Here is a 575,420-nt window from a genome sequence, read left to right on the forward strand (position 1 = left end):
CACACAGAAACCTGTACATGAATATTTATAGCAGCTTTATTTGTAATAGCCCCCAAATGGAAACAACCTAGATGTCTTTCCTCATGGGTGAATTGTTAAACAAACTGTGCTATATCCGTACCATGATATACTACTCAGCAGTAAAAGGAACGAACTACTGATACATGTAACAAACTGGATGAATTCCTGAGGAATCATGCTGAGTGAAAAAACACCAACCCCCAAAGGTTACATACAGTATAATTTCATTTATACAACGTTCTCGAAATGACGGATTTACAGAAATGCAGAACAGAGTTGTGATTGCCAGGGGTTACCAAGAGAGTGAGGGTGTACAGTAGTGGGTGTGACCATAGAAGGGCAGCATGAGGGATCCTTGTTCTGATGGAAATATTTTTTTATCTTGACTGTATCAATGTCAATATCCTAGTGGTGATATTATATTATAAATTTGTGGTAAGTTATCATTAGGTAAAACTGAGTAAAGGATGCAAGGGATCTGTTTATTTCTTACAACTGCATGTGAATCTACAATTATTTCAAAATAAATATTTTAACTAAAAATATTGATTTAATTTCTTGGGAACTTTTGATATTCAAAGGCAGTGCTTACATAACAGAAATATCAAGCAAGTTGCAAATGAGTCTTTATATTTTCTAGTTAGTAAAGAAACTAAAAAAGGTGAAATTAATTTATCATTATGTACTTTAAACCAATATATCCAAAATATCTCAACATGTGATCAATGTACAAATTATTAGTGAGATATTTAACCTTCTGTCTCAGTCAACTCAGGCAAAATAGCAAAAATACCATAGACTGGGTACTTAAACAACAAACACTTACTCCTCACAGTTCTGGAGGTTAGGAAGTCCAAGATCAAGGTGCTGGCAGATCTGGTGTCTGGTGAGAGCCTGCTTCCCAGTTTGCAGATGGTTGGCTACTCACTGGTCTCTTCTCACAAGTCGGAGAGAGTGAGCTCTAGTCTCTTCTTATAAAGGCGCTAATCCTATCATGGAGGCTCTACCTTCATAACTTCATCTGAACCTAATTACTCTCCAAAGGCCCCACCTCCTAATAGCATCCCACTGGCATCACTCACTCACGTTGAAGCTGGGAATAGAATCAATTCCACCTAACGCATCTGTGCGGAGAATGAGGGAGGAGGCCTTCCCCGTGGGGAAATCATGGGAGATTGTTTTCAAAGATGGTGTGAACAATTCCTCTCATTCTCCTCTGCAGTGTGACTTGCCTGCTCCTTCCACCAAGAGATAAAGTCTATTTCCTCTCCCCTTGAATCTGGGCTGGTCTTCAAGTTACTAGGTTAATCTAGGTCCTCTAAGAAGTCAAGGCAAAAGTAAATGTGCAAGTATTTTTATTAGGGGAAGCACCTGCGTGAAAGAATTGGGGAGAGAAAGTTGAGAGAACATCAGACCTTAAGGCAAGTCAGATCTTGAGAGAAGGAAAGAGCGAGAAAAGGTTGGGTAGAAGTGTCTAAGAAAAAGTCAGCAAAGTCATCGAGGAATCCTTTAGCCAAAGTTGGCCAAAAATGGAGTCCCACATCTCCCAGGAACAGGTCTGACTTAATATCCAGCCTGTGGCCTCTGCACAAACTCAGCAATGAATTTCAAAGCACAGAGATGAGGCCCTGAGTCAATTACATTTCCTGTAGTGGGAGGTCTGTGACCAGTAAAATGCCGCAGAAGTGAACTGAAGTGAATTCCAAGCCTCCCCCTTAAGAGACCTTGTAGCTCCACCTTTATTCTCTTGGAATGCTGACCTGGAGAATGAACCAAGGTACCCCAGCCAACATCAACCACAGATGTGTGAGTGAGGCTGTCTCATGTCTCTCAGCCCAGCCAACCCTCCAGCTGAATGCAACTGTGTGAGTGAACCCAAGCAAAGTCAGCAGAAAAATCACCCGACCAACCCACAGAATCCTGAGAAATAATAGTCATTGCCATTTGAAACCACTAAGTTTTGGAGTGATTTCTTATACATAAGTAGTCAATTGGAATAAAAATAAAGGTGACCCAAACTCAGCACATGTCCAGTATGTCACTATATTACTACTAAAAAAGAGCATTAGCAGAGTAAGAGGAGGTAATGCCTCATTTTTGATGGCAGCACTCAGGAACTTAAAGAAAAGCAAAGTCTCAGTCTCAAGAATTTAGGGATATGCTACATCTATCATTCCTTTAATGGGTCTATACCAGATTTATCTGGAGTAGTTGTTCTCAATTTTGCATAGAAATGGAGACCACCATTGAAAACACTGATGAAATTGGTTTGGGGTTTAGCCTGGGTATCAGTTTTTAAAAGCTCCTCAGGTGATTCTCAAGTGCAGCCAAACTTGAGAGCCACTGACCTAAAGCCTTCCTCGACGTTTTAGCGTTTTCCTAACATCCCATATTTTGAGGGACCACGTGATGGCTGGTATGTGGACTGTGGTCCAGGAGACCTTCTCGGCATCTACTGGCCTGCTCCCTATCCCCTCTTTGCCACTCTGGGGTACTGCCTGGCCTTCTTCCTTAGCTCTCCCACTGTTACTGGGAACATAACACACTTTCCTCTCCTCATCATCCAAGGCTCTGCATGGACACAGGTGGCCACTGGTTTGAGTGTGAATCCACTTCAGATGGCATCAAAGACCAAGTTGCCTCTGTATGAGACTCTAGTGATCAGTCATACAATCAAATGAATATGACGCCCCCTCCGTGGACACGACTAATGTTTGTGACCCTAGGCAAATTGCCTTACCTCTCTTGGCTTCCGTTTCCTCATTTCTAAAATAAAAGAGCTCCACCCTCTGTAATTCCATTAGTTTTCTATATTTATCCCCTGGTCTCTTTTATTTGACAATCGCTTTGGTTACTATAGTAGGAAAGGAAATAACATTAAAATGCCAAGTTTGTTTAGTTGTGTAAGAAGAGCAGAGAACCAAAAGTCACTTTCGTTAAAATTCTATAGGGATATTAAACATATTCCTGTCTGAACGTATTGTCAACCTTGGTTGACAATACATTGACAACTGGCAATTTACAATGTTCGCTCAGTGTCAGGAGAAGACATATCCGACAGCAATCGTGTGGGAAATCTGTTTGAAACACTTTGCTCTCAGAATCTCTCCACTGTCAATTTGCAAACGACTTTTACCCTCCTGAAGCCGCAAAGGGTCTGTATTCTTATACCTGTTTGTATACACCCAAAACAGCCATCAAAACATAATCCCAGGGCTTCCCTGGTGGCGCAGTGTTTGAGAGTCCGCCTGCCAATGCAGGGAACACGGGTTCGTGCCCTGGTCCGGGAGGATCCCACATGCCGCGGAGCAGCTGGGCCCGTGAGCCATGGCCGCTGAGCCTGCGCGTCTGCAGCCCGTGCTCCGCAACGGGAGAGGCCACAACAGTGAGAGGCCCGCGTACCGCAAAGAAAAAAAAAAAAAAAAAAAAGGCGTGATGCCTGCTAAATCTGTCCACAGTGTTTTCAAGAAATCATGCTCACACGGAAACGTGCTAGGGAATACGGGATACTACCATAAGCGTGAATTGTCTCTCTGGAAATATTATGCAAAATAAATGGCGTCGGGGGAGGGATATTCAGTGATCACAAATACGTCAAACTATTCTTAGCCCCCAAAGCTCCCCACCCTGCCCCACACACACCTCACTCCTCAAATCTTTGGCTCAGCAACTAGTGCTTGAACGAGCATTCCGTATTCAGCAGCCACTGGGTGGCTTGCACTGGAAGTCTCCTCACTGGTGGATACTGGTTGACACTGGTTAAGCCTCTTTCCAGTCTTTCACTAGCATGAACTCTATTTAAAAAAAAAAAAGCTCCTGAGTTTCTGGGTTCACACCCTTTTTTTTTTTTTCTAGCTCACCTTTCTCTTTTTCTCCCTCTCTCATTGAAAGCAAAGCTGGATTACTGGCCAACAATGAGGCAATGAAAGAGAGTCAAGTCCTATAGAGGAAGAATGGAGCTTTTAAATGTCTGAAGATCTATAGACAGAAAGGGAATTGCTGGCACTGTAAAGTGTCAAGTGGTGTTTCTAAACTCTGGTAAAGAATTACAGTTAGAGTTTCTGGGGCATTTTAACAGTGTTTGGCGGTTGAAGTTCAAGGAAGAATGGTTTGAAACATAGTCCAAATAATCATTCTCAAGTTTACATAACAGGAAAAAAGGACCAGCTGACATCCATCTATGAAGTGCAACTGGAAATCTGCTAAAGGAGAGAGGAAGAGAGAGAGAACACTGCATTGCCAAATATGGGGAGATTTAAGACATTTTACATTCCGCCAAATAGTACCTCTTACATCCTGTTAATCCAAGTCTGTATTTTGCAAGAACAAAAAGAGAACCAGCACATTTAAATGTACACTGTAGCGGAGTCTCTCCAGTGATTTCCAAAGAAGCTAATCTTTGAAACAGGGAAATCTTGAGAGTTTCCAGTGTAGGCAGAGCCTGGACAAAGTGTCCAGCTCAAAAAGACCCTCAGAGCATAATTTTATCCAAACCGGGTGCCCAGAGCTATGAACTCAGGCAGACACACAAGCAGACACACAAGTCCACAGGCTGGCTTTCACATAGACAACTGCACTGCGTGTTGTAAAAAGCTGGCGGGTACAGAGGAGTTTCTGTCGTTTTATCCCCCTACTCTCTAGGCAAGTGATCCCACCATTCTGCCACCCACAAAGAGAGCATTTGATAGAGTAGTTATAGAAGACATGATAAATAACTGCTTCATCAAGACATTATTTCAGGATATTCCAGAAACAAGGAAGTGTCTGCCTGTTTTCAGTAAACAGTCTTTACCATATATACCATAACCAACAATAATCAACAATAATCAAAGAATATACCAAAATTTTAAGCCCAAAGCTTTGGTATCAGGACCTGACAGATCTGGATTTAATTCCTAGATATGCAACCTCCCAGGTAGCTATGTAACGCTGAGCAGATGATATAATCTCTTGGAGCCTGGGTTTCTTCTTCTGTCCCATGGGATAATAATAATGCTTACCTAATAGTATTGTTTGGATAAATAATATAATGAATGGCCCTTTGTCGATATTAAATAAAAGTATTTGTGTTTCCTATTAACATTAGAAAGTGGAGTTAGGAAACAGAACAGTGATGGTTCCTATGTAATGGCTTCACTGAGATATAATTTACAAGGCAAAAAATTCACTGTTTAAAGTACACAATTCAGTGGTTTTTACTGTATTTACAGCATTGTGCAATCATCACCATAATCTAATTTCAGAACATTTCATAACCTCCAAAAGAAACCTGTACCTATTAGCTGTCACTCCCTACCTTCCCTCTCTCCAGCCCCTGGCAAGTAATAATCTACTTTCTGTCTCCCTGGATTTGCCTATTCTGGACCTTTCATACAAATAAAGTTGTACAGTATGTGGTCTTTGGTTACTGGTGTTACAGCTTCTTCTTGATTCATTTTTACATGAATAGTAGCAAGTAGAAATAAAAAGACTTCTTTGTTAAATTATCTCATTGGTTGACTTTAAAAGGATCCACGTAAGTTCTGAGTAGAAGGGAATGGTTAAATGCCATATTCTTTTTCAGCAAACATTAAGCAAATAAATCATGTAGTTTGATCACATTAATGCATAACAGCCTTTCCTGTTCATTTATTTTCTCTGGATCCAGTCCTCGGCATTTGGCTGTATCATGAAGAAACTCCTTCCAGCACTGAGAGTGTCCTTGACTTTAGCCAAGGCCCGACACAGTTGTTCCCATAGCAAAGCCTACTGTGTACTGAGCGGCCCCCTTCATGAGGCTGGACAACACGACAAGAGTGCCTAGTAGGGATGCGGGAGATTGGTTCCAGCCCTCACTCTGCCACCAAACCTCGGGTGTTAGAAGAATCAAAGGAGATGAATGAACCTGAAAGGCTTTGGAAAGTGTTTACATGTCAGTTAGGAATCTTGGGTCATAGGACTGAAATTGCTGGATCGTAAGGCAATTCTTTGTTTCACTTTTTGAGGAATCGCTAATCTGTCTTCCACAGAGGTTGCTCCATTTCACAGTCTACCAGCAAGGCATGAGGGTTCCAATTTCTCCACGTCCTTGCCAACACTTATATTCCCTTAAAAAATTATACCTAGCTTAGTAGATGTGAAGTGGTAGCTCATTATGGTTTTGATTTGCATTTTCCTAATGACTAATGATGTTGAGCATCTTTTCAAACTTTTGTATGTCTTCTTTGGAGAAATGTCTACTCAAGTCCTTTTCCCATTTAAAAATCCTAATTGGGTTATTTGCCTTTTTCTGTTGACTTGCAGGAGTTCTTTATATATTCTGGGTATTAAACACTTATCAGACATATGCTTTGCAAACACTTTCTTCCACTCCATAGACTGCCTTTTTACTTTCTTAATAATTTCCTTTGATGCATAAAAATTTTTAATTTTGCTGAAATCTAAGTCATCCATTTTTTTCTTCTGTTGTTCTTGCTTTTTGGTATTATATCTAAAAGACCATTGCTTAATCCACAGTCATAAAGTGGTACACCTATGTTTTCTTTTTAAGGTGGCTTGTTAGCACGGTACGTAGGGCATCAGTCACATAAAAATATTATAGTTTTAGCTCTTACATTTAAGTCTTTGATTTATGTTTTGTATACGGCGTAAAGGTAGTTTTTACATTTTTAAATGGTTACAATTTAAATGGTCAAATAAAGGTAATATGACCTTGGTAATATGCTCACTTTTGTCTCTTGACTCATGAAGCCAAAATATTTACTATCTGGCCCTTTATAGAAAAGTTTGCCAACCTCTGTGGCCAGATGCAGTCCTTGCAAATAGACTGCTTAATAAATGTTGAACAAATAGATTCATTCAACAAATATTTAACTCTTCTACTGAGTGCAATTATGGGGTGGGGGAGGGGGTTCAAAGATGGAGTGAGAACTCGTTACATCCAAGCAGGAATGAATTATACCTGGCGTAGAAGAAGCCAAGTACTAGAGATTAAATATTCTTCTGGGCAAAGGTCAGTCCTAAATGGTAATGAAAGCTGAGATGTAAACTATTTCAAATTATTTTTGGAACGAGATGCATAACAATTTGGAGAGGCATACGCCATAATGAACACATGCACACACATACACGCGCATACATTTCCTTTTCCACGGTAAAGTCGAAGGAAATTAACAGAGATAGTGAGTGAGTCACCAAAGGGGACTAGAATTACCGTCCCATGAGGAGGAAAAACTTTTGTAACACAGGGCAAGGCAAGTCCTTGGTTCATACCTTTTCTGTTAGTAGCAGACAGTCTTCACATGCAGTAAAATGTGTGTATTACTGCCTATCTGTGGAACCAAAATTTCAATGAAAATGCTCTTGCAACAGAAATCTGCCTCCCTAATGACAGTCCTCTAGAGGAGGCCTAGGTGTTCCTTCACAAACGGGAAGGGAATACATTGCACATTTCAGTCTCTCTTAATGGACAAAACCATAAACAAAGCAAAAAAACGGGAAAGAATCCACCTCTCTGCGACTCTACCCACCAGCGGTTCCTCAGAATCTCCCATCAAGAAATTCTTCAGGGCATCCCTGGTGGCGCAGCGGTTAAGAATCCGCCTGCCAACGCAGGGGACACGGGTTTGAGCCCTAGTCCGGGAAGGTCCCACATGCCACAGAACAACTAAGCCCGTGCGCCACAACTACTGAGCCTGCGCTCTAGGGCCCGCGGGCCCAGAGTCCGTGCTCCGCAACAAGAGAAGCCACCGCAATGAGAAGCCCACGAACCGCTATGAAGAGGGGCCCCCGCTGCCGCAGTTAGGCAGAGCCCACGCGCAGCAGCAAAGACCCAACGCGGCCAAAAATAAATTTATAAAAAAAGGAAATTCTTCAAACAGCATTATCAGTTAGGGATTCAGTTTGACTATGATTAACAGGAAATTCAATTAAACAGTGACTTAAACCAGAGGCTTCATTTTACCTGCATGAAAGAGGTACGGAGGTAGGCAGACCAGGGCTCCTCAAGGCTCTTGCCACGCAGTCATCCTTAGCTTGCGGTTTGAAGTTTCAGGGTCACCAATAGCATCTCCACCTCTACTTTCCTATCCCCGAACCGGGAAGAAAGAAGGGGAAGGACGAAATGTGCGTGCCAGGTGAATCCAAGCTGTTTTCTAAAACCTTCCCCCCCACCCCCACCCCGCGCCGGGAATTTCATTTCCCTCTCATTGGCCAGAACTGTGTCACATGGCAACTTCTAACTTCAAGACAGATTAAAAATGTAGCTTTTTAGCTAGGTACAATTTCTTCCTGTTAGTCAGAAAAAAGAAGAAATGGATATTATGTCCTAAGAGTGCCTGCAACAAATAAACCTTTGCTTTGGATAAAGCCAGTATGCCAGATGCCCGCCCTCTAGTTAATATCTTAAATTGGTCCTTCTCCAACTTTAACGTGCATATGAATCACCTGGGGATCTTGTTAAAATGCAAATTTTGATTCAATAGATCTGGGGAGGGGCCTGGGGCTTCTAATTTCTAAGAAAGCCTGCTGACCACACTTTTAATTGTAAGGCCTTAAATCACAGGATCTTCTCATCAATCAGAAAAGAAATCAACTGTTTTCCTGTTTTTGGTTTGTTTTAACTGTATGAGTTTAAAATTTAAATCGTATTCCCACTGCATACCTGCTAATATAATGAAATAAGAACTACGCAAATGACCTGCAGCGTTCTTGCCAACATTTTTAAACTAGAATCAAATAATGAAGAACCTCAGATAAATCGAAGCTGTGGGATATTCTACAAGTGACCTGAACTTGTCAAAAATTCAATAGCGTGAAAAACAACAAAAGGCGGGAGGATGGCTCTAGATTAGAGACTGAGAAGATAAAAACCAACGGCAGTGCATAAGCCTTGATTATATCTTAGATATTTTTTAAAAGCTATAAAAATATATATATTTAGAGCTATAAAATATATATTTGAGGCAACTGGGTAAAATTGAATGTGTATTGTACATTAAATTATATTACGGCATTGTTAAATTTCTTAGGTGTGATAATCATATAGGGTTTTTGTAGGAAAATGTCCCAATGCTCAGGCAACATTGGTTGAATTATTTAGGGAAGAAGTACCATGATAACTGCAACTTATTTTCAAGCAGTTTAGCAAATATATATTTTGAGAGACTGAGAGAAATAAAACAAACATGGGGGAAATGTTCACAATGGGTGAATCTCGGTAAAGCATTTACAGGGGTTCATTATAGAACTCTTTCAAATTTTTTCTACATTACAACAATTTCCAAATGGAAAGTAGGGAAAATTTTAGTCATATTAAAGTTATATAGCACATAGAGCTATAAATTAATTGAAAAAAATTTTTTTGGAGTATAGTTGATTTACAATGTTGTGTTAGTTTCAGGTGTACAGCAAAGTGGATCAGTTGTACATATACATATATCCACTCTTTTTTAAGATTCCTTCCCATATAGGCCATTACAGAGTATTGAGTAGAGTTCCCTGTGCTACACAGTAGGTCCTTATTAGTAGAAAATAATTTTTAGTTTTATTTAGAAGTATCCTGAGTTACGACTATGTCCAAGAAAGGGAGGTAAACACTAGGATACTCATTAAGAAAATATTTGTAACAGAGAAAATAGTCTCTATCCTAAAGAGCTCCCCTCTTTTGTGATCCTGAAGCCTGTGGTCCACATCTAAGTACTTTTAGGGTATGTCGTAAATATAGCAATAGACCTGTCTCCCTGCAGACTAGAAGTTCCTCAAGAAAGAGAATGAGTCTTACTCATTTCTATGATCCCAGCTGTAGACCCCAATAAACATCTCTGCAAGAAGGGAAAAAGGCATAGAATTGACTGACGGCATTTGTCAGGGGAGTTTGGAAGATAGCCTTGCCGCCCAAGTCAGGATTTCAATTCCGAAATAACCCTGGACTTGGTCGTGTGTGTACCAGTGGAGAAGAGCCTGTGCCTGGCTGGTTCAGCCCCTTATATGCGAGTTGGGTTGTCACTAAACCTGTCAGACATGTTTGCACTGGCAAGCAGGTCATTCGGAACTAGTTGCTTATAAGGCACTTAATGACGTCAGGGTCCTAGGCGGTGCACGGCACACATAATGATTAAAGAGCCGAAGAAAATAAAGACGATGGCCAGAGGGAAACCATGTCACTCTTAAATAAATCATCCAAACAGAAACAAACAACACGCGGGCTGAAGAGAAGTCTTTTAGTTCACGTAGTCATTTACCAGGATTCCTTTGCTCTCTAGGTTCTACAGTGCTAGTGCATTATCAGTTAAGGATTCAGTTTGACCACTACTACTTCAGGTGGCCTTATTAGCAATATACTTATTGTTTGTATTTCTTCGGGTTCAAGGATGTAATCTTGATACAAGTACAGATTTTTCTGACAAGTTGGCTTTTAATAATCAACTGACAGGTCAGCCGAGTTGGGGAACACGGCCACCAGGTCCCCGTGGGCTGCCCAGCGGTGGATGCAGCCTCTCCTGGCCTCGAGTGCCGCGTCAGATGGCAGGGGATGGCTGCATCCTTTCAGCACTGTCACCCAGAGGACCGTGGGTGGAGACTGCAATTCTGAGGACCCTCCTGATGAACTTGGGCCCTCTCTTGCAGAACGAGCCTGAAAGCTAAAAGCTGTTAGACTGGAGAAGGAAGTACATACAGGGTTTCACAGTGAGATACCAGACAGCTGTAACTGATGGTGAAAATATAAGAAGGCAAACCCAGAGATATGTAGAAGATGCCAAGATATTTGGAATTCAGAGTTTCTGTAAGGATTTGGTGGAGGTGGCAGACATTTTGGAGAAGACTACAGAGTGTATTTCTGAAGAAACAGAGCCTGGGGACCAGAAGCTCACTCTGCAGAAGATCTTCCGAGGCTTGTCATTTTTAGAAACAAAGCTGAAAAGTGTGTTTGCCAAACATGGCCTGGAGAAGCCGACTCCCATTGGTGACAAATATGACCCTCATGAGCATGAACCCATCTGTCATGTGCCAGCTGGTGTTGGGGTACAGCCTGGCACTGTGGCATCAGTAAGGCAGGATGGCGACAAGCTTCATGGCTGTGCCATTAGACTCACCCAGGTGGAAGTGGTGGTAGGGTCTCAGAGAAGACTCTGAATGGGCCCAGAGGAACTGAATGTTCTCCCAGAGTGCAGTCACCTGTGATTCCTTTATATATTAAACTAGGTTCGTATTGTACATGCGGTACTTCATGTGATCTGTCTTGGATTTAGTCATATTGGCTTTATTTCTAAGATACTCTGTTGATTTCATGTGACCTGTTTGGTCTCATCAGCAGTCTTGCCATTGGGCATTTGAACAATGTGACAAGTGTTCCTGTGGTCTTATCAAAATATGTTTAAGAAAATTAGTTTTCAATTGGTACTCTGATGACTTTCAATCCAAAATCTTTCTTAAAGGTGGAAATGAGTATATGTTTATTTTTAACTAAATGTTCATTACTAATGACCCCTATAATAGGAATTGTATAGAATCTTGTATTCGTGGGAAAAGGAGATGGCAGGGATTGGTTTAACATTTGGGTCCTTAAATGATAAAGCTTTATAGTTGTATGCATTTAAATCATTTCGCTTGATTTTTATGCACATAGATTTTCAGACTTCCCATTTTTATTTCATTTTTCTTTTGTCCTTGTAGTTCCTGCCAGATAGACTTCACATTCACACTCATTTTCCCTTTTCAAATCCCATCTACAAGGCAAGGCTTGGAAGGCAGGGACTAGCAAGAAATCAGGATATCAGGTCCCTTTCAAGCAAGTATGGCCAAGAAACCTTGCGCTTTCTTTGTTGAATTATCTTCAAATTATTTTCAGCCTTCCTAGGTATATAATCATTTCAGGGAAATTGAGGCATCACCAACAGCTAATGACCTAAATTGGTCTATATAGGTAATTTACCCACAACTTCTCTTTCCACCAGCCCTTAAATCCTCTGCCACTTTGTCAGATTAACCTTATGATCCTTTATTAGATTATGTGGGGAGGTGGTCAGGACAAAAAAACGTTAGGTTCCCATGATTCCTCATTAGTTATGCTGGGTTTCGGGGTGTTTTGGGGGGTGGGGTGGGGTACTCACAATTCACTACCTCTCTTACATTGACAAGCTTTATTTCCCAGTTTTTGTGTCTGTCTTATGTCACATGTGTAAAGATCTAGCTCCCCTTTTATGTATTGACCTCCTAGAGTTAATGAGCCTATGTGTATATTTTTTATTTCAGTCTTGCTTATAGATAGTGTTCTGTAAAAAATTTATTCAATAAATGAGTTAGTGAATGAATTATATATCAATCAATTGGACATTAGAAAGGAGGTCATATGGATATTTTAATGTTAGAAGCAGCCTTAATGATGATCTAATCTCACCCTTTCAGCTTCTTCTGAAGTATGAAAACATAGTCTTTTTAGGACTGGACTCAAAGGAAAAAAAAAACTCTAAAACTAGTAAACTCAATTTCAGTGAGAACTTAAGTAAGAAACAACTGTCTATTAACTTCAGTCATTTAAGATTCCACAGTTCTATAAAAAACATGCAAATATTTCCCCAGCAGACATTTGAATGTTGTTAGGTGTCCAGATTGCCCAGGTTTAGGTTTAAGTTACTTACCCATAAAATAAATCCATTTCTACCAGAACTCTATGACCCCATTCTGTGGGATGGTGAAAGTTATCCTCTTAGATGTCATAGATAGTTCTAGCATACTACACAAACATGTATCAGCAAAGCCATCCCCCAATGGGTCCTACCACCTCCACCAGATTCAGACACTTAAAAAAACCAAATAACATGCTTCTAAGATGCAAGCAAAAGACTGATGGTGAGATTTTAAAACCAGAACCTCTTTTGACATTCCACTAAGTTCACACTGTAAGTATAATGAGCAGTCAGATTTCACAATAAGAATTTGTCTTGGGGCTTCCCTGGTGGCGCAGCGGTTGAGAATCTGCCTGCTAATGCAGGGGACACAGGTTCGAGCCCTGGTCTGGGAGGATCCCACATGCCGTGGAGCAACTAGGCCCGTGAGCCACAACTACTGAGCCTGTGCGTCTGGAGCCTGTGCTCCGCAACAAGAGAGGCCGCGATAGTGAGAGGCCCGCGCACCGCGATGAAGAGTGGCCCCCGCTTGCCGCAACTAGAGAAAGCCCTCGCACAGAAACGAAGACCCAACACAGCAAAAATAAATTAATTAATAAACTCCTACCCCCAACATCTTCTAATAAATAAATAAATAAATACTCAGTCTCTAAGTATCATTTATAAAAAAAAAAAAGAATTTGTCCTTTTTGGCCTTCATTCCTTTGAGATTGACAAACAGTGACGAAAAGAAAATGAGCCAATTATGATTTCCTGTGTATTCTTGGATCACTAGCTATCATTACCAGTAAATTAGAATAACCATAATTTTAGGTGTGGAATGTTCTGATTATTTGAAGAGTTTTTAAATATTCCTTGCAACCTCCTGTTTTAACAAGTAGACTGAGAATAATTTTAGATTCTTCTATTATTCAGTAGTTTTGCAGACTTAAAAGTATAAATATAGAAGACGGCGCTATAACAGTGAGAATCTCAAAAAGTTGAAGGGCTTTCAGGAGCCAGCGCAGCATAATAGACCATACGCTTAGTAGGCATCACCCTGAACATAATTCCCAGCCTAGTCACTTCACTCTTCCGAGCCTGCTTCCACGTTTGTAAAATGGTTATAATTTCAAAATATTGTGAGGATTAAATGAAATGTGCAAGTTACCTATTACAGTAGGCCCTCAAATATTTGTTTTTATCGCCTTTTATTATACACATTGTTTTTCATATGTTTTTATAGTTGCCTAAAGTCTAGGGGAAGGGAAAGACTGGTTAAGCGGTGCTTGACTATAAAAAAAAATTGTAAGCTAATCAATCACAGTGAACTTATTTTCCTTTCAGCTTCTGTTTTTCGTGTTTGTCTGTTTTAACCATAACGAGGAAATCTACATTTTTAGACTGGAGAAATAAGAAAATTGTTTCAGTGTTCTTAATTATTTTCATCTTGATGGTAATGTAAAAAGACATCATTGGCTTGCAGATGACATGTGTAAGGAAGCTTCGGCTCATCTGAAGAGGGGTCTTGGTGCTTTAGTGCTTGGATTTTATGAATCTTTTGTGGATTTTCCTCACTTCCATAAAGGAATTATTCAGTTTGATACTGATATAAGTTATGTGGTGCTCTTTCATGGCAAAGGATTTAATAAGTGAAGAAAGGTTCTTAAACACTAAAGCAAAATCAGATAAGGAAGACTAAGGATGAAATATAATCTTCAGAAACAACTTTAATAAAACCTTAATTGAAATAAAAAAAAATCAACTGACACCATATTAAAGAGAGACAGCTTGTTATAAGAACTGGTTCAGGTGATGTTTAATTCTTCTACATATTCAGAAAATTCTGTAAATTTGCCACACCTAAAAATTAACTGACACATGCATTTTTAAAAAACCTATCTGACCACAGATTCTTAAGTAGTAGTAATCAAGAAAGGAAAGTTGGTAGAAAGTCAAACCAAAACACAATCCCCATGCCAACTCTGAAAAGACCTATTTGCTCACTTATATTGATGACTTCCTGGTCTATGTTCAGCTTATTCTTGTGACAAAGTAGGCAGAATTTGACGGCCATCTACCATTAGTCTTTCTTACAGAAGGTAATAAAGTAAGCATTGAAATATTAGGGTGCTATAAAATAATTATTAATAGAATTCAAGGTATTCAATTTTTCCTACCCACTAATACCCACCTTTTACTTTTTCATGGGTAAGATACATTAGCCATGATTCTTTGGGTTGCAAGAGATAGAAATCCGATCTACCTGGCTTAAACAATCAAGGAAATTTATTGACCCAGTAACTGGATATCTGGATTCAGGGGTTCAAATCATGGGAGGAAGATTATATTTCTCTCCATCTCTTGGCTCACATTCTGTCTATGTTGGTGTCATACTCAGGTAGAGATGTTCCATATCTGCAAAAATGGCCACCAGTGGCCCTAGGTTATTTCATATTTTCAAACTTGTTATTCTAGACAAACAGGAACTTAGACTTTCAGATGGCTCAGGGAAATTTCAGGAAGGGTTTGGTTTAGCATCCCCTGAACCAATCTCTGTGTTTAAAGGATGGAATGTTCTCATTGGCCAGGCTTGGGTCACGTGCACACTGCTAAACCAAATCTCTGTGATTAAAGAGATAGAGTGCTCTGATAGGCCAGGTCTGGGTCATGTGCTCATCAATGGAACCAGAAGCCTTATTAGTCCCTTGTAATCCCCAGGAATGAGACTGGATTTCCATAGAATGGTGGACAGTATCTCTCAAAGGGCTGACAAACATGTCTTTCGCTCAGAACATCTACTTTCTCTTGGACCGAAAAATTGCTATAAACAATGGTGAATCAGTGTTCAGTGCAGATTCAAAGTTAAAATTAAACAGCCCAGCATTATTCCCAGAAAGACAATGTGAATCTATTTTGAACACACAAACACAGTTCAGGCACATGGACTCCAATGAAAAAGTGAGATATATTCTAAATAAATAAATAGTAATGATTCCTGCATCAGATCCACTTCTGTTTTCATTTCTTTGTTGTAGATAGCATAGTGTAGTGGGTAAGACTGTGGGCTCTGATATCAGATTGGAGTTAGAATCCTAGTTCTATCACCTTCCAGTTCTGTGGCTATGTCATGTACCTCTTCCGTACCTTAGCTTCCTCATCTGTAAAATGGGGGAAATAACAGCACCTGCCACACAGGGCCATTGTGAGGATGACACGAGTTAAGCTGTATAAAGTGCTTAGCGCAGTTCCTAGTGACTGGTTAGCACTCAATAAATGTTAGCTGTGTTTATTCAACAAATCTCTTTATTATCTTCCGTATGTTTGGAGTCATGGATTCCCATAACAGTGGGAAAGATGTGAAAATGTGATTCCTGTCCTGAAGGAGACTTGGAGTATGTCAGCAGAAAAAAAGACAAAAAAACAAAAACAGCGTTTCCCTGGTGGCGCAGTGGTTGAGAGTCCGCCTGCCGATGCAGGGGACACGGGTTCGTGCCCCGGTCCGGGAGGATCCCACATGCCGCGGAGCGACTGGGCACGTGAGCCATGGCCGCTGAGCCTGCGCGTCCGGAGCCTGTGCTCCGCAGCGGGAGGGGCCACAGCGGTGAGAGGCCCGCGTACCGCAAATAAACCAAACAAAAACAAAAACAAAAACAAACCAGTATATCCCATCACATTGCAGTGAGATGTTACCATGATTGCTGCTGAGTTGGGGGAGGGGGGAGAACAGGGATTCCTGGGAACTCTTTCTGAAGACAATTTAATTTGCGCTAGACCTGGGAGTACAAGTGAAATCCCTAGGCCTTGTGCAGTGGGCCGGCATTGCATGGCAGAGTGTGGCAGAATGTGGAAGCATCAGCATCCCCTGGGATACTCTTAGAAATGCAAAATCTTGGGCCCTCCCTAGGGTGACCAGCCATCAGTGTTTGCTGGGATGCAGGGCTGCCGGTGCTAAACCTGGGGAAATCCCAGGCAAACTGGGAAGTGTTGGACACCCTGGACCCCGGACCTACTGATTCAGAATCTCTGAAGGCTAGCCCAGGAGTCTGGGCACGAACGAGCTCTCCAGATGACTCTTAAACAACAATGGAGTGGCCCTGTTCTAGAGGAGGACAAAGTGTGAGCGAGGCTCAGAGTGAGAGAAGAAGCCAATTAAACTGTCCAGCCTGACTCATTCTCCACAGCTGCCTCCTGGGTACCCTCTGCAGTGGGGAAAAAAAACGCCAGCTGCTGGGGTCTTGCAGCCTCTGCCTCTGGCTGGGCTGAGAGCGTGGAGGGATGAGAAGCCTTGGTAGCCATTTATCACCTCAGTTTATCTGCCTCAGTCCCCACCTGAGGTGGGGGGACTTCCTTTTTTTTTTTTTTTTTTTTAACATCCTTATTGGAGTATAATTGCTTTACAATGGTGTGTTAGTTTCTGCTTTATAACAAAGTGAATCAGTTATACATATACATATGTTCCCACATCTCTTCCCTCTTGCGTCTCCCTCCCTCCCACCCTCCCTATCCCACCCCTCCAGGCGGTCACAAAGCACCGAGCTGATCTCCCTGTGCTATGCGGCTGCTTCCCACTAGCTATCTACCTTACGTTGGGTAGTGTATATATGTCCATGCCTCTCTCTTGCTTTGTCCCAGCTTACCCTTCCCCCTCCCCATATCCTCAAGTCCGTTCTCTAGTAGGTCTGTCTTTATTCCTGTCTTACCCCTAGGTTCTTCATGACATTTTTTTCCCCTAAATTCCATATATATGTGTTAGCATATGGTATTTGTCTTTCTCTTTCTGACTTACTTCATTCTGTATGAAAGACTCTGGGTCTATCCACCTCATTACAAATAGCTCAATTTCGTTTCTTTTTATGGCTGAGTAATATTCCATTGTATATATGTGCCACATCTTCTTTATCCATTCATCTGTTGATGGGCACTTAGGTTGTTTTCATCTCCTGGCTATTGTAAATAGAGCTGCAATGTACATTTTGGTACATGACTCTTTTTGAATTATGGTTTTCTCAGGGTATATGCCCAGTAGTGGGATTGCTGGGTCATATGGTAGTTCTATTTGTAGTTTTTTAAGGAACCTCTATACTGTTCTCCACAATGGCTGTATCAATTTACATTCCCACCAACAGTGCAAGAGTGTTCCCTTTTCTCCACACCCTCTCCAGCATTTATTGTTTGTAGATTTTTTGATGATGGCCATTCTGACTGGTGTGAGATGATATCTCATTGTAGTTTTGATTTGCATTTCTCTAATGATTAATGATGTTGAGCATTCTTTCACGTGTTTGTTGGCAGACTGTATATCTTCTTTGGAGAAATGCCTATTTAGGTCTTCTGCCCATTTTTGGATTGGGTTGTTTGTTTTTTTGTTGTTGAGCTGTATGAGCTGCTTATAAATTTTGGAGATTAATCCTTTGTCAGTTGCTTCATTTGCAAATATTTTCTCCCATTCTGAGGGTTGTCTTTTGGTCTTGTTTATGGTTTCCTTTGCTGTGCAAAAGGTTTGAAGTTTCATTAGGTCCCATTTGTTTATTTTTGTTTTTATTTCCATTTCCCTAGGAGGTGGGTCAAAAAGGATCTTGCTGTGATTTATGTCATAGAGTGTTCTGCCTATGTTTTCCTCTAAGAGTTTGATAGTTTCTGGCCTTACATTTAGGTCTTTAATCCATTTGGAGCTTATTTTTGTGTATGGTGTTAGGGAGTGTTCTAATTTCATTCTTTTACATGTACCTGCCTCCTTTATCAAAGATAAGGTGACCATATGTGCGTGGGTTTTTCTCTGGGCTTTCTATCCTGTTCCATTGATCTATCTTTCTGTTTTTGTGCCAGTACCATACTGTCTTGATTACTGTAGCTGTGTAGTATAGTCTAAAGTCAGGGAGCCTGATTCCTCCAGCTCTGTTTTTCGTTCTCAAGATTGCTTTGGCTATTCGGACCCTTTTGTGTTTCCATACAAATTGTGGAATTTTTTTTTCTAGTTCTGTAAAAAATGCCAGTGGTAGTTTGATAGGGATTGCATTGAATCTGTAGATTGCTTTGCGTAGTAGAGTCATTTTCACAATGTTGATTCTTCCAATGAAAGAACATGGTATATCTCTCCATCTATTTGTATCATCTTTAATTTCTTTCATCAGTGTCTTATAATTTTCTGCATACAGATGTTTTGTCTCCTTAGGTTGGTTTATTCCTAGATATTTTATTCTTTTTGTTGCAATGGTAAATGGGAGTGTTTTCTTGATTTCACTTTCAGATTTTTCATCATTAGTGTATAGGAATGCCAGAGATTTCTGTGCATTAATTTTGTATCCTGCTACTTTACCAAATTCATTGATTAGCTCTAGTGTTTTCTGGTAGCATCTTTAGGATTCTCTATGTAGAGTAAATTGTCATCTGCAAACAGTGACAGCTTTACTTCTTCTTTTCCAATTTGGATTCCTTTTATTTCCTTTTCTTCTCTGATTGCTGTGGCTAAAACTTCCAAAACTATGTTGAATAAGAGTGGTGAGAGTGGGCAACCTTGTCTTGTTCCTGATCTTAGTGGAAATGCTTTCAGTTGTTCACCATTGAGGATGATGTTGGCTGTGGGTTTGTCATATATGGCCTTTATTATGTTGAGGAAAGTTCCCTCTATGCCTACTTTCTGCAGGGTTTTTTATCATAAATGGGTGTTGAATTTTGTTGAAAGCTTTCTCTGTATCTATTGAGATGATCATATGGTTTTTCTCCTTCAATTTGTTAATATGGTGTATCATGTTGATTGATTTGCGTATATTGAAGAATCCTTGCATTCCTGGAATAAACCCCACTTGATCATGATGTATGATCCGTTTAATGTGCTGTTGGATTCTTTTTGCTAGTATTTTGTTGAGCATTTTTGCATCTATGTTCATTAGTGATATTGGCCTGTAGTTTTCTTTGTGACATCCTTGTCTGGTTTTGGTATCAGGGTGATGGTGGCCTCATAGAAGGAATTTGGGAGTGTTCCTCCCTCTGCTATATCCTGGAAGAGTTTGAGAAGGATAGGTGTTAGCTCCTCTCTAAATGTTTGATAGAATTCACCTGTGAAGCCATCTGGGCCTGGGCTTTTGTTTGTTGGAAGATTTTAAGTCACAGTTTCAATTTCAGTGCTTGTCATTGGTCTGTTCATATTTTCTATTTCTTCCTGATTCAGTCTTGGCAGGTTGTACATTTCTAAGAATTTGTCCATTTCTTCCAGGTTGTCCATTTTATTGGCATAGAGTTGCTTGTAGTAATCTCTCATGATCTCTTTTATTTCTGCAGTGTCAGTTGTTACCTCTCCTTTTTCATTTGTGATTGGATTGATTTGAGTCTTCTCCCTTTTTTTCTTGATGAGTCTGGCTAGTGGTTTATCTATTTTGTTTATCTTCTCAAAGAACCAGCTTTTAGTTTTATTGATCTTTGCTATTGTTTCCTTCATTTCTTTTTCATTTATTTCTGATCTGATTTTTATGATTTCTTTCCTTCTGCTAGCTTTGGGGTTTTTTTGTTCTTCTTTCTCTAATTGCTTGAGGTGCAAGGTTAGGTTGTTTATTCGAGATGTTTCCTGCTTCTTAAGGTGGGCTTGTATTGCTATAAACTTCCCTCTTAGAACTGCTTTTGCTGCATCCCATAGGTTTTGGGTCGTTGTGTCTCCATTGTCATTTGTTTCTAGGTATTTTTTTATTTCCTCTTTGATTTCTTCAGTGATCACTTCGTTATTAAGTAGTGTATTGTTTAGCCTCCATGTGTTTGTATTTTTTACAGATCTTTTCCTGTAATTGATATCTAGTCTCATGGCGTTGTGGTCAGAAAAGATACTTGATACAATTTCAATTTTCTTAAATTTACCAAGGCTTGATTTGTGACCCAAGATATGATCTATCCTGGGAATGTTCCATGAGCACTTGAGAAAAATGTGTATTCTGTTGTTTTTGGATGGAGTGTCCTATAAATATCAATTAAGTCCATCTTGTTTAATGTATCATTTAGAGCTTGTGTTTCCTTATTTATTTTCATTTTGGATGATCTGTCCATTGGTGAAAGTGGGGTGTTAAAGTCCCCTACTATGAATGTGTTACTGTTGATTTCCCCTTTTATGGCTGTTAGTATTTGCCTTATGTATTGAGGTGCTCCTATGTTGGGTGCATAAATATTTACAATTGTTATATCTTCTTCTTGGATCGATCCCTTGATCATTATGTAGTGTCCTTCTTTGTCTCTTCTAATAGTCCTTATTTTAAAGTCTATTTTGTCTGATATGAGAATTGCTACTCCAGCTTTCTTTTGGTTTCCATTTGCATGAAATATCTTTTTCCATCCCCTTACTTTCAGTCTGTATGTGTCTCTAGGTCTGAAGTGGGTCTCTTGTAGACAGCAAATATATGGGTCTTGTTTTTGTATCCATTCAGCCAATCTGTGTCTTTTGGTGGGAGCATTAATCCATTTACATTTAAGGTAATTATCGATATGTATGTTCCTATTCCCATTTTCTTAATTGTTTTGGGTTCGTTATTGTAGGTCTTTTCCTTCTCTTGTGTTTCTTGCCTAGAGAAATTCCTTTAGCATTTGTTGTAAAGCTGGTTTGGTAGTGCTGAACTCTCTTAGCTTTTGCTTGTCTGTAAAGGTTTTAATTTCTCCATCAAATCTGACTGAGATCCTTGCTGGGTAGAGTAATCTTGGTTGCAGGTTTTTCTCCTTCATCACTTTAAATATGTCCTGCCAGTCCCTTCTGGCTTGCAGAGTTTCTACTGAAAGATCAGCTGTTAACCTTATGGGGATTCCCTTGTGTGTTATTTGTTGTTTTTCCCTTGCTGCTTTTAATATGTTTTCTTTGTATTTAATTTTTGACAGTTTGATTAATATGTGTCTTGGCGTATTTCTCCTTGTATTTATCCTGTATGGGACTCTCTGTGCTTCCTGGACTTGATTAACTATTTCCTTTCCCATATTAGGGAAGTTTTCAACTATAATCTCTTCAAATATTTTCTCAGTCCCTTCCTTTTTCTCTTCTTCCTCTGGAACCCCTATAATTCGAATGGTGTGTTTAATGTTGTCCCAGATGTCTCTGAGACTGTCCTCAGTTCTTTTCTTTCTTTTTTCTTTATTCTGCTCTGCAGTAGTTATTTCCATTATTTTATCTTCCAGGTCACTTATCCGTTCTTCTGCCTCAGTTATTCTGCTATTGATCCCATGTAGAATATTTTAAATGTCATTTATTGTGTTGTTCATCGTTGTTTGTTTCATCTTTAGTTCTTCTAGGTCCTTGTTAAATGTTTCTTGCATTTTGTCTATTCTTTTTCCAAGATTCTTGATCATCTTTACTATCATTATTCTGAATTCTTTTTCAGGTAGACTGCCTATTTCCTCTTCATTCCTTAGGTCTGGTGGGTTTTTATCTTGCTCCTTCATTTGCTGTGTGTTTTTTTCTGTCTTCTCATTTTGCTTATCTTACTGTGTTTGGGGTCTCCTTTTTGCAGGCTGCAGGTTCGTAGTTCCCGTTGTTTTTGGTGTCTGTCCCCAGTGGCTAAGGTTGGTTCAGTGGGTTGTGTAGGCTTCCTGGAGGAGGGGACTAGTGCCTGTGTTCTGGTGGATGAGACTGGATCTTGTCTTTCTGGTGGGCAGGTCCACGTCTGGTGGTGTGTTTTGGGGTGTCTGTGGACCTTTTATGATTTTAGGCAGTCTTTCTGTTAATGGGTGGGGTTGTGTTCCTGTCTTGCTAGTCATTTGGCATAGGATGTCCAGCACTGTAGCTTGCTGGTCGTTGAGTGAAGCTGGGTGCTGGTGTTGAGATGGAGATCTCTGGGAGATTTTTGCCGTTTGATATTATGTGGAGCTGGGAGGTCTCTTGTGGACCAGTGTCCTGAAGTTGGCTCTCCCACCTCAGAGGCACAGCACTGACTCCTGGCTGCAGCACCAAGAGCCTTTCATCCACTCCGTTCAGAATAAAAGGGAGATAAAGTAGAAAGAATTAGTAGAAGTAGAAGGAAACAAAGAATGAAAGAAAGAAAGAAAGAAAGAAGGGAGGGAGGGAGGGAGGAAGGAAGGAAGGAAGGAAGGAGGGAAGGAACAAAAGAAAGAAGATAAAGTGAAATAAAATAAAGTAAGATAATATATAATAAAGTTATTAAAATAAAAAAATAATTTTTAAGAGGAAAAAAGAATTAAAAAAAAACACGGACGGATAGAACCCTAGCACAAATGGTGGAAGCAAAGCTATTCAGACAAAGTCTCACAGAGAAGCATACACATACAGACTCACAAAAAGAGGAAAAGGGGAAAAAATCATAAATCTTGCTCTCAAAGTCCACCTCCTTAATTTGGGATGATTCGTTGTCTATTCATGTATTCCACAGATGCAGGGTATATTAAGTTGATTGTGGAACTTTAATCCGCTGCTTCTGAGGCTGCTGGGAGAGATTTCCCTTTCTCTTCTTTGTTCTCACAGCTCCCAGGGGCTCAGCTTTGGATTTGGCCCAGCCTCTGCGTGTAGGTTGACGGAGGGCGTCTGTCCTTCGCTCAGACAGGACAGGGTTAAAGGAGCCGCTGATTCGGGCGCTCTGGCGCACTCAGGCCGGGGCGGGGGCGAGGGGGGGGGGACGGAGGGAGGGAGGGGCACTGAGTGCGGGGCGGGCCTGCGGCGGCAGAGGCCGGCGTGACGTTGCACCAGCCTGAGGCGCACTGTGCGTTCTTCCGGGGGAGGTGTCCCTGGATCCCGGGACCCTGGCAGTAGTGGGCTGCACAGGCTCCCCGGAAGGGGATTGTGGATGGTGACCTGGGCTCACACACAGGCTTCTTGGTGGCGGCAGCAGCAGCCTTAGCGTCTCATGCCCGTCTCTGGGGTCCGCGCTTTTAGCCGCGGCTTGCGCCCGTCTCTGGGGTCCGCGCTTTTAGCCACGGCTCGCGCCCGTCATTGGGGTCCGTGCTTTTAGCCGCGGCTCGCGCCCGTCTCTGGAGCTCCTTTAAGCAGCGCTCTTAATCCGCTCTCCTCGCGCACCAGTAAACAAAGAGGGAAGAAAAAGTCTCTTGCCTCTTCGGCAGGTCCAGACCTTTCTCCGGACTCCCTCCCTGCTAGCCGCGGCGCACCAACCGCCTGCAGGCTGTGTTCACGCAGCCAACCCCAGTCCTCTCCCTGCGCTCCGACCGAAGCCCGAGCCTCAGCTCCCAGACCCGCCCGCCCCGGTGGATGAGCAGACAAGCCTCTCGGCTGGTGAGTGCCGGTCGGCCCTGAGCTCTGTGCGGGAATCTCTCCGCTTTGCCCCCCGCACCCCTGTTGCTGTGCTCTCCTCCGCGGCTCCAAAGCTTTCCCCCTCCGCCACCCGCAGTCTCCGCCTGCGAAGGGGCTTCCTCGTGTGTGGGAACCTTTCCTCCTTCACGGCTCCCTCCCACTGGTGCAGGTACCGTCCCTATCCTTTTGTCTGTTTATTCTTTTTTCTTTTGCCCTACCCAGGTACGTGGGGGGTTTCTTGCCTTTTGGGAGGTCTGAGGTCTTCTGCCAGCGTTCAGTAGGTGTTCTGTAGGAGTTGTTCCACGTGTAGATGTATTTCTGGTGTATCTGTGGGGAGGAAGGTGATCTCCGCGTCTTACTCTTCCGCCATCTTCCCCAGCAGTTCCCGGGACTTCCTTTGAGGAGAGTGTTCGGCAAGAGGGAAGAGGCAAAGAAGGAGAAGAAGGGGAAGGAGAGGGGGAGGGGGAGGGAAAGAGAACAGAAGCCTATGGGCCCTCAGCTGCTGGGCCTGGCTCAGCCTACTGTTTATCCGGCGACTCACTACTTTGAGACAAGGCTCAGTTACCGCAGCGCCATAGAAACTACGTTATGTGCTGACCCGGGGCCTGGCTTTCCTTTTATGACTGGCTTAGTCCAACACAGACTTGCTTTTCCTCTCTCTACACACGTCTCAAGAATCTCAGACTGGCTCAGTCCAGGGTTCCTCAGCCTTAGCACTACTGGCATTTGGGGCTGGATAACCATTACTGGTGGAGGCTGTCCTGTGCACTGTAGGATGGTCAGCACCGTCCCTGGCCTCCACCCCAAATAGCCCTCCCCTCCCTAGCTGTGTCCACCAAAAACGTCTCCAGATATTGCCAAATATCCCCTGGGAAGGCAAAATCCTCTGGCTAGTTGAGGATGACTGCCAAACTTCCCTCCCTGGAGGGGAAAGGAGTATTGGCTCTATTTCCTGAACACACAGGGTTTTTGAGGCTTTGTTTTGGGAATGGTATTTTCAGGCCAATAAGCTCCGATATGCAGTGTATAAAATTTTATTTTTTATATCCAAACAATTTCTTTTTTGAGACTCCCTCCACAAACCAGTCAATGCTGGGTAAACTCAGTCAAATCAGATCTTTCCTCCCCCTCTCCTTCCCCTTTATTAACCATAAGTCTGTTTTCCATGTCTGTGGGTCATTTCTGTTTTGTATATAAGTTCATCTGAAACTAACACAACACTGTAAATCAACTATTCTTTGAAAAATAAAAGTGCTATCTTTTCTTTTCTCTTTTAAGATTAAAAAAAAAAATCAGATCTTTCTCAGTCAATTCATGGTCTCATGTCTTTCCTCTTCCGTAAGTCCCAAAGGAAGGAGGAGGGTGGAGGTCAGGGAGAGGTCTGGTCTGAGCTGGCTTCTGTCAGAGCTGGCTTCTACCGTGGTGTCCTCCTCTCATCCAGCCCTGGGTCAAGGCATCTCTTCTCTGTGGCATCCACTGAGATACCCAGATTTCTCTCCCTGATTCTGAGTGCTGTGTTTCTGGGCATCCTCTCCTTGAGTCCCTGCAGCCCTTCCGCATGGCGCTTCCTTCTCCGTTGCCTACATCTGTACCTCTCTCCAGGAAGACACAACTTCTTTCACATGTTCCCTTACAGGGCTCCAGAGCCATAGGAACAGAGATTTTCTTCCCCTGCACGTTCCAAGTTACCCTTTTTTCTATTCTATTCTGTTCTATTCTCTTGTGTTCCGTTCCATTTCATTCTACTTATGCTAAAATGAATCTTTAGAGTTGCCCATCCAATGCGGCTAGTGGCTGTCGAACACTTGAAACGGGGCTAGTCCAAATGGAGATGGCTATAAGTGTAAACTACGCACTGCAAACTCCAGTTTAATATGAATAAAAAAGTCATTAGTCGGGCTTCCCTGGTGGCGCAGTGGTTGAGAGTCTACCTGCCGATGCAGGGGACACGGGTTCGTGTCCCGGTCCGGGAAGATCCCACATGCCGCAGAGCGGCTGGGCCCGTGAGCCATGGCCGCTGAGCCTGCGCGTCCGGAGCCTGTGCTCCGCAACGGGAGAGGCCACGACAGTGAGAGGCCCGCGTACTGCAAAAAAAAAAAAAAAAGTCATTAGTCATTTTAATATTGAACAAATGATAATATTTTGAAAATGTTCAGTTAAATAAAATACATTACAAAAATTAATTTCATACTTGAGGGGTGGATATCTGATCTTGGCCTGGTCAGCAGAGTATTCCGTTCCCCTGGTCATAATGAAGCAGTTCAGGGAGGGGCAATTAATCAGACTCAATCTTGGAACTTTTGCTGGAATATTGAAAAGGGGAAGTTCTCTTTCTGCTGAGGTTGCCGGTAGATATGGATGAGCGTGGGGTTTCTGGCAGTCATCTTGCCACCATGCGGGGAGAGATCTACCTGAGACTAGAGCTCAGAGGAAAGTCCAGCCAAAAAGGTGGAGAGAGGTGGCTTCCTTATGACATCATTTGAGCATCTGGGTCCAGCAGAGCCTAAAACCAAGACCATCCCTGAACTTCTCAGTCTTAAGCACCAACAACTTCCATTTAAACGTCTCAGCTCCTACCAGGGCTCTCCCTGGCAACCAACATGTCATGGCAAACATAGGCAGGGTCCCATTTCCACAAATCAAGCATCCTCAAGGGTGTTTTGTTTTCCTTGGGATTATATGAAGTAGGAAAAAACAGACAAATCACAAATCCCATATATATATGAGGCAACACAATTTCCTGAATATTCTAAGACTTAACTGTATTGTTGAAATGGTATCTGGACAGAGTTTAGACATCAGTAGTTCAGGATGATGCAGCCTTCTCTCCCTCCCCCCCACCCACTGCCCCCTCCTCCAAAATCATTGGGCAAATAATTCTGAATAAATATTTTTTCTAGTAGATGATGAGATCTGTAAGGATAAGTCTTGTTTCTCATAGTTGCTATTGTTCCAGCGCTCAATACTCAGTGAGTACTCAAAAAATTGGTATACGAGTACCATGTTCCTTTGGATTGCTTGTGTGCACTGGGTCCTTTATATCCTCACTGACACCACAGTTAGTGATGAACATTCAGTGCAGCTCACTCAGAAGAAAGAGGTATCCGCTCCACAAAGTGGAGGCTGTCATCATTTAGCCTTTCCTGGCCACCAAACCACTCTATGTTTGATGTCCAGCCTGTTTTAAGGACCTCCTTGTGGGTAGTTTTGGTGTGCTCTTTCAGTCCCAGGTCAGTTCAGAAGTAACCTGATTTAGCAGATTACTAACTCTGGCACTATGTGAAATATTGCCAGAGGGTTCAGGTTACCCACAGCTGCTTAGTAAACTACCTCAAAACTTAGTTGCTTAAAACAACCACCATTTTATTATATATCAAGATCTGTGGGCCAGAAATTAGGGCAGGTTTGCCTGGTGGCTCTTCTGCTCTACATGGTATTGACAAGGGAGCCACTTGGTGGTACCCAGCTGGGCTGGGCTGGAGGGCCTGGATGGCTAGACTTACATTCCTAGCACCTTGGTGGTGCTAGACTTACATTCCTAGCACTATGGCTAGAAGGATGAGCTCAGCCAGGTGGTCTCAGGGTCTCTCCAGGTGATCTCTCTAGATTCTTCATGAGGCAGTTCAGGGTTCCAGGAGTGAGTGAGTCAAGAGACAGGAAATGGAAGTTGCTGGTCTCATAAAGCCTGGACTTGGAGACTGACACAGTATCATTTCCACTTTGGTCCATCAGTCAAAACAACCACATAGCGTGCCAAGCTTTAAGAGGAGGGAACATATGCCTCACCTCTTGAAGGAAGGTGTGTCCCAGAATTTCTGGGCATGTTTAATCTACCACAACACAATTAAAAAGGGACTGGGTGGACTTCCATGTATCTAAAGGCATCAAAGAGTGACTTGGGTACTGAAGAAGCTAGGAGGCAACAACATATATTCTTTTCAACTCTATATTTCTAACTGTATTAACCAGTTACATTAACCAGTAGATTTTAAAATCATGAAGAAGATACATAATGTATTGAATATTTAGGACAGAAGAATTTGAGTATCTTCTGATGTTAGCTCTCTTCATGATGACTTTTATTTATTTGTTTTTTTTATTGGAGTATAATTGCTTTACAATGCTGTGTTAGTTTCTGCTGTACAATGAAGTGAACCAGCTATGTGTATACATATATCTCCATATCCCCTCCCTCTTGAACCTCCCTCCCACCCCACCCCCATCCCACCCATCTAGGTCATCACAGAGCACTGAGCTGAGCTCCCTGTGCTATACAGCAGGTTCCTACTAGCTATCTATTTTACGCATGGTAGTGTATACATGTCAATCGTAAGCTCCCAATTCATCCCACCCTCCCCTTCCCCCACTGTGCCCACATGTCCCTTCTCTACGCCTACGTCTCTGTTCCTGCCTTGCAAATAAGTTCATCTGTACCAGATTACTCAGCCATAAAAAGGAACGAAATTAGGTCATTTGTAGAGATGTAGATGGACCTAGAGTCTGTCATACAGAGTGAAGTAAGCCAGAAAGAGAAAAACAAATATTGTATATTAATGCATATATGTGGAATCTAGAAAAATGGTACACATGATGACTGTTAAAAGGCTGAATATTTGATTCAAATATTTAAATCAACATTGATTTTCAAGAGGACTCAATGGCTAAATTCCTGTCTGGGTCAGACAGGCCATGCAAGGTGGTTGTTTACTTCTCTACCTCTGCTGGGAAGCCTTGCAACATGATTCTCATCTGCTATTGCTCCCAGACAGTCGGAATTATTCCAAATGACTGTGCAAAGTTCAATCTTTCCTTCTCCCCACAGTACAAGAGTAATCATGAATATATCTTTTCATTCTCTGACATAAATCATACCAATGTTTTCTTAGGTGAGTCCCCAAGGCAATAAAAATAAAAGCAAAAATAAACAGATGGGACCTAATCAAACTTACAAGCTTGTGCACAGCAAATGAAAAGATAAGAATGGGAGAAAATATTTGCAAATGATGCAACTGACAAGGATTTAATTTAATTTCCAAAATACACAACGGCTTATACAACTCAATAACAAAAATACAAACAACCCAATAGAAAAATGGGCAGAAGATCTAAATAGACATTTCTCCAAAAAGGACATACAGGTGGCCAACAGGCACATGAAAAGATGCTCATTATCGCTAATAATTTAGAGAAATGCAAATCAAAACTACAATGAGGTACCACCCCACACTGTTCAGAATGGCCAGTATTAAAAAGTCTACAAATAAGTGCTGGAGAGGGTGTGGAGAAAAGGGAAACTTCCTATACTGTTGGTGGGAATGTAAATTGGTGCAGCCACTATGGAAAACAGTATGGAGTTTCCTAAAAAAACTAAAAATAAAGTTGCCATATGATCCAGCAATCCCACTCCTGGGCATCTATCCAGACAAAACTGTAATTCAAAAAGATACGTGCGCCCCAATGTTCATACTCATAAGAGCACTATGTACAACAGCCAAGACATGGAAATAACCTAAATGTCCATTGACAGATGAATGGATAAAGAAGATGTCATACACACACACACACACACACACACACACACACACACACACACACACAGTGGAATACTACTCAGCCATAAAAAGAATGAAATAATGCCATTTACAACAACATGGACAAACCTACAGATTATCATTCTAAGCGAAGTAAGTCAGAAAGAGAAAGACAAATACTGTATGATATCACTTATATGTGGAATATAAAGTATGACACAAATGAACATATCTACAAAACAGACTCACAGATATGGAGAACAGACTTATGGTTGCCAAGGGGGAAGGCGGCAGGGTGGGAGGATTGGGAGTTTGGGATTAGCAGATGCAAACTAGTATATATAGGATGGATAAACAACAAGGTCCTACTGTATAGCACAGGGAACTATATTCAATATCCTATAGTAAACCATAATGGAAAAGAATATGAAAAAGACTATATATATATATATATATATATATATGTGAATCACTTTGCTGTACAGCAGAAGTTAATACACATTGTAAATCAACTACACTTCAATAAAATTTAAAAAATAAAAATGAATGTATCTGTTGTGTTGAAAATGAAATTTTTAAAATAAATTTATTTATATTTATTTATTTTTGGCTGTGTTGGGGTCTTCGTTGCTGCGCGCGGGCTTTCTCTAGTTGCAGCGAGTGGGGGCTACTCTTCGCTGTGGAGCACGGGCTTCTCATTGCAGTGGCTTCTCTTGTTGCGGAGCACGGGCTCTAGGCATGTGGGCTTCAGTAGTTGTGGCATGCGGGCTCAGTAATTGTGGCTTGCGGGCTCTAGAGCACAGGCTCAGTAGTTGTGGCGCAGGGGCTTAGTTGCTCCACGGCATGTGGGATCTTCCCGAACCAGGGTTTGAACCCGTGTCTCCTGCATTGGCAGGCAGATTCTTAACAGCTGCGCCACCAGGGTAGTCCCTGAAAATGAAGTTTTTGATGATAATGCTAATGATACTTTAAAAAAAATAATACTATCTACTACTAATGAGTGCTTACTAGCTTCAGGCAAGGAACCAAAAGCTTTATATATGACTTTTTCTAATCTTCACAACAATCCAATGAGATTGGCGTTATTCTTTCATTAATTCAACAAATACTTATTAAGTACTACATGGCTTCCTTATCACATCACTTTAGTACCTTGATCCAGCAGAATTTAAAATCAAGACCATCCCTGAAATTTTCAGTCCTAAGCACCAATAAATTCTATTAACTTAAGCCTATTTACACTGGGTCTCTGTTGCTTGTAATTAACATATCCTGGCAAACATAGGCAGGGTGCTATCTCTATAAATCAAGTGTCCTCAGGAGTGTTTTGTTTTCCTTGGTATTACATAATGTAGTATAAAATGGGCAAATATTAAATCACAAATCCCATATTGCTGATTTTTCCAAGATTCAACTTTACTTTTGAGAATGGTTCTGAACAGAGTTCAGTGGTACAATTTTAAGATGACGTAGCTTCCCCTGATGTAGGCTCTAGGGATACAGTGGTGGATATGACAGTCATGACCCTTCTTCTCATAGAGCTTACTTTCTTTTACTGGTGGGAGAAGATGATAAATAAAGAAGGAAACAAGAGAAACCAGAGAGAGACAAATGCTACAGTGAAAATACAATGATGATATCAAGTGGATTGGCAGGGAGGAGTGGCTACCTTAGGCTAACGGGTCAGGGAAGCCAGCACTTAGTCACATTTACGTTGAGACCTACCTGACAAGTAGAAACCAAACACCTCAAGGCTTGGAGGAAGCGTGATTCAGGCAGCAGAGCTGATAGTATAAAGCTCTCCTGAGGTATGCTCAAAGAAAATAGATACAAGCATGATGGGAACATATTAGGATAGGAGGGAGAATGTTAGGATAGGAAGTTAGAGAGGTAGGCAATGGCCTATCATGTAGGGCCTGTGGTCTAGAACAAGGGCATTTAATTTTATTCTCTGATGGAAATCCATTGGAGGATTTTAATCTAGAGAATAAGGGGATCTGCTCTGGGATTCTGAAAGCTCATTCTGGCTATCTTGTCCTGTGGAAAATGGATTTTAGAGGTTCAAGACTAGAAGCAAGAAGACTAGTGACAAAGCTTTTGTTTTAGTCCAGGTCAGAGGTGCTGTTGGCTTGCTCAGAAGTGGTAGCAGCAAAAATAAAAATGAACATACCGGGGGGGGGGCACTTATGATCTAACAGGAGCCTCATTCGCAAAGATTAATTGTGCATGACAGCTCCAGAGCGGCTCAGTGCAAAAGCTGTTGGCTGCATGCAGTGGTTCTAAAACAATACATGGTTTAAAGGAGGAGTGCATAACTGCTAAGACTGGGTGCCAGAGGTGGGGCAAAGAAGCAATCCATTGGGTGTTTGGTGGTCTGAGTTGGAAAAGATAGCAGTAAGGTAAGTTTTGGAAAACAAAATCAGAGTTTTGTTTTGTCTTGTTACATCGAGATGCCTCTAATATGTAAGCCATTATGTCAAGAAAGCAGTTGGAGTTAGGGTTAAGGTTAAGCTGTGACGTTCAGGAGAGAATCATTGATAAATGGTATTAAAGACGGTCCCCGACTTACCATGGTTTGACTTACAGTTTTTCGACCTTATGATGGTGTGAAAGCAATATGCGTTCAGTAGAAGCTGTGCTTTGAATGTTGCATTTTAATCTTTCCCAGGCTAGTGATGATATGTAGTGGCATACTCTCTCATTATACCGGGCAGCAGAAGCGAGCCGCAGCTCCCAGTCAGCCATGCAATCACCAAGGTAAGCAACCCATACACCTGCAATCATTCTGTATGCAGACCAGCATTCTGTTTTTCACCCTCAGTACAGTATTCCATAAATTACATGAGATATTCAACACTTTATTATAAAATAGGCCTTGTGTGAGATGATTTTGCACAACTGTAGGCTAATGTTACTGTTCTGAGCACCTGTAAGGTAGGCTAGGCTAAGCTATGATGTTCAGTAGATTAGGTGTATTGAATGCATTTTCAACTTACGATATTTTTATTTTTTGATGGGTTTACTGGGACATAACCCCATCATAAGTTGAGGAAGAGGAAGATCAGTATAGTTCATATGGAAGAATAAGTATCTGAACACAACTAAGAAGAGTTGGATAACTCTGAAGGGGTGATATATCCTATCAGATACCAAAATGTTTCATAGAGCCCCTGTAATCAAATCGAAATGGTATTGATATAGGAATAAATAGCTCAGTGGAACAGTCCAGACTTAAAGAAATGGATCTCAGTCAATATGAGAGTGTAATACATGACAAAGATCGAAGTTTAATTCATTGGAAAAAGGATGGAATGTTCAATCAATGATGTTGGCACAACTGGCAATCCATCTGGAAGAAAATAAAATTAATGTCCTATCTTACATATTTTACAAAAATAAACACCAGATGGATTAACTATTTCAATGTAAAAAATGAAATAACGAAAGTACTTGCAAGAATATCTAAGATACTGCAATGTACAGTATAGAAATGGAGAGACCTTCTTACAAAGACTGGGGCTCTGGAAGCTATGCAAGAAAATAGAGATATTTGGATACGTAAAAATAAAATTTTCTATGGCAAAAGATGCCATTAAAAATGATAAAGAACAAAAAACATATTTGAAAATTTGTAATTCAGATGACAAAGAGTAGATATGTAATATGGAAGAGCTCTTACAGATTGTCAAGAAAAAGACAAATGACCCAATTAAAAAAAATGAGCAAAGGATGTAAATAGACAGTTCACAGGGTAACAAATGCAAATACTAACAAGCTATGAACAAATGTACAGATTCACAAGTAGTCATGGAAACACAAAGTAAAACCACACTTTAAAATTATTTGAATCCCTTCAGGCTGCCAAAAATTAATAAGTAGTCGTATTTATTGCTAGTTGGGACATGGGTATTTCTATTTTTGGTAGAAATGTGAATTATTTTAGTCTTTTTGGAAAGGAATCTGGCCACCATAATGAAAACGAAAAATGTATATATCCTTCGATTCAGCAGTTTTTACCCTGGGAATCTATCACACAGAAATAAAAACACTAGTGCATGAGGATTTATATACAAAGATGCTATTACAGCTTTGTTTTTAGTGGCCAAAATTGGGAATAAAAGAGAATGTCCTTCAAAGGGGAAAATTAAATAAAATATGGTCCTTTTACCCTGTGGAATATTATGTATGAATGTATGAAAGACTGAATCAGAGTTTACTGAAATTCCCACAAAGTAGTGTTAAAAGAGAAAAGCAAAATATAGAGATCATGTAATACAATACAGTCCCATTTTTAAACTAGTGATGACAAACTCCCTCTGTGTATGTTTATTTACATTTATGAGTGTTTGTAAGCTTACATATGATTATAAGAGCATAAAAAAGAAGAAAACATACTAGGTTGTTAACATTTGTTCATTCGGGGGAGAGTGATGTAAGTGGAGGAGGGGAGAACTTAAGCAAAAAGGAAAAGAAAAGAAAAAGAAAAAAAAAATGTCCAAACTCCTCACCTTGAAGATTTTTACTTAAATTCTTGAGATACCTAACTCCCCTGGGAAGTCAGATTCAGAAACAAACAATAGCGATTCCTGCCCACTCAGAGTCATGTGTGTTTGAAGGTGGGCTTAATTGTCGATAATTCTAGCCTTTTCAGTAGAAATTATACAATAAGCAATTTCTGGTCTTCAGGCAGAAAATATTTTGGAGCAACATGTTGACTGCCTTAGAAAAATAGATGTTAAGTACATCCAACCACCAGCTACAATTATTACTTATTCGTCTAAATACCCATCACCACTCCATCGACTCTTACGTACCACGCTCATCAAAACTGGAAAATGATTGGGTGGAGGAAGAGGGGAGTGGTGAGGGGAGAGGAGGACTGAAAACATTTTAGAGAACACATTGGATTCAGAAAATTGAATGAAAAATTGGGAACATGTCAGTCTCAGAAAAATGAATTAGAAAATTGGGAATTATTTAGACCAACCCATCTGGGATATGGAGAAGCAAACCCCCATTAATGACTTGTCTGCTTAAGAGTTGATATTTATGTATACAACTGAAACAAAAGTTTCATGAAACAATAATACATGTTGCATACTTTGTTATTTCCTATTGATATTCTATTCTTTTTCTTAAAAAAAATGCTGGTCACAACCTAAGAATGGGTCACATGTGCAATTTGAAAAGCAGCATAGGTGTATTATTATTAGTGCTATTTTAGCCTTGTATACTTCTTTAAGGTCATGTTTTTATTCTATGTTACTTGTTAAAATTCTAAGATGCCACATTTGTCAAAGAGAATAGCATTTTTCCAGCCCTCTATGTGCACATTTCCTTGGAATTTCCTTAGAAACAGGGCACTCTTTCCCTCTAAGGGGGCAAATTGGGGACAGAGTCCTTCCTAAGTCATACATTGATTGGCTGTGGACTTGCTTGCTGTTGTTGTTTTTACTGTCTTCCACCATAAGAACTTTCTGTTCTCTGTTCTAGTTTCTTCTTTCTCTTATCTCAGGTTAATTCATTTTGGTTTCAATGTTATTCAGTCAACGAAATGTTATTAATTTAGAAATACCAGGATGAACAAGAAAAAACTCTCTACTTGTGAGTAACTAATGGATTAGGAGAAGAAACAAACAGGTATAATAGAGTGAGATGTTGAAGAGAGGAACATAGGAGGTGCTCAGGCAGCAGAGAAAGATGGGTCTGACTGACAAGGGGTGGAGATGGTGTCTCAGAAGAGATGTGTTTGGGAAAGAAAGTACCTAATTTTGTCTGGGGTGAGAGGGAGCATTCCTGGAAGAGGGAACGCATGAAGTAAGACATAGAGGTGTGGAGAACATGGAGTTACATTTGTCTGAGGTTCCAGGAGAATGATGGGAGATGAGGTTCAGCTGAAGGGCCCCTGTGCACATCTAAAGGCTGTGGGGAACCGCCCAGGTGATTCTGTGCTCCACTGTTTGCTCTCTGGGAGGAAGCAAGGAGGGCTGACTTCAGATTTCAGGGTTATAGTCTTACTTCTTTCTACTAGACTATAGCCTACCTAAAACCTGGAATGTCTCAGTATCTGAATTCCCAGAGCCTGGTAATGGGCTTGGCATGGACTCGATGGACATTCAGACAATTAGTTCACCTTTGCAGCCCAGCACTTGGCAGGTATCTGAAAAGTCATGTTCAGCCTGTGCTCTGATCTTCAAGAGGAATGAAATGGAATTGCAGCACTTCGGGAATAACCCAAGAAAACAAATATTCTTTTTTACTGAGACTTTTTTTCCAAACTACCCCTTCCTGGAAAGATGTGGTAACAGAGCAGGACCCTGTGAGGCCTTTCCAGAATGGACACCCACTCATGTCTTCTGCCTGCCTTTTGTCTGTAGAAAAACTTGTCAAAGAATATATTTAATCAGAGAAGCGAGAAAATGCAGAAAGAAAGGAAAACAGTCAAGCAAGACCAAATAATAATATTTTAGCCATTAAACAAAGTCAAGGTCCTTTAGTGCTTCCTCAAGGACTATAGATAATATTGAGCCATGTGCTTTGAGCTGTCTGGCAGATACCGAAAGCCCCACCAGGTGGAAGAAGTTAACTGTATGCGGCCCACAAGCACATGTACCCCCAGACCAGCTGGAACCAGGTTGATAATGCTGACTCCCAATTACCTCACCACCAGCCAATCAGAAGAATGTCCACGAGCTGATCACTCCCTGTTACTTGAATAGTGTAAGACTCCTCACTACCCACTCCAGGATGGGACATAGAGCCTTGAAGCACTACCCAGCTGTGGCCCCCTTTGCCTGACAAAGCAATAAAGCTATTTCTTTCTGCTCCGCCCAGAACTGTGTCTCTGAGATTTAATCAGCCACCAATGTACAAGAAGCCAAATTTCGGTAACAATGCTGCAAATGAATCAGTAACTTAAAATTATTCCCATCCCTTCCCCAGATCCTAAAGATAGGGAAAATAGAGATGTGAATTTAAAAAATAGAAGTATAAAAATAATTGACTTGCGATATCCTAGTTTTACAATCCTCTCTAGCTACCACTCGTCAATAACAACTTTTGGTTTATGATTATTTTTATACTATCTTATAAGTGTGGAAATCAGCAAAGAAATAATTGATGTTAGAGTTGGGAGATCCCTGTGAGTTTATTCTGGTTCTTCCTCTTTGATTTTACAGCTGAGGAAATTAGGGCCTAGATTACTTTATGCAAGCTGCCCCCAATAATTTTATATCAGAGAATTAAAATCAAGCAAAAAGCTATGACTCAGAGCAACTTACCTTGTTGGTATATGTTCTTTTAGTCCCTTAAAAATGCATTATGTGTGTTCCCATAATAAAATTTGTATCATACTGTTTATATTTTTGTATCTTGACTTTTACACTCCATATATTTTGAGGTTTTCCCCCCAAATCTGTTATTCATATGTTTGTTACATATTCACATATGTAATGACTATATAATATCTCATTGTATGCATAATACCATAATTTATTGGAACTATTCACCTTTGTTGGGCATTTAGATTGTTTTGAGTTGTTGCTATTAGAAATAAAAACTTTGGCCTCTCCGATTATTTCTTAAGGGGAGAATTACTAGTTTGGTCAAAGGGGATGGACATGTTTAAGGCTTCTGATACACACTGCCAAGTTCACCAGCCCAGGAAAGTTTTGCAGATTTGCTATAAACAATACGCTTCATATCTTTCTTGCAATCTTAGCAACTTTAGACCTAATAGAGTTATTCCAGTTAACTTGGGAGTTCAAATTTGCCCTAATTTTAATCATTTAAAAAGTACTAATAATTATGACGCAATTATTAATTTGAGAAGCCAAGAGGTCTTATTCTCAAATTGTAAATGAATGTAAGAGCTAAGAGAGATGTGACTAAATGGCTAAGATCATGTCCAGAAGCTTTCCTGTAGGGGTCGCTGTTACTGTCAATTTATGCCTGCAAGGCAACTAAAATAATTATGCATTTAAGAATGTAAGCACATGCATTTTTAATGCCTGATTCCTCTACATTCCCTAAACTGTAAAGTAAATAATAAGACCTTGCAGCCAGATAGCATCCTAATGCCAAGTTCTTTATATAATGACATATACCACTCTCTCCACTCAATATGCTCCTCAGTTTGAATTGAAATATATGCTACTCCTAAGAAAGGCACTTAGGCTTCTATTAATAGAGGAAGCATTAGCTAATTGCCTAACGCCATAAAGTGTTTACGTGGCACATGCTGACTTGACGAGAAGGAAAAAAAAAACATTCATTGCTGTGGACGACGGGATCCCCTCCCTCCACCTTCACTTTTCTGCTTTTCCCGCGAAACTCTTTGCCCTCTGCCTCAAAATGTACACAGAAGACAAAATCAGATGTTGTTAATACGCATTCTGTTGTGCCACTTGAGTACAAAGAGGTGCTTTTTAATTTTTAAGTTTTTATGAATGCAGCTCAAACGTGATCCCCACGTTCCAGGAGCCAGGCCAATGTGGCTGTGCGGACACAGCTTTGCGAGACGGCTATCAGGCTTCAGGGCTGGGGCAGGGACCATGCCAGGGGCTGCTGGAAACGGGTCAGCCCTCTTTACAAAGGAGGAGTCTTTCCCATCGTAAAATGCAAAGTAGCCAGCCGTTTTCCATTCCTCACGTCCTCAACCCTCCTCGTCCGGCGGGTTACGAAGGGGCCGGGAGTATATTTACCCTCCGCTCTCTCACTTCTCTTATTTAACTGAACCCAGGGGCAGCTGCTTTTGAGTGCAGCGCCAGCCGGCTCAGGCCCAGCCCCACCTTGCAGGCAGACTGCCGAGCTGACCAAGGGCTTTGGCCGAGCCGGCGCTGTGCTGCGGCGTCCGGGAAGCGGAAGGAGCCCGTCTAGGAAACCGCGGTGTGCGTCGTGCTGAGGCTGGCGCGAGAGGCTCAATTTCAGGTCGGCAGAGCTCAACCTCGCCGCCCGCGGGCTGCGTCGCGCTGCGGACGCTGGGCTCGGCTCCTCTCGCAGCTGGGAGGAGTTGAGGCTGCGAGTTGGCGAACCTCACTCACCTGTCGGAACCTGGCTCCAGACGGGGAGCTGGGCCTGGCGGCCCCTCGGCCCACCGTCTTCCCCGCGCCGGGACGCCACGGCCAGGGAGAAAGGTGTGGGGGCCGCTCTCCGAAACTCGAGACGCCTGGGCTCCGCGCCCCAGCTCCCTGCTCACCTCTTTCGCCCCCAGGCGCCCTCGGCTTGGCGTGCCCCGAAGGCCAGCTTGGGCAGACGCCAGGGCTGCGGGTTCGAGAAGCTCCGCCTCCTTCTGCCACTTAGAACCACGGGGGCCTCCAGGAACTTTTCCATTCGGTCTTAGGCGGCGATCACTGCTGAGGTTTTCCGAACTTTGTAGGAAAGGGCCAGCCAAGGACCTCTGCCTCCATCCCACGCCTTGCCTGCCACCTGCCTGGGACACCGCCAGGCCGGGAGTTCCCGCTCCCCACCGCCCCCGGCAGCGACGCCCCAACTTTTCACGAGCGGTCTGCGCTCCCTGTCACGCTCCTGTGCCAAGGGCCGCGCTGATCTTCCGGGGGCCGGCAACGCTGTCTCCCCCGGCTCGCCCTCCTCCTCCCCTGAGCGAGCTTGGGGCTGGGTGAGCCCAGAGCTGCGGTGCACTTGAGCTTTCCCAGAGCTCCAAATTCGCTCCCGCCCCGGAGCCGACCCTTCGAGGAGGGATTGAGCCGTAGTGGTCCCGGCCTTATACTCCGAAATTCGAGTCGGCCCCCCAGTCTTTTCCCATCGACCTCGGGTGCTGTCGCGGACCGGCTGGGTGAGCGGCCGGCGGAGCGTCCGGGCCCTGGAAACGGCGTAGCCCGTCGGGGGCTGCGCGCACCATGGCTGGCTGCTGCTGCCTGTCCGCGGAGGAGAAGGAGTCGCAGCGCATCAGCGCCGAGATCGAGCGGCAGCTTCGCCGGGACAAGAAGGACGCGCGCCGCGAGCTCAAGCTGCTGCTGCTGGGTGAGTGGCTGCGTCTCCCAGACCCCTGAGCGCCGAGTGTTTCCCTCCGGGCCGCTTCCCTCGCGTGCGACCCGCCTGGAGGACCTGGAGCCGAGCGGGGTGCAGCGCAGCTTCCTCCCCTCCCCAGGGGCTCGCGGATGGCAGCAAGTTGGGCCCAGTCCTTTGCACCTCCAGCTGGGAGGCATTCTCAGGCACCCCCTTTCTTACCTCCAAACTAGGGCTGAGGTGTAACATTCGACCCCTGTCTGCTTTCCCCGTTGTGCTTTGCCTCTCTCCCTAAAGCCTCATCCACCCCACCCCTCGGCCCCCAGCGTCGTACAGCCTCTGCAGAACCGTATCTTGGATGTTGGGGATCGGTGGTGGGGAGCTGCTTGATCCCCATCTTGGGTTCAGCGCTAGCTCTGCCCCCTGCGCTCTCAGGTCTAAACAAGCACGCGGGACCGAGAGCTTACGAAGTGTGGAACTGCGCTAAGTTCTTGGCATCACCGCGCAGTGATGCGAGCAGGTGATTTCTCCGTTTGAGAATTAAAAACGGAGGACGGAAAGTTGGCGAACTTTTCCTGACTGAGGAAAGGAAGGCACAGCAGATAGCGGGTCGGTCGTCGGGGTGAAGCCCAAGCCTTTTAACCACTGTCCCGCCTGCCTCCCGGGGGTCCCTTTGGGGAGGCCTGTTTGCCGAAGGCCCACACCTGCCTAGCTCAGATCCGCTCAGCGTGTGCTCGTATGCTCGTTCCTAGGGTTGGGACTCCGCTGCCCCAGCGGCTGGCTAGTTCTTCGTCGGGTTATTTTGGCCTCCGCACAGGCCTAGGTGGGACGCCCACTTTCAAAACCGTTAAGAGAATGTTAAGGTTTGCCCCAGATATGCCATAGGGCAGGGTCCCTTCTCTTCTGACGTTATAGAACCCTGTTCAGTCCATTTGCTGTTTGAGGAATATTTACCTTTTCCTTCTTTCAGACCAGGGTAGCAGCTATCATATCTCCCTAGAGAGCTGCAAATATTTAACTTTTTCTTTCATCTCTTCCAGACAGGAATCCTCTCTTATACCAGTTTATTCATCTTTAAGGAGTCACCCTCCCAAATAGCTTCAAGGAAAGAAAAGTCCATTTAGCTAGAAAAAAATAGAGAAGGCTTTTTGTCAGTTTTACCTTCAGACCTGGGCAAGGGAACCCCTGTGTAATTATTCCCTGGGTTTAGGAGGGCAGGGTCTGCCCTTCCCCAGGTTGTGCCCTTCCCCACTGGGCTAGTGTCTGCAGGTGGACCGGACTGCCCACCCAGAGTCCACACTGCCCACTGCACCCCAGACCCCCATTGAAATAGGGAATTCAAAGACCCCAAGCCTGCCCTGTGCAAGTAGGGGGAGCAGACCCCCTCCCTGAGGAGTGCCTAATGAGGCAGCTGTACTGGGGTTGTGGAAGAGCCTGGAAATGTGGGCTGAGGGCCTACAGGTGTGCCCAAGAGGCCTTCCTGGAGGAGAGATGGAGCCTGGGTGGGGAAGGGAAGGGATTCTGTCCATTGGCTGGGGCTGCCCTCTCCCACCTGGCCCAGAACTCTGAGGGGTCTGAGAATTCTAATTGTACCTGGCCTTCCAGGTTGTTATAAAGCTGCATATGTCAAGGAAGGAGGATTCTGTGACAGTCTGCTGGAGGACAGCAATTTCAAGTAATTATGTGGGCCCTCATCGTCCTCTTGCCCCGGGCCCCCCAGAGGTTAGGGGCGGGCCTGGCTTTAGCTGCATACTTCTTCTTTTCAAGGACGGGCTGAACCCTCTATCATTGTGAAATACTCTGATCTGTGTCAGTGTGTGAAGTTCAGTGTCTGGAATATACCAGGAGCTTGACAAATGAAAATTCAACAGTAAGCTGAGCCACTCTGGTGATTCTTATCACCATTCAGGTGATAAGCCTGTTCCGAGTAAAAGGCTTGGATTTACTCACGCTCAGACTAGGGTAGGAATGTTTGTAGGTATGTTTTCCCTGGAAGTCATACTTAATCCAGGTAATTAGAATCCTTCTTTGTACCCGCCAGGCCCTTGCCCCTCTCAGCACTGCCTGACCTTCCAGGATCCCCCTTTTCATCGTGCCCAGCTGTGACTAGCACACAGTCTCAGTGCTAGTCACTCAGAAACTGTTAGAAAGTTTCCATACCACATGGAATTGTCTACACTCCCAAGGATGGACTTTGAAACCTCTGGTTACTCTGTAAGGGAGCAGGTCATACTTGCATTTCTTAAGATAGAGGAGGAGGAGGTGATGCCCAAGATAAAGGAATCAGGGAATGCTGCTTTGTCTAAAGTCCTGCAATTTAATTAAAAAAAAATAAAACACCTGAGCCTCTATAATGGGTGCATTAGATGATCTGCTGCCTGGATACCTCAGGTGAAAACTCTGTTTTGCAAATGGGAATTGAGGATCCTGTGTGGAGCATGGAATGACCTGAAAGGCCACCAACTCTTTGACAAGGAAGCATGTTGTTGCAACTAAATGATTTGAGGATGTTTCCAAAGTGCATTCAGTGGGGCAGTATCCCGTTTGTGCATAATAAAAGCATGGGTCAGTGTCCGCAGGGAAAGATAAAAATTGCTGTCTGTTTGGGGCTGGTATTCGCAAGATGTCAGCGTGGTGCTCTCTCAGTGGAAGGAGATGGGGGAAATAAAGGAGACCTGAATTTAGTAGAAAGAAATTCCTTATCAGTTCTTCAGATAAAAGTAGGACAAAAGAGTTCTGATAAGAGCCCTGATGAGCACCACTCAGTATAGGAAGAAAGTGTGGACAATAGCAATTAAATGGGGAGAAATGTGATCTTTTATTGGTTCTTGGTGTGGAATGAGGCTTGGGAAAGTGTTGCTTGTTAATTGGGTTGAGGGTCGCCAGCAACTCTGATGGCTTAATTTTGGATGCAGACCCCATCTTGGAACTGTCTGGAAGGAATGTGTACTGGGGAATTGGTATTTAACTTATGCTGGTATAGGGATTAATAATGTAGGTTATGAGGCCTGACTGCCTGGGTTCAAGCCCTGCCTCTACCCTTTGTTAATTGTGGACTAACTTCTCTCGGCTCTGTCTGGCAGTGGTAAGTGGCAGCTAGCATCACACTGTTTTTGAGCATTTTTAGCCACCAGTGAGGTGTCATTTCCATTTTAGTTGACCAGTTGTAGGTCTCTAGCAGTTTGTGTAAGTTGTCCTGGTCGTGCTTTAACAAAAATGTTTCACCTTGGGTTTGCCTTACTGTTTTCTGAACCTTAAGCTGACTTTAAAATCTTATTCTCCTTACACTAAAACGTTGAAAAATCTGAGTCCCCCAAAGTTTTATTGCATTGGTTATAACAAAATTCCATTGTAGAACTCACTGTCATGTTCCTGGGCTGGAAGTCTATTAGAGGGAATGGCGTAGACAGTGTGGGTTTCTCGGTAGAAACTGACAGAATTTTCTTGCTTTGTGAGGAGAGGGAGCAAAATGGTGAATATGCACATGTTCCTTCCTCTTGGCTTTGTTCAATCCAGAGTGCCAGGCACTGCACCGGATTTGCGCAGTGGTTCCTGTGTCCCACCCCCATCGCTTTTGGAGCACCTTCTTCTGGCATAACTACATGCCCCAGGCTCACCTCGTACCGCTCTGCCCAGTCCAGGAATAAGACATTTCACTGCAGGGCCTTGATCACTTTTAGTAGAGAACTGCACCCTTTCTTCTAAGATGTTTAAGCCACTTGAAACAAAGATATCAAGTCCCCTAATTCAAATCAAATCACTGGTACAGTATCTAAGCACCTGAAGAACCACATCTCTAAAGCACTGAGTCAGAGGATGAAAATTTTGAGGCTGTGCTGCTGTGAGCAGATTTAAAATGGAAAAATCTACCAGTGAAGTTTGATGAAAAACAATGTAAAAAGAAAAAAGGCTTGGCCCTCAAAGGTTTTCTTTTTTGTAAAAGATTAAAAAAAAAAAAAAGATGGCTTCTAGTCTGTATCACCTTTTTATTTTCTTTTTTTCTGTGATACCTGAATCACAAGAGAAAAGTGTCCTTGTAAGAAGCCCCATGTGTGGCGTTGCAGGGAGGGAGATGGCTGGATTGAGAAGGCAGACAGAGAGGGGTGTCAGCAAGTCAGTGTAGCCAAGCTATTGTGTTACTAAAGGCAGAGATTGAAATTCAGGCAAAAGAGGGACTTTATTGGAAGGATTCTTACCAGGGCCTCTCATGAAATGAAAAGGATCAAATAGTAAAAAGCGGGAAAGCAAGTGCCAGGGCGTTCCTGGGGCCCTTCTCCACGGCCACCAACATGACTTGGCTCCGTCTCCTTTGGAGCTCTAGAGCCCCCGGGCCTTTCTTGTCCCTGTGAGAGAGCCTGCGGCCCCGTGTGGGTGAGGGTGCAGCTCCTGGATCAATCACTTTTGTCTGGGAGACACACAGCACAGACGTGGCTTCATCTAAATACAGGTGGCCTGGGGCCCGGCTCCCTGCAAGGGCAGCAGCCACTGCTGCAAACACTGCCCAAGGAATCAGAAGCGTACCAGCCGAAATCCCAGGGCTCTGAAAGTGGAAAGCACGGCAGGACCCTCTGCAGAGCCCCGCTTTCATTGCAGCAGTTGGCTGCTGGGTAAATTAATGGCTTATCACATTAGGCGGGGTTCTTGGTTGCAGACCATTTAAGCCGAAGAATAATTTGTTGGCGGGGAAGCAGGAAGCTCATAGACTTGATAGGGATTGGAGAGCAGGCTAAGCCAAAGGGCAGGATCCAAGGTAGTCTTGACGTTGGGGTCAGACCAGACTGCCAGGCACACAGCCAGAGACGCGTCACCCCGAGCCGAGAGTCGCCGAGGCTGCCCTGGACGCTTACCTCCACGTGAGAGCCGCAAATGACTGTCTCCTGCTACTCTGTCACTTTTCAAAACCTCGGGCCATCTGATTGTGCCCATCTGCCAGAGAGCTGGGGGGAGAGGCAGGAAGGTATAGTGGTGAGAGCGTGCTCTCTGGAGCCAGCCTTTGTGAGTGTAAAATCTAGGCAAGAAATCGTTCCCATTGTGCTGCTAACCCCCGTCTGGGCTCGGTTACAAGGTCACTGATAGAAGTAGCACACAGTTCCCAGAAAGGTATGGAGATAGGACAGTCAACAACATGAAGTCCCTGCTGGTGCCCCTTCTCAGCAGGCACCGGATGTGTGGTCATAACTTAGAATCTTTTTTTTTTTAAATTTATTTATTTTTGTCTGCGTTGGGTCCTTGTTGCTGCGTGCGGGCTTTCTCTAGTTGTGGTGAGCGGGGACCACTCCTCGCTGCAGTGCGTGGACTCTTCACCACTGCGGCCTCTCCCTTTGCAGAGCATGGGCTCTAGGCGTGCGGGCCTCAGCAGTTGTGGCTCACGGGCTCAGTAGTTGTGGTACACGGGCCTAGTTGCTCCGCGGCATGTGGGATCTTCCCAGACCAGGGCTCGAACCCGTGTCCCCCACATTGGTAGGCTGATTCTTAACCACTGCGCCACCAGGGAAGCCCCATAACTTAGAATCTTGAAGGGAACAGCACGTTAAGGCTCTGGAAACCTGAGTGTTTTGTTTTGTTTTTGTTTTGGTGGAGGTAGCCCCTGAGTAGTGGGTATATGACCATGAGCAAGACATTCCCTTTTGAACCCTAGGATCCTCACCTGTAAAATGAAAGGCTTGGATCAGGTGACCTCTGAGGTCTTTTCCATTCTGTCATCAGATGGTTTACACCAGTGGTTCTCAAAGTGTGTTCCCAGGACCAGCAGTGTCAGCACTGGGAACTTGTTGGAAATACAAAGTCTCAGTCCCCATCATGTCCTTCTGAACCAAATTCTGGAGTGGGGCCCCCCCGCAGGCTGTATGTTAATAAGGCCTCCAGGTGACCCTGATATACATAAGTTGGAGAACCTGTTTTATAGCATTAGCCTGCAGCTCAGGACTGGCCAGCCTCTGCTTGCTGCCCTAGGCTCTAAGGCAGATATCCTTCTCTTTCAGCGGATATCTAGGAGGCCCCTAGGATCAACCTGCCTAGCGGATGCTCTGTTTCTTGAAGTTGAAGCAATCTTTCCCTCACCAACTTGATGAAGGGTCTTCAGCGTGTGAGCTGGGTAATCTGTAGCGACTGTTTAGCCTTTGTCCTCAGGTGCCGGGTTGCTGGGCAAAGAGGAAGAGCAGGCACGCATGTATGTACGTCTTACCTTGACAAGAGTCCTTACAAAAGCAACAGTGTGCATTTGCGTGGACCCTTGCACTTTGATGTACAACTCCAAAAGTTGTGCTCCTATAAATTGCAATGGTTTTATGGCCAATAACCATTAAGTAGTTACCTTTCCAGTATGGACTAAGTGGTGCGGAGGAAACATATTTTAGCGTGAGCCACCATATATCAGTCTGCTCTTTGAAAGTTCACCCTCTGTGGAACATTGGCTGGTATTTCCATCCAAAGGGTAATATTCCTGGTTCTCAAGTTTTGTTTTCTTTCCTAAGTAACTGATACATTCTCATGTTTTGTACTTTTTTAATGAATGAGAGGAAAAGAGAACATTTATCTTTTATTATTTTGTCTGAAAGGCATCTTTTGTATGGTCAGTCAGTTGTCAGTGACCCACAGATGATTAACTATGCCATTGCTGTCTTGAACCTGCCATGAATAACACCTTCATTTTGAGTAACTCATCCCCAGGATGCTTTTCTGTTGCTCAGCTACTATGTAATTGGGAAATATAAGCTAATTGTATTACTAAACAAAATGAGATAAATGAAGGTGATAAATCATTTGCAGAATCATCATCTAATGTACCTAGTGGTCTAAATCCTAGTTGTCCGAGTCAATGCCACTCAAAAAGTAGTTGTGGGTCCCGGGCCAGTGTGCATGTAAGACAAGTACAGAAATCAAGAATAAGCATCTAGAAACTTTTATAGCAATTTCACATTGCTGTGGCATCAGAGGGTATTTTTATTGTATTTCATTGATGTAACAGTCTGCAACTGAATGGGAAAAATTTAAAAACTGGTCCCTTACCACAGAGTTTGAGAAACACAAGTGCAAACTTTTATGGGTGGAGTGGCAAAGGTCCAGAGGACTGGAGAGACTCAGCAGATGTCACAGGGCTTGTAGTCAGTAGCTAACTGACAGTAAGCCATAGTGAGGAGTCCAGTCTCTTAGTTGCCAGCCCATTCTTTCATTAAGTCACCGAGTCTTCATATTGAATTTCATTTCTAAGGCAACATCAATTCTAAGATATGCCATTAATTTGAAAACAGATTTTCATTTACTATACTGTAGGAAATATACACATCAATGCAAAGGCATCTTGACCTTGAAAATGTTAATTTATGTGGCAATAAATCTTGAAATCAAGGATATAAGATTATGTTTTTCTCTTTTTTTCCCTCTAATAGTACACATTTAAAATGAAGCAAAACTGCCCCGATTATTGACAAAGAATTCAATTTCGTAAAACTGATTAAGTGCTGAAATTAGATTGGAAAAGAAGCCTCTGTCATATTGCCATCAGCCCACTGAGTTCAAGTAATCTTATGCTATGAAACTCTAAAAAGAGTTGCTTCCTAGATTAGTGGGACTTTTATATATAAAGAAGTTTAAGAAGAAAATTAGAGCAACAAAATGTTGTGAGAGCACCGATATATGCTACTGTTTGCTCCAGTGTCTGAATAATTGTGGATGGGCCACATCCAGGCAATTGGTTGAGTCTAGGAAGAGTTTCACATGAGACCTTGAACTCTATGGTGGCTTTGTTCACCACTGAACCCGCAATGTTGAGCACAGAGCCTAGCTTAAACACTGGTTGAATAAATATGTTTCTCTGTCTCTATAGTGGTTTCCATGAAATACCAGATGAGTAGTGTGAATTTCTTACAGGAGCTGGACGCCTCTGTTGTTTGGGGCACTGTAGGAACATTCATGGAAGGAAGACAAACCTGGTTTGGGCCTTGAAGAAAGGAAAATTAGAAAATTCCAGAATTGGTTTGTTTTTTACGTGTATAAGATCTGGGCTAATTACTCATTTTGAATGTGCTTATACCTGGATTAGTGGTGTCAGAATAAGAAAATTGAGCTCGGATCCTAGAAGTGAAATGATATTTGGCAAAATATATTCTTTGTACTTCTTTCCTAGTAATGGTACTTGATAAGATTTTGATATGTAAACAGAACTATAGTTGAGACATTTGCTAATTGTTCTTCGCTATTGCTTTATTCTGAAATAATTTGAAAAAAATCATAGTTCATCTTGGTCTTTATGTAATTTTTGTAAATATCTAGTAGTTCTGTCTGTATTTAAGAGTTAGACTTCATGATTTTGGAGACCCATCTCACACTTAATTTTATGAATATGAAATTTGGAAGCTCTAAAAGAATCATTCATTACAATGACTTAAATCCTCTGAAGCTTAAGACCTAGTTTGATGTGTTAAGAGCCACACCATACCTGACCAAATTTCATAGGAAAATGACCTCTTTCTGTGCAGCTGGCAGAAGTAAGCATCTGATATTGCACTAAGTGGGGATATTTGAAGTGGCAAGACATTATGTGCTTCACATATAAATATGTTGGTTTGTTGAGATAAATCTTTGTAATTGGTGTTATTTAAAACAGTGGTCTTCAGATTTTGTAATTTTGAGTTTGTTTTTAAAAATTTGGGAAAGTAAACAAAATGGGACTATCCATTTGAAAAATTTACCAAGTGAGAATGTTAAAAATATTTTAGTATATTCCTCTAAAAAGCAATTTAAACGGTGATATTAGACACATTTAACAACTCCTTTCTTAACATGTCCAAAATGGAACACATTGAACCAACCTGAAGGGTCTTCACTTTACCTCTCCCTGATTCATGCGTTTCCACCTATCTTTCTTATCTCAACAAATGGTACCCCTGACCACCCGTGTGCTCAAACCAGAATCCAGAGAGTCTTTCTTGATCTTTCTTCTACTACACCTAACACTAGAAATGGAATAATAATAATAAAACATTAACATGTGTACATCCCATCATCATTCTGGGCACTTGAAATGAATGATCTCATTTGTTTCTCTCTGTGCTTGGAGGTGCAGTGACTATTGTCCTTCCCATTCTACAGATGAGGAAACTGAGGCTCCAAAGCAAGGTTCACCAGCCAGGGTAGAACCAGGGTTCGAACCCAGAGAGTCTGACTCCAGAGCCCTGGTTCTGAATCATGGTCCTGTTTCTGTCTCCCAGAACCAACATCTCACCCAAATGTACTTCAAGAGGCCAAATCCCCACTGTGCCCACTTCTTGCCATTGTATTTGCCCCAACTCTTGTCTGGATTACTTCATCCTCTACTGCTCCCTAGCCCTGAGTCCTTTCTCCATGCTGCAGCCAGAGTGACCTTTTAAAAATGTAAATTGGATTCTTGTTTTCCCACTCAAAACCTTTCTATGTCTTCCCATTGCCTTTGGATGCAAATCTAAAATCTGTGCGCGGCCCGTGAGACCTTCTACCCATCCCCTGCCACCCCTCTGCCATTATTCCCTGGGATCACTCACTTCTGGCTGTAGAGCCTCCTTTTAGGACCTTTAGTGGGCCAAGTGCTTCCTTTTTAGATGTCTGCACATGCCAGTCATCTGCCTTCAACATGAGTCCTTACTAGTCTTCTAGCTAACTGCTACTCCTTTTCAGAAGGCATCTTAAATATCCCTTCCTCCTGGAAGCCTTCACTGACTCCCTGATCCAGAATAAGTCCCCCCAGAGTATTCTCCCGTAGCCCATTCTATATTTCTTTTTTAAAATGGTAGTCATCATGGTTCGAAACTCTGTTTCTAATATGGTTCTTTTCATCTTCCCCGCTAGACTCTATATCTGCTGAGTGTAGGGATTATTAGAACCAGTGAGTCCTCAAGATCTTGTATAGTGCCTGGTTCTTCCAGAAACATCTGCTGAATGAAAAAATGTATTGCCATTTAGTATCAATATAATTGCATAAATGAAAGGATATTTTAACTTCAAATAGTGGAAAGGGCTTATTCTTAATAGACGATACTTTAAATTGGATAAATAAATATTTATGACTCACTATTTGTTCATATTAAACTTTCACTTTTGGACTGATGAAAACTTTGTTACATACTGACATTGGATTGTGGGCCGATGTTCTGGAACCGAGGATTTATTGCATGCGTCTTATTTGTTTCCTAAGTTTTCATATTTTCTTATGCACAAAAGTGAAAAATTAAGTTAAAAATTTTTTAACTTAAAGAGTGGCATATTTGTACCAAAGACTGCTAGCAGTCTCCTGCATATCTTCTTTTCTCCTTCCTTCTGTAGTAAGGTAATATCTTGACACATGACCCGGAGGTAAAGACTGTATTTCTCAGTTTGCCTGCTGCTGGTGTGGTCATTTGACTAAGTTCATAGCCCATGGGATATAAACTGTAGTCATATAGGCGATTTCTGAGTTGTGACCTTAAAAGGAAAGGGGCCTCCTTCCCTTCTAGAGAAGAATGCTGATTTGGTGGTAGCAGTTAGAGCAACCATCTTTTCCCCATGAGATGGAAGTTGGGTGTTGAGGATGAAAAAGCAACACGGTAGAAAAGGCCTGTATCCCTGATACTATGAAGGTGCCATACTAGCCCTGAGCTAGGAACAATGGGACCCTTTTTCAATAGCAGCTAAACTGGTATCCTAGCTAATAAAATATTATACATTCTGTTGTTTTTTTTTTTTTAAAGAAGATGTTGGGGGTAGGAGTTTATTAATTAATTTATTTTTGCTGTGTTGGGTCTTCGTTTCTGTGCCTGGGCTTTCTCTAGTTGTGCAAGCGCGGGCCACTTTTCATCGCGGTGCACAGGTTTCTCACTATCACGACCTCTCTTGTTGCGGAGCACAGGCTCCAGACGCGCAGGCTCAGTAGTTGTGGCTCACGAGCCTAGTTGCTCCACGGCATGTGGGATCCTCCCAGACCAGGGCTCGAACCCATGTCCCCTGCATTAGCAGACAGATTCTCAACCACTGCGCCACCAGGGAAGCCCCATACATTCTGTTTTGCACTCAGCTTTTAAACTCCCGATATATCTGGGGGTTCTTTCCCAATCATATGCAATTCTAAGGCAGAAAAGTCAGAATGTAATATGTTTGTGGGAGGGGTGTCTAATATCCAACATGATGAGGATCTTGGCTGGAAGTCAATACCATATCTGGGTCTCTCATTCTCTGGACATTCTAGTGATATATGACATACTTGTATTTTCTGCAGTTGACTTTTCAGATACTTTATAGGAGGTTTTTTTTTTTTGCGAGCAAATAAACATTTGAAGCTGTTTGTTTTACTTGATATTGAGTTTGTCAAGGTTGAGAAATATAAAAGCCTAGTTTTCCTAAGCCTTTAATGTCCATTTTAATTTTTAAAAACCTCATAATTTTTTAATAAAAATAACTATGCCTTTCACTTAATTCTTTGGTTAGTTTTTAATTTACTACTAAGTTAACTCTACTTATTAATTCGGTGAAGTAAATAATTAAATTTCCCTTAAACACTTAAAAACCTATTAACACATTTAAAAAACCTGAGTGTCCTCAAATATATCAACGCACTGACAAAGCTGGCAAGAAAAAGCTAAGCATTTAAGTGGCTCCAGTGATCTCATAAACCTAAAGTTCTAGATTAAATTAATCTTATTCTTTTAAACAGTCAAATACTGTTTTCTAAATGTAATAAAATAAAATACTATTCTTAAGTGTAATCAAATCAAATAATAATCTATACTATTAAGTCCTGTAAATTAATCACAACTCTAATATTCAGATTACTTTGTATCAGATTAAATGCTTTAAATGACAGCATCAAAAAAAATTCAGTGCTGCTCATGATTATCATACCTATTCTTAAATTTAACTTGAGCATTATTACTGTATATTTGATTCGTTCCTTTTTTTTTCTCTTTTTAAATTTATTTAATTTATTTTATTTTTGGCTGCCTTGGGTCTTCGCTGCTGTTCGTGGGCTTTTCTCCAGTTGCGGTGAGCAGGGGCTACTCTTTGTTGCGGTGCGCAGGCCTCTCGTTGTGGTGGCCTCCCTTGTTGGGGAGCACGGGCTCCAGGCACGCGGGCTTCAGTAGTTGTGGCATGCGGGCTCTAGAGCACAGGCTCAGTAGCTCAGCGGTTGCGGCGCACGGGCTTAGCCGCTCTGCCACACGTGGAATCCTCCCGGACCAGGGCTCGAACCTGCGTCCCCTGCATTGGCAGGCAGATTCTTAACCACTGTGCCACCAGGGAAGCCCTTGATTTGTTTCTTATTCCTTCACCTTTTGTGGCTTGCAAAGTTCAACCCAACCAAGAAGATGTACAGTCTCAGCCTAAAAATCAGCCACCAGGGAAGTCCCTACTGTCACTGAACTTTAAAGAAGAAAAACTTAGATCTCAGATTCAAGAGATGAGAGCTATCAGGTTGTTTCTTAAAGCTTGTCTATATTCTGCTTTTGATATTCTGTGTTTGAACATATCAGTCTAATATTGTTTATACGTTTCTTTCCTTTCAATAGAAACACTAAGCTATTTAAGAATGAGTTAATTCACCCTATTTCATCCTGTTCTTTAAATATAAAGCCCTTGTCACAAACCATAAGCCTACCCAAACCTCTACCAACTGTAAGCCTTCAAAGCAAGTGTTTGGGTTTAAATGCTTCTTCTTGGTCTAAAAGTTGACTGAATCACCCCCTTTAATATCTTCTCTCTGCCTTTGTATTTGTCACTGTGGAATTGCAGACTGACTACAGGTAGCTGATGGGTGAGGAACCTGCTGGAACTTTCCCTGACCATTTTCAAATTACCGTTCATTTAGGGTAATGAGGAAGTCTTTCTGCCTTGCCTCAGTTAATTTGTGTCTGTGTTTGAGGATAGACTGGTGGAAGAAATGTGGAGGAGGCTTTGGTTTATTTGACATAAGCTCATCAGAATAGGATTGGACACTAAAGGTAGTGACTATCAATTAGGCATGGCCCCAGTGAAGCCAATTTGTGTGTACACATACACACACAAATACACACATACCACCACCACCACAACTACCACCAGAGAATTTGCATTTACAAGGCAATTTGAATTTGCCCTTAGGAGAATTAAACCAATTTTATCTGCAATGTAATTATATCTTGGTGCAAACCAGAAAATGGCAAAATTTATTATCCAACAAAAGTATATTCATTTGTCTAAAGTGTTCATTTTGAGCATCTAAAATTTCTGTTTAAAGTCACCTTGCTCTTTAAGGAGAATCATACTGGTCAAAACAGAAAGGGTTTTGTTTTTAATTATTATGATTCACAAAACTCAAAGAATACCTTAATTTATATTATGACATCTGGTAGAGCAATAATTAGAAATATTATTTCTGATTTGTATTTTTTCCAGAATTGTAAACAGTTCCTTATTTCATCTGATAATCACCTGTTTAATGAATTGCTTTTCCCTTTAATACTTTTCACCTTTCGACTACCTGAAAAAGCTGGTTGTTGTCTAAATGCTTGTGGATGAATTGCCAGAAATCTTTGGTGTAGGTCCCAGAATGGCTTCTATTTTGCAGTGTGACCCTGGGCAAGTCATAAAGGCCTAGAGGCTCCTCAATGGTAAAATGAAGAGGCTGGATTCAGCAGCTCTGAGTTCCTGTGGTAACTCTTCAGCCATAGTGGAAGTGTTACCTTGATCACTCGGGGCAGAAACTGTGTGTGTGTGTGTGTGTGTGTGTGTGTGCGCGTGTGTGTGTTTAGTGCCTGCCTTCAGCATAACTGAGGAAATAGTAGCTGGTTGCTGTTTGCCTGGGTGACAAGTGACAGAAATAGAATTCTTCATATTCCTTTGTTCTCTGTGTTTGTATTTTCAAGTAACATGAGACTTTACATATGCGTTAATCTCAGGATATCAGAACAGGTTTGTCAGGGACAGAAATGTATTGAATTGGTAATCTAACTGGAACTTCTGATTGTAGAAATATCTGTTGACATAAAAATGACTCCTGGGGGGGGTGGGTGAAATGGGTCCAAAGGTATAAGCTTCTAGGCATAAGATAAGTCATGGGGATGTAGTGTACAAATAAATAAACAAACAAATAAGTAAATAAATTAAAATGACTCCTGAACTAACACTATTTGTCATTAGCCAAAAACTTTCTAGCCTTCAATTTACTCTAAAGCATAGGAACATTTAATAATAATAATGGCAGTAAACTTATATAACACTGTTTATATGTCAAAAATGATTATAAGGGTTTTATATCTATGAATTCATTTCATCCTTACAAGTTATTGAAGCATGCAGTATACTTTGTCCATTTTACTGATGAGGAAACTGAGGGTAAAGAATGATTAAATGAGTTTCCCAAAGTCACTCACTACTAGATGTGAAGCTGGGATTTGATTGACCAGGCAGTTTGATTCCAGGGGCTCCTTACTTTTCTTATGGCTCTTCTCTTCTCCTGAATCACCCTAAAGAATCACCTGAAGAATCACTGTAGGACACCCATGGTTGGATTAGGCAGTGGAAGGAAGTCCAAGTGGAGGCAGAGGTCTGGCACGCGATTCTGGGTCTTCCATTACAGTGCAGTAATGTACTTGCTTTGCAAAGCAAGTGCAACTTGCTTTGGGCAAGTCATCTAATCTCGCCAGTGGTCTGTAATGGAATAGAATGTGAATTGCAAATGTGAGCCACACATGTATCAATAACTTACAATTTTCAAGTAGTCACATTTTTTTAAAAGTAAAAAGAAACAGGCAAAATTAATTTTACTAATATATATGTATTATATATATGTTTTTTTGTCATTTAATCTAATACGCCAAAATATAGTCATTCAACATGTAGCCGATAAAATGTATCAATAAGATATATTCTTTTTTTTATATTAAATCTTTGAAACCTGCTGTATATTTTACACTTACAGCACATCTCAATTCAGATTATCCACACATTGTGTTCAATGACCCCATATGGCTAGTGGCTACCCTATGGGGTCATTGAACGGTTAATATGTGGATAATATGGGACAGCACAGCTCTGAACCCTTGGGAGCTCCTGTAAAATGAGACCATGGTGATGGATGATCACTAAAACCTCAGCTCTGAAATTCTAGGAATCTATGATGAGAAACACCTGTACCACTTAAGCTGCTTACCGCGAGATGACTTGTTTCTTCCCTGCTTAAGTAGCATGGAGAATGCATTCTAAGATAGAGAATTTTTTTCACCGTTGGATTCTTAAGACTCACAAAGGAAGTATAATGTCAAGATAGCGTGTACATACCAAAGAAGGATTTTCAAAAAGTAACTGTGCTTTAGTGGGTAAAAAAAATAATAAAAGTCAATTATTGATATTTTCGCCGCAAATGTCTGGAAGCTTGCTGTCATCCAGGTCCTGTTCCAGGCCTCTGGGACTGAGAAGAGAACAATTTGAAGCCTCTGCTCTCTTGGTGCTTACACTGTAGTGAGACAATAAATAGATACGTGGGACGATTTTAAGTTAGGCAAGTACCATGAAGAAAAATAAAGCAGAATAAGGGGTTAGAGAGTGGAGACCTGGGGGATCAGTGGGTCTAGTTTTGAAAGGAAGACTTCTCTGAGGAGGTGACTGTTGAGGGGAGATTGGGTTGAGAGATGGGACAATCTGCGTGAAGACCCAGAGAACAGGGACCAGGGAGTGACAGAGTGTTCTAGGCGGGGAGACAGCCTGAGGTGGAAATGGGCTCAGTGGGTTTGAGGAAGAGCTGAAGGCATTGAGTTGAGTGAGAGAGAGGACAACAGGAAGCATGGTTGGGAAGCAGCGTTTTGGATTTCAACTTAAGTGCTGTGAGAGGCCAAGGGAGAGCAGTGATTAGCAGAGAGAGAGGTGATTTGATTGTCTTTTTAAAAAGAACACTTGGACTTCCGGACAGAGAGTAGACTGTATCTGGTAAGAGTAGAAGCAGGAGGACCAATCAGGAATCTATGGAATTGTTGAGGTGATCTGTCATGGTGACTTGCCTGGCATAGGAATGATGGAGGTTGACTGAATTGGTTAGATTTCGTATGTGTGTTGAGGGTAGAGTTGATTGGAAGTGTTAATCAATGGCCCAGGGGTATCCAAGGACAGAATCAGATGATCCCTGGGCTTTTGGCTTGACCGACCCAGCCAGTGGCAATGCCATTTACTGAGGTGGCTGAGAGTAAGTAAGGGGAAGATGGGTTTGGCAGCAGGGAGGGGGACAGAGAATCAGTAGTTTTGGTTGTAGACATTTTCAGAGTGATGTCTACATATGAATGTAGACATCAGGATTAAAATTGAGGCTAGAGAGATCCTCTTCATCTTAGATATCTGGAGAGAGGATTTTGCTCTGACACAGGGAGCTGGAAGTAGAGTTACTGCTTCATCTGGGCACTGACTCTAATTTTTTCCCCAGGATAAGGATGAGGCCTTGATGATGCTTAGCTCTGGATAGTGATATGCGTAACAGGGCCGGGGATCATGACTTAGATAAAGAAGTATTTTCCTTTTATTGCTGCAGGTCTTGGTTCTGTGCTTGGGCAAGAGCTGTAACCAGCAATAATAATCAGATGCTGAGCATGCTTGCCGGTACAAGGTGTTAATATTGAAATATTCCTGTACCAACTGGTAAATAGCCATTGGCCTGAGTGCTCAGTCCTCTTTTTTTTTTTTTTTTTTTGTGGTATGCGGGCCTCTCACTGTTGTGGCCTCTCCCATTGTGGAGCACAGGCTCTGGACGCACAGGCTCAGTGGCCATGGCTCACGGGCCCAGCCGCTCCGCGGCACGTGGGATCCTCCCAGACCGGGGCACGAACCCGTGTCGCCATGATCGGCAGGTGGACTCGCAAGCATTGCGCCACCGGGGAAGCCCGCTCAGTCCTCCTGATGTTGTCACCCTAGCCATCAGGGCCTCACCTCTGGAATATTCCACATCTCCCTGTACTTAGCAACTAATAAGTAATGCCTCACACAGTGATTAGCTTCCTTGGCTCCATTCCAGCCACTAGAGTGGGCCAGCATCTGTTCTGATTGGTCAGCGCCCACGCCACGCCATAAGCATTGTTAAATATTTTGAGTATAGCGCATGGTTCTACCCCTGGGTAGGCCATGACCAAGCCATGTGAAGTTAGGAAGAGTCACCTTCATGGACCAGTCTCTTGCAAATAATTCAGGATGTTGATGTCCTTGATCTCTTGCATGAATTACGTTTCCATTCTACCTTACTATTCCATGAACACTGCACAACACGTTTTACAATAACCATTGTCTGGGTTGACAAGGCCTGACGTGCTTTACTTACATCCCAGCATGAATACTACAGTGGGCACACTCTGTCTTGTCTTACCCTGTGGCCAAGAACTATGAGATTTCAGACAGACCCTTTAATCGTTTATTTCACATTTGTACCATAAACCAAACTTATCTTGGTTCCAAGACCAGGATAAAAAATATCTGAGTTACCACATTGAAACAAGAGAAGATCTTGTTCTTTCCTTTTGACTCCACGTTATCTTTTATACTTTGAGCTGTCTCTGATAAAGAATGAAAACAAAAGCAAAACTGATGATTCTGTTGTACTTTGAGGGCTTGCATGCAAAATGAAGCCTTAGATATGATAAAATTCTTCACTCATAATTTAACTAAATATATATATACACACATATATAAAAAATGGTATATATAATGTGCAATAATTTTTATGTATAATTTATATATAATAATATATAATTTTACATCATTTTCCACCACCAACATTGAGTTCGGGGATGTTCTGAGTACAGACCGTGCATGATGATAAACAGGTTGGTGAAGGGACTTGGGTTGAGGGAGAGTGTGGACTCAGCTCCTTCTTGGTCATCCTGTTCTGAAGGAGGGTCCCGTCTCCTTAGAGACCTGGATGAAGGTCTACAGCTGGATGAAGCACATGCTGAGGGCTTGGTGAGGGAAGGGCCAAAAGTGCTGTTTCCTGAGGGCTGGGCTTGGGAAAGTTTTCCTGGAGGTAAGAGAACTGATCAGGACCTTGCCATGTCGGAGGTACTTAAATAAGGAGACAAAGAGAGAAGGCACTTGCCATATTCTAGACCATAAATAAGTGTTTCTTAAGATTGATTTCCCTTTAATGGCTTAAAAGCCATTCTCTCCAGACATCCCAATTAACTTGGGATAATTTCTGAGAAGTGCTGGGAGAGTTCTCTAAAAGTTAATGGCTAATTTGGAGACTGATGGACTCAAGCGGCCATCACATTTGTTACTGGGTCGAGGTTCGATGATGGTGCTCCAGGCACATTTGTTTCAGCCACAAATCCATTTGCCTTAATTCCACAGGCAGTAGAGAACTTTCTCTGTGCCAAGAACTGTGGGTACAGAGAAGAGTAAGATTGACAAATGTTAAGTGGATTTTTGGTTAAATTAGACTTTTCACCCCCACCCCCACCCCTGCTCCGGTCTTTCCAAGTTTATGACCATTTAGGAGGCAAGCTGGCTTCCGCTGCTTTAAATGCTTTTGGCATTTACAGTAAATTATGATTGTGGGAGTATTTGCAATCTACCACCGCTGGCTCTTTCTTTGAGGACAAGACTTTTTTACTAGGTCAGCCAGTAGCTCTCCCTGGGAGCATCTAGCATCTAGCTCTCCCGAGAAAATGCTAAGAAGCAAGGCAGACCAAGTTGATGTATAATACAGAACTGAAGTGGGGAAGAGGAAAGACAGAGAAAAACCATGGGCTGTATGGCAGGGGGCTTTTTGGGAGGGAGGTTTCAGTTTAGGAGGATTTCAGAGAACATTTTCTGTGTGGAAGATATTCAGAGGAACAGTGATGAGAGAACATTTTGAAAATTAACAATATACCTCCCCTTTGGCACTTTATAAAGGTTCAGAAAGAATTGGAAAATAAAACAGGTATTAGTTGCCTCACTGTGTTTATGTGAATGTGACACAATGTCAAAACTGAGCTGCCTGGGGCCCCAGGACTTTTTGAGGAAATTCACTGAAAAAACAAAGACGTGGGGCTCTGACCCAGATGTCCCAAGAACTGAGGACCCAGAGTAGTTTGGGCGACCCCTGTGTGACAGTGACACTGAGATGGATGGGACATATGTCTAATTTTGGTCATTGCAATGTGGGTGGATGTGATGTGCACTATTTCCGTGTATTAATTGGGACATTAGGAGATACTTTTTTTAAAGTCATTAGAGGGAAATCCATCTTAAGGGAGGTTTATTTACAGTTTTCTCTCTTTTTCTGCTTAGGCGAGTATCACCTATTCGGCAGTAGTAAATCTGGCGCATAAAAAGACCTCCCATTCACAATCCTCTTTATTTCCTATAGTCATCTTTGAAGCCATTAGTTGCAGAGTGTATGGCTACAAGATAAACAGTGCCTTGTGACCTGAGTTACCACTTAGAGGAAAGCTGCTCAACCACGAGCACCTGCGTTAGACTTCGTATGCATGAGTAAAAACTAAATGTCATTGTGTCAAGTCACTGAGATTATGGGATTTTTTTGTTGCTGTTGTTACTGCAACAGAGCCTAGCCTACTGTGACTAATACCCTCTATTTCCAAGTGGGAAGTACAGCAGTAACCTCTCTGCTACTCTCACTGACTAACCACTCTACTAGCTGCTGTTTCTTTCCGCACACTGTGGGAGAAACAGCTGCTTATCCTAGTGAATATATTCCTCTCATCTTCAATGTGTTTCACAACAGGATTAAACTATTAACGATGCTGCTTTGGCAACCGGAAAAGGAGATAAAGTATTGGGAACAATTTAGTGGCAAATCATCAGCGCATACCAGATTATGGTAGAATTTTCCTGAAGCCAGTTCAGATTCTACAAGTTTAGCTTATGAATGAGCGAGTCTTTGTCTTCCTTTCTTTTGCCCTGTGTCTTCGTATTTGTTTGCATTTTAGATTTTGGTATTTGCTTTTTAGTTTTATTTATTTGTTTCCCATTTTTCCTGGTTTCCGACTCAAAGAACATGAGAATCCTTGTGGAGATATTTGGGAGATAGGGATAGTGGTTGGAGCTACCTACCCTCCCAGGTTAGTAGGAATGATGTCTGGAACAGGATCTTGGGGGAAAACCTTTTCCATGGTTGTCTCACTTTGACTACCTGCTAGTCATGGTCTTTTGGTGAAGATTTTGATTTTGGTTCTTTGAATGAGTATGATCTTACTTTTTCTTTCCTGTCAGAGGCAAATTGGTAGACTGTGGAAGAACTCAGTTTTTGGTGTCTATATTCCAATTGTCACTTACTGTCTATGTGACCCTTAATAAGTAACTTGAAGTTTTAGGACTCTATTTACTTTCTTATTTGTAAAATTAAAAAATATATATGTATTTAGCATAGCTTCTGGTTTATTATGTCCATTAAATAATAACTCTTGTTGATATTATTATCAGTGAGAATATTACCTGTTGTTTCCTCTCTAGCTTTTTCTTATGTTGATGTTTTTTAAGTTGTAGCCTTGATCATAGGTCTTCGTATTTTGCGTTTTGGGGGCACGTGAAGTTTAGAAGCTTCCAGATTATGAGAGCATTCTGAGTAGATTTGTGTCCACAATGGCAGCTCAGTGTAGAAATCTAAAGGATAAATGCTGTTTGGATTACTCAAAATAGTCTTTTCCATTTTTAACTTCAGCAGGCTGTGTTGGGTACATCAAGAAGGACAAGTTACTAAAATCCACCAGTTGCAGAAAAATGAGTTATAATTTTCATTGCCTTGTCTTTGCTTCCTTCTTTTTCTCTGGAGATCACGTGTGTGTGTGCAAGAGAGGGGCTGGAAAGGGGGCAGTACAAAGGAGGACCATTAAAGCCAAGGGAGATTCATTGTCCGAAATCTGTTTTCCACCTCCATGGCCATTCTCGGGAGGTAATTTCTCACGGACCTCTCCTGTTTCTGAATGTCTTGGAAGCAAGGCACTAACTGTCCTTTCCTTGGACTTTCTTTTCAAGGATGTTGGTATAACGGTCTTGAAAGATAGTGTCTTTCTGCAGAGTAAAGGGCAGGCCTGCTTACTGCCCACTCAGAAAGATTCAGGTTTCCTAAGCTCAGAGTTCCTCTCCTGTAATGAAACCACAGAGCTTTCAGGCATCCATCTGGGCCCGTCCACATAGCTCCCTTGGGATGTTGGGGCAGAAGAACTGATACCAATATTCTGGTGCTTATGCTTCTTTCAATGCTTTTTGTAATAAAGCCCTTTGTCTCTGACCCTGGAGTTTCATGCCTTCTCCCAGCATCTGTGAAAACTGTGGCAGGCTAACTTGCTAACTTGCAGTAGGGTAAAATCCCACACCCTTCTTAGTTCTTGACAGCCACCACTGTAGTCCCAGTCTTCTAGCTGCCTTAAAACCACTTGAGGATAAAGCAAACAAACAAACAAACAAAAAATAACCACTTGAGAATAAGGCAGAGTAAAACAAATGTAACTGGATCTAAGCCCTGAGCCATGCGGTTCGTTCTGAGTGTGTCTTTATCCACTTACTTCTTACTCTTCTGCTCCTCCTTTCCTCCTAATTCTGCATTATTAAGTCTCCAGTTTGACAAGGGCAAAATCATCCTTGAAGGATGAGGGAGGAGAAAATGCTTAGGGAGTGAAACCAGAATCCTTTTTAACACAAGTGAGAGGGGGAGAATGGGTGGCATTCAGATGTTAATCCTCTCTGTCCCATTACAAGCAAGAGTCCAGTCTTCTTAAATCTCACAAATATTTCCAATAGATGATTATTGTTTTTCTTTGCTCTGGTCTATAATATTATAACAGAATTATGTATCACAAGTAGTTTATTTGGTTGCCTGCTCTTGATCAAACTCATATAACTATTGGCAGTAATGAATAAATGGCCTTTTTAGCTTTAAGTTTGTGAGTGTAGAGGAGCATGTTATAGACTGCATGGCTGTGTGCCCCCTCCCCTGCCACACCCAATTCATATGTTGAAGCCATAATCCCCAGTGGGATGGCATTAGGAGATGAGCCTTTGGGAGGTTAAATAGAGGTAGATGAGGTCATGAGAATGGGGCCCTGGTCTAGTGAGATTAGTGCCCTTATAAAGAGACACTAGAGAGCTTGTTCTCCATCTGTCTGTCTGTCTCTCTGTCCCCCATGTGACGATACAGTGAGAAGGCAGCCATCTACAAGGTAGAAAGAGAGCTCTTGCCGGGAACCAAATTGACCAGGACCTCCCAGCCTCCAGAACCATGAGAAGTAAATTTCACCCAGTTGTTTAAGCCACCCAGTGTGGTATTTTGTTATGGCAGCCCTAAGAACTGAATATAGAACAGGAAGCAGGCATTGAAGAGACGTTAAACAGTCAGAAAATTTCGTGAGGGTCTTTGGAGTTGGTCTCCCTGGGAAACCTTCTGGTTTTCCCAGCCATTCTTTATACCAGGTTCAGGTGTGTGAGGCTCAGATGATGTTAATCTGCATTAAGATACGTCTGAACAAGTTTGGCCCAGTGTGCCCTCCTCAAGAACCTTCACTATGCCATATCAACTCCCATACATACTTACTTGAATCATCTGCCTCAGACAGTGCTTCTATCAAGCCACTCTCCCTGCTCATTGATTTTTAGTGGTTTCTGTTTGTAGGATTCTTCAGTAATCACTTATTATTCTGATTTCTTACTAGCGCCTTCCCAGCATGTCACTTGATACCTCTGTCTGTATGAGCTAGTGATTAATTTGAAATTCTCTTATTCTACTTCTGTGGTAACCTTTCCTTTCTTTTATTATCGTAGACTTTTGACCTTGAAAGAATCTCAAATAATTCCATGCAAATCCATTGTTTTCCAGATAAGGAAAGGAAATTGTTTTAGCTTGAGCTGCTATAACAAAACACCATAGGCTGGGTGGCTGAAATAATGGACATTTATTTCTCAGGCTTCTGGAGGCTGGGAAGTCCAAGATCATGGTGCCAGCATGGTTGAGTTCTGGTGAGAACCCTCTTCCTGGCTTGCAGATGGCTGCCTTCTTGCTATATCCTCACATAGCAGAGAGAGGACGTTCTGGTATCTCTTCTTAGAAGGACACTAATCCCATCATGGGGACTTCACACTCATGGCCTTGTCTAAACCTAATTACCTGTCAAATGCCCCACCTCCAGTAACTGTCACATTGGGGGTTAGAGATTCAACATAGGAATTTTAGGGACACACAGACATTTAATCCAAAACAGAAGGCTTAGGGAAGTTGAAGCTTTTGAGCCATACAGCATTTTTCCTGTCTCAACATCTACTCAGAAAATGACTCCTCCATGAACTCTAACTAATTAAGCCCTTTATAGCCCATTTGATGGCAGCATTTATGCAGCAATTCTCTTTTGAGCTTCGCTAAGACACAGTGGGTATGCTAATATGCAGGAGACACAGCATCTGAAAACAGAGATCTCAGTTTTGATATTCATTATACTTGTTTTAATGATAATGGCCATCTACCTCCTGAAAAGAAGGGGGCTATGCATATTAATGAAAAAAGAATTCAAGAGGTTGATATTCTGATTTTGCATCATCACAGGAGACTATTTATTAACTAGTTCCAAAAATAACAACCAGCATAATGCGTTTATAGGGAGAAATGTTGCTTGACTTCAAAGAGATTTGTACATATGTGTACTAGAAAGATTTAGTAAGAATGAGATTTTTTTATCCTGGTAACAAGAAAATTCCTTTCTCAGAATGTAGTTTTTGGTTGGAGATAGCCTTTTTTTTCCTTTTTAGAAAACAATGGCTTTTAATTGTTGGTGATTTATCCACATCAGTGATATATTGCCTTCTCCTGGGTCAAGGCCTTAAAAAGAGAGAATAGTTTTCTTCCTTTTTTGGAGAATAATGAAGCACTTACAGTGTTTCTGTTTCATTTCACGGCTGCCCACCCACCAAAGAATCTAGCTCATCTTGCTCTGGCAAACGTTTCCTGAATTACTTCATTGTTTGAATGGCTCCCCCTGCCACCACCCCGCCACACCATTAACAGGAAAGGGAGATGTCTCTCAACAGAGTGTATTAAACCTACCGAGACTTGCTCTTTGCCAATGGATAGTCTTCTATCTAGTTTTGTTTTGGAATGGAAAAATAATGCTGCTTATGATAGGATCCGAGGACTTGGAAGGAATTTAGAAATCGTATAGTTCAACTTCATTATTTCAAGCTGAGGTTACTGGGACCACGAGAAGAAACTTGCTAATTAGTAAAGCATCAGAACTAGAACCAAGAGTCCTTGGCTTCCAGCTCAGTGTGGTTTCTGACCCATGATAGTGGCCTCTTTTCTCATTGGATGGGTCTTTGTCAGCTGTATTTCATCCTGGTCCGTGATAAGTGACAAACAAAAGAGCAACTCTCTTGGCAACGTTCCTGCCATAATTCTTTTTTGAGCCTTCTCTGTGATGCAGAAATGACTTGTCTCACTTGTCTGTGAGACAAGTCACCAGAAAACAGGAATCTTGGCCTCTTGAAAATTTCCATACTGACTGATCATTTCTTTGTGCCAGACACAGTGTGGGTCCCAGGGTCAAGTTGGCATTCACACAGCAGTCAGTAACTATCATGTGCAGTGAACACTTGTTTTTTTTTGGCTATGCAGCTTGTGGGATCTCAGTTCCCTGACCAGGGATTGAACCCGGGCCACGGCAGTGAAAGAGCCGAATCCCAACCGCTAGACCACCAGGGAACTCCCTGCAGTGAGCATTCTTGCTTAGACTCTTCTTGAAAAAGAAAGAAGGAAGAAAAGAAAATTCTGACAGTGACTCTAGTTTATGAAGGACTCTGGTAGTCCAGTGGGGAAACGATAGGGACTTTCTGTGCCTTAAAATGCAGAGTTCCGGTACATGGAAAGAGAGAAACATGAGTGAGTCTTAACCTGATTTCTGTGTTAATCTTCCTCTTTGAGTTAGCCCAAGTGAAGTTTCTCTGGGATTTCCAGCCTCCTCTTCCATCACCTTTTCACCTTACACCAGTGTTTTTACTTCATGTCATTCTGCTTCCTTGGTAAGAACTACAGGACTGCCAGGTGGTTAGTGATGAGGGAGAACCAGATGTCATGTTTTCAGACAGTATCTGTGGAAATGTAGACTTGTGAGGGTGGTCAGCTGGTCCTGTTGCCCACGTGACCAGTTTCACCTTAGTGACTGTCTGAGTAAGGAATAGCATCCACCCTGAATTCTACTCTTCTCTGCTAACTTAGGGCTTTGCCAAAATGAGAGCAGCTCAACCTCAACCTTTGAAGTTCTGCCATTTTATAGGATTTCGGGAACATCTATTTCCACCAGATATTTGCTTTCTTCCAAATACAAAGCACGGGACTATCATCCTATGAGACCTTGTCATACTGTGGTTTTGGACATAAGCAGAACAGAACATCTCAATTTTTTTTACCCAAGTGTCCTTAGCCGCAGAGGAGAATGAAGGAGGAACCCCAGGCACTTGGGCATAAGTTCAAGGTAACTCAGCAGGAAATACCTCTGAAGTCTTATATTTACAAAAATGAATAGGGATTTTACATTAAGCTCTAAAACATTCCCATATTAAAAATAACATTTCAGATTAATTACAGTGAGAGACAGAGACTTTCTAGATGTTTCCTTTGTGGCTTTGTGAACCCAGCACACTGCTGGCTGCCCTTGGGTTTCTCTTTCCCCGTTTAAGAAGCACAGACCCAGGCTAGTACTTGAGTTCTTCCTGTTTTCCTGGGACTGTAGGAACCTGGGGTCGTTCCTGATAACACAGGTACATGTGGTTTGGGGTCTGCATCAGTGGCTCTTAGACGACAGTCATCAGACCAAACCTGTCACACGCCACCCACTCTCCATTTTCCATACCCCAAAACTGTTACAGTGATGTAGCCAGGAGGAGGGGCATTGCTTTTGTAAGAGTAAGAAGTGATGCCTAATTTTAATACAAATGTCATTGTATTTGTATTCTTCATGGGAGAATGTAAGTGGGCCCATAAAATGGAAATCAGCGTGAGCCTGCTGACTGTGAGAAGAGCTTTGTGGGCCAAACTCTGACGGCCACTGATTTGTCAGGAGCCTGGCGTGACTGCTGTTCGCCCTACTTTAACAAAGGCAATAAAGAGTTGTCAGCAGGCAAATATAATCCAGGACATGGAGGGCCTTTATGAGTTGGGTGGCAGGTGAAATGATGTTCAAGACTTGTTACATAACTTGCAGGCCGGTACAAAATCAAAATGTACAGTCCCTTGTGCCAAAAGGATGAAGAATGTCAAGGTGGCAACAGTAGAGCATTAAACTAAGCCCAGGGCCCTTCTAAGCGGGAAGCGCTGGGCAAATCGCACAGCTCACCTGCCATGCGGCTGGCCCTGATAAAGCTTCTTCAGTTGGGAAAGTTCTGGGTGTAGCAAGAGTGTAAAGGAAGAGATCATAAATACAAAGGTTCCAGGAGAAAAAAGGGAACGAGAATGACACAAGGAACAAAGGTGGTGGGGTCGGCTGTAAGCACCGATGAGTAATATCCTAGTAGACAGAGTAAGACCTCCACAAAGCACGGAATTGGTTGGTTAATTAATTGTAAGGTTCCCTTTCACACCATTCGTTGAAACTCATTGGCAGTTGTATTTGCTTTGAGGTCAGAGAACCATGAATGAGCCACTACTATTTGTTTTGTCCACCTTGGAAAAGAATTTAGTCTGTAGTATGGAGAGATTCCGGGAATTGGCATGGACGATGATTTCCATGTCTTAAATAATGGAAACTTGAACATCTGTGAACTATAAAGGGCTGTGAGCATAATTCAAGCCTTAGGGCAGCCAGTAATCAAATGCAGTGCTCGTTTATTTGTTCAGGCAATACCATTAATGGGGTGAGAGGCCAGACTCATACATAAATAGGAGCGGGCAGGGAAGGTAGACGTGTGAGGCGATGAGGGGCAACAGTGACGCAGGCAAGCCAGAGAGCGTGGAGCCTGCTGAAAGATGCTCAGAATCACGTGATTCTGAAATACAGTGAGGACTGAGCAGAATCCTCCAAAAGGTGAGGTTTCATTGGTTGGCCATGAGTTTACAAGCCCTGATGGATGAGTCACTGAGAAAAAGAAGACCCTTTAGTGGCTCGGGAAAGCACTGAATCATTATCTCCCAAGCAGGAGGCAGGCACGGGGCTTCTATCGTGCGTACGCACAGCCGCCTTCTGCTGTTCAGCGGCAGTGTTGTTCTGTGTCCCTAAGGCGGCTATAGGCTACTTTCATGATCTACTAGGGTTTAATTACTAATTGGGAAGCTCTTTTATTGCTGTGGGTAAACGCACTTCATTTTCATGATGTTTCTGCTTTGTGCAGCGCTACCTGCTCCTAAGAATGACATCGAATTATTTCTACGTAGAATAAAGCCCCGTTGTTACAGGAGTATGTGTTGTTTTCCCATTTGAAAATACTGGAAATTCTAATTTCTAAAACATACAGTGTGCGGGGCCCGAGAGTTTGGTACCATCAGAATAAATGAGGGTTCTGTCTGTGAACACAGATGTTAGTGATTGATTAACCTTGAGTAAAAAAGATTCTTCCTTTGGCTTCTCTTTTGCCAAAGATCCCTAGATCTTACCATCATTCGTACTGTGTTTTTCACACTTTGGTTCCTCATCTTGCTCTCTGAAATCCCTGAGTCTCTCAAGAGGTATTGCTTGAGTATGTTTTAGCAACTCTGGGTGTCATGTGACAAGCATAGAGAGTTCGTACGTTTCAGGCTGGGAAGGAGATATTGGAAGCCACAAGTTTCCTAGCTGTATCAAAGAGAACCCCCATACATTCCTGTGTACTCCAGGCATTAGCAAAAGGAGGAATCAATTGCTCTCAAATTTTCCTAAGGGAAAAAAAGGTTTAAAAAATCAGTTTTAGGGCTTTCCTGGTGGCGCAGTGGTTGAGAGTCTGCCTGCTGATGCGGGGGACACGGGTTCATCCCCTGGTCCAGGAAGAAGGTCCCACATGCCGCGGAGCGGCTGGGCCTGTGAGCCATGGCCGCTGAGCCTGCGTGTCCGGAGCCTGTGCTCCGCAAAAGGGAGAGGCCACAACAGTGAGAGGCCCGCGTACCGCAAAAAAAAAAAAAAAAAAAAAAATCAGTTTTACTGATAGAAGCTCTTGGTAAGAATACTTGAGTTCTCAGAGACTTGACCATCGTTAATTTTTACTGGTTTAAATTGTGATGAAAGGGGATGTGCTCTAGCTTTCCCCTCTTTCTCTCCATTAGGGAGATACAGAGTTTGGACATCATAATCAAATCTGGGCCTCCAGTACTTTTTTTAACTAGAGAATTGTGAAAAGCCCTCCAAACAAGGACCTTCAGACCTTTTACAGCTGGATCTTAAACAAAACAGGAAGAGAAGTGTTGTTATCTCTCTTTTAACACTGAGATACTTTGTGGTGTAGATGCATACTGTACAGTTACCTCTTTGTTTTGCTAGTTTAAAATTTTTCCTTTGCTTTATTCCTGTCAGCAGCCACTATGTCCCAGGAAAGGGACACCTGTACCCTTCATCCTTGAAGTTACTCCGTATGACGGAGGATGATGGAAGGGAGGTCTCACCAGGAGAAATGCCTCAGATTGAAGGAGGCCCAGTGGCAGCTGTCAGCTTGTGGTCCACACACCAACACATCCCTGCTTGACCGTTACAGGAAATAGACCACAATAGACCAGGCAGGCTCCCCTGGGGTTGGCAGAGGCTGTGTCCTCAGGGCTGGGCTTATCTCAGTGATAAAACTGGTGGTATTTGTCCCCACTGTCCTCTGCTTTCCGCACGGCAATCAAATTTTGTTAACCAGCACAGGGCTGCAGTTAGACGCTACAGCGCCTTTGTGGGAATTAGGAAGGGTTGTCTCTCGGAGCAAATCCAGTGGCTGGATTCAGCCTGCTGGCCACCCTTTGTGTGAAGTGTGAGCTACCCACAGTCCCTTGCAAGGATGCTCAGTATCACAGCAGAGGTGTCTAGCCTTTCTCCTCCCTACTTGAAATTTCTCTGTTGTGTGGCTTTTTCTTTCAGGGCCTTCATTTTCCTGAGTGACCTAATTACACAATGCATAAATTCAGACCAAGATGTTAATAGCGGTGGTTATTCCAGGCATGCAGTTGTATCGCCAGTGCTGTTTTCATTGTCCAGAATACTGTCTCCTGAGTTGACATCTGCTAAAAATCCTATTCATTTTGCAAGACTTAAGTCTAATATTAATTACTCTGTGGAAAAAAATCCTGACACTCTCATCTGAGTGAGTTTTCTTCTCTGAATGCTTGTAGTACTTGATGTGCTCATCTGTTTTCTTACATTGCTTAATAAGTATTTTCGTATCAGTCTCCCCTAATAGGAAGATCCCCTTGAGATCAGAGGCAGTGTTACCCATTTTTATATCCCTGGCTCGTGGTTTATTATTTAGACATAAAGAGGTGCTCAACAAATAAATAGGAATCATGGTGTTGAATGAACTGATCAATCAGACTTAGTACCCACCACGGTGCTTTTCGCTTAAATAGGGGAAGCCTGGAGACTACTCATTAAAGCAGCTAATCAAAGCATAGACAGCCCGAAGGACAGAGCCCTCCTGGCTCTTTGCCTGGAGCCCAGTCCGTGTTTTGCATTCCATTTGCGGTTGGATCAGGAATTAGTAAGAATTCTATAAAGAGTGGTTTTCATGCCTGTTTCTTGCTTTTTAGATTCCTTGAGCCTCAGAAGCGATGGAAACTTCCAAATATATGCTTGGAAATGTTTTGATTTCCTGGACTTGAGGCAAATTTACAGCTTACATTTGCTCAGCAGCGCTATTGATCAGGAAACACTTTCTGTGAGAGCTAAAGAGTTAAAGTGAGAAACTACACAAGAGGTCAGAAATCACCACAGTCTTTGGTGACCAAAGAAGTCTTCATGGGAGTGGATTTTGAGCTAGATCTTGGAGATCTTGAATGATGAGTAGAGTTTCTGTTTGTTCATTCAACTGAGAAATAGTTATCTGATGTGTTCCATTCTGTCCTAGGATGTAAAGATACAAAGATGGCTCAGTCAGGAGTATGCTTGTGTTAGTTCCAAACTTTTGAGGTGGTCCAGCCCCTAAAAGTAATAGAGTTCTTTGCGCAACCTCATGAAATATTTTCCAAATTAACTCAACATGACTAAATGGGCTAAGTAATGTATCAGCCAGGTTTCAGTGCAAACAAAAGGAAAGAGGTTCCGCGTGTTCAAAAAAAGTTCTTTTTTAAATAAAAAAAGTTGTTGGAGCAAGTTAAAGGGAGAATTTTGTCAAATATCTCATCTTTCTGTATATGTGGAAAAAATTCTACCAAGAAAGGCACTGGGGCTGGAACACCAGGCAAAACCAATATTTTAAAAACTTACTGAAGATGAGTCATAAAAATAATCTTAAATTGAGGTAGAGGCTGTTCATCCAATTCATCAACACGATTGGGTATGATGCTATAGGTTTTGTTTTCAAAGCTCAGTTTTGTCTTTGAAGTTATACTGTGTCCATTTGAAAGCCACTTAGTTAGAGCCATTTCTGCTAACTGTATTCATCAATTCTCGAGAGAAGTTCAGGCTGTGGGATTAAAAGTTACGTGGTACAAAGGCAACATCTTTAGAAAGAACCTAAATGTGGACAAGATGTCAGCTTTGTCAGGGCAGTTCTGATGGGTCGAATTAGGTCCCGAGGAATGCTGTTTGAAGTGCGGCCAATAGCTATCAAATCATCCTTCAACAAATTCAACCAGGATTGAAATTCAAGACTTATTTCAAGATAATAAAATGGCCAGGCTTCCTTTTTCTCCCTTTTGGGATATTTTGGAATTACTCTAATCTCGTATTCCTGTTTCTTCCCCTGATGCTACCACCTGAAGTATATCCCAAGGAGCATTTCATCTCTTTTAATCACGGCAGCATCAGAAGCGCTCATTATGGGGTGCTGGGGGGAGGAGGCATAGAAGAGAGCAAGAACCTGGGTTAAAAGGGAGCCTTTTGGATTTCTCAGTCAGGTCTTTATTTCTAATCCTAAGTAAAAACAGTCAATAAATATCAGGGTGTTATAAGCACCCTTTGGCCAGAAACAAAGAAATTAATGTAAAACACTGTCATCCTTCCAGAGTTTTTATCATCAGTTTGATGAACCATAGCTTAATTTCAATCATTAAGAAAATGATATGCTTTCATTGATCCCTACGTTTATGTTTATACTTGATGCAGTGAATGACGTTTGCTTGGTGCCACTGTCTGTGAAGGATGAACTTAGGCAGACTGGCATTCAGAGAGAAGCAAGTCATCACACTGAGGGGTATGAAGTGGCTTTGCATTTTTCTGCTCAGAAGCATCAGTGGTGCTGGACATTTTCATGCAGTGCACTGAGTGATGCGTTCATGGCCTCCCAGCCCGCAGGGGACATAACACCTCCCTCCTGAAGGTCTGACTGAGCTCCAACGTACCATTTCCATTTTCCCTGTCCTGGGAGATAAACAAAGTCCTGTGCTTGGGCCATCTTCCAAAAGACTCATATCTTGTCTTTGTTTAAAAAAAAAATCAACTCAGTCCACGAAGAGGCGCTTGTCTTTTGAAAACATCCCTGAAGGCCTTGAGTGCTTCTTTCCTATCTTTCCCTTGTCAAAATGGTTGCTATTTGAATTTCGCCACAGTAAAATTCATTTCCTGTTCGTGGCGCTGTCCAGATTTACTTTATCACACTCACATGCCTGTCAAGTGATAGCGTGGGTTAGTTGAGATCAGCAGGAAGTGGAAAGGAAATGAGAGACACAGTGTTTTATAATCTCACAATCAGCATTTGCTTTGAGAACAACAGTTCGGAAGGGAGTCGTACGATGGGCTGGATAAAAGCAGTGGCTTTGAGGAAGAATCCCGCTGCTGCCTCTTGCTAACTGTGCGCTCTCAGGCTCAGGGAAGTTACATAGCCACTGGTTTCATCTTCTGCAAGCTGTGTGAGTGTGCGTGCGTGCGTGCGTGCGTGTGTGTGTGTCGCACTCAGCACAGTGGATGTAGAAAGCCCTCCATAAACGGTAGTGATGTTAATATGAGTTAGGAGCTAAGAGGAATCACTGAAGGCATTTGTCACCGTGCTCGTGAGCTGTGATGGCCCATTTGGGGTAGAGAAGGCACAGTCCCATCTGTAATTGATTCATTTAACTCTTTAAATCCTTGGTGAGCTAAACCAAGGAATAAATCTAGATGTTAATTTAACAAATGTTCATCTGGGGAACACAAATATAAAAGATGTGGCAACAGTAGCAACCAGTCTAATGGGGGCGTGACACATGCCGAGCAGCTATAGGGCTTAACTCGTGCCAAGCCAGGGGTGTACAGTGATGTGGTTTGGAAGTAGTCAGAGATTTCTTGCAAAAGGTGGCATTTGAGCTGGGCATTGAAGAGTGGGGGAAATTCTGGGGAAGGGTATTTCAGGCAGAGGCTTAGTTTAATCCCCTACACTTACACACGAAATGCTGGTCGCTTATTTTCTGTTCACTAGGGACTGTGGTATTTTTATTTTTTTTATAGATAACACATTAGTATCTTCTTGCTTTAAATAAAAACAGAGTTGTTTGCACTGGGCATGGACTTATTGAGTGTAGGTTGCTGTACTTCCCCACACGTAGGGAAGATGCCATCATTGATGGGAAACTTGCATGAACCTGGCCAGGCCAAGGTCAAGCTCAGTGTCTTCCATTCTGAGCAAGGGTGGTTGTTACAAACTCGGTTAGGACTCAGGAGAGGGCTTCTCATGGCAGTTGACAAGTCCTTCAGTTCCTTTCACTTTTTATAAAGTCTTGACTTTTCAAAGTGAGTGTGGGACCCTTTTCAAGGTGGAAATTCTAGGGAAGAAGGTCGTTTTACCAAGACCAACTAGCTCTAGAGCATTGATGTCATCTCAGCTCGCATTCTTTAGAATCCAGCAGCCTGCCCATGGACACCTGAAACTTTGGGTGTAAGACATGTTTTGATTTATTTTTAGTTCTTATCCTATTTAGGGCCAGCCGGAAACCAGAGCTGTAGGATGGTCCGTGGAAACGTACCTTTTCCTTCCGCTCCTCTGAGCTGATGTAGAGAGGGCTGAGAGGGCTGATGAAGTTCTGAAACTCGGACCATGCCTTTTTCTGCAGGGCAGGCATCACATCACCTGGAACTAGAAGAACTGAGTATCTGGAAAAACGTCAACCTAGATTCAAGGAATGGGCTTGCCCAGTCTCTAAACTCAGAGTTATTGTATTCTGACCCTTTTGAGGGTCCAACATGTAGCTGCTGAATCATTTCTTTATCCCTGTATCTGTTTCCAATTTATTTAATCTGTGCAGTGGTGTAATCTTACCCCCTGGCCACCCACCCCCTTGTGAGAACACTCCAGCAAATGAGGCCTTGCTTGTGAATGAGCTTTTCAGATTCTGATGCTTTAGGCAAAAAGGAAGCAGTTCTAGGAAGTACTTTCTGAACGGTGAACAACTGTACAATGTAAGGTGCTTTTAGCATTATCAGACCATCTCATTTGCTCACTAGAAGGGAAGAGTTTAAAAAAAAAAAAAAAAGCTTGGGTTGTCCCTGGTGGTGCAGTGGTTAAGAATCCACCTGCCAATGTAGGGGACACGGGTTCGTGTCCCACATGCCATGGAGACACGAACATGCCACAGAGCAACTAAGCCTGTGTGCCACAACTACTGAGCCTGTGCGCTAGAGCCCGCGAACCACAACTACTGAAGCCCGCGCGCCTAGAGCCTGTGCTCCACAACAAGAGAAGCCACCACAATGAGAAGCCTGCACACCACAACGAAGAGTAACCCCCGCTCACCGCAACTAGAGAAAGCTCGCACGCAGCAATGAAGACCCAACACAGCCAAAAATAAGTAAATAAATTTATTTTTAAAAAAATAGGGTTTTAAGCAAACTTTTAAAACTATGTACATATTTGACCTGGATTTGTTTTCTTTTGCTTTTCTCTGTGTTGCCGATGTGTAGTTGAATAGCACAGTTGAAAAGGAGAATCTGTAGAAAAGAGGGTGATTGTGATTCTTTGCAGGATGTGTGGTGACAGCCCTGATCAGAGCTTAGATGGTGCAGACCGACATGTTGCCATCAGTTCTCTCTCTCTCTCTCTCTCTCTCTCTCTCTCTCTCTCTCTCTCTCTCTCTCTTAAATATTAGGGGATGGATTCAAGCACTTACTGCTCTGCCCTGTGCAGGTCTACATACCCTTTCAGCTTTCAGAAGTTAGGAGCTTTTAGGGAGGGCGTTTGGTTCATACAAAATACAGTTTCAGCTTCCACCTCTGTAACTGGAGGCAATAACACTGCCTTGACGTTACAGTTTTTTTGTGAGCCTACAGGAATCATATCTCTGAAAATACACAGAACAAAATAAAGTGTTAACCAGATACAGAATTATAACACATCTGCTATTAAAGAGTTTAAGGAATACTTTCCTGCAAATAAATCTAGGACAAAATTTGAAACTGGGCATCAGGCTTATGTGTGTGACTCTCTCTCCTTCCCTAATGGACCTACCTTCCCCCGCCACTTCTTGTCATCTCCCTGCCCCAGCTCCCTAGTAATTTCTTCTAGGAGGAATAATTGATGATTGAAACTTAGCCCAGCCCAGGGAGAAAAGTGTGCATGCCTTGTGAGATGTGGACTTTCTCATGATTAAATACCTGATTAAAAAAAAATTTTTATTGAAGTATAGTTGATTTACAATGTATTAATTTCTGCTGTACAGCAAAGTGATTCAGTTATATATATATATATACACATATATATTCTTTTTCATATTCTTTTCCTTTATGGTTTATCAGAGGATATTGAATATAGTTCCCTGTGCTATACAGTAGGACCTTGTGTGATTTTTGTTCGATTAAAATTATTAATCAAACACCTGCTTATATCTAATGCTAAGCCAGGCATGGGTTCTGTCTCACAGGGCTTGTACTTCAGGAAGGGCAATAAAGTAAAAATACAAAGTATTATACTACAATATACTGTAGTGTTAGTGTTATGGCAGGGACATGCCTTAGCAAATATAGCTTATGAGAGTTGAAAAAGAGGAAGAAAAATTATTTCTAAAACCGAAGAATCAAGGAAGAATTTATGAAGGGCTTAGGATGGGTAAAGCTTCAATCAGGAATTGCAAATTCAAATGCCTTTGGAATGCCAAGCCGATAACCTAATGAGTAAATCAGGCTGGTGTAACACTATAGGGAGTGGTGGTGACAGGAATAAATCGGAGAAAGTTTGTCTCTCCTAAAGTTTTGGCCACTGCTCAGGCCAGCCCAATGGTTTCCACCCAACAATGTAGGCCCAAAGTGGCCAGATCTTATGTTTTATGAGAATGTAGAAATCCGTTCTTGGGTGAAATCTCCCAATTTTTTACAACTGATAAAAACAAGCTAAGATTCCACGCAAGTAAACATGAACACACACACATACACACACACATATTTAAATGTTGGGGGATGGACTGAAGCACCCCAGGCAGAGAGAGCAAAGTGTTGGACGGGAACGAAGCTGGAACACTGAGTGCATGAAGGGCTTTGTGGCAGATCTACTTGGAAAGCAGGTCAGAGGACCTCGCATATCAGATAGGAAGATTGAACCTTATCCTCTCGGAATGCGGAGTCACTGAAAGTTTTTGAGTGAGGGAAAGGAATTACCAGATAGTGGACTAATCTGATGCACTACAGAGATGCATTAAACCAGAGAGAGCAAGGCTCTGTGCCTACTCATTTATATACCCCTGGGCCACGTGTTTCCTACAGATTATGCCATCTCACCCTAACAAGCTAAGGGAGAGGGAGATGTTGCTAGTTATGTTTGCTTAACACATGAGCAAATGGAGGCTTCCAAGAGTTCCCCCAAGATCATAGCTAGGGAAGGGAGGGGTCGGGATTTGAATCCAGAGACATTTGATTCTAAAGCCTGCATAGTTAGCCTCTCTGGTGTACCCAGATTTAGAGAGAGAGAGAGAGAGAGAGAGAGAGAGAGGTCTATTATTTCTTTTAATCTACTACCTTTATCTTCCTGTCACTTCACCAAATAATCAAAGATCCGAACGCAAGTATGGAGCAACCAGTAATCAGTTCACCCAGAACGGCTGAAATTGTTAGGAAGCAATTTGCTGTAAGAGGGAGAGCTCTGGCTGTGGGAAGAGCATGCATGATCAGGTCAGTTCTCCTTGGAAACAGTGGGTGATTATCCTGAAAGTACAGGATTTCACTGCAATGTCTACCTTCCTAGAGGGTGAGGCACATCTCCTGAAGCATGTTGACATTGTCATTCATTGCTGTATATGAGATAACTAAGTCTACTGATTCCTTCTAGGTTTTGACCCAGGTTTCCTGTTCCTTGGGAGGAATGTGGAATCTCTCACCCCAAAGCCAGGTCTGGCATGTGGTCCACACTCCTGACCTGTGGCAGTAGTGATTTCAAACATCACTACATTCAAATATGCTTAAGGTGTACAACATGTCATTCTTACTTATTTATATACCTGGCTTTGTGGTTTTCTAATCAGAAAAGTGAATAAGATAAAGTTTAAGATCCACTTAAGTTCTGGAATTTCTTAGTTCTTTGAACATGAGCTGACAACTGTCAGTAGACCTATGGAACAGTTGGACAGAACGTATGAAATCAGGCTGTCATGAAAAATGTGGGACATCTGGTCGCCATGCCATATCTCCAGCAAAGAAGAGGGACAGTTTCAGGGCTCATAGAAAACGTGAAATTGTGCTTGCCATCTGTGTCTTTAGATCACTTTGGTTTTGTTGGGGTCTTATGGGTATTCCCTCAACAATGTGCACACACCAGTTTCCTTCAGTGCAAAGCCTGAGCTCAGAAACTTTATTTTGCAGGGAGAAATTGCTTAGTAACTGACTACCAAGGGTTAGGAAAATGATGGGGAGTTTGGCTGAGTTTAAACTTGACATTGTACTGGTTTCCTTATTCTTAAGCATTGGTTTTCTCATCATTTTGGAGGGGAAAGGCATGATTATACTCTTACTCAGCGTTTCCCTGACCATAAAAGACATAAGTTGCAAAACATCATTTTAGGACATTAAGTTCTCAGTACTGAAGGCAGTAACTCTGATGGTCACACTTAATTAAAATCCTAGAGACTATGCCTTCGCTGGCAACTCCAACCATCAGCGTTTCTTTAGGTAAGCTAGTTCATACAATGTGTACCGACTGAAGGTTATAACCCAAGCAGAGAGGAAAAAGGCAATATCCAGCCACCCTCAGTGCTTTCTCCACCCTGGACGAACAAACACCATCTTCCCCTTTCGACAAACGCATATCTATAAAGGCAGAGCTGACCCATGCTATGGCTCTTGAGAATGCTAGGCAAGGAACGCCTGAACACCAAGATGATACGTTGAACAAGGAGTGTTCTTTGCTCTTCCAGGAACCTTGACTTCCTAATAAAAACCCGGCTCGCTTGACTTTGTGTACATAAAATTTCTAGGTCAAAGTCGAAAGAATTGGCAATACTAGCAGTGTAAGGCAGAGGCAGTCAGATAGCTTTGCTCTGAAAAGACTCGGAAATAAAGTGGCCTGGCCTATCAGAAAGTTAGACTGTTCCCACAATTAATGATTAGCTCATCGGGCCAGCAGGGCTTGCGGGAAATGCACCTGTGAAAACTAATGGCAGGTTTTGGTAAACTCACCCTAAAAGTTACTGAACTAAATAGTTTCCTGGGGCATCCAAGGGTTCTGTGATTCTCAGCTTGATTTTTTTCAAATATGTTGCAATCTGTATGAAAATGGAAAAAAATGAAGATGCCTTTGAAGGCTGCCTCCAAAAGCTCTCTGTCATTTTGCTTTTCTTTCTTTCTTTTTTTTTCTTTTTCATTTTGCTTTTCTTAATGTGATTAACATGCGAACCCCCACGGTGTTCCTGAGCACTTTTAGGCAGTGGCTGAGAGCCAATTTGAAGAACTGACCATGCCTCTAACAGCTCAGAGCAACACAGTGTCAGTACATGGGTGGAATGGAGAAAGCTGTTAATTCTGTCTGGGGACAACAGAGGCCTTCCTGGGGCTGAGGTGATCTCTGAATCGGATTCAGGCTTGACGGTAGGAGGCTGTCACACCGTAAAGAAGGGTGGTTACCGGCTTTCATGCTGTATGTGCTAAACAGGTTTTATATTTAATACATTTTCCTGACGCTGTGCAGATTTATCTTGCTTCTATGGCCTCTGATTAAATGCTTTAGTTAAACTTTCCATATTTTATTCTTATCCCTTTTTTCATTCAGCCCTCAGACACTCATTAAGTATCTGTTTTTCTGGCTTCCTTGTTCCTGGGGAAAGCACTATACCAAACATAAAATTCTTACATATTTCCTTAGTCATTCTCCCGTCATGGCCAAGACATCACCAACCCCTGCTTGCTACTTGATGTTCCCCATTCATTCAAAATGCAATGATGAAAAATAGAAAGCATTTTATTGTTTGAGGTTCTGTGGTTACAAGCAACAGACACCCACTAACTTAAGCAAGTAAAGGAATTCATTGAAGGGGTAGGGAGTGTGATAGAGAGAATAATGGCCTCCCAAAGTTGTCCATATCCTTATTCCTGAAACTTGTCAGTATGGTTTTTTTAAAATTAATTTTTATTGGAGTATAGTTGCTTTACAGTGTTGTGTTAGTTTCTGCTGTACAGCAAAGTGAATCAGCTATACATATACATATATCCCCTAACCTGTCAGTATGTTACCTTACATGGCAAAAGGGACTTGAAGATGGATTAAGGATCTTGAAATGGGGAGAGTAGCCTAGATTATCCAGATGGGTCCAATGTCGTCACAGGGGCCTTACAGAGGGAGGCAGCAGGGTCAGTCAGAGAAGGAGACATGATGACAGAAGCAGAGGTCAGAGGGATGCCATTGCCAGAAGGAGGCCACAAGTAAAGGAATGCAGTAATCTCTGGAAGCTGGAAACAGCAAGGTACGAATTCTTCTGTAGAGCCTCCAGAAGAAATGCAGACTTGTCAACCTTTTGACTTGAGGACTTCTGACCTCTAGCATTGTGAGAGGATAAATTTGTATGTGTATGTGTGTTTTTTGAGGTGAAGTTTACATAACACAAAATTAACCATTTTAAAATGAACAATTCAGTGGCATGTAGTATATTTTCAAAGTTGTACAACCACTAATTTGTCTGGTTCCAAAACATTCTCATTACCCCTAAAGGAAACCTTGTACCTATTCAGGAGATGCTTCTCATACCTCTGTTCCCCCTTCCCCTGGTAACCACCCATCTGTGTTCTGCTCTGTGGATTAATCTGTTCTGGGCATTTCACACAAATGGAATCATATGTGACCTTTTGTATCTTCTTTCACTTACCACAATGTCTTTGAGGTGCATCCATGTTGCAGCCCGTCTCACCTTCATTCCTTTTTGTGGCTGAATAATATTCCATTGTGTGGATGTACCACAGTTTGTTTATCCGTTCGTCTGTTGATGGACATTTGGGCTGTCGTGACGTTTCGGCTGTTGTGACTAGTGCTGCTGTGAATATGCATGCACGTGTCTTTACTTGAGTACCTGTTTCCAAGTCTTTTGGATATAAACCTAGGATTGAAATTGCTGGATTGTGTGGTAACTATATGTTTAACTTTTAACTGCCAAACTGTTTTCCTTAGCAACTGAATCATTCTATACTCCCATCAGAAAAATACAAGGGTTCCAATTTCTCCACATCCCTCTCAATACTTATTAATTTCACTTTTCCTTTTTAAAAAAAACTGTAGCTATCCTAGTGGGAATGAATGCTATCTCACTGTGGTTTTGAGTTGCATTTCCTAATGACTAATGATGTTGAGCACCAATTTTCATGTGCTTGTTGACCATTTGTATATCTTATTTGGAGAAATGTCTATTCAAGTTCTTGGCCCATTTTTTAATTGGGTTTTGGTTTCCCCAATTTGTGGAAAAGATGCTCTGGGATTCTGGGTCATAGGAATTAATGGATGGTCTATCTGAGTCATTCCTTTTAAGATGTATCTATTTGAATTTCTTTCAATTCTGAGGTCCTTGATTTAAGAGGGGCACAGGGGCTGGTATAACCTGAGGAGTGTTCAGTCCGTAGGTTGGTCAGAAGAAAGCAGACTTCCTTGACTGCTAGTACCACTAAGCCTGCATGTAAATGAAATAGAAGTGCTATCACCAGAAGAAAGGTGAATGGATGCTGGAAAGGCAAAAACGAAAGGGATCCACATAGACATACAAAGTAGATAATACTGAAGAAAAACAATAAAACAAACAAACAAACCCTAATGTGATAGAGACTTTAAAACTCTGATAGGGGCTTCCCTGGTGGCACAGTGGTTGAGAATCTGCCTGCCAATGCAGGGGACACGGGTTCGAGCCCTGGTCTGGGAAGATCCCACATGCCGCAGAGCAACTGGGCCCGTGAGCCACAACTCCTGAGCCTACGTGTCTGGAGCCTGTGCTCCGCAACAAGAGAGGCCGCAATAGTGAGAGGCCCGTGCACCATGATGAAGAGTGGCCCCCACTTGCCGCAACTAGAGAAAGCCCTCGCACAGAAACGAAGACCCAACACAGCCATAAATAAATAAAATTTAAAAAAAAAAACTCTGATAGTCCAAGAGATAAATCTGGAATTATTAAATGGGGAAGATGTAGCAGAAGACAAGCACCAGTAAAAAAAAAAAAAAAAAATAGAGGGTTCAGTGGATAGACATCACAAGCTCCATCATTTTGGGCAAACTATCTGGGAAAAAGGAGGTGATGATCCTGTTTGTTCTGCACTGGTCATACCCCACTTCAGTTGAGCAACTCCATTTTGTGTCACTACCTTGAGGGTCACACAGGCAAAGTAGAGCATGTTCAGAGATGAGAGGCCAGGGGACTGGAATCATGCTATTGGAGTAATGGTCAGAGAAAATGGCATGTTTAGCTGAATAAGATTCTGGGCAAGAGGATATAGGCCATGATGAATGTACTCGAAGTGGGGAGGATCAAGACCAAGATCTCAGTAGCTGAAGAACATGGAAGTCCATTTCCCACTCACATCACAATCCCAGCAGGTCTGTGATGGTAAGAAGTGAGTTCAGCTTCGTGGATCATATGTCTCCACCTTCCTCCAGACTTTTGCCTCCTCATGCAGTTAGGGAAGAGGGGAAAAGAGTGAGGAGCCTGTGTGTGTTGTGTGTGTGTTCTTGGACCACGCCCAGCTGCTCTGCACAGCACTGCTCACATTCCGTGGGCTAAAACTCATTTACATGGATACGCCTACTGCAAGGAATGCTGGGAAATGTAGTCTTATTCAGAAAGAAATGGTGATGTAGCTGTTAGTGAGCACGATCACTTTCCCAAGGCCATGCATAGTGGGCCTACAACTCTGGGAAAGCAAGATTGATTAATTACTGACACTCCCAGGAGGAAGCAAGCAGGAAAATTGCCTTTGCTCTCTCGTTCTCATTAGCTTGGCCTCTTCATCTCCTTTTCTTGCCATTTCTTTCTCTTTTCCTTCCCCTTTACAGATTTTAACATTGTGTTGACTCTGACTTCATGACTTATGAAACTTGCTCTTCCTTTCCTGCCTCTTTGATTAATTTTATTAATTATGATTAATTTTATTAATGAATTATGACTGCAGTTGAAGGTTTTATACTACACACAGTCAGTAGAACAAATGAATGGCTCATGGTCCAAATGTGCCTTGAAGTCTTGGCAAGTTAAGTGTGTGTATGTATCTTTGTGTGTGTGTGTGTGTATGCACGTGCATGCACCTGTTTAAACATTGTGTAATATCCAGTAAAATTTGAGATGCAATTTTCCCTTGAAATATCATAAAATCTGGCAATTCTGGGTCTGCATGTCCATATGGGCAAAGAATAGCAAGAATAGAAGGCATGCATTCTCCATGCTGCCACAGTCTCTACTAATCCTTATTACTTCTTAATGCTAAGACCTAGAGTCAGTTTCCACCTATTATCACATGTGTGTGTGTGTGTGTGTGTGTGTGTGTGTGTTTAAAAATACTCTTCTCTCTTTATGATTTTGTGACCCCTTCCTGACTGTTGTGGGCATTTGAGTTTGGGATCACTGGCTTCCTACTGTTACTTCATCTGCAACATAGGTTAGAGTGAAGGGTGGAGGGGATCACAACACCAGAGACAAGGTAGGATGAGGGGTGGGGGTTAGCCAAGGATGCCAGCATATTTATTACATAGTGCAGGGGAGGCCAGCTGATAGTATGGAGCAGTAGTCTCCAAATCTTGATTGTACACCTAATCAGAAAAATAATACTTGCATACGTACCCATCAGAGTAGGAATTATTACCTAAAAATTATATGCACATACTCCTGTTATTTCCAGATGCAATATACTCTCAAGATCATAATTAAAGGACTTCCCTGGTGGCACAGTGGTTAAGAATCTGCCTGCCAATGCAGGGGACATGGATTCGAGCCCTGGCCCGGGAAGATCCCACACGCCGTGGACCAACTAAGCCTATGTGCCACAACTACTGAGCCTGTGCTCTAGAGCCCGCGAGCCACAACTACTGAAGCCCGTGCACCTCGAGCCTGTGCTCCACAACAAGAGAAGCCACTGCAATGAGAAGCCTGCGCACGCAACGAAGAGTAGCCCCCACTCGCCGCAACTAGAGAAAGCCCGCGTGCAGCAACGAAGACCCAACACAGCCAAAAATAAATAAATAAATATATATATATATAAAAAATCATAATTAAAGAAGGCTATATGTCCATATTCCAAATAACCATTATAATTTTGGATTTCTGGTCCAACTTTTTGGTTGGCAGATGTAGGTTCTTAATGGCATCTTTAATTAGCAGTTTCTTGACATTATTTAAGCCTCATACATTTTGTGAGGGTTAGTTTAGTTGAAACTAGTTAATGCATTCTGTAAATTCTGTGACATACACATTTCAGCATATGGCAGTGAGCTGAATGGGAATGAAAAAGTTGGTTCACCTCTGACAACCCCGTCTGAACTGCAGAATTTTATTTCTACCCTTTTCTTAGGATTCCTTTCATTCATCCTGATGGGAGGCCATTTGACAGATGAAGGTACCTGTGTTTGTTTAGATTTAAAATTTTAGGTAAAATTAACACAAATAGAATTCTAATACTTCCTGTGGATCAGTGGAACATCTTGTTTGTTTGTTCCCTGGATGACCCACTTTGGGTCTACTGGTAGAGGGGTAGAGCCTTGCTACTCAAGGAGTGGTCCCCAGAACAGCGCTGGCATCACCTGGGAGCAAGTTAGAAATACTGACTCTCAGACTGCCCTCTCACACAGACTTAATGAGTCAGAATCTGCATTTTAACAAGAATCCCAGGAGATTTGTATACACAGAAAAGTTTTAAAAACATTAATTAATGGGACAACCAAGGATCTGTGTGTGTGTGGGGGGGAGGATGTTAGGGGGCAGGAGGCATGTAGAGGAGATAATAGGATCTCATCATAACCTTCTTAGACACTAGACACAGTAGTGAGGATGTTCAGCCTCTTCCCAGACCTATACTCAGAAGTGTGTCAGTTGACCATACTTCTCAAGACAGTCTACAGATTCAGTGCAATCCCTATCAAATTACCAATGGCATTTTTCACAGAACTAGAACAAATAATTTTAAAACTTGTATGGAAACACAAAAAGTCCCTGAATAGCCAAAACAATTTTGAGAAAGAAGAATGGAGCTGGAGGAATCATACTCCCTGACTTCAGACTATACTACAAAGCTGCAGTCATCAAAACAGTATGATAGTGACACAGAAACAGAGACATAGATCAATGGAACAGGATAGAAAGCCCAGAAATAAACCCACACACCTATAATCAATTAATCTATAACAAAGGAGACAAGAATATACAATGGAGAAAAGACAATCTCTTCAATAAGTGGTGCTGGGAAAACTGGACAGCTCCCTAGAAAAGAATGAAATTAGAACATTCTCTAATATCATATACAAAAATAAACTCAAAATTGTAAATGTTAGACTGGATACTATAAAACTTCTGAAGGAAAGCATTGGCAGAACGCTCTGTGACATAATTCGCAGCAATATCTTTTTGGATCCATCTCCAAGTATAATGGAAATAAAACCAAATAAACAAATGGGACCTAATTAAACTTAAAAGCCTTTGCACAGCAAAGGAAACCATAAACAAAAGAAAAAGACAACCTTGCAGAATGGGAGAAAATATTTGCAACTGGTGCTACCGAGAAGGATTAATCTCAAAAATATACAAACAGCTCATACAGCTCAATATCAAAAAAACCCCAAACAACTCCATCAAAAAATGGGCAGAAAACCTAAATAGACATTTCTCCAAAGAATACATACAGATGGCCAAAAGGCATATGAAAAGATGTTCAACAACGGTAGAAATGCAAATTAAAACTACAGTGAGATATCACCTCACACCAGTCAGAATGGCCATCATCAAAATGTCTGCAAATAATAAATGCTGGAGAGGGTGTGGAGAAAAGGGAACCCTCTTGAACTGTTGGTGGGAATGTAAATTGATACAGCCTCTATGGAGAACAGTATGGAGGTTCCTTAAAAAACTAAAAATAGAACTACCATATGATCCTTCAATCCAACTCCTGGGCATATATCCAGAGAAAATCATAATTGGGGGAGAATGAATACATGTATATGCATGGCTGAGTTGCTTTGCTGTGCACCTGAAACTATCACAACATTGTTAATCGGCTATACTCCAATATAAAATAAAAAAGTTAAAAAAAAAAGGATACATGCAACCGAATGTTCATTGCAGTACTGTTTACAATAGCCAAGACATGAAAGCAACCTAAATGTCTATCAACAGACGAATGGATAAAGAAGATGTGGTACATATATACAATGGAATACTACTCAGCCATAAAAGGTAGGAAATAATGCTGTTTGCAGCAACATGGGTAGACCTAGAGATTATTATACTAAGTGAAGTAAGTCAGACAGTGAAAGACAAATACCATGTGATATCACTTACATGTGGAATCTAAAAAAATGATACAAATGAACTTATTTACAAAACAAAAATAGAATCACAGACATAGAAAACAAACTTATTGTTACCAAAGGGGAAAGGTGGGAGGGGAGGGATAAATTAGGAATTTGGGAGTAACATATACACACTCCTATATATAAAATAGGTGAACAACAAGGATCTACTGTATAGCACAGGGAACTCTACTCAGTATTTTATAATAACCTATATGGGAAAAGAATCTGAAAAGGAATGGATATACGTATATGTATAACGGAATCACTTTGCAGTACACCTGAAACTAACCCAACATTGTAAATCAACTGTTCTTCAATTAAAAAATGTAAAAAAAAATTTTTAAGAAGTGGAGCCACATAGAACTATGATGAAAAGATTTTTAAAAATCTTCAACTCCTCAACCAACATGAAGATAAAGCAAAAACAATTAAAATCTCAAACAAAAGTTTACTGGAATTTCATGAACTTACAGAGAAAGCATTTGTTTTGGAATCTGGAGTTAGAGGAGTCCAGATCCCTGCAATGGTGTTGTTGTTTGTTGTTGTTGCCAAAGCGTCCACATTTCCCAGCTGCCTGCAATTTATCTGCCTTGTTAGCTGGAGGGCTAATGACCTCAGGAGTACGCTTAATGCTTTCTATCTCCCTTGGCTCTTTTCTTTCTTCCTGTGCCTCCAAACTTGAACTCCGCGTTTAAGGCCTTTTGCCTCCTTTTCCTGAGCAAATTCAAAAAACAAAGGCTTTGCTGTCTCTTGCTTTGTTTGGGAATTAGGGCAGTTGGAGACGTGGTAAAGCTCTTGCTTACCCCAGGACACCTAAGCCTTGCACCGGTGGGGCTGCGGGGAAGTCTCCACGCATCCTTCTGTATGCAGTGTGACCAAAACACATGTCAAACCCGTGAGCCGAGGAGGAGTGGGAATGATTGGTCAAGTTGTAGAGGGTAGCGCTGAAGGTGGGAGTATAGTGGGTGAGTGACTGACCACAGTGGAGGGAAAGTGCAGCACGGAGGGCCTGCTGAGACTGTAAACTATAACTGAATAGCAGCACACGTCTCAAATATACTGTAGCTGCTTTTGGGCTTTCATGTACAGAGTAGGTTTAATTTAGGGTTGGGAGCTTTGGGTACCCTGGGTGGAGAAACACTGGAAGGTGAAAGTAAAGTGCTGGTGAAAGGGAATTAAAATGATAGGACACGTGATCCAGGCTGTGTAGAAAAGAAAATGAAGCCAGGAGGAAAAATACTTTGAGGCACAGTGAGGGCTTCAAGGACAACAAGGTATAGATGAGCTTCAGGGAGGTGAGTTGATCTGAAGCTGTGATCAGAGAGTAGGATGTAGGATTGACGATTTCACAAATGGAAGGTTCCATCTGGGGTCCCAGATTTTTCCTGCACCTCTTCTTCTTTGAATTAAGCTTGGCCTGTCCCCCGTGAATTTAAGGTGGCAGAAGAGATCCATTAACAGATGAAACTGGGTGATGGGAGATTATAACAAGCATACACAGGAGTGTGGGGTCAGCGCTGTTTCTTCCAGGGATTCAGGAACCTTGGGGCCTAAGGATTCTGTGACTGGGCCAAACTGTGGGAACATAACTTCCTGTCACTTGAGATTCAGCTTCAGTGACCTGCCTTGTCCATCAAGCATTTATTTCCTAGAAGAGAGAATCTTATTGGGTCGATTTTGTCAATACCCAAACCAAAGTCATTTGCGCCAAATCTCCTCTGAACGTGGACCTTCCTTATGTTTGGCCAATGTGTAGTTGTCTGTGACTAGGATTGGGTCCTGGGCAATCCTCTGTGGCAGAAAACACTTACAGCAGTTAGTATGCACAGGCCCATTGACTCGTGTTATTCACAACGACCTCACAAAGTAGGTATTCGTATTAACTTCACTTTACACATGAGGAAACTGAGGCACAGAGAGGTTATATAACTTGCCCATGTGTACATAGCCTGGAAGTGGCAGTGCCAGCTTATCTGGCCGTGGAGTCCATGCTCTCAACTTCTCTATGTGGCTGCGTCTGAAAAGAAATGATTCCAAACATGTTTCTTAAAACGTGACGGCAGCCTTCATAGTTTCCTCCCACAGCTTGTGCCGGTCTAGCAGATAACTAAGGCTTCTTGTGGTCTCTGTGATGTGGGTCCTTCTCCTCCCCCACTCCCACCCCACACGAAGCCTACAAGAACTGCAGGTGGATCTGCTTATCTGGTGGTGATGTAAGTTATCACTCAAACTGGGACAGTCTGAGAGTGAATGAGGGCACTGTTAATAGCTATGCTGGTACCACAGGCACAAACTAGGACTGCCTGGGGCAAAGCAGTACGTATGGTCACTCTAGTTATATGATATATATTACATGAGAATTGAAAGAATCCATATGTGGACCTATAATATCTCTGATCTGCCAGAGGAAGACAAAAATTCCAAATCCCAAAATGCCTGATTGATAATAGGTGCATAATAGATTTTGAATGGATAAATAACTAGGTTCCATTATGTCCCCAAGATGCGTGGAGAAGGACAGAAATATATCGCCAGGAGCAAGGAATGGTCCGAGCTAGGAAGTGCCAATGGGCCACTCGTAGCAATAACTTCTGTCCAAGCACTTTGCAGTTGAACAAGCTATTGACCTAAAGAAATCAGTCAGCAGGCCTAAGGGAAACTTATTAAATCCCATTTTTGCATCTCTCTGTGAGACTGTCATTAAGATATCAGTATTTGGAGGAGAATTTGGGGTCCACTCAGCATAGCCTGCTGTAGAAAACAACCATAAATGGCTAAAAGGAGGAATAATAGGTCTTTGACAAGCCCAGGACCAGGGACTGCAGGCATCAAGAGTTCCTTTGAATTTGCAAAGCGAACATCACTTTACAAAACTGAAGAAACTTGATTCTTGGGAAATTGAAAGAATGTGCTCGAGGTCACAGAGCAGACATGAAACAAGCAGCTGGTCTCTGGTTCTAAGTCTTTGTTCTTCTCTGTTGTTGGCGGAGGGGGAGGGCTTGGGACACCCCGCTTCCTAGAGCTTCTGGGCCCAGTAGCATTGGGGTTTGGGGGAATGGTTGCAGGATGTGAGAGAGAGCAAGTGGTTCATGTTGGCACAAAGCATTCTCACCTGAAGACGGTGGTGAGCCCCACCTGCCCTGCTCCTTTGCACTCAGCTGGCTGTACCCAGCCTTAGAGTGAAGACCTCTAACTTGTTCCGGGTGCCTGAGGGCTAGCCACATAATCTGGTATCCCAATTTTACAGGAGTGGCAGAGGGTGGGACTAATGACCGGATCTTAGCGATCCTGGTTAGAGACAGCCTATCCCATCTCCGCATCACACTCCCAGCCTCCCAGGGTTGGACTCCCAAGGAATAGGACAGGACCAGTGACCTGGCAATTGCCCCAGACATCATGACCAGTGTCACCTTATATAGTCTGGGATAAGGGCCACGGCATTCTCTAGGTCCATGAGGCTTTTTTTGAGATGGCAGTCAATTTGGAAGGATTTATTATTTCTGAAAACGATGGATCTCTAGTTTTACTGGAGTATTTTAGATGGACGTATAGTCTCTGCCCCTCTTACCCAACTAGTCCATTCCCTTTTCTGGTAATGAATCCTCTTTGTGTTTGAAACCTATTTCTTTATAAGGACAAAATCTGTGCAGAAATGAGGCACTTGAGGATTTCAGCTAAACTACAATATGGGAAACATTAAATGAGGGTAAGGTTTTAAGTGAGATAAGTGTTGGAAAAACAGTCATTACTGTTCAAACTGAGGATCTGGATATACTTGCACAAAACTAATTTTTTCATTATCATTCAATTTTTAAAATTTTGTCTTTTAAGGTAGCCTGTGCTAATCTATAATTTAAGATTGTAGCACTTGTGACCAAACTTGTTCCTTTCATATTATAGATTAAGATTTTTCACCATTATTTTTATTCCAACAGCTGAGTCATATTGGAAACACAATGTAGAACAAGTTCTAAACAAGTTTTTCAAGTGATATAAAACTGTCATTGGCCCTAGACATAATACAGTTTTCTGGAATTATGTGAGAGACTGAAACCACTGAGGCACTGATAGGACAGTCCCAGAGGTCCTCACATAAAAGCGAGGCAAGACTTCATCTTATTGCCATGATCATTCATTGTTTCACTCCATCACCCCTGGTCTGCTGTTTGTGGGCTCTGATGATGAGTGTCTTCACATTAAAGTGATATGAACTCTTAATGGTGAGAGAGGAGTATTTATGATTTCTTTGTTTACTTCCATAAAAAAACATGACTCCTTGGAGAACAAGAGTTTTGGATCATTTGATGGGAAAAACAAATTTACTGCAGAGCTGTGTCAGCAGCTGAGCCAGACACTGGGGTACTGGGATCTGTCGTAGCCTGAGGAGGTTATGAGTTCACCATCAGAGCAGCCCCCTGGAGCTCGGGTAGTGTGACCAGAAATTCCAAAGACCTTCCTTCAAAATCTTTTTCTGTCTTCCTGTTTCTGGATTCTACAGAGCCCTCTTTGAAAGTGGTCAATAAATAGGCAGGTTCCCAGAGTGTTTAGTTTATAGATAGGGAATACAAGTAGTTTAAAAGAGGCTATGCTAAAATGATTCTAATTGTGTTGACAGTAAACTAACTCTCCTGAGAGCCCTTTTGGCAAAGAGAAGTCTTCTCTGATGACAGCCTTGGCGGGGGGAGGGCCCCATTGGAATATGGTTGGACTTGAGCGTTGGTAAAAACACCTTGACTTGAATCCACTAAAGGCTTGTGACTATCAGACCCACTCATTAAATGTCTGAACAGATGAAGGATAAGCTGTGTTCAAGGTGTGAGAACTGTACTCTGTTTTATTGCTATACTAACCAAATTGGCAAAGCTCTGAACTTTCATTTAGGGGAAAATGGAATTTATCTGAAATTCTTTCTTTGAAGTATAGAGTGTTTAAGAAAGGATGGGGCAGATACTCTTCTTTTTCCCAAAGTAGTAAATTCAGGTGTTCAAGCTTATACAGCCTGGTAATAAGTAAAATGAGTTCTTGAGTGATTTTAACTTAAGATGAGGGATATTTTTCCCCTCATTAACTCTTCAAACAGCCCATGGATCATATTAGCGAGTGCTGCTTTGGGTGTCTAGCCTAAGGCCCTTAGTTTCCAAGTGCTTGTAGAGGAGTAGGAAGGTAACTGCTCCAAAGGAAAGTCCTGTGTGATTGATTAGATTTTGTGCATGCACATACTGCTGCCTTTTGGGAAAGGTTAGAATTTAGCAAAGAAGAGGCATATGTTTCCGAGCTGTTTGCTGATAAGGTGGGGTTCAGATGTTTGGCATTTTCAGGTTAGCATATCAGGCTCATATCTTCATAATGTAATTCACTGTGGAAAATGTTTTCTGTGTTTCAGAGAACAGTCATAAACTGGAGAAGGTTTAAAGTGTTCATCATCCCTTTTGTTACTGAGTTGTTATTGGATGGAGTCATGGAACATATAGCATAGACGTTTGAGGGAATGAGCGTAGGTTTTTAGACCATGGAGAATATAAGAAATGACTGACTGGACAATTCAGTTGTGGTCATTATATAAGGAATGTGGAGGGAAAGGTGGGAAACATTAACCTCTAGGCCATATCTAGTTATTGGGGTTATAGCACCATATTAATTCCTTTTTCATAAAGCTCACAAAAGCATCAACTAGAAATCTTCAGTGGTAGTATCATTAAATAGTATAAGATGAATGTTACTCTGTGAAAATAGGTTGTTTCTCAAACTATTTCACTTCCATCTTCTTAAGCAGAAAAATAAAAACAATAAACATTTATGCTTTCAAATTTTAGATGGGAAGTAAAGTATCTTATATTTTTAAAAATTCTAATAATTTAAAACTTTAAAAAATATTCAGGATACTATCATAGCTAAAAAATAAAAATGTATAGATTTTCCAAGAGCACCAGTCATAATTATTTTGATCTTTGCCCTATCTGATCTCTGGACAAATAGCAAAGCAAATCCTCTTTCTTTCAAAATCTCTCTCCCTTAACAAACCATAACATAGAACCGAAAATACACATACCAGTAGTTCTGTGCTTAGGAGAATTTTTATATCTCTCAATTAAAAATATGAAATAGTGGAAGGTTTTGTTTTATCAAATTGAAAATAAATGTTCATTGCTGCTACCAATTAAAAATTCCTTGCAGTTCCATTTCAGCACCACGGATAGCACCACATGGTGCTGCTTCCCTCTCCCCAATTTTAGTCACTCCATTTCTGGCCTGACAAGGCGGTTTAGGGATGACTGTGACACCATAAATAGTACTTATGCTTGGCGTTACAGTGAAATCACCTGAGGAATATCCCAGTGTCCATTCCGCACCACTCTGACCAGTTAAATCAGACTATCTGGGGTGGGTCCCAAGCATTAATTTTACTTCTTAAAGCTTTCTGGCCTTAAAGCCAGTAACAACTGGTAATTTCTAGGGGATGGGGTGGCTGTTTTCTAAAATAGAGATTCTCAGACTTAACTGCCCCTCAGAATTACCCAGATAACTTAAAAAAAATCATTACCTGGGCTTGTCCCTAGACATTGTAACTCAAGTGGCCTGAGTTGGGGCACAGACATCCCTAGTTTAAAAAAAAAAAAAAACAACCATTCCAGGTGATTCTAATTAACAAGGTTGCCTAACAGTACTCTAAAGTAAGACCTGAAATTAATTTTTTTTCATGTGGAAAGTTTAGGCGACTTTGATATTTCAGTAGGAGCCCCACATTCTAGAAGGAAGCAATGTCTAGTTTTTATGACATTGGACTTGAAGTTGAGAAACTTGGATTCTAGCCAGATTTGAAATCAAAGGGGACCCCAACAGCTACTTTCTGTACCTTGCCTGGGCCAAAGCCCCGACCCTAAATGTAGAGCAACAGCATGAAGTGTGAAATCATCACCTTCTCGCAACTTGTCACAAACATTATGTTTTGTCTCTAGATAAGGTTGGTGATTTCAAACTATCCTCTAGAGAAGTTAAAGTTTCCTTAGTAACCTTATTTACTTTACCCCCAGTGGGGCATGTGTCTGGCGGATTCATACTTCTTCAGTAAGTTAGGAGTGTGTGGCAGACATCAGTTAGTGTTCACCAAATATTTTTCGTGCCCCTCTGTGCTTTCCCTCCTCCCTTGCTGTTATATCAGAGCCATGTGCCTTGAGCAGAGAGTTTCTTCTGGGGCAATGCAGGTAAGAGCCTACGTGCACTTCTTCTCTTCCTTTGCTGCCTCAAGGTTGGATGGACCGTTGTTGCAGATAGCATAGCTTCAACATGGAGGAGGGCTGCCTGCCTGTGTGAGATTGAGTGTAAATCAAAAAGCTACTGAGATTATATACCAGAGCTTGTCTGATGTGACGGCTGCTGTCAATTGCATGTAATGAGATTCTCAAAGATTCGTGAATATTTCTGAGAGTGTCAGCTGATGAGAATCCTTATGTTACCGCCCATTATAAAGTGAGAGGAGAATACATATGTAAATTAATCCTTATGTTCCCATCTATTCAAATTAAGAGAAAAAAACAGTAGATACAATATATGGATTCCAGGTTGTGTAAATGTTTTTTCTTCCATTATTCTTATCAGTAGTTCTCCTGTGTACGTTTAACCACCTTTCCAAATTTGTGGCAACCTGGAAAAGAACCTCTTCGTTTCACCTGAAATTACCGAACAGGTTCTTTCATTCAGAAGTAAGGCACAGAAAAATCGTGATTTCTTTCAACCTTGCTTTGCCTTTTTCTTCACACCTTAAATACCCATAAGGTCAAGTATATCACTCTGTTGCTGAGACTAGTTTTTACACCAAACCCTTGTTTATATTCAGTGCCAACTTGCTCCCCTGTGTTTCTTGCAGGTCCACTCTTTTGCTAAGCTGATTGTGTGCTGCATTCCCTTCTTCCCCGAGGTAGAGCTATAGGATGCCAACCCCCAAATTTCCCCCAACCTCTGGTCTAGTGACCACAGAGAAGCAGACACAGGCTAAAATAAACAAACAAATGGCGGTACCTAAAGGGTACAAGAAGTCCAGTTGTTTTGGGCCACTGACTGTCTTGAGCTATGGTGGTTCTCCACCTGATGTCAAGCATCCAGGTCTCTTAGAGGTTTTGATGAAAGATCTTTCTCATTCTACTGCTCATCCCTTGCCTTCCCTCCTTCCCACTTCACTCCCTCACAGAGCCTGCAGATGCCATGGGAAGTGGAGCCAGCTTACTGGCATTCAACTCCTTGAGCACAGGTTGATTATATCCCGGTGGAGGCTGAAACCTAGATCTTCACTATAAATGCTGCCCTCTCCTGCATCCCCAACATGCTTTATACAGAAAGATTCAACCTAGATTGTTCTCTGGAAGTTTTCAAGGTTTGAGAAAAGTAATTTTCAAGCAGGGTATTAAAGTAACCTATAATCTAATTTTAGCTGAAATAGCGTTACTAAATGTTACTAAGTATTCATTTAGCACTAACTGTGTTGTGGGCTTATTATTCATGGCTTATACCTGCAGTTCCTAATCACTTATAGACCTGTGCTAGTCTACCTACAATATTATCTCCATGAAGCCACCAATGGAACATTTAGCAAATTATTGCTATAGCTCATTAAATTATGACCCCCAAACATTCAGAAGCATCCTGTATTCACCCTTCTAATTGGACCTGGCCTGACCTCGTTTTTAAAATGTACAGAGTCCCCAGGAGACACGCAGGCAGCAGGTTTTTGCAAGATTTGCAAGGCGCTGGATGCCTTTTAGGCTAATTTACTGCTTTAAAATATTTAATTTCTCTGATAGACTCCATTACCTTGGCTAATTCAAACCAATTAGATTTTTTATTTGTAGCTAATTGTAGTTAATTTCTATTTTTAATTACAGATTGTGATTCTAACATAAATATTTTTAAAAACCGTGGGTCACAGGTCACAGATCAGTTTATTGCATATTGAAGCAAAGCTGCCTCTTGTAAGGTATCTTTTGGAATGTACTTGGAACTAGTGTCTCATTGCATAGTCTGGAGAACTAAGAAGTATATATTTGTTTTCATTTTATGAAAGAAAGAGAGGGTGGAAAGAGAGAGAAATGTCCGAAAGGTAAGACTAATCCAAGATAGAAGGAAGATGTAAGACTTGTCTGAATTTTTTTGGATATTATTTCCCAGTCTAAGTACTTTTACAGACACATTTTATAATCTCTCCTCCCTCCAAGTGAGGTCTGTGTTTCTTCTGCTGATATTTTTTTCTTGTGAAACATTTGTTGCCACTGTGACTGTTCCTTTTTCAATTCCTTATCGCTCGCTGGCCAAAAAATCACTAACTACCACTGAAGACCAACTGTAGTTTTCCAAATGACCTGATTTTTCTGCTTAACCTTCTGAGTTGTCATAGGCTTTCCAGTTCCCACTGCTCAGGGCTTCCCCCAAGTCCTTTGATCTCAGCGGCCTCTTTGAATTGCTCCTCAGTTGCTAGAATACCAACATTCCCACAGTGTAAATATGCTCAAGTGAAGACAGACTCTCCTATAATGTGACACCCTAGCATCAAAGGCAAGGCCCCCTGACTTTCCTCAGTCCATCTGTGACCCTCCTCCAGCTCCTGAAGGAAAGGACCAATGACTGTTTTCTTGGTTTCTGTATAAACACAGGCCTCAGACTCACTGAATTCAAATTCTCAGGATAAAGGTTTAGTTTCAGGTTAAATAACATGCGCGTTCTACTTCTTCACATCCTCATCCTCCAGAAACTGGCATGTTACGGGAACACCAGAATGATTACATGAATGAATGATGGAACTGAAAAGCAAAAGAGTTGAAGGAAAACAGTTCTATATTTTAATATTTCTATGTCTTTTTCCACTTATGAACTGACATAATGCTTACCATTTACTCAAATGACTACACTGTTGAGGATAAATATAAATGGCAAAATAAGTATTTTTCCTCCTTTGACTATTAACTGCTTATAACGTAGAAGCAGCACAGACTGGCCTTTACCCTGTGTCGTATTGTGTGGCCTGATCTCTATACCCGTGTCTGCCTAGTCTCCCAGTCTTTCTCTCTAGTCTTGGTTTCACTTTTTCCCATACCCAGTCTGGCTTCTTAGCAAGGCGTCACCTCTTCAGCGTTCTGTGACCACTGTTTTGCACCTAGCTCGGGCAACCCTGGGTAACCTCAGTGTTTAGGCCACACCTGAGATGGTGTTTATGGGAGTCCATGGCAGCCGGGCCCTCCCTGCCACTCGTCACTGTTCCTGGGGCCTTCCTTGTCTCGGTCCAAGCATCAAACCTTGTTGTAGGCCCTCAGCCGCTGTGCTCCCCGTTCCAGAATAGCTCTGTGGCTTAAACGAGTATCATTTTGAACCTCTGGTGGACGTCAGCACCTTTTGCCTTTTTGAAGGCTCCATCTTTGGTCATTATCCTCCTCTAAACCTGCTCCTTCGTTGATTCTTCTTCTTGCCTTGATCTTTAGAACCACTCTTCTGTTTGACTGACTTCCTCCGTATGACTCTTGCTTCTAAAAAGAAATTCCTTTTATCTGTTTCTCTCTTTAAGCGACCAGCAGCCTGTCTCTCCAAGTCACTTCTAAAACGTTCAGAGAAGGTCATGTTTGCTACCCTTGCTTATTTCTGTTCCAGCCACCGTGCTGATACTGCTGTCTTTGAGGCCTGGGGTAACCTGTAATCACCAGATCAGAAGCACTGTCTCATCTTTGTCTGTTTCCACTACGGCTCAGCAGTTGGCACCCGTGCGCCTCCCCCCCGCCCCCCCCGCCCCCCCACTTCTCGACACTGCCTTTGCTTAGCTCACCAGGCAGCACCATCTCCCAGTTTTCCTGCACTTTGTCTTTACAGGATCCTACGCTGGCTCCTTTTCTTTTTACTGACATCCCTCGTCCAAGCTTCTGTCCTTGCCTCCACTGGCAGGATTCTTTTCTAGTGCCAGTTTTACGCGTGTGTTTCAATTTCTCATCCCTTTTTGTGCAGGGCAGTGACCTGGGCTCCTCTCCCCACACAGATGTGAAAGCCTCAGCCCCCAGATCTAATGGCCTGTGTCCTGTTCCAACACACCTGAGCTTCTTGACCCATTGCTCTGGTATTTAATTGCTTCTGTTTATGGCAGCTGGGAATTCCTTTTCCTGCTTTTCCAAGTTTGGCTGTGTATTCTTGTGGCATTACACTTGAACCAGCATTTTTATGAGTTTGGAGAGTTGTGGGGTGGGTTTTGGTCTGGTCACCTCTGTCAATGCTATTGACTAAGGGTTGCCAACATCCGCCTTCTAAGGCACAGACCCGATGATTTCACTCCCCTTTCAAAACCTTTGACTCTCTGTTACATCCAGACCAAAGTTCAAACTGCTTGGCATTGCAGGGCACCTGAGCCCTAAATAGTTAGACCTTCACCTCCTTTCTCAAGTTTGTTTCTTGTTACACCTCTTGGATTTTTCAGTGATAGCAGTCGATGATCCCGGCATATTCTCTGCCATCTTTATTTCTTAGAGCTGCACTGTCCAATAAAAATATGAGCCACCTAGATAATTTTAATGTTCTGTTAATTGTATTTTTAAAGGTAAAAAGATAGGAAAAAAAGTAAAAAGATAAATAGGTGAAATTGTAATAATATATTTTTAACTCAGTATGTCCAAAATATTATCAACATGTACTCAATATAAACATTATTAATGAGATAGTTCACATTCTTCTTTTAAAATACTAAGCCTTTGAAATCCAGTGTGTTTTTACAGCACTTCCCAATTTGGACTAGTCATGTTTCAAGTGCTCAATAGCTGCATGTGGCTGATAGCTACCATATTGGACGGCACAGTCTTAGAGCATTGATTCTACCCACATCTGCCAAACAAAACCCACCTTAAATACCACTTACCCCAAGATTCCAATATTTCCTGTATAATTTGATCTCTGGCCACACAGAGTACTTTTAGAATTCCTTTGATTGAGTACTTATCACAGCCTGTTTTGTATTCATTTATTTATGTATTTATCTGTCTCAGAGATTGTGAAATCATAGAAAGTACATATTATCCCTTGCTCATCTTTGAACAATAGTGAGAAGGTATAGAGGAAAATTGGACTTTGGCAGAAAATCAACCCAAGTTCAAATGCTAATACTACCATGGTACAGTGGCAGAGGCTATATAATTATGGCCCTTTTTCTTTTCTTTTTTTTAAATTAATTAATTAATTTTATTTATTTATTTTTGGCTGCGTTGGGTCTTCCTTGCTTCATGCGTGCTTTCTCTAGTTGGGGCAAGCGGGGGCTTCTCTGCGTTGTGGTGCGCGGGCTTCTCATTGCGTTGGCTTTTCTTGTTGTGGAGCGTGGGCTCTAGGCACGCGGGCTTCTGTAGTTGTGGCTCGCGGGCTCTAGAGCGCAGGCTCAGTAGTTGTGGCCCACGGGCTTTGTTGCTCTGCAGCATGTGGGAACTTCCCGGACCAGGGCTTGAACCCTTGTCCCCTGCATTGGCAGGCGGATTGTTAACCACTGCGCCACCAGGGAAGCCCAGCCCTTTTTATTTCAATTGAAGCACAGTTGATTTACAGTGTTGTGTATTTCTGCTGTGCAGCAAAGTGATACACACACACACACACACACACACACACACACACACATTCTTTTTTATACTCTTTTCCATTATGGTTTATCACAGGGTAGTCAATATAATTCTATGTGCTATATAGTAGGACCTTGTTGTTTATCTATTTTTTATACAATAGTTTTCATCTACTAACCCCAAACTCCCAGTCCATCCCTCTCCGCCCTGACCTTGGCAACCACAAGTCTGTTCTCTGTCTGTGAGTCTGTTTCTGTTCCGTACATAGGTTCATTTGTGTTACATTTTAGGTTCCACACATAAGTGATATCATATGCTGTTTCTCTTTCTGACTTACTTCACTTAGTATGATAATCTCTAAGTCCATCTATGTTGCTGCAAATGGCATTATTTCATTCTTTTTTTATGACTGTGAGATAGATAGATAGATATCACATCTACTTTATCCATTCATCTGTTGATGGACATTTAGGTTGTTTCCATGTCTTGGCTATTATTGAACAGTGCTGCTGTGAACATAGGGGTGCATGTATCTTTTTGAATTATAGTTTTGTCCAGCTATATGCCCAGGAGTGGAATTGCTGGATAATACGACAACTCAATTTTTCATTTTTTGAAGAACCTCCATACTGTTCTCCATAGTGACTGTACCGATTTACATTCCCACCAACAGTGTAGGAGGGTTCCCTTTTCTCCACACCCTCTCCAGCATTTGTTATTTATAGACTTTTTAATGGTGGAATTATGGCCCATTTTTGAACCTCAGTTTCCTCATCTACAAATTAAGGTAATACCTCTGTTACAGGGTAAATGAGCATTAAACAAGATGTGCCTAGTACTTGGTTGAGGCTCAGTGAATTATTACTATATCATTATCTCCCTTATTCTAGGATACCACTAATTTAAAGTGCACCATTAATTTAATAACAAACAGCTATTAAAGAAAGTAAGGAAAAGATCACTATATTAAATATGCACATGGATTATAAATTGTACCCATATTCAGAAACATTAAAATTTGAGGACTTGTACATTGCTACTGGGAATATAAAAAGATGCAGCCATGTTAGAAAACTCTTTGACAGTTCCACGAAATGTTAAACGTGGAGCTAATATATGACCCAGCAAGTCTATTCCTAGGTATCTAGCCAAGAGAATTGAAACCTAGGTCCATTCAGAAACTTGCACATGAATGTTCATAATAGCCAAAAAGTAGAAACAACCCAATCTATTAACTGAAGAATGGATACATGAAATAGGCATAGCCATACAATAGAATATTATTTGGCAATAAAAAGGAATGAAGTACTGATGTGTGCTATAGCATTGAGGAACCTCAGACAACATTATGGTCATCGAAAGAAGCCAGTCACAAAAGAGCACATGTTACATGATCCCATCCTGAAGTGTTCTGAATAACAAAATCTCTAGAAACAGAAAGATTAGTGTTGCCTGGGCTGGCGTGGTAATGGCATGGGGAATCTCTGCTCATGGGTCTAAGGTTTCTTTTTGGGATAATGAAAATGTTCTAATATGAGATTATGGTGATGATTGCACAGCTCAGCACATATACTAAAAACCATTGAATTGTACACATTAGATGGGTAAACTTTATAGTATGTAGATTGTGTCTCAATAAAGTGACTACAAATTGAGGAGGAAATTGTTTTGGATTGAAGGGCATACGTATTTGCTTGTTTCCCTTAAAGAAGTGGCTTCTGTTGAGTTGTCTCTCCCTTGCCATTCTCTAAGCTCTTCGGGAGCAGGGACCAGCTCCATCTTATTCACAGCTGTTTCACAGGACCTGGTGCGTAGTAGCTGCTCAAGAAACCTGTTGGGCAGGACAATTCTGGCCACTCCAGCAAGGGGGCGGAGCAGCTAAAGCACCAGCCACATCTGGCAATGTGTATTTCCATTTACCAGCTGTGCCATTTTAGATACCCAAGTGCCAGTGACCTCAATAGCCACTGTGCTAACAGGACCATGATCCTCTTGGCCCCTCTTGTTAGTTACCACCTCGTTGCCAGGATCAAGAAAAGAGCATGCCTGAGACATGTTTCAGAAGATGTTAATAGCATGAGTAAGTTCAGTCCACCTTCTGTGGGGAAGAAACTTTGTTTTCTCGACCCCATTAAAAAAAAAAAACAGGCAAAAGAGATACAGGAGGCTGGATATTCAGCTTAAGATGCGTCTGGAGCAGTAGGGCTCTTTAATGAAATAAGAGTGGGCGTGTGGGACTTGGGTTCCTCATCAAGGCTCGGCTACATGGAAGGCCCTTTCTGCCTGGGCACCGGCAAACTTGTCTGATGTGAAGTTCCACGAGACTCAAGTAGCAGAGCGCTCTGCTGCTCTCAGAAGTGGTGTGACATTCGGTTTACCAATTGAATCCCATGAAGGCTTGCTGAAGGGCCACTCTAATGTCTAAAGTGCATCTTTGCTGCCTCCACCCGACAGCCAAAAAGGGTTTGCTGGGCGCAGGCCTGTCTGCTCTGAGCGGGCTGCCAAGGGTGAGCAGTGGCAGAACAAGAGAGGGCCCCCTGACCGATTCTGAGAGACTTGACTATCCCTACCCACCGCTGCGCCCCCAGAAGGCACAGTTAGTGTTGCCTCCTCAGAATGACTGGGGCTCTGCTTACCCTCCGCCAGCCTATCCAGTACTCCCAATTTGGCCAGATCCTCATTTGTGCTTCTGAACCAGTATCTTAGTCTAACTTGTGTGGTTTTTTTTTTAACCTGGGTAATTATTTTTCTCCGTCTTGCATTCCTTTTTTTTTGTTGTTAAAGTATAGTTGATTTACAGTATCATGTTAGTTTCAGATACACATAGATAGTACACATATCTATATACACATATATATATTCTTTTTCAGATTTTTTCCCTTATAGGTTATTACAAAAAATTGAGTATAGTTCCCTGTGCTCTACAGGTCCTTGTTGGTTATCTATTTTATATATAGTAGTGTGTATTCTATCTTGCATTCTTTAATCATGTATTTGAGTTATGTTAGCTATGCTGAGACCTGGGCTAGGAGCTGTGGATGAAGTGATAAACAAGAAAGATGATGCTGTTTCCTCAAGGAGTTTCCAGTCCAGCCTTTCCTCTGTCTTTCTCCTCTTCCTCCCCTTCTTTTTTCTTTTATTATCTGGAATCTTTTAGGCCCCAAATATGAAAGTCAATAAGTATCAGTTTAGGGGCTTCCCTGGTGGCGCAGTGGTTGGGAGTCCGCCTGCCGATGCAGGGGACACAGGTTCGTGCCCCGGTCCGGGAGGATCCCACATGCCTCGGAGTGGCTGGGCCTGTGAGCCATGGCCGCTGAGCCTGCGCGTCCGGAGGTTGTGCTCCGCGACGGGAGAGGCCACAACAGTGAGAGGCCCGCGTACCGCAAAAAAACAAAACAAAACAAAAAATAAGTATCAGTTTAGACCAAGACATGGTAAATGTCATCACAGCGCTTGCTGGCCACAGTTTGAATACTTTAACTCTGAAAACTGCCCCCTAAAAACATACCTTTTAAAACCTGTGTGGGAGAAATGGTGACAAGTCAGAACTAATTGTAATTGTTTCTAGCGCTTGTCTCATTTTGCGTGCTCTCATACTGAGAATGAATTCATGATTCAAGTTCACTCCAGGAAGAAAGTTAAAATTAGTTCTTTATGAGGAGTTCATAACAGAGGAAGCTTATAAGAGTCACAGTTCTCCTAAAGAGCTTTATGGCTGTAGAGTACCTTACACTTGTCATGCAGAGAACTTGGAACATGAACCATGTTTGCTACAGTTTGCATTTTTGTAAATATGGAAATTGAAAATTAGAGAAGGTTAATAATCTTGTTTTCTAAAAAAGAGTAGGTAAAATGTAAGTATAGGAACAACGCATTTCAAATCCACGTTACCTCTGCGTTTGCATTAACAGATTAAGATCTGTAACGTATTTCTGCGTGCGGCCTTGTTTGGCAGGATAATTTCTAACTAAAAAATATATGGTACCTTGGAGAACAAACACCTGATCCTGGCACATGGCTTGTATTATCAGTTACTATACATGAAGGTCATTCCAAGGGTGACAGTTGCTGGGAAAACAGACAGTGCTCTAGGGCTCTGGACAAGGGCGTAAGATAAATACAAGTTATTTTTTAAATGTTAGCGAAGTATTTGAGATTTGCAGTTCACTCTCCCAAGATTCAAATTTTAGCCACATTTGAAAAGCAGAGAGATATACTAGTTAGTTGTTTAGTTAGTTATAAATTAACTATGCTAGGACCCCAAATGATTTATGTTCTGAGAGCAAAGAAGACAGTTTTTAAAAGGGCGGGAGTAGGTTAAACGTCCCAATATTACTTAAAACTCTGGGACTTAGAGTTGTATTGTCATTCCTGGTGATGAGAGTAAGAACTTACAATATTGAGTGGACATTTTGAAGCCTTTTGAACTTTTCTTGGTTGGGTTATTTGTTCTTTTACGATTAATTTGAGTATTTCCACGCACTGCTGATGAGATATGCTGACTGGCATATCCACTCCGGAGGGCAGTTTTGTGGTGTCTCAGTGTTTCAGAAGCACAGGCAGTTTTTTGACTTCAGGTCTACCTTTGAGAAACACTTCCATATGTGGACAAGGATTCATGCATAGCTGGGTTTTTCAGCCTTAGCACTACTGATATTTCGGGCCAGACGATTCTTTGTTTTGGGAGGCTGTCCTGTGCATTGTAGGATGTTTAGCACTATCCCTGGCCTCTACCCACTAGATGCCAGTGGTAACCCTGGTTGTGACAACCAAAACTGTGTCCAGGCATTGCCGAATGTGCCCAGGGGAGCAAAATTGCTTCCTGTTGAGAGCCACTGATGTATAAGAATGCTACTGGGGCACTTTCCTTGTAATGTCAGATGAACGGCAAATATCCTAAACGCCCATCTTTTAAAACAGAACCGTTCAATAGAAATATAATGTGAGCCACATAAGTAATTTTATGTTTTCTAATGATTGCATTAATAAAAGTAAAAACAGGTGAAATTGATTTTAATGTTTTATTTGATCCAATATATCCAACATATTTTCCTTTCAACATACAATTAAGATTAAAAAATTATTAACAAGATAACGTATATATTTTTTCTTAGTAAGTATTCAAAATCTGGCATGTACTTTGTACGTACGGCACATCTCAGCTCATACCAGCTTCGCTCAAGTATTCGACAGCCACCTGTAGCTAGTGGCTACCATGTTGGATGGCATGGATTTAGAGGAATGGCTTCTAAAAATAACTATGCCATGTTCCTACTGTGCACCAGTTACAAATAATGAGGCTGAGAAGTACCGCATGGAAAGAGCTCAAAGGCATATTATTAAGTGAAAACATGGCAGCAGAATAATACGTGTGGTATGACACATGTTAAAAATTATTTTGAGGGACTTCCCTGGTGGCGCAGTGGTTAAGAATCAGCCTGCCAATGCAGGGTACACGGGTTCAAGTCCTGGTCCGGGAAGATCCCACATGCTGTGAAGCAACTAAGCCCACGCGCCACAACTACTGAGCCTGCCCTCTAGAGCCCGTGCTCCACAGCAAAGAGCAGCCACCGCAATGAGAAGCCCCTTCACCGCGAGGAAGAGTAGCCCCCTGCTCTCCGCAACTGGAGAAAGCACACATGCAGTGGCGAAGACCCAAAACAGCCAAAAAGAAATAAATTAGTTAATTTAAAAAATTATTTTGAAAAATGAAATGTACATGTATTTTCATATATATGTATATTCACTAATATATCTGTGAAAATACATATGTATGCAAATAAATAGAGTTCTGGAAGAACACCCATAACTGAGAAGGGACTGGGGTTTGGGGAGGGGAGCAGTGGAGGTGGCCAAGGCAGGATTTAGCTGTAATATTTTAACTTTTTAAATAAGGAAAGATATATTCGTGTATAATATATTCGTGTATAACTTGCGTAGTAATAAGGCTTTAAAAAGAGCTCATTAGGTCTAACCATACTGACAGCCTCTGCATGTCAGTGGTTTTCAACCTGGGCTGTACCTTAGAATCACCAGGGGGCCTTTCTAAAAATATCCTGCCTGGACCCCACCTTGCACCGATATTCTATCTTAAACTCTTCAGATGATTCCAAAGTGTGGCCAGGATTGAGAACCACAATCCTAGTTGTTTGAAGGTGTGTCCTTCAAACAATTATCTGAGGACATTTCTCGAGAAAAGATTTTGATAAGGATCTGATGGAAGGTACTTTGAGGCATATTGTCTGGTGAGGGTTTTCTGTTGTTGAAAAAGGGCAGATTCATATTTTAAAGATAAACAGATGAGATGAGCTGAGGGATGGGTTTAACATTGTTTTGTGAAAATTGTACTTCCTGACAAGACTCTTTCTAATTCATGGCCATCCAACTTCAAGTCAAGTTTCGCCAAGAGTCTGTAAAAGTAGCGCTGGGGGCTTCCCTGGTGGCGCAGTGGTTGAGAGTCTGCCTGCCGATGTAGGGGACGCGGGTTCGTGCCCCGGTCCGGGAAGATCCCACATGCCGTGGAGCAGCTGGGCCCGTGAGCCATGGCTGCTGGGCCTGTGAGTCCGGGGCCTGTGCTCTGCAGCGGGAGAGGCCACAGCAGTGAGAGGCCCATGTACCACACACACAAAAAAGTAGCTCTGGTCTTTCTTTAAAGCAATTCTACATGAACTCTAACAAATGAACATATATAGTGGCAAGACCCAAAGTTGCACTCCATAGAAAATTGTCTAATAGGTAGTTCACAAAAGAAAGGATTATATAGACTTTAAAAAATTATTTATTTAGATTCTTGAGCGCATCGTCACCATTTGAAAATAGGAGATTAACCATCCTTGGTATTTAGAAAGTACCACTTCAGTTGGATTGATAGGAAAAATCTCGTTAAAAAATTTTTTTCCTTTCGCTGTGTTCTGCCTGAGTGCATGACAATTACAATGTCAGTGCCAGCCAGGGTGAAGCCAGTGTAATTTCATTTGACAAGATAAGCCCCTCTGAGAATCAGGCTTATTTTACACTTGATCCAGGGTCAATATTGGTTTGGGATGCAGTTCTTATATATTTCTCCATCATTGGCCTCCTCTGCACTTAGAAATGAAACAAATCAATGTTTGGTAAGACTTAGAGCCATTATCTGTCTGTTCTGAGGCTTTGAAAATGCCCAGAAATTGCCTGACTTACTGAATGCTCCATTCATTTGTCCCTGGGTTTAAAGGAGCACACTCTTGTCACCATGGAAACAGACTCACATTCTAAGGAAACTGATTCAGAGCCTCCCTCCTAATGATAATATATAGCATGAGCTGTGAAGAGAATAAAGGATCTATATTAGATTCCATTGTTGAGACGATGGTGTCCCCTTGATCCACGGATCTCTTCCTTGTTTGGTTTTAGTCCCTAGGTTGACATTTGCGGGGCAATAGTATCTGGTGAGAGTTTGAGACTTTAATCCCTTGCCACTGAGCAACTGCATTTGTGTGAACAACCCAAATGTCCGATTGGTTTCGTACAGACTCTTGAGGTTGGTGGGCATTTGATAACAGCTACCAGTGTTTGCTCCCAGAAGCCTAGTAATCTGGTATTGGTCTCTAACTCTGGCTGGGGCTGGAATAAACTAGTTAAGACCTATAGGAGGCCCCATGATCTGAAAATGGTCGATTTAGGAAAAAGACTACTTAAAGTGACCCTAATTAGAATGGGTCCCAATATTTTATACTAAATACTGGGGGTAGGGGTGGCTTAATTGGAATTTTCATTTTGAAAAATAAAACAAAAATTCTAAACATAAAGTTATTTGATCTTACAATTTAAAAACTTAGCTTTTAATGTCAAGAATGGTTGTAGGGCTTCCCTGGTGGCGCAGTGGTTGAGAGTCCGCCTGCCGATGTAGGGGACACGGGTTCATGCCCCAGTCCGGGAAGATCCCACATTCTGCAGAGCGGCTGGGCCCGTGAGCCATGGCCGCTGAGCCTGCGCGTCCGGAGCCTGTGCTCCACAACGGTGAGAGGCCCGCGTACCACAAGAAAAAAAAAAAAAAAAAAGAATGATTGTAAATATAGGTTGAATCAAGCATGAAACAAGTATGGCATTTAAAAAAATATTTGTATGCACAACACACCGTCATAAGCAGGTGTAGATTTTGATATCATCTCTCAACTCACCACCTACCCAATAGACACAGGTATGGTATTAAAAAAACCTTTTTTTTAAATTGAACTATAGTTGACTTACAGTGCTGTGCCAATCTCTGCTATACAGCAGAGTGACTCCATTATACGCATATAGACATTCTTTTTTTTTTAATATTCTTTCCCATTTTGGTTTACGGGATATTGAATATAGTTCCCTGTGCTATACAGTAGGACCTTGTTGTTTAAATATGGTATTTTTTGTTGTAAAATTTCCAGCAGAACTTGGTAGCTAATAGGTGTGTTCCGGCACTTGGGGCTTTTGCCAGATGCTAGTGTTTGAATGTTTCAATCATTCAAACCACTCCCTCTTCACTACCTCAGTAGGTTCCTGCCTCCCTTTTTCCTGTTACTTTCTACTTCCTAGAATAAATGCCTTACTCTAGCTTCGTGGCTCCCTTCTTTGCCCTCCTCCTCCCTCGTATGTGATAATTCTTTTGGATTCTGTCCCTTCATTTGTGTTCTTCAAGTAGCTTCCTTGCTCCTAGCCCTCATCCCTTACTCACTTTAGGTGCTCCGTCCTTGTTAGGACTATTCAGACTCTACTCTTTCTTTCTCCCTAGACTTTCCATAGCACTTACCTGTTGCATTCAATGTGGCACTTAATCTCACACTACTTTCTAAATGTATTTAAATGATGTGTTGTTATATGCCTTGCCTACTCACACAGTGTCCTTGAGAGAAGGGATGGTGTATCTTCAGGACCCTAGCACAAAGCCATTCACACTCTTGGATCTCAAGATCCTATTGTCGAATTTTGTTCAGTTATTTGAACTCAGTGGTTTCTGAGTTTTCTGAATACATAGCGTTAGCCTATGATTTTACTTTTTTACAACTGCTGAAGTTTTCTAACGAAATCCCATAAGCAGCTATTGCAGAAACATCTACAGACTCATAGGATGTTAGAGGGAATTATTTCTAAAAACACATATGGGTAATTCCTGTGGCTAAAATCTTGACTGTGGGTTGAAAATGTCCTAGTCCATCAAGCTTTGAAATCCTCCAAAGAAAGTCAGTAATATTGGGTTGGCCGAAAGGTATGTACCCAATACATCGTTTGAGCTTTATCCCAAAGTGAAGGATGAAGCAGTGCAAAAGAGGAGAGATTTCCTAAGAAAGAAAGACCCCTCTGTAAGGCCCCTTTTGACTGGTAGAAACTAGGCAACAGGAAAATAAGATATAGCTTTGATGTTTGTTAGTGTACTAATAAGTTAGCTAGCTAAAGGAAAATGGAATCACATCCTAGCTTCCTGGGTTTTGTGCTAAGTATTGACGTGTTAGGAAACACTTATTATAAAACATATTTTTAAAAATAGAAGTGTAGTTGATTTACAATATTATTATTAGTTTCAGCTGTATATCATAGTGATTCAATATTTTTAGAAAAATATGGAATACTTCACGAATTTGAGTGTCATCCTGCTAATCTTCCCTGTATTGTTCCAATTTTAGTGGATGTGCTGCAGAAGTGAGCACCACCATTTTTTATTGTGATAAAATATATATAACAAAATTTACAGGCTTCCCTGGTGGCGCAGTGGTTGAGAGTCCGCCTGCCGATGCAGGGGACACGGGTTTGTGACCTGGTCTGGGAAGATCCCACATGCCACGGAGCGGCTGGGCCCGTGAGCCATGGCCACTGGGCCTCCGCGTCCGGAGCCTATGCTCTGCAATGGGAGAGGCCACAACAGTGAGAGGCCCGCGTACCGCAAAAAAAAAAAATTTACTAAACCATTTTAAGATGTACAACTCAGGCATTAAGTACATTTACAATATTGGGCAACCATCACCACTATCCATTTACAGAACTTTTTCATCATCCCAAAGAGAAAGTCTGTACCCATTAAACAGTGACTCTCCATTCCTCTTAACCCAGCTCCTGGAAACCTTTATTCTACATTCTGTTTCTATGAATTTGCTATTCTAGCTAGGTACCTTGTATAAGTGGAATCATATAATATTTTCCCTTTTGTGTTTGACCTATTTCACTTGGCATAATGTTTTTAAGGTTCATCTGTGTTGCAGCATGTATCAACATTGCCTTCCTTTTTAAGGCTGAATGATATTCCAGTGTATGTGGATACCACATTTTGTTTATCCCTTCCTCTGTTGATGGGTGAACATTTTGTTAAACTGTGAAATATTGGTATCACTTGCTTGGCATGTTATAGTGTTTTTTCTGACTCACCCTCACCCTTTACCCCCTTTAAAAGATTTCTTATCTCTGGCCTCTACAGAGGGATCTCTGTATCGCAGTAAACAAGTTTGTTCAACTAGTCTGGGAAGGTATTTTGACCCAACAGAGAGGGATGGATGAGACCAGGTGTGATCAGCTTAACCGCACGCCATCCTTACTGTCAGCCCTGCATGGAGGTGCCTTTAGAGGCCTAGAGGGAACAATGCCATATATTATAATGGGTACAGAGTGACACTTGTGAAGCTTGTTTAAATCTTTGTGTAAGAGCTCTGAAAAAATTCTGATCTAAGTTTGTATTTGTGAACGCTTTGGGAGGGAAGACTAAACATTTGAGAATTATCATTCTGGCTGAGGCAGCTCTCTGGAGCAACACGAGTTGAGGCTCAGAGGAATTTGTGGAGTCCTAGCCAAGAATCCCAAGAGACAGTATTTCTTCTGGTTCATGTGAAAGTGGTGAGAGCAACAGACTTTAAATCAGGCTCAGAGATAAGAGAAAGAACAAAGGCAGGCAGCACCGGACAAGACCCAGATATTCAGGTCCACCTGCTCATGACGCTCAGGGCAGGGTTTCCATTTTCACTAACTGTACTTCCTAGGGGAGCTACAACACGGGGTTGCTTTAGAATACAGAGGAAAACAACGGTCGTGAGTGTCTGAATTCTGTTTTTTGTAGGCTTCTTCTGCCTTTCTATAGAAGGCAGGCCCCAGTCTCCATCCCCACCCCAGCCTTTTATGGGAGGGGCAGCAAGCAGAGACACCTGGGTCCAAGGTCTCCTCATCTACGCTGAGTGGACAACCTCACCTGGTTTCTACCACTCCCTACACACACTTTCTAGACATGATTTTGCTGTAATTAGGTTTAGACATACTATCTGGGAACCCCATAAACCCCCTCCCCTGGAAGGCCTGGTTAGCTGTGTCACATGAGGTATCTGAGCAGCTGGGCACAGAGTCAAAGTCTATTACTTAAAACTGGAAATGCTTTAAAATAATGAGTTTTGAAAACATATCTACATTTCCTCCTTTTTATTATGCAACATTTTAAAAAATAAAAACATCAGGGCTTCCCTGGTGGCGCAGTGGTTGAGAGTCCGCCTGCCGATGCAGGGGACACGGGTTCGTGCCCCGGTCCGGGAAGATCCCACATGCCGCGGAGCGGCTGGGCCCGTGAGCCATGGCCGCTGAGCCTGTGCTCCGCAACGGGAGAGGCCACAACAGTGAGAGGCCCGCGTACCGCAAAAAAAAAAAAAAATAAAAAAAAAAAATAAAAACATCAAAGCCATGGTATAATGAACTCCCCTTCTCGTCTATCTAAATTCAATAATTTAAAACATTTTGTTATATTTATTTATCTACCTGTCTATATCTATCTATTCTGTTTTGCTGAACCATTTGAAAGTTAGTTGCAGACATCATGGCATGGCATCTCTACTGCTTCTTAATTAAGAACATTCTTCTACAAAAACAAAACACCATGACCACACCTGAGAGTATTAATAACACTTCCATATTATGAACTATACAATCTAGGTGGAAATATTCTTAATTTTCTTAAGAATAATAAAAAAATTAGTTTCCTAACAGAAGCCTCAGAGACTGGGAAACTTAGATTTCAGAGGCTGAAGAATTATAAAGGAGGAATGATGTGGTGTCAGGTGGAAACTATGAGACTTGGAGTCGGAGTCCTATGTTGCGGTTCTAAATCATTATAAGGCGTCAGGGAAGGCATTTAGCTTTCTGAGCTCATTGACAAAATGAGGGGGTTGGGTAGAATAATCCCTAAGGTCCCTCTGATTCCCCCCTCAAATATGTGATTTTTAATTGCTAATGTAAAAATATTGTGCAAATGATACCCTGGGTTTTTGGAGAACGTGTCTTTTTCCCTCTTCATTCTTGATTAGGGATTGTCTAGTTGAGTGATGAAAATGAAAGGTAGCCTGCCTTTCTGTGGTGCTGTTTTCTCCTATGAAATAATTATCTGTTAACCACTGCACCTCTTGTGCCACTGAAGGAAGAACAGTTTTAAACTTGGCTGACTTCTTTGTACCATTTATTTGTATCATTTATTCCAGGCCTGCTCTTGTTTTTCCATCATATTTTTGGTTAGTCATTGAAAAGACGGTTTCATCCCCAGAAAGGCTCCCTAATGTGGGCCATTCATATTCCCTGCTAACCAATATTTTGTTCTTAATGAAACATTGTTTGAGTCATTATGGAGTGAGAGTGCTCAGCAGAATGTCTGTACTTGGCCCTGGTCCATGAAAACACTGGGAAGACCAAGGTGGTCTTCTCTGCCTTCCCTGTGATTTTATTGATACACATCGGGTTCTGGTTATGTTCCCAGTGGGCCAGAATTATTATACTCTCGGCTATAAGTCTGGGAGTTGTGGCTGGTTCTCTCAGCTCACATAGTCCCACTGAGTCGGTTGCTTCTTTTTCTGCTTCTATCATCCTTTTTTTCTCTCTCCCTTCTCCTTTCTTTCTCATTCACTTCTTCATTCGTTCATTTCTTCAGTATATGCATGTATTGCGTGCCTCCTCAGACACAGGGCAGGGGCTGTGGGGAAGGGGCATCCCTATCCCGTTGGTTTATTTCTACATTGGCCGTAACCCATGTCAAAGTGAAGGGCTGTTAAAGGGTCATGGCCTTGAAGACCTTGCTTGATTCCCATAATGAAAAAGAAAAGAGACCTGTGGAATGTGTGTGTAGCATATTAGTTACTTAGGAGGCAATTTCCACCCAAGCTTCTGATTTGAGAAACCTAGGACTGGTTAGGAGCGAGAAGGTGGGGAACTGAGCACACACGGTGGTGACCGGCCTGGGCTGCAAGAAGGCGGAAGGCTGGTTCTCTGGGATTTGCTGACACAAATGCAGATGCGTTGTGATGTTTTGGTGGTGGCCTGGAACAAACTAGTTTTATGATGAGTGCATTCTCTTCCTTTCTAAAACATTGATCCATTAGGTTAAGAAAATAGAAATAAAACCTTCCCCAGATGTAGTGCTCAGAATTGGATTGCTTTCATCAGTGTCATCTTTAAGCTCTGTCATGGCCCCTCCTTTGCCCTCATGATTACCCCCCCTCCCATTAACATCCATCTGGATGTAGCCACCATGGATTCTTTGAAGCCATTCTCCATATATTTCATAGCTACGTAACTGTGAAGTAGCACATTTTGTGTGTACTTAAAAATGAATGTGGAAGTAAATGGTATGTAAGACTCATTTGGCAACCTCCTTTGATTTATATATTTATCTTCCACTCGGCACTGCTTTATAAGATCCATCTATGTGAGAGGGTGTGGAGAAAAGGGAACCCTCTTGCACTGTTGGTGGGAATGTGAATTGGTACAGCCACTATGGAGAACAGTATGGAGATTCCTTAAGAAACTAAAAATAGAACTACCATATGACCCAGCAATCCCACTACTGGGCATATATCCTGAGAAAACCATAATTCAAAAAGAGTCATTTACCACAATGTTCACTGCAGCTCTATTTACAATAGCCAGGACATGGAAGCAACCTAAGTGTCCATCGACAGATGAATGGGTAAAGAAGATGTGGCACATATATACAGTGGAATATTACTCAGCCATAAAAAGAAACGAAATTGAGTTATTTGTAGTGAGGTGGATGGACCTAGAGACTGTCATACAGAGTGAAGTAAGTCAGAAAGAGAAAAACAAATACCGTATGCTAACACATATATATGGAATCTAAAAAAAAAAAAAAGGTTCTGAAGAACCTAGGGGCAGGACAGGAATAAAGATGCAGACATAGAGAATGGACTTGAGGACATGGGGAGGGGGAAGGGTAAGCTGGGACAAAGTGAGAGAGTGGCATGGACATATATACACTACCACATGTAAAATAGATAGCTAGTGGGAAGCAGCCGCATAGCACAGGGAGATCAACTTGGTGCTTTGTGACCACCTAGAGGGGTGGGAAAGGGAGGGTGGGAGGGAGACGCAAGAGGGAAGAGATATGGGGATATATGTATAGCTGATTCACTTTGTTATAAAGCAGAACTAACACACCATTGTAAAGCAATTATATTCCAATAAAGATGTTAAAAAAAGTTATTAAAAAAAATAAAAGAGGGTTGCCTGCACTTAGAGACTTGAAAAAAAAAAAAGAAAAGACCCATCTATGTGACTCTACACTAGATGCCATCAGAGTAGAATGAAAAGCACTCCTTTTCATTGCTATGAAACATTTCATCCAACAAATACACATTTCTTTGGACATGGGGGCAGTTTTCACTTCTTCACATTAACAAACAATAGTGCTGCATGTTGCCTTGTGCACGTGAAGATATGATACTTTTTTCTCCAACTCTTTTGTTTTGAAAATTTTCAAACCTGTCGGAAAGTTAAAAGAGCATACAATCATCACCTGCTTTTTTTTAAACCTAAAATATCCAATTATTTAATTTTACTATATTTGCTTTCTCATCTCCCGCACTCCCCTGCCCCCAACACCAGTCCATTTAGGCTGCTATAACAGGATACCGCAGACTGGGTGGCTTATGAACAACGTAAACTTTTCACCGTTCTGGAGGCTGGGAAGTCCAAGGTCAAGGTGCCAGCAGATTCTGCGTCTGAAGGCCTCCTTGCCGGTTCGTAGACTACATCTTTTCACTGTGTCCTCACGTGGCAGAAGGGGGAAATCTAACTCTCTGGAGTCTCTTTTATAAGGACACTAATCCTGTGAGGGTGGAACCCTTATGACCTAAGTACATCCTAAAGGCCCCACCTCCTAATACTGTTACCTTGGGTTCATAATTCCATCTTCCTAAAACTTTTTATCTTTTTGAGCAAAAAACTGTTCCAGGTGCCTTTTACAGCCTTCCAGGGAATTGAAATTTTTTCCATTAAGAGAATTGTGTAAAGACTGAAATAAATAGAAATCCGAAGGTCAGTGTGTCTGGTGAATACAGAGGATGAATCAGAACTTCCCAGCCAAGCCGTAACAGTTTTTTGCCTGGTAGAAACATGTGGTCTTGCGTTATCCTGATGGAAGATTATGCGTTTTCTCTTGACTAATTCTGGACACTTTTCATCGAGTGCTACATTCATTTGGTTTAATTGGGAGCAGTACTTGTTGGAATTAATTGTTGGGTTTTCCGGAAGGAGCTCGTAATAGAGAACTCCCTTCCAATCCCACCACATACACAGCATCACCTTCTTTGGATGAAGACCGGCCTTTGGTATGGCTGGTGTTGGTTCATTCCGCTTGTCCCACGATCTCTTCTGTTCCACATTACTGTAAAATATCCACTTTTCATCGCCCGTCACAATTTGTTTTAAAAACAGAACGTTTTCATTACGTTTAAATAGAGAATTGCATGCAGAAACACGGTCAAGAGGTTTTTTTTCGCTTGACTTATGTGGAACCCAAACATCAAAGAGATTAACATAACCCAGTGGTGCAAATGATTTTCAGTGTTTGATTTGGATATTTTGAGTATGTTGGCTATCTCCCGCGTGGTATAACATTGATTGTTCTCAATTTATGTCTGGATTTGATCACTATCAACTTCACCTGACCGTGGAGCATCGTCCAGCAAGAAATTTCCAGCACGAAACTTTGCAAACCACTTTTGACACATTTGATCAGTCACGGTACCTTCTCCATATACTGCACAAATCTTTTTTTGCATTTCAGTTGCATTTTTACCTTTCTTGAACTAATGAAGCATAATATGCTGAAAATGTTGCTTTGTTTCCTTCCATTTTCAGTATTAAAATGGCTACAAACATTCACCAATTTTGATAAGTTCTTTTAAAATGCACGCTGATATGACAGCTGTCACAATACAGTCTAACAAAATTCTTTCCAATGAAGTTAAAGACGACGAAGTGCTAGTAGTGCCACCTTACGGGAAAAACCGAACAAACTTTTGGGCCAACCCAGTATATACACACACATGTATGTATATGTGTTTAAGTTTTTTTTTTTTAACTGAATCTTTAAAGTTTTAGACTTCACTCCTAAATATTCCGCCACAGATCTTCTAATAACAAGGTCATTCTCTTATATAACCACAATACAGTGATCATGCCTAAGAAATTAAATAATTGCAGAGTATCATATAGTACCAGTCTAGAATATGTATACTTTTATTTTAAAAAATACTGCTGGGACTTCCCTGGTGGAGCAGTGGTTAAGAATCCACCTTCCAATGCAGGGGACATGGGTTCGATCCCTGGTGTGGGAAGATCTCACATGCCATGGAGCAACTAAGCCTATGTGCCACGACTACTGAGCCTGCGCTCTAGAGCCCATGAGCCACAACTACTGAGCCTGCATGCCACAACTACTGAAGCCTACACGCCTAGAGCCTGTGCTGCACAACAAGAGAAGCAACCACAATGAGAAGCCCACATGCCACAATGAAGAGTAGCCCCCGCTTGCCGCAACTAGAGAAAGCCCGCAGGCAGCAACGAAGACTCAACACGGCCAAAAATAAATTAATTAATTAAAAAAAAAATACTGCCAAAGTCTTTCCAAAGCATCTGTACTAATTTATTGTTACCAACAGCCATGCATGAAAATTTCAACTTCCCCAGACATTCATCAACATTTTATTATCTCACTTTAATTTTTGCTAGTTAGTTGGATTAAAAAAGGTATCAACTTTTACATTTGCATTTTCAAAAAGAAAAATCAGCCACAAAAACATGTAGTTTAGCTATAAGATTTTATCTTTGTCAAAGTCGAAATGAGATCCCAGTTTGGCTTCCAGCACAGGGTAATACGCTCCATGTCTGTGAACAATTTAGAGCAGGATTCTTCCTTTTTTTCTGAAAATTTAGGAAAAAAATATAATGCAGCTCAGTTCTTCATTTTGTAAACATAGACCTTTCAGCCAGAAGTCTTGTCAGAGAACGTTTTGCCACAGTTATCTTGGGGGTCTGAAGTTTTTTCAGTGATGCATTAATAGTATCAGTTTAAAATTCATATAAATCGTTAACTTTAATATTAGAATAGCCTACAGGATATGAAGCCCTCACTCTGAGAACAGAGAGGAAACAGAACAGACTGGGTCCCTGCTCTTCATGACAGTTAAACTGATACTAAAACTTAAAAAAATTTTTTTTTAGCAAAAACTCTTAGGTTTAACCTTTGACAACTGATAGACATGGATGCTCATAACCAAACGTGGATAGAATTTTGTTTACTTTTATGAATAAGTAATAAAAACAAACAGTATATCTGTACTGCCCAGTGATTAACATTTGGTGACGATAATTCTGACTTACAAGTGTATGTATGTGTGTGTGTGTATGCAAGCATAAGAATAATCCAGATCGCTTTCACCTTAAAGTAACACTGACACTCATTGAGTGTTTGCTGTGGGCTAAGCACTGGTTTAAGTGCACGTACTATTGTCATTCCCATTTTCCACAGTCAGTCATTGAGGTTCAAGGTTAGGCAGCAGATGAGTGGCCGACCTAGAATTCGAGCACTGGGAAGCCCTCTTCACCTTTACTGTACTCCCTCCAGTTTTATGCGTTCCTTTTTCATTCACTGTACTAGAAACATCATTTCATGTCAGTAAGTATCTATCTACATTGATTTTCTTAGCTATATAATGTTTCCATTGTATAGTCACCATAACTCATTGATTTCGTTACCTACCACTGCGCATTTAATTGTGTTTTTTTGCTATTGTGTTTAATGGTGTGATCACTGTCCATTATATTTATATTTGGCTACTTGTCCAACAATTTCTTCTGAAATCCTAGAATTGGAATTTCTGGATGACATGACACATTTTGAAGTTGATCCAAGCTGTCGTGTTGCTTTGTATTGCTGCACAGGTGCTGCAGGAATAAATTGGAGTAGGGGGTCTGTTTTCTTATATTCCCACTGACACTGGAGTTTTTTCAAATTTGCCCCTCTAATAGACAAAATACGGCACCTCATGGTTTTCATTTGTACTCTTTCATTATAGTGAGGCGAAACATTTTTCATATGCCTACTTGTATTTTCTTTTTATGAGTTGCCTTTTTGTACTTTCCATGTTTTCTCTTCTATTGATGTTGTCTTTTAAAAATTGATTTGCAATAGCTCTTTCAATGAAGAATATAAATTCTTTGTTATGTTAGAACAGTTTTTGCCTAGCAAAGGCTTTGCTTTTTCATGTTTTTTTAATGGTGTATTTTACATTTTGTTTATAATTTTTAAATCTGCATTTCCCCTAGGCAATGTTGCACAAATTTTCCCCTTTACTTTCTTGACATATATTGATTATTTAAATTTTTTGTATATAAATCTTGTATTCATCTGGGATTGATTTTGATGTACCATACAGATCTGATTTTTTCCCTTATGGTTAAGATCTAGTCCCCACACTGTTTATTGAAATGCCGTTTATGAAAATGGTAGGAGCAGTGCCTGGGACACACAGTTTCTCCATAAACAGTCCTAGCCTCCCCCTCTCCCTGTCTCTGTCTCTTGCATAGTCTTAGAGGTACAAAGTAAGGAGCTTTGCCATATCCAAGAGTTAGGTTGGAGGAGGGGAGATAAGAGCAAGACGACTAATTGGGATTTGACCATTTCATCCATGATAAATATTTATGAAGCTCCTCTGAGGGATGTATGAGGATTGTTAGCTTCCATAAAGCTAGTTTGGGATCTCGATAGGCCTTTTCTCTTGGGACGTGTTTTTCCAGAAGGTCACATCATCACTAGGTAGACGGGAGTTGGTCCTTATCTGGATTTTCATAATGATGCAGCAGACAGCAAGCTTTAGAAAACCCTGGATGAGTTACTTTTGCTTTTCTCCTGTTAGCCTGCATTACAGTGTTTCATTTTCATGGTCTGGCAAGGTTTCCATTGCTTGATGCTAGGTGGAAAATAAATTAGACTCTCATTGTTATAGGCATGGTAGTGTTAACCAGACTAATTTTATTTGGTTACAAGCACCCAAAATGTCTGAGGCATTAAAAAAAAACAAAACAACTAAGGTAAAATAATCATGATTTTTAAATTAGCTCTTGTTTCTCTGATGTATCAAGGCTAAGTAGGGCTACAATGGTAGATCATTGTGGAAGAGATTGCTCCTGCCCACTTGCTGGGTGAATTGGGTCTTCATTTGTTTCCTTTATTGTATCAGAGAGTAATCATCCTTTGTGAGGTGATCTTGGAATTCTTAAAGGAGCAGAAAGTAATTATTATAACTAATATGCCATAACAAAAAAGATAACCTAATTTACCAATTAATGTAACTTGTATCATACCTCAGAGTATAAGACTAAGAAGAGTGTCAGTTTTCAACACTAGTTCGGAAGGTTCATCAACAAATTCTGTTTTGTGCCAAAACCCAAGGTTTTACGAATCTAAAAATGCTCAGAGCATCTTTTCTCATATTATTTTCATTTCTAAATCTTTTTTCTCAGATTTGCTCATCTCTCAGTCTCTCAAAGCCTCCACAGTTCCTTCATTTTTTACCACTAACTCCCCATAAAAATAAACCAAAAAAAGCAAACACATAAATAATCCCCTAGAATCTGGATATTATAGATTCTTTCTGTTTTATATTAGAGCTTTTTGGGAATAGCTGAATGCTTCAGTTTCTTTGTATTAAGGCTGTATTGCAAATATTGTCATTCTAAAATCACTGTGCATATTTTCTACGATATATGCCAAGAAGATGAAAATGATTGTCTTTTAAGAAAAACAAAGAACATGCCACCAACACCCTTTTTTTTTTTTTTTTTTTTAATTACTGTTTCTTGTTTCCTAAAGATGCTGCTTGAATCGGATAGGAGAATAATCCTTTTCATGCATTTTTTACTATATTTCCTCCTGTGGGGCCGGAATCGACCAGGCTTTAGGAGCAGGGGAGGGTCCCATGATAGAGAGCTGCAGCTTCAGTTTGGAAACGGCTTCAGAATCTGATGGCCTAATGATTTGGGGTCACTTGGAAGGGTGAATGGGTGAGCATGTGTATATGTCTGAGGAGATCCCAATTGAACTAATCTCTTGACTAGTCTTATGTCTGCCACAGTTGTACTTCATGGGGGAAGAGGGCAGGCTGAGGTGGACAGAAGGTGAGTTTATGCCAGCTGGTGGTTGACCAGATGTCGCAATCAGGATAAAGAAAGTTAAAGACCCTGCTTATCTGCAGGACAGAATTTGGATTGTAAAAACTTAGTAGATGAATGAAAATTGTATCCTCCAGAAACCCAAGAAGATTCAGAATTTTAAAAAGAATGAGGAGGGAGAGGAGGAAAAGAATAGCTAGAGGATGTACATCAAACTGTGCAAAAACATGAGCCAAGGACTCTTGATTTGGGTGGTTGCTGATTTGCAGGCACAGAAGTTCTGCATAAAGTATAATGAAAAGTCTTAGCTAATCTGCCAGAGGTTGAAATTTTTCCTCTTCATTCCATCATGGAAAAAATTCATCCATATATGTTCAGATGGGGGTAGGGGCAGGGGAAAACTAAGCAGACTGCTTGGAAATATTCACTGTTTCCATCAGGAAAATCAGAACTGAATTTTCAGTTTCATAGAGGATTTAAAGCAGGAATTAGGCCCACAATATTATACCAGTAAGAGAAAGTCTCACGTCTGATCTTGAGACCTAATGTAACTAAATTTTCAGTGTATGAGAGTGAGTATGGAAGTGACCATTTTATTTAGTTATTTATTAAAATATTTATTTACTTATTTATTTTTGGCCGCATTGGGTCTTGGTTGTGGCATGTGGGATCTTTCATTGTGGTTCGCGGGCTCTTTATTGCGGCGCGTGGGCTTCTCTCTACTTGTGGCACACAAGCTTCTCTCTACTTGTGGCGCGCGAGCTCAGTAGTTGCAGTGGGTGGGCTCCAGAGCGCGTGGGCTCTGTAGTTGCAGCATGTGGGCTCTCTAGTTGTGGCGTGTGGGCTTAGTTGCCCCACAGCATGTGGGATCTTAGTTCCCCGACCAGGGATCGAACCTGCGTCCCTTGCATTGGAAGGTGGATTCTTAACCACTGGACCACCAGGGAAGTCTTGGAAGTGACCATTTTAACACGCACACTATAGCCTATAACTCATCTTGTTTCTCCTGTGGACAACCTGACTCTGGTAAAAGTCCTGCCAAGGCCAGCTCATTTCCGTCTCCCATTAGATTCCGTTTGGATTTCAAAGTGTAGATAATGGTTAGATTATAGGAGAATATATAAAGTGTGATGTAATGGCTACTTCGAAGATACTTTAAATGCACTTTTAATTAGTATTGTCAAATTGATGTCACACTGTAGTGCCTAACTTGAATGCATTTTATGATAATGCACGTGTCTGCATGACGATGGTTATTTCAGGGTGGATATTGATTTAAATGTGATCCCATGACATCACTCCCAGTTATCCTGGGTGATATGGCTGGTCCAGAAGCACTGGCTAACTCAGAAGAATCTTAGCATACTTAGGAAATAGCATGAACCATTCTTACCTGCTTTTGAAGTTTTCTTCAGTTCTTAAAAACCCTGGGTGAAAACAAGTACTCTCTCTTTTAGTCTATCATCCTTTCAGCAAATAACTAAAAGTCAGCTGTTTCTGTACTGGGTAGATATCACTATATACCAAAATATATCCAGGCTGGGAGAGTATATCCTGGGTAAAAGTGAGAAATACGAGTATTTGCCATGGATATTTACCTCTTCGACCCCACGTGTGTGTCAAGCCAGGGAGGCACTTAACATTTGTAGGGCCCCTGGCTGGTGTCCCTTGGTCACCACCACCTCCCACGCACACTGCAAAGGGCTCTGCATGCACTCAGGCCAGCACATCCAAGCTTTGTCCACAACGCCTCACACACATCTGTCTCTTGGCTACCTTTCAGGCCTAGGGATGTGCACACCTGTGTCATGCTCACCCTCCAGTGGATGGATTGGGGAAGGGCCTGTGCAGGCCCTGAAAGCGGGTGGGGGGCCACGTTCCAGGATCTCAAGTACCTTGAGCACGGCCTTGCAGCTGGGGAGAGGACATGGACTAAAAGCGAGTATGTGTCCTTGGCCCTGGGGCCTCATGGCACCGCTGGATGGGGAGAGGTGAAAGCGGGCCAGAGCAAGGCCCTCTAAAGTTTGGAAGCTCTGTTGTCAACTCTAAAGGTGGCACTGTGTCAAGCCCTGGAATATGAGAATAATTGCAGGATGTTGTTTTGCTGGCCCTTTTGTTTTTAGCCAGCACACGCTGGAATGTCTGTTCTGTGCAGATTGGGAGGCTGGGTATTGTGGGAGGATACAAAATACAAAGCTGTTTTTAATCGAGTTTTGGGGAGATAAAAGCTGAACTGAGAATAATTACAAAACAACTGGTTAACGAGGGAAAAAGCTAGCCCCTAACTGTTAAGGAAGGGAATTTGGGGTGAAATGGAGTAAAGTCATGTGACTGGTTTTGTGCCCGACCTGGGTTCTTGGACTCTTTAATCGATAGAAATTGAGAAGAGGCCACAAGAGGAATTCAGGCAAGGCTTTATCGGGACTGGTGCTGCAGCATGAGAGAGTGAAAACAAGTAACAGGTTCCCTTGCTCGCTCCTGGAGACGGGGCGAACTGGTTCCTTAAATGGGGTGAGTGTAGGGGTGTGTCCAGGGGTCGGGCAGGAGGGGTGGCTTAGGTGATCTGCCCACCCCCTGGGGGGTGCTGTGTGCGGGGATCACGCGCAGTACCTTGCTTTTGCTCCCGGCACCTCAGAAGTGGCAGCTGGGTTTTGGCTTTTTTGTATCTTATTGTTCATAGTTTGTCCCAACTGCGCATTCATGTTTATTTTTAGTTCCTTACAGTTTCTTTGTATTCTGTTACTAGAGGAGACGTTTGTCGAGGTGGCAGCACTCCAGTAAAGGGTCCCAGGTCCCAGCCTGTCTCAGTTTCAGGGTCATAGGGTTTAGGGATCATGGAGATCACGGCTGGCAACCTTGTGCTTCCAGGTCTCCCGCGGGTACCATAAATGCGTGACTGGACCAGATACAAGGCAGTGGGACCTAGGGAGAGACTGTGGGCACATTTGTGTTTAACTAGTGAGTGTGTGCCCCAGCAAAAGACGTTCAAATTAAAAATAAAAAGCTGAACAATGTGCTGACCAAACAAAATGGGAATGCAATCCCTGACTCTAAACTTCTGGGGTTGTTGCTGATGACATTAAAGTGATGTTGCCACACTGATGCAGAAACTTAATTGCTCACCCACAGTTACACCTAATAAAGTAACTTGAGTTATGGAAGGTGCTTCACATACAAAATAAGTGGGAGGGGAAAAGCTGTAAAGAGAAAATTCTTTAGGATCCTGCAAACAGTCCAAATGATGGATAAGACAAGTGGAAAGAAAGAAGAGCCCTTTCCCCTTTCATACTAGAAGTATTAAAAGTTTGCTCTGTTTGGAAAACATAGAGGAATCCCCTGTTAGTCTTTTCATTTCTGTAAAATCCTACCAGTAATTATTATATCAAGTTTCTCTGAGTGTGGGCCTGTGATCACCTTTCCCAAACAGGCACTGCACTGGGTTAACCAGGGTGCTCCCCCAATTCAGGATGAGTTTGGAACCTATGAATGTGAGCTTATTTGGAAGTAGCGTCTTTACAGATGTAATCAAGCCAAGATGTGGTCCTACTGGGTTAGGGTGGGCCCCAAATCCATTCTGACTGGTGTCCTTATAAGGTGAGTTAAATTTGGACACCCCCCCCCCCCACACACAGAAGAATGATGGCCATGTGAATACAAAAGTACAGATTGGAGTTACGCTGCTCCAGACCAAGTAGCATCAAGGACTGTCAGCCACCACCAGAAGCTAGGAGAGAAGCAAGGAGCAGATTCTCTTTCAGAGCCTCTGGTGAGAGAATAAATGTCTGTTGTTTTAAGCCACCCAGTTTGTGGCACTTTGTTGCAGCAACTTAGGAAACGAATACACGCACCACTTCTAACTTCCTCATTGTTATTAGAAATGCCACCAAGTTCCTGGTCTCAAAGGTTATCATTCCTGCTTCTAACCTTCTCTTGCAAATGCATTCAGTCTTCCAAACCATTACATTTCCTTCTTCCTCTCTACTTCCACAGTTATCACTCATCATAATAATTAATATTTGAATTCTGCTTTCTAGAATTAAAGCAATTTTAATTCTCACAACAAATGATGATAGGAATGGTATTGTTACTGAACGTAAGATCTTGTGCCCGACGCATAGTAAACCCAAACAAACCAACACGTCGCAGTTTGGAGCAGAGAAAGGTTTATTGCAGGGCCATGCAAGGAGATGGTGGCTCGTTCCCCAAAAGCCCCAAACTCCTCGAAGGCTTTTAGCAAAGCGTTCTTATTTTATTTTAATTTTTATTTTTTTAAAGAATTTTTTTTCTGATGTGGCCATTTTTAAAGTCTTTATTGAATTTGCCTCAACACTGCCTCTGCTCTATGCGTTGTTCCCTTGGCCACGAGGCACGTGGGATCTTAGCTCCCTGACCAGGGGTCAAACGCTCACCCCCTGCATTGGAAGGTGAAGTCCTCAACCACTGGACCGCCAGGGAAGTCCCAGCAAAGCGTTTTTAAAGACAAGGTGAGGGAGGGATACGGTTTGTCGTTGCAAACTTCTTAGTGTTGGAATCCTTTGTTCTCACATCTGTCCACTAGGTCAGGTCGTGATGTTCCTGTAAACCTCCAACAAGACAAATGTTATTCTCTGTTCTGCAACTTTTTATCTCCATATGAATGGACTCTTAAAGGTCAGAGCCCTGAGACTAGGCTATCCTGTATATTTCATGCTCTAGGCAACATTCTTTTACAAAAGGTGCAGAGCCAGCATGACTAAGCACAGGAAAAGGAACAGATCTAGTATGGTATCAGATTTGTTCTTGCTTATTACAGTATTATTCTGCCCACTTAATTGATGAGGAAACTGAGGTTCAGAGAGTTTAAGTAATTTGTCTAAGGTCAAACAGCTTTCTAGCATATTACAAATTTCGGATTCCAACAAGGATAGTCCCTTTACTCCAAGAAACAGTACTCAACCCCAAATGGAGTGCTTGGCTTTAATTATTTTTCCATACTGCTTTCTCCATCATTCCAAAGAAAAGACTATAAGAACTTATCTGTATCATTGGGGTAAAATGAAAATAATCCTCAAATCATTCTCCTTTGCTTACCCACACCTTGGAGGACTATCCCTTAGTTATTATCCCAGCAAAGGCATCCCAGTGTTGATGGAACAAAAAAGAGAGCTCATTTGCCTCTTTTTTTCCTTGTAACAACAGAATTTCTTTTATATGTTTAATTACAGCCTTAGAAGAGACATCAAATTGGCTTTTAGTGGAAAGTTCTTTTTTCCCGTAGGTGGGTCACTGGAGATATAATTAATACAAATAATAGCTATCATATACAGATTTCTTTTGGTTGAAATGACCTCTTTTGCGTACATTTTCCCACTGTCTGTAACAAAGCAGCTCCTTGGGTTATGTTGTTCAGCTGGTTTTACAGCAAAGTCAAAGGGTACATCCTTCCCATATGAGAAACATGTTAGCAACTCCCACAGTTGTCTTAGTGAAAAACTGTTTTTTGTTGTTGTTGTTAAGGTGGAGGTTTATGAAAAGAAAAAGCTGGTTGGTTATTGATTTTCTTATCTTAAGCTGTATGTTTTAGCAGTAAATTAGTGTTGTAATGCCAGAGGAGGCTGTAAAGTCTCTGACAACCCCAATGTGGCAGAGTTATACTGAGAGTGACCATATACTTTATTATCCAAACCAGGACACTTTTGAGAATGAGAAAGGATACTATTAATAATTACCTCAGGACAACCGGTATAAGCTAGGACTGGTCCTGGACAATCAGAAGATGTGGTCATCCTCAAACTATTATATATAGAATGGATAAACAGCAAGGTCCTACTGTATAGCACAGGGAACTATATTCAATATTCTGTGATAAACCGTAATGGAAAAGAATATTGAAGAAAAGAATGTATATATATATTTGTATAACTGAATAACTTTGCTGTACAGCAGAAATTAACACAACATTGTAAACCAACTATATTTCAAGAAAAAAAAAAAAAGACAGCGATATGGTCATCCTGGTCATTTTAACCCACCCTGGAGAGAGGGGTCCAGCCTGTTTTTGCAAACATCTTCCCCCAAAGAGATCTTGATGAGTGGAACTAGAGGTTAGTATTACTCATGAATCATTAGGTTGTGACTTGGAAATTATATATGCATATATATATATTTAAGTAATTTTTTTTGGATATCAGTAAGAGACATATTGAAAAACTCTTGACCAAATGTTTTTGTCTTAGCCATCCTGGAGTTCATGGTTCTGGGAAGACTGAGGCTCAAATGGGTCTTGGGCTGGAGGAAAGGAAATGACAGAGTTGGCCTTCCCCACTGAGGTGGAGACTCATTCCTTAGAATCAGAGCCCAGCCCAGGCACTCAATATATGCTGAATAAATAATGGCTGGAATGACTCCAAGCACGTCCCGAATTAGACCGTGATGTTACTTGATTCACAGCTGTACACCAAAAAAGAAACTTCTTTCTTTCAGAGGGTGAAGCCATAATGAAGACCATTTGATGAGAACTCAAGTTTCTGAGTTGGCACAAAATTGTTTGTTGTTTTGGGGACTGAGAGAAGAATTAAAGCAGGAGAACATATTTCATTTACATTGGGAAAGGCCCCTGAGAATTAAATGGTAGGAAAGAGTCCAAGGTTTTTTGGTGACTAGTTGAGGAATGCTACAGAAAGTGGTATTAGGAAATTCTTCAAATATTCAGACAGTTAGTGAGCACCTACTCTAGGGCAGGTGTTGTCCAAGGTGCTGGGGTTCAAAGGTAGAGAAGAGAGTTCCTAATCTAAGGAAAATCACAGACTAATGGGAAGACATATAAACATCATGACAAGGCCGTAATAATGGTACATAAAGATACAGTAGGACCAAGAAGAAGAGAATGAGTCTTTCTACCTGGGAATGCGGGGGCATTCATGGTAAAAGCGATGGTGGAACAGCGCGATAAGATGGATGAGTTGGCCTGGGAGCCAGCTGGGCTCCTGGGATAGAGAAAGGAAGGCGAAAATGACGGGACCTGGGTTTTACCTGGTTGATACAACATTGCCAATATCTTGGTATTACTTAACCCATGTGTTCTTAAACTGGACCTTTAAGGGTAAATTCACATATTTTGATCACAGTGGTGCTGAAAGACACCATATACCTTTTTGGATATCTACAGTAGTCCCCCTTTATCCATGGGGGATACATTCCAAGACCTCCAGTGGAGGGACTTCCCTGGTGGTCCAGTGGTTAAGACCCCGCACTCCCAATGTAGGGGGCCCGGGTTCAATCCCTGGCCCAGGAACTAGATCCCACATGCTGCAACTAAGAGTCTGCATGCCGCAACTAAAGATCCCACACGTGGCAACGAAGATCCCACGTGCTGCAACTAAGACCCGGTGCAGCCTAATAAATAGATAAATATAAAAGACCTCCAGTGGTTACCTGAAACCACATATAGTACTGAATTCTCTCCCTCTCTCTCTCTCTCTATATATATATATGTATATATGCACTATGTTTTTTTCTATACATACGTACCTATGATAAAGTTTAACTTATAAATCAGGCACAGTAAGAGATTAACAACATAACTAATAATAAAATAGAACAATTCAAATAATATAATAAAAGTTATGTGAATGTGGTCCCTCTCTCAAAATATTGTATAAATTTAATGCCTTTTCTATCTTAACTAAGTACTTTTCACACAGTGTGGCCATAACTTGTTGCAGTTTGAGGTGCAACAGCAAAACTAGCATGGATTTCTTTTTCCTTCTTCACAACTTCACAGATAGAAGATTCATTCTTTCCATAGATCTTAGCCACCTCAGCATATGTTTTTCTTTTCTTATTAAGTTGAGAATTTTTACCTTTTCTCTTAAAGAAAGCACTTTATGACTTCTCATAGGCATATCCAAATTGTCAGCATCACTACTCTTGTGCCTTGGGGCCATTATTAAGTAAAAAAAGGGTGACTTGAACACAAGCACTGCGATAACTGCACAGTCAATCTGATAACCACACAGCTACTAAGTGACTAATGGGTGGGATATGCTGGATAAGGGGATGACTCACGTCCCAGGCAGGACAGAGTGAGATGGTGCAAGCTTTCATTATGCTACTCAGAAGGGTGTGCAATTTAAAACTTAAGAATTATTTATTTCTGGAATTTTCCATTTAATATTTTCAGACCACGGTTGACCACAGGTAACTGGAACTGCAGACATTCAAACCATGGATGGGGCCGGAGGGGTTTACTGTACTTAAATCTGAATAAAACTAATTTCGTATTCTGCCAGAATGGTGAGAAGGACTTCAAGAGAACAATTTTTTTGAAAAACCATCCAAAGTGGATGACAGTGCATGGTACTTTGAAAGTCCCACGGTTTTGGAATTCTCTGTGCTTTCATTCTTAACCTGAACCTGCATTTAATTGCACTAGTGTCTACTTTTGTTTAACTACAATTTAACTTATTTTCATTTAAATTTATCTTTGGAGTGGAGGAGGATGGATAGAAGGGTGGGTCAGATACTCCCAGCAAGCATCAGCATCAGCAAGATGCTTTAGTATTTTGAAATAGATATCTTGTCTCCTTGCCTGCCCTTATTGAGGTTTGAAGATTTTAAGTCCATCCTGTCTTTTTAGAGCTTCCTCTTTTCCTTTAAGTAATTTTTGTCTTTGCTCTATCCTTCCTCCTATTCTTTTTCAGCATGAGCAAAAATTCAGCTTTTAGACAATCATAACTTGTGAAGGAACAAGTTCTGAATTTAGACTCCTCCCTGTGTTGACCATTCTGGGGTTATATGATTCCTCATATCCTTTCAAAGGTTGAGAGGCTAAAGTCTTATTAGCGCCCTGGTGGTGTGATTTCTTGGTAAACGTTTCTGTAAGAATGAGGGAAATGTCAATTTTCAGGAAGAGCAGTGAACTGTGGAAGATTCTAAAATCATTTATGAAAATGCTTACAATTTGTCTTTTTAAAAAATAAAACAATTATGAGTTAGAGTCATAGAGCAGAAAGTGATCTCTTGACTCTCCTTATAAGTGAAATGAGTTTTACTTCTAATGGGATTGCTAATATTTTAGTTGTAAACCACAGAGATTATTTGAATAGGTTCCTCCCTATCCTTTGTGTGGTTTATTCATTTTTAGGGAAAAGTAATTGATGTCCTCAGCATTTTCCAATATAGAGTTTTGTCACTAACAGGCATTTGTTTCTTAAGATTCTGTATATTTTGTTACTTTTCCGGAAACGTATACAGACGAGCTATTGACACAGAACAAGCAAAATTGTGTAACTCTTTGTGGAAGGGTCAGTTAGAATGTCTGACTAACAAAGATCTCTGGATCATGTTGACTGCATACAAGAGATGCATGTCAATTAACGACAACCGTTTCCTGACATAAAGCAGTTAATTCTAAGCTGAATATTTGTATTGAATTTTTTATGAATACCACATTTCTAACAAATTATAGAAATTTGGTTGTGTAGGTAAATAGCTCAAATTAATTTAGAGTAAAAAGTAGCCTTGCTGTCTCCTTGCATTTGAACTTTTAAATGCACTTGTGGCAAATATGAGAAGTACATTATGTTTGATACTTTAAATTAGAAAAACATTTATTCAAAAAATCTTTGTGATTGAAAATTGTTAGCATGATCTTTTGGCTTTGCCTGATATAAGAACTGCTCAGAAATCAAGTTTGGACTTGAAAATACCATCTTGATCAAAATGAGGCCCAGAGACAGAAAGTGGCAGGAAATACTTGGCATTGCTGCTTTTCTTGGTGAGTCAATACAAATGATTTTGTAGATTAATGAAACAAAAAGACTATAAAATATACAGCATCTTGAATTCTGCTCCATTGTTTTAGTGTTGGCTTCTTTTTCTAAAAAAAAATCTCAAACTGTCTATTGAGCCTCATCACTTAAGTTCTTTCAGCTTTTCCTTTTTGTTTCAAAAGCCTTGTACTTACCTCTTTTGTTGAGAGAGCAGCCATGAACTCTGTGTCCAGTTGTTTCCAGTTCTGTGATGCCTAGGACATTGCCACTTCTCCTTTTATGGTGAAAAATAGCACCTTTTTCTGTTTGAAGAGCAGAGGCTGGGGAAGATGACATGATTGTGATGGTGATATGGGGATTGGGGAGGACTGATTTGAATAAGTGAATCTTAATGGCACCTTCCAAATGTTTCCCCTCTGGAAGTTGAAAAACAGAGCTCCCACAGATATTTTATTCATGCAGAAATGAAATTGGAACTTGGTATAAAATCCCATTGGCTAAACTGAACATGATGTAAAAATTTGAGCATTCCAGTCCCAGGTAGATTACATTAGTAGAGGTTCCTCTTGGGAGAGTCTGGAGAAGTGCTTCCCAACCAGTCCATGGACTGGGTGCCTCAAAACCCTTGGCGCTCTGGTTAAAATGCATAATGCCAAGCTCCTGCAAGGGTGAGTCAGAGTTGAACTGAGGAGGAGCCCAGAAACCTGCATTTTTATTGAGTATCCCTCCCTCCATTGGATTGCACTTGGGTAGATGTCTTAGTTCACTTAGGCTGCTATGAAATACCACAGACTGGGTAGCTTATACACAACAGAGGTGTATTTCTCACAGTCTGGAGGCTGGAAGTTGAAGTTCTGGGTGTCATTAAGGTTGAGTTCTGATGAGAGCTGGTCTCCAGACTGCAGACGTCTCCCAGTGGACTCATATGGTAGAAGGGGCAAGGGAGCTCTCTGGGTTCTCTTTATAAGGGTACTAATGTCATTCATGAGGGCTCCACTCTCATGACCTAATCACCTTCCAAAGGCCCTCCTAATGCCATCTCTTTGGGCATAAGATTCTCAGCCTTATGGGGTGGGGGGGGGGGACACAAACATTCTCACCGTAGCAGTAAGGGATCATTTGGAATTTTCCCCAGTGTTAGCCAGATTCTCTCATGAATCAGTATCTTTAGAATAACAAGTACCAGGATTGCAGCACTCACAGGTGCAGAAACTCCCGCCACCTGGGGTGGCTGCTGCCCAAGGTCAGCTGTGAGTTATAGGGGACCAAGCAGAGTGCCCCCAAATCCAGGCACTCTCCTCCGGGCCACCCTCTTTGCTACTAAGAACCTCTCCTGCATAAAGATTCCAAAAGGCATTTTCCTAACTCCTGTACCCAACTACCAGGAAACTCTGATACAGAACCTGGGCCTCCCTGTGTGGCTGGCCCCGGGGCCCCGCGTGTCCTCATCGGAAAGGGCAAGTGGCAGTGTGCCTGCTCCTGTGTGAGGCTGCTTTGTCACTCAACAGACTCGTCCACTTAGTCCTGAGTCCTCTCTTGGCCAGGCAAACCCTCTTCCCATTGCTTTCCCAGACCGTGATCATCCTTGTTGTCTTAGTCAGTGAATACTGAAGCACAGATATTTATTAGGCTCCTACTATGTGCTCTGTTTTAGGCTCCAAAGACACGAGGAAACGAGAAATAAGGCCCCGTAGAGCCAACCTGCCAGTCACAACAGAATGTGTCCATACCCTCTTCTGCCCGTTGGTTTCATAAGTCATTTACACCAACGTACAGAACTGTGTCCCCATTTCTGTTCTGTTTACGTACATCGTCGTCTGTAAAACTGAGCTGAAACACAATGGCTTCTCCCAGATGGTTTCAGAAAACATCCCAGACTATTGGAGTTGGCTTTGCCCATCTGAGAAGCTTTATCAGCTCCTCCCTTTGACTCTCAGGGAGGCGGTCTTGACTAAAGATTATAGGTAAACTTTAGAACAATTGGCTTTCTGTTCAGATATGCTTGGTTTATCACTTGGAAAGGTCTTTTTGCTCTGGCCTCTGTTCTCTCCTGGCTCCTAAAAACCAACTTTTTTTCCCTCCCCATGAGTCTCTCTGAGTCCTAAGCTGAAACTCGAACCTCAGACTGCTTTCTCAAATCTCAGAGTTTAGAATTTTAGTGCTAAGACATTTTTCTGACCCCTTTTTAGTGACATCAGTTTCAACCCTCAGTTTTTTTGTATGTGTGTGAGGTTCATGGGTAGAATTTCAGAAGCCTCTCAAGAGAAAGAGGGGGAAAGCTCCCTTAAGGATGGAGAGTAAAAGAGTACATTTCACATAATACACACCAAGATGAAATACCCAGATCACTGGGGGATAGACCAGATGTTTGTAGTTGGAATATCACCAAAGTCTTATGATAATATTTAATTAATCAAATATTTAATTTGATTACCCATGGCAAATGACACTGGTTTTTTACTCGTAACATTCATGTTTCCTTACATAAGAAGCTTATTTAAATAAAAAATTTTTAATATTATATAATCATGCAGATGGTACATGGATATGATAAAAATAGCAAGGTAAGTACGGAAATAATGGAGTTTGGGGAAACACTGGTAAGTAAATGCCAAGAACAAGTATCCTGTAGGAAAGCTCCCAGCCCTGCAGAGTGCACACCCACCACCCACGGACACAGGAAGCCTGCGGAGGTGAGCTTTCACTTAAATAGAACACAGGTTATCCATGTGTGCCAACCATGCCCGAGTAGCAAGCCACGTAAGTGCAGATTAACCACTTGCTGAGCATGTATGCTGGAAAAGGAAGTAACTCACATTTACGGTGAGGGGAGGCACAGGATCCCGGCAGAGCATTGCAGTGAGAGACTCAGGCGAGTACGAGAGGCTTAGTGAGAGGCAGGTTGGTCTCCTGCCTGGAGGTCAGCGGGCACAAAAGCAGGGAAGGCGAACCAGGCCCTCGGAGGAATCTCTGTTACAACCAGGGTGCCTTACTCAGAGGTTACCCCCTGATTTTATTACAGACCACATTTGTAGTAGGATGACGATAAATAAGAACCTGAAACCAGTAGGCTCTTAACGATAACGAAAGTTTTAAAGTACTTATAACCCATCGTTGGTTTTCTTTCCTCCAAGTATGAAAACAGTGAAGCAAAAACTAAGTGGAAGAGAAGAGGCATTTCCCTTATTTATATCTGGAACAGAATCTAGAGATGGAATTGTAATTTTACTCCTTTCTCTGCTCTGTATTTTAATAGCATTGGGTCCAGGAGCAAAAGTCCTTCTGGCCTGTGGTTCCCTCCCCTGTCCCCCTTTGTCTCATCTGATTAAATCTCTTGGTCACTTGATACCAAAGTTCGCCTTCCAAGCCACGGCTCCCCCCTCCCTGCTGCTCCCAGAGTGAGGGAATGCTGCTCCCAGAGCGAGGGCTCAGTTCTCCTGCTATCTGCAGAGGCTGTGGAGGTGCCGTCCACCAGCATGTTGATTTTGTGGAAGGGCCAGTGAGAAAGTTCTCACAAAGAGATAAGAAACAAAGCAGAGTGGACCTGTGCTACTGACTGGCCCAAACCATACATTCTAGTATGCAGTCAGGAGGGATGTCAGAGCTAAGTCACCTATTCTTCCAATCACCAATAATTTTTGTTCTAAAAATCATATCCTTTAGATTTTTCTTTTGTGTGGAATAAATGAACGGTTGTGCTCAATGTCTGAGTGTTGAGTTTCTGTTTAGAAGAAGTGAGGATACAAAAACAAGCCCCGTATATATGCTGCCTATACCAACTCACTTCAGACCTAGAGACACATACAGCCTGAAAGTGAGGGGATGGAAAAAGGTATTCCATGCAAATGGAAATCAAAAGAAAGCTGAGTAGCAATACTCATATCAGACAAAATAGACTTTAAAATAAAGACTGTTGGGACTTCCCTGGTGGCGCAGCGGTTAAGAATCCGCCTGCCAATGCAGGGGACACGGGTTTGATCCCTGGTCTGGGAAGATCCCACATTCTGTGGAGCAACGAAGCCTGTGCACCACAACTACTGAGCTCACATGCCACAACTATGGAAGCCTGTGGGCCTAGAGCCCACGCTCTGCAACAAGAAAAGCCACAGCAATGGGAAGCCCACACACTGCAGTGAAGAGTAGCTCCTGCTCGCCACAACTAGAGAAAGCCCGCATGCAGCAGCAAAGACCCAACGTGGCCAAAAATAAATAAATAAATAATGTTAAAAAAAAAAAAAAAAGACTGTTACATAATGATCAAGGGATCAATCCAAGAAGATACAACAATTGTAAATATGTATGCACCCAACATAGGAGCACCTCAATATATAAGGCAAATATTAACAGATAATAAAAGGAGAAATTGACAGTAACACAATAGGAGCGAGGGACTTTAACACCCCACTTACATCAATGGACAGACCATCCAGACAGAAACTCAGCTCAGATCCTTAGCTTGAGTTTACTGGTCCCTCTAGTCCTGGTCACAGCTGTCATTGCAGAGACTGACTTACGTCTCGTGTTTCCACCCCCTCTCCCACCTCAGCCCCCATCTGCTGTTGGAACTGTCTCATTTAGAGCAGAGCTCTGAAGAATTAAAGATAAAGTTCCAAGTGCTGGAGTCTCAGAACCAGGTGAAGACAGTGCTTAGCTGATAGAAGGGTGTGACTTGGCCATTTATTTGGGGAAACACTCAGTGTAAAACTAGTACATGGTGTTATCATGGGAAGTGCGTGTACCAACAGAGACCCAGATTTAGACCCAAGACTCAACAGACACTGCCAAGCTGAGTCACCTTGGACAGACTTTGACCTTGGACAGAGATTAAATAAACTATCTAATCTTTTTGATATTCAGGTTCCCTTCTGGAAAAAGAAGATACTAATCGGGTTGTGTTGAGGCTTAAATGAGAGGGAGAGGATCCTTCACCCCTACCCCCAGCCCACCGAGTTTCTTTGCTCTCTTGCCCTCAGCCCCAGGTGGTGTGTGTCTTTCAATCTTTCTTCTTTTCTTTAACCTGTCCTTTTTTTGCCCTAGGTTTGGTTTTTTAATTCTTCAAATAACCACAATATATTAGTAGAATTGAAGAACGTTTTAAAATATTGGTATTGATCAAATACATTTATATCATCTTTAAAATCATTTCTAACCTTTTCTTTTCAAAATCTTCCATGTCCAAAAGCAAAATCAATGACTTTTTACACATGTTTCTGTGTTTGGGGCTGCTGGTGGGGTTGGCTTTAACCTTTTGTAAGTGAATGGTCTTTATAATGCAAAAGATCCTCTACCTTGGTATAGAACTTTGGGGTGAGTCTTGAGTGATTTTTCTGGTTTAAGAGGGCCCAAATCCCAGGGGCTTCGTGATAATTGCATAATCTCTCCGTTCACGTCAGCTTTGTGGTATGTAGAATGTGGAAGTATTAACCTTCACTTAGGATAAGGTAGCACTGTACCCAAGGTCAACCTTGCCGGGGTGGAATAGAAACAAGTGTGGCAGCATCATAGAAGAGATGCAGGGAACCCCAGGATTCTGCAAGAGCAGAGATCTAATCTGATTCAGGATTCTAGACCAAGCTCTGACTGTATAGGATCTTCCCACAGGTCCTCAGTTTACACACGAGGTCTTGTCAGCCAAGAGTCCTCATGAAACTGGCCTCATCACAATCATCTTTTGACAATTCATATCTCACTTTTCTGCAGTTGTCTGCGATACAAGACCAATGGGGGAAAACTGACTTCTCATGTTTGTTCTATTCATTCCTCCATTTAGTTGTTTTTTGAGAGCTGACTATATGGCAGGCACAGTGTTCGTGGTACCCAAATGCGTGACTCCCAAGCCTTACCCTTCCTGGACTTAGGGTGTAGCAAGAGACGTATCTGCAAACAAGCAGTTAGGGGATGGGCCCCACTGGGCTGTCCACAGGCACTTTGAGAGCTTAAAGGGGGCAAGCCTAACTGTTGGGGGGACGAAGGGGAAGAAAATTCCTTTAGGGCAGTGTTATTTGTGTTGAACCTCGAAGGGTAAGGCTTTAGCAGCCCGGTTGCTAGCCGCAGCTCTGAATCTGCATCAGCGTTGCCCTGTTTGCTGACTCACAGTTTCCTCATCTCTGACCTGGGAAGACGGCACCCACCTTTCCCATCTCTGGAGGTAGAAGTAAGGCAACAGGGAGGCTTGTGAGGTCGTGAGGACACTCACCTGTTGGGAGGTTCTTCTTCATGCCCCAACAGTGTGCGCCTGCAAGATGGTGGGTGTGCCTGGGCTTAGGGTTCAGTGTGCGGCTGTGAACTTCCCATCTGTCCTCATTAGACCAGTATGACTAAGTCCATTTGGTCATGATCCCGATGTTCTTCTCTGATAGTAGAGTCCGCATTAGAGTCTGATTGAGTAAATCCCCTCTTTCTCTTGCTGACAGTGTGCACTTGCAGAGATCACTGAACAGTATGAGCCCCAGGTTTCTCATCTGTATGATAAAGATGACGGTAATAGTTCATACCTCGTGGGTTGGTTGTGAGGATCAAAGGAGATCATGTGTGCAGAGTACCAGGCACAGTGTGACTCTCTAACAGTCACCATTATTAGGACTGGGGAGTAACCAGGAAGGGGTCACAGAGAATCAGGATAAGCCTCCTGCTTGGCCATTTTCATGGTGGTTCCTGCCATGGTTGAGGTCACTGCCACCCACATAGCACACTGGGTGGTTGAGAGAGGATGAGCCACCTCTTTTCCTATTTGTGGATAGTGAAGGCAGCTGAGATTGGATGAATTCCATATCACTATCATGTATTCAAAAAATACTTTCAATTCAATAATATTATTCAAGATTTTAAAAGGAAGGAGGAATATTCCATTGTATATATGTGCCACATCTTCTTTATCCATTCATCCGATGATGGGCCTAGGGGTAAGACGGGAATAAAGATACAGACCTACTAGAGAATGGACTTGAGGATATGGGGAGGGGGAAGGGTAAGTTGTGACAAAGTGAGAGAGTGGCCTGGACATATATACACTACCAAACGTAAAATAGATAGCTAGTGGGAAGCAGCCGATAGCACAGGGAGATCAGCTCCATGCTTTGTGATCACCTACAGGGGTGGGAGGGAGGGAGACGCAAGAGGGAAGAGATATGGGAACATATGTCTATGTATAACCGATTCACTTTGTTATAAAGCAGAAACTAACACACCATTGTAAAGCAATTATACTCCAATAAAGATGTAAAAAAAAAAAAAAAAAAAGGAAGGAGGGCTTCCCTGGTGGCACAGTGGTTAAGAATCCGCCTGCCAATGTAGGGGACACGGGTTTGATCTCTGGTGTAGGAAGATCCCACATGCTGTGGAGAAACTAAGCCCGTGCGCCACAACTACTGAAGCCCGCGCGCCTAGAGCCCGTGCTCCGGCACAAGAGAAGCCACCGCAATAAGAAGCCCGCGCATCGCAATGAAGAGTAGCCCCCGCTCGCTGCAGCTAGAGAAAGCCTGCACGCAGCAAAGACCCAACGCAGATAAAAATAAATAAATTAAAATAAATAAATAAATAAAAAATAATCAGGGTCTTTAAAAAAAAAAAAAAAAGGAAGGAAATGCTGTCCTAGGCTACAACATGAATGAACCTTGAGGGTATTATGCTAAGTGATATAAGCCAGTCACAAAAAGACAAATACTGTGTGATTCCCCTTATATGAGGTACCCAGAGTGGTCAGATTCTTAGATACAGAAAGGAGAAAGGTGGCTTGGGGGGGGAGGGAGGATTGGGGAGTTGTTTAATGGGGGTGGAGTTTCAGTTCTGCAGGATGAAAAGGGCTCTGGAGATTGCACAACAATGTGAATATACTTGACACTTCTGAACTGTATACCTACAAATAATGAAGATGGTACATTTTGCTGTGTGTATTTTATCACAATTTTATAAAAGCTTAATGAGCTTGTGCCAAGTGTAAGGCATTATACCTGGCCCAAGGGGAGGCAGTGTGAATAAAAACAAATATGGCCCCTGTCTCCCCTTACGAAACTTACAGGCTGGTAAGGGAGGCATATGTCAAAGGAAGAATGACATTAATGGGCAAAAGTGCAGCTGGAACAGGTGCTCCAACCAGAAGTTCATGGTACCCTGAGAACCTAGAGTATGGGGACTTGACCTCATCAGGCAGACCAGTCCAGGTGAAGAGCAGCAGTGAGAGGGGTGAAGGGAGACCATCCCAGGAACGTGCGAGGCATGAGCCGAGGCTGCAACGAGGAGGCCATTGTGGCTAGAGTGCAGAGGGAGGAGGAAAGCGTGTTGTGAGAAGAGGCTGGAGAAGACGGAGGGGCCAGACCACACGGCCTTGTTGGCCACAGTAGAGTTTTCTTTCTTCCTGAGCTGAGGGGAGGCCATTGAGGGTTTTTTTGTTTTTTTTTTTTTTGCGGTATGCGGGCCTCTCACTGTTGTGGCCTCTCCCGTTGCGGAGCACAGGCTCCGGACGCGCAGGCTCAGCGGCCATGGCTCACGGGCCCAGCCGCTCCGCGGCATGTGGGATCTTCCCGGACCGGGGCACGAACCCGTGTCCCTTGCGTCGGCAGGCGGACTCTCAACCCCTGCACCACCAGGGAAGCCCCCATTGAGGGTTTTGAGCCGAGGTTGGGAAGACACACAGAAAAGCAGGTTTGTGTTTTGAAAAGATCAACCTGAAGGAACATTTTTTTTTTTCTTACAAGGAAAGATCTTATCAAATGCTAAGAGGTGTCTCAATTATTCACCTGGAAAAATCGTTCGAGTCCCCTAGATGTTTCTCCGGGGCCTGATGTTCACAGGGCCCTCGGCGAGAGTGCAGACGGAGACCCACATCCCATAAGTCTAAATGGTTACAGGCAGTAATCAAGCCAACAAACCGTGATTAATATGTTCTGTCCTCTTACCATGACAAACATCTCTTTATAACTAAAATGTCAAAAAAGATATGTACAGCTATGGTTTTTAATATGACTAAGAGCGAACAAAGTATCAAAGATGATTGAATTTAACTATAACCGCACTGTCTGGGTATTCTGTTGGGTCAGTGAGATGTGGATACGTAATAAAATATTTTATAATTAATCCATCATTTCCTATTTCATAATTTTTGGCCTTCTTTATAGTAAAATCATGAATTATATTATTTTAATTAAGATTTTCATACAATTCGTGTTGTTTTAATAGAAATGCTGTTAGATGACTTTTTTATAACAAGTATACTGAATATATATTGTATATATATTTGTATATATGCAGTTCACCCATTTGAAGAATCCAACTTTTATTGAGTCATTTTAGTTCTGAGATCATTTTCATTAATTCCAATTAGAAGAAACTTTGCCCTACTGAGATCATATCAACCTACCTGAATTGTTAAAAAAACTTCTTTAAAGCAATACTTGGATTTGAAAATGAACCATAAATATAGTATATTATGTTCCAAACATGGTAATGGGATCTCTGAGATAAATTATCTTTATCACAAAAAATATTAGAAAGAAAATATTTTAATTCCATCACACAAATGTCTGTCACTTACGCTGCACCTTTTCCTGTCTATTCAAACAATATCTCAATCTAATATTAATGTAAAGCCCTGGCATCATGTTTCACACATATTATCTGGACATCTATGCACATTTAAGAGCAGTAGGAATGGTTTGATGTTGTAAAATGTTCCTTGGCTGCCATGTACAAGTGTTGTGAGTTTGGAGGACCTCCTGAACTACAAATTGGAATATGAGGAGGGGGAAGAATATAGACGTTTGGTACAGCTAGGGATGGTGCTTCATTGTGCGAGGATCCATTGTATTCATGTATTTGAAAGAAAGGAATTGACAAGTTAATTAGCCTTTTCTCACATCCCGGTGTTTCTGCTGCTCAAACCTTCCCTGTGCTCTGAAGCAGCCCCCATCGCTGCCATGGCTGGTATTAGCAGTGGGGAAACCCTCGAATGTTTGGGGCTTTCAGACACGGATGCCAATTGTTTCGAGGTTATAGGGCAAGGGATGTCGGGGAGCAGTTCCTTGGGGCCTAAACTGTTAGTCACAAGAGCTGATGTTTAGGATTACTCCAAGTGACAAGGGCACTCATGTGTCCTTAATAAATTGTGTGTGTGTGTGTGTGTGTGTGTGTGTGTGTGTGTGTGTGTGATATTTGTGGACTTCTAAAGCACAGGGTCCAGGGTGGGGACCCCTCTGCCCAGGGGTTAAGGATGGCACTACCTGCAGCCTCAACTTGCATAAGCACTCGGCAGGCCCTTTCCAAATCCACCCCCATCAGTTTACTAATCCTCATATTGGCCAACGCTGCCAGGAGGAACTTTCTTTCTCACTCTGTTCCTTTTAAAGACTGCTGACTGCGTTTTTCACTTGTTTTGTCTTATTAGGAACTGGAGAAAGTGGCAAAAGCACCTTTATCAAGCAAATGAGAATCATCCATGGGTCTGGTTACAGCGACGAAGACAGAAAGGGGTTCACGAAGCTAGTTTATCAAAACATATTCACCGCCATGCAAGCCATGATCAGAGCCATGGATACCCTGAGGATACAGTACGTGTGTGAACAGAATAAGGTAACATGCTTAAGAGTGTTGGACCCATTTGTGAATACATGCTATACTCCTGGTTAGCATATGTATCTGAACTAAAAGATTTACTGCATGCTTCCATCAGAGGCCTAAAGAAGCTCTTGAACTCAGATTCTGGGGTAGAGATACTCCAGAGGAGTGCGATGAATTTAGGAACAGCGCCGCAGTCTTATTTCTGCAGAAGCTCTAGCATAGTGGTAGTGTGGTGCTGCCCAGTGCGCAGCAATTCAGAAATGTGGGTAGTCACGCTGGTGACTTCTTTCAGATGCTGAGAAAAGGAAGACATACATATACATCTCCTCTTTCAGCTAAGATACCTGGTTAATTTCTTCATTGGAGCAGTGGAGATCTTGGGTTTACAATGGCCAACTTTTTAAGAATTCCCAGTCTTAGGAAAATGCCCTGCAGACTACTCAAAGAAGTCAGCGGGCTTTGTTTGTTTGTTTGAGGAGCTAGCCCTTCTTAGGAGCTAAGTGATGATTTATGAAGGGTAATGCTTGTGTCTCAACTAGCAGAGGACTCTCATAAAGTAATGGTAGGGAGTTGCCATTTGCTTTCCTGTCACCGTGGGTTACTTAAAATACATATCTGTTTAAGACTATAGGAAAATAATGAGGCAGGAGGGTGGGAGGAGGAGACAAATAATATTTTCTATGGTGTATTGGAATGTAAATCCATAGGAAAATACTATGTATAAGTTCATTAAGAATCTAACTGATAGAGTTTCTTTAAAATAATTGATACCAAGTTACAACATGATATGATGATAAAGAGAAACATTCTGTCTGATTCTCTTGTGGATCAGTTGAAAAGAATTTAGCTGCTCAAATGCCAGAATAGTGGTCTAAGTATGGACCTCAGGGACAACTTTATCATGAACTTGTGGCATCTGTGTTCATGTACATTATACAAAGAGTTTCAGAGCAATCAATCTAATTTTTTTTTTATTACTCAGTGACTGGATTACATAGGAAAACTCAACATGCACCAGATTTTAGACGTACCTTTACAGTGTGACTGCAACCTTGTGTCTTTACCACCATTTCCTTGCAGTCTTGAGGAAATGAAGGAATATAGCTTGCCCACAGCTTCAACCTTCAACAGTGTTAACGCTGAAAAATGTGTGTGTGTGACAGGTGGTGGGGGGAGGGTGTTAGTGGTGGGAATTAGTCTTTAGTATATCTGATGCCAAGGAATATGAGAGGTGCGTCCTGAGCCACTGGGTGATTCTACAAGTGACTCTGATTCCTTTACACATTGGTTTTGAGTATATACATCATATCTTTTTGAATGCATGCAGTTAAAAAAAGAAATCACCCTTTACAAAGTATTTTAAAAATTAGGTCATCTATGGAAATTTAGGATTATTTCAGAGAAGAGGTATGTCAGGAACGTCCTTGCGGTAATTTTAGTTAATCTACTTTCCTCCTTTGTAAAAGGCATTTGTTTCCCCAGTCATAGTGGGGTGACTAACTGGAATTTAGGGATAGATTTGTAAACAGGCCTATTGGGAAGAAAAGGCTCAAGTATAAGTCAGTTCTGCTTATCTTGGCAACATGTGTTTGTAAAAACCTGATCAGATTTAGTCATCAAGGTCCCTGGGTTTTTGTTTGGTTTTCCCTCAAGGTCTTCTAGAGGAACTCTGAGTTTATATTTCAAACAAAAAGTTTTATGGGGTTCGACATTGCACCACTTTCTTGTGCTCTCTTGATCTGAATTCTTTCTCACAAGGCCATGTCCCCTTGCCCACTAATCTGCATTCGTTTCCCCCAGCTGCCATAATAAAGCACTTCAAACTGGTGGCTTAAAACAGAGATTTCTTCCTTCACAGTTCTGAAGCCTGGACGTCTGAAATCAAGGGGCTTGGTTCCACCTGGAGGCTCTGAGGGAGGCTCTGTTCCATGCTGCCCTCCTAGTTTCTATGGTTGCTGGCAATCCTTGGTGTCCTTTGGCTTGTAGATGCTTCCATCCAGTCCCTGACTCTGTCTTCCCACAGAGCTCTCCCCTCTGTATCTCTGTGCTCACATGGTGTTCTCCTCTCTGTGTCCAAACCTCCCTCTTCCCATGAGGACAGCAGTCATTGGGTTAGAGCCCATCCTAATCCAGTATGACCTCATCATAGCTTGATTATATCTACAAAGACCCTATTTCCCAATAAAGTTACTTCCTGAGATTTGGAGTTTTCGTGAATTTCAAAGCAACACCATTCAACCCAGTACAGTCTGCCCTCTGCCCCAATCCCCCAAACAATGTCTAGCCTATAAGCAAAATACATTCACCCCATTCTAATATCCCCCAAAGATTTAACCCTAAAAACAGCATCAACTCCAAGCCTCAAATCTGATCTAAATATCAACTCAAACGGTCCCCAGTCTCATCATTTAAATACTCTAAATCAGGTATGGGTAAGACTCTGGATATGGTCCATCCAAGAGCAGAATTCCTCTCCTTTCACACACCTGTGAAACTGGGAAATGAGTCAGTAGTACCTCTGTCTCCTCCTCATTTGCTGTCTCTGGCTCCAGTCTCAATTCCTTCTTTCGACTTCAAGTACCTGCATTCATGCTTCATAAACTTCCTCTTATCCTTCAGACATATGCCAGGGATGAACCACATAGTGACATGGCTTAAGGAGAGGCAAAAGGTTGAGTAGAAAGATCACTAGATTTGTTCCCCCAAATCTGGGCTCTGCTCATCGCTCACCTGTGGGTCTCAGGCAGGAGTCAGCAAACTTTTTCTGTAAAGGGCCAGAGAGGAAATATTTTCGGCTTTGAGGGCTATACAGTCTCTGTTGCAATTACTCAGCTCTGCTGTTGTACAAAACCAGGCATAGGTAATGCGTAAACGAATGAGTGACGCTTGCTTATAAACTCTGTTTGCAAAAGGTGAAAATGATTCTTAACTCACGGGCCAAACAAACAAAGGCCAAGAGCAGATTTAGTGCATGGTCTGGAGTTTGCTGACTCAGTCCTAGGGGAAGCCGTGTAACCTCTCTGGTCTCGCATTTCCTTGTCTGTTAAATGCAGACAGCACATGCTCTGTCTACTTCATAAGCCAACATGAGCAAAAAGAAGTGCTTTACAAATTAAATGGCACTGGAAAATAGAAGGTTATTACTGGGGCAAGTTCAAAAGCCAGAAATCAATTCATTGTTTCTTCTGTTGATTGTTTAGGTCAGTCATTTTGATCGATTTCTTCTTTATTATTTTCTGAATAATTTTCTCTGTGGGCTAGCCCTGATTGCAAATGTGAAACTATAACAAAGTACCCTTCTTAGGTCATAAAATGATAAAATGATTAGTGCTCTAGGAGTTTAAGTAATTACTTAAGAAGCATGATCTATGTCTTCTTTTTTAAAAAAAATTTATTTATTTTTGGCTGCATTGCATCTTCATTGCTGCGCACGGCCTTTCTCTAGTTGCAGCGAGCGGGGGCTACTCTTCGTTGCAGTGAGTGGGCTTCTCATTGCGGTGGCTTCTCTTGTTGTGGAGCATGGGCTCTAGGCGCGCAGGCTTCAGTAGTTGTGGCACATGGGCTCAGTAGTTGTGGCTCGTGGGCTCTAGAGCGCAGGCTCAGTAGTTGTGGTGCATGGGCTTAGTTTCTACACAGCATGTGGGATCTTCCCGGACCAGGGCTCAAACCCGTGTTCCCTGCATTGGCAGGTGGATTCTTAACCACTGCGCCACCAGGGAAGCCCGTGTCACCACCAGGGAAGCCCATGTCTTCTTTACAAAGTATTGCTTCATTCAAAACAATTGACTAGTTAAGTCAGGGATGAACAAACCTAACTAGCTTTTCTTTTCAGTCCTTCCCTCACTTCTTTTTCCATTATTTGATTTTTTTCAGAGCTAGACACTTTCTTAAAAGTCTGTAGAAGGGAATTCAGAGTGATTTTGGGGGGTTTTATTTTAAATGTTAGCAAGATTATTGGTCAGCCAGGTTGTTGAAAATCTTTGCCTATTACTTGACAGGCTAATTTTGAAAGGAAATTTATCAGAAATTTAGTAGCGTTTGGTTTTTAACCATGTTTTAACCAACATGTTTTTTCAATTAAGATTTAGCCTTGAAGATTATTTTCTCATACATTGCCTACTTTTCTTAAAAGAAATTATTCATATGTATTCACTCACTTTGTCGATAAGCCTTAATTTTTATGTCTCTCAAGAATGTCATGAGCACATATTAGAATTTATGACTTCTTGGATAAATACTACAGAGGCGTTTGCTCAGTGTCAGGACTACTAAATTTGAATTAAGCTTCTATCTTGTGTTTCCTGGTGATGATTTCACGGAAATCTTCATCTATTTTACCGTTTCTAGTGTCTCCAACTTGAGAAATTCTCACTCTAGGTCTGTAGTGTGGTAAAGGAAATCTTATCCCCTTAAAGGTTCTGCAGAATCGGCTTGGATGATTTACATACGGAATTTCCCAAGGGCAAAGGACAGCCCTGCCTAACTTTTCAAAATGTTTGGTTCTGTATTCAGTGATCTCTAGAAAAAAAGTACAAGGTCTACAGGTTCTTTCGGTAGCGGACCCCAGCTTCTTACTTGCCCTCCTTCTTATAGGAGGTCTTCCCCACACTGGGGTCACATCGTATTTGCATGTAATGTGCACACATTTAATTGCAAGGGCTCATCCTGAAAACAAAAACAACACCTTAAAAAAGGAGAGTTAATAATTGAACAGCAAGAGGAGTATTTTGCCTGCCATTCCCCTCAAGTACTTAACTTGGAATTCGGTGTTTGTAGAAGTGTGAGGTCTGAAATTTCCTTCAAAAAGCATCTTTCTCTTCTGCGAGAAGCTTTTCCTGAATTCCAAGTCACACTTGAGGCAGTGGGCTTGGGCCCTGTAGCCACCTATAGCTCTTGAATGGCTGAATTTGGGAGGTTTAATTGACTCACAAGGTCTCCGCTGATTTTGTTTCAAGTTTTTCAGGCCCTTCATTTAGGTACATGGATGTCTTTGTCATCAGTTCCCTGTAGTGTCTTGAGTTTCAGCCCCTTGGAGCGGGATCCCCCCTCTCCTGACTGCTGGATATATCAGGAACATGCAAAACAATGGTCCCCAGTCCCGGCTACACATTGGGAGCTCTTGGGAGGCTTTTCTGCTGCCGCCCAGGGTACCAGCCCTGGAGAGTCGGGCCTAAGTATTCTTGGCACGCAGCCCGAACTTTTGGATTGACTTTTAGAAGCTTCCCAGGTGATTCTGATTAGGCAGCCAAGTTTGAGAGCCACTGCTATATGTATCTTAAGATTATCTGGAGGCGTTCAGTTGGGATTCTACTTTCTGATGAGCCTTTCCATAGAGGAGAGGGAGACTTCTGGTAATCTCTTCCATGGGATGACCTAATCAATCTTTATCCAAAGGTAAATTGAGGGGCCAGCACTGAGGATGTTTGTTTAGTTCAGTAGTACCGGGGGCGGGGAGGCCTTAGTGAGATGAGGTGATGGTAGCGGTGACAGCATCTCCAGGTGACATTTTTGAATTCAGGGCAGGTTCTGTGTTTTTTCCTTTGAGTCTTGCAGGAGCCTAGCACAGCATCATGGCGAGTGCTTCCAGGGATGGGGTGGGGGTCAGGGGGGAAGAAAGAGCTGCATTTCCTTCGCTGGAGTTCACATTACTGGGCCTTCTCAGTCTCCTTTTCCCGCTGTTGCTACACTGAAGTTATCGTTTCTTTTTGATCAGTAGAGAATCAGAGATGCAGGTTATACTGATAACATGCCCAAGGTATAGATATTGTTTGTAATAAAAATACCTTACAATTTCATTTTGTAAATAGAGACATTAGGAAATTAAGTAGTTACATATTTTCACTCATCATTAATAGATATTTTTATTTATTGAGATGGTAATTCACTAGGTATAAAACTTAAACATCAAATATCCAACTTCACATTTAAGCAATAAAGTCAGGTATTTGCAGGTTAGGATTGCAGAAGACTTTTTTTTTTTTTTTTTTTTTGCGGTACGCGGGCCTCTCACTGTTGTGGCCTCTCCCGTTGCGGAGCACGGGCTCTGGACGCGCAGGCTCAGCGGCCATGGCTCACGGGCCCAGCCGCTCCTGCGGCATGTGGGATCTTCCCGGACTGGGGCACGAACCCGTGTCCCCTGCATCGGGAGGCGGACGCTCAACCGCTGCGCTACCAGGGAAGCCCCAGGAGAAGACATTTTCTAACACCAAAAAGAGCTTTGATCATGTCTCATATCTGTGTATATTTAACTCTTCCAGCTTAACTTTTCATTTTCAGAAAGAGGCTGAAGTTCTAGAAGGCTCTGTTAAGGCTGCGTGTGAGGAAATCAGGCACAGTTAAGTGAAAATGGTCAATTTGTGTGGCTCTTTACAGAAGAGCTTCTCAGGGTTTGACATATGTTAAGACCCCCTTATTTTCTAATTTTAAAAACATCTGTTTAAATATACTTTTCACTCCTACTTCCTCCAATTTGAAAAGTCATATTCTGCATGAGCCTCTGGGAACAGGGAGGCCAGTGCTCAGACTTTGGCTTTAGCCCAGGGTCACTGGTTCTCTGGCACATGTTAAACTCCGGCGCTTTGTTCCCATGTCCTATTGGATATTAAAAATCGTGTGGTACATTTTTCTCCTTACTAAGAACTTGGAGTCCTAGCCAGTGTCATAACAACAAATTCTCCGTCAAAATCCTAGGCTGGAGTTTTTCCATTTATGCCAATAGTTCTCTGATTAATCAATGTTGACTTCAGTGTGAAAGTTGCTCAATCGCAGCTTGAAATGTAGGAGTTTGGAAAATGGGAAAGAATAGGATAAAAATAAGAAAGAACTGGTTTTCTCCTTAATCACTGTCACAAGTAAATCTGACCACCCACTATGCATTGGGAGATGAGGAAAGTTTGGGGCCAGTGATGAGATTGATTTGACCATTGAAATGTTAATTTCTTCCCTTACCTCACCACCAGGTATGAACGTACCACGTGCAAAGAAATGCTTTGAAAAAGGGAAAATCTTACAAAGTTATAACCCAGGAACTAGTGTGACCATCAGGCTATTTGAACACCTATCCATCCATCTAACATGTGAAGTATTTTCCTTGAGTCTTAAATTGCATGCAACTTTGTTGCTGTCTTAAAGTACAAAGGGGAACATGTGAAATACCCTCACAATTCAAAACTCTTTAACAAAAGCTAGAATCGTGGTCGGTGATGCTAGCAAAATTCTTTTTTAAAAAAGTCTTACTGAAATACAGTTAATTTGCAACGTTGTGTTTAATTTCTGCTATACAGCAAAGTGACTCAATTATATATATATATTAGGTGGGCCCAAAAGTTCATTCGGTTAGTGAATACGTTGTTCCATAAAGTTCTTCGTGAAAATGAAAAATGTCTACTGAAAACCGAACGAACTTTTTGGCCCACCCAATATATATATACTTTTTCATATTCTTTTCCATTATGGTTTATCACAGGATACTGAATACAGTTCCCTGTGCTATACGGTAGGACATTGTTGTTTATCCATGAAAATTCTTGTTAGATCCAAAGTCCTTCACAATTTGCTTTCTCTTCATGGCAGAGCCGCACTCTCATTTTCTGATGGTAGAGAGGTAACAGGTGTGTTAATGCTACTCTCTTCTCAGCCCTGCCTTTTCTTATCACCCAGTTTCTTCACTGATGAATGAATGCCATAAACATGTGCCAAGAGGTAAATGAATCCCCAGGTTTGTTTTGGAGTCCTGCCAAAAGAATCATCAGTTCACCTTGTTGCATTGAATTGCGAGGTAGATTTTCTTATTAACTGGTTAATAAACTCTGCGGTATTATCCTAGGCAAAGCATTCTAGAAAGCATCCCTTATTAAGAACATTTTTTTATTCAGGTGGGAGCTCAAATGGGATACAGTAACTAATCCAACAGAAACAAATAGTTAAAAGGTTTGTGTATGTGTGTCTGCGTGCATGTGTGGGTGTGTAGGTGTGAGTGAGTGGGCGTATTCACCAGTCAACCCACCTTCGGAGTTAAAACCATATACATTGGAAACCAGAACAGCTGGCTTTTTAAATTTTCATGGACTCTTCTTTTTGGAAGCTCAGATGTTTCCAGGGAGCTTTGAGACATTGCATCGTGTGTACTTCACCGTGATTTCTTTTTCTCTTTAATTTTTATTTTATATTTGGAGGATTTACGATGTTGTGTTGGTTTCAGGTATACAGTAAAGTTATTCAGTTATGCATATACATATATCTGTTCTTTTTCATATATCTATATGAAATAGATACATATACCTATTTTCTTTTCCCATATAGGTTATTATAGAGTATTGAGTAGAGTTCCCTGTGCTATACAGTAGGTCCTTGTTGATTATTTACTTTATATGTAGTAGTGTGTCTATGTTCATCCCAACCTCCTAATTTATCCCTCCCCCACACCTTTCATCTTTGGTTACCATAAGTTTGTTTTCTAAGTCTATGAGTCTGTTTCTGTTTTGTAAAAAAGTTCATTTGTACCCTTTTTTAGATTCCACATATAAGTGATATCATGTTATTTGTCTTTCTCTGTCTGACTTACTTTACTCAGTATGAAAATCTCTAGGTCCATCCATGTTGCTGCAAATGGCATTATTTCATTCTTTTTTAGGGCTAAGTAATATTCCATTGTATATATGTACCACGTCTTTATCCATTCCTCTGTTGATGGGCATTTAGGTTGCTTCCGTGTCCTGGCTGTTATACTGCAGTGAACATTGGGGTGCATATATCTTTTCAAATTATGGCTTTCTCCGGGTATATGCCTAGGAGTGGGATTGCTGGGTCATATGGTAGTTCTATTTTTAGTTTTTTAAGGAACCTTCATACTGTTCTCCATAGTGGCTATACCAATTTACATTCCCACCAACAGCATAGGAGGGTTCCCTTTTCTCCACACCCTCTCCAGCATTTATTGTTTGTAGACTTTCTTTTTTTTTTTTTTTTTGCGGTACGCGGGCCTCTCTCGTTGCGGAGCACAGGCTCCGGACGTGCAGGCTCAGTGGCCATGGCCTAGCCACTCTGCAGCATGTGGGATCTTCCCGGACTGGGGCACGAACCCGTGTCCCCTGCATCGGCAGGCGGACTCTCAACCACTGCGCCACCAGGGAAGCCCTTGTAGACTTTTTGATGATGGCCATTCTGACCTGTGTGAGGTGATACCTCATTGTAGTTTTGATTTTCATTTCTCTAATAATTAATGATGTTGAGCATCTTTTCATGTGTTTGTTGGCCATCTGTATGTCTTCTTTGGAGAAATGTCTATTAAGGTCTTCTGTCCGGTTTTGATTGTTTTTTTTTTTGTTTGTGTTTTGCTGTTGAGCTGCATGAGCTGTTTGTATATTTTGGAGATAAATCCCTTGTTGGTCACATAGTTTGCAAATATTTTCTTCCATTCTGTGCGTTAGCTTTTCAGTTTGTTTATGGTGTTCTTTGCTGTGCAAAAGCTCTTAATTTTGATTAGGTCCCATTTGTTTATTTTTGTTTTTATTTCCATTACTCTAGGAGGTGGATCCAAAAAGATACTGCTGCGATTTATGTCAAAGAGTGTTCTGCTTACGTTTTCCTCTAAGAGTTTTATAGTGTCCGGCCTTACATTTAGGTCTTTAATCCATTTTGAGTTTATTTTTGTGTTGGTGTTAGAGAGTGTTCTAATATCATTTTTTTTTTTTTTACATGTAGCTGTCCAGTTTTCCCAGCACCACTTATTGAAGAGACTGTCTTTTCTCCATTGCATGTTCTTGCCTCCTTTGTTGTAGATTAATTGACCATAGGTGTGTGGGTTTATTTCTGGCCTTCTATTCACCTTGACTTCTGACACTTAAAACTCTGTCAGGTTTAATTAAATATGATCTAAAGTAACATAAAATAGCTTTCATAACATAAAAACATTGTTACTGTTGCTTTGTATCTTCCCTAAATTAAATTTTAAATATTTTGGCATTTTTAATCTGTAATTAGAAGTAAAGATATGGGCACATTTAAGTTGGCCATTTATGAAATCTGGTTAGAAAATTGTTTGCTTTTGTGTGTGAGTATATAAAGAATAGAAAGTTTACTAATTTTTCTAGATTCTCTTTTTTTTAAAGTCACAACTAATCTAGTCTTTTAATCATTTAAATAGTTAAGGTGGAGCTAGTTGCAAAAAGGTTGAGGATGATAGGAATAACTTTGTATTTTAGGTGCCTCAAAATTCTCTCCCTTTCATTTACACTGAGAGCTCCAGTGGTTGAATGATGGCATTTGTGGGAGGCCATCATGATCAACCAGTGGCCACCAATTCTCCCCAAGACCGCAAACTCTTCCCCCTCCTGTTGTATCTTTGCTTTGTGTTGACATGGAATGTCTTTCCTACTGAACTGTGTGGAGGCTTCACTTTGGGGTTTAATCATCCTTTATCGTTATTATCATGCATGTATCATTATTTTCATGCATGATCATCATGATTTGCATCAGTCCATATGTAGAGCCCTAACAATGTTAGTAATTACAAGAAAGTCTTTCTTTCCAAGTTCAAGTTAGTTCTTGGTGTAGTAGGATGAGACAATGGCTGACCTGAAATTGAATTCCTGTCCTGCCTGTCATTTATATCTTCAACAGCCTTGGGCCGATCACCAGCGCTCTCAGTCTTTGTGTTTCCTTCCTTAAGTGAGGGCTTTGTTGGCTCCCTGTGATATTACAAAATTTAAACATGTGAGTAACCTACCTTCAGAAGCAAAAGATTATATTTTTCTGTGTCCTAAACAGGTTTCTTTTTTCAGCAAAATTTTATTTTTTGTCACTTTGTCTTATCAACTTCTTCATTAATAAGACACTACACCCAGTACAGTGTTATATATAGTATGTCAACATAGGCTATTTTATTTCATATAATCCAGGAGTTCTTTTCAGACACGGTAGAAAGTACCAGAATAAGAAACAGAAAGACACATATATCAGACTCACAGTGAGTAATCCATGTTCCAGAATATATATGGTTTGCAGATGTGCCCTTGCCCCCTTCCTGAGGATAATACCAATTTTTAGGTTTCAAGAGAATGAATCAAATGAATGAATGAATGAATGAGTGGTCCTCCTTCCTGCAGATGCTGGCATCTGCATCTCCTGCATCTCCTCTCACATTTCACCATGAGAACAAGCATCTGTGGACAAGAACATCCCTCACAGAAATTTTGGGTCAGAAGGACAGAAAAATGAGGCAGAATTCATGCAGTGTCTTTCAAGTTGCTTGATTTCCTTAAAATTTTTTTAAATGACAAGGTTAAAGGATTGGAGAAGAATCTTCCTTAAATTGTCAACTGAAAAAAAAAAAGCACAACATGAGAGCTGTGAGTTAAATTGTATTTGGGGGCAAATTGAGGACTATAGCCCAGAAGACAGCATTTCAGATAGCTCTGAGAAGCTGCTCCAAAGAGGCAGGGGGGAAGGTCAGTATATATGTGATTTTGGTGAAGGGGGGTATACATGCAATCAAGCACACATTTTTTTTTTTTTCATGGCACGTGGGCCTCTCACTGATGTGGCCTCTCCCGTTGCAGAGCACAGGCTCCGGACGCACAGGCTCAGCGGCCATGGCTCACGGGCCCAGCCGCTCCGCGGCATGTGGGATCTTCCCGGACCGGGGCACGAACCCATGTCCCCTGCATTAGCAGGCGGACTCTCAACCACTGCGCCACCAGGGAAGCCCCAAGCACACACTTTTTGCAGAAGGATGCTGCTAGTCACAAGGAGCAGACGTCATCATGAAGGATTATAGTGCTTTTCTAGATATGAGGACATGCAAGAATTGGGCTCATAAAATCTGCTGAAAATATTTAACTATCTGAAGACCTGTTCTGCCAGTTTTTCCCAGAGCACAGAGTGCCTCATTCCTTATCCCTGCCCTGAACTCCTTTCAGGGGTGTTGAAGGTCAGCAGCTGTAGCAGCTCACGATTTAATCCTTGTAGAAGTAGATGGCAAGTGCCAATTTGTAGTTGGTAAAATGATGCGATTTCTGGTGATTTCTTCACTCCCTCCCTCCAAGAGCAATGTCCAGGCTGGCCCAGGCAGTTGGTGGCTCTGGCTGTGCACATCTGAGTCTAACGCAGGCACTGGGCTTTGTTTCAAGGGAAACCATGCTCTCCACTTTCTTATCTACCAGGGACAAGTCATCACCGTTGTAGTTAGAGTGGTTCATTTTTATTTTTTTCTATTTGGCCAGTGATGACCCTTCTCACTGTCAGTAAAGGTGATAAACCATGCCTCCCTCCACTGCAAAGTCAAGTCCTCCATTGATTTGGGTATGAAAATCTGCTTTTGATAGTTCTGCATCCCTGCTTCCAGATGGGTGGTATTTCTGCCACTTGTGATTAATGTGAATGGCTGATAATGTCTAACGGTCATTGCCACCTAGGAAACCTAGAGATGAAAACTCAACCCATAGCAGTAGTAGGCACTTGATGTGTGTTTGTTTTATGGATAAAGTGAATGGTACAAGCCAAAAGTGTTCTCTAGATGAAAAGCTGGGCCCAAGAGGAATTAAAATGGACAGCCAGTCTGGAATCCTAGTGCCTTAAGAATCTAATGTGGCCTGGCTTTCCCTTGAAGCAGGGTCCCCTGAGTGAAGGTCTCCCGGTGGCCCCCGTGTCCTCACAGTGACTCTCCACAACCCTCCCAGGGCGCGTGCCACGTGCCACGTGCCACGTGCCTCTCTGAGTGCTTCTCTCTCCTGCGGTGGAGGCCGTTACAGGGCTGTCTCTCCCAGCTCACTCTGAGCTCCTCAAAGGCTCTCAGACAAAGGTGGTACCAAAAAAAAAAAAAAAAAAAGAAAAATCTGCCTTTTGAATTCCAGGTGGACAGTATCAAGTTGTTACATCATAGTTTTGGCATTAAAAACAAAACATACCCATCCAATAATATAGACCAGACAGGATTTTTCTCTTCTTCTTTTTTTTTTTTTTTTAACAAGCATGCTGGCTTTGGCATCAGTGTCTCGGCCGCTCTTCTGTTCGCTCCTTCAGCTCCAAACACAGTCACCTCCTCTCTCTTGGCCCCCGTAGTCCTGATGCTCCTTTAAGTCCAGGACTTTGCACATGCTCTTCTCTGCCCTCCCTTCCTCTCTTTGTCTAGCCAAGTCTTTCTTGGCCTCCACTAGAATGGAAGCTCCGTAACGGCCAAGGACATGTCTGCTTTCACACACCTTTGTAGCTCCAGCACTGAGATGCACACAGGCTGGTTTGCCAAAAGCCTATTCATTGAAGAACCAATTTCTGGGGCAAAGGAATCCGAGTTTTTGGGAGCCCTCACTGGTGATCTTAGGGCCACCTTCTGGCCTCTCCTGACCTTGTCTTTGACAAACCCTCCAGCCTCATCTGCTCTCCCTGGTGGAGTTTTGGGTTTTCTAGCACATCCCATGCTCCTCTATTTGCTTATGCTCTTCATCTGTTGACACATCCTGACACCCATTTCCTCTGCACTCATAAATAGCTAACTTGGTTTATTCATCTTGAATAAGGTATCCAATACCGTAGCAAACTTTCTTTAACGCCCTCCTCCTTCCATCCTCCCTGAGATGAGGCACTCTTTCCAGTGTACCCATAACACCTTGCATTAAAATTATTTATGCACCTCTTCCACTTTAGTCTAGGAGTTCTTTGAGATTGGGAATCGTGTCCTGGGATCTCTACATCCGTTTGGGCTCAATAATTGTTAGTAAAGTGACATTATAGCCTTGTGTGAAGATATCATGACTCCATAGCTGCCTGTGAGCTTTGTTCAGGGGGTGAAATCCACAATCTCAGAGGATGACTGAGCTGTTCTTACATAATATATTTTCGCACTCCTTACCTTTGGGATTGTGATAATGGGCAAAAAGAACAGAGAGTCTACATGACCGTGTTTTTCTTTTTCTGAGAAATATTGGGCAATGGGAAATAATGCTTCTGAGTTGCAGGATGATCGAGAAGCCTTGCAGAGTCATGGGGCTCAAAGTTCATTGTAAGAAGCTTGGGATTGGGCATGTTCAGCCCTTGGGATGTGTTTGGTGAACTGCAAACATACTCCACCTGTGAGAGCTGGGTCAGTGGTAATGAGTCTTTTCAAGCTGCATCACCAGACAGCTGTTTTGGAATCCCACAGGGCTAAAAAAAAAAAGGTGCTGTAGGAAGAATGGCTTGTTAATGAGCTAGAAGAGAAGCTCAGTAAATAACCCTCTTCAACATCCAAGTTCTAAAGTAGTTGAGAAATAAGACACAGAAATAGGCATATGGTGACCAAGGTATCATGTTTGTTATTGCTAAAACTAAGGATAGAGAAGGTGGCTCATAACTAAGGTGGGTCACCTTTCTAATACTGAATCCAGAATGTGACAGACTGACCCATAAGGTCATCATTAGCTCTGGGAGATCCCAGGCCTCATCCACAGGGGCAGGCCTCTAACAGCATAGAAGAGAGGAAGGGGCAGAGGCCAGGAGTGTTCCTCTGCTCATATACCTCCACGTGGAGAGTGGCAGGTGTCTCACCGGTGCCATAGAATGTGTCACAGGCCCTCTCTTCCGTGCTTAGTTAGCTCCCTAAGGGCGGGGACTATATATACTTGTGGACACTAAAGTGAGTGTGAATCTGTGCTAGGTTTTATTGAAGATACACCCTTTTTTTAAAAACAAATTTTATCTAAATGTATTTATTTTTTTTATTGGAGTATAATTGCTTTACAATGGTGTGTTAGTTTCTGCTTTATAACAAAGTGAATCAGTTATACATATACATATGTTCCCATATATCTTCCCTCTTGCGTCTCCCTCCCTCCCACCCTCCCTATCCCACCCCTCCCGGCGGTCACAAAGCACCGAGCTGATCTCCCTGTGCTATGCGGCTGCTTCCCATTAGCTATCTACCTTACGTTTGGTAGTGTATATATGTCCATGCCTCTCTCTCGCTTTGTCACAGCTTACCCTTCCCCCTCCCCATATCCTCAAGTCCATTCTCTAGTAGGTCTGTGTCTTTATTCCTGTCTTACCCCTAGGTTCTTCATGACATTTTTTTTTTCTTAAATTCCATATATATGTGTTAGCATACGGTATTTGTCTTTCTCTTTCTGACTTACTTCACTCTGTATGACAGACTCTAGGTCTATCTGCCTCATTACAAATAGCTCAATTTCGTTTCTTTTTATGGCTGAGTAATATTCCATTGTATATATGTGCCGCATCTTCTTTATCCATTCATGCGATGATGGACACTTAGATTGCTTCCATGTCAAGGCTATTGTAAATAGAGCTGCAATGAACATTTTGGTACATGACTCTTTTTGAATTATGGTTTTCTCAGGGTATACGCCCAGTAGTGGGATTGCTGGGTCATATGGTAGTTCTATCTGTAGTTTTTTAAGGAACCTCCGTACTATTCTCCATGATGGCTGTATCAATTTACATTCCCACCAACAGTGCAAGAGGGTTCCCTTTTCTCCACACCCTCTCCAGCATTTATTGTTTCTAGATTTTTTGATGATGGCCATTCTGACTGGTGTGAGATGATATCTCATTGTAGTTTTGATTTGCATTTCTCTAATGATTAATGAAGTTGAGCATTCTTTCGTGTGTTTGTTGGCAGTCTATATATCTTCTTTGGAGAAATGTCTATTTAGGTGTTCTGCCCATTTTTGGATTGGGTTGTTTGTTTTTTTGTTATTGAGCTGCATGAGCTGCTTCTAAATTTTGGAGATTAATCCTTTGTCAGTTGCTTCATTTGCAAAGATTTTCTCCCATTCTGGGGGTTGTCTTTTGGTCTTGTTTATGGTTTCCTTTGCTGTGCAAAAGCTTTGAAGTTTCATTAGGTCCCATTTGTTTATTTTTGTTTTTATTTCCATTCCTCTAGGAGGTGGGTCAAAAAGGATCTTGCTGTGATTTATGTCATAGAGTGTTCTGCCTATGTTTTCCTCTAAGAGTTTGATAGTTTCTGGCCTTACATTTAGGTCTTTAATCCATTTTGAGTTTATTTTTGTGTATGGTGTTAGGGAGTGATCTAATCTCATACTTTTACATGTACCTGTCCAGTTTTCCCAGCACCACTTATTGAAGAGGCTGTCCTTTCTCCACTGTACATTCCTGCCTCCTTTATCAAAGATAAGGTGACCATATGTGCGTGGGTTTATCTCTGGGCTTTCTATCCTGTTCCATTGATCTATCTTTCTGTTTTTGTGCCAGTATCATACTGTCTTGATTACTGTAGCTTTGTAGTATAGTCTGAAGTCAGGGAGCCTGACTCCTCCAGCTCCGTTTTTCGTTTTCAAGATTGCTTTGGCTATTCGGTGTCTTTTGTGTTTCCATACAAATTGTGAAATTTTTTGTTCTAGTCTGTGAAAAATACCAGTGGTAGTTTGATAGGGACTGCATTGAATCTGTATACTGCTTTGGGTAGGAGAGTCATTTTCACAATGTTGATTCTTCCAATCCAAGAACATGGTATATCTCTCCATCTATTTGTTTCATCTTTAATTTCTTTCATCAGTGTCTTATAATTTTCTGCATACAGGTCTTTTGTCTCCTTAGGTAGGTTTATTCCTACATATTTTATTCTTTTTGTTGCAATGGTAAATGGGAGTGTTTTCTTGATTTCACTTTCAGATTTTTCATCATTAGTGTATAGGAATGCCAGAGATTTCTGTGCATTAATTTTGTATCCTGCTACTTTACCAAATTCATTGATTAGCTCTAGTAGTTTTCTGGTAGCATATTTAGGATTCTCTGTGTAGAGTATCATGTCATCTGCAAACAGTGACAGCTTTACTTCTTCTTTTCCGATTTGGATTCCTTTTATTTCCTTTTCTTCTCTGATTGCTGTGGCTAAAACTTTCAAAATTATGTTGAATAATAGTGGTGAGAGTGGGCAACCTTGTGTTGTTCCTGATCTTAGTGGAAATGCTTTCAATTTTTCACCATTGAGGATGATGTTGGGTGTGGGTTTGTCATATATGGCCTTTATTATGTTGAGGAAAGTTCCCTCTATGCCTACTTTCTCCAGGGTTTTTATCATAAATGGGTGTTGAAAGATATACCCTTTTATATTAAGCAATTCTTCAGTGTAGGTGCTGTCAGTTGCCCCCACTTCAGAGATTTGGAAACTGAGGTTTATGGAGGTTAAATGATGTCCCCAAGATCATGCAGGTGTTGTGTGTCAGAGCTGGAAGCTGAACCCAGGCACCTTCCCAGGCTTTTAACCTCTATGCTTCGAGCTTCTCTATGGTCATATAAGGCCATGTGCAGTGGGAGGTCCTAGGTCATCACTTACAGTTAATTATGAAAGCAGTAAAGGATGTGAAAGGAGGGTTCTCCGTCTCGAAATCTCTCTTCCTGACCACTCTCATTAATTCCTTGTTCCCTGGCTGGAATCCAACCAGCTTACACAACTATCAGTCTTATCTCTATCCATATTTATACAAAGGGGTCATGCAATTAAAAAACCCAGAAATATCAGGATGTTAGTACATCTGTTGGATGAAGTTTAAGGATTGGAGAGCTTTCTGTTAAGTGGATTTGAAACGGTTGCTTGGAGAATATGTTTTAAAATTTTATTTCCCTAGATGAGAGAACTGAACAAGCCAGAGATGATTTCAAATTTATTTTGCAAATTGAAACAATCAAAACATAACAGTGGCCTTCGAACCAGTGCCAGAGAGTCAGGAAAGATCAAATAAAATCTGAAGAATATATTCTGATAGTGGCGTAAACGGGGCTCATTTTGGCTTTGATATTCTCCCTGGATTATATCTCAAGTGCAGTTATGTGTTTTAACTCGTTTTACCCCAGTCTATTCAGACTTCCAGATCTGCTCATGAGCTCGGTTTAATTCAGTTGGAAAAATCACAGGAGGAGAAAGAGGAGGGCTGTGAACGTGAGCTCTCTCATCTCCCCCAAAAGGCACACACACTTGCTGCACCTGCAAGTTCTCTGTCTCAGTGAAGAGCGGTCCCTGATTCCCAGCACCTTCAGTGAGCTGGCTTATGGGACCCATACAGAGAACGTGCATCTTCTGTTTTCTGTGCAACTTTATGGACACTTTGACTGCCACTCTTGGGGTCTAAGAGTAAGGTCTGTTCTAGGGAGCAAAGAAGCAAAGAAACTGTGCCTTTGTGGCTAATTAGCTGAATAACTTGCACAAGTTACTGGCCTCTTTCAGCCTGCTTTCTTGTTTGTAAAATGAGGGAACTGGACTGGTGGATCTGTACATTTTTGAATGATAGAGGCATGGAGGATCCATCTTAGAACTGGAGAATAGCGAAGTGAGGACATTCTGGGATTTCAAAAGGTTATGGTCAGCTTGGGAAGATTCCTTTAAGCTCTATTCTCTCCTGCCTTAAAAAATAAACTTTTTTTTTGAGATAAGAAAATGTCTAGTGCCCTGTGATCTTGGAGCTTGAGATTCAACTCCACTAATATGGAGACAGTTTGGCCCTTTGCTGACTTTGGCTGGTTCTGAGACCATCTCCGCTACCCCCCAAGGGCTGGACTGCTTCATCACTTATCATGTAATCTTTGAATCCTAGAGCATCTCCAGACAAGATGTCTCCTCTGTTCTCTCCCTCTTCTCTCCGTAGACACTTTTCAACTTGACTTCTGTCTGCTTTGAGAGCTACCTCCTAATTATATCCTAGGAGCCTGATATAGAAAAGGCCAAAGGAAACATTCCATCTCTGTCTGCCTGGCTGTCCCAGGGGCATCTTGGGTCGTGGAGGCTCACTCCTTGGTGAGATGCCCAGAGGCCATCAACTGGAAACCGAACCTAAATGTGCAACAGGACCCATGTGAGAACAGTGTGCTTTGGTATAAGGACTGAGGGATATCCTTACTGTGTTCAGGCTCATCTGTTTAAATGTGATTAAACATTCCTGGTTAATATTGAAATAAAGTGCTCATTTCATCTAAAGCTCTGATGAAGCAAAAGCCCTAAAATGTCAACCGAATGAGAATATATTCGAAGGGAGATTGATCCTGAATCCTACTTGAGAAGTATGATTATAGAGTCAGAGAATTTCAGAGCTTGAAAGAATGGTCAAGTGTCCTCTAGGTCAACCCAGATCTTTTCTATTTCTTGATAGTTTAGAGAACTGAAGTCTAAAGAGTTTAAGTGATGTGCCCAAGGCAGGTTAGAAGGACTGGAAAGAATCTCAGTAGGGTTCTGTTTTATGTCAGTGTAGCAGGGCTCTAAACATGAGGCTTCAAGTGAGGTTCTGAGGTTTGAAACATCTCCTTGTCAGAAGTGAAGATCATGAATTGAGGAGGTGTCTGAAAAGCACTCTCTCTCCTTATTTTTCAGTTCATGCTTTATGTAGATTGGGGCATTATTTTATTCTGTGCTTTTCAAATAACTTTTCCTCTGAAATTTTTTTTTTCCTCTGAAATTTTTAAAAGATTTCACAACTAGAAAAATGTTGAAAGAATAGCACAAGGAACACTCATATACTCACTGCCAGTTGTTAATATTTTGTGATACTTTCCCTCTTTCTTTCCCTCCCTCCCTCCCTTTCCCTCTCCCTCTCCCTCTCTCTCTCTCTCCCTACTTTTTTCCCACATGTACACACACACACACACACACACACACACACACTTACTTTATGTAAGTAAAAGTCAGCTTCAGGCATCGAGATGTCACCCTTAAATACTTCCACCAGAGTCTCCTCAGAACCAGGCCATTCTCCTGTATAACCACAATCGCATTAGCACACTCAGGGAAGTGCACTTTGTAGCTTTAATATTATATATAAAATGCATATTCAAATGTCTCCATGTGCCCCCAATCTGTCCTTTATAGCCTCTCTTTCTTAACCCAGGAAGGAATCAAGCATTACATTTACCCATCATCCTTATTCTCCTTTAAATTACAGCATCCCCCTACCTTTTTTTTTCCCCCTACCTTTTAATTTTTGTCTTGAGTGACACTGACAGTTTAAAGGCTCTAGGCCAGTTGTCTCATAGAATGTCCCACAGTCAGGATTTGTATTTTTGTTTTCTTATTAGATTTAAACATTTTGGCTGTAAAATGGTGCAGCCACCTTGGAAGAGAGTCAGGCAGCTCCTCAAAAGGTTAAAACAGAGTTCCATATCACCCAACAATTCCTCTCTTAGGTATATACCCAAGAGAATTGAAAACATATGTTCACACAAAGACCTGTAAATACATGTTCATAGCAGCATTATTCATAATAGAGAAAAAAGGGAGAGAGAGCACGAATGTTCAACACAAATGAATGGATAAATAAAATGTGGCATATCCATATAACAGAATATTATTTGGCAATAAAAAGGAATGAAGTACTGGGCTTCCCTGGTGGCGCAGTGGTTGAGAGTCCACCTGCCGATGCAGGGGACGCGGGTTCGTGCCCCGGTCCGGGAGGATCCCACGTGCCGTGGAGCGGCTGGGCCCGTGGGCCATGGCTGCTGAGCCTGTGCGTCCGGAGCCTGTGCTCCGCAACGGGAGAGGCCACAACAGTGAGCCCGTGTAACGAAAAAAAGAAAAAAGAAAAAAAAAAAAAAAAAAAGGAATGAAGTACTGATGTGTGCTACAATAAGCATGAAAACGTTATGCTATGTGAAAGAAGCCAGTCACAAAAAGCCACCTTTTATAGAATTCCATTCATTTGAAATTTCCAGAAGAGGCAAATCCAGAGGGAGAGAGAGAGATCTGTGGTTGTGCAGGGGCGGGGGAATTGGGGGAAATGGAGAGTGACTGCTAACGGTGTGTGGTTTCTTTGGGGGGTGGTTAAAACATTCTAAAAACTGTAGAGATGGATGCACAGTTCTGTGGATATACTAAAAAATTACTATTGAACTGTGCACTTTAGTTGTAAATGATATGTGTACGCTATGTGAATTGTATCGCAATAAAACTGTCATTAGAAAACAAAGAATACTATGTGGTGATGTGTCCTCCCCATCGGGCACTTCAACAGCCACCTAATGCCAGTTTGTCCCACTGTTGTTGATGCTCAGTTTTGATCACTTGGATAACATGGCTCCTGTCAGATCTCGCCATTGTGAAGGTATCCCTCGCCTTGAGATTAATAAGTAATCTGAAGGGTGACACTCGCCACTGTGTGGACATCCTGTTCTCCACCCATTAGCATCCTCTGGTGATCCTTGCCAGTAAGATCCTTTCCATAGATGAATGCAAAATGATGATTTTTAATGGCCATGTTTCTTACACTTATTAACTAGTGATTTTCTGTAGAGAAAGTATTCCTTCTTCCTCTTTTTAAAAATTCATTAAGCCTCAAAAAATTAGACAATTATCGTATGACCCAGCAATTACGCTTCAGGGTATATACCCAAAAGAATCGGAAACAGGGACTCACATACTTGTATGTTCATGGCAGCATTATTCGCAATAGCCAAAAGGTGAGAGCAACACACGTGTCCATCCACAGATGATAAACAAAATGTGACATATACATACAATGGGATATTATGCAGCCTTAAAAAGGAATGGAATTCTGACACGTGCTACAATATAGGTGACCCTTGAACATGTTATGCTGAGTGAAATAAACATGCAAAAAATCAAATATTGTATGATTTTCCTTATAAGAGGTACCTGGGGTAGTCAAGTTTATAGAGACAGGAAATAGGATGGTAGTTGTCAGGGCTGGGGGAAGGTGGAAATGAGGAGTTATTGTTTAATAGGTACAGAGTTTTGGTTTACAAAGATGAGAAAGTTCTGGAGGTAGGTGATGGTGGTGGTTGGACAACAAGGTGAATGTACTTGATGCCACTGAACTGTACACTTAAACAGTTAATCTGGTAAATTTAATGTTATGTATATTTTATCACGAAAACCCCTCAGTAGATTCTCGTTTACTCCTTTTTCTTTCAATATATTATAATTACTCATTTTGATGTTGGAAACTGGCCACCAGGAACCCCTTCAAGCTACTCCTATTCCCTCTTGGACATGGCCATTTCCCTAAGGAGACCTGGTTCCAATTACAGAAACCAAGATCTGGATGCTGGGTTAGCTCATCACTACTTGGTTGTCATATGTTTCTCGCCCTTCAGTGGACAGAGTCCGGAGAACATAGACATACACACACACACGTGTTCATGCACACATACCCAGCACGTATACACACACGCACATGTACACGCACATACAAATCCATTCAGACTTATTAATCATTAGTCTCCGATTGAAATCCAATACCACATTTTCCCCACCTCACCTCATGTTTCTCTCTCTTCTCCCATAGTAACGACTCTGATTCCCAACAATACCAGCATATTTACTCATTTGCTCTATTTTTTTTTTTTTTAAGATTTTTGATGTGGACCATTTTTTTAAGTCTTTATGGAATTTGTTACAGCACTGCCTCCGTTTTATGTTTCGGTTTCCCGGCCCCGAGGCATGTGGGATCCTAGCTCCCCGAACAGGGATCGAACCTGCACCCCCTGCATTGAAAGGTGAAGTCTTAACCACTGGACCGCCAGGGAAGTCCCCCCGCTCGATTCTTCAGTAACCAAAATAGTTTCAGATTTATCACACCGATACCACAAATCATTTTAAAAACTAAAGAATAAAATTCACATCTTCGGATTCCTAGCAGTGCTAAATGCATTTTCTGGACCTATTTTCCTTCTTTTCTTACTGGGTGGGGAGGGTGAGATTGCGATCACGGTGGTACTGGTAGAGATTAAAAAGGAGAAAGAGAGGTGGGGGAGAGCGAGAGAGCAGCAGGTGGAGGAGAGAGAAAGAAGGAACAAGAGAGCTTTTCAACATTTAAAATTTTCACATGGCTAAACCCACTGAATAAGAGTGAGGTATAGAAGAGGTAAGAATTGGGCAGAGAGAGCCAAATTAATTCTTTTAAAAAAAGAATCTGCTTTTCTGACTTTGGGAGTAAATGCTTTGTATGTTTACTTAAACAAGAAATAGTACATAAGGTTAGACTCAAGGAAAATAGAGGGAAAGACAGCTGTTTTTTATGAATTCCGATAAGATTTTATCCTGTGTGGAGAGTTCAGTTGCTACATTTGGCTTTGATGGTGACATTTTCTCAGACGTGGCATTCGATCCAGCATTCATGCTCTACATGGTTGTTCTTGAAACGAGGAATTGATTTATTTTTAAAAGGTTCTCCTGGCTTTGGAAGAGAACCAAATACCTCTTTCAAGTTGGGGAAATAACTTCCTTTTGAGACCTAACCTCTTTCTCACCCCAGCAAGCCATGTGGCCTTTTGTGTAGGAGTTGGGTAAGCATATTGAAACAAGAAATTCTTTTTCTTCATTATTTAACTCTCAAACAAGCTGTTTTTCCCTGCTATGAAGTATTCTAAGAGAGATGGTGAGATGGAAGTATAGACACTGTGGAACAAGTGTCCCAAGACCTATCTTTTAGTTACAGCCTGAGACCTACTAGCCCTGTGACTATAGATACCTCATGACTCTGAACTTCACCTCTTCAACTATGATATGAGTGCAAAAGCTGCTTTGGGTTTTTTGTTTTTTCCATTTCAAATTTGTGCCCTCTACACTTGCAAAAACTAGTTCAGGTGACGTAAGAAATGACACATCTGTATCCACTCTGATAATGTCAGGGTAAATGATTAAGAGTTGTGAGACGGGAGGAGGAAGTGAGTGACATCAGAAACCCAAACAAGAGGGAGTTGCTGCCGATGAGCACAAAATATGTTTCTAACCCTTTGCTGTCCGATATGGTAGCCACTAGCCCCATGTGGCTACTGAGTCCTTGAAATGTAGCCAGTTTGAATCAAGATGTGCTGTAAATGTAAAATATACACTGGATTTCAAAGATAGTATAAATATAAGAAATTAAAATATCTCAATAATTTTTTACATTGATTATATGTTGATGTTTTGAATGTATTGAGTTTTTAAAATTTCATTAATTTCTTTTTAAAAAATTTTAATGGCTCCTAGAAAATTTTAAATTCCCTAAGAGTTATTAGCATTACATAATTCCTAAACATCTCATTACATTTCTGCCAGTTAGTACTATTTTCATCCAAGGCCAAAGGAAAAAAGAAAGGAAGGAGGGATGTTGTTTTGCCAGCATGCCATACATCCATAAACAGCTGTTTTATATAAAGTAAGTTTTTATATAAAAATAAGGCAAAAATGGTGGTGCCTTGCTGTAACGGTAGTTCTTTCTCCCTGTTGGAAAACCAAGTCTCAGTTCATGTCACTCTTTGTCGTTTATGGGAATCTCTGATTAGCAAACAAGGTGTGGCTCAAAATCTGCTAATTTATTCCTCCTTGATTCATTGATTCATTCACACATCCATTTATTCATTTCATGAGTTTTATTCAGACACTGCTGTATCCTCAGAGTACAAAGATGAATTACGACTCAGTCCTGCCTAAGTCATCAGGGAGATACAGGAGGAGGAGAGAGCCAGCCATGTAGACTAGTAATTTACAGCATAGCACGGCGAGCCCTGGTCTGGAGCTCTGTGCGAAATGTAACCAGAAAGGGGGAAAGGGGACCGACACTTGGCTTGGCTTTGGGGTAATTCATCCTTTTATTACTCATATTGTTATTCAAAGAAGCGTCACCAAGTTTATTTAAAGAGTTTGCAAGATAGCAAATACAAACGTTAAAATAGTTTCTTTTTCAGCCTGCACTTTCAAAAGGTCCTCATCGTAAATATGTATTCTTTATTCATCTGGCTGGGTCTACTTATGCCCTCAAATTTAGTCTGTTCACGAAGGTGTATCCTTGGCCAGACTTATTCTCTGTAAGAGCCGACATGGGTTACTTAGTGATGATCAATTTATCAGAAGCCTGCTTCTCAGGGAGAGGTTCCCACTTGCGATTCCCCTGTTTGGATCCGTACCTTAAATCTATATCAGCTCCGGCAAGGGCAAGTACAGATGATCGAGGACTTTTCCCTTGAGATGACCCAGTGAATTCGTTTTGAGTAGAGCAGACTACCTGAGCTCCATAGCTCAATAACGCCATGGCCTTCCTCAACAGGGGGCACAGTCAGTTGGATTAAATGTGGGCTTGTTTCCCGTTTAAAAACAAGCCGGAGGGAGATCATACTTTTGCAGGCTGCTTCTTTTGGTTAGGAACAAGCTGCAAAGCTGGTCACGGTAACGAGTCTTCTCAGGAGATTTTTCCTCTTGAACCATTTCTGCTTTTGGCCTGCAGAAGAGGGCTCTGTGTGGTCTTGACAAGGTTGCCCTACAAGCTGAAGGCCTACGGGAAGCAGCTTCCCTGTGAAAGCAGGCCTCGTGAAACGAAGCTCTGGTTTGTATAGTCTCAAGGAAGTGATCAGATATTTAAGGCCTTTAAAAAATGACAGTGTTTATATGGGCCCTTGCAAAGAATTTCTGATGGAAGGTGGTGAAAAAGATTTGTTTCCGTTACTCATAGCTTAAGTTGGCTGTGATGGGAGTTGTTTAAATTCTCAATTCTTAGATGGAAACTTAACGAAAGTAGGTGATGAAGGCTGTTGGAATGGGTAGTTTGGGGCCAGAATGAGTAGAGAGGTGATAGCGTCTCGACAGGGGCGACTGCGTGCTTGACTTTTATACACACCCTGTCCGTTGCCTTCTGCCCTGGAATCCTGGTGTCCTGGCTTGTGTGGGATGTAAATATCTTTGTGTACTTACTCAGTCAAGTTAGGTATTTGTTACATTTCCACAGAACATTTTTAGAAATCAATGCAAACACATAGCTCCTGTCCAGAGGAATGGGGAAACGGGGAGGGACATTAACATGACATATTTCCTAAAGTCAATTTTCATTTAGCAAGTTCCTCTATATTTCTGTGGGACGTTCAGTTGAAGCTTTTGAAATCATGGTACAGAAATGGTTCACTCGGTATGAAAGCATTTATTGGGTGCCTCCTATCCAGGCTCCTTACCTTTTACATCATTTGCTCTCCCTAAAACTCCTCGAGGATCAACCCATGAGGACTGGTATTCATCACACCCTGATGGAAACAGTTGGTTAACCCATGAAGACCGGCATTCAGAACAGGTCCTGTCATGTTTGTGCATTAAAAACGAATGGGGGGACTTTCCTGGTGGTGCAGAGGTTAAGAATACGCCTGCCAATGCAGGGGACACGGGTTTGAGCCCTGGTCTGGGAAGATCCCACATGCTGCGGAGCAGCTAAGCCCGTGCGCCACAACTACTGAGCCTGCGCTGTAGAGCCTGCGAGCCACAACTACTGAAGCTCACGTGCCTAGAGCCTGTGCTCCGCAACAAGAGAAGCCACCACAATGAGAAGCCCGCGCACCGCAACGAAGAGTAGCCCCCGCTCGCCGCAACTAGAGAAAGCCTGTGCACAGCAACAAAGACCCAATGCAGCCAAAAATAAATAACTTAAAAAAAATTAATGAAAAAAAATGGGGACTTCTGCTTCTAGAAAAATGTAGTAGACGTATTTTTCCCTATTCCTCCTGTTAAGTACAACTTAAAGCCCTGGACGTTATGTGTAAAATAAATATAAGAAGACTCTAAAAGGCAGTGAGAAGAAGGAAGGCTAGCAGAGACCTCAGGACCCAAGGAAGAACTAAGTGGAGAGTTCCCTGGGTTTCCATATTGCCTCATGTATTTCAGACTTGGGTCTAAAGATGGCAGTAACTTCACAATGCAACAGGCACAGATGAAAAAGCCCCCAGCAAAGCTGCTCTCTCTAGCCAAAGACCAGGAAAAGTCCACCTAACAAGACAGAAAACTTCAAAGCAATAGCCACTCTACTCCAGCCAAACAGCATAAAAAACTGTGGTTCATGCCAGCAAAAGGTCAGAGGGGAACTGAGACATCCACCCTCACCAGGTTGTAACAAGATGCCCCAACCTCTTGGCTGGGACAGTGTCAGAGAAAGCCAGGACTTACATCCCCACAGGGAGGTAACAAGGGGCCCTTCCTCTCCCACTGGGTTGATGTCATAGCAGGCCAAGTGGAGATTCAGGACTTTTATCACTGCCCAGCTGTGTTTTCAGGGTAGCTGAGATTTGTTTTAATCAGGTGTGGCAAGACATGCAGATACAGATATGATTCATGAAGGGAGAAGTTTATAATGACAGTTCCCTAGAAACAGGAGGCACACCACACCAAGCAGGGCCACACAGGGAATCACCGGGGTGGGTCAGGAGGCAGAAGGAGCAGGAGAAAATTGGTAAGTCTTTATTGTGGTTTCCATGCAAAGGAATGGAAGAGGCAGGGGAAGTAGGTTAAGGATTGGCTAGTTTGAATAATTTCTGCTGGGCTGTGTAGGGGTTGTTCTGAGTTGCCTGATACCTGGTCCTGGGGTATTTAGAGCAGAGGAACAGAGTCCCCATGTATAAGAGCCCAGTACAGGAGGTGGTTGTAGGTTTGGGCTCTGGATTTGTTGGCTTATATATGAAAGTTGCTCTCACAGGGGAGTGATTTATTTTCTCTAGGAATTGACTAGCTCTGGGGGGGGCGTTCCTCTCAGGTCAGCAAGGCCCTAAGAAGTCAAAGTACCATAAAATGAAAGGCATGGTTAATACAAGGAGTAGCAAGGCCACCCCTCCCAGCGATGGTGTAGGTGGAGATCACACGGGGATCAGTAATGAGTCTCTCCTAGCTCTCCCAGCAGAGAAGTGTCAGTGGAGGTCGGGAGGGAGCTGGGACTCCCATCCTTACCCTGCATTATCAAGGAGCCCTGGCCACCTCCATTGCCAGAGCAGGGTGCACCCGTTAAAACAGAATTCAGAGTCTCATCATACAATATGCAAAATGTCCAGGTTCATTGAAAATCATTCATCATGCCAAGTATCTCGAAGATCTCAAACTGAATGAAGAAGATAGTATATGTCAACACCAAGGTGCCTGAGACGTTGGTATCATGATGACAAGATTTTAAAGCAGGCAAGATCAAAAGACATTGATGAGCAATTACGAACATGCTAGAAACAAAGATTCAACAACAAAAAAATAAAGGTATCAAGAAGAACCAAATGGAAATTTTAGAACTACAGAATACAGTAACCAAAACAAAATACTCAATGATCGGCTCAACAGCAGCATGGATGAGACAGGGGAAGACGCCGTGAACTAGAATATAGAATAATAGAAATTACAAAGTCTGAGCAACAAAGAGAAAGTAGACTTTAACATCATGTTAAAAGGATGAAAACACAACCTACAAACAGAGAATATTTTCGAACCATATATCCGACAAAAGACTGGCACTAGAAAGTTTCAAAAACTCTCAAAACTCAGCACTAAAAAAAATAAATAAATAAGCAATCCAATTAGAAAATAGACAAAAGACGTAAAGAGACATTTCACTGAAGAAGACATACAGATGATAGATAAGCCCATGAAATGATGTTCAACATCATTAGCCGTTAGGGAAGAGCAAATTAAAATCACAATGAGGGCTTCCCTGGTGGCTCAGTGGTTGAGAGTCCGCCTGCCGATGCAGGGGACGCGGGTTTGTGCCCCGGTCCGGGAAGATCCCACATGCCGCGGAGCGGCTGGGCCCGTGAGCCATGGCCGCTGAGCCTGCGTATCCGGAGCCTGTGCTCCGCAACGGGAGAGGCCACGGCAGTGAGAGGCCCGCGTACCACCAAAAAAAAAAAAAAAAAAATCACAATGAGATATCTCATCAGAATGGTTAAAATAAAAAGTAGTGACAACACCAAATGCTGGGGAAAATGTGGAGAAACTGGATCACTCACACACTGCTCACGGGAAGGTAAAATGGTACAGCTACTCCGGAAAGCAGTTTGGCAGTGTCTTAAACAAATTAGTATGACCATACAACCCAGCAATTGCCCTCCTGGACATTCATCCCAGAGAAATGAAAACTATGTTCACACAAAAGCTTTCATGCAAATGTTCATAGCCACTTTATTTGTACTAGCCCCAAACTGGAAACAACCCAGATATCTTTCTCAGGTGCATGGTTAAACTGTGGTGCATCTATACCATGGAATACTACTCAGCAGTAAATAGGAAGGACCTGTTGATATGCTGGGTGAATAAGGCCAATCCTAAAAGGTTACATGCTATATGATTCTGCTTATATAGTGTTCTTGAAATGACATACTTACAGAAATGGAAAAAAGATTCTTCTCTATTTTTTTATTGAAGTATAGTTGATTTACAGTGTTGTACTAATTTCTGTTGTACAGCAAAGTGACTCAGTTATATGCAGGTATACATTCTTTTTTTTTATTCTTTTCCATTGTGGTTTATCCCAGGAGATTGGATATAGTTCCCTGTGCTATACAGTAGGACCTTGTTGTTTATCCATTCTAAATGTAATAGTTTGCATCTGCTAACCTCAAATTCCCAGTCCATCACTCTCCCTCCCCCGCCCCTTGGCAACCACAAGTCTCTTCTCTGTGTCTGTATGTTTCTGTTTTGTAGATAGGTTCATTTGTGCCATATTTTAGATTCCACACATAAGTGATATCATATGGTGTTTGTCTTTTTCTTTCTGACTTACTTAACTAGAGATTATCACACTAAGTGGCACCCATATTGCGGCAAGTGGCATTATTTTGTTCTTTTTTATGGCTGAGTAGTATTCCATTGTATATATGTACCAGATCTTTATCATTCGTCTGTCAGTGGACATTTAGGTTGTTTCCATGTCTTGGCTATTGTGAATAATGCTGCTATGAACATAGGGGTGCATATGTTTTTTTGAATTCTAGTTTTGTCTGGGTATATGTCCAGGAGTGGGATTGCTAGACCATATGGTAATTCCATTTTTAGTTTTCTGAGGAACCTCCGTACTGTTTTGCATAGTGGCTGCACCAACTTACACTCCCACCAACAGTGTAGGAGGGTTCCCTTTTCTCCATACCCTCTTTGGCATTTGTTATTTGTAGACTTTTTAGTGTTGGCCATTCTGACTGGTGTGAGGTGGTACCTCATGGTAGTTTTGATTTGCATTTCTCTGATAGTGATGTTGAGCATCTTTTCATGTGCCTACTGGCCATCTATATGTTTTCTTTGGAGAAATGTCTATTATGAAGACTCTTCTGCCCATTTTTCGATTGTGTTGAGTTGTATGAGCTGTTTGTATATTTTGGAGATTAAGCCCTTGTCAGTTGGATCATTTGCAAATATTTTCTCCCATTCTGTAGGTTGTCTTTTTATTATTTTATGGTTGCCTTTGCTGGGCAAAAGCTTGTAAGTTTGATTAGGTCCCATATGTTCATTTTTGTTTTTAAGAAGTGGAAAAAAGATTAATAGTCATCAGGGTGGGATGGGGCCGGGATGAGAGTGGGTGTGGCCATAAAAGGACAACGTGAGGGTTTTTTTTTGGCCATATGCCATATGCCATGCGACTTGTGGGATCTCAGTTCCCAGACCAGGGATTGAACCCTTGCCATGGCAGTGAAAGCCCAGAATCCTAACCAGCAGGACACCATGGAACTCCCAACATGAGGGATCTTTGTGATGATGGAGATGTTCTATGTCTTGACTGTATTAGTCTTGATATCCTGGTTGTTGGAGGAAACTGGGTAAAGGATACACAGGACCTCTCTGTATTATTTTGTTTTACAACCACATGTGAATCTACAGTTATATCAAAACAAAAAGTTTGAATTAAAAAATGGTTATATACCCTTCCCCTCAGTGTAGGTTCACTCCCCAAAATTCATCCTAAAGAAATAATCAGAGATTGGCACAAAGAGCATAGATCCTAAATATTTAACAGGAGAAAGATTAAATTATGGCATATCCATGGGTTACATACTATGTAGTCAGCAACAATCATATTCCAGAATGTTCATTTTATTTTCCTTTTTTTAAATGTACATATATGTTATGTAGCCCTTTTTGTATGCATGTTTTGCTTTACAATAGACTAAAAACATTCAAAAATTTTCAGACTACTTAATAACATAAGATGTACACAGTCTAAATGGAGAAAACACAATATTTAGTTCTCTGCAATACAGTCATGAGTTTGTTTTTTAAAAAAGTAATATATAAATCGTAAAATACTGAAGGAGATTTACCAAAATGTTAACAGTGGAATTCTCTGGTGATGGTGAAGTTTTTGTATTTCTTAATCATTCTTCTGGTATTTTCCAGAATTTTACAGTGAACTTTTATAATTATGAAAAATGGAATGAGCTTTTGAAATCAGGGAACAATACAAATGTTATTTAACAGAGCAGTGGTCTGACAGGGATGCTTAAAGGTGGCAGGGCTGAAAGGGCTTGGGAGGAACCACGTGACTAAATTACTTAGCCTTTCCTTAATACCATCTTATGTTTCCCATATGTTTGTGGAATTCCCCACATAGTAACATTTTGCTTATTATTCTTTCCTATCTAGAACATGCTGGACATTTGCTCCCCTCATTTCAGGCCAAGGTGCCAGAAAATTCTGCTCATGTAATTCCTCACAGCTGTGAGCGTTTCTCTACCAGTCTGTGGACTCTTCTTTGTCTTATCCAGTGTCCTGGACGCTCGTATGGCCAGGAAGCTTGATAGAATGGGGAGGAGGGTGGAGGCGAAGGAGTGAAAGGATGGATCCACTCATGGCCTGTGGTCTGTCCTTCGTCATGTGATCCTAGGAGCTGTACCACACAAAGCCAGGAGGACCAGACAGGCCCATCAGTGCCACTTACACTGGTCATTATGCTGTGGGAAAAGCTGAGCTCACGGCACCTCAGTGTGGGGAGATCTCGGGGCTTTGAGACCAACATCAAGACTCAGTGACACTATGGCATTCCCTCAGAGCCACGAACTAGTAATCAAAACCATTACTTTACAGACACAGAAAACATTGTTACCAAAGGGGAAAAGTGGGGGAGGGATAAATTAGGAGTATGGGATTAACAGATACACACTACTATATATAAAATAGATAACCAACAAGGATTAACTGTATAGCACAGGGAACTATATTCAATATCTTATAATAACCTATAATGGAAAAGAATCTGAAAAAGAATATATATATAAAAATATATATATAAACTGAATCATTTTGCTGTACACCTGAAACTAACACAATATTGTTAATAAAAAAGACAGAGACACCATTTCCCACCTACAAAAAAAATCCCTAGAACAAAACCTATTATTTTACAGAGGTGTGACTGTGTTCTGTGCTCACTACATACCAGGCATCGTGCTAAGTTCTTCCACGTTAAATCACATTCTCCCCACAGTGATCCTAGGAGGTGGGCCCTAGGAGCCATCCCTTCACTGACTATACTGTATACTGACTTCCAATGATGGGCCCAGCCCTATTTATGGTGTGTTGTTAGATTTGTGAATAAAATAGACCTAAATCCTTGCCCTGGTGCGGCTGGTCTTCATTAGGGCTAACTGACAGATGACAAATTGAGAAACAAAGAGGTTAAGTAATTTGCCATGACACGTCAATGGCAGTGTCTGGATTTGACCGAGAACAGCCCAGCTTCAGAGGCTTAGGCCTCGGTCACCATCATAGGAGATTTCCAGGTCCAGCAATCCGAGTTTCAGTGCTCGGATGGGGCGGTCCTGGCTCCCATTATCAGTTATGCTAATTAGTGTTGCCAAATGAGAATTACAGCTGGTAGTTTTTTGTATGCTTTATAGATCATAAGTATATGCATATAAATATGTTGGAGCGTAAATACATTTATGTCTGATCAGTTTAATTCTTCCAGTATTTATTGAGCACCTATTATGTGTCAGGCACATGGTCCCTACTCTCAAGAAGTTCACAGTTGAGCGGAGAAGGCAAGTGAGTCAACAATTATTATACAGCTGTGAAATGTACAATAGCACTAAGTTCAAGGTGCTGAGGAGGCACAGCAAAGGCACACAGACACAGCCCTGGGAGGCTGGCAGCTCAGGCATGTCGTGTATTCATTTTAAAGTTAAATAAATGGGCTTGGAGAGGCTAAGTGTCCTGCCCGTGGTTACATTGCTAGGAGCTGGAGGAGCTCTGATTTGAAACCAGGATTTCTGACTGTTGGTCTAGCATGGTCTTTGTCTCCGCAGAGGTGCAATTTCTGAGTGTCCACATCAGGCCCTGATCAGCTGTGGACAGATAAGGAGCCAAATGGTACATCAGATCCAGTTCTTTCTTCCCTCTACGTCTTAGGTTCTAAGTCTAACCTGATCTTCTGGAAAGAGCTGGACTTTGAGACAAGGCCAGGATGCTTTATCATTCGTGCCAACCTCACTCAGTGGAGTCCTGGGTGGAGATCTCTTCTAAGGTTCATGGAAAGAATGAATAGTCCATGAAAGGCATCTGCCAGGGAGGAGAAAGTAAAAAGCAGAGGATACAAATTCCAAATTAGAGAAATGAGTGCCATTTCAAGAGGGCGGTTACCTCTGGAGACAAAGAGAAGAATACAAAGCAGAGGGCTACCTAGGAAGCTGCAATGTGATATTAAGACCTAAAGCAAAAAACATAAAATGTTGTGATTTGACAAAGCAGGAGAGTGGATACAAAAACATTTGTTATATTATTCTTTTTTTTTAATTGGAGTAAAATTGCTTTACAGTGTTGTGTTAGTTTCTGCGGTACAATGAAGTGAATCAGCTATATGTATACCTATATCCCCTCCCTCTTAGACCTCCCTCCTCCCCTTCCCCCCTTTCTAGGTCATCACAGAGCACCGAGCTGAGCTCCCTGTGCTATATAGCAGGTTCCCACTAGCTAGCTATTTTACACATGGTAGTGTATTTATGTCAAACCTAATCTCCCTATTCGTCCCACCCTCTGCTTCCCGCCCTGTGTCCACATGTCCGTTCTCTATGTCTTCGTCTCTATTCCTGCCCTACAAACAGGTTCATCTGTACCATTTTTCTAGATTCCACATATATGCATTAATATATGATATTTGTTTTCTCTTTCTGGCTTACTTCACTCTGTGTGACTGATTCTAGGTTCATCCACATCTCTGCAAATGACCCAATTTCGTTCCTTTTTATGGCTGAGTAATATTCCATTGTTCATATGTACCACATCTTCTTTATCCATTCATCTATCGCTGGACATTTAGGTTGTTTCCATGTCCTGGCTATTGTAAATACTGCTGCAGTGAACATTGGGGTACATGTGTCCTTTTAAATTATGGTTTTCTCAGGGTATATGCACAGTAGTGGGATTGCTAGGTCATAAGGTAGTTGTATTTTTAGTTTTTAAGGAACCTCCATGCTGTTCTCCATAGTGGTTGTATCAATTTACATTCCCACCAACTGTGCAAAAGGGTTCCCTTTTCTCCACACCCTTTCCAGCATTTATTGTTTGTAGATTTTTTGGTGATGGCTATTCTGACTGGTGTACGGTGATACCTCATTGTAGTTTTGATTTGCATTTCTCTAATAATTAGTGATGTTCAGCATCTTTTCATGTGCCTCTTGGCCACTGGTATGTCTTCTTCAGTGAAATGTTTATTTAGGTCTTCTGCCCATTTTTTAATTGGGTTGTTTGTTTTTTCAATATTGAGCTCCATGTATATTTTGGAGATTAATCCTTTGTCCATTGCTTCATTTCCAAATATTTTCTCCCATTCTGAGGGTTGTCTTTTCCTCTTGTTTATGGTTTCCTATGCTGTGCAAAAGCTTTGAAGTTTCATTAGGTCCCATTTGTTTATTTTTGTTTTTATTTTCATTACTCTAGGAGGTGGATCAAAAAGGATCTTGCTGTGGTTTGTGTCAAAGAGTGTTTTTCCTGTGTTTTCCTCTAAGAGTTTTATAGTGTCCAGTCTTACATTTAGGTCTTTAATCCATTTTGAGTTTATTTTTGTGTATGGTGTTAGGTAGTGTTCTAATTTCATTCTTTTACCTGTAGCTGTCCAGTATTCCCAGCACTTATTGAAGAGGCTGTCTTTTCTCCATTGTATATTCTTGCCTTCTTTATCAAAGATAAGGTGACCATATGTACATGGGTTTATCTCTGGGTTTTCTATCCTGTACCATTGGTCTATATTTCTGTTTTTGTGTCAGTACCATGTTGTTTTGATTACTGTAGCTTTGTAGTATAGTTTGAAGTCAGGTAGCCTGATTACTCCAGCTCCGTTTTTCTTTCTCAAGATTGCTTTCGCTATTCGGGATCTTTTGTGCTTCCATATGAATTGTAAAATTTTTTGTTCTAATTCTGCGAAGAATGCCATTGGTACTTTGATAGGCATTGCATTGAATCTGTAGATAGCTTGGTTAGTGTAGTCATTTTCACAATATTGATTCTTCCAATCCAAAAACATGGTGTATTTCTCCATCTGTTTATGTCATCTTTGATTTCTTTCATCAGTGTTTTCTAGTTTTCTAAGTACAAGTCTTTTGCCTCCTTAGGTAGGTTTATTCCTAGGTATTTTATTCTTTTGCAATGGTAAATGGGATTGTTGCGATGGTAAATGGGATTGTTTCCTTGATTTCTCTTTCTGATTTTTCATTGTTAGTGTATAGGAATGCCAGAGATTTCTGTGCATTAATTTTGTATCCTGCAACTTTACCAAATTCATTAGTTGATTAGTTCTAGTAGTTTTCTGGTGGCATCTTTAGGATTTTCTATGTATAGTATCATGTCATCTGCAAACAGTGACAGTTGTACTTCTTCTTTTCCAATTTGTATTCCTTTTATTTCTTTTTCTTCTCTGATTGCCATGGCTAGGACTTCCAAAACTATGTTGAATAAGAGTGGCAAGAGTGGACATCCTTGTCTTGTTCCTGATCATAGTGGAAATGCTTTCAGTTTTTCACCATTGAGTATGATGTTTGCTGTGGGTTTGTCCTACATGACCTTTATTGTGTTGAGGTAGGTTGCCTCTATGCCCATTTTCTGGAGAGTTTTTACCATAAAAAGGTGTTGAATTTTGTCAAAAGCTTTTTCTGCATCTATTGAGATGCTCATATGGTTTTTATTCCTTAATTTGTTAATATGGTGTGTCACATTGATTCATTTGTGTATATTGAAGAATCCTTGCTTTCCTGGGATAAATGCCACTTGATCATGCTGTGTGATCCTTTTAATGTGCTCTTGGATTCTGTTTGCTAGTATTTTGTTGAGGATATTTACATCTATGTTCATCAGTGATATTGGTCTGTAATTTTCTCTTTTTGTGATATCTTTGTCTGGTTTTGGCATCAGGGTGACAGTGTCTTCGTAGAACGAATTGGGGAGTGTTTTTCCCTCTGCAATTCTTTGGAAGAGTTTGAGAAGGATGGGTGTTAGCTCTTCTCTAAATGTTTGATAGAATTCACCTGTGAAGCCATCTGGTCCTGGACTTTTGTTTGTTGGAAGATTTTTAATTACAGTTTCAATTTCATTACTTTTGATAGGTCTGTTTATGTTTTCTAATTCTTCCTGGTTCTGTCTTAGAAGGTTGTGCCTTTTTAAGAATTTGTCCATTTCTTTGTGGTTGTCCATTTTATTGGTATATAGTTGTTTGTAGTAGTCTCTTATAATCCTTTGTATTTCTGCAGCGTCAATTGTGTTTTCTCCTTTTTCATTTCTAATTTTACTGATTTGCATCTTATTTCTTTTTTTCTTGATGAGTCTGGCTAAAGGTTTATCAATTTTGTTTATCTTCTCAAAGAACCAACTTTTAGTTTTATTGATCTTTGCTGTTGTTTTCTTCATTTCAATTTCATTTATTTCTGCTCTGATCTTTATGATTTGTTTCCTTCTACTGACTTTGGGTTTTCTTTGTTCTTCTTTCTCTAGTTGCTTTAGGTGTAAGGTTAGATTGTTTATTTGAGATTTTGCTTGTCTCTTGAGGTGAGGTTAAATTGCTATAAACTTCCCTCTTAGAACTGCTTTTGCTGCATACCATAGGTTTTGGATCATCGTGTTTTCATTGTCATTTGTTTCTATGTATTTTTTAATTTCTTCTTTGATTTCTTCAGTGATCTCTTGGTTATTTAGTAGTGCACTGTTTAGCCTCCTTGCATTTGTGTTTTTTACAGTTTTTTTCCTGTAATTGATTTCCAATCTCATAGCGTTGTGGTCAGAAAAGATGCTTGATACGATTTCAATTTTCTTAAATTTTCTGAGGGTTGATTTGTGGCCCAAGATGTGATCTCTCCTGGATAATGTTCCATGTGCGCTTGAGAAGAAAGGGTATTCTGCCACTTTTGGGTGGAATGTCCTATAAATATCCGTTAAATCTATCTGGTCTATTGTGTCATTTAAAGGTTGTGTTCCCTTATTTATTTTCTGTTTGGATGATCTGTCCATTGGTGTAAGTGGGGTGTTAAAGTCCCCTACTATTATTGTGTTATTGTTGGTTTCCCCTTTTATGGTTGTTAGCATTTACCTTATGTATTGAGGTGCTCCTATGTGGGGTGCATAAGTATTTATAATTGTTATATCTTCTTCTTGAATTGATCCCTTGATCATTATGTAACGTCCTTGTAGTTATCTATTGTAACAGTCTTTATTTTAAAGTCTATTTTATCTGTTACGAGTATTGCTACTCCAGCTTTCTTTTGATTTCCATTTGCATGGAATACCTTTTTCCATCCCTTCACTTTCAGTCTGCATGTATCCCTAGGTCTGAAGTGGGTCTCATGTAGACAGCATACATATGGGTCTTGTTATTGTATCCATCCAGCCAATCTGTTTCTTTTGGTTGGAGCATTTAATCCATTTACATTCAAGGTTATTATTGATGTGTATGCTCCTATTACCATTTTCTTAATTGTTTTGAGTTTGTTTTTGTGGGTCTTTTTCTTCTCTGTGTTTCCTGCCTAGAGAAGTTCCTTTAGCATTTGTTGTAAAGCTGGTTTGGTGGTGCTGAATTCCCTTAGCTTTTGTTTGTCTGCAGAGCTTTTGATTTCTCTGTTGAATCTGAATGAGATCCTTGCTGGGTAGAGTAATCTTGGTTGTAGGTTTTTCTCTTTCATCACTTTATCTTGCCCCTCCCTTCTGGCTTGCGTGGTTTCTGCTGAAAAATCAGCTGATAACCTTATGGGGATTCCTTTGTAGGTTATTTGCTGCTTTTCCCTTGCTGCTTTTAATCGTTTTTCTTTGAATTTAGTTTTTCTTAGTTTGATTAATATGTGTCTTGGTGAATTTCTCCTAGGGTTTGTTCTATATGGGACTCTCTGTGCTTCCTGGACTTGGGTGACTACTTCCTTTCCCATGTTAGGGAAGTTTTCCACTGTAATCTCTTCAAATATTTTCTCAGACCCTTTCTTTTTCTCTTATTCTTCTGGGGCCCCTATAATTCGAATGTTGGTGTGTTTAGTGTTATACCAGAGGTCTCTGAGATTGTCTTTCATTCTTTTCATTCTTTTTTCTTTACTCAGCAGTTATTTCCACCATTCTGTCTTCCAGTCCACTTACTCATTCTTCTGCCTCAGTTATTCTGTTATTCATTCCTTCTAGTGTATTTTTCATTTCAGTTATTGTGTTGTTCATCTCTGTTTGTTTGTTCGTTAGTTCTTCTAGATCTTTGTTAAACATTTCTTGTATTTTCTCAATCCGTGCCTTCATTCAATTTCTGAGATTCTGGATCATCTTTACTATCAGTACTCTGAATTCTTTTTCAGGAAGGTTGCCTATTTCCTCTTCATTTACTTGATTTTGTAGGTTTTCACCTTGCTTCTTCATCTGTGACATATTTTTTTGTCATCTTTTTTTTTTTTTTCTTTGATGGGTGGGATTGTGTTCCTGTTTTACTGGTGGTTTTGCCTGAGGCTTCCAGCGCTAGAGTTTGTAGGCTGTTGGGTAGAGCTGGGTCTTAGTGCTGAGATGAGGACCTCCAGGAGACCTCACTCCATGAATATTCCCTGGGGTCTGAACTTCTCTGTTAGTCCAGTGGTTTGGACTCGAAGCTCCCACTGCAGGAGCTCTGGCCTGACCCCCAGCTCGTGAATCGAGATCCTGCAAGCTGCATGGGGAGGGGGGGGCAAAAAGGAAAAGAAAAAAAAAGCAGCAGAACAATAACAAAGAGTAAAAAATAAAATTAGATTAGAAAACTAGCAGATATTTTAGAAAGAATAAAAAATCGAAATAGAGGTGAAACAGTGACTGGAAGGTGAGACAGAACCATAATGGTAAAAAAGAGGAGAAAAAGAAAAAAAAAGCCAGGAAAGACCTTGGCTGTGGGTAGCAGGACTTAGGCAGGGGCCAGTTTAGGTGTAGGCGGAGCCTATGCTTAGGACACACAGGGCAGGAAAAGGCCCAGGGGTGGGGGTGGGGCTTAGGCTCAAGGCAGCAGGAGGGGCCCAGGAGGGCGGAGGACAAGGTTTAGGACCCTAGCAGGCTCACTGGGCCTGAGTGGGTGGGGAAAACGCTAGGCCTGTTCCCCTCTGATCCTCTGATCCTGGATGGCCCCTCCCTGTTGACCTCTCTTCTTCTTCTCCCCCTTCCCTCCCTCCTATGCCTGTGGGACCCACCTGGCCAGAGGGAACTCCGGAAGGCAGGGGACCCGGCCTGGCAGCCTAGCAGGCTTCCTGGGCTGAGTGGGTGGGGGAAACGCCCTCTGTGCCTCCCCTGATCCTCCAATCCCACAGGGCTCCCCCCCACCTACACCCCTAGGACCCACGTGGCCTGGAGGGGGCCTTGGAGGGCACAGGACCCGGCCTGGGAGCCCAGCAGCCTTCCTGGGGCCGAGTGGGTGGGAGAAACGCCTGCTGCACTTTCTGTGATCCTCTAGTCCTGGTGGCCTGCCCCCCCACCATCTGCCTCTCCTCCTCTTCCCCCCTCTTCCCTCGCTCCCAGCCCCTAGGACCCACAGGCCAGAGGGTGCCCCAGAGAATGGAAGACCAGGCCCGGGAGCCCAGCAGGCTTCCCGGGGCCCAAGTTGGAGGGGGAAACACCCGCCGCGCCTCCCCTGATCCTCTGGTCCCAGAGGGTCCCTCCCGCCTGGCTCTCTTCTTCTCCCCCCCACCTCCCTCCTATGCCCCTAGGACCAATAAAGCCTGGAAGGAGGCTTGGACGGCAGAGGACCTGGCCGGGGAGCCCTGCAAGCTTCCTGGGGCCAATTGGGCAGGAGAGATGCTAGGCGTGCTCCCCCTGATTCTCTGAGTCCCCGAGGGTTCTTCCAAGCGTGGGAACCCCTCCCCACTCCCAGCCACCCCTCAGGTGCACCGGTCCTGTCTGGCCTCCACTTCTCCTCCCCCTCCACTCCCCCTCGTCCTACCGAGTCGCTCAGGGGTTCCTCCCGTCTCCTTGGGCGTCAAGGTCCCCCACCAGCGTCCGGCAGGCACCCTAGTTGTGGGGAAATGTGAACTCTGCCTATAAGTTTCTTTATACCTTTCTGTTTGCTTGAAATATTCCATTAAAAACACAAAGCATACCATGAGTGTGGCATAAAATGTGAATGAATCCCAACTCACAGTAAGCACTTTACTGATTTTCAATAACCTTGACCTTTCCTGAACAGATTGATTGTTTCTGTAAGGTCTGGTTCAAATGTCACTTCCTCCATGAAAACAGCTCTGATTCCCTATTGTGGCAGAAAGAATGTCCCCATGAATTCCTGCCATACAAATTAGTACCTCTTTTTTTTGGCAGATCCCGGTGACATCTCTGCTACTGCACTGTCTGCTCTGTGCTCCCCACAGCCCACAGTCCTGGGCGTTGCTCAGAGAGCTCTCTGTCGGTTCGCTAAATGGAAAAGTGAGCCTCTGATGCCAGAGGTGGAAGCCAGTTGTTCAGTAGTTTTAGCTCCGAAAGCTTCAAAGTTTTACTTCCTTGAGTGGGTACTATGGACGAATGTTGGCAATATCAAATGTGAACTCATGGAAGGAAAATGGACCAAGCACACCCTCCCAGCACCAGCAGCGAGGGCAAAGGAACGGACGTGGTTGATGCCCTCTCCGATGGGAGATCCCTTACCCTTCTCTCACAGCCATTCCTATTCCTGGGCCACAGGGGCTGCTTAGGAAGATCTCAGGAATTTAGACTGTCCTTAAACGTTTATGGATCTGAGCTCTGAATAAGCAGGGCATTCTAGGGTAAAGCTCTTCTTGAAGGGACTTAGTCACAAGTAGTTAAAGAACTTTATGTTATGTCCGGTGAGAACTTAACTCTTGTACCTGTGGCTTTAGATGAATCAGTCAAGGGGAAAGTAACCCAGCCAGTGTTCATACTTTGACCGTGCAGGCAGATTACATAAAAGCTTCCTGAAAGTCAACTGTTTTAAAAACAGTATTTTTCTACTATCATGATTTGAAATGTCATTGTTTACCAAAGGAAGGAAAAACAGTAAATTCCTTCCTTATTTACTCACCTTCAGAGGGAACAGTAATATTCCAAGAGCAGTGTAGATGTGCTACCCCTCCACCCCAGAGCACTTCCTAATGCAGAAGGTGTCACAGACATCACTCCTGGTTGCCTTGGGTCCAGTCATGTAGAGCAAGTCCAGGGTCTCCTTGGTATCATGCACCTTCCCCATTCCTTTCATGAAACGTTACCCTCTCTGGGAAGAAAGACGACTCATTAAGGATGTGGTTTTTAATTGTTTAATAGAGCGAGTAGCCTTTTGTGTTTGGCTAAGTCATCTCAGAACAACTTGTTTTTAAAGAAATAGAGCATTGAATACAGTTGAAGTCCCTTGTGTATACTTTCTCCTTCTCATTTGCTTCCTTTTTTGTTTGTTTGTTTTTTGTTTTTGCGGTACGCGGGCCTCTCACTGTTGTGGCCTCTCCCGTTGCGGAGCACAGGCTCCGGACACGCAGGCTCAGCGGCCATGGCTCACGGGCCCAGCTGCTCCGCGGCATGTGGGATTTTCCTGGACCGGGGCACGAACACAAGTCCCCTGCATCAGCAGGCGGACTCCCAACCACTGCGCCACCAGGGAAGCCCTCATTTGCTTCCTTTTTTCAGACTATGACCTGAAGTGGATTTCTCAGAGTCCCTAAAGGTGTAGAGCATCCTGTTTTCTTATTTATTATGAAATATTCTAAGCGTGTAGCAATCTGTAGAGAATAAAATAAATATCTTTGTGCCCACTTTGTCAAAACCTGTTGGCCACATTTGCTACATAGTTGGGGAAAGTAATATTAGCTGCTGTAACAAGCAGTCCCAAAATCTCAGTGGCTCAACACAATAGAAGTTTATATCTTGTTCATACAATATTCCTGTACTCTATCAGGCAGCTTTCCAGCAAGCAGCGACTCAAGGATCCAGGGTACATTCTTATCGTGCTTCTGCCATCTTCAACATGTATCTCCAAGTCACTGTGGCACAGAGGGCTAACAAATTAAGAAGTTTCCTTGCAACAACTCTGTACTATGGCAGGTGAGAAGAACCTGTTCTTGGCTAGTTAGCTCCTACTGCCACGTTTCAGTATTTTTCGGGGGCGAGTGGGGAGGAGTTTTTTCACTCATCTAAGGCAGCTTACTTGCTGTGTAGCAATCTGAGAGCTCACAAAGTTCTTCCTTTGATCTAAACTAAGTCTCTGCTGAGTCTGAAACCCATTTCTTTGTACGTGAACTTCATTATTCAGTTCATGTGTGAACTGTTATTCTGGTTTTGTTCGTTCAGAAGGCAAGGAGGAGCCAGCTGCTATGCTGAGCTCTGGGGTCACCCAGAGGTGAAGAAGATGTTTCCTGCTCTCCGAGAGACTTTCTCCATTTACTAGAGATGGCAATGCCAGTTTTCAGTATCTTTTCTGTGATATTTTAAAGTACCCAAAACAGACATTTTGTTGGTATAATTTAGCCATTTCAGTATGTTAGAAAATCTAAAATCTGAATCATTTCCCCAGGAAGTTGGATGCTGCATGACGGAACAGATTTTTTAATTTCTAAAGCGTTCTGACCACATCCCTCCCCTGGTTCAACCCTTCTAAGCTACACTGCTGTTTGAATTCCCATTTCCCAAATTACTTCTGAGGTGGGGAGCGTCTCTTTTCTTGGTCATGTGCAGTTTTACTAAACCAGTTTAATTCTCAAAGACTCAAGCTAGAGGGCCCCACTCTGACCTGCTCCTGCAAGAATTTTAAGGGATCGAAAGAACATGCCCCCCCTGGAGCCTGTACTCTGCTCCTAGATCTCTCTGGGTATCCAGTTCCCTAGAGTCCCCTGCCTGGCTGCGCTGAGTGGCTTCCAGGGCCCATGTGGGTCTCTTCTCCAGGTGCCTCTAGTGAACAAGGGAAGCCACACAATCCTAGGCCACAGGGGTTGTACAGGGACCTGAGAGAGCATGTCACGTCCCCTTTAATTGTGTACCCCAGATGCTCTGCTTATCTCAGCCTGGTCCTGACCTCGGGAGGATGCTAGGGAAAGAACGAGGACGAGTGCTGGGAGTCAGAAAAAGAGGTGGGCCAAAAGGAAAATAAATTCCCATGCTCAATTCTCAGCCCTTCCACTGGAGCCAGACCACTCACTACCCGCAAGGCCAGATTCCTCCACTCTGTCCCCTCTTTTACTGAAGAATCAGAGCCACAGCTAGGATCTGAGCCACAGCCCCAGAATATGTTTTAGGTTATGCAAAATACATACGTTAAGTATGACTGTTGTCATTTTGCTTTAATACTTCAAGAACTATCATCCACCTAAGCCTTTTCAAATTCTGGTTCTAGTGACCAAAGTTTTCATAATAAGAGCCTCATATTTCTGCTTATCTTCATAAAAACCAAACCTGACTCTAGGTGTGGGTGATTATGAGGTGAGCAGATTGCCTTGCAGAGCTACACTGAAGAAGAGGGTTTATAGCAGTACTTCATCTTCCAGGTCAGACCCTTTTCTCATTTCTTTTCTTTTATAATTATAATATGACTTTCCATCGCCCATAAGCAATGCAGGTGAGCTGTCGCTCCCTTGCCTCTGGGCTTTCATCAACACAAACAGCTCTCAGGCAAGTGGCACTCCTACCTTTTTGGAGTACAGAAGCACTTCTCAAACTTAGGTGTGCTTCAGAATCACCTGGAGCACTTATTATTACTATTATTATTATAACATAGATTGCTGGATCCTACCTTCAGAGGTTCTGATGCTGGAGATTGGGGTGGGGCAGGAGAATTTGATTTTCTTACAAGTTCCCAGGTGATGCAGATGCTGCTGGTATGACGCACACCTTGAGAACTACTGGCGTACCTCAGAGATACTGCAGTTTGGTTCCAAACCACTGCAATACAGCGAATATCACAATAAAGCGAGTCACACAAATTTGGGGGTTTCCCAGTGCATATAAAAGTTATATTTGCACTATACTCTTCAGTGTACAATAGCATTATGTCTAAACAAATGTACATACCTTAATTTAAAAACACCTTATTTCCAAAAATTGCTAACCGTCATCTGATCTTTCAGCCAGTCATGTTTTTGCTGGTGGAGGGTGTTGCCTTGATGTTGATGGCTGATGACTGATCAGAGTGGTAGCTGCTGAAAGTTGAGCTGTGGCTGTGGCAGTTTCTTAAAATAAGACGACAGTGAAGTTTGCCATGTTGACTGACTGCTCCTTTCATAAACGAACAGCATGCAATTCTGCTTGGTTGCATTTTACCCACAGTAGAACTCCTTTCAAAATTGGAGTCAGTTCTCTCAAACCCTGCCACTGCTTTATCACCTAAGTTTATGTGCTCTTCTAAATGCTTTGTTGTCATTTCAACAATCTTCACAGCATCTTTACCAGAAGAAAATTCCATCTCAGGAAACCTTTCTTGGGGGACTTCCCTGGTGGTCCAGTGGTTAAGACTTCACCTTCTAGTGCGGGGGGTGCGGGTTCGATCCCTGTTCAGGGAGCTAAGATCCCACATGCCTCCCAGCCAAAAAAAAACCCAAAACGATAAAACAGAAGCAATATTGTAACAAATTCAATAAAGACTTTAAAAAAAAGAAAGAAACCACTTTCTTTCTTCATCCATAAGAAACAGCTCATCATCTGTTCAAGTTTTATTATGAGATTACAGCAATTCAGTCACATCTTCAAGCTCCACTTCTAATTCTCACTCTCTTGCTATTTCTACCATATCTGCAGTTCCTACTTCTGTTGAAGTCTTGAACCCCTAAAAGTTATTCATAAGGGTTGGAATCAACTTCTTCCAAACTCCTGTTAATGTTGGTATTTTGACCTGTTTCACGAATCACAAATGTTCTTAATGGCACCTAGAATGGTAAATCCTTTCCAGAAAGTTTTCAATTGACTTTGCGCAGATCCATCAGAGGAATCACTATGGCATCTATAGCCTTACAGAATGTATTCCTTAAATAAGAAGACTTGAATGTTGAAATGATTCCTTGATCCATGGGCTGCAGTATGAATGTTGTGTTAGCAGGCATGAAAGCAACATTCGCCTCATTGTACATCTCCATCAGAGCTCTTGGGGACCAGGTACATCGTCAATGGGCAGTAATATTTTGAAAGGAGTCTCTTTTCCTGAACAGTAGGTCTAAACAGTGAGCTTGAAATATTCAGTAAACCATGCCATCCACAAATGTGCTCTCATCCAGGCTTTGTTCTGTTGATAGAGCACAGGCAGAGTAGATTGAGCATAATTCTTAAGGGCCCAAGAATTTTCAAAATGGTAAATGAACTTTGGCTTCAGCTTAAAGTCACCAGATGTATTAGCCCCTAACGAGAGTCAGTCTGTCCTTTAAAGCAGGGGTCACCAACCCCTGGGCCGTGGACTGGTACTGGTCCGTGGCCTGTTAGGAACCAGGCTGCACAGCAGGAGGAGAGCAGCAGGCGAGTGAGCAAAGCTTCATCTGTATTTACAGCCACTCCCCATCACTCGCATTACCGCCTGAGCTCCGCCTCCTGTCAGATCAGCTGTGGCATTAGATTCTCATAGGAGCACAAACCCTGCTGTGAACTGCACATGCGAGGGATCTAGGTTGCCCGCTCCGTATGAAAATCTAGTGCCTGATGATCTGAGGTGGAGCTGAGGCAGTGATGCTAGCACTGGGGAGCGGCTGCAGATACAGATTATCATTAGCAGAGAGGTTTGACTGCACAGAGACCATAATAAATCAATTGCTTGCAGACTCATATCAAAACCCTATCAGTGAGTGGCAACTGAAGACAGGCTCAGGGATCCCACTGATTATGCATTATGGTGAGTTGTATAATTATTTCATTATATATTACAATGTAATAATAATAGAAATAAAGTGCACAAGAAATGTAATGTGCTTGAAGCATCCTGAAACCTTCCCCTCCCACTCCCCGGTCCATGGAAAAATTGTCTTCCATGACTGGTCCCTGGTGCCAAAAAGGTTGGGGACCGCTGCTTTAAAGCTTTGAAGCTTTGACTTCTCCTCTCTAGCTAAAAAGTCCTAGATGGCATCTTCTTCCAGTAGAAGTCTGTTTTGTCAACACTGAAAATCTGTTGTTTAGTGTAGCCACCTTCGTGAATTATTTTAACTAGATCTTCTGGACAACTTTCTGTAGCTTCTATATCAGCACATGCTGCTTCACCTTGTCCTTTCATGTTATGGAGGTGGCTTCTTTCCTTAAACCTCATGAACCAGCCTCTGCTAGCTTCAAACTGTTCTTCTGTAGCTTCCTCACCTCTCTCAGACTTCATAGAATTGAAGAGACTTAGGGATGGCCTCCTCTGGATTAGGCTTTGATTTAAGGGAATGTTGTGGTTGGTTTGCTCTTCTATCCAGACCACTCAAACTTTCTCCATATTTGCAATATGGCTGTTTTGCTTTCTTATCCATCATGTGTTCACTGGATAACACTTTCAATTTCCTTCAAGTACTTTTTCTTTCATTCACAATTTGGCTAAGTGTTTGGCGCAAGAGACCTAGCTGTTGGCCTGTCTCAGTTTTTTTTAAAATTTTTTTAATTTTTTTGCGGTACGCAGGCCTCTCACTGTTGTGGCCTCTCCCATTGCGAAGCGCAGGCTCAGCGGCCATGGCTCACGGGCCCAGCCGCTCCGGGCACGTGGGATCTTCCCGGACCGGGGCACGAACCCGTGTCCCCTGCATCGGCAGGCGGACTCTCAACCACTGCGCCACCAGGGAAGCCCCTGTCTCAGTTTTTGACCCGCCTTCCTCACTAAGCTTACTCATTTCTAGCATTTGATTTAAAGTGAGAGACGTGTGACTCTTCCTTTCACTTGGACACTTAGAGGCCATTGTAGGGTGATTAATTGGCCTAATTTCAATATTGTTATATCTCAGGGAGTAGAAAGGCCTGAGGAGAGGGAGAGAGATGGTGGAACGGCCGGTCAGTGGAGCAGTCAGAACACACACAACACGTGTCAATTAAGTTTGCTGTCTAATATGGGTGCAGTTCGTGGCACCCCGAAACAATTACAATAGTAACATCAAGTTGGATCACTGATCACAGATCAATATAACAAATATAATGATAATGAAAAAGTTTGAAATATTGCAAGAATTACTGAAATGTGACACAGAGACACAAAGTAAGCAAATGCTATTGGAAAAATGGCACCCGTGGACCTGCTTGACGCAGGATTGCCGCATACCTTCAATTTATAAAAAATGCAATATCTGTGAAACATAGTAAAGCAAAACATAATAAAAGGAGGTATGCCTACACTGGAGTAGAGGAGTCATTCTGACCCATGCCTTAATTAATTAATTAAAACTAAATTGTCCATTTTATTAAAAAATTTTTTCTTTTATTGAAGTATCATTGCTGTACAATATTATAGAAGTTACACATGTACAATATAGTGATTCATAATTTTTAAAGGTTATACTCTATTTATAGTTATTATAAAATATTGGCTAAATTCCCTGTGTTGTACAATATATCTTTGTAGCTTATTTTATAACTAATAGTTTGTCCCTCTTAATTCCTTACCCCTATATTGCCCCTTTTCCCTTCCCTCTCCCCACTGGTAACCACTAGTTTGTTCTCTATATCTGTGAGTCTGCTTCTTTTTTGTTATATTCACTAGTTTGTTGTATTTTTTAAGATTCCACATATAAGTGATATCATACAGTATTTGTCTTCCTTTGTCTGACTTATTTCACTTAGTATAATAATCTCTAGATCTGTGTTGCTGCAAATGGCATTATTTTGTTCTTTTTTACAACTGAGTAGTATTCCATTGTATATGTGTACCACATCTTCTTTATCCATTCATCAGTTGATGGATACTTAGGTTGCTTCCATAACTTGGCTGTTGTAAATAGTGCTGCTATGAACATTGGGGTGCCCACACCTTGCAGTTAGATCTGAATAACTGAAAGGAGGAGGAATGTCCATAAATAACTAAGGTATCTTCACCATTAAGCAGTCTAGTTATTGCTTCAAATGTCTTTCCCATGGTCCAGAATTCCAGATGTCTGTATCTTCTATCTCTTCTGGCTCCTCTTTCTAAACTACCATTTAAAAATTGTACACATTTATTGAGATATATTTCACATACTAAACAAATCAGCCTCTAAATTACACACTTTAGTGTATAATTAAATGTTTTTTCGAAAATTTTTGTCTCCCATAAAAGAAACCGTATACCCATTAAACAGTCACCAGCGCCCCCATTCCCCTCACCACTGTCCAGTCCTAGGCAACAACTAACATACTTTTTATCTCTATAGATTTGCCTATTTAGACATTTCATATAGATGGAATCATACAGTATGTGACCTTTGATGACTGGCTTCGTTCACTTAGCATAATGTTTTCAAGATTTATCCATGTTGAAGCATGTATCAGTACCTTATTCCTTTTTATTGTTGAATTAATAGTCTGTTGTATGGATATACCACATCTTGTTTATCCATTCATCAATTGATGGGTATTTGGGTTGTTTCCACTTTTTGGCTATTATGGAAAATGATGTAGTGAACGTTCATCAGCAGGTTTTTATGTGGACATATATCTTAGATTCTCTTGTGTATATACGTGGGAGTGAAATTGCTGGGTCATCGTGTAACTCTATATTTAACTAGGTGAGGAAATGTCAAGCTGTGTTTCAAAGTGGCTGCATGATTTTCCAATCCCACCGTCAATGTATAAGGGTTACTGTTTCCCTACATTCTTGTCAACACTTGTTATTTTGTGTCTTTCTGAATGTAGCAATCCTAGTGGGTAGTAGACCTAGTGGATCTCTATGGTTTTGGTTTGTATTTATCTGAGAACTAATGATTTTGAGTATCTTTTCATGTGCTTATCAATTATTTGTATATCTTCTTTGCAGAAATGTCTATATAAATCCTTTGCTACTTTTTGAGTTGTTCATCATTTTATTACTGAATTGTTAAGGGTTCTTTATTCTGAATAGAAGTCTCTTATCAGATATATGATTTAAAAATATTTTGTCCCATTACGTGGGTTGTTTTTTCATTTTCTTGCTAGTGTCCTTTGAAGCACTAAAGTTTTACATTTTTATATAGTCCAATTTACCTCTTTTTTTCTTTTGTTGCTTTGCTTTTGGTGTCATATCTCAGAGCCCATTGAGATGTGACACCAAAAAGGTCAAAAAGATTTACTCCTGTGCTTTCTTCTAACTGTTTTAAAGTTTTAGCTCTTACATTTGGGTTGATGATCCATTTCGAGTTCATTTTTGTGTATTGGGTGAGATAAGGAAGGATCTAGCTTCATTCTCTTGCAGTGAATATCCAGTTGTCCCAACACAATTTGTCGAATAGCCTATGTATTCTTTTACGATTGAGTTGTCTTGGCAGCCTTGTAAAAAAAAAATTCATTGATCATAAATATAAGGATTTATTTCTAGACTCTCAATCTACTGCACTAATCTGGGTGTCTGTCCTTGTGCCAGTACCACACTGTCTTGATTACACTAGCTTTTTAGTAAGTTTTGAAATTGGGAACTGTAAGTCCTCCAACTTTATTCTTCTTTTTCAAGATTATTTTGGTTATTCTGGGTCTCTTCCACTTCCATATGAGCTTTAGGATTAGCTTGTCAATTTCTGCCCCCCAAAAAGGCAGTTGGGACTTTGGTAGGGATTGTATTGAATATGTAGATCAGTTTGGAGAGCACTGTCATCTTAAAAATATTAACTTCTCAGATCCATGAACATAAGATGCTTTTCCATTCATGTAGATCTTCAATTTCTTTCAACAATCTTTTGTAGCTTTAGGTGTACAAATATTGTACTTCTTTTATTACATTTATTCTTAAGTATTTGATTCCTTTTGATGCTATCGCAAATGGAATTATTTTTAAATTTCATTTTTGAAATGATTATTATTACTGTATAAAAATACAGTTGCTTTTTATATCCATCTTGTATCCTGCATCCTTCTGAACTTATTTATTAGTTCTAATAATTTTTTAGTATATTCCTTACAGTTTGCTACATGCACGATTATCTCATCTATAAATAATTTTACTTTCAATCTGGATTCCTTTTATTTCTTCTTATTGCCTAATTGTTTTGGCCAGAACCTCCAGTACCATGTTTCTTGCTGGAAATTAAGGGCCCAGAAATGTAGTCCTCCATCACTGTGATTGAGGTCGTGCCATGGAAGATTCATTAAACAGAGAGGGATTTTGTGAAACTGATAGTAACGTGGTTCCACTTAACACACTTTCCCATGTTGATCAAAATATCTTTAAGCAGAAAAATACTGATATCTTGTCATCCGTGTTCCAAGTCATCAGTGGAAGCTCTAGTGAAAAGATTTGTAAGGGTGTTTTATCTATAAATAATTTGAGGGCTGGACAACAGTGCTGATGTTAAACCACATGGAGTGAGTTCATTTGGACAACCACTGCCAGATTCAGCACTTTGTCAAATGCCAGAAAAAGACAGATTCAACTGCTAGAGCATCACTGGTAATTATTTTGTTAGTGGGGTGATCACGTGGGGAAACAGAACTCCAAATAACCCAGAACACTACTTACTGTTGCAGTTGGTACACGTTACCTTTCATGTATTTATTTATACTGTTGACCCTTGAACAACATGGGTTTGAACTGTGTTGGCCCACTTATAGGTGTATTTTTTTCAATAGTAAATTCTGTGGTACTACACAATCCATGGTTGGTTGAACCCACGGATGCCGAACTGCAGATCTGGAGGAACTGTGTATACGGAAGAACCGAAGAACCGTATACACGGACTATAAGTTACATGCTGATTTTCAACTCTGAGGAGGGTCAGTGCCCCTCACCCCTGCATTGTTCAACGGGGGGTCAACTGTACTTTTCATAATAATTTGCTGAGTGTGTACTTTCTCCTCCCAGTATGCTTGAGAACAGAGACCTTTTTCTGCCTTTACAAGTCCTTACACACCTGGTGTGGTGTAATGTTCAGGCTGCATGGACAGTTCATCCTAACTCAGGAGTGACTTGACTTTAGTGATTGATTTGCCAGGCACAGGACCAGCCTTAACTGTTCTCCTATGCTCCCATCTTCCCTTCGAACATCTCCCCTTAAATGCATCTCTCACACCTCAAACAGTCTGTACCAAACTGACTCTCCACGGCCCCTTCTTAGACTGCTCTTCCTCTAAGATTTCCAACTTCTCACGATGATGCCGTTACACTTCTTGTCCTTTTTCCCCATCTCAGCATTTATCCTATTTCATTCTTAAAACTCATCTCAAATGCTACCTTCTCTTTGAAACGTTTCCTGATCTCTCCAGTTAGTATCAATCGCTTGTGCTTTCTGAACCCCTGTAGCACTTTTTTTTTTTCAGTAAATAAAATAAATAAATTTATTTTTAAAAAAGCATGAATCACAGATACAGGGACAGATTGGTAGTTATCAGAGGGAAAGGTGGTTAGGCAAAAAAATCAATTGCTTATTGTGGTGATCGCTTTCTAGTGTATATACATATCCAAAACATTATGTACCTGAAACTAATGTAGTTATATACCAATTTTACTTTTTTAATTTATTTATTTTGAATTTTATTTATTTTTTATACAGCAGGTTCTTATTAGTTATCCATTTTATACATATTAGTGTATATATGTCAATCCCAGTCTCCCAATTCATCACACCACCAGCACCACCCGCCACTTCCCCCCTTGGTGTCCATACGTTTGTTCTCTACATCTGTGTCTCAATTTCTTCCCTGAAAACCGGATCATCTGTACCATTTTTCTAGGTTCCACATATATGCGTTAATATATGATATTTTTTTTCTCTTTCTGACTTACTTCACTCTGTATGACAGTCTCTAGATCCAACCATGTCTCTACAGATAACCCAATTTCATTCCTGTTTATGGCTGAGTAATATTCCATTGTATATATATATACCCACATCTTCTTTATCCATTCGTCTGCCGATGGGCATGTAGGTTGTTTCCATGCCCTGGCTATTGTAAATAGTGCTGCAACGAACATTGCGGTACATGTATCTTTTTGAATTATGGTTTCCTCTGGGTGTATGCCCAGTAGTGGGATTGCTGGGTCATATGGTAATTCTACTTTTAGTTTTTTAAGGAACCTCCATACTGTTCTCCATAGTGGCTGTACCAGTTTACATTCCCACCAACAGTACAAGAGGGTTCCCTTTTCGTCACACCCTCTCCAGCATTTGTTGTTTATAGATTTTCTGATGATGGCCATCCTAACTGGTGTGAGGTGATACCTCTTTGTAGTTTTGATTTCGTTTCTCTAATAATCAGTGATGTCGAGCAGCTTTTCATGTACTTCTTGGCCATCTGTATGTCTTCTTTGGAGAAATGTCTATTTAGGTCTTCTGCCCATTTTTTGATTGGGTTGTTTGTTTTTTTAATATTGAGCTGCATGAGCTGTTTATATATTTTGGACATTAATCTTTTGTCCATTGATTCATTTGCAAATATTTTCCCCCATCTGAGGGTTGTCTTTTCATCTTGTTTGTAGTTTCCTTTTCTGTGCAAAAGCTTGTAAGTTTCACAAGGTCCCATTAGTTTATTTCTGTTTTTATTTCCATTACTCTAGGACATGGATCAAAAAAGATCTTGCTGTGATTTATGTCAAAGAGTGTTCTTCCTATATTTTCCTTTAAGAGTTTTATTTATAGTGTCCAGTCTTACATTTAGGTCTCTAAGCCATTTTGAGTTTATTTTTGTGTATGGTGTTAGCGAGTGTTCTAATTTCATTCTTTTACATGTAGTTGTCCAGTTTTCCCAGCACCACTTATTAAAGAGACTGTCTTTTCTCCATTGTATATCCTTGCTTCCTTTGTCATAGATTAGTTGACCATAGGTGCATGGATTTACCTCTGGGCTTTCTATCCTGTTCCATTGATCTATATTTCTGTTTTTGTGCCAGTACCATATTGTCTTGATTACTGTAGCTTTGTAGTACAGTCTGAAGTCAGGGAGTCTGATTCCTCCAGCTCCGGTTTTTTTCCCTCAAGACTGCTTTGGCTATTTGAGGTCTTTTCTGTCTCCATACAAATTTTAAGATTTTTTGTTCTAGTTCTGTAAAAAATGCCATTGGTAATTTGATAGGGATTGCACTGAATCTGTAGATTGCTTTGGGTAGTATAGTCATTTTCACAATATTGATTCTTCCAATCCAAGAACATGGTATATCTCTCCTTCTGTTTGTATCATCTTTAATTTCTTTCTTCAGTGTCTTATACTTTTCTGCATACAGGTCTTTTTTCTCCCTAGGTAGCTTTATTCCTAGGTATTTTATTCTTTTTGTTGCAAAGGTAAATGAGAGTGTTTCCTTAATTTCTCTTTCAGATTTTTCATCATTAGTGTATAGGAATGCAAGAGATTTCTGTGCATTAATTTTGTATCCTGCAACTTTACCAGATTCATTGATTAGCTCTAGTAGTTTTCTGGTGGCATCTTTAGGATTCTCTATATATAGTATCATGTCATCTGCAAACAGTGACAGTTTTACTTCTTCTTTTCCAGTTTGTATTCATTTTATTTCTTTTTCTTCTCTGATTGCCATGGCTAGGGCTTCCAAAACTATGTTGAATAAGAGTGGTGAGAGTGGACATCCTTGTCTTGTTCCTGATCTTAGAGGAAATGCTTTCAGTTTTTCACCATTGAGAATGATGTTTGCTGTGGGATTGTCATATATGCCCTTTATTATGTTGAGGTAGGTTCCCTCTATGCCCACTTTCTGGAGAGTTTTTATCATAAATGGGTGTTGAATTTTGTCAGAAGCTTTTTCGGTATCTATCGAGATGATCATATGGTTTTTCTTCTTCAGTTTTTTAATATGGTGTATCACATTGATTGATATGCATATATTGAAGAATCTTGCATCCCTGGGATAAATCCCACTTGATCATGGGGTATGAACCTTTCAATGTGCTCTTGGATTCTTTTTGCTAGTATTTTGTTGAGGATTTTTGCTTCTATATTCATCAGTGATATTGGTCTGTAATTATCTTTCTTTATTTTATTTTATTTTATTTTTTTTTGCGGTACGCGGGCCTCTCTCTGCCGTGGCCTCTACGTTGCGGAGCACAGGCTCCAGACGCGCAGGCTCAGCAGCCATGGCTCACGGGCCCAGCCACTCCGCGGCATGTGGGATCTTCCCGGACTGGGGCACGATCCCACGTCCCCTGTATCGGCAGGCGGACTCTCAACCACTGCGCCACCAGGGAAGCCCCTGTAATTTTCTTTTTTTGTAGTATCTTTGTCTGGTTTTGGTATCAGGGTGATGGTGGCCTCATAGAATGAGATTGGGAGTGTTCCTTTCTCTGAAATTTTTTGAAAGAGTTTGAGAAGGATGGGTGTTAGCTCTTCTCTAAATGTTTGATAGAATTCACCTGTGAAGCCATCTGGTCCTGGACTTTTATTTGTTGGAAGATTTTTAATCACAGCTTCAATTTCATTAGTTGTGATTGGTCTGTTCATGTTTTCTATTTCTTGCTGGCTCAGTCTTGGAAGTTTATACCTTTCTAAGAATTTGTCCATTTCTTCCAGGTTGTCCATTTTTTTGGCATAGAGTTGCTTGTAGTAGTCTCTTATGATGCTTTGTATTTCTGCGATGTCTGTTGTAACTTCTCCTTTTTCATTTCTAATTTTATTGATTTGAGTCCTCTCCCTCTTTTTCTTGATGAGTCTGGCTAATGGTTTGTCAGTTTTGTTTATCTTCTCAAAGAACCAGCTTTTAGTTTTATTGATCTTTGCTATTGTTTTCTTTGTTTCTATTTCATTTATTTCTGCTCTGATCTTTATGATTTCTTTCCTTCTACTAACTTTGGGTTTTGTTTGGTCTTCTTTCTCTAGTTGCTTTAGGTATAAGGTTAGATTGTTTATTTGAGATGTTTGTTGTTTCTTGAGGTAGGATTGTATTGCTATAAACTCACCTCTTATAACTGCTTTTGCTGCATCCCATAGGTTTTGGATTGTCGTGTTTTCATTGTCATTTGTCTCTAGGTATTTTTTGATTTCCTCTTTGATTTCTTCAGTGATCTCTTGGTTATTTAATAATGTATTGTTTAGCCTCCATGTGTTTGTGCTTTTTAAGTTTCTTTCCCTCTAATTCATTTCTAATCTCATAGCGTTGTGGTCAGAAAAAATGCTTGATATGATTTCAGTTTTCTTAAATTTACTGAGGCTTGATTTGTGACCGAAGTTGTGATGTATCCTGGAGAATGTTCCGTGCGCACTTGAGAAGAAAGTATAATCTGCTGTTTTTGGATGGAATGTCCTATAAATATCAATTAAATCTGTCTGGTCTGTTGTGTCATTTAAAGCTTCTGTTTCCTTATTAATTTTCTGTTTGGATGACCTGTCCATTGGTGTAAGTGAGGTGTTAAACTCCCCCACTATTATTGTGTTACTGTCAATTTCCTCTTTTAGAGCTGTTAGCAGTTGCCTTATGTATTGAGGTGCTCCTATGTTGGGTGCATATATATTTATAATTGTTATATCTTCTTCTTGGATTGATCCCTTGATCATTATATAATGTCCTTCCTTGTCTCTTGTAACATTTTTATTTTAAAGTCTGTTTTATCCGATATGAGTATTGCTACTCCAGCTTTCTTTTGATTTCCATTTGCATGGAATATCTTTTTCCATCCCCTCACTTCCAGTCTCTATGTGTCCCTAGGTCTGAAGTGGGTCTCTTGTAGACAGCATATATATGGGTCTTGTTTTTGTATCCATTCAGCGAGCCTGTGTCTTTTGGTTGGAGCATTTAATCCATTCACGTTTAAGGTAATTATCAACATGTATGTTCCTATTACCATTTTCTTAATTGTTTTGGGTTTGTTTTTTAGGTCCTCTTCTTCTCTTTTGTTTCCCATTTAGAGAAGTTCCTTTAGCATTTGTTGTAGAGCTGGTTTGGTGGTGCTGAATTCTCTTAGCTTTTGCTTGTCTGTAAAGCTTTTGATTTCTCCATCGAATCTGAATGAGATCCTTGCTGGGTAGAGTAATCTTGGTTGTAGTTTCTTCCCTTTCATCACTTTAAATATGTCATGCCACTCCCTTCTAGCTTGTAGAGTTTCTGCTGAGAAATCATCTGTTAACCTCATGGGAGTTCCCTTGTATGTTATTTTTCGTTTTTCCCTTGCTGCTTTCAATAATTTTTCTTTGTCTTTAATTTTTGCCAATTTGATTACTATGTGTCTCGGCATGTTTCTCCTTGGGTTTATCCTGTCTGGGACTCTGCAATTCCCGGACTTGGGTGGCTATTTCCTTTCCCATGTCAGGGAAGTTTTCAACTATAATCTCTTCAAATATTTTCTCAGGTCCTTTCTCTCTCTCTTCTCCTTCTGGGACCCCTATAATGCAAATGTTGTTGCATTTAATGTTGTCCCAGAGGTCTCTTAGGCTGCCTTCATTTCTTTGCATTCTTTTTTCTTTATTCTGTTCTGCAGCAGTGAATTCCACCATTCTGTCTTCCAGGTCACTTATCTGTTCTTCTGCCTCAGTTATTCTGCTATTGATTCCTTCTAGGGTATTTTTCATTTCAATTATTGTATTGTTTGTCTCTGTTTCTTTGTTCTTTAATTCTTCTAGGTCTTTGTTAAACATTTCTTGCATCTTCTTGATCTTTGCCTCCATTCTTTTTCTGAGGTCCTGGATCATCTTCCCTATCATTATTCTGAATTCTTTTTCTGGAAGGTTGCCTGTCTCCACTTCATTTAGTTGTTTTTCTGGGGTTTTATCTTGTGTCTTCATCTGGTACATAGCTCTCTGCCTTTTCATCTTGTTTATCTTTCTGTGCATGTGGTTTTTGTTCCACAGGCTGCAGGATTGAGGTTCTTCGTGCTTCTGCTGTCTGCCCTCTGGTGGATGAGGCTATCTAAGAGGCTTGTGCAAGTTTCCTGATGGGAGGGACTGGTGGTGGGTAGAGCTGGGTGTTGTTCTGGTGGGCAGAGCTCAGTAAAACTTTAATCCACTTGTCTGCTGGGTTGGGGCTGGGTTCCCTCCCTGTTGGTTGTTTTTCCTGAGGCGACCCAACACTGGAGCCTACCCGAGCTCTTTGGTGGGGATAATGGCAGACTCTGGGAGGGCTCACTCCAAGGAGTACTTCCCAGAACTTCTGCTGCCAGTGTCCTTGTCCTCACGGTGAGACACAGCCACACCCCGCCTCTGCAGGAGACCCTCCAACACTAGCAGGTAGGTCTGGTTCAGTCTCCTATGGGGTCACTGCTCCTTCCCCTGGGTCCCGATGAGCACACTACTTTGTGTGTGCCCTCCAAGAGTAGAGTCTCTGTTTCCCTTAGTCCTCTCAAAGTCCTGCAGTCAAATCCCCCTAGCTTTGAAAGTTTGATTCTCTAGGAATTCCTCCTCCCATTGCCAGCCGCCCAGGTTGGGAAGCCTGATGTGGGGCTCAGAACCTTCACTCCAGTGGGTGGACTTCTGAGGTATAAGTGTTCTCCAGTTTGTGAGTCACCCACCCAGCGGTTACGGGATTTGATTTTACTGTGATTGCACCCCTCCTACCATCTCATTGTGGCTTCTTCTTTGTCTTTGGATGTGGGGTATCTTATTTGGTGAGTTCCAGTGTCTTCCTGTTGATGATTCTTCAGCAGTTAGCTGTGATTCTAGTCCTCTTGCAAGAGGGAGTGAGAGCACGTCCTTCTACTCCGCCATCTTGAACCAATCTCCCCTGTAGCACTTTAGCTGTAGCTTTCTTAGGCATTTGCCACTTTTTGTGTTAATAGTTAGTTATATTTGTAGATGTGTAAATAACTTAATCTCCTATAAGCTCTTTGTATGGAAATGGCTGTTGACTGAATCCATGGCAGAGTATTCTATAGCCAACATGGTTGACATGGCCGTTTGATGGGCCCAGACCCTGATCACTTCTCACACGTGTTTTATAGTCACCTGTATTTATCTCCCAGCCTCCTGTTTCTCTTTCCAGTTTATTCTCATTGAAGATACTATCCAAAGTTACCTGACCAGGCACGCCCCTTCCTAGTATGATTAAGTGCCACCAGGTCCTCAGGACTTAATCCAGGCTCCTTACCCGTACCAGCCCCCATCTCCCTGTCCCCCACCACCTCCCACCCCATACACACACACGCACACACACAGGCTCACTGGACATCCTGAAGGTGCCATGCCCATTCTGTACCCCTGAGCATTCTCCACTCCCCAGAGTGTCTGGATGCCTTGGGGACTCCTTGCTGTCTTCCAAAATATAAATATTTCTTCTTGAAGCCCACTCCATACTCTTACTTTACTCTGCCGTCACTTATAAGCCCCAATAAACCTGCTTCCTCTGCTTGGCTTGCATGTCCCCTGAACATACTGGGGTCCGCTGAACATAGTTTTGCGTTTTTTTTACACAGTTACGTGGACATATCTGTCTCCCCGCAAAGGCTGTGAACTCCCTGACGAGCAGAGACTTTCTTTTTATCTTTATATCATCAGCATCTAGTCATCTGACAGGTATTCAGTAAATGTTTGAATGCATGAAAACAAGATTCAGGAATGCCTTTGAATTCTGTAGAGGAAGCTGATGAGTGAAGCACAGCTAATCAAGCCAGGACTGTCTCTTTATAGCCTCCTGCAAAAGAAAAATTGTCCAAACCAAGTCTGCAGCAGAACTTTCTGCAGGATGTAATTCTCAGCCTCCTCTGGGAAGTAATTCACACTTCTGATTAAATGCTTGAGCAATTCTCTGATACTCCTAAATGACTGAGCACTTCTGGGAAGTTAGTGTTGTCCACCCAACTGACTGACTAACCTAATAATCTTTGACCGGACTTCTTTTTTTCTCGTTTTCAGTCTTTCCTTGCAGAGTGCTTGAAAGAAAACTTTGACACATGCTTGTAAACAATTTGTCTGGAAAGTTTTTGGTTTTTTAAAGACACCATTCATCTTAAGACTGTTTTTGGGCCCTCCCACTTTCACAAAAACTTATATGTGAATGCAGTATCTTGTTCGTTCTCTCTCCACTCCATCTTCCCTTCCCAGCCCTCCTGGGCCCTAGAAGAAGGCACATACTGAGTCTGGGAGGATGGATGGTGGTACCATGTGAAGGAAGGGTGGGAACAGATGGTTTGCAGGAGGGTGGGAGTCTCATGCAATTACACACAACAAGAGAGGAAAGGGAAGGTAGTGTATCCTCGGAGGAGGGCAGACCAACAGATTAGCAGGGCACAGCCCTTGTGGACTGGCTAAGGAGCTTGGATTTCATACACGTGCCGAGGGATGAAATTGACCTTAACCAGAATCTTCTGAATTCAGAAAAATATATACTGCATGTGATTGGAGTTTTAAGAAGAATAGCCTTTCTAGCAGGATAGGCTAGGGTGTGCTGAGAAGGAAACAATCCCCAAACCTCAGCTTAAAACATCCAAGATTTATTTCTTATTTATTTATTTATTTATTTATTTTGCGGTACGCGGGCCTCTCACTGTTGTGGCCTCTCCCGTTGCGGAGCACAGGCTCTGGACGCGCAGGCTCAGTGGCCATGGCTCACGGGCCTAGCCGCTCCGCGGCATATGGGATCTTCCCGGACCGGGGCACGAACCCGTGTCCCCTGCATCGGCAGGCAGACTGTCAACCACTGCGCCACCAGGGAAGCCCCAACATTTATTTCTTGCTCACATCACATGTCCAAGCAGAGGAGTGAAGGCTCTGCTTCATACCATCATTACTCAGGATCCAGGATAACAGAGGTTTCCCCATCTTATGATGCCTTTGCTCCAAGGTTTGTTGCAACAGAAGAGAGAAGATAGAGAAACATAGAGCAACAATTAAGCCATTAATTCTAAGCTAACAATTCTTCTTGGAAGTGACAAACGTCTCACATGTCATTGGGCAAAGAGGATTGCGGAGTCACACCCAACTTCAAGGAGGGCAGGAAAAGATAATCTTTCCATATTCCTGGAAAGAGAGAAGTGCCTGAAATATTTCTGAAGACTGGGAATGTCTACCCCACAGAGCTAACATGGTACAAAGACAGAAGAGCCACTTCAGACCTTGGAGGATGTTCTAGATGGTGGTGGAAAAGAGAACTCAATTGACCTCTGCATGTCTGACTATAAGAGGATTTTAGGCCTTCAGCATGGTGGTGTGAGGAGCTTGGTAGACCCTTTCTCCAGTGAAACCATTTAACTGGTGAAAATTGTAACAACCATTTAAAGTCTGTGGAAATTGTCCTAAAAGCATACAGCAAATAGAAGCATTTATTCAAGAAAATCTCTATCTCAGTAAAAACATTGAGAGTTGGTAGCATTTGAGCCGTGGCCTGTTCTCATGTCCCTTCCCCTTGCTCCGTGTGATGAAAGCTTTATCCCAGGGTGTGTCTGAGAAGATGCAAGACGCAGCTCCTGGTCTTCCCCCCAAGCTCCTAGAGCCCAGGGCTATGGTTGTGCTCCAGGAGGGGCAGGCTGCCAATGTGTCTCATCCTCTGCAGCCCTGTGTGTGGAGTTGCCATCTCTGGCAAGTATGGTTAAGAGGTCTGGGCTCCCTTTCCTCACTCTTACTCATGGGGCATGGGCTCTGTCCCAGGTGTGACAAACTGAAGATACTGGGACCTCAGTTGCCCCCTCCCAGGCCTGCTTGTAGGGTGGAGGTTCCATGTCAGGAGGGCTAAGAAGAGAAGACCAAGGATTATCAGTTCCCAACTAGAGCAGAGGTTTTACTCCAGGAGAAGGGAGCCACTGTCCCCACCCCCAGCTCTGGCACAGGATTCTATCCAGCAAGAAATGAAGGCAACCCTCAACATTATTGGTGGGAATTTAAAAATTGGGGCAGCTGCTTTGGAAGACAGTTTGACAGTTCCTCAGAAGGTTAAACATAGAGTTACCCACAATTCCGCTCCTAGGTCTATATCCGAGAGAGGTGAAGACACAGGTCCACACAAAAACATGTTCATGAATGCTCATAGCAGCATTATTAATAAACAGCCAGAAAGTGTAAAAAGCTCAAATGTCCATGAAATGATAGATGAATGTGATGTATTTATACAATGGAATATTGTTAGGCAGTAAAAAGAGATGAAATGCTGATACACGCTACAACATGGATGAACCTTGAAAACATGCTAAGTAAAAGAAGTCAGTTGCAAAGACCACATGCTGTATGGTTACATTGTGTAAGATTTCCAGAATAGTCAAATCCATGGAGACAGTACATTGCTGATTGCCTAGAGCTGAGAAAGTCTGGAGGGAATGGGGAGTGAATGTGTATTAGTTTCCTAGGGCTGCTGTAACGACAACAACAAAAGAAACACCTGCAAACTGGATGACAGAGCACAGAAAGAATTTATTCTCTTGCAGTTTTGGAGATTAAGTCCAAAATCAAGGTATTGGTAGGGCCAGGCTTTCTCCACACACTCTAGGAGAGGATTCTTCTTTGTCTCTTCCTGCTTCTGGTGACCCCAGGCATTCCTTCACATGTGGCAGCATAACTCCAATTTCCGTCTCCATGTCTGTGTCTGGCTTCCAATGGCATTCTGTGTATGTCAGTGTCCAGATTTCCCTCTTCTTATAAGGATACTAGTCATATGTATTAGCGCCCACCCTAATGACCTCATCTTAACTTGATTACATCTGTAGAGATCATATAACCAAATAATGTCACATTCGCTAGTTACCAGGGGTTAATACTTCAACATATCTTTGGGGACTTCTTTTTCGGGGGTGATAAAAATGTTCTAAAATTGATTGAGGATGGTTGCACAGCTTCTTGACTATTCAAAAAAACCATCGAATTGCCCATTTTCAGTGGGTGAATTATACGTCGTGTGGATAATTTATTTTTTTAAATAAATCTATTTATTTTTGGCTGCGTTGGGTCTTCGTTGCTGCACATGGGTTTTCTCTAGTTGTGGCGAGCAGGGGCTATTCTCTTGCGTTGCGTGGACTTCTCGTTGCGGTGGCTTCTCTTGTTGTGGAGCACAGGCTCTAGGCACATGGGCTTCAGTAGTTGTGGCACGTGGGCTCAGTAGTTGTGGCTTGTGGGCTCAGTAGTTGTGGCTTGTGGGCTCTAGAGCGCAGGCTCAGTAGTTGTGGTGCACGGGCTTAGTTGCTCCGCGGCATGTGGGATCTTCCCGGACCAGGGCTCGAACCTGTGTTGCCTGCATTGGCAGGTGGATTCTTAACCACTGTGCCACCAGGGAAGTCCACGGCATGTGAATTATATATTTAAAGTTGGTTTAAAAAAATGAAAGAGAAATAAAGACATCCCCAGATTTAAAAAGAAAACAACAACAAAAACAGAATCCATGGCTAGCAGGCCTTCCTTTAAAGGATGTTCTTTCAGGCAGAAAGGTGGGGACACCAGACAGTAATTCAAATCCATAGAAAAAAACAGAGTTCCAGTGAAGGTAGTTGTATAGGTAATGATGAAAGACAATATAATTATATATGTTTTCTTTCTTCTCGTTGCTGATATAAAAAGCAGTTGTATAAAAGAGAGGAATCCACACATTCATTTTTACCCACATGAAGCCAGAACGACTCCAGCATTTCTTCTGAATTGTAGCCATTCCCTTAGACTGGTTCTGTCCGGCTTCCACGGTACTTCCCTGATGCTGAAATTTCCTGGCTCGTTCAGGGCTCATGGAATATTGACCTGTTGAATTTGGCATTATTCTACCACTACCGCTCCTGAAATGGAAACCAAATAATCATTTTTGAGACATTTCAAGTTTCTTTTGATATTGGTTAAGAAACTACATATGTTCTTTGCTAAAGGAAAAAAAAAACTTATCTAAAAGCTAATCACACTTTCTAAATGACAGAACTATTTGGCTGGAGTTAAAAACTAAAGGTTAAGGATAAAGGTCCATTTTCTCAGGTTTAATCCCTTGGCCATGGTCCTGCCCTGTGCCACACAGAGAGATTTCCTAAAGCAAAGGTCAGCTTCTGTCTTAGAAGTGACCGGTCTGCATGTAATGCAGCCTTTTTTTCTTTTTAAAATGACATCAATGGATTCCAAACCATTTTCATTAGCAATCCTGGGTCTTGGGCATCTGAAGTGGAGAATTATTGGCTTTGCCCAAATTGTGGCAGCTGTTTTGGGTGCTCTGTTGCTGTGTCTGATTACGGTGAGGATTCAGAGTATCTTTTCTCATCCAGAGGACAAATGAGTCTCCGCATTGGTGTGAGAGTTTTATGATTCCCGTGTTCTACTGCCATTTGCTCTAAAATCTAAAGGAGAGCCAATACAACTCAGTGTTTGAAATCGCATGTCTTGTATTAGCAGCAAAGGATCAAGAGCTTAGTTTTTCAAACCCTACTCTCTTACCCTGTGCTTCCAACTCCGAGCTCTTTAATGTCCTTGAGTTGTTGCCACCAGGGGGCAGTGGACTGGGGGTGAGGCAGAAGTCACATTTGAGTTCCCTCAGGAGGGAACTCAAGTGGGTCCTCCCCCATGAGAGGGGCCGTCTCCTGGAGAGGCCATCGGAGCCTAGTGGGGAGGCCCAAAGCAGGAGATCTGGGGAAGGAACTTGGCGTTTGGGGATCTGTGGATCCTGGTGGAAGTTTGAAGCTGCCCATGCAGCTCCCTGAACCCTAAAAGGCTGAGAGGGGCTGCAGAAAGGGTGAGCCAAGTCTTGCCTGACCAAAGTTAGGGACCTCTAGAGAGATTGCATCCGGCTCTTTCAAGAGGGAGCTGACGACAAGAGCCACAGGGCCTTTCACTGCAGGAGAACCCCGCCACTACCAGCAGGCCAGTCACCAGAGCCGGGTGCGGGGGGCTTGCGGAGAAAAACAACTGCCCGCCTGGTCATCCTGGCTGAGCCAAGGCCCAGGGAAAGAGAGCCAGCATTCGGAAATCAAGGAGTTGGCAGGCTTGACTCCTTCTGGCACCTCTGAGGGAGGACCTGTTCCATGCCTCCTCCTAGCTTCCTGCAATCCAGCTGTTCGTTGGCTTGCAGATGCATCAGGCCAATCCTGCCCCTTCTTCCCTGTGTCTCAGTGTGTCCTTTCCTGCCTCTTACAAGGTCCTCTCATTGGACTTAGAGCCCTCACTAAGCCGGTATCATCTTGATTCTTAATTACATCTGCAAAGGTACTGTTTCCAAATAAGGTCACATTCTGAGGTGGACATAAGTTTGATGGAGATACTATTCGACTCACTAGAGTTGGGAAGAGCTTTCTGACAGGTTTGTAGGGTAGGGAACCATGGGAGGGAAGCCAGAGCAGAGGAGAAAATGAGCTTGTTCAGGAGCGGTGCCAGGAGCAGTCCTGGCCCAGAGACGTGGGTGCTACAGAGCGCTCCCCACGTGCCTCGTTGGTGGCCTCCCAGGACCACAGATAGCTTGGTGGGCAGGTCTCCTGGGCTCCGGCCACTGTGAAGTAGGGGGATGGGGCAGAGCATGGAAATGGCTGGCAGAGGGCAGCTGTGAGATGCCAGGAGGATAAAAAGGCACTTTGTGGGCCCCATGGGTTGTGAGAAAGCTTTGTACCTGTAAGTCGGGGGAGTTTGGGGTTGAATAAGGACACATTATTTTGCTTGGCGACCGAGAAGCTGATTTGACATTTGGAAAAAAAAAACAAATGAAAAGTGTTGAGGGATCAGGCATTGCTAATATCTCATAAAGAGCAGGAGAAATCATGGCCCAGCCTCCCCTGCAAGTCGGATTGATGGGGGAGAGCTCAGGAGAGAGTTTGCGGGTAGAACCTTGGAGATGGAGGGCTGAGAGCGGTGAGGGTTCCTCAGTGGGGAGAGACCCCCGGGAGACACACCGTGGAAGCAGGAAGGGCGGGGGGCTTGTGCGCAGGTGCAGGAAAGAGCCTGTGGAGGCAAAGAGGAGAGGCCAGGTGTCACTTGGGCTGAATTCTGCAGGCGGGAGGGCGCCCGGGGCACAGCAGGCTTGTGCTGAGCTGTAGGCCATCCTGCAGTAAGACCCCTCTCTTCTTTACTTTCTGTTTTCTAAAATTGTGGTGAAATATACATAGCGTGAAATTGACCACTATAACCATCTCTAAGTGCGCAGTTCAGGGCATTAAGTACATTGTTGAGCATGTTTCTTATCATGTGCGAGGGGCGGAGGGTGATCGTGTGGGGCAGCGGGGGCTGCAGGATGTCGGTGACAGAAAGAGTCCCATGAGGAGGTGGCCTGGCGATTTTGGGTGAGGGGGTGAAAAAGGGGATCCACCCAGCTTGTTGTACAGATAAGTGGCTTTCTGGAACATGGGGAAGTAGGGCAGAGACCCCATTTAGAAGCAAATGGGCACTTACTGCTGCTTTCTCCCCTCGAGGAGGTAGCCCTGCTAATGCCAACTTTGCTTCAAAAGCCAGGGAAAAGCCCCCAAATCGATAAGCAGTCCCAGATACAGAAGCGCCCAGATTTCTTTAGTGTCTTTACTACAGTGAAATATTGGCTTGGCCAAAAAGTTCGTTCGTTTTTTCCTGTAAGATGTTATGGAAAAACCCAAACGAACTTTTTGGCCAACCCAATATTACAGTAAATTGAGACGGTACTTTAGCACAAGTTCTTCTCAAATATGGGCATACTTAGACTAAAAGAGTATTTGTGGTGTGTCTGAAAATCACACCTCGCTAGCTGTCCCCTGTTTTCATTTGATAATCATGTTCTGATGCAACTTTGATACCTGGGCTAATTAAATCCTGAACTTAGGTGAACCGTATGTAGTCGCGGTGGGGTCTCTTTCGACCAGCCCATGACCCATCGGAAACACTGCAGGCTTGTGCACACGTGGTCAGCCCATCCCTAGCCCCCGACTCTGCTCTGTCACAAGTGCCACCAAGACAAAGCACCCACGGCTCCCAAATACCCCTCAGGCCACATGGAGCTCCTGGGAGACCCCTCTGCCCCCTTCAAAGCTGTCTACTTGGATCTGGTGTCACCTACAGGAAGTGGGTGGTGGTTGCTAGAGGACAATATGGGCCAGCCTGGTGCCCACCCCCAGAGGCAGTCACTCCAACCCCACAGTCCTTTCTAGAGAGAGGCCAGGGCATACACTCTGAAGATTGCAGGGTTGGGGTGCTACAAGGGACTCCACAGAGCCAAGGATAAGAGACTCCTCGGGAAATCTGGGATGCCCTGCTCTCCCATCGCTGCTCCCGGGCAGAAAAATGCCTGTGGGTTCTCACTGCAAAAGGAAAAAAACAACCACATACGCAGCCAGGATTAAAACCGTTTCGAAAGCACATCATTAAAGTAAGCTGTGACCCAAATATTTGTTGTGGTGTGTTTAAGAGTTTTTCAAGCCATTGAAAAGAATGGAAAAAGTGAAACACTGCCGCCGCCACCCCGCCAAGAAAAAGAAATAAGGAGAAAAGGGAAAGAACACCCCAGAGCAAGGAATGTTTTGGATGACTCTCTGGGAGTTGTGTGGTAATTTCTTTTTAATTTTCAGAAATAGAAGCTCAGTGTGGAGGGAGGACTATCGCAGAACTAGATGCAAAGCATCATTGGAGCATGACTTTGAGAGTTTACAGGGTGGCCGGGTGGGTGGAGTGTCTGTAGTCCGATGGACATGCATGTGAAATGAAAGGCACACCAATGGAAAACATGAGCGCCTGAAACTTGATGTTAAATTCAGCGCAGAGTAGGACAACCTCACGCGGCTCCTTGGATGCCCAGGAGACCGGCCGTCCTCTTGGGCACTTTTTCACACATTGGTAGGACCTTGCCTGTCAGCCGCACAGAGCTGGTAATTGGAGCATCGAGGAAGTCACATGGACAGCTCAGAAGATGGGCAATTGGACTCAGTCCCGTTACCAGTCGTTTGCTTGTGGCTAATGGAAACAACTTAACCTCTCATCAATTTTTATACACTTCAAAGGACATACCAATAAAATTTGAATTTATAGAGCACTGCCCTCCAAGTGGTTAATATTCTACTAGCCTTCAAAGTAGCAACAAGGGCTTCCCTGGTGGCGCAGTGGTTGAGAGTCCGCCTGCCGATGCAGGGGACACGGATTCATGTCCCGGTCCGGGAGGATCCCACATGCCACTGAGCGGCTGGGCCCGTGAGCCATGGCCGCTGAGCCTGCGCGTCCGGAGCCTGTGCTCCGCAGCGGGGAGAGGTCACAACAGTGAGAGGCCCGCGTACCGCAAAAAAAAAAAAAAAAAAGTAGCAACAAGGATGTGCCTTCCACTAAACTCTAACTCTCAAACTCTCTCTCACTCCTATTCACTAAACTTTCCTATCAAAGAGTGAGAATGCCTGGATCTTTATCCAGATGTTATTAACTGTGAGATAGACTCCAAGATAAAAATTCAGACCATGTGATTCGCTGAAACTTTATGATGCAGTGTATAAAGCGCGCACCCAGGAGAGTCTCTCTACTCTCAGCAGATGCAATCAGAGAAGCTGTCACTAGGTGGCGCCATGAGTCATAGTGGAGTGAACAATATGGCCCGACTCTCCCTACTCACTATTCATGGGCCTTGGTGAGCATGTAGACTAATCAGTGAAGCTTATTTTTTCTATAAACATCACATTGATATTGATATTTACATAAACCACCACCAACAATCTATCTGATTTCATTTTATTTATTTTACTTTTATTGTATAAATCATATTCTTAGAGGAAGGGTTATGTGGCCTGGCACCAGTGGTGGCCTTCAGAATGTGCCTTTCTAACTCCGGTTCTCCGTACTCTGTGTTAAGCAGAACCCGCTGTATTCCTCAGTTGCGTGGTGAATACCTGAAAGTCTTCTGTGTGGAAACAGTTGCGTTATGCTGGAGGCTTGGTGTCAGATGCTCTCTTAGACTTGTTTGCAACTCACTGTGGGAGAAGCTTACTTATTTCCAAGCTCTTCTTTTCCCTCTGAAGGCCTTTTTCCTCCTTTCTTTTGAGAAGGGCTTGGCTATTGAAGTCCGTATGCCAAGAAACTTCATTTTAGGTTGCAGAAGAGCAGTTGGCAGGCAGGGGGTGCTGGAAATCATTCTTCTGACTCTCCCAGTGCCTACGGTAATCTCTATCTAGTCTGCAGGGTTTCACAGGCAACTGTTACACCCACTCCTTCCTCCCTTTAAAATGTAAATGTTGTAAATTAGTTGAGCTGGTGGTTAACTGCATAGATTTTGGGGCCAAGCACGCTGGGCTTCCATGGCTGTTCTACCAACACTATCTCTTCTCTCTAAGCTTCAGTTTCCTTACATATTAAATTGGGATATTCAAAGTATCTAACTTCATAGGTTTGTTGTAATGATCAAATGAGATAATGCTTATACAAGGTGGTCACATAATAATGGTTCGGTTTATACTAGCTATCGTTATTTTGTTAGTTCATTTGTATTTATGCCCTATTTCCTTATGTAACACGTTGGAAACTACTTATAAGAATATATACCTTAAAAAAACCCTCAATGCCAGAAAAAGTTTGAATTAAGAAAGAAGAGTGAGGCTGAGGGAAAAATAGAACACAGGTGTTATAGGATATGAGTACTCATCAACTTCTACTGAGTTACATAGACTGAGCTACAGATTTGTTTCGGAGCTTCCCACCAGCTAAAGTGAAAAGAGAATCAGGTTCACGTATATGATTCCTATGGACCACAAGGCAAAACCTACCATTCCCTCAAGGAAGCGTAATTGTTCTTCGTTCTTTTTTTTATTATTATCGAAGTATAGTTGATTTACAATGTTGTGTTAGTTTCTGATGTATAGCACAGTGATTCAGCTACAAATATATATATATATATATATATATGTAGCATATATATGTTTTATATATGACATAGAACATATTGTATATATATATGTTGTATATAACATATATATATATTTTTTTCAGATCCTTTTCCCTTATCGGTTATCAAAAGATATTTGAATATAGTTCCCTGTGCTATACAGTAGGACCTTCTTGTTTATCTGTGTTCTTGTTTCTTAATTCTAAAAATATATATTTCTTATAGGGGGGCAGCATAGAGCAAATGCTAACTGATGTAAGAGCCCGTAACCCCAACAAGAGCCCTATAGGAGATATCATAGGAACTCCTTTATTACAAGCCAAGGGAAAGGTAAACAGCAGTTACGCTCACCAGAACTGTGAATAAGACCACGTGGTAGGCAGAATTCTAAGATGGACCCCCTGTTATACTCGCCCTGCATAATCCCCTCCCCTTGAGCATAGGCAAGACCACGATCAACATCACTTCCATGATTAGATTACGTCATATGACAGAGGTGAAGGGATTTCCTAGATGTAATGTCCCCTAATCAGTTGACTTTAACTTAATCAAAGGGAAGATTGTCCTGGGTGGCCTGACCAAATCAGCCCATTAGAAGAAGTCCTAGGGACTTCCCTGGTGGTCCAGTGATAAAGAATCTGCCTTCCAGTGCAGTGTACACAGGTTCGATCCCTGGTCAGGGAACTAAGATCCCACATTTCCACAGGGCAACGAAGGCCACGTGCCACAACTTTTGAGCTCGCACACCTCAACTAAGAGCCCATGTGCTGCAAAACTACAGAGCCCGCGCACCCTGGAGCACGCGCACCACAACTAGAGAAGAGAAAACCCGCTCGTCACAGCTAGAGAGAAGCCTGTGCACCTCAACGAAGATCCCGCGTGCCGCAGCTAAGACCCGATGCAGCCAAAAAATAAATAAAAATAAAACAAACAAATAAATAAAAAGAAGAAGTCCTAGAGGCAGGGAGATTCTCCTGCTGGCCTTGAAGAAGTAGCTTCCATGTCGTGAGAGGGCCACATGGCTGGGACCTGAGGGCAGCCTCTAGGAGCTGAGAGTGACTTTCAGGGGACAGCCATCAAGAAAACTAGGACCGCAGTCCTGGAATCACGAGGAACTGAATTCTTCCAACAACTTAAATGAACTCGGACACGCACCCTGAACTCCAGATGACAGCACAGCCCAGCAAACACCTTGATTTCAGCCTTGTGAGGCCCTAAGCAGAAAACTCAGTTACAATATGCCTGGTTCCTGGCCCCCAGAAACTGTGAGATAGTAACAGAAGATTGTTTTAAGTTGCTAAGTCTGTAGCAGTTTGTCATGCAGCAGTAGAAAAGTAATACAGATACTATGGCTGAAGTCCACAGCCTTTGGATAGATTTAGAAATAAAGCCTAGAACATCAAGGGTACTTCCTAAACTGAATTTAATATAACATTAATAGAGGGAGATGTTAGTAGATGTACCATGAGAAAAGGAAGTCTTCTGTTGCAGACCCTGACTGTTCACATCAGAGAGAGAGCCGTTGTTCTGCTGATGGGACAGAGTCAGGTTCTTGCGTTGTGAGCACCAGGACCAAGCTAGGAGTTTATGAAAAGGCTGTCCTGGAGGTCATGGAATCAAGGAGAAGCCTGAAGAAACAGTCTCAAGATGGACAGGAACCCAGAAACTCCTGGGGTCTCACTACCCAGAAAATCCTTGATGACTTCATGGCCACCAAAAGAAAAGCACTTCATCTGTTCCTTTCCCCTGTCTCCACTGCTATCATCTACCTTCTGCTCAAGGTTGACAGTCTCTGCCAAGTGTGAACAGCCTGACACTGAGCCCGCAGAGAGCAGGATCCCTGAATCAGCAGACCTGCCGGGACCCACAGAATAGTTCCCCCAAAACCACTGTAGCCAGAAGGAGGGAGGCTGGGTGGTGGACCACCCAAAAGCTAAGGGCGTCCACAAAAGTAGGATTGAGCTTGTAAAGGTGGAGTAGAATCTGAGCTCTCCTCCCCTTTATCTGAGTGTTGGAAAGGGGAAATCACTCTTAAAAGGTGAAGAATTTGGAGCTCCTAAACTTCAGCGCTGCAGGAGAGTGGGCTGAGGAGGTGGAGATGAAAGTGGGGGGCGGAGCCGCTGAGATGGCAGGAAGCTGCTTGGGGCGACCCTGCCTTTTGAAAGCCAAGGTTGTGAACAGTTGGGTGCTCCGTGGAAGGGATGGACAGGCTGAGCTTTGTGCCTGAGCAACTGAGAAGAAATACTGAACCATGAAGATGCAGCCCCGGGGAACTGGCAGAAATTGTGGGAGAGCTTCTGACTTTCACAGGCCATGGAACTGGCTGGGGTCTGAGCCAGTAAGACCCTATGAGAAAATGGGGCCCCAGCTGCCACTTCAGTGACATGAGTTTGGCAAGTCGTATATTCTAAATCTCTTTGGAAATTCGTAATGAAACGAGCCTATTAAAGGTTCTGTGCTCTCTTTTGGGCATCTTTACTCAATGTTGTTCTCCTTGTTGTGGTTCTATTTGTGGCTGCAAACTTTTCACTGCTGATGGTCAGTAAGTTGTCACTAAATGCTGCATTTGTTGTTGGAGTCCTGCTGTAGTTTCAGGGATTTTTTTCCTAACGTGCATATGTGCATTCTCATTCTCATGTTTAATATTCTGGTGAAACATTCCAGTGATGAAACGTTTAAGAATTGGGCGTGCACAGTTACACAATTTCATGAACTGTCATATCCTGTTAATACACATTGCTCTTTGATTTAATATATTCTATCAGTATTGACTAAATACAATGATTTTCATGCAACATTTGTTTATTCATTCCAACAATATTGATGTGCCAGCCACTGCTCCAAGCACTTGGGGTACATCAATGAGAAAAAGAGACCAAGATCCCTGCCCCGTCAGGGTGCATGTGATGCGCGCGCACGTGCGCACACGCGCGCACACACACACACACACACCTTCTGAGAAGTCCTGAAGTTAAAAAAAAGTGGGTAACTGTTTCAGACCTTGTCCTAAACTTATTTGGACAAGGAACTTCTTTGTGTGTACCTACAACATTTTGTAGAGTCATGGTCTGTATAATATAGCCCTCTGGGAAATACTGACAAAGGCATAACTAGACTATGTGTACTTCAGAAAAAAATCCATCAATATCATTTGTTTCAACATTTGATAAGAGTCAGACAGCAGAGAGATTACTGATAAATATTCTCTACCAGGGTCTGGAGTGCAGATATTCTTTGTCGCTGCTTAAAGCTACATCCATGTGCTTCCCGTGTCCAAAGAGCAGGTGACTTCAGCAGATGGTGCTGAGGCCTCATCTGAGACTGTTACTTGACTAGATGTCGATCCCTCACCTACTGACAGGGCAGGGATATTTCCAAGGGATTCCGGATCAAACAGCGCTGCGATTAGATGTGCGATGGTCTTCGTCTCTTACTGGACTGTGACACTCTTAAGTTAGGATCTGTCGATTTATATCCACTCCCCGAGGGATCCAGCATGACACCTAGCACATAGCTAAGCGTGTAGTCCACTCAGTTGACCTTAAGAGAACATATCCAGTTTTTTACACGAGTATCTACCACCTTCACGTGCTCGGCTGGTTTATGGGTTGGTAGTTTTTGACGGGAAGTAATGGATCTTGGTTAAGTGTCTGTATAACTGTGAGATGCTTGAGGAGAAGGCGCTTTGCATTGACCCCAGTGGGTTTCCTTATTCACCCAGTTACTGCAAGGAATCTCACGTCAGTGCTTGGAAGGGTAGCTGAGTGGCTTTGGGCCGTGTTGGCACAGTCCATCTGAGATGGAATAACCTGAGGTCCAGAGCTCCCAGGATTACTGATGAATATGTGATAAGGGAGGGAAGTTGGTTTGGGGTGACGTTGTCTCTTGGAGGTACCTGCCTGTGATGCTTACTGGTTATTTTGGGGATGAGTAAGACACAGGAGAGAGGTGGGCTGACGCATAGGTCGTGTTGATGATTTTTATTTTTTTAGGGCCAACCCGGAATAGCCTTAACCTTGGGTCCCAGGAGCAGAAACGGCCCCTCATCCTTTGTGGTTCTGTGCCGTGTGTTCCTAGTTCTTTAACGGTGCCAATCCCTTATGTCCTCAACTAGGTGTAATTCACTCATCCTCTTGGAAATTATGATGACTGCTTCTGGGTTAGAAAGAGCGATTAGGGTGGTTATGTTTTCCTTTACACTTTGAAAGAAGGGCATCCACAAGACTCAGTGTTTATGAAACCTAATGATGAAGGAATACATCCTTTAGCACCGTTAAACGCTAACGTTGAAAAGATCTCCCCCACTCAGTTCTCTGTGGTCACTTTACCAATGAGGAAACTGAGGCCTCAGGGTCAGATGAATTGATCCTAATAAGGCTCCTAATAGGTGGATGAACAGGAGTTATATCCTGAGTCCCTTCCTGCCCGAACGAAGCTTCTCTAACAGGTATTTTCTCCACGGGGTGCATCCCAGCCTCTCGTGCTAGGCACTCCGGCACTGTGCTGGGGGCCCACTAAACAATGAAGTCACCCGCAAAAAGCATAAAAATACAAGAAACCTGACACCTAATGGACCATGGAAAGGGCACTCGATTACTGTACAAGAGCTGAACAAGAAGACAGAGCCCGAGTTCCCCTTCCGTTGGGATCGTGGGCACTGAGCGATTCGAAATTCTCACTGCTGTATGCACGTCTGTAAATGGCTGTGATTTTTTATTTGGGGGTTACCAATTTTAGCAAGTAGGTGAAGTTGCAAATACAGAATCCATGAGTAAGGAGGACCACTGGTATGTGTTCCTGATTTCGTGGTGGCCCGTGAGCCCCAGGCGCTTAGGAAGGCACGAGGGAGTGGGTGAGGGCCAGGCCCCAATCACTTCCATCTATCGGGAGTTTACTGGGCTCTGGGCACTGTGCTGACACTTTATATTTTGCTGGGCTGACTGCAAGCCCCATGGCAGAAATGATTAGAGACCGCAAGAGCCCCTCACCTTGCACTGGTGTAGCCCGTCTTGTAAATTAAGGCTCAAGACCAGTGAGCGTGAAGGCTTGTGGGTGGAGACAGGAAAGGCTGACCGGCTGGGAACCAGAATTCTAACCAGCATCCTGCTGTCCCTGGGACAGGTGCCCTGAGGAGGCAGAGGGGCACAGAGTACCAGCGTCTTCCTGCCCAGCTCCAGCTTCTAGTTGGCCCCGGACCACTTCATCACACTGATTTTCCGTGTTCTCTTTCCGTGTTCTCATGTTCACGTCTGGGTGTGTGTTTGGGGGTGTGGGTGGGGTCTGAGTCACTCCGAGGCACACAGAAGGGATTTCTAGAATTACGCCTGGCCCTAAGATGGCCTTTAAAGAGAGAGACGTCCAGAGAGAGCTCTGGCTCCATGTCAGGGGAAGCATTTCATTTCTTAATGTTTGTTCTTCAGCTCAGCCTTGGAGGTGTCTGCCTGGCTGGTATTACTGAATTAACTCTTGAATCTAGTATTTACTTCCCTTTGCCTTCGAACAGAAAAGCCGTTTTACAGGAGTAGGAGGGAGGATTTTTGTTTCTGGAGTTGCCTTAAAGAGGCCTCCTCCTACTCAGAGGGCTTCTCTTGAATGTCAGCAGTGCCCCAGGAAGAACACTGGGGACCTTGCACCTACTCCAGGGCCAGCCTCTGCCTGTCTTGGATTTCAGGGTTTCTGGAAACAGCTGGTCTGGTTCCCAGGCTGGTTGACACAGCATAGACTTTACAGAAACAAAGAATGTAATATGACACCTTGCGAAACAGGGACATAATACAATGGTCTGCTTAAGGAAGTAATGAAGGAAAAAAAGAAATGGGAACATTCTCTAAATTTTGTGAAAAGGAGTCTGAATCAGAAACAATTCCAGCTTTCTCCACTGGGGGGTGTTTTCGTTTAATGTTACGATACGCTTGCAGTCTCAGGGCAGGCTCATAATCCAAGTTAGTTCTGGGCTTTGCCCTTGGAAAATTTTGAAGAGTTGGGGAAATGTACTTAGGTGGAATTCTCTTGCTTTTTACACTAATTAAATATGTTCTTTTTTAGAGGATTCTTTTTCCATGTCCTATATGCCTGTTACCATCATTCCCATAAAGACTGGAAACTTGAGTATAAAAACAAAGTCTTCTTCATAGTTGTAGTCTCGTACTGAGCACTGGGGCTGGCAAAGGGTGGGTGCTTCATAGTTACGTTGCCACTGATTCGATGAAGGAGGGAGTGGAGATTGCAGCAGAATCTTCCTTGGAGGCACTTACTTAGAGATTATCTGTCTGTACCAGAGTCAGCAAACATTTTCTGTAAAGGGTCAGCGAATAAGTATTTATGGTCAGCTTTGTGGACCACACAGGCTCTGTTGTAACAACCCGACGCTGCCTTTGTAGCAGTGACATCAGCCCAACAGTGACGGGGCGTGACTGTGTCCTAATAGAACTTCATTTACAAGAACAGGCGGGGAGCTGGACCTGGCCCACCTGTTGTTGACCTTGGTCTATACAAAAGCACACATGGGCACCTTGCAAACCTTGGAGGTCTCTGAGACAAAGAGAAGAGACTGGGAGTCTGTGAGCGGCAGAGACAATGTTATGTGTTGACCACATCTCGTGTCCTTCCGCCAGGAGGACCACGTTTCCCAGCCTCCTTTGCAGTCAGATTGCCCCTTGTGACGAGTTCTAGCCCGTGAACCATGTGTCCACCACGTTCAGACCTGGCCCATAAAACATCCTGCCTACTGCTCCACGTTCTCTTCCTCCACCTGCCTACTGGGTGCAGACGATCCCCTGCAGGACTTGAGGGCCCTGGGAGCTGGCAGAGCCACTTGATGGAGGGAGCTTGGGGCCCTGGATAATTGCACGGAGCAGCTTCCTCCCCAACCCCACCATCGGTACATGTTGGACTGGGAAGGAGCGTAAAGTAAACCTGTGTGGGGTGTCCGTCGAGGTACTGACAGTTGGGGCCATTAGCCTGTTCTCTCTAGTATTACCACATTTGGGCTCAGATACGGGTAAAGGAAAGACACCGAAAAATAACTGCTCAGAGCCGTTCTCTCCAGGCCACATAGCCTCCTGTCTGGAGGACCTGTAGTGTTTGATGGGAGAGAAGGGCGATCAGGAGGTTTGGGTGCTCGCGTTCTCTTGGAACGTATGTGTATAGGAAGTGGTCCTACAGTTTGGGTCTGAGAATCTGGGGCCTTGAAGAGAGAGCCACTGGGAGGCAGGATGGGGGCATGGCAGACATGAGGAGACCAGAGATGAGTGGCTTTTTAAAAAATCACACATGATCCACACTAGGCCCCCCGGCTGTGGCCAGTGCCTTCAGTGCATTGGTTTGTCTCTGCTGGTTCACGTGGGTTTCTTGGAGCTAGCCCGGGACTTCTCCGTTCTCACGTTGCTTCTCTTCTCTCTCTTTATGGGTGCATAAAGTAAACTTTGATAGCCGCTAAAATAAACCGACACCAAAACTTCAGTGGCTTAGCAAAATCAGTGTTTATTTCTGGGCCACGTCTGTCTCAATCCAATGGGAGTTGGTGAGTGATGGGCTCTGCTCCGCACATTTCCTCAGGGATCTAGGTCTCCTGCGCCTGGAGGCTCCCCTCCTCTTGGCCCTCATCATCCTGTCCTTTCAGCTGAGAAATGAAAAAAGGTAGAGTGGAGGAGGATTGCATGGGAAGTTTTTAAAGCCAGCCCTGGTAGTGGTGTGCGTCATGTCAGCGCAGATTTCATCACTCAGAACTCAGTTACATGACTGCAAGGGAGACTGGGAAATGTAGCCCAACCTATGAGCCCGGTAGGGAAATAAAACAGGATCGGTGGACCCAGAGCAATCTTTGTCTTAATGGGAAAACGCTTTGAGCTCCCAACAACCAACTTTACATTAAATTGGAACCAGCCTATTCTTGAACTGAGACCTTGCCTGTGTGCTTTTTATATCTGTAAGCCTTTATTATGCCTTATTTTCTGGAAGGGCCACAGACAGAGTCCAATACCAAAGAGAGAATAAGATTTCTTATAGCTGATCGTGGTACTACAGGAAGCCAGCGGGGGAGCAAAGCATTTATTACTTTCCCTTCAAGGGGGGCGATGGAGGGTTGGGGGGTATCTTTTGGTCTAGAAGCCCCCCACCCATCCCCAGCCCTGCTCCTCTGGTCTCTCTTCTTTTTCTGCCCCTCTGCCTTTCTCTGTAAGTCCTGGCCTTCCCAACATCAGGGCCCTGGCCACCGTCATTCCCAGCTTTATGTGGGAAGGACCTGAGTGTGTCCTGGCATAGACGCTCCCGTCCTCCCAGCAGATTCTGCAGAGAGGCACAGGTACAAAAGAGACAGATCCTTGTCTTGCTAATTTGAACAGTCTCTCATAACCCAATTTTGATGTGCTAAAAAAACCTAGAAAAACTCTCAACTACAGGAGGGAGGGGGAGGAAGAAGGTGATAGGGACAGAAAATCCCAACTTGCTGCGGAACATGACCATGTTATTATATGTGACCTCTGGGCACATGCAGTTAAAAGGGCCTAAAACAAATGATTTTCTGAGAGGCAGCTTCCATTGGACCAATATACTCATTTCTTTCTGGGGGGTGCAGACTGCGGGGTGGGCTCTACCTTGAATATATTCAGGACCCTGGCACCTGAGGGAGTTCAGGTGCTCTCCAGAGCATCTCAGGGGAAGGAATGTTGTGTGAAAGGTGATATAGCAAAGAACTGGTCTGGTCCCTGCACTTTCACGGTGCTGCCTTTAACAAGCACACTCGGGAATCCACATTCATGAGTACACGAAGGGCAGACACAGCCCTTCTCTTCATAAACATCAGGCCACCTCTGGTGGGAAACCTTAGCCCATGCTGTCACTCACCCCCAGTTGACATGTCTCCCTTTCTTTGATCTCCTAGCGTTTGTGTGCGGATCTGTCATTTTGGAACCCTCAAGGGCAGGGCCACAGTCCTCTTTATATTCCCAGAAGCAGGCCCGGATCTAGCAGGGAGCAGGCATGTGATGCTGTGCACTGAATGATGATGGAGTCTGGCTGCGAGTGCCTCGCTGAGTTTGGGTCCATTTCGGTCACCCCAACTGAGGCCTAAACTGTTACCATCACCTAGACCTACGGTTATAGGGTATTTTGCCCCTAAAGAGAATTGAATGGACCAGCATGGAAGATTCCTGATTTGATCAGGAAGTCAGTCACTCAAAGCGATGTGGAATAATGGATTCGTTTTAGGGATTGCATTGTATGTAGCTGTTGGAGCCGTGAAGAAGATGTTGGAACTGCCTCTGCGTATCTGGTGTTTGGGCAGCAGGGCTGGTAGTCGGGGAGAAAAGCTGGATGTGAAGGAGCCAGAGCAAAGGCAAACTGGAACCTACAGAGACAGATGGGAACCCATGAAGGCGAATGGACCCCATGGGGACTAAGTGGAACCTGCATCTGCCTCTCACATCTCCGTGTTGACAGTGCAGGTGACTTGCAGCAGAAACTGGCATCTTTTGCTGTGGACCTGCATGTATGTCTGCCCCAGGATGTGGAGAAGTTGAAGGAGAAGGTCCAAGTGGGAGCTAGGGGTGCTGAAGCCCAGCTGCTGCACATGCCCCCCCCATCAGTGAGGTTGACCAGAAGACCAGTCACAATGTGTGTGTGTGTGTGTGTGTGTGTGTGTGTGTGCGTGCACGTGCGTGCATGCATGCAGGCATTTGTACTAAAGCAGAGCTCTGACCTTCAGAGCACGACGGCCGCTGTTTCTCCCCTGACTCCCAGATCCCTTTCAAACTTCTCTTGTAGCAGATCCTAGCCCAGAGTCATACAGGGAAGGGAGCGTGCTTCGCCAAGTTGACACAGCGTAAGGCCAAAGATTCTCTCTCTCAGCTGCGTTGTTAACACTCATTGTAGCTTTGGATGTTTGTGCCAAGGTAATTTATGGCAGGACTCTTTGGAAAGAGCCTTTTAAGTTAAACCCACTGAAATTTTGACTGACAGGAAAAAATAAAGTAACTTGGCTTTTCATGCCAACGCTTTGTGGCCAGTGAATTCTGTTATTTATTTTTGTTGGAGAAAAGATAAGGAGAAGGAGGAGGACAAAGATTGGAGTAGAAATAAAGATTTCTTTTGAATCTTGAATTGGGTCAGAAAAGCTTCCTTCCCATTCTGAGTGTGGTGGAAGACTGCCTTTCTATGAGGAGAAATCTAGGTAGCTTTAGAACAGTGCTTAAATATTCAGATGCCTGCACAGTGGCTCGGCTGGGCTGGTGGCCATGGTGGCATCCCTGCTGGAGCCAAGAGTTGCTAAAGAAATGGGAATTAGAAAGTGATCAAAAGAAGCTGGAAAACCAGTTTTTGAAAATGTGAAATCTCAGATTAATGGTCATTTTTGTAACTATTCTTGGTGTGCTTGAGAAAAGTATATATTCTAGTTATTTGGAATATAGGGCTCTACATGTGTCCATAAAGTCCAATTTGCTGATTATGTTTGAATTGTGTATATCTTTACTGAATTTTGTGTTTATTCTATCAGTTACTGAGAGAGGTATGTTTCAGTTTCCTGTAAGATGAAGATTTGTCCATTTCACCATTTAGATCTTAGAGATTTTTTTCTTATATTTTAAGCCTATGTTATTAGCTGCATACAACTTTAGAACTGTTATGTCTTTCTGAACCTTTTTGTCATTTGAAATATCTCTATCTCCAGTTATACTTTTAACCTTAAAGTCTACTTTTCCCCCCAGCTTTACTGAGGTATAATTAACAAATAAACCTTAAGGTCTATTTTTATGATAATAGATTCCTCCTTCCTCTGGGTTACTGTTTGCATGGTATATCTTTTTGCATCTTTTTACTTGTCACCTCATTTTTGGAGTTGTCTTATCTTCTTATGCTTGGTTCTTTTTGTTAGTGTGCTGGACACGCATGAAAAAATAATTCGAGGGTAAGGAAGATGCAAGCTTCCAAGCTTCAAAAAGAAACTTTCTTTTCTTCTGCCAGGTGTCTGGGGATACTCAATTTCTGATATTGTGGGGATTCCAAGCTGAGTTGCAGGTCACTAAGAGCTACCCCTTGGATCCCAACCTGGAGCCAGAGGGCTTCTAAGGGCCTTTAGCTCTTGCTAACTTTCCCTCGTCCTGTAATATTGAAAAAGGAGCTGTTCAACCTCACACTGCTCCTTCTAGAACAAGAAGAAGCCCCAGGGAGAAAGGTTTCCCAAATGCTGGTTCAACTCCTTGGATGCCATCCTACCCTACACTCTGGCCCAGCAATTACTTACTTGTTCATTAGTTTCCTGATTATTCTTGAGCATACTTTTGAAAATATGTTGTCCACCATCTCTAGCTGTCCTTAGTGGAAGAGTTGATCTAAATGTCCTAGTCTTCCTTTACCAGAAGCAGAAGTTCTTTGTTTTTTATAGAAAACATTCCTTTCTCTAGCATAGTTTACCAGCATTTTCTTTATAATGCAATTTTTGAGATGCTTTCAAAGCTGATCGTTATGGAGCACTGAAATTTTGTTTTGTTTTTTTGCGGTATGCGGGCCTCTCTCTGTTGTGGCCTCTCCCGTTGCGGAGCACAGGCTCCGGACGCGCAGGCTCAGCGGCCATGGCTCACGGGCCCAGCCGCTCTGCGGCATGTGGGATCTTCCCGGACCGGGGCACGAACCCGTGTCCCCTGCATCAGCAGGCGGACTCTCAACCACTGCGCCACCAGGGAAGCCCGGAGCACTGAAATTTTACTTCCTAATTTTAGTTTGATAGAATATGTAGTGTAGTTCTGGATCTTGACGTAGATGTTAAAACAAGGAGGAGTGATTGTGTGAAAGTCAGAAATATTATGTTACAGGGAACTTTCATTTTTAATCTTGTTTTAATCTCATTTGTTTTTACAAAGCTTTTGAGGTACTGCATATGATAGTAGACACTTGAAATAGTATTAAATTAGGCTTTTATTATCTAGAATATGTTAATGGATAAAGGTTTTAACGAAAATGATTAAGTATCTGATGAAAGAACAGGAACTCTGGCTTCTGACTAGGGAACAGTCTCCCCTAGTCGGTGAGAAGGCTCTGGGCCCTGCAGTGCTGGGCGGTTAATGGTGTACGGGCTCCCCCTGTGAGGACCTGGTGGAGAATGGGGCTGCCCACTGGGCCCTGGATTCCAGCCAGAGGGGCTGGCTGGGCTCGAAAGCGACTGTCACCCAGGCGGCCGGGGATCCAAGTGTGAAGCCAGCAAGGCCACACTTCAAAAGCAGCTCCTTCCACTGTCACCCTGGGAATTACTGAGTGAAACGCACATGTAGGACATCTGGTTTCTGTGTTCTTCTTTCTTCAGAGCAGTGAAAATGGTGCTTTTGTCTGAGAAAGGAAGAGAGGAAAAGCCAGATGTGAGCTCAGTGTTTGAGAAACTGTTTGCGTTTCTGCATCTGCTCTATTTGCTCCAGTAATATTTACTGCTTTGTGATTTTTCTTTTCAAAGAAATACATGAGTTAGGCAGTTTCAGTTCAATACGCTCCTCTAGCCGAGGACCTTTCCATGAACTACAGACCCATTTTATTCATCTGCTTCCTGGATTTCTCCACTTAGATGTCAGCCCCCTCAGCCTCGGCCTGTCCCCTGCCCAAATCATAACATTTCTTCCCTCAATCTGATCCTCTTAGAACATTTCTTCTCTCTTTCCAGGAGATGAAAAAGCCCAACTACCTGACACAAAATTTTCCCCATTATATAAGGACTCCCTGCTCTCAGACGGTGTGCACTGTAGAAGTGGTTTGAACATAATGATAAAAATGCGCACACTCTGTGTATGAAACTCTCCAGCCAAGTCAGAGGGAAATCTGCACAAAACCCCACTTTTTAAAAACACACGTTGTTAACGTGTAGAAGTCTTTCATCTCGTATTTCAGTACAACTTATTTAAAAACCAGGTCACCCTCTGCCTCACTGCTCTCTGCCCTTTGTAATATTTGCCCCTGGAACACACTCTGGGGGCTCGGCTGTGCCATTCTCTCCACCAGCCATCCTTGTGATGACTCGTGACTAAAGAACACATCCTTGTCAGGCCATTCTTGATCAGAGTAACACAAACGGCTCCTCTGACTGCAGAGCCTTTCCAGATAGATGGAGACTAAAGAGACAACCGAATGCAATATGTGAGCCTAGACTGGGCAGATAAAGGACCTTTATGGGACAACTGTCAAACTTTGGATAGGTCTGAGGAGTAGATTACAGTATTGTGTCAGTGTCAGTTTCCTGATTTTGACCTTTATATATGATTATATATGTTTGTTTTTTAAAAAAATTTTATTTATTTTTGGCTGCGTTGGGTCTTCGTTGCTGTGCACAGGCTTTCTCTAGTTGCGGCGAGCGGGGGCTACTCTCCCCTGTGGTGCGCGGGCTTCTCACTGCCGTGGCTTCTCTTGCTGCAGAGCACGGGCTCTAGGCACACGGGCTCAGTAGTTGTGGCATGCGGGCTCAGTAGTTGTGGTACACGGGCTTAGTTGCTCTGCAGCATGTGGGATCTTCCTGGACCAGGGCTCGAACCCGTGTCCCCTGCATTGGCAGGCGGATTCTTAACCAATGCGCCACCAGGGAAGTTCTATATGTCTGTTTTTAGGAAATAACACTGAAGTCTTTAGAGATAAAGAGGCATTGTGTCTGCAGTTTCCCTTCAGATATTTCCAGAGAAAAATATATGTGTGAGTTATGCGTGCAGGTGTGGGTGTGTACGAACACATGTGGAGGGAGTGGGGAGAATGATAAAGCAAGGTAGGAAATTATGAACATTTGGGCAATCTGGAAAGGCAGAGATGAACTCTTTGTACCATGTTCCCCACCTTTTCCCAAGTCTTAAATTATTTCAAAATAAGAGGTTTAAAAAAAATTGATCCAGGGCTTCCCTAGAAGCCTTAAGTCTAGTCTGTTCCAAACCAAAGTCCCAATTGTTGGGTCTTTAAGGACCCTCTGTTCTCCTCTTCTTTCAAGCAGGATTCCACCCAAATCCCCTCGCTGGTCTGAACAGACAGTATGTTTTTCTCACCTGGCTGAATTCCCCTGGTTACCCGAAATCCCAGGTCTATGTCTTTTCCCCAAATTCCACCTCTCCCCCAAGAAGCCTATGTAGAAGCCTGTATTCCTCTCTAATATCTCACTGGGATCCACTTTTTCTATCTACTGGAAGAGCCAAACACTGGGTTTATCCATGGCAACATGTATCAGTCAGGATAGAGTGGGTTATGCTGCAGTAACAAACTCCCCCCAAAGTGTAGCTTACTTAATTAAAGCTGATTTCTCACTCGTGCTCCATATGCAGTATGGTGTGTTAGCTCATTATCGTCACTCAGGAAGCCTGGCTGATGGAGGCTCTATCTTATCCCATGGTCATCACCACAGGAGACAAAAGGCAATGTGGTGAATTACTCACTGGTTCTTTAAAGTTTCTTCCTGAAACAGACAGATGTTGCTTCCACTTACGTTTCCTTCATCACAGAGTACAGTACTTCATTGCCTTTGTGAGGAGGAGAGGTAGAAATATTTGTAACATCGCTGATGATTCTCACAGGGCTACCGCTCAGCAGGTAAGCTGAATTTAACAGTTACGTGTAGAAAAGCAACACAAGAGGCCTGCCTTGTGTTGCGGACAAGCAACAAGCAAAGATGCTGACCGTACCAGGGGCAGAGTGGTTAAGACCAATTGGCCAGGAGTCACCGGAGCCTTTCCTCCACTAGGGAGGCTTTTACGTCTCCCAGCTCCTCCGTGTTCCCACCGTGCCCGGCACAGGCTTCCATCATCCTGCTCTAGTGTTCTTTCACTGTTATTTTCCCATGGTTATCCGTTAGAGAGATACAGTTTTCTGTGCACCACAGATGTTTATTGGGCACCTGCATCCAAAGAGGCCACCTGTTATTTGCCAGGCACTGCATGAGGTTCTGGGATGTAAGGATACGTAAGACATTGGCTCTGCCCTTGTGGCATTTCCTGACTTGTCACGAAGACGGGAAAACAGATAATTTAGAGCTACGCCCAGGTCAGCGCCCTCACCACGCCTGGTGTGGCCACATGGGGTATCCTGGGAAGCTCTGTCATCCTCGTCCTCCAGTGGAGACCCTCTGACCATATTTGGGAGGTGGGAGAGTGGCGAGAGGAGGGGAGGAAGCGGGAGACACTCCTGCTACATTGAGACACTGTCCACGTTCTCCATTTATTGTTCTCTCTGGCTAACAATAGGGCACACGGCACAAAATGTGCCACTGGGCAGGATTAGAAGTCCTGGTGTAAGGGCTGTCACTGTGTCCTGTTTTGGCAAACAAGAAATATTTATTAGGCGTCTATTGCAATAATAAGGCAAGATCTGCTTACATTTGGGTGATACTTTATAAATCAGGTTCCCATTGAAAATCCCTGGCTCCTCTTACAAATGACCATGCTGAGGCAGGGAACCTATTGGGTTCCTTAAAAGTCCCGACTGAACTACTTAGAATTCAGGGTCCCGATTCCCCGCCCAGGCACTTGCCACTGACCCATACTGCCTAGACCTTGTTTGAGACTCTGCAAAGATCCTCTACCTGCCTGAGGATCCCACAGTCTAGGGGAAGAGTTTGTACTCCCTCTTGATGGACGTAGGGCAAAGTCGTGTTGATTGAATCACAGCCCTTGGTTTTTCCCTGAGTCAAGTGAATCTATAAGATCTCCCTTTCCTCCAACCTCCTGTTGGGTTTCATGATGAGAAATGCGAGATGAGAGTGACTTTTCAAGGGGTGCAGGAGATCAGAGCTGCCAAAGGTTGCTTTGCTGACTCACAGCTGCCAGTGCATGATGTAATTGCTGTGAGATACAGCAAGATGGGAGAGGGAAGACGAGGCCGGGCTCCTGTCTCCCTCAGCAGGATTCTCTTGTTTGCTGCAACTTGCAGCCAGGGATCGGATGCTGAGTCTCTGGGGCCAACACAAGGATGTGTTGCGGATACAGGCCAGTCTTATCATTTCTATTTGCTAAGGTTTGGAAAGATTTCTGGCCTCTGGCTTGCCTTCTGTTGATGAGATAATATATGTAGAGCCCTGAGCACTTATTAAGTGGGTAATAAATGATAACTGCTGTAACAGTAATAATTACAGCAATAATGATCTTAACAGTTACTGGAATAAAGCAGTAGTATTAGAGCAATAATAATTTAGTGATGGAATAGTAAACATACTATTAGAGCAGTCAGTGGCATGGTGTGAGGGTTCCGCTGGGTGTGGTCCACCCAGTGGGAAAGAGTTTTATTAGTGATGCTGATAATAAAAAGCAGACTGTATGAGAACTCTCTGTACTTTCCTCTCTGTTTTGCTCTTAACTTAAAACTGCTCTAAAAAGTAAAGGCTATTAAAACATCTTTTAAAAAATAAAGGGAAGAGAAAGAAAGCCGACTGATGATTGTTGGTGGTGTTATTTTTCAATGATCTGAAGATGACGCACTCCTTTATTTCCTGCACTGGGGTGGACCCGCTTACCCCACCCTTGGTATGCCACTAACAATAAAGTTACTTTTAAATTGTTCCATTGGCTACACACGTATTCAACATGAGTTGCATGTTAACGAGGAAGTAATGTTTGTTAGTACGATGATAATCAATGATGATCAATCGTTCCCGTGTTTCTCTGTTCGCAACTGGGTGTTGAATGCTGGTGAAACTGGCCCCCGGGGTACTGCTGGGACCGAAGGCCACAGGTCTTGGGCCTTCTCTGGCGCTCTCCACTGAGTTAAGCAGCCACGTCATCTCTACCCAATGAGGCTGCAACGGAGTGGCTTGGCTGTGAGCAGCTCTTCTGGAGAGCACCCACCACACCCTAGCCTCTAGGGACATCTTCCCTAATCCACGGACCAGGGCAGGTCTTGTCCCCAAGTCATCAGTATGTTGGCTTCCTTTCCTTTGCCTAATGAAAGGTTCTCTTTTCCTTTGAGCAGGAAAATGCCCAGCTGATCAGAGAAGTGGACGTAGACAAGGTCTCCGCTCTCTCCAGGGACCAGGTGGAGGCCATCAAGCAGCTCTGGCAGGACCCGGGAATCCAGGAATGTTATGACAGGAGGAGGGAATACCAGCTGTCAGACTCTGCCAGATAGTGAGTACAGAGCCCCAGGCTGGGCCACCCAGGGTGCTTTCAGGCAGGCACGGCCACACTGCAAGGGCGGAGAAATGAGCTACTTGCTAAAATGAGGCACCCGGGGGCCACACTACCTCCCTTCTGCTCGTCTGTAACCCACTCTTACTTTCAGTTGCCTCTCTTCCCACCTCCTGAAATCTTCAGTCCCCCTGTGGAGCCCCAGATAGCTCTCCCTGCCCATATCTACCTTTCCTCGTCAAGTTCTAAGCCTCTGTCCTTTTCAGTGAGAGGGTAAGTCAAACGTGGGCTTCCCTTGGTGGGACTGATCTCATTTGGGGTGCTGAAACTATCTGATTTAAACCAGGACTACGTCTGCTTCTGGCTTCTACTTCCCCCTCTCCATATCCCTCTGCTTTCTGGGTTCCTGATCAGTAGACAGCAGGTCCAATTGCCCTAAAATCTAAAATCAGAGTTTAGAAGCGCAGTGCAATACACCCATCAGTGGCTGATCTGGTGCTGCCCTCTAGTGGGCGAGATAGGCTCTGCGGGCCCAGCCATGGCGAAAGCTCAGTCCGGGAGCCCTTTGTTTGCCTACACATTATATTTGGGATCCATAAGGCTCTAGTTTTAAATCAGTAATCCACTGCGTGCACACTCTCCGACGGAGATCACAGGGTTTGATTTTATTAAGAATTTCCCAAGGCAGTGCTTCCATCAGCCAGATCACTGGGCAAATAGTTGTCATGGTCCTTCTTGAAGGGGTGAGGATTCCTGCTTCTGCAACTCAGCTCCTTCCCTCTTGCCCTGCGTCATTTCCGCCCTCTGAAGGCCCTGGAATCCTTTCCCCAGACCCATCCCCTTCTCCTCAGGTGCTGTCATTGCCCTTCGAGCTGGTGTGGGTGGGTAATTCACCCATCATCTGGACAAGCCAGTGGGCAGGAAAGGAAACCAGAATCTTACCTCCTCAGTTTCACTAGCCTCCCTTTGGCATTTGTCCCAGGCTGAGTGTTGAGTGACATTAATCCAGGTTAGCACAACCAATCTGAGTACAGGAACATTTAGGTCCAGCACAGCAGCAAAGGAGGAAAAGGAAGTAAAATAAGCCCTGATACGTTGTTGGATCAGCATAGAAGACAGCTCGCAGGAAGGAAGGCCGTGTCCCCAGGAGGAGGGCAGACTGCCTCTGACAGCTGGGGAGCCAGGGACGGTGCCAAGCCAGCCAAGGCATCCCTGGCCCTTCCCTGGGACAGCCTGTGTCATTTGCTTCTGTGAAGGCCCTGGGGAGTGACTGGGGCTCTTGATGTAGATCAACTCGGAAAAGAGCCCCTGGGCCTGCTGTAGAACTCAGTGGAGCCCTGAAAACTGGGGCAAGTCCACTGAGAAGAACGTGGGGAGTGGCTAGGGTGGTGGACAGAGCTGCAACAACAGAGAAAACGGCACTCACAGACCCGGACAGTGCCCTGCCTTTGGAACTGGCAAGATCCCAGGCACTTGGACACTTCCTTGGTCCAGGTCAGTGGTTGTCATCCACTCTGCTGGTACTGTGTGCTTATTTGGACAGGTATGCATTTCACAAAAATGTGATGTGTCTCTGCTGTGTGCCAGGCACTGAGGTAAGGGCTACAGGTACAACTGGTGCTCTCTGCCCTGAAGGAACATACAGTCCAGTGGAACGAGACAGGTGTAAATCAAAATATCACAAACGGAAGTCCATGACGATAAGCCCTGGGGCCATGCATGGGGGTGTGGGTCACAGAAGGCTGACCCAGTGGTTTGCTTCCTGCGCTGAGGGCTGCACAGGAATAGGGTTTGCCTGTTACCTCTTGGCTCCCCTTGAGGCCACGTGTTCAGCGCCAGCAGACCTAGGTGAGCTCTGCCTGTAAGGGGGTAGGTGAGGGGTGGAGGGGGTTGGGGGGAGAAGGCGGGGCCACCTCTCTTTGCAGGGGGCTCCAAGTCACCAACGCCGTCATTGGCCGGGGCCTCAGCTATTTATGTAGAAGTGCCTCTTTAAAAGGCCTTAAGATTAAAAAAAAGTAGTGTCCTCTTGTTTTACCACAGAAAAAGTGACATGTCTTAAGCTTAGGGCTTTAATATTTGGCCAAAAATAATCCAAGACAAGCTTTGGGTTATTTTAGGTGTTCAGTTTCCCAGTGTAACAAGGAACTTTTTCTCATTTTGAGAGGACTTCCCATTGGACTAACTCATTGAGCCAAGTGTCCAAGAACAGCATCTACATTCTGTAATGTTCTTGGATGAGGGCGTGTGGGAGGGAGAAGGGCCTTTGGGGAGAGGAGGACATGTGAGACGTCAGAGGGCCTGTTCCAATCTCCTCCTCCTGTGGCCCCGCTGGCTCCCTCACTGGCCAGAGTGATGGAGCTGAGAACCAGCAGGAAGAGAGGCGAGATCTGCACATTTCCCAGAAGGCTCACGAAGGCTTCTGATCCATATTCTCTCCACACAGTTGTAGGAGGGCTGGAGTGTTGGCTCTCACGAAAGTCACTGATAAATCCGTGAATCTGAGTAGGGTCACTGTGAGTTGGGATGACTTCCCTGGAGGGGCATTTCTCCCTTCTCAGCATCTTGTTCTCTAACATCAGTTACCTGACGGACATTGACCGGATCGCCATGCCATCGTTCGTGCCAACGCAGCAAGACGTGCTTCGTGTCCGAGTGCCCACAACCGGCATCATTGAGTACCCATTTGATTTGGAAAACATCATCTTTCGGTAAGTCTGTCACCCTGACATAGTCCGTTAAGAATCTGTCCAGGCTTGGAAGTCCCCAAATGGAGTCTTAAATGTGTTATTGCTAAAAGGGCTTCCATCTCTTAGGGCAATATTGGCCCTCTCCATCACAGGGTATTTAGAATTGTGGTTGGTCTTAAGTCCTACAGTGGAGAGAAAAACACCTTTCTATTCCCCTTAGAGAAGAAGAGACTCCCTACTGATGTCTGGAATGATTCTTATGTGTAAAACACACACACACACACACAGATGTATATTTCTGTAACCCACAGAGTGAAGATACTGTTGAATATTTCTCTTCCCTCCTATTCTCTTCTCCAAGATTTATCACTGCAGATTTCAAGGGACTTTTATATCTGTTAGTTCCCTTGTTCCTCCTAATAATTGTTACACACGCTTGTCTAGTTGAGACAGCGTAAGTACAGTCCTGCCGTGTCCAGGTCCTGTCTGTACCCCACCTGCATCTCAGTGCTTCTGGAGCACTGTCATGTTGGGGGAGCCCTCTGATCGAGCCCCTTGATATTCTGCATCTCTGCAAGCACATGCCCTATGCCTGTGTGCCCATAAATTTATCCAAACCTTTTCAGAATCAACTGCTGCTTGCAACTTCCAAAACCTGACTCTGGTCCACAGATGTATTCTCTTTAGCCCACTGACGTTTAAAAACATTTTTGAGCCAATATTTATAAAGACTGGGCTATTTTGCTTAAAACATTTGCTATCTCTTGGTAAATTGCGGGATAGTTTCTCTTGAAAAGTTGGAGGATCTGGTCCAATAGCGAGGCTGCGTCTTTGTCCAGCTGCAGTTGCTGCAGTGGTGTAGCAGCCATCCCTTTAGACAGGGCCCAGCACTCTTGAAGTACATGCTTTTCTACTCTAGAGAGGCCCCTTGGACTCATTTCCATAAGCTGGTGGCATCCAGCTAATGCAGAAAGGATTTGTAGATTAACTGGAGGAGCCAGTGAAACCAGAAGGGGGAGGGCTGGAAGGAAGCCCCGTGGTCCTGAAGCCTGCCTGCCTACCTGCATTTCTACTCTCTTGTGTCTGGTGTCCTGGCACTCTCTGGTGGTTAGGGCAGTGCCCAAGTGGATGCTTGAGCTTTCTGCCTGGACCATTGCAGCAGCTTCCTAACCAGTGTCTCCAAGCAGGCTCCACCTGAGTGACCTCGGCACACATCTTCAGTAACTTCACTTACATTCTGTGCCTCCTTTGCTAGGAAACATCCAGTGGTTCCTCATTGTCTAAAGTAGCAGTGCTCAAACATTTTAATCTTAGGATCCCTTTTTATTCTTAAAAATTACTGAGGACCCTAAAGAGTGTGATTTCCATGTCCTTTTCCCCAAAGAGTCATATGTTTCTGTTGAACAGGATGGTGGATGTTGGTGGCCAACGATCTGAAAGACGGAAATGGATTCACTGCTTTGAGAGCGTCACCTCCATTATTTTTTTGGTTGCTCTGAGTGAATACGACCAGGTCCTCGCTGAGTGTGACAATGAGGTATGCTGGGTGAGGAATTCAGTTAGCTGCGGAAGACAGAAACCTATTTCTGCAGTTTGCAAGAAGCCAGCCACCTCTGGCATTAGACCCTATCCCTTAGGTTAAATCGCCTCGCTCTGCAAAGTGAAGTCTGTGGGCTAACAGCACAGGCGTCACCTGGGTGCTTGTTAGAAATGCACACCTTCTGAATCAACCCAGACCGAATAAATCAGGATCTTTAAGATCCCAGGTAATTTGAGAATCACTAACCTAGAATCCTGGTTCTTAAACTCAGGTGTACGCTAAAATCCCCAAGGGACCTTAAAGAAAAACGTGGCGGCTGGGGCCAACCCCAGAGATTAATTCAATTGGTGCTGTGTGTGGCCTGAGCTTGGGGATCTAATCTAATGCACTACAAAGGGTAGAGCCACTCAAAACCATGGGTCTCAGCCTTGGCTGCATATTTAAAAAAAAAAAAAAAAAGAATCTTTAGGACCCTACAGTAGAGATTCCTATTTCCTGGTTTTGAGTTGGGGGTATCTTCACTATGCCCCCCTGGGGATGTTAATATACAGCCAAAGTTGAACAACACCATTTCTAATAAACTTCATCTGAGAACAGGCTTCCCAGCCTCCATGGCCCATGGCACTCCCACATTAGGTCCCTAGCTGAGTTGGCATGGGGAGTGTTGCCATATGCTTGGAGCTGTCCTGGGCCCGGCTGGGATAGCATCTGCCCTTTGCTTTCCCTGGAAGGGACTTGCTCAGGGCAGCTGGGACTGATCCACCCCAGTCAGGCATTCAGTGTCCTCTGCAGAGTGGCCATGATGCTGGCTGGGGGAGCTCCGTTAGCTGGATCTGCCTGGAAAGTGAGGGGAACCGTTGCAGTCACTTCTTTGTGAGGTTGGGGGTATTTTCTGTGTGATAACCATTGTCTTTTCCCTGACCCTTTGCACAAGACCTCTTGACCTTTTACAGTAGAAATATCTCTTGCTTGTAGGGCATGAAAGTAAATCAATAAAGAATTATTTCCAGGATTAGGCCATAATTATGAACAGATTCTATCTGGTATTTATTGAGAGCAGACATTTCTCTGAGGAGCACAGTTACATTAGCTTATTAGTGGAGGATTAGCCCATTTACTAGTGTCACTGTGCAAAGAAGAATAGAAATCTTGGCGGCTGCCCAGCTCTTCCAGTGGAGAGATTTTTTTTAAAAAGTGAAGGTATTGAGTTACCAATATGAAAAATTAGCTCCAAATTTGTCTCAGGAATTACCTAGGACATTTCTCGGGAAACTCAAAGGATTAGTCAGGTGTGCCAGGGGTAAGTACCTTACCCTGATGTGCCTAGAAATTAAATATTTTCTCCTCTCTGAAAAATCCTAGGTCGCCACTCCAGACTTTTCCATCCTAGTTGTAGACGTGTGTGGCATCCACGCACTATGCCGTAGAGGAATTGTTTTTTCATATGTTGTATTTTCTTGGAGATCATTATTGGTAAGATTATAATAAATTTTAAAGAAGCTTTAAAAACAAGTGAGATGTTACCTTTCTGGTAGTAAATTCCAGAATTGATCTCCAGAAACGTACTGAGTAGGATAATGGGCCCAGGAGTTGGGAGTTGTAGGAATAGAAATTTAGGGCGTGTCCCTCTGGAGCCGGTGCACTGGGCTTTCGTGTTTCTCACTCTAAAGGAGGGAAGGAAAGTGTTTCTTTCCTCTTAGAAATACTTGAGAGCGGAATGCTAGCCAGAACAATTATTTGTCACCAGATAAGATTTGTATGTGCCCTGTCTGCTCTCCATAAATTAGGATCACTTAATATTTTCTTGCCAGTGTCTAATGGCCAGAAATGATTACTGTCCTTCTACGTAGCTTCCACTAGGTTGTACTATTATACAGTCTTGGAAAAGTACTTAAATGTTGTGAACGATAGTATGCTCACCTATAAAAAGGGGACCCGTTCCCCTTGGGGAGCTCGCTTGTGTTACACACGTGTCAAGCATGGTGCAGGGCAGGTGCTCAGGAGCGTTAGTTCCCTTCTCTGCCAGCGTCCAGCATTCCTAAGGGCGGTGGCCCTGCCGGAAGAGCCTTCCTTCCTCTCATTGTCACCGGCCTCCTGACACCCAGCCTGGAAGCCCACACCCAATTAAAGTGTGTCTCAGGTCGGTCTGCACCTCTGAACTGCCCCAACTTGGTAATCCCAGTAGTTATACACAGAAAACTTCCCGTCAGCTATGGGTTTGAACCTGCTTTTTCCAAGTTGCACAGAAGCCTTTCTTATATCCTTCTGTGTTTTGGGGTCAGAGAAGAGTTTGGGTGCTACAGGAGAGGAGATCCGGAAGGGGGTGATTAATGAGAGGGTGGGGACCAGGGAAATAGCGGCTGGAGACCCCACTTGCTCGGCAGCCTCAGCAAGGACAGCGACCTGGAGACGGCAGCTGGGTAAGAGGAGGACGGATGGGTGGAGCCAGTGATTTGGTATGTTGTTCCCGAAGCGTTGCTTTTCTTTCTAATTTATCCTAAGTCTCTTGTTTTTCACTTAGAACCGCATGGAGGAAAGCAAAGCCTTATTTAAAACCATCATCACCTACCCCTGGTTTCTGAACTCATCGGTGATTTTGTTTTTAAACAAGAAGGATCTTTTGGAAGAGAAAATCATGTACTCTCATCTAATTAGCTATTTCCCAGAATACACCGGTAAGTAAGTGTCCATCTTGCTGCCCTGGCCTCCCTGGCATCAGTTCAGAGTTCTCAGCATGGCTCGCAGGGGCCTCCCTGATCTGCCTCTAATGGACTTTCTCCCCATTCCCCACCTCTGAATGGAAGCTCCAGTTGAATCACTGTGTGTTTTCACCTCAGCACCTCCGCACACGCCTCTCCCAATGCCTGGAATACACTGCCAGCTCCTTTGCTAACTCCACTTTGTTCTCTGAGACCCGGCTCAGGCACTTCCCCCTTTGGGAAGTCCACCCCGCCTCATGCTCCCTTCGGGGCCTGGGCTTGCCTTGCTCTCTCTCGGCCTTCAGCTCTCACCCCAGTCAGATCCTGAGGGCAGAGACTGGGCCTGACACACCTTTGCACTTCCAGGGCCAGTCAGAGCACCTGGCACTTCTGATGTGTAAGGTGAAGTGTGGCAGCCCTTTACCAGACGCAGGATAGACGCTGAAGGTGTCTACATGACCTATCCAAGGCAGGAGACTTTATGCCCTATTGCGAATTATTTCTGGTGTAGAAACGTTACCAAGTTTGACATTGATATTTAGAGGAGTAGTGTTTAAGCACTCTCCTTTTTCCCTTTATTCACCACGTTGCCATGTAGTATACGGCTCTCAAGCTTTAGAGTCAGACTTGGGTGACTAGTTATGTTAGTCCCCATATTCTTTCTCTTTGCTCTCCTAGTTCACTTAAGAATTACCTCTTCAAAAGTGGTCCAAATCAGAAAATTAAATTAGGTCATTTTTCAACAAATCTCCTTAAAGTATGATTTTTAGATACCAGGGGACACTTTAAAATACTCTTTTGCAGGTTAATAATAAGGTATAATAAAAATAGTGTCCCAGGTAAATGAGTCTCTAGAGAGAAGATGGCTCAAAGGAGGATTCCAAATAAGAACAAGAGTGCATTGAAAATGACTTGGGGAGGACGTGGTGGTGAGTTGGGATCTTTCTTTTTTATTCCTCTAACTGCCCTCATGACTAGGACCAAAGCAAGATGTCAAAGCTGCCAGAGACTTTATCCTGAAGCTCTATCAAGATCAGAATCCCGACAAAGAGAAAGTCATCTATTCCCACTTCACATGCGCTACAGACACAGAGAATATCCGCTTCGTGTTTGCTGCTGTGAAAGACACAATTCTACAACTAAACCTGAGGGAATTCAACCTAGTTTGAAAGCTGCTGCCCACTCCTTACCCAGGCCAGCAAACCGGATTTGCAAGCTCCTCGTGTTTTTATTTGTAAGTGCTTCTGACCTCACCTGGCCCAGCCCAGAGGTGGCACCAAGTCCATCCTGCAGGCCACCGGGACGGGGATGGGTGATGGAGCTTGTAAGATATTTGAGTTTAGCGAAACTTTTTCAAAGTCTTCATTCCCAAATTGTTTTTACATTTCTTTTCTTGACTTTAGGCTGTAAGATTTTTGTGTAATTTTTGAATTTGATATTTTATAGAATTTTTAAGAACCACTGTGATTTACGATTTTGTTTTTTTTAATTGAAGTGTGTGTAAGAATAGCCGTTAAAAAAAAAAAATCACATAACAGAGGACTCAATTTATAGGTCATGCTTTGAGACCTCTAGGATTATCCTTTTTTTAACTAAATCTTGTAATTGAGTGTTTTTCTCTCTTCATGCTGAAGTATACCTTTAACATGCAAGCAGAGATTTTTTTTTAAAAAACAGATGGTTCTTCTTTGTGTTAACTTTCTAAGTCAAATTAATGACAGTATCAGTACCTCTAATTTAGTTTTGCCACAATTTGATCACTATGGAACCAAAGCTGACATAAGAAGATAAATGGGCTCTAGATAGTATATATGTTGTATTGGTGGAAAGTGTGTGTGTGTGTGTGTAAAAATTCCAGTGTAAATGAGCAGGTCTTATAAACTTATGAAATAAGTTTAAAAACCCAACCTGTTTAACAAATGCAATGTAAGCCCTGCCAAAGGTCTGATGCCCACCACAGATTTGCTGTTTGACCCATGTGTGCTGTGCCTTTCTGAGGCAGCTAAGAATATACCATTTTTCCATTAGCATTGGACTATGTTGTGTTTCCTTGAGCTTATGGTTGATTGATTGTTATGCTCCTAAAAAGAAGAATGCTGTGACTTTAATAGTTAATAACTCAGAAACTTCCTAAATGTCCTTAGAGGGGAGGAAAACTAATTTTACCTCCACCCTTCTAGGTTCCTGGCTGAGACCCCACCCCTGTAATACAAGATTAACAGGAGAAAAGTAACAGAAGTCTAACACCATTTATACCTCCTGTATACATGGGAGCTACCCTGGGAAACTGAGTTTAACTCCCCTGAAATGGCCCAAGCCATCACCTTAATTACCTTCTTCAGCTAAAGACACAAGAAAGATGGAGGAGGAGGGAAGGTCAGTTATGGGAGGTTAACAGGAACAGGTAAAGCACAGTAGAAAAGGGTAAGGTTGTTTTGCAGAATTAAGTTGATAAAGAGTTTCTTGTCATTTAGAGTCACCCTTCTCTTCTAGGTACAGAGAGGGAGACACGCTTAAAATGGAGAGTTCCCTTATAAATGTAAATTTCCCTTACAATAGGTTTTCCGAGCTTTTCCTGTGTCTGTCGTTTCTTAAAAATAATCACCAAAAAGCACATGAACAGATGCTAAATCAAAACTACAATGAGGTATCACTTCACACCAGTCAGAATGGCCATCATCAAAAAGTCTACAAACAATAAATGCTGGAGAGGGTGTGGAGAAAAGGGAACCCTCTTGCACTGTTGGTGGGAATGTAAATTGGTACAGCCACTATGGAGAGTCCTTAGAAAACTAAAAATAGTTACCATATGACCCAGCAATACCACTCCTGGGCATATATCCGGAGAAAACCATAATTCAAAAAGACACATGCACCCCAACGTTCATGGCAGCACTATTTACACTAGCCAAGACAGGGAAGCAACCTAAATGTCCATCGACAGAGGAATGGACAAAGAAGATGTGGCACATATATACAATGGAATATTACTCAGCCATAAAAAAGAATGAAATAATGCCATTTGCAGCAACGTGGATGGATCTAGAGATTGTCATACTAAGTGAAGTCAGAAAGAGAAAGACAAATATATAATACCGCTTATATGTGGAATCTAAAAAAATGGTACAAATGAACTTATTTACAAAACAGAAATAGACTCACAGATGTAGAAAACAAACTTATGGTTACCAAGTGAGGGGGAGGGATTAAATTGGGAGATTGGTATTGACACATATACAGTACTATATATAAAATAGATAACTAATAGGAACCTACTCTTTAGCACAGGGAACTCCACTCAATACTCTGTAATGCCCTATTTGGGAAAAGAATCTAACAACTAAACTAACAATAGTCAGCTCAAAGTAATCCTTATACTGAAGAAGCAAATTTTGGGGTGGCATATTCTGTTCCTCTTCAGTCCTGCCTTTGAAAGCTCAATGAGGGACTTCCCTGGTGGTCCAGTGGGTAAGACTCCATGCTCCCAATGCAGGGGGTCCAGGTTCAATTCCTGGTCAGGGAGCTGGATCCCACATGCATGCCACAACTATGAAGTCCACATACCACAACTAAGAAGTCCACATGCTGCAACTAAAGATCCTGCATGCCACAACAAAGATTCCCCCATGCTGCAACGTCCCAATGCAGGGGGCCAAGGTTCAATCCTTGGTTGGGGAACTAGATCCCACATGCATGCCGCAACTAAGAAGTCCACATGCCACAATGAAGAGCTGGCACAGCCAAAGTAAATAAATAAATAATAAATTTTTAAAAAAAGTTCAATGAAGTTTCACAGTCTAGAAGCTAGGTTGATAGAGTGCTCTATTATTTCATTGAACCAACCTCTTAATCTCGAGGACAGGTCAGCTCAGTTAAACAGTTGTGTCTCATTTCAGGAGCTGGTGTTGCAGGTGGGATCCCGAAGCTAGCCTTATACGGTGCGAGCAGTTGGGTATTTAATAAGAGGCACGTCTACGGAAACAAGAGAAAAACAAAAGTTAGTGGTTGGGTCAAATTATAAACTCAGCCTGAGTCCCGAAGGCTGCCAGTCAGATTTCTAGATGTTGGGGTTGAAGCATCTTCCGCAATTTGAATTTGCCTGATGTCATCGGATGTTCAGATAAACTTCCTGAGTGGTCCACACAGCAACAGGCACAAAGATGATCTAAACGTGAGCCGCTGGGGTCACTTCTCTGAACTTTACGTCAGTCCATTCACATTCAGTTTGCAGGACTTTGGGAAATAACTTTTGCAAAAGCACAACAATAACTTTCATAAATGTCAAAAGACTTAAAAACAGCCATGGTTAAAGATATAATGAGCCTTTGTTATAATGCAATTGACAAGGAAATATGTTTATGTCTGTGACATACATTTTAAGATAATACTAGAATTACAAGTGATAATATTATATCAGGACATATCAGATTTCTAGGAACTTCACACAATTTGTTCTTAGTGATTCCAAGTCAAAAGAGTGGAAGAAAATTGGAAATGTTAGTTTGAAGAGATATAGCCAGATTATTTGAGGAAAGTAGGATCTAGTCCAGTTTACAGGAAAATAATGAAACTTCAGACAGTTAACAGAACTAGAACCTGATATCCACAAGGGTGTATTATTTACAGAAGCATCATTTTTCTCTCTACAATCAGCCGCATTTCTACCAAAGGAGAAGATTTCCATTCCAACTGAGATGGAAATAAAATTACTATGTTCTGGAGCTTTGGGGTTTAGTACAATTTACCTTTGTAAAGTCTGTATAAAGCATTCAGCAAAGGCCTTCGAATGCTCTCCTTGAGTGTACAATTCAACCTTGGACCAGTTCACTCTTGCTTCTGTCATCCTCTGAACACTAGCCTCCACTGATCCATTTCCTGATCATTTGCAGGAGAGCCTGGGAGAAATTCTGGTCATCTGTTTCCTTGGTTGGGAGTTGGGTGGGGGTGGGGGGTCCACTAGGGGGCTGTCTGGCTTCTCTGATAACTGCAGTATAATTATGGGTGGGAAGAATACCCCCGCGCATCCAGTCAAGGTCCTTGTGAGTGAGGTTGTGAATGGCCACTGATCTTTCTAACTCCAAATCTGGTAGGATCTTCTGAAAGTGCAGGCAAAAGGGGCTTTGTAATTTTACCTTGTTAAAAGAGTCCCTAAGGCTAGACACCATACTCCTTTGTGTCCTCTTTTCAATTTGATCTTTCCATAGGTACTAATAAGACAATTCCTTAGAATGAGAATTTTTCCCCAATTTTATAAGTTTCCAATTGGAAATTTTTTTTCCAATTTTATAAAAGTTTTTCCAGTTCAAAAGATCCATCATCTTGCCATTGATGAGGAGGATCTTCAATGGTATATTAATCTCAATAGCAACTCAAACCAGTACGGCTCTTTATGGCTTAACCGTGGATGCAAGAGGTGTCCCCGAGGACAGTGCAAAAGCCTGACCCTCATAATGTCAAGAAAGTTCACTCCCAGAGTTAGCCTAAGAAAGCAAAGACCTTCTTTGTCACAGGTGGTAGGAATGGTGTACTGAAAACAATCTCTCACGTTTTCTGTGAGAACATGAAACACCTCCAGTCACAAACCTGCTAATCTGTAATACCAGGCAAGACACTACTGGAATGGGGCTTTTCCACCACTAACAAGACAACAGAGGTTGAGACGCCAAAGGCCCCTTATGGACTAGGACCCCTTAAGACAAACTCCCCTGAGAGCTGGCACAGTGGGACAAAGAGAATGTGTTTCGAGTTGCCATCCTATAGTGGCTGCCGGATACAGGCTGATACTAGCACCTTCCAGCTGGTGATGACTAGAGAGAGTTTTCTTACTAGTCAAAAAGCCAAGTTCTCAAGACAAAGAACAAGATGAAAGGAAAACCTTATCTGACCTATGGTTCTCCTCCTTGTGACAAATGACACAAAAGACAGAGACAACATAAGACGGTGACCATCTATGGAAGGGAAAGGATCAACAGAAAACAAGAGTGCTTATAACAAAATCTTTACCAGTCTTTATGCTCAAGGAACTAATTCACACAAATATTTTCTTCTGTGAATCTAAATTTGGAAAGAATAAGGTGAAATTTCCCCTTCCTCTCTCTACTGGGCCCTATAGACAGAGATCCGAGAGAGGTGACTCTGGTAAGAATTCTTACCCTTTGCTGGCTTCTGCCAGTTTTCCGGGTTCCTATCTTCAGGCTCCAGAAGAAGTACAGTGTTTCAGCAGATCCCATCACGGGTCACCAAACTGTCAGTGAGGAAAAAAAATTTTCCCTCTACCATTCTAGGTTGTTGGCTGAGACCCCGCCCCTGTAATAAAGGACAGATTAACAGGAGAAAAACAAATAGTAAACAAATAACATGTATACATCCTGTATACATGGGGGAGACCCTGGAAAACTAACTCCCTCAAATAGCCCAAGCCATCATCTTAAATTCCTTTTTCAGCTAAAGATACAAGAAAAATGTTGGGAGGTGGAGAAGGCCAGTTATGGGAAGTTACTAGGAAAAACACAGTAAACAGAGTAAGGTTGTTATGCAGATTTAAGTTGGGTATCTTCTCCACTGATAAGAGTTCCTTGTGATTTAGAGTCATCCTTCTCTTCCTGGCACAGATTAGAAGATACACTTACAAATAAAAATTTCTCTTATAAATGTAAATGTCTCCTACAAATGAGTAACTTCTACTAGATTTTTAGAGCTTTTCTTCTGTCTGTTTCTTAAAAATAATCCGCTCAAAATAATCCTTATGTCAAAGAGGCATATTTTGGGATGGCATATTCTGCGCCCCTTCATCCTCCGTTTTGAGGCAAGTCTATGCATCATCGCATTGAGGTTCCCTTAGTAGCTGGCTCAGTAAAACAGAAGCAGAATCACCTGGGAAGTGCAGAGTGCTTCAAATCAAAGGCCCAAGATGGTTTTGTTTGTTTTTTATTTGAAGGTGTGTACACACATATAAATACACATACACACGTAAGCACATCGTTCAGAGATTTAAGATGTGACGTGTTTTATCACCAGTCTACAAAATGTACCCAGATTAGTTACATATGTTATGGAACAATCAGCATTCCTGTAACTGCAATAAGCCTTTATCAGCCACTAAGGATAGTCAGGTTCTCATTCTGTTGGAACACTTCCAAGTGTGAATCTATTGAAGAAGAGAAGAACAGCTATGCTGGAAAAGACAGAAATTAAGCTTATGAGAAGCTAGTGATACTACAATAGTAATATTAAGCTAACTTCACTCAAGAAATGAAGGCAAAAGCAACAGTTTTTGTGAAACCTGACAACGATATTAAAATTTTATCTAGAACAGTAACAGTCCAGGAATAGCCAAGACAATTTTGCACAAGAAAACAAAGAACGGGAGACATGGAAGCAGGTGCCAATCGCTGCCCCTGCTGTCCCGGGAGTGCATGGGCTGCCACCACCACTAAGAAACACGGGAGCACGTGCCAGTTGCTGCCCCCACTATCCCGGGGGCATGGGGGCCACTGCTGCCACTGGAAGACCCATGAACAGGGGCTGATTGCTGCCTCCACCGTACTGGGAGCACACACAGGTCACCGCACCCACACACCCCATATAATCAAACCCCATACCCACTGGGTAGGTGACCCACAAACTGGAAAATAATTATGTCACAGAGGTTCTCCCACAGGAGAGTTCTGAGCCCCACGTCAGGCTCCCCAGCCGGAGGGTCCGGCATCAGGAGGAGGAGTCCCCAGAGCATTTAGCTTTGAAGGCCAGTGGGGCTTGAGTGCAGAAGCTCCACAGGACTGAGGGAAACAGAGACTCCACTCTTGGAGGGCACACACAAGTTTTCACGTGCACGGGGACCCAGCACAAAGCAGTGACTTCATGGGAGACTGGACTAGACATACCTGCGGGTATTGGAGGGTCTCCTGAAGAGGTGGGGGTTGATTGTGGCTCTCTCTGTGCGAGGACACCTGTGGTGAAGGACCCAGGGAATATTGATTGGTGTGAGCTCTCCCAGAGGTCACCATTTTGGCACCAAGAAGTGGGCCCCACCCTACAGCCTGCAGGCTCCAGTGCTGGGAGGCCTCAGGCCAAACAACCAGCAGTCGTGGGGTGGGGAGACATAGCCCCACCCATCAGCAGACAGGCAGCCTGAAGTTGTACTGAGCTCACAGCCACCTCTAAACACACTCCTTGACACATTTCTGCCCACCAGAGGGACAAGACCCACATCCATGCACCAGTGGGCAGGCGCCAGTCCCTCCCACCAGGAAGCCTGCACAAGCCCCTAAATCAATCTCACCCACTGGGGGGGGCAGACACCAGAAGCAAGAGGAACTACAATCCTGCAGCCTGAGGAAAGGAGACCAAAAACACAGAAAGTTAGACAAAATGAAATGGCAGAGAAACATATTCCAGACAAGCGAACAAGATAAAACCCCGGAAGAACAACTAAGTGAATTGGAGATAGGCAATCTATTTGAAAAACAATTCAAGGTAATGATAGTAAAGATGACCCAAGATCTTGGAAAAAGAATGGAGGCACAGACCAAGGAGATACAAGAAATGTTTAACAAAGAGCTAGAAGATTTAAAGAACAAACAGATGAACAATACAATAATTGAAATGAAAAATACACTAGAATGAATCAATAGCAGAATAAGTGAGACAGAAGAACAAATAAGTGAGCTGAAAGAGTGGTGGGAATCACTGCCACAGAACAGAATAAAGAAAGAAGAATGAAAAGAAATGAGGACAGTCTAAGAGACTTCTGGGACAACATTAAACACACCAACATTCCCATTACAGGGGTCCCGGAAGAGAAGAGAGAGAGAAAGGACCTGAGAAAACATTTGAAGAGATTATAACTAAAAACTTCCCTAACATGGGAAAGGGAATACTCACTCAAGTCCACGAAGTGCAGAGTCCCATACAGGATAAACCCAAGGAGGAACATGTCGAGACACATATATTAGTAAAACTGACAAAAATTAAAAACAAAGAGAAAATATTAAAAGCAACAAGGGAAAAGCAACAAATAAGAAACAAGGGAATCCCCATAAGGTTATCAGCTGATTCTTTCAGCAGAAACCCTGCAGGCCAGAAGGGAGTAGCACTATGTATTTAAGTGATACAAGGGAAAAACCTACAACCAAGAGTACTCTACCCAGCAAGGCTCTTGTTCAGATTTGACAGAGAAATGAAAAGCTTTACAGACAATCAAAAGCTAATAGAATTCAGCACCACCAAACCAGCTTTACAACAAATGCTAAAGGAACTTCTCTAGGCAGAAAAGGCCACAACTAGAAACAAGAAAATTACGAATGGGAAAGCTCACCAGTAAAGGCAAACATACAGTAAACGTAGGAAATCATTTACACACAAATTTATCAAAACCAGCAATCCTGAGGAGAGTACAAATGCAGGGTACTGGAAATGCATTTGATATTAAGAGACCAGCAACTTAAAACAATCTTGTTTATATACAGAATGCTATATCAAAACCTCATGGGAACAGCAAACCAAAAACCTACAATAGATACACATACAAAAAAGAAAAAGCAATCCAAACACAACACAAAAGATAGTCACCAAATCACAAGGAAAAAAAAAAGAGGAAGGGAAGAAAAAAGACCTACAAAAACAAATCCAAAACAATTAACAAGATGGCAATAAGAACATACATATGATAATTACTTCAAAGGAAAATGGATTAAATGCTCCAACCAAAAGACACAGGCTGGCTGAATGGACATGAAAACAAGACCTGTATATATAGTGTCCACTAGAGACCCACTTTAGATCTAGGGACATATACAGACTGAAAGCAAGGGGATGGATAAAGGTATTCCATGCAAATGGAAATCAAAAGAAAGCTGGAGTAGCAATACTCATATCAGACAAAATCGACTTTAAAATGAAGATTTATAAGAGACAAAGAAGGACACTGCATAATGATAAAGGGATCAATCCAAGAGATCTAACACTTGTAAATATACATGTGCCCAACATAGGAGCACCCCAATATATAAGGCAAATGCTAACAGCCATAAAAGGAGAAATCAACAGTAACACAATAAAACTGGGGGACTTTAACACCCCACTTACATCAATGAACATCATCCAGATAGAAAATCAATAAGGAAACACAGGCCTTAAATGACACATTAGACCAAGGGGATTAACTGATATTTACAGAACATTCCATCCAAAAGCAGCAGAATACACCTTCTTCTCAAGTGCACATGGAACATTCTCCAGGATAGATCACATTCTGGGCCACATAGCAAGCACTGAGTAAATTTAAGAAAACTGAAATCATATCAAGCAACTTTCCCGACCACAACACTATGAGATTAGAAATCAATCACAAGAAAAAAACTGTAAAAAACACCAACATGGGGCTTCCCTGGTGGTGCAATGGTTGAAAGTCCGCCTGTTGATGCAGGGGACACGGGTTCATGCCCCGGTCCTGGAAGACCCCACATGCCGCGGAGCGGCTGGGCCCGTGAGCCATGGCCGCTGAGCCTGCGCGTCCGGAGCCTGTGCTCCGCAACAGGAGAGGCCACAACAGTGAGAGGCCTTCGTACCGGAAAAGAAAAAAAAAAAAACAAAAAACCCACTAACATGTGGAGGCTAAACAATATGTTACTAAACAACCAATGGACCACTGAAGAAATCAAAGAGGAAATCAAAAAACACTAGAGACAAATGACAATGAAAATACCACACTCTAAAACCTATGGGATGCAGCAAAAGCAGTTCTAAGAGGGAAGTTTATAGCAATAAAATCTTACCTCAGGAAACAAGAAAAATCTCAAACAACCTAACTTTACACCTAAAGCAACTAGAGAAAGAAGAACAAACAGAACCCAAAGTTAGCAGAAATCATGAAGATCAGAGCAGAAATAAATGAAATAAAGAAGAAGAAAACAATAGAAAAGTCAATGAAACTAAAAGCTGGTTCTTCAAAAAGATAAACAAAATTGATAAACCTTTAGCCAGACTCATAAAAAAAGGGAGAGGGCTCAAATCAATAAAATTAGAAATGAAAAGAAGTGACAACTGAAACTACAGAAATTCAAAGGATCATAAGAGACTACTACAAGCAACAATATGCCAATAAAATGGACAACCTGGAAGAAATGGACAAATTCTTAGAAAGCTACAAACTTCCAAGACTGAACCAGGAAGAAATAGAAAACATGAACAGACCAATCACAAGTACTGAAATTGAAACTGTGATTTAAAAAACTTCCAAAAGACAAAAGTCCAGGACCAGATGGCTTCACAGGTGAATTCTGTCAAACATTTAGAGAAGAGTTAACACCTGCACTTCTGAAACTCTTCCAAAGAATTTCAGAGGAAGGAACACTCCCAAACTCACTCTATGAGGCCACCATCACCTTGATACCAAAACCAAGCAAAGATACCACAAAAAAAGAATATTACAGGCCAACATCTCTGATGAACATAGATGCAAAAATCCTCAGCAAAATACTAGCAAACCAAATCCAACAATACATTAAAAGGATCATACACCATGATCAAGTGGGGTTTATCCCAGGGATGCAAGAATTCTTCATTATCCACAAATCAATCAGTGTTATATACCACATTAATAGACTGAAAAATAAGAGCCTTATGATCATTTCAGTGGATGTAAAAAAACCTTTTGACAAAACTCAACACCCATTTATGATAAAAACTCTCCAGAATGTGGGCATAGAGGGAACCTACCTCAACATAATAAAGACCATATATGCCAAGCCCACAGCTAACATTATTCTCAATGGTGAAAATCTGAAAGCATTTCCTCTAAGATCAGGAACTAGACAAGGATATCCACTCTTGCCACTTTTATTCAACATAGTTTTGGAAGTCCTAGGCACGGCAATCAGAGAAGAAAAGGAAATAAAAGGAATCCAAATTGGAAAAGAAGTAAATTTGTCTCTGTTTGCAGATGACATGATACTATACATAGAAAATCCTAAAGATGCTATCAGAAAACTACTAGAACTCATCAATGAATTTAGTGAAGTTGCAGGATACAAAATTAATACACAGAAATATTTTGTATTCCTATACACTAACAATGAAAGAGCAGAAAGAGAGAAATTAAAGAAACAGTCCCATTTACCATCACATCAAAAAGAATAAAATACATAGAAATAAACCTACCTAAGGAGGCAAAAGACCTGTACTCTGAAAACTATAAGACGTTGATGAAAGAAATCGAAGATGCTATAAACAGATGGAAAGATACACCATGTTCTTAGATTGGAAGAATCAATATTGTCAAAATGACTGTACCACCCAAGACAATCTACAGATTCAATGCAATCCCTATCAAATTACCAATAGCATTTTTCACAGAACTAGAACAAAAAAATTTTAATTTGCATGGAAACACAAAAGACCCCGAATAGCGAAAGTAATCCTCAGAAAGAAATATGGAGCTGGAGGATTCAGACTCCCTGACTTCAGGCTATACTGCAAAGCTACACTAATCAAAACAGTATGGTACTGGCACAAAAACAGAAGTCAGATCAATGGAACAGGATAGAAAGCCCAGAAATAAACCGATGCACCTATGGTCAATCTACGACAAAGGAGGCAAGAATATACAATGGAGAAAAGACAGTCTTTTCAATAAGTGGTGCTGGGAAAACCAGACAGCTACATGTAAAAGAATGAAATTAGAACATTCTCTAGTACCATACACAAAAATAAACTCAAAATGGATTAAAGACCTAAATGTAAGGTCAGACACTATAAAACTCTTAGAGGAAAACATAGGCACAACACTCTGACATAAATCTCAGCAAGATGTTTTTTGTTCCACCTCCCAGAGTAATGAAAATAAAAACAAAATGAAAATAAAAATAAACAAATGGGATCTAACTAAACTCAAAAGCCTTTGCACAGCAAAGGAAACCACACGCAAAATGAAAAGTCAACCTACAGAATGGGAAAAAATATTTGCAAACGAAGCAACCAACAAGGGCTTCATCTCCAAAATATACAAACAGCTCATGCAGCTCTATATCAAAAAACAAACAACCCAATCAAAAAATGGCAAAAGATCTAAACAGACATTTCTCCAAAGAAATGTCATACAGATGGCCAACCAACACATGAAAAGATGCTCAACATCACTAACTATTAGAGAAATGCAAATCAAAACTACAATGAGGTATCACCTCACACGGGTCAGAATGGCCATCATCAAAAAGTCTCCAAGGACTTCCCTGGTGGCACAGTGGTTGGGTGTCCGCCTGTCGGTGCAGGGGATACAGGTTCAGGCCCTTGTCCAGGAGAATCCCACATGCTGCAGAGTGGCTGGCCCCACGCGCCACGGCTACTGAGCCTGCACTCTGGAGCCCACGAGCCACAACTGCTGAGCCCGCGTGCCACAACTGCTGAGGCCTGCTTGCCTAGAGCCAGTGCTCTGCAGCGAGAGGGGATGCTGCGATGAGGGGGCCGCGCACCGCAGCGGGGAGTGGCCCCCGCTCGCCGCAGCTAGAGAGAGCCTGTGCACTGCGGCAAAGGACCCAATGCAGTCAAAAATAAATAAATAAAATAAATAAATTTATTAAAAAAAAAAAAAAACTCTCCGAACAACAAATGCCGAAGAGGGTGTGGAGGAAAGGGAACCTTCCTACATTGTTGGTGGGACTGTAAAACTGGTACAACCACTATGGAGAACCGTATGGAGGTTCCCTAAAAATCTAAAAGTAGAACTACCATAGGATCCAGCAATCCTACTCCTGGACATATATCCAGAGAAAACCATAATTTGAAAAGATACATGCACCCCAATGTTCATAGCAGCACTATTTACAATAGCCAAGACATGGAATCAACCTAAATTTCCACTGACAGAGGAATGGATAAAGAAGATATGGTACATATATACAATGGAATATTACTCAGCCATAAAAAAGAATGAAGCAATGCCATTTGCAGCAACATAGATGGACCTAAAGATTATCATACTAAGTGAAGTAAGTCAGACAGAGAAAGACAAATATCAGTTGATATTACTTGTATGTGGAATCTAAAAAAAAAAAATACAAATGAATTTATTTACAAAACAGAAACAGACTCAGAGTCTTCAAAAACAAACCTATGGTTAGTTACCAAAGGGTAAAGTGGGAGGGAGGGATAAATTAGGAGTTTGGTATTGACATATACACCCTACTATATATAAAATAGATAATCAATAAGGATCAACTGTATAGCACACAGAACTCTACTCAATATTCTGTAATAACCTATATGGGAAAAGGATCTGAGAAAGAATGGATATGTGTATAACTGAATCCCTTAGCTGTATACCTGAAACACAACATTGTAAATCAACTATACTTCAATATAAAATAAAAATTAAAAAAACTGAATTACTATGTTGTATACCTGAGACTCATATAATATTGTAAATCAACTATATTCTAATAAAAAAAAAGATCAATCAATAGACTGAAAAAACCAGAACAAAAAACAAACCCCAAAGAATGGAGAAGTAGCTCTCAAAGATATCTAGAAATGTAACAAACAAAAAGCAAAACGAGCCGGGGTGGGGGGTGGACACCATGCTCTAAAGGTAAGGAGCTGCTTCAGATCATCCAATTAAGTGAAAAGGGCTCAAGAGACTCAGTAACCAGAGGAATTAAACAATGAGGAATTTTGTTTTTAGGCACTTTCTAGCACTGAGTTATTATTTTTATCTTTGGCTGACAAAGCATATAAGAAAATGGCTTTGAATCACTTCTAATTGCAGAGGGCTGCTGAATAAATTAACAAAAGGTAGTAATATAATATTTTCTTAACTCATGGAAAGGCTGAACTCTCCATATTAGAAGACAGATATTACTTATCTCTGCTAATATTAATTCTGCAAGTAGAAAATTCTCTCCTAGCCCTTCTTTCAAAACATACTCATTACTTACCTTGGAAATGAGCCATTTGAAGTCTTCTGATGTTGGGAGGCACAGTCTTGGTGCTTAAGAATTTACTAGATATTACCACTCAACCTCTTAGTCAGCACTGATCATGCTACGCTGGAATGCTGTCAGCTTTGACTACAAAATTAGGACCTTGGGCCATCTGATAGTTATCTACATTTATTTAGAACCCACAGAGGGCAGAGTTTAGATAGGTAAGGGAAGGCTTATTGGTAATGTTTCTAGTTCTATCCAGTAACTAAAGACAGGCAGACTGAAGATCAGAAATCTTTATTTGACTCAATTTATTTGAAAGAGGTACACATAGTTAAACTGGGCAGTCAGTGATCAAGCAATCCAATTCTACCAATAGCAAGAAATTATTATTATTTAGAAAAAAGTCATTGGTGAACATAGCCAACCAATTTTCAGTGGAAAATAAGACTAAGTTCAATTTCAAGAGGAAGAACTTCACTGTAAACGTTTGTGTTTATAAATTAATTATTTTACCAGAACACACAAAATCAAGGCAGAGACTGTATAACAGGCAACTGGGTCAGACATAAGTACAAGGAACCCAAAAGTGAAGGAAATATTGCACTGATGCAGAAACAGACATTTAAAGAACTGTCATCATCAACAACCATATTTTTGCTAAAGAATAAGCATTCCAAAGGAGCAGACTATTTGGTCAATACAAAAATTAGTAAGGAAATATTTTTAAAGTGCACATTCCCTGAAGAGTTCAATTTTATATGTAATACACATATTCACATACGGAGATGATCATTTTAAAAGGTCTACAACAACCTGACCTTGCAACAAGTCCCACATACAATTTCTAATAGTCTGTGAGTGTCGGTATAAAATTACTGACATTGAGAACATTTCAATGTAGTCTACATTGTTACTTGAACATTTTTCAGCTCCCAAAGTGGAAACTTTTGGGTAGCCAATAGAATGCTGGAGGTATGATGGCATTAGAAGAAATGTTGGGGGTTTCCAACACGATCTACTTTAAGTACACTTCTGATTATTAGACTTTTTATTATATTACTCTTACAGGGTTTCTTATTACAAGGACTTCATTAGAAAGAACCCATTATTAAAGGTATCAGAGCAATACTAAATGAATGTGAATGGTATTCAGTGACAGACAGGGATTTTCAGGCTGACAGATATCACAGCAGGTGTTAAACTATAATACAAATAACTTTGGATTTGTATAAAGTAATAAAAACTTTAAAAATATACTCATATCAACCTATAAAATTTGAAGTTTCATCTCTTACATGGCTCATTGGGTAACCAGAAGTATCAGTTTTTTTGGAAATGCCATAATGCTTTTAGAAAATAACTAATCTGTAATTGTAAAGCAAAACTTTAAAAAAAATGACATTGAACAATTTACCTTACAAAAGAGGAAATAAAGTAAAAAAAGGTTTCAATTAAAGAAACATGAAGAAGGTTTGTAAAAGAGTAGGACCCAGCATATTCTCAGTCCTTGTGCTAGCCTTTTAGCATAGCCCTGAAACAAGTACTGCTTTACACCAACTGTGGTAGAAAGGAAAGAAGCAGGAGAAAAGGTCTGCACTGATAGCTGTTTTGGGCAATGATCAAAAATATAGATGATAAGAATCCTAAAAATTTTAACTGATCAGTGCTAGCTTGATTAGGTATAGCATTAGCAGTAAGGTATAATTTCAAAAGTATATTTCAAAGGATTGGGCAGAAGGGTGGATGGTCCTCGTTTAGAGTATGCAAAGGAGCTATCAGTGATACTGGGTAGCACCAAAGAAAACCAGAGTGAATAAATTTTGTATTGAATCTCGCAAAAAGAATCAGGTTATGCGTGTTTTCTACTTGAATCCTACAGAAATTAGGAAATCCAATTATTTTCAGCTAAACAGCACTGGCATTTATTTAGCACCCTCCAGAGAATAAGTATTTTGGCCCTAAAAAATTGTGACCCGTGAATAAGCTCCCCATTTGCCTGGGCCACCTGCATGGTGAATCAGAAGGCAGATGGAGCACACTCAATGTACTTAAAAGGAGAACTTCTGTGCCCATCTCAGTAGAATGCTTAGTGCGCAAGAGATTGAAATACATGTAGTTAAAGGATATCCTATGACCTTTTTTGGGTGCTTGCTGTTTGTGTCAATGCTTTTTCTAGACCACTGATATCTAGTGGAACATATTACACAGGTATCTAAGGGTATCTGATACACACCAGGAAAGGGAAACATTTCTGAAACAAGAGCTATCCTGTCTTCTCACTCAAAAGAAAAAGGCAGTGCTCACGACTTGGCACAGCCCAGATTGTTTCAACAGTTACTGGATGGTGAACGCCTCCTACAGCACTGGCTTCCAAGGGTTTTCTCCCCGCCCCCCCAAATTGCAATTCCCAATAAGAGAGTACGTTTTATATTGTGACCCGGTACACACAGTATAGATTATTTAACTGAAACGATATTTCAGGAAACAATATTTAACCTTGTTACACGCAGAACTCTCTTCTTTGCTATTCTATTTTTAAAATATGCTCATCTTGAACTGATTTTACGGCTCACTAATGGGTTAAGAACTACAGTTTGAAAAACACCGTCCTTGAGGATTTTAGCTGATCTTGAGAAAAGGTAAAAGCAATGGCCCTGGAACCCCAACAGATTTCTCTGACTTGTGTTGGCTGGGGCATGAAAACACCCATTTCCAAACAGCTACTTCTCCCTTCAGTGTATGCGGTGCACACTTTCAGTTCCTACAGGCAAACTAATCCAGTACCTTGTCCCAACCTTTTTAATACTGGGGCTTTGGCTTGGCCTGAAGTACCAACTAAAACTGGTAACTAATGACTGAATAAGGTTCATAAAATTCGGCACTGAGTAGTGTCTTTATTTTTTACCAGACAGGAATAGGATACTACTTTGTAGGCTATTTCTAAGAGATGAGCTAGGTGCGTATATATTCACTGGGATAGTATATTACTGCTACTACCATTGGAAAAAATGAGAGAGATCATTTTATGGAAATGATAAATAAGTTTAAGAAGATTTTCGTATTTGGAGGCCACAGGATAATTTGGGGATGGATTAGGATTCTGGAGGAGAGAGGGACAGGGAAGGACTGCCTACAGCTAGTCATGATTATTTAGGAACCAGAAAATAACTCAGCTGTACTAAACTGAGCCTGGGAAAAATTCCAAGGTCTTGCTAACACCAGGGAAGAAGCAGCCAACATACATACTTTAATAGGGAAGCCACTGCAGAAGTGCACATGCTCTTTGGTTCAGAGAGTATTTTGTAAATGTGAAGAAATCACAAGCTTCTTATTGTATCAGAAATCAAAGTTGCCATGTCTAGGGACTTCCCTGGTGGAGCAGTGGTTAAGAATCCGCCTGCCAATGCAGGGGACATGGGTTCGATCCCTGGTCTGGGAAGATCCCACATGCCGCGGAGCAACTAAGCCCATGCACCACAACTACTGAGCCTGCGCTCCAGAGCCCGTGAGCCACAACTACTGAACCTGTGTGCCACAACTACTGAAGCCCATGCGCCTAGAGCCCGTGCTCCGCAACAAGAGAAGCCACCACAATTAGAAGCCTGCACACTGCAACCAAGAGTAGCCCCCACTCGCTGCAACTAGAAAAAGCCCACACACAGCAATGAAGACCCAACACAGCCAAAAATAAATAAATAAATAAAATTGATTCTTAAAAAAAAAAGTTGCCATGTCTAGGGATCATAGTTTTCTGGAGGAGAGTTGGCAGGGAATAGACACTCTGCCTTCAGCTTCATACAATAAACACATATCAGGATACATGAAGGGTACAGGGCTATAGCTAACACATAATATCAATACAAAGAGATAAAGATAAAGGACAGGATACTCAGGACATCTTCCATCGCGATTACCAAAAAACGAAGACAAGTTTGCAATTCTCAGGCAGACAGCCACTAAACACAGTTAAATATAATTCAGGGTAGATTATTTTTAAATACCATAAGATTATGGACTCTGTAATATTCAAGAAAAAGACTACAGAATCAAACACATAATTGTAAAATGTTATGCTAAAAAGACTGACATCTAGTGATCTACTTATGTTCTTTGTTTAGATGAAGAAAATCTTCTAAGACAATTGATAAACTACTGCTCTTGAAATCGTGGGTCTTTCCATTCTAGAAACAGGAATTGATAGGAGGTGTTAGTGGGTAGATGACTGATGGGTAGAGAAAGAATAAGGAAAGATGTTTCTAGGTTCTCATTGGTAAGGGAACAGGAAGGATAGGCACACTGGCTTTGCATGTATAGTAGTTACAAGACCCACTTTGCCTGGCCTCCAGAGGATACCAGAAGAATTTCTATCCTTACTCTTTTAGACTTTTCCCTTTTACTATGGGATACCCAAAAAGTTATGGGTCTGTATTTTTCTGAGTATAAAGTCATGAAACTGGAGTAGGTAATGAGGTACTTGGCTAATGGCACTGACTAGAACTCCAGTAAAACAACATTTCAGATGAGGACAATCTGATAAAAGCTTTCTGACTACCTCTACTCTTAGGTTTAATTCTAACGTATGCAAAATTGGCAGAGCTCAGCAACAGAGAAAAAGTGCATGTTACTTTGAACAAAGGTCATCATGGGAGCATGCACTATGATGAGATTTGAAATTTGTCATCTCGTGACTAAATTTATGTTCAGCAAAGAAAAAAATTCTGAAGGAAACTATTAATAAACAATGAGATTTTTAATCAGAGGAAAATCAATAATATTTAGTAGCAAGATTTCGTCAGGAAGAAATACAATTACAGTCTGGCATGCTGTTTATTTTAGCTTTTACAACAAAGCGAGGAATCTGAGGAGAATTTCACAACCATTGACTTATATAGTCTCCAATTCTAAAAACGGTTTATAGTAATTTGGCGGTATGTTCAACATGCATCAAATACTTTGTATTATTCAATAACTAAGACACTGCATCATTTTCTTCATGGTTCACAATCATATATTCATCCCCTTTCACTTGAAAAAGTCCATTAATATCAAGGTACAAGGATCTTGGACAAAAATCAAGGAAAATACCCCCCCTGACATCTTTACTAATGTGCAGCCCACGATTTTTGTTCTGACGAGTATACACTTAAGAGTAATTCTCACTTGAATAACTGTAGAGAAAGCAAACCAGAAATTCTCAATCTATTGCCAACAGGACAGGTTACTGGGTTAGACTTTAGGGTACATACACTTACCCAACATGCGTATAGAGAGGGGCTGTCTGTTCTGAAGCATAACTCGTATTAAGATGGTGGGACTTTTGTTTATTTCATACTACCAGTGAATAGGAAGTTGGTATTGTTAAGGCCTCAGGAATTTTCCTTTAAGGTCAGCAATCTATTAAACATGACCTTGGTAAACCAAGTAGATCTCAAGGCGTTGGCTTGAGGAAGTATTTCTAAGGCTTGAAAGTTCTGAGAGGGGCCTTCCCTTTTTGGGTAGCACACTCATTTCTTCAAGACTTTCTTAGGATGAGGCTTGAAGGGGTATTAGTCAATCTGTATTATATAAAATAAAAGAGATTGTTTTTCATAGTCACGCTATGTACTTCAAATAGTAATTCAAACCTACCCTCTATTTAAAAAAAATAAGGAAAATCATACCAAAATATTTATCTGTAAAAAGAACTTCATGTTTCTAAAGAAACTGCCACCGAGGTTATCCTGATACCACTCAGGCAATGTTTGATTTGATCAATTACCCATCACTCATTCAGGGACCTTGAAGCAAGCATGATAGAACTGTAAGATGTGAACTAGGAACATTACATTGAGCGCCATTAAATTTAGGCTAAATATGGGCAACTTCTCCACCATTACAGAGAATCACCTGGAGCAAATATTTAAGATTCATAAAAGAAATATTTCCTTTATAAAATAATTAGAATTGTAACCAGATGCATGATTCAAGTTAGAAAACCAAATGGATCCCCAAAGAGTTGCAATAGTTTCATCACATAACTGTTTTACTTGATTCTGATTTTTTTTTTAAAGTACTTGTAATTACTCCTATACTATACTCCCCAAACAGGTTTTAGAAGGTACAAGGTAGAAATTGTAATGATTTATTGCTGTGTATCTTCAGGCAGCAGTCTCTGTCAGAGGCTCGGGGAAGGTTCTCTTGCTTCTTCTAGCTTTCTGAGGATCCACTGTTGTGGGGAAATGAAGCAACATTTACTTAACTTCAATGAACTTGCAATGACAAAATATAATGAATGAAAATCTAGAAGTTGTCTTTCCAGTTTAGTTAGGAGTATACTGCTATAGCCAATAATTAAATTCTCTATGCAGGAGAGATCATTCACTGACTTAAATGGCCCAGATGACTCAGGGACAATGGTACTGGGTTTGATTTAACAGTAGTAATAATGTTTTTCTAAGGTCTTTGGACTTAGATGTTCATCTTCAGAATAAGCAAAGTAAAATGAAGCATCCTGACAGAGAAGGGTAATTTAACAGCTGGATTGAATAACTCTGGCATAGTGTGAAAATCATCTATGTAGAATTCCTTTCAACCTATGCCAATTCTGTATCACAAACCTTCACGATTCCATATATTGGATTCTACTGATTGAGTAGGAATAAGTACATATAATTCTACAGTGGGTAGCAGCATAGCAACATTCTTGAGCATATTAGGTGCTTTTATGATACATTTTTCTAATTTGAAAGGATCTGAAATCACAAAATTAAACTGCAAATGAAGTGTAAACCTTTTTGTCAATAATGTCTATTATCATTAGGCCTGCATGACAAATAAAAGCCATGGAGGTGATACTCGTGTTATCCCATTATGAAAAGCTTAAGCAAAGATATTTGTGCTTTTTTACTTAAGAAGAACCTAGTGAAAATAGCTCTAAGATAAGCAGAGAAAGAGAAATGGACTCAGTAGCCTTTTCTGGATGTTTCTGGCAGAGCAGGAGAATTAAAAAGAAACCTTCTGGGATAAAATAACACAGTGACAGAGATTAAATGGAAAACTTATTACAGAGAAACTGAAGGTAATGTCCTTCAGCAGCACAAAGAAGATGGCCTGAAAGTCGTGCTGTCATCATGCTCTACTGTCTCCCTGTTCCAGGCAACATGCATATTAAGGGTGTAGTAACTTTATCTCTCTTTCTTTGTAACTTGGCCTCCTTTCAGTTTTCTACTGTTAATATGTCAGTGTTACCTTATAACCCAATGTCTAGATAGAAAATTGCACAGCACATGCTAAATGGTCCAAGGTACATGTGTATGGGTGGGAGAGGTTTCTGGTTTGAGCTCCAGATGTGAGAAGTGAACTGGTAAATAATCATAACCAGCCAGGACCAACACAGAGAGGTCGGGAGGCCCAGGGATTCAGTAAAGAACCCATGTGTTCTTATTGTAAGTTTCACGACAGAGTGAGTATACTTCAGTATCAGGAATAGTGTCTTAGTTGTGACCAACGAGGTAGATAATCAATTCATAGTCTTCCTTTTCTTGACAGTGCACTTCCCTATAATTGCCATAATCCCTAAAGTATGTATAGTGCTTTTCAGTTCACATAGTTCACATTTTGAGGAAGCTGAGGTTAACTGACTTCCCCAAGGTCCTACAGTCAAGAAGGAACAGAACCAGTATTTAAACCCAGATTTTCTAACCACAGGCATGGCTCTTTTTCCCTTGTGCCAGGCTACAGTAATTAAAGAAAAAAAATCCCTATAGCTATACAGTAGAGAAATAAACAATGTGGGGCTATACTTTTCCTGTTGGAGCTGGTAGATTAGCATTAGAGTGCATTAATTTCTTTCATTTGTTGGCTTTTTTTGGCAAAGTATTACAGTTAGGATTTAAAATAAGAGAACAATTTGATTTCAAAGACAAGTAGGTGTGCTGAATTCAATCTAATGAAAAAATAATTTGTGGAAAATATTATCTAGTTACATATATTAAAACTGTCAAAATGCAAACATAAAATTAAAAAACAAACACAACTTATCTGTCTTAAAGAATAATGCAACTTACATGGCTTTGAAATGAGAAGCTGCTATCTGTTTAACCAAAAGATTGACTATATTTACCCTTGCATCCTCTGGAGTCTTGAAGTTAATTATTTTTCCAAACTCTTTGGCATGGAATACAGACTTCACCCGCTCCTATAAATAGAATAAGTAGCTTCATTAACATGGGAATCTAGTTGTAGAAATACCATAAAGAAATGCCACCAAAAAAAAGCCAAGAATGAGAAATCAAGAAGAATCAAACACAAATGGAAAAAAAAGACTAAATTCGAAGCCATCCGTTATCACTAAACCTAAGATAAAAAGCTTTAGGTGACATTTCAGTTGCTAAAGCCGTCAAGGGTTGATGCAGAGGATGGGAAGGAGATCAATCTAGAAGCAGTACCACTGTTTTCCCTCTCCAAATAATGTCTCAGATAGTTCCTGATATCTGGCTATGGCCTCATGATAAATTCAGCTCAAAAATAATGTACACATGTATGTCTGCATACATATACACGTGTTGTATGTGTGTGTATGTATGTGTTTATATATGTAACTTCTGACATTTTAAACCAATAAGAATGCAATAAGAATGTAGCTTCAGAATCAAAGAAATCAGGGTGGGTCTTAGATTCTGTACGATTGTCCTCCACTTTTTGGTTTTTTTTTTTGGCGGTATGCGGGCCTCTCACTGTTGTGGCCCCTCCTGTTGCAGAGCAAAGGCTCCGGACGCGCAGGCTCAGCAGCCATGGCTCACGGGCCCAGCCGCTCCGCGGCATGTGGGATCTTCCTGGAGCAGGGCACGAACCCGTGTCCCCTGCATCAGCAGGCGGACTCTCAACCACTGCGCCACCAGGGAAGCCCTGTCCTCCATTTTTTAAACTCCTTTGATATTCTGTTGTGTTTGTGGGAGGAGAACTACCTAATGGTGGATATTAAGCATTAGAGGGGCAAATAGAATAGGATTATCGAGGAGGAGTGTGGTGATTACTTCTATTAACCATGAGTAATAAGGACACAGAGGAAGCAATATTTTACTAGTCTAACAATCTCTATAAGTAATTCAACTAACCATGCATATACAGACTCCAGAAGAAATCAGATTATTAAAAAAAAAAAGTATGATTGCTGATATAAGGTCGCAAGGGAAAGGTGAAAGGGGAAGAAATGAAGGAGGTAAGAAGTTTATCCTTGGAGATAAAAAAGCCAGGAAATGCAATATGGGCTACAGCAGAGCCTAACAGCTACTACTATCCATCATTTCATATATGGCCACAGGGTTATTCATTTTCTGAGTGAATCAGAGAAATTCTCAATGGGTAAGTTGGTCTAAGATCCTCAAAAACTAACATCCAGTCTCCTTAAGAGCTGCCCCATGTCTTTGGAATGAATGGTAAGATTGGATAAATGGTCTTCACTAGTTAAGCACAAGGCCTAGGGACAGTTCTGTTCTATAGGCTAGTCTAGAAGGATCTGTTGTCTCTGCCTGTCTGCATCCAATGCCCCTTCTTCCAGTAACAATTTCTTGAATGTTCTTTGGGTAATTATTTTTCACCCTCTTGCACTCCCAAAACTTCATATAGAGCTGACCCTTCCTTCTTGGTAGCACCACAATGATCCTGTGACCCTCACCTGGCCAACTGGCCCATTCCAGCCCCTGACTAAAGTGACTGGCTCAGGAACAAGGAAGTGACCAAAGGTGGCCCAGTGAGACCCAGTGAGAAGCTTTCATTCTGCTGAGCTAGTAGGATATGAGCCTGGAACTTCTGCTGGCCATAGTGTCACCAAACGATAGCCTGCTTGAGAATGAAGCCAAACTGAAGAAAGTAGAACCTAGAGATGAGGGCAGCAAAGATGGACAAAATGAAGGAGGAGAGGAAGGGTGTGAGAATAAATACTAAAGACATCATTTGAGCATAATTAAGCTACAATATATAGACTTGGATTTTTCAGTTATATGAGCCAATTAAATCCCTCAAAATCAAACCAAACAAAAATAACAGTAAACAAAACTAACTTGGGCTGAGTCACGTATTTCTGATTAATATAGCCAGTGCCAAAGCGGCCCTTTTCACATAGGTGTCTGGTCAAATACTGTGAGGCCAAATATATTATCTTTTATTTCTCTGTGTCACCTACGGTACCTAGTGCAATCATTACAACTTACAATGGATATAGAGACTCTGATGATTTACCAAATGACTAGCAATTTGCTGTATTTTATATCAACATCCAAATACCAAGTACTGTTCTAGCTGCTAGAAATCAGAGTGAGAAATGGCCTCCGCATTCAAGAAGATTATAACTGAATTAGGAAGATAATATCTATAAAAAGAGAAAGAACTACCAATAATGGGCTGTTAGAGCGAGAACTTTTCAAGTGTCCATCAGCAAGATTTTCAGGGAAAAAAATTCTGTAGGCAACTGCTAGGGATTCTGAGGTGTACAAATATCTCACTTTAGTGCCTTGGATAGCAGTGGGAAAGCTGCGGTTCTGTTACTGAGTATAAAATGAGGGCCCAGTAATGTTGTGGTCCATGTAAGAGCACATAAGGTAGCACATTTTTTCTTGGCCTAGCTTTCTTTTCTTTAAGCTTGAGTAAGACAGCAGGTGTAAAGAAAAACCATACAAAGACCAAGCAACATGTAAAAAAGAGGGAGAAACATTACAAAAGTAAAGACTATTTTAATGTGTTGTTTTCAGTTCCAAGTTTTCAAAAAAATCTATTCAACATACCTTTGCTTCGATGCGCAACCTTCTCTCATGAACAATGAATGGCTCTTTGGTAAACTCATCAAAACTATACTGCCACTCACATGTAAGCTGTCCAAACGTTCCTTTTGTTACAAACAACACACCACTCAGAAAAAGAAAGAAAGAAACCACTTTAAAAACTGAAGCACTTATATTCAATAATATAATAATAATAATAGCAGGATACACATTCTTTGCAAGGGCACATAGAACATTCACCAGAAAAGACTATATTCTGGGTCATAAAAAACATTAATGAATTTAAGAGAACTGAAATCATGCAAAGTATATTCTCAGATCATAATGAAATTAAACTAGAAAACAAGTAATGGAAAGATAACAAGAATACTTCCAAATGCTTACTTAAAAGCATACTTCTAAAAAAAAATCCACGGGTCAAAGAATCTCAAAGGAAATTAGAAAATAGTTTGAACTGAACGAGAATGAAAACATAAAATTTATGTAGCAACGTTTAGTGGGAAATGTATAGCACAACATACTTATCTTAGAAAACATAAAGTACTTATAAAGTAAAATGTATAAGGAATGTTTTTAAGAAATAGGAAAAATGTAGAGAACCAGCTACCAAGCAATATTTTGGAGAACCTTCATGTAATTAATGCTTTAGAACAAAATGCTTTTAAGGCTCCATGTAATATATTTACCAACCTGTATCAGAAAGAGGTTTTTAAAATTAATTCTTGTTTTCCCCCCATTTTGAGGAAGGAAATCAAGAGATGAAAATTCATTCTGTCTATAATAATTCTATTTAATTCTTCCTGCAAAGGTCTTTCTTCCCCAAATCTTCTTTCTGGTTGAAACATCAATTGTAGGTACAACCAGAGGTTTCTTTAAGTGACATATACTTTAAGTTAACGGACTAAATTAAAGTAACAGCTGGCACCTGGCTAGAATGGAAAAGGAGAAAGCTAATTAAGATTTATTTCTTTCATCTCAATCTTCTGCCTCTGATCCCCTCTTTCACCAATCTTGGATTATAGGGGCTGCTGGAACAAACCTACTGGTCTTCCAGTACATCTTCAACCATGTGAAAAATCAAAGATAGGCTAATCTTATTTCAGGCGCCTAGTACTCCCTCTCCTGATTAAAAGATTCTTTATCTTCAAGTGCAAAATTTGGAAAGAAAGGACCTCCTAAGTATAAATATCATCTTTCAATCAACTACAACTAGCTTACTACATGTACTCTGTCAAGGTTTATGTGACCTCATTTAAAGAGGTCTACTATGTTGAGAAGAAAGTAATTTCTAAAATGTTGCAATGGACTTCCCTGGTGGCGCAGTGGTTAAGAATCCGCCTGCCAATGCAGGGGATACAGGTTCGATCCCTGGTTCGGGAAGATCCCACATGCCATGGAGCAACTAAGTCCATGCACCACAACTACTGAGCCTGTGCTCTAGAGCCCGCAAGCCACAACTACTGAAGCCCACGTGCCTAGAGCCCATGCTCCACAACAAGAGAAGCCACCGCAATGAGAAGCCCGCACACCGCAATGAAGAGTAGCCCCCACCTGCCACAACTAGAGAAAGCCCACGCACAGCAACGAAAAACCATCGCAGCCAAAAGAAAAGAAAATGTTGCAAGATCTGGAAATAATAAACTTTGCAACTGACTCTTGTTTAACTCTGATGAGTCACCCTTCCCTCAGTCAATGGGGAGAAGGGTTAATAAAACATGAGTGAATGCTGCTATGAAGAAAAATGACTGTTGAAGCATTGTCTGTAAGTATAAAAGTTCAGAAACAACTTAGATGTGCATTATAGCACATACTTCTGAATGAATACCAGGCAGTCATTTACAAATTAAAAAAGCTCTCCATATGCTAACATGGAATACTCTTTAAGACATAGATCTTGGGACTTCCCTGGTGGTGCAGCGGTTAAGAATCCGCCTGCCAATGCAGGGGACATGGGTTCAAGTCCTAGTCCAGGAAGATCCCACATGCCACGGAGCAACTAAGCCCGTGTGCCACAACTACTGAGCCTGCGCGCTACAACTACTGAGCCCGCATGCCACAACTACTGAAGCCCGCGTGCCTAGAGCTCGTGCTCTGCAACAAAGAGAAGCCAACACAATAAGAAGCCTGCGCACTGCATCGAAGAGTAGCCCCCACTCGCCGCAACTAGAGAAAGCCTGTGTGCAGCAACGAAAACCCAATGCAGCCAAAAATAAATAAATAAATAGATAAATAAATAAATAAAAAGACATAGATCTTAAGTAAAAAATTAAGGTACAGAATGGTGTTAAAATAGATTCCTATTTACATTAAAATATGTATGTGTATGCCTTTATAGGCAGATGTATGCTTTGATAGCATGTTTGCTTGCATAGGCATAGAATATTTCAAAGATACAAAAGTAGTTGTCTCTAGGAAGGGGAAAAGAGGGACTGGTATCTGAGATGGAATGAATACTGGCTTTCACATCTATACCTTCTAATACTGTGTGAGTTTTCTATATTTTATGTTACTTTTTAAACAAGAAAATTAAGATAGTGCTATAAATTTGGGGCTCAGAAATTATTAGGATTAAAAACATTAAAAATGATTGCTAAGTTCAATAGTCAACTCGAACCAACAAGATGCTTATATAAGTTTACCTTTTTGGCAGTGAACAAAGCCACACAGCTTAATTAGCCACTCCTTTCTATTCAGCCATAATCTCTCCTCCTCAGCCACAGTTTCACTCTGCATCATCCAGAAATCCACCCTACTACTGCACTTGCTTATTCTTTTCCGTGGTTTCATAATACTTCCTGCAAACACTTGCCCCTCCGAGGCTATGCCACTGTGTATTTTTACATGTATCCGTCTACTGTCTACAGGTTTATTTGAAGATTTGGCTGTAGTTGGGAGTATCCCCCAAAAAACTAATGTCTCCAGTGGTATATCTACTTATGTGAGTGAATCTCTATATATTCTAATGATTAGATACCACCAGAAGACTACTGACTTCTGGGGCAACCTGAAATTGCATACTTTTTCAGAGAGGGGGAAGGAATGGTATTGCCTACACTTGAGAGGATAGTTTTACAGGAATTTCTCTATCCATTTAGTTGGTTGAAACAAATGCTAAAATATTTAATTTAAAATTACGTTTGTGCATGGTTATGCATTTATCTGTATGCGTACAAAGTTTTAGGCACGAGGCTTGTAGAGCAAGAGAACCATAATTAGTATGAATCAGTGTTAAATATGTGGAACAAGATGTGAATAAAAACTGCTTCACTTCATGGGTGGCTATCAGTTAACCCCTTATCAAATTATATTAGAGAAAGAAAGTTACCTTTTGGTTATCATTAACATGTCTGTTTTATTGATCATGACATGGGTAAAATATTTGTATTTTGCAAATCTTCCATTTTCCATGACCTAAAAAAAAAGGTGAGAGTGAGAAAATTGATAATATCCTATTCTAATACAAGTAATGCCTTACTGATCCTGTAAAAACCTTTCTCAAGGGGGCAAATCGTTAGCACACTTACACAGTAAACATATTGTCAGAAAGTTGAATATTCAAAAAATCACTTCTGCTTCCTTTTTAAAAGCACCTATTTGTACTGCTTTATTCAAGATTACTCAATTGCAGCTATACCAGTGTTTAATGCTAGATTTTTAGAAGATACTGTTATTTTACAAAGTTTAAGTGGAACCTACTGAAGTTACTATTAAACCATCACATTCATTTTGTCTTGGAAAACAGATTAGTATTTGATCATACCTGTACAAAAACACATGTAAACACTAACACATATTTAAACATATGCATCACATAAATTACTATTAGCTCCCACCTTGCCTCTTCCCTGGAATTTCCATTATCTGCCTTACAAACATGCTTTTCTTTGCTAATTTCACAATTCATTCAAAATTAAGGAGCAGACCGTTTCTGGACAAACAGGAAACCCGAGGACCAGCATATGCAATAGCCTTTATTTATCTTTAAGACTGCTGAAACACTATCCATGACATGATCAACAATTCTTTGTCTCAAAAAATATAAAGTTAACTACATAAGCAAAATAGGCTTTTTAAAATCTGTTCTCAATACCATTTGCTCTGAGGATGGAGTTACTCTGGCTATTTAAAATATATAGCAGGCTAGACTATTATTTTTTAAAGGCAAGCAATGTAACTGCGACTAAGATACATCAAAAATTTAGCCAAAAATGTTAGATCTCTTGAAGAAATTCCAAAAGAGAATATAAAGATTCTGGAAAATTGTGTTCCATGAGGCTATATCAAAAAACTAAAATTATGTAATTTAGAAGAAAACTAACAAGTGACTTCATAATAAGGTTGCTTTAGAAGGCTGATACAATAGACTTTTTATGGGAGACAGAAGTTAAAAAAAAACCCCAGCAGGATAAAACATACAAATTAACTGCATGGAAGAATTTTCTAACTTCAAAGATCCTAATATTGAGGAAAGAGTATCTTTACTATTTACTGTAGTGGGTGGGGCAATTAAACCCCAATTCCTGGAATTACAAATGAAAAAGGGACATAACCAGAGATTCAGAAGAAATTAATAAAAATTATTAACATATAAATTATGCAAATAAATTTGTAAAAGTAGGTAAAATGGGTCATGTTTTAAGAAATGATAAATTATTAACAGAAAGAAGCATCAAATATTGGAGAGGAAGAGTAGAAATTACTTTCAGATGACAGTATCTGGAAAACTCAAGTACACAAAATCCAGTAACTTTATTATATAAACAATAATCAGTTTGAAAAATGGAAGGAAAACAATCCTGCTTACAAGGGTAATAAAGATAAATATTTACACATAAGTTTAACAAATAACATGCAGAATTTGTATGTTAAAAGCTGTAACAGTCTACTGAGGGGAATAACGGAAAATTTGAAAATGGAAATCCATGTCTTATTATTTTTTTTTTTTTTGCGGTACGCGGGCCTCTCACTGTTGTGGCCTCTCCCGTTGCAGAGCACAGGCTCCGGACGCGCAGGCTCAGCGGCCATGGCTCACGGGCCTAGCCGCCTCGCGGCACGTGGAATCTTCCCGGACCGGGCCACGAACCCGTGTCCCCTGCATTGGCAGGCGGACTCTCAACCACTGTGCCACCAGGGAAGCCCCATGTCTTATTCTTGAATATAAAAATTCATTATAATAAAGATGTTATTCCCCCACCCCATTTTTATACATACACACTGTGATCCCAAAATGATGTTTGTTCATTTGTTTTGGGGAGGGGGAAAAGTGATCTGACAATATTATAATGAAATTTATCTAGAAAAAAAAGTGATATTATCCAGTAAATTATGAAAAGAGAATGAGAACTACCCTAGCAGATATTAATACAATTTATAAAGTTGCAGGCGTGAAACAGTTTGATGCTAGTGGAAATTGTATACAGAATATCAATAGAAAGAATAGATTCCAGAAACTGACCAAAATGCAATAGGATTTTATAAAATCCTATATATCCAAACATAGGAATTTAAGAAATCAAGACAGCATTTCAAATTATTGGTCAAAACCATGCATTTTCAAGTAAATGGTGCTTCAAGCAACTTGCTAGCTAAAGCTAGATTCCTACTTCTCTCTCTCTTTTATTTTTTTCCTACTTCTCTCTTTACACCAAATTAATTCCACATGGATCACTGATTTAACTATACAAAATGAAACTACAGAAGTACTAGAATAAAATAACATTTTAATAATCAAAGTGAAGGGTTAAAAATAAAACAGAGGGCTTCCCTGGTGGCGCAGGGAACTAATGAATAGCATTAGTTAAACACTAATGAATAGCAAAACAGTAAGCAAATAAACAGAAATAAAACAAAAAATAAATTGGGAAAATATCTGTCAATACAGTGATATATAACTAATTTCATAACACACAGAATTCTAGTAATATGAATAAACCAATAGAAGAAAAATGAGTAAAATCTATAGGAAAATGTGTACAGGATATGAACAGGTAGTCTAGCAAAACACAAAATCTGACAATTAACATATGAGAAAATGTTCAATCTAACTCAAAATCAAGAAAATTCAAGTTAAATAAATGTATCCTTTGAGCCAGCAATTCCACTGCTATGATTTATCTTATGCAAAGATGTGAGAAGACATACTTATAGGAATCTTCATGGTTATATTGCGTTAAATGCAAAAAACCTAAATGTTCAGAAACAGGAGACTGTTTAATTATAGTATAGGCATACAATGGGACATTATGCATGAAAAAGAAACAATCCTGCTTACAAGGGTAATAAAAGGTAGATCTGGGACTTCCCTGGTGGCTCAGTGGTTAAGAATCCACTTGCTAATGCAAGGGACACGGGTTCTATCCCTAGTCTGGGAAGATCCCACATGCTGCAGAGCAACTAAGCCCGTGTGCCACAACTACTGAGCCTGCGCTCTAGGGCCCCCGAGCCACAGCTACTGAAGCCTGTGTGCCTACAGCCTGTGCTCCGCAACAAGAGAAGCCACAGCAACGAGAAGCCCGCGCACCGCAACGAAGAGTAGCCCCCGCTCGCCGCAACTAGAGAAAGCCCGCGTGCAGCAACGAAGACCCAACATAGCCAAAAATAAATAAATAAATTTATTTTTTAAAAAAATGTAGATCTGTGTGTACTGATACAGAAAGATGGGCAAGATATAACTGAAAATAAATTACTAATAATGAATTACTTACTTAATGAATAAATTACTAAGAATTTCTGGAAGTGTTGGTGGTAACACACCAAATCTGTTCACAGCATTTAACTCTGGGCTTGGGAAGGATAACGGTGGAGGTGGGGTTAGAAGTGAAGCTTTTATTTTTAACTTTACATCCTTTTGTTTCAGTTTTTTGGTACTGGAAAAGAAATTAGCTTGTAAGTATTTTCTTTTGTTCTATTTGGCCAAGTTTTAAAATATAGAATACAAATGTTGATTTCCTTAAGAACATCACTACTACTAGAAGACAAGAGTCTATAAACCCCATTAATCGATTACAATCTTCAAATAACTTGAAAGCTAATGGTTCAATTCTAAGTAACTAACTTCTATTTCAATATTATGTTAAGTCTGGGTATTGCAGTTGAGTCTGCCTTTCATCACTTTCCACTTTTCAGACCCAATCTAATCCGTACATTTAAGAAATTAAACCACTTTTAATAGTCACAATAGCATCTGATATAAATAAAAGCTAAAAAAAAGTAACTCATGCAGTGCTTTCTGGAGTTCATCAAAAACCTTAAATGCAACACTTGAAACATGAATGGTCAATCTTTAAATAAACACATCAAAGATAACTCAATATACAGCAAAATTTTGCTAGTCAGTCTCCATTAAAACATGCGACTATGGAATAAGAACAGCATTAATGAGAAGAAGCTACAACTTCGAACTAAATCCTATAGAAGGATGGGAGAGAATGTGATAGCTTATCAGCCATCATCTTCCATCATGCTGTAAAGAATCTACAAATGTCATGCCTTTGGTCACAATTTCCTGCCAAATTATTTGACTCTGTAAATTCACTACATATGAAGCTTTATACTTTTCAAAACATCATTTGTAGTATTTTGAAAACCTGGAATTTTAGACCTCAAGGAATATTATTGTTCATCCAAACTAATCTCTTCCTTTTACACATGAAGAAATCGAGGATCATTTAAGTGTCTTTCCCATCTAATCTTCACAACAACCTTGTGTTATTAGATTAAGATTACATTTAAGTGACTTGCTTGGGGTCATATTGTCAGTTGCAAAACTGGGCTCAAAAAAGTGGTTTCTTCACTTCTAATTCCAGTGCTTTTCACTACACCATGATAGTATCAGTCACACGTTTCCATGGTACCTCAAAAATGTCTTCAATATCCCTGGATGCTGCTGAGGAAGGCTGCTAAAGCTGCTCAGGCTGGCTTAACTTTTTTAGGTTAACAGTGTTCAAATAGTGTAATATTAATACCTTATCTTCCTTCACCCCAATCAGATACTAGGTATGAATGTTTCTACTAAAATAATTTGGGATACCCTTTAAAATAAATGAAGAATTAGCAAAACCAGGGCTAGGAATCACATGTAGGCTTTGCATCAAGACCAAAGTTAGGCAGAAAAATCAATGACTTTGCCTGAAGTATCAAGTACAATAGCCAGTACTAGAGACATGTTAGCCTCACTTACATGCTATAGTGTTAAAGGAAAAGCATTTTTTTGCCTTATTCATTAAAAAAATATATGAATTATCCATCATCATTTAAGAACTTTAAGAAATAAACAGAGAAGCACAAAGGAAACTACATTTGTTATATATAATTGTCAGAACCTACAGGTAACAAAATGTATGGTTATTGATAAGGGTCCCTTTTGCATTAGAAAAGTTGAGTATGTAAGCCTTAGTTTACTAGATATAAATAAATCCAAACCAAATTGATTATACGTTAGAAACACACAAAAAGTAGGAACTGGAAAGACAGTTGTGTCAGCGTTATTCTCTAATAATATCCGTATTTCCTGCCAGTTAAGTCCCAGTACTTTAGAAAAAGAACATACCTAACAACTATAGTAATACAGAAAACACTGCTAACACTTTCCAACCATCTAAATGCTATGAATTAGTACAGTTCTATAACAAACACATTTCTGAAAAAACAAAGCAAAATATGAAAAGATAGATATGAACAAATCACTAACATGGAAGACTTTAAATCCCAAACAATATAAGGTGCTAATATTCATTGCAAATATATTTAAGAAAATTGGGTAAAGATAAGAATACAGTTAAGCAAAAAACAAAAACAAAATCTGATCAATATCTGTTTCTTTTGGAAGATGAGTTTCATAGAGGTGTATATATATAGATATATATATATTTTTTAAGATAGCAGCATGAGTGATAAAAGGAAAATGAAATTCATCTAGATGAAAAAGATAAAGAACAAAATGCTATCGAGCAAGAAAATCTACTGGATAATGAATAAATGGTTCTATAGATTGGCTAATTTGAATAGTTTGGAGACAATGGGGAAAGATGAAAAGTTTATCAACAGATTATATTAAAAAATTAAGTGTACTTTTAAAAATGACAAAATTCAGGGAGGTAAACAAAACAAATTAAAATGGTAAATGCTGCCATTTCTCAATTATTTAAGAAGTAAATAAATAAATGACTTGTAATCTTCTCTTTACAGAAAAATGTAGTCAGTAAGTATAACTTCCTTAGGGTAATATGATTAAGGCTTAGGGATAAAAAAGGTTTTATCAATTTACTTTAAATATAACAGATCTGAGAGCTATAGCCAGGAAAAACAAGGTATTCAACTAAGCTTCATGGGCAAATATAGAAATTCATTACCTGAAAGCTCAATGATTTCATATATATAGCAGAATAAATATAAACACAAATGAAGAATTGGTATTTAGCTTCTTATGTGAGGCAAATTGGTTTTTTAAAAAAATTGAATCTCATTGACTGTGTCATCAAATCTGAAGAGGAATAAGGCTTTGTTTAATTCCCCCCATACCTTTGTCTCCTCCCATGCAAATAAGCTATTTTGACAGTCAGCCAAAGTATAAACTATGCTGACAGCTTACACAGGACAGCTGAGCATAACACTGTGACATAAAATCAAATAAAAGAAACTATTATCTTAAGAGATGTGAATTGTCACCAACTGGTTCAACTAAAACAGTCTGGAGAAAGGACAGAATTATGCTCATGACATAATTATGTGCACTGACAACAGCAGACCATTAATTAACGTACCTAATACATTCTACAAGAAGAGCCAGAGAAACTGGTCAGAAACACTGTAAGTGAATAGTTACAAAAGTCTCTCTAATGCATTTCCAGCAGAACCTCTATTGAACATTTACTGACCCATGATACTATATAAACATGAAAAGAATAACATTTCTTTCAAAATACTGAAATAATTCAGAGCAGTCCAAATCACTGAGGTTTTATTGTTTCTATCGCTTACCAATTAATGTGTGGAAACCGTCACAACATTCTAACTATTCTATTAACCTTAAAAGAAAAAAAAAAAAAGGCAAAATTTAATGATGGCTTTTATTTTGGCAAAGAGGAGACAAATGAGGAATATAGAATAATGATGACCAGAACTAGCATACACTGGTTATTATTCATCTGGAATAATGAAAATATATTAAGTTCCTATTAGACACTGTACTAATAATCACATATATTACCTGGCTTTTTAATCCTAGCAACACCATCAAGGTACTATTATCTTGGTATTATATACCAAAGTACTGTTAGTACTACAATTATCTTCATTTTATAGTCTGGAATATGAGATCAGACTAGAATAAAAGACTATAAAGCTAGTAAAAGGAAAAGGCTAGTACTGAATTCAGGTTTACATGGTTCCAGAATCCAGGCCCTGAGCCATACGGTATTACTGCACCCCAGGTATCTTTACTGTCAAAATGAGTTAGCATAGAGGAGATACATATATTCCACTAGATGAAGTGGGATCCCATTTTAACAGCTCATTGGAATATGGATTCAGATAGTTCACAAGCTGTGTCACATCTCCTGTAATACTTCCATTTCATAGAATACCCAGGGATAATTATCTCTTTGGAAGGTAGTAAGACTAATAAACAACTAACTCAGACTCAAAGTGCACAAAATGTCTAAATGTACATTTCTCCATACTGCTTCCTATAAGATTCTTTAGCGGTAAATTTTCACTGATATACAGTTCATCAGAATCATCACCAGATAGGATATCAGTTTCATTTGAATTTACAACTAAAGACTCTTAACTGGCAAAAAAACTATACATGGTGTTTCCTTTTATAGATGACATTAAATTTTGTTTTTAGATGAATGAAAGCAGCCTCCAATCTAATTTTCTATGAAGATGAACTGTTTCATTTGGCAAGACAACAGCTTTTCTCTCATAGGATATTTGGCTAATAAAGAAGACTTTTCATAATTTATAATAAAGTCTTCTAACAATATTATTGTTAGAGCACACACTAAAATAAAATATGAATCAACTTTACTAAGCTCAAGTTATGTTGAGAACCTATGTGCTGTTGAAAGTAACCAAAGGACATTGTAAGGTAGGGCTCTCATGTATCAGTAGAGAAGTCATGGGTTGAATCCCAGGTTACAATTTAGCACCTTTAGCTAAATAAAGCCTAAAGACCTTTTAAACTAAAACTTACTGCAGAATTTTAGCTCTATTTGCACATCCTCGGTAAGCAGAAAGACTCAAGTTGAACCTATCTGAGCTTAACATTTTTACTTCTTTTAAATGTGCTACATTTTCTACTTTAATATTTATCCTTCCATAATATATTTATAAATTTATGGGATGAAATGATGACAAACTTTTGAAAAAGATTTAATAATCAAATTAGTCTCATTTCAGTTACTGGATTAAAAAATAATTTAAAAATTCATTGTACACTTTTTTGACAAAGAGAAAACTGGAACCTCCCCTAAGTGGGACCATCACCTCCAGAAAAAGATACAATTTCAAAGTCTTATTCACACAGTTATTTTTATGTAATTCTGGAAGGTTCTAAGTGGGGTGAGTTAGTCCACTGGTCCAAAATAAAGTTAGTGGGACTTACTACTAAATGTTCAAAAGTATATGCTTTCAAAAATGATGTGCCAAAGACTCTCCAAGAGAGTTCTATTAAGCTAATAAATGAGGTATGAGAATTGTATCCAAGTTGGACAGGTAATCTTTTCATGGCATCTGCTTTATCTGAGATGCTAACTCTAATTTGCTTTGATAACAGAATTTGGCTCTCTTCAGTTTTCTCATCCCATTCAGAAGTATGCTTCTGGAGAGGAAGAGTTAAAAATGAAGAGTGAAATCCAATAGTCCTTTATCTCATAGTTCTTGTCCACTTACTCAAAATTTCAGATGAAGCCAGGAAGAATGTTCAGCACTACTCTGGTGATCTGACTGCCTATGATAAGCCCGTTTTTTTCCCAGATCAGTTGTAATTCTCTTCCGGAAGTAAAGGGAAAGACCACATCAGCTGAAGGTAGTTATCTTCCAGTTGCTATTAAGGCAGTGTTTGAAGCTAATTATAAACATTTGTAATTTCTGAAAGAAAAGAAATATACAACAAACGAAAACAGCGTCCCTTCTACAACTTATATAATGGCATCTATGATATCTTTGTAAGACATGTAAGAGATTCAAAGAAAACACAGATAAAATTTTTAGATGTCTGAAATGGCTGAAAAATACTACCCCCATGGGACAACCCAGCTGTCAATATCTGTACGCAATGAAAAACACAAAGATTATACATACATGTACATACACAAATGAATTTTGAGAAGATTTATTTAAGGGGTAAATTTTTTTTAAAAAAGGCAGAGTCAAAAGGTAAAAATATGTTCAATCAAAAAGAAAAAGCTTCTACATCAACTATAAAAACATAGAGGGCTTCCCTGGTGGCGCAGTGGTTCAGAATCTGCCTGCCAATGCAGGGGACACGGATTCAAGCCCTGGTCTGGGAAGATCCCACATGCCGCGGAGCAACTGGGCCCGTGAGCCACAATTACTGAGCCTGCGCATCTGGAGCCTGTGCTCCTCAACAACAGAGGCCGCGATAGTGAGAGGCCTGCGCACCGCGATGAAGAGTGGCCCCCGCTTGCCACAACTAGAGAAAGCCCATGCACAGAAACAAAGACCCAACACAGCCATAAATAAATAAATAAATACATTAAAAAAAACAAAACAAAACAAAACATAGAAAGGTCCTGCTGGTGATAATGTATTCCATAAGTAAAGACCAGGTTTCCCACACTGGGGACCGAATGGGTCACATTTTTACTCTTTAGAAGTTAATAGTAATTCTATTTATAAAAATTTACAATAATAAAAAATATATAACAAATTTATATATTTGAATCATAATTACATGAATAAAAATTAAAAATGAAATACACCATAATAAATGGTGGGGAGACAGGGTTTTTTCCTTTCTATTCCTATTTTTCTTTACTGAGCATATATTACTTTAACAATGTAGAAAATAATCTACTTTAATTTTTGAAAAATTTCACATCTTTTGTAAAATACTAAAACTGTAGATTGAGAATCAATGTTAGTCCAGTGATTTGCAAGAGAGATTTACCTTTTTCCATGGAGTGCGAGTCTCTAAATTTTTTAGTTCAAAGGAACTCCAAGTTTTACTGAATACATTCAAAAAATCTTTGTAGACATAATATAGTTAACAAGCTATTCATAGATAATAATTTACAGTATAAAAACATAGCATTCCCGATTAAGAATTATATATACTATCCTGATTATCTGTTTATAAAAACACAATGACTATATTTTGAATGCTCAAATAATTAAGGATCTCTAAGAAATAGCATAATGCAAATTTAGTAGATATCTTTGTTACCATTTCACTGCATAGGATATGTATATGCAATAAAGATGGTTACATTAAAAACCAATTTTATAAAATTATTAAATGTTTATTTTAAAGCTGATATTTGGAGGTACACTATTCCTATATACATATTGGTTGATATGAAATAATTGTTAAATAAATTTATCACACTGATTGAGAGATAATTACAGACATGAAAATAGGTCTACCACATTAAAACAAACCAAGCCATAAACTCCTACATATGACCATCATAAATTATTCTAATTAGCTCCCTAACACGGTCTGCGTTATTTGAAATCATGTGTTTCATTCTTCTTTGATTCAGGCCTTTCTGTAAGGTTTTGTATATAGTATGGCTTGTACTCACTGCACTTCATAAACTTGAATATTCATCTACTGAAATTAAAGATTACATTAACAATCTAAACATTTTTAATTGATCTCCATTTATTTCAAAGGTGTAGGATAATAAATAAAACTGACATTCTCTTTACATAACCATCATAATTATTATTTGACTTAAATGAATGATTTGTGTATCTTATTTAGACCCCATAGGACCTATAATATTTTGGACTACTACAATAAATTACAAATATGCAAGGAAACCTATAAAAGAAAAAACTGTGGCTTGAAGATACAGTAGAAAAGTACTCAGTAACAGTTGGATTGTTGTTTCTGGTCCTCCTCCCATCACTATAGGAAAAGTATAATGCAAAATTTCACCATGGGACTTAAATCAGACAAACTACTATAGTAGCTGTCACAGCAGTCATCATTCTATAGTGTATATGACCCTGGGACGAAAAATACAGCAGCACATACTTCATGTTGAACTTTGATGTCCTACTCACAGATCTAACTCCATCTGTTAATTTTCATAACATGACCTTAAAGTCAACACTCAACACTACATCAATGATATGTGTTTTGAATAATTTCAAAAGGTAAAATTTATAAAATTCTGATTATTTTAAAAATAGAAGCAAATTGAAATTTATTCCAACTTCCTTTTCAATAAGGAATATTGAAAGTCAGTAATATTACGCTGGATTTACTTTGTTATATCTATACCAATGTGAGCATCAATTAATTTCATTTATAGGCTCTTAAAAACAGATTATTTATCCATGATGATAGGTATTCACAATTTTAGGATTTTTATAAACTCTTCTTCTTGCCAGTTTTCACTATGTTATTCAAGTGTCAAGTAGACACAAAGGAAAATAGAGAATGAGTGATTATTCCCTTAGAAAAGAAGACAGAAGAACTCTCCATCCCTTTATCCCTTTTTCTATACATAGGCAATGACCACATAGAAATTTGGAATATAAATAAAGTTAAAGGTTATGGGAAGGTGTGGTATTACATAGTCAATCTTTCAAACTCAGCTTTCTCACTATTAGATGGATACTCCCATTTTTAAAGTTCTAATTAATTACAGGGCCACTAATAAACAAACAAAAGAACGGTTCATCTCATTTAAAGTCCCAAAATTGAACTAATTTTCTATATATTTGATGAGGAATAAGAAGATATTTTTGTCCAAGTCCTATTTCTCCATCAAGAAAACATAGAGCAATCCTCAGGCTTAAATTTTTCTCAAATAAAATTAACATAATAAATACATTTTTTAAACTGAAAAAATAATTAATACCTGTCAGCAGAGAAGCTTGAAAAGATTATTTCACTGGGGCAGGAAAACAGAAACAGAAAGAACAAGGCCAATTATACTGTTAAAAGAATGTATGAAAAAAAAAATAAAAAAATAAAAAAATAAAAAATAAAAAAAAGAATGTATGCCACTTTTAAGGGCTAAAAACTTAAGGATGAATCCCTAAGGCCACATGAACAAAGTTTACTAGTTACTAGAATATTATTTTAAATCTTGTTTACTGTTTAAGAGATTTTAAATAAATGTAATTCTACCTCCAATTTTCTTTTCATTAAAATGGTAAGGCACTGCTAAAATATCCAGAACTTTTCCCAGATAAATTCATAAGGACCTTTGTGAAATCTGTACAGACACTGTACAGTGTCACAGACCAACCACAGGAAACTCAGTAAATTTCTTGCAAACAAGCAGTTAGCATTCTCTCCTTTAGAAAGGCCGCATGCTTAGCATAGTTGGAATCAAGAAGTCAATGAAATTACCAAACCCTTCCTTCCTCAGGCATACACAATACATAACAATAGACTATGTTCTTTCCAGCTTCCAGTAGAAGCAGCAGACTTTGCTTGATTTTGACCAAGGGTGAGAGAGCACTGGATGCAAGACAAAGACAAATTGCCTCTGATACCAGCAGTGACTATTTTAATGGTCACTGTTTTAATTTATTTACCTTACTCCAAAAAGATAAGAATACTATATTTTGATGAAAACAGTAATTAAATTCTTTGACATTCACATATTTCTTAGTCCTAGCATACACAACCTGGATTTCTACTTAATTTGAATCAATGCTACTAGGCAGGTAGAAATTTCAAGAGCAAAATTTTTTAGCTTCTTTTTTTGTAAGCTCAATACTAAAAATCTGAAATAGTCATTTTCTAAGAAATAATGATTTATAGAGATAAAATCTTGATAAACCTAAGAATTAGAAGAGACTCAAGTCATTGGCTGAATAAATTAAACCAAAAGCTGAACAATTAAGGCAATTATCTACTACAGTCTAATATAAGCTCATTATAAGCAAAATGCTTAACATAAATTAAGGTAAATGTTCCTTTGTTGATCCAAATGCAGAGCAGTCATAAGGGTTTAAACATCATACTATTAACAGTCATTAACTTTTTCGAGTTTTTTTTTTTTAAGTACATCTGATATACTAGAAAAATAGAACAAAAAGTTTCATCTAAGTTTGAAATTAAAAAAAAAGCCTTCAGTATGCAAAACATAAAACAGATTTGCTTATACATCTTTCAGAAACATAGATAACATTTTCCCAATATTATCTAGAAGAAATACATATAATTATGCTTACTATAACAATTCTTCTGTCCTGAATTCATAACATTTTATAATAAGGATATAGCACATGGATATGTAAGCTAATAAGTAAATATAATGATTGTAAAACCAACTTTGTTCACTGTTTCAGAAAATGTATACATAATAAAATGAAATAAAAGAACCAAAGAACATTTTTCTTCATTCTCAGACTATAAATTATTTCACTATCTAACCTTTATGACAAATCATGAATGTTTCTTATAATAGTAGTTCAACCTATATGATTTTGGAATAGAACAACAAATCCGTATTGCTTCAAGTTATATAAGTTTGTTATTATTAGAAGAAATTTGACGAAGATGCTTTTAAAATACTAAATAAATATAAAATATTGACTGGCTATTACTATTCTTTTTCTTTCTTTTTTTTTTTTTTAACTCAATTACATTATATTACAGCCCAGAAAATTTACAGAGAATATTAAAAACAGCATTTTGCTAACAAATAAACAGATAATTGAAAATGAAACTAGTGAACGTTAAAAAAAAAAAAATTGTCTAACTTTAAATCTTAAAGACAAACTGTTATTACAAAGCTATAAAACACATAAATGCTATAATATATGGTATGCCCTACCATATATATGGTAGGGCATATATATGGCTATAAAATACATTTTTCCGTGCTTAAATAATGCATACATTTTTGTTTTTGAAAATACATAGAAAAACATTTTAAAAGGAAAACGTACTTTTAACTCCATATGGGCATTATGGTAGTAGTCATACAAAACATGTTAATGAAACATTCCAAATAAAATGACAAAGAACATATGAATTTGAACATTTCAGATCTGACTAATCATCGTCATCATCATTATCATCATCACTACTTCTACTGTGAGTCATAATCCACTCCCTGTAGACCTGAATTTTCTGTAAGCATGGTAAAGAAAAAAAGAAGCACAAATGTTAGTTAAGTATGGCAAATTGCTTGGAAAACACGTAAAATTATGAAATGTTCAAGAAGTCAATAATTTTGAAGAAGACTTCAGCTCTAAGTGTGGCAGTAATTATGGATATAATTTCTTAACCTAATAAGACTTAACTAAACTCCACTGGTTGGTACACTTAATGTACAGAATAGCTTGATGATACCAGTAAATTATTTTGTGACTATGTTAGAATTATTCTATTTCTCTAGTAGGTAGCTTTAATGGACTACTAGGAAGCACTATAATTATGTGCCACTTTCTAGATAGAAAGGTACACAATAAGAGAGTGTATCTCATATTTAATTATCATATATAGGCATATATAATTTAGTGAACACAGAGCACCCTTTTTAGAAAATTAGAAAACAAAAGGACGAACATTTGAAAGTATTAAATGTTTTCTAAGGGCATTATTATTAAATCAGATTAAATCTAGGCAGATGAGATTTGAAATACTGTTTATATGTCATCTACTTCTTTGCCACAGCACTGGTATTTGTATATTTCAAAGTGTTTGCTAATAGTAAAGTTTTGATTCAAAAAAAGCACCATTACCACTAAAGCAACAACCCAATTCTTACACCTGTAAGAGAGTAATGCCAAACACAAACATCCTAAGGCATCTGGTGAATTCCTATAGGTATTCCGACTAATACTGTGTTTAATACTCCTGCTGAAAAATAAGTAATGGCTGACAAGGATTGTGAGATTTTAGTCATTTAAACAGCTCTTTTAGCAATTAATTCTACAACTGGCCTAATGAAAATAATAGGCATGTTTAAAAATACAGTCAATAGTCATGATCTTAAATCCCAAACTTCAGAGCTTTAGAAAACAATCAATGGAAAAAAGTATAGAACAAATTTACTTGTTACTGAAATCAAATTATCAGCTGTGAAAAACTTGGTATGTCATGGCTTTCTTATCATCTGTTCTCTAATAATGAGGATGTATGTCTAAACTCTCCTCACTACTCATCCTTACTTCCTACTAAGTTTATATAACAGTTTCTCAAGAAATAGTTTTGTGAAAGGTGATTTGATAACTATTCAGTTTAGTAAAATGAATTAGTAATATGTTAACTGTGTTCTAATAGGGGAAGGCACGTGCTGAGTAGATATGTATGTTTCAATTGTATAACTATAGGTGACTTCTGCAATATTTTCAAAGAATGATATACTGTCATTGTAGTTTGTCAACCTGCCATTTAAAACACAATCTCTCAGTAGATTGCCAGTTCTATCCCAATATGCAATTATTCTGATGCTTTAAAAACATTTTAAACACAATGTAAAACCACTTAACTAAATATCACACATTAACACAATACTTGTAGTTTATGGAAGTACATTTAATGCAGAATTATATACTGTGAACGTAAAGATATCAAGTACTAGCAATACTTTCAAGTCTGTACTATGAGTATTTTCAAATATGTACAATTTATTATTACTATGAGTATTTTCAAGCCTCCTTGTTTTCAATTAAATGATTTAATTTAGTATTTCACAACTAAACAACAGAAACGACTTTAAATTGGTATATCGTATTGTGTATGTTATCTGCAGCATAATCCAGATTTTAAAAGTCTAACTTTCAAAGTAGAAGTTATATAAACAGATAAAATATTCTATCTTCAAACTGACTATTGTTCTAAAAGCTAATTTTCCTTACTAAAAGATGTTGGTTTTCGTGTAAATTGCTTATCAATTCCACAGGGTTTTAAATAGACCACACAAGCATAAAGCAGGAAGAGGGTCATGGCCATTTGAGCATCTTCGAAAGAAAAGCAGGAGAACCCAAGAATTCACAATAGCAGTGGTCATGATTTTTTTTTCCTTATGCATACCTAACTGGACATGAGGATTACATCTGGAATAAAAGCTGTTAGTGGTTTGAAGGAAGCACCCTAAATAGAAATGGTCTAACCGGGTAGATAAGTACCATCAACTGTGAGGGCACATAAGGCACAATGGCTTTCGACTAATCTAGTAAATCCAGTACAGACTTAGAGTACCCTATAAAAAGGTCAGATTTGCTAAAAATCCTATACAAAAAGTTACCAATATAAAAGCTTTTCTTTGCATTCAAAATACTGAAACAGCTGTACGTAGTTTGTAAATTTTAAGACTAAAATTTACTGTTGGCTTTCACTTGCAAAGTCATGCATTAACTATTTTCATATCAAACTTTTTGATGCCTGTAAAAAAGAAAAAAAAAAATTCTTACAGTAAATAAATGTACATTTAAAACCTAAGTAAATGTAAGAAACTTTAAATGGAATTAAGCAAAACATATAAAAGCCCAAATAATCTAATACATATTTAAAGCATTATATAGCTACTTTAAATAAAAAGCTGACTTGACTATATTAATCTTAATTCATAAGATATTTCTTCACCCACCTGTAACATTTGATTTCCAGTACCATCCCTCAACCTGTAAGGTCTGATAACTCCATCTTCATTAAAGAACCTAGGGGGTCGCAGACTCTCCACTTCATTAGAAGTCTCTGTAGCTCTAGAGGGAAAACATATAACTTGATTTTTAAAATTACTCAAAAACTCCTAAGTATATTTTAAAATGAAACTACTAAAAAAAGATCTTCTTTTGGATAAAATGAGACTATTACATCACTTCTCTTTTTTAAATTTTGTCTTTTGACACAAATAATAAGTTCTCTAGACAAATGTAGAACTGTAAAGAAGTGTGATTATAGATTCTCTTGGATTTTCTTTGTAGACAATAATCAGAGAATCAGCATATGAGTACTGCTTTTTCTTTTCTGGTTTAAGACTTTTAATTTCTTTTGCTTTTCCTATTTCCTATTATATTGCATTATTAGCTCCTCCAGCACAACGCGAAATACATGAGGGGATTGCAAGCATCCTTCTCTCATTCTCAACTTTAAAGGTAAAGCTTCTAAGAGTTATTCATGAAGTACAGATATCAGCAACTTTTTTTTTTTTAAAGACACTGCTTGTTAAGCCAAGGAAATTCATTTCTACTCTTAGTTTGCTAACTTTTTTTTTGTCATTGTTATTGAAAATCTTGAATGAAAAATGAATTTTAAATACGGAATTTTCCCCTGGTCATTGCTGTGATCCTGTGGTTTATCTCCTTCAAACTATTAATGCTTTAAGTCACATTACATGGTTTTCTAATGTTCACATACCCTCACATTCCTTCTAAGGCTTGATATGTACTGTTTGAAACACATATACACATTGCTGAATTTGGTTAATATTTTATTTAACATTTTTTGACTGTATGGACCTACATGAGAAAGACTCATTTATTGTTCATTCATTCATTCAACAAACATTCACATATTCAACAAATATTAAGAGCTTACCATGTAATGTATCCATATGTATAGACACATACATATGGATCAATTTCCAATTAAAAGCAGAAATTGGCAGAATGTGTAAAAAAATGTGATCCAACTATATGCTGTCCAAAAGAGGCTCATTTTAGAGTCAAAGACACAGATAAGTTGAAAGTAAAAGGATGGAAAAAGATATACCATGTAAATAATAACCAAAAGAGAGCTGGAATGGCTATACTAAAATCAGAAAAAAATGAGACTTGAAAAAAAATTCCTATTAGACACAAAGAAGGACATTTAATTTTTTTAATGAATTTTTATTGGAGTATAGTTGATTTACAATGTTGTTTTAGTTTCAGGTGTACAGCAAAGTCAATCAGTTATACATATACATATATCCATTCTTTTTTAGATTCCTTTCCCATACAGGCCATTAGAGTATTGAGTAGAGTTCCCTGTGCTATACGTTAGGTCCTTATTATTATCTATTTTATATATAATAGTGTATATACATTAATCCAAATCTCCCAATTTATCCCTCCCCCACCTTGCCCCTTGGCAACTGTAAGTTTGATTTCTACATCTATAACTCTATTTCTGTTTTGTAGCTAAGTTCATTTGTACCATTTTTTTAGATTCCATATATAAGCACTATCATATTTGTCTTTCTCTGTCTGACTTACTTCACTCAGTATGACAGTCTCTAGGTCCATCCATGTTGCTGCAAACGGCACTATTTCTTCTATGGCTAAGTGATATTCCTTTGTATATATGTACCACATCTTCTTCATGCATTCATCTGTCGATGGACATTTAGATTGCTTCCATGTCCTGGCTATTGTAAATAGTGATGCAATGAACACTGGGGTGCATATATCTTTTCAAATTATGGTTTTCTACAGATAAATGCCCAGGAGTGGGATTGCTGGATCATATGGCAGCTCTATTCTTAGTTTTTTTAAGGAACCTCCATACTGTTCTCCATAGTGGTTATACTAATTTACATTCCCACCAACAGTGTTAGAGGGTTCCCTTTTCTCCACACCCTCTCTGGCATTTACTGTTTGTAGACTTTTTTTTTTGTGGTATGCGGGCCTCTCACTGTCGTGGCCTCTCCCGTTGCAGAGCACAGGCTCTGGATGCGCAGGCTCAGTGGCCATGGCTCACGGGCCCAGCCACTCCGTGGCATGTGGGATCTTCCCGGACTGGGCACGAACCCGTGTCCCCTGCCTCGGCAAGCGGACTCTCAACCAATGCGCCACCAGGGAAGCCCTGTTTGTACGCTTTTTGATGATGGCCATTCTGACTGGTGTGAGGTGATACCTCATTGTAGTTTCGATTTGCATTTCTCTAATAATTAGTGATGCTGAGAATCTTTTCATGTGTTTTTTAGCCATCTGTATGTCTTCATCGGAGAAATGTCTATTTAGGTCTTCTGCCCATTTTTTGATTGTGTTGTTTGTTTTTTTGATACTGAGCTGCATGACCTGTTTGTATATTTTGGAAGTTAATCCCTTGTCGGTTGGTTCATTTGCAAATATTTTCTCCCATTCTGAGGGTTGTCTTTTTGTTTATCGTTTCTTTTGCTGTGCAAAAGCTTTTAAGCTTAATTATTTTTGTTTTTATTTTAATTTTCATTACTCTAGGAGGTGGATCGAAAAAGATCTTGCTGAGATTTATGTCAAAGAGTGTTCTGCCTATGTTTTCCTCTAAGAGTTTTATAGTATCTGGCCTTACATTTAGGTCTTTAATCCATTTTGAGTTTACTTTTGTGTATGGTGTTAGGGAGTGTTCTAATTTCATTCGTTTACCTGTAGCTGTCCAGTTTTCCCAGCACCACTGATTGAAGAGACTGTCTTTTCTCCATTGTATATTCTTGCCTCCTTTGTCATAGATTGGGTGACCATAGGTGCATGGGTTTATCTCTGGACTTTCTATACTGTTCCATCGATCTATATTTCTGTTTTTGAGCCAGTACCATACTGTTTTGATTACCGTAGCTGTGTAGTATAGACTGAACTCAGGGAGCCGGATTGCTCCAGCTCCTTTTTTCTTGCTCAGGATTGCTTTGGCTACTTGTGATCTTTTGTGTTCCCATACAAATTGTAAAATATTTTGTTCTAATTCTGGGGAAAATGCCATTAGTAATTTGATAGGGATTGCACTGAATCTGTAGATTGCCTTGGGTAGTACAGTCATTTTGACAATATTGATTCTTCCAGTCCAAGAACATGGTATATCTTTCCATCTGTGTCATCTTTGATTTCTTTCATCGGTGTCATGTAGCTTTCACAGTACAGGTCGTTTGCCTCCTTAGGTAGGTTTATTCCTAGGTATTTTATTCTTTTTGATGTGTTGGCAAATGGGATAGTTTCCTTGATTTATCTTTCTGATCTTTCATTGTTAGTGTATAGGAATGCAAGAGATTTCTGTGTATTAACTTTGTATCCTGCAACTTTAACCAATTCACTGATGAGCTCTAGTAGTTTTCTGATAGCAGCTTTCGGATTTTCTATGTATAGTATCATGTCATCTGCAAACAGTGACTGTTTTACTTCTTCTTTTCCAGTTTGATTTTTTATTTCCTTTTCTTGTCTGATTGTCATCGTGAATTCCCTATGAGTTATTGACTTTTGAACTTCTCTGATGATTATGACTCAATAATTATATTTGTGAAACTAAAGTTACAGGTAGAAAAAACTGTACCCTTTTTCCCAACCTTAACTCTAAACTAAAACTGGAAACACCCCATTATGGGCATAGTATGAAATACTGACTTAAAAGGAGCAACTAATTTAATGACAATACTTATTGCAATAGAGCAGAAAGCCAGAGAAAGTACAAAGGAAAAAAGTCAGGGAGATATCCACCCACCAATTTTCTAAGTTAGGTTTCTAAGTTAAATTCATTAGTATGAATTTAATCAATTGTTTTATGTGTTACAAACTTCTAGAATAGAGGTAACAATAACACAACTACTAAATTTTAGTCTTATGCTAAATTTAATTTGGAGGAAAAGAGAACATGTTTAAAATTATTTGCACAAGTGAAGAGAAATAGAGGGAAAGGATATAATAGTTTCATAACAAAATAAGACCATAAAGGAAGGGGTGAACACAAGCTGAGTTTGAACCGGGAATGTAAAATGCCATTCTTTATTTCTCAAAAAAGGAGACAGAATATTATATTTGCTAATTTTGTAACTGATATATAGCATTACATTCTTGTAATGTATTGCAATCAAGGGAAGTGAAAAGCTTAACTTGCCAAACCTTCCCTGCCAAGGCTGCTGGGAATGAATGACAAATGAAGTAGAACTCTATGAAGCTGAAATGATGCAATACCAACAATTTAAGAAGTATCAAAAGCAATTAGGAAGATCATATGCAACTTGCCATTATTGCAGGTTCATAATTAAGTGCCTCAAGCCAAAGAGATTTATCTCATTTCTCTTGGTTTAAGCATTTTACTCATATTTTACATCAAAGAGAATTTACCTTTTTATTCCCTGAAATGTACTGCTAGCCATGTCTATGATGCCTCCAGTTGGCCTTGTCACTGCTCCAACTAAACCTTTCCCAAAACCTTTAAAGAAACCAGCCGCTCCTTCTTTTTGAGCTCCTGGATAGAAAAAAGACAGAGTTTTAGACAATTGGATTAGGAACGAAAATGGAATCAGTTTATGAAAGCCTTGGTAATATATATCACCCAAAGGAATCACTATACTTGCCTTTGATCGGTTTTGTAACAATTCCTGTTATGCCACTTACAAAACCCTAGAGGAAAAGCACAATTGAAAATTTACAATACTTTGACATGATACCTTGAAGAACCAAGTCTGGCTTACAAAAGAAATGCAAAGATCTGCTTTCTAGATACCATAAGAATTAACATATTTCCTAAGTATTTTATTTAAACAGAATATTTCTCGAGGCTACTGACATATTTTTTATTATGTCACAACCCATTGCTCCACCAACATCCAAATAATATTTGAGTGAATGAAAGTTTTATGTCTATTTCCTTACTCACAGATCATGGCTTTAAAAGATATTCCTAAAATGTTCACAACCATGGGAAATTTCTTACAGAAACTAATCCTTTTCCTCCACGAGTGATGCCTTCTCTAAGACCAGCTGGTTGCTTGTTCATGGCTTCTCTTCTCTTCTGTTGGTAGTCTTCATCCATAGTCATAGCTGCTACCCCTTTAGCCATAGCACTGGTGATTTTGGAGGCAGCACCAGCTAATCCACCTAGCAAAATTGTAATACTTTTAGTAAAACAAAACATATCATTATTTTCTAGCATAATCATTCTTGGTAGGCATTCTGTTTCTTACCAACAGCTCCACCAACTAGTGCTTTCAGTCCCAGTGCCATTCCTTCCACAAACTCTTCAGGACCCTGGATGGCTCCCTAAAGGGTCAAAAAAGAATAACAATAAATAAAGTTACGCTTACGTTTAAAGGTAAATTTTTTTTTTGGTATATACAAGAAGAGTAGTAGTGACAAAAAGAATAAAGATGTCCCAGAGAAAGTGATATCAGAAGAAAACTTCACATTAACATAATTCTCAGATGTTTCATGGCATTCAAAGTATAAAAGTTAAAATGTTAGAAGTTGATCCAAACTTAGAAAGGAATATGACTATTCACCAAAGTGTACAAAAGATGCTTACTCGGAGTATATGTTATATTATGAGAAGGTAACCACAAACTACTCTATATAATATTTTTAAAAAGAAATAAAAACACTTTAATTCTTAATATTTCTAATATTTTAGATTAGAGTGTACAAAATAAATACTAGTTTTACTTTATTTTTCATTATCTTCTATGTTTAAAAGTGAAAGTAGGATAGTTTTGAATGTTTTGACAGAAATTTTTAAGGGACAGAGAACAATCATAATTTTTGCCATTGATTAATGAGATTGTTTCACACAGTGTCAGTTTGCATGGTTATTTTTACTGTCCCACACCACTGTGCAAAGCAAGACTGTGTGTCCATGGGAATCTTCCTTCTACTATAGTACAAATTTTATCCATCTTTAATATTCCAACAGAACACTTAAAATTTGGTATTTCTTAGTAAAGTCTTAAGTTTAAATTCTGAAGAAAAAGGTAAATATTTCTCAAAAGACTTCTCAAAAACCTCTTACCATTGTTTGCTTCAAAATAATGTCCTTTTGTTGTGTTTCCAAAAATCCATTCACAACTACAACTCAAGTTAACTGGGGTGATTATTATTATCATTTTTAATTGAAGTACAGTTGATTTACAATGTTGTTTTAGTTACTGGTGTATAGTAAAGTGATTCAGTTATACATATATATACACAAGTGTGTGTATATATATGTATATATATACTTTTCATATTCTTTTCCATTATGGTTTATTACAGGATATTGAATATAGTTCCCTGTGCTATACAGTAGGGACCTTGTTGTTTATCTATTTTACATATGGTAATTTGTGTCTGCTAATGGGATGCACTATTTATTCAAAAGTATTAGTGTGATATATTGCACAACACAAGATTAACTATTTTACCTGGTAAGGCTCATAAAAAAATGCTTCTACACCTTCAGAAAATTCTCTAATCAAGCCAAAGGGATTTCCCAAAACATCAAGTCCAAGAATGAGTACATACATCTGCTTAATGGCCTAAAAATGAAATAGAAACATTAGTCAAATCAGATTATCAGATTTAATATTTTTTTTCCTTATATTCAGTAAACACATCCAGTTTTTTTTCAGGCTAACACCCTCACCACCAATTTCAGCCTAAACCATATCACCGTATTCATCAGTAGTCTTAGTTTTAAAAAGCAATTTGGTGTTAGAGTACGAGAAATAATATGACCTATTTACATAAAGTTTTAGAATATTCAAAATACTTTTACAACTATGTGTGACAGTTATTATTACTGCCACCATTTTATAGACTAGAGAAACATACAGGTCAAATGATGCCCGGAGCCATGGTGGGTAAACAGCAAAATTGCGATCCAAACCCAGACCTCTTAAGTCATGCTCAGTGATCTGTCCACCATACAACTATCTCAATGCTCTATAAATTATACCACAAAATACAGGAGTCTTCAGAGGTGGACAAAAATCCACTAAAATAATATACCTAATTGACTAAACAACTTAATTACACTAAAAATGCCCTGTGTTCATCAGTTACTTACTGATAAATAGTTTCCCTTGACCTATTTTTTTAAGTAAGTGAGCTGAATTACTTAGCTGATTATTATTTAAAGATTTACATCTAGTCCACACTGATCCAGGAAAGATTTCTGTCAAAGGCTAAAAGTAGAAAGGCAAAAAACTGAAATGGTGGTTGGGCTCAACTTCTTTCTACAATCCTGAGGGAAAAAACCATGTTTTAAAATTTTGAAACGGCTATTCCCTTCCTGGCCAAATCATTATACCTCTATAGACACATATGCCTTCACCATTTTATCACTTTGTCCCTCTGTAAAATAATCTCAGACAAACCTGTTTTGAATAGTGTCTTATTACTTCAGACTGTAGTTCAGATGTTGTATGGAACTGATAGTTGAGTTCAAAAAATGCAAGCCTGAAAAAAAAAAAACACAAAAAAATGTATAAATATATAGAGAAAAGGAGATTATGTTTTTAATATTAATGAATGGTTTTATTTTCTTTAGAATTTTTCTCCAAAAAAATTCCTTTTAGTACATTTTCCCATACCAGTCAGGAAATCCACTCCTATATACATCTCTGCATATTCTGGTCAAAGAACCCTCTTAAGAATCTGATAAAAGCTATGGATCTTATCTTCAGAAAAGCCATCAATATACACATATTTTCACAGAATTCAGGCATTTTAGAGACCTTGGGTCCCACTCCTGGACATGAACTATATTTCTCAATTCTGTCCTATCATGGCCCACACAGAAAATGCCTGACACACTGAGATAAATGGAAGAGGCTGCTCAAGAATGGCCAGGGTTCAGCTGCTGCAGGTCCTGCCTGATCAGCTGACAGCTGAAGAATCACCATCAGTTTATTTATAACCTATTCACAGCATATACCTGGAACCACTAATTGGGAAGTTCTATGCTAAGGATAGGACAGCAGCAAGATTAGAAATCTCATCCTATTTCTGATGTCTTCAAACTTGTGTTTTTAAATTTGACTGTTTCCTAACTTTTATCTAGATTTACAGTTATGTCTTACTAGACTCACTGATTCTTACTACTGTTCTTAATAATAGCTCTAGGTGCTATCTGCAAAGGTCATGCTCATCTAAAGTCTCCACTCAGACTCTCTGTCTCTTTGGTCAGATACTCTAACAGCTTACATTATGACTCACATTAAATTCTTGACTGTAACATTTAAACTGATCCCTTCACTTCTGCTATCATGGCATTCATTTTCTTCTAGTCACATATGCTTTGAAGAGTCTTGATCCCATAGGCCTTAAAGCAACATCTTTTAAGCACCACACATCACATCTTTGGGTATACACAGCTTCTTAGGAATCCTTCCCTAGGCTAAAAAGGCCTTATATAACACACAAACTTGCATGACCTCTGTCCCTCTTTCTTAAGGAAATTATTTAATAATTATTCTGTTATTTAATAGTTAAGGGTTACCAGGCAATATGTTTCTTAAATTATATTCCATTTAACAGCAAAAAACCATATTCAACCTATGATCTGCAATGTACTTTACATACTTTTTCACTTATAAAATTTTAATGTATATATAAAATGGACTTTTCATCAATTTATACATTTGAATATTAAACATACTTAAAAACTACATCTTGTACATCTGTAAGAGTGGCACCAATACTCTTCAGCAAAAGATTTAAAGAATGAACTGCTACCAGTCCTTCAGGTTGTTCTGAATCTTTAGCTTCTTCACCACCTGAACTCAGTGAAACACTTAAATGCAACTAAAGAGATAAAGAAAGAAATATTTAAAGCACTTTCTTCATAATGACAGTTTTAACTCTTAAAATTCAATATCATCTTAAATTCACTATACCATAAATAAGATTTCAAAGTTACCTAGATTATATCAAAATTAATAACTGGAATGTTGAAAGAATTTAAAATGTAAACAGCCCTTTAAAAAATTTAAATTCAACCATGTAATGTATGATATTTAGTTCAATCCAATTCTTTTGGTAAACCTAGGAAAATATTAATCTTCATATATTTTTTAATAACATTAACAATCTAGAAGTTGAAATTGTTGAAAATTAACTCAAATATCTCCAAAAGTGAACGTTTCAACTATTAGAATTAAGTTAGTGTGGTAAAGCTAGTTAAAAAGCACTTTTGTATTATATGTATTATATATAGTATAAGTAGTTATACAGTAATTTTCTTCAAGTATTATGTAAGTTAACTCATAGAAATTTTATGTTAAGAACTTACTTTTAGTTCCATTCAATCTTCAATTTTAAAATCAAGGTTACTTTATAAATTATTTTCAAACTTATACTAATATCATACACAAAAGTTTGAAAATTGTCACAACACCTTAATAGATAGCAAGTTAACATAATGTTAGGTCAAGATGTAAACACATAAACATACTGTAGGTGGTTCCACTATTATTTCCACATGATAAAAAATTATTATAAGAATAAATAATAAAAATTTAAAAGTATCATTCCTTTGTTATTTACTTATATTTGTAATTGTGAAGTTATAGAACTTATATACTATTAAGAATATAATTTAAATGTTGTATTCCCCCAAACAGATCAAATCAATCTGCTATTACCAAGATTATCAAGGACAATAAAAATGACTTATTTTTCCCCTACCTTGATAGGAGATATATGAAAGTATTCATAGAGACTGACTTGTGATGAATCTCCTAATGAAACTATTTTATATTCTTCTTGGAAAGCTTCTGTATCTTTATGAAAAAGCTCAACCTATAAAGGAACATAAAATATTAAAAACATAAGGGATATTTCTGTAGAAGTATTAAGCTAATAGCTCACACGCTGCAGAATACTTCCCCATAATATCCAGATTCAACATTGCTCATGATTGGGAACCTACTGCCTTAGAAGGGAAACTAACATCTCTACTGTTAGGAAAGTTCAGTCACTCACAAACTGATAAGCATATCTTCTATGTTTCCATCCAATACATTAAAAGACACTAAGGTTTTCTTCACGTGACCATAGATTTTATTCCAAAAGGCCACTAATCCAATCCATCAACACTTTCTTAGGAATAATACAATCGTACTTGCAGCTTTTTGATAAATGCATTACTGACATCTACAGAGGTCACTAATATAAATCAAAAAAGGGAAGGCACTGAAAGTAATTTTTCATGAAGTGATTAGTGCTTTCATTCTTTATAATCAACACTATTTCTTTTGCAAATGCTCACAAATCTAGTACTTCTGTGTGTTGAGAAACGGCCCAACATTCACATTTTAACTGATTAACAAAAACTTCAAAATGATAACCTTATTAAAAGTATATTTAGAAATTCACTTCTGGGATAATGGTGTAAGGAGATCTTTAGCTCTCCAGTGAAACTGGTAAAATTCATTTAAAAAGACAAACTTTTAAGGCCTCTATACCTAAGGGTATAACCAAATAAAACATCTATTCAAGAAAATCTATAAAAATTTGGTAGGAAAAGTGACTCTGTGGTATTTGAAAAAGGACCATTCTCTCAGTTCCCCCTCCCAACTCAGTAAGCCGGAACTCCAATCTAGACTGGTGCACCCAAGAACTCAGAGTTCCTTCTCTGCCCCACCTCCCAACTGGAAGACTTTCATCTTGGGAGGAACAGAGGTCAGCACTTCTCATCCTGCCCCCAGCTACTAGCTGCTGAGCCTAAACTACAGGGGAAGAAGGAGCTTCCCTCTTCTGCCCAGCCTCCACTCAGAGAACAAAGGCTCTACTTGGGTGTGACACCACTGAGAATACTGAGGTCTGATCACCCTTGGCCCACCTCTAGAGGTCCAAAGCTCTGGTCCCCAGATATTGCCTGGGGGTGGGGGTGTATGTGTGTGTGGGAGTAGACTTTAAAACAGACAGCTCCTCATCTCTTCCCAAAGAAACTGACTTCATTTACAACAAAATGTAAAGTTCAGGCCTAAGAGTGCTCTAGGAAACAGTGAATGTTGTGGTGAAAGGCAACTGGGAGGGAGGAAAATCCTTGATTCAGTGAAGATACAGGCTAAACTGTAGGCCTGTTAAGTTTTTGTGAAAGAAAGAACTGGGGAAAGAGACGGGGGGGCGGGGGGGGGGGGGGGGGGGGGGGGGGGGGGGGGGGGGGGGGGGGGTTTGGAACAAATAGCAAACACTTATCTTCAGATCACTTCCTTCAAAGGAGGCCAAATTTGACTGGATTAGTCTGTAGAGCAATTTATGCCCTAAGGCATTACTGAAAACAACTAGAGCAATCATCCAGCAATTAGCAGTTGCAATCATGGAAAGAAATGCAAAGAGCCCTGTAAAAACCACTTTTATTCCAGGGTAACTGTGGGTGTCCCAAATCTTTACCTCCCTGAGGAGCGACATCAAAGGCTTAACAATGCAGGGAAAGGTAAGGGTGGGGGTGGGGTAGACTTCAATAAAATAATCCAGCCAGTCACTGAACTAATAAACAAACCAGTAACAATAATAAGCCTTGGAGAAAGGGGGACAAGTACCCAGCACTGTTTCAGTATACAGCTGACCCTCTGTATCCACAAGGTTCCACATCCGTGGATTCAACCAACTGTAGAATGAAAATATAAAAGAAAAAAAAAAAAATCCAGAAAGTTCCAAAAACCAAAACTTCCATTTGGCACACCCTGGCAACTACTGACATAGCATTTACATTGTACTAGGTATTATAAGTAATCTAAAGATGGTTTAAAGTACATGGAAGATGTGTGTAGGTATATGCAAGGATATCTTACCTTTTATTTGCCTTATCCCTTTTCTCATCAAATATCCTGGCATATCCAAATTTCTAAATTATTAATCAATACAAAAGTAACCCAGAAAAATAAAATAGGAAAAAAGTGATGTAAACATGACTGATTATCCTCTTCCCCTTACTACTGGCCTAAAACCTTTCCTCCTATTTTCTAAGTCATCATAAAAAGGTTATTTGTCTTGCTTCCAACTTCTATAATCTGAAAATGTGATGTCTGCCAATGTAGAACCACGGCAGCATAATAAAAAAATTTTAATTTTTAAAACCATTTTAATACATTTAAGAATGTATAATGTTATAATTTTTTTAAGTCCTCCTCTTTCCCTAATTCTTCCCATCATATTATTAATAAGTCTTACCTCCGTTTTTTCAGTTACTTCAGCTGCTGTCATAAGTTCTGATATAGCATAGACAAACCCAAGATCTAACCTGAGATCCATTTCTTGGATCAACACTTTGAAATACCTATAATACAAGGTGAAAAACATTTAAAAATCATTGATTAACTGCATTAACAAAATTATGTAGGAAAAAATATTAGATAAATATTAAAACATTGAAACTTAGGACTTTTTAGGTGAATGAATTAAAAAATGTCACGGCAACACTGTTCATAATGGCAACAAACTCATAATACGAAAATGCCTACAAAGAGGAAATCGGTAAGTAAACTGTGGAATATAGTCACACAAGAGAATACTACATGCTAGTGATAATAAATAAACTCTAGCTACATACAACAAAATAAATTGTAGTAAAAATCTGAATGAAAAAAGCAAGTCCCAAGAATATATTTACAGTTAAAAAATTTTTCTTTAATTAGGAAAAATTTTGGCAAAGTAAGAAGCATAATGTTTAGGTACACATAAACAATAAAACAGTATTTTAAAAAGGGAATAAAAATAGTATTTATCTTGGTGATAGGGTGGAGGAAACAAGAAATATGGTAGTGATACATAGATGGATGTTTCTGTCAGTGTTCTATTTTTTGAACTGGGTGGTGACTGAATTGAAAATATTATTTTCTTGTTTCTAAAACAGTATGCAGTAATTATAGACAACTTAATAGAGAAAACAAATAAAAAAGAAAATAACAAAATACACACAATTCAGAAATGACTATTGTTAATACCTAGGTATAATTCATTTGGAGCTTTCTGACTCTCCAAGATTATGAAATAATTGATTTTTCCTATGACCTTTATAATTTAATATTTTACACTTAAATCTTTGACTCATGTGAAATTTATTTATTTAAGAGTACAATTAACTCATATTTAAATTAAAACATTAAATGCACACACAATAAATGTACTAAGACGCTTACTTAATACGTGATATCTGCGAATGTCCTGCAGATCTCATGACAATACTGACATCTGTAAAGGGCTTTGGTGCTGTAAAGATTAATAAATATGATTAATGATGCTTTAAACAAAAGATAAGCATTTTCTTGCAATTTAATACACATCACAGTGGACAATTAAATTATTTACTAAATCGTGAGTATCAATTAAAATTACTGATATCTGTAAGATCTATCACAACCTTAATTTCAGACTCCAGGATTGTTTTTTTTAATTATCTGTATTCACTCTAAGGTTAACTGATCCTTTAAATTAGTGATTTTAAACCAGAAGTATGTATTAGAATCATTAGGAAGTCTTTGTGAAAACAGATTCAGGGTCTTATCTTTTTATTCAAAGGTTCTAGTGGCTTCTAAATTAGGGGTTTACAAATTAGTAATCTTTTTTTAAAATTAATATCTCTAAACATTATATATAAATTTCTAAATAATCTTTTCTTCAGTATTCACTCAGTTTTATTGAAGTTAGTTGAGTACTTCCTGGTTTTTTTTCAAGCTAATTTTCCAATGATCCTATAGACACTAAACTTGAGAATGGTTTCACTTCATATTTTTAAAGTAAAAGAAACCAAATAGCTAATACAACCATTTTTATGGCAATGTAAAAACACAAACAAACCTGAATCCATGGTGACCGACTTAGGAGGTTTAATGGGGTAAAACACAAATGGAAATATAGCACCATGTATCTGGTTTTGGATCTAAGAAAACAAACAACAGGTCAGTATATTAATATGTTAATTATAGAACCTGACTGGAATAACAAAATTTAAGAAGTACAAGGAATCAAAAACTCTAGTCCAACAATGAAACTTAAGTACTAGACAAAACAGACTATGCGAATACATTTATTGCCATATTCCTTTAGAATATAATTTGACTATCTTTTCAAACTCACCTGTATTCTGTAAATTTGAATTCTAAATGATGATTGATGTGCAGATGTGCTATATTCTACCTTTAATGCTGGAAGGTAATTTCTTCTTATAGCTATTACATGTGGCTGCAGAATTTTCATGTTAGTACCACTAGGTGTGAAGCGAACCTGAAAAATATGCCCATACACACACACAAACACATGGAATTTCTCTTTATTTATTAATTGATTAAAATTAGAAATCTGTATCAAAAAACTTTAAAGATAATATTAAATAGTAGGCTAAATATTTGATGCGATTTTGACTGAGATCTTTATACTCCCTATCCATACAATTCACAGAAATATTCATATAATCCTTATAACTTGGTTTTATCACTTTTTATATAACTTTACTAAAATTTATCAAGCAAATAAAGCGATAAAAGAAAAAACAGTTTTAAAAATAAAACAAAGCAACTTATTGCCTTCTTGTTAACCAAGGAGTAGATCATTAGCGGCTTAAGAAAGTCTGAATCTTGATACAGAGAACTATCCCTTTAAAATATTCTATATAAAGTATGTATAATAGGATTCATTGTTTTGTAAGCAAACTAGTCTCTCCTTAAAAACTAACTTGTGATTCATCTAATTACAACAGATAAAAATTAAAACTTCATATCAGTACTTAAAAATATTACCGGAATGTTAGTGTCCAACTCAATAACCTTATCTTCTGATGGTGAAGATTCAGTATATTCCTTAAATTCTTTCTCTAACTTCTCAGTGTGCTTTACACTCATTGGCTTCCATCTTGCCTTCTTCTTGGGTTTTGTCTCCCAAACCACATCAGAACTTATATATGAAAGCAAAAATCATGGTACTAATTTATAAACATTTTCATTTTATCTGGTTTATTACATGAATTACCATTACTGAAAAACCTTCAGTAAATTTTTGCAATATCCCTAGTTGTAAGCAAGCACATTACAAGTTTAAAAACATGAATTCATTCAACCAGTACTTATTAAACTCCTATTTAGGCACTATTCTAGGTGGCAGGGAGATTATCCGTGAACATTTCTGCCATTTTGGAGCTTTCTTTTACCTGAGGAGTGATAGACAATAAATAGTAAATTAGCATCTTTTAATATATTAGGAGGTGAAAATGCTTTTGAAAGAAGAAAAAGTAGACGGGGTAAATTGGATGTGGAGTACTGGGATATGCAAAGTGGCAGCATCAGAAAAGAGTGGCCACCAGAGGTGTCATTAAGAAGGCGAGATTTCAACAGTCTTAAAGAAGATGAGGGAGTTATCCAGCACAGAAGAGAAGAACAACATTTCAGGTAGAGAGACAAGCTAGAGCAAAGACTCCAAGCAGAGCATGCCTGTAGTCGTCCAGGTAGAAGAGCAAGGAGGCTGGCATGCCTGGAACACATTAAGAGTAGAAGATGAAGTAAGACAGATAATGAGAGGCAAAATAACGTAAAGCCTTGAGGATACTGTAAAGACTCCGAGTTTTATTCTGAGATGAGGACCCACTGAAAGATTATGAGAAGATAATCAGCCACATAGTCTGACCTAAGGTTTAAGAATGTACTATGTGTTGGAGTGGGAAGAAAGAAAAAAAAGGGATGAAGACTAGAACAGGAAAACTTGTTAGGAATGTAATGTAGTAAGCCAGGAGAAAAACGGTGATGGCTCTGCCTGCGGTGGCCTAAGAGTGAGGCAGTACAAAGTGGTCAGATTCTACGTGTGTTTTGAAGCTAGATCCAAAACACTACTTTTAGATGGATTACATGTGGGGTGTAAGATAAAGAGAGGAATCAAAGATGATTCCAAAGTTCTTGGCCTGAGCAGCTGGAAGAATGTAGCTGTCATTAACTCCAGTGGGAAAGCAGGTTTTGGTAGAAGGAGATCAGGAGTTTGGTTTTACATACTACAAAGCTTAAGAAGTCTCTTAGATACCTGAGTAAAGATTTTATGTAAGTCGTTGGATAGATAAGTCTGGAGTTCAGGACAAATATCTGGCTGAAGATATATTTTTAGAAGTTTTTGGCATATATACGGTATGTGAAATCAAAACTGAAACAGAGAAGAGGACTAAGGTCTGAGAGCCTCAAGGTACCCAATATTAAGCAGTTGAGAAAAAGACAAGCAAGCAACAAGTGAGAATAAGAAATGTTGGAACAGAAAGAAAAACCAAGGTGGTGAGATATCCTGGGTGTAACATCAAGGACACTGTATCAAGAAGGGAACTGTGTTAAATGTTATAAACATAATCAATACAAAGACTGGTAATTGTACACTGGACCTGGCAATACTTAGGTCTCTGGTGATCTTACCAAGACCAGTTTCGTGGTATACTGAAAGCAAAAACCTGTTTGGAATAGTTAAAAGAAAAATGGGTAAAAAAAGAATTGGAGATAGTGAATATATCTTCTGTAATAGATTAACACTTCTAAGGGGTTTGGCTATAAAGTAAAGCAAAGAAATGTGCAGTAGTAGCAGGAAAAGTGGGTTCAAGAGAATTTTTTTTAGTTGAAAGAAATTACACTGGTTGGAACAATTCAATAGAGAGCCAAAAATTATTGAGGTAGGAGAAAAAAAGAAGAGAATTGCTGGATCAATGTCTCAAGAGGCAAGAGTGAATGAAATATAGTGCAAAAGTAGAAACATGTTTAAATAGGAGCACATACAATGTGTCTATGATAACTAGGAAATGTGTCACTGCAATATGTAGGTAAAAAATATTGGTGCATAGGAAGCTGAGATATTGGAAGTGGGTCTTTGGACGTTCCCTTTTGATTGTGTCAGTTTACTCGGTGAAGTAAGATGCAAGGCAGTGAGCTGAGAGAGAATGGGGGTTTAAAAAGAGATAAAGTGTGAAACAGTAATCTAGGAGAGACAGTGAATGGAACAAATCTAATTTACTAAAAAACTGCCATAAGACTTAATTGCAGAATTTAAAAATCTTTCCACATTCTAAAATTACTTCACTTGTTTTGCTTACTGAAGTATGTAAGTTATTTAATTTTATTTATTCTATTTGTTTATTCCTTCTAAAATTTATGTTCACTTAATAAACAGAAAGGTAGAAACCATGTATTAATCCCCTTTGCATTCACATCATTTAGCATAGGAGATAGCACATATCAGGTTTCACAGCTTAAAATCTGTTATCTATTTGACATTTTAATTTAAGTAATAAACATACTTTTTTGAGAACAAAAAAAATTTCTAAGAAAATAGTTTTAATATGCCTTTTTATTCATTTGGCCGTGCCGAGTGGCATGCAGGATCTTAGTTCCCTCACCAGGGATTGAACCCATGCCCCCTGCAGAGGAAGTACAGAGTCCTAACCACTGGACTGCCAGGGAATTCCCTTTAATATGACCTTTTAAATGGCATGGATAGCATTCAAGGAGAAGTCAGGGGCATTTCCAGATGAATTTACATAGAAAAACAAAGACAAATCTGTATCATATACCTTTAATTTATATATTTGAGAGTTTAACTCAATTAAGGGATTAAAACTACATTATCCTTGTTATACAGACTGCAATACAGAAACACTCTCAAATTTGGCAGTAATATACATAAATTAATTTTAAGTGTTTATAAACAGGAATATTAAGTGCAAAAGGGAAAGAAAGAGTTTTACTGGTGATGACTTATGTGGGAAATGGTAAATACAGTATTATCTTATTAGATCTTAAAGTGCCAAGGTCAAAGTAGAAAGTGATTAGAAAGTGAAATGTACAGTGTGGGGAATATAGTCAATAATAATATAATATCTTTGTATGGTGACACATGGTAACTAGACTTATTGTGATCACTGTAATGAACAAAAATACTGAATCACTATGTTATGTACCAGGAACTAACATAGTGCTGCAGATCAAATGTACTTCAAAAACAAACAAACAAACTCATAGAAAAAGATTAGATTTGTGGTGCACCCTGCACTGTGGTAGGCGGTAATGAACAGTTAAACATTTCCTTATGACATATTAAAGAAAGAAAATATACCTTTGATAAGTTGAATAAATCTAATTTTTAGAGAGCTGGGAAAATCAACATGATGAGATAAATTTGATTTTGGGTATGTCTTTATCTCAAAAGGCAAAAAAAAGCATCAAAGCACTTTTAAATTAGCATTACCTCAGATTAGCATCAATGAATAGTCAAAACAGAAAATTTAAACTAACTCATTTTAGATTTTACAATCACCACTCTTAATGATTAAGAACTGATCACTTAAATGTATCCAAATTTTAACGCATCTAACCTTGTAATGCCAATATAGGCTACTTCTTGCTTTGTATAATTGTTGACAAGAGAAATTCCAACATCTTGTAATGCCAACACAATTTCTTGCTCTGCTAACTCTGCTTTCTCACTTTCATATGTCACTTTAAATACCCTTGGATCTTCAGTGAATAAAATAATGCGTTGTAAGCCTTCAAAGAATGAAACTAAATAAATGGTCTTTTCCCCCAGATCTATAGGTGTCATCATATCCTGAAACAAAATCATCAAAAAAATAAAAAATTAGAGTTTGGTCACATCCAACACAAAATCTAGATTCCACATTTGAAAAATGAGAATAGTAATGGCACCTCGTTCCCAGGGTTGAACAAAATAAATTAGTAATTGTATAACATTTGGAAATTTACATAATTAAAATCAGTTGATGACAGCTTCTGCCATAATCATTATGAAGTCAGGAAGACAGGTCAACTGTTCTTTTAATACCATAGTAAAATCTAATTAAATAGTCTTCCTTTCTAGGCTAATCAATAACACAAAATTTTATTTTCTCTGATTTATTATAAGACTAATCAATGTGTTACGCATTAAAAGTTGTTCAGTCAGAAATTCATATTTCCTTGTAGAGCTGAACTAAATAAGATAAAGAATATCTGACACCTCAGTTGCATGCTCTACAAAGCACAAATACTTACTACAGGGTTAATTCTGCAGGAAGCCTTTATATATAATTATTGTGCTGATATCAGGGTCTTCAGTTTCAATAATTAACTTCTAATAATTAACTGTCAGCAATGAATTTCTAGTTAAGTGAACACTCTGATTAACAGGAAATTATAATATATAGTACACATTCATGTTATAATCCACTAAAATTAAAAATGAGTTGTTACCACAGTCATGTTACTTTTGACACTTTCTAAAATAAAATACATAGTACTAAAACTACATTAAGATATAAATAAACTAATTTCCAAATAAGTTTGAAGTTTTTCTAATATTTACACTGGATTACAGATTTACCTTTATAAACTTGATCTATCATTTTGATATAAATATGCAAAAGTACTAATCAACAGGTCAAATATTTGATTATTTTTATTTTTTATATTGAAATGAAGTCTTTTTTCCTGAATAAATCTAATAATCATGAATTTAAAAAATAAAGTTAGGCCAATTATGGGCAGCCCTCTCAAATACATTCAAAGAACACTGGACTCCATAAGAGCAACACTGAAAAGACAATGGAAAAATACCATCAATATGCTAAGAGAAAACAATTCAGAACCCAGAATTCCTTACTCAGCAAAAATATCCTTCAGTGAAGAAAAGTATAGGAAACAAAGATGCCTAAAGACAAATGAAAACTACTAAATATCATCATCAACAGAGTCACTCAAGGAAATTCTATAGGAGGAATTAAACACTGGCAAAAGGAAAGTGATCCAAGATGAGTGTCTGAAGCAAGAAAGGAATGTTATGTAAATAACATAGTACTTATGTGGGAGAAAACATTTTACAAAATTCAATATCCAGGCATAATAAAAACTTTTGGCAAACAAAGACTAGATGAGAAGTTCTTTAACCTCTTATCAAACCCCCCAAACAAACACACACACCATACTTTGGCAAAGATCCCACTTAAAGGTAAATATTGAAGTTATATAACTTGAGACCAGAAATAAGGCAAAGACATGTGTTAATATCAGTTTATTAAACAGTATATAGAGATGCTAGCCAGTCCAGTAAGGCAAAAAGAAATTAAAGATGAAAGGATTGAAAAGGAGAAAACAAAACTCTCATTATTTCTAAGTGTCATGATTGTCCATATGGAAAAATAAAAAACAAATAATGAATATTAATAAGAGAATTCAGTGAATTTTCTGGATAAAAAAAATCAACACACAAAATGCCATTACACTCCCCTATGCTAACAAGCTTAATTTTAAAAAGATACCAGGGGTTTCTGCTCTGGCAACTGATGACTAGGTGGTCCTGGACCAACACTCTTCCTAACAGCAAAAGCTGGACAAAATCTAAAAAGGAAAAATATGTGTTTGAAAAGACAGAAAAGTTACCAAGGTAGTGAGAATGGGGCCAAGATCTGAGAGAGAAAGAAAGCCAATAAAAGTGAACTTTGTATTCAGAGTTCACAAGTGCCAGTTCTAAAAGTAGAAGCAAACACTGAGAGCTTAAGAAAAACATTAAAATTGGGAGTCTCATGTTTGGAAGGACCAAAACTGGAGTGCAGGGCATACCAAAAAGAATGGTCAACAGCTTAGGCTTTTAGTTGAGTCCCCAAAGGGCGATACTTTAGGTGCCAGGGTAAACTGGAAATACACAAGTCCTCACAAGGACTGAAGACCAGGTTCAAATAATTTCAATCCCCATTAAGGTACTCTCCCCCTAGACTGGCTACCTTACAAAGGTAAAATCACATGTTCTTAAGAGAAAGGGAACATCATATGGAGCCTCGAATTGCCTTTAAAATTTTTCATATACTTTGTCCAGCACACAGGCAAAAATAAACATGCATGCAAAAAAAAATAATAAACATGCATGCAAAAATAAACAAGAAAAAAAAGAAAATATAAAAATATCCATATGAAATCTAGATATTGAAATTGTCAGATAGGCTTCAAAGTAGTTATGATCAAAACATTCAAGAAATTATGTAACAAGACAGAATTTTGGAACAAAAACTTCTACAATAGAAGTCTTAGAACTCATCATTTCAATAACTAAAATTAAGAACTCCATGGATGATTTTAAGAGCAGATTAGATACAGCGAGAGAAGTATAGTGAAAAATAGGTCAGAAGAAAATATCCATACTGAAGGAAGGAGAGAAAAAGATGAAACAATACAGAACAACACATAAAAGTCATGAGACACGATGAAAAGTCTCACATTTATGTAATGGTGAATTCCAAAGATAAAGAGAAAAAAAAGAGGTGCCAACCCAGAAATTTGATATCCAGCAGAAATACTCCACTAAAAACAGGGCAAAATAAAGACATGTCCAGAATGAAACTGACAGAGAACTAATCAGCTGTAGACGCTGATAAATGGAATACTGGCTGCCATATCAGTAAACAAGGATGTTACAGTCATCAGCTATTGCAGCTACAGCCTATGGTGAGCTGGTGAGCCCTGAGGAAACTCACGAAGAATACCTGCCATCTAGCAGCCATCAGACTGCAGCCACTCCCCACGGTGAGCCCTGAGGAAACTCAGGATGTGAAAACACAGGATACTGGCCCGAGATAGCTGAGATGCATATTAAAGGAATGATTTCAGTGAGCCCAGACTCTTGCATCTTCCTATACACAGAAAAGTACTAAGTTCCTTAACTTGGGATATCTGGTTTTCCTTAATAAACAATAATCTTTTGATGTTCCTGACTACCTGCCCTTTGTTGTAAAACTTCTATATAACCTGGCTTCCCCCATTGCCTCCTCAGAGCTGTTCTCTCAGGGTTACTCGAGATGCTGCCTCCCAGGCTTGAAGTCCTAAAAGTTCCCGCCCAATAAAACATAACTCTCAACTTTTAGGTTGTGAATAACTTTTTAGTCAACAACTCACACTAAAAAAATAGTAAAGAGAAGAAAAATGAACCCACACAGAAGTATGGAGATGCAGGCAGAAATGAAAAGTGGCAAAAGGAGAAATATGTGGGTTAATTTAAATGGAATACTAATTGTAGAAAGCAGTAATAATACTTCTTATGGGAGTTAACCTATTTAGAAATAAATCACACAACAATATTACATAAGACGGAAGGAATAAATGGAGTTAAAGAGTTCTAAAGTCCTTACATTACTGGGAAAGTGGTACAAGTACTAATTTACAGCAGGTTTTAATAAGTCAAGAATGAATGCTGTAATACAGTAGGAAGCTAAAGCCTTAGGCTTCTGTTAATGTGATGATCTTTTTGTGTCCCTTGCAGAAAACCTACAAGCTATGCTCATGGGTTGTTATAAGAGATATCTGCTACTGTGGGGTAGGGCTTCTAGGTCAAGGGGGCTCATAACACAACCAGTGAGCTTTGTTTTCCCTCACATCAAAGCTGTTGTTTGAAGTGACCAAAGAGAATACCTCCTAAACTTGTCTGATGCTTCCTGCTGGTATGCTGTGTTTCCTGGCCTGTATCCACCCAAGCAGGCAGTTGTAAACTGTGGCCTATGATAGTTCTGTAAGTCTGAATGTTTAAGCCTAAAAAGATACTGTGGCGGGCACTGTAATATTACATACTGATAAAAGAATCAATTTAACAAAAAGACATAACAATTCTAAATTTGTATCTACCTAATCACATAGTTTTAAAATATAAGAGCCCAAATTAACAAAACCAAAAAAGGAATGTGTAAATCCATGATTTTAACCACCACTCTCCAAGGAACAGAACAAGCAAACAAAAAATTTAATGAGATAGATTTAAACAATTCAACAAAACTTGAATAAATCAACATATATATGTAACAGGGAACAGCCGATTTTGACTCCATGTTGGATCTCTTTCTTTGACTTTAACCTTTGCTTTTTGCTGCTTTTGTTATTATAATCATACATAATGGCATGCCTCAGGGAACCCTGCCTCTCTGCCTGAACCTTAAACTAAAGTACCTCTGTTCAGCTCACAGGGAGACAATCTGACCCTGCCCACCTGTGAATGGCTGCAGAAAAGAAGAAACTAACACATTCCCTCCCCAATGAAGGCCACTGTGAGGAGATGTTTTGCAAGATAAATGGGCTTTTTACTTTACTTCCTAACCTCCTCCCCCTCTCTGTTCTATAAAAGAAACTGGCATCCAGACCCCAACAAGACGGTTTTTTGGGCCACTAGTCCGCCATCTTCTCAGTCTGCTGGCTTTCTGAATAAAGTCGTTATTCCTTGCCTAAACACCTCCCAGGGCTTCCCTGGTGGTGCAGAGGTTGAGAATCTGCCTGCCAATGCAGGGGACACGGGTTCGAGCCCTGGTCTGGGAAGATCCCGCATGCCGCGGAGCAACTAAGCCCGTGCGCCACAGCTACTGAGCCTGAGCGTCTGGAGCCTGTGCTCCGCAACAAGAGAGGCCACGACAGTGAGAGGCCCGCGCACCGCAATGAAGAGTGGCCCCCGCTCACCGCAACTAGAGAAAGCCCCCGCACAGAAACGAAGAGCCAACACAGCCATAAATAAATAAATAAATAAATAAATTTATAAACACCTCCCAATTTACTGGCCTGTCATGTGGCGAGCAGAGCGAGCTTGGACCTGGTAACACATAGAATACCGTAACCAACAACTACAGAATACATATTTTTTTCAAATACACATAAAATATTTACAAAAATTGACCACATGCTGGCCTACAAAGTCAATTTCAATAAATTCCAAAAAATTGAATCAGAGTATGTTCTCTAGTCACAGTGGGATTAAGTTAGAAATAAACAAACAAAACTAGAAAATACTTCTGAAAAGTGATAACCTAAGTAACCATGAAGCCAAAATATAAAAATAAGTCACAATGAAATTTAGAAAATTTTTTTTTTTTTTTTGCGGTACGCGGGCCTCTCACTGTTGTGGCTTCTTCCATTGCAGAGCACAGGCTCCGGACGCACAGGTTCAGCGAGCCCGCTCCGCGGCACGTGGGATCCTCCCGGACCGGGGCACGAACCCGTGTCCCCTGCATCGGCAGGCGGACTCTCAACCACTGCGCCACGAGGGAAGCCCAGAAAATATTTTTAACTGAAAAATAAGTAACATAAAACACAGGAAAATTTGTGAGATAAAATTAATACTGCTTTTGGTAGGAAGTTCGTGACTTTAAGTGACTTGAAATAAGAAGTGAAGCAAGTCTAAAAAGCAATGATCTAGGTATCTGCTATGAACTCATTTGCCCCCTCCCCCAATTCACATGCTAACGTTTCAACTTCCAATGTGACTGTGTTAGGACATAGGGCCTTTATGGAGGTTATTAAGGTTAAATGACACCCTGGGGGAGGGGGAAGGTGTAAATAGGGTTCTGATCCAACAGTATTAGTTTCCTTATAAGAGATACCAGAGGGCTCGCTCACTCTCTCTTTGCCATGTGAGGACACAGCAAGAAGGCACTCATCTGCAAGCCACGAAGAGGCCTCACCAGATTCACCAGAACCTGACCTCTGGCACTCTGATCTCAAGCTTCTAGCCTCCAGAACCATTAGAAGTAAATTTCCATCGTTTAAGCCATCCAGTCTAAGGTATTTTGTTATGGCACCCTGAGCAGACTAATACAATATCTATTTCAGGAGTTTAGAAGAAACTTATCAAATTAAAACAGAAGAAAGGCGAAAGAATATAGATTAGAGCAGAAACAGGTGAAAATGATAACAAATGTATAAAAGAGATCATCAAAAGAGCAAACTGATGGTTTTCTGACAGACAAAACTAAACTGAAACTAATTAAACTAATAAAATCTCAGCAAAACTTATCAGGAAAAAAGGAATGAAGGGACAAATAGTCTATGCTAGGAATGAAAAAGAGAATCATCCCCATAAATATTAAAAGATAAAAAGGTGGATATTATGAAAACATTTATATCAATATATTAGAAAACAGAGATGAAATAAAAGCATTCTTAGAAAACCTCTTACCAAAATGACACAAGTAGAAATAGAAAGTTGAATTGCCCTATATTTAATAATAAAATAGCATTCATAATTTAAAACCTTCCTACAAAGACTACTGCAGGTTAAGATGGCTTGGCTTCACTGGTGAACTCTAGCAAATATTCCAAACATTCTAGAAATCATACCAATCTTACATAAGCTCTTCCAGAAAATAGGAAAATCGTAGATATTTCCCAGCATGTATTAGAATGACCTTAATATCAAAATCTGGTTAGGACATTACAAGGCAGGAAAGTTACAGGCCAACTTCTCTCATGAATACAAGCAAAAGTCTTAAACAAAGCATTAGCAAGTCAATTCCAAAAATACAAGGTTGGTCTAATATTAAAAAACCAACCAAATAAGACAAAGCCCAGATAACATATAATCATCTCAAAAGATTACAAAAAGTCATAAAAATTAATAAAAGTTCAATACTCATTTGATAAGAGAAATAAGAACTAGTGGCAAGAAAAAAGACACTGGAATAGGGAACAAATTTAAGATAAATTTTGAAAGACCAATAAAACTTTAATAAAACAATTTCTGAAAGTCATTTAATATGTTACTGCAGAATGTTTATACCTAACTTTATTATTATAAAAAACAACAGTTTGCCATCCAGAGATAAATTCTTTCATTAATAGATCCCTAAATATCCTTCACAGAAGTTAAACTGACTTGGGATGACTTTCAATGCAAAGAATGTATTTATATTGGTTTATAAATTCAATGCTGAAAATACCTAAGTTTACCCTTTATAACATAATAGAAGCAAATAAAAAGGCAGACAAAATAAGACTGTTTCCAGTTTTAAACATTTCTGGTTAAGTTAAAGTTTGAATACTGTTTTAAAAATCTTTCACAGTTTTTAAGAAGTGGAAACACAAAAGAGGCCTCAAAACTAGTAAGGCTGAAAGAGAGTAACTTAAAAAATAAATAAATAAAAGACTTCTGAGAACACCATAATAATCAACCCAGTACATACATCTTTTTGTGTTACTTCACCGTGGCTTTCTCCACATCTCCACTTCAGCTTTCTAGAGCCCACTGGATCAGCCCACGTATAAAGAATTGCTTTTCCAGGAGGGAGGGAATCTTCTATTTCACAGAGGGAACTGACATAAATAGTAAAAAATATGCATTAAAGTAAGTGCAAGTATACGATTATTTAAAGAATCCAAAATAATACTTCATTAATTCTGAGTCCATTAATTGAGATTTGTGATAGTTCTGATTAAGAGTAGACTGAAAATTTTCCTCAGGCTTCCCTGGTGGCGCAGTGGTTGAGAGTCCACCTGCCGATGCAGGGGACATGGGTTTGTGCCCCGGTCTGGGAGGATCCCACATGCCGTGGAGCGGCTGGGCCCATGAGCCATGGCCGCTGGGCCTGCGCATCTGGAGCCTGTGCTCCGTGGCGGGAGAGGCCACAACAGTGAGAGGCCCGCGTACCAAAAAAAAAAAAAAAAAAAAGAGTAGACTGAAAATTTTCCTTATACAATAAAAAAGTGGTTTTCTGAGAAAATAATGAGAATATTTCAAGGGAAATATTTGTCCTATTTAGGAAATAAATATCTCCAGGTTGCTGAAACTACTTTGTCAACTTTTGTTCTAATACAGATTAATTATAAAAGAAAATTATTCCACTTACTTTATCTTACCTATACCAAATCTAAGAGAATTTAATTGGTAACCCTTTCCAAAGTATTGTTTTTACTGTGGCAAAGACAATACAGCTCAATTATTTCTAAAAACCATAAGACATGGGATACAAATCTAAGAAACTCAGTCAACTCATAAAACGATTCCCCAAAAGAAAATGGAGAAGCTACAAACCAAAGAAATAATAAAATATAACTTTTCTGAGCTGAAGAAGCTGACTCTGCAGATTAGACTTCATTGGGTATCAGACTAAATTAATGGAAACAGAATATCATCCTAGATAGAGCTTTGTAAAATGTTCAAATTTTAAGAAAATAGAGGAAAGCCTGCCTATAAACATCTAGGACAATCACAGTTACCCATGAAGAAATAAAAGTAAGACTGTTCTTACACTTTTCTGTAATACTGAATGCCAGAAAACAATGGAGCAATGGCTACACAATTTTGAGGCAAGAAGTTATGACTTAAAATTTTCTGTCAAATTGTTACTTTGCAAGAGAAAGACATTTTCAAATAAGCAATAGCATAATCTATTATCCACAAACCCTTACTTTTTCCAACCAAGCCAGAGATGACTAAAAATAAAATTTTAAGAACTAGGATGTAGAAATATTAAACAACTAAACCAGTCAAATAAATTAACTTGTTGTTACTATGCTATGAATCAATGGAAATACCTTCAAGAACATATTTTTGAAAAACTAACCATTTTATATTCATCTGGGTCAAAAATCCCAAATTATATTGATAAGAAACTGAGAATTTGGAAAGAGAAATTAAAGAAAATGTAAACTACTCCAAATTTTTCATGGATGAATTAGCAGATAACTGTTTCACTCTCAAAATTTAAAATGCATCAAAATCGGGACTTCCCTGGTGGTCCAGTGGTTAAGAACCTGCCTTCTACTGCAGGGGACATGGGTTCGATCCCTGGTCGGGCAACTAGGATCCCATATGCTGCAGGGCATCTAAGCCCACACGCCGCAACTACTGAGCCCACGCACTCTAGAGCCTGTGCATCACAACTAGAGAGCCTGTGTGCTGCAACTATTGAGCCTGTGTACTCTGGAGCCGGTGTGACACTACTAGAGAAAAGCCCACGCGCCGCGACGAAGAGCCTGCACGCTGCAACTAAGACCTGATGCAGTAAAATAAAATAAAATAAAATAAAATAAAGTAAAATATGCATCAAAATCTCCAAGAACACAAACTAATTATCTACAAGAGAAACAAAATGTATATTTTCCAAATCATCCTTAGAAGAAAATAAACCATATTACCAAAAAGTATGGCAAGGAATTATAAATTAGTTGTTATAAGAATTACAAATGGGTTCAACATTTTTTTGGGGGGGGTTCAACATTTTTATTAAAAGACAAACAGGTTCTAACATTATAAAACTGGAAATAAATTCTCAACAACAGAACATTTGATTATAGTGCATCTAAATGATGGAATATCATGCATTCATTGAAAATTGTGTTTTTGAAGCAAATTTACATGCTCACAATAGCTGTTAAAAACAAGAGATTCAGAAATATAAACAGATAGAGAGCAATAGTAAAAAAAAATAACTGAATCAAAATGCTGACAGTGTTGGGATTCCAGGGATTATGTTTTTCTTTTCACAGTTTTCCTACAGAATTTTAAAAAATAATGGACAGTTGTTATTTTTATATGTAGGAAACAATTAAAAACCATATTAACAACAACAAAAAAGCCAAGGGTAGGGAACGCAGAGGAAACAAAAGCCCTATATTCCTTATTTTTCTATGAAAAAATATCAAATGTAACCGTGTTGATCAGATAAATTTGGTTTAAAAATATTTAGAAATGCTTTAATTCATATAAATTTTAATCTATTTAATTCACTGCAGAATATTCCTCATGAAAAAATTCATCTCTAATTTATCTCAGGAGGGCTTCCCTGGTTGCGCAGTGGTTGAGAGTCTGCCTGCCGACACGGGGGACACGGGTTCGTGCCCCGGTCTGGGAAGATCCCACATGCCGCGGAGCGGCTGGGCCCGTGAGCCATGGCCGCTGAGCCTGTGCGTCCGGAGCCTGTGCTCCGCAACGGGAGAGGCCACAACAGTGAGAGGTCCGCGTACCACAAAAAAAAAAAAAAATTTATCTCAGAAAATTCAAAGAAAATAAAAAGTAACCAGAGTCCTCAGAATGTTAACTATATATGTGTACAAGTCTTAACCTCACAAGAAAATAACAACACAATGTGACAAACGCTTTAATCTATATATTAACTTTATAAATTTCCATTAAAACTGTAATTTTTAAGTTTCAGAATTTCTACACAGGATCACATTCTAGTTTCTCCCTTATCCCTTACTTTTACAACTGTAACAATGCAGTAGATAAAATTTCTAGACACTTTATATCTGAACTGTACTATAAAGAACAGTGCAAAGTCAAGGCCAAAGACAAGACTGAGAAGTCTCTAGTTCAGCCTCAGCCAGGCTCAACCAGATGTCAGAGAATTAAGCTACAATGCCCCACATCATCCACAGTATGTAAAGAATTAACTTAGCTCCTGTGTATCTTAGAATGTTACCAGTTATGTACTATCCTTGACAGAATCGAGAAAATAGTCACCCAAATCATTTTTTGGAGGTCTTAATTCTGTGACAGTTTCTTTGGGAAAGGCTAGTTGAGGTACGTGAATTGAAGGACAAATAAGAAAAAAACCATTTGTTTGCCTTTGTCAGTTTTAATCAACCAACTTATTATTTTTATAATATGGATAATCATAGAAAACAGGCTCTACTCTCTCTCAACATCTTCCTCAAATGAGAGAACTGATAGGCAAGGAGGAGTTCTAGATATGTGCTAGCTCAAGCTTTGGGTTCTCACTCAATCAATGCCTATTTTAGTCAGTGATTCTAAGTGTACAGTTAGCAGTGGAAAAAAAGCATAAATGCACTGATAAATATGAGCCCACTGATAAGTGACATGAAAACAAACTAAGAAAAGTAGACAAAATAAATTCAAGACAACCTGGGACACATAAGTAGAGGAACAGAAGGTTACATAAATTGTAGTGGTACTAAGAGGATAAGGTTTCACAGTATATTGAAACGAATGATATAATGAGTAGTCTTGAAATATCAAGACATAAATATAGTCTTTAGAAAAGCTTAAAAATGTAGCGCTACTTTCCTACATGCCTCAGCAAGAAAAAGGTATCTACTGTTTGAAAAAAATCTGAAGAATCAATATTTACATTATGTTCATTAAAAACAAATTTCAAAAATAGACAAAATTCTTATGATAAACCCTGACAATTTCCTCACCAGATTCCACAATGACCAAGATTTTGTCATACTTACTTCAGTTCTTTTCGTTTTTGTTTTTGAAGCATTTAAAAGTAAATTATATCACTAATCATCAGGGAAATCAAAACCACAATAAGACATCACCTCACACCTGTTAGAATGCTTATTATCAAAAAGACAAGAAAAGAAATAAGTGTTGGCAAGGATGCTGAGAAAAAGGGAACCCTTGTGTATTGTTGGTGGGAATGTAAATTGGTGCAGCCACTATGGAAAATAGTATGGAGGTTTCTCAAAAAACTAAAAACAGAACATGTGATCCAGCAGCTGGATTATCTGTTCAAAGGAAATGAAAACACTAATTCAAGAATTATATGCATGTTCACTGCAGCATTATTTATAATCACCAAGACATGGAAACAACCTAACTGTCCATTGATGAATATAGAAAATGTGGTATATATAAAATGAAATATTATTCAGCCATAAAGAAATCTTGCCATTTGAGACAACATGGATGGACCTTAATGGCATTATGCTAAGTGAAACAAGTCAGAGAAAGACAGATACTGTATCATCTCACTTATATGTGGAATCTAAAAAAAAACAAAAAAAGAAAAAAGAAAACAACCAAAAAAACCAAACACACAGATACAGAGAACAGATTGGCAGTTGCTAGAGGCAGGGTTGGGGTGGATGAAATGAGTGAAGGTGGTCAAAAGGCACAAACTTCCAGTTATAAAATGTATAAATCATGGGGAATGCGAGGTACAGCATGGTGACTATAGTTAATAATACTCTACTGTATGTGTGAACGTTGCTAAGAGAGTAAATCTTAAAAGTTCTCATCACAAGAAAAAAAAATCTTAACTGTGTTTGGTGATGGATATTAACTAGACTTATAGTGGTGATGATTTTACAATATATACAAATATTGAATCATTATGTTGGACACCTGAAACTCATATGTTAATTATGTTGGAATTTTTAAAAAAGTAAATTATAGATCTCAAGTCAGTTTTAACCCTACATACTTCAGTATACTTTTTTTTTTTAATGAGGACATTGTTTTACATGGCCATAATGCCATTAACGGTGTTTATACTCTTAGGAAATTATCATAAAGTCAATGTCTCAGCAGCTAGACTCTGCTAAAATCAGGGGATACTGTATTTGTAATAATCTTCTTACCTTTGCTTATACTGAACAATGTCATTCTTGGTGTGATTTATTAACAGGAATGGAGCTGCTCCATCACGATAATCTGAAAATGCAATAACTGTAGAATGCTCAGCCAAATTAACTTCTGCTATGATACCTCCAAGCTAGAAAAAGGGAAAGAAAATATTCTCTAATGTGATCATTGTCCAAAGAATATTAACCAATAACATTTAATAATAAAAACTATTCATAACTTAATATATTTTTTGATGATTTGGAAAGTAATTCAGGATTTTACACTGCATTTCTGGAAAACCATGACTCTCAATTATCATATACAGATGGGTCAAATTCAAGATGTGGTATATTGTAGCATTCCAGGCACTTTAACTCAGCAGTCCCCAACGGCGGCGGGGAGGGGGGAATGTTCAGACAGTAGTGTGAGCGATGGTTCGGTCAGTAATGTGAGCCATGGGGAGCGGCACATGAAGCTTTGCTCGCTCACCTGCCACTCACCTCCTGCTGTGCGGCCTGGTTCCTAACAGGCCAAGGACCAGTACCAGTCCATGGCCCCTGGGTTGGGGACCCCTGCTCTAACTTTCCATATAACAGTTAAATTGTTTTATGTCTCTTGCTTCCTTTTAGAACTTTTTCCCTTTGCAAAGAGAAATGTTTGTTCATTTTTGGTGAAACAAACAAAAAAAATCATTTAATAAAAAAAAATTAGTAAGTATATATTAGCTTCTCTAACTACACACACAAAAGAATCACTTACCTCATTATCCAGATGCAATAAAATACAACTTTCTTGCTTGTTAAAATGTATCTTTTTGGGAGAGCCTTCACTTCTTTCAACTTGAATAAGAAGTTTATTAGAAGCATCCTCAGGCCAAAAGGGGATACACTAAAACATATATTACATACATTTATTTAAGTAAAACTGACTTCACCATAAAGACCTTTATCATTTTAATAAACCCATCAGAGTAAACTTAAAATAGTCTTAAACCTCTTTCAACACTGCTCTGGTTACTGGACTGCTTAGCTATAAACTGCTGACTTCAAGATGGGGTGCCACTTGGGGGCACTTTGAACACAAGCAGTAATGGGTAGTAAGTTGAAGAGCTATTGATAGAGTGCTGTGAAGAGGCGTTAGTGTGGTCCAGATCTAGAGATGGATTGAAAAAAAGTAAGTAAACTGAGCCAAGTGATCAGTTTAAAACAGGGGAATGTTCAGTTACTAAAAGTTATAATTGGGTTGTGGGCATCACTTAGTAATTAAGCAGTAGTCAAAGTACACACAAATGTCAAGTCAGGACATATATTAAATCCAGAGTCCTGGAAGTCAAATAAGGATTAAAAAAGCAAAAAACAAAAGCAAAAACCAAGAGAAGTATCTAAAGTTCAGAATAGAAAACAGGCTCAAAATCTTAAGAAACCACCTGGACATCAGTGATCTGGAAACCAGACTAACGGAATAGGAGACAGTCAATGCACCCAGAAAGAAGACCAGACAACAGGAGCTGGAAACAAAGAAAAGAGCTAAAAGAACAGGAATGGAGAGCCAGCCTTGTCTGTAAATTATTATGTAAATCAGGTCTTAGTGTGATCCTACTCTGACCAGGCTGGTAACTTCACACAATTCAATGAGACTGCTCATGTGCTCATCATGATCATCACCATATGACCTGAGGGCAATGTAGAAGAAGCTAGATGTTAGAGTCTAGTGCCTTAGCTTGATAAAGTCAGTTTTATTCAACCATGAAAAGTAATTAATGGAACTAGACATGGGACATGGTTAAGGCTATAACAGGCTGAGAAAATTCCCACTTGAGGCTTCTTGCAACCCAGTGGAAACTTATCTGGGAGTCAAAACAGTAGCAATACTAATCCAAGCATATTTCCCAGGAGGAACTGAGAAGACTAAAAACGATGTGCTCTCTGAAAACCCTCAAGCCTTGCTTATTTGTAAGCCTTCCTTACAAATCAACACTGCTAATAATCATAAATATGCATTTTAAGTTAAGGTTGACTACTGTAAGCCAAAATTAAAATGTGAAGATTTTAAATTAGCAAAAGAAATTTATCTTAAGAAAAGCTGAGGGACTTCCCTGGTGGTCCAGTGGGTAAGACTCTGGGCTCCCAATGCAGGGGGCCTGGGTTTGATCCCTAGTTGGGGAACTAGACCCACATGCATGCCTCAACTAAGAAGTCTGCATGCCACAACTATAAGACCACATGCTGCAACAAAGATCCCACATGCTGCAACTAAGACCCGGCGCAGCCAAAATAAATAAATAAATGTTAAAAAACAAAACAAACAAACAAAAAAAAACAGAAAAGAGAAAAGCTGAAGTTGGCAACAAAAGTAAAATAAAAAATAAGTTGTTGTGCATTTGTAATTGTAATTACTGTAAATATAAACTAACTGTTGGAAGACAGAAGCTTAAATAAATGTTAAAAAAAGAGAAAAGCTGAAATTGATAACAAAAAGTAAAATAAAAAATAAGTCCTAATGCATTTGTAATTGCAATTACTGTAAATATAAGCTAACTGTTGGAAGACAGAAGCTACAGATTAGGTTTTTAAAAAGAGAAGACCCAATAATCTTATCTGCAATTGACATATAACGCAAGACATAGAACTACTGTAAATAAAAGTATGGAAAAAGATATACCTAGAAAATACATAGAGTAAAACAAAGCTGCAGTTATAATTTGGCATCTAGATACATAGAGAGCTCTACATCCAACAAACCAAGAGTCCACAGACTTAATGAGCACATATGAAACATCTGCCAAAGAAAATCTGTACTCATTCAACAAATATTTATTGAGAGTATACTGTGTTTAATCACTGTTCAGAGCCCTCCAATAGCTCTCTCCATTTCACTCAGAGCAAAAGTTAAAATCCTTGTAATTCACAAAGTTTTGTGTCACAAAGTCCTGCATGATTACTCTTTATCACTGTTATGTCTTGTTCTCTTCTAAATGCTTTTCCCTCTCCAATAATATCGGCCCCTTTTGCTATCCTTCAACCATGCCAAATATTCTCCCATTTTAGGGCACCTACCCTGGCTGATCCTTTCTCTTTAATGCTCTTTCCCCAGATATCCACACTGCTGAGGGGTCCAGCTCCTGGCTAAAAACCTATATGCAATTTTTCAGGTCAGACCACTGGTAATTACAAAGGCTTTACCTTTATCTGGCAGGTCTCACAGGGCAAAGCTGCCCTCCCCATACCAGACTAGGTGCACAGCCAGCGCACTGCATTCTCAAGAACTCAGCCCCCACTTCTAGCCATGCCCTTACAAATATCTGCATTCCTACTACAGGCATCTTTGTCCAGAGGCCTCTTTACCAGGGCCTTTGGCAGAGGCCTTCCTCAAGAATCTCTGCAACACCTCTTTATCAAGGAGAGAGGCGGAACTTCAAGATGCTTTTTCTCTACTCTGACTTGGTGCTCAGTACTTTTCCATTCCTAGCCCTTCCCCTTTGTTTTCTGCCACCCCCAGATCCATAAAACAGTAAGAGCTATTTGTTCAGGGCTCCCCGACAATGACACTACCCTCACTGATCCACCTCACCCCTAACTAACGTTGTTCCATAGGAAAAATGGTACAAGGGGAGGTGGTGCTTTCTTCAGTTTAGCCTCTTACTTATACTATTGCAGTAAGTAATTAAAGTCCTGAGTGTTACTTTCATTTTAGCTTGTTGTCTTTATCAGCTATTCCTGTACCTGGCATCTCAGCTCCAACTCAGCTGAACTCTTGACAAGTGTACCTCTCACATTTTCTCCAAGTTTGTTCAAATGTGACCTCAGTAAGTCCTATCCTTGACCACCTTATGTAAAATTATAGCCCACTTCTTGCTCATTAGAACTCTTAACACCTCTTAGCCTGTCTTATTTCCTTTTTCCCTATTAGACCTGTCACCTTTAAACATACTATGTATTTTACTCGTTGACTATAGTATTATCCATTTAATGATTTCCCTACACTCCCACTGAAATGTAAACTACACAAGGACAGGTACTTGTGGTTTTGTTAAAAGATATATCACAAGGCACATAAGGAGTACACACAATAAATACTGTTGAAAGAACGAACAAACAGGCAAACATGAAAAAAGGTACACCTTCTAGAAATGAGAAATGTAATTATTCAAATAAAAAACTCAGTTGGGGCTTCCCTGGTGGCGCAGTGGTTGAGAGTCTGCCTGCCAATGCAGGGGACACGGGTTCGTGCCCCAGTCCAGGAAGATCCCACATGCCGCGGAGCGGCTGCGCCCGTGAGCCATGGCCGCTGCGCCTGCGCGTCCGTAGCCTGTGCTCTGCAATGGGAGAGGCCACAACAGTGAGAGGCCCGCATACCGCAAAAAAAAAAAAACTCAGTTGAAGGCTCAAATAGCATATATATATATATATATATATATATATATATACACACTGTATAATATATATAGTAAAAGTGAAAATCTATGAAAATATATATGTAGAATTTATCCAGAATGAAGCAAAGAGTTATACAGATAGAAAATATAAAAAAGATAATAGGATATATGGAAGAAAGAATATGAAGTTCTAGAACGAATCTGATTAAAGACCCAGAAAGAGGAAATGGACGAAGAGGAGAGGTAGTATTTAAAGAGACAATAGCTGCAAATTTTACAGAAGGTATGAAATATATTAATCTACAGGTCTAGGAATAAAGTATCTCAAGCAGGATATATCAAAGGAACCCACATGCAGACAAACAGTAGTATGACTGCAGAACATCAAAGACAGAGAGAAAACTGTGAAGGCAGCTAGAGAAAAAGGAAAGATAACCTCCAGAGAAATGACAGAATCACAGCAGAATTTTCAACAAAAATGGAAGCCAGAATATAATAAATGCTACAACATGTAGAAAAAAATAGAATTGATTATCAAGAAAAAGTATCATAAAAGAAAGGTGATGATTAAAACTTTTATGGATAAACACAAACTGATGGTATTTACCTCCAAATCAGCTCTAAAGGAAATGCCAAAGGATGGTACATCAAGAAGAATGATTCCAGAAAGATGGTTTCAAAGCAAAAAGGCATAATGAATAAAAATAGCAAACACTTCTCTAATAATCCTAACATACTTAAAATAAAATTTCTTCAGAAGTATTCTATTAACCTCAGACAGTCTTTCAGAAAGCTCTTACCCAGAGACCTAATAGCTACAGATAGAGTAGAATCAAAATTTCATTCCTAAGACACTACTGTCTTCCTAAAATAACTAGCTTAACCTACCCTATACAGGCATCTCTAACAGCTTCCTAAAGAGAATAAATAATTTCCTTCTCTTTGCTGCATTTATACTTTACCCAGTCTTCTACTTCCATATTTAACGACATTTGGTTAGTAATTATTAAATGTCTACCTCTATTATCAAGCAACACATTCCTAGATGACAATGTTCGGATTTTAATAATTAAATTATTTACTTGGTTTATTCTGGTACAAATAAATACTCAAATGTTCATGGAACTGAAACAAAATTGGGAGGTGGGGGTGGAGAGTTAGAACATTACATAGTGATTTCATGTATCAAACTTCAAGGAAAAATGAAAATCTAAAGAGGTACCTTTTTGAAATTCATCTACCCACCTGCTCCAAATCAAGAGAGAGCCATTTATCACTTCCCTCTTCAGCCACTGATATACGATATTTACTTTTGTTTTTAAGCAAAAAAAAGGGTGTAAAGGTGACAATTCTGGTAATGTTAAAACTGCTAAGATCTATAGTGACACCAACCTACAGGAAAAAAAAATAGCAACATTTCAAAAGCTATTCCATTATCATAACATCCTGATAAAAATTAAGTACTCAGTAGAGCTTAAAAAAAATTTCCTGATGAGCATAAGATGAACTCACTTGATATTCCATTTTCAGGCCCTTACATTTAACAGCTCCGTGACTACCAACAGTATCAATTGAAAACTGATCTGACAATTCACTATCAGTTACCATAAGCTGAACCTAGAAAAAAATATTTCAAATATATTAGTATTTAGGTACCTTTAAAAATTCCTACCTAAGTTGATATATTTTTTGCTTTTTAGCCTAAACTAATATTATACTGTTAATACACTAAACCCTTCCCAAGACTAAATTTTAATCTTTTTAACCTCAAATATTTCACAAATGTTATTTCTACCTATTTCATAATATTTTATTCTTCTAAACAAACAAAAAGGAGTGATAAGTAGATAAAGAATGAAAGTCAAAAAAACTTCACATACCTTATTGTTATTAAAAAAGTGCTTTGGCTGAAAAGAAAAGAGAACTGGCTTTTTATAATTAGGTGGATGCTTTCGATGAATTCCATCTGCTTTATACTGTAACATTCGACCAGTTTTATTGACCATCCAGTAAGGACTATGAAATGCCATAACTGTCTGGCCAGTATTATAAGTCACATGGATAGCAATATCTAAATCAGTCTTTTCTATTTCTGTAACACAAGTAAAACTGATGAAACTAATATCTTGTTGATTAGGTTTTATATGATATTCACTTTTCCAATCATGATTAAGATAGTCAAGTAATTTTAAATGCAGCCTGGCTTTATCCAACTGTACAGTACAAATCTGGGCTGAATGGCCTTCATGTAGAGTAAAAACTCTATGTTCAGTGCCCTATAATAAAAAAAAAAATACAGTAAATTTTTAATGTTTCAGAATAATACACCAAAATATTCTATTTAATGATTCCAAATGCTATACAAATGATTCTGAAATACCTCTGTCAGAAAAAGAAGACTTATGTTCATGTTCTAACTCTGTCAACTGTATAAATTTCTATAAATTGAGATTTGAGTTACTGTATTTGTAAAATGGTCTAAATGATCTACTTCAAAGGACTATTGTGAAAATAAAATAAAATAATATAGTGTGAAATTCTGCTGGCACTAATGAAGATTATAAAACACTATAATTAGTAAAACAAAAATCTTATCCACTAGTGATTTTAGTTGTAAAAACTACAAAATAATGAAAAATGTATGTAATCCAAAATAAGCAATCCCTACTAACTCCCATTTTTGATTTTTAACAAACTCTCATAACCCATTTCCAATCACTGTTTATACTGAATCTTACGTAGCTTTCAAAACTGTTCATTTCTCTCCACTCACACTTGCATTACCTTAGTTCATGTCACTGTAACCTCTCCCTTTAAGAGTCTCCTAACTGCTCTTATCTCCTCTAAGCCCTTTTCCACACCGCAGCTAAACTGTCTTTCTAAAAAGTGATCATATCCTTTGGAAACTAGCAAACAGAATGTGATCCCTAAAAGCATCAAGTTAAAAGTTCTATTAAAATGCAACATAGATAGACATTCCATCTGGGTATTTCACCTGTTTTTCCAGCAACTCTAATCTGGTTCCCTCCTGTTATAACATGGGAATCTCTTCACCTTAAGATTTTAAATTACTTAAAGCAAAAACAAGGTAAGCTATCAATACTTGACATGTTCCACAAAATAGAAGAGTAGTGCTGGTGGTGCTAGAGAGGTAAATAAATGGGAACCATATGCCTGTCAGGCACTGTGCTAAGTCCTTTACAAACATTATTTAATTTGATTTCACCATATCCCAATCATGAAAGTTTTATTACTATCCCCCTTTTATAGGCTTGGACAAATGATTTAGAAATTAGCTTACCTAAAGACATAGCACTAGTAAGCGATAGAGGTAGGATTCAATCTCAAATCTATCTGACAGCAAAGTGTAAATTCTTAACCACTATGTTATCTGTCAACCATATGGAAAACAGATATTCTTAAACCATAGATGTGTTCACTCCCCCACTCCGAAAAAAATTTAACAGAAAAGTGTAAACAGAGTAAATCCCAATAATTAATAATTAAAAGACTGCAATAAAACAAATAATATACTACAATGAAGAACTACTTTCTTATATTTGACAAGCAATGGCAAATGGAATATTTACTTAAAATCCTAAGATGGAGAGATTCCTGTTACAGCAACAGGAAGGAATCAGATGTAATACCTTAAAACAAAGAGTATTTAAAAGAAAAAGCATCTTTATAGGGCATAAAATCCTTTTAGAAAACTAGCACAAGAATAATACAATGTAGCAAGTTTTAAGTCTAGTACTATCATTTTAATACTAATTCTCATACATGTTTGAAAAGTTAGTATCCATCTTTTAAATATACATGAAATATACATGCATGGAAAAGACTGAAAAATATATATTTTAGAACTGAAATGATAACTTCATCAGAAGTGCTACCTTCAGATAATGTGATTATAGACAATCTTAATAATCTTTATTTTCTAAAATTTTCTACAGGAATATCTATTACTTTCATAAATGATTTTTAAAATGGCATATCATATTTGTGTGTATGAATTATATTCAACTTAGTAACCAGATTCCCAAGGTAAATCAGTGGAAAAAAAATTTTTTTAATCTTCTTTCATATAACATGACTGAAACATTTCTTTTCCATTTGAAGAATATCTGTACTGTCTATTCACCAGTACTATAATTTTTATTAGAATTTTAAAACATTGTTTTATTGTTCATAACTTTAAATAACTAAAGCTACAAAATCAAAGACAGGAGGGCATTAAAAAATTCCAGAATACCTCTATATAATAAGCAATTTTGTAAGGAAGAAGATTTCGGAGTAGAATAGGTGGCCACAAATGCATTATATATGGTAAGTCCCAACCATCTTCTGAATACACTGACACAGATGTCAAATTATCTTTTTCTGGGACAATATTAATGATAAATGGCTTCTTGGAAGGGTTTATAGATCTACATTGCTTCTTGAGAAAAGTGCCATCATTTTTTATAATTTCTTCAAAATCAATTCCTTCACACATTTGATAGTCCTCATCTTCTGGCTTCAGGGAAAGGAGTGATCTACATAAAAGATTAAAAAATACATTTTAAAATGCTTTAAAAGAAAATACATGTTTAATTGTTTGATTACAGCTTTAGAACAATGAAATTATCTCCCTCCATACTATTGTAATAAATTTTTATATTTTCACATTCTTCTTAGAGATAGGTAAGATAGATATACAGATACCAATTTCCATCTTAACTTTCTGGAAACCAATCAAGTTATTTGGCTTCCAAGAGAAGAATATTTTTCTTACAAACTTGCTGTCTTAGAAGTATGTTTACAAGATAATAACTGGTTTCTCACAGAAAATACGTAATCATACCCGTCATATATGCAAAACACACACATACAGCTGTGACTTAAACACTTAACTTAAAGAAGTTGGCTTTCCTGGAATATGTGGTCCCAAGTACATACCATGATTGAGTTTGTGAAGCAAAAATATATTTCTACTGAAAAATTAATCACCGGGTATTCAAGGTTAATCAAATGAAAGCTTTCAATAGATACTTAGCTTTACAGAAATGTTGAGCATAGTTGCAGAAGTGGTTGTAAGAAGACAGTAATAAAATTATTAGGTGTCACATATGATTAATCCTTATATTTAAAAATCACATTCTTTGTTTACATTGCAAATGTACTTTGGGTTTAATAATTTTTTAAACCTAAGGTGTGTCCAAGTATAAACACTTAAGTATTTTTATACTTGTAAAACTAATTACCTATAATTGTGACACTATCCCTTACTGTGTGACAAGTGTCAATACTATCTCTAGCTGTGATTGTTTTCTTAAGCTCTAGTCCCCAAAATTTTAAATATCTACTACATATTTCTGTAATGATGTCGGATGGTGCCTTAAATTGCTAAATTGAACTCTGAACCCTCCACACCCACTTCTCTGTGTGTCCTTTTTTCAGGAACTTCCAGCTATTGGCACTCTGGACTATAAAATAATATTAACTCTTCCTTATTCCCCCCTTACATACATAGATATAGTTACCTGTAAAATCAGTTATCAGATTTAGCCTATTTTACTTCTACATTCTCTCTGAAATTTCATTTTTTTTCCATCAAGACATTTATTGGACTATTATTTACCAATGAGAAGGTAAAACTGAAAATGAACAAATGAGTAAGTCATTCTTTACTCTTAAGGAGATACCAATCACATGGGAAATGTAATGTTAAAAGATAACTACTGCACTGTGATAGGTACCCCCCCTCAAAAAAAACCCAGATGTATACTGAAGACTAAGGGCATGAAGAGTGTGGTTAACTCTTTCTAGACTGGCTGCAGAGTGTTTTCCAGAGGTCACAATTTTCCCCAAAAGCTTTGTTTCTGAAGGGTAGAGCTGAACTAGAGACATATGCAAGGTTAAAGGAAAGTTTAAGAAATGAATGAAGAGAAAACATGAGAGACAGATGATCAATGGCAAGAGGTTTTGAGTGAGAAGAGCTGATGCATTAAATGGTCTTAAAACAGAAGAACACCAAATGTTCTGAGAGAGGAAGAAAGAAATAGATATTAAAGATGAAGATAAAATTTATATAAATGGGGCAAGACAATGAGCGAGCAACTATCCCAATGTGGACTTAACCTTTCAAATTTCATATTCCAACATGCACACTACATTCAGGCAAACCCCTAGTCTTTTATAGACCTGTACAAATCCTGTGCATTCATGCCTCCTTATCTTTGTTATGCAATTCCTTCCATTTAAGATTGCCCTTCCCCACTAATCTCCACATTATTATATTTTAACTACAATTCATGTACGTCTCTCAGGAGTTAATCATTAATCCCTTCTTTCCTTTTCATAGTTTTCTGCAACTAAAACTTTTTCTGTGATTCTCAACAACCCATTGTTTTCTACTTTCTGTACCTATATATCAATCTCTCAAGCAGAATAGCCATGCCAATTCCTCTTGGCATCCTACAGTAGTGCCTTCCACACAACAAACACTTGGTAAATACTTGCTAAATGAATTAAACTTAAGAATAAGTATACCTAAATTCTACAGAATGATATCCATTTGTTAATTTAAGACCTCACATCTTAAATATGAGTATCTATATCTAAGCATTAGATTAGAAGAATATCTAATGTGAAATCCAAGCTAGTCAGTCATTAATAATTCTAATTAAGATAGATTAACTTTCATGTAACAAATATTTAGCCTTGAACAAAAAAGTGTAAAGATACTCTAATGGCCTAACTTTTCTCTTCTATGGACAGAAACACAAAATATATAGTAATATTTACTAAAAATAAAGCAGAGTGTCATTAACTTTTATTATCCAAGGACAAAATGGATTTCCTCACAGAAACTTTTGAACATATCTTACATGCTACTTTTTAATCTACTCTTATAACCCACCCCAAATCCTCTCTAGAACAAGGTCAGATACTATAAACAACTATTTTGTGGTTGTTCTCTAGACAACATAACTCTTTCCCTCAGCAAGTCTGAACTAAGCAATAAAACTCATTAGGGTTAGAAGGTCTAGGCAATAAAACACTCATTAAGGTGAGCAGGTCTACTCTCTGAAAATATGTGCCTAAAGCTGCTAGGCTGTCTTCTAAGCATTAGGGACCCAATCTTGAACTCCTACGTATGGGGCAGAATAAATAGAGGTGAGGAATATTTTAGCACTGCTTGTAATTTTGCCTCCATCCTTTTGTAGCACAGGTCTAAAGGTCCATGTCTAGAGTGTGTTGTGAAATGGTACTTAACAAGCTATGATGCTTATTCTGAGGAAGTTTTTATTCTCCAAGAGAGCTTAATCTCCCTAAAAGAGATTATCTTCAATTCCAGATTAAATATCCTAAATAATAATAATACTTGTTTGTAATATTAAGCCTATGATTAAGAAACTAGCCCATCATTAGTACTGTTACAATTTTAATAGTCCTTTCTTAATACATAAAAGATTTTATATGTACTATACAGCTGACCCTTGAACAACACGGGTTTGAACTACACGGGTCCATTCATAAGCAGACATTTTTCAGCAAATAAAGTACTTGATGACTAGCAGTTGGTTGAATCCATGGATGTGGAAATAGAGGTGTGGAGGACTGACTATGGCACTTGAGCACCCAAGGATTCTGGTATCTGCAGTGGGTCCTGGAAACAATCCTCTATGGATACTGAGGGACAACTGAATGTATATTTTTGACTACATGGGCGTCAGCACCTCTAACCCACATGTTGTTGAAGGATCAACTGTCTACCTCTATTTACATTACAATTCTATCAATGAACAATTAATAGATAAATATGTAGATTAAAAGATAAAATATTTTACATTTTCTAAAGAAATTTCTTAAAAATTCTATCATAAAACCCTAGAAAAGTAAAAATCACTTCATAATAGTGTAAATAAATCTAGAAGCCACTACTCATGCTCAGTAAGAAATTTTTTAAAAATCATAAATATATACGACTATGGCCATGATAGTTATATTGCAAGCATGTAATTTATATTTACTAGTGAAAGCATAGATAATTTATAGGATATACATTATATACATTAAGTTAAATAATATTTCTTTAAAAAAATCTTCTAAGAGTGCCGAAACTTAAATAAGTTAGATGAGATATTAACAAGATAAATTTGATCATGGTTTGATAACTTAAAGATAGATATCACTACTAAATCAGAAACTAAAAAGTGTATAAGAGACCTTAGGGCAAACAAAAGGATAAAGAAAAAAATCACCGGTAAGATGCTAATGGTATGTTAAATTCACTTCCAGGTGAAGCCGTTCCCAATAAGGTGTCCCCTCCATAAACATAAAGTGGTATTGAAAAATGATTTCTAATCTGGGAAAGAAAAGTAACATTTAGTATCATTAATCTAAGACTCTAAAGACATTTAAAAAATATTCCATCTAAATATCCCAGCAAAGGAATTATCAGGCAATATTTATCTTGCTCATATAAATTAGAAAAAAAAATCCAAACATGCAATTATCTTTGCTAAAAATTACAAGGAAAGTTTCTAGTTTTAGAGAAAAAGAATCTCAAAAACAAAACTTTAAAAATCTTAGAAGAAAATAACATCTTCTTGAACTTGATATAAGGAATAACTTTTCGTTTAGACAAAACTAGTAGAAAAAATTAATAGGAAAAATATTATATCCAAGTTTTAGATGTCTATATGATAAAAGTGAAAACCAAGCCACTGGCTGGCAAATGTCTACCTTTTTACATCACTGTTGTATGTTACTCATTGAATCAAAGAGTGTGTAGGGAATAGCTCACCCACTGAGTAGCATACAACAGTGATGTAAAAGATTAACATTATTTTGATTAACACACATTATCAGATAAACCTCCATTTATATTTATCTTTGGGATAGACAAAAACAAACTGGTTAGTAACACCATTTTCTTGTATTCTTTCTATATCTTACTAAAATCTTTATATTTTAAAAATCATACCAAAATATAAAACATACTGAGTGCAAACTAAGAACTGATAAATATATAAACTTAACTACACTATATTTTATTTCTAGATAAACTGCTCTACCAATTTAAAAGAAGAGACATATATTTTCATTTCTATGAAAGTACCTATAAGAAATTTAACATTAATGTTTTACTATTTAATAAAATTCAAAAGTAATCTATGATAATGACGCAGCCCAATTGTCATCTTTTATTTTATTTTATTTTATTTTTAGCGGTATGCAGGCCTCTCACTGTTGTGGCCTCTCCCGTCGTGGAGCACAGGCTCCGGACGTGGAGGCTCAGCGGCCATGGCTCATGAGCAGCCGCTCCGCGGCATGTGGGATCTTCCCGGACCGGGGCACGAACCCGTGTCCCCTGCATCAGCAGGCGGACTCTTAACCACTGTGCCACCAGGGAAGCCCTGTCATCTTTTAATACAGTTCATCATAAATCAAAAATGAAAGAGAAGGAACCTCTGTTTTCAGCCCTGATGGAAAAATAGAGACCAGATATAACTTCCCAATATAAACAACCAAAACACCAGGGAAAAAAAATACACATGAAGTAATGGACAAAAAGGTGGCACAGGAAGGAAGGAAAGGAAAGGAGGGAGGGAGGGAGGGAAAGAAAGAAGGAAAGAAAGGGGGAGAGGAAGGGAAGAGAAGGGAAGGGAGGGAGGGCTAGAGAGAGAGAAAGAGGGAGAGAAAAGAAAGAAAGGGGGGGAGAGAGGGAGGGGGGAGAGAGAAGGGGAGGGGAGAGAGAGAGAGAGAGGAAGGAAGGAAGGAAGGAAGGAAGGAAGGAAAGAAGGAAGGAAGGAAGGGAGGAAGGAAGGGAGGAAGGGAGGGAGGGAGGGAGGAAGAAAGAAAACTCCACCAAGATAAGCCCTAAGATTGTCACCTCATCTTACTACCTGGAGAGTTTCTGGATTACTGTGTGGAGAAGGAGAAGTCAAACAGAGCCCAGTCTGAGTTGAAGAGATAGATATTAGAATGTGGGAAAGCCAGTGAGGCTTACTCTAACAGCACATTACATGAGAGAGAAGATAGCTGCATGGAGAGGTGAGAGTTACAGAGAGGTAACTCCTGAGGCTTTAAGAGTGCCCCCTGTTCCAAAGACTTCAGTACACTACTGTCTGGCACATGCACATCAGTACACTGTCTAAGGCTCAGTAAAGATCCATCTGAAAGCCGCAGGCAGAACAATCTCTGGTGCTGACACACAGTTCCTTTTCTAACCAACCAAAGTGGTAAAATCTTGTTTAGTACAAAGGGTATTGGTTACAGTGCTTTACTAGTGGGGCAAAATTAACCCTAGGCTACGGGCTGCTTGAGTCTCACCTAAGAAGTTTTAAAACAAGCAATGAAAGGATCACTTTCCAACTAACATAACTGTGTTGGAGAATTAAGTTCAAGAATACATAAAGGGGTACAAATACATCTAAAGCACCTGACGAGGTAAAATTCACAATTTTAAGCAACTGGTAAAAAAATTACTGGACACACAAAAAGAATTTTAAAATGACCCATTAAAAAAATGAATAAAATGAAACAAATCAGAAATGAAACACATGACAGAATTAGTAGACAAGGATATTAAAACATTTATATAACTATACTTGATATGTTCAAAAGTTAGGGGAAAGCCGAGGATATATAAAAAGACATGGAAAATGTAAATAAAAATGCAAGTTGAACTTCTAGACATAAAAATACATTGGATGAGATTAAGAACAGATTAGACATTGAAAAGTGAACTTAAAGACATAATAATAGAAACTATTGAAACAGAAACATGGGGGTCAGGGGAAGCTGAAAGAAAAAGTGAACAGAGCATCAGACAGCATAAGTTTAAACACTCTAATATATACCTACTTGAAGAAGAGAAGAGAGGGGGAAGACAGAAAAAAATATTTGAAGAAACAATGGCAACATTGTTTTCTAAAGTTGATGAAAACTATAAATCCACAGATTCAAGAAGCTTAAAAGACTCAAGTACAAGAAACATGTAGGATTCATCTCAACCAAATTTCTTAAAACCAGTAATAAAGGGAAGAAACTTAAAAGTATATAAAAATAAAATCACACATTTCATAGAACAAAGGTTAAGAATAACAGCAGACTCTGGTCAGAAACAATGTAATAGAGTTGATAGTGAAATGACATCCTAAAAGTACGGAAAAAATAACTGTCAATCTAAATTTCTACACCCTGTGAAAAGAAAAGTGAAGTAAAAGCAAAAATAGTTCACTGACAAATTTCATTAAAGACAAAATTACTAGAAGAGCTCACTCAAGAAGTGACAGATAATATGAATAGCCCTTAAAGTGAAACTGTCGTTTAAAAACTTAAGAAAAACATTACAAGAAAACTCTATACCAACACCCCTCATGAACATAAATGCAAAAATTATAAACGTGAATTTAGCAAATCAATCCAACAATATATTAAAAGGTTAATACTTCAAAACCAAATGAGGTTTATCCTGGGAATGCAAGGTTCATTTAACATTTAAAAGTCAATCATTATTTAATATAATAATTAAAAATCAATGTAATTCATCATATTAACAATTTTTTTAAAAGATCCTCTCGATAAACAGAGAAAATCATTTGACAAAATGCAACATTCATTTCTGATTTAAAAACTCTCAGTAAACTACGAACAGAGGGATCATGAACAACAACAACAAAAAAAACAACTCAAAATATACTAAATGGTCAAAGACTGAATACTTTTCCCCTAAGATTGAGAACAAGATAAAAACATCCACTTTCATAATTTCTATTCAAATTGTACTGGAGATTCTATCCAGTGCAATAAACAAGAGAAAAGAAAATAGGGCTTCCCTGGTGGCGCAGTGGTTGAGAGTCCGCCTGCTGATGCAGGGGACATGGGTTCGTGCCCCGGTCTGGGAAGATCCCACATGCCGCGGAGCGGCTGGGCCTGTGAGCCATGGCTGCTGAGCCTGCGCGTCTGGAGCCCGTGCTCCGCAACGGGAGAGGCCACAGTAGTGAGAGGCCCGCGTACCGCAAAAAAAAAAAAAAAAAGACAATAAACATCAGATTGGAAAGGAAGAAGTAAAAATATTTTTATCTGCAGACATCATAACTATCTCTATCTATAAAAAAGCTACTAGAATAAATGTATCTAGTAAGGTTGCATAATACAAGTTAATACAAAAACCAAATGTATTTCTACTAGCAAGAAAAAATCAAAACTTAATATTAAAAATGCCAACTTAATCAAAATTTCTAAATAAAAATTGAAAACTTGGAAGTCTAAAATGTAAATGGAAATGGAAAGGACTTAGGCTAGCCAAAACAACTTTAAAAAAGAACAAAGTGGTACAACTTGTACTACCTGATTTCAAGACTGAGGATAAAGTAGTAATCAAGACAGTGTGGTACTGACATAAATAGATCAATGAAACAGATTAGAGACCTCAGACATAAACACACACAGATATGGAGATATGGTCAATTTATTTTTGACAAAAGTGTCAAGGCAATTTAATGGAAAAAGGATAATCCTGGTCAGAACAAATGAATAGACAAGCGGAAGAAAATGAACCTCAACCCTCACTTTATAGCATATACAAAAATTCATTAAAAATGGTATGTGGTATATACATAGAACAGATTACTACTCAACAACACGTAACTGTATGCAACAACATTAATACACAAAAGTTGACACATACAAAATTATCCTGAGTGAAAGAAGCCAGACTCCATTCTGTACTTCATTCATTTACATAAAATTCTATATTGTGTAACTAACGCACCACAAGAACATATAAGTGGATGCATGGGAATGGGGAGACAGGGGATGAGGAAACTTTTGGGGGTGATAAGTATGTTTATTACTTTGATTGCGATGAAGGTTCATATGTGTATTTTTTGTCAAAATTCATCAACTTTAAATATATGCAGTTTATTGTACATCAATTTTACCTCAATAAAGGTGTACAAATTTCTCTCACTGTATTCTCTAATTGAAACAAAAGAATAAATACATACTACAAAGAGCTAAAACAAAATATTGACTTTTTTGGTTTTTGTTTTTTTACAAAATAATATTCCAAAAACATTTACAAAATATTCCTACAACTGCTTGTATTACAGTAGTATAATTACTGATAATGATTATTCTTTTTGCTATTAGCTATATTTCTATTACAGTTTGTATTCTTTTGGTAGTAATTTGCTTTAGTTTTTTTTTTTTTAATTAGCATACAAATATACACAATATGACCTCACAAAAAAATGAATCATTCCGTACCTGCACTGGGGAGCGAATTGTTACCTTCTTACTTCCTTCCACTGCATCAATTTGACAAACAATAGATCTTTCAACTCCAGACTCTCTGTGTCTCACAGTGTACAGTCGTTGTCCCACTTTTGTTAAAGGGATTTTATCAGCAGTAGAGTGGTTAGCTGGTGCTAAATTAAATATACATGTTTGAAAGTTTTTATTATAATTCATCATATATTAATTTTAAGTAGACATTTTAAACCAGAAACATCAGATGATTTCTTAAACTTATGAATAATTATCACTGAAAGCTACATAAAGGGATATTTTAAGAATCCACAATACATACCTACATCATTCATTTAAAACCTTCAAAGCATTTTACCAAAAAAAGTTTTTAATTGAAAAAGAAATCTCATTCAGTAGTTCAACCTAAGACAACAACATAACCTTTTAAAAATAACTGACTGATGAGAGAAATTACTAGAAAATACAAGAACACTGTTCTCTGGTTTGCTGTCATAATAACCAGAGCCTAATACATTCAGGCAGTCATTGGCAACTACCAAGTAGCTGCAATTTTTCAGTTTTTAAGTTTTTCCACCAACCTGTGACACTTTGTGATATCTAAGGTTTGATTAAAATTTTACAGTTTTATCTAATATATATATACATATATTGTATTGGGGTGAATTATCTATTTATATAACCTTCTTCCCTACTATCCCATAAAAATGTCAGTTTAAAAACAAACAGAGGTAAAATTGATGAGAATAATTCATGGACAATGCTGGGACAACATCTGAAACCTAGCCACTGTTATGAATCATTTCCTGACTAGGAAAAAGTATTAGCTATCAGTTTTAGTACCCCTCCTCCATGTCTAATTAACCTTTCTAATATCCTCCCTTCCATAACTACTTAAATGTCAGAGTGTCAGAAAGTGGTGTCAGTGAGGCTTTGGGACTATTTAATATTTAACTTCACAATGACTATATACTATGATAATTTAAAAATGTATTTACTTTCACCTCTCATGAAAATGAAAAACTTCTGGGAAACATAAAGGACAAAGGAAAAAAACCTCTACCTCAATAGGCAGAACACAAAAACCATTTACAAACCCCAAAACCATCACCCTGTGCCATTTCATGAATTCAAACCTTATTCTGAATTCGTTCAGTTGCAAAACTGGTGCAATTCTACTGAGTTATACTAAAAGTGATTAAAACAACCACCTATAGCTAAGTCTGTAAATGCTGACTGAGGATGAGATTTAATAATTTTCCTCTCCAAAACATAAAGTAGTAAATTACCATACTCTAAATAAAGCAGTGGCCAAAGAAAGTCAGAATTTGAAATACAAAGATAAAGTGACAACAGCAAGCAAAGCCCTGCAAAGGAAATAATGAAATTTGCAAAATATTAGAAAGGAGATAAAAAACCTGTGAGATACCACAAATGAGTAAAATGGGATATAAAATGTAACTTAAAAGAAATTAAAGCCCCAGGAAGGTAATTTATCACTTACTAAGAAGAATGAAGAAGAATTTGCTGCTTAGGCTGGTCATTGCATTGAAATGATCATTGTCTTTAGTTCGGATATAATCCATACTTAAACTCTCCTCATTTTTCAATTCATATGATTTTGCCATAGGTACGCTGAGCACACTAAAAGAGTCACTTGGTGAAACAGAGATACTAAGTCCAAGAGAATTTAAAATCATAAATGGTGCTAGATCCCTTATGAAGGCAGCTGAAGATCCAGTGGCAGCTTCTGTAAATGCCTAATAAGAAAGGGTTATCATAAATAAAAGAAAATGTAGAAAACTAAACGACAAGCAGAACACTAATGGACATATGACAAATAACTAAGTTAACAAAAACTTCTTGTTCAATAAAAGAAAAGGGTTAACTCAGACTAGTACACCAATGTTTAAAGTTTCAAGTTACTTTTCTTACCTTGACTAAATTATTTAACATTACAAGGCCACATTTGGATAATGTAATGTTTAGTTGGTCTTTTGAATGGAAAGTGATGACAGTTTTATATTCTGGTACCTTGTAATTTTCTTCTTCAGTACTTGACTCAACAATGGCCTTTTTGGCTTTCTTTTTCATCTAAAATAAAATATAAATTGTAGAAATATGAGAAAAATTTGTTCCTAGGAGCACAACATAACTCATTTTGCAAAGGAAAAGCAAACATTAGACAAATTCCAATGACAGCATTAGAGAGAGCAATACATTTTATCAGTTCCACTGCCTTACTTGGAATTACTTGGACATCAGCCAACTAAGGTCGACATTGGATAGAAGCAGTATTGGAAGAAAAATTCTCCTCCTCCTCAGTTATACTAAAATGGCAGGCACAATTTAGAAGGGAAAATAACCCCTAAAATTACTAAATGCATGGAGCATCTGAATGAAAATTAGAAGCCCATACATCATAGCATGTGGAAATTCAGGGCAAGAAAAGTCGTTTAATCTACTGGTGCTATAAATGCTATAAATAAAGAACAGAAACCTAGGGACTTAAAAAGTCCAACAATAGTTGCAGAACAGTGCCACTAGGACCTAGGGCTCATGTGAATCAATACCACCTACCTCTTTTTAGAACTCACAGGTCTACTGCCTATGTGTATCCTGACCTAACAACAGCCAAATAAGTTCCTTTATCCAAATCTTTTATCTGAAATATGTGGAAAATCAAAAGTCCTGGTTTAATACAAAAAGCTGGATATGCCAAGCTAGTCACCTTTACTGTTCCTTTAACTGGCTTTAAACCACTGAACATTTGTCTGCAGGTTGACTGAATCATTATTAGGGAGGAGATATGCTAGGAATGCTGCAGTCTCTTGCTTCAGAAGCACAATTTCATCCATCTAAAGGTCCTGATTCGTATGATTACATAAATTCACACTATATTTCAAACAAATAATATTATATTTTCTTCTACATATACACCCTTCAGAGATCAAAGAAAACTTGGGATAGACAACAACCTTCAAGAAAATGCTGGCGATATTTTAACATGACGGTTATGTGTGGGGACTCTGAAGCCAGTATTTAATTCCACCTCTTCCAATTTAAAGGTATTATTGCTTTATGGAAGTCCTTTAACTTCCACAGTTTCAGTCCCATCACATGTTAAAATGAAGTTTAAAACTGTATATTCTTCAGAGGTTTATTGTAAGGGTTAAAGCAAAAGTAGATTATTTAGAACAATGTCTAGTGCATAATAAATGCTACATAATTATTTGTATTAGAAGCCCATGAGGCAGTGGCCTTGGGTTTGAAAATTACATTCAGAGGTCAAACAAGGAAGCATGTGGAAAGGCTCATAATGAGATACCTGAACTCTGTTGCGATTAAAGTATGTGTAATGTGGACATCCTCAATATTTGAAAAAAATTTTCAGACTTCAAAAATACCTTGATTCCAAGATTCCATGGTCTAAAATCCTCAGTCTGATCAATTTCTAAGGGTTCAAGCAAAGGTTCCCACACACCAAACATTTCATTGTAATAATGTACCTAGAGAGAGAATTTTTAATTTTTTAAATAAGGCACTCTGATATGTTCTAAAATGATCTTCCATGCTGTTTCCCACCAGCATTCCTTTTGGCTGTGCTATTTCTTCCATGTGAAAACCGTCTACATGCCATTCATTAGTTTCCTCATGCTCTCCTCACTTGGCTAACTTCGTGGTCTAGTCTTCACAATTTAATCCAGAAAAAAACTCTCTTTTAGGTATCTTTCCTTGACTTTCAGGCTGGGCTTAACATCGAAAGCTGTGTTCATCTATCAAACACTACTGACATTTTTTAAACATATCTGTCTACCTCCACTGACTTTTCGAAAGCCCTTGAGGCAAGTAACATATGATTCAATGAGTATGCACTTATTTGAATTCTCTGAACTTCTTGGACATCCTAGATCAAATCCTCTGCAAAATACAGATACTTCTAGCTAAAATTTGGAAAGTTGAAATCTAGTCTGTCAGTTCCACCTCTATTAGCATATAACTCTGTATCAACAGAAATGTTATAGGAGCTCATAAATTTTCATATTTACTGACTTAGGTAGAGTATCAGATTAGTTTCTACTTGACATCAACTCAATTAATAATTTAAAGCAAAATATCTCTGGGATGATTCTATGTAGATAAATTCTGAAGCAAAATATATGTTGGTTCAAAGCAAATATCTTCCATATAACTAAAGGACTCTCACAAAAATCTGAAAGACCTTGGTGGAGTCTCACTACATTATAAAGATTCTGCGTTATATAAAAGTATAAGGCATATTTTTCTCATTCTTTATATTACTATCTTAGAAGAGATTAAGAAATAGTCTATTATCATTTTAAAGGAAAAAGGATATTCAATTTAATTCTTAAAATTAAGAATTTTTCATCTACTCAAAACTATCTATTAATATCATCAACTTTAAGATGAATGAAACCAGTTGAAATATAAACTTAATATGGACATGTACTCTAAAAGTAACATACACATAAAAACAACTATATCAAGGGCATAAATTTGTACACTTTCTTCCAAAAGTTTTGTGAACCAACATCATACTTAGGATAAATTTAATTTAAATGTTTAAGTAAGAGTCCCCAAATAGTCCATGTATAGCATTATTTGTTATAAAATCTGGAAAAATACTACATATGCTTACTTCTAGCTCAAGCTGACAGTGGAGATTTATTAGGGAACTCCAGTTTTTGCCTTCCCCTGAGAAACGTGACTTTGCCAAAAGCATAGGTACTGTTCGATGACCAATTCCAGCCCCAAGAACTAGAAAAATAGAATCGATGTTCATTCTTATTATCTCTCCTTTGGGTACCAATTCAGTTGGGGAAGCTATTTTTTCAACTTCATTTGGTTCTTCAAGAAACCACATTTTTAAATTCTTTGTATCCTTCTTTTCCCATAAATGTGCTGTAGAAGAAGCAGTTTCTTGTGGGATGGTTTCCTTAGCTGTATAAAGTGCTGAAGTTATGGTAATCACAGTGTTTATGATAACTGGTGAAACCTAAGGGGAAAAATTTAATTAAAAAATCTACATAAACCACTTTCAAAAAATACACACTTCAAAAAACATTAAATATATTTGTAAAGGATCAAGAGGAATTAATATTGAACTAACCTTACTACCAAGAAATAGTAGATACAATTTGCTGCCCACAAAAAAGTTTTTTGATTATCATAACTAATTTCAATAGTTAAAATATTTATATGTCGATATTAAACGGATCAACCATACTATAAGGATGTTAACTACAGAAGCAGTCAACTGCCAATAACAAAATATATGAAAACATTCATTATAAAATATGTATTAAATATCATTTTAAAATTACGTGTCATAAAAGATTTTCAAAAATAGTTTTTTTTTTTGCTTATTTAACAAAAGAGTTGCTATAATAATTGCTTATTTCTAAGTTTCATTAATTTTTTCAAAAGGGCACTGACTACATTGTAACTTACCTTCAGTGTCAGGGATTTTACTGATAATTCAATCACTTGTGGATCTGTACGTATCTGAGTAGCTTGATAGAACAAGTCACAAGGCTGCAAAACCTGTGAGAGAAAAACCAATACTTTTAAATTAACATGTTCTTAAAATATTTTTATTTAAAGACTTGCCCAGTAATAGATAAGTATGTTAAATAAACAAGTTAGTAAAAATAACTATTTAAAAACAAGTGAATCGGGCTTCCCTGGTGGCGCAGTGCTTGAGAGTCCGCCTGCCGATGCAGGGGACGCGGGTTCGTGCCCCGGTCCGGGAAGATCCCACATGCCGCGGAGCGGCTGGGCCCGTGAGCCATGGCCGCTGAGCCTGCGCGTCCGGAGCCTGTGCTCCGCAACGGGAGAGGCCACAGCAGTGAGAGGCCCGCGTACCGCAAAAAAACAAACAAAAACAAAAACAAAAAAACACAAGTGAATCAATAAAACATTTCTTAATTATCCTCTTATTCATTATTTATAAAAAACAGAAAGTACTAACATTAGCAACACTATTGATATAATAAGTAAAAGAATTTCTTAAATATGCTTAAATACATGAAAATTCCTCAAAACTTGTATTCTGTATTTTATTTTACAGAAGTCCCTTGGAATCCCTGGGGAATTGGTTCCAGAACATACACACCTGTCCCCTACCCCCTACCCCTCACCCATGGCAGATACTAAAATCCAAGGATGTTCAAGTCCTATATATAAAATGGCATAGTGTTCAAAGACAAATACTATATGATTTCACTTACATGTGTAATATAAAAAATAAAAAACAAACAATATAAATGAACAAACCAAACAAAAGAAACATGTAGATATAGAGAACAGAGGGGAAGGGGTGGGGGACAAAACGGGTAGGGGTCAACTGTATGGTGACCGATGAATACTAAATATTTGGTGGTGAGCATACTGCTGTGTATGCAGGAGTAGAAAAATAATATTGCATACATGAAACTTATATAATGTTATAAGCCAACATTATCTCAAGAAAAAAAAGGCATAGTACAGTCAGCCCTCTGTATCCACAGGTTCTGTATTTGTGGATTCAACTGTGGATTAAATTACTAAAATAAAATTTTATCATGGTATTTTTTTCCATTATAAAATGAAGTAAAATGAATTAATCTATATAGGACAAGCTACAAAAAATGAGAAGAAAAAATTATAAATACATTAGACTTACTAAATAATTCTTAATATAATTATAAATTAACTGAGTTTTCCCTAACTATGGTAAGCATAAATCTGTCCTGTAGCCCCTAGTGACTCACGTTCCTCCCAAATGCAAAATATATTCACCACCTCCTAAGGTTCCCTTTTTAATATTTATTTATTTATTTACTTATTTGGCTGTGCTGGATCTTAGTTGCGGCACATGGGATCTTGGCTGCGGCATGCGGGATCTTTTTTTTTAGTTGTGGCATGCAGGATCTTTTGTTGCAGCATGCGGGATCTAGTCCCCTGACCAGGGATCCAATCTGGGCCCCCTGCATTGGGAGTGTGGAGTCTTAACCACTGGACCACCAGGGAAGTCCCCCTCCTAAGGTTCCTAATAGTCGCCTCCCATCATAGCCCAAAGTCCAAAATCTCATCATCTAAATCTGTATCTCACCACATAATCAGTTCATCTACATCTCTCATTAAATAAAAATTCTAAAATCTCATCCCTCTCATCAGCTCAAAGTCTAAAATCTAAATCAAGTCCAGATGTTGATGAAGTTCCTGGGTGTAATCTATTAAGTACAACTGCTGGGGCACAATTTCTCTTAAAACCGAAACTAAGATGAGTTGCTTGCTCCCACCACTCTCAACATAGAATGGTGGGACAGATATAGGATAAGAATTACAGATATTCCAATTCAAATACAAGGCAGAGGAGGTTCCTTAAAAAACTACAAATAGAACTACCATATGACCCAGCAATCCCACTACTGGGCATATACCCTGAGAAAACCGTAATTCAAAAAGAGTCATGTACCAAAATGTTCATTGCAGCTCTATTTACAACAGCCAGGAGATGGAAGCAACCTAAGTGTCCATCATCGGATGAATGGATAAAGAAGGTGTGGCACATATATACAATGGAATATTACTCAGCCACAAAAAGAAATTGAGCTATTTGTAATGAGGTGGATAGACCTAGAGTCTGTCATACAGAGTGAAGTAAGTCAGAAAGAGAAAGACAAATACCGTATGCTAACACATATATATGGAATTTAAGAAAAAAAATGTCATGAAGAACCTTGGGGTAAGAGAGGAATAAAGACACAGACCTACTAGAGAATGGACTTGAGGACACGGCAAGGGGGAAGGGTAAGCTGTGACAAAGCGAGAGAGAGGCATGGACATATATACACTACCAAACATAAGGTAGATAGCTAGTGGGAAGCAGCCGCATAGCACAGGGAGATCAGCTCAGCGCTTTGTGACCACCTAGAGGGTGGGATAGGGAGGGTGGGAGGGAGGGAGACGCAAGAGGGAAGAGATATGGGAACATATACATGTATAACTGATTCACTTTGTTATAAAGCAGAAACTAACACACCATTGTAAAGCAATTATACTCCAATAAAGATGTAAAAAAACAAAACAAAAACAAATACAAGGCAGAAGGAAGCCACTAGTCCAAAGAAGCTCTGAAATCCAGCCAGATAAATAAGTTTCTTGATTAGATTTCAAAGTCTAGGAACAATTCTCTGTGGCTCTCAACTCCACCCTGAGTCATCCTTCCTTTTTTTTTTTTTTTTATAAAAGGTTGCACAGGGCTTCCTTGGTGGCGCAGTGGTTGAGAGTCCACCTGCCGATGTAGGGGACACGGGTTCATGCCCCAGTCCGGGAAGACCCCAAATGCTGCGGAGCGGCTGGGCCCGTGAGCTATGGCCGCTGAGCCTGCGCGTCCGGAGGCTGTGCTCCGCAACGGGAGAGGCCACAACAGTGAGAGGCCCGCGTATCGGAAAAAAAAAAAAAAAAAAAAAAAGTTCGTGAATCTTTAATAAACATGTGCATGTGTCTTTTTGAAATATGGTTTTCTCTGGGTATATGCCCAGTAGTGGGATTGCTGGGTCATATGGTAATTCTGTTTTTAGTTTTTTAAGGAACCTCCATACTGTTCTCCATAGTGGCTGTATCAATTTACATTCCCACCAACAGTGCAAGAGGGCTCCCTTTTCTCCACACCCTCTCCAGCATTTGTTTGTAGACTTTTTGATGATGTCCATTCTAACCAGTGTGCGGTGGTGCCTTACTGTAGTTTTGATTTGCATTTCTCTAATAATTAGTGATACTGAGCATCTTTTCATGTGCATGCACCCCAAGGTTCACTGCAGCACTATTTACGATAGCCAGGTCATGGAAGCAACCTAAATGCCCATCGAAAGACGAATGGATAAAGAAGATATGGTACACACATACAATGGAATTTCACTCAGCCATAAAAAGGAATGAAATTGGGTCATTTGTAGAGACGTGGATGGACCAAGAGACTGTCATACAGAGTGAAGTAAGTCAGAAAGAGAAAAAAAAATATCGTATATTAATGCATATATGTGGAACCTAGAAAAATGGTACAGATGAACCGGTTTGCAGGGCAGAAATAGAGACACAGATGTAGAGAACAAACGTATGGACACCAAGGTGGGGAAGCGGTGGGGGGTGGGGGGGTTGGTGGTGTGATGAATTGGGAGATTGGGATTGACATGTATACACTAATATGTATAAAATAGATAACTAATAAGAACCTGCTGTATAGAAAAAAATTAAGTAAAAGTCAAAAAAAAAAGAAACTGTTTTCTAATATAAATGACTATGATATCAATTAAAGTTCAACTAACTGCAACTTATCAAAATGTATGTGGCTAAAACAGCTAGCTGGCCATAAATATCTTTCTCAAAATTCCCAATAATCATAGATGTTTCCCTTATATGGTTGTTCAGCTAAGGATCTCCTTTTTTAGACTCTATTTCCATCTGTGAAGGAGGAAACTTGTGACCAAGCAATAATCCACCTACAAGTTGAAAAGTCATGTTAAAAAAAAAGTCTGCGTGATATAAAAGAATGAAATTGGAACATTCTCTAACACCATATACAAAAATAAACTCAAAATGGACTAAAGACCTAAATGTTAAGATGATACTATAAAACTCCTAGAAGAAAACATAGGCAGAGACCTTTGGCATAAACTGCAACAATATTTTTTAGGATCCCTCTCATGAAGCAAAGGAAATAAAAGCAAAAATAAACAAATGGGACCTAATTAAACTTAAAAGCTTTTGCACAGCAAAGGAAACCATTGACAAAAAGAAAAGAAAACCTACCAAATGGGAGAAAATATTTGCAAGTGATATGACCAATAAAGGGTTAATATCCAAAATACAGAAACAGCTCATACAACTCAACATCAAAAAACCAAACAATCAGATTAAAAAATGGGCAGAAGAACTGAATAGACATTTTTCCAAAGAGGACATGCAGATGGCCAACAGGCACACGAAAAATTGCTCAACATAGCTAATCGTCAGAGAAATACAAATCAAAACCACATTGAGGCATTACCTTACACCTGTCAGAATGGCTATCATCAAAAAGAACACAAAATACAAATGTTGGCGAGCATGTGGAGAAAATGGAACCCTTATACACTGTTGGTGGGAATGTAAATTAGTGCAACCACTATGGAAGACAGTATTGAAGTTTCTTAAAAAACTGAAAACAGAACTACCATATGACCTAGCAATTCCACTCCTGGGTAATAGCCAAAAAACCCCAAAACCCAAATTCAAAAAGATACATGGACCTCAATGTTCAAAGCAGCATTATTTACAATTGCCAAGATATGGAAGTAACCTTAGAGGCCATCAACAGATGAATGGATCAAGAAGATGTGGGGTGTGTACACACACACACACACACACACACACACACACACACACACAGGAATACTACTCTGTCATGAAAAAGAATAAAAATTTGCCATCTGCAGAAACATGGATGGATTTGGAGGGCATTATGCTAAGTGAAATAAGTCACACAGAGAAAGACAAAGATTGTACGGTATCACATGTAGAATCTAAAAAATAAAATAAACTGGTGAATATAACAAGAAAGAAGCAGACTCATATTCTAGTGGTTACCAGTGGGGAAAGGGAAGCAGAAAGAAGGGCAATATAGGGGTAGGGGAATAAGAGGTACAAACTGAGTTATAAAATAAGCTACAAGGATATACTGTACAACAGAGGGAATATAGCCAATATTTATAATAACTATAAATGGAGCATAACCTTTAAAAATTGTGAATCACTATATTATACACCTGTAAGTTATGTAATATTGTACAGTAACTATGCTTCAATTAAAAAAAAAAGTCTGCTTGAAACTATAAGCATGCTACCTAGGCAACCTTGCAAAGTCCCCAAGGCAAAAAACAGGAGCAGAGAAGTTATCTCAAAACTTCATGGTAGTTTAGCTTCTAGTTATTTGTGAAGTGCTTTAGACACACACACACACACACACACACACACACACACACACACTAAGCAGAAGGCTATTGCTAAGTAGAGTGAAATGGTCAGCAATTTTAGAATGATATGGAGAATGGGGCTGAAAAGAAAAAAAACAATTTCAGAATCTGCCAAAAATGGGCTTTAATATGGGCCCTAGTAAGTACTCCTGGCTGTCAGATGGGACGCAGAGAGAAATACTATATACTAGTGGATATGAACCAGGAGTAAACAAGGCTTTACAACAACTGCAACCCAGCCTCCAATAAGTTTAATTCCTACTAGATAAAGGTAAATTGTTCCCAGTCTAGATGTCTAACAAAGAGCAAGTGAAAACCTCCTTACAGGAAGAAAATAATCAGTGAAACCTCTATAACATTTCATTATACTGTCTGGCATTCAATAATAAAGTATCTGATATAAGAAGAAACAAAAACTAAAGAGAAAACAGAAATAAACAGAGATGACTCAATTATTGGCATTATCAAGAACAAACTTTAAAGTAATTTTGATTAATATGTAAAAAAAATGAATGACAGAGGGGTCTATAAAAAGAAATTATATAACTTAAAAATGCAATACTAGAAATTAAGAACTTGATAATAATGTTTAATAGCACACTAGACAAAACAGAAGACAGAATTAGGAAAAAAATTAGGAAAAAACATCCAGTGTGAAGCATGGAACAATATGAATGGAGAATAAAGAAATGCGCTTAAGTGACATATGGAATATGACTAAAATGTCTAACAAGAAACTGTGAGTCAAAGAAGGGAAGGAGAGAGAATATGTGACACAGAAGCAATATCTAATGAGATAATGACAAAGAATTTTCTAAACCTATGAAATACACAAAGCTACAGATTCAAGAAGTACCACAGGCTCCAAAAGAATAAATATCAAGCACATCTAGACATACCATGAAAGTTTTAAATGTACATAGCTACCAATTTAAAACTTTATATCCAGCAAAATTATCCTTCAAAAGAGAAAGCAAAATAAAGACATTTCCACACAAAAACTGACAGTATCTGCCACCAAGAGACCACATTAAAATAAATACTAAAAGGGGCTTTTCAAAAAAATAAATAAAATAAAATAAAAGGAGCTTTTCAGGAAGAAAGAAAATGATTCCAGATGTAAAAATGGAGATGTAGGAAGAAGTAAAAAATAATAGAAACAGATTATATGTGGTTAAATATAAATGAATACTGACTGCAACAAAAACAAAAATACCCTGTAGATTCTAAATATATATTGAATTAAAATCTATGACTACTATTACAAAATGGTAGAAGAGGATTTAAAGCATTCTAAAAGCTTTAAAAGTGGTAAAAACATTTATATTAGACTTTACTAAGTCTAGAATGCATGTTATAATATCCAGAAAAATTTAAAAGTCCTATTAATCCCCCCAAAAGAACAATACAGAGAAGAAAACAGAACATAAAACATATGGAACAAATAGTATGAATGGTAGGTCACAGATTTAAAACCAATTACAGTACAGGAGTTACAGTGAGTAAATGCACTAAATATCTTAATTAAAAGACTCAACTATGAAAAACAAATAAATATGCTGCTTACAAAAATACCACAGCTTAAACATAAGGAAACTGAAAGGTTAAAAGTAAAAGGATAGGAAAAGATATACCATGCAAATGCCACAAAGAAGCTGGAATAGGTATACTAATAGTAGGTAAGTAGAATTTAGAAATCATTTCCAGAGATAAAGAAGACATTTTAATAAAATGGTCAAATCTACCAGCAAGATTTAATACAGAATGTGTACACATTTAAATGATCTAGCTTCAAAATATATAAAGCAAATATTGAAAAAACTAAACATAAAATAGCTAAATTCACAATGAAAATAGATTTTAATAGATCTCTTTCAATAAACTGATAAAATGGACAGGGGAAAAAAAGGTTCTCAGAATATAGCAGATTTGAACAATATTATGGACAAAATCTATCTAAATAGAATGCTATTCCTCAAACAACAAAACACACTTTTTCCCCAGTGGACATTCAATATTCATAAAAACAAAACCAACCATATCCTGGGCCATAAGTCTCAACAAACTTCAAAGAATTAAAATCAGAATATGTTAATAGACCACAGTGATATCAATGTAGAAATCAACAATAAAAAGACAACCAGAAAACCCCTAAATATTTGGAAATTAAGCAAAACCCTTCTAATCCATGCATAAAAAATAAAAATGAGAAAGTATTTTTAACAGAATAAAAATACAACATATCAACACTAGTAGGTGTGCTTAGAGGAAAAATTACTCTTAAAAGGCATATGCTGGGAAGAAAAAAGACAGAATACGAATTATCTAAGCATCCATTAAGAAGTTAGAAAAATTACAGCAATTTAACCCAAATATAAAAAAAACAATACAACAACAATAATAAAACAGAAAACAAATGTATAATGAAGGGACTCAAGCAGGTGACATTTTGGTCTTTAGAAAGACTGCCTTTGTTGGGCTCCCTTAAAACTGTGTGCTGACGTATTACTAAATTCTGGCCAAAAGGATGTGAGCAGAAGTGGTATGTGCAACTTCTGGACAGTGCTCTTAGAATGGGCATCCCTTTTTGCCTTCATGTTCTCTCCTTACCACCACCACTCACCCCCAGCAACCTGCAACGTAGGTACATTGTGAACTATCTTTGAACAAGCAGATTAAGTTACAGCCTACGAATAGTGGAACAAGATGGAAAGAGCCTGGTTCCCCTACATTACACCAGAGCCATTAAACTGAGTCATTATTCCATGTTTCTAGAAAGAATACTTAGTTCTACCATGCATTAGCTACCTTTTGGAGGGGGGACCTCTTGTTACAGCAGCCTAATTAATATCCTAATACTAAATTTCATACCTAAAAATTGGCACTACTGCAACAAAGTAAGAAGTATCTGTGACTGATTTAGCAACTGGATAGACAAGGGATATATCAAAATACAAAGCTGATAATTCTAACAATGCTACAGCAAAATATTTGGTAAAACTGCTACTGGTGGTACCTAGGAAGACAGACCATGTTCTTAACAACAACAACAAAAAAGCCTAAAATTTTAGCTAGACAGGTCTGGCTAGAATCTTGATGTGTATTACCTCCTTCTTTCTATTGTTTGCAAAGGCCTATAAGAGAAGGGAAAACACTGAGGAGAGCCAAGCTCTAAAGAGGAAACTCAGCAAGAAATAAGACTGTGGCTGCTATTTTTTCTCTGGCAATTTTTGTTAAGATCAGACATGGGAGCCAAAAAAAAAAAAGATAACAGATGTGGCTATCCCCCTCCCCCAAACCTACTGTTAAAAGTAGCCTTTACTAAGTCAGGATGAAGGGAGGATAGGCAGATGACAGATTCGTAAATAAAACAAGAAAACCACCCTGTGAATAAATAGTAGCTTTGGATATTAAGGTTACTTACAAATGGAACCACCGAGATGGCAAACTAAACGTTTAACGAACTAAGGACTGCCAAAGAGACCAGTATCTGGCATACAAAAGCTTGTTATTATTAAAACTGCTAAAACAATCTCCAAGTAATAAACTCAACAGGAAGTAAGCTGTGAAAACAGTGCAGTTCCCAAAGAAAGAAAACAGCCACTTCAGATGTGTCTACAGTGGATAATGATTAAAAAAAAAAAAAAATCTCTCAGAGGGGAAAGCCAGAGCCACGTGAGAAAATGAGGACAGTGTTCTTTCAAGAGAAAAAAAATCAAAGACTCCAACTCAGGCTATCCAAGGAATTTACTCCACTGCTGGAGCTTAAAGTTTTCACAATTCCACTCAGCAGGATATGATAATTGTTATGAATCAATGACTGCCAAGTGTTTCCCATTCTTTCTTTTTCTGAATGGGTTTTTAAATTGCAATTATCCTGTCCTTACAGCACTGTTATACTAGTGGTTGCGTAGATGGTGGTGAAGTGTGTGCCTGTTGAAAAGTGGTAACTTATTTGTCTAGTACTTAATCTATTATATTGCCAGATCAAAAGAAGTCACATGCAGACTCAACAGAGAAAACTGTCACCTAAAGATCTTGAACTCTGAGCTGAGATTTTATCCCTTGAGGAAGAAGTGAATATGTTCTGTGGGTGAGAAAAGACAAGTATAGATTATCTGTATGAACAAAGGAAGAAACCTTTGAGTGGACTGTAAGAAGACCCTCTAGTTGCCACCTGTTATCTGTTCTCCTTTTCTTCCACAGTAACAAATTTCATCTTAGCATAACATAGCTCAGAAAAGAGACCACATTCTCCAACCTTTTTTGAAGGTAAGGGTGGTCATACAGCTACATTCAAGCCAAAAGACTGAATAGAAAAAATACATGTAAAACATCTACGTATAACCTAAAAGGGAATCAGTATGCCCTCCATTTTTTATTTCTTTTCTTTGCTTAGAAGTGAGCCATCAGCCTTGCAAACTAGGGAAACAGTCTATCCTATATCCTAACCAATACATAGGTATTTACTTTTAACAAAATTACATCTTGTATTTCTATGTTGTTAATACTTAGAATATTTATACTTCTATTACTCCTGTAGGAGCCTAAATATTTTTATAAGTGTTTTATACGAGTACTAGGAGTCAGATAGTTAACTTGAAAAGACGTCTTTGAAGAAATGAATTTTAATCAGTTATGAAGAGGAGGAAGGCCAAGAGGATATTACAGAATAAAATACAAATGTGAAGTATGTCAAAACAAATGGCTGATGGTACAAATAAGCCATACGGAGAAAAGGAAAAAACGTGTCTGAGCAAAAATGTCTAGATGGGAGAAAAAAATTAAAAATAATAAAACTGAAACAGCACCAGAAACAATTGGTAGAAAGTTTTAAAGGCCAAAAAGCAGTGTGGAATTGATATGGTTAGAAAGTCAGAGTAAAGTCTTCACCGAGAAGTATCTAGATGAAAGCAACTTCTTAGTGAGACTATCTCCACAAACACATAAAACAATAAGGAACAACTGGAAAAATGAAAAAGAGTTTCAAAGCTGGTGTAATAATAATCTACATTAGGCTCTACAAGCAGAAAGAAAGGTATTTTACAGAGTAAGGTTGGAAAGTATGTAGGCACTTTCTTAAATGACATACACTAAATACAAAATAGTTTACAATTAAGCTGATAAGTAAATAGTAAACTCACAGTAGTGATTTTTCCTTTTCTCTTGACTGGAAGAAATGGGCATGCTCTCACTTGGAGATCTTTAATGGCAGCGGTCATTGTATTATTTTCAAAGTCACCTTGCCAACAAATCTCACATTGTGTTGTAAGGACTAAGGCAGGGGCATCATTTCTTGTCATATCAGCCACAAACACAATTTCAGGATTTTTAATAATAATATTAATTTCCCACTTCTCTGATTGCTGTACAAGTGCTAAAATAGAAATAAAAACAATGTTTTAAAATAGTTATAAATCTTTCTTATATACATTACTTATGAAAAATTATTATTTATAGGAAAATGTTACTTTCATTCTAAGTAAAAAGTAAAATAAAAGAATCTTAGGTCCCAAAGGAATTTACTGCAACTCTCTTGGTATAAGATTTAAAGAAGGTATAGCCATAAGAATATTTCAAAATGTAGGGAAAAATCTCCACTATTTAATGGCAGAGCTGGAAATAAATCTCGTTTCTAACTCTCAGCTTGACACTCTTTCTACTATACCACAATGAATGAAATATGTAAAAGATAATAGAAAATTATAAATATTGAATATAACAAGAATAAAAGAGGACTTTAAGTTAAAATACTATCTTTAATTATGAAAAGGAGTGGCTGTTTCATTATTCTCTTTCCGTTTTCTTCCAACGAATTCTTTCAAATTACTGTCTTCAGGGCGAGAGAGAGTCATGGACATATACACACTAACAATCGTAGTAGGGTAGATAGCTAGTGGGAAGCAGCCGCATGGCACAGGGATATTGGCTCGGTGCTTTGTGACAGCCTGGAGGGGTGGGATAGGGTGGGAGGGAGGGAGACACAAGAGGGAAGACATATGGGAACATATGTTTATGTATGACTGATCACTTTGTTATAAAGCAGAAACTAACACACCATTGTAAAGCAATTATACCCCAATAAAGATGTTAAAAAAAAAAAAATTACTGTCTTCAAAGAAGTACAGTTACTTATTTTAATAAAGGTCTCATAGTTTTTGAACCCAATATATATTTACACCTTGAAAAATATGCAAACTGTACATCTTATCAGAAAACACATTTAAGTTTTCCTTTTACCTCTGAAAAATAAAGATTTTTAACTTATTAATCCACTTAACCTCATCATCTAGAAGGCTAATCAAGGTAAGTGCTATTATAGCACTTCAATAATACAGATATTAAATGTTTTAGCCAATAACTAACCTTCTTCTTTAGCAGGCCATGTTTGAACACTGGTTTCTACAGCAGTGCCTGTAGTGTAGGCCTCAAGAAACACATTTGCAACTGTCAGCAGAAATTCCACACTTGCACAAATATACATTTCTTGAAGGACTAAATCAGCCACCCAACCGTCTCTGACTCTCCTATACCTTATATCCATCATGTCCTTTTTGTCAAACCCAGCTGTTAGCCCTATCATTCTGAAAAACACAATAATAACAATTCCTATGAGTATCTTACAAATAATCAAACACACCAATAAAACTCAAAGACCTCTTATCCCTTTCACTGACAGCAAACCAGCATTCTGAAGTCATTTCTCTTAGTAAGATCACAAAGGACTCCAAATAATAAACTTACAGACTTTGGGAGCTCAACTGTTTCATAAATTAGGAAGTATATCCTTAAGAAATTATCAGAATTTTGAATCTCAGCATATTTTTTCTCAATTTTTCACATATTTCCCATTACAATTTGCACAGATTAATACTTTAGATAATACAGATTAATTTAAAAACTGATTTAATTACACTGATTATTTCTATATAACCCATCAATCAACCATTCAGCAAGAACAGCACATAACCAGGGCATTTCAAATGTTGGCTTAAAACTATGGACTCAACTGCACTGAAGCTCTGAAGATTTTAGTAAATATCCAGAAAATGAACATGCAACTTTGGGAGTAAGTTCTGTAAAATATACCAACCATTTCTCAAATAAAAACTTAGAACACTATTACCTAGGAGTTGCTTTCTTGACATGAGGCCTTTTGTCATCTAAAATACAGTTTTTTAATGAGAAGGAAGAAAATGTTGAGTCATCTGTATACATTTTTAAAGTACTTATAATATTCTCCAACTTAAATTCAGCAAGTTTCAGAGAAGGATCACGAATATCTGTAAATGAAGTCTGTGGAAGAGGAAATCAATACAAATTTTACACAAAAACACAAATTTAAAACATATTTTAAGACATGAAATACCACATTCTCTATCTCCAAAGAGCTCATAATGAAAGGCATGAAAAATAATAACTTTAAAATTTTATTTTTCATATCACTGGCAATAGGAAAGACAACTCATTTTAAAAGGCAAATAGTTAAAATTATTTTATTATTAAAGTAAAAAGATCAACAATTTTTCTCAGAGGAACAGATATTCCAAAATATAGGAAATAAGAGAAAATATATTTTTTCTTCTTCACCTTACCTGTTTAGGACCTGGACTATACAGTACCATGGTGAGATAATCAGTTCTGAAACTCATATTTAGTGTTGTCTTAACTTGGGAAGCATGTGAATGTACTTCTACCACAGCAGCTGTCACTACAGTTGTTCCTTGGAAAAATTACAGTTATTGGAGAAAAGAAGAAAGTCAGGAATGGTAGAACTCATTAAAACAGACCTGAACTAGATTTAAGATAATTGTTAAATAAATGGGTATAGTATAATGTTTTTCCAAAAAATTTAAAAGATTTAAAAATTCTGATGTTGAACTCACTAACTACTGGCTTAGGATTCTTTACATAATAACCTGAGAGTATTAATTAAACTCTTGGTTTACTTTTAATAAACTCTTGGTTTAATTTTCATAAAACAAGAATAAAAGAACTAACCACTGGGTTTGTTTTGGAGATTAAGCAAAACAGCATGTGTAAAATGCATACTAGAGTACCTGGTATATGTGTTTGGTATTTAAATTTTACTTCAAAATCTAAAACCAAACAAGATACTTTAGATGACATTTAAAAAATTGTTCCACTAAACAAAAGGATCCAAAATTCAATCTTTTCTACGTTTTATATTTTGGGACAAGGTATTATATATACATGGTACATATTAAATGGACATATAATAAAAACATAGCAATTCCTAATTCTCATTCTACCTGACTCCAGAGACAAGGACCACCATTCCAGGTAACTTATTTTTTAATTTCGGTAAAATTTACATCCGTGAAATGTAAAGATCTTAGCTGAAACATTTAATGAGATTTGATAAATATATATATACATCCATGTCACCAACACTCCAATTAAGATACTGAACATTCACATCACTCCAAAAAGTTCCCTTACAACCCTTTCCCAGTCTATCCCAACCTCCCTACCATTCTAATTTCAATCACCTTAGATTAGTTTTGTGGGTTCTTAAATTCTGTATAAATGCAGTTAGATATATCATACTCTTTCATGTTTAGTTTCTTTCAGTTAATATTTCTGAGATTCACCCATGTTACTGTATGTGTCAGTAGCTCCTTCTTTATGTACTCCGAAAATACACTGCATGAAAATAAATTTTATCCATCCTAGTGCTGATGAACATATGGGTTATTTCCAGATTTAAGCTATTATGAATAAATCTGTTGTAAATATTCCTAAATAAGTCATTTTGTGTATATATGCACTTATTTGGGGGTGCAGTGGGAGTAAATACTTAGGCTTATAATTGTTTGTTATAGGGTAGGTATACATTAACTGCCTAACTTTGTCAAAAGTAGTTATACTATTTCACTTTCCTAAGAGCCACGTGTGAGAGTTTCAGCAGTTTCACATTCTCGTCAACATTTGGTGTTGTCAGTCTTTTAAACTTTAGTCTGGTAAACAGAAGTCCTCCTGATAAATAACTATGTTAGCACCTTATCATGTGCTTACTGTCCATTTAACCTATTATCCTTTCTAAAGTATCCAAATCTTTTGGGCATTTGTTTTTTAAAAAGTTACTAATTTCAAGGAGTTCTGTATTCTAGATATAAGAACAAGGTCAGATAAAGGCATCTTGAATATTTCGTCTAGTCTGAAGCCCAATCTTTCACAATCTTGATACTATCATTTTTCCCTTTTTTTAAAATTAATTAATATTTTTTTAGCCGCGTTGGGTCTTCCTTGCTGCGGTGGGCTTTCTCTAGCTGTGGTGAGTGGGAGCTCCTCTTTGCTGCGGTGCACGGGCTTCTCATTGTGGTGGCTTCTCTTGTTGCGGATCGCAGGCTCTAGGGGCATGGCCTTCACTAGTTGAGGCGCGTGGGCTCAGTAGTTGTGGCTCGCGGGCTCTAGAGTGCAGGCTCAGTAGTTGTGGTGCATGGGCTTGGTTGCTCCGCAGCATGCGGGATCTTCCCGGACCAGGGCTTGAACCCATGTCACTGGCATTGGCAGGCGGATTCGTAACCACTGTGCCACCAGGGAAGTCCCTGACACTATCTTTTGATGAGCAGAAAGAAGTTTAACATTTTGACGAGGTCTACTTTACAAAGTGTTTCTTTTATGGTTATTGCTTTTTTATCTATCCAAGAAATCTTTGGCTATCCCATGAAGATATTCTTTCACGTTCCTTCTTCTAGAAGTTTAAAAGTTTTAGCTTTCAAATATATGCCTTTCATCCATCTCAAATTGATTTGTGTATGGTGTGAAGGGACAAGTTCAATTTTTCCTACATTTACCTAGTTATGACAGCACCATTTGTTTAAAAGTTTATCTTTTCCCTATTGACCAGTCTTTGTTGAGTATCAGTTTACTTGTATGTCTTCTGGACATTCTGTTCTGTTTTACAAATCTATTTGTCTATGTTATGCCAATAACATACTAACTTAATTATTGAAGATTTATTGTAAATTGTGAAATTAGATAGTGTAAATCTTTGCTCTTCTTTCATACACACACACACACACACACACACACACACACACACGGCTATTCTTGATCCTTAGCTATATAAGCTTTTAAAGTAATTTTTAAATTTCTATTAAAGTTTGACTGGGATTATGTTGAATATATAAATCAATATGGTGAGAACTGACATTTAAACAATATGGATATTTTAACAATACTGAGATTTTTCAATGCACAAACATGGCATACATTTTCATATATATAGGTCATTTAGTTTTTCTCATGAGTATTTGGTATCTTTCAGTGTAGCAGTCTTGCATAATTTTGTTAAATTTCTTCCTAAGTATGTTTTCTGATGCTACTGCAAATAGTTTTTAAAGTCTTATTTCTCAATTGTTACATATTAACCCTGTATCTTGTTAAAAATGCTAAATTGATTTAATTCTAGGAATTTGTTGAAGACTTCTTAGGGTTTTCTGTGTAATCAATCATGTTGAGAAAAAAGGCATTTTTAATTCTTTCTACTCTGTAGACCTTTTCTTGGGGACTTCCCTGGTGGTCCAGTGGTTAAGACTCTGCGCTTCCACGGCAAGGGGCGTGGGTTTGATCCCTGGTTGGGGAACTAAGATCCCACATGCCACGTGGTGTGGCTGAGAAGATATTTAAAAAAAAAAAAAAAAATCCTTCCTTTGGCTGTATTGCTCTGTCAATGACTACCAGCTGAACAGGAATGGTGAATGTGGACATTCTTGCCTTGTTCCTATTTTAGGTGGAAAACTTTCTACTTCATTATTAAGTATGCCTTTTTAGACATTTCTAGTTTTTACCACAAATAGGTGCTGAATTTTAAAAAATGTTTTTCCTGCATCTATTGAGGTGATATAACTTTTTCTCCTTTCTCTATTAATTTGGTGAGTTAGCTTAATTGATTTTTGAGTGTTAAACCAACTTTTCATTTTGGGATAATTCTCAGTTGGCCAAGATGAAATATCCTATATCCTTATTGCTGGATTCAGTATACTAATATGTTGTTAAGAATTTTTATGCCTGTGTTCATGAGGGATACTGGTGTGCAATATTCTTTTCTTGAAGTGGCTTTTTCTGTTTTGTTTTTGATTTTAGTTTTTGGTACCAGGGTAATGTTTGCTTTATAAAATGTCTAAGGAAGTGTTCCCCTCTCCTCTATTTTCCAAAGAGTTTAACACTGGTATTATTTCTTATTTAAATATTTAATAGAATTCACCATTGAAATTCAATTCTTTTAATAGATACAGAGCTACTCAGATTTTCTATTTCATCCTATGTCAGTTTTGGTAATTCTTTTCTTCCAAAAAATTTTTACACTTCATATAAGCTCTAGAATTTATTATCACAAAATTATTCATAATATTCCCTTATTGTCCTGGTAGTGAACTACTACAATCTAATTAATTCTGATATTGATAATTTGTTTTCTATCAGTCTTGCTAAGGATTTATCAATTTCATTAGTCTTTCCAATGAAAACAATTTTGGACTTTGGTAATTTTCTCTCCTGCTTATCTGTTTCTCTTTCACTGATTTCTACTGTTGTCTATATTACTCTCTTCCTTTTATTTATTTTGGGTTTGATCTGCTCTTCTAGTTTCTTGAGGTAGAAGATTTTATCTTTGATTTTTAACTCCAGTACAGTCCTTTATAGCTACAAATTTTTCAGCACTGCTTTAGTTGCATCCCACAAATTTTGACATTTTATGTTCATTATTTTTCAGTTTAAATAATTTTGATCTCCCTTGTTTTTCTTTTTTAACCCATCAGTTATTCAGAAATTGTTTAATGTCCAAGTATTTCAAGCTTTTTTGACATCCAATTGCTATTGATTTCTAACTTAATTCCATGTGGTCAGAAAACTTTAGCTCCTCCCTCCCCACAATGGTCAATCTTTGTGAATATTCCAGGAGTCCTTTAAAAAAAGTATATTCTGCAATTGCTGAGTGAAGTATTATATTAATGTCAATTAGGTCAAGTTTTTTTTAACAGTATTCAAATATTCTATATTCTTTCTGATTTTTTAGTCTATATTCTATCAACTAAGAGTGGTGTGCTAACTATCCAACTATGATTTTGTATATGTGTATATCCTCCTTTAGTTCTGTCACTTTTTGCTGCATATATTTTGAAGCTCTGTTATTAGCACATACACATTTAGATTTCTTTGTGAATTGATCCCTTTAACTTCATTAAAAAAAACAAAAAAACAAAATTGTATGTGTCTTTTTGAATTATGGTTTTCTCTGGGTATATGCCCAGTAGTGGGATTGCTGGGTCATATGGTAATTCTATTTTTAGTTTTTTGAGGAACCTCCATACTGTTCTCCATAGTGGCTGTATCAATTTACATTCCCACCAACAGTGCAGGTGGGTTCCCTTTTCTCCACACCCTCTCCAGCATTTATTGTTTGTAGATTATTTTGATGATGCCCATTCTAACTGGTGTGAGGTAATACCTCACTGCAGTTTTGATTTGCATTTCTCTAATAATTAGTGAAGTTGAGCATCTCTTCATGTACATGCACCCCAAGGTTCACTGTAGCACTACTTACAATAGCCAGGTCATGGAAGCAACCTAAATGTTCATCAACAAATGAATGGATAAAGAAGATGTGGTACATATATACAATGGAATACTACTCAGTCATAAAAAGGAACGGAACTGGGTCATTTATAGAGACGTGGATGGACCTATAGACTGTCATACAGAGTGAAGTAAGTCAGAAAGAGGAAAACAAATATCGTATATTAACACATATATCTGGAAACTAGGAAAATGGTACAGATTACCCGGTTTGCAAGGCAGAAATAGAGACCCAGATGTAGAGAACAAACGTATGGACACCAAGGGGGGAAGGGGAGGGTGGGATGAATTGGGAGACTGGGATTGACATATATACACTAATATGTATAAAATAGATAACTAATGAGAACCTGATAGACCTTCTTGACTCAGAGTTGCTACACACTTTCAATTTGTAAAAAATACAGTATCTGAAAAGCACTATAAAAAATGAAGCACAATGAAACGAGGTATACCTGTAATTTCTTTAGGAATGGGTATAAAGAAACTAAACTTTGAGTCACTGGAAATCTGAAAATTATTGTTTTCACATTTAGATGATGGTTTGGCCATATATAGAATCCTAACTTCAAAATAACTTTCCTTAGAAATTTGGCTATATTAATTACTCCATTGTCTTTCATCCTCCATCCATCCCATCCCATCCAGTTTCATTCATGATAAATCTGATTCCAGTCACTTTTTCCCCAAGCCCTAAAAGGCAGCCTGGTTTTTCTTCAACTAAAAATATTACTTTTGTTGTTCTGACATTTCATGAACATGGGGAGTCTTCAATCAGCTTGAAACTTGGTAGATTCTTTACATCCAAGATTTTGTTCCAATATTTACTTAGTTCTGGAGAGTTTTCTTCTATTATTTCTTTGAAAGATTCTTCTCTTCCATTCCCTCAGTTCTTTCTCCTAAAATACTTATTATTCTGGAAATTGGACCTTTTGAACTAAAGCTCTACCACTCTTAAGTTCTATATCACTTTCCATCGCTGTGCTTATTTTTTCTCTGTGTCATAGGAGATTACATTAACCATACAGTCCAACTCAGTACTTACATGCTAACCCCATGCTTTGTGCATTTGTTTCAAAATTTTGGCAATCATATTTTTGGTTTCCAAGAACTCTTTCTTATCTTGGAAAGGCAGAAGGTAGTGAAGGTAGGATCCGGTTCTTATATTCTCAAAATCCTCTGATTATGAATTAGAGTTTGTTTTCTGTTTGTTCACGTTCTCTTTTGTTTCCTTAATTATTTCTGTTTCATTCAGGAAACACTATCTCTTTATCTTGGTTGCTTTCAGGCTTAGGTTCTTGTGATTTTCTTTATATCTGACCATTAATATTTAACAATAACGGACCAGGCTGGTTATTCTAGCTAGTAAGAATGAGGAGTCCGGTAATGTTACAAATGTAGGTTGTTTCTTTGCTGGGATTCTCCCTGACTGGAAAAGCTGTGCAATGTATTAGTGCTTTGCAAGAGTGAGTCTTGTGAACTAGCAGATTTCACTTTGAGGTTGGCAGATTTGGGGTTCCTCAAAATGCCAGAATGAAGAGAACTTTATTCTAGTGAAGCAAAATCATCTCAGCAGTTCTAATTAACCCAATTCTCTATATGTGCTGGTGCTGAACTTAGCACCTAGTTAGGATTCTACATAATAAATTAAATCCAACATTGGATGCAGACTTCTTCTGAGTTACAATTTCCTCTGCTCTATTCCATCCACCTTCTAATTATTTGTTGAAATCCATCATTTACTAATGATCATCCTCTCTTGACATCTCTAATATTTTGATACTCCTAATATTAATATAAAATATTCCATCTGGAACATATGCTGCACTAGGAATAAGGGAGAAGGAGGGGATGAAGAGAAAAATTGAAAATAAGGACTTACAGGGAAGTTGGGATAACAAGAATAAATACATACTAAGGAATTCTGTCACAACAAGACTTGAAATTTTGATTCAAAGAAAAAAAATCAACAGAATGACTAATAACAGACAAATCAGAAATACCTGAATGAGATTAGCTAAAGAGAAAAGGTTTATAAATCTTATTTTACCCAAACCTAGAACTAGGAAGAATGAAAGGAAGGATAGAAGGAAAGAAGGAAAGAGGAGGGGGACTAATTTAAGGTTAAGCACATACCTCCTGAATGGTGTGAAGCATTAGTAGCACCACTAGTAACACTAGACTGATCTTTTATTACTCCACATGAGGCACTATCACTTTCTTCATACCATATGTTGCCATATAATGTTTTAAAAATAGTTGTTATATCTTCTTGACTAAGAATGAACTGTTAAAAAATAAGATTTGCTTATTTTAACATTACTATTTCATGCAGTCAAAAATTTTCATACAAGAAAAACAATTTTCATTTCAATCCTCTAAAAAGCCAACTTTTAACATATTAGATAATTCTACTAACTGAATATTCCATTTTTGAAATGACCATGTGATCTTCAGTACCTTGTGAAATACAGAACTAAATTAAATGTCAGCATCAATGAAGCTATGAATGATGAACGTTTCTTGTTATGAATGTAGCAATTAACCTACTAATTTTAAACCATTAAAATGAACTTTCATTTTCAAGTATTCATGTAGTGCCTTTGTTTTTTTTGGTTAGTAAGCATCTCAATTTACAAATATAGAATAATCAAAAATAATAAATTTATACAATTGAAAATATTTTACAATATATTTTACATGAATTATTTTAGTTGACCCTCACAAAAGTCGTAGGTTAAAGAGTATAATCCTGATTTTATATGAAGGTGAGGCTTGAATGATTAAGTATCATGCTTAAGTCCACTTGAAGAATGCAACACACTAACTCAAAACTCCATGTGCTACAAATTTAGCCTAAAACCACTAGCATAAGACCTGTCTTGAAAGCTGTGACTGTTAATTTTATGTCAACCTGACTAGGTCGTAGTATGTAGAGATTTAGTCTAGATGTTATTATTCTAGATGTTATGTGTATGTATATATATGTATATATTATATAATATATATATAAAGAAACACACACATATATATATATACATATATGTATATATGTATATGTATATATATATATGGTCCTGCAGACCACCTACAAATGCCCAGCTGTCTTCTGGGGCAGATCCACTAGAATGAAATTGAGTCTTCCCCTATCAAGAGACACCCGAGGAGTTAGCAGCTGTTGCAGCCCACCTTAGGGGACCACATATTTGACTCCCCCTGGATCTCAACTTCAGAGTTAGGGAGAGGTTAAAACTGAGTCTTCAAGAAGTCAGTCTAATGCATCCAGACCAAGAGTATTCACACACATACACACACACACACACACACACACACCACATATCCTATTGGTTCTATTTCTCTGAAGAACTCTAACACAACAGCAATTCAGTTAAAAAAAAAAAAGACCTGTGAGTTTTAAATTGGTATGTCTAATAACCTCAAAGGGATAACTTTAATTCCACAAAATTTAACAGTTTCATTTGCATCGGGCTTCCTTTGACTACATTTCAAAAGTGATAAACTAATCTAGTGTTTTAAGATTAATTCCACGTGTACCTTATTCCTGCTACTTATGTTTTGTTTTTAAATTTTCATTTATTCATGACACTTATTTTGTGATTATTATGTAGCAGGTATTGCAAAAATAGTATATTCATATAAATTAATAAAATGAAATTAAATATTACAACTTCTAAACCATAGTCTTTCAATTAGTGCATGTTTACTGAATACCCCCCAAATAACTGATATTAATCATTACTCTTCACTCTTGCCAACAACTCAGTACAGGAAGCTGGAAGAACTGTAAGGATTCAAGGAATACTGGTCTGTGGCTCCTGCATTTCAGGACTGGCTGTGTATGCTACCACCGAACATCTGACAAGTCAAAAATCACAAACTGCAGCACTTAGCCTGGATGCATTAGAGTAACCGATTCTAGCCTCTTTGTGATGCAGAGGATGATGTCCAAGAGGGTTCCAATGTGTGAACCTGGGGGTGAGCCACAACAGCTGCTAACTATTCAGACAGATCACTGCAGGGGAAGACCCAATTTGATCTGTCCTGGAAGGCAGCTGGGCATTTGCAGAAGGTCTGCAACATCATCTGAACATTCTGCATGGATTTTCTCTGGAGAAGAGTGAAGGAAAATGGTGTCCCAGCCGCCCCACACAAATCTGCCTAATGACTGGGCCCAGTGGGGAGAAGATTTGCCCAGTATGCTAGGTAGAACTTGCTACTTATGTTTTATAAGTTTCTAACTGTTGTCTTACCAATACAAAGAGACTTCAATTATTTATCTTAAGAAGATATGGCCCATTTATAATTTAAGGAGTCCATATGATCTTATACACAGAATTTAAAGATCTTGAGTTGAGATCATCATGTTTCATTTGTTTTACATCTTTATTGGAATATAATTGCTTTACAATGGTGTGTTAGAGATCATCATGTTTTAAGTTTTAAATACATTTTTAAGTTACAAATCTGAAATTTTTTAAATGATGATTTTCTCTTTTTGAATATAATTTTTATGGGGAGAAACAGAAAGGGAAACAGGGGGGTGAAGGGAGGGAATAGAATCTGTTAAGTAGGTTTCTTAAAGAAATCTTCCAGAAAGAGTGTGTGTTGCTGTCACTTTAGCAAAACATGTGATACAGTTTTGACTTCCATCCAGTCGAGAGGTAAAAATACGAACTTGTGGATAGTTACACTGGAGATCTGTGACACGATATCAACCAATAGGGAATTAAAGTTACGTCTAAATTACTAACCATTTGCCATTTTCATCTTCAACCACTCTATTCTTCTAGGACCTTTGCTACGTTACTTCATATATTCCCATAGCTTCAAATACCATCTATAATCTGATGATTTCCAAATCATTATTTCCAGCCTTAGACCTCTCCACTAACATCTTTATTAAAATATCTAACTGACTACTTACAGCACCATGTCTAATATTTGTTTCCTTCATGATATTTACCATAATTTAGAACTATTTTAATTGTGTGCCTGTGTACTTTTTTACGGTCTATCTCACCTCTGGACCACCACCACCACCAACCCCTGCATTACACTGGTAAATTCCATGAAACCAGAGATAATGTCACAACTTCTTTGCCACAGGATCTCCAATATCTGGCACAGGGTCTAACACTCAGTAGGCACTCAAATATTTGTTGAATAAATGAATGACAAACATTCAATGCATTCTAGGTTGTATGCTATTATTTCATTTGTGACCAAGGTAATTAATATATAACTTATACACACAAAATGACTTATGTCCCCAAGCAATATTTTTTAACAAACAAAACAGGAATCAATAAGCATTCAAAAGTTACCTCCATGGGCTTTAGTTGAGCATTTACATTAAAACAAGGAACTTCCTGGTACCACTCCCAGGATAAATTTCGCTCAACAATCACCTCAAGATTTAGTGGCAATAGTAGATCCAGTACTTCCTGGTATGCATCATTAATAAATTGAGACCTATAAGTAAAAATAAAATTGTTTTGAATAGTTTCATACAAAATCAGATAGTTAAAAAATTAATCATTTTATATACAAATAATAGAAATCAATAATTTTGTGTGTGTGAAGAGAAAAATAAAATCGAACAGGCTTTCCATGTAAAATGAGAGATGAAAGTCACACACTTTCAAAGTCACCCACTAGAAACCTACAAGAAACCTGGGTGACTTTCTCTGAGGTGAAGTGTTCCATGTTGAAGAAAAATGAATTTTTTCAATAGGATTTTGCAATATGTTAAAAAGCGCCAAAAATATACAAGTTGAACCGGTTTGCAGTGCAGAAATTGAGACACAGAGGTAGAGAACAAACGTATGGACACCAAGGGGGGAAAGTGGCGGGGAGGGGTGGTGGGATGGTGTGATGAATTGGGAGACTGGGATTGACATATATACACTAATATGTATAAAATGGATAACTAATAAGAACCTGCTGTATAAAAAAATAAAATAAAATTCAAAAATAAAAAAATATATACAAGTTGGACAATAAACTCTTAAAATGAGAATTATCTCTACATCATCTATAAACATACATTACACGAGACATTATGAAAACATTTAGGGGCTTCCCTGGTGGCGCAGTGGTTAAGAATCCGCCTGCCAATGCAGGAGACATGGGTTCGAGCCCTGATCCGGGAAGATCCCACATGCCACGGAGCAACTAAGCCTGTGCTCTATAACTACTGAGCCTGCACACTAGACCCTGCGAGCCACAACTACTGAGCCTGCGAGCCACAACTACTGAAGCCCGTGTGCCTAGAGCCCATGCTCTGCAACAAGAGAAGCCACCGCAACGAGAAGCCCGCACACCGCAACGAACAGCAGCCCCTGCAACTAAAGAAAAGCATGTGTACAGCAACGAAGACCCAATGCAGTCAAAACTATATAAATTAATTTAAAAAAAAATGAAAATATTTTAAATTCACTGATTTACACATGTTAGCCGATTACCACATATCCCCTTACTTCATAAGAAACCAGTTTGCACCATATGAAATTCCTATTTCTATGGATCAAACATACTTGAATATGGACAATTTCATATTAAGTTGAACCATATTGGCCTTTCCAAGTACTTATAAGGGTAGGACTGATGCTCAGGAATGATGAAAAGAGTAGTAGGTTACCAAACCCCTTTCAAGTGACATGTGACCAAAGAAGCCTCCCATTATACCTTCAAATGACAATCTCAAGGTGGTACTCCTCAATAATACATTTATATTTTAATTGGCAGCAAATTCCAAATTCTTCAACTAGGGAATGAAGCTATGACTGTAGAATTTACATATCACTTATTCAATTGGAGAGAAATATGGGAGTCACCAGGGATCTCCTAGAATTCCTAGCATCATATCATTGAATGTATTAACTATAGGGTAACATTATACTTAGCATGTATGCATCCTTGCAATCTCCCTTAATGGTACTAAGTTAAGGAATCTAAAAGCTCTAAGCGGATACTACATGTACAATTTTAACAAGTGAATATGAAAATATATAGCTATGCCATAAGTCATTAAGTCACCTTATATTGTTAAAAAGTTATGCTGTTTCCAATTCATCACTGTAATAAATAATACTTGGTTCATTATCTTTGTACATGTCTTTGAGTAAATTTCTTCCTCTGGACTAATTTCAAGAAATATTAACTGCTGTGTCAAAAGATTACTTCCTCTGGAAAAACCTTTCCTTACCAGTACTAGTCTTCCAGGGAATTAAAATTTTTTCCATTAGGAGAATTTTGTAAAGACTGAAAGAAATGGAAATCCAAAGGTGCAATGTCTGGTGAATACGGCGGATGAATCAGAACTTCCCAGGCAAGCTGTTAACAGTTTTTGCCTGGTCATCAAAGACACATGCGGTCTTGTGTTATTCTGATGGAAGATTATGCATTTTCTGTTGACTAATTCTGGACGCTTTCCTTCGGGTGCTGCTTTCAGTTGGTCTAATTGGGAGCAGTGCTTGTTGGAATTAATTGCTTGGTTTTCGGGAAGGAGCTCATAATAGAGGACTCCCTTCCAATCCCACCATGTACACGACATCACCTTCTCTGGGTGAAGACGGGCCCTTTGGTGTGGTTGGTGGTGGTTCATTTCTCTTGCCCCATGATCTCTTCCATTCCACACCGTTGTACAGTATCCACTTTTCATCGCCTGTCACAATTTGTTTTTAAAACAGAACGTTTTCATTACGTTTCAGTAGAGAATCACATGTGGAAATATGGTCAAGAAGGGTTTTTTTTGCTTAACTTATGTGGAACCCAAACATCAAAGTGATTCACATAACCAAGCTGGTGCAAATGATTTTCAACGCTTGATATGGATTTTTTGAGTATGCTGGCTGTCTCCTGCATGGTATAACGTTGACTGTTCTCAATTACTGTTTCCATTTGATCGCTATGAACTTCAGCTGGTCTACCCGACCATGGAGCATCCTCCAGCGAAAAATCTCCAGCACAAAACTTCACAAACCACTTTTGATCCGTTCGATCAGTCACAGCACCTTCTCCATACACTGCACAAATCTTTTTTTGTGTTTCAGCTGCATTTTTACCTTTCTTGAAATAATAAAGCATAATATGCCAAAAATGTTGCTTTCTTTCTTCCACCTTCAATATTAAAATGGCTACACAAAAATTCAACAACTTTGATAAGTCTTTTTTTAAATGCACACTGATATGAGACCTGTCACATGTAATCTAACGAAACTGTTTCGAATGAAGTTAAAGATAACTAAGTGCTACTAGAGCCATCTTACGGAAAAAACTGGACGAACCTTTTGGCCCATCCAGTACATTTAATAGGTCATTGTCTTGTCTGTAGTTTCAATTAGAATGAAAGATTCATGAGGGTAAGGACTATATTTATGTTATTCTTTGATGTACTGCCAGTACTTGGCTCAGATGATTACAATATGACATGTACTCCTCAATTATTTGCCAAACTAAATACAAGAAATTGGATCAATATATAAATAACAACATATGAGAGTATCCATCTCCCTGCACCCAGAGTGAGAATTACTGATTATTAAGATTTTCCAAATTTAATACGCAAACATTTCACTGTATTAATTTTCATTCCCTTGAATATTAATGAGGTTGAACATTTCTATTAGCTATACACCAGCTATCACCGTTCCTATAAAGAATCATCTAGTCATGTTCTTTACCAATTTTTCAAATTATCTTTTACTTACTGTCTTAAAATATTTAAGGATTTTTATCCTTTATTACAGATGTTGCTAATTACCCCATATGCTATGTTTCCCAGAATTTTGTTTTGGTAATTAATATTCAGAAACTTATACTTTTATACAGTCAAAGCCAATTGATATTTTTCCCTTATCACTTTTCTTCTTTCTTCAGTGCTTAAATTAGCAAGTTCTTCTCTACCATATGACTGGTACTTATGTGTTATTTGTCCATAGTTTTGTTTTGTTTTGTTTTTTGCGGTACGCGGGCCTCTCACTGTTGCGGCCTCTCCCGTTGCGGAGCACAGGCTCCGGACGTGCAGGCTCAGCGGCCATGGCTCACGGGTCCAGCCGCTCCAAGGCACGTGGGATCCTCCCGGACCGGGGCTCGAACCCGCGTCCCCTGCAGCGGCAGGTGGACTCTCAACCACTGCGCCACCAGGGAAGTCCCTGTCCATAGTTTTTTAAAGAGCATTACTGAGATAATTCATATAATATACAATTCACTCACCTTTAGTTTTTTTATGCTTATAAATGGCATTATGCTCTGGGGCCATTTTAAACAGCAAAATCACCAAGGTAAAGCCCCTAAATGCAAAAAACATGGCACACAAAAAGGACACTGTTTACAGCATGAGAGTTCAAATAAGAAGGCAGGGCGTCACCTTGTTTAACACCTCAGCTGGGAACAAAGGCCTTGGGAGACCCAAATTTCTTGCAGCTCTGCGCATGTCCACAAATGACTGTAAAAGTGCCATGAATATTGATTTTGTGGTTACAAGTAAGTTTTAGCAAGCAGAAATATTCACAAATATGGAATCCATGAATAACAGGGATTGACTGTAATATATATGAATAATGATGATGCACACACACATACACACAACAGTCAGCTGCTGAGTTTTCTACTGTTTCACTAACTTAATTATTTTAATTTTGTAATATATTTTAGTAGTATTTAATGTAATTTAATATATTTTAGTAGTACCTCTAATGTTATGATTCTCCCATGCCCAATCTCAATTAAAACAAAAAAATCTTTTCTACATCTTGCCCCCAATTTATATTTCCAGAAAAACTTTACAGTAATTTTGAAAGGCTTTAAAAAGAACAGCTGTTGTGATTTTTTTATTAACAGTGCATTAAATGTATAAATTAATTTATAAGAAACTGACACCTTTATAATATTAGATGTAGGAAAATATTCTCTGAAAAATTATTCAAGATTTCTTTCTGGCCCTTGGTTAAGTTTTACAACTTTCCTTATAGAAGTATTATAAACATCTTTTTAAAATTTTATATTGCAGTTAACATCTTCGCGATAAAATTATTTCAGGGAAAATTGGTTTACTCTATAAATGAGTAATTATGTTTCTAGGAATTCATCTGAAGGAAATGAATTATCCTAAAGAAATGAGTAGAAAATCATATAAGTATTGAGAAACAAAGATATCAATCATCATTATACTGCTATTTAAAACAACAATAAAAAACTTAAATTTTTAACAGGCAGATGGATTTTTTTAAAAACTATGTATTAAAATATTTAGAAAAAATTATGCACTCAAAATAATATGGAAAAATGTTTATAGCACATTTTTAAGAGAAAATTACAATCTGCAATATACAACAGAATTCTTATTTCACTTAAATATATGTGCAGATATAATAAAATAGAAAACAATTCCAAATTATTAACAGTAGTTATCTTTGGGTAGTCATATCACCAGCAATCTTTTACATTCATCCCCAATACCATTTTATGTATTTCTTCAATAAAAAAATTCTTTTTTGGACAGAAAAGAATATATATTGTTATTTAATGCTCTAGAAACATTTAGAGAACACCTTTTAAAAACAATCTATTTGTAATACAGACTCACACCTAATTCATATCTATATCATTTTTTTGTTTTTTTAATTTTTTAAAATTGAAGTATAGTTGAATTACAATGTTCTGTTAATTACTGCTTTACAGCAAAGTGATTCAGTTATACATATGCATACATTCTTTTTTTATACATATTCTTTTACATTATGGCTTATCACAGGATATTGAATATAGTTTTCTCTGCATTACAGTAGGACCTTGTTTATCCATTCTACTGATACATATAAAAGCTTACACCTGGGGCTTCCCTGGTGGCACAGTGGTTGAGAGTCCGCCTGCCAATGCAGGGGACACGGGTTCGTGCCCCGGTCTGGGAGGATCCCACATGCCGCGGAGTGGGTGGGCCCGTGAGCCATGGCCGCTGAGCCTGCGCATCCGGAGCCTGTGCTCCGCAATGCGAGAGGCCGCGGCAGTGAGAGGCCCACGCACCGCAAAAAAAAAAAAAAAAGTATACATCTGCTAACCCCAACCTCCCACTCCATCCCTCCCCACTCCCCTTGGCAACCACAAGTCTGCTCTGTATGTCTGTGATTCTGTTTCTGTTTCATAGATAGGTTCATTTGTATCATATTTTAGATTCCAGATGTAAGTGACATCATTTGGTATTTGTCTTTCTCTTTCTGACTTACTTCACTTAGTATGATAATCTCGAGTTGCATCCATGTTACTGCAAATGGCATTCTTTCGTTCTTTTTTATGGCTGAGTAGTATTCCATTGTATATATGTACCATAGCTTCTTTACCCATTCATCTGTCAATGGACACTTAGGTTGTTTCCATGTCTTGGCTATTGTGAATAGTGCTGCTATGAACATAGGGATGTATGTATCTTTTTGAATTATAGTTTTGTCCAGATATATGCCCAGGTGTGGGACTGCTGGATCATCTGGTAGTTCTGTTTTTCATTTTCTGAGGAACCTGCACACTGTTTTCCACAGTGGTTGCACCAACTTACATTCCCACTGACAGTGTAGGAGGGTTCCCTTTTCTCCACACTCTCTACAACATTTGTTATTTGTAGACTTTTTAATGATGGCCATTCTGATTGCTGTGAGGTGGTACCTCACTGTCGTTTTGATTTGCATTTCTCTAATAATTAGTGATGTTGGGGCTTCCCTGGTGGCGCAGCGGTTAAGAATCTGCCTGCCAATGCAGGGACATGGGTTTGAGCCCTGGTCCGGGAAGATCCCACATGCCGCGAAGCAACTAAGCCCGTGCACCACAACTACTAAGCCTGCCCTCTAGAGCCCACGAGCCACAACTACCGAGCCCACGTGCCACAACTGCTGAAGCCCGCACACCTAGAGCCTGTGCTCCACAACAAGAGAAGCCACCGCAATGCAACGAAGCGTAGCCCCTTGCTCGCCACAACTAGAGAAAGCTCACATGCAGCAACAAAGACCCAACACAGCCAAAAGTAAATAAATAAAATAAATTTATTTTAAAAAAGAAGAAGAATTAGCGATGTTGAGCTGCTTTTCATGTGCCTGTTGGCCATCTGTATTTCTTCTTTGGAGAAATGTCTATTTAGGTCTTCTGCCCATTTTTGGATTGGGATTTTTTGTTGTTGTTGAGTTGTATGAGCTATTTGTATATTTTGGAAAATAAGCCCTTGTCAGTCGCATCATTTGCAAATATCTTCTCCCATTCTGTAGGTTGTCTTTTCATTTTGATTATGGTTTCCTTTGCTGTGAAAAAGCTTGTAAGTTTGCTTAAGTTCCATTTGTTTTTGTTTTTATTTCTATTGCCTTGGCAGACGGACCTAAGAAAACATTGGTATGATTTATGTCAGAGGATGTTTTGCCTATGTTCTCTTCTAGGAGTTTCATGGTGTCATGTTTTATGCTTAAGTCTTTAAGCCATTTTGAGTTTATTTTTGTGTATGGTGAGGTGTGTTCTAACTTCACTGATTTACAAGCAGCTGTCCAGCTTTCCCAGCACTACTTGCCAAAGAGACTGTCTTTTTCCCATTGTATATTCTTGCCTCCTTTGTCAAAGATTAATTGACTGTAGGTGTGTGGGTTTATTTCTGGGCTCTCTATTCTGTTCCATTGATCCATATGTCTGTTTTTGTGCCAGTACCATGCTGTTTTGATTACTGTAGCTTTGTAGTATTGTCTGAAGTCTGAATGGGTTATGCCTCCTGTTGTGTTCTTTTTCTTCAGGAAGGCTTTGGCCATTCTGGGTCTTTTATGGTTCCATATGAATTTTAGAATTGTGTGTTCTAATTCTGTGAAAAATTTCATGGGCAATTTGATAAGGATCACATTAAATCTGTAGTTTCCTTTGGATAGTATGGTCATTTTAATAATCCAAGAGCATGGGGTATCTTTCCATTTCTTCAAATCATCTTCAATTACCTTTATTAATGTTTTATAGTTCTCAGCATATAAGTCTTTCATCTCCTTGGTCAGGTTTAGTCTTAAGTATTTATTTTTGGGGCTGCAATTGTAAAAGGGATTGTTTTTTTACATTCCCTTTCTGATATTTCATTGTTGTTGTAAAGAAATGCTACTGACTTCTATATGTTAATCTTGTAACCTCCTACCTTGCTGAATTCGTTTATCAGTTCTAGTAGTTTCTGTGTGGAAGCCTTTAGGTGTTTCTATATATAGTGTCATATCATCTGCATATAATAACAATTTTACCTCTTCCCTTCCAATTTGGATACCTTTTATTTCTTTTTCTTGTCTGATTGCTGTGGCTAGGACTTCCAATACTATGTTGAATAGAAGATGTGTCTAGATCATTTCTTGAAGTCAAACAAGACGTGATTAAATATAGATGCATAAATGTTCTGTTTTTAGTGAATTCAGACTTTTACACAGTTTAAACTCCAAGTTAATGAGCCTCCTAAAGGTTTAAATTATTACTGTATGTTTATAGCCTATTATTAAAATAGAAGTCTTTCATTTCAATATTTCCCTGTAATTTCTGAAATCCCTGGACTTGGCTAAACAAATCATTCTACATTTTCCTATGTCTTCACTAAATGTATCATTCATTTCTTATCTTAACTGAAACCCGGCTTTCCATGAAGCTCTATTAAAGTCTGATTTCTCTCCAACACTCTATCTACCTCAGAGTTGAGGGATACAAACCATTTTTCTTAATTTGGAACAATGCTCATCCACTCTCTCTTCTACTCCTTTAAGAGTAACACCATCCAGGTTAACCACCTTCTATTCTTGCTGCAATCTATCAATAACTAGTCAGTGTTCATTTTTGAAGACTTTGAGACTACTGAATCTCCAGTTTATAAACCACTCTCTATATTCCATTAGTCTATCAGTATTTTCTTGTCTTCAATTTCTTCCCTCTCCATTATCTGTCAACATGACTTTCAATATTTAAAATCTTGTCTCACTATCTTCAGTCACATCTGCTTGTTAAAAACTGTCTTGCCTGAATCCAACAGACTGTTGGATTCCAAATACCAAATATCAAGTACTACATGAAAAAAAATCATATACTGTTTATTCATGGTTATCAACAACATGATCCTCAACGCTACTTCAATACATTCTCCTGGTTCCCTTTCCATCGTTTTGCTTGCTCCATCTTAACCTCTTTTGAGGGATTTTCATCTGCCATTCCTTAAATATGGACATTCCTCAGCATTCTGCCCCACATGTCCCACTCTACAAATTCTCTGTGTGACCTTACTCACTTTGATGGCTTCTATAACTAGTTAAATATTATTAAACACTCCCAAATCTAGAAATCCAAACACTTTCCAATATCCAGACACTATATCTAGGTGCTTTCCAGATCTGGTTCTAGATATCTTCATATAAAAGTCATGTAACCATTTTCAAGTTACTTTGCCCATTAGAGAACTTGTTAACATCTCCACTCTACTTTTTTTTCTGCATTGCTCTGTCATATCTCGCTGAACTGCATTATTACCAAATGCTGAATTTTACAAACCTGCAAGCTGGAGTCTATTTTAACTACTCTCTTTTAACCCTGACACCCCTTTAATAATCAGTTACCTTTAATTCTACTTCTCAAATTTGTCACACCTGGTTAGTCCTCTACTACCTCACTTCCTTATCCTAGACTGAGTCACATCTAATTCTTATGTGAATTACTCCAGCAGTTAGCAAACCATTCTTTCAACTTCCACTTTTGTCTCCTTTTGACCTATTTTCTACAACCCTTCCAAAATCTAAATATGATCCTGTTTTTATGCATCAGCTCATAAAATTCATTAAATAGTACCTATCTCAACAATCTAATGAGGGAGGTACTATTTATTCATCCCTTGTAAAGACTGCTCACTACAATACTTCACGTTCCTAGCACAGTGCCTGGGATATATTACACGCTTAATAAATACTCAAATATTCAATTGATGGAAATTTCTCCTTCCATCTAAGATGAAATATCATGAACTAGATTTACTCTCCTGCCTGAAACAATTCCTCCCTCCCCCCACAAAGACACACATGCAAGATATATTAAAAAACGTTTTTCAAGATACAGGACATTAGGCAATGGACACTGATTACTGAGGCAAGAAAAAACAAAATGAGCCCTAATGCTCCAACTTCAATTGTTTTGAGATAATTTAAAGGTCATGGAAAAGCGGGGGGATGGATAAGCCAAGAAATAACCAGTAAAGTCCATGAGTTATGAAGACAGACCTGAGAGTCCAGGGAAACCAAGGCAGCTAGAGTTCATATGGTAAAATTCCAGAGAGGACAGAGCTACAGAGAAGAACTCCAAAATTGTAGTACTAAATGCATATACTAGAAAAGAAATGTTCAAATCAATCATCTGAGCCACCACCTAAAGAAACTTAGAAAAAGAGCAAAATTAAACCCAAAGTAAGCAGAAGGAATAATGAATATCAAAGCAGATATCAATGAAAGAGAAAACAGAAAAAGAAGAGAAAAAACCAAAAGCTGGTGCTTTAAAAGCAATAAAACTGAGCTGTCAAGAATGGATAACCAGGGAATGGCCAAGATAGAGGAATAGGAAGACTCTAAGATCACCTCCTCTCAGGAGCACACCAAAATTACAAATATTTACAGAGTAACTATCAATGAGGATGACCTAAGACCAGCAGAGAAGAAGCTATTTAAAAACTAAAGATATGAAGAAGGAACCACAACAACACAGGTAGGAGGAGTGTAGACACGGTATAGTAAAGAACCATACCCCCAGGCCACAGATGGGAGGATAATTATAATTGCAGAAGTTCTCCCCAAGGAACGAGGGGTACAACCCTCCTCATCAGGCTGCCCAGCCTAGAGTTCCCAGAATGACTGACTTTGAAGACCAGTGGGGCATACTTTTGAGAGAGTCAAAGGGCAGTAGGAAACAGACTCTACTCTTAGAGGGTGCACACAAAATCTCACATGTTCTGAGACCAAGGGAAGAAGCAGTAATTTAAAAGGAGCCTGGGTCAGACCCACTTGCTGATATTAGAGAGCCTCCCAGAGAAGCAGGAAGCTTCTGGTACTCACGCTGGGGACACAGACGCTGGCAGAAGCCACTTCTGGATGCTCATTCAACCACGAGGACAATGCTGCAGGCAAGCAACATTTTGGAATCCTCCCTCTAGCTCATTAACACTGGGACCCGTCCCAGCCCACCAGTCAATAGGCACCAGTCCTGGGACATCCCACACCAAGTAGCTAGCTGAGCATTGACACAGCTCCACCCACCAGCAGACCAACTCCCATAGGACCCCCTGAGCTCCTGGCCGCCCCAGGACCCAGCCCTGCCACCTGTAGGCTGACACCAGCTCTGGGACCACCAAGCTCTACAGCAAGAGACCACAGGACCCAGCTCTGACCATCAGCAGGCCGGCACGCTCCCCCTCTGAGGACATGACCTTACTCCCGCAGTGGGCAGACACCAGCCATGGGACCACTGGGCCCCAGCCCTGCCCACCAGTGGCCCAACACCAGCTCTGGGTCACCTTGAGACTCTCAACCACCCCAATATCTGGCCCTGCCCACCTCAGGGATGACACTAACTCTGGGACACCCTGAATACCGCAGCCAGCTTTGTCAGGAACTGGCCCCGCCCAGGAATCCCATTCCTGAGTATTTATCCAAAGAAAATGAAAACACTAATTTGAAAAGATACACATACCCGTAAGTTCATTGCAGCATTATTTACAGTAGCCAAGATATGGAAACAATCTGAGTGTTCATCAGTGGCTGAATGGATAAATAAGATGTGGTGCGTGTGTATATGTATGTATGTGTGTGTATACACACACACACACACACACACACAATAAAATATTACTCAGCCACAAAAAAAGAATGAAATCCTGCCATTTGTGACAATATGGATGGGCCCAGAGGATATTATGTTAAGTGAAATAAATCAGACAGAAAGATAAATACTGTATGATTTCACTTATATATGGAATTTAAATAACAAAACAAATAAGAAACGTTGACAAAAGAGAAACCAGTCATAGATACAGAGAACAAACAGGTGCTTGCCATAGGGGAGAGGGGTGGGGGGAGGAGAGAAATAAGTGTGAGAGATTAAGAGGTACAAACTCAGTTACAAAATAAATGAGTCGTGGCTATGAAATGTACAGTGTGGAGAATACAGTCAGTAACTATGTAATATCTTTCTATGGTAGAGACTTACCATGGTGATCATTTTGAAATGTACAGAAATACTGAATCACTATGTTATGATACAGGAACTAACATAGTTCTGTAGGTCAACTATGCTTCAAAACAAACCAACTCATAGAAAAAGCAATAAGATGTGTGGTCACCAGAGGCAAGGGGTAGGAGGAGGGCGAACTGGATGAAGGTAGTCAAAAGGTATAAACTACCAGTTATAAGATACATAAGTACTAGGGATATAATGTGCAACATGATAAATATAATTAATACTCTTGTATGTTACATATGGAAATTGTTAACTGAGTAAATCCTAAGAGTTCTCCTCATAAAAAAATTTTTTTTCTATTCTTTTAATTCTGTATCTATAGAAGATGATGGATGTTTACTAAACTTATGCGGTAATCATTTCATGATGTAGGTAAGTCAAATCATTATGTTTACAGCTTAAACTTATACAGTGCTGTATGTCAATTATATCTCAATAAAACTGGAAGGGAAAAAAATAATGGACACCCAGTTATCCCATAGGAAAAAAAAAAAGACCAATAAAACCGATTAACCTCTAGCCAGGCTGATTAAGGTATAAATTATAAATATCAAGAATGGGGGAGGTAACATCAATATAGATACTAATGAGTAAGAAGAGAGTATTTTGAACTTTATGTCATAAAACTCTACAATGTAGGTGAAATAGACACATTTCTTGAAAAAAATTAAAAATCACTCAAAAATAATTAATTTGAATAGTCCCAAGTTTACTAAAGAAATGGAAATTGTAGTTAAAAATCTCCCACAAGCAAATACCAGCCCCAGTGGCTTCACTGGTGAATTCTACAAAATATTTAAGGAAGAATTAACACAGTTGTACTCAAACTATCGTAAGTGTATACGTATCAAATTTATCAAACTGTATACTTTAAAAGGATGCAATTTATTATATGCTAATTATATCTCAATAAAGCTGTTTTAAAAATATTCAGTTGATGGAAAGAATGGCAGGAGGGAGACAGACCTGCCAGAAGCCAGAGAAGCAGCAAAAATAAAAAGGAAAAAAATAAATAGAATGAGATCAAAGAAAAAAATTACAGAAAGAAAGAAAAGAGCAAGTTTAAGTAGTGATGAATCCAAGTTGTAAGAGGAACAGGGCATTAAATCTAGAATAGATGATTAGAAACAGCACAGTAAAAGTTCTGGAAACTATCTGGATATTCACTTATTCTCCTAATTCCTAATCCTATGCAGAGGGAATATATAAGATTGTACTCCACTGTGTGTGTGTGGGTGTGTGTGTGTGTGTGTGTTGTGTGTGTCTTTAATTAGCGTATCAGATCCACAGCACAAAGCTGATAGAGTACTTCGGGTACTGCTGTACTTGCTGAGTGAATAAATATATTAGAAATTCTACCATTTCTTCCATAACCTTATAATTTATAAAGAACTGCAAGTAAGTACAAATATTCTTCCTCAGATAACAAATTTTACAGCATTCCTAATTACCTAATGAGGAATTTTCCAATACTTCCTAGGTTTTTAAAAACTAGAAGACTATAATTGATCTTACCAAAAAATACTTGGGGAAGAGGAAATCACAAAATTAAGTACAGTTATAATAAAATTAAGTTCCACTCTAAACAGAAAACTCAAGATACCAAAGCCTTAAATGTAAAAAGTTAGAAAAAGATTGCATTCTACATAAATATATTTGTGAAAAGCTTACCTGTATAGTCGCATTTCACTCAGCTTTATCGTTATCAAATCAATAATGGGTGGGGGGTTAATCTGACTCTCTGTTATCACATGGAATGTATTTTTCATTGTAATTAGTCCAAAATCAGCAACAAAAACATTTTCAGAAACTGGAGACTGTGGGATAACCACAACTGGGGCTTTGATGTCAACATCCAATGCCATTCTAGAACTCCTTTGTGCCAGTTCTTTTACACCAGTAGCAGCCATTTCTGCTGCCTGAACAGTTGCCTCTGCGAAGGCTTGTTTAGCTGCTTGAAAATTATCTATAAAAGCCTATAAAGAAAACAGAATTATATTCTTAAGGCTACCATTAATGAATAAAACTATTAAATGTATATTGATATTTCTGATTTTACCTCCATAAGAAAAATTTTCTCTTGGAACAACTAAGCATTATTTATTCAAAGTCTGACTTGTCTATATTAAACCGTAATTTTCTGCAATAAAGGTTGAGAAACACAAAGATACAAAAACACAGTAAAACAGTAAAAATCTAGTCCCTGGACCAAAGCAACATGTGGATGCTCCAATGTTTCACTGGCATCTATTTCCCTTTTTATCTCACTTTCCTTAATGGCTCAACAATCACACTGTATTTCCCTACACAACCACAATGGACAGAGAGCTTATTTACGTTTATAAGATAAAACAGTAATAAAAATATGTCTGTCAAGAACTCTAAAGTTTTCTGATTCCTGAAATGTGGGAAAAATACTAAATGATATAAAATACACCCAGAATTATACTTAATTTTCATGCTTAATTTCATGTTTTAATTATTTTCAATAATTTTTCAGTATAAAGCTATCACAAAAGGGCTCAGTGATATAATGCTTCTGAGTTATAAAAAGAAATTAGAAAAAATTAAACAAGAATATTTTTTCATTTTTACTTTTTTTGTACAAAAAAGTTTTTATGGCTATAGGAAAAACTGCATGATAACCTCAGTTTAAAAGATCACAAAAACAGCAACACTATTTATTTAGAATCAACTGATTATTTAGTTTATATACCACAATTTAGTTAAAAGAATGAATAGTGAAGTCATAGAGACAGGTATGACACAGGAAAAAACATCAGCTGACAGCAAGGGAAAAAAAAAACAAAACTATGAAAGGCAGAAACAGAACTTAAATACCTCAGGGAAGTGTAATATAGGGATTAAATCTAAATCCCTCAAAGCCCCAAATATTCACAGAACTAGAATGCAATAGAAAACATAATTTTCTTGATGACCAAACCAAACTTCAATTATATATTTAGCACTTTTAGTTAGAGCTGGAAGTCAGGTAAAACACTCAAACTAATAATGGATAAAGAATTCAATTAATATAGATAACATATATGATATATAATATACATATATTTAATATGTTTATAAAATACATATTTCAATTAGCTAGAACATTCCCATGTGAAAATGATGTTATATAAACAGTATACTATACATTTCAGTCATGATACATGGTACCCAGAATATCTTGAAAAATCAGGACAAAAAAAAATCAAGTAAGGAATGCTTCATCTATGCTTGATGCACAGCAAACACTTTCCAACTAGTAGGAAAGAATAAATAAAAAACCGATTAACATACTTACCAATACAGAATACAGAAATTTTGTGACAAGAACTACTTCAATGCAACCAACAGTTAAATTAACTTGACTGTCAAACACATTCATGTCTGTGTACGCAGAACCAGCAGTTGCACCCATATAAGAAACGATTCTGAAGCTGAAAACTTCTTTTCCAGTAATATAAACAGCCTTAATGAGAGAAAATTTAATTGTCAAAATCCACTTTCGAAATGATATGTCTTCAGTACAAAAATAAAGCAAACGCAAGATATACACACATATCTGGAAAATCTTGTAAGTAGTCAAGCCAAGTACAAATAAGACAACAATTCTAACTTCTTTTTTTTCTTTTTTTGCGGTACGCGGGCCTCTCACTGTTGTGGCCTCTCCCGTTGCGGAGCACAGGCTCCAGACGCGCAGGCTCAGCGGCCATGGCTCACGGGCCCAGCCGCTCCGCGGCATGTGGTATCTTCCCGGACCGGGGCACGAACCCGTGTCCCCTACATCGGCAGGCGGACTTTCAACCACTGCGCCACCAGGGAAGCCCCTAACTTCTTTATTAGAATCTACACTGCAAGTTTTTTCAAATCAGTAGTGGCAACTCCCTTTATGGGCCATGAAATCCATTTACTAGGTCTGGCACAAGATTTTTTTAAATGGAAAAAACAGAAAAAAAATCAGAATACACATTTTCATTTAGTGTGTATACATGTGTACTGAGAACTGCCATATAAAGGTATTTTTCAGTCACTGTCAAAACTTAATATAATCTATTTTCTTCATTTGAGATATGTGAATTATTATCCAGATCCTTCCAAGGAGTTTTCTCCTATCACTATACTTCTGTTCCTTACTAGTTTGTCAAGAGTCATCTCAACTGCCAAACAAGAATTACCTACAGCAGTATAATGTCTCAAACTCTGCAATACCAGTTAAAAATGGTGGAGATATTAGCAGATGTGAAATGTCAAAAATATTCTGAAAGATAAACAGAGCACTCACTAACTTAGTTTATAGCTTTCTTGACCCTCTAAATGCTAGAAGTAAGGCAGAGGGCTGAAGAATCATCAAGAAGTAAATGAATTCCAACCATGGAACAAAAAAACCTCAGGAATCAAGGATAGTTGTCTGAAGGTTGAGGTGTAAGATGAGACTAAACAGAAGTCTACAGGAATTCTGCTTCTGCCTAGGATGTAGAATGCTGGAGAGACAGTTACTCCAAACCTTAAGAACAAGAAAAACAAAAACAGATAAACTACAAAATCATAACTTTTCTTAAAACCATTAGAAATCTGAGGTCACAAGCCAACTAAGCAGCCTAAAATCTAAAGAAAAAAGGTACCTTCAAGAGAGAACCTTAAGCACCAGCTCACCTGTGGTAAGGGGCAGAAGAAAAGAGCTGTCAGATATCATACAAGCTAAGTAAGAAGTCAGATAAAATGGTAAAGGTTGACTATGAACTTATAATGTGATATACAGAATCCCTGGGAGTCACAGACACAAGAGGAGCTCACACTTAGTTGCAAGCACTTCATTGTGTGCTTTCTGCTGGGAGCTCCTGAGAGACTGGGGCCAGAGTGGAATACCAGAGGAAGCTTTCCTTGGTACAACCCTCAAAGAGAGGAGAAGCCTCCACTCTAGAAAAGGCCCAAAGTTCCATCGGATTATTTCTCTTAGAACAGAAGCCTTGAGAAACTAGCAGACAGGCAGTAACCTTGTTGCCCTCAGAGCACAGGTGAAGATACCATACCCTAGAGGAAAAGATAAAACTCCCTCTACACTCGGGGGAAGAAACCGTTCTGGGACCCATTATAGAGCATCTTCTACTGGAGCAGGAAGGCATACTCTCCCATACAGGAGCTACCAAAGATCTGAGTCAAACGCCATGGGAGGGATGGACAGGATCACCAAGAATGCCCCATTTCTGAGACCTGGAGAAACAGATCTGGCTAGACTGAACGTGAACTAGGACAAATGACAAGCCTACCTAAAACATCTTCCCACTCTACCGCCACCCCCAAATACCATCAAGACGGCAAGCTCTACGAAAAAGCAGCAGTCGACTCTAAACATCAAGGAAAGAGCCAAGAGTATGGAAAGAGAACTTTCTGAGGTACAAGAGTAGAGGAAAAGTCAACAGCATAGTATGAAGCAGCACTCCAACAAAAAATCCCCCACATAGCTGAAGGAATGTGAGGCAGTGGTATATTGAAGGGAATCATATTAAACAAGAAAACTCAAACCCAGTTCAGCTCTCCATTAACTGGATTCAATCTCTCATGTTAATAGACTAGCAGAAAAAGGAGGCACACTCACTTTCAGACATAAATACTATTCACTTCTGTCTCTATTATCCTATATATGATGTCTGACAGTCAATCATTAGTTATGAAACAACCCAAAAAGCAAGAAGAAAATAAATGACAAAGCAATCAACAGAATCAGACTTGCTTATAACATAGATGTTGGAACTTTCAGCCGGTGGATTTTGAATTATTATGATTACTAAGGTAAGTGCTTCTAGCGGAAAACGTGGAAAATATGAATGAACAGACTGAAGAATATGAGCAGAAAAATGGAAAATGGAAAAAAGACTCAAAGGGAAATATTAAAGATTAAAAAAACATGGTAATAGATGAAGAATACTTTCAATGGGTTTATTAGCATATTCAACGGAGCCAAGGACAAAATCAGTGAACTTAAAAATAGGTCAAAAGAAATTACACAAGCGAAACATAATGAGAAAAGAATGGGAAGAGTGGAACAGAGGATCCAAAGGTTATGGGACAATATCTAACAGGAATCTAATAAGAATTTTTGGAACCCAAGAGGGAGAAGAATAGGGAGGAGGCGGAGGAGGAAGAGGAGGTGAGGAAGCGAGAGAGGTGGAAGCAGAACTATTTGAAAAGGTATAAAAAATATTGAGACAGATCCAGAAAACTCTGAACAGGACAAATATGAAAATATACTTTCATATACCTAGCATACCATACACAAATTCTCAAGTCAGTCAGATAAAGATGAGAAATTATGTACACCTAGCAAAAATATCACTCAGAAAATGAAGGTGAAATAAAAGCCTTTTTTTTTTCCAGTTCTGATGCCTCCTTCCTGCCAAAAGATGAAATAATTCATAACCTGCAGACTTGCATCATAAGAAATGATTAAGTTCTTCGAGTAGAAATACAAATAACAGAATTTTGAAGGTACATGAAGAAATGAGTTCCGGAAATAGTTAGAATAAAGGTAAATACATCTCTTATAAAAAATTAATTGCTCTAAAGAAAACTGACTAAACCCCGATTGGTAGGTATACATTGTGGACTTTCAGCATACACAAAAGTAAAATATATTACAATAATATTGTGATAGGCAAGAAGTAGGAATTGACAGTATAGCACTGTTAAGATATGCGATACTACATAAAGCAGTAAAGTATCAATGGAAGGTAGACTGTAATATCCCCAATACTATTAATCAATAAAAAACAATATCTTCCATAAGTCACATGAGTGACTTGTGACTATCCCCCTTGAGCCCAACAGAAGAGAAGAAATTTTCATAAAACAGTGTTTAGTGCACAGAGGTTGTGGCCTAGGAGACAACAGGTGTAGATAAGCGGTAAATAAAACACCATACTGAAAAAATGGGTATTTTAAGTAAAAATCTGTAAATTGAAATGTAAGGTCCCCACATTCTTCAACCAACTGGCTCCCTGAATCTAGACTGTCAGGCCTATACTTATAGTACTTTTCTAAAAGGAAAATGACTGGCCTGAGAGAGGGGAAAAAAAAAAACAAACTTTAGATACTCAAGTTTTGAGGCCATCAAATCACTACATTACTGACTGACCATCTACCATGATGTCCACCTGTCCCAACTCCTGCCCACAAAAAGCTTCCAATCAGCTCTGAATATCTAGGCAAAATTACAAAGTCCTTCTAGGAGAAAGAAAGTGAAACTGTCATCAGAATCATAAGCAGCAATGTGATTGAACACTAGGCCAGAAGACACAGAATAACATGTTTAAGATCATCTAGAAAAAAAAAATGCAAGCTAAAGAATCAAAATCCAGCCAAAGTACTCTGTAAATATAAATGTAATGCAACATACAGACACTCATGGAGTACTATTCTTATGACTATGAGCCCTGCCTACAGAATCTACCAGGGAATAAACTTTTAAGTAGCCAAAATTTTGAAGATGTCGGCATAAAGACTGGTGAAAACTCCCATTTAATAAAGAAGAAATGTTTGAATCAGAATATTATCATTTTGCAATCCTTAATGAAATAATGGTTTTTAACATTACAAAAACAACGACAGCTAGACACTGTGCATCCTTTGAAAATACACAACACCAACTATGAAGTATTCTTGCCCTCCCCAGTCCCTGTAAAAAAAAAAACCAAAAATAACCCTGAATCTCACTGAATGAGGTTTAACTATCAATTTACAGAAAATACAGGGAATAGAGGAACATGTTAAATATCACGAAAACACAATCAGCACAAGCTGATGGAAAATTCTACAAAACAAATAGGATAGCAACAAATGGCAAGGGAGAGAAAGAGATAGAAAATTATAGATTAAAACAGACTTGAGAGGCATATTAATCAAAACGCACTGTATGGACCTCCTCTGGATCTGATCTAAACAAACTAAAGGAAAAAAATTATGAGACACTCAAGGAAATATGAGAACTCACTGGATGGTTGATAACATTAAGAAATAACTGTGCCACCGGTCAGAATGGCCATCATCAAAAAATCTACAAACAAGAAATGCTGGAGAGGGTGTGGAGAAAAGGGAACCCTCCTACACTGTTGGTGGGAATGTAAATTGATACAGCCACTATGGAGGACAGTGTGGAGGTTCCTTAAAAAAATAGAACTACCATACCACCCAGCAATCCCACTACTGGACATATACCCTGAGAAAACCATAATTCAAAAAGAGTCATGTACCACAATGTTCACTGTAGCTTTATTTACAATAGCCAGGACTTGGAAGCAACCTAAGTGTCCATCAACAGATGAATGGATAAAGAAGATGTGGCACATATATACAATGGAATATTACTCAGCCATAAAAAGAAACAAAATTGAGTTATTTGTAGTGAGGTGGACGGACCTAGAGTCTGTCATACAGAGTAAAGTAAGTCAGAAAGAGAAAAACAAATACCATATGCTAACACATATATATGGAATCTAAAAAAAATGGTTCTGAAGAACGTAGGGGCAGGACAGGAATAAAGACTCAGATGTAGAGAACGGACTTGAGGACACGGGGAGGGGAACGGTAAGCTGGGATGAAGTGAGAGAGTGGCGTGGACATACATACACTACCAAATGTCAAATAGATAGCTATTGGGAAGCAGCTGCATAGCACAGGGAGATCAGCTCGGTGCTCTGTGACCACCTAGAGGGGTGGGATAAGGAGGGTGGGAGGGAGACGCAAAGGGAGGAGATATGGGGATTTATGTATATGTATAGCTGATTCACTTTGTTATAAAGCAGAAACTAACACACCATTGTAAAGCAATTATACTCCAATAAAGATGTTTAAAAAAAAGAAATAATTGTGCCCAGCCCCAGGCCGGGAGGCCCACATGGGGGAACTGCAGGCTGGTGCCCCTCTGGACGATGGCAGAGGCTGGACAGGAAGTGAGGAAGGAAGCGAGGAGGGCACTGGCGGCAGTGAGGGGGTGGGGGGAGACAGGGGCCCAGGCACAGAGGGTGTATGGAGTCCAGACATCGAACAGAGCTTCCAGGAGGCCCTGGCCATCTATCTACCCTGTGGCTGGTGGAAAATCATCCTGTCTGATGAAGGCAAGATATATGGTCAGAATGAACTGATTGCCCGCTACATCAAGCTGAGAACGAGGAAGACTCAAACTTGCCAACAGATCTCTAGTCATATCCAGGTTTTGGCCTGAAGGAAATCGAGGGAAATCCAGTCCAAGCTCAAGGACCAGGTTTTCAAGGACAAAGCTTTCCAGACAATGGCCACCATGTCCTCGGCCCAGCTCATCTCAGCAACTTCCCTGAAGGCCAAACTTGGTCCCGCCGGTCCTCAGGCCCCAGAGCTTTTCCAGTTTTGGTTGGGGGGTTCTGGGCCCCCCTGGAATGTTCCAGATGTGAAGCCATTCTCGCAGACACTGTTCTCCTTGTCACTGACTCCTCCTGACCTCCCAGGGTACGAGCCCCCCCAAGCCCTCTCACCTCCTGCTTTGCCTCCACCTGCTCCATCAGCCCCAGCCTGGCAGGCTCAGGCTCTGGGCACTGCTCGGTTGCAGCTGGTGGAGTTCTCGGCCTTTGTGGAACCTCTGGATGCAGCTGACTCTTACCAGAGGCACCTGGTTGTACACAGCAGCCAGCACTACCCCAGCCCCAAAGCGCCCCCCTTCGGGAGTGTGGACGTCCGGCAGATCTATGACAAATTCCCTAAGAAAAAGGGCGGTCTGCGGGAGCTGTATGACTGTGGGCCCCCCACGCCTTCTTCCTGGTCAAGTGTTGGGAGGACCTGACCTGGGGGCCGAGTGGTGAGGAGGTGGGGGCCGGCAGCAGCAGTGGTGGCTTCTATCTAGTGAGCAGCCAGTACGAGAGCCTGGAGCACATGACCCTCACCTGTTCCAAAGAAGAAGGTCTGCTTCTTTGGCAAGTAGGTAGGTGGTGGAGAAGGTGGGGACGGAGCATGCCCAGCTGGAGGACGGGAGGTTCATGTACTGCCTGCTGCGCTCACCCACGTGCAAGTACCTGGTGAATTTCCTGCACAAGCTTTGGCAGCTACCCGAGCGCTATATGATGAACAGTGTCCTGGAGAACTCCACCATCCTCCAGTGGTGACAGAGACACCCAGGAACTGCTGCTCTGCACCACCTACGTCTTCGAGGTCTCCACCAGTGAGCGGGGCGTCCAGCACCACATTTACCGCCTGGTCAGGGACTGAAGGGGGACCCCAGAAGTGGCCCACCCCCGGAATACCCTCCTCCCAGGAAGGACCTCCAGCTTTCCTCACGTTTCTTCCTTGGGGAGGGGGCTGCTCCCTGTTAGGACCTTAAAAGGTGGGTGGTGAGTTGAATGGGCTGGGACTGAGAAGAAAGGATGGATCCTGATATTGGGACCTCACAGGGGTGTCTGAAAGGACAGATCACTCCAGAGCATTTGACACTGGGGGCAGGAGTGAGACAACCCCTGGAACAGCACTGGTTTCTGTCTCTGACAGGCACCCTTCCCCTTCTCTGTTTTGGATATTTTGGAAGGCCCCAGTTACACACTGGCTTGTCGCTCTCTGTTTTTCAGGGCCCTCTTCTTCCCAATCTGCCTCTCCTTACCAGCCCCATCCTGGGACCCTGATACCAAATTTTGAAGGTTAACCCTTTCCGTGCAGGAGTAAAGCCAGCTGGGCCCTGGAAATTTCTTTTTTTTTTAACATTACAAGAGATATTCATAAGTGGGTGTTAGGGCCGTGACATTTTCTCAGCTGGGCAAGCCAGTGGGGCGAGGCTTTTAAATCTCATGTCGCCTTCTAAACAGGCTGTGGCGCTGGGCTGTGTTGCCTCCCTCTCCTCTCCTCCCCCCAAAGTGTGTTCTGACAGAGGATAAAGCTATTTTACCAAAAAAGAAAGAAAGAAAGAAAGAAAGAAAGAATTGCTTGCTTTTTAAAGGCGAAATACCAATGGGTTTTTTTTTCTTTGGTAGACCGTGAAAGATTCTAAAATTTATATTTATATACGTAAACGCAAAAGTCCAGGAACAGCCAAGACATTATTGAAGAAAACAAACAAGATGGAAGATGAATTATAAAACTTAAGAATTAAGCTCAATAATTCAGTTTGGAATTGAAAGGCAGTATAAAATAGTTTTTAAGAGCATAAACTACAGAGTCTGAATGCCTGTTACATCCAGGATGTTAGATGAAGCTCTACTAGATATGTGACCTCAAGAAAAACCTTTATGTGCTTCAGTTTCTTTATCCATAATATTGGAAAATGAAATTCTGATCTAAATGACATTTGTGAAGATTAAATAACTTAATATTTATAAAGCATTTAGAACACTATCCAGCACCAAGTAAGGACTATATGTATGTTTGGTACTGATTCAAGGATAAGTAAACCAATGGAACACAAAAGAGAGCCCAGAAATAAATCTATCCATATATCTACACTTAATATTTAATAGATATAGTACTGTATACAAGTAAGAAAAGGATAGCTATTTAAATAAATGATACTAGGATAAAAACAACCCAGTGTGAAAAAAAAAATGAAATTGGACCCCAGCCTCAATTATATAGAAAAATCAATTCCAAGTAGGATGAAAGACCTAACAGTGAAAGGCAAAATTATATAACTTTTAGAAGGTCACATAGGGGAATAACTTTATGAATTCAGGGGATGGAATGATTTAGAAGACTAAATTCTCAAATCAAAAAAGAAAAGAATGATAAATTCAACTTAATTAAAATTAATAACTTTTGTTCATCAAAAGACATCATAACCAAACTGGGAGTAACTATTTGAAACACAAACTAAGCAAGGAATAATGTATAAAATATTAAATGATTTCCTACAAATCAATAAAGAAAAAAATAAACATTCCTTCCTCTAAAATTGATAAATTAAACCAGGTGTCAGCAAACTACAAACAGCAGGATTAGGTAAAAATGGTTTACATACTTTTAAGTAGTTAAAAAAATATCTAAATAATATTTTGTGACATATGCAAATTATACGAAATTTACATTTTATTATCCATAAAATAAAATTTTACTGGAACACAGCCAAATCACTCATTTACACAAATGACTGCTTTCACACTACAAGAGCAGGGCTGAATAGTTGCAACAAAAACTTCATGGCCCACAAAGTCTAAAACACAATCTGGCTATTCACAGAAAAAGTTTACTGGCACCTGAGTTAAACTAATAGGCATCTCATAGAAGAGCAAGTATAAATAGTCTATAAGTATATGAAAAGATGTGCAATTTCATTAGTGTGGTAAGAAAAATACAAACTGAAAACACCATATCATACACTCCAGATCTTCAAAAAATGTAATATCTGACAATTCCAAGCACTGGCATTGAAATGAAATACCAGATCTCTCTTCCACTGCTCCTGGGAGTACATATGCCACTAGAAATAGATTCTCTGAAAAATGCTTGCATGAGATATGTCCAAGAATATATCAGGAGACATGTATTGATACAAGACTAGTTACAGAAGCAATACTCATAAAAACAAAAGAGTAGAAACCAAATATCCATCAACAGAACAATGAATAAATAACCAGTGGTAGTAAAAATGAATGAACTAATATTACTCAGCCATAAAAAGGAACGAAATTGGGTCATTTGTAGAGACGCGGATGGACCTAGAAACTGTCATACACTATGAAGTAAGTCAGAAAGAGAAAAACAAATATCATATATTAACACATATATGTGGAATCTAGAAAAATGGTACAGATTAACTGGTTTGCAAGGCAGAAATAGAGACACAGATGTAGAGAACAAGCATATGGACACCAAGCGGGGAAAGTAGGAGGGATGTTGGTGGGATGAATTGGGAGATTGGGATTGACATATATATACTAATATGCATAAAATAGATAACTAATAAGAACCTGCTGTATAAAAATAAATAAATAAATAAAAATTTAAAAGCATGGTTAAAAAAAAAATGAATGAACTATACCTACAAACGTCAACATGGATACACCTCAAAAATATAATGAATGATAAGATGCAAGGCTAAAGAAATACATATAAAATATGATCTCCTTTAAAAAGGGGAGTGCAAGATGAAACAACGTGTTATGTAAGGATTCATACATAGCTGGTAACATTTATTAAAAATACAAAAAGCCGGACATAGTTAACTCCCCAAGGAGACAGTACAATAGTCAAGTTAGGGCATACTGGTGACTTCTGGGGTATGTTCTATTACTTGGCTTGAGGGTTGGGTATAAAGGTATTTGTTTTACTGTTGTTCTTTACGTTATATTACTTGCTTTTGTGTATATGCTATATTTCAAAATAAAACATATTTCCAAATACCACAAAACTGGGCAATATATTGTTTAAGGATGCAAACATATAAGGTTAAAAACTACAATGAAGAGTAAGGAGGAAAAAAAGCAAGGATATACAATTTATATGATAGCTTGTTATCATCTCAATTTTTAATAAAAATATGTAAGAACAATAGAAACAAAACCATATGTGCAAAAATTCCAAAAAAGATCCACATTATCAAATCTCACTCAAGAAGAACAAGAAAATCTGATTAGACTTACATCAAGTAAAGAAATGGAACAGTAATTAAAAATTCTTCCCCACAGAAAACCTCAAAGCCACACAGCTTCACTGCTGAGTTCCATCAAACACTTAAGGAAGACATAATATATACCAATTCTACATAAATCTTTCAGAAAACAGATGAGAAAACACGTCCAAATTCATTTTATGAAGCCAATATTAGCCTGATACTAAAGACAGAAAAGTATAAAACAGTTAGAAATACTGGTGTACCTACCACCAAGAATTAACAAGCTTAACAACTGGATAAATTTTTAAACACTCATAATTTACAGTGATATTTTATTTCATGAGAATGTCAGGTCAGCTAGAATCTTTTTCAGGTTATGGCACACATAAATAACAGTATCTGTACAATGATACTAGTATAAATGAATGATGCTCCAGGACAGAGTCAAATAATCTGAGAACTCTAGTCCTTTCTCCAGCTGCCCAGAAAGCTGAAGGGCTCAATATATTATACTTAAAACCCACTCAGGGCACAATAGTGTGTCACGGAACAGTAATTACAAAGCTCTGATCCAGGGCAAAAAGATTATGTCTCTTTGGTTCCTTGACATGTGGAGAGTTATGAAGGTAGTTTGTTTAAAAATCATATACACTGGAATCAAAGTCAAGAAATATGGAAAGGAAAATGGGGTGGGACAAGAAGACACAAGTGAGAAACTTCATTTTGTAGCTTTTCTTAAGTTGGATTTTTAACCTTAAAGATGCATTAAAAATAAAATTACAGAGAAAAAAAGTAAATGTCTTAGGTTATAATATCAGTTCCATTACTAACTACTTGTATGACTTGTAGTAGATTCATTTATTTATATTAGCTTTACTTTCTAAATAGGACAAATAAAATGGACAATCTACTTCCTAAACGCTCTAATACTATAATTTTTCAAATAAAAGCAATGGAAGCAAATCAAACCATGGCTTCTGAAAAATTTCTTGTTCTTTATTCCTATGAGCCATGTACCTTTGATGTTTTGGGGACTCTTGTTATCTCATGCTAACAAACCACAATAAGAAAATACAAGGCATAAGAATTTTTATTTAACATAAAAATCAGGTCATCACTGTATCTCATCAGTATTATTTGCTAATAAGCCTATACATCTATTTCCTTTCTTCCTGTCACATTCCGAACTTTGACTTCCTGACTCAACAAGTACCTCAGCCTTTTCTAATCCTACTATTTGATGTTCTCTTCACTCCTTTAAATATACCACCTTACCCAGATGCTCCACTGTTTAAAAATTACCTGTCCAACTCCACAACAGTATCTAGTCCAAGAACCTTACTCTCTTGCACCCAGTAACAACAAAAGGACCTATCCTTCAACCACTAGCCACCTAGTTCCAAGGACTCTCTTAACATTATAATGCTACGTTAGTAAGTATCCATGAAAATAAACTTAAAAAAAAAAATCTCGTTTATTCAATCTGACTTCATATCCTCTGCTCTGAAATCTGAAATGCAGTACAAGGTTCATAATACTTCAAAATAGCAAAAAGATAAAAAGTAAATAATGCATTTGCTACTCCCCTCCCCCCTTCCCCACAAAAGCACTCCACAACTAAGTTCCAGCAGTATCACTTGTACTAATTTCATTTATGAGATACTTAATCGTCATTTTACAAATAAACAGATTCTGAGATTAGGCCACCCAACTACTGAAGAGCAGGGCTAAAATAAGAACCTAATTATGCCTAACTTCAAAGCCCATGGACCTACTAAGACACACTGCTAAAATCCGATGACTTTTTAATTTATACCTATGAACAATCTTAAAGGACAATTATATTTAATAATGTTAATGAATAGAAACAAATTCATACCTTTTTGTATACAGCTGCTATATCAGAATCCAGAACAATTATATTCCTTAGCTTTGCATTTATTTCAGTCACTGATGGCCTCATAATCATCTCAGAATCAAGCCCTAAGGGAAAAAAAAATTATTAAATTCTTTTTCCTTCATTTAATAGTTCTGAATTTACTTTTCCTCAAATCTTATTACCTTCAATCTTAATTTCTGAAATGTTATGTTTCTGATCTTGAATAAAGATCTGTAAACATGATAATTCTGCTATAATCTGTAAGGTAATAATATCTTCATTCTTGGATAGTTTTAAAGCTGCAAAAAGAAAGTCATATTGTAAAACATAAGACAAAACTTTTAGTAGTTACCTTACTACACTTATAAAGTAACTGAAATATCACAACAATGATAATGCTAGAGGAAAACGTGATTTGCAAATTGAAAGCAAGCAATATATTACCTACTAAATTAGGAATGCTAAAGAAAATCAAATCCAATGAAAACAAAGCCAAACAAATGCAAAGAGACAAAACAAAAATAGTTCCTAGATGAGAATAACATTTGAAACTAAGAAGTCGTAGTTGTAAAATCATAAATCTTTTGCGATTTAATGATTACAGGGTGATACATATTATTATCAAACTTGCAACTTTTGACTGCTTAGAAAAGCACTCCGATTAAAAAATACACTCTCATATTATTCAAATTTTGTTAGTTCTATTTTTCTAATTTAAATAATATTAAATGCATGAAATTTAATTACATTAAATACTTCTACTGTATAATCTTCAACTAAAATGAATGATAAGATAAATAAAAGCCACTTTTCTTCAGCAATAATCACTACTATTATTTTCTAAAATTAACCTGTTATATAATGAATCTTTCTAAATATTAATCTAGCAATAGAATTCTAAAGCCAATATTATAATAATAACGCAAGAGCCAAAATTTATTGATCTACTTAGTAAAAATTTGATGTTGAATTTTAAAGAAACATACGTATTTTTTTAATAAACTCTCCTTTGTCTTCAGTCTCTGCAATATGCACTGGGGCTGGTTTTTCCTCCGAATATGGAAGGATATTATTAAAATAATTTATTGTATTCAGAAGTGCTTCAGTATGTAAATGAATATCCAAAGAGGAAAAATTCACCTAAAGAACAAAGCTGATTTTAGTAATACAAATATTTGTCTGTATTCTTTGTGGTATAAAGGATACAATTTATAATATTCAATTTTTATCCTCAATGATCTTACAGTTCTAGTTATAAAATAATTTTCATAATATATTTGCTTAGAAATACAGTATCTAATTAAAAAATAAATTATTATTCACCTATACCTTAATCAGTTGCACAACATTGTTATAGGTGTCCTTCAACATTGTTATGGGTAAATTCTTTTCAGCCTATACAAAGTGAAAAAAACAAATCTGTTAGATTATCATAGGAAGACATATGTATATATATATAATTACATAATGGTCCTAACACACATTTATATAATTTGCCAGCTATTTTTATATATATATATATATATATATATATATATATAAAATTACTTAAACAAACGACTGCTTCACCAGAACAAATTTGCTAAGTATTCAATAAATGTTACGTACTATCTTGCTTATTATCAAGAGTGGATATTTAGGTATTATCACATGTAGAGGACAATCATTTAGTCAGCGACAACTCTGTAAGATACTTCCCAAATCTTCCTATATGTTAAAACAAAATTTTGACGCAACAGTCTGCCAGGTATCAAATACTCTGTGGTATCTTTAGATTTGGAACATTTCTACAATATAAAAGCTGTTTAATTCATAAACAACAAAACACTAAAATATCTATATCAATAATAGTAAAAACTGGTCTTAAAAGTGATATAATTCTCATTTACCATTAAGTACTGTAATTATTAAATTAACATGGCACTTACATAAAAACAGGTCAATGAAAACAAGGGCTAAATCATATGTAGACCACAGTACACATAAAAACTTAATAAATGACGAAATGGTTATCATAAATCCATAGGAAAGGAATAGAGTCACTGACAGCAGGAAAATTAGGTAACTTCAGACAATGGTGGGAAATCAAGTGAAAGCCTCATCTTATATCCTATACCACAATAAATTCCATCAAGACTGAAAAGTTTGTTGACATCCTGATGGGGGGGGAAATAGCCAAACTGCAGGTCATTTCTACTTAGAATGTGGGCTGCTTATTATCTTGCTATGTGAAGTGTTTATAAATCACAAGTATCTAACAGAGGATGACAAAACAAAAAAATCTTAAACTTTTAGGAGTTATAGCGATCACATCAGAATGAAGATTAAACTAAATATTGCTAAACTTATAAAACTTGATTTTAATATTTCAGCAGCATGCTTACCATAACAAGAATATAAATCAAACTACTTACCTTCACATATTCCAGTGTTAACAGATCTTCCATTGTGTTATCCAGTGTTGTAATCAAATAAACTGGTTTCTTGTTTTCATCTAAAAATAATTTCTAAAATTATTCTTTCATAGAAAAACTAATGGAAAATAAATGCAGGCAATATTAATAATTTTAGAATTGGAAAAGAAGGATTTCCTGTATCATATCAATTCTGGGCCTTGATTTCTGTATTACTCAACTCAGGTCCTTCATCCTTTATTTTAAACTCTAAAAATGTAATTTCATCTCACAATTCCCTTCTCTTATGCCACAATGCTGAAGATTCTTACCCTTCTAAACCTAGATAGGAACATGAAGAGATTCTAGTCCTGAGTCATAGAAATAGCTAGAAAGAAAACTGTCAGTATCTCTAAAATCCTAATTGTAGAGAAAAAGCATCAGGTATCTGATGAGAAACTAAACTGTTGTCTGTATTAGTTTAGATTAAAATAAACTATTACCATATTATCAGTCTTTACTAGTTGTATTGTTGCTGCTGCTCAAAATCTAAGAAGATAAGTGAGGAAACTGTTGTAGAATAGTATTTTGTGTAAAGTCTTTATAACTATCATCAGCAAATTACTTACAACTGTTCAAAATCAATAACTAGATACTGGAAGAAAGGACTACAAACCAATCATACTACTCTTCAGGAAAAAAATGCAACATATTTCCACAGAATCCTCCAGATTTAAAAGCTTATTAGCAATTAAGCTAGTCTTCTACTGTAGATGCTAATTACATTTCAATCCTTAAGAAGGTCTCCACTTTTTTCACACATTTATTCATTCATTGAATAACTATTTACTGATCATTTACTTTGTGTAAGAAATTGTGCTATTCACTTCTTCCTACTCTTTCTAAGAAAACAGAAGCAAATATATTACAAAATAGGTGCACTAATAATTATATATCTTGTATTATGTGTGTAAGCGTTTTCTTATCATTTGCTTTTGGGAAAACAAAAAATTACAAAAAAACATAAATATTAACAACTGCTATAATACTTCTGGATTACTGGTGAACACTATCAAGTTGGTTTACTTTTCTTTCCAACTGCCAGAGCAAACTTTGATGTAAAAAGCATAATAAAGCAAAACTCTGTATCTTCCATGTATGATAATTTTTTCAGGAAGAGGTAATCATAACACAATTCACCACATGCAAGTTCTCAGAGGCTACAGAACAAGTGTAGAGTATGGAACTAAAATGTATAAATCATATCCAATGATTAAGTTTTCAGGCCACAATACTTAATCTGCTTCCCAAAATACATAGATCACATTTAATTCAGGGCTCACAAAAAAGGAGAAGTTTTCATTATACCAGTTAACTGACATCTTTTGTCTGGGAATGAGTTCCCAGAGAAGATGGCCTTCTCAAATCCTTGAGATGTACATAAGCATATTCCTTACCTTTCTTATTCCCACAGATAGTTCATTTTTACTTTAGTTCTCTAACTCCCTTATTTTCTGTATCTCAATTCACTGGGTAAAGAAATTCCTAAATGAGTTCAAAAGATTTCACAAGATAGCTTCCATTTAAAACTTAAATAACTTATAAACATTAAAAAAATAAAAAGTCAACCATCAAAAGAACATGGAAGGGGCTTCCCTGGTGGCACAGTGGTGAGGGTCCGCCTGCCGATGCAGGGGACGCGGGTTCGTGACCCGGTCCGGGAGGATCCCACGTGCCGCGGAGCGGCTGGGCCCGTGGGCCATGGCCGCTGGGCCTGCGCGTCCGGAGCCTGTGCTCCGCAACGGGAGAGGCCACAACAGTGAGAGGCCCACGTACCGCAAAAAAGGAAAAAAAAAAAAAAAAAGAACATGGAAGAATTTCCTGGTGGTCCAGTAGTTAGGATTCGGCACTTCACTGCCAGGGTCCAGGTTCTATCCCTGGTCAGGGAACTAAGATCCTGTGAGCTGTGCAATGCAGTCAAAAAATAATTTTTTAAAAATTAAAAAAAAAAAAGAACATTGATTCCAGGACAGCTAAGAGTAAGGTACTTTTATACACATGCAAATAGAACACATTCATGTGGTCTCAAAAACAAAAGTAAAGCCCTACTAACTTTTAGTTAGAAAAAAATTATTTTAGCCAACTGTATCAGTGATCACTTTGAATATCAATGGTCTAAATGTACCAAATAAAAGACAACAATTGCCAAAATGGATCAAAAAAACAAGACCCAAGTATACACTGTCTACAAGAAACCCACTTTAAATATAAAAGTATGTATAGATTGAAAGTAAACAGATGTTGAAAAATACATTATGTTAACACTAATAAGAAGAAAGCAGAGATAGCTATATAAATTTTCAGACAGAGCAGACTTCAAAGCATGCAAAAGTTATCAGGGATAAAGAAAGGCATTATACAATGATAAAGGGGTCAATTCTCCATTAGAACACAACAATCCTTAAGGTGTACTTATCTAACAATAGAAAGCAAAAGTGATAATACTGCAAAGGGAAATAAATGAACCCACTACCATATTAGAACACTTCACACCCCTCTATCAAAAATGGACAGATCTAGCAGACGAAAAATCAGTAAGGACATAGTTGAACTCAGTAATACCATCAAATAACTGGATGTAATGGATATCTACAGACTACTTCATCCAGCAAGAGCAGAATATTCATTCTTCTTAAGCTCACATGGAATACTCACCAAGATCAACCACATTCTCAGCCACAGAACACACCTTAGCAAATTTAAAAAAAAGAAATCATACAACATCTGCCTTCAGACCACAACAGAATTAAAATAGAAATCAATAACAGAACAGTTGGAAAATTCCAAAATATTTGGAGAATAAACAACACACTTCTAAGTAACACCTAAGTCAAAAAAGAAATCTTAAAGAAAGAATTAAAAAACACTTGGAACTGAATAAAAATGACAACACACCTAATCAAAATCTGTGGGCTATAGTGAAAGCTGCACTTAGAGGGAAACATAGCATTGAATGCATATATTAGAAAAGAAGATTTAAAATCAATTGTCTATGCTTCCACATCTTAGGAAACTAGAAAAAGAAGAAGAGAACAAATCCAAAGCAAGCAAAAGTAAAGAAATAATTAAAATTAGATCAGAAATCAATGAAACCAAAAGCAAGAAATCATTAGAGAAAATCAAAGAAACCAAAAGTGGTTCTCTGAAAAAAATCAACAAAGTTATACATCTCACCAGGCTAACTTAGGAAAAACAAAGAGAACACAAATTACTAGTATCAGAAATGAAACAGAGGACATCACTATAGGTATCATGCACATTAAAAGAGTAAAGAAATACTATGAACAACTCTGCCCGCCAATTTGATAACCTAATAAAATGGAACAATTCCTTGAAAGACATACCCTGTCAAACTCACACAGGAATAAACAAACTGAATATCTATTAAAGAAATTAAGTCAATAATTAATACCCTTCCAAAACAGAAAGCACCAGGCCCAGATGGGTTCACTAGTGAATGTTAACAAACATTTAAGGAAGGTACTATACCAATTCTGTACAATCTCTTTCAGACTATAGAAACAGAAAATACTTCCTAACTCATTCTATGAAGCCTGAATTACCCTAATACCAAAACTACACACACAAACACACAGACCAAAAAAAAAAAAAAAAAAAAAAAACAGGGGAAAGGAGGAAGAAGGGAAGAAGAGAACTACAGGACAGGAATTTTCATAGGAATTTTCATTAACACAGATGCAAAAATCTTCAACAAAATAATTATAAATTAAATCCAACAGTGGAAAAAATTATGCACCATGACCAAGTAGGATTTATCCCAAGATAACAGGCTGGTTCAACATTCAAAAATCAACTGACATAATCTATCACATCCATAGGCTAAAGAAGAAAAACCACATGATCATATAAATTGATGCAGAAAAGGCATCTGACAATATCCAACAACCACTCATGATAAAAGCTCCCAGTGAACTAGGAATAAAAGAGAACTTCCTCAACTTGATAAAGAGTATCTTCAAACAACCTACAGCTAACATCATAATGGTGAGAAACTCAAAGCTTTCACACTAAGGAACAAGTAAGGATGTCCTTCCCCTCTTACCACCCATTTTCACATTACAATGTAGGTCTTACCAAATACAATAAGAGAAGAAAAGAAATAAAAGGTATACAGACTAGGATGCAGACTGGGATGGAAGACATAAAACTGTTCACAGATTACATGATCACATATGCACAAAATCTAAAAGAATCAACAATAAAAAAACTCAAACTAGTATGTCATTATAGTAAGGGTGCAGGATACAAGTCAATGGCTTTCCTATGTACCAATAAAGGACAAAGTGGAATTTGAAATTAAAAACACAATTTTCATTTACATTAGCACCCCAATAATGTAATTCTTAGGCAAAAAAATTTAATAAAATATGCACAAGACCTCTATGAGGAAAACTACAAAACTCTAATTAGTGTTTAGAGTTCAAGAATCCAAATATATGGAGAAATGATCCATGTTCAAGGATAGGAAGACTCAACAGTTCCAAGATGTCAGTTATTCCCAACCCGATCTATAGATTCAATGCAATACCAATCAAAATTCCAGGAACCAATTCATGTATACTGACAAATTGATTCTAAATTTCATAAGGAGAGGCAAAAGACCCAGAATACCTAAGACAATACAGACGGTCCCCAACTTAAGATGGTTTGTATCATGATGGTAAAAAAACTTATATCCACATCTGGTGGCAGGGTCTGGGGAAGGGGTGGCAGGCGCCATGTCGGGCCGTGAAGGTGGCGAGAAGCCCCTGAAGCAGCCCAAGAAGCAAGCCAAGGAGATGGACAAGGAAGATAGGCATTCAAGCAGAAACAGAAGGAGGAGCAAAAGAAACTTGAGGAGCTAAAAGCAAAGGCCACGGGGAAAAGCCCCCTGGCCACAGGTGGAATTTAGAAATCTGGCAAAAAGTAAGCTGTTCCTTGTGCCTGAGGCAATGATGATCCTTAGTTCCATTCCTGTTTAAACATCTGGATTAAACATCTGGATTCCCTGCCATAACATCTGTTGCCACCTATAGCTGGAATGAAGTGTTGTCTTGGAACCTATTGTACATTTAAGAATAAACTTTTGTGAAAAAAACCAAAAAACAAAACAAACAAAAAAAAACTGATAAACTTACAACTACTGTACCCTTACAACCATACTGATTTTCACTTTCAGTACAGTATTCAATAAATTATATGAGATATTCATCACTTCATGATAAAATAGGCTTTGTGTTAGATGATATTGCTCAACTGTAGGCTAAATAAGTGTTCTGAGGATGTTTAAAGTATGCTGGGCTAAGCTACGATGTTCAGTAAATCAGGGGAATTAAATGCATTTCAGCTTAGAATATTTTCAACTTACAATGGTTTGTTGTGACATAATACCATCGAAAGTTGAGGAGGATCTATATTAAAGGAGAAGAACAAAGTTGAAGGACTGACACTACCTGATTTTAGAACTTGCTATAAAGTTACAGTAATCAAGGCACTGTGGTACTGGCAAAAGAACAGACAAAACAGATCAATAGAACACAACGGAGAGTCCAGAAATAGACTTCCCTAAATATACTCAATTGATCTTGGACTAAACAGCAAAAGCAATACAATGGAGAAAGACAGTCTTTTTTGACAAATGTTGATGGACTAAATGGATATCCACACACAAAAAACCACCCTTCACAAAAATCAGCTCAAAATGGATGATGCATCTATATATATAATACAAAACTATAAAATTTCAAGAATATGGGAGAATATCTAGACATTCTTGGATTAGCAATGACTTTTTTTTTTTTTTGCGGTACGCAGGCTTCCCACTTTTGTGGCCTCTCCCGTTGCGGAGCACAGGCTCCAGACGCGCAGGCTCAGCAGCCATGGCTCATGGGCCCAGCTGCTCCGCGGCATGTGGGATCTTCCCGGACCGGGGCACAAACCCGTGTCCCCTGCATCAGCAGGCAGACTCTCAACCACTGCGCCACCAGAGAAGCCCGGTAATGACTTTTTAGGATCCAACACCAAAGGCATGATCAAGGAAAGGAAGAATCAATAAACTGGACTTCATTAGAAATAAAAATTCTTCTCTGCAAAAGACTATAAGAGAATGAAAAGACAAGCCACAGACTGGAAGAAAATATTTGCAAAAGACACATATGATAAAGGACTGTTATCCAAAATATACAAAGAATTCTTTAAATTCAACAAGGAAACAAACAATACAATTTAAAAAATAGGCCAAAGAATTTAACAGAGACCTCACCAGAGAAGATATACAGATGGCAAATAAACATATGAAAAGATGTTCTACATGTTATCATCAAGGAAATGAAATTAAAACAACAGTAAGATACACTACACACCTTATTAGGATGCTCAAAATTCAGGCCATTGACACCAAACACTAGTGAGGATATGGAGCAACAGGAACTCTCTTCATTACTGATGAGGATGCTAAAAGGTACAGCCACTTTGGAGAATGTTCGAGAGCTTCTTATAAAACTAAACATACACTTATATTAGACTCAACAGTTGTGCTCCTTGGTATTTATCCAAAGAAACTGAAAACTTATGTCCACACAAAAACCGGCATATGGATGTTTACTGCACATTTACTCAGAACTGGCAAAACTTGGAAGCAACCAACACACCCTCTGGTACCTGAATGGGTAAACTGTGGTACATCACACAGTGTATTAAGTGCTAAGAAGAAATGAATTATCAAGTCATGAAAAGACATAGAGATAACTTAAATACATATTAGTAACTGAAAGAAGCCAGTCTGGAAAAGCTAGATACTATATAATTCCAACTATATGACTTTCTGGAGAAGGCAAAACTATGGACAAAGTAAAAAGATGAGTGGTTGCCAGGGATTGAGGGATGACAGGAAAGGATGAATAGATGGATCACAGAGGGCTTTTAGGGCAGTGAAACTACTGTGTACGATACTGTAATATTGGATACATGTCATTATACATTTGTTCAAATCCCTTAGAATGCACACCACCAAGCTGAACCAAGTAAACTATAGAATTTGGGTGTAGTGTGTCAATGTAGGTTCATCAACTGCAACAAATGTATCACTCTGGTGGAGAATATTTATAATGTGAGAGGCTATGCCTGTGTAGGTGCAGGGGATATACGTTAAATCTATCATCTGCTCAACTGTGCAGTGAATGAAAAACTGCTCTAAAAATAAAGTCTATTAAAATAGTTTTAATGTCATCTCTACACATAATAATGTTCTTATGCTAAAAAGGAATATAATGAAATTAAACTAGTGAATAGTTAGTCTTTTCCTTTAATTGAGGTATAAATGACATAAAACATTATATTAGTTCCGGGTGTACAACGTGACTCCATATTAATATACATTGTGAAATGATCACCACAATAAGTTTAGTTAACATCTGTCCTCACACTTACTTAGAAATTCTTCTTCTTGTGATGAGTACTTTTAAGATTTGCTCTTTCAGCAACTTTCAAATATGCAAAACAGTATTATTAACTACAGTCACCATGCTGTACTTTACATCTCTATGACTTACTTTATAACTGGAAGTTTGTGTCTCTGGACCCCCTTCACCCATTTTCTGCACCACCACCCCCCCACCTATGGCAACGACCAATCTGTTCTCTGTACTACCTTGGTTGGTTTTTTTTTTTTTAGATTCCACATATAAGCAAGATCATACCATATTTATCTTTCTCTGACTTATTTCACTTAGCATAATGCCTTCAAGGTCCATTCATGTTGTCACAAATGGCAAGATTTCATTCCTTTTAATGGCTGAGTAGCATTCGATGGTATCTACTGGGCTGGCCAAAAACTTCGTTTGGGTTTTTCCATAAGCTCTTATGGAAAAACCCGAATGAATTTTTTTGGCCAACCCAACAGACAGCACATCTTTATCCATTCACCCATTAATGGACACTTAGGTTGCTTCCATATCTTGGCTATTGTCAGTAATGCTGCAATGAACATGAGGGTGCACATATCTTATTGAGTGTTTTTGCTTTCTTCAAATAAATACTCAGAAGTGGAATTGCCAGATCAGATGGTAATTCTATTTTTAACTTTTTGAGGAACTTTTAATACTAGTTTCCATAGTGTCTGCACCAATTTACATTCTCATCAACAAAGCACAAGGGTTCCCTTTTCCCACATCCTCACCAACACTTTCTATTGCTTGTTTTTTTGATAATAGCCATTCTAACAGGTATGAGGTTATATCTCATGGTTTTGATTTGCATTACCCTGATGATTAGTGAGTTGAGCATCTTTTCGTGAACCTGTTGGCTAGTTGTATGTCTTGTTTGGAAAAAATGCCTATTCAGATCCTCTGTCCATTTTTGTTTGTTTGTTTTTTTCCCTATTGAGTTGTATGAGTTTTTTATATTATTTTAGATATTAACACCTTATATCAGATATACGAATTGCAATTACATAACACTATTTCATAGACTGGCTTTTCATTTAGTTGACGGTTTCCTGTGCTGCGCAGAAGCTTTTTAGTTTGATGTAGTCACATTTGTTTATTTTTGTTTTTGTTCCCTTTTGGGAATCAGAACCAAAATAATCATCACAAAGACCAATCTCAAGAAGCTTACTGCTTATGTATTCTTCTAGGAGTTTTATGGTTTTAGGTCTTACATTCACATCTTTAATTCATTATGAGTTAATTTTTATTTATGGTGTAAGACAGTAGTCCATTTTCATTCTTTTGCATGTGGCTGTCCAGTTTTACCAGCATCATTTATTGAAAAGTTACCCTTTCCTAAACATATATTCTTGGCTCTTTTGTCATAAATTAATTGATCACAGATATGTGGGCTTATTTCTGGGCTCTCTATCCTGTTCCACTAATTGATGTGTCTGTTTTTATGCCAGTACCATACTGTTTTGATTACTATTGCTTTGTAATATAGTTAGAAATCAGGGCTCATGATGTCTCCAGCTTTGTTCTTCTTTCTCAAGATTGTTTTGGCTATTCGGGTCTCCCACGGTTCCACACAAATGTCAGAGTTTCTTGTTCTAGTTCTGTGAAAAATGTCATTGGTATTTTCATAGAGACTGCATGGAATTTGTAAACTGCCTTAGGTAGGATATACATTTTAACAGCATTAATTATTCCAACCCATGAGGCACAGAATATCTTTCTGTTTATTTGTGTTTTTTTCAATTTCTTTCATCAATGTCTTATAGCTTTCAGTGGATAGGTCTTTTACCTCCTCAGTTAAATTTATTCCTAGGTACTTTGTCCTTTTTGAGTCAATTGTAAATGGTGTTGTATTCTTAATTTCTCTTTCCTGATAGTTTGTTATTAGTGTATAAAAATGCAACAGATTTTAGTATGTTGACTTTGTATCCTGCAACTTTAATGAATTTGTTGATTAGTTCCAACAGTTTTTTTGGTGGAGTCTTTAGAGTTTTTGTACATATAATATCGTGTCTTCTGCAATAGTGACAGTTTTACTATTGGGTCAATTAATAAATCAAAAGAGAAATTAAAAAATACCTTGAGACAAATGGAAATAGAAATACAACATACCAGGGGGCTTCCCTGGTGGCTCAGTGGTTGGGAATTCGCCTGCCAATGCAGGGGACGTGGGTTCGTGCCCTGGTCCAGGGGGGATCCCACCTGCCGCAGAGCAGCTAGGCCCGTGTGCCACAGCTACTGAGCCTGTGCTCTAGAGCCCGTGAGCCACGACTACTGGGCCCATGAGCCACAACTGCTGAAGCCCACATGCCTAGAGCCCACGCCCCGCAGTGGGAGAGGCCACGGCAGTGAGAAGCCTGCACAACACAAGGAAGGGTAGCCCCCACTCGCCGCAGCTGGACAAAGCCCACACACAGCAACGAACACCCAACGCAGCCAAAAAAAAAAAAAAAAAGAAATACAACATACCAAAATTTACGGGATGCAGCAAAAGCAGTTCTAAAAGAGAAAAGCATGGATGTCTACTTTAAGAAACAAGAAAAACCTCAAATAAACAAAATTACTGTTTACACATCAAGAAATTAGGCAAAAAAAAGAACAAAACCCAAAGTTAGAAGTAAAAAATAACAAAGAAGAGAGGAGAAATAAATGAAATAGAAACCAAAAGACAGCAGCAAAGATCAATTAAACTAAAGAGCTGATTCTTTGAAAAGACAAAATTGACAAATCTTTAGCTAGATTCACCATGAAAAAGAGAGAGGGCTCAAATAAATATTATCAGTTATGAAAAAGGAGATGTGACACATGATACCACAGAAATTTAAAGGATCATAAGAGACTAGCATGGATATTTTTATATGTTAACGAATTGGACAACCTAGAAGAAATGGATAAATTTCTAGAAGCATACAACCTTCCAAGACAGAATCATGAACAAATAAGAAGTCTGAATAGAGCAATAAGTCCTAAGGAGATCGAATCAAAACCTCCCAACAAAAAAAAGTCCAGGAATAGATGGCTTCACTGGTGAATTCTATCAAACATTTAAAAAGAATTAATACCAATCCTTCTGAAACTCTTCCCAAAAAAATAGAAGAGGAGGAAACATCTGCAAACTTATTTTACGAGGCCAGCATTACCCTGATACCAAAACCAGACAAGGACGCCACAAGAAAAGAATATTCATCAGGCCAATATTCCTGATGAATACAGATGCAAAAATCCTCAACAAAATATTACCAAACCAAATTCGATACTATATTAAAAGGCTCAAACACCAAGATCTAGTGGAATTTGTTCCAAGGATGTTGCAGTTCAACATCCACAAATCAATCAACATGATACACCATGTTAACAAAATGAAGGATAAAAATCATATGATCATCTCAATAGATGCAGAAAAAGCATTTGACAAAATTCAACATCCATTTAATATAAAAGCTTTCTACAAAGTGGGAATAGAGGAAACGTATCATCATAATAATAGGCCATCTATGACAAGCCCACAGCTAATATACTACTCAACAGTGAAAAGCTGAAAGCTTTTCCTCTAAGATCAAGAAGAGAAGGATGCTGACTTTGCCACTTTTGTTCAACATAGTATTGGAAGTCCTAGCCAAAGCAATTAGGCAAGAAAAAGAAATAAAAAGCACCCCAATTGGAAGTGAATAGTTTTTCTTAATATTCTGATGGAATTCATGAACCATTCAGAATTATGTTTCAAGGAAAAACCTCAAAATGTAAAGGAGGGAAAAAAAAACAAAAAACTCTTCTAAAAGCCTGCCAAAGCAAACAGAAACATTTTCTAAGATATCATATAATTTATATGTTAGGATTTGGGATATAAATTGTTTGTGGTAGGCAGAATATTTACACACCCCTCCCACAAGGATGTCCATGCTCTAATCCCCCTAAACCTGAGAATATGTTATTTCATATGGTAAATGTAACATTACAGAGATGATTAAGGTTAAGATTAAGGGGAAATTATCCTCAATTGTCCAAATGCACCAAATCTAATTACCTTAGTTTTTTAGAGTGGAAGAAAAAGGTAGAAGAAAAGGTTAGAGAGATTACAGCATGAGAAGGATCTAACACCCCATAATGGTTCTGGGATATAAAAAAAAATTAGTGCAAGGACCTAGAGAGGCCTGTAGGAGCTAAGGCCAATCCTCACCTTATAGGCAGCAAGAAAACAGACTTAAACCATATAAAACTAAATTCTGCCAACACCTGAGTGAGCAAGAAAATAGATATTCCCCTACAGCCTCCAAAAAAGAAGTCCTGTTGACAGCTTGATTTTTTCACACTGAGACTTGTGTCAGACATCTGATATACAGAACTTTAATAAATCTGTGGTAAATTGTTACAGTATCAACAGGAAACTTATTCAGTATTTTAGTATTCAGTTAAGTAGACTTAAAATTAAACCATTTTCCTTAATGAGAAAAATTGTCTTCATTTTCTCTCTAGTCTACACCTTAAGATTCCAAAGTATAATATGAAAGTTGAAGACTAACACATTTCTTTGATAATATTTTATCATATGTACTGACTAAGCACCTAGAGAATTTATCTCCAGAAGGTAATCAAACAGTAAAATTAATTAATTTAGTTTTTTAAAACAGAGATTCTTACCAAAATATTCTGGGCATTTTAAGCAGACCTCTTTCAAAAAGGCATTTGCTTTCAAATCAAATGTTCGAAGCTCAATGACTGTGCCCAATCCCAAGACATTAATTTCTACCACAGGTAGTTCACAATCTCCAACAAGGTGACAGAATTGAATCAAAACCTGGAAAAGAAAGAAAAAAGAAACTACGACTACCTAAAACAAAAAAATTGTTTATATTGATGGTGGCTATATATGGATATGTGAGGTATACGTGTAGTATAAATGACACATATTTAAATTTAGGAGAGATTTTATACACACACATATACAATACACACATTGTACAAATTATTTTCAATAAATATATACTGAATAACAACAATACCTCTAAACTCTTAATTCTTTTTTTTAAGTGAAAGCAGATTTATTTAGAGAGATACACATTCCACAGGCAGAATGTGGTCCCTCTCAAAAGGTGAGGGTGGCCAAACCTTTAATTATTGATTAAGGAAATTAATCTTAAGATTAATTAATTAAGAAAGGGGAGGGAGAACCACAAGGTAACATCTGGATTGAGTTTAAATAGGATGAAAACAACACTGTCTATTAGTAATGAGACTATATAAATGAGCTGTGAATAGTAGAAATGACTGACAATTTAAATAAGCCATATTAATTTTACCATAGTACATACAATGCATACCTCTGGCACTTCAAATCTTATTTTATATTCAGTCATATTTTTTGAACAATCTGGCTTTTGAAGCTTTTCTTGTTGAGGACTTTTAATTCTAGATGGAGGTTGAAGAGGCTCTTCCAAGGGACTACATGGGGCATCAAAAAACTCCTCATCTGAATCTAAATACCATAGAACATTTAAGTCAATAATCAAAATGACTGATTTAATAATAACATTCTAATAATTTTTCTGAAATAAATATGAACACTATTTCAAAAAATTGAATGTAAGGTCAAAAATAAATAGAAAAGAATGTAAAGATTACATGTGAAAAAATAACATTCTTAACAACAAAATGTATGGAAAATTACAAAATACAATCTTTAGCTTAATGAACATCATCTTTAAAATCAAGATACTAAAAACTGCTAAAGAAAATTTCATAGCAAATGCCAATGCCAATTATTACATACATGATGAATACTGAAAGGAACACACTAATATGCTCACTCTACCTGGAAACAGGTAAACAGGACTTAGTTACAAACACTGCAATATTAAAAGTAGAAGGCAGGCCCTAAAATTTGAATGGAGAAACTAAGATCAAGCACTACTTCACGTATGTATGACTATATAGGAATATATATATGATAGTAAATTTCTACAACATGCTATTTAAATGGACCCAAAATCTAGTAAAACCATTAAAAGAAGGTTTAAAGGAAACTAAAATCATCTAAGTATATCCCTAAGAACATAAAATTGAATTTTAGGGTAGATGATCTCACAAACAACATTTCCTCCCCCTCCCCACCCACCCTGGTCACTACACAGAAAGGAAAACATTCTCTAGAAAATTGAGGATCAACATGGCAATTTCTGTTGTTTAACATTTACAATTTTTAAAGTTTTAAAAATAGAAAAATACATTTATTTTTCTTTCTAATGCAGCCAAAAAAGCATGTATTTCATAACAAAGTATTTACCAGTTTTCATACGTTAATGAAGGTATTAAGGCTTGATTTTTTTTTCCTTTAATAACAAAAAAGGAAGTGTAAAAAAAAAAATTACTATAATGAAGATCTCCAAAAGCTAAGTAACACATTATAAATTAGACACAAAGTTTCATGGGGTCTCTTAGATCACAAAGGATAAAGATGATTAATTTGCTAGTGGTCCCTGTGATTATGGGGTTCAACTTTTATATACCAAAAAAAATCCCACTGCAAAAGCAACTTTAAGGAACATCCAAATTACACTGTTTTAAAGGAATTTTAGTGAAATTTTGTGGATAATATGCAAATATCTGCTATTGCCTGAAAGTTTTTATGTGGTCTCAAAATTTTTTTCATAATATATTTATAACAAGGAAAATTTCCTAAAGTAGTTTCATTTTACCATCTTCAACACATGGAATTTCCAAAGAAGAAAACTTTTTCTGTGAAATCTGTGATGTTCCCAAAGAAGTGGATCTTTGAATCTGGAAGGAAAGTTAATTCACTGTCAGTTAGCACACAGACTTTTATTATACGTTCTAAGACAATTCTGACAACACACACACACACACACACACACACACACACACACACACACACACACACACACACACCTCAATCTGAATTAACTGGAAAAAAATCCAGCCTGAATTAGAAAGTTAATTTGTAAAATGTAGATTTAAAGAAGTGCTTTTACAATTTCAAGGCTAAATACAAATTGCAGAACTGTTATAATCAGTTAATCAGAACTGTTATAATCATACGTATACACACAGAGACATGCATGTTTCTATGTGTGTGTATTAGTATGTGCTATAAACATTTTCAAAAAACTAGAGAAGCAGTAGTTAACCATTGAGGAGAGGGACTGGAAAAGTGAAGAAAGGTAGACTTATTATTTCATTCTTTTGTTTACTATTTGCACCTTTTACTATTTCATCATTCTGTCTTTCAGTATGTAATTTAAAAAGTCTATTCACAATGAATTGAATTGTTTTACCCAAAATTTCTGTGGCTGTTACAAATACTGTTTGTGGAATTTTCTTTTTTAACTCGTGCTTTCATTAATTTTGAAAATACATTACCTGAAATGGTTTGACAGGGACATTTACTTCAGTTGCAGGTGGGGGTTTTGGGATGCTTTCAATCAATTCCAATATCCCTTGCAGTTTTTTATCTGAGATTCGTAAAGAAATCAGTGGTAAGTTTCCAAAAATCTTGAATCTGTTTCAAAAAGACAGAAATCATTATAAAAAGATGACTGTTCATCTTAAATTATCTAAGAATAATAAAATGTGATTTTAAGTACTAAATATTATCTACACAGTCCATGGGACAAATTATCTCACAATCTACAGTCAAATTCCCATCATTTTACCTTATTAACCAATCTCATCAGCTGAACTAACATCATTATTTTTCAAAGGCTTATTTTCTATTATTATTATGTTTACTATACCTCTGCTATTTTGCCAATGCCAATTGACAATCACTATTTATGAAGTGTTTACTACAGACAGGCATTAAGGAAAACACTTGATATGCATTATCATAAATAATTCTCACAACCTAATAGGAGGGAGACAACCTATTTCTGCTCGCTGTTTCTTATAAGAAAGAAATGTGTACATATGTACATGGTTCCTATCAGGAAACTAAGGTTGGCAGGTACAAATAACTTGTCCAAGAGATTATATATTTAAAACCAGGTTTAGAAATCAGATCTGAATGAAAAATCAAAATCATATAAGTAGATGCATGTAACAAAATCCAATACCCATTCACCATAAGAACTCACAGTAAACTAGAACAAAGAAGAACTACCTCAATTTGATGACGAATATCTTTGAAAAACTTACAACTAACATCATACTTAACAGTGAGAAACTCAATGTTTTCCCACTAAGATTAGGTGCAAAACAAAGATATCCCTCTCACCACTCCATTTCAACATCACACTGGAAGTCCTTAAATGCAGTAAGCCAAGAAAAGAAAACAAAAAGCATACAGATTGATAAAGAAGACATAAAACTGTCTTTGTTCACAGATGACACGATCATCTATGTAAATTATCTAGAAAAAAATTCCTGAAATTAATAAGCCAATACAGCAAAGTTGTAGGATATGAGGTTAATATGTAATAGTGAATTACTTTCTTATATACCAACAATGGACAAGTATAATCTAAAATTAAAAATACAATACCATTTACATTAGCACCCCAAGAAAGTAATACTTAGGTATAAATCTAACAAAATAAATACAAGATCTGTATGAGGAAAACTGTAAAACTCTGATAATATATTAAGAACTAAATAAATGAAGAAATATTCCACATTTAAGGGTAGGAAGATTCAATCTGTCAAGATGTCAGCTCATCCCAAACTGATCTATATAGATTCCATGCAATCACAATCAAAATCCCATCAAGTAATTTAATGGATATTGACAAACTGATTCTAAAGTTTAAATGGAGGGGCAGAAGACCCAGAATAGCCAACGTAATACTGAAGAAGAGCAAGGTTGGAGGGTTGATATTCCCTGACTCAAGACTTACTGTAAAGCTACAGTAAGCAAGATGCTGTGCTATTGGCAAAAGAATAGACAAACAGATCAATGGAAGAGAACAATGGAACAGAACAGAGAGTGCAGATACAGACCTCCATAAATACAGTCTACTGAATCGCTGACAAAGGAGCAAAGGCAAAATAATGGAGCAAAGACATTCTCTTCAACAAATGGTGCTGGAATAAATGAATATCCACATGCAAAAATTAATTCAGACAGGCCTTACACCCTTCACAAAAGCTAATACAAAGTGGATCACAGACCTAAATTTAAAACGCAATACTATAAAACTCCAAAAAGATAAATCAAAGAAAACTTAGATGACCTTTTTAGATACTTTTTAGATGATCACTTTTTAGATACAACACAAAGGCACAATTTATGAAAAAAATAATTCATAAACTGGATTTGGTTAAAATTATAAACTTCTGGGACTTCCCTGGCAGTCCAGTGGTTAAGACACCACACTTCCACTGCAGAGGGCACAGGTTTGATCCCTGTTCGGGGAACTAAGACCCCACATGCCGGGGCCAAAAAAATTAAAAACTTCTGCTCTACAAAAGACAATGCCAAGAGATTTAGAAGACAAGCCACAGAGTGGGAGAAAATATTTGCAAAAGATAGAACTCATAAAGGACTATTATCCAAAAAGTTCAAAAAAAAATTTTTTAAGTTTATTTTCTTATATAGCAGGTTCTTATTAGTTACCCATTTTATACACATCAGTGTATACATGTCAATCCCAATCTCCCAATTCATCCCATCCCCACCCCCCGCCACTTTCCCCCTTTGGTGTCCATACGTTTGTTCTCTACATCTGGGTCTTTACTTCTGCCCTGCAAAACGGCTCACCTGTACCATTTTTCTAGGTTCCACATATATACGTTAATATACGATATTTGTTTTTCTCTTTCTGACTTACTTCACTCTGTATGACAGTCTCTAGATCCATCCACGTCTCTACAAATGACCCAATTTCGTTCCTTTTAATGGCTGAGTAATATTCCACCGTATATATGTACCACATCTTCTTTATCAAGTCGTCTGTCAATGGGCATTTAGGTTGCTTCCATGACCTGGCTATTGTAAATAGTGCTGCAATGAACATTGGGGTGCATGTATCTTTCTGAATTATGGTTTTCTCTGGGTATATGCCCAGTAGTGGGATTGCTGGGTCATATGGTAATTCGATTTTTAGTTTTTTAAGGAACCTCCATACTGTCCTCCATAGTGGCTGTATCAATTTACATTCCCACCAATAGTGCAAGAGGGTTCCCTTTTCTCCACACCCTGTCCAGCATTTGTTGTTTGTAGATTTTCTGATGATGGCCATCCTAACTGGTGTGAGGTGATACCTCATTGTAGTTTTGATTTTCATTTCTCTAATGATTAGTGATGTTGACCAACTTTTCATGTGCTTCTTGGCCATCTGTATGTCTTCTTTGGAGAAATGTCTATTTAGGTCTTCTGCCCATTTTTGGATTGGGTTGTTTCTTTTTTAATATTGAGCTGCATGAGCTGTTTATATATTTTGGAGATTAATCCTTTGTCTGATGACTCATTTGCAAATACTTTCTCCCATTCTGAGGGTTGTCTTTTCATCTTCTTTCAGGTTTCCTTTGCTGTGCAAAAGCTTTTAAGTTTCATTAGGTCCCACTTGTTTATTTTTGTTTTTATTTCCATTACTCTAGGAGGTGGATCAAAAAAGATCTTGCTGTGATTTATGTCAAAGAGTGTTCTTCCTAATTTTTCCTCTAAGAGTTTTACAGTGCCCAGTCTTACATGTAGCTCTCTAATCCATTTTGAGTTTATTTTTGTGTATGGTGTTAGGGAGTGTTCTAATTTCATTCTTTTACATGTAGCTGTCCAGTTTTCCCAGCACCACTTATTGAAGAGACTGTCTTTTCTCCACTGTATATCCTTGCCTCCCTTGTCACAGATTAGGTGGCCATAGGCGCGTAGGTTTATCTCTGGGCTTTCTATCCTGTTCCATTGATCTATATTTCTGTTTTAGTGCCAGTACCATAGTGTCTTGATCACCGTGGCTTTGTAGTATAGTCTGAAGTCAGGGAGTCTGATTCCTCCAGCTCCGTTTTTTTCCCTCAAGACTGCTTTGGCTATTCGGGGTCTTTTGTGTCTCCATTACAAATTTTAATATTTTTTGTTCTAGTTCTGTAAAAAATGCCATTGGTAATTTGATAAGGATTGCATTGAATCTGTAGATTGCTTTGGGTAGTATGGTCATTTTCACAATATTGAGTATTCCAATCCAAGAACATTGTATATCTCTCCAACTGTTTGAATCATCTTTAATTTCTTTCATCAGTGTCTTATAGTTTTCTGCATACAGGTCCTTTTTCTCCCTAGGTAGCTTTATTCCTAGGTATTTTATTCTTTTTGTTGCAATGGTAAATGGGAGTGTTTCCTTAATTTCTCTTTCAGATTTTTCATCATGAGTGTATAGGAATGCAAGAGATTTCTGTGCATTAATTTTGTATACTGCAACTTTACCAAATTAATTGATTAGCTCTAGTAGTTTTCTGGTGGCATCTTTAGGATTCTCTATGTATAGTATTATGTCATCTGCAAACAGTGATAGTTTTACTTCCTCTTTTCTAATTTGTATTCCTTTTATTTCTTTTTCTTCTCTGATTGCCATGGCTAGAACTTCCAAAACTATGTTGAATAATAGTGGCGAGAGTGGACATCCTTGTCTTGCTCCTGATCTCAGAGTAAATGCTTTCAGTTTTTCACCATTGAGAATGAGGTTTGCTGTGGGTTTCTCATGTATGGCCTTTATTATGTTGAGGTAGGTTCCTTCTATGCCTACTTTCTGTAGAGTTTTTATCATAACTGGGTGTTGAATTTTGTCAAAAGCTTTCTCTTCATCTACTGAGATGATCATATGGTTTTTATTCTTCCGTTTGTTAATATGGTGTGTCACATTGATTAATTTGTGTATGATGAAGAATCCTTGCATCTCTGGGATAAATCCTACTTGATGATGGGGTATGATCCTTTTAATGTGTTGTTGGATTCTGTTTGCTAGTATTTTGTTGAGGATTTTTGCATCTATATTCATCAGTGATATTGGTCTGTAATTCTCTTTTTTTCTAGGATCTTGTCTGCTTTTTGGTATCAGGGTGATGGTGGCCTCATAGAATAGAATGAGTTTGGGAGTGTTCCTTCCTCTGCAATTTTTTGGAAGCCTTTGAGAAGGATGGGTGTTGGCTCTTCTCTAAATGGTTGATAGAATTCACCTGTGAAGCCATCTGGTCCTGGGCTTTTGTTTGTTGCAAGATTTTTAATCACAGTTTCAATTGCATTACTTGTGATTGGTCTGTTCATATTTTCTGTTTCTTCCTGGTTCAGTCTTGGAAGGTTATACCTTTCTAAGAATTTGTTCATTTCTTCCAGGTTGTCCATTTTATTGGCATTGAGTTGCTTTTAGTAATCTCTTAGGAAGGTTTGGATTTCTGCGGTGTCTGTTGTAACTTCTCCTTTTTCATTTCTAATTTTATTGATTTGAGTCCTCTCCTTCTTTGTCTTGATGAGTCTGGCTAATTGTTTATCAATTTTGTTTTATCTTCTCAAAGAACCAGCTTTTAGTTTTATTGATCTTTGCTAATCGGTTTCTATTTCATTTACTTCTGCTCTGATCTTTATGATTTCTCTACTTCTGTTAACTTTGGGTTTTGATTGTTCTTCTTTCTCTGGTTCCTTTAGGTGTAAGGTTTGATTGTTTGAGATTTTGCTTGTTTCTTGAGGTAGGCTTGTATTGCTATAAACTTCCCTGTTAGAACTCCTTTTGCTGCATCCCATAGGTTTTGGATCGTCGTGTTTTCATTGTAATTTGTCTCTAGGTATTTCTTGACTTCCTCTTTGGTTTCTTCAGTGATCTCTTGGTTATTTAGTAACATATTCTTTAGCCTCCATGTGTTTCTGTTTTTTACATTTCTTTCCCTGTAATTATTTCTAATCTCATAGTGTTGTGGTCAGAAAAGATAATTGATTTGATTTCAATTTTCTTAAATTTACTGAGGCTGATTTGTGACCCAAGATATGATCTAACCTGGAGAATGTTCCGTGCACACTTGAGAAGAAAGTGTAATCTGCTGGTTTTGGATGGAATGTCCTATAAATATCAATTAAATCCATCTGGTCTACTGTGTCATTTAAAGCTTGTGTTTCCTTATTAATTTTCTGTTTGGATGATCTGTCCATTGGTGTAACTGAGGTGTTAAAGTCCCCCACTATAATTGTGCTACTGTCTATTTCCTCTTTTATAGCTATTAGCAGTTGCCTCATATATTGAGATGCTCCTGTGTTGTGTGTATATATATTTATAATTATTATATCTTCTTCTTGGATTGATCCCTTCATCATTATGTAGTGTCCTTCCTTGTCTCTTGTAACATTCTTTATTTTAAAGTCTATCTTATCTGATAAGAGTATTGCTACTCCAGCTTTCTTTTGATTTCCATTTGCATGGAATATCTTTTTCCATCCCCTTTCAGTCTTTATGTGTCCCTAGGTCTGAAGTGGGTCTCTTGTACACAGCATATATATGGGTCTTGTTTTTGTATCCCTTCAGCAAACCTGTGTCTTTTGTTTGAAGCATTAAATCCATTCACGTTTAAGGTAATTATCGTTATGTATGTTCCTATTACCATTTTCTTAATTGTTATGGGTTTGTTATTGTAAGTCCTTTTCTTCTCTTGTGTTACCCACTTAGAGAAGTTCCTTTAGCATTTGTTGTAGAGCTGGTTCGGTGGTGCTGAATTCTCTTAGCTTTTGTTTGTCTGTAAAGCTTTTGATTTCTCCGTAGAATCTGAATGAGATCCTTGCCGGGTAGAGTAATCTTGGTTGTAGGTCTTCCCTTTCATCACTTTAAATATGTCATGCCACTCCCTTCTGGCTTGTAGAGTTTCTGCTGAGAAATCAGCTGTTAACCTTACTGGAGTTCCCTTGTATGTTATTTTTCATTTTTCCCTTGCTGCTTTCAATAATTTTTCTTTGTCTTTAATTTTTGTCAATTTGATTACTATGTGTCTCGGCATTTTTCTCCTTGGGTTTATCCTGCCTGGGACTCTCTGCGCTTCCTGGACTTGGGTGGCTATTTCCTTTCCCATGTTAGGGAAGTTTTTGACTATAATCTCTTCTCATATTTTCTCAGGTCCTTTCTTTCTTCTCCTTCTGGGACCCCTATAATGCGAATTGTTGCATTTAATGTTGTCCCAGAGGTCTCTTAGGCTGTAGGCTGTCTTCATTTCTTTTCATTCTTTTTTCTTTATTCTGTTCCACGGCAGTGAATTCCACCATTTTGTCTTCCAGGTCACTTATCCGTTCTTCTGCCTCAGTTATTCTGCTATTGATTCCTTCTAGTGTATTTTTCATTTCAGTTATTGTATTGTTCGTCTCTGTTTGTTTGTTCTTTAATTCTTCTAAGTGTTCTTTAATTCTTTTAGGTCTTTGTTAAACATTTCTTGCATCTTCTCGACCTTTGCCTCTGTTCTTTTTCCGAGGTCTTGGATCATCTTCACTATCATTATTCTGAATTCTTTTTCTGGAAGGTTGCCTATTTCCATTTCATTTAGTTATTTTTCTGGGTTTTATCTTGTTCCTTCATCTGGTACATAGCCCTCTGACTTTTCATTTTGTCTATCCTTCTGTGAATGTGGTTTTTGTTCCACAGGCTGCAGGATTGTAGTTCTTCTTGCTTCTGCTGTCTGCCCTCTGGTGGATGAGGCTATCTAAGAGGCTTGTGCAAGTTTCCTGATGGTAGGTACTGGTGGTGGGTAGAGCTCTCAAAGAATACTTAAAGCTGAATAATAAGAAGACAATCTAGTTGAAAAATGGACCAAAAATCTTAACAGACACCTCATCAAATAAGATACATAGATAGCAAATAAGCAAAGATGTTCCACATTATGTATAATCAGAGAAATACAAATCAAAATAAGAATAATGAGATAGTACTACACACCTACTATAATAACCAAAATCAGGAATACTGACACCACCAAATAATGGCAAGGATGTGGAGCAGCAGGAACTCACAATTACTGCTGACTGAAATGCAAAAGGGTATAGCCCCTTTGGAAGACAGTCTGGAAGTTTCTTAGAAAACTAAAGATACTCTTACCATATGACCCAGCAATTGTGCTCCTTGATATTTACCCAAAGGAATTTAAAGTTATGTCCCCACAAAAACCTGCACATGCATGTTTATAACAGCTTTACTCATAATTTTATATGAATCAAGTTTATCCACAAAAATTTTATATTCTAATTTTATCACCAAAACTTGGAAGCAACCAAGATGTCCTGCAGTAGGTAATGGATAAACTGTGATACATCAGATAATGGAATATTATTCAGCACTAAAAAAAAATGAGTTCTCAAGTCATGAAATGACAGGGAGGAACCTTAAATGCATATTACTAAGTGAAAGATGTCAATGTGAAAAGGCTTTCTCTTCTCTAATTCCAACTATATGACATTCTGAAAAAGGGAAAACTATGGACACAATAAAAAGATCAGTGCTTGCTAGGGCTTGAGTGTGACAGGGGAGGGATGAATAGAAGATTTCTAGGGCAGTAAGAATACTCTATATGATACCACAATTATGGCTACATATTATGCATTTGTCCAAACCCATTCAAGGTACAACACCAAGAGTGAACCATAAGGTAAACTATAGACTTTGGGTAATTATGATGTGTAAATGTCGGTTTATCAATTCTAACAAATGTACCACTAGGTGGGGGATGTTGTTAAGGGGAAGGCTATGCATGGGTGGATGCAGGGGGTGTATGGACAATCTCTGTAGCTTCCTATCAACTTTTTTGTGACACTAAAACTGCTGCAATATGAAGAAAGTCTTTAAAAAGTAATAATGATTTTAAAAGAGACTGACATCAAAGAGAGAATAAGTTTTCGTTCACCATTTTTATCCCTGCATTTTAACTTACTTTTTCAATCACACACAATGACTGCTAAAAATATACCTGAATTACTTGAGAAAATTATAAGCTTTCTTTTACCTCCAGTAACCTAAGTATTTGTAACTAATCCCATACATCCTAATTTAACAGTTACATATTATAGATCTGTCTCATTAATGTACCTAAACTTTTCAATTTCTTTAAATATGCCAGCTTAACAACCTGAGGATGACAGGTGCCAAAATAATACCTACCAAATAACAGAGGATTTCCTTTTATCTGCCTTAAACTTTTTAAGCTCAAACTTCAAAGGAAGTTGCCTGATACTTGTAGAGTTCCAGGACTTTATATAATGTCATATCCACTTTATATTGCTCACAACTTACAAAACTAAAATCAAATCCTTCTCAGATTTCATCTTTCTAAATCATTATAGTTTCTGCTTGTGATTGTTTTCGGCACAATTTTCTGGTCCTAACTTACAGCCATTTTAGTATCATAAGAATACTAGTAGAGAAGGCTTTCCTGGTGTCTTCTGCCTTTATTCGTTGCGTCTGGGTGTAACGCACTGAACCAGAGTTTGGCAAAATATGGCCATGGATTAATCCAGCCTGCTGCTTATTTCTGTAAATAAAGTATTAACTGGAATACAGCTATGCCCAGTTACTATGTACTGTTTATAGCTGCTTTCATGCTAATATAGCAGAGTTGAGTAGTTGTGACAGACAATGCAACTTCAAGCCTAAAACATTTAATATCTGGCCCTTTAAAGAAAAAGTTTGCTGACTGTTACACTGGATTAATCTCTCATACTCTTGCATTCCATTATCTGTCTATATATAGACATTTTAACCAACTGTTTTAATTCCTGCTAGGCTATGCATATTCCCTACATTACTGGAGGTAAATTCTCCCTAATCATAGACTAGAGCAATCTAAAGCAAGGGAAGTTAGCCATTTCTTCTCTCAGAGTAATATCACTTTTTTCTGGTACCCTGTAACATCCTAGATTCTAGCGTATTTAAGTATAAAATGCTGAAAAAAAATCTATTCGTAAACATGTTTGCAACAGGAAATTACATACATCTTTGTCCTTTCTCACATACTGACAAACTTTAAAAGAAATATCAGACAATAGTAAATAGGCAGGAGGACATTTGGGAAGGAAGCCAAAGAACCTAAGCGTGTCTAAAATTAACCTATACCTAATGCTTGATTGTAAACAACAGCAAAATGTATAGAATGGTTTTCTTTCCTCTTCTCTTTCTCAAACCAAATTCCTGGCATTCCTCTGCTTTAAGACACTCAGAGTCCCAGTTTGATATTCTTGAATAAGGAAGTCTAAGAGAATGAGAGTAAACTGCACAATGTTTTCTAGAGAATTGAGTCCTATAATTTGAAAGGCAAAAAAAAAAAAAAAAAAAAAAAGAAGGCGTGTAGGTTTCTCTTAGGTCTCTTCCTTTCACATGGTGACAACAGTAAGTAGTATGAACCGGGTCTGCAACATAGCATATGGGAAAAAGACCAGGCTATCACTACTTCCTACTATCGCTTCCATCCATACTTGAGCCACAAAACCTTGAGCACTGCTATATGAGTATTCTCTTCTTGCCTCTCTAGTAACAATTTCACTTAGATTGTTTGGTAGCTGTTAGATGTGTCTTTCTTTAAATTTTAAAATAGATCTGTGGCTGAGGTTTCAATGCTTGCAAGGGAGAGAAAAATTACTGGTGGAAAGAAAAGGTGAAAGGGCTAGCTACGGTCTTAAACTAGGACTAAATCAGCTAACTAGTCCAGTCTAATTTAACAGACTTCTATATTTAGGATACTGGGCTCAAAGTATCAGTCAGCTAACAGTAAAATATAAAGATCTCGGTAAAAGCAAACACACGATAAATATAAAATCAAGTATTGTGATTTTTTTTGTGATTTTTTATTTTAACTTCACCTTTTATTTTCTACAGGATTTAGAAAATATAAATCTGTGCTAATGGGTACAATATATAATAAAGATATAACTTGTGACATCAATGACATAAAATGGAGGGGGTGGAGCAGTAAATAGTAGAGTTTTTGTATGCAATTAAAGTTAAGTTGGTGTCAATTTTTAAAAAATTGTCAACTTTACAATGTTATAGGTAATCTCCATGAAAACTAAAAAGAAAATATCTATAGAACGTGCATATGTGGAAAAGAGAAGGGCAACAAAACATGTCAGAACAAAAAATCAACTAAACACAAACGAAGGCCATACAGAGGAAAAAAGGGACAATAAGCTATAAGACATACAGAAAGTAAATAACAAAATGACAAAATTAATTTGTTCCCCATCAGTATTTATTTTAAACATAATGGTTTAAACTTCACAAAGATATAAATTGACAGAATGAATTTAAAAAAAAAAACGATCAAACTATATGTCTGCAAGAGACTGACTTTAGATCTAAGGACACAAATAGTTTGAAAGTGAAAGATATTCTATGCAAATAATATCCAAAAGAAAGCAGGAATGGCTATAGTATCAGTCAAACCAGACAGTAGGTCAAAACCTGTTACAAGAGACAAAAGACATTATTTAATAAAAAGTCACTCCATCAAGAAGATATAACAATTAGAAACATATATGCACCAAACATCAGAGCTCAAAAATATATGAAATATTGACAGAGTTGAGGGAAGAAATAGCTCTACAATAACATGAGACTTCAATACCCCACTTTCAATAACTGATAGAACAACCAGAAAAAAGATCAATACGGAAATAGAGGACTAGAACAACACTGTCAACAAACATAAACAAAACACTCCTCCATCAACAGCAGAATACACATTTTTTCATACATGCACATAGAATATTCTCCAGGATAGACCGAATTTTAGGTCATAAAGCAAGAGTCAAAAATTTTTTAAAGATTGAATAAAAAGCATCCTTTCTAATCACAATGGAATGAAACTGGAAATCAACAGCAGAATGAAAAATGTAAAATTCCAAATATGTAGAAATTAACACATTTACTGTTAATGAGTCAAAGAAGAAATCGCCACGGAAATAAAAAAATATCTTGAGACAAGTGAAAATGAAAACACAACATACCAAAATTTATAGCATACAGCAAAAACCGTGCTGAGGGAAATTTATAGCTATAAACACTTACATTGAAAAAGAAAGATCTCAAATCAGCAACCTAACTTCATGCCTTAAAGAACTAAAACGGAGCAAACTAAACCAAAAGTTAGCGGAAGTAAGGAAATACAGATTAGAGCAGAGAGAGAGAAAATAGAGAATTGAAAAATAATTGAAAAAAATCAACAAAAGAGTTTGTTCTTCAAAAAGATGAACAAAACTAAAGAACCTTTAGGTAGATGGAGATAAAGACAGAAAAGACTCAACTAAAATCAGAAATGATAGTGTGGATATCACTATCAATCCTACAGAAAAAGGAAGGATTTTATGCCAACAAATTGGATAACCTAAATAAAGTGGACAAATTCCTAGAAACACACATCTATCAACACTGAATTTTGAAGGAACAGAAAATCTAGATAGACCTATAACTAATATGGAGAGTGAATCAGTAATCCAAAAATCTCACAACATTTCATGAGTGAGTTCTACCAAACATTTAAAGAATTAACACAAATTTTTCTCAAACTCTTCCTGGAAACTAAAAAGAAAGGAATACTTCCTAACTCATTTTAAGGACAGCATTACTCTGATACCAAAACCAGACAAAGATAATACAAGAAAAGAAAACTACAGACCAATATCCCTTACAAACACTGATGCAAAAATCTCCAAAAAAACACGAGCAAACAAAATTCAACAGCATATTAAAAAGATTATACACCATCACCCATCACCCAGGATTTAACCCTGGAACGGAAGAATGGTTCAACATATGAAAACAAATCAGTGTAATACACCACATTAACAAAATGAAGGGACAAAATAACACATGATCATCTCAACTGATGAAGAAAAAGCATCTGGAAAATGCAACACGTTTCCATAATAAAAACACTCAAAAACTAGAAATAGAAGGAAACTACCTCAAAATAATAAAGGTCATATATGAAGAAACCACACATAGCACACTCCATGCAAAAGACTAGAAGCTTTTACTCTATGATCAAAATAAAGGATGCCCACTTAAATTACTTGTATTCAACATAATATTGGAAATTCTAGCCAGAGTAATCAGGCAACAAAGAGAAAAAAAAAGGTATCCAAATTGGAAAGGATGAAGTAAAACTGCCTCTGTTCTAACATGAAGTGGTCGTATATGTAGAAAACTGTAACAATTCCACACACACAAAAAATGTTAGAACTAATAAACAAATTCATCCAAGTTTCAGGATACAAAATCAACTTGGAAAAATCAATTGAGTTTCTATTAACCAACAAATAAATTAAGAAAACAATTCCATTTATAATAGTATCAAAAAGAATAAACTTAACCAAGGAAGAAAAAGACATACACTGAAAACTACAAAATAATGCTGAAAGAAATTTTAAAGGACACAGGTAAATGGAAAGACATCTTGTATTCATGTATTGGGAGACCTGATGTTAAGATGTCACTACTGAAAACATTTGCAGATTCAATGCAATCCATATCAAAATCTCAATGATACCTGTTGTTAAAAATAGAAATATCCATCTTAAAGTTCAAAAGGAATCTCAAAGGACCCCAAATCACCCAATCAATATAGAAAAAGATTAATGTTGGATGACTCATGCTTCCTGATTTCAAAAGTTACTACAATGCTACAGGAATCAAAACAGTGTAGTGTTGGCATGAAGACAGACACAGAGACCAAGGGAACAGAACAGAAAGCCCAGAAATAAACCATCACATATATGGTCAAATGATTTTCAACAAGGGTGTCAAGACTATTCAATAGGGAAAGGCCAGTCTTTTTAACAAATGGTGCTGAAAAAAAACTACACATCCACATGCAAAAGAATAAAGCTGGATCCTTACCTTACAACACATCCAAAAATTAACTCAAAAAGGTTTCCTAAGCATTAAAAGTATAAAATTCTTTGGAAAAAAATATACAGGAAAAACACTGGATTTGGTGATAATTTCTTAGATATGACAACAAAAGCACAGGCAACAAAGATAAATTAAACTTAATCACAATTCATAGCTTTTGTGCATCAAAGGACGCTATCAAGAGTGATAAATAAGACAATCCACAAGAAGAAAGAAAATATTTGCAAATCATTTTATCTGGTAAGAAGTTAATATCCAGGAAAATATTTTAAAAAAACCAAACCTCCAACTTAACAACACAAACAACCTAATTAAAAGGTGGGCAAAGGACCTGAACAGACATTTCTCTAAAGAAATATATAAATTGCCAATAAGAACATGAAAATATGCTCAACATCACTAATCATTAGAAAATGCAATTCAAAACTATAATTAAATACTACTTCACACCTGTTAGGATGGCTATTATTTTTTTGAAAGGGAGAAAATAACAAGTGTTGGTGAAGAGGTAAGAGAATTTGGAACCCCTGTGAATTGCTGATGGGAATATAAAATGGTGCAACTGCTATGGAAAACAGCAGGACAGTTGCTCAAAAAATTAAAAATAGAATAATCCAGCAATTCCACTTCTGGATATACACCCCCCAAAATTTAAAGCAGGGACTCCAACAGATATCTGTATACTGATGTTCACAGCAGCATTATTACAACAATCAAATGTCCATTAACCCATGAATGGATAATATATGATATATACATGCAATGGAATTAGGCCTTAAAAAAAAATGAAATTCCGACATACACTACAACATGGGTCAACATGAAGACCTTATGCTATGTGAAATAAACCAGGCAGAAAAGGAGAAATATTGTACGATTCCACTTACATGAGGTACCTAGAGTAGTCAAATTCATAGAGACATAACACAGAATGATGACTGCCATGGACTTGGGGGAGGACAGAGTGGGGTATTATTGTTTAACAATGGGTAGAATTCCAGTCTGTGAAGCTGATATGGTGGAGTGGTTGGACAAAAATGTGAATGTACTTAATGCCACTGAATGATACACTTAAAAATGGTAAATTTTGTTATATATATTTTACTACAAAAATATCAATGAAACATGGCATTTCTTAGCTATATAACTACTAAGAAAATCTACAATCACATGAAACAGGTAATACATACTTGGGCATCCTTATATCCATGAAAACCATGGCCTTAGAGAGTTCCACATTGAAGTGCATAGGTACCAAGATATGTTGTGTGGATACATTGAGTTTTCGTGCTTCTTTCCAATTATCACCTAATTACAGAAAACAGTACGTGTTTAACACATGTGTAATTTGACAAACATACTAAACCTAACATTACCATTAATACTTCATAGTCATACAGTGCATGGTATGAGGAAATCTTCCTACATCTAGATAATCTTAATGCCATATTCCCAGGTACACATACTCAGCAGGTAAATTCTTTTCCCTTTCAAAGACTCTATGTTTTAATAGGAAAAATGCTTATTAAAATGTTAACAACAACATAGCTTTAATCAAATCTACTGTGCATCCTTGGCAATCACTATGCCAACCATACATTACTCAAAAAACATGGCTCTGATGCAATAATGAAAAAGGTAGGGAAAAGTGCAGTTCTTCAGTATTAACTAATAAAAGTTAAATTTAAGATTTATAACTGACACTGTTCTAGGCAATGTTTAAATTTTCATTTAATTCTCACAATGATGTATAACATCCCATTTTAGAAAAATGAGACTGAGAGGAATTTACAGCTTGCTTATGGTCAAAAAGCTAGTGAGTGATAAGGCTGAAATTGTCACCCAGGTCTGCCAACATGCAACCCTCTGGCAACATTCACTGCAGTGTCACAAGCCTAAATGTTCAGTAAAGGAATGGCTAAATAACTGACAGCATAGCCTTAGAACTTTAGATAGCCAGTTAAAATCATGAATTTAAGTGCCCAAAATATTACTGGTAAATGAAAGGGAGGTCAGCATATAAAACTATGTAAATCATGTTAAAAACGCATTCACAAACACTCCCAAACACCACACAAAATACATCCCATACATTCATAGGCACATACATTGAAAAAAACACCAAAAGGATATCCACTGAAGTATCAACAACACTCATGTGTGAGCAGTAGGATAAAGAATGATGTTTTTGTTTTTCTGTATTGTCCAGATTTTCTAAAAGACATGTCTATATTACAAAGAAATAACTTTTAAAATTTATAACAAGATTAATGGGATCCATATAATACAAAGCAGTTTCATGTACATTATTCCATTTGAACCTAATAATATCATAAGTCAGTTAAATCTTCAGTCAAGGAAAACCAAGCAAATGAAAGCTTAGACTCCTGAAGACAGGTAGTAAAATGGACTTTATTACAATTTTTAAAATTCCAACAGTACTGAGATAAATCAAATATTTCCTTCACTTCTCAATTTACAGATAAAAAATAAGATATTTAGAAGCATGTGTTTCAGTATTTATCAGGGAAGTCTATGACAATTACATAAAGTAACCCCAATGTCAAAAAAAACCCTGCCCCCCAAAATATTTAATTATTTAAGAATAGTTAATGCTTATCAAAAACAACTCCAAGGAATTCCAATAATTTTCAGATAATAATAATGAAATACTGAAAACAATTTTTTACAAAGCATCTCAATATCTTAACTATTAAGTATGGCTCATGGACTTTGAAAACCAGTTACCAAAATGTATCAAACACACCAAAACATAGTAATGTATTCCTTGAAAATAAATTTATGGATTTTTCTATAAACAATTTGCATTTGCCATCCACTATACTACTGGGCTCCTTTTACACCAACTGAAATATGATAAAAATAAAAACCAAGTTCATTACTCTTAAAAGCAAGTACAGTTAAAGAAAAAAATCAAATGTTCCAGTCCTATATACACTAACAGTTTTAATAATCGTAACTTTAGGATCTCATTGCTCCTCCTTCTATTAGTTAGCTCAGATAATTAAAATTTCACCATATACTCATCTCAATGTTCACTAACACCCTGGAGATTCAGAAGCAATATGACAGTGGAAAGAGGGCTCAACTAGTCTGGGCTCTCTATCTATTTTAATGGATCCTGACAAGTGAATTTCTGGCTTTGGTCACTTCAACTAAAAAACTAGATCCAGATCAGAGACGCCTATTTGTACACCAAAGTGAATAGGGTAAAGGTATTCCTACGATAGTGACCTTCTGCAGTCTTTGTGTAACTGTTTACAGCCTGGGCTATCAGAGCCCCTAAGCTGGCTGCCTCTGGCCTTGAGCAGCCTCTTCTGGTTATCCCATTGTGTAATACAAATATCACTTTAAATATGTGCCAGTACTTTCCAACCTTTACTGGTATAGATCAGGATTTCTCAATCTCAGCATTACTGATATTTGGGCCAAGTCTGTTGTGGGGTGGCTTTCGCCCATATTGTTTGAGGTTTAGTAGCATCCCTGACCTCCACTCACTAGATGCTAGTAGTGCCCCAACTCCCCACTCGTGACAACAAAAAATGTCTCTAGACATTGACAATGTCTCTTGAGGGATAAAATCACACCTACTTGAGATATTGCTCCTAGGAAATATCTACTATCACTTCTAATTCAAAAATATAAAAGTTCTAACATATTTAGGATGAAAGTCTTCAGAGAAACTGTCTAAAAACCTAATTAATCACTTCAGCAAAATGAATCAACAAATAATGCACTGTATACTTACCAACTCTGCTATAAAGCAGCTGTATGCTTGTAAGCTGAATATCAAAGGAATCATAAGCTCTATGCATTATCTCTTCAAGTTTCGCCCCACCTTGTTTTAAATCTGGTAATTCTGAACGAATTTTACTTGTCACCTTGAAGATAATTTTAATAGTTTAAATTACTTCAAAATGAAAATATAAAGTTTTTTATCTTTCAGACTATAATATAAAAATTTAACAGGAGGAGATAAACTCACAAGCTGACATACATTATAAGACTATTAGAAATGTCTTTATCCATGACATATATAATAAGAAGGCCAGGTATAAAGTAAAGTTTTACATATTAAGTTATATTTTCCAATCATTTATATTAAAAAAGGGGAACAAAGCCAGTCCTGGTAAATAATAGATCTAAAAATTTTTTTAATCTGCTAAGAAGTCTTTTTATTAAAAACAAAATTAAGAGAAAAATATAACTTACAAAACGTTTCCATGGCACGATGACAGATATTTAGATAACTTTATAAGAAGAAGTGAGAGTCCACAATTAAATATTAGTGTACCTGAATTTTACTTCCAGCTCTGCCATTTATGCAACCCCAAGCAAGTTATAGTTGTACTTCCCCTTGCTTGGTATACTATGCATACTACTGTTTTCACTCAGGTATCCTGGAGATCACTTCACAGTAGTATATAAAGATCTTATTAATTCATATTTATATATATATATATATATGTATACACACACACATACATGTATGTGTATATATATTTTTTATTTTAACATTTTTCCCTTTATTTTACATAGTTCATGTGAAGTAGACAGTCAAAATTGATTATCTGTTTGAAAGGTAATAAATTTTAGGCAAAAGGTTAAGCAAATTGCCTCAGGTCATAAAACTAGAGATACCCTTCTGACCACTATACCTTTCCACTGGCTGTTTCCACTATACCGTACTGCCCATAAACCAATTCCATAACTAAGTTCAAATATGAATAATTATCTGTATAAAATTTTATTATAAATGTAAATCCAGCAGTGTCTACATAATTACTAACTGAAGAGTAAAAACAAAAATATATATATATATATATATAATAAAGGAGAATGTCAATATTAAGGAAAGGCACGAATCTGTTAGGTAGCCAGAAAGAGCATTCCAATATTATCCATCCCTTCTGGGTCTTTAAATTGTTAAAGTTATTCCTCTACATTTCATGATCTGGAGTACTGCTGTCAAACAGAACTTTCTATGATGATGGAATTGTTCTCCATCTGTTCTAATACAGTAGCCACTAGCCATCTGTGACTATTAAACACTTGAATGTGGCTAATGTAACTAAGGAACTGAATTTTTAAAAATTTTAATCAACTTAAACAAACACATGTGGCCAGTGGGTACCACACTGAACAGCATAGATCTAGAAACACCGAAAAAAAAGTATTCTCTACTCAAAACTGACGGGAAAAATCATACATAATTGAATAAGAAGCAAAAATGCAAGAAGACCATCTCTCAATTTTAGGATTCTTTAATAGAAATATTAAAATGCCAATATCTAAAGTATATACACAAAAAATTTCAGAAGCATGAATATATATTTGATTACTTCCAGAACTCCCTTCCACTCCACACACTTTAATTGACCAAGTAATAAATTTAAATTGAAAAGGAAATAAACTCCTCAAGCATTACTCTCAAATTTTATAAATATAATTCTTAGGTTCACCCCTGACCTTCAGCATTCAATTGGTCATTTTCCTATTAGAAATGTAGGGAAACTATCTAATTAAATGAAACTTCACTTTACTTGCCAGAAGGGAAGATTCCTCAAATCCTAGTTTCTGCTATTAAGCTAAAAATTAATATACCAAATCAAACCTCTAAAAACCAAAATACATCTTAAACAAAGAAACACCGTGTCATATTATAAAATAATTATTAGTAGTATATACCTTTAGATGACCAAGATCCAAAAGAAGCAGATTTGATGTAGGGTTAAAAATTCCATCTTGTGGGATAATAATATATGAAGCCTTCAAATTAATTTTGAGATCAAGAACTTTCTGTGTTTCAATAATATACAGCAGACCTGCATAAAAGTTAAATCTTTAAAATGAATTGTTTTCACAAATTACTCAAGAAATAGAGAATCATTAAACACATGAATTGGTAGCACAACCTTAAAATAATGTGAAATTAGTATTAATTTTAAAATAAACTTGAGCAAAATATTTTCAATATAAAGTAAGATATTTGTTAGTCAATGTGTATACTCATTAAATATAACTGAGTACAAAACTGGAATACTTCTTCAAAAAGAAGTTTTTGACCCATAAACCCAATTTGGGAAAACTGGGGAGATACACATCTAAAAAAATTAAGTTACATGAAATATTAGAATCTATATAATTCTTCCCAATTCGTGAACTTAATACAGCTACTTCTACCATACTGAACAATGATACTTGATCTTTATATTACTCTGAGACAATGAAAATCCTGGATTATTAAATCATCTTCAATAAAACTGTATGTAAACCAGAAAAAGCAACCAGAACTTTCTATGAAAATGGATGAATCTACCAAAGTGAATTTCAACTAAGATAAAGTCTTGAACTTATACTAAAACATTTAACTAGATTTCTAAATCTTGGTAACATGAATAAATAGGTAGGCAAACCTACTCTTCCACTAAAAGCAACAAAAATGGTTGGATATAAAGCAAAACAAACAAACAGCAACAACGAAACCTACTAAAAACACTAACAGGAGGCAAGAAAGTAAGGATCTATGAAGCCAAAAATCAGATTGAAAGAGAAAACCTAACAGATTTAAATGGGAGCCATAAAAATTTTATCCTGAGACCATTTTCTGCACTTGGTAAACTCTGGAACTCCTTTCCATAGCCTCACAGAGTATAAAGAACAGATGACAGGGCTCCCCTGGTGGCGCAGTGGTTGAGAATCTGCCTGCCAATGCAGGGGACACGGGTTCGAGCCCTGGTCTGGGAAGATCCCACATGCCACGGAGCAATTAGGCCCGTGAGCCCCAACTACTGAGCCTGTGTGTCTGGAGCTTGTGCTCTGCAACAAGAGAGGCCGTGACAGTGAGAGGCCTGCGCACCGCGATGACGAGTGGCCCCTGCTCGCTGCAACTAGAGAAAGCCCACACACAGAAACGAAGACCCAACACAGCCAAAAATAAAAATAAATATAAATAAATAAATAAAAAAGAAAAAGAACAGATGACAAAAATGAGGAGTCTAGGGCTTCCCTGGTGGCGCAGTGGTTGAGAGTCCGCCTGCCGATGTAGGGGACACGGGTTCGTGCCCCGGTCCGGGAAGATCCCACATGCCGTGGAGCGGCTGGGCCCGTGAGCCATGGCCGCTGAGCCTGCGCGTCCGGAGCCTGTGCTCCGCAACGGGAGAGGCCACAGCAGTGAGAGGCCCGCGTACCGCAAAAAAAAAAAAAAAAAAAAAAAGAGTCTAGCAGGAGTTCTTTTCATAAATCTGGGATCTAAAAGGTACATACTCAAAGTAAGAGTAATCCAGAAGTTAAACCTCCCTGTCCCTAAAACCTACCCATAGAATGCAAAGAATGTCTCTGAGAAAAACTGGGAAAAATGGGTAGTCTCTCTGTGAATCATAATCACAATACAGTCCTCAAGTGGATATGTAGCACAATTTTTGTCATTCCAAAATATTTCAAGTAATGACTTTAGATAGTGGTCCCACCAACATGCTCGAGATACCTGGCAGGAAAAAATGAAATTCTTCCCTGAATGAAAGTCCATTTATCCTAGACTTCAGGGAATTCTCCCAAATAATTTTCCAAAAAAAATGAGCAGCTCACAATCAAAACTCAACAAAAAGACAAAGGTTAACATGAATATAAGAAACAGCAGAAATAAAAGAGAGGAGAAATAAAAACACAAAAGTCTTAACATAATGGAACTGAAGAGATAATTATCTGGTGAGACAATATAAAATAACTATACAGTTGACCCTTGAACAACACAGGTGAGTCCACTTACACAAGAATATTTTTCAAAAGTAAATATTTACATTACTACATGGTGTCTGGTTGGTTGAATCCGGGGATGTGGAAGAACTACAGATACAGACGGCCCACTGCAGATTATACACAGATTAACTCTCGCATTATTCAAGGGTCAACTGTGCTTATAATGTTTGAAGAAATAAAAGACAAGTTTGAATATATCCATGGGAAAGAGAACTATAAAGAATAAAAAATCAGATTTTAAATACAACAAAGCAGAATTCCTAAAATGAAAATATAATCATTGAAATTAAACACAATGGGAAGATTATTAAGCACATTAGACAGCTGAAGAGGAATTCAGTAAAAATCAGAAGATAAATTAAAGGAAATTACCCAGCATGCAACAGAGGAAAAACAGATGGAAAGAAAACAAAATATATAAGTTAAGAATGACAGAGTAAAAAAAGCTAAAATATATTTAGCCAGAGTTCCAGAAGAAGAGAATCAAGAGAAAAAAAATCTGAAGAGTTAATGGCTAGAAATTTTCCAGATGGATTTTCTAGAAATAATTAAATCTACCAATCCTCAGATTGGTCCACAGTTGGATACATCATACTGAACCTATAGAATATAAAAGATAAAAACATCTTAAATGTAAAAGAAAAAGGATAATCTACAAAGAAGCAGCAAACACACTAACACCTGAATTTTCAACATCAGTAACAGGAGCCAAAAGACAGTAGAATGGTCACTTCAGTGTGCTAAGAACAATATAATCATCAACTCTGAATTACATATCCAGTAAAAAAAATATCCTTCAAAACTGAGGACAATTACTTTCAGACCAAAACCAAACGATACAACAAACAAAAAAGTTTGCCATCAGCAGACTCTCAATAAAGAAAACAATGTATAAATGAACTACCTAAAGAAAGGAAATAATTCCAGATAAAGGGTGTTGAAGTTCAAATAGGAATGAAGAGCAAAGAAAGTAGTTGATATATAGGTAATTATAAACCAATGCATTGACTCTACAAACAAAAATTGTTCTATGAAGTTAAAACAAGAAAAAAATAACAACAGCATGTAAGTAATGAGGATGGTGAAAGGAGTTCAAGTGTTCTAAAGTGTTCCTTGCAATGACTGGGAGAAGGTAAAATGTTTTATTACATTTTATCGCAACAAAAATTTGTGTTTTAATTACTACAGTAAAAAGAGAAAGAGAATATTTAAGTTTCAAATGGTACAAGGGTGGGAGTGGAGGAAGTAATGCTAGAATTTATCCAAAGGCAGGAAAGAAAGATCAAGAAATATGACTGTCAGTATCACAGCTTGAAAAACATCCCACTATATGTTGTTGACATGACACATCTAAAAATAAAGATAGAGGGAAAAAGTAAGTAAAGGAATAAAAAAAATACAGCAGGCAAATTATAACCAAAAGAAACCTAGAATATCCATACTAATATCAGAACAAAAAAAGAAAAAATATTAAAAAATTAAAGCATTACTAAAAATATTGACAACTTCATCCAGATAAAAGATTTGGTTCATTGGGGAAAAAATATCTCTGCATGTAACTAATATAGCACCAAACTTTATAAGGAAGAAAATTAAAGATCTACATGAAATAGACAAATCCAAATGGAAAGTTTGGTGTTCTTCATATATTTCTCTAAATAACTGTTAGAATATGGTGAAACAAGAAGGAAAAAAATCCAGTAAGGATACAAAAGATTTGAAGTACATGATAAACAAATGTGACTTAAAGGATACGTATAGATATTAAAAAGATATGCTTTTCAAACATATATGGAATATTTTTTAAATTACCATATATTTAGCCAGAAAGCAAGTCTCAACAAACTACAAAGCATTAAAAACCACAGAGATCATCTCTATAGTCCACTATATTTTGAAAATGGAATCTCTAATTTAAAATCTCCCCCAAAGAAATCTCCAAACCCAAATTATGCCAAACACTGAAAGAAGAAATGAGACCCAACAAACCAATTGGCTGAACAAACCAATCTTACACAAATTCTCCAAAGAATAAAGGATGGAACTTTTATTTTCTGAGGCCAATATACTAAAATCTGGAAGTCATTACAAGAAAGGAAAATGACAGGCCAGTTTCTGTCATAAACAGAATTTCAAAAATCCTAAAAAAATTTTGCAATTAACTTGAATGTGGTACATAGGTTAGACCTTTCTAAGTGTAAGAAATGATTATCATTATATCTAAATTTAAATATAAAGGTACCAAATTAGCTTCAACTAAAACTGTATCTAGTCTAGAAATATAAACTCAAAAAATACTTTACCAAAATCAGCATAACATGACTGAAAGTTTAGTATAGGATAAGTACTTAATTCACCAACATTAATACTGGCATTTACCTGCTGCTGTCTTATCACGAAATTCTTCAAGTTTTGTCAAAGTCACTGAAGTCAGCTGTGCTAGATTTACATCTTTTGGAGGTCTGAAGAATTCCACTATACTATTTACTGTTCTCTGTTAAAATAAGCATCATTAACATGAGGCACAAACTCAAGGCAAATTGAAATATATTAAAACTTAGGAATTACAAAAATGCTTACTGCATCATATAGCATTTCTAAAGGTTCAGCTTCTATGATACACCTTTGAGCAACGGTTTCATCTAATGGATTTATCTCAAATATAATTCGCAAGAGTGATGCAGCATCATCCAATGAAGACAGGAGGCGGGGTTTTGTTGAATTATCTGGTAAGCCAGTAATATGAAATGAACCTATTTTGGTTTCGAATCTGCATGAAAAAAGATAGGACAGAAATCAGCAATCAGTACAATTTTAAAGTATTTTTCAAATTAAAAATAATAAAATAAAAATAAAAACAACTGCACTTTAGGGCTTCCCTGGTAGCGCAGTGGTTAAGAATCCACCTGCCAATGCAGCGGACATGGGTTTGAGCCCTGGTCCAGGAAGATCCCACATGCCACAGAGCTACTGAGCCCATGAGCCACAACTACTGAGCCTGCGAGCCACAACTACTGAAGCCCGTGTGCCTAGAGCCCCTGCTCCGCAACACAAGAAGCCACTGCCAACGAGAAGCCCACACACTGCAACGAAGAGCAGCCCCCACTTCCTGCAACTAAAGGAAGCCCGCACATAGCAACAAAGACCCAACATAGCCAAAAATTAAAATAAATTTATTAAAAAAAAAATTTCACTTTGCATTTCTTGCTACTCCATTCCATGCACACCGAAGAAAATACACAACTATTAGATCTAAACTGACATAGATTAATTCACAAAGAACTCTATTCACATGTTGATTTCCAGATTAAGAAGCTTTTGAAGGGTCAGGGGTTTCTGGTTCCCTATGAAAGGAGTCTGAAGTCACCACTCCATATTAACAACAAGTAAAAGGCTGAACAAACCAAAAAATCAACAACTCTTCTTCGATATGTAAGAGAGGGGAGTACATAGGGCAAACTGCTGCCCCTAAGACTGAAGACACAGACAGGGAGTGGAGTCATGGCTTACCAGAGCAGAGATCTGCAAAAATGAAACCACCACGGACACTAGAGCCAAGGTTGGAAAACCTAAACTGTAACTGAATTGCTGGAGACTTAGTGTGGACAACTCTGAGAGTTAAAAACTCCAGAGGGAACTATTACCTGACACCGGGCAGAATGGCCATCATCAAAAAATCGACAAACAATAAATGTTGGAGAGAGTGTGGAGGAAAGGGAACCTTCCTACACTGCTGGTGGGAATGTAAATTGGTACAGCCACTATGGAGAATTGTATGCAGGTTCCTTAAAAAACTAAAAATAGAGCTACCAGATGACCCAGCAATCCCACTCCTAGGCATATATCCGGAGAAAACCATAATTGGAAAGGATGCATGCACCCTGATGTTCACTGCAGCACTAGTTACAATAGCCAGGACACAGAAGCAACCTAAATGTCCATTGACAGAGGAATGGATAAAGAAGACATGATACATATATACAATGGAATATTACTCAGTCATAAAAAGGAATGAAACAGTGCCATTTGTGGAGACATGAATGGACCTAGAGATTGTCATACAGAGCGAAGTAAGTCAGAAAGAGAAAAACAAATACTGTATAATATCACTTATATGTGGAATCTAGAAAAATGGTACAGGTGAACTTATTGGCAAAGCAGAAAGTCACAGATGTAGAGACCTTATGGTTACTAAGGAGGGGGGAGAAGGGGGACGAATTGGGAGATTGAGATTGACATATATACACTACTATGTATAAAATAGATAACTAATGAGAACCTACTATTTAGCACAGGGAACCCTACTCAATGATCTGTGGTGACCTAAATGTGAAGGAAATTTTAAAAAGAGTGGATATATGTATATACATATAACTGATTCACTTTACTGTACATCAGAAAGTAACACAATATTGTAAAGCAACTATACTCCAATGAAAATTAATTAAAATAAAAAACTCTAAGGGGACCCAGCCACAGGGGAGTCCCCCAAATAATTTGAGATACACCTCCAAGAATTCGACCAGGTTCCCACAGTAAATATTGGAGAAATATCCCCTCCTCAGGCAAGTGGAGAGGACGATGAACCATTTAAAAATATGCCAGAGCACTCTATTGTTCTTAGCAAGGCCTGCCCTCTGGAGAAACGAGTTAACTAGAGCCTTACCTAACGGGGTATTATCAGAGCCAAAATGACCAAGGGAAGGGAAATATCCAACTCCAGTCAAGTCTACCACTCCATATGGGGGGAGGGAAATACCCAACTCCAGCCCATACTACCCATTCTATCCCCCTAAGGGGGTAGGGAAAAAAACTGAGAAACTCTTGTTAAGTTCACAGTACAGAAGCACAGGCTCATTCAAAGACTGAGAGCTCATCACAGAACTACAGAACTCTTCCCTTTCTCCCACATCTTATAACCAAATTATTAAGGACCTATTTACAGCAATTCCTTTTACCCAGTATATAATGTCTGGCTATCAGGAAAAAATAACAAGGCATACAAAAAGGCAAAAAACACAATTTGAAGTGACAGAGCAAGCATCAGAACCAAACATGGCAGGGATGCTGGAATTACATGACTAGAAATTTAAAGCAACTACAATTAATATGTCCAACGGTTAATATGTCTAACAGATAAAGTAGACAATCTGCAAGAACAGATGAACAATGTAAACAGAGGGATGGAAATCCTAAGAAAACCAAAAATGAATGCTAAAGATAAAAATCACTGTAACAAGAATGACTTTGATGGGTTTATTAGGAGACTGCACAGTTGCACAGCTAAGGAAATCCCTGAGCTGGAGAATAGATCAAAAAAATCATAAAAATACAGAAAGCATTTCTAAAAAATCAGAAGAGAATATCCATGCATAACTACAAAAGTTGTACTGTACAAGTAATGGGAATACCAGAAGGAGAAGAGAGAAAGGAACACAAGAAATATTTCAATCAATAATGATTGAGAATTTCTCCAAATTAATATCAGATACTAAATAGCAGATTTAGGAAGCTCAGAGAACATCAAGCAGAATAAATGCTAAAAAAACCCCACAAAACATACAAAACAAAAAGCAAAAAATACCCACTGCACCTAGGCATACTTTCAAACTACAGAGAATGAAATATAAAGAAAAAAAATCCTAAAAAGATCTAGAGGGGAAAAAAAATCCTTATTTATAGAGAAGCAAAGATAAGAATTACTTCCACATTCTCAGAAACCATACTAGCAAGAACAGGGTATAACAAATATTTTAAAGTGTAAGAGCAAAAAACTCTAAACTAGAATTCTGTACCCCGTGAACCTTCCCTCCAAAAGTAAAGAAGAAATAAAGACTTCCTCAGACAAACAAAAATGGAGAAAAATTGTTGTCATTAGACCTGCCTTTCAAGAAATATTAAAAGTAGTTACATAGAGAGAAGAAAATAAATGTAAGTTGGAAACTCAGATTACATAAAGAGCGAGCACTGAAGTAGGAAAGTGAGGGTAAAATGCAAACATTTAATTGTCCTAACAGATTATTAGTATGTTCATTGTTAATAATCTAAGAGTGTATTGAATAACAGGAATGACACAAGGGATTAGAGGAAGGAATTAAGATATTTTGTTATTACTGGGTACTCACATTACCTGTGAGATAGTATAGTATTATTTCAAAGCAGACTTAGATCAGTTGTTTAAAAAAAAAAAAGAAACGAAATTGAGTTATTTGTAGTGAGATGGATGGACCTAGCGTCTGTCATACAGAGTGAAGTAAGTCAGAAAGAGAAAAACAAATACCGTATGTTAACACATATATACGGAGTCTAAAAAACAACAAAAAAAAAGACAGGTCATGAAGAACCTAGGGACAAGACAGGAATAAAGACACAGACCTACTAGAGAATGGACTTGAGGATATGGGGAGAGGGAAGGGTAAGCTGTGACAAAGTGCGAGAGTGGCATGGACATATATACGCTACCAAATGTAAAACAGATAGCTAGTGGGAAGCAGCCGCACAGCACAGGGAGATCAGCTCGGTGCTTTGTGACCACCTAGAGGGGTGAGATAGAGAGGATGGGAGGGAGGGAGGCAGACACAAGAGGGAAGAGATATGGGGACATATGTTTAACTGATTCACTTTGTTATAAAGCAGAAACTAACAGACCATTGTAAAGCAATTATACTCCAATAAAGACTTTTTTTTTTTTTAAAAGAAAGGGGCTTCCCTGGTGGCGCAGTGGTTGAGAGTCCGCCTGCCAATGCAGGGGACACAGGTTCGTGCCCCAGTCCAGAAAGATCCCACATGCCGCGGAGCAGCTGGGCCCGTGAGCCATGGCCACTGAGCCTGCACGTCTGGAGCCTGTACTCCACAACGGGAGAGGCCACAGCAGTGAGAGGCCCGTGTACCACAAAAAAGAAAAAGAAAAAAAAGAAAAAAGGCATTCCACAATAAAGATGTTAAAAAAAAATTAAATAAATAAAAAGGCAAAAAAAAAAGCTATACATACTACTATATATAAAATAGATATCTAATGAAGACCTACTGAATAACACAGGGAACTCTATTCAATACTCTGTCATGACCTATATGGGAAAAGAATCTAGAAAAGAGTGTATATGTATAAGTTTTCTACTTTGCTGTACAGCAGAAACTAACACATTTTAAATCAACTATACTCCAATAAAAATTAAACATTTTTTAAAAATTAAAATAAAATAAAACAAAAAACAAACAAAAAAGTATATTAAATGCTCTAGGGCAACCACTAAAAAAAGTTTAAAAAATTTTAACTGATGTGCCAAGAAAAGAGAGAAAATGGAATCATACAAAATGTTCAATTAAACTGCAAAAAGAAGAAAAGACATGGTAGACAAAAACAGGAACAAAGAACAAGGGCAATAAATAGAAAACAGTAACAATTATGGTAGATATTAATTTTAAGAGAATAAGAAAATAAGCCACAGAATAGGAGAAAATATTTGCGAACAACACATCTGATAAGGACCTGTTATCTAAAATATATAAAGAACACTTTAAACTCAACAAGAAGAAAACAAACAACACAATTAAAAAATGGGCTAAAGATCTTAACAGACACCTCACCAAGTAAGACTGACAAATAAGCATATGAAAAGATGTTGTACGTCATGTGTCATCATGGAAATGAAAATTAAAACAACAGTGACATACAACTACATACATATTAGAATGGCCAAAATCTGGAATAATGACAACACCAAGTAATGACAAGGATGTAGATGGAGCAATAGGAACTCTCATACATTGCTGGTGGGAATTCAAAATGGTACAGTCACTTTAGAAGAAAGTTTGGTGGTTTCTTACAAAATTAATTTTTACCATGTGATCCAACAATCGGCTCCTTGATATTTACCCAAAGGAGCTGAAAACTTATGTCCATATAAAACCTACACAGCTGTTTACAGCAGCTATATTCATAACTGCCAAAACGTAGAAGCAACCAAGATGTCCTTCAGTAGGTGAATGGATAAACAAACTGTGGTACATCCAGACAATGTAATGTTATTAAGTGCTAAAAACCATGAGTTATCAATTCATGAAAAGACATATAGGAAGCTTAAATGCATATCACTAAGTGAAAGAAGCCAGGCTACACACTGTATGATTTCAACTACAGGGCATTCTAAAAAAGGCAAAACTATGAACACAGTAAAACAATCAGTGGTTGGGGGAGTGAGTAAGGAATGAATAGCAGAACGGAGGATTTTTAGAGCAGTGAAAATACTGTGTGTGATACTGTAACAATGGACACTTGTCATTCTATGTTGTCCATACCACAGAATGTACAACAAGAGTGCACCATGATGTAAACTATGGACTTTGGGTGATTATGCCAGTGTAGGTTCATTTTTAGTAAAAATGTACTATTCTGGTGAGTGGTGTTGATAATTGCAGGGGGGCTCTGTATGTATAGGGGTAGAAGGTATATGAGAAATGTCTATACCTCCCTCTAAACTTTGTTGTAAACCTCAAACTGCTCTAAAATAATAAGCCTTTAAAAAAAAAGTTAATGGATAAGTATTGTCTTTGGAAGTAACAGAAAAAGGTGCTCAAATAATCGAGTTTCTCCACTGAAATGACGATTAAACTAAGGAAAACTCCCAGAATCGACTTTCTTGCAAGTCTGGAATTTAATAAAAAACTTACAGCAACCAGGGAAAAATGAAAGAGGTAAAGACAGCTGAATTTCAGAAGGATAGCACTCTGGCATTTCTGTTTATCTGCCTATCATCCCCATTCCTTAGCAAAGCAGTGGGCAATATTCCTGGTGTGGCTTCCTGGAGCCAGGGGACTAACACAAGCTGCTATGCTGTGAATGTCTGTGTCCCTCAAATTTCATTTGTTGAAATTCTAATGCCTAATGTGATGGTTATTTGGAGGTAGGACTGTTGGGAGGTGATTAGGTCATTAGGGCAGAGCCCTCATGCATGGGATTAATGGTCTTTAAAAAGAGGCGCTAAAGGCTCCAGGATAGGTTGCAAGCCGCCGCTGCTGCCCTCCTGGGCTCCAGGAGCAATCTTGAGCTGCTGCTGCCACCCTTGCAGGCTCTAGGAGCGGTTGTGAGCCGCCTCTGCCGCCATCATGGGCTCTGTAGGCGTGCACGAGCTGCCATTGCCACCAAGTGCCCTGGGAGTGGGTGCCAGTAGCTGCATCTACACACCCCCTACTAATGGGGGTAACGGCCAGCACATGCTGAGGAAAGAAGGCCACAGGCATTCATACTAAAAACAGCCCTCACACCAAATATATTAAACCCACACAAGCTACCCAGGGATGCTCACACATATAAAAAGCCCTCCAAGACCACAGTAGACAATTGTTTCTCTAAAACTCACAGAGTAAGAGAAATATAAGTAAAATGAAGAAGCAGAGGAAACACCCCCAGTTAAAAGATCAAGAGAATTCCCCTGAAAGAACAAACAATGAAACAGATATCTTTTGTCTAACAGACACTGAGTTCAAAAAGGAGATAATGAAAATACTGAAGGAATTAAGAAAAGCTATTGACAGAAATGCAGAGTACTATAAAAAGGAACTAGAAAATATAAGGAGGAGCCAAGAAAACTCATTTGCTGGGACAAAAAGTGAGCTAAAGGCAATGAACAGGAGAATGAATAATGCAGAAGAATGAATAAGTGATCCGGAAGATAGAATAATGGAAATCACCCAATCAGAACAGCAGACAGAAAGCCAAATGAAAAAAAAAATGAAAGCAATATAAGAGACCTATGCGATAATATACAATCTACACATAATAGGGATTACAGAAGAAGAAAGAGACAAGGGGATTGAAAAAGTATTTGAAGAAATTATGGCCGAAAACTTCCCTCAACTAAAAAAGGCAACAGGAAAGCACAGAGAGTCCCAAACAGACCTACACCATGACATATTATAATCAAAATGTCAAAAGTTAAAAATAAAGAGAGGATTCTAAAGGCAGCAAGAGAAAAACTAAGAGTTAATTACAAGGGAATCCCCATAAGGCTATGGGCTGATTTCTCTACAGAAATGTTTTTGGCCAGAAGGGAATGGCAAGATACATTCAAAACTCTAAAAGGGAAAAATATGCAACCTAGAATACTCTACCCAGCAGGATTATCATTTAGAATAGAAGGAGAGATAAAGAATTTCTCAGACAAACAAAAACTAAAAGAATACAGCAATACTAAACCTATCTTAAAAGAAACACTGACAAGTCTTTTCTAAACAGAAAAGAAGCAAGAGTCTATAGGAAAGAGAAAATCACAACTGGCAAGTAAATCACTTAAATAAGCCAGTACATTTTTTTATTTAAAAAAATCAAAACAACCTTGTGAAAACAATGATAACCACAATGAACAGCAAAAGGATAAACATGAAGAAGTAAAAGAGGACTTCAAAATCATAAAATGTGGGGGAGAAGAGTAAGAAAAGGTAGATTCTTTGTTTTTGTTTTTTTTCCAATGTGTTTGACCCTATATGACTATCAGTCTAAAGCAAGTATATAGCAAGGGGTAAAAATACTTAAAAAACAGGGTAACCACAAAGGAAAAACCTGCAATACATTCACTAAAACCTAGAAGAAGAAAACAAAGGCATAAAATAAAAGGAAATCATCAAACCACAAAAAAGAAAAGCAGGGGAATTGCCCGGAGGTCCAGTGGTTAGGACTCTGCGCTCTCACTGAAAAGGGCCCGAGTTCGATCCGTGGTCAGAGAAATAAGATCCCACAACCCGTGTGGCATGGTCAAGAAAAAGAAAAAGAAAGGAACAAAGAAGAAACACAGAATCAACTGGAAAACAAGGTTTAAAAAGGCAATAAATACATATCTATCAATAACTACCTTAAATGGCAATGGCCTAAATGCTCTAATCAAAAGACAAAGAGTGGCAGACTGAATCAAAAAAACAAGAGCCTACAATAGGCTGCCTACAAGAGACCCACCTTAGAGCAAAGGACACACATAGATTGAAAGTGAGGGGACGGAAAACGTATTTCATGCAAACGGAAACGACAAAAAAGTGAGGGTCGCAATACTCGAATCAGACAAAATAGACTTTAAAACAAATGCCGTAAAGAAAGAAAGATAAAGAAGGACACTATATAATGATAAAAGGATGAACATGAGAGGATTTTACACTCATCAATATATATGCACCTAATACATGAGCACCCAAATACATAAAACAAATACTAACAGACATAAAGGGAGAAACTGATGGGAATTCAATAGTAGTAGGAGACTTTAACACCTCATTCACATCAATGGACAGATCTTTGAGACAGAAAATAAGGCAACAGAGATCCTAAATGATAAAATACAACAGTTAGACTTAATTGATATTTTTAGGACATTACATCCAAAAAAACCAGAATACACATTCAAGTGCACACGGAACATTCTCTAGGATTGACCACATACTAGGGCACAAAACAAGACTCAACAAATTCAAGAGTATAGAAATTATCTCAACAACTATTATGACCACAACAGCATGAAACTAGAAATCAACCACAGAAAAAGAAATGAGAAAAAAAAACAATTACATGGAGACTAAACAACATGCTACTAAAAAATCCAATGGGTCAACAATGAAATCAAAGAAGAAATTAAAATATACCTTGAGACAAAGGACAATGAAAACACAACCAACAAAATCTATGGGATGCAGCAAAAGCAGTTCTTAGAGGGAAGTTCAGAGTAATACAGGCCTTCTTTAAGAAAGAAGAAAAATCTCAAATAACCTAACCCACCACCTAAAAGAATCAGAAAAAGAAGAACAAACTATACCTAAAGTTAGCAGAAGGAAGGAGACAATTAAAGACCAGAGGGGAAACAAATAAAATAGAGATTAAAAAAACAATAGAAAAAAATAAGTAAAACCAAGACCTGGGTCTTTGAAAGGGTTAACAAAATTGACACACCTCTGAGCAGGCTCACCAAGAACAAAAGAGACAAGACCCAAATAAACAAAATAAGAAATGAAAGAGAATAAATCACAACTGATACTGCAGAATTACAAAAAACCATAAAAGAATACTATGAATGATTATATGTCAACCAATTTGACAACCTAGAGGAAATGGACAACTTTCTAGAAACATACAGCCCACCCAAACGGAATCAAGAAAAAATAGATAACTTGAACAGACTGATCACTAGAAGTGAAACAGAATCTGTAATGAAACAAACTCCCTACAAACAGAAGTCCAGGGCCAGATGGCTTCACAGGTGAATTACACCAAACATACAAAGAAGAACTTATACCGATCCTTCTCAAACTCTTCCTAAAGACTGAAGAGTAAGTAACACTCCAAAAGACATTCTGTGAAGCCAACATCACCGTGATACCAAAACCAGACAAAGACACTACCAAAAAGAAAATTATAGGCCATTATCTTTGTTGAATATAGATGTAAAAATTCTCACCAAAATATTAGCAAACTGAATTCAACAATACATAAAAAAGATCATACACCACGACCAAGTGGGGTTCATCCTAAGTTCACAAGGATGGTTCAACAAATACAAATCAATCAATTTGATACACCACATCAACAAAAGAAAAAACAAAAACGACAGGATCATCTCAATACATGCAAAAAAGCATTCAATAAAATTCAACATCCATTCATGATAAAAACTCTTACCAAAGTGGGTATAGAGAGAACATATCTCAACATAATAAGAGCTATTTATGACAAACCCACAGCCAATATAATACTCAGAAGAATTCCTGCTAAAATGTAGAACAAGACAAGGATGCCCACTCTTATCACTTCTCTTCAACATAGTACTGGAAGTCCTAGCCACAGCAATCAGACAGGAAAAAGAAATAAAAGGTATTCAAATTGGTAGGGAAGAGGTAAAGTTGTCATTATATGCAGGTGACATGATACCATATACAGAAAACCCTAAAGACTCCACAAAAAAAACCTACTAGAACTGATAAACGAATTCAGCAAGGTAGCAGGATACAAGATTAGCATACAGAAATTGGTTGCATTTCTTTACACTAACAATGAAATATCAGAAGGGGAATGTAAACAAACAATTCCTTACAAAATAGCATCAAAAAATAAAATACGTAGGAATAAACTTCACAAAGGAGGTTAATGACTCATATGCTGAAAAGTACAAAACATTAATAAAGTAAACTGAAGATGCTTCAAAGAAATGGAAAGATATCCCATGCTTTTGGATTGGAAGAATTAATATTGTTAAAATGGCCATACTACCCAAAGCAATCTACAGATTTAATGAGATCCTTATCAAACTACCCATGACATTTTTCACAGAACTAGAACAAATAATCCTAAATTTTACATGGAACCATAAAAGACCCAGAATTGCCAAAGAAATCCTGAAGAAAAAGAACACAGCAGGAGGCATAACCCTCCCAGAATTCAGACAGTACTACAAAGCTACAGTAAACAAAACAGTGTGATACTGACACAAGGACATATGGATCAACAGAACAGAATAGACAGCCCAGAAATAAACTCACACAACTATGGTTAATTAATCTTCGACAAAGGAGGGAAGAATATACAATAGAGAAAAGACAGTATCCTTAGCAAATGGTGTTGGGAAAATTTGGACAGCTGCACGTAAATCGATGAATTTGGAACATACTCTCACACCATACACAAAAATAAACTCAGAATGGCTTAAAGACTTAAATATAAGACATGACACCATAAAACTCCTAGAAGAGAATATAGGAAAACATTCTCTGACATAAATCATACCAATGTTTTCTTAGGTCAGTCTACCAAGGCAATAGAAATAAAAGCAAAAATAAACAAATGGGACCTAATCAAACTTACAACCTTTTGTACAGCAAAGGAAACCATAAACAATATGGAAAGACAACCTACGGACTGGGAGAAAATATTTGCAAATGATGCGACTGACAAGGGCTTAATTTCCAAAATATACAAACAGCTCATACAATTCAGTAACAATAGCAACAAAAAAACCAAAACCACTGTAAATCAAAAAATGGGCAGAAGACCTAAGTAGACATTTCTCCAAAGAAGATATACAGATGGCCAACAGGCAGATGAAAAGATGCTCAACATCACTAATTATTAGAGAAATGTAAGTCAAAACTACAAGGTAGCACCTCACACTAGTCAGAATGACTATCATTAGAAAGTCTACAAATAACAAATTCTGGAAAGGGTGTGGAGAAAAGGGAACCCTCCTATACTGTTGGTGGGAATGTAAATTGGTACAGCCACTATGGAAAACAGTATGGGGGTTCCTCAAAAAACTAAAACTGGAGTTTCTATATGATCCTGCAATCCACTTCTGGGCATATATCTGGAGAAAACTATAATTTGAAAAGATACATGCACCCCAATGTTCAATGAAACACTGTTTACAACAGCCAAGACATGGAAACAACCTAAGCGTCCATCAACAGAGGAATGGATAAAGAAGATGTGGTAGGTATATACAATGGAATATTACTCAGCCATAAAAAAGAATGACATAATGCCATTTGCAGCAACATGGACCTAAAGATTATCATACTAAGTGAGGTAAGTCAGAAAGAGACAGACAATCCCATACAATATCATTTATATGTGGAATCTAAAAGATGACACCAATGAACTTACCTATGAAACAGAAACAGACTCACAGACATAGAGAACAGACCTGTGGTTGCCAAGGTGTAGGGGGGAGTTTAGGATTAGTAGATGCAAACTATTATATATAGAATGCATAAACAACAAGGTCCTACTGTATGGCACAGGGAACTATATTCAGTATCCTGTGATAAACCATAATGGAAAAGAATATGAAAAAGAATACATGTATGTATAAATGAGTCACTTTGCTGTACAGCAGAAATTAACACAACATTGTAAATCAACTGTACTTCAATATAATTTTTTAAAAATTAAATAAAAGAAAAAAATGGGCAAAGGAATTTAATAGACAGTCCTCAAAAAAACTATACAGAAACAGACAATAAATACGTGAAAAGATGCTCAACATCATTAGCCATCAGGGAAGTGCAAATCAAAACCACAGTGAGATACTACTTTACACTCATTTAGGATGGCTATAATCAAAAGGACAGAGAAGTGTTGGCAAGGGTGTAGCTAAATGGAAAACTCACACAATGCTGGTGGGAATGTAAAATGATGCAGCTGCTTTGGAAAACAGTCTGTCAATTCCTCAAAAAGTTAAATATAGAGTTATCATTTGAGGCAACAATTCCACTCCTAGGTATATAAACCCAAGAAAACTTGAAACTTGTCCATACAAAATACTGTCCATTAATTTTCATAGCAGCATTTTTCATAGTAGCAAAAAAGTGGAAACAAACCAAAAATATCCATCATCTGATGAATGGGCAAACAAAATGTGATGTATCCATACAATGAAATATTATTTGGCAATAAAAAAGAATGAAGCACTAATTCATGCTATACCATGGATGAACCTTGAAAATATCATGCCTATTAGTAAAACAAGCCAGACAGAAAAGGCCACATATTATATGATTCCATTAATATGAAATGCCCCAAACAAATTCTTAGAAATAGAAAGTAAATTAGCGGGACTTCCCTGGTGGTGCAGTGGTTAAGAATCCGCCCCCAATGCGGGGGACATGGGTTTGATCCCTGGGAAGATCCCACATACCACGGAGCAGCTAAGCCAGTGTGCCACAACCACTGAGCCTGCACTCTAGAGCCCGCGAGCCACAACTACTGAAGCCCATGCACCTAGAGCCCGTGCTCCACAAGAGAAGCCACCGCAACGAGAAGCCCGCAAACCAAAACAAAGAGTAGCCCCCACGCGCCGCAGCTAGGGAGAGCCCACGCACGCAGCAACAAAGACCCAACGCAGCCAAAAATAAGTAAATAAATAATTTTTTTATAAAAAAGAAAGAAAGTAAAATAGTTTTTACCAGACACTGGGGAGAGGGAGCAATGGGGAGTGACTGCTAATGGGTATTAGTGTTTCCTTTACGGGGTGTTAAAGTGTTCTGTAATTAGGTAATGATAACTGTTGTACAAGCTTGTAAATATACCATGTGGATTTGGTATACGATACAGTGGGACAAAAAAGTGAATTGTACACTTTAACGGGTGCATTGTATGGTATGTGCATTATACCTCAATAAAGCTATTTTTAAAACAGAAGATAAAATAAAGACACTCCCAGATAAAAACAAAATTGTTAATGCTGTTTCTTTTTCAATACTGTGATTGCTGACATTTTTGTATTATTCTTTAGTGTCTCTCGGCATGAAGTTTTCTACTGAACATGTGTTATTTTAACAATCCCAAAATATATATATTAATGAAAAAAACTACCTTTCTAAAAATACAAAAGGACAAATTAAACCACAGTACTCTTTACAAAATACTGTATGACTAAATTCCAATCTCACAGTGAAATATTTTCTTACAGATAAGAGAAAATAAATTAATACTTACTTAACTGCTTGTGCTCCTGGTCTTTGCACAATCAAAGTGCTAAATTCTTCCACTACAATATCTAACAGTTCAGATTTTTGTTGTTGTTCTCTTAGAATAATAGACATACTTTTCAAGTGAACAAAAAACTTCATGGCTTCAAACTAGAGTATATTCAGAGGAATAAAATGAAAAAAATTATCTATATGTATATATATATATATATATATATACAACAAATACTCCTATTTATATAGTTTATTCTTTCCAAAAACCAGAAAAATACTTCAAACACAACCCTTCGTATATTAAAGGATCACCACATAACACTAAAAAGTAGGGGACAATTTTTATCCCTACCTTGGAAACTAAAATAAATGCAATATTTATAGACTCAAAGAAAGATGACAGAACAACTCAGTAACGTATATTTCTGAAAGGATTAAAAATAGGCATATCTATCACTAAATGCTCAGGTATAAGGCAAGAAAACATTTTACTGTTTTTGGCAAGGTTGGATCAACTGCTGTTTCACTATAGCCAATTGCTTCATATAGTAAAGTTTTTTCTTCAGGTGTCAACATTTCTTCAAGACCTAAAAATCATAAAAAAGTGTTTTATGTTCTTAACTGGTAACAAGATAAAACCGGCCCAAAATTTAGCTGCTTTTAATGAATTAAATGCAAATTTTACTCTCTTTTTATAATACTTTTAAGAAATTATATTCACTGAATGCTAGATGGCATTGCCAATTTTAGAAGGTTTATTCTCCCAAAATATAAATTGCTAAATACATAAATTTAGCAATATAAATTTCTAAATATTTGTATTAAGCATACAAAATAGATACCTGTATTAGGCACTTAATGGCATTGTGTTAAGCAACATACTTAGTGTACAAAGTAGGTAATATTAATATCATTTCTCCACATTTTATTACAGATGATGAAATTGAGGTTTAGAGAGCTTAAATAATATGCCAGGGCCACACTGCTAATAAACAATAGATCTAGGATGTAAACCTAAGCCCCTAAGCCTCCATGGTCTTAAGCATTTTGTTGGGAAGCAAAAATCTTTCCAACAAATAATTTCGATAAAAATTTACAGTGGTTTACACCCTTTCGGAATTTTTATTTTATCTATGACTGTGCTGTATGCACTTACTAAATCCTCTAGACATAATGCTCTTTTGCAAGCATTAGTAAGATTTTAAAATTTATTTTATTTGATTTTTATTTAACACATATATTTACAATATCTAATAGTAATATTACTGATAATAATAAGAATTATAATAAATAAATAAGACTTAAAATGTCTATTTTAATGAAAGAGAAAATTTCCTACAAAACTTAATTGCACACCTGATGGTTAGCTACACTACCATAGCCTGATGATTAACTGCACTACTATAAAATGAAATGGACATACTTCCAGGTTTAAGATCTGGTTGTTGTTTAGTATATGATTCTGACCAAGTCCACAGCCAGCTAAACCATCCTTTATTATCCTCTGACTCTTGTGCTCCTTCTCTGAAAATCCTGTATCCAGCTTTCTTTACCTAAAATGAATAAATTTACAAATAAATGACAAGTTATCCTTTATTAGTAATCTAAAGAAACAGGATAATATTTCTAAAACTTATCTACTTTAGTGAATAAGTATAAACAATAACATACTGACAATGAAACATAGTAGCCACAACATTGGCCAAACATCAGAATTTAGGATTACCAGGTACTTAGCACCACTGTCTTATAAGCAATGGTAATGGGGGGAAAAAAATTGGCTTTCACCTTCATATGAACTCTCAGTATTTGATAAGCCCAATTAGTTAGAAAGAATTTTTTTCCCATAGAACCTGTCTGGTTTAAATACATGTAGCAAAACAGTGCATCAAATTTTCTTATAATAGAAATAAGCAAATTTGAACCCTTTTTAGGAAACAGTATATTACAGCACAATACCAGTAACATCACAACATCTATCAAATCTGTATAAATTCTAGATTTATTTTTACTAATTGAAAGACAATCTGGAATTACCTCAACTTCTGCCTGTTGTCTTGCTATAGTTATATTAAATACATCCAAAGTCTTTTCCAACTCCTAAAAATATAAATAAAGTGTGTTTACATAAATAACTTTATATAAATAATTTTCATATATTCTCTATCAAATTGCTATACTAAAGAAGAGATAGGAAGCAGAAAACAGGTCACCCATCAACATAATATTCCTGTTAAATTCTGAAAAGCAATGCTTGTATATACGTCAGCTTGGAAATTAGTAATGATGGAACAACTTTCTCAACAAAGAAATCATACATGTCATGCATGTAAGAGTTAAAATACTACAAGATACACAGGCACGTACTAGAAGATAACATACATGCACTGTTTTAAATGACTTTTATTTGGGCTTTAACTACAGTTAAGGGTAAACACATTAGTGTCACTTTCAACTAAAAATACAATTATACGTCCTTCATATTACATGCACATTTCGTACGTCATCATTAAGATATATCAAGTAGATCTAGATACACTTAAAACTTGTTTTTAAATTTTATACTTGTCCAAGTATTTCAGTATAGCTACTGAAATAAACTGAGATAAGCTCAATCTTTCATCATATCTATACATTATTTCCATGATTACTTTTGAGAGCTTCATGCTCAAACCACTTTTAGTCCCAAAGAGAAACAGTGATGACCAACCATTACCTTGGAAAACTTTACTCAGGGTTCTACAGTCCAGTAGACTTAGAGGGTTAAGGTTAAGATCCAAAACTAGGTAAGGAAATCTGTAACCACCAAAGCAGAAACCCAAGCATTCATAATAGCCTAGGTCTTCAGAAAGTCTTCTATTTCAAAAATAAAAATAAAACTCAATCTTAGGGAGTTTTTTGGAAATTGGCCTGGATTCATAATGATTCCATTACTTTGAGAGACTAACTCTTCTTAGACTCCCTAAGCTGTACTTCATCCATCGGTAAAACAGTCCCATCTAGAACATACCATAATGCTAAAAGATTAAGACTAATATTTAGAGAACTCAGGAGCCAGCTAATTAAACGTAAAGTTGCTGGTGAAGACCAGAAATGCCACAAAGATTAAGAGGAAAAAAAACACTGTTTGAGCAAAAAATTCAGAAAAGTTCATACAAGAGATGGGATGTAAGCAAAACTTGAGGAATGAGTGAAACTGAGATAGAGATGAAGAAAGGCAGATGGAATGCATGAGCAGACTTGGCTATAAGTATAAGCATATACATATAGAAGATAAGAAATTTATTTGATTAATGCACAGTTAGATGGTAACATAGGGAAAAATGGAGTGGTGACATAACATAAGGCTTTGAAACCAACACAGAGAAGACTGGAATCAATGGAGCAAATACTTTCTAGGCTTTTGAGGTTTGTAAATGTCATAATAATGTGAGGCTTCCAATTACTATTTGCATAAACCCAAATCTCTCCAGATTGAGGAGAATCTCAAATTCCAAATGCACACAGGAAAACATCACCAGGGTTTGTAACATCCAATAGAAGTTAAGGAGTATGAAAAAGTCTAGTAAGTAAAAGAGACAGAGAATGATCAGTACAAATTAGAACAGATAAGTAGGGAGTGTTAGTCACTAAAGACTGAGGAGTTAAGTAGTACAAAATATTTAACAAATTTTTTAAATGCTAACCTCCAAAGAGTTGAGAAGTTCACCAGACGGCTTCTTACTTGTTAGTTTTTTTTTATACAGTTCTTTATATTGCTTCATTTTTTGCCTATGTTCTCTTATATGCTTCCATGACCACATCCGTAAGTGGGGCCGAACATTTACTTCAAGAATACCACGTATAGCATAAACCCACCTAGTTAAAAAATAAAAACAAAAACCCTACGCTTAAAAGCACTCTCAAACCAACAGTATAAAATATAACTGATACTGCTTCTACTCTAACAGCATACATAATACAGAGACTATGAAAATGGTATATTATCTGGGCACTTGCTTCTTCCCAGCCCTATTAGTAATTAACAATACACTATTTAGTCTTATCTCTTTCCTAAATGTAAATAATCAAAATCACTGAATTTTGTTACAATAAATATAGTTCTACAGAAAAACTATTAAAGTATTAACTGGCAACTAGCACTTCAGCCACTTCAATAGTAATTAAAATAGTCAACTGAAAGAGTAATTGCAACTTCTAGAATCTAGGAAAGAGCTTAATAACTGGAAAAATAAGACTTTTCAATTTTAAAAAGGGGTTGCACTTTATAGACTACCATAACCCTTTCAGGTTTATAATAGGTTTAATATGTCTGATACCAAAGTTTGAAAACTAAAAAAAGACATGGTTAGAAAACAAACTGGGATATGTTTCTTAATAATTCCAAAAGTAAAGTAAATGAATGGAATGCTAGTATTTCCAGTTGTAAATTCATTATAAAGAATCCTTTAACTTAATTTTACTCATGTAATAAGCAAAAGCCACTACAAGTGTTTCAAGACAAATATTACATTATAGTTTCTATCAGCCCTTAAAGAGTATCTTAAAAAGTCAAGAAATTCACTTTTATACCATATTTTTTAAATCTTAAAAAACTTAGATTGAGCAATTCCACTGGGTATCTACCTGAAGAAAATGAAAACACTAATTCAAAAAATATATGCACTCCCATGTTCACTGCAGCATTATTTACAAGAGCCAAGATATGGAAACAACCAAGTGCCCACTGATGGATGAATGGATCAAGAAAATGTATGTATATATTTATACACACAATGAAATGTTATTCAACCATAAAAGGAATAAAATCTTTCCATTTGTGACAACACGAATGGCTACTGAGGGCATTATGCTAACTGAAATAAGTCAGACAGACAAAGAGAAAGACAAATACTGTATGATCTCACTTATATATTGAATTTAAAAAAATGAGCTCATAGATCCCGAGAATACACTGGTGGTAGCCAGAGGCAGTGGGTCGGGGATGCTCAAAATGGGTGAAGGGGATCCAGAAAACTTCCAGTTATAAAATAAATAAGTCATGGGGATATAATGTACAGCATGGCAACTACAGTTAATAATACCATATGGCATATTTGAAAGTTGCTAAGAGAATAGATCTTATAAGTTCTTATAACAAAAAAAATAGTTTTGTTAACTATGCATGATATTAGATGTTAACTAGACTTACTGTGGTGATCATTTTGCAATATATACCATATCGAATCATTATGTCATACGCCTGAAACTAATATATGTCGATTATACTTCAATTTGAAAAAATTTAAGGCATATTACCATTCTTTGGCATGGTAGTGGAGAGGTACATCAGGTTTGAATTTCCTGTATGGTAGATTTTGCGTCATCATATCAACCGATTCAAGAAGTTCCATAAGACTGAAATACTGAAGAATGAAAAAAATTGAAGTTCTTAAATGTTTCAGATTTTTTGTTTAATTGTCAAAGATAAAAGTTAAATTATTGACTTTTTTAAGGAAATGTTATCATATATCATTATGAGTTTTTGAAAAACATTTAAAATCTTAGCTCTCCTTTTATCAAACTATAACTCACAATTTAAAATTTCGTTTAAAAAAAATCACCTGTGGTTTATTAAGTTCAATTGTTATGTCATGTAACTCAATATCCAGGCTTATTTTGGGGACAGAAAAGTCAAAATCCAATCCGCGATTCATCTGAAGTTTGGCATTAGCAGATATGGGGCGAAATACTGGAAAATAACACAGATTTTTAAAAATTAAATTGAGTTTTTTTCAAGAGTCTCAAAGTGCTAAAGGAATCAAGTTGAAAATACTGATTTTCATTTCTTATATACCCTTTCTACAGCTCCCAGATTTCCATACTGCTATGATTTGATCATATGAACTGTCACTTAGTGTTGAAGAGTCTTTTATATTTTTCCTATCTATAATTCATATTGTCTTTTATGAGTACAATAAAAGCTAAGTGAACTTCTCAAAACAACAAAATAATCCTTACAAGCAGGAACACTCTCTAAAAGGCAAAACAGTCCAGTAAGACAATTTTAATAAAAGTATAGTTTTAAGGAATGAATATAATTAGAAATGCTAAGGGGAAAAATATTTTATTTAGCCACTGACTTTCATTATATAATTATAATTCCTGAATTTCGGGTCAGTGTCTCTGTATCCATCTGTCCCCCCTTTTAACTTGAAAAAAGAGAGGAGATAAGATGAGAGTTTATCCAAGATAACCTTCTTGGCTCAACTCATAATCTAAGATTTCTCTCAACCCTTTGTATTTAGTGCCAAAAAGAATAAGAATAATGCAGAGGGAGACCAGTAATAGCAGAATCTAGAAAGATATCAACCACTAAATTATAAGCTAATTTGTATACAAAGATAATATATTCCTCTTCTTTTAATCATCCCTCAGGCATAGCACTAAATTCAAAAATACTTTTTTTTTTTTTCGCGATACGCGGGCCTCTCACTGATGTGGCCTCTCCTGTTGCGGAGCACAGGCTCCGGACGCGCAGGCTCAGCGGCCATGGCTCACGGGCCCAGCTGCTCCGCGGCATGTGGGATCTTCCCAGACCGGGGCACGAACCCGTGTCCCGTGCATCGGCAGGCGGACTCTCAACCACTGTGCCACCAGGGAAGCCCCCCAAAATACTTTTAATTTAAATAGAACAAGAAGGTATTCATCAATAGGGGACCAGTTAAATTCATTACTCTATACAACAGAATACTATACAGTTAAAAATGAGAAAAATTTATATGTACATAAATGGAAGGATATTGAAAGAGAAAGTTTAGAAAGTATATGTATAAAGCAATAATACCAGTATTTGAAAAGTAAAATTATTCCTCTCCTCCAGCTTTAACTCTTATTAAATAAGACTATACCACCCACTATACCCTCCTTGGTTACAATAATTTATCCATCCCTGGGCTTCACCCTCTCCTATCTCTCTCAGATTTTAGCTCCTGGCAACTCTAATTTCTGGATTATTTCAATATACAAATGATCGTTCCAATACCATAGCCTCTCAGTTCCTTGGACTCTTCCCCCCTCACCTCATCCACTAGACCTTATCATACCGATATCCTCAACCTCTCAATAAACTCAGCCTCAAGCATCCAACTCTCCTACCACCACCATCTATCTCTCTAGTAATCCAATACCAAACCTAAAGTCTTAAGGGAACTACCATTCATTGATCCTCTATCTTTGCTCTGTCTTTCACTTCTGCTTCACGTCCTCAGCTCTCTCCCTACCCTGTTGACAGTTATTTCAGTCATTCCCTTACATTCACCCTTTAACTCCTTGGCCCTTCTCACTTTGTTAATACTTACTAGGCAAAATTCGAATTCTGAATAAAGCCACTCTATGTACTCCATACCTCTATTTACTCCACACCTCTATTTACTCCACATCAATACCTACGCAGCTGTATGTGGTTGGGAAAAAACAAAATCACACTGATTGGTCTCACGTTAATGTCATAAATCTCAAGTAGGTACTTAATGTTGTTGACTAATCACACAACATTCTTTTAGTCCAGGGATAGGCTAAACCTATACCACAGCCTGTTTTTGTATAGCAAGTGAGGTAGGAATGATTTTTTTTTTTTTTTTTTTTTTACAGTATGTGCGTCTCTCACTGTTGCGGCCTCTCCCGTTGCGGAGCACAGGCTCCAGACGCGCAGGCTCAGCGGCCATGGCTCACAGGCCCAGCCGCTCCGCAGCATGTGGGATCTTCCCAGACCGGGGCACGAACCCGCGTCCCCTGCATCGGCAGGTGGACTCTCAACCACTGCGCCACCAGGGAAGCCCAGGAAAGATTTTTATACTTTTAAAGGGTTGTTCAAAAGAAACAGAAAAATATGTGACAGAGACTATACATAACCTATAAAATGTAAAATGTTTGTTTACTACATGGCCCTTTGCAAAAAGAAAATTAGCCAAACCCTACTCTGGCCCAGTGGTTCTCAAACTGTAGTATTCATCAAAATCACTAGGATAGCTTGTTAAAAATAGATTGCTAAGCTTCACTCTCAGATGTTCTGATTCAGTATGTCTGGGATGGGCCCTGGAATTTATATTTCTAACATGTTTCCAAGTGATACTGATGTTGCTAGTCTAAACAGCACTTTGATAATACTGCTCTCATCAATTCATTCTCTCATTCCCCTACATGGCTATCTCATAGCCCCTCCTCCATCTGAAAACCTCTAATTCCTCAGATAGTTTAAAAAAAAAAAGAGTTCAGAAGAAAAAAACCCCATTAACTCCAATCACCATATTTACTTGTTCACCCAACACAAAGACTTCCTCCCTCCCTCCCTCCCTCCCTGGCTGTGTTGGGTCTTCATAGCTGCATGCAGGCTTTAGTTGAAGCAAGCCAGCGGCTACTCTGCATTGCAATGCATGGGCTTCTTATTGTGGTAGCTTCTCTTGTTGCAGAGCACGGGCTCTAAGTGCACGGGCTCAGTAGTTGTGGCCTGTGGGCTCTAGAGTGCAGGCTCAGTAGTTGTGGCACGTGGGCTTAGTTGCTCTGTGGAATGTGGGATCCTCCCAGACCAGGGCTCAAACCTGTGTCCCCTGCATTGGCAGGCGGATTCCTAACCACTGTGCCACCAGGGAAGTCCCGGACTTCTCTCCTATAATTGAAATCTATCTTACAAACAAACTGACCATGCTCCTACCTGTGGCAAAGCACTCCATTTGTACACTAGATTCTACCCCCTTTCACCCATGTCAATACAGAAATAATCCCTTCTCTCTCTTATTTTTCATGTTCTATGGATCATTCCAATCTTAGCCTATAAACAAGATGCTATCTCTCCCATTAAATAAAAACACAAAAAACAAAACCAAAAAGGAGTCCTTCATTCATCCTTCCCCCTCCAGCAAGTATGCCAGTTATCAACTGATTGCCCATAACCTCCAGATCACCCTTCCCTGCCTGCTCTAAAACCTAGATTTGGGTCCTCTAAATCGTTTTTCTTTACCAGCTTGCATAATGTTAATCTTTATCAGCAGAGGACACGGGAGAGATACTGCAGGAGCAAGGAGCTATGCTTCCTGGTTCTAATGTACTCATTCAGCAGACTCCTGCAGTGCCATGGTTCTGCAACATGCAGCTCCTAAAGAAAATGGCTTCTCCAGTGTCCAGGTCCTCCAGCACAACAGATTTCTTCAGCACCAGACTCCTGCAGTACATGGCCGCTTGCACCATCCAACAGCCAGCAAATTCTCTCAGTACGCTGCTAAGGCAGTTTTACAGTGGAGTGCCTTCTGGAGACAACTCTCCATGAGGCTCCCTAAAGGGTCTGTTTCCCTAAAGTTCCTGAATGAGAATTTACAGGTTTAACTGGCAGGGCACCACAGACTTTCCTGCCTCCTAGTGATCCATGGCCACACCCTTTCCAACAAGTTCTAGATCTCAGTGCTGAGGGAGGTAGACCCTCTTCTTTGGACACTCCACCTAAGTCCTAGGGTAAGGGCTGTTCCTTCTTTCTACTATTCTTATGTTCTTTAGAGTTCTCTTTACTTTTCACTAGCCAATCCTTTGTTACTCTAATCCCCTGTTATATTTAGTAATTCTTCATAAATACTTTCCCTGCTCAAATTAGTATGTGGTTTCTCTTCCTTCATCAGACTCTGACTGAAACAGCCAGAAATAACAGTAGGGTAAAGGAGAAATAAGTCAAATTTGAAGTGACAGATTTGAGAATCGTCAACACACATGACACAGAAAAGTGTTTTGCTTCTGCATATATATTATAAATATATTTAATTTTGTGGGAAAATTAACATGAAATATCACAGTGACATCAACAATATTCATTTAAAATTTATACTGATTACTTTAATTGTACATTTATTTTATGAAATGTACTTACCAAAATCATAACCTTCTGGAACAATACTTTCATCAACAATACCATTCCTCAGGCTGTCCTATTAAAAGACAAATTGATTTTATTTATATTCGTGTCAATATACCTTTATTCTACAAAATCCTATTATATGCAAAAGAAAAATGCCTAAAAGCAATTAAAAAAATAATTCAAACTTAGCAGAACTTAGCTAAGAAAATATTAAAATATTTAGACACTATCTCATTAAACTACTATTATATAAGACTGCTCTAGAAATTTTTAGGATATGTGTGTTTATATATATGTGTACAAGCACATACACAAAATTTGACAGAATTCAACATCTATTTATGAAAAAAACTCTCAACAAAGTGGGTTCAGAGTTAACGTATCTCAACATAATGAAGGCCATAGATGGCAAGCCCATAGCTATCATCATACTCAAGGGTGAAAAGCTGAAAGCTTCTCTTCTAATATCGGCAACAAGACAAAAAGGCCCACTTTCACCACTTTTATTCAACACAATATTAGAAGTCCTAGCCAGAGAAATTAGGTAAGAAAAATAAAGGCATACAAATCGGAAAGGAAGAAGTAAAACTGTCACTATTTGCAGATGACATAATAATATAGATAGAAAACCCTAAAGATTCCACCAAAAACTGTTAAAACTAATACTAAATGAATTAAATAAAGTTGCAGGATATAAAAATCAATATATGGAAAACTGAGGTGTTTCTATATACTAATAACAAACTATGAGAAAGAGAAATTAAGAAAAAAATTCCATTTACAATTGCATCAAAATGTAACAATAAATTTCACCATGGTGAAAGACTTGTACCCTGAAAATGATAAGGCACTGAGGAAAGAAAATGAAAAGAACAATAACTGATGGAAAGACATTCCATGCTCATGGATTTGAATAATTATCATTGTTAAAATGTCCACATTACCGAAAGCAATCTACAGATTCAATGCAATCACCATCAAAATACCAAGTGCATTTTTCACAGAAGTAGAAAAAACAATACTAAAATTTGTATGGAACCACAAAGGAACCCAAATAGCCAAAGCAATCTTGAGAAAGAAGAACAAAGCTGGAGACGTCATCCCCTCTGATTTCTAACTAAATTACAAAGCTTTAGTAATCAAAACAGTATGGTACTGGCATAAAAACAGATACAGATCAACAGAATAGAACAGACAACCCAGAAATCCCATGCATATATGGTCAGTTAATTTATAACAAAGGAGCCAAGAATATACAAAGGGGAAAGGACAGTCTCTTCAATAAATGGTGTTGGGAAAACTTGACAGCCATATGCGAAAGAATGAAATTGCACTACTACCTTACATGATAAATGAAAATAACTCAAAATGGATTAAAGACTTGAACATAAGACCTGAAACCATAAAAATCCCTAGAAGAAAACAGGTGGTAATTTCCTTGACATCTGTTTTGGTGACGATTTTTTGGACTGGACAACAAAAACAAAGGCAACAAAAGCAAAAATAAACAAATATGACTACACCAAATTAACGGCTTCTGCACAGCAAAGGAAACCATCAATTACATGAAAAGGAAACCTTATGAATGAAAGAAAATATATGCAAATCATATACCTGATAAGGGGTTAATATCTGAAATATATAATGAACCCATATAACTCAAAAGCAAAAAAATAAACAATCCAATTAAAAAATGGGCAGAATACCTAAAAAGACATTTTTCAAAGAAGAAATACAGATGGCTAACAGGTACATTAAAAGATGCTCAACAACACTAATCATTAGAGAAATGCAAATCAAAACCACAAAGAGATACCACCTCATACTTGTTAGAATGGCTATTTTCAAAAAGACAAAAAATAACAAATGTTGGTGAGAATGTGAAGAAAAGAGAACCCTTCTGCTCTGGTGGTGGGATGCAAATTGGTGCAGACACCATGGAAAACAATAGCGGAGCCTCAAAAAATTAAAAATAGAACTACCATATGATCCAACAGTTCCGCTTCTGAGTATTTTCCTGAAGAAAACAAAAGCACTAACTTGAAAACATATCTGTACCATGTTCACTGCAGCATTATTTATAATAGCCAAGATATGGAAACAACCTAAATGTCCTTCAAAAGGTGAATGAAGAAAATGTTTTACACACACACAATGGAATATCACTCAGCCATAAAAAAGAATGAAATTGTGTCATTTGTGACAACACAAATGGACCATGAAATAGCTCAGAGAAAAACAAATACTGTATTATCTCACTTCATGTGCAATTTAGGAAAAAAAGACAAACTCATAGATACAGAGAACACACTGGTGGTTGCCACAGGTGGGGAGTGGGGATGGGCAAAATTGATGAAGGGAGTCAAAAGGTCCAAACTTCAGTTATAAAATAATTATTATGTCATGTGGATGTAATGTACAACAGGCAACTGTAGTTAATAATACTGTATTGCATATTTGAAAGTTGCTAAGAGTAAATCTTAAAAGTTCTCATCACAAGAAAAAAAACTGTGTAACTGTGTATGGTGATGGATGTTAACTAGACTTACTATGGTGATCATTTTGCAATATATACAAATATCAAAACATTATGTTGTGTACATGTAACTAATAAATGCTGCATGTTAATTATACAAAAAAAGGCATGTATTTATATGTTTCTGTACAGACACATATATATTCACCTATTTCTGCTAATGGATTTTGCCTAAGGAAAAAAAGGACAACTGACTACAGTATGTTAGATAAATGACAATGAATAAAACCTTATGCAAAATATGATACCAACAAAAGTATATATGCATATATCAAAAAAATTTACTCACCAATGATTCATCATAATTACTAAGATAAAACATCTGAGACTTCACATTCCAATAGGCAAAAAGGTTATCCAATAGGATTAACTGAAAATAAATCAATTTTATTATAAGCCTCATTTTCATTGAAGATTCTTTAACATATGCTTTTTTCAGAATCTCAAATAATTGGTCATATAACAGTTAAGCAAGTAAACACAATTCACAAAAATCCTTATCTATATATTATCATTTGCCTTCCTAATTAAAAGTATCTTTTGTCAAGCCCATGGGTTGAAAAAACATATTTATTTTACCTTACGAAATAGTTTCTCAGTTTCATCATGTAAACATGGAATCCAGTATTGGTCAGTTGTCTGAAAAGGAAAATAAAAAGCAGTAAAAAACTGTCACTTGCATGTGAAATGGCAGAGTGATAAATAGAATCTATCATGCCCTAGACCAAGTTTCCATTAAAATGTCCTTGAAAACAACATTCAGGGGCTTCTCTGGTAGCGCAGTGGTTAACAATCCGCCTGACAATGCAGGGGACACAGGTTCGAGCCCTGGTCCGGGAAGATCCCACATGCCGCAGAGCAACTAAGCCCACGCACCACAACTACTGAACCTGTGCTCTAGAGCCCACCAGCCGCAACTACTGAGCCCGTGTGCCACAACTACTAAAGCCTGCGTGCCTAGAGCCCATGCTCCACAATAAGAGAAGCCACCGCAGTGAGAAGCCCACGCACCACAAAGAAGAGTAGCTCCCGCTTGCTGCAGCTAGAGAAAAAAAAACCCACAGGCAGCAACGAAGACCCAATGCAGCCAAAAATAAAATAAATAAATTTTAAAAAATAATAATAATAACGTTCAGTCAAAGAATATTAACTGAATATTCTGCATTCAAGGATCTCATTGCTTGGTGGAAAAGCAAACTTAGTAAACAAATTACAAACAGGTAAATGCCATTCTGGAGGTTAAATACACAGTACTCAGGGAGAACATGGTGGGAGCCTCAATCTCAGGGATGTGATGGCAAAAGTGATATCTAATCTAATAAGTGACTCATTAACAGAAATTATCAATTCTAAATTCAGTAGGGAATATGATTCACGGTAGGAAGATATTTGAATATATGACATGTTCAAAGAAGTGAAATAGCCCAATATGGCCCAAGAACATATTCAAAACAACGGAAAGAGGTAAAATTAGGTATCTTACCTGGGGACAGATTACAAAGGGATTATAAACTATTTTAAGACAAAACTATGGACTTTATTCTAAGAGCAATGAAAAGTCATGAGGGGAATAAACTGATATCCGAAGCTTATGTTAAAAAGACGGTTTTCATTTTTTTTCTAGAGAACTAAATGGACTAGAACAGTGTTGCTCAAAGTTTTCACACAATTAGGATCACCTGGAAGGCTTTTTAAACTAGATTGCTGGGTCCCAACCTGAGTTTCTAATTTAATATGTCTGGGCTGCGGGACAAGTTTCCAAGGACCTCCAAAACCAGTGGTGAAAACCACTGCTGACACAGTTACCAATCACCTTCACATTGCCAAATCCAATGGCTAATTCTCCACCCTTATTTTTCAGCGTTAACAGTAGCATTTGACAGTTTACCTCACCCAACTTTATTGAATAACTTTTCATTTGACTTTTCTTTTTTCTCTTTCTGCTTGAGGTGGATCCAAGTTTTAAAAACAAATCATACACAAAAGCTTAATGAACATAACAAATAAAAGAATATAATGAAATACTATACAGCAGTTGAACTGGATCAACTGAACTACACGTGGCAATAAATACACGTCACAAACAATGTGTAGAGAAAAAGGGAACTTACAGAAGAATCACATAACATATTTATGTAAACTTTTAAAAATCTACCAAATATTACACAGTTTTAATGGATATATTATATAAAGTTTAAAAACTTAGGATGTTTATCTCTTGGGTGGGAGAGAAGAGTGGAGTGGAATACAAAAGGAATTTATACTTTATTCATAACAACTTATTCTTTAAAAGTATTTAAAACTTAATCTAAATGACAAATTCAACCATCATGCCTTCTGGATATGAGCAAATGTTTCATAATTCTCTATGTGCTCCTATACTTTTAAAATTTCTCAATTTGAAAAATCAGACAGGAAGAAAATATGCCACAATTATTAATAATAGTGATGATAAAATGATTTGTTTCTTTAGGCTTTTCATGACTTATCAAAGATTCTGAAATGAACATTACTTTTATTTTGTACTTATGCATTTAAAATTCAGAATAGATTTTTAAAGAAAATAAGTATCAAATATCATAATTGGCAAATAATAATAGTCTCTCACATTTGAAACTAAATTTGATTGTCAACCATTTTTTGAACTGTAAAACTACCTAACCTTAGTTCCAATCCAGTCTATGCATTTCCTGTACCACTTCTATATAGATACCTACTCCTGATGCTGGCATATATTAACAGTAATTACTAATTTAATTAACTATACTGCAAAATTAAATATGGTTGAATTTCTTTTTAAACAAAGTACCTGCATGCTGAGATTTTGAAGGGAAATACCAAATGACAGTGGGTTGTCTCGGTTTGTGACCTAAAGAGGAAAACAGAGTAAATTTTACTCAGATTTTTAGTAGTTGTATAAAATTCATATTATAGAAGAACTTCACTTTCTGGGAAGTATGCTATTTTGAACATTCAGAAACATATTCCTACTTTCCAGAATAATTTTTATTCCTATATTTTTCCTAATACTAATTAAAATATTAAGTATCAATGTATTAGTGTAGTACAACAATACATCTGCATAATGTTTTTCAGTCTGCAAAAAAAGAAGTTTATAAAAAAAGTGATTGACCCTCACAATAGAACTATGAGAAGCCAATGATTATGTGTTTGAGAGAATGCATGATCTATTTGACATCAAACAATTAGTTAAGTCTAGCTCTAATGATTCCTAGACCATTGCTCTTTCCAGGAAGAAAACACAGTATAATTTAAAGTATTTTAAAAATATATAACTGCTAAATTCATAACTCCCATTTATCAAAGGTGGTTATAATATAAGCAAGGCATTTACCATCATTATTGATGTTTGAACATTTTAGGAAAGTGTAATCAAGGCACTAAGGACTGCAAATTACAACTATAATTATAAAAAATAAAGATAATGTCATCTTCAGCTCTATATCCCTCCACTTCCCAGCATCTCATAAGTTGACCACTACAGAGCAGGTGTCAACAAACAGTAAAATAAATATAAACCATTATCACCTATTAAAATACTTACATCATCTTCATAGCGAATATGGATGTTGGAAATTTTCACTTGAAGATTTTTTATGATCTGAGTAATTAATTTTTCTGTAAAAGTGTCCTGTTTCTCCACCCGATGTTTTTCTACAATTGCAAATATCCATTTTTGATTTGAATGAAAAATACACTCTATGTGTATACACTTATTGAGGTAACATAACTGTTACCTGTTAAAGAAATATATCTGTATTTGTAAACAGAACACCAAAAGCCTGCTTTCCAGAAGTCTTACATACCAAAAGGCTTTCACAGGTGACTAAATGCACACAGTTTTCAAAAGCCACTTTCTTATCCAATCAAACTAAAGCCAAATATGTAGAATTTACTGTCATCAAATTTTATAATTTCTGTTAGCTATACCTGAGTATATAAGGACATAGAAAACAATAAAGATTATTAGGTAAGAATTATGATAGGCTTATATTAGAAGAGCCAGAAACGGTAGCAAAGAATGAATCTCTGCTAAAATTTATGCTATCATCATAAGTTGTCTGTGGTTAGAAGTAAAAAATAGCTGAATATGCTCCTTCCCCAATGAATACAAAATAGGAAGATATAAGATCCTTTCCCTCTCTCCTTTTAAGCAAGGATGAAAGAAGTTCATCATTTGTTTCATTTTCCAAAATGAGATAAACTATCTCTTCAATACTTTCCAGGGAAATATAAAGAATTGAGGTTCGTAATTTCTTTTTTAATATGCCTGTGATAATCACTAATTACTAACGTTTTTGCCCCCACTTGAAAATGCCAATGAAGGTGATCTCCTTTCCCATTTCTAGTTCTATTTCACCTGTATCTACATATTGTCTATCTTTTCCTCTAATGACCTACTACTCCCTAATTCAGCTGACCCAGAAGGTCTCAGATAAAAAGTTGATGAAGATATCATATGTACATCAAAGACAAGTGTGAGTGAACAAGAGATAAGTGAATATATTTGAATATATTGAAAAGGACTTTAGAATTAAAAAGTGGAAAGTAGAATATAAACTCTTTGAAGACAGAACATTTTATTTTAAATGCTGAATGAATCCCACCACTACCTAATAAAATCCTCTGCTCTATAAATTTATTCAGTCATTCAATTAAATGCTAAATCTTTCTTTCCCTACCCACTAGTTTCTTTCTGACTTCCTTATCTGGCTCTGATTCCATAATAAATTATTTCACCAACACTTTAAACTCTGAGCTCTCTTTTTTCTCCTTTTCCTCTGTCAGCAAAGCTCCAACCCTGCATAAAACCAGCAGTCTACTTTTTATATAAACGTGTATGCTTTGCCAGGTGAGTACTGGAGGAGAAAAATTACAACAGAACAGACTGCAGCTACTGCGAGTTAATCATTACCAACTTCAACTCACCAGCAACCTTACTACATTTCTCCAGTCAACTTGTTCACACTCTCCAGGATAACTATTACAAAATTCTTTTTGATACTCTTCAAAGGTCCAACAACCCTTCCACTGCTCTCTTTACTCTTAGCAAATGACCTTACAACTATGGAAAAAATAGAAGCTTATTTTCTGCAATCATCACTCAATCAAGACAGCTTTTTTTTAAGGTGACCAATGACCTCCATGTCATAAATAAAACAATTATTTCTTAATCCTCAATTTACCTGATATCTCAGCAGGATCTGACATATTCTTTGCTTCCTAAAACACTCTTTTCCCATGGAGATATAATCTCCAAATTTCTTTCTCCTTATCTAACCACTCTTTCTTGATCTGTCTTTTTTTTGGGGGGGGGGGGCTGTTTTCCTCCTCTATACAATCCTTAAATGTTGGATTTCCTTACGGCAGGCTCAGTCCTAGAAATGTTTCTCTTCTCATTCTGTACTGTTGCTGCAGGGAATCTCATTCACACCTTATAGCCTGAACTATCATCCTAATGCTGACAACTCTCAAAAGTATACTGGATAAAGTCAGAAATGAGATATAATCACAGAGAAGTTGGTACATTCGGTAAACTACAAAGGTCAGTATGGCTGGAACAAAGAACAGAGAAGATATGAAAGGGATGGGGCCAGTAATGAGGCTGGAAAGGTAGACAGGATTCAAATCATAAGAGCTTTTATGTATCCTGTTGAAGAGTTCAAACTTCTACCTGATAACAGTAAGGTATAACTGATGTAATTTAAGCATGGTTATTTATATTTTAGATTTAAGTATAAATAAGAGGGACTTCTGATTAAACATGAGTTGCATCTATTTTTCTATTCCTCAGTAAAAGTAAAGGGGGAAAATGGATAAATCTCCAAGACCAAAAGAAAAGGAGTGTAGAAGAAAGAATGAATAAGAGAGAACCTCAAAAATTTAGAAGCTGGAAAGTAGACAACAGGACAGAGGAAGAAATCTGATCCTAAATGCCCATAAATGAAGATGCCAATTGGATTTGGCAGGAGTTCTTGCATATGACACCAAAGGCACAGAAACAAAAGAAAAAGTAGACAAATTGGACTTCATGAAAATTTTAAAATCTTGTACATCATAGGACGCTATCAACAGAGTAAAGAGGCTACCCAGAGAATGGAAGGTAACTTGCAAATCATATATCTAATAATGGATTAACATCCAATTATATAAAGAACTCCTACTATTCAACAATAACAACAAAAAAAACAATTAAATGATGGGCAAAAGACTTGAACAGACATTTCTCCAAAGATAACATACAAATGGTCAATAAGCACATGAAAAGATGCTAAAATACTAATTTTTACAGAAATGCAAATCAAAACTACACGAGATACCACTTCATCCCATTAGGACCCTATTATCAAAAATATAGAAAACAACAGATGTTGGTGAGGATGTGAAGGAAATGGAACCCCGGTGCACTGCTTGTGGGATTGTAAAACGGTACAAGTCCCTGTAGAAAACATTATGGCATTTCCTCAAAAAATTAAAAATAAGAGTAGAATTACCATATGATCCAACAACTCCACATCTGGGTCTATACCCAAAAGAATTAAAAGCAGTGTCTCAAAGGGATATTTGTACACCCATGTTCAGAGCAGCATTATTCACAATGGCTGAAGCACAGAAGCAACCCGAGTGTCCACTGATGGATGAATGGATAAGCAAAATGTGGTATATACATAAAACGGAATATTATTCAGCCTTAAAAAGGGAATTCCAACATATGCTACAACATGGATGAACCTTGAAGACATAATGCTAAGTGAAATGAACCACTTGAAAAAACATGAATACTACATGATTCCACTTACATGAGTACTGAGAATAGTCAAAATCATAGAGACAAAAAGTAGAATTGTGGTTGCCAGCGTCTGGGGATAAGGGGGGAAGAATGGGTGGGTTATTGTTTATTGGGTGTAAAGTTTCAATTTTACAAGATGAAAGAGATATGAAGAGATATGGTGGTGATGGTTGCAATACAATAAATGTACTTAATACCACTGAACTGTACACTTAAAAGTAGTTAAGATGGTAAATTTTGTTATATGTATGTCACAAAAAAATTTTTTTTTTTAAAAGAGGATGGGGGTAGGAATGAATGACAACAGAGAGAAAAACATAATTACAAGAAGTGTTGCCAGGAAATGTGTTAGATCTCCTTTAATGTTCTTTTACCTGTTTGTCAGCAGGTAAACTGTTTATTATTGCATTTTTTAATTTAAAAAAATAAATGCATGGCAAGGATATTTTGATCAGTACACATATATTTCTTTTAAGATGCTTAGCTATCAAATGAAGGACAGAGGAGCATAAGGTAAGCAGATGACAAGGTTAGGAAAATGACTTTATGTTTAAAGATAAGGGAGGCAACATTATATTTATATGCCAAAGAGAAAGATTCACTAGAAAGAGAAGTTAAGAGTCAGAGTATAGAGCGTAGGTGTTGATGGTGACACCATTGCTATCACTAGCATAAATGGAAAGGGATTAGATTTCTGCAGGACATCTCTGTCACTGACAAAAGAAGTGGATTGAAGTAATGGACCATTTTGGTCTAGGCTGAATAGGAATGGATGTGAGCCAGAGGGTAAACAGATTTGGGAAAATATATCAAGAGACTAAGTAACTCCAAAAGGTGAAGAATTGATACAAGTGGAATAAGAAAGACAAGAAAGGTAAGAAAATATACTTGATGAAATTAATTACTATAGTTAAAATCTAACCTTACTCTTATAAGCTAGGGATATTATTTGCACTAAGGTAAATTTCTATAAGGTAAAATTTCTGTAAACATGATAAAACATAGAAACCACATTAAAATTCCTCATGTAATAAGATTCTGTCATATTTTTAAAGTAATCTCAGTGCTTCCAGAAGAAAATAATACTCAAATGTGATAAATATTTAGGTCTTTTCCGCTTTTCTTATTACCATTCTTATTTGTTTTTACCTTGATCAGCTACTTTTCGTTTTGCTTCTTCTATCCTTTTCAGTTCCTGTTGCTTTGCTTCAAAGAGTTGTTTTTCTTCTTTTAAAGGATCATATTTTATTCCTACAGGAAGTATAAAAAAGGAAGAATCTTAATTACCTTAAATTAACTCATTCCAAAAAATATCCTAGAAAATAATCACTAACTCACAGTCTGCAAAAATTAGAGTAAAAACCAATTTATGTTGTATTATCAAATACCAAATTTAAATATTAAAAAAACTCCAAAAATTCACCAGAATTATTTGAACAAACATAATTATCAAATACAAAGATTTTTCCATGCACAAAAAAGAGTAACTGAAATGATGTTTAAAATTTGACTTACTAGAAGAAGGCACTATGAGTAAATAAATGTCTTCCAATAGAGCTTCAACTGGTTGGGTATAAAGGTTTTTCCATGGAATTAGAAGATTAAGATTACCTATATGAAAAAAAAAGACAAAAAATATTATTCTTTCAACCTAGATTTACTATCAGCTTATTTTCTGTCAGGCATTAAAAGAGATAACAAAGTAGCCTTTGACCTTATGAGCTCATTAACTTTGCAGAAAGCTATTTTACAACCATAAACAAAAAGCCTTTACAGTGACTATTTGAAATTATTTGTACTAGTACTGTTGGAAAATCTACTAAGCCATATTCTAAATATTTACAAATTTCTATTTCTGGTGATATGTACCACAAACATACCAATATTATTCTTCCATTAATCAACAACCCTTGATATTATAATAATGATTTTCCCCAATTCTTACTCAAAACCTCTAAGAAATATCTTTCTCATACTTTAAAAAGGTAGGTTACATTCTTTATATGTGTATTTTTTATATATAGATTTTACATATATATTACATGATATATATATAGCATATACATAAGTATGATTATCATAAGTGTATGTACTAACAAATTTCTATGGTAATAATCAAGGATCCTAGGCAATATTATAAAATCGTTCCAACTAATGAAAATATTTTACAACCCAATAGCAAAGTATTTTAAAAAGCATTAGATTTCTTGAACTAAAAAATACTATGTAAGGGGCTGATTATACTATTAATTCTAGTTTTATGTATTTACAAAATTTCTATAATAGTTTTTTTCAATATTTAAAAATTTTTTTACAAAGTATGAATCTCTAGATTTAGAAATAGTTGTCATGACTGGGGAAGGGAAAGACTTCTTAAATACACCAGTGTTGCATTAACTGGTTAGTAATACATACCTAGACATGTCACATTACATAACCCCCAAAATCCATGTTTTAAAAAACCCCAAATTGAGAAAAAGATTTCTTCATACTAAGTCAATTCAGAAAAAAACAAAGTACCTGATTTCTAAAAGAGGAATAACTTTCTAAGTTTTAAAATCAGAGAGGACAGTGACCATTTCAAATTTCCATACTATCCAAAATATAACCAAAATGAAGTGAGCAAATTGGGAAAGATAATTGTGACGAATTTGACAGTTTACTTATAAATGTATCAAGCAGACTGCTTACACACATATACACACATACATTAATAATCCAAAAAAGTAAGTGAATAAAAGGACATAGAACAGTGCCACAATAGCATTAAGTATGCAAAGAAACACATATAAAACTAACAATGTACCATTTTTACCATTAAGTTTTTTTTTTTCTTTTTAAAGCCAAACTGTTTTTCCTCTCCTTATGAAGTGCAGGTTTCTTATAGAAAATTTAGAAAATTCAGAAAGATATAAACGAAAGTAATTTCAAAAATCTTCCACATGAAAACAATTACTTTGAAAATACATGAGTATTTATATTTGATATGTATGTAATTCTGCATGCTTAATGAGGAAAACTTTGAAAGATCAGTAAGATTAACAACCCCCATTAATGGCAAGGGGGTTGACAATATGTTCTTATAAAACTGGCTGTACTACTGTACCACTCATTTGGAAATGTGTACTTCTTTCCTTCAACAAATTGTGTTCCTACTATATGCCAAGTATTGTGCTAAGTGAGGATACAATAAAATTAAAATAAAAATTTAAAATTAAATCCACTTCTGAAAAAACTTACTGTTTAGAAGAAAAAATAATAATGATATAAAAGAATGTCAGGTTCTATGATAGAGATATGCAAACGACACCTTAAATGATTCTCAAGATTATCTTATGTATTAGGTATTAGCGCAGTGTACCTTCTACCACCTTATATTAACACTGAAAATTATCTTATCATCATTTTTAAACATGGTCAAAAAAGAAAAGAAAGGAAAGAAGGTAGGTTCTAAATGAAAGCAGGTCGATTTACTGCCCTTATATATTTTTTTTAAATTTTTCTTGAATTGATGTTAAATTTATATACACTGATTTACAATGAATATAGTTATAAAATTCAATGACTTTTAGAATATTTTCAAAAGGTATGTGAAAATGTTTACTGTAATATTTTTGTACCAATAGAAATATAAGATTACATTGTCCAAATATGCATTCAATGGATTATTACACTACCTTAAGAAATAAGGGAGGTCAAATTAACATGGATTATGAGCAATCTTTATTAAATATTAACTTAAAAATAGAATATAAAATCATACATATACCATGATTATAGGAAGTCAAAATGTTCACATGTAAACAATCATTTAAAAATCTGCAAAAGTAAATATAGTAGGTGGAAATAAATATATTAGGTGGGTGACATTTTTCCCGTCTTATCTATACTAAATAGTCTTTAAATTGTGGGGGTGGGAGAAAGGAGGGAAACAGAATTTGAGTCTCAGCAATGTAAATGTAAATGATAAAAACTTTCTTTGGCATACAGTCTAATAACAACTATAAGAGCACAAAATTGTGGAGACATTCATCATGTAATTTATATAAGCTTTCAGAACACCTTGTTCCCCAAGTGACACTAAAACACTGCAATAACATTATATAAATTCTACTACACAAATTATCTGTATAAAAAACTTCCAAGTCACAAATAATAACACTATCATCTTGCACAATACTTAAACCAATAAAGTTTAAACAATAAAGTTAAATAAACCAAAATAATTTAAGAAACCAAACATACATGTCTTTATTAAACATGTTAAAACATCATATTTGAATCAATTATTTCTGTTCAACCAGTACATTTAATATGTAAACTACAAAAACTGGAAAAGTAATACAAAACAAGAAAGATAGCACAGTGTTTCCTAGAAAACTAGAAAACTTCCAGAGCGGAAACTAGGTTTTTGATTGGTTCCTAGCCATACTGCCTGGATGATCCAGACCCTACTCCTTATACCACATATCCATGGCCAATCGGAATACAGCAAGGATAACTAGTCAGAAACCTAAGAAACTGAGACAATCATGCTATTAGATTTAATGCTTTGATCTCAACTCATTTTAACACTTAACAATATGCATAATTTCACCAGTATTAAACAAGGGATTCATGGACAGCATTTTTAAGTTACACAACTAAGCTCTACATAGATGAAAACACATAATGCTTTTAATTTATTCTCAGAAACATTATAAATATCACATTATAGAGATATTAGACATATTATTCTGGTTGCATGTCCGACAAGAAGGACATTCAAATACTAAGGATAGCTTACCTATATGGCCAACTTTAATTTTAAACGGTACATCCAGTTGACTCTACAAAAAATACACATATGTAAAATATTAGTACATATACAGTTCAACAAAACAGATGACTATTTGTTTCTTCCCAAAATTACTTAAGGGATTTAAGTTAACTTACACCTTCTCTTTACCCTCAACAGTTATTTAAATTTATAAATACATAATTGCAATATTATCTTCAAATCCATAAAATTCAGAGGCTGATCACCTTAAAATAACTACAAAAAAGTTCTACAGCAATACTGACCCCTAAGTTACCCATACCAGAATCACTACAGCTTTTACACTGCTTGAAAAAAGGAAAAAGAAAGTGGAAAATTCCACTGTCAGTTTGTATTTGTAAGGAGATTAAACTCCACTTTGCAAAAAACATCCTCAAATAAATTTCTCCCCATTCAATTGGGAAAGGACAACCTTTTCAATAAATGGTGCTGGGAAAGCTGGATATCCACTTGCAAAAGAATGCAGTTGGACCCTTATCTTATGCCATATACAAAAATTAACTCAGAATGAACCAAATACCTAACATAAGAACTAGAACTATAAAACCTTAGAAGAAAACAAAAGGTAAAATCTTCTGGACACTGGATTGGGCAATGATTTCTTGGATATCACATGAAAGGCACAGGCAACAACAACAATTAAATGATAAAGTCAATTTCATCAAAATTAAATTTTTTTGCATAAAAAATTGTACATAACACTGTTAACAGAGGCATAAGACAACCCACAAAATGGGAGAAAGTATTTGCAAATCATATCTTCTGATAAGGGGAAATAACCAAAATATATAAAGAACCGAAACTAAACCAAAAAAAAAAAAAACTTGATTAAAAAATTAGCAATGCTTTTCAGTAGACATTTCTCCAAAGAACATATAAAAATGGCCAATAAGCACATGAAAAGATGCTCAGCCTCAACAGTCATTAGAGAAGTGCAAAGGAAAACCAAAACGATATACCACTTCATTCCCACTGGGATGGCTGTTATCAAAAACCAGAAAATAAATGTTGTCAAGGATGTGGAGAAATTAGAACCCTCATGCATTGCTGGTGGGAATTTAGGCATACCTCAATTTATTGTACTTTGCTTTGTTGCGCTTCCCAGATACTGTGGGGGTTTTTTTTGTTTGTTTTTAACCAATTGAAGGTTTGTGGCAATTCTGTGTTAAGCAAATCTATCAGCGCCACTTTCCCAATAGCGTTATTTATTAATTGAGGTATGTAAACTTGTTTTTGAGAATACAGTATGAGTAAATATAATTTTTATATGCACTGGGAAAAATTCATGTGACTTGCTTTATTGCAATAGTATTCACTTTATTGCAGTGGACTGGAAATGAACCTGCAAAATCTCCAAGGTACGCCTGTGTAAAATGGTTCAACTGCTATGGAAAGCAGTGTGGCAGTTCCTGAAAAGGCTAAACATAAAATAACCAAATAATCCAGCAATTTCACTCCTAGGTATTTACACACAGAAACTGAAGGTAAGAACTTGAACGGACATGTATGCTAATGTTCATTGTAGCATTATTCACAAGAGACAAAAGGCAGAAACAACCCAAGTGTCCATCCACAGATAAATGGACAAAATGTGGCATATACATACATTTTTCAGCCAGATAAAGGAGTGATTTTCTGATAAATGCTACAACATGGATGAACCTTGAAGGAATTATGCTAAGTAAACTAGACACAAAATGACAAACATAGCATTATTCTATTTATATGAGGTACCTGGAATAGGCAAATTAAGACAGACAAAAGTAGAAGTTAGCAAGGTATATGGAGAGAGGGAATGGGGAGTTAGGTATTTCTTACTGGTTACAGGGTTCCCCTTGGAGTATCAAAAATGTTTTAGAAATACATACTGATGACAGTTGTACAACACTGTAATTCACGCCACTGTATTCTACAGTAAAAAATGATTAAAATGGTATTAGGGAAAAAAAACCCTGAAGATGATTGGAGAGGTAAATTAACAATCTAAAATGAAACCATATAGGAAGAGATAAATTTTAGAAGTATTTTTAATGGGGAAAATTACACTGTCAGTTTGTACTTTTATGGAGATTAAAAGTCAATTTTGCAAAATTCACATTTTACAAAAATTACTTTTTAAAATTTTTCTCAAACTTAAATAATTTAAGATGTTAAAGTAAATCAGGAAGAAGTCTATGCAGCTAACTGCACTAATACAACAATTTTTATAGTCAAAACCTACCAGGGCATTTTCTTTAATTTCAAGATTCTTCAGGGCTACGGCTCCTAAAAAGAAAAATTATTAAAAAATAAAATTGAAATTTTCAAATAACTTTTATTTTAACAAGCTAGGTAAACATCATTCCTAAATGTCATATTAAGGAAAATAATCATAAAAATGTACATAACAGAAACAGAATCCAACTATGATTGTTGGCTCACCTTCATCCTTCAACTTAGTCTAAGCTTGTATGTCTGACCAAAACATCATTTACTATAAGTTCTGACCTCTACGGTTGTAGCTCACTGTTAATGAATACATTTTTATTAAAATTATACAAATAATATGAATTTACCAACACAGCATGATGTAAGAAAATATAGGAAAAAATGAACTGTATTTAAATATATTTGTTTAAATACAATTGCAAAGAAATTTTTAATCCATCAATGTGAGGTTAACAAGGATTTCCTAGAGATACTGGAATGTTGTCATATCTTGCTGTTTTAATTCTGCTACACAAAATGAATGCCTTCACTTTTAAGCAATAATTTGTATATGAGTAACTGCTGTCTAGACGTTCACATAACGTCTGGGGAAACAAACAAGAAATAAACATCAGTAAACATCTAATAAAGGTAAGCTGTACAATTAGACAAACTTATTGATCCATTGTGGTAGTGACCAATCAGTGAATGATATAGGTACATGGAGTATCACTTATTGTTTTTTCTACTGTAATGTTCAAATGTAGAGCGTGAACTTTTCATTTATGGATAATTCTTTGTACTGGCAGCCTTCAATATACTTTGTGCTCTGAATTTTTTTTCGAGTCAATATACTATATAGACATAAAATGAATCACTGAGTACAGCTGAAAAGTGCTATACTGTAAAACATTATTTTACATTAAAATGTATCTTCTATAAATAGCTTTAAATAAGTCTATAATGTTATACAATATCTCCACATACTGGTTAAAAAAATTAAATTTGATAGAAATATTTCTATCAAATCTTCTTAAATAAAAAAGGGCTCACAGTGCAGCAAAATGAAAAATACATGACACTAAAAAAAAGATTAAGAGATAACGACATTAAAATATCCAACAAAGTTAATATTTCCATATAAAACTAACTTTAGATGCTTGTAGTACCATTTAAAGTACAAGTGATTTTAGGTTTTTGGTTTTTCCGGTTACCATGAGGTTTTTGTATAGCAGTCTATATATATATTGGGTTAGCCAAAATGTTCATTTGGGTTGTTCTACAAGATGTACAGAACAACCCAAATGAACATTTTAGCCAACCCAATATATATATTTGGCCAACCCAGCATATATATATATATATATATGGGTGTGTGTGTGTATATATATATATGCAATTGTTTTAAGTTGCTGATCTCAAATGCATTTTTAAAAACTTGCATTTGTACTCTCCTCCTCTCACAATGACTGTTTCTAATATCACATTTTATATCTAATTGTTTTGTGTATCCCTTAACTGCTTATTGTGGGTATAGATGATTTTACTACTTTTGTCTTTTAATCTCCCTACTAGCTTTGTGTGTGGATGATTTCCTACCTTTACTGTATGTTTGCCTTTTACCTGTGAGTCTTTTCATTTAATAATATTCCTGCTTTGAATTGTGGCCTTTTCTTTTTTCACCTAGAGAAGTTCCTTTAACATTTGTTGTAAAGCTGGTTTGGTAGTGCTGAACTCTTTTAGCTTTTGCTTGTTTGTAAAGCTTTTCATCTCTCCATCAAATCAGAAGGAGAGCCTTGCTAGGTAGAATATTCTTGATTATAGGCTTTACCCTTTCATCACTTTGGATATATTGTGTCACTCTCTTCTAGCCTGCAGAATTCCTGCTGAAAAATAAGCTGATAACCTTATGGGGATTTCCTTCTTATGTGTTGCTTTTCCCTTGTTGCTTTTAATATTTTCTCTTTGTCTTTAACTTTTGTCAGCTTGACTAATATGTGTCTCAGTGTGTTCCTCCTTGGGTTTATCATGTATGGGACTCTCTGCACTTCCTGGACTTCAGTGAGTGCTTCCTTTTTCACGTTAGGGAAGTTTTTGGCTATTATGCTTTGTATAGATTGCTATACAAAAACATCATGGTAACCACAAACCAAAAATCTACAATAGATATACACACACAAAAAAGGAATCCCAAACACAAAGATATTCATCAAATCACAAGAGAAGAGAACAAGAGGAGAAAGGGGAAGAACCTACGAAAATAAGTTCAAAGCAGTTAACAAACTGACAATAAGAACATACATATCAATAATTACCTTAAATGTAAATGGACTAAGTGCTCCAACCAAAAGACAGAGTGGCTGAATGGATACAGAAACAAGACCCATATATATGCTGTCTACAAGAGACTCACTTCAGATCTAGAGACACACACAGACTGAAAGTGAGAGGATGAAAAAAGGTATTCCATGTAAATGAAAGTCTAAAGAAAGCCCAACTAGTAATACTTGTATCACACAAAATCAACTTTAAAATAAAGATTATTATAAAAAACAAAATAGGACACTATATACTGATCAAAGGATCAAACCAAGAAAAAGATACAATTGTAAATATACGTTAACCCAAGACAAGACCACCTAAATAATATAAGGCAAATATTAAAAGACGTAAAAGGAGGAATCGACAGTAACATGATAATAGTAAGGGATTTTTATTTTTTATTTTTTTTAAGATGTTGGGGGTAGGAGTTTATTAATTTATTTATGCTGTGTTGGGTCTTTGTTTCTGTGTGAGGGCTTTCTCTAGTTGTGGCAAGCGGGGGCCACTCTTCAGCGTGGTGTGCGGGACTCTCACTATCGCGGCCTCTCTTGTTGCGGAGTACAGGCTCCAGACGCGCAGGCTCAGTAGTTGTGGCTCACAGGCCTAGTTGCTCCACGGCATGTGGGAGCAACCTGTGCTAAGAGAACTGGACAGCTACACGTAAAAGAACAATGTATTCAGGGCTCGAACCTGTGTCTCCTGCATTAGCAGGCAGATTCTCAACCACTGTGCCACCAGGGAAGCCCAGTAAGGGATTTTAACACCCGCATGTACATCAACGGACAGATCATCCAGACAGAAATCAATAAGGTAACACTGGACTTAAATGACAGACTAGACTACCTGAACTTAACTGATACATATAGAGAATTTGGTCCAAAAGCAGCAGAATACACATTCTTTTCAAGTGCACATAGAACATTCTCCAGGATAGATCACATGTTGGGCCACAAAGCAAGTCTCAGTAACTTTAAGAAACCTGAAATCATATCAAGCATCTTTTCCAACCACAACACTATGGGATGAGAAAACAACTGAAAGAAAAATATTGCAAAAAACACAAATATGTGGACTAATCAGTATGTTACTAAACAACCAATGGATCACTGAAGAAATCAAAGAAGAAATTTAAAAATACCTAGAGACAAATGAAAATGATAAAAAATGACCATCCAAAACCTATGGGACACAGCAAAAGCAGTTCTGAGAGGGAAGTTTATAGCGATGCAAGCTTACCTCAGGGAAACAGGAAAAATCTCAATTAAAAAAACTTAACCTTACACCTAAAGCAACTAGAGAAAGAACAAACAAAACTCAAAGTTAGCAGAAGGAAAGAAATCATAAAGATCAAAGCAAAAATAAATGAAATAGAAACCAAGAAAATAGAAAAGAACAATAAAACTAAAAGCTGATTCTTTGAAAAGTTAAACAAAATTGATAAACCTTTAGCCAGACTCATCAAGAAAAAAAGAGAGGACTCAAATCAATAAAATTAGAAATGAGAAAGGAGAAGTTACAACGGACACCAGAGAAATACAAAGGACCGTAAGAGACTACTACAAGCAACTATATGCCAATAAAATGGACAACCTAGAAGAAATAGACAAATTCTTAGAAAGGTACAATCTCCCAAGACTGAACCAGGAAGAAATAGAAAATATGAACAGACCAAGTACAAGTACTGAAATTGAAACTGATTAAAAAGCTCCCAAAAAACAAAAGTCCAGGACCAGATGGCTCCACAGGTGAATTCTACCAAACACTTAGAGTTAACACCTATCCTTCTTAAACTACTCCAAAAAATTGCAGAGGAAGGAACACTTCGAAAATCATTCTATGAGGCCACCATCATCCTGATACCAAAACCAAAGATACCATAAAAGAAAGTTACAGGCCAATATCACTGATGACCACAGATGCAGAAATTCTCAAGAAAATACCAGCAAACCAAATCCAACAATACATTAAGAGAATCATACACCATGATCAAGTGGGATTTATCCCAGGGAAGCAAGGAGTTTTCAATACCCACAAAACAATCAGTGTGTTACAGCACATTAACAAACTGAAGAATAAAAACCATATGATCATCTCAATAGATGAAGAAAAAACTTTTGATAAAATTCAACATCCATTTTGTCTGTAATATATGATTACAAACCCACAGCTACCATCATACTCAATGCTGAAAAGCTAAAAGCATTTCCTCTGAGATCAAGAACACGACAAGGACATTCACTCTCACCATATTTACTCAATGTAGGTTTGGAAGTTCTAGCCACAGCAATCAGAGAAGAAAAAGAAATAAAAGGAATCCAAATTGGAAAGGAAGAAGTAAAATTGTCACTGTTTTCAGATAACATGGTACTATACACAGGAAATCTTTAAGACACCACCAGAAAACTACTATAGCTCATCAACAAATCCAGTAATGCTATAGGATACAAAATTACATACAGAAAGCTGTTGTAATTTTATACACTAACAACAAAGTATCAAAGAGAAAATAAGGAAACAATCCAATTTACTATCGCATCAAAAAGAATAAAATACCTAGGAATATATCTACCCAAGCAGGTAAAAGACCTGTATTCAGAAGACTATATAAGACACGAATGAAAGAAACAGAAGATGACACAAACAGATGAAAAGATATACCACGTTCTTGGATTGAAAGAATTAATACTGTTAAAATAGCCATACTACCCAAGGCAAAGTAGATTCTATGCAATCCCTATCAAAATACCAATGGCATTTTCCACAGAACTAGAACAAATAATTTTTAAATTTTCATGGAAACACAAAAGAGCTTGAATAGCCAAAACAATCTTGAGAAAGAAGAACAGAGCTGGAGTAATCACACTCTCTGACTTCAAACTATACTACAAAGCTACAGTAATCAAAACAGTACTGGTACTGGCACAAAAACAGACACATTAATCAATGTAAGAGGAGAGCCCAGAAATAAACCCACACACTTATGGTCAATTAATCTAAGAGAAAGAAGACAAGAATATACAATGAAGAAAACACAGTCTCTTCAACAAGTGGTGCTAAGAAAACTGGACAGCTACACGTAAAAGAACAAAATTAGAACATTTTCTAACACCATATACAAAAATAAACTCAAAATGAATTAAAGACCTAAATGTAAGACCGGATACTATCAAACTCCTAGAGGAAAACATAGGCAGAACACTCTTTGACATAAATTGCAGCAATATTTTTTGGATCCATCTTCTAAAGCAAAGGAAACAAACGCAAAACAAACAAACAAACAAACAAAAAAACCAATTAAACTTAAAAGCTTTTGCACAGCAAAGGAAACCATCAACAAAACAAAAAGACAACCTACTGAATGGGAGAAAATATTTATAAATGAAATGACTGATAAGGAGTTAACATCCAACATATATTAACAGCTCATACAACTCAACATCAAAAAAAAAAACCCGGGGAATTCCTTGGTGGTCCAGATGTTGGAACTCCACGCTTCCACTGCATGGGGCCCAGGTTCAATCCCTGGTTGGGGAACTAAGATCCTGCATGCTGCATGGTGTAGCAAAACAAACAAGGACACACACACAAAAAAAAAAAAAGATTAAAAATGGGCAAAAGAGGGCTTCCCTGGTGGCGCAGTGGTTGAGAGTCCACTTGCCAATGCAGGGGACATGAGCTTGTGCCCTGGTCCGGGAAGATCCCACATGCTGCAGGGCCGCTAGGCCCGTGAGCCATGGCCGCTGAGCCTGTGCGTCCGGAGCCTGTGCTCCGCAACGGGAGAGGCCACAACAGTGAGAGGCCCGCGTACCACAAAAAAAAAAAAAATGGGCAAAAGAACTGAATAGACATTTTCCCAAAGAAGACAAGCAGATGGCCAACAGGCATATGAAAACATGCTCAACATCATTAATCATCAGGGAAATGCAAATCAAAACCACAATAAGATATCACCTCACACCTGTCAGAATGGCTATCATCAAAAAGAAGACAAGTAACAAATGTTGGCAAGGATATGGAGGAAAGGGAACCCTTGTACACTGTAGGTGGGAATGTAAATTGGTGCAGCCACTGTGGAACACAGTATGAAGGTTTCTCAAAAAATGGAAAACAGAACTACCAGATGACCCAGCAATTCCACTCCTTGGGTATATATCTGAAAAAAACCCAAAACACTAATTAGAAAATATACATGCACCCCAGTGTTCATAGCAGCATCATTTACAATTGCCAAGATACGGAAGCAACTTAAGTGTCCATCAACAGATGAATAGATTAAGAAGATGTGGTATATATATACAATGGAATAATACCTAGCCATAAAAAAGAATAAAATATTGCCATTGCAGCAACATGGATGGACTTGGAAGGCATTATGCTAAGCGACATAAATCAGAGAAAGACAAATACTATATATCACTTATATGTGGAATCAAAAAAAAATACAGCAAGCTAGTGAATAAAACAAATAAGAAGCAGACTCACAGATACAGAGAACAAACTAGTGGTTACCAGTGGAGAGAGGGAAGGAGAAAGAAACAATATAGGGGGTTGGGGGGAAAAAGATTATTATGGTTATTATGGGATTATATGAAATTGTATGTGTGAAACTTTTGAAAACTGTAGAGCACTATTGGATTTAAAGAATCTTTCCTTCAATGAAAAAATCAATTAAAAATAAAAATAAAATACAAGTGATTATGTGATAATTTCTATCTTATTTCGCTGGGTCTGTTCATAAATTTACAATACTGAACAGTTCTGAAATGCACATTTTAAATAAAGTTTAAGTCATTTTACATCAAAAAAAATCAGCAAGCTTGAGGATATGTAAATATAAACTTCCAAACTGAAATGCAAAGAGAAAAATAAAGTAAAATAAAAATAATGAAACAGAATGTCCAAGAACTGTAGGACAATTATAAAAGCTGTAACATATGCCTAATGGAAATACCAGAAGGCAAAAAAGGAGAGAGGAACAAAAATATACACATATATTTGGAGCAATAATGGCTGAGAAACTTCTGAAATTAATGATAAAGACACCAAACCACAGATCCAGGAAGCTCAGAAAATATCAAGCAGGGAAATAAAAAATCTACACCTAGGAATACCATAATCAAACTGCAGAAAATAAAAGGAAAAAATCTTGAATATGATCCAGAAAACCCACTTCTTCATATACATCCAAAGGCAAAGAAAATGGGATATCAAAAAGATTTCTGCGGGACTTCCCTGGTGGTGCAGTGGTTAAGACTCTGCACTCCCAATGCAGGGGGCCAAGGTTTGATCCCTGGTCAGGTAACTAGATCCCTCATGCATGCGCAACTAAGAGTTCACATGCCACATCTAAGGAGCCAGTGAGACGCAACTAAGGAGACTGTGAGCCACAACGAAGGAGCCCACCTGCTGCAACTAAGAGCTGGCACAACCAAATAAATAAAAAGATTAAAGAAAAAAGATTTCTGCACTTGCATGTTTATTGCAGCATTATTCACAATAGCCAAAATATGGAAACAACCTAAGTGTCATCAAGATGAATGGATAAAGATGTGGTTCATATATACAATGGAATATTAAGCCATGAGTAAGAAACAAACTTGAAACAACAAGGATGGACTCCCTCTGAGGGGCTTATGGTTAGTGAGATAAGCCAGACAGAGAAAGATGAACACTGTACGACATCATTTATGTGAAGAATCTAAAAAACCCAAACTTGTAGAAACAGAGTAGAATGGTGGCTACCAGGGACTGGAATGTGGGAGAATTGGGGAGATGTTGTTAAAGGACATAAACTTGCAACTATGATAATTAAGTTATGGAGATCTAATGTAGCGCATGGTGACTACAGTCAAAATAGTGTATTATATATTTCAACAACTGCTGAGAAACTAAATCTTAAACATTCTCACCACAAAAAAGAAACGATATTGACGTTAATCGATAGAGGTGTCAGCTAAAGCTATGGTGGTAACCATACTGCAATATATAAATGTATCAAACCAACATGTTGCACACCTTAACCTTATTCAATGTTGTATGTACATGAGATCAACTACAACAAGTCTTGAAAGAAAGTAGAAAACACACACACACACCCCAACGGAGATATAAGGAATAACTGGATTGAAAACTCACTAGAGAAAATCAAAAGCAGACTTGAACAGGCAAAAGAATGAATCAGAAAACTTGAAGACAGGTCATTTGAAAATACACAGTTAGGAGTAAAAAAAAAAAGATGAGGAAAAGTGAACAGAGGCTAAGGGACTTATGGGACATCATTAAGGGGGTCAATATATCGTTAATCATGGGAGTCCACAAGGAGGACAGATAAATGGGTAGAGAGCTTATTTGAAGAAATAATAGCCAGAAACCTCCCAAATTTGAAGAAAGACATGGATATATAAATTCAAGAATCTCAAACAAGAAACACAATAATCAAAGAGAGACTATTAAAGGCAACAAGAGAAAAGCAACTTGACATGTACATAGGATCCTCAATAAGATTATCAGTAGATTTCTCAGCAGAAACACTGTAAGCCAGAAAACAGGGGAATAATATATTTAAAGTGCTGAATTATAACAAAAACTGTCAATCAAGAGCATTATATCCAGAAAAAATGAGGGGAAAATTAAGATATTCTCTGATAAACAAAAGCTGAGGGAGTTCATTACCAGCAGAGCTGCCTTACAAGAAGTTTCAAAGGGAGTCCTTCAAGTTAAAAAGAAAGGATGCTAGGTGCTAACATGAAGCCATATAAAAATATAAAGTTCTCCAATAAACAAAGATACATGGGCAAATATAAAAACCAGTACTATTGTGGTTCAACTTTTTAACTCCATTTTTTATTTTTACAGGGTTTAAAAGACAAAAAGATTAAAAAGTTATAAAGCTATGTTACTAGATACATACTATATAAAGATGTCATGTTTTTTTTTTTTTAACATCAATAACAAAGATGGGGAGGCAAGCTGTAAAGGAGTAAAGTTACTGTATGCAATTGAATTTAAGTCAGTATCAGTTTAAAATATACTGTTATAACGTTAAGATATTATATGTAATCCCTGTGGAACCACAAAGGAAATATCTATAGACTATAAACAAAAGGAAATAAGGGAATCAAAACACATCACTGGGCTTCCCTGGTGGTGCAGTGGTTGAGAGTCCGCCTGCCGAAGCAGGGGACACGGGTTCGTGCCCCGGTCCGGGAAGATCCCACATGCTGTGGAGCAACTGTGCCCGTGAGCCATGGCCGCTGAGCCTGCGCGTCCGGAGCCTGTGCTCCACAACGGGAGAGGCCACAACAGTGAGAGGCCCACGTACCGGAAAAAAAAAAAAACAAAACACATCACTACAAAAAAATTGAACACAAAGAAAGCAATAAGAAAAAAAGAGAAACAAAAAGTCATAAGACATAAAATAATGAACAAAACAGCAATAGTAAATCCTTCCCTATCAGTAATTGCTTTAAGTGTAAACAGTTTAAACTTCCCAATCAAAAGACACAGATGGACAAAAGGGATTTAAAAAAACAAAAACAAACAAAAACAGGGTCCCTCTATGTTAGGTCTAATGCCACACATAGCTCACAAGTGAAAGGATTAAAAAAGATTTCCCTTGTGAATAATAAGCAAAAGAGAGCAGAAATAGCTATACTGATATTAGACATAACAGACTTTAAGTCAAAAGCTGTTACAAGAAACAAAAAAGGGCATTATAAGATGATAAAAGGGTCAATTCACTAAGAAGATATAAAAGTTATAAACATATATGCACCAAACATCAGAAATCAAAAACATATGAAGCAAACACTAACATAATTGAAGAGAGAAATAGACAGCTCTATAGTATTAGTAGGCGGCTTCAATACACAACTTTAGTAATGGATGGAACAACCAGACAGAAGGTTAACAAGAAAATAGATGAATTGAACTTAACAAATATATACAGAACACCCTTACCCAACAACAGAATACACAATTTCCTCAAGTGCGCAGGGAACATTTTCCAGTATAAGACTGTTAGGCAACAAAAGAATCTAAATAAATTTTAAAAGATTGAAATTATATAAGCTATGTTTCCTGATGGAATGAGTGGAATGAATCCAGAAATCAACAGCAGAAGGAAAACTAAAAAATCCACAAATAGGGGCTTCCCTGGTGGCACAGTGGTTGAGAATCCACCTGCCAATGCAGGGGACACGGGTTCAAGCCCTGGTCTGGGAAGATCCCACATGCCACGGAGCAACTAAGCCCGTGCACCACAACTACTGAGCCTATGTGCCACAACTACGGAAGCCCACGCACCTACAGCCCGTGCTCCACAACGAGAGAAGCCACTGCAATGAGAAGCCTGCGCACTGCAACGAAGAGTAGCCCCCGCTCTCCACAACTAGAGAAAGCCCGCGCGCAGCAACGAACACCCAACACAGCCAAAAAAAAAAAAAAAAAATCCACAAATATATGAAAATTAACACACTCAAGCAATGAATCAAAGAAGAAATCACAAGAAAAATTTTAAAACAATTTAAGAAAAATTAAAATGGAAACAACATACCAAAATGTATGGGATGCAGCAAGAGCAGTCCTGGGAGACAAATTATAGCAGTAAATGTTTACATTAAAAAGGAAGAAATGGGCTTCCCAGGTGGCGCAGTAGTTGAGAGTCTGCCTGCCGATGCAGGGGACGCGGGTTCATGCCCTGGTCCGGGAGGATCCCACATGCCGCAAAGCAGCTGGGCTCGTGAGCTGTGGCTGCTGAGTCTGCGTGTCCGGAGCCTGTGCTCTGCAACGGGAGAGGCCACAACAGTGAGAGGCCCTCGTACCCGCAAAAAAAAAAAAAAAAAAGGAAGAAATAATCCCAAATCAACAACCTAAATTTGCATCTTAAAGAAACAGAAAAAGATTAACTACACCCAAAGCTACCAGAAGGAATGAAATAATAAAGTTTAGAACAGACATAAGCAAAACAAAGAACAGAAAACCAAGAGAAAATTGATGAAACCAAAAGCTTGAAACCACACATAGCTCAAAAGTGAAAGGATTAAAAAAGATTTCCCATGCAAATAATAACCAAGAGAGCAGAAATAGCTATACTGATATTAGACAAAACAGACTTTAAGTCAAAAGCTGTTACAAGAAACAAAAAAGTTCAACAAAATTGATAAATCATTAGCTAGCCTGACCAAGAAAAAGAGAGAAGAGTCAAATACAATTGACCCTTGAACAACACAGGTTTGAATTTTGTGGATCCACTTACATGTGGATTTTTTTCCAATAAGTACGTACTTCAGTACTACATGATCCATTGATAGCTGAATCCAAGAATGTGAACCACAGATATGGAAGGCCAATTGTAAAGTTATATGCAGATTTTCGACTGTGTGGGGGTTCGATGCCCCTAACCGCTGCATTGTTCAAGAGTCAACTGTAACTAAAATGAGAAATGAAGGAGGGGATAGTACTACCAATTTTACAAAAATAAAAAGGATTGTAAGAATACTATGAACAGCTGTATGTCAACAAATTTGATAGCCTAGATAAAATGGATAAATTCCTAAAAACACTCATCCTACCACTAATGAATCATGAAGAAATGCATAATCTGAACAGATCTATAATTAGTAATGAGATTTCATCATTAATCAAAAACCCACAACAACAACAAAAGCCCAGGATCAGATAGTTTCTTCTTCAAACATTTAAAAGAGAACACCAATCCTCCTCAAATTCTTCCCAAAAACTGAAGAAAAGGAAATACTTCCACAAACTTAATATATGAGGTCAGCATTAATCTGATACCAAAGCCAGACAAAGATACCACAGGAAAACTACAGATCAATATCCCCCATGGATACTGAGGCAAAAATCCTCAACAGAATACTAGCAAACAAAATTCAATGGTACACTAAAAGAATTATAAACCATTACTCAGTATAACATTCTAAGAATGGAAAGATGGTTCAATATACAAATTCAATCAATGTGATACACCCCATTAACAGAATGAAGGAAAAAACACAGATCACCGCAACTGATGAAGAAAATGCATTCAAAAAAATTTCAACATTCTTTCATGATAAAAACACTCAAAAAGTTAGGAATTAAAGGAAACTGCCTCAATATATTAAAGCCATATATGAAAAGCCCACAATGAACATCATACTCAATGATGAAAGACAAGTCTTTTCCTCTAACATCAGGAACAAGATAAGGATGCCCACTTTTGCCACTTTTATTCAACATAGAAAGTCATAGCCAGAGCAATTGGGCAAGAAGAATAAATAAAAGGCATCCACATTGGAAAGGAAGAAGTAAAATTCTCTCTGTTCAGACAGCATGATCTTATATGAAGAAAAACAAATATTCCACAAAAAAACCATGTTAGAATAAATGGATTCAGCATGTCGCTGGGTACACAATCAAAACACAAAAATCAGTTGTTTCTATACACTTACAATGAACAATTCAAGATGGAAATTAAGAAAAAAATTCCATTTACAATAGCGTCAAAAATAATAAAATGCTTAGGAATAAACTTAATGGGGGGGGAGGGAAGGGAGAATGACTTATACCCCAAAACCTATAAAACATTGTTGAAATAAAGTAAAAACACATATAAATGGAAAGACATTCCATGTTCACAGACTGGAAGACAATATTGTTAAGATATCAGTACTACTCAAAGCAACCTACAGATTCAATGTAATCCACATTAAAATCCCAATGTTTTTTACAGAAATAGAAAAATTCATATGGCATCTCAAAGGACCCACAAACAGTCAAAACAACCTTCAAAAGAAACTTGGCAGTCTCACATTTCCTGATTTTGAAATGTACTAACAAAAGCACAGTGATCAAAACAACATGGTGCTTGCTAAAAAGACAACATATGGAATGGGAGAATATATTTGCAAATGATGTGACTGACAAGGGGTTAATATCCAAAATATGCAAACAGCTCATACAACTCAATATCAAAAAAACAAACAATCCATTAAAAAAAATGGGTGGAAGACTTGAATAGACATTTTCCCAAAGACAACATATAGACGGCTAATAGGCACATGAAAAGATTCTCAATATTGCTAATTATTAGAGAAATGCAAATCAAAACCACTTCACACCTGTCAGAATGGCTATCATCAAAAGTCTACAAACAACAATGCTGGAGAGGATATGGAGAAAAGGGAACCCTCATACACTGTTGGTGGGAACGTAAATTGGTGCAGCCACAATGGAGAGCAGTATGGAGGTACCTTAAAAAAACTAAAAATAGAACTAGCATATGATCCAGCAATTCCACTCCTGTGTATATAGCCAGAAAAAAAGAAAACACTAATTCAAAAAAGATACATGCACCCCAATGTTCATAGTAACACCATTTACAATAGCCAAGACATGGAAGCAACCCAAATGCCCATCAATAGGTGACTGGACTAAGATGTGACACACACACATACATACACACACACAATGAAATATTACTCAGCCATAAAAAAGAATGAAATACGGCCAACTGCAGCAACAAGGATGGACCTAGAGAATACTACGCTTAGTGAAAAAAGTCAGAGAAAGACAAACATTATACTATATCACTTATATATGGAATCCAAAAAATAATACAAATGAATGTATATACAAAACAGGTTCACAGACATAGAAAACAAACTTGTGGTTACCAAAGGGGAGAGGGACAGAAGGAGGGACAATTTTGGGGTATGGGATGAAGATATACAAACTGCTATATATAAAATAGATAAGAAACAAGGATTTACTATATAGTACAGGGAATTATACCCACTAATAACCTATAGCAGAATATAATCTGCAAAAATAATGACTCACTATGCTGTACACCTGAAACTCACACAGTATTGTAAATCAACTCTATTTCAATAAAAACGAAACAAAATCCAGCATGGTGCTGGAACACAAAAACTTAGACCAATCGAATAGAGAGCCGAGAAATAAACCCTCACATATATAGTTAAATGATTATTTACAAGGCTACTGAGATCATTCAATTTGGAAATTGTCTTTTCAATACTATATCCAAACATTAACTCAAAATGGATCAAAGACTTAAATGTCAGACCTAAAACTATAAAATTCTCAAAAGAAAGCATAGGTAAAAAGTTGCATGATCTCGATTTGGCAATGATTTCTTGGACATGACACCAAAAAACAACAACAAAAAATAGAAGATTTGGACTTCATCAAAATTAAAAACTTCTGTGCATCATAGGACACTATCAACATTGAAAAGGTAACACATGGAACAGGAAATATATACAAGTCACACATCTAATTCAGAATATATAAAGAGCTCCTACAACTCAACAACAAAAAACCAAACAACCCAATTAAAAATGGTCAAAGATCTTGAACACATATTTTTCTAAAGAAGATATACAAATGGCCCATAAGCACAAGAAAAGATGTTCAAAATCACTACTAATCAATATGGAAGTGCAAATCAAAATGACAATGAGATGGCTCCTCACATCCATTAGGATGGCTACTACCAACAAAACAAAGTAATGATTTTCTGAGGATGCGGAGAAATTGGAACCCTTGTGCACCACTGGTGGGAATGTAAAACAGTGTGACTGCTATGGAAAGTAGTATTGTGGTCCCTGAAAAAATTAATTACCATATGACCCAGCAATTCCACTTGTGGGTATATACCAAAAATATTTGAAAGCAGGGACTCAAAGAGACATTTGTACACTCATGTTTGTAGCAGCATTATTCACAATAGCTAAAACGTGGAAACAACACTGTGTCCACTGACAGATGAATGGAGAAACAAAATGTGGTATATACATACAATGGGACATAATTCACGCTTAAAAATGAATGAAATTCTGACATATGCTATAACAGATTAACCTTGAAGACATTATGCTAAGTGAAATATGTCAGACACAAAAGAACAAATATTGCATGATACCACTTACATGGGGTACCTAGAATAGTCAAATTCATAGAGGCACAAAATAGAATGGTGGTTGCCAGAGGCAGAGGGGAGGGAAAATGTGTAGTTACTGCTTAATGGGTACAGTATTACAGTTGTGCAAGACAAAAAGAGTTCCGGAGATGGATGTGGTGATGGTTACACAACAATGAGAATATACCTAATGCCACTGTACACTTAAAAATGGTTATGATAAATTTCAAATTGTATGTATTTAACCACAATCTGTAATGGGGATGGGGGTGAAGGAGAAATAAAATCTTTCTCAAACAAAAACTGACAGAATTTGTTGCCAGTGGACCTCCCTTGCAAGAAATGTTAAAAGTTTTCAGAGGGGCTTCCCTGGTGGTGCAGTGGTTGAGAGTCCGCCTGCCGATGCAGGGGACATGGGTTCGTGACCCGGTCCGGGAAGATCCCACATGCCGCGGAGCGGCTGGGCCCGTGAGCCATAGCCGCTGAGCCTGCGCGTCCGGAGCTTGTGCTCCGCAACGGGAGAGGCCACAACAGTGAGAGGCCCAAGTACAGCAAAAAAAAAAAAAAAAAAAAAAGTTTTCAGAAAGAAAGGAAATGGATAGAGGTCAGAAACTCAGACCTACAAAAGCATTAGAGAAGGAATAAATTAAGGTAAAATTAAGCCTTTTAGTTTCCTTATTCTTAAAGGTCTAATGGAAAATTGTTCTAAATAATAATAGCAACAGTACATTGAGTACAGTTTATGGATAAGTGAAATGAATAATAACAATGTTATGAAGAAGCAGAAGAAATGGAATGGAATACTGTTACAAGATACCTCCATTATCCCTGAATCAGGACAGTATTATTTGAAAGTGGACCTAGATTAGTTCTAAATTTTAAATGTATACTGCAATTTTAAGGCAATGACCAAAAAAAAAAAAGAAAAAATTAAACCATATAAAATACTCAATTAAAACCAGAGAAAGAAAAAGAGGCGGAGATTTTTAAAAGCAAATACAGACATGCAACAAAAACAGTTACAACTATGATAAATATAAATCCATTAACCCGACTATATCAATAATCATTTTAAATTAAACGTGAATGGTCTGAACATACTAATTAAAAGAGACATGATAAGACTGGATAAAAAAACAAACCCAACTACAAGGTGTCTACAAGAAACCCACTTTATTTTTAAATTATTTTTTAATTACTTTTTATTGTGGTAACATTGGTTTGTAACATTATATAAGTTTCACGTGTACAAATTATTTTTCCACTTTTGTATAAAAGCTTGCTCACCACCAAAAATTTAGTTTCCAGTCATCACCATACATCACCATACACCCTCTACCCATTTTGCCCTCCCCCCAACCCCTATCCCTCTGGTAACCACTATTCTATTCTCTGTATCTACATACTTGTTTTTTGATTGGTTTGGTTTCTTCATTTACTTTGGTTTTGGGTTTTTTTGTTTGTTTTTAATATTTTGGCCACACCACACAGCATGCAGGATCTTAGTTCCCTGACAAGGGATTGAACCCATGCCCCCTGCAGTGGAAGCATGGAGTCCTAACCACTGGACTGCCAGGGAAGTCCCTGTTTGTTTTTTTCACTCCACATATGAGTGAAATACAGCATTTGTCTGTCTCCATCTGACTTACTTAACAAAATAATTCTCAAGGTCCAACCATGTTGTCACAAATGGCAAGGCAAGAAACCAATGTTAAATATAAAGACACAGACAAATTAAAAATAAAGGGATATAACAAATTTATAGAACATTTCATCCAACAGCAGCAGATTACATATTCTTCTCAAGCTCACACAGAACATTAACCAAGATAAGTCATATTCTGGGCCGTAAAACATACCTTAACAAATTTAAAGGAACAGAAGTCATACCAAGTTTGCTTTCAGAACACAATGGAATTAAACTAGAAATCGTAATGATTTCTGGAAGAAAGCTGGAAAATCCCCAAATATCTGAAGATTAAATAAACACTAGCTTTAAATAACACGTAAGTCAAAGAAGCAGTCTCAAAAGAAATTCGTAAAATATTTTGAGTCAAATGAAAATATGACTTATCAAAATTTGTGACATGCAGCAAATCAGGGCTTAGAGGGAAATTTATACCATCCAATGCATATACTAGAAAAGGAGAAAGATCTAAAACCAATAATCTAAGCTTCCACCTTAGGAAACTAGAAAAAGAAGAGCAAAGTAAATCCTAAGTAAGAAGAAAAGAAATCATAAGAATTAGAGAAGTCAATGTAATTCAATCCAGAAAATCAATAGAGATTTCAATGAAACCAAAACCTGGTTCTTTGAAAATATCAATAAAACTGGTAACTCTCTAGCCATGTTAACTAAGAAGAAAGAGAAAAGACACAAATTACTAATATCAGAAATGAAAGGAAGGGCCATCACTACTGATCCCACGGACATTAAAAGGTTAGTAAAGAAATATTATAAACACATCCACAAATGTTATAACTTAGATGAAATGTACCAATTCCTTGAAAAATACACTCTACAAAAACACATACAAGAAAAAATCATCTAAATAGGCCTATATCTATAAAAGAAACGGAATCAATAATAATCTTTCAAAACTGAAAGCATAATGCCCAGATGGTTTCACTAATGTTCTACCAAATATTTAAGGAAAAAATGACACTAATTCCTTACAATCTCTTCCAGATAACATATGAATATTTCTAACTCATCTATGAGGTCAGTATTACCCTAATACCAAAACCAGATGAAAATATTACAAGAAAGAAAAACTACTGACCAATATCTTTCATGAACATAGATGCAAAAATCCTCAATAAAATATCAGAAAATTGAATCCAACAATGTATAAAAATAATAATACTATGGTGAAGTGGGATTAATTCCAGGCATTAAAGCCTTGTTCCACATTCAAAAATCAATGCAATCCTATGGCTCATAGAAAAATCCTATGATCATATCAGTAGATGTAGAAAAATCACTTTACAAAATCCAACACACATTCTTGAACAAAACCTCTCAGTATACCAGAAATAGAGGTATGTACGGTAGAAAAAGTAGTAATAATGGATTTCTCTGGGGGTGTGGGCAAGCAAACTTTTGGACATGATGGATATGTTCATTAGCTTGATCATGATTATGATTTCCTAGGTGAACACGTGTTAAGATTTATCAAATTGTAGACTTTAAATATGTGCATTTTACTATTTGTCAATTATACCTCAATAAAACTGTTAATATCCAATTAATGGTAGAATCTAGATTGTGGGTATATGGATATAGACTGTAAAATCTTGTAACACTGATGTATGTTTGACTACTTGTCATAATAAAATGTTCCCTTTCAACTCTAAAGTTTTATGAAAGTATCTTAGAATGTAACCAAGCAGGACCCTATGAGGCCTTCCCAGGACAGACACCCACCCATGTCCTCCGCCTGCCTTTTGTCTGTAGAAAAACTTTAGTCAAAGAATAAATTTAATCAGAGAATTGAGAAAATGCAGAAAGGAAAACAGTCAAGCAAGGCAAAATAATAATAGTTAGCCATTAACAAAGTCAAGGACTTTTAGTTCCTCCTCAAGGGCTATAGATAATATTCTGAGCCATGTCCTTTGAGCTGTTTTTTCAGGTACTGAAACCCCCACCAGGTGGAAGAAGTTAACTGCATGCTGCCCACAATCACAGAGACCCCAGACTGGTTGGAACCTCCAGGTTGATGATGCTGACCCTCAATAACCTCACCACCAACCAATCAGAAGAATGTCCACGAGCTGTTCACATACCTCACAAATCCCTCCCTCACCCTGTCTTTATAAACCTTTCCCTGAAAGCCTTTGGAGAGTTCAGGTCTTTTAAGCACTAGCCGCCCTGGACTCCTTGCTTGGCGCCCTGCAATAAATGCTGCACTTTCTTTTACCACAATCCGGTGTCAGTAGAATGGCTTTACTGCATGCCAGCAAGCAGACGGAAATTTGGTTCGGTAACAAGAACATAAAAGAAAAACCAATATTTAATTGGCAATTCCACTAGACAATCATTTGTTTGGTTTCCCAGTATATTCCTATCACAGAAGAATGACTTCTTAAAATCAGGAACTGTGCCCTGGCTGAATCTTCATCTTCCTATAGAGTTACTGTTATACTGGGGGTATGCATTAAGAGGCCACTGAATATAAGACTATATATAAAGAGAAAACTGAGAGATTACCATTTCAAAAATAGAATATGCAAGTTAGTTTAAGATAAAGAAGAAGAAATCTGAGTTTCTAATGTTACATAAAGATGGCGGGCATAACAAAATTTTTTAATTTGCCCAAGTACTGTAATTCTGGAGCAAACAACAAGAAAGTGAGAAGGAAAACTATAACATTAAGAGGTACGCTCTATGTTACAAATGATAATTCTATCATACAAGCCACACTTACTATTACTTCTGCCCCTGAATTTCTAGTATTTTTGCCCTGAAAGTGCTCTTCAAATGCACCCAGTTGTACATCACAATCCCCTGTGTCATTTGTTTTAAAAAAAACTTTTTTGGTGTCCTACTCTAGATAAATGAATTATAATGTCTGGGAAGTGGTTCCAAAAAAATCTGTATTTCTAACAAGCATGTATGACTGATTCTGATGCAGCCTAGCTCTTGAAGGAAATATTAAATGCTAGATGGTTTAGCAAAGTAGGGAGGCGAACTTCAGATGAAGTCTATGAAGTATAAATACTACCACCTCCCTAAATAGGTGATACACGGGAAGGGTGGGTGGAAGGGTGTAAATAACACTGTATAAAAAGTATACTTTACCAACATCAGAATTTGCCAAGAGTTTGAGAAAAAACTCAATTCGTCTTTCTCCTTACACAAAATAGATGCTTCTGGCACTCAGTCTACATACTGTACAGGACCCAGTATAGTAGTACTGTTCTGCTGCACTATAATTAGTTTTTGTAAACTCCATTCATATATAACAATGTTTCTAAGGAAAAATGAATTCTGATTTCCAAAGAGCCATCTCTGAAACAATTTTTCCATTATTAGATATGAAACCATCCATTTAACTCCTGTATACTAATTCATACGATTCATATGCCAATAGTGAAATTGGCTGGATTATTACACAGAAACCTAGCAAAACCATACATTTAAAACTAACAGATCCTTCTGATATTAGACCATAAAATATTAAGCCCATCATCTTAACATTTTTCCTATGTAACATTTAGCTTCTATTACTGAAATTTTCAAAGAATTTTTTAACCCTCTAAGTTTATCAAAAAATTATTGCTTTGGGCTTCCCTGGTGGCACAGTGGTTTAGAGTCCGCCTGCCGGTGCAGGGGACACGGGTTCGTGCCCTGGTCCGGGAAGATCCCACGTGCCGCGGAGCATCTGGGCCCGTGAGCCATGGCCACTGAGCCTGCGCGTCCGGAGCCTGTGCTCCGCAACGGGAGAGGCCAGAACAGTGAGAGGCCCGCGTACCGCAAAAAAACAAACAAACAAACAAAAACTATTGCTTTTTAAATTCTCCAAGAATTTTTTAAAATTCTAGCTATTATTCAAAGCTTCATTTAACAAAATATAACCAACTTTGATACATAAAACACTAACACATTATTTTTAAAATGTGGTAAACACCAAAATTAGAGGGATCACACTACCTGATTTCAAGACACTATAAAGTTACAGTTATCAAGATAAGCATGGTATAGGTGAACAGATGGACACACAGATCGTTGAAACAGATACAGTTCAAAAATAAACCCATAAAATATAAAGTCTACTGATTTTTTTACAAACGTTCAAAGATAATTCGATGGAGAAAGGATATTCTTTTAAGCAACTCGTGCTAGAAAAATTGGACATTTGTATCGACATGCAAACAAAGAAACCCCAACCTTCAACCTATACTGCACTTTATACAAAAATGGATCAAAAATTTTCCATTTATAAAAATGTAAAATATAAAATTATAAAACTTCTGGAATAAAACATAAGAGAAAATCTTTGTGACTTTGGGTTAAAGATTTCACAGATATAACTGACTCATGAAAAGCATGACATTGGGACTTCTCTGGTGGTGCAGTGGTTAAGAATCTGCCTGCCAGTGCAGAGGACACAGGTTCGAGCCCTGGTCGGGGAAGATGCCACATGCTGTGAAGCAACTAAGCCCATGTGCCACAACTGCTGAGCCTGTGCTCTACAGCCTTCGAGCCACAACTACTGAAGCCTACGCGCCCAGAGCCAGTGCTCCACAAGAGAAGCCACTGTGATGAGAAGTCCGTGCACTGCAATGAAGACCCAACACAGCCAAAAATTAAAAAATTAAAATTAAAAAAAAGCATGACATAAAAATTTTTTGATAAACTGGAATTGATCAAAATTTTAAACTTTTATTTTGCAAAAGACAGACTTGGAAAAGACTGGGAGAAAGTATTTTTAAATCACGTATCTTACAAAGGACTTGTATCCATAATATTTAAAGAACTTTCAATACTCAACAATAAGAAAACACTTTGGAAAAGAGTTTGGAAGTTCCTTAAAAAGTCTAAAAGAGTTACCATATGACTCAGAAATTCCACTTCTAGGTACATACCCAAAGCATTTAAAATATATGCTCACGAAAAACTTGTACATGAATGTTCACAGCAGCATTACTCATAAAAGGAAAAATAATAACTTAAATGTCCATCAACTGATGAATGGATTAACAAAATGAGTTATATCCATATAATGGAATATTAGTCACAAAAAAGAATGAAATACTGATATACGCTACAATATAAACGAACCTTGAAAATATAAAATTAAGGGAAAGAAGCCAGAAAAAGAGGCCATGTATATTGTGATTCCACTTATTTATTTTATTTTATTTATTTATTTTTGGCTGCATTGGGTCTTTGTTGCTGTGCGCAGGCTTTCTCTACTTGCGGGAAGCAGGGGCTACTCTTTGTTGCGGTGCATGGACTTGTCATCGCAGTGGCTTCTCTTGTTGCAGAGCACAGGCTCTAGGCGCGCGGGCTTCAATAGTTGTGGCTCGCGGGCTCTAGAGTGCAGGCTCAGTAGTTGTGGCACACAGGCTTAGCTGCTCCGTGGCAGGTGGGATCTTCCCCGACCAGGGATCGAACCCATGTCCCCTGCATTGGCAAGCGGATTCTTAACCACTGCGCCACCAGGGAAGCCCCTGTGATTCCATTTAAATGAAATGTCCAGAATTGGCAAATCCACAGAAGACAGAAAGTAGATTACTGGTTGCCAGAGGAAGGGTGGGGATAAATCTGTACTGACTGTTTATAGGTATAAGATTTATTTTTGGAGTGTTGAAAATGTTCCGGAATTAGATAGTGGTGACAGTTGCACTATTTTGTGGCTATACTAAAAAACACTGAATTGTACATTTTAAAAGGGTGAATTTAATGGTATGTAAATTAAATCTCAACAGAAAAATAATCCAATTAAAATGAGTAAGATTTGAACAGACATTTCACCAACAGAAATATACAAACAGCAAGGAATAACATGAAAAGGTGCTCAACACCCTCAATCACTAAGGAAATACAAATTAAAACCACAAGGCTTTACCACTATTTACCTATTAGAAAAGCTTTAAAAAAGTGTTTTAAATGACAATACTAAGTGCTAGTGAGAGTGTAGAGCAACTAAACACCCATACAATGTTAGTGAGATAGCAAAATGGATAGCCACTTGAAAAGCAGTTCCACAGTTTCATATAAATTAAGTATTCCCTTACCATGGAACCTCGAAATCCCAAAAAGAAATAAAAATTTATGTCCACACAAAAACGTATACATGAATGTTTATAGTAGCTCTATTCATAATCACCAACAACTGAAATGTCCCTGAACTGGTGAACGGATAAACATTTACAGGATACAATAAAATATTACTCAAAAATATAGGAATGAAATACTGATGCATGCAACACATGGATGCCTCTCAAATCCATTTGTATAAGTGAAAGGAGTGAAATTAAGAAATCAGACCCCAAAAGCTACATACCACAGAATTCCGTTTATATGGCACTCTAGAAAAGGCAAAACTGTAGGGATGGAAACAGATCAGGGGTTGCCAGGAGAAGGGATGGGGGTTGGGTGGGAGACTACAAAGGGGCAGCAGAGGAAATTTTGAGGTCTTCATGTAATTTTGCTGTATCAAGATTGTGGTGGTGGATACTTGCTTCCTTGCATTTGTCAAGACTGACAGAACTGTACATCACAAGAGTGAATTTAGTGTATGCAAATTTTAAATGAACAAATCCGTTGATAAATCACACTCCACACAAACCTCCGCCTTGAATGTAGAAGCCATTTCCAGTATAGGTCAAAGCACAACACAATGTTCTCAAGGCTTCCTAATGAGGTAGGTGGAGACCACTTTTATCATTTTTATTTTGCAAATGAGGTACTAGTCAGAGTGATGAGCTAGCATTTATGTCCTTAGTTCTTGTGGTCCCACTCTCTATCAAGGTACTAGATGCCAACAGTAGTAACAAGAGGTTTTCTTTATCAAACTAAATTATCTATTTACACTATTTCATAAAGGAGAAATATTAAGATAAATAAGTACTTTAGAAAAAGGCTGCAGGGGCATATTCAAGAACAGTAAAATTTTAAAAAAAACAATATACTACTCACACACAAAAATTAACTCTAGCTTTGGCCTGGGAGACGCATTTCATAAAGAAAAGGAATCTAATTTCTAATGGGTGTTTAAAATAGATAAAAGTATAATACAAAAACAGTGGAAGCACTGAAAATCAAACTCCAAATAAGGAAGCGCACCAGAATAAACAGACACAAAGTAAAGCGTCGGTCCTTCACCATCTCAGCAACCTAAGGACAGGTTCATCCCCGTCTTTTACAGGTCTGAGATGCTGCACAGCGCACCTAGTTTCTTAAAAAATTCAGTAACTCACTGTGACCCACAAAACCCCAAAGCCTTAACAAGCGTGACACCCTGCTGGGTCAGGTCGTGAATTGAAATCACACAACCAACCGTTCGAGTAATTCTGCCCAGGAGTTTTCACTCTGTGTTATCAGCCGAACCCAGGCGAGCCACCGGGACTCCAGGTGGTGAGGCCGGAAAGGGGAGCCGAGAAACCAGCACAGTTTAGCGGTACCCGGAGACTGGGCGAGGAAGGAAGAGAGCGTCTTCGGTCACAGCGCCTTGCTTTCACGTGCGAGGCGGCGTGCGACACTCCGTGGGCTGCCCGGGGCCTCCGGCACAATCCAAGGGGGGTAAAATAACAGGGACCAGACCAAGTCCAGGTGTGTCTCGTGGCCGCCCCTCGCCCAGCACAGCTGAAACCCGACCGCGAGAGGCAGAAAAGGGCGCCTCTGTGGAACGTGAACTCCAGAACCCTGGAGTCTACTGCGGGTCCCCTCAGCGGAAAAAGGGGGCCCTTTTCATCCCGCACCCGAGACCCCACTCCCCTCCGGCAAAAAAATAACTTGCCGGCGGAGGCCCCGCAACTGCCGCCCGGCTCTATGTAATCTGACCCCAACGAGGGCGGCGGCAGGTGGCAGCGAGGGGCCCGAGGCCCCACGAAGGCTGGGCCGGGCTCCGGCAACGGGATCCCGGGAGGGAGGCGAGATGGAGGGGCAGCGGCGGTCTCGTTACCTGCCCAGATGCCCAGATTGAGCTGGGACTTGTCCAGGTTCACCACATAGTCCCCCAAGAACCGGTTCAACACGTCCACGACCACCGACTCGAACACCATTTTTCTCAGCCGCGGTGAACGCGGCGCTCCTTCTTCGTGCGCCTGCCCTCCCGTGCCCTTCTGACGAGACCACTCGATTCACCGGCTCCTGGGCGGCTCCGACCGCGGGTCCGGACGCTCAGCCCCGCCGCGAGCCCTACTAGAGGCGGAGGCGGCCGCTCGCGCGACGCATGCGCAGCTCAGGCTCCAGGGTTGGGTCGGAGCGGGAGGCCCCGAAAGGTGGTAGGGCGGCTGCGCGGCCGCCTTTCTTACGTGTTCCCCTGTCGGGCGGAGCGCCGCTGCTCTTTCTCCTCAGCCTCTCCTCCTCCCCCCATCGCCTGGCAACGGGACGAGTACCTGGAGTTCCCAGGCGTTTTACGACCCCGCCCCACCGGCAGTCCGGAGCCGGGAGTGGAGACGAGGACGGGGCGCCGGGGGTCGCAGCGGTTACTCCGGGCCAGGAACGCCCCGCCCCTAACCGAGGAGACACGCCCCCAGCCGGGCGGGGAGGTCCTAAACCTAAGTAAAGCAGGCTTCGGATTCTAGCCTTTTCTCTGTTAGGCTTGAGGCGTCCCGAGGGGGTCCCAGGGAGCGCCCACTTGTTATTACAGGTTCGCAGGTACAGGCAGAGCCCGGGCGTTGCCGGCTTCCTGGGTCCGACCCCCCCTTAGTGTCTCGGTGCCTGTAACTGCCCCGCCCGGCCCTCCGAGCGCTTGGCGAGGACGCGCCGTTGGTGTCTTAACTTCCCGGGCTGCAAATCCAGAGAGGGAAGTAAAGAGTAAACTCTGGGTTGTAATTCCACGCCCCCTTCCCTGCATCTGAGATCACACTCTTTTTTGGTCAAGTTATGTAGACGGAGCCGTCTTTCATCCTTTAGAGAGTCAACCGGCCCGGAAGCTGCGGAGCGCCTTCTAAAAAATACGTAGATACCCCTGAGCTTACACAGAACGGCTGACAAACAAAAATTAGAGCGCTTTCAGACCCACTCCCTCCCCCGCATTTGGTCTTATATATAAATAGGGCCAAAGGCCTGAGGTCACAGAGATGCTGGATGTGAAGTTTGGAGAACTATAATTAATAACCCTCTTAAGGATTTAAGATGTAGGGGTGTAGTTTAAACTTTTTCTTTCTGCATGGCAAATGATGACTTTCTATTAATTCTTGTATCATTTTAGCGCATTTTGTGTATAGTCATCCAGATTTTTTAAGGTTTAAAGGTTTTCCTTTGCAAGTAGAATGCCTGGCAAATACAGTGTAAAATGTTATATTTACATGAGTTTATGAATTATTTTTATATAATCTCATATTTGAAGGGCCTTTATTATGTCACAATTCAATCTCTCGGTCTTTAAGATAATGAAGCTGCAATGCTAGGGATTCGTCCAAGTTGACACAACTAATTTTCTGCAGAAACAGATGGAACCTGTTACTTCTGGCTGACTCCACTCCACCATCCCACCTGCTCCTCTTGCATTTGGCTAATGACATTGGAAATCCAGCTCAGAATACCTGAACAGAGAAATTAATAGAAGCTAAAATGCCTAGAAAAAGGAAAAGGTTTCTATAATCAGGTATTTTGCTACTGTACTATCATTAATAAGAAGCCAGATATACAGTAGCTAGAAAATTCCACTGTTATATCTAGCACCATAAATTTAAAGTACAGGAACTTCTAGAACTCACTCCAAAAATATGCTTTAAGTATCTTGCAAACACTTCACACTAGTTTTCTACAATCCATGAAAATACTGTGGAATTGGGGTGAGGGAGAGTGTGCTGCTGAAATTTTAGAAGTATCAGCTTTTATTTGCTAAAGAGAACAATGAGAAAAATTCTGAGAAACTGTTGGAAATAAAAAAGAAGACATGTTGTAACTGAATTTTTATCTAGTGTTAGGTGGACATTTTTTTTCTTCCTAATTGTAATTACTCTGTCCACAAGTTAATGTCATTGCCATGCTGCTTGTCCTTATCATTCCCATCACTATTGTGGAACTAAGCTAGATGTTCAGATAACAAAACCATTGAAATACACCAGGTTCCTGAAAGGTTTTTTGGAGGAAAAGGTCTAGAAGATGGCCATTCTACAGGACTTTTCCTGACCTAGCCTCATAAAGCCCTGCACTCCTATCTCAGTTAGCAGTTTAAAAATTATAAATGAAAATTAAAGTCCATAGAAAAAAGGACAAGAAATAAACCAAAATGTTAAAAAATATATATGTAAACGATCAAAAGTCATTTGGATATGTGTTCCAATCCTTAAGAAAAAAATAAAAGAGAGAAATTTGTTAGAAGGGAGACACAAGGAAAAGATTAAGAAATTTACAAGAACCTTACCCAGGTAGTGTATGTGAAAATTTAAATCAACACGATCTTTCTAAAAGGCAGTTTGTAAACATGTACAAACTGACATATATATATATGTGCACATACATGTGCATATGACTTAGCTCAGCAATCCCACTTCTTGAGATTTACTCTAAGAAAATACCTAGAAATATTCAACAAGCTATCCCACAAGCACATTCATTAAAGCATTGTTTATAATAGCAAAAAATTAGAAACAATCTAAATGTCCATTATAGGGAACATGGTTAAGTAAACACACACACACAATGAGTTACTATGCAAGTTTTAAAAATGAAGATCTATACTAATATGGAAAGAAGTCAGTGATATACACTTATGAGAAACAAGGTGCAGAATAATATATCAATTATGTAAATTGTGGATGTGTTTTAAGTGTGCAGAGAATATATATACAGAAAGAAATCTAGATGTATGCTCACCAAATGTTAACGGTGATTATCTCTACCTAGACAATGAGACTTCGGATAATATGTATTTTCTCTGTTCTCTCAAGCTTAAAAAAATTTCTTTTACAGTGAGCATGTATATTTTAACCCAAAATAAGAAATCTCTCTAAATAAAGTAAGAAGATAACTACGAACCAAGTATAATAACACTTCTCTTACTCATACTAATTGAAATGCTTTTAGTCTAAAACAAATCAGCTTTGGAGATTTTGCACCAAGGAGATTGAGTTTCATTACATTCAACTATATACTGTATACTTGGAACATTAAAAAAAAAAGGAAGATGTAAACTTAATTTATTCTTCTAAACTGGTGAAGAGGGGTGTACTGGAAATGTCATTATAGTGGATATTCTTTTGTAATGCTTCGGGAAACTGCATATGCACATGGATGAATTGCTCTTCCTAGAATAACAGCCAACTGAATAACAGCCAACTGAAGTTTGCAAGCAATAACAGCCAACTGAAGTTTGTAATTCTCCACCCAATCTTGGTGGAGAATTGATATACAAACATGTGTGAATTCTCAAAAGTCAGCCAAAAGAATTGAACAGACATTTCCTGAAAAGGATATACAGGTGTCAAATAAGCACATGAAAATATGCTCAACACCATTAGCCATTGGGGAAATGGCTAAAACCACAAATGATCTACCACTACATACCTATCAGAATGGCTATAAAAAGAATAGGTGATAACTCAAAATGTTAGTGAGGATGTGGAGAAACTGGATCATTTATGCATCAGTGGTGGGAAAGTGAGATGGCATAGTCACTCTGGAAAACAGTTTAGCAGTTTCTAGAAAATAATAATAAAATAAATATGCACCTACCATCTGAACTAGCAATTATGCTCCTGGACATTTATCCCAGAGAAAGGGAAATATGTGTTCACACAAAAACTCATACATGAATGTTCATAACAGCTTTATTCATGATGGTCAAAAACTGGAAACAACCCAAATGTTTTCCTACAGATGAATGGTTAAACAAACTATGCTGTACACCCATAACATGGAATACTACTCAGCAATGAAAGGAATAAACTATTGATACATGCAACAACTTGGATGGATCTCAGGAGAATTAAGCTGAGTGAAAGCTCTGATTCCATTTATAAAAAATTCTTGAAATAACCAAGTTATAGAAATAGAGAACAGATTAGAAGTTGCCAAGGGTTAGGTATGGGGTGGAGGGATAGGTGTGGCTACAAATGGATAGAAGGAAAGGACCTTATGTTTTTGGAACACTTCTGCATCTTGATTGTGGTAATGGTTACATATAATTGCATAAAACTGTACACACATACACAAATGAGTGCACATAAAACTGGTGAAATCTGAATAAGCATTGGTACCATGAATGGTACCCATATATTTATTTCCTGGTTTTGGTATTGCAGGATGTTACCTTTGGGGAGCACTGGGTGAACGGGATGTGGGAACTCCTTGAAATTTTTTTGCAACTTTCTATGAATGTATCAATATAATTATCTTGAAACAATATTTTAAAAGGCTCTGCTAATTTGGGGTCCAATAAGGGATACACCTGAGGATCAGATGAGCCTGAGTTAAGAGATTCCACATGGTTCTTTAATATCCCTACACAGGATACTTGGTAAAATATGTGTTGACTGAAAAAAAAGTGCACAACCTAAAAGTTGAGAATTTGACAGACATTCTGAGGACTTCAAGCCTGGGACACAGCATCTCAGATAACACTAAGAAACTGCTCCAAAGAGGCAAAGGGGAGAGCCATTATATATAGGAGTTTTTGCAACAAAAGACCAAGTAGTCGGAACATCAAAAGATTACTGTTAATAAAAGAAAAGTAGCTATCTCAAGTTAAGGAATTTAGCACTTTTCTATGTATGGGAAGATGCAAGAGTCTGGGCTCACTGAAATCATTCCTTTGATATGCACCTCAGCTATCTGGGGTCAGTATCCTGTGTTTTCTCACCCTGAGTTTCCTCAGGGTGCACCGTCAGGGGATAGCTGCAGCAGCTGACTGCTAGATGGACTTGGCAGGGTACAGCCCCTTTGTCTCCATCCTGAGTTCCCTCAGGGCTCACCACCTGGGTGGCTGTAACGTGATGGCTTGATGGCTGCAACATCCTTTGTTTACTGATTCGGCAGGTAATATTTTAGTTCACATATTTGAGAAAGAAAAGTATCTGAATGTGATGCCTTATCAGAAAGCATTAAAATATCAATTACTCTGTGGTCCCAGTAAAATACTAGAGAGAGAGAGAGAGAGAGAGAGAGATGTACAATAAGGGATTTTCAAGCACATTCCTCTGGCTCTAAATATCTCAAATGACCATTTCCCAGATTAAGAGGATTCTCAAATGCTGACGCCCATCAGTGTTTGCTGACCCCAGATTTTCACATGGCTGACTGCTTATCATTCAGGTTTCTGCTCAAATATCTAAGGCCTAATCAGAGGCCTTCCCTGACCTTTCAGTCTCCAGTAGCCAGCTGTCATACTCTGTCATAGCCAACTTGTTATCTTCATGTCATTTGTCACTCTCTGAAATTATCTTCTTTACAGGTTTTTAAAATTTTTGTCTCCTCCATCACTGCTACCTCTAGAACAGGGCACTGATGTATCTAGTTCACTGTCATCCTCAGTACATGAGTATTTGTCACATAGTAGGTTTTCAATTTATATTTGTTGAAAGAATGAACAAATGTTGGATAAGAAGCCACCCCCAACTCTCACAAGGCTGAGCATACCACCAGAGATGTAGGTTAATATATCAAGACCAACTGCAGGAGAGGCTATTCAGAGGGTACAAAAAGCAGAGACCGTGATTGTGGAGCGAAGTTGCAGGCCCAGGAGAAGAGGCATCTGAACCTCGGCTGGGCGCCCACTGAAGTACTATGAAAGGCAGGTACAGAGAGACAAAAAGGATGCATTTGGAAGGCCAGACTCTAGACCCAGAATTAGGTTCCTGATGGCTGGGCCAAGATGAATCCAGGGAGGAGAATCTAATTTCAAAAAAGCACCCAGAAGGATCCTTCAAAAACATGAGATTGTGTCACTTCTGTGCTCCAAAGCTGCTAATATGCGGCCCATATCACCATGGTAATGGCCACACCCCTTCTGATGGCAGATAAGGCCCGACACAATCGGCCTTCCCCTCCACCCTACCCTTATGTAGAAGCTCTTTCCTCACATATTTTCGTGACTCAGTCCCTCCATCTTTGTTTACTCTGTGTCATTTGCTCAACCCTTCCTTGAACAGCCTGGTTAACCTTGATACCTGCCCTTCCCACCCCTCAGCTGTCCTATCACCTTCCCTGCTTTACCTTTCCTCAGAGCACTTACCACCTGACATGCTATGTTTTTCACTTATTTTTTGTCCACCTATCTTTCCTCATTATAATGTAATAATATAATATAATGTAACGTAAGCTACTCGAGGAGAAAATATTATTGTTCTGTTCATTGTTCTATCCTCTGTGCCTAGAACAAGGTAGACACTCACATATTTGTGGAAGGAAGAAAAGGCATACCTGCCCGGTATTGAATTATTGCCAATCAGCTCCAAACCTACACTTCAATGTGCAGCCCTATGATGCTGGGGCACATTGCAAACCACATTGGGCATTGGCAGCTGGTTCCTATTTAGGTTTTGCCAAAAGGGGGCCCTAGAGGGGCTGGAAGGGGAAGAAGAGGCTTGCTCCTTTATGTCTGCTCCCCATGAAGCTGCCTGGCTACTTCCTTCTGTTGTCACCCCAGCAACCTTTCTTCAGCCAACAGCAGCACCTGAATCTGCCTTGCATTTTCCACAACTTGCAGAATCAGTATCATCTCACCATCTCAGAGACATCAGAACCAACCTCATTGTTCCTCCTCCTAAGTATGCTTCTCTCAACTTGGAGACACAGCTTCCTCAGAGGTCCGTGTTTCATCTCGAGGACTCCTCTTCTAAGTTTCCAAGTCTGTCCCTTTACTCACTCAATCCTTGGGGTTATATCCACTTCCTGGAATAACTACCTCCGAAATACCTTAGAGCTCTCTTTTCTCTCTTTCATTATCTAACAATCTTATACCTAATTAACAGTTCTGTATGTATCTTTCTCTGCGGAGAGCTGAGTCAGGACCTGCAGTTGAGTCTGTGCCCAGGGAGATGTTTGGCTGAGAGGAAAGCAGTATCATCAAAGGGAGTAAATGCAAACTGTGGGTGAGGAAAGAAGCCAGACTCAGGGCCAGAGATCAGATTAAGTGTCAGGACTGGCAGCACCTGTCAGTCTATAAATATGTAATGAGTCCAAGGATCAAGGTTAGTCAAGAACAGGTCAGGGGGCTTCCCTGGTGGCGCAGTGGTTGAGAGTCTGCCTGCCGATGCAGGGGACGCAGGTTCGTGCCCCGGTCCGGGAGGATCCCACGTGCCGCGGAGCGGCTGGGCCCGTGAGCCATGGCCGCTGAGCCTGCGCGTCCGGAGCCTGTGCTCCGCAACGGGAGAGGCCACAACAGTGAGAGGCCCGCGTACCGCAAAAAAAAAAAAAAAAAAGAACAGGTCAGGCTATGAAGTGCGAGGTGGGTCAAGATGAAGGCTGCAGAAGACAGGCTTCCCAGATGAAGTGCTGGTGTCTGCTCTTAATGGTCCTGTGCACAGGAGCCGCATAATAGCACATGATACCACTCCCCTCCTTCGTTCAGTGCAGCCTCTCCATTCCTGAGCCTTAGACAGGATTGGAAAGACCTCCCAGATATGAATTCTTCGCCTCTCTGGACTATTGAATATTGACCACTGTCTCGATTTCCTGTTTCTATTCTCTATCCTACCTTTGTGAACCATTGGCTGCATTGGAGGCTGTGTGACCCTGTGTGTGTTGCCGCTTCTGTGAAGCCCTTTCCCAGAGCCTAAGCCACCTCAGTGTGCAGTTCTAAGGCCACTCGCTGTCACTCTGTCTTGCCTACTCTACCCAAACTATCTGTTAACGCAAATAACCTGAAACATACAGATAGGAGGCACTGACCAGGATGGAGTGGGGTGAGACAGTCCAGAGTTAGAGAGCACCAGGACGTCACTGTTGAGATTAAGGCAGGTGGCAACTATGGAGCTCAACTAGGTCATGGCAGTTGAAACAAATAGAAAGGCATGGAGCCTTGGAAACTAAATATGGTGAGTGAGATAAATAACATAATTCCAAGATTTTGTCATTCATAATAATAGCTGAAATATAAAAATGAGGCATTGCTTTTATAGGAGATGATAAGGAGTTCAGTTTTTGCTTGATTCCATGAGATTTGAAATCTAGGAGGAAATATCCAGGACACAGTGTAATTTGTCTGGAAATAGTTAGAAATTAAGGAATGAAACCCCAGTGAGAGTCCAGGACAAAAGATGAACACTTAAGAGCTTCCTACACAGAAGCAATTATCTACATTCAACGTGTAGATGACACAGGAGTAAAGGAATGTAAAGAAAGAAAGGCAGGCTGAGAATAGAACAGTGAGGAAACGTTCTCATTTAGGGAAGAGCCAAATGGACATGAGGTAGGAAGCCAAGGACAGGAACCAGTGTGCTTGGAGTGGGATGACAAAGAAATCCAAGAAGGATTTATAGCAAGAAGAGGTGGGCAACAATATCAAAATTGTAGAGATGTTAAAAAAGATAAAAACTGAGAAAACTCAATGAAATTTAGCTATTGGTGAGTACTTGCAAGGTCTTTTGATTCACCTACTAAGAGATATCTAACTGAAGTCATTTTTTTTAACATCTTTATTGGAGTAAAATTGCTTTACAATGCTGTGTTAGTTTCTGCTGTATAACAAAGTGAATCAGCTATACGTATACATATATCCCCATATCCCCTCCCTCTTGCGACTCCCTCCCACCCTCCCTATCCCACCCCTCTATGTGGTCACAAAGCACCGAGCTGATCTCCCTGTGCTATGCAGCTGCTATCTATTTTACATTTGGTAGTGTATATATGTCCATGCCACTCTCTCACTTTGTCCCAGCTTACCCTTCCCCCTCCCCGTGTCTTCAAGTCTGTTCTCTACATCTGCATCTTTATTCCTGTCCTGCCCCTAGGTTCATCAGAACCTTTTTTCTTTTTTTAGATTCCATATATATGTGTTAGCATACGATATTTGTTTTTCACTTTCTGACTTACTTCACTCTGTATGACAGACTCTAGGTCCATCCACCTCACTACAAATAACTCAGTTTTGTTTCTTTTTATGGTTGACTAATATTCCATTGTATATATGTGCCACATCTTCTTTATCCATTCATCTGTTGATGCAACTTAGGTTGCTTCCATGTCCTGCCTATTGTAAATAGTGCTGCAGTGAACATTGTGGTACATGACTCTTTTTGAATTATGGTTTTCTCAGGGTATATGCACAGTAGTGAGATTGCTGGGTCGTATGGTAGTTCTATTTTTAGTTTTTTAAGGAACCTCCATACTGTTCTCCATAGTGGCTGTATCAATTTACATTCCCACCAACAGTGCAAGAGGGTTCCCTTTTCTCCACACCCTCTCCAGCATTTATTGTTTGTAGACTTTTTTTGTTTTGTTTTGTTTTGTTTTACCTCATTGTTTTATGGCCTTATTGTAGACTTTTTGATGATGGCCATTCTGATCAGTGTGAGGTGATACCTCATTGTAGTTTTGATTTGCATTTCTCTAATGATTAGTGGTGTGGAGCAGCCTTTCATGTGTTTGTTGGCAATCTGTATATCTTCTCTGGAGAAACGTCTATTTAAGTCCTGCCCATTTTTGGATTGGGTTGTTTGTTTTTTTGATATTGAAGTCACTTTAATAGAATAGATTTTAATAACAAAAGCGTTACTACCACACTCGAAACTTATGTTATCAGTAATATGCTTTTATTTAGAAAATTAAGTTCATGTCAACACTTAACAACTACTTAAACACACACAGCTTCAATATTAAAATAACGATTCATTGTTAATGAGGGTTCATCAATTCAACAAGTGTCCACATTATTTTTGTACTTTTGCAGTATATGAATGCTTCCTGTTCTAATATATGCTTTTATCATCACGGTATAACATAATTCCTGATAAGAATCTTAACTGATCCATAAATAAACCAAACAGTCACCTCCACATATTCTATTTTTTGCTGTTTTAATCACAGTTTGTCTCTGCATTCTTTATTTAAAACTACTTACCCGGAAATATGCTAACCTATAAATGGATATTTAACAAACTGTATGTAAACCTGTTTTCTAAGTTTATGTACTTCTATCAATGTTGATAAGATATGCTGTTAACTAACAGCATAGGCATGTGTGTGGGGCTATGAGCAAACAAATCTCTTGCCTCTCAGTCTGCATACACATGAACACACATGAATGTGATATAGAAGTTGTAGTATGCTCCAATATTTTAATAAGTAACCTTGTCTGTGTCATGTAGAGATAGCATATGTGCTTCCTATATATACAATTCAGTTTTGTGTTATATTATATCATATTACATATATAATTCACTCATAGTGTCACAGATTGAGGATAGATTTTAATTTTTAACAGGCTATTGGCAAATTTGAGCCTCATGTATATCAGTAGTGTGTTTTTTATTAAACTTATTAAATTTTATAAATTCAGCACTTATTAAGTAAAACCTGATAGTCTAAAATTTCCCAATGTTCACATTGTATAAAGTCTTATTTTCTAAAGAGCACAACATAATATTCCCAGAATCTCTTCCTTGAAAGTAATCATGGTATTTTTCCACTGCTAACAAAAGTAGTCTTCATCAATTAGTTATCACAATTATACTGTTCTTAGATTATATCCTGTGCATTTTATATCCAAGGGAATTCTGAGTCAGATGCGCTAATTTGGTTTTGTTACCATTAAATTAGCTGAGTCAGGCATCAGCTACAAATTCAAACTTCGTCAGTTTTCCTTTAAGGAAGTTAAAAGAGCACCATCTAGTGGAATTTTTGACATAAAATCCTTCCAAATTAATCTTCAAATTGAAGTAATCAATATTTTAAACAAATTTTCTTTTTATTTATTTATTTTTAATTTTTTTTATTTTTTTAACATCTTTACTGGAGTATAATTGCTTTACAATGTTGTGCTAGTTTCTGCTGTATAACAAAGTGAATCAGCTATACGTATACATATATCCCCATATCCCCTCCCTCTTGCGTCTCCCTCTCACCCTCCCTATCCCACCGCTCTAGGTGGTCACAAAGCACCGAGCTGATCTCCCTGTGCTTATGCGGCTGCTTCCCACTGGCTATCTATTTTACATTTGGTAGAGTATATATGTCCATGCCACTCTCTCACTTCATCCCAGCTTACCCTTCCCCCTCCCCATGTCCTCAAGTCTGCATCTTTATTCCTGTCCTACCCCTAGGTTCTTTAGAACCATTTTTTTTTTTTAGATCCCATATATATGTGTTAGCATATGGTATTTGTTTTTCTCTTCTGACTTACTTCAATCTGTATGACAGACTCTAGGTCCATCCACCTCGCTACAAATAACTCAATTTTGTTTCTTTTTATGGCTGAGTAATATTCCATTGTATATATGTGCCACATCTTCTTTATCCATTCATCTGTCGATGGACACTTAGGCTGCTTCCAAGTCTTGGCTATTGTAAAAAGTGCTGCAGTGAACATTGTGGTACGTGACTTTTTTTTTTTTTTATGGCTGCGTTGGGTCTTCGTTTCTGTGCGAGGGCTTTCTCTAGTTGTGGCAAGCGGGGGCCACTCTTCATCGCAGTGCGTGGACCTCTCACTATCACTGCCTCTCTTGTTGCGGAGCACAGGCTCCAGATGTGCAGGCTCAGTAATTGTGGCTCACGGGCCCAGTTGCTCCGCGGCATGTGGGATCTTCCCAGACCAGAGCTCGAACCTGTGTTCCCTGAATTGTCAGGCAGATTCTCAACCACTGCGCCACCAGGGAAGCCCCATGACTCTGTTTGAATTATGATTTTCTCAGAGTATATGCTCAGCAGTGGGATTCCTGGGTCATATGGTAGTTCTATTTTTAGTTTTTTAAGGAACTTCCATACTGTTCTCCACAGTGGCTGTATCAATTTACATTCCCACCAACAGTGCAAGAGGGTTCCCTTCTCTCCACACCCTCTCCAGCATTTATTGTTTGTAGATATTTTGATGATGGCCATTGTGGCTGGTGTGAGGTGGTATCTCATTGTAGTTTTGATTTGCATTTCTCTAATGATTAGTGATGCTGAGCATCCTTTCATGTGTTTGTTGGCGATCTGTGTATCTTCTTTGGAGAAATGTCTATTTAGGTCTTCTGCCCATTTTTCGATCGGGTTGTTTGGTTTTTGATATCAAGCTGCATGTATATTTTGGAGATTAATCCTTTGTCTGTTGTTTTGTTTGCAAGTATTTTCTCCCATTCTGAGGGTTGTCTTTTCATCTTGTTTATGGTTTCCTTTGGTCTGCAAAAGCTTTTAAGTTTCATTTCGTCCCATTTGTCTATTTTTGTTTTTATTTCCATTTCTCTAGGAGGTGGGTGACAGTGATTATAAATTAACTTTTATGTATTTTCTAAAATAAGTCCTAAAATATTTTCAAGTAAACTTCGGATTAGAAAATTAAAATCTATAATATGTATGATATTGGGTGGGCCAAAACGTTCATTTTGTTGTTTCCATAAGATGGCTCTAGTAGCACTTAGTTGTCTTTAACTTCATTTGAAACAATTTTGTTAGATTGTATGTTACAGCTGTCATATCAGCGTGCATTTATAAAAAGACATCAAAATTGGTGAATTTTTATGTAGCCATTTTACTATTGAAGATGGAAGGAAAACAACATTTTCGGCATATTATGCTTTATTGTTTCAAGAAAGGTAAAAATGCAACTGAAACGCAAAAAGAAAGATTTGTGCAGTGTATGGAGAAGGTGCTGTGACTGATCAAATGTGTCAAAAGTGGTTTGCAAAGTTTCACGCTGGAGATTTCTCACTGATCAATGTTCCATGGTCAGGTAGACCAGTTGAAGTTGATAGTGATCAAATCAAAACAATATTTGAAAAAAAAATCAATGTTATACCACACGAAAGATAGCCGACATACTCAAAATACCCAAATCAAGTGTTGAAAATCATTTGTACCAGCTTGGTTATGTGAATCGCTCTGATGTTTGGCTTCCACATAAGTTAAGAGAAAAAAACCTTCTTGACAATTTCTCTAGTGAAATGTAATGAAAACGTTCCGTTTTTAAAACAAATTGTGACAGGCTTTGAAAAATGGATACTGTACAATAATGTGGAACAGAAGAGATTGTGGGGCAAAAGAAATGAACCACCACCAATCACACCGAAGGCTGGTCTTCATCCAAAGTAAGTGATGTTGTGTATATGGTGGGAGTGGAAGGGAGTCCTCTATTATGAACTCCTTCCCCAAAACAAAACAATTAATTTCAACAAGTACTGCTCCTAATTAGACCAAAAGAAACTGGCGCTCGATGAAAGGAGTCCAGAATTAGTCAACAGAAAACGCATAATCTTGCTTCAGTATAATGCAAGACCACACGTTTCTCTGATGACCAGGCAAAAACTGTTACAGCTTGGCTGGGAAGTTCTGATTCATCTGCCATATTCACCAGACATTGCACCTTTGGATTTACGTTTATTTTCGTCTTTACACAATTCTCTTAATGGAAAAAATTTCAATTCCATAGAATACTGTAAAAGGCACCTGGAACAGTACTTGCTCAAAAAGATTAAAACTCTGGGGAAGATGGAATTATGAAGTTGCCTGGAAAATGGCAGAAGGTAGTGGAACAAAAGGGTGACTATGTTGTTCAATAAAGTTCTTGGTGAAAATGAAAAATGTGTCTTCTAGTTTTACTTAAAATACTGAAGGCACTTTTTGGCCCACCAAATATTTTTAACCACCATATTGGTTTTTCTCCCATTTGAAAGTTTTGTGGGTTATTTTTCTTTCTTTCTTTCTTTTTTAGATTCCATATATATGTGTTAGCATGTGGTATTTGTTTTTCTCTTTCTGACTTACTTCACTCTGTATGACAGTCTCTAGGTCCATCAACCTCACTACAAATAACTCAGTTTCGTTCCTTTTTATGGCTGAGTAATATTCCATTGTATATGTGTGCCACATCTTCTTTATCCCTTCATCTGTTGATGGACACTTCGGTTGCTTCCACGTCCTGGCTATTGTAAACAGAGCTGTAATGAACATTTTGGCACATGACTCTTTTTGAATTATGGTTTTCTCAGGGTGTATGCCAAGTAGTGGGATTGCTGGGTCATATGGTAGTTCTAATTTTAGTTTTCTAAGGAACCTCCATACTGTTCTCCATAGTGGCTGTATCAATTTACATTCCCACCAACAGTGCAAGACGGTTCCCTTTTCTCTACACCCTCTCCAGCACTTACTGTTTGTAGATTTTTTGATGATGGCCATTCTGACCGGTGTGCGATGATATCTCATTGTAGTTTTGATTTGCATTTCTCTAATGATTAATGATGTTGAGCATTCTTTCGTGTGTTTGTTGGCAATCTGTATATCTTCTTTGGAGAAATGTCTATTTAGGCCTTCTGCCCATTTTTGGATTGGGTTGTTTGTTTTTTTAATATTGAGCTGCATGAGCTGCTTGTATATTTTGGAGATTAATCCTTTGTCAGTTGCTTCCTTTGCATATATTTTCTCCCATACTGAGGGTTGTCTTTTCATCTTGTTTATGGTTTCCTTTGCTGTGCAAAAGCTTTTAAGTTTCATTAGGTCCCATTTGTTTATTTTTGTTTTAATTTCCATTTCTCTAGGAGATGGGTCAAAAAGGATCTTGCTGTGATGTGTGTCATAGAGTGTTCTGCCTATGTTTTCCTCTAAGAGTTTGATGGTGCCTGGCCGTACATTTAGGTCTTTAATCCATTTTGAGTTTGTTTTGTTTTGTTTTGTTTTTGTTTTTGTGATACGCGGGCCTCTCACTGCTGTGGCCTCTCCTGTTGCGGAGCACAGGCTCCGGATGTGCAGGCTCAGCGGCCATGGCTCACAGTCCCAGCCGCTCCACAGCATGTGGGATCTTCCCAGACTGGGGCACGAACCCGTGTCCTCTGCATTGGCAGGCGGACTCTCAACCACTGTGCCACAAGGGAAGCCCTTGAATTTATTTTTGTGTGTTAGGGAGTGTTCTAATTTCATTCTTTTACATGTAGCTGTCCAGTTTTCCCAGCACCACTTATTGAAGAGGCTGTCTTTTCTCCACTGTATATTCTTGCCTCCTTTATCAAAGATAAGGTGACCATATGTGTGTGGGTTTATCTCTGGGCTTTCTACCCTGTTCTATTGATCTATATTTCTGTTTCTGTGCCAGTACCATACTGTCTTGATTACTGTAGCTTTGTAGTATAGTCTGAAGTCAGGGAGCCTGATTCCTCCAGCTCCGTTTTTCTTTCTCGATTGCTTTGGCTATTCGGTGTCCTTTGTGTTTCCATATAAATTGTGAAATTTTTTGTTCTAGTTCTGTGAAAAATGCCAGTGGTAGTTTGATAGGGATTGCATTGAATTGCAATCAAAGCTCCCGGGGTTCAGCTTTGGATTTGGACCCTCCTATGAGTGTAAGTTGCCTGAGGGCGTCTGTTCTTCACTCACATAGGACGGGGTTAAAGAAGCAGCTGATTCGGGGGTTCTGGCTCGTTCAGGCCAGGGTGCCGGGGTGGAGGGAGGGGTACGGATGTGGGGCGAGCCTGTGGTGGCAGAGGCCAGCGTGATGTTGCACCAGCCTGAGGCATGCCATGCGTTCTCCTGGGGAAGTTGTCCCTGGCTCATGGGACCCTGGAAGTGGCGGGCTACACAGGCTCCCGGGAGGGGAGGTGTGGACAGTGACCTGTGTTTGCACACAGGCTTCTTGGTGGCGGCAGCAGCAGTCTTAGCATCTCATGCCCATCTCTGGGGTCCACGCTGATGGCCGCGGCTCGCTCCTGCCTCTGGAGCTCCTTTAAACGGCACTCTGAATTCCGTCTCCTCACGCACCAGGAAACAAAGAGGTCCCATTTCAATGTTAATTATGACATACTAAAAACTTTCTTACTTTTCATGCAGATTCATATCTTTTAAAAAAGAAATGTAATTGATTTCAATTTTAAGTTATTGAATACAAATTTGACGCTTTTTTTCCCCCAACATTTTTTGTTAATGGAGCAGTTCCTAAACCAGGAAGCTTTAATTCTACTCACTATTTCAAGCATTTGAGCTGGTCTTGAGGTGGTTCAAAAATTTTAGCTATAGGATTCCAATTTTATCTTTCAGTGGCTATGCCCAATACAAACTATTTGACTTTTTCCCTAGCTACATAAAATCTATTAATACATTTGCTATGAAAAGACAAACATGGTAGATGGCCAACAGATACAAGAAAAATGCTCAACGTCATTAATCATCAGGAAAATGCAAATCAAAACCACAATGAGATATCACCTCACACTGTCAGAATGGCTACCACCAAAAAGACAACAAATAACAAGTGTTGGCAAGGAGTGGAGAAAAGGGAGCACTGTTGGCAGGAACGTAAATTGGTGCAGATATTATGGAAAACAGTGTGGGTATTTCTCAAAAAATTAAAAATAGAACTATCATATGATCCAGCAATTCCACTTCTGGGTATTTTTCCAAAGAAAACAAAAATGCTAATTCGAAAAGGTATATGCATCTCTATTCATTGCAGAATTATTCACAAATAGCCAAGACATGGAAGCAACTCAAGTGCCCATTGATAGATAAATGGATAAAGAAGACGTGGTGTGTGTATATATATATGTGTGTGCGTGTGTGTGTGTGTGTGTATATATATATATATGTATATACATATATATACAAAGGAATACTACTCAGCCATAAGAAAGAATGAAATCTTGCCATTTGCAACAACATGGATGGACATGGAGGGTATTATGCTTAGTGAAATAAATGAGACAGAGACAAATACTGTATGATTTCAGTTATATGTGGAACCCCCAAAATAAAACAAATGAACAAATATAATAAAACAGCAACAAAGTCATAAATACAGAGAACAAACTGATGGTTGCCAGAGGGGAGGGTGGGTGGTACGGGAAGAGTGAAATAATAAGTGAGCGAAATTAAGAGGTAAGAACTTCCAGCTATGAAATAAATGAGTCACAGAGATGAAATGTACAGTGTGGGGAATACAGTCAATAATCACATAGTATCTTTATATGGTGACAGAGGGTAACCAGATTTATCACTGTGATCATTTTGAAATGTATAGAAATATCAAATCAATATTTGTGTACCAGGAACTAACATAGTGCTGTAGATCAATTATACTTCAACAAACAAACTTACAGAAAAAGAATCAGATTTCTGGTTACTGGAATCAGGGATATGGGTGCGGAAGGAGGGGGAATTGAATGAAGGTGATCAGAAGGAACAAACTTCCAGTTATAAGATAAATAAGTACTGGGGCTGTAATGTACAACATAATAGATATAATGAACTCTGCTGTACATTATATATGAAAGTTGTTGAGAGAGTAAATCCTAAGAGTTCTCATCACAAGGAAAAAATTGTTTCTCTTTTTCTTTTAATTTTTTTGCAGTACGTGGGCCTCTCACTGCTGTGGCCTCTCCTGCCATGGAGCACAGGATCCGGAGGCCCAGGCCCAGCAGCCACGGCCCACGGACCCAGCCGCTCCGTGGCATGCGAGATCCTCCCGGACCGGGGCACAAACCCACGTCCTCACGAACCCACGTCCTCTGCATCGGCAGGCAGACTCTCAACCACTGCGCCACCAGGGAAGCCCATTTTTTTCTTTTATTTTGTAGCTATATGAGATGATGGACGTTCACTAAATTATTGTGGTCATCATTTCGCGATGTATGTAAGTCAAATCATCATGCTGTACACCTTAATCTTATACAGTGCTGTATGTCGATTATATCTCAATAAAACTGGAAAAGGAAAAAAAGCAAGTTGAGGGAAAGACAAAAATGATAAATAAAGGATATTGCAGGGGAAAAAAAAAAAGACAAAAGTGGTGACTGCCTCAGTCTGAAATACTGATTTCATCATCAGACTACAGGTCCTGTAAACAACATGAGCAGCAAATGAAGTTCATGGATCTTTTCAACCCTGAAAACGCATTAAATAAATGTATAAAAGTGATCATGCAACCATATGGGCTGATGGGAATACAAGTTCATAGTTTCCAGCTGAGTTTTCTTTTCACTTTTGTTTGCTTATTCCTTTATTTCATTATTTTTAAATTTTGTTCCTTTTAGCCTCTGTTCCTCAAATTCCCTAAATGGGCCCTCTTCACGTTAAGGGCTCTCCTCAAATATCTCCTAATCAAAGCGGTTTTCCTTGACCATCCTATCAAAAGTAGCACCCTCTATCACCCCTATCCCCACCTTAACATTATTTCCATACACTATTTTTTCTTATGTAGTTATCACTACTTCTCATAATATATGTTCATTTTCTGTCTCCCTCTGTAGTAATTTCAACATCGGCTCCATTATTTTACCCACCTATGCAGCTTGTCATTTAACTTTGTTGGGCTTTCCCACTGTGCATGGGATACTCAGCCCCACCTTTGACTCCACGTTCAATTGTGTAACTTGCTTATGCCTGTGAGATATTAGCAGGTGTGATACAGGCAGAGCCGGAAACGCACTTGCACAGTTGGGCTTGCTCTCTCCCTCACAGCCATTGCAATGAGAACACACCTGGGCTAGGCTACCAGAGGGTAAGCAATGAATGGAGGTGTGCCGAGTCATTGGGCTTGCCCCAGTCATCCCAACTGGCCTAGTTAAGCTGCCTCTCAGCCTTATGTTCTGAAAACTGTAATAATAATGGTTATTTTTTAAGACATTGCATTTGGGGGTTGTTTTGTTACATAGCAAACAGTTTTAAAACACTTGGTTAAGTAGGATCATAGGTCACTGTGAAACATTATTCATTTAACCAAAACGAAAATAAAAGATTTTTAAGGCAAATACAGATCATTTAGAAGGCAAAGAAACTCACAATCTGTTATCAAAAGTAGCTCAACATTCCAAGAAAACTTTGTGGTCTTAATAGAGAGAAAACCAAACTCCAATCCTGCACCAGCTCACCCTCAATAACAAAATTCACTTACCCGGTTAAATTCAATCCAATCCCAGCCTGATCATACACAAAGCTCTTTTCTCAGGGCTCTCTTTCTACAAAGCTTCCACAACTTTCTGTATCTATATTAGTTTATCTCTCATTTTCCTTTCCCATTTAGAAATAACCAGCTTTAGGACAAAACCACTTTCTTTTCCCTAAGCAAAATGCATTTCCATTCCTCATACCTTCTTTTACTGAAAACACACATCCCACTTTCCTCGCATACTGAAATGCTTCCCTAATTATCCCAGTAGCTTTAATAACATATATTACAATTTTAACCCTTAAAAACCTTAATCTCCAAGAAGCAAGTGAAAATCAAAAATCAAGTAATTATGAACTGTTTGTCATATCAATATTTCCTGACTGGCAAACTTAGGAATATTACATAACCTCTAGAAACATAAATCTTCTCCTTGTATAATTTCTTTCTTCAATATGGTATAAGACATATGTCTAATAAACCCAAACATCTTTAGTTTCCCTCTCATGAGAAGACAAAACTAGGCAAACTTAGACCCATTTAGCAATTAATGTTCCAGTACTTTATCTTACTTGAAATGATTTAGATATTCAGTGAATTCTCATCATTTAACTAAATTTAGCAAAACTCTAAATTAGTTTTAAGTTACTAAAATATCTGGAGAAACTATTTTAGATAAACATACCCCAAACATAATTATTCCTAATGAGTTCATCTGAAAACTTCTACCTCATTTACCTCTATTTTATAACTTATGAAAATATCATCATACCAAGATAATTTTTCTTGTTGACAAACCCTGCAACATAAATAGTATGAACTTATTGACCTTCAGTAAACCTAGGTACAATAAAAGTAAGACATATCTGTATTGATTAAACCAACAAGCTTAAGCTAGCTTTAATACCAAATATTAATTTAATACTGAGTATTTCCTAGACCACATGAACCTGAAATTCATTCTGGCCAGTTTAATTTTATATATTTAGAAATATTTAATTTGCAAGCATTTACTTTAAAGTCAATTAAATAGAGCTCTTTTATAATTTAATTTTGATAATACAATTCTGAGGTAAAGACATACCATATGTGTAACGTACACACAGACATAAAAACAGACATAACTAGAGATCTCATAGCTTCACTTTAAAACTTGGTTATAAAGCAGGTATTATAATATAATATTACTAGTATATAAATAACAGTTGGAATAAGTTAAATTTATTTACTCAGATGACTAAGGCTTTACTATTTGTGGAAAAGACTTTTAAGATTTGTATTCGTCCTTGATAAATCCTTAAGGGGGCTATGAATTAGATTTTGGGTAAGAGAGCCTTTACAGTCTTTTGAGTTTAAAAAGGCCTTTTGCCCGTTTTCCCACTTTGGTTTCAGGTTTTACCTGATTGAGCTAATTAGGCTCAGTCTCAGGTCATTGTGGACTGTATTTACATTTCTGATTTGTAGAGATTTTCAAGACAAAGACAGTTGCTTTTAATTCCCCAAATAACTGGTCTGCCACCTAAATGATATTAAAAGATTGATTTTTCCAGCTACCTTTTCTTTAATTTTCCTTTTTATATCAGTGAGAATGATTTCCAACTAAACTGAAAATCAAGAATTCTATGTTCTAGAACTTTAGAGTTCAATTTATCATGCCTTCAAAAGTCTGCACAAGGCATTCAACAAAGACCCTCTTTCTGAGTGCACAAGTTAAACCCAGAACAAAAATCTCCATTATTGTTTTTATTAACCCCTGAATATTAGCTCCCAGTTTTTATTTCATATTGTGTGGGCTCAGCTAACCCTACTGGTTTTCTTTAGTATAATTAATATTGCCTGGGGGGCAGATTTCTATGCCCTGTCTTATAATACCAGGTAGAGGAAGCATTTCCCAGTGAGACATAATGTCTATCCCACAATATAATCAGGCAAAAGAGATATAACCATCTCATATAAGCCCATTTAAATATACCAGTTTTTATAAACTTTCATCTCAGTTCTACCAACATTTATACCATTAAGTTTAGTTTCTTTTAGGACCCCATCAACAAGCCTTGGTCTTAAAAGGAGTCCCAGGGCTTCCCTGGTGGCACAGTGGTTGAGAGTCAGCCTGCCGATGCAGGGGACACGGGCTCGTGCCCTGGTCCAGGAAGATCCCACATGCCGCGGAGCGGCTGGGCCCGTGAGCCATGGACGCTGAGCCTGCGCGTCCAGAGCCTGTGCTCTGCAACGGGAGAGGCCACAACAGTGAGAGGCCCGCGTACCGCAAAAAAAGGAGTCCCAGAAGTTCTCCTTTTATGATTTTGCCTATTTTTGTATATAGGGTTTGGGGACCCCAGTGAGGGGTTGAGCCAAAGGACTCAGGCCCCTTTGTCAATCTTTTAACTTGACTAATTGGCCCAGCTGTTGCCCTAAGCAATTGCTGCTCAGGTATCTCAGTGTAATTTTCTTCCAGCTTTATAAATAAACAAACACCCACACATATATTTAAACTTTCTATATATTTAAACTTTAGTTGCTTATTTTTCTGGCCGTGCCACGCAACTTACGGAATCTTAGTTCCCTGACCAGGGATTGAGCCTGGGCCCTCCACAGTGAGAGCATGGAATTCTAACCACTGAACCGCCAGAGAATTCCTAAACTTTATATACATATATAAGTTTATATATTTAAACTTTATCTATCTATCTATATCTATATATATCTAAACTGGGGTAAATAGAATGGATTTGTTTGGGGCCCTTTAATGTTGGGGACCAATAGGGGGATCACTTTGGCCCATCCAACCTTACGTAGTGTTGTATCAAACCTTTGTTTTAATCACATTAACATCCATTTTTATTTATCCCATTTCTTAATGACCATCTAAAGATTTCTTATCCTTTTGGGATGAGTCCCTTTAAAATTTCCACCTTGTTGGGAAGACGCCACTAGACTTTCCCCTCAGTTTTTTCTTATTTCCTTGTTAAGCAACCTACTAAACATTAATTAACCTAATGTTTTTATTAGGTGAAGCTGAGACCACAAATCAGGCTTCCTAAACTGGTTCATTTTGTTTGTTTTAAACAAAGTGATTTCTTAGGTTAGCTGTTTTATATATATAATTTATCCACCTTCTAATTTGTTTTTTTATAGGTTCCAATAAAACAGCTGTTTATAACGAGAGCTCTCTAAAAGTTTACCAATTTAGAAGTTCCTCCTCTTCAAAGAATCCATCATCTGGCCATTGATGAGTATTATCTTAATAGCTCCTCAAACCAATAAACTCAAGAGACAGCTCCACAAGAGAGTGCAGAGCATGAGCCCGCACAAGATTTAGAAAGTTTACTCTCAAAAATGTCCAGGAAAGTAAAGGCCTTCGTTGTACAGGTGGACACGACGAAAGTTAAGGTGACAAAGGCCTTTGAGAGTCGGCACAGCCAGACAAAAAGACTGCTCAGAATCCCAGTCTATTTGACTGGCTGTCAAATATATGCTGTATACGTACCTTCTGGATGGCAGAGACCAAGCTCTCAAAACCCAGAAAAGACAGCCTAAGATCAGGTTGAACATTTACATCTCAAAGACACAGGGAGAGAAATACAAGTTCTCCCTAGAAGGGTTTTTGTTCTTTTAAGGTCAGAATTCTGAAGAGATGTCTTACCAAGCCGGCTGTTTCTAGCTGTGCAAACACACACACACACAAATTAATTTTGGAATGTCAAAAAATCCCCATTTGGCCATTTTTAGGGCAAGATTTCCTTTAGTTCCCAATTGAGTAATTATTTGTAAGAATGAATTCTCTACGCATATAATAAAATCTTCCCAGTGTCTTTCAACTAAGGATACCCCACTCCTGGAAACTAAGTTTCAAGCAAAACCTACTCCTCCAGAGAGGACCTTAACACCACCAAATAAAACTTAGGATCATTGGCCAATAACAGGAGATCCAAGACCCAGAAGAGGCTCACCCAGTCATCTAACTCTCCAAGTAGGCAAACGAGCACAAGAGGCCTCTCTGCTGGTGCCAAGGCTCCAGATCCTCGTAGGGTTCAGGTGAAGGAGAGAAATTTGCTCTGGGTCCCTTCGTTGGTCACCAAAAGTGTTGAATGATGAAAACGCACAACCTAAAAATTGAGAGTTATGTTTTACTTGGGGCCCTTACCAAGGAATATAGCCCAGGAGACAGCCTCTCAGATTGCTCGGAGAAACTGTTGCAAAGAGGTAAGGGAGGAGCCGGGATATATAGGAGTTTTTGCTTGAAAAAAAAAATCAAAAGTTTACTGCTAATCACAACAAACAGCCATCTCAAGTTAATGACTGTAGTGCTTTTCTATGTGTAGGAAAATGCAAGAATCTGGGCTCATTGAAATTATTCCTTTGATGTGCATCTTAACTATCTAGGGTCAGTATCTTGTTTTTCTCCATCCTGAATCCCCCTTAGGGTGCACCGTCCTGGCTGCTGCACTGGCTGATGCCTTGATGGCAGGCGACATTCTTTGTCCACACTGCTCACTTAACTTTCATACATTTCTATATGTGTACCTAAAAAGAACTAATAAAGATAAAACATGCTGTCAGAATTATGATTATTTTTTGTTTGTTTGTTTTTTGTTTTGTTTTGTTTTGTTTTTGTGGTACGTGGGCCTCTCACTGTTGTGGCCTCTCCCATTGCGGAGCACAGGCTCCGGACGCACAGGCTCAGTGTCCATGGCTCACGGGCCCAGCCACTCCACGGCATGTGGGATCTTCCCGGACCAGGGCACGAACCCGTGTCCCCTGCATCGGCAGGTGGATTCTCAACCACTGCGCCACCAGGGAAGCCCAGAATTATGATTATTTTAATACATCTTAACCAATATGGATATTTTCTTCCTCAAGAATTTCATTCAACACCATGTCAATCTGAGAAAGCATTTGCACCTGGTTGGTATAAAGCAACTCAGTTTATTTTTCAGCCTTACTGGAGCCCAAATTTTGTAAAGGGTTAAATTATATATATACAGTCTCTCTATATATTTTAATATATGAAATTTTGAAATTTCCCTTTTCAATACTATTTAAGAAACTGGGTACTCAGTTACTATGAACTCAGACATAGTTTCCTCTTCAATCTTTAAATTTCTATTTTCCTAAATGACCTACTTTAAAGGTGTGTTTTCAGCATTACGGAAGACACTAGATTAATCTATGCAAGCAATTAAAAGGCATTGTGTGGGATCAGGGGAAAGCACGGATATATTCAATTGCCTTCATTTTAAATCAATGAACTAATATGGATCTGTATACAACACCCATTTGGTGGGCAAGCTCACCTTGCCTATAAAACAAGCTACTTTTTTTTTTTTTTAAAACAAGCTACTTCTTTTAGCTCTGATCTCAAAACTAATGAAAGTCAATAGTGATTTTTATCTTGATACCAGAATCATTAGGGCAGCAGGATGGCAGAGCAGCTGAGAGCATTGCAAGGAAAGCCAGAGGGGTGCCATGCCAGTCATCACTGATGGGAGGTAAGGGACATGTCAAGGATTTGGAAGGTCTTAACGGAAACTGCAGGGAGACAACACGAAGGCACCTGCCCTGAGGAAAGACCTGCTCCTTTGTCCCTGGTTGCTTCATATTACTGGTATCCATTTGCCCTGAAAACCTGCCCCTCCAAATACGGTACTAGAATCATCTTTCTTTATTCACTCCTATAGCCATTATTCTCTTCACCTCAAAGGACAGAGCCCATTGAATTTATTACTCAGCTTGGTTGTACACAGCCACTAATCCTAGTCATGGTGTAAACCTGCATTTGATCCAAGAGCACACAACGAAGGGCCAGGAATATTCTGAGTTCTGACTCCTTGAAAAATGAAAATGATTATAATAGGAATAATATGTAAAACTTAAAATACATGAATTACCCCGATATGCATATAACTAGGAGATGTGTTAGCGCACTGTCCGGCTTCCCTTCAGGACCAAGACTCACCCCCTCAGCTTCTGATAACTGCAGATGGCTCACAGCTGAGTCCTCTGAGCATTGCCCTGGGCAGGAGAGAGCTCGCACCTGAAATTTATGCTTCCTGTCCAGGAGCTGCCCACATCCAGTGACTTGTTAATGCAGGGGTACAATGACTCAGCCCCCTTGTCTTGACATAGGAAAACTTCTGAAAGGCCATCTCAGCTCCAGAAATTCGCATAAAATCAGCTGAGCTCTCTCTTGCAGCTGCTCTGCAGCTCAGCTTCTCCCACTGCCCAATCCTGTTTACCTTCACTCCCTCATGGGGATTGTTCCCAAGAGCCTTCCTGTAAAACTCCCGTATGTAAATATCCACCTCAAACTCTGTTTTCCAAAGAGAATTTTATTGAGCTAATTTTCATACTCCCAGTTTTATTAAAATTATGGTATGTCAGGTTTAGTTGCTTTTAACAGAACATCCAAAGAAGTGGCTTAAATAAGGTAAAGTTTGATTTTTCTCTAGTAAAAGAAGTCTACAGGAGAGAGTCCAGAGCTGGGATGGTAGTGCCATGGTTATCAGAGATTTTAGTTTGTTCTTTTTTCTTCACCGTGTTGAACCTTTGACCTCTATCCTCATGTCAGCTCAGAATCCAAAATAGCTGCTGAGGGTCCTGCCATCATGCCTGCATGCAGGAAAAGGAAAGAGAGGATTTTAAAAAAGTTATCTCTTTGTGGCTGTCAGCCATTTTTAAAGACTATTCCCGGAAGTCCATTCCATGAACTTCCACATATATATCATTGGTGATTACTCTCTGCAAGGGAAGAGGGGAAATATAATTTTTAGTTGGGTCCATGCCATCCCTGATAACAGAGACATCAGTTACTAACAAAAAAGGGGAGAATTACTAATGAAAAAAGAGGAAAATGCACGAGTAGAGAATGCAACTAGCAGGCTCTGCCTCACACAGGTTAAAAGTCTCTACTTTAAAAAAATAGAGAGAGAGCAAGGATGATAAGTAGCATCTTACCCTTGGGCTCCATGCAGGGAGATAACAGGAAGTGATGGAAACTGTTGAGCAGGAGACACATCTCATCTAATGGGCACAGCAGAGCCTGCCTGGCCATGTGAGAATGGAGTCCAGTTTTGTCTGATGTTTGAATTTTTCAAAAGAAGCTAGCAATCCAGATTTTTATGTGAATTTTCCTTATTTTAAAATCAACACCCCCCAGCGCGCCTAGAGCCCGTGCTCTGCGACAAGAGAAGCCACCGCGATGAGAAGCCTGTGTACTGCAACGAAGAGTAGCCCCTGCTCGCCACAACTAGAGAAAGCCCGCGCGCAGCAGTGAAGGCCCAACGCAGCCAAAAATAAATAAATTTATTTTAAAAAATAAAATAAAATCAACACCCACATTTTAATAAAATTCTAGGTCTAAATTTTGTAATCTGTATCTTACCTTCATTTTGCAATCTCTGATTAAGAAAAGCCAATTTTCCTTGGGGCAACATTTTAGGAAATGCCATGCCACACAATAAGAAATGGACTCTATAGCTAATCATGTTGTACACCTGCAACTAATATAATGTTACATGTCAATTATACCTCAATTAGAAAAAAAAAAGAACTCTATTCATTGGCAATCAAAGGTGTGGGGGGAGGAACTTGAAATGAAGCTGCAGGTGACCAGATACTTGGACCAGGATGGACACTTATGCTTAATCTGTGAGCAGGTAGCTCATCTCCCCTCTGCCATTCAGAAGGGGCTCGCTGTGAAGCCGGGGTGCACAGTATTTTTACACGCACAATTTTGGATAATTAACTACTGCCAGCCCTGTAGAAGTGCGGTGGCAGAAATCTGATCCAATTCTCACATTTGTCTGTTCCTTGCAGCTTTCTCTTTTGACCAACAGATGGCAGCAAATATTGACAGGTTGGGTACTAATTTACACTTTAATAGTTGATGTTATTTTCGATGCATATTCTTTGACTTGTGTCAATAAAAACAACGAATGTCATTTACATTTGCCTCACTCTTTGCTTCTCACACTGAGAAGCAAGAAGGTTAATCCAGTTTACACCGGATTTATCCTTTTGAAAGGATCGTCATGAAAGTCGACATGAAATAGTGGAGCAAAGGTCTTAATTTATTCCTTGGTAACACAAGGATATAAAGTTTAATATATACTACCAAACAAGGATTACTTATTTAATCTTGACTCTGAGAGCGGCTCTTAATAAAAGACTATAAATTTTTTTCTTATGTGTCTAAGTAGAATACAACCACTTCAGGACATGAATATTTACTCTTATCATTTTATGAATAATGCCCACATTTGTCCCCAAACACCCCTTTTAAAATGTACAGCATCCTTTTAGTCATCTGGAGATGCAAATAATGAGATATACATCAGGAAAAGTTATTAAGAAAATCTCCTACACGGCATTAAATTAAACTTGTTACATTATCTTTTGGAGAATAGCAATTTTTGAGAGTTTTTGTTATATCAGCAGTGATTATGGAATAAATAAATGTCTTTGAGGAGAAACGAAAACCATACTCAGGGTTTCCCTGGTGGCGCAGTGGTTAAGAACCCGCCTGCCGATTCAGGGGACACGGGTTTGAGCCCTGGTCCGGTAAGATCCTCCGTGCCGCAGAGCAACTAAGCCCGTGCACCACAACTCCTAAAGCCCGCGTGCCTAAAGCCTGTCCTCCACAACAAGAGAAGCCACCGCAAAGAGAAGCCACCGCAATGAGAAGCCCACGCACTGCAATGAAGAGTAGCCCCCATTCACCGCAACTAGAGAAAGCCTGCGCACAGCAACGAAGACCCAATGCAGCCAAAAATAAAATAAATTTTTTTTAAAAAGAAAACAAAACCGTACTCAATACAGTAATGCAGGCATTAGAGGGGATTAGGTCTTATTCCCTTACTTCATGCTTCAAAATTTTATACAATGTAAACTAAAATCTCAATAACCTATGAAGAAAGAAATACAAAAAAGGAGCAATCAGGCTACACAACAAGAAAGAAGGAGATCTGATGTGAGAAGTAGGAATTACCAGTGCCTGCAGATGTCAACAGCATTTACATCTAAGTTGTTTGGGTTTATTAAGAGATGCAATGAAACCTAAAAATGATGGTTAAAGGTAAATGCATGGAAAAGCAACAGACTGAGAAAGATGCTGTGATAGTTCTAAAATAATCAAAATTTTTGTGAAGTTAAAAAAAAAACAGATAAATTTGTTATGGATTGCATCTTAGAATTACAGAATCACAGAAGTTGAATGAGTGTGGAAATTTTCCTAGTGTAGCCTTCAGCCTGCCAGAAATCTATGGATTTCTTTCTCTGTATCTTTGGGCATGTTTATCTGGCCTTTGCTTGAGTGCTTCCACTGATCCAGAGCTTTTGACATTTTACTGTAAAGATTTGTTATAAATTTCCTTTTTACAGAGATCTGAAACCAGTCTTCCTAACGTCTGCTCATTGGTTCTCCTCTGGAGGAATAGTTCTAAATATTTTTATTTTGGGTCATAAACAGCTTTGTGAGATTTATGAAGGTTATGGCTGCTCATCCTAGAAAAAGTGCATACCCTAAATTCATTCACAGAACTCAGATTAAAGCATCCCTACTACAGGGATGATAAAGCCTTTTCTACATGACAATTCTTCAGAATCTTGAAACAGCATCGTGTTCTTCTTAAAACGACTCACTAGTTTTTTCTATTCCTGCTTTCCTTACTTTTTTCCTCTCTCTGTCCCTTCATTCATCTTCTAAGCATCTATTCTGTGCCAGTCACAGTGTTAGACACTGGGGATGAAAAGATGACTAAGACACTATTCTCTCTTTGGGGAGTTCACAGCTTAATTGGGAGGATAGATCTGTAAACAGATGAGTTAGGTCAGGGAAGTGACATTTGAATTGAGCATGGCTTTAGGGTTGGATTTCGTCTAAATTGAAATCCCAGCTTTGCCACCCATAAGTTGTGCCCCCTTGGGAAAGATACTAAGTCTCTTGGGACCTCACTTGGCTCATATATAAAATAGGCACTCGATGTATTACCGTTATTATTGTCACTTGTCAAATAACGGATCTGGATTTAATTATGTAGACTTCTGCAATAGGAGTAACAGAATGATTTTATTTTATCATTTTTACTACTTTTATTTTAGGGCAAACCACTCTACGAGGGAATACGATGAATAAACTGGACCAGGGAGAGACAGAAGAAACAGAGACTAGATAGGAGACTTGCAATTGGAGAGGTGAGAATGGTGAGGACTTGAGCTAAAACAGGGGTAGTAGGGATGGAGAGTCGTCACGCGATATTTTTCTTTCCCAACCAGGGACTGAACCTGGGCCACAGCAGTGAAAGCCTGGAATCTACACCACTAGGCCACCAGGGAACTCCCCTGATATTTTTGAGGTATAAACTATATATAGGACTTGGTAGTCAGTTGACAGGGAGAAGGCACAGTGAAATGTGACTCACAAATTTCTTTCTACCTTGGGAGACTGGTTGGGTGGTGATTTAATTAAATTAGGTGATAGCTATAGCAGAAGAAGCAGTGAGAGATGATACTGAGTTGGTATGTTAAGTGTAAGGTGTCTTTTAGTTCCTTTGGGCATTGGAAATATGGATCTGAAATTTGGGATGGAAGCTTCCACTGGAAGTAATAGATTTGGAATTTTGGTCCTTGGTAGCCAGTCATGAAAATGGATGAGTTCACCTGGAGGAGGCGCAGAGTGTGTGAAGAAAACGGAAGGCAACCAAGGAGAGAACTCAGGGGACCACTAGCATTTAAAGGGAATAGTGTGATGAATTGAGAGATTGGGATTGACATGTATACACTGTTGTGTATAAAATGGATGACTAATAAGAAAAATAAATAAATAAAAAATAAACATAAAAAAAGGAAATGAGGAGGAAGAGTTAATAAAGGCAACTGACGTAGGAAGTTAGAGAAATAGAACTCAGGAGGATTAAAAAAAAAAAAGCTATCACTCTTTTAAGAAAAATCGGAATGCCCAGTAAACCCCAGGCATTTTGCTAATTGTTAATCTTATTTTTCCCCCTTATGGATAGCCCATTGCCCAATGCCATCCTTTTCTACAGATCTATGGCCACTCCTACTATAAGCTAAGGCCTCTCCCACGCCTGGATGTGTTTCTGTGCTCTTTGTTACGCTCCATTGGACTAGATGTCTATCTTTGCACTAATGCCATGCCATTTTAGTTACTCAGTTATAAAACCTTTCAAACATTATCTCCCCCTACTCCAAAGTAAATGTGAGTTATTGTCATATTTCAAATGGACAAAGGTGTTGGCACACTTTCAGTCCTATAGATACGTGCTGCATATGTGTACTGATTTAGAAACCCTTTCTCTGTGAAGCCACCTCTAAAATGAAATTAGAGACAGTTAACATGCCATATGGTCCGCTTTCTCTCTTTCCTCTTTTGATCTACATAAATCACATTCTCTTAGATTAGACAGCGATTCACAAACCTGGCTGGGTATCAGAATCACCTGGGGAGTTTTAAAAAATGTGAATTCCAGAGCCCCATCCCAGATGTACGGAACTGGGTAGCATGGGGCGTTTGGGGCCAAGGGATAGGTATGTGCAATAAAATATTCCTTAGGTTATTGTGATGTGTGCACTTCATGGACTGCCATTTGGGAATCCTTGATTAGGGTTAGAAACTTATGAGAACATTGATTAAAGACATTGTCAGTGATTTTAGAGTGCTATTTTGCAATTATCTTTCAGAAAGCAAGCAATTTTTTAATCTTACTGTTTTTCTTTTTGTTACAAACAATAAATGTTAGTATAAAAATTACAAACATTGTACAAATAAAAAGGAGTGTAATGTAACCTCATAATTTCCTCCTGATGTGAACAATTTGGTGAATACTTTGTATGTTTTCCAGTGCATTTACTAGGTTATTTTTTTCTGGAAAAAATTAGATCATATTATTTTGGGAATCCAGACTAAGAGCCTGCATTTGGGAGCCAGGCTTATCTGGGTTCAGATCCCGCGTCTGGTCCTTACTGGCATCCTTGGTCAAATCATTTAAACCCTCTGAGTCTCAGGTCTTCCTATCCATTAAATGCAAATAGAAATACTACCTACATCATAAAGTAGAGGGCTTAACACAAAATGCAAAATGAATTCTCAATGAATATTAACTTTATTACACTTATTTTTATTATTGTTATAATTGCTACTAATAGAGCTGCTCATACTATGGGCATTTTCATGTAATATGTATTGAACATTCTAATAATACAAGCTTTTCTTAATTATTTTATATTTATATATAGTTTTTCACTATATGGATGTACAATAACTTATGTAACCAATACCCTACTCACACATATTTAGTTTTTTCCCCCCAATTTTTCATGATCATAAACAATCCTGCAGGGGATATCCTTGTACATATATCTTTTCATATTTGTATAAGTGTCTTTCTAATACAGGGAGTTTTTGAGTCAATGAGTATGAATATTTTAATAAATTTTTACCCATTAGCTCCACAGTTTGTTTATTTATAAATAAATAAAACAATAAATCAACAAATAGTGTAAGACTGTTTCTCTACATACTTGCCCAAACTGGATATGAATATTTTCCCCAAGTTTTGCTAATGAGGTAGGCAAAATTATATATTATATAATAACCTATTTATATTAAATATTAATCTATAGATAGGTTAATATTCATCTATATTAAAATAATCTATTTATGTCTCAGTTTTTTTATTTAGCTTTGTATTTTCCTGTATGCCCCTGGTTTATCTTCTTTTTTTTTTTTTGGTGGTATGCGGGCCTCTCACTGTTGTAGCCTCTCCCGTTGCGGAGCACAGGCTCCGGACACGCAGGCTCATCGGCCATGGCTCACGGGCCCAGCCGGGCCCAGCCGCTCCGCGGCATGTGGGATCTTCCTGGACCGGGGCACGAACCTGCGTCCCCTGCATCGGCAGGCGGACTCCCAACCACTGCGCCACCAGGGAAGCCCCTATCTTCTTTTTTAAGAGTTTTTTTCCTTTTTTACCTTATTCCTTTCATATCTTTTTCTTCCATTCACCTTCTAATTTTCTTTCTCCTTGATTTGGCATCTGACTAATATTTTACAAGTCAATGTCATTTTCCATCTTCCCTTAATATTAGCTTGTCTCTCAGTCCCTTTAAGTTTCTCTTTATTCGCCTTCTTTAAACAGAAAACTCCAAATGATTTCATCCCATGACTTATTCAAATCAGTGTTTTCTCTTTCCCTGACGCCTCGTATTCTGTAGAAGAGGGGAGGGTGCCCAGTATTGTAGCTTCCCACTACCTGTTTGAAGTGGAAAAGAGCTGGCTTGTTTTATATTTCCTTCCTTCCCAAATCAAGTTATCTTCTGCAGCATGTAATTGATTTCTTGGCTTTACAGCTATTACCCTATTGCTGATAGAAAAAAGTCATAGCTTGTGCGAGTGCCAGTAGCAGCCAATTATATCCTAAATGATCTGCGTTGGCATGAACAGGGTTGGCAGAATGCGTTCTGCTTTGGTGAGATGAAAATTTGCTTCAATAAATTGTGCTCGCATGGGATTTGACCGCAAACGAAATCACATCGCTGTAGAAACTGAAGCAGGGGTGGCAGCAAAGTATTAAACAACTATGATAGCATGAATAACCAAATGGTATTTTTAGATATGTTACTATTATAGCATATTATAATAACAATGTCATAAACAGGACCCCATTCTTTTTATTCCAAATTCACTATATTCTAATTTTACCAAAGTTGATATCTTTTCCTTATCTTCTACAAAAATAATATATAGATAAATCCCCTAAACAAGCACATAACATATTTAAATTTTATGTTAGATAAATTAATATCATTTGGTATTTATTGTGAAAGTAATTCGTACCTTCAAGGTACGTTTTCACATTTTCCAAGTTGAATTAAGTTAGTTCACACCTTAGGATTACAATGTTTTCAAGAGCCTAAATCATTAAAATAATAACTAACTGAAAAAATATTTTTAGTGGCTTGCATTGTATAAGTTCAAATATATGAGGTGTGCCAAAAACATTATTACCATTACATCTAATCTTAAAGTGATAATGTCATAGTTAAAATCAAAACTATTTACACTAACATAGTATGCAGCCATTGAAATATGATTAGAAAAACTATGTAGAGATAAGGAAATATTTATTACCATGTAAAGTGAATAAGGCATAATATTAAAATATGATCACAGGCCTAACTGTAAAGTCCAATGAAAATAGTTACCTTCTATTTTGGAAATTAAGTTTTCTTTATCCTGCTATTATATTGCCTTCTCAATAAAAAATTCCTGCACAATAAATCTGAACAGTGGCTAAGGCTCAATGTTTATTCAGTAATTCAACAGTTCTATCTTTCATTAAACAAATATCAGTAACAGTCACCTGATTAATATTTATATTATGCAATTAATCTTCAGAATGTATTTATTCCCTGTCTTCTTATTAATCTTAGAAACTTGGTCCTGAATAGGTTTGGCTAGAAACAAGGGTCATATTTAAAATATTAAAAATTCAGTGAGTCAGAAGAGACAATGAACAAGCAGAACAGACACAGCCATACTCGAGTGTAGGGGCTGAATATCCACGTTGGATGGGAGTGAAAATGTGCGTCTAGAAACAGACTGGAGGGAGCCCTGATTTTTTGGACATCAGCATAGTTTGATGAATAACACATTTGGTTTGCGAAGAGAAGGCATAGGTTCTGGTTCCAGCTTTGCCACGTAACTCCACTGAGTCTTATTTTCTAGATCGATAAAAATAAACTATTGAAAGAATGAAACAATACTTTTGGGAAAACACTGGAAATTTTAGAGTACAACAGAATCCAAAAGATCTTAACAGTCATTAATGAAACGTTAACATATTTTATTGATTTCCTTGTAAGCTGTAGACACAATAAGCATTCTTGTTTTTCCCACTTCTATCACTTAATAAGTCTAGTAACTGAACTCTGACTTTTTAAATAATGCAGATTTCAGATGATATATGCTGATTCAATCAGAAATCTGTCCCTGCGAACTGTGAATGATTGAAACTGCCAAATGTATACGAAGTTGTCTTCTTTAATTATAAAAGCCATAATTTTCTTTTTTGGCTGTGCAGCGCAGCTTGTGGGATCTTAGTTCCCCGACCAGGGATCGAACTTAGCCCGGCAGTGAAAGCGCCGAGTCCTAACCACTGGACCGCCAAGGAATTCCCTATAGAAGCCATATCTGTGTTCAGTGAAATAAGAAGCATGTGCCACATGTGGTCACAAGGCTCAGAGTTAAGACACATATTTCCTGTGTTAGACTCTTCCAGGGCTGATTATAATTTGCTGAACATTTACAAATAGTGCTGACATTTTATTAATCCTATGGAGTTTTGCTATTTCATTGGCATGTCAACTATAGATTCTCTGGGTCTTTATACACAGATAAAGCAGTTTTATACCTCTAAAACTTCTAAAACCTTCAAACTTCTGATTTACTTTGCAAATGCTTGAAAAGCACCACAAAGTTATATTGTTTAAGTAGATGGTGGGAAGCGCAGGCAAAGTCTTCAAAAAAATTTTTGCAATCTATTAAAGTTTGCATACTACAAAAACTCTGAACTTAATTTTAGAAAACTTACTTAAGCAAATGCTCAAAAACTCCTACAATTGTTACCTCACTCTATGGACCACCTATCAGGGTCAACATTTAAAAAGTACTTGACAGTCATCTCTTGATAACAATATGCCTATATATTATATATATAATTATATGTACTGTATATCTAGATATCTGGATATATTTCTAGGAATAGTACTAGGGACAGAAGTAGTACTTGTAGTAGCAAAGACAATTTTGAATACCTTATAGAGACTGAGGACTAAGACAGTGTTATTTGTCCCAAATGGTTAAATCAAATCTTGCCCTATGCATTTTATCACCAAAAAGCAATATTGTCCTAAAAACCCCACAACTTGAGTATTTATGTGAATTACAATCTCGTTTTTTACTTAGGGCAAATATATGTATTATATCCTCAAGGGCCTCTTCTCATAAGAATTACTTCATTTTTCTAACATTGAAACAATATGGCATTACAGATAGACTCCTGTCATATCATTTATCTTAATACAAATACACCTACAGCTCATATTTTCATGTGTTCTTTACAAAGTACCAACTTATTTTGTACCCATGCACACACATCAGAATAATACAGTTACAGTAACACAGTATAATCTTAATGATCTTTTCAATGAAATGACTGAAATGCTTACAGGGACTAAGGGATTCTCTACCCTCCCCATCCTCCCTCTTCAGGAGTTTGTCTCTGGCAGAGAATGTGTCACACTGCCACATCAAAAATACTTACATAGGGCTTCCCTGGTGGCGCAGTGCTTGAGAGTCCGCCTGCCGATGCAGGGGACGGGGGTTCGTGTCCCGGTCCGGGAAGATCCTACATGCCGCGGAGCGGGTGGGCCCGTGAGCCATGGCCGCTGAGCCTGCGCGTCCGGAGGCTGTGCTCCGCAACGGGAGAGGCCACAACAGTGAGAGGTCTGCATGCCGCAAAAAACAAACAAACAAAAACAAACAAAAAAACTTATATACACATAAAATTACACACACAACAAATATCAAATCTGCATCTTCCTCTCTGTTCTTTTGGATATTTTCATATAACATCATTTCTTGGCTCTCTGCCGTCTTTCACAATTCCCAAATCAGGAACAACGTTTCTTCCTACTATTTTCCTATACACACTCCTAGTTGTAGTTCAACTAATTTTCATTACGTTCAAAACAAACAAAAAACAAGGAAACAATGGTTCCATCTTATTTATTTTTGCTCTGCTAACTTATCAGCTACAAGTTACATGATGCTGGGCAAGCAAGCCTCTCTGGGCATCAGCTTCTCTTCTATAAAACAACTGCTTAAAGACCTCATCTGGTTGCGAAATGCTGTATTTTACCCCACAGAGCCCCTTACTCTTGAGACCCTGTTCCACAGCATTATATTAAAATGGAGTTACTGCACCCATAGATTTTCATTGCCTCCATTTGAACTTTTTATCTTAAACTGACCAGCATTCCATTTTCCAAACTCTTGTGCTAATCCCTTTGCCTTCTGACTCTTGGGTTTGTTTTGTTTCTGGCTTTGCCTCCCCATCTCTTCAACCAGAAATGTTTGTCTGTTCTTCTAGCACTAAATCTGATTTCCCTCCAAGTGATCCGTCACCCCCTATTTCTTTGCTTTGGCCTCTGTGCGTAAAAACTTTGTCTTGGCCACATGTTTGGTCTTAGATCTTCACCTTTGGCAGAACCACTTGGGGCTGATGCCTTTGCCAGGTTTACCCTGGCAGGAGTGGGAACTTGCCATTATGATTCTATGCTTCTCTTGCCTACAAATTTTTCTGCTTCTTATACAAATGCTGTCCATCCTTCAAGGTTCAGCTCAAGTTCTAAAAATTCTATGACTATTTCCTACCTTTACTATATCAGCTACCATTGATCTTTTTCATTTTGGACTCTTACAATACCCACCTGCATCACATCAGGCATTAGATTACAGGATAGATTTTTTTTTAGTAAATTTAGAGGTCATTTAGTCAAATTACACTGTGCAAGATTCCACTTTTTCTCATTCCTCACCAAGCCTTAATTGGGATAATTCTTCTACTTGGGAAAACAGTCATTCTGTTTGAACAAAGCAAATATTTCAGATATCATTTTCTTCTCTAGACATATTGGCTCTGCGGTATTTCCAATGAATGTGTATCAACTCATTTTTAGAAAAAGTAAAATGAATTCCCAGGAAAGATAAAAATTCTGCTGTTCAGAACACACGAGCTTGTCAGCTTTAGGTAGAGGGCATGGCATAGAGGATTCAGAGTAAGGGAGGAAGTTTAATGGATGGTTGGCAGGAATCTTTCATCTAAGTTCTCCCAGTGGAGAAGACGAGAGGTGAAAACTCCTAATGGTTTACTCTACAGAGAGTGAAACTTCTACATGGACAGATCTCTTTTTTTTTTCCTATTAAATACTTGATGATGATGATGACAATGATATATAAATGGGTTAATGATGGCTCATGTATCTTGGCCCCTATATTGTTTACTTCTTTGCAGCAGGCTAGGACTATTAGTTCAAACTCCACTGATGCCAAACTCAAATTTTTACTAATTGCTTTAAATAAAGCCCCATTAGACAGATTTTTTAGCCATTTAGAGCCAATTGCTTTGCATACCCCACAAAACGGCACCTAACATCTGCTAGCCATAAATAAGACACACCTTGTAGCTATAAGAGACCCCAAAGCACTGCTGCCCTTTGGAGCTCTCTGACCCAAAGATTCCCCACTTTGCTGCTTGGCAGTGTTGCATAAACATGTGACTTCCCTCTCCAATTCCCTTCTCCTCTGAGAATTCTCTGGCTCACTTTCTTTTCTGGGTAGTGGAGCCACTGTCTCTAGAAGGTCTCCTGCTGTGAGGGCTTCCTCTCTCATGCAAGCTTGTTCCAGTGGTGCCCAATGAAACTTGTGCAATACTACCATCTCTTAGTCCTGGCTTTTTCTTGATCAGCCCTGAAATTCTCAAACTAACCACAGATGTATATGGTAAAAGTTAAAGCAGTACCAAAGTTAGTCTCCTTTCCTCCTCACACCTCTAGTTACCCTCTCTGAAGATAAATACTATCGACTGTAAGAGACATCCAGAACTGTCCCATGTGCATATATGCGTACATATGTTGTATTAGTCTGCTAGGGCTGCAGTAACAAAATACCATAGACTGGATGGCTTAAACAACAGAAACATTTCTTACAGTTCTGGAAGCTGGAAGTCCAAGATTAAGGTGTCAGCAGGTTTGGTTTCTCCTGAGGCCTCTCTCCTTGGCTTGCGGATGGCGGTCAGGTATCCTCACATGGCTTTTCCTCTGTGCCTTTGTGCTCCTGGTGTCTGTCTCTATGTCCTAACCTCCTCTTCTTATAGGAATATCAGCTTGGGCTTCCCTGGTGGCGCAGTGGTTGAGTGTCCGCCTGCCGACGCAGGGGACACGGGTTCATGCCCCGGTCCAGGAAGATCCCACATGCCGCGGAGCGCCTGGGCCCGTGAGCCATGGCCGCTGAGCCTGCGCATCTGAAGCCTGTGCTCTGCAACGGGAGAGGCCACAACAGTGAGGCCCGTGTACCGCAAAAAAAAAAAGACCCTATCTCCAAATATAATTATGGTCTGAGGTACTACAGTTTATACACACACACACACACACACACATATATACACACTGTCCTTGTTGTCTTCATTTACTATATACTGATGGTCTTTTCACACACATATACACACTGTCCTTGTTGTCTTCATTTACTATATACTGATGGTCTTTTCACACATATATACACACTGCCCTTGGCTTTTTTCATTTACTATATATTGATGGTCTTTTCACATCAACAAACAGGGCTACATCTACTTCGTTGTTTTAATGGCTGCATAGTATTTCATTGTCTGGCTAGATAGTGTATTTTATTTTCCAGAGTCCAATTCTTGAACAATTAGGCTGCTTCCACATTTTATTTCTTTTACAAACAATTCTACAATAATATCTTCATAAATGTGCTTTCTTTTACAAGTGGAAAGATAGGTGTAAGATAAATTTTTATAATGGAGACTCAGTCAAGAGGTATGTGAATTTTCATTTGGATAGATATTGCTAATTGCTCCACAGATAGACAGTACCAGTTTACCCTCCCATCAACAGTATATGTGAACCCCCACCAAACCCATGCCATAATTCTACATTATCAAATGTTTTCATCTTTGTTCATTGAGTCATGGAAAATGATATCTCAATATAGTTTTAACTTGACTTTCTTTCATGGAGAGTAAATACTTGTATTTACTCTCTTGTAAATACTTAAACAAGAGTATTTCTTGTTTAAATCCCTTATCCACTTTTTTCCCATTGGATTTCTGGCCTTTTCCTTAGTGATTTACTTGTCAGAGCTCTACATACAAGAGAGGAATGAGTCTTTTATAATATGTGGTTTCATAGGAGACAAGGTTGCAAAATGGCGCTGGCACTCTTGGGTCTTTTTTTGTGTGTGTGTGGTATGCGGGCCTCTCACTGCTGCGGCCTCTTCCGTTGTGGAGCACAGGTTCCGGACGCGCAGGCTCAGCGGCCATGGCTCACGGGCCCAGCCGCTCCGCGGCATGTGGGATCTTCCCGGACCGGGACACGAACCCGCGTGCCCTGCATCGGCAGGCGGACTCTCAACCACTGCACCACCAGGGAAGCCCTTGGGTCTTCCTGAACACTTTCCTGGGCAAAAGGTTTCCAGAACCAAAGCATCTTAGTCTGGTAATGTGGGCACAGATAGAGAGCAAATTTCCATCCCCATACCTTACAGTCTCTTGTTATGACTAGGATATCAGAAAAGTGAGAAAATTCAGTTATTGAACCCACTTCATTGATTCCATGTCAGGCACTTTCCAGAACTTTAATTTTCTTACTAACTACATGATTTAGTGAACTTAGTGCATAATTACAAATTAAATAATTTAGCTTGTAACACATTTTTTCCCTCTAAAAACTAAACTCTCAATTTCAATCAGTAAATCTGCCTGGGAAGTGGAATCATCATTCGTGTTGATAGGATCAAAATTTATGGAATATATCTCTAAACCCTAGTGATCTATTCAGTAATTTGAAAGGACCACACTCCTTCCTACCACTGGCCATTTGTCATGGAAGATTTTCCCTGCATGGCATCTTCTCATCCTTCGCATTCCAGCTTAAATGGCCTTTCCTCAGAGAAAGCTTGCCTGACACTTACCCGTCTCCTGGCCTGACATAGACCATTCTCACTAGACTCTCAGAGTACTCTATCCTTCCCTTATCAGCACTGAACACAATTGGTAGTCACATATGTATTTATTTAACACAATGTCTGACACATATTAGACGTTCAATACAGAGCTGAATATATAAAATATAAATTCCTTTGGGTTCTAACATTGTACAATGAAATGTCAAATTCTAAAGAAGCTATAGACATTTCTTTATCTTATCATTCCTGAGGTTACTATAAACACTTTGCCACAGAAACATCCATGTCTGGACAAAACTCGACTTTCCCTATTCATTTTCATCCATATTCTTGGAAGACAAGTATCTGATACATCCCTGACTCTTGTCCTGTTGACTCCATAGCTACCTTTCTCCATTTTGAACTCTCCACAAGTCTTACCTTATAACTTAGAAGTGAAGAAAGTGTGAGAGAAGGCAATTAATATGTCCAGTTCTTTGCTCCAGTGTGTAGGTACAGGTTAAATGTCTTTTTAAATTTAATACAACAGACTTTATGACTGCAATAAAGTTGTGAGTGGTTTCCTCAAAGATAAACATCTGAAAGGGAGAGATGGGTTACATTCTAATAGCCTGTGGCTGCTGTCAGTAATAATTTAATGCTTAGTGCTTTGTTGGCTGACCCAAGTCTTTTGAAAAAGTGAGGCATGCTACTTACACCATCATGGCTGCCCAGAATCCACTCATTTATGTGAGGTGCTCTGTAGTGCTCCTCAATAAGGGCAAGAAGCCTGAATTTGGTCATTGAGAATGAATGTCAAGTAGTGGAAGAGACCTCAATTCATAAGGCTGATAACTCCTTCTGTGATTGCATTTCCATTTTCACAGCTGCTTCAATGGCCACGTTTGCAGCCTTGTTTGAGAAAGTGTATACATTACAGGACTCTTGGCACTGCCTGAGAAGAAGCTAGTATTTTTCTATTCATTTTTAAGGGTTGTGGAATTTTCCAACTATTATAAAGGTCAATTTTATAAAATTTATAAAGAGATAGAAGGAAAGAAGAGAGAAACCTTTTAAAAGACAAGAAATAAAGGAAAAACTCTCATCTTTGTGCTGCTCTTCTAGCAATCACACATTTAAAAAAACTTTCGACATTGGCAATATATTTCTTTGAGAGGAAGAAACTTCCTTAAATGAAAATATATGGTGAAGAATGAATACAATTTCTAAAATATTTTAGAACTATAGTTGTTTAAATTGAATAATATACATGTTACCCCTAGCATAGGGTCTAGCCCCTCTTTCTGTAAAAAGCTAGAGAGTAAATATTTTAGGCTTTGGAGGCCAAATGGTATCTGTAGCAGTTACTCTTCTCTGACATTGCTTAAAAGAAGCATAGAAAATATGTGAATGAGAGAAGCAGCCATAGAAAATATGTGAATGAGTGAGCATGGCTGTGTTCCAGTAAAACTTATTTATGGACACTGAAATTAGAATTTTTAAAATCATTTTGTGTGTCATGAATAGTATTTTTCTTTTAATTCTTTTTAACTATTTAAAAATGTAAAACTCTTTCTTAGCTCGTGCGTTGTACAATTAATAGGTAGTATGCTGGATTTGGCTCACGGGCCTAGTTTGCTGATGCCAGGTTTAAACATGGTAGATGCTCTGTATCTGTGCCTGAGTCCCTTCTAAAATACAGTTATGTCTCATGGATGAGTCGTCTATATGGGCAGGAACTGAATCACATTTAGCAGGACCTTTAGTCGGTGCTTCATGCCAGAGTCTTTCAGCTTTGGGCTACACATAGTGATGTCTGTTTTTGTCAACAATTTGCTCCACACACAGAAAACTATCTGGGCAAAGTTAATAGATAAAGGGAAGCGTGAACCATGTCAAGGACTCCTCCCCACCTTCCCACTCTGCCCCTTCAAAAAAAAAAACAAACAAACAACGACGCTTTTGTTTTCTTGGACTGATCTGGAAATCAGATATAATAGTCAGATACGATATAAAGAATATTGCAACTGAAAAAGATGTTTCCAGTAACTCTGAAGCCAGGGTACCTTTTTTTTTTTTTTAACATCTTTATTGGAGTATAATTGATTTACAATGTTGTGTTAGTTTCTGCTTTACAACAAAATGAATGTTATATATATATATATACATATGTTCCCATATCTCTTCCCTCTTGCATCTCCCTCCCGCCCACCCTCCCTATCCCACCCCTCCAGGTGATCACAAAGCACCGAGCTGATCTCTCTGTGCTATGCGGCTGCTTCCCACTAGCTATCTACCTTACGTTTGGTAGTGTATATATGTCCATGCCTCTCTCTCCCTTTGTCACAGCTTAACCTTCCCCCTCCCCATATCCTCAAGTCCATTCTTTAGTAGGTCTGTGTCTTTATTCCTGTCTTACCCCTAGGTTCTTCATGACATTTTTTTTTCTTAAATTCCATATATATGTGTTAGCATATGGTATTTGTCTCACTGTTTCTGACTTACTTCACTCTGTATGACAGACTCTAGGTCTATCCACCTCATTACAAATAGCTCAATTTCGTTTCTTTTTATGGCGGAGTAATATTCCATTGTATATATGTGCCACATCTTCTTTATTCATTCATCTGATGATGGACACTTACGTTGTTTCCATCTCCAGGCTATTGTAAATAGAGCTGCAATGAACATTTTGGTACATGACTCTTTTTGAATTGTGGTTTTCTCAGGGTATATGCCCAGTAGTGGGATTGCTGGGTCATATGGTAGTTCTATTTGTAGTTTTTTTAAGGAACCTCCATACTGTTCTCCACGGTGGCTGTATCATTTTACATTCCCACCAACAGTGCAAGAGGGTTCCCTTTTCTCCACACCCTCTCCAGCATTTATTGTTTCTAGATTTTTTGATGATGGCCATTCTGACTGGTGTGAGATGATATCTCATTGTAGTTTTGATTTGCATTTCTCTAATGATTAGTGATGTTGAGCATTCTGTCATGTGTTTGTTGGCAGTCTGTATATCTTCTTTGGAGAAATGTCTATTTAGGTCTTCTGCCCATTTTTGGATTGGGTTGTTTGTTTTTTTGTTATTAAGCTGCATGAGCTGCTTATAAATTTTGGAGATTAATCCTTTGTCAGTTGCTTCATTTGCAAATATTTTCTCCCATTCTGAGGGCTGTCTTTTGGTCTTCTTTATGGTTTCTTTTGCTGTGCAAAAGCTTTTAAGTTTCATTAGGTCCCATTTGTTTATTTTTATTTCCATTTCTCTAGGAGATGGGTCAAAAAGGATCTTGCTGTGATTTATGTCATAGAGTGTCCTGCCTATGTCTTCCTCTAAGAGTTTGATAGTTTCTGGCCTTACATTTAGGTCTTTAAACCATTTTGAGCTTAGTTTTATGTATGGTGTTAGGGAGTGATCTAATTTCATTCTTTTACATGTAGCTGTCCAGTTTTCCCAGCACCACTTATTGAAGAGGCTGTCCTTTCTCCACTGTACATTCCTGCCTCCTTTATCAAAGAAAAGGTGACCATATGTGCGTGGGTTTATCTCTGGGCTTTCTATCCTGTTCCACTGAGCTATCTTTCTGTTTTTGTGCCAGTACCATACTGTCTTGATTACTGTAGCTTTCTAGTATAGTCTGAAGTCAGGGAGCCTGATTCCTCCAGCTCCGTTTTTTGTTCTCAAGATTGCTTTGGCTATTCGGGGTCTTTTGTGTTTCCATACAAATTGTGAAATTTTTTGTTCTAGTTCTGTGAAAAATGCCAGTGGTAGTTTGATAGGGATTGCATTGAATCTGTAGATTGCTTTGGGTAGTAGAGTCATTTTCACAATGTTGATTTCTCCAATCCAAGAACATGGTATATCTCTCCATCTATTTGTATCATCTTTAATTTCTTTCATCAGTGTCTTATAATTTTCTGCATACAGGTCTTTTGTCTCCTTAGGTAGGTTTATTCCTAGATATTTTATTCTTTTTGTTGCAATGGTAAATGGGAGTATTTTCTTGATTTCACTTTCAGATTTTTCATCCTTAGTGTATAGGAATGCCAGAGATTTCTGTGCATTAATTTTGTATCCTGCTACTTTACCAAATTCATTGATTAGTTCTAGTAGTTTCTGGTAGCATCTTTAGGATTCTCTATGTATAGTATCATGTCATCTGCAAACAGTGACAGCTTTACTTCTTATTTTCCGATTTGGATTCCTTTTATTTCCTTTCCTTCTCTGATTGCTGTGGCTAAAACTTCCAAAACTATGTTGAATAAGAGTGGTGAGAGTGGGCAACCTTGTCTTGTTCCTGATCTTAGTGGAAATGCTTTCAGTTTTTCACCATTTAGGGTGATGTTGGCTGTGGGTTTGTCATATATGGCCTTTATTGTGTTGAGGAAAGTTCCCTCTATGCCTACTTTCTGGAGGGTTTTTATCATAAATGGGTGTTGAATTTTGTCAAAAGCTTTCTCTGAATCTATTGAGATGATCATATGGTTTTTCTCCTTCAATTTTTTAATATGGTGTATCACGTTGATTGATTTGCGTATATTGAAGAATCCTTGCATTCCTGGAATAAACCCCACTTGATCATGGTGTATGATCCGTTTAATGTGCTGTTGGATTCTGTTTGCTAGTATTTTGTTGAAGATTTTTGCATCTATGTTCATCAGTGATATTGGCCTGTAGTTTTCTTTCTTTGTGACATCTATGTCTGGTTTTGGTATCAGGGTGATGGTGGCCTCGTAAAATAAGTTTGGGAGTGTTTCTCCCTCTGCTATATTTTGGAAGAGTTTGAGAAGGATAGGTGTTAGCTCTTCTCTAAATGTTTGATAGAATTCTCCTGTGAAGCCATCTGGTACTGGGCTTTTGTTTGTTGGAAGATTTTTAATCACAGTTTCAATTTCAGTGCTTGTGATTGGTCTGTTCATATTTTCTATTTCTTCCTGATTCAGTCTCGGCAGTTGTGCATTTCTAAGAATTTGTCCATTTCTTCCAGGTTGTCCATTTTATTGGCATAGAGTTGCTTGTAGTAATCTCTCATGATCTTTTGTATTTCTGCAGTGTCAGTTGTTACTTCTCCTTTTTCATTTCTAATTCTATTGATTTGAGTCTTCTCTCTTTTTTTGTTGATGAGTGTGGCTAATGGTTTATCAATTTTGTTTATCTTCTCAAAGAACCAGCTTTTAGTTTTATTGATCTTGGCTATCGTTTCCTTCATTTGTTTTTCATTTATTTCTGATCTGATTTTTATGATTTCTTTCCTTCTGCTAACTTCGGGGTTTTCTGTTCTTCTTTCTCTAATTGCTTTAGGTGCAAAGTTAGGTTGTTTATTTGAGATGTTTCCTGTTTCTTAAGGTAGGATTGTATTGCCATAAACTTCCCCCTTAGAACTGCTCTTGCTGCATCCCATAGATTTTGGGTCATTGTGTCTCCATTGCCATTTGTTTCTAGGTATTTTTTTAATTTCCTCTTTGATTTCTTCAGTGATCACTTCGTTATTAAGTAGTGTATTGTTTAGCCTCCATGTGTTTGTATTTTTTACAGATCTTTTCCTGTAGTTGATATCTAGTCTCATAGTGTTGTGGTCAGAAAAGATACTTGATACAATTTCAATTTTCTTAAATTTACCAGGGCTTGATTTGTGACCTAAGATATGATCTATCCTGGAGAATGTTACATGAGCACTAGAGAAAAATGTGTATTCTGTTGCTTTTGGATGGAATGTCCTATAAATATCAATTAAGTCCATCTTGTTTAATGTATCATTTAAAGCTTGTGTTTCCTTATTTATTTTCCTTTTGGATGATCTGTCCATTGGTGTAAGTGAGGTGTTAAAGTCCCCTACTATGAATGTGTTACTGTCGATTTCCCCTTTTATGGCTGTTAGTATTTGCCTTATGTATTGAGGTGCTCCTATGTTGGGTGCATAAATATTTACAATTGTTATATCTTCTTCTTGGATCGATCCCTTGATCATTATGTAGTGTCCTTCTTTGTCTCTTGTAATAGTCTTTATTTTAAAGTGTATTTTGTCTGATATGAGAATTGCTACTCCAGTTTTCTGTTGGTTTCCATTTGCATGAAATATCTTTTTCCATCCCCTTACTTTCAGTCTGTATGGGTCTCTAGGTCTGAAGTGGGTCTCTTGTAGACAGCAAATATATGGGTCTTGTTTTTGTATCCATTCAGCCAATCTGTGTCTTTTGGTGGGAGCATCAATCCATTTACATTTAAGGTAATTATCGATATGTATGTTCCTATTACCATTTTCTTAATTGTTTTGGGTTCGTTATTGTAGGTCTTTTCCTTCTCTTGTGTTTCTTGCCTAGAGAAGTTCCTTCAGCAGTTGTTGTAGAGCTGGTTTGGTGGTGCTGAACTCTCTCAGCTTTTGCTTGTCTGTAAAGGTTTTACTTTCTCCATCAAATCTGAATGAGATCCTTGCTGGGTAGAGTAATCTTGGTTGCAGGTTTTTCTCCTTCATCACTTTAAATATGTCCTGCCACTCCCTTCTGGCTTGCAGAGTTTCTGCTGAAAGATCAGCTGTTAACTTTACAGGGATTCCCTTGTGTTATTTGTTGTTTTTCCCTTGCTGCTTTTAATATGTTTTCTTTGTATTTAATTTTCGACAGTTTGATTAATATGTGTCTTGGCGTATTTCTCCTTGGATTTATCCTGTATGGGACTCTCTGTGCTTCCTGGACTTGATTAACTATTTCCTTTCCCATATTAGGGAAGTTTTCAACTATAATCTCTTCAAATATTTTCTCAGTCCCTTTCTTTTTCTCTTCTTCTTCTGGAACCCCTATAATTCGAATGTTGGTGAGTTTAATGTTGTCCCAGAGGTCTCTGAGACTGTCCTCAGTTCTTTTCATTCTTTTTACTTTATTCTGCTCTGCAGTAGTTATTTCCACTATTTTATCTTCCAGGTCACTTATCCGTTCTTCTGCCTCAGTTATTCTGCTATTGATCCCATCTAGAGTATTTTTCATTTCATTTATTGTGTTGTTCATCATTGTTTGTTTCATCTTTAGTTCTTCTAGGTCCTTGTTAAATGTTTCTTGCATTTTGTCTATTCTATTTCCAAGATTTTGGATCAACTTTACTAGCATTATTCTGAATTCTTTTTCAGGTAGACTGCCTATTTCCTCTTCATTTGTTAGGTCTGGTGGGTTTTTATCTTGCTCCTTCATCTGCTGTGTGTTTTTCTGTCTTCTCATTTTGCTTATCGTACTGTGTTTGGGGTCTCCTTTTTGCAGACTGCAGGTTCGTAGTTCCCGTTGTTTTTGGTGTCTGTCCCCAGTGGCTAAGGTTGGTTCAGTGGGTTGTGTAGGCTTCCTGGTGGAGGGGACTAGTGCCTGTGTTCTGGTGGATGAGGCTGGATCTTGTCTTTCTGGTGGGCAGGTCCACGTCTGGTGGTGTGTTTTGGGGTGTCTGTGGACTTATTTTGATTTTAGGCAGCCTCTCTGCTAATGGGTGGGGTTGTGTTCCTGTCTTGCTAGTTGTTTGGCATAGGATGTTCAGCACTGTAGCTTGCTGGTCGTTGAGTGAAGCTGGGTGCTGGTGTTGAGATGGAGTTCTCTGGGAGATTTTCGCCATTTGATATTACGTGGAGCTGGGAGGTCTCTTGTGGACCAGTGTCCTGAAGTTGGCTCTCCCACCTCAGAGGCACAGCAGTGACTCCTGGCTGCAGCACCAAGAGCCTTTCATCCACACGGCTCAGAATAAAAGGGAGAAAAAGTAGAAAGAAAGAATTAGTAGAAGTAGAAAGAAAGAAAGAATGAAAGGAGGGAGGGAGGGAGGGAGGAAGGAAGGAAGGAAGGAAGGAGGGAAGGAAGAAAAAAAGAATATAAAGTAAAATAAAATAAAGTAAGGTAAAATATAATAAAGTTATTAAAATAAAAAAATAATTATTAAGAGAAAAAAAAGGACAGATAGAGCCCTAGGACAAATGGCGGAAGCAAAGCTATACAGATTAAATCTCACACAGAAGTGTATACATACACACTCACAAAAAGAGGAAAAGGGGAAAAAATCATAAATGTTGCTCTCAAAGTCCACCTTCTCAATTTGTGATGATTTGTTGCCTAAAGGAGGGAAAGAAAGAAGATAAAGTAAAATAAAATAAAGTTATTAAAATAAAAAGTAATTATTAAGAAAAAAATTTAAAAAAAACAAATAACGGACAGATAGAACCCTCGGACAAATGGTGGAAGCAAAGCTATACAGACAAAATCTCACACAGAAGCATACACATACACCCTCACAAAAAGAGGAAAAGGGGAAAAAATCATAGATCTTGCTCCCAAAGTCCACCTCCTCAATTTGGGATGATTCGTTGTCTATTCATGTATTCCACAGATGCAGGGTATATCAAGTTGATTGTGGAGCTTTAATCCGCTGCTTCTGAGGCTGCTGGGAGAGATTTCCCTTTCTCTTCTTTGTTCTCATAGCCCCCAGGGGCTCAGCTTTGGATTTGGCCCTGCCTCTGCGTGTTGGTCGCCGGAGAGCGTCTGTTCTTCGCTCAGACAGGATGGGGTTAAAGGAGCAGCTGATTCGGGGGCTGTGGCTCACTCAGGCCGGGTGGGGAGGGAGGGGCGTGGAGTGCAGGGCGGGCCTGCGGCCGCGGCAAAGGCCAGCGTGACGTTGCACCAGCCTGAGGCGCGCTGTGCGTTTCCCGGGGGAGTTATCCCTGGATCCCGGAACCCTGGCAGTGGCGGGCTGCACAGGCTCCCCGGAAGGGGTGTGTGGATAGTGACCTGGGCTCACACACAGTCTTCTTGGTGGCGGTAGCAGCAGCCTTAGCGTCTCATGCCCGTCTCTGGGGTCCGCGCTTTTAGCCGCGGCTCGCGCCTGTCTCTGGAGCTCCTTTAAGCAGCGCTCTTAATCCCCTCTCCTCGCGCACCAGGAAACAAAGAGGTAAGAAAAAGTCTCTTGCCTCTTCGGCAGGTCCAGACTTTTCCCCAGACTCCCTCCCGGCCAGCCGTGGCGCAGTAGCCCCCTGCAGGCTGTGTTCACGCCGCCAATCCCAGTCCTCTCCCTGCGCTCCGACCGAAGCCCGAGCCTCAGCTCCCAGCCCCGCCCGCCCCGGCGGGTGAGCAGAGAAGCGTCTCGGGCTGGTGAGTGCCGGTCGGCCCCGATCCTCTGTGCGGGAATCTCTCCGCTTTGCCCCCCGCACCCCTGTTGCTGTGCTCTCGTCCGGGCCCCGAAGCTTCCCCCCTCCGCCACCCGCAGTCTCCGCCCGTGAAGGGGCTTCCTAGGGTGTGGGAACCTTTCCTCCTTCACAGCTCCCTCCCACTGGTGCAGGTCCCGTCCCTATCCTTTTGTCTCTGTTTATTCTTTTTTCTTTTACCCACCCCAGGTACGTGGGGGGTTTCTTGCCTTTTGGGAGGTCTGAGGTCTTCTGCCAGCGCTCAGTAGGTGTTCTGTAGGAGTTGTTCCACGTGTAGATGTATTTCTGGTGTATCTGTGGGGAGGAAGGTGATCTCCACGTCTTACTCTTCCGCCATCTTCCCGGAAGCCTCTCCAGGGTACCTTCTTAAAGAGAGGGAATGGTGAAGATTGGAGAGCAGTTTGTAAATCTGCAAAACTGAAAATTTGGTTTAATATCATATGGTTGGTTTCTACTTAAATGCTGAGTCTACCTACTGCCTTCTTTTCTCCCGAATTACGTATAATTGATTAACAGAGCTTCTCATATTGGAAGTTTTTAAGAGATTTTGGTTATAAATGACATATTAGGGAGAGTCTATTTTTTTTCTTATTGTTATATAAATTGTCTTGGCAGACAATATGGAAATCGGCCGAAAAAATATATTGATTAATTATTTACCTTTTCCCTGAAAGTAGAAACCTGAGACTTAACTCTAGCAGTTGTGAAATTAAAAACAAAACAAACAGAAATGTCCAAAACATTGGAGTTATTTTCACAAAATCAATCTGGGTGCCCACTTAGTGAGACTGGAGCTGCTTTAAAACTGTCCCGTTTTAAACCTTTCATTTTGTGCTGACTGCATACCAAAGGGTGGTAATGATGAGAATCTAATCCACTGAATTGCAAGAGCGACTGTCTAGTTTGTCTAAGAAAGGGAATTAATATATAAAGCAGATGCAAAATTGGATCTATTACTCAAGAACCAGTGTGACTTTTACATAATGAATTCTGGTAGTTTAAAGAAGTAGCTTCAGCTATGGAATGTTTAATAATTCAGAAAATAATTTTGAAAGTCCTATAAAAGCTTTTACAGTTTTCTTGTGCCGCTATTCTTATATCTTAAAGGCAAGTGACAAAAGTCGTATTTGCTTTCATGGTATATAATGTGCTTTGGGAGGCCCAGATAAAACTACACCAAGGATTTGGATACAAGTTTCAGGCACTTATTTACATACTTCCTAATCACAGAGTCAGCTTACTGTCTAGATTTTTCCCAGTAACAAATATCCTGGTAATTGAGGAGGTCTTTGCGTTTTCCTCGGATGTCAGCCATTGTCCAGGTGTCTGAGGCTACTTAGCATTTCTATGCCACTTTAGAGGTGCTTTCAGACTTTGGGTGGCTAACAAGCTGTTTTGCACAGCACTAAGAATCTTAATCTGATCAAATGGTGGTGCTGAAAAGCTCCCTTGGTTTTTAATATGATGATCTAATGCTACGAAATTGCAGTCCCTTGTTTCTATACATAGAACAAGACATTCCATTCTGGACATAGACTGTCACCTCTGCAGACCTATTCTCTTGCTGAAGATCAGAGGATCTTGGGGCCACAGGAGCAAGTTTAAATGTCTTTATTTTGTCCACAAGTATCCTTCCTCCCACTCCCATCCTGAACACATCTGACTCCAAAGCACAGCCTTAATAGAAAAATGGATGGTTCATGTAATTTTAATTACAAATCACATATTGTTGGATAATTAAATAATTCCTTATGAATGACATGAGCTAGATTTATTTTTAAATGTTTTTTGTTGATAACCTTTCCATTCACCTCAATCCTTTTATATTCTTTATTCTCAGCCTTTAGATGTTGGGACCAGTACAAATTGATCATAGTGGTTCTTCATAGTCTTGATTAGAAGATAGTCATAAGTCTCCTGAATGTCACGTAACTTAGGTGAAATAGTCAGCATTTGATAAGTCCCTGAAGTGCTTCCATTAGCTTCATCAAGAGTTTAATGCTTGCTCTGCCCATACCTTCTGGCCGTTTTGAGCAGTTCTCGTCATCATGTATTTTTATTTTCAAGTAGATTCCCTGCTTCTGGCCATTGGAAAAACTATTTTACTTATCCATCATCTGGTTGATAAATATAATACTATATTTTATTTTACCATAATAGCTTTAGGGTAGTCAGATTCAAGAGAGTCCTATTAAGTCGGATCATGGTCATAAGTAATGTCAGCCTTCCTGAAAACCAACTCACCTGAAAGCAGCTAAGTATCTCCTAACTGAAACAAATCAAATGCAGAGGTTTTTACTTGGGTAAGCTAGTAAATTGTCTCTTCTCTTTCTTCACAGCATATTCTCTCTTCCAATAATGTCGTAGATTTTTTTGTGATTTTTGAAACTTTCTTGGTTTGTCATGTACAAAAGGCAATTTTTCTTAAAATGGAATGTAAACTTAGCATTTCTAAGAAATTAAACATTTTTTTTCCTTTTCATTATATCATTTAGATGGTTTGGGATTTTTTTAAAACCCTCATGTTCTTAGTATTTAAATGTAAGATTTCTCATTTGGCCTCCCAAATATTATATTATAATACTGATACAGTTAATGTAAAATAAATAAGCTCAGTTTTGACATGGGTTCAATTACATAAGTAGGTCTTGGGCATCAAAGACAGGTTTTCTTTCTTTTCCTTTTCTTTGAGGGTTTTTTTTTTTTTTTTTGCTATTACAAAGAGAAAGAGAACTTAAGTAAAAATTGGAGGTTGCTGCAGCTGCTAAAAGCTCTCTGAAGCCCATTGAGCAGGAACAGAGCTGTTGAATAATGCAGACAAGATAATGAACAGCAGACAAATGATCCCAGGAGGCTCCCCGCTGGGTAAAGGGAGTGTATACTTAGAGGCTAGATTTATTATCCTAACATCTTTTCTGGTGACCTCCAATTTATTGGAAATACCTGAGACATTTATAAACTCTGAGTTCTTCCTCTTCAGCTGAAGCCAAACATGTTCATCATTTCTACCTCAGCTTCTTGAAGTCACATAGCAAAGCTGCAAAACCCAAAACTTCCCCTCTTTGAAAGTAGAAACTGAGATTTAACTAATCATGCAAAGAGAAAAAGAACCAAGAATGCAACCTTGTGGTTGAATTGTTAACTGAATTATGTTTCCCTAAACTAAAGGACAGAATCCCAGATAGAAGGCTTTCTTGTTTACTAGAAATTGCCAGTAAAGTTTAAACCCTAAGTAACTAGATTTAATAATGCAGCACTTTACAGGTACACTCTGTGCCCAACCAAATTTGGGCCATTTTCTAACAAAGGTTAATTTGCAGGATATAGCGTATTGTGGGATTACAAATCACCTTTGTTTTAAAATGAACATTCTTAAAGGCAGCTTTTGATGTTTACCTTATTCTTTGAATGCAGTTCATCAAATTTTATTTATACAATCTCATAGTCAAATTCAGTGAGAACTTCAGTTTGGGATTGAAGAAATTATTCCATGAAGGAAGAAAAGAATAGTTTCCAAAGCCATGAGTAAAATAATTTTGAGATTCTTTGAAACTTTCTAATGAGCTCCTAAGATACCTGGTCCATATTTTTCCTTAACTCCACATTGCTGGTTTTCTTAGGAAAAACAAACAACAAAAACCTACCTAACTTTAAACCTCAATTGTCCTGACCTATTAGGCCAATTTACCTTATTGAGATTTTAGAGCTTAACATATGTCAGTATGTTAATTTAAGACAGTAAAATTCTAAACACCTTTGTGGCTTGAAAGGTACTACTCTAAGTGTTTATTGATATTTGTATCCGTCATTTCAGACATATTAAGAAAAAAGTTTGGGAATTTTAAAGTTAATGTTAAGTGACAATACTTAAATCATTAAGAAATCTCTGGTTTTTTGTGTCTGTATGTGTGAATAAATGAAATGGAAAGGTTTTAATTTGCAAAAGGGGTTAAACTGAATGAGATTAAATGTGAACTTGGAATAGCTGCAAGTTTTTCCCATCCTCCTGAGAAATACTGGAAAGAAGAAAATTAGGGTGGGGTCTTGCAGAAGGCTGGAGGAGGGGGTGGGATTCTTAATAAAAATTAGATTAATTAAACTTAGTATAGCTGAGATAAGATATGTTCCATTATAATATAGTAGGTGCTGAAGTAGCACCTAAATGTCTTAAGTAAGTATATGACTTTAAATGTCCAACAATATCACAGAATAACTAAGGCTGTGCCTATGTGATGAGTCCATTTGTCCTTTCTTCTTTACCTTTGTTTTGACTTCTGTAATGATTGAATTCTGAGTTCTTGACCAGTTGATGTCTATTTGAATCACATTAGTGAACTGATTGCATCGATTACTTGCTAGTGTCACTGAGGGCACCACAATGATTTTTGAATAGTCAAACTAACAATGCACATAAAGCCAATCACAGACATTGAACAGCAAATTGCATGAATTGATATAATTAAACCTGTAGAAGTATATTATGTATACTGTGTATATTCCTGTTAATTAAATACAATGGTAAAGTATAATAAAACAAAGGAAACATATGTGCTCAGGCTTATAAAATTATATATCATATATTAATGTATATATGTGGAAACTGAAAAATTGGTATAGATGATCTTATTTACAAAGCAGAAATAGAGACACAGATGTAGAGAACAAATGTATGGATACCAAGGGGGAACGGCGGGGGGTGGGATGAATTGGGAGATTGGGATTGACATGTATACGCTATTGATACTATGTATAAAATAGATAACTAATGAGAACCTACTGTATAGCACGGGGAACTCTACTCAATGCTCTGTGGTGACCTAAATGAGAAGGAAATCCAAAAAGAGGGGATATATGTATACATATAGCTGATTTACTCTGCTGTACAGTATAAATTAACACAGTATTATAAAGAAGCTATACCCCAATAAAAATTAAAAATTAAAAAAAATAAAATAGATTACATACAAAAAAACCCCAAAACAAAACAAAACAAAAAAATTTCTATACCTAGAAAAACTATCCATCATATGAGAAGGTTGCAGGTATTTAATGACCCCCCAAGTTTATCCTCATACATCCTTTCTCAGAAAGCTCTTAGAGGATGTATTCCACTGAAACAAAAAAAGCAAACCAAGAACATAAAAGTATGGGATCCAAAAAACAGGGGATACAAGACATAGAAGGGTAAAAGGAATCCCCAGGATGATGGTGAGAGAAGATTCCCAGAACAACAGCTGGAAAGCAGCTGGAAAGCAGCAATCCAGAGTGAAGCAAGGGAAAGTGAGCTCCAGGAGGAACATATCCCAGAAAGAAAAAGAGACAACTCTGTATATCTGATGTTTTGTTTTTTGTTGTTGTTGTATGCGGGCCTCTCACTGTTGTGGCCTCTCCCATTGCGGAGCACAGGCTCCGGATGTGCAGGCTCAGTGGCCATGGCTCACTGGCCCAGCTGCTCCGAGGCATGTGGGATCTTCCCGGACAGGGGCACGAACCCACGTCCCCTGCATTGGCAGGCAGACTCTCAACCACTGCGCCAGCAGGGAAGCCCTATCTGACGTATTTTAATATATCAAAAGATTTTTTTCTCCTTTACAGAATTTGGGGATGACTGGTAATTGACTCATAGATATAAAAAAAATAAGGACAAGAAACATGAGATAATCATTAAGTCTAGGGGAAAAAAGCATTTGAGGTAGGAAAGCAAACACAGTATTTGATGTACTCCACTGTGAATAATATTTTGTATAGTTATCATGTAAATGCTGAATATTTAATAAAAACAGATCTATGTATAATGTATTTGGATAGAGAGATAGACGTGTATGTGTGTGTGTGGCAGTGATGTGTAAGAGAATAAAAATCTGTAGGATGTCAATAGATAACACCTAAAGACTGAAATATTAGAAAAGAGTTAAAGAAGTTGAAATGACTATCACTGGGAAAAGCCACCCATTACTGTGGTCCATCCTGGTCAATGTTTGCAGCCCAGAGTAGTAAAATGGGGAGGGATAAAGGCTGAATCTGAAAGAGCAAAGAGAAGAAGGAATTTTCAGAGAAAAATGGGGAAAGATCATAGAGAAATATAAAGAAAAGGAAAATGAAATGTTAAAATAATCAAAATTCTTAATCCTAGAGAACAAAATGATTAATAATTTCTAGAATATGAAGTTTCTAGACTAGAAAATAGCTATTTTATGTGGACTTTTAAAAATTCTGGAATAAATAAAATGGGGTTTAACTTTGTAGATTAGATAGCATGACAATATGTCAGCAAGACACAGTAAAAACTTAAACACTTAAATGATTCCGTGGAAAGATATTGGGCCTTTTCTCATGATATTGATACGTTTCTCTGAAGATTATTTAAACCTTCCCCTTTTAAAAGCAAGAAGGATTTACCAACACTTCTGCAGTTCTAAATTTTTTTCAGTTTGTAGCCCAGTTAAAAACCAAATTATTTTTGGAGGCATTTGTAATGTCATTAGAAGTTGTATTGGTTTTCTATTGTTATGTAACAAACTACCACAAACTTAGTGGCTTAAGACAGCACATATCTACTAAGTCACAGTTTCCACAGGTCAGGAGTCTGAGCATGGCTTACCTCGCTGGGTCCTCTGTTGAAGGTCTCACAAGACTGCAATCAAAGCCTCAGATGGGCTGTGTTCTCATTTGGAGGTTCAAGGGGAAAAGTCTGCTTCAACGCTTATTCCGGTGTTGCCAGGATTTATCTCCTTGTGGCTGTCTGACTGACGGCACCAGCATTTTGCTAGCTGTTGGCTGGAGGTTGCTCTCAGATCCAAGAGGCTGATTGAAGTCCCTTGCCATGTGGGCTTCCTCAGTATGACGTCTGACTTCATCCACCCAGGAAGAATCCTTCACCTCAGTCTGCTAAAATGGAGTCTTATGTAACGTAACCTAATCGTGGGAGCCCTAGTCCATCACCATTGCCATATTCTATTTGTTAGAAGCCAGCCACAGGTCCTGCTCACACCCAGGGGAGGGAATTACACAAAGACATGGACAGCAGGAAGTGGGAAATCAATGGGGGCCACCTTGGGTCTGTCTGCTTCAGAAGCATATAAAAAACATAGGGAAAGTTAACATTTGTAAAACCTTGGTGTGCAGATGTGGTATTTAACACGATGGTTTCTCTACACTTATACATATTTCAAATATTTTAGAGTTTAAAAGTAATTTATTGACAGAACAACTTATAACTCTACTTTGCTCTATTTTCATCATCTCTTTGACTTGCAGTGCAGTGGAACCCAGTTCAGTGGTCATGCATGGTGTCCATCTTATTTCCCATACCTGGCATGGTTGCCCAACTCATAGGAACTGATCAACGAATGATTGATAATCAAATAAATTCCCTAAAATGTTTCAAACAAAATCAGTTATATATCCACAAATTCTTCTTCAGCTTTACACCGTCAGAACGTGCCATGTAGTTAATGATTGCCACTGTCACTCAGGCACAGAATAACAATAAAGACTAAAATGTATTGAGTGCCTACTCTGTCCCAGGCACTGGTCAAAGAGCTATACGTTTGACTATTTAATTCTGACAACTATTCTAAGGAGGAAATTATATATTTTTAAAATGGTTAGTTCCTCTAAAAATCCTATGTTGGTAAGTTTTATAGTCAGTAAAGCTGAGATTTAAGCAACTCACTCTTTTTTTTTTTTTCCCTTTTAAGGTAATGGTTGCCTAAGCAAACACTAACCTTGACATTAAAATGTCTTTCCTTTGACCTCAGGTGTTCAACAGGTCTTTGCCCTTTGCACAAAAAGTAGCCTTTCATATTTAAACCAGGAATGATTCTTTTATGCAGACCTCAAAATGTATTTATAAATAATCATGCATTCAAACATATTAAGTCATTTAGGACTGTAATTAGTCATTGTCAGGTCCTGGCAAACAGCAGGATTCTAATTGGAAAGCAGTGTTTGCCCTACTTGTGCCTCAATGAAACTTTCAGAGAAGGGCAGCATGTGCTTCTTAATCTGTTTTTCTAACAGCTAGTTACAAATCAATGAAGATGAGGCTGGTGGGTATGATAAATTAATATGCACACTGACAACTTATAACCATACAATCGCTTAGGGAATTACTATGCGACTATATCCAAGTAATTATATGTTTTAAATGATTTATCTCAATTTGTTAACAATACACCCCTAAAATGGAAATAAAAAGAGGGAAAATGCTAATAGCATCTTATACCAACTTTATGTTGAACTTATTAAGAGGTTGCCCTTTTAATGAAGAATTTAATGAATTAAGAGGTTTGTTATGAATAAGCATTCTTACTACTTGTTAAGTATTTGTCACCACAGACCTGTCACAGTCATTCTAATTATGATTAATATCTTATCTTGAATTCCATCTTCATTCACATTTCAGTAGCAAATGTAACTTCTATTATATGATCAAGGTTCATGAAAACAGGATGATTTGCCTATGACCTTATATTTTATTCATTTTTACATTCATATTTAACAGATTTCTCTGAAAGTTAACCTTATGAATCTTTTAATTTTTAAAGTGCATTTTATCCTTGACATGATTTTCAACCCTTTATACTGTTTCAAATCATGGTTATGTACTCAAGATAAATGAAATATCCTAACATTTTGATTATTCTCAAATATACCTAGAAGCTGCTACTCTGAGGCAGTGTTTAAAAATATTTTTTGTATCCTATGGAAAGAGCTACTTTAATTCTCTCAAGCACTGCTAACATTCTCAGTATGGAAGACACAGTTTTATGAAGTTCAAAGAATCATGCATTAAAATTTTCAGATTTTTCATTTTAGTCTATGTATAAATTGTGGCAAATAAGGAGGGTTTTGTTGTTGGGTTTTTTTTTTTTTTAGTGGTACAATGTAATCCACAATCCACATTATATTATGTTATGTGTCACATAGCTCTTCCTTTTCAGTTCTTTCTTTTCTTCCTTTGTATCTTTTCCCCTCTTTTACTTACTTTTCTCCCTTTTCTTCTGTTTTATCCTATTTCTGTCCCCATTTTATTCCCTCTTCTTTTAATTTTTTCTCCATCCCCATTTTATTCCCTTCTCTGCAGTTCTCCTTTGTCCCTGTTCTCTACAGACGTGTTCTCACCATTTCCATCCTCCTCTTTGTCCTATTTCCTTCTCATCCTTTACTTTCTAGCACCGTTCATCTCCCTCAAAGGAGTTCGTACTCTCCACTTTCATAAAAGGCTATAACCCGTCTTTGCATTTGATTTTTGTGATTTTAAGAGTCCTCAGTTATTCACACCAGGGGTTAAAAGCTCTGAAAGGAAATAAAAACAATAATATTACTTATTTTTCTACCCTTTTTAAAAATTAGATTAAGAGAAGCTCTACGAAAGTATAAAGTGTTACATTAACTAATAAGCTCACTGGAGTCACCATGAAAATTAAGCCAGTTAATTTTGGGCAATAATAATAACAATAATAGTAACAACGGACTGGAAGAAAACCAAATCATTTATCAAACATGAAGTGTACTCTCCTAAGGGCTGGATATCATGGAGAGGCGGCTTCTTTAGCAGCAAGAAGCTCTCTGGTCCCCAGAGCCATTGGATCCTTTTCATTCTCTGGTGTTGATGAGGAATGCTCCACGCACACACATCATCAAGGCATTTGTAGTAAGCCAGGTAGTATGAGTGAAGTGTATGCAAATTGGAGAAATGAACCCTCTCCTGGGGGTCTTCCAAATCACTCAATTCTTGAAGCAATTAGCAGATAGTCTATTTCCCTTTAAACTAGATGCATTTACATTTTCTTCATCTTTTGAAGCATGTCTTCACACATTTCAGGTTCTCCATTATAAGCAGAGATAAGTACTATGCACTTATTGTCAAATTCAGTGGAATAAAGTCAAACACTCAGGTATGCAATATTCGAATGTTGCAAAGATCTGATGAGTTTTCCCTTAAAAAAAAATACTGCAAAACAGATGACATTTTAATTACATTTTCTCAGAGCTATCTGGGGGAAGGAGTGGCATATATTTGAGTGTTTAATGTACTTAAAAATTATATATTCTAGCAGTCTCCAGTACTAATTTAATAGGTCTGATCTTTTGAAATGAATCATCATATTTATGGTGATGTCTTATTCGAGAATGAGGCTAAATCTAATGAGAGGCAATTCCTTTGATGATAGTGACAATTACATCACTTGAACCAACACATCAACAGCTATCTCTTCTTACTGACAATAAGGTTTTTGGTTATCATTCATGAACAAGCCAGCTTTAACTTAGGTGTGTCCATAATCATGCAAAACAAAGAGAAATCAAATGCCAGAGATAACCCCAAATTTCTCATTCACCATCATTTTCAAGTTCCCTAAATCCCACATCTTTCCTCTAAATTCAAGTAAGTAAAAAGAACCAGTGGGACTTCCCTGGTGGCAAAGTGGTTAAGAATCTGCCTGCCAATGCACGGGACACGGGCTCGAGCCCTGGTCTGGGAAGATCCCACATGACGCGGAGCAACGAAGCCTGTGCGTCACAACTACTGAGCCTGTGCGTCACAACTACTGAAGCCTGCCCTCCTAGAGCCCGTGCTCCGCAACAAGAGAAGCCACCGCAATGAGAAGCCCGTGCACCGCAACAAAGAGTAGCCCCTGCTCGCCGGAACTAGAGAAAGCCCGCGCGTAGCAACGAAGACCCAATGCAGCCAATAAATAAATAAATAAATAAATAAATAAATAAATAAATAAATAAAAGCTACTAAATCTGGTCAAAAGTATGAATCATTTAAAAAAAAAAGGAAGAACTAGTAAATATGGAGCTTCTACTACGTGGCAGACTGTGCAACAATTGATTTTTTTAATCAAATTCTTTTATTTCTTCTACGAATCCTATGTAGTCAGAGCTAATAAGTACTGAAATGGCAAAAGTGCCAAAGGCTAGGAAACATGGCAAAGTCCTATGTGCTTCATGATCTTCTGATGAATTTTACAAAAATCTGATTTAAAGCCGTGTAGTCTAGATCTTCGAATGCTTAATAACTGAAAGACTTAAAAAGGTAACTCTTTTGTTGAGGAAAAGGGTAATGAGAAGCACAATTCACCGATCTAACTTCATTAAGTTGAAACAGCACAAAGCCAGCACGCTTGGTAAAATATATATCAGTCAATAAATAATGTTGAGACAACTGTCCAGGCAACTGTCAACAAAAACCCCCAAATCCTTGCCTAAGTTCTAATATCATGGTAAATTCTAGATGAACATGTCGAATCACAATAGCAAAAATATACTCCACCTAGCTCTTAGGTACTTTGAGAAATGAAGTTTCAAACTGTCTTTTTTTTTATTTCGGTGAAGAATATTACTAAAACTGCAGAGAACATTAAGGAAAAGGTTTCGTGTTGTCTAAATGCAAACTTTATTTGTAGACTTTGCTCATCCATCTGCGTATTTGGCAGTGAGCACAAATGTATATTTTGGCAAATTACATTCAGCCTATAAACTTACCGAAGAAAATGAAGAGATCTTACTAGTTAGATGCACACCCTGACACAGCACTGCTAAAAAGAGGTGTGATTTGCTGGCCTGTGATATTGAGACTTTCAGAATGAAAGCTTTGGGTCACTTTTCATTTTCTGCAAAACCTGCAGAAGCACTTAATGAGATGTTTTACTTTATAGAAATGAAAGGAGTTAGCTTCCTGAGACACATGCCTGCAAGATGGCAATCACTGATGCTGAGAAAAGATGTTAAAATGTTGACCTGGCGTAAAACTCAGATTTTCGAGGCGTGAGACAAGCAGAAAGTCCGTATCTCGTTTGGAAATACGTTGAGAATGAACATCTCTAAAGAGGTCATAAAGAGTCATGTAAAGGAAAAACTGATTGTTTTGTTACCTGATTTTTCATATTACGTGTCAGTTGCAAGAAAAAAATTGACCTTTTTTGGAGAAAGACTGCCTTAGAACTAGAAAAATTTGCCCCCAGAAAAAGGCAGCCGAGTTAAACAGGACCTTTTAAATTTCTTTAGTAAAACTGTGACTTTATTTGAGATCTTCCTTTGATTTTACAAGTTCAAATTAGCTTTGTGCTTTAAAACCATTTGCCCTGAAAAAGAGAGGCTTAATTAATGATGACATTTAATGTGCTTCAGAGTGTTTAAAAATGATGGACAATGTAAATAGATATGGATAGCCCGTAATGATGAAATTATAGATGCAAAGAGCCTGACAATGAGCTGATCCCCAGAATAAGCCTGTCAGTGCAGAGTAAGTCTAAATGCTGCAGTTGCTAGTAAGTAAAAGCCTAAGTATTCCATGTTCAAATGCTTTTGCTGGGAGGATATTTAGTTTGACTGACATCACACTGGACTGATACCAGGCATCTGCTTTTTTGATAAAAGCAGAACTGCAAGTCAAAGTGTATCTTACTTTTGACTGTATTCAGTTTTACCACCACATAAAAGAAAAAAAGGACATCTTACAGGCTGCAGGCAGTTCAGAGAAGTGTTACTGGAAAAGGCAACAGAGAGACTAAAATTATCCTACTGGATCATAGGACAGAGAGAAACATCTCATCATTTTTTAACTGAAGTAATATGTTTTATTTTTCCTATTGTATTTATGTTCTTTTAAAAATTTATGTATAAAAAATTATGTTTATATCTTAAGAATGTTCAATAATATAATCTAAATTTTTAAATTCAATAAAGAGTTTTAAAAAAAGAGTCCAATTAAATTGCTGTATCAAAAGACAGAAACAAAAACAAAACAAAACAAAAAAGACAGAAACAGGGAATTCCCTGGCAGTCCAGTGGTTAGGACTCAGCGCTTTCCCTGCGGGGGTTGGGGGCAGGGGTGGGTTCAATCCGTGGTCAGGGAACTAAGATTTCGCAACCCGTGCAGCGCAGCCAAAAAAAAGAAAGAAAAAAGACAGGAACAGACACACAGGCATTACAGCTCTGGGTATGCGGGGTCTTGTAATTCTCCTCTCCCCAGTAGCTCCTCCCTCACAGAGTCAGGTGGTAGGTGTGGCTTATAGCAGATGCTCGTGAAATGTTAGCTGTCGGGATTATGATCCTCAGGTGGAACGCTAATTGCACCGTCCCCTCCCTGATATCCTTGTGAAGCTGTGTGACCCAAGGCAAGTGTCCCAGTCCCATCACAAAGGTGAGTCTAGAGAAGGGACTTGCAGCCCTGCCTGCACAGGAGTGTCACATGGGTCAGGAAGGAGCTGAGCCTCTGCCCAGAAAGATGACCCGGAGCCCTGAGCATCTTTGGCGGGTGGGGGCACCTGGGCCGGCGGTGCCAGGTGTGGTTGGGAGGAAGTGGAGTCCTCAGTTAGGGCTTTGAAAACCATTGTTTGTGGCAGGCTTTGGGACTCACAGACCAGAGAAAACCGTCAGGTAGCAGGAGAAGCAATCAGAGGACGCTGCAGGGCTTGCTGGAGAGCTTCTGGAGGAGGGGGGTGTGAGGCAGGAGCAGAGAGGGTGGGGAAGGCCCCTCCCCGCCCCCCCCCCTCAGGCAAGAATGACCCAAGGCCATGGGAGCAGGGGTAGGGGATCTGATCTTGGAGGGAAAAAAAAACAAACAAACATCCCAATACACTGCTACATTTTCTCACACATTAATTACTCCTATTATTAATCACTTCTAATTACTGTTAAGTGGGCTTATTTTTGTTTTGTTTAAATAATAGCTTTCATTTAACATAAAAATAAAATGGAATATACAAAGTAAACACCTGTTTTCATATTTTTATGTTAAAGTAATAACACATTTGAGAATAGTTATTTATTATACGCTCTTACTGTGTTTGGAGTATTTTTAATCTGGTGTATGTGTGTCCTGGGTTGGCTCTAAAAAGTTGCTCATCCTCCAAGCCAGGGCTCTTACGTGTCAGTCCAACGCTCCCAAAGTACATGTCTCAGGGAAGAGAGATCCAGGTGGAAGTTACATTTCCTTTTAGGACCTTGTCTTGAAACTCTCATATCCTCACTTATGCTTGTAATGTATTCTTTAGAAGCAAGTCATTAAGTCTGGCCCACATTCACTGGGAGACTTAAGACTCCATCTTTTGATAAGATGAGTGTCAAATTGTAAATACTTTTTAAACTACCACGAAGTGTGTAGAATACCGTCACTCTCATACACTTTTGGTAGGTAAATGCACTGGTACACTCTATTTGGAGAGCATCCTGGAAATTCTAGGATTTTAGAGTATGGACAAACTCACAGAAATCTTCCAAATATATTCATTAAAGGTTTCCCCACCCCACCTCAATTTTTGATTTTGAAAATATTCAAAACTATAGAAACCTATCATGGAAGACTTAGAAATGGGCACAAGTTATTTGACACTCTTCCCATTGAGACATGGGATTTCTTTCCCCTTCCTTTGAATCTGAGCTATTCTGATTTCTTTGAGCAATAAAAAGTTGCAGAAGTTACCCACTACCAGTTCTGGACCTAGCTTTTAAGAGGACTATGTCTTTTTTTTAAATTTTATTTTATTGAAGTATAGTTGATTCACAATGTTGTGTTAATTTCTGCTGTACAGCAAAGTGATTCAGTTATATGTGTATGTATATATATATATACACATTCTTTTTTATATTCTTTTCCATTATGGTTTATCAAAGGATATTGAATATAGTTCCCTGTCCTATACGGTAGGACCTTGTTATTTATCCATTCTATATATAATAGTTTGCATCTGCTAATCCCAACTCCCAATCCATCCTTCCCCCATGCCTCCTCCCCCTGGGCAACCACAAGTCTGTTCTCTATGGAGGACTGACTATTTCTGGTATGGTTTCTTGAAGCCCTGAGCCACCAAGTAAATTCAACTATCCTGTGGAGAGACCTTGAGACTACACGGAGAGCAAGAGGATTTCAGCTAAATCCAGCCTTTCATTCATCCCCAAAGAGAAAACAGGCAAGTTTTGGATTCTCTGTAACAGCCCATTCATTAGCTGAAAGCCATAGAGTGACTTCAGGTAGTGCCACATAAAAGCCAGAACAATTATCCATCCAAGCCCTTCTCAAATTCCTGATCCAAGAAATGTGAAATATAATGAATGGCTACTTTTTTAGCTGCAAGTTTTGGAGTTGTTTGGTATGTGGCAATAGGTAATCAGGACACCTCCACACCCTTCATCCCATATTCATCAACTGTTAACATTTTGCCACATTTGCATGCTCTCTCTCTCTTTCCCTGAATCATTTAAAAATAAATTGCAAATATCATGACACTGCACCTCAATACATCAGCATGAACTTTCCTTCATGATCATTATGCCATTATCACTCCCAAGATATTTAAGGTAGTTTCAATAATGTTATCTAATATATAGTGTGAACTGTATAGCTTAAAAAAAATCCAGTATCTAATGAAGGATTATGTACAGCATTTAGTTGTCACGTTTCTTGAGTCCTGTTTTAATTTATTACCATAAGCCCCTGCCTTTTTGTCTTTCATGTTATTGATAGTTTTGAGGAGTCCAGAGCAGAATGTCCTACCATCTGGATTTGTAAAATTATTTCCTCATGATTATCTTAGGGTTAAACATTTTTGGTAAGAGTACAGCATGAGGTGATATGAACTTCCCATTATATCATACGAGGAGGCCCATTATGCCAATTTGTCCCATCATCAATAATGCTTGATAAACTTAATAATTTGATTAAGGTGACATGTGTGAGATTTCTCAGTTGTGATTAAGATGATGTGCACTATATACATGTGTATATTCTTTTATAATTAATAAGGACTCTACAGGGTGATACTTTGAGACTATACGATTCTCCTGTTCCCCAAGAACCTTTCCCAAATTGTAGCATGCATTCATGATCCTTGCGTGGCTCAGTTATTATGTAGGTGGGTGCATAATAGGGGTTTGCTAATTCTGTCTTTCTTTCTACATTCGTTAGTTGGCATTCTCTCTAAAGGAGTTCTTCACCTCTTATCTCTCCTCTTTGCTTATCACCATAGACTAACAGATTCTGCTTTTCAGCTTTATTGAGGTGTAATTGACAAAATTGTAAGATATGTAAAGTGTACAGCACAATGATTTGATACATGTACACACTGTGAGAGGATTGCCCCCACTGAGTTAATTAACACACTTCCGCTATCACTTCACGTATTTAACTTTTTAATTTTGGTGAGAACATTTAAGTTCTACTCTCTTAGCAAATTTTGATTATATAATACAGCATTACTAACTATAGTTATCATGTTATACCTTGGATATTGAGACCTTACTCATCTTATTCCTGGAAGTTTGTACCCTTTTTCCAACCTCTCCGTATTTCTCCCAGCCTGCAGCCTCTGAAAAAACACTTTTCTACTCTGACTTTTTTTTTTTTTTTTAGTTTTTAGATTCCATATTTAGGTCATACCATGCAGTATTTGTCTTTCTCTGTCTGGCTTATTTCACTTAGCATCATGCCCTCCAAGTTCTTTTATAAGGCTGAATAATATTCCATTGTCTGTATATACCACATTTTCTTTATCCATTCATCCACTGAGGGACTTAGGTTGTTTCCATACCTTGGCTATTGTGAATGATGCTTCAATGATAATGGGAGTGTGGATACCTCTTCAAGTTAATAATTTCATTTCCTTTGGATAGATACCCAGAAATGAGATTGCTGGATCATATAAATGATTATTTTAAAAATTATTGGTTATGATGCTCAAATTATCCCAAATTAGGCCAGTTGGCTCCTTTTTTCTCTTTGCTTGCCTCCTTAAGTCTTGGTACGCTTCCTTCCTTTTTTGTGTGAGACTTTCCAGGCTCACTCAGACCTGGGATTGACCATTTCCCCAAGGAGCCCTAGTTCCCTTTTGTGTGGAAGGTATTTAGAAACCAAGTTCTGGGCTCTAGGAATGCTTATTGCTACTGGAACTCAATTTATACTAATATTGCAAATTCAAATCCATCATCACAAGGTTCCTCACATTCCCTTATTCCATATCTGTATCTCCCTTTTCCCGCAGTGAGAAACCTAGTTTTGAAAAACATTTACTCATCTGCTCCATCTTACACATACACAAAAAGTTTCAGAATTAGTCTACCAACACAAACAGCAACAACTGAGTCAAATTCAAAATTTCTTTGAAATTATTTTCACCCTTAGAATATATTTCACTAAGGATTGTCAGCCAGAGTTCCATGTATAAAAACTGCCTGAATTAATTCTTACTTCTGTTTGGTTATATTATCAATTTTATATACAGTCAAATTCTGTTTTTAGTATTAGTGACTTCCTATTTTTAAAAATCTTTTTCAATTTAATTTTAAAATAATGTGTAAACCATTTACATAGGTCAAAAGTCAAAACTATATGAGCAGGTATACTCAAGAACTGTTTCTATTGCATATTCATTCTACTCCATCCCCACTTATCACCTATAGGTAACCATTTTCATTAGTTTCTGTTCTATACATTTTTGTTTCTTTTTTAAAACTAGAAAAATATATTGCCCATTCATTTTTACACAAAGTGTAGCAAAATATATTTTTTAACTCCTTTTTGTTCCACTTTATCTGAGAATTAATATATCTAGGAATATTCATATCAACTCACAAATATCTTACTTATTCTTTTTTTGTTGTTTTGTTTACTGCTAGCCACAGAGTCTTTTTGTAATAACTAAATGCCGTTTTCAAAAATGGTTGCAACCATATTCTCTGAGATTAACCGGCCTGACACAACTCTTCACAAGTTGCTTATTCTTCCTAAGCCTCTTTTTCTTTTTTCCCTACTGATATTCCAAGGTTCCTTCTTTAATCGTTTTTTCTCTGTTTAGAGAACTTCTTGAGAACTTCCTTTGGGCATAGGCTTCTGGATTGATAGTTCTTTTCTTTCAGCACCTAAAATATATCGTATAATTTTCTTCTGGCATCCATGGTTTCTGATGGGAAATATGCTGTAATTCTAACTGTTTTTTCCCCCTGTAAATATGGTGCTGTTCTTCTCTGGCTGCTTTAAAAAAAATGGTTTTTGATCTTTAGTGTTCAGAAGTTTAATTATGACACATCTTGGTATGGATATCTTTGGGTTTATCCTGTTTGGCGTTCACTTAAATTCTTGAATCTGTAGGTTGATGTCTCTTGCAAAATTTGTGAAGTTTTCAGCTATTATTTCTTCAGGTACTTTTTCAGCCCTTCCCTCTTTTCCCTCTTCTTTCAGAATTCTGATGACGTGATACTAGATCTTTTAATTTTAGTCCCACAGATGTCTGAGGTTATGCTCTTTTCCCTCTTTTCTTCCCAGTTTGTTTTCTCTCTGTTCTTCAGGGCAATTTTATTGTTCTGTCTTTTTGTCCACTGATTTTTTTCCCCCTCTGTTCCTCCATTCTGCTATTGGAGCCCATCCACTGAGCTTTTTACTTCAGTTATTGTATTTTCATTTCTAAAATTTCCACTTGGATCTTCTTTATATCTTCTATTTCTTCACTGAAGCTTTCTATTTTTTATTTGTTTCAAGCATGTTTGTAATACTTGTTGATGTGTTTTATCACAGCTGCTTTAAAATATGTCAGCTAATCCTATCTCTGTTGTCATCTATTCATTGACTTTTCATACAGTTTGAGATCTTCCTAGTTCTCAGTATGATGAATGATTTTTAGTTGAAACATGGACATTTTTATATTATGTTGTAAGACTCTGCATCTTATTTACAATTTCTGTTTTAGTTAGCTTTCTTTGACACTACTCCATCAGAGGGGAGGGATCACTGTCTCATTACTCATTACTTCTACCAGGTGAAGTTAAAAGTCCAGTTCCAATCAGCCTCAGTTGATACCTGAGTTGGCAAGATTTCTTGTTACTGCTGCGAGGGGGGTGGAGTTTTGGCTCCCCATGTGGTCTTCACTACCACCACTGTGGAGGTGGCCTTGTTACTGCTAGGCAGTGGTGAAAGTCCTGACTCTTTACTAGTGTCCTCTGAATCACCCCACTGGGGAGAGAAGGAGGTCCTCATTACCACTAGGTGGGGGTGGAAGCCCAGGCTCCCCACCATCTCCAATGACATAGCAAAGGCGTGGGGGAGGCCTTGTTACCAGACAGTGGGGATGAAAGTTCTAGCACCTTATTTGGCCTTCTCTGATACCACCATGGCATGGTGTTGAGATGTCTTGTTATAACTTTACAAGGGTGGAAATCTGGGCTTCCTACTCAGTCTTTGCTGGTGAGTGTAGGGATGGGTCACAGTCTTTTCTGTGGTGCTTGGTTGGAGTAGATTGGTTATTAACTAAAAGTTTTCATCTTGCTAGATTGTCCATTTCCTGGCCCTTCGGCTAAAAAGAGCAGGTTTTGTTGGGATTTCCTTGGGTCTGTGCCCACTGGTGTTTCAGGTTTACCATCTTCTTCAGCTGTAAATCTGGGTTGGTATGAGGTAAAAAGAAAACCCAGGGGATTCATCACTGTGTCATTCCTTGGGTCCCAGGATCCCTATCCAGTTTTCCTTCTTCTCTCCATCTTTCAGAATCTTCTTAAGTTTGTTTAATATACAATGTCCAGAGTTTTCAGTTATACTTAGCAGAAGGAATAGGGAAAAGCATGTTTACTCCATATTCCTGGAAGAAGAAGTTCCCTAGTGTTGAATTTTATCAAAAGCTTTAAAAAAAAATCTCTTGAGATGATCTTTCTTTTTTGACTATTTGATGTATTGATTTGACCTCTTGATATATTATTGCTCATTAAAAGATGATCTGAAATAAATACATAGTCCTAGTTTAAAAAATATATATATATAATAGATTATAGGACTATGTGTATGCAAATTAGATAAACTTTTAAAAAAATAGTCTTGTATATTTAAAAGAATAATTATTGGTTATGTACAAAATAGCTTATATGAAATAGTATTCTTCAATTCGAAAAGAAATCATTGGCATGTATTTTAAAGAGGATTGCTTATTATCGAATTTTCAAATATAACAATGCCCATTTTCTCTTTCTTCTCTTTTCCCTATCAGTTTAAAATTAAATTTAAAATTGAATTTAGAAGAGTGGTGCCCAGAATATTTTAATACTTGGTTCATTTTTGCCCACAGAAGGTCCTCATTAAAATGGCAACCTGATTCTTGCAGTTGCTTGGGGCAAAAACCTTGGAGTTCTTGATTCCTCTCATTCTCTCTGCCTCATTATCTCTTTAGCTATGTATCCATGTATCTTGTTCTCAATTCCTTTAGGTCTCCTCTGCCCCATCCCAGCCCCTCATATAAAATAACCCCCCCTACATATGCTTTCCCTTTCTTCCTTACTTTGCTTTATTTTTTTCTCCATACCATTTATCCCTACCTGGCATGTTCTGTTGTATTTGTTTATACAAACTGTAAGCTGTATCAGGGTAGGGAGTTTATTTTGTTTACTGCTTTATCCTAGAGCTCAGAACAATATCTGTTATGTTGTAGGGCCTCAAAAATATTTGTTGGATGAATGGATTAGTAAAAGAATGGAGACTGTAATGCATAAATGATGTTAGTGAAGATAGGCTTGTCTTTGTACTTTTCATTCTAATTTGTTATCTGTATTTCTTATATTGCTTCATTTTAATGTTATGAAGCCAAAACTTACACTTTAAGACATAAAATTAAACTCCCTAATAAGAGAGACTCTTACGTTTATCACAAACCACCAAAATAAAAGTCTGTCTCCATCTTGATATGATATGTATTATGGACTGTAATTATGGTACATATTATAGACAGTGTGCTAATAACGGGCATGGCAAAGAATGCATGGGGAGTTTAATTGCAAGTCATCACTGCACTTGAGTCCATCCTTTCTGCATAGAGCCATTCATCATGAGTGACAGCCAAGAAAAGGAGGAGAAGCAGCAGATTCTTCCACAGATCACTCTGCCCCCTATTCGCTTCACTCTGTCATTCAGTTTACAGTCCTCTTTGTCGGCTGCAATCATTCCCAGAGGATGTATTTATCACCATGGAAAAAACCCGAATGACATCAGCAGAAGCACTGACAACTCTGTGCTCTGATCCAATAAATAAGGTGTGCTCAGTGTGTGGAAGTGTTGAAGCAGCCCCTAATGTTATCAAGAACCAAGTGGGGTTAGCACACACCAGCCTTCCTTGGGAGCTGGTTAAACGAGCAATCTCAGGCCTGCCCCAGACCTGCATTTTTAACATCTCCAGTGATTTGTCTGGACATTGGAGCATGAGAAACACTGATCTATAGAAGATCTGACTACTGCCTGAAGCCACCAACTCTTTAGGACCTGATTTAAGAAACATCATATCACAAACAGAGTTCAACTAAAGTGAGAATACAAAGCTTCTCACTTCTCACCTGGGAGATGTAACAGAAATATTTAGAAGTTGAATTAGTGCACTGAATTGACCTATGTGGGTATATGATTCCCAAAGCTATTATATGTAACTCTCATTCCCTTTCCTATAATACGGGTATCATCATTCTTGTTTTCAAGTAAACTGACTTTCAGAAAAATGAACCGACTCTCCTAAGGTGACACAGCTAGTAAATGGAGTAAAAATCAGCAGGACCAATTTTTGGACACCTCCCCCATCCCAGTCCAGCTCTCTTTCACCTCATTATAAGATTTTAAAGGTTTTCCTCCTTCCTCCCTCCTTCCTTCTCTCCCTCCCTCCCTCCGTCCCTTCCTTCTTGCCTTCCTTCCTTTCTTTCTTTTCTTTCTCTTTCTTGGTAAAGGATGATATAGAGCTAGTCAAAGCACATATTTTCCCCCTTCTCATAACTGAATCCCACAATCATTTAATGTAGCACAGCTCTGAACAGATCAATTTTGGATGCTTCTTTACAAATCACTTATTTGAATCCATCTGAAAGGCCTCTGCCTCTGGTGAATGTACATCATTTGGTTGATGTTATATAGATATAGACTAAGTGCATATCTGGGATCAGCTAAATGAGTACTCAGCACTGTAGCAATTGGTAAAGGGATCCCTAGTTAAATGGTACCACTTTGCTTTGGCTTATTTCTTAAATATGTATTCATGTTCATAAATGTTTTTGCCGCTACAAAGGAAAAATGTAACATAATTTTGGGAGTAGGAATAAATTGTGAGGGTTTAGGAAGAATGAGGACATATACAGTAGTTCCCTAAGAAGATTTTTTAAAATGGGACTTCCCTGGCTGTCCAGTGGTTAAAACTCTGCATTTCCAGTGGGCGCAGGTTCGATCCCTGATCAGGGAACTAAGATCCCACATGCCAGGCGGAGCTGCCAAAAAAAAAAAAGATATTTAAAACATACATGAAAAAGTAGAAAGTATTTGTATTTGACTTAATATGTGTTGGCAGGAGGGTAGGAGGGGAGACAGCAGAAGGTTATGCTCATGCACACACATTATTTGATCCTAAAACTTACTTAAACATCTTTCCTTGCAGCATTTTAGGACAAATCCTATATACTTTAGCTGATATCTTTCCAAAATCTGTGGACTGACAATAACAGCACTGAGTGGATGATACTTCTGTAAACAAAATTATCAGTGATTAAGGTAGAGTATACTGGGCTTCCCTGGTGGCGCAGTAGTTAAGAATCCGCCTACCAATGCAGGGGACACGGGTTCGAGCCCTGGTCCAGGAAGATCCCACATGCCGCAGAGCAACTAAGCCCGTGCGCCACAACTACTAAGCCTGCGCTCTAGAGCCCACAAGCCACAACTACTGAGCCCGCATGCTACAACTACTGAAGCCTCGCATCTAGAGCCTGTGATCCTCAACAAGAGAAGCCACCGCAATGAGAAGCCTGCACACCACAACGAAGAGTAGCCCCCGCTCACCACAACTAAAGCCTGCGCACAGCAACAAAGACCCAACGCAGCCAAAAATAAATAAATAAATGAATAAATGAAATAAATCTATTTTAAAAAAAAAAAGAGTATACTTAGATGAGCTCCAGTGTATCATGACGACTTACGTTTTAACAGTCTTCTAGCTCTCTTCTGTAGAGTCTTTGCTAAAAATAATGGAAGAGCTGAAGGTTTTAAAAGCTTTTTACTCCTCCACAAACCTGACATTAAATGGCTGTTGGGAGGGGGGGTACACAAAATATTAAATGTAACAGATTTATAGGTTTTGTTTATTTTAAGTGTCCAAACCAGTTCTGTTTGGGAATCTGAAATCCAATTTTGAGGGACTACCACTTGGGTAGCCTCTGTGCTCCCATCAGCATACGAGAAGGCTTTAAGTTACAAAAATATGGCACAAGAAATAATCGTTGACATTTTGTACATGTACTAGTAGGTCTCAAGGGCCCAAGCAATGTGTATGGTCTAAACATTGGGTACATCATGTGAATTCTTTATACACTCTGTTTTCCCATCAGCCATATTTCATCAGCAATCATTTAATTAAAAATTGGAGCACTATAGGAGGTTCATAGCTTATTGCCATTATTTAATATTTGTTTTATGACCAGCCAGGAAGGGGTTGTGGAAACCAGCAATTTTTCTCTTGAGGAATAGTTACAATCAGAACTGTCAACCCCAAGCATACATAAAACAGGATCTAAGTCACATTTATCTACCACCAGAGAACCAGAAACACAGTGACTATGTCTCCAGAATTAAAAATTAATAGCCATAAAAGGGACTATAAAAGAGGTGAAAAGGAGGTAGGTTTTGTAACAATACACAAGGAGCACCTAGAGGACTATTTATTTGCACTTTGGAGCTGGAGAGTTACAAAGATGGTCAATTCAGGTTCACAGTTTTTAAAATGAAAAAGCCTTGTTTGGAAAAACCAACTTGAACTCAGTGAAACTACGTTTTGAAGTGAAAGATTTTTACCCTGAATTTCTAGTTCAACTGACAATGAAATGCAACCAGATAATTATACAATCTCTTTATTTTGTAATGCTTGAATACAATTTTATTGTAATAATATTACTTTTTGTTCCAATTTGTAGGTATTTGTAAAATCAAATATTGACTCTCTCTAAAGGGGAAAATCCCTTTGATCTTAAAATGAAAGTAATGAAATCATAATATTTTCTACTTCATTTCATAATATGTTAGCACAAAGTCACTTATTTATCCATCTGGAGATACTTTTACTATGCTACATTTTTAAAGAAAAAAGCCTGGGAATTAAAAGAAATGTTTAAATTGGAATATAGTTGATTTACAATGTTGTTTTAGTTTGAGGTACATAGTGAATCAGTTATACATAAATATATATGTACATAATATATACATTCTTTTTCAGATTCTTTTCCCATATAGGTTATTACAGAATAATGAATAGAGTTCCCTGTGCTATACAGTAGGTCCTTATTAGTTATCTATTTTGTATATAGTAGTGGGTATATGCTAATCCCCATCTCCCAATTTTTCACTTTCCCCCATGTTTCCCCTTTGGTAACCATAAATTTGATTTCGAGATCTGTGAGTCTGTTTCTAGTTTGTAAATAAGTTCATATGTATCCATTTTTAATTAGATTCCACATATAAGTGATATCATATGATGTTTGTCTTTCTCTGTCTGACTTACTTCACTTAGTATGAATATCTCTAGGTCTATCCATGTTGCTGCAAATGGCATTATTTCGTTCTTTTTTTTTAGTATTTTTATTGGAGTATAATTGCTTTACAATGGTGTGTTAGTTTCTGCTGTATAACAAAGTGAATCAGCTATACATACACATATATCCCCACTTCTTCTCCCTCTTGTGTCTTCCTCCCACCCTCCCTGTCCCACCCCTCTATGTGGTCACAAAGCACCGAGCTGATCTCCCTGTGCTATGCAGCTGCTATCTATTTTACATTTGGTAGTGTATATATGTCCATGCCACTCTCTCACTTTGTCCCAGCTTACCCTTCCCTCTCCTTGTGTCCTCAAGTCCATTCTCTTTATTCCTGTCCTAGGTTCTTCAGAACCTTTTTTTTTTTTTTTTTTTTAGTTTCCATATATATGTGTTAGCATACAATATTTGTTTTTCTCTTTCTGACTTACTTCACTCTCTATGACAGAGTCTAGGTCCATCCACCTCACTATAAATAACTCAATTTCGTTTCTTTTTACGCCTTAGCAATATTCCATGGTACATATGTGTCACATCTTCTTTATGCATTCATCTGTCGATGGACACTTACTTAGGTTGCTTCCATGTCCTGGCTATTGTAAATAGAGCTGCAATGAACATTGTGTACATGACTCTTTTTGAATTATGGTTTTCTCAGGGTATATGCCCAGTAGTGGGATTGCTGGGTTGTATGGTAGTTCTATTTTTAGTTTTATAAGGAACCTCCATACTGTTCTCCATAGTGGCTGTATCAATTTACGTTCCCACCAACAGTGCAAGAGGGTTCCCTTTTCTCCACACCCTCTCCAGCATTTATTGTTTGTAGATTTTTTGATGATGGCCATTCTGACTGGTGTGAGGTGATACCTCATTGTAGTTTTGACTTGCATTTCTCAAATGATTAGTGATGTTGAGCATCCTTTCATGTGTTTGTTGGCAATCTGTGTATCTTCTTTGGAGAAATGTCTATTTAGGTCTTCTGCCCATTTTTGATTGGGTTGTTTGTTTTTTTAATATTGAGCTACATGAGTTGCTTATATATTTTGGAGATTAATCCTTTGTCAGTTGCTTCATTTGCAAATACTTCCTCCCATTCTGAGGGTTGTGTTTTTATCTTGTTTATGGTTTCCTTTGCTGTGCAAAAGCTTTGAAGTTTCATTAGGTCCCATTTGTTTATTTTTGTTTTAATTTCCATTTCTCTAGGAGATGGGTCAAAAAGGATCTTGCTGTGATTTATGTCATAGAGTGTTCTGCCTATGTTTTCCTCTAAGAGTTTTATAGTGTCTGGCCTTACATTTAGATCTTTAATCCATTTTGAGTTTATTTTTGTGTATGGTGTTAGGGAGTGTTCTTACTTCATTCTTTTACATGTAGCTGTCCAGGTTTCCCAGCACCACTTATTGAAGAGGCTGTCTTTTCTCCATTGAATATTCTTGCCTCCTTTATCAAAGATAAGGTGACCATATTGGCGTGGGTTTATCTCTGGGCTTTGTATCCTGTTCCATTGATCTATATTTCTCTTTTTGTGCCAGTATCATACTGTCTTGATTAGTATAGCTTTGTAATGTAGGTTGTCCATTTTATTGGCATATAGTTGCTTGTAGTAATCTCTCATGATCCTTTGTATTTCTGTTGTTACTTCTCCTTTTTCATTTCTAATTCCGTTGATTTGAGTCTTCTACCTTTTTTTCTTGATGAGTCTGGCTAATGGTTTATCAATTTTGTTTATCTTCTCAAAGAACCAGCTTTTAGTTTTATTGATCTTGGCTATCGTTTCCTTCATTTCTTTTTCATTTATTTCTGATCTGATCTTTATGATTTCTTTCCTTCTGCTAAGTTTGACCTTTTTGTTGTTGTTCTTCTTCTTTCTCTAATTGCTTTAGGTGTAAGTTTAGGTTGTTTATTTAAGATGTTTCTTGTTTCTTGAGGTAGGATTGTATTGCTATAAAATTCCCTCTTAGAACTGCTTTTGCTTCATCCCATAGGTTTTGATTCATTGTGCTTTCATTGTCATTTGTCTCTAGGTATTTTTTTATTTCCTCTTTGACTTCTTCAGTGATCTCTTGGTTATTTAGTAGTGTACTCTTTAGCCTCCGTGTGTTTGTATTTTTTACAGATTTTTTTCCTGTAACTGATATCTAGTCTCATAGCGTTGTGGTCGGAAAAGATACTTGATACGATTTCAATTTTCTTAAATTTACCAGGGCTTCATTTGTGACCCAAGATATGATCTATCCTGGAGAATGTTCCATGAGCACTTGAGAAGAAAGTGTATTCTGTTGTTTTTGGATGGAATGTCGTATAAATATCCATTAAGTCCATCTTGTTTAATGTATCATTTAAAGCTTGTGTTTCCTTATTTATTTTCCTTTTTGATGATCTGTCTATTGGTGAAAGTGGGGTGTTAAAGTCCCCTACTATGATTGTTTTACAGTCAATTTCCCCTTTTATGGCTGTTAGCCTTTGCCTTATGTATTGAGATGCTCCTATGTTGGGTGCATAGATATTTACAAATGTTATATCTTCTTCTTGGATTGATCCCTTGACCATTATGTAGTGTCCTTCTTTGTCTCTTGTAATAGTCTTTATTTTAAAGTCTATTTTGTCTGGTATGAGAATTTCTACTCCAGCTTTCTTTCTTTTCTTTTTTTTTTTTTTTGCAGTATGCGGGCCTCTCACTGTTATAACCTCTCCCATTGCAGAGCACAGGCTCCAGACGCGCAGGCTTAGCGACCATGGCTCACGGGCCCAGCCACTCCGTGGCATGTGGGATCTTCCCGGACTGGGGCATGAACCCGTGTCCCCTGCATCGGCAGGTGGACTCTCAACCACTGCGCCACCAGGGAAGCCCCTCCAGCTTTCTTTTGATTTCCATTTGCATGGACTATCATTTTCCATCCCCTCACTTTCATTCTGTATGTGTCCCTAGGTCTGAAGTGGGTTTCTTGTAGACAGCATATATACGGGTCTTGTTTTTGTATCCATTCAGACAGTCTATGACTTTGGGTTGGAGCATTTAGTCCATTTACATTTAAGATAATTATCAATATGCATGTTCCTATTAGCATTTTCTTAATTGTTTTGGGTTTGTTATTGTAGGTCTTTTCCTTCTCTTGTGTTTCCTGCCTAGAGAAGTTCCTTTCACATTTGTTGTAAAGCTGGTTTGGTGGTGCTGAATTCTCTTAGCTTTTGCTTGTCTGTAAAGCTTTTGATTTCTCCATCGAATCTGAATGGAATCCTTGCTGTGTAGAGTAATCTTGGTTGGAGGTTTTTCCCTTTTGTCACTTTAAATATGTCCCTTCTGGCTTGCAGGGTTTCTGCTGAAAGATCAGCTGTTAATCTTATGCGGATTCCCTTGTATGTTATTTGTTGCTTTTCCCTTGCTGCTTTTAATATTTTTTCTTTGTATTTAATTTTTGATAGTTTGATTAATATGTGTCTTGGAATGTTTCTCCTTGGATTTATCCTGTATGGGACTCTATGTACTTCCTGAACTTGATTGACTATTTCCTTTCCTGTATTAGGAAAGTTTTCAACTATAATCTCTTCAAATATTTTCTCAGTCACTTTCTCTTCCTCTTCTTCTTCTGGGACCCCTATAATTCGAATGTTGGTGCAGTTAATGTTGTCCCAGAGGTCTCTGAGACTGTCCTCAATTCTTTTCATTCTTTTTTCTGTATTCTGCTCTGCAGTAGTTATTTCCACTATTTTATCTTCCAGGTCACTTATCCATTCTTCTCTGTCAGTTATTCTGCTATTGATTCCTTCTAGAGAATTTTAAATTTCATTTATTGTGTTGTTCATCATTGTTTGTTAGCTCTTTAGTTCTTCTAGGTCCTTCTTAAGCATTTCTTATATTTTCTCCATTCTATTTCCAAGATTTTGGATCATGTTTACTATCATTACTCTGAATTCTTTTTCAGGTAGACTGCCTATTTCCTCTTCATTTGTTTGATCTGGTCGGGTTTTACCTTGCTCCTTCATCTGCTGTGTATTTCTCTGTCTTCTCATTTTGCTTAACTTACTGTGTTTGGGGTCTCCTTTCTGCAGGCTGCAGATTCATAGTTCCCATTGTTTTTGTGTCTGCCCTCAGTGGGTAGGGTTGGTTCAGTGGGTTGTGTCGGCTTCCTGGTGCAGTGGAGTGATGCCTATGTTCTGGAGGTTGCAGCTGGATCTTGTCTTTCTGGTGGGCAGGACAATGTCCGATGGTGTGTTTTGGGGTGTCTGTGACCTTATTTTGATTTTAGGCAGCCTCTCTGCTAATGGGTGGGGTTGTGTTCCTGTGTTGCTTGTTGTTTGGTATAGGGTGTCCAGCACTGTAGCTTGCTGGTTGTTGAGTAGAGCTGTGTCTTAGCGTTGACATAGAGATCTCTGGGAGAGCTTTTGCCGTTTGATATTATGTGGGGCCAGGAGGTCCCTGGTGGACCAATGTCCTGAACTTGGCTCTCCCACCTCAGAGGCTCAGGCCTGACACCCAGCCAGAGCACCAAACCCTGTCAGCCACTTGGCTCAGAAGAAAAGGGGAAAAAAAAAGGAAAGAAAGAAAAATAAAATAAAGTTATTAAACAAAAAATAAAAAAATATTATTGAAAATAAAATATAAAAAAGTAATTTAAAAAAAAAAAAGAAAGGAAGAAGAGAGCAACCAAACCAAAAAACAAATCCACCAATGATAATAGGCACTGAAAACTATACTAAAAAAAAAAAGAGAATGGACAGAACCCAGGACAAATGGTAAAAGCAAAGCTATACAGACAAAATCACACAAAGAAGCATACACATACACATTCACAAAAAGAGAAGAAGGACAAAATATATATATAGAAAAAAAGGGAAGAGAGCAACCAAATCAATAAACAAATCTACCAATGATAATAAGCTCTAAATACTAAACTAAAATAAACATAAAACGAGAAGCAGATTAGATGCAGAAAGCAAACCTCAAGTCTACAGTTGCTCCCAAAATCCACTGCCTGAATTTTGGGATGATTCATTGTCTATTCAGGTTTTCCACAGATGCAGTGTACATCACATTGATTGTGGAGATTTAATCCACTGCTCCTGAGGCTGCTGAGAGAGATTTCCCTTTCTCTTCTTTGTTCGCACAGCTCCTGGAGTTCACCTTTGGATTTGGCCCCACCTCTGCGTATAGGTCGCCTGAGGGCGTCTGTTCCCTTTTGGGAAGTCTGAGGTCTTCTGCCAGCATTCAGTAGGTGTTGTTCCACATGTAGATGTATTTTTGATGTATTTGTGTGGAGGAAGGTGATCTCCATGTATTACTCCTTTGCCGTCTTGAAGGTCCCTCCTATTCCATTCTTTTTTATGGCTGAGTAGTATTCCATTATATATATGTACCACATCTTCTTTATCCATTCCTCTGTTGATGGACATTTAGGTTGCTTCCATGTCTTGACTATTGTAAATAATGCTGCGGTGAACGCTGGGATGCATGTATCTTTTTGAATTATGGTTTCCTCCATATATATGTCCAGGAGTGGGATTGCTGGATCATAAGGCTAGGAATTTTGAACATCATATTTAACAGGACAATTGGTACTTTGTGCTGGTCAGAGTAAAATTAGTAGTATTTCACCGAACAAAATTCTTTGTATAGCTTCATATGAGAAGGATTATACTTTATATTTATTTATATTTATATCACGCATTTTCTAAGAATTCCTATACTTTGGGATCTTAACAAATGTTTGTTGAATGACTAACCATTGTCCATTACTCTCCCTGCCAAATGTGGGCAATAGGACAAATAGCAAACTACTAGTCCCCATTAGCAGATGATGAGCATGAGGGAAGAGAGGTTGTTAGATGTTTGCCAACATCTTAAATTTAAACTGTGCAACATATCTTTTGGCTACTAGAAGAAACATGAAGTGGAGAGATCTAGGGGACAATCTAGACCCTGGTTGCAGCTCATCTTTGCCTGGAGGTTGAGGAAGCCTTTCCATACCTCAGTCATCACAGATCTGGTTACTTCAAGAGAGTGGCTGTCAAATCTCTTACAAATTGCCTTTAGTTTTGTACTATTTACTTACAGGCCAAAGTAGATTTCTCTAAAACCAACAAACAGACAAACAAGCCATTAAGACTGAATCTTTCTTGTCCCAGACAGGATTATTGATCCTTAAAGAGTTTTATAAAAGCTATTTTACAAAGGCGAAGAATGTACCGAGGTCAAGAAGACTTGGGTTTGAACTCTATGTGTTTTATCAGCTGTATATCCTTGGGAAAATTACAAAACTTCCATATGCCTCAGTTTCCTCATCAGTAAAATGGTAGTGAGAAGAGTTGCTAGACTGTAGTTGGTTGTGGGGATTAAATGAGCTAATTCTTATAAAGAATATAGAATAGTGCCTTTCACACATAACACTTAATAAACATTAAGCATTATTAATATTTCTCCTGACTTTGCTTCATTGATCTACAACCATGAAATATAATGAGACTAGTTGAAATGCTTTGTTATGTTTTATTTTGTAAAGGCAATAACATTAGAAAATTTTCCAAAATTCCCCTGTGAGCCACAACTACTGAGCCCACGTGCCACAACTACTGAAGCCTGCACACCTAGAGCCCGTGCTCCACAATGAGAGAAGCCACCGCAATGAGAAGCCTGTGCACTGTAACCAAGAGTAGCCCCCGCTCGCCACAACTAGAGAAAGCCCGCGCGCAGCAAAGAAGACCCAATGCAAACCAAAATAAATAAATAAAATAAAATAAAAGTAAAATTAAAAAAAAATAAAAAGAGAGATGAGATTTGTGGTTACCAGAGGAAGCAAGTGAGGGGAGGGGGAATTGGATGAAGGTGGTCAAAATGTACAAACTACCAATTATAAGATAAATAAGTACTAGGGATGTAATGTACAACATGATAAATATAATGAACACTGCTGTATGTTATGAAAAGTTGAAAAGTTGTTAAGAGAGTAATCTTGAGTTCTCACTGCAAAGAAAAATATATTTTCTTCTGTTTCTTTAATTTTGTATCTATATGAGATGATGGACATTTGCTAAACTTATTGTGATGATCATTTCATGATGTATTTAAGTCAAATCATTATGCCATACACCTTAAACTTATACAGTGATGTATGTCAAATTATATCTCTGTAATTTTATCTCAATAACACTGTAAGAAAAAAACACATTTTAACATAATATGAAAGGCTATAGAGTGAAAATGGGAATATCCCTTTCCCACCACCCCCCGGTCCTGTCCCACTTCTTAGAGTTAACTGCTGTTACCAGTTGCTTCTAGGCACCTCTATAAATGTTTCTAGGCATTTACAACTAGTATTGTTTGATAAATGTTATCACACTATACATGATATTCTACCTCTATTTTTTTTTAAGTTGACAATATATATCACACATCATTTCTACAAATATCTATAGATGTATCAAATGTTGCATTGCTTGAGAACACCTACTTGGGGCACTAGCAAAGCAGGGTAGGAAAGAAAGAAAAAGAAAGAAAGGAAGGAAGGAAAGAAGGGAGAGAGGAAGGAAGGAAGGGAAACAGGAAGGAAGAGACCTATTTTGGTTAATTTATACAAAATGTGTTGCAAAATATTTTCAGAATCTATAAAATGAAAAAGAAGCTATTTTGATTTCAGTTTGCAGGGAGTTTTGAGTTTTGTGGCTTACATTTATTCTACATTGGAATTAGATAGTATTTAACCAGTCCCTATTTACATTATTTCCAATATATGATTGCAAACAATGCTGCAATGAATAATCTCTGTATCTGCTTGTTTTTGATTACCTATTGCACACATCTGTACAAACAGCTATAAATTCCTACAAGTCCAATCTTTTCCTACAAGTCCCCAATCTTTAATTCTGGGATTTCCTTGACAATTCAAACACTTTGTAGAAGAAACAGGATCTTGTATGAGAAGATCACAGTATTAACTAAGGTTCTGGAGAGAGGGGACAGTTCCTTCTTTCATTGCTCTTTTAACTTCAGGAAATCTTGTTGGGAGAACACAACAAATCTCCTTGTACTTGGTAGAAAAAACTGGAGAGTTTTTTGCACAGGTATATTTGATGGAGTTTGGAGTCCCCCAGGAAATTGGACTCACCATTTTCGGCAGTAGATACTATTATTACATACTTTCCAATTCACATGTTTTCCTTTTCACACCACACAGTAGCCCACAGATACGAGGAAATAAGGAGGAAGGGCAAGACTCTTCATCAACTTTTTTATTACAACATTCTGTTGAGATCCATTGGCTTTCTCACTAGGATGTGGGACGGGCCATTAATTTGGAGTCTTGCATAGAGGACAGCCTCAGAAATGAGTCTTACCTTACTAAGAGATTCCTTTAAAAGAGATTCCTTTAAAAGTTCACTGAACAGGCCCATTCTAAAACTGCTGCTTGTGATGGCTTATGCTGAATCCTACTTTAGAACAAATACCTGTGATCATGCAAGATACTATTATGTTTTATAGGCCAGTATCAATCTTTTTCTTGGAGAGCATGCTGCTATAATACGCAATTTGGACATACACAGCAGAGGGTAGAATTTGGCCGGGAGTAATTAGTTTGTAATTAGTCAGCTAAGGGTGTGTGAGTTTGCACATGTGCAAATATACTAGTCGTCGAATATTTACCCTGAGCCTCCTTTGTAGATGACACTAGCCTAGCTGTGTGGAAGAGGAAAAGTGAACTCTTAGCATTGTAGAACTCTCAGTTATTTCCATAAATCATCATTTTTTCTTACCCTCAAAAGATTTCTTTCCAGGAATCCAATCCATTTTATACTCACTTCTGTTTTTGAGACTGGGTAGCCATATTGGAACCCCATGTTTCCTGGAGAATTTGCTGTTTTCACAGAGCAAAGGAGCCTTAGATCCCTGATTGCTTTGTAAAGAGTGACTCTCGGAAATGATTTAGTCTTTAGCACATGTAGCTTACCTGATTAGTTGCCATTAAAGCTAATGTAAGACAAATACTCAGCCTGTGAGGAGAGTGCCTGTAACTTTAATAATGCCCAAGGGAATATGTATGACCTCACACCTCCAGCCCAGACATTGCTTAACCATACTCCGCAACTTGTGAATTTCAATTATTTGTTCAGAGGGGCCATTCATAATTGCCTGGTGTAAGCCTGCCTTTAGGATGCAAAGCAGAAGACAATGAAAATGCTACCCGATCGAATTAGGGCAGCAGCACTTAAACATATAAATTAACTAGCCCTCTTTTCACATCTCCCTCTTTCTATTCTGAGAGGTTTCGGTCTGGTGACATCAAAGACAGGATTATGGGAGAAGATAAAAACTTGATCTAATGTCCATGTTTGAAGTCATGAAAGTCCCCCTCCCTCCATGGCAAAATAACCCTCTTCATAACACACACAAAAACCAGGGTCCAGGTGCAAAGGAGTTGGGGGAGGGGTGAGGATGAGGGAAGCCTGCAAGAAGGCCCCGGCTTCCTGAGGTTGTAGGAATAACTGGGTGTTAAAGCCCTGCATTGCCAAATGTGCTAATAGATTGTTTGTAGGCTTGGGCTGGCTTTGTTCTGCAAATTAATATGTTAAGTCTTTCTTTTAAGCCCCTGTGATGTTGGAATGGTTCTTTAATGAGATTTTAACTAGGTTTCTCCTACTGTCAGCAAAGCCTAGAACAGAAGTGTTTCTTAGGTGAAAGGAGAATGATCTTTAACTTCAACATCATTAGCAAATATTTCCTTAAATGTCATTTTTCAATCAAATTTCTTGCCCCATAACCAACTATGATATTTGTGTCCACTGTACCAATTGGATATGAAGCAAATATATTCACATTAAAGTGATAGGCTTAAAAACTGTCCAATAGTTTCTTTGGGGGGGGTGAGAGTTTACAGAAGGTAAATATACTATAATTTGAAGATATTGAAGTCTTACGTTCTTTGAAATTCATAGAAATTGTTTGAGATGGATACAGACCTTGCCCTTTAAAAATATATGCAGCTGCACTGCCTGGTATTACAGCCTGGAAGATTTATTTTGAAAACTCTGCAAGCTACAGCCCCATGACTTTTAAAGTCTTTAGTCCTTTAAGCACTAAATCAGCATTCAAGTGGCTGGTTAATCTCCCAAGGCCAAAATGCTCTGGCCTAGTTTATAACACAGAGTGACTGTTAGCAAACTCTTTCTTAGCACCAAACCCAGTAAGCATGGAGTATAAACACAGCCTTTGGACAAAATTGGTATATTGGCTTCCTTCCTCGATTTCTCCTTTTTTCGTACTTTGTAGACTTGTGTACACTTGAACCCCAAAATAGAAAAACATAAAATCTTGTATTGTGGGAGGGAGGTAGCAGGTATTACAATCTGCTCTGACAGACTTAGTTGTTTAGGTTCAAGTACCATGAAAAGCTCTTGGTTCCTCCCTGTATTCCCAGCCTTCTTGGTTGGAGATCTCCTAGTCTTTATTATTGCTCTCTGTGTACTGTGGTTCGCACATCTCCGGAGGGCAGTCCATCCCAGCCAGTGATACGTTCCATTCTGAACAAGGGCTCTGCCTCACAGTTGAGGAGGTCTTTAATCTCCTTTCATTTATCCAAGCTTAATCCTAGTTCACCCAGAGGGTGGGTCTTTGCTATGTGGTAGAAGGTGTGGATCTCACCGTTTTCTAGAAAAGTCACATTCTTAGAAGGAAACCTAGAAGCCCAATGGCTTAGAAGTCTGAGCAGCCCCTGGTGACCTTCCCCAGTCTCAGTTTCACATCTTTACATACTCACTCAGTTTTGTGTTTATGTATTTACCTTAAAAGTTATTTGATTAAATGTGATAAAGGCCAGTCATTTATTCTGTTTAAGAAAATGTGTCAGCCTCCTGATTTCTGCTTCCAAAGACGTTTAAGAAAGTTAGCACATCCGAGACTTGAAAACTTATGCAAATAAGTTACAAAAATGGTCTACAGTGAGTTTTCAGAGTATAAGTCACGTACTAGAAACCAGTGAATCAGACTTGTCTCTAAGAAATAGTCAAGAAACTTTCCCACTTACATCTTCAGGGTGCTCTCTGTTTTGGACTAATCTTCCGAGGTATAGCCAGACCTGTATAATTTCTATCCCTTTTCCTCAAAAACCCTTCATGGCTGGTATAACATATGAATTACTCTGCCTTGAGTGTTGACTGTGTCGTGGACTGAGGTCAGCCTTTGTAACAATTTGTAAACAATTCTGTTGGGAACCCATGGCTATGATGTCTGTCTGCATCTTCATTGCCGAATAGCACGCATGGGTCAGGTGTTCTTTGCTGGATGACTCGTATGCTAGCATACACGCTGTCACCATATTTCTTCTAGGCCTAATACTTGATCTTTCCTAATCAGTGGATACAAGAGAAGATGTATCATGAGTTTTCTATATTTCGTAAAAATTTGGAATAGCTCTGAGATGTAAGAACTAGAGCCAGAGTGATTTAGAGGAGAGCTTTTAGACTTCCTAATCATTACAGAGTCAGATCTTCCATTAGGGCACATCCTTCCAGTATGGTTGCAGGCATTGTTGCTACTGTGTAAGTTCCTGCAAGATTAAAGGCAAAGGTTTTCATTTCTTGATGGGGTTCTAGAAACCTTGGTTTTCCAGGATTTCCTGGATTACCAGGACATTGAGGTGGGGGGCAACTCTAGTTCTTCAAGAGGCTCTTTAAGGTCCTTGTAGCACAGTAGCCCTATGTGGCCCTCCCATGGTGGTGATGGAGTTGCTTGAAATGTTCTTAAATCAGTGCACTTCCTGGAAATTCTACAAGTATCAGTGAGAGTGACTGTTTGATTGTTTAACATGATCTCAATACCCTCAATCTCCTGGACTGCTAGTTATTCAACTTATGTACTCTCATTTTTCTAAGTCCCTAACCTATCAGAAGCTGAAAGGCCACTTTAAGCATACTCCATTGCCAGACATCAGGAAAGGAATAGGATTGATAGTCAAAGCAACTAGAACTTAAGTAGAGAAATGGTAGTCACCATTAATAAGAATTGCCTAGCTAGCTCCAACTCAAGTGACTCTGTATAAGTTTTCTATTTCATCAGTCATTGAGGGAGGGGTATTGAAATATCCAGCTATAGTTATAGATTCATCTATTTCTCCTTTCAGTTCTATCATTTTTGCTTTATGTGTTTGGGGCTTTATGTATTAGTTTTTTTGGGGGGCTTTATGTATTAGGTTTTTTTAGTTTAGTTTTTTTAATATTTAGTTTTTTAAAATATTTATTTATTTATTTGGCTGCACTGGGTCTTAGTTGCAGCATGCGGGATCTTTAGTTGCAGCATGCGGGATCTTTAGTTGCAGCATGCAGGATCTTTAGTTGCAGCATGTGAACTCTTAGCATGTGGGATCTAGTTCCCTGAACAGGGATCGAACCCGGGCCCCTTGCATTGGGAGCACGGAGTCTTAGCCACTGGACCACGAGGGAAGTCCTCCGTGCATTAGTTTTGAATACAAACATTTGTTGTTTTCTTATATTGTCAAAGTTATTAGGAGGTATAAAAATCAGACACAAATAGGGATCTTGACAAAGAGAATAATAACAATTAGGAACTGATGGCATTTGTTATCAAAATCTAAAGTCTAGGGGCTTCCCTGGTGGCCTAGTGGTTGAGAGTCTGCCTGCCGATGCAGGGGACACGGGTTCGTGCCCTAGTCCAGGAAGATCCCACATGCCGCGGAGCAGCTGGGCCCGTGAGCCATGGCCGCTGAGCCTGCGCGTCCGGAGCCTGTGCTCCGCAAGGGGAGAGGCCACAGCAGTGAGAGGCCCGTGCACCGCAAAAAAAAAAAAAAAAAAAATCTAAAGTCTACTCTCTTTACCACACTGAGATGTATAGTTTGTGTGTGGCGGGGGAGTTGGGGGGGTGAGGGTGTGCTTGGGTAGCAGAGGGAGCTGCAGGAGCAATTTTCTTCCATTTGAGTAAAAGTGCAGATAAAAACCTCCAGAGATTCTGCTGTAGAAGGTTTGTGTAACTTCCACTGTTTCCATCGATCTAATATTTTCTAGCATTCCATAGATTGCCTTTTCTTTTTGTTGATTGTTTTCTTTGCTGTGTGGAAGCTCTTTGGTTTGACAGAATCCCACCTGCTTATTTTTGCTTTTGAGGTCATATCTAAAACAAATCATTGCCAAGTCGAATGTCAAGGAATTTTTGTTTTAGGTTTTCCTCTAGGAGTTTGATGGTATCAATTTTTACATTTAAGTCTAATCCACTTGAGCTGTTCCTTGTGTATGATGTAAGATATAGGTCCAATTTTATTCTTTTGCATATGGATATCCAATTTCCCCAGCACTTTTTATTGAAGAGATTATCCTTCCTCCATTTTGTATTCTTCATGCCCTTGTAGAAAACTAATTTACCGTATATGTTTGGAATTATTTCTGAGCTCTCTGTTCTATTCCATTGGTCTATGTGTCTGTTTTTATGCCAATACTACATTGGCTTGATTCCTATAGCTTTGTAATAAAACTTGAAATCAGGAAGTGTGATGTCTCCAGTTTTCTCTTCTTCTTTTTTTTTTTTTTTTTCAGTTTTTTCTTCTTGCTCAAGGTTGTTTTGGCTACTTGGGGTTTTCTGTGGTTCCATATGAATTTTATTCAATAGAATTATTTTTTCTATTTCTATGAAAAATACCATTGAAATTTTGATAGAGATAGCATTGAATCTATAGATTTTTTTGGGTAGAATGGACATTTTAACAATATTCTTCCAATTCATGAACCCAGGATAACTTTCAATACTTTGTGTCTTCAGTTTCTTTTATCAAAGATTATATTTTCAGTATACAGATCTTTCACCTCCTTGGTTTAATTTACTCCTAAGTAGTTTACTCTTTTTGATGCTAATATAAATGGTATTGTTTTCTTACTTTCTGTTTTGGATAGTTCATTGTTAGTGTATAGAAATGCAGTTGATTTTTTTTAAGTGTTGATTTTGTATCCTGGACCTTTACTGAATTTGTTGATTAGTTCTAACAGTTACTTGATGGAGGCTTTAGGGTTTTTCATATGTAAGATCATATCATCTGTAAACAGAGATAATTTTACTTCTCCCTTTCTGATGTTGATGGTTTTTATTTCTATTTCTTGCCTGATTGTACTGGTTAGGACTTCCAGCACTATCTTGAACAGAAGTGGCAAGAGTGGGCATCCTTGTCTTGTTTCTGATCTTAGAGGGAAAACTTTCAGCTTTCATTGTTGAATATGATGTTAGCGGTGGGCTTGTCATATATGGCTTGTGTTATATTGAGTTACATTTCTTCTATACCTACTTTATAGAGAGGTTTTTTTTTATGAACAAATGTTGAATTTTGTCAAATGTTTTTTCTGCATCTATCAAGATGATCATATTATTTTTATCCTTCATTCTTTTAATGTGGTATATCATATTTGATGATTTGTGTATGTTGAATAATTTTTGCATCCCGGGGAAAAATCCCACTTGATCATGGGGTGGGATTTTTAATTTTTTTTATTTTTATGGGATCTTCCCGGACTGGGACACGAACCCCTGTCCGCTGCATCGGCAGGCGGACTCTCAACCACTGCGCCACCAGGGAAGCCCAGGGGTGGGATTTTTAATGTGTTATTGAACTCAGTTTGCTGGTATTTTGTTGAGGACTTTACATCTATCTTCATAAGGGATATTGGCCTGTAATTTTCTTCTCTTATAGTATCCTTGTCTGACTTTGGTATAAGGGTAATGCTGGCTTCATAAAATGAATTGGGCCTCATAAAATGAATTGTTCCCTCCTCTTCAATTTTTTGGAAGAGTTTGAGAAGGATTGGCGTTCATTCTTCTTTAAATGATCGGTAGAATTCACCAGTGAAGCCATCCTCTCTTGGGCTCTTTTCATATACTTTTATTTTCAATTTAAAAATTTTAATTGTGATTAAAATACACATAACATAAAATTTATTATCTTAATCATTTTTAAGTGTACAGTCAGCAGTATTAAGTACATTCGCATTGTTGGGCATTCAATTCCCAAAATTCTTTTCACCTAGGAAAACTGAAACTATATCCATTTAAACAACTTTTTTTTTTTTTTTTTTTTTGCGGTACGCGGGCCTCTCA

The 575,420-nt window shown here is 38.6% G+C and overlaps 2 protein-coding genes, 1 long non-coding RNA gene and 3 pseudogenes across 6 annotated transcripts; 3 read left to right on the forward strand and 3 right to left on the reverse strand.

The window, feature by feature from the left end:
• The first annotated feature begins 5,829 nt into the window (after positions 1 to 5,829).
• On the forward strand, positions 5,830 to 11,133 carry LOC113620177 (grpE protein homolog 2, mitochondrial pseudogene; annotated as a pseudogene).
• Positions 11,134 to 37,801: 26,668 nt separating this feature from the next.
• GNA14 (G protein subunit alpha 14) lies at positions 37,802 to 232,373 on the forward strand. Its single transcript, XM_027105653.1, has 7 exons — positions 37,802 to 39,341; positions 137,396 to 137,580; positions 223,233 to 223,387; positions 225,967 to 226,095; positions 227,482 to 227,611; positions 230,136 to 230,289; positions 231,292 to 232,373. The coding sequence occupies exons 1-7, from the start codon at positions 39,218 to 39,220 to the stop codon at positions 231,480 to 231,482; spliced, it is 1,068 nt and encodes a 355-aa protein (XP_026961454.1). The 5' UTR covers positions 37,802 to 39,217; the 3' UTR covers positions 231,483 to 232,373.
• On the reverse strand, positions 106,396 to 106,488 carry LOC113620290 (uncharacterized; annotated as a pseudogene).
• Positions 218,217 to 238,816, reverse strand: LOC113620021 (uncharacterized). 2 transcript variants are annotated; one of them, XR_003432626.1, is made up of 4 exons: positions 238,197 to 238,816; positions 236,466 to 236,619; positions 234,157 to 234,285; positions 218,217 to 218,642 (listed from the first exon to the last, which is right to left on the reverse strand). It is a non-coding gene; the product is annotated as an uncharacterized LOC113620021 (long non-coding RNA). The 2 variants fall into 2 exon arrangements; XR_003432625.1 differs by having other exon boundaries at positions 236,466 to 238,816.
• An 11,147-nt stretch (positions 238,817 to 249,963) lies between these two features.
• VPS13A (vacuolar protein sorting 13 homolog A) lies at positions 249,964 to 487,313 on the reverse strand. 3 transcript variants are annotated; one of them, XM_027105654.1, is made up of 72 exons: positions 486,902 to 487,245; positions 462,033 to 462,076; positions 459,779 to 459,821; positions 456,508 to 456,603; positions 456,142 to 456,243; positions 451,747 to 451,856; positions 450,991 to 451,050; positions 448,761 to 448,820; positions 448,471 to 448,551; positions 445,658 to 445,715; positions 441,369 to 441,496; positions 441,064 to 441,170; positions 439,452 to 439,623; positions 437,803 to 437,865; positions 437,189 to 437,318; positions 436,258 to 436,352; positions 435,779 to 435,921; positions 421,894 to 422,083; positions 421,693 to 421,807; positions 417,244 to 417,380; positions 415,304 to 415,436; positions 412,725 to 412,842; positions 398,105 to 398,243; positions 397,423 to 397,504; positions 396,049 to 396,203; positions 395,369 to 395,525; positions 383,250 to 383,329; positions 382,165 to 382,230; positions 381,822 to 381,975; positions 381,018 to 381,134; positions 380,836 to 380,939; positions 368,703 to 368,870; positions 367,073 to 367,377; positions 353,476 to 353,623; positions 350,267 to 350,417; positions 343,123 to 343,250; positions 342,654 to 342,823; positions 341,894 to 342,111; positions 340,672 to 340,904; positions 329,982 to 330,074; positions 329,170 to 329,526; positions 327,917 to 328,018; positions 326,445 to 326,603; positions 326,014 to 326,269; positions 324,510 to 324,670; positions 319,493 to 319,596; positions 315,499 to 315,781; positions 313,124 to 313,519; positions 312,756 to 312,860; positions 312,489 to 312,635; positions 307,628 to 307,756; positions 306,883 to 307,016; positions 301,734 to 301,863; positions 294,132 to 294,364; positions 290,542 to 290,695; positions 289,883 to 290,029; positions 289,604 to 289,685; positions 288,946 to 289,015; positions 287,978 to 288,083; positions 285,488 to 285,601; positions 284,460 to 284,605; positions 283,177 to 283,258; positions 282,223 to 282,336; positions 281,014 to 281,089; positions 280,764 to 280,927; positions 280,405 to 280,450; positions 280,172 to 280,295; positions 275,749 to 275,863; positions 259,317 to 259,402; positions 255,995 to 256,118; positions 253,336 to 253,410; positions 249,964 to 251,439 (listed from the first exon to the last, which is right to left on the reverse strand). In XM_027105654.1, the coding sequence occupies exons 1-72, from the start codon at positions 486,999 to 487,001 to the stop codon at positions 251,389 to 251,391; spliced, it is 9,525 nt and encodes a 3,174-aa protein (XP_026961455.1). In that variant the 5' UTR covers positions 487,002 to 487,245; the 3' UTR covers positions 249,964 to 251,388. The 3 variants fall into 3 exon arrangements, 1 of the variants encoding a protein (XP_026961455.1); XR_003432630.1 differs by lacking the exons at positions 249,964 to 251,439; positions 253,336 to 253,410 and adding an exon at positions 273,101 to 273,284 and having other exon boundaries at positions 256,100 to 256,118; positions 486,902 to 487,312; XR_003432629.1 differs by lacking the exons at positions 249,964 to 251,439; positions 253,336 to 253,410 and adding an exon at positions 262,696 to 262,857 and having other exon boundaries at positions 256,101 to 256,118; positions 486,902 to 487,313.
• Positions 374,245 to 376,429, forward strand: LOC113620025 (transcriptional enhancer factor TEF-4 pseudogene; annotated as a pseudogene).
• Positions 487,314 to 575,420: the final 88,107 nt, after the last annotated feature.

Source organism: Aethalodelphis obliquidens, unplaced genomic scaffold (genome assembly GCF_003676395.1).
Source record: "Aethalodelphis obliquidens isolate GAN/ISIS:26980383/991018 unplaced genomic scaffold, ASM367639v1 scaffold7, whole genome shotgun sequence".
Lineage (NCBI taxonomy): Eukaryota > Metazoa > Chordata > Mammalia > Artiodactyla > Delphinidae > Aethalodelphis > Aethalodelphis obliquidens.

Excerpts from the sequence above, each read along its gene's own strand:
- GNA14 (XM_027105653.1), top strand. The coding sequence starts at position 39,218 with ATGGCTGGCTGCTGCTGCCTGTCCGCGGAGGAGAAGGAGTCGCAGCGC. Across the intron at positions 39,342-137,395 it reads GCTCAAGCTGCTGCTGCTGG|GAACTGGAGAAAGTGGCAAA; the intron begins GTGAGTGGCTGC and ends TTGTCTTATTAG. Across the intron at positions 137,581-223,232 it reads ACGTGTGTGAACAGAATAAG|GAAAATGCCCAGCTGATCAG; the intron begins GTAACATGCTTA and ends TCCTTTGAGCAG.
- VPS13A (XM_027105654.1), bottom strand. The coding sequence starts at position 487,001 with ATGGTGTTCGAGTCGGTGGTCGTGGACGTGTTGAACCGGTTCTTGGGG. Across the intron at positions 342,112-342,653 it reads GTCAAGAAAGCAACTCCTAG|AATGATAGGGCTAACAGCTG; the intron begins GTAATAGTGTTC and ends TGTGTTTTTCAG. Across the intron at positions 251,440-253,335 it reads AGACTCCAGAGGATGCAAGG|TGGATCCTCAGAAAGCTAGA; the intron begins GTAAATATAGTC and ends TCCCCACAACAG.